General features: G+C 43.3%; 2 protein-coding genes across 6 annotated transcripts; both read right to left on the bottom strand.

Moving 5' to 3' along the window:
- Nucleotides 1–418: 418 nt before the first annotated feature.
- OTULINL (OTU deubiquitinase with linear linkage specificity like) lies at nt 419–27,262 on the bottom strand. Of its 2 annotated transcripts, none has more exons than XM_058564324.1 (8): nt 27,167–27,262; nt 8,478–8,637; nt 8,359–8,390; nt 8,161–8,252; nt 7,281–7,430; nt 5,143–5,271; nt 3,550–3,819; nt 419–2,764 (listed from the first exon to the last, which is right to left on the bottom strand). In XM_058564324.1, the coding sequence occupies exons 1-8, from the start codon at nt 27,222–27,224 to the stop codon at nt 2,591–2,593; spliced, it is 1,065 nt and encodes a 354-aa protein (XP_058420307.1). In that variant the 5' UTR covers nt 27,225–27,262; the 3' UTR covers nt 419–2,590. The 2 variants fall into 2 exon arrangements, with proteins under 2 accessions (XP_058420307.1, XP_058420308.1); XM_058564325.1 differs by lacking the exon at nt 27,167–27,262 and adding an exon at nt 13,542–13,886 and having other exon boundaries at nt 420–2,764.
- Nucleotides 27,263–69,878: 42,616 nt separating this feature from the next.
- Nucleotides 69,879–425,007, bottom strand: TRIO (trio Rho guanine nucleotide exchange factor). Of its 4 annotated transcripts, XM_058564327.1 has the most exons (57): nt 424,415–425,007; nt 300,117–300,191; nt 290,876–290,990; nt 285,276–285,468; nt 282,559–283,071; nt 280,904–281,026; nt 276,632–276,823; nt 268,956–269,087; nt 257,673–257,903; nt 244,093–244,215; nt 232,269–232,460; nt 214,310–214,479; nt 213,094–213,268; nt 208,267–208,462; nt 207,264–207,430; nt 205,275–205,394; nt 203,405–203,596; nt 202,771–202,920; nt 198,788–198,902; nt 195,421–195,536; nt 191,318–191,440; nt 184,430–184,624; nt 184,219–184,334; nt 183,324–183,390; nt 182,614–182,723; nt 181,588–181,657; nt 180,916–181,005; nt 177,992–178,084; nt 175,321–175,432; nt 173,314–173,504; nt 171,197–171,298; nt 167,287–167,429; nt 166,616–166,715; nt 152,928–153,171; nt 115,465–115,757; nt 113,798–113,968; nt 111,095–111,190; nt 105,092–105,240; nt 103,903–103,969; nt 102,461–102,564; nt 100,880–100,949; nt 96,284–96,373; nt 95,613–95,705; nt 94,627–94,677; nt 94,273–94,350; nt 93,142–93,333; nt 91,093–91,270; nt 88,068–88,891; nt 83,408–83,655; nt 81,742–81,880; nt 80,876–80,903; nt 80,506–80,668; nt 80,102–80,223; nt 78,403–78,481; nt 76,120–76,320; nt 72,791–72,929; nt 69,879–72,196 (listed from the first exon to the last, which is right to left on the bottom strand). In XM_058564327.1, exons 1-57 carry the CDS (start codon nt 424,569–424,571, stop codon nt 71,648–71,650), a joined length of 9,327 nt encoding a protein of 3,108 aa, XP_058420310.1. In that variant the 5' UTR covers nt 424,572–425,007; the 3' UTR covers nt 69,879–71,647. The 4 variants fall into 4 exon arrangements, with proteins under 4 accessions (XP_058420310.1, XP_058420311.1, XP_058420312.1 ...); XM_058564328.1 differs by lacking the exon at nt 111,095–111,190; XM_058564329.1 differs by lacking the exons at nt 276,632–276,823; nt 280,904–281,026; nt 282,559–283,071; ... (2 more) ...; nt 300,117–300,191; nt 424,415–425,007 and adding an exon at nt 269,363–271,593.
- Nucleotides 425,008–536,972: the final 111,965 nt, after the last annotated feature.

Here is a 536,972-nt window from a genome sequence, read left to right on the forward strand (position 1 = left end):
GTGAGAGAGAAATTTCTTCTAAAATCAGAAAAGGACAAGGGCATATGTTTTCATTTTTGCCATAATTCTCTCATCACTTATAACACATAAGGTTAGAAAGACTTTAAATGTTGTCATCACACAGGAAATGCACCTCCAATTTATTGTTGGCGTTTAAATGTCATGCTAATTTATATGCAGTTACATTCATTATACAACCGAATTAAAAACTAAACAAAACAAAAACACCCTCCCTTAAAAATAATATCTCCTCCCTTAAAATCTTCTGTTTTGATGCCTTCCCAAAATATAGCAACTATTTAAAGGTCTTCTTTACTTTTTACTCTCATTGTACTGAAATGTCCTTTTTTCACAATTTGGTCTTGTCTCTCTATTTAAGGAATTCTTGCCCCACCCTGCCCCGTCCCCTAACACAGTTTAGGATAAACATAATGCGTTGATATGTCACAGAGCTATAGGCTGCCAATCCTGAGAAAAAGTTATTCCTTGCAGTCCTGGACTGATGTGGAAATAATTACAATGCGTAAGGAGATGCAAGGAGGATGGTAATACACAAACGCCAGGTAGGTGCCTGGACAGCTCACCTGGAGCTGGAAGTACGGAGCAGCACTTTTATGCAAATCAGTCACAGCAGCCTGCTGCAGGCTGTCATCACGTCTGCTTGTGAACACAAAGCGAAGAGCTGATGCCTTCTTGGTCACAGTAACACATCAAGGGGATCACTTCCAACAGTATCAATTAAATGACAGGGGTTACGCAAAACCACAGAGGCTTCCAAGCAGGAAAGGGCTGTCAAGATCAATTAAAAACTACTGTTTTGTGTGGCTATCGAGGTAACGCAAAGCCCCTTGTCTGAGCTCATTACTCTCTAACTCTTCAAGCAGAAAACAAAACAAAGCAGGCACAACACAACACACTATTGGACGTGTGGCTTATGTAGTACATCCAGGTGATTGTCCCCATTACAAAAGAATATGAGTGTTACTTTCATACACCACAGCATTTAATATACCTCTTTTTTACTGCTAGTAGACACAATATGAAAATGTGGGAAAATGTTAGCATCAAACATGTTAAGTAAGTCACTCTTAGAAGGGATTTGTAACTTTGAAATAGTATATCATTAGCCAAGATTTTAAAAGTTATTTTGGTATTTTATTGAAATTACAAACAGACTAGCAAAGTACCTCCAAAATAAAGATTACCAAAATAAACTAGAAAAGTATTTCCAAAATAAAGATGACCAAAAATTAGTTAGCCAGAGTATATTAGTTGTTGGTTGCTGCTATAACACATTACCACAAACTTAGCTACTTAAACAACACAGATTTATGATTTACAGCTCTGTAGGTCAGAGGTCTGACATGGATCTCAAGGGCTAAAATCACGGTGTTGGCAGGCTGCGTTGGAGGTTCTAGGGGAGAATCTGTTCCCTGGCCTTTTCTAGCTTCCAGAGGCTCCCCACATTCCTGGGCTTGGAGCTCTTTCCGCCATCTTCACAGCCAGAAATGTTGCATCTCTTTCTGACTGTTCCCCTGTATTTCACATTTCCTTCTGACTCGCACACTTCCAATTCCTTCTTCCACTTTTAAGGACCCTTGTGATTACATGGGGCCCACCTGGAGAACCCAGACTAATCTCCCTATTTCAAGGTCAGAGGATTAGTACCTTAATTCCACCTGCCACCTTATTCGCCTTTGCCATTTAACCCAACATATTCACAGGTTCTGGGGATTAGGACGTAGACATCTTTGGGGGAGCATGATTCTACCTACCACACATTAAATACACATGTAAATACACCAGAGTTTAATATTTTCATGACAGTTCAATAATGTCATTCCACCCTTAATCTACAGAATTTATCTTTTTTACCTATATAAAACATATTAAACTGGCCAGATGCAACAGTAACAAAAAAATGTAAAGAGATATAAAACAAATTGTATAACATTACAAAGTAGTGGTTATTTGTGTGTGTATGTGTTTACATATGTATATATAAAACTATACACGTATACATATGTGTGTATATATATCTACATATGTATATATGTATAAAGATATATATACACACACGCTAACACATGATTTTACAGTTAATCAAGTGGTTCTGGAAAATCAGTATACCATAGATTCCTCATAAAATAAGGCCATGTTTATGAAGATCCAAAATCAGCCAAAGACCAGATTCATAATGAAGAATATAGAGACAAAGAAATTCTTTCTTTCCAGGTTAGTCTTTTTTCCCAATTTGTTTTCTTCTCTTTTTTTTCCTGCTGTTGTCCAAATTAAACTTCCTCGTGCTCTTCAAGGCCCACAGTGTGTGAAGTGACCAGAGCCCTGATGAACAAGGTCAAACCACCACCCACAAATACATGAGAGCAGCTGCTTTGGAGGAAATCACTGAAAACACAGGAAAGCCATCCGTGCCCATCACCCGAGTGCATCCGTCCAGTGTACCTGTAATTCTGGGGAAGGAGGTCCTAATTCCCTCAGTGGCGGCAACATTTGTTTTGGTTTTCGAGAAACATGACTTGCATACGTGACCACTGTCACTGGCGAGAGCAGCGCCCGGTCCATGCCAGACTTAAAAGACGGGAATGTGGTAGTGGCGGTCATTCTCGGTCAGCAGGGAGATCTCCGGCCACTCCCTGAGCGGCTCTTCCGGGTAGCAGACTTCAAAGTCTCTGGAGTTAAACTTGAACAGTCTGAACACTTTTATCTTCACTTCAAGGGAGTATCCAAGTACAAACATATCAATCTGGGGAAGAGATGAAAGAGGGGTCACAAATACACATTTCCAGATTCCTGCCCTCCCACCAGTATGCTTCTGCAGCCTATGAAATAACGTGCTTGTTTACAGACCCACACACAAACCACTGAGTGGGCACAGAGTTAGGAACAAATGTCCATTACGTGGAAGGCCGGGGACGAGTGGGGGAACATCTCTGTAGCCCAGCATGAAGAAATTACAGGGGAAAGCTGAAAAAAAAACTAATAAAAAATAAAGGAATGCTCACAGTAAAAATTACACTGTTTTCCAACTAGTTTTATATCATTTTAAATCAATTTTTATAAAAATGTCAGATAATTTGTGCACCTCCTAAGAAAGCAAAACAAAACAAAACAGAACAAAACTCCTTTTCTATGAGGATACAAAAACACTGTCTGGATTTTTAAAATTTCAATAATTTCCATTTATCTGCAGTAAGTAACCGAATGCTTTCCCAAATGTTATCTCACTTTCCAACTGGACTTTCTTCTGGCTAAACCTCTGTTGTGTGAACCTGTTACCATCTGAGCAGCAGTGTGAAAGTTCAGAGAGGCTCCCAGCCCTGCTGCTCTCCGGCCACAGGGCTGGACAGACACACAGCAACCAGCACGGAGCAGGGAGGTTTATTACCCCACTGCAGGGGCAAGAAGATCAACCCACCACCTCTTCACAGCTGGTTTTATCACGACTAAAAGTCAACACCAAACATCTGTGTGTTCAAGTCTTGCTAATATCACCCTCCATCAAACACATGGTTCTTCTGCCCGGTTTACCTGCTCTAGGCCACGGGTATCGCCTATAGAATTGAGGTGATTCATCATGAAGCTCAAAGGGTCAGATGATGTTTCCCGGGAAAACAGGAGTCGAAAAAGACTGGGAATGACCTTTTTAGTCTTCATTTGTTCATAAACTTCAGTGACTTGATAAAGCATGATGAACTTTAAAGCTTCATAGAGTTTATATTCCAGAATAGCATCAGAAAAAAGGATGTTGCACATACTTCCTCTCTTGTGATAATCTTTAATGCCACTGAATTCAGTCCACTAAAAACACAGATGTGAAAGTGAAATTTAGAAGGGGACAGTGACTACAGACACCACTGCATAACTTCTAAAGTACTTATAAAATAAACTAAAGATTAATAGAGGGGAGTGGGACTTTAACTTTCCATTTTATATCTTTGGACACTGATTTTTTAAGCCATGAGTACAGTCATACGTCAGTTAAGGATGGGGATACAGTCTGAGAAATGTGTTGTTAGGCAATTTCGTCATTGTGTGAACATCACAGACTGTACTCACACAAACCTAGATGGTACAGCCTACTATACACCTAAGTTCTATGTACTAATCTTAGGGGACCACTGTCACATATGTGGTCCATTGTTGACTGAAACACTGTTACACAGCACATGACTATATATGTTACTTTCACAATAACAAGCTAGTTTAAAGATTTTATTTATTTATTTTTTTCCCCCAAAGCCCCAGTAGATAGTTGTATGTCATAGCTGCACATTCTTCTAGTTGCTGTATGTAGGACGTGGCCTCAGCATGGCCAGAGAACGGGTGTGTCGGTGCGCACCCGGGATCCGAACCCGGGCTGCCAGCAGCAGAGCGCACGCACTTAACCGCTAAGCCACGGGGCCGGCCCCAACAAGCTAGTTTAAATGAAATATTTTTCCAAAAAAGCACCACCTACTAGGTAAAATATTAAGCAAGTCAATTTCCAAAAACTGCTTAAGATAGCTGGGTTACACAATATTCCAGAGACGAACAGTGCTAACTGGTCTTCTTCAACACTCACCATGTGCCAGGCACAGTTTAAAGCACCCTACATGTATTAACTCATTGAATCCTCACAATACTGTAGAGGGTAGATACTATTCCTACTTCAGTTTTGCAGATCAGAAAACTATGGCACAGAAATGTTGCGGTATTTCCCAAGGAGGATTCATTTTAACAATCCAAAATCCCTCTCTTTATTAAAAGGCAGGAAAAACTCTTAGTCAAATTATAACATCTGTGCTGTCCCCACGTTATTAAAAGGGCATTTCTGAGTGCCCTGTCTGGACCTTGCACCACATTTTTCTAGGGAAACAAAGGCACATGATTGTTAAGGCTTCCTGCCAGCCCCCAAAGGCCTCCTTAACCCGTAACGGGCCTCATTACCATGTAGGACAACGCTGCTCTCACTCATTACTTGGAAGGAGAAGGAAGAACAAGGAAAGGAAGCCATCAGTTACTGGAAGTGTTTCTGCCTGCATTTCCTGCTTCGGTAACAGAGTGAGGCCTGACATCAGAGAATGTGGCTACATTTGGGCTGCATGCTTTCATTCCTAGTCTCTTCTCCCCCTAAACACTCACCTGCATTTTCAGTAATTCAACACATTTGCGTAATTTTCCAAACACATTCGAACCTGTGTACTTCTCAGGACCAAAACTGTATTGCTGGATCCAATTACAACCTTGTGAAAAGAGCAGTTTTTCAGGAAGCTTGAAAAGGAAGTAGATGCCAGCAATGATTAGTATCTCAACATTTATTACACACAATTTGGAATATGTCAGAGCACATGTCTTATCTCACTTGGCAATCTTCATTTTAAAAGACTATCATAACAGTTAAGGAGAAACATAGTCATTCTTTTTAGATTTGTGGACTAAGCGATTTGGATCACATTCTTAATTCACAATTTCACAACTGATGAAAACCTAAACGAAGATTATGTCTATAGAAACAATCTTTTTGGATAAAACACTTCCCCAGCTTCCTAGGTATATCCCTGTAGCAATTATTTTTAACCAAAGAATGTTAGAGTAACAGTACATCAGGGAACACACGGATTTAGAAGGATGCACTGTGGGATCCAAACCCAGCTGTCACTTACCAGCAGAGAGATTACTCAACCAGCACAGGTTATTTAACTTCTTAGCCTCACCCTCCACTGTAAATCAAGGACAATACTATCCACTTTATGGGACTCTTGTTGGGATTAAATAAGATTATGGAATACGGAACAATCTGATCCATCGTAAATATCCAATACATTTTCCAAGCTGGCTGAGTTTGTGAAGCCCAAGGTCTCGGTTGCATTCTCTGTCCTCAGCAACTAGCAGCAGGGCCAGCACACTACATACCCTTGACAAGCATTTGCTAGATGAAATGAAACTAACAAAAACAACTCTAAACTTAAAATGTTAAGGAAACAGAACATGTAGCTATGTATATGCATATACTTTATATTTCTTTGCTCCTCCATTCTTAAATGTACATCCTAGATTAGGCATACTACATTCAAAATAAAAATTCAGGTTATTCATCCAGAAGGTACTGCCCTACACTGTTAAGAAAATGAAAAAACAAGCACAGACTGGGAGAAAATACTTGCAAATCACATATCTGATAAAGCACTTGTATTTAGAATATATAAAGAACTCTCAAAACTCAATCAATAATAAAAAAAACAAACCCAATAAAAAATGGGCAAAAGATATGAACAGACATTTCTGCAAGAAGATAATATGGATGGCAAATAAGCATATGAAGAGATGCTCAATATCATTACTCGTTAGGGGAATGCAAACTAAAAGCACAATGATACCAATGCACACCGATTAGAACGGCTAAAAAAAAGCCCCAAACCTGACAATACTGGAGCAACTGGAGAATGTGGAGCGACTGGAACTCTTAGACATTACTGGTGGGAACGCAAAATGGCAGAGCCACTTTGGAAAATAGTTTGGAGGTTCTTATAAAGTTAATCATAGACCTACCATATGACCCAGCAATCTCACTCCTAGGTATTTACCCAAAAGGAATACAAACTTATGTTCAAACAAATCTTGTATGGGAATATTTATAACAGCTTTATTCACAGTTGCCAAAACTGGAAACAATCCAGATGTCCTTCTATTGGTAGATGGATAAACAAACTGTATTACGTTCATGTCAAGGAATACCACTCGACAATAGAAAGGAATGAACTACAAATTCACGCAACCACACGGATGATCTGAAAATGCATTATGCTAAGTGAAAGAAGTCAGATTCAAAAGGCTACACACTGGATAATTCCATTTATATGACATTCTGGAAAAGGCAAAACTACAGGGACAGAAGACATATCAGTGGTGGCCCAGGACTGGGGGTGAGAGAAGGATTGACTATAAAGGAATACGAAAGAAGCTTTGGGGTGGTGGTTACACATTGCATGCGTCTGTCTAAACTCAAACAACTATAGAGTAAAAAGTGAATTTTAGTAGACCACCTTACTTAAGGACAGATGCTCTTCTCAAGAAAAGACGGTAGAAACAAACAAAACTGAGGAGGACTATCTTTCTGACATGGTTTATTTGCAAAGTTACATGAGAGACAGAGGACTGGGCTAAAGGCCCCTTCAGTCTCATGACGCCCGTGTACAGAGCCGCCCACAGAAGACCTGCAGAGTCTGTGTGGCAGGTATTGTCAACGTGACGTTTCCCGTCTCTCCAGGAGGAGGACTTACCTTAACGATGTCTTTTTCTTTCATCCAGGATGGAAAAGAGAGGCCCTGGCTGAATATCTGAAACAACACCGATCTCAGCGCATCGTAGTTATCTCTCTTTACTGGTCGAACACATTTAATGTGACGCCGCCAAAAGAGCTCCTCATAGGCCTATTAGCACAAAAAGAGAAAGCTGGTTTCTAATTCCATTGGATAAGAGAATAAAGAAAGTGAATTCACTGTATTTTCAGCAAGGCGTTACTCCCAAATAAAGTGGACAACAGAAACAAAAACAATTATAAATTACGAATGTGACCACTTGTCATTTTAAAGTGACATGTGTCCATGTCATGCTATTTTAATTGATAACTTCCTGGAGGCCCAGCGCCAGTGGGTGTCATTTCGGGGAGATGATGGATACAACTTGACCCTAGTGAAAAACATCATATACTTTTAAGACCACGCCAAGGAGCATTTTAAATGTAACTTTTTTTTTTTTTTTTTTTTGCTTTTGCTATTGACAAGGTTGGTCCAATGGAAAATTCTAAAAATCCTCAAAATACTTTATGTCAAGGTGCCCGACCTCTTCAAGGACAGAAGTCCGCACTGCCTGTGCAGATGTTTAATAGGCCCGGCCAGGAGAGAGCTGAAGAGTACAACGCCCAAGTTTCCTGAAATTACAGGCCTAATTTACCCACGTCCTTGAAGGCACTAGCTCTAGGGAAAAGGCCAGAAGCCAATGTCTAGCAGCTGTTTGGCTTTTTAATTAGAGCCACAATTTGTTCTTGCGTCACATTTGGTATTAGTTGATCTTTGGATTTAGTAAAGCAAAATGGAATGTTTGTTTCCTGATTTTTACACACAAATTCTCCACCTTCCATGAGCTTTATAAATGACACACCTTCCTCATCAGCTTGGCCCGGGGTGTCTCTCCTTTCCATTCTCTTGCACAATAACTGAGTAAATCAACTTCTGCCTCCACGCTGAGGTTCCCTGGACCGAATCAGAAATAAAAGGTAGTTAATTTTCCCTTCCTTCTCCCTTCTTGAACGCTCTCTGCACCTTAAAAATATGGAAACATATGCATGAAAATATTTACTTTTGAATTTTCTCTGCAGATATCCAATCCACCTAAAAGATAAAGGAAACAATAATATCAAAATTCTACTTTGAATAGCAAGGGTATTTTTGAAATTTAAAGATGATACAACGACCTACCATTTCAGCCGACGCCCTACATATAAATGCAGCCTTCTGAAGTAGCACAGGGTGGCCACCAGAAACGAAACTGCCAACATCACCGACCCCTTTGCTATTCTCCAAGCAGTATCTAAGGCTTGGCTGGTGACTAGTGTCCAGGAGTGAACTTGGTCACTTCCTACAAAAATTTAATAATAATAAAAGAAAAAGCATATCACATTTACACAAGTCTGCTTTAAGGGAAAAAAAAAAGATACATTGGATTATTTTACTTGCAAAGTGTTGATCATCGATTTACATAAACATTTTTTATAATTTTATTTATTTATTTTTTCCCCCAAAGCCCCAGGAGATAGTTGTATGTCATAGCTGCACGTCCTTCTAGTTGCTGTATGTGGGACGCGGCCTCAGCATGGCCAGAGAGTCGATGCGCGCCGGGGATCTGAACCCGGGCCGCCAGTAGCGGAGCGCGCGCACCTAACCGCTAAGCCACGGCGCCGGCCCGACATAAACATTTTTTAAAGCACTCAAAAATTCAATCTAAAAATTAAAGGCCTAGTTCTCCTGTAATCAGTGTCACATTTAAGAATATCTTTGTTCCACAAAATTCAAGAGGAATAGTGAACGCGAAGAGCATGGGTTTCAGAATCCCTCAAACCTGAATTCAAGACCTGCTTCCCCTACTTTCCTAGCTGTGTGACTGTGGGAACCTAACTTCTCTCACCCTGAACTGTCTTGACTGTGAAGTGGGGGGAAAATACTGACCTCACTGGGGAAAGAAGGAATGAAATTAAGAACCAGCGCAGTGCACTGTGGGCTGTGTTGAATACCTGCTGAATCCAGGAATGCTTCCGGGGACTCGGCTGGCACTGAGCGCACGAGTGCACGGGAGGCAGTCACCGCAGGGGGCCTCTAGCGACCCTGCTACCACCCACCTCCACCCACTGTGACGTTCTTAAATCATGAGCCATAACATACGGCATCACCTTAACACACAGAACAAGTGACGCGAACACAGAACAGCAGGCATACAGACATCACTTCCAGAAACTGGACCACTTGGAAGAGTCATGAGATGAGATACATGTGCTGCTTACGGTTGACTCTATGATTCCTGATTTGACAAGAGAGAAAATTAACAGGCCTGGAGAGCTCACACTGTGTATTTGCAATATTTCCCTATGTGCAGCCGACTCCTAATTATACGATGTTTGAGCATGCAAAATGCTGAAGTACAAATGAGGAAGAGGACTTTTGAATGGTGGCCAAACCTCCTGGGGTTCATTGTGAAATAGTCCCCTCCCTAGTACATGGTGTAGTGAAATTCCAACGATTAACCTAGGAGAAGCCTCAATTCAGAATCTACAATTTTAGCATTTTTGATCATGTGGATATTTGATGTGGATATTTGATGCATTTACACTCTCGATAATTTACCAGCAAAGAAAGTTACCAGCAAATAAAAATACACATATTTGTAATTATTTAAAAGGACATTTTCAAAAACAGGTGCTTATTTGTTTGGAACTGATTAGCTATTATAATATTTACTCCTACCTGGATATTTAGTAAAACTTTCTATGAATTGTTTAAAAATGTAAAGCTATGGGCCAGCCCGGTGGCATAGCAGTTAAGTGCTCGAGCTCCACTTCAGCGGCCCGGGGTTCACAGGTTCGGATCCCGGACGTGCACTGACGCACCGCTTGTCAGGCCATGCTGTGGCGGCGTCCCATATAAAGTGGAGGAAGGTGGGAAAAGACATTAGCCCAGGGCCAGTCTTCCTCAGCAAAAAGCAGAGGAGGATTGCCATCAGATGTTAGCTCAGGGCTAATCCTTCTCACACACACACACACACACACACAAGTGTAAAGCTATACTGCCTTTACATCTATAATTTATACTTTTATAAATTCAGATGGATTTCCCAACTTTGAAAATTCTAACATATGCAAATATTTTTAGTAAATTCTTAAATTAAGAAGTAAAATTTTGCCTATGTGACATAATTTCCTTTATTGTCATCATAAACATTTTCTAGAAAACCAGAATATTACTCACGATTTTACAGTTTGTTTTTTCTCTTTATACCAATTGCATATCAAATTATAAGTTGGACATCTTTTCATATCACTGTGTGTATAGATCTACATTATTCTTTGTTTTTTTTTCTTTTGTGAGGAAGATGGTCCCTGAGGTAACATCTGTGCCAATCCTCCTCTACTGTGCACGTGGGACAGCATGGCTTGACAAGTGGTGCATAGGTCTGCGCAGGGGATCTGAACCTGCAAACCCTGGGCCCTGGAAGCAGAGCGTGTGAAATTAACCACTACACCACCAGGTGGCCCCTACACTATTCTTTTTAAAGAATGCATAACGTTTCATTATAAAGATAGACCATCATATATGTACGTAATCATTGACTTATTGATAAACATTTGGATTGTTTCCCATTTTTCACTCTTACCAACATTGCTGAGACAAACATTCTCCTCCACAGTCCTTGTGGACTCGTGGTAGCTCTTAGGATAATTTCAAGAAGAGGAAACTCAGGATCAAAGGGCGTGCACATTTTGAGTTTTGACAAGATGTTGCCCAAGAGCTTTCCAAAACATCGCTATCAATTTACCCTCCCACCACACAGACGAGCACGAGGCCCCCGACTTCCCCACACCCCAGTGCTGGCTGTGATGTTTCACTGTCATCTGTATGTCTGTGCTAACACGGTCACGTTGCTTCCTCTGTGAAGAGCCTTTTAGAGCATCTGCCTACTTCCCACTGGGTGGTGCTCATTTCTGTGCGGACCTGGAGGGCTTACAGTCACTGAGGTGGGGTCTGGCTGCTGCCCCTCCAGAGGCACGTGCTCTCATTTGTCACACACTCCAACCAATTTGCTGCAGTCTTTTAAGTTACCACCCAGCACCTCGGGGCATTTGGTTTGAGACCCCTGAATCAGGGCCCTCTCCTGAGCATGAGGCCTCTCCTGCAGCTGCCCAGGGCCTCCAAGGGGACCCACTGCAGATTATGGCTCTCCCCACTCCTACACACACATACACACACACACACACACTTCCCTAGCCCACTGCCCTTATCCTCGAAATTAAACTCCACATGCAACCCAAGAAAGAAAGAATATGATCAACTCAGAAAAAAACACATGAGGGCTCAACATCCCCTGCCCACGCAAATCTAGAGCCTCAACTCCCGGCCTCCCTCCACCTAATGCACCTACAGGTTTTGGTCAAGTAACTCAAGCCAAGAAGGGTCAGGGAGCATAATCACCAGGGTGCGACCTGGAGGCAGCGGCTCCCTTCCATCCCTGCGGCCCTGGCCACACAACCACATCCAGGACCTCGCAGATGTGACACAAGAGCCCCTTCCTATTAGGTACATGGACTGCAGCCCATAGACATCCTGAGGTGTTCACAGATAATGTGATCAGGAGTGGGGCTTCTAAACCAACGGAGAGGAAGTACAATGTTTTAGTAGAAAAAAGTATGGCTTCACTGATAATTAAAATACCTACAGTTTGAGCTTTTGCTATGTTCCAGACCCTGTGCTAAGTTTTTTACAAGAACTATCTCATTTGCTCCTGCCAACACTGCCGTGGTGTAAGGAGGTTCTGCAGCCCACAGTGTGGGGCCACCCCTGCCCTGCACATACACTGGGTGGGCGACTTCACCTCCCTAAGCTTCTGTTTCTTACCCTGGGGATGGAAACAGTACACAGCACTCGCCCGGTACACAGGGAGTGCTCAATGCATGCTCGCCCTTACTGTGGATACTGCATGATAACGGAGTCGGAGCAGCATCCACTGGTTGAAGGAAATGCTGGGGAAGCGCTGAGTACACCATCTGACAACCGTAAATACTCAATAAATGTGCAATATTATTTTTATTGCTGTTACTCTAATCACTCTTATTTTGCAGATGAGGAAACTGTGAGAGAGGGAGAGAGAGAGAGGGAGATCAAATAAGGAAGTGGTACAGCTACAGGCCTTATCACTTATCACTGGGCTATCCTGCTTTTGAATTACAGAGCTGTGTAAATCCTCAAATCAGCTTTGCTACAGCAAGAGGAATTAAGACTCTCTAAAAAGAGAATTAAAAAAATTTCTCCTGTATGTGTCAATAACTAGCTTACAACTCAAAAACACCAAACGTAGAAGAGAGCACCATAAATGAGGCACCTAGAAAAACACTATCATGATCACAACTTGAATGATCTCATGAGTCAAATCTCATTTCCCCAAATACAGCTGAGAGGGGACAAAACTTCTAACATCAGAATCGTCACGGGGTCCCCCTTCTGCCAGCCTGCCAAGGAGGATTCAGCAGTCGCCCGTCCAACTTTCCCTTCCCCTGCCCGGAGAAGTGCTAACAGAGGACGGACGAGCCTTGGGTGATGCTGATTGGACTAATAGGAAGGGAGGGAAGGCTCCACCACCAGAGAGTCAGTCATTCTTACATAATAAAATGAGGTGTAAGAAGGAAGGGCAAGAAACATGTGGAGGGGGGTGGGGGGAGGTTTGCGCAATGAAGAATCTCCAGGAAGTGAGGGTTGCAAGAAGAGGCAGAAAACAGAGAAGTGTTGCCAGGAATTATGAATTTGATCCTCTCTAAATGTTCACCAAGAGACAAAAAATGAAATTTCTTTTTAATACTTTTGGACTGGACCACTTGGGTGGTGGCTGAAATGAGGCTATATATAAAGCATCGTGCATTTCTAGTGTACGGGAAAGTGGATTAACTAGGTCTCACATTCCCCCAGTCATCAGCATTAAAACATGCCGAGGGCCCCCAACCCCTACAGTCAGAAGCGACACTTGAGTAGTTAAGACACTCTTGCGTAATTATACCAGAACCTCCTGAAATCAACAAGGTGGCTCTCTGAGACTAAAATCTGATCTGTGATCACTCCAACTATACATGGCAGATGAGACCACTTGACTAGAACTGAAAAAAAAAATGCCTCTGTTTTTTGTGGTAAAATTCTACTTAGAATTTTTTTCCGTTCTCTAAAGTGTACCAAAGCTGAAATAATTCAAACATTAAAACAGGAAACCGAAAAGAAAAAAAAACAAACCTGAAAACAAAACTAAAAGACACGAAAGAGCCGGAAACCGAGCGGCTATGCCGACAGCATTCTACCCTGGAGTCAGCCTTGCTCTCATGGGAACTCATCAACGTCTGTTCGCCTCCCACACCTCCAATGGTGTTCCAGGTCCAGATAGCCAATCCTTTACTAACCCTACTTCCCCATGGTCGGGCCGCACAGTCGTCATCTACTTCCTCTCCCAACCTTGCTCATGGTACAGGAGCCCTACATGGCATGCTTTCTCTACACACATCTACACTGTCAACCGCCTCTGGCCCCTTGACTCTCCCGAAGCAGAGGTGTCGGATCAAGAGCTACCAAGTAGGGAGAGGGGAAATTAGGCCTGAGCTAAAAGACGTAAAAAGCAATTTAATTTACATGTTTGAGATAGCAGAAGGAGTGAAAACATGTACATAGAGTAAAATAATTTGTTAAAAATTTAAGGTAAAAAATACTACATTTAATTTAATAAATACAACAGATATTTCTATCTGCTTCTATGCCCTATTATGGTTCATTAGCAGGAGAGGAGATAGAAGAAAGAGTAGCCAAGAGAGACTGATGGATCAGGAAGCAAACAGAGGGGGTGGGAGAGGCGGCCAGCCACTTTCTCTGTGGCCAGAGGAGCGGACTGATGGGGGTAAGGGTGACAAAGCGGAGGACACAGACATTTCAGAAGTGTTGGTAAACTTCTCACACTCTTCTGAGCTGTGTTGTGGAACACTGCTCCCTTTGAAGAAGTGAATGTGGTTTTCGGGTAATTCTAATCAGGGGCGGGAAGTGCTGCAGGAGGAGTACAGAAGCCAAATGGTGGAGGGACAGGGAAGGGCTGGGAGACCTTCCTCCCGCCTGCCCCTCACCTCCCTCCCTGAGCTGGGCGCTGGCTGGAGGGAGTGAAGGGAAAGGACAAGACACGCACCCTGCCCTCAGGGAGCTCGTGGTCTGGTGGTGCGATGCCCTCCTGTCAGGAAAGGCTACTGGTCAGCTTGCCCAGGCCCACGGTGCCACGACCCTCGCTCCCCAGGGTTAGTGCGTCCTGGTGTTGGGGTCTGGCCAGGACGCAGAGTAACACAAGGCCCTAGAGCAGGATGCCCAGGTGGCAGGCTGTCCTCCACTCCTCCGCAGGTCACCTCTGAGAGGTTAGTTCTGAGAAACTCAGATCCTCCAGAATAAAGCAAAACGTTGTACATCAGTGCAGACAAACAGACTAAGCAACATGCAAACAGCATGATAAACATACAGAACAAGTGCTGTCAGGTCATCAAGGTTTCTAAATAATTTGGAGGACTGGGCAACTACGAGAGAGTTTTAACAAGTCAGCACAGCAGAGTGAAAGACTGGGTTTACATGGTCTCAGATCTTGCAAAAGCACAGGTTAACTGGCTGTTTTTATATCAGTTATGGGGGAAATATCCAGAAAAATATCCTCTTAATAAATCTTTGAAATGGGGAGGTCAAAGGACTTCCATGCTTTTGTGTCTCAGGTATTAATTCTGCTCAATTAAGAAACGACCGTCTTCCACTTGGTAAAGTACTACAACCAACAACTTCAAGATCAGTATCGCTGAGGAAGGAACCACCAAGTGAAGGTTTCTATCTTGAAAGTCATGACCAGTGAGACATCCAGCTGTAGGCCTGTCATACAACCTACTTAAGCTCTGAGCACAGTCCCCACAGGACTGGGCAGGTTTTACCCAAGGCTCTTGTTACACTGAGAGTGTCAGTAAATTCAACAGGAAACTGCTCCTTGCCAAACACTGAGAGGATTGCATGTGTGTCTTTTTAATAACATCATAGCTCAGAGTTTTTTCATTTACTGGGCATATCTTTAGGAGTGTTAAATGCAACCCATCACTTTAAAAGGTAAGTTTAATCTTCTAATGATGTGAAGGGGTTTTAAAACCCAACCAACCATAAAAATACATAAGCTGTAGGTGGGGTAGGCTTCTATTGAAGAGCAAGTTGTAATTGCTTCCCTGGGAAATCACAGAACTGCACGATCACTTTATGCAACCAGGCAGGCTCCCTGGCCCGGAAAAGACAACTGGTTTGGTCGAACAAGCGCAGGACTCTGTCTTCATTCCGCCATTTTCTAACTGTAGGACCTCAGACAAATCACTTAGCCTCGATGATCCCAAAAAGCTTCCCCAGCGGTGGAGAACAACAGTGATAACAGAGGTTCGGAACAAAATTATAGTCACGCGCTGCATAACAACATTTCGGTCAACAACCGACCGCATAGCCAACGGTGGTCCATGAGATTAGTACCATGCGGCCTCAGTGTGTAGTAAGCTATACCATCTAGGTGTATGTAAGTACATTCTGAAGTTTGCACAACAAAGAAATCACCTAACAACACATTTCTGAGAACGTGTCCCATCGTTAAGTGGTTCATGGCTGCAAACAGTAAGCCACAAGAGAGTGCTCTAATCCAAAGGCGCCATGAGGTGTGAACTGAGTCATCTGAGTCCTTGCTACAATCTCCTCTCCATCTTGACATCAACCAGTTTACACACCTCTCAGGGTGGGAACTCACTCCCTCTTGCGGGAGTCCATTTCCTTCTCTGGAATATTTCTCTCCTTATTGATCAAAATCTATCATTATTCTATGAATACAGATTAAGCTCCTCCTGCGGGCCAGGCACTGTGCCAAGAGCTGACACTACAGTCGTGAACGCAGCAGACTGGCCTCTCCTGTGTCAATTCACAGATGGACCCTCCTCATTTGGGGCATGACCAAGGCAACGCCCCAGAGGAAAGGAAGGTGGCTCTGTCAGTAGAGGTAACATGGGAAGTAGGGGAAGGCTTCCCCTAGGATGCGAGGCAGAGCAGAGACCAGAGGATGGACAAGAGCTCACAAGGGAAGGAAAGCGAGGGGAGGCTGGCAAGGCTCAGATCCTGTCCAAGACGCTGATGTTTAACTGAAGAGCAAGGAAAGTCCCCGAAGGGTTTTAAGCAAGAGGCTGATGTGATCAGATCTGTAACCACAACTTGAATCATTATGGGCTCATGGGGAATATGTCTGATTCCTCTTCTATACCACAACCTTTTAAATCTTTCACACAGTCACAGAATGCTTTGGGCTGAAGGAGCTGGAATTCTTGTTCTCCAAGGCCTTATTCACAGCAGCCCCTCAGCAGAACGAATCCTTCCCCCTGGTGCTACCTCTGCACTCCGTCCACACTGCAAGTCGGTTAGGTGTATTCAGGACTGTGTCCCCTACAGGCCTGAAAGCACCTCTAAGGCGAAAGCGGAATCTTAGTTCACTGTGGACCTGGTCATCCGATGAGCTGTCACACGCACGCTTCATCTTTGAGGTGAAGAAACTGAAGCCCTGAGAAAGCAAGGAGATTTCTGAACTTGAACCCACATGTTCTGACTCAAGGTCATTGCCCTTTGAACTAACAACATAACTGCCTCCCATGAGTAATTCTCTTCCAAGAATTCAAAACAATTGTCAAGCACAAACTTAGAAGGCAGCTATCATTTCCACTGTGACTTCTTCTTTTCTAGATTAAATATTCCCCGTTCGGGTAATTTTAATCAGGGTCGGGAAGTGCTGCAGGAGGAGTACAGAAGCCAAATGGTGGAGGGACAGGGAAGGGCTGGGAGACCTTCCTCCTGCCTGCCCCTCACCTCCCTCCCTGAGCTGGGCGCTGGCTGGAGGGAGTGAAGGGAAAGGACAAGACACGCACCCTGCCCTCAGGGAGCTCGTGGTCTGGTGGTGCGATGCCCTCCTGTCAGGAAAGGCTACTGGTCAGCTTGCCCAGGCCCACAGTGCCACGACCCTCGCTCCCCAGGGTTAGTGCGTGCTGGTGTTGGGGTCTGGCCAGGACGCAGAGTAACACAAGGCCCGTTCTCTCAACCTGTCCTCCCATGATATGGTTTGGGGGGAGTCTCTTCATCATCCCAGTCCCTCTTCTCTGAACCCACTGCACACTTAAAGGGAGACCCCAGCTCAGAAGACAATGTCCTGAGTGTAACCCAACCAGGAGAATTCAGTAACGTGAATTCTTCATTCTCGACCAGGGGTCACCAAGTGTTCTGTACAGGGTCAGAGGGTAAGTACTGTAGGCTTTGCCAGCTACTTAAATCTGCCCAGACAGAGTGAAAGCAGCCATTACATAATACACAGTGGGGCTGTGTTCCAAGAAAACTTTATTTAAGGGCACTGAAATTTGAATTTCACGTAAGTTTCACATATCAGGAAATGGTATTCTTCTTTAGACTGTTTTTTCCAACCACTGAAAAATGTAAAAACTATTTTTAGGTCGTAAGCCATATAAAAACTGAGGGGACTGATTTGCCAAACCTTGTTCTAGATGATACATTCCAATTGATGCAGCCTGTGACTGTATTAGTATTGTAGAGCTGAGAAATAAAAACGCCACCAACTCACATTCAGAACTGCCGGCAACTTAAAGCCCTTTACACCTGTTGCTGGAGGGTGTCTCCCCATCTTCTGAAGGGGGAGAGAGGGGCAGGCGCTTTCATCCCACTGTCCTCAAATTTCCAGGTGGAAGGGCTTTCCTGGAGATCTGGCGCTAGTCTCTGTCCCACGAAGGGTAAGAGAATTACTGTCTCACTTTACTCCCTCCTGAGGGACAGAGACTTATCTGATGGGCAGGTTTAGGAGAATCTGCTCAGCTCAGCCCCCTCCCTTCCTCTCCAGATCTGCCTGCCCACAAGGAGGTGCCCTTGGGCCTGTTGTCTCCTTGGGAGAGAGGCCTGACCTTTTAGGGGTGAGTTCAGCTCAGGCCCTGCTAGCGAGCCCATGTGGCTACACAACTAAGACAGATGGATGTTATTGAGCTGAAATTTAAAAAATCTCAGGCTCCCGTGCCTACCCCTTCAGTGAGTTCAGAACCCAGGAAGGGAAGCAAGGGGTCATCCAGATCATGTGCATGAGTTTGTGCTTTTCAGACCCAGACGCTGACATATATCCCTGCTACACTTCACGTTACTGGATCTGGCTCACTGCTTCAACCCGCCACGGCTTTTGTGGAGCACACGCTCTCTCTCTCAACTCTTAGACCTTTAAAGACTAAGCTTGTCTTCCACGTCCCAATACAAATCATTTATGAACATGTGACCGAGAGAGAACTAAGGCACATTCTGAGACAGGCCAGTCTTCAACTTCACTCCGCTGTGATTTTTCCATTAATCAGAATCACCTGGGCTCTGTCGCTAACGGTTACTAATCTCTAATTGGCTTCCCTTCTCCAGCGCCATTTTCCACTCTGTAGCCGGTAGTGTGTTTTTGTTTTGTTTTTTTACATTCAATGGATGTGTCATCTCCTATTTAAAAATGTTTCTGGCTTTTCTTACTTGTAGGAAAGACCCAAATCCTGGCAGCCAGTGAAGTGAGCTGGAAAGGCCTCTCGATAAGGTATGAGACAGGTAATGATGCATCACGGGGTGCGCCAGGCTGGCCAGAAGCCTCGGGGAGCTGGTTCTTCTGGAACCAGGAACCAGCCTCACCACGTAACTCCAACCACCTCCTGGAACCACCGATAGGTTGAGAAGGGCCCACCACTGATGGCGGCACATGGCAGAAACCTTACTGTCTTCCTCCCCAGTCTCTACCTCTCCCTCCCCTCACAGACCCATCGACCTTTACGTGGTCCTTTAGATCTGCTCTCCTGAAAAGAAACCAGTGGCTTCAAAACAAACTCATCGACCGTTACAGAGCACTGCACTCAAAGTCTATGACCAGCAACATCAGTACCATCTGGGCCCCTGGAAATACAGACCTTCAGGCCCCACAGAAGCAGAATCTGTGTTCTACAAGGCCCCCAGTGATTTGCACACATGCATACTGAAGTCTGAGAGACACTGTTACAGAGCAGACAATCACCCTTGGCCTGGCTCCCCCTATGGGTTTTCTGATTTGGGGGGGCTAGGGCCCAGGCACCCGTCTTTTTTTAAGTTCCCAATGCATTGCCAGCAATGAGAAACACTGCTCTGGAGTAAGGGCTTCCTCCACCCTTGGCCATTTCTGTTATCTTAAATATATTACTGCATGCCAGTTAATTTCCAAAATCACCGTCAGGGGAAATCATGCCAGATAAGGAAAAGTCTCCCTGGACATGTGATCCAACTACACGTAGGTGTTGCCTGTGTTTCGTGCCTCTCTCCCTTTGGCAATGTGAGGGGCTACTTGTACTAGTCAATCGTCTTTCTATGGCCGGGAGCTATGGCTACCTAAAAAGGAATTTTGCTGAAATTAATAATAAAGGAACCCAACTATTAATGGGGCCTCCAGGGAGGGTGACCAACTCACCCTGGTTTGCCTAGGACTCACCCAGTTTCAGCACTGAAGGTTCCATGTCCCAGGACATCCCTGAGTCCCAGGCACACTGGGATGTGTGGTCACCCTACCTCCAGGGCCCCGCGGTCTGACCCTGATTCCCCCCATTCTCTCACCTCTTCCTCTTGTTCCAAGAGGACTGGCCGCCTTCAGTCTCTCCATCACTGTTCACTCCCACCTCCCGGCCTGCTTTGCCCATGCTCTTCCCTCTGTCTGGAACATTCTTCACTCTACTCATTCTCCAGCTCTCAGCTCAGATGTCACTTCCTTGGGCAAAGCTCCTCTGACCTGTTCCCAAGCCCCAGGTTTGATCAAATCCCCGTTACACTGTCCCATAGCACATGGTGTCCTTTTCCTTTACAGACCTTATCATAGTTTACACAACTGTGTTTGTGTTTGATTAGTGTCTGTCTCCCGATGTAGGTAAACGTCTTGAGGACTGGGATTGCGTCTGTTTTCTCTCTGCTTTCTTGGTGCCTAGGCACATAGTAGACGGTTAATAAATATTTGTGGAATAAATAAAGTGAATCCATGTAATCAGGATCCAGTCCATATATCTCCATGACAGAGACTGCCAGCTTGCCCCAGTATTTCTTCTCTCTTCTTCCACAGAAATAGAATCCTGACTTTTGGCTGAATACACAGCTACTCAGAATAAAGGCTATGTTCACAGTCCATCCTCCCTAGGTGCTGGGTATAGCCGTGTGAGTGAATTCTAAGAAGTGTTATGAGCAATTTTCAGAAGACTTTGTTGACAGGGGTGTATTCCATGCCCTTCCTCCTCTCTATTAGCTGGAATGTAACTGTGATGACTGATATTCAGCAGCCATCTTGGACCAGGAAGTAGCTGTGGTCATGGAAGCCACGCACAGCAGAAACAAAGTACAAGCAGCCTGGGCCCCTGACACCATGGAGCCCATTCCAGCCCTGGAGAGCCACCCCTGAGCTTTGGCATGAGAGAAATAAACTGGATTCACTTATTTGGGGTTGTTTTTTTACTCGACAATACCTGATCCTAACAAATAGCCTCTATCGCACTGGTCCCTTCCAACTTTTAAAATGGGTGTCAGAAATAGTGAGCCACTAGTGTGTTTTCTCTTCCCTTAATTACACTCATGTAAACATAAAGCAGGAACTGAGAATGTGAAGCCTAGGGGGATGGTTCCAAGGAAGTGGAATGAGCAGGTACCAGAGAGTCAGGAACTCAGGGTCTGGTCCTAGAGAACTGAGTGACTCTGGATCTCCGCTTCCTCCTCTATGAACAAACATAAGGAAGCCAGGCCGTTAACTGCCATTTACCTTCATCCTCCAAAGGCCTCTTTACATTAACGTGTTTCAGAGTTAAGTTGGAGGAACAGTCACGTTGGGGCACCAGACACAGGATTTTAAGTAGTTGTGAAACAACTGAAGTTCAAGTAAACTCAAAACATTACTCAAAACTTGCACCATGGGAAAGATGCCCTGAGCATGTAGAGAAGATACAGGAGCTCTTGACAAACGCCAGCAGATACTCCAGCCCTTAGAAGTGCATGCTTAGTCCTACAGATGGATTATACCCGTTGACTGAAATCATAGTTTTGATAAAGAGCCTTTTCCACAAGGCCTTCCATGGAGGTGACCAGTTTCTAAAAGACAGCGAGAAAAAAAAAAGAAGGTTGAGGAGACTGGGAGGGAGGGAGTGGGACAACTGTACCTTCACATGTTCCAGGCTCCAAATTTTGAAGAAATCAGTCAATGAGGTATATACGGGAGAAGACACCGGAGTATTAAAGCATGACGCACAAGACAGTACAAGGTAGGTCAACAAACACTGGCTGTACAAGTCCTCTATCATGACAATCACCAAGTACTCAAAACCAAGTTTAACAATACTTAGAAAACAAAACAGAGTAATATACAATGGATAAAATGGATCTAATAAACTCAGTTCAAGTGATTTTTCTCTCTACTTCAGATTTCAGAGGAAAGGATCCATACACCCGAGTCTTGCACTGCTTCAGGTGCAAAACGAGGGACCCGACATTTATACTAACAATTCCATTGGCCACGTTTGCCTTTCAAGTAGGTTGAGTAGTCAACCTAATTCTTAGCTACAGACGGAACGCCAAGTTCATTTTTTAAATGCCAAGTGAAATGACAAAGAGCTGACCTCATCCGCTGACATATGTGCCATCCAGCCGGTCACATCTAGATGGTGACTGATTACGTTCAGCCCACGCCAGCACTGGGTTGCCATCTCTTCCACTTCCCCTTTCCTATCTGCCATTCGGCTTCCTCCTCGCATTTCGACCTGTCCTAGCGGCTGATTTGGAAGGCACAGAGCACTTAGTTTTCCGGTCACTTTAGAGATCTCACCGGAAAGTTGAGGCCTTCTTGTCACAGGTCAACAAATACACCCACGATGTGGCAGGCGTTATTCTAAGACCTAGGGGAAAGTCTGTCTTTACCAGGCAAGATGGAATTTAGTTCACTTCTCTTAAACTTGGGAGACTAAACACTCCGGGGAACAACTGCCCTGGTTTAGACGAAAGACACAAACTGTTCAAAGCACGCTCCCCGATGAGCTCCCACCACCAGCTCCTCTGCCCACCTCCATTCCCAAGCCACTGGGGAACTGGTTTGTACCCACAGAGGCTACTCCAAGCCTGGAGAGAGCAGGGAGCACCTATTCACTGTAATGGGCACAAGACAGGACAGTAGGCTTCTCCTTTTTTTGACAGTCACTCCTGTGACTGTCAGAGATTCCACTTCTCTCTGAATTGGAGGAGGACTCTCTTGAGAAACCGAATTCCAATTACATTATTACTCCTTCTGCTAGAAGAATAACCCTAAAATTCACTAAAAGCAAGCAGAGAAAGAGCTAATAAGGTATTTCAAATTACTATGTATCTATTATCCAACAATTCCACATAGACTCAAAGTCATAGTCGCACAGTTAAATCAACAAGAAAAGACTATTAAATTCTTAATTCAGAGATTTATCCAGCATAGCATTTTTACGTGCTACAGTTTCTGGGATTTTTGTTTATTACCTGGGAATCCCATCAACAGTAGTAACAGACAATAGTCCTTAGTCACCTAGTCTCCTAGAAATAAATGAACATAAGCATTTTATCATCCTCTTATTTTAAACATGATGCCACCTGTCTATTCTGGCTCCAGTTAAATGAGAAAGTAGAAAAATGGAGTATGAGTAGAATAAAAGATCACGGGAAAAACGAGTGCAGAAACAACTTCTCTCTGTTGATTTATTGTGAAGGGACATTTACATGTTCTTCCATTAAATTAATTACAAATCAGTAAATGTGCATACATACACCTCAATTTTGGGAACAGATCGTCCTAAGTAACTGAACATTTACCAGAGGATTCAAGTGGAGAGGAGAGAAAGGTCAAATACACTAGTCCGATAACTCCTCTAAAAGTTACGTAGACTTTAACAGCCAATACGAGGAACCAGGTATGCAGGAAGTTTTAGCTCAACAAGGATGACTTTTCATAACCTCTCTTCTCCTGACCCTACACCTGTGAATTACCTTGAGCAACAACGTTATAAAAATGATAACCCAACTTTGATTTAGAACACCTTAAATGCGATGAGGTAAACTTGGAAACTAGAGTGCTCTCAGGTATAAGCCTGAACTGTTTCAGGAGACAGAAGCAGGCGATGGTTAAGAATCTGTTATAGGTGGAGCCACACTGCCAGGGTTTGAATCCTGGCCATCACTTGCTAGCTGGAAACTCTGAGCAAATTTCATAACTATTCTGAGCGTCACAGAGTGGTGGTTGTAAAGCTTACATAAGATTGTCTGTGGGCAGTGTCTCTGCATCTAGCACCACGAAGAGAACTCAAATGCCCACTGTTGCTGTGGCGGGGACAGCACTGGGTGCTATAGGCACATAGGACAGCACCCACCCACCCCAGGGAGGCAGGTAAAAGGACATTTGCAAATTAATAATTGTGCCAATCAAGAATTTCTACTTAGCTAAAACACGTGGTACCAAAATTTACATTTTATTTGGTATTTAATCCATCTTACAGAAATGTACGAGTAGAAGTATAAAGTGGGGCAAACAGGCTGGCAAAAAATATCAAAGATGGACCTCTGGTTTTAAGCTTTCTGTTGTGTGCATGTATTTTTAATTGCAGTGTTTGTTGTTTTTTTACCTAAGCCCTTGAATTTTTTAAAAAAGGAAAATATTTCTCTTTAAGGTGACATCCAGCACACAGAGAAGCGCAGCTACGTGCTCCTCTCCCCCAGGCCCACACTGTCCACCGCCCACAACCCCTCCGCTCACTGCTCAGCTCCTTGAGAGCAAAGGCCTTGAAGGCACTGGTTCTAGAATAAGCTCCTATTCCTCGGCACCCTTTGCAGCCCACCGGGAATGTGTGCACCCCTCAATCCTTATCGCTCCACTTGCCGCCGACCAGCCGCCGGGTCACTCGCTGTTCTGATACGCCCACTCTCCCCTTAAACAAAGAAGTGCTCACCAGGTGAACTCACCTGCCTGCCTAGCGTGGTACCTGTGACCACCCAAGGGGACAGGTCGAAGACAGTGTACGGAGGGTGAGAAACATCTACTTCATACATAAAGTCATCCTCAAACGGAATCCATGATATGGAGGAATACACACCTTTTAATTAGCAGAAACGTCTAGGCAGGAAGTGCGAGATCTTGTAGAAGTTTGTATGTGACTTGGGTTCATAAAATGGGGATAAAAATAACTATCTCATAGTATAAGGTAATGAGAATAACAGCAGCTAACTTTTGAGTGCTTACTATGGGCCATGCATGGTTCTAAGCCCTTTACATGTAATAAATAAAGACACAAGCAGCACTCAAAAATATTAGCCATTACCATTATTTCTAAACTTTTTGTTTAGCATTAGACTCTTCCCAAAACAAAATCTTACCCAGAACAGCATATAAAACAGGCGGGAAAAAAAAAAAAAAGCAGAGCTGCTCCGTGTACAGCTGGAGTGGGGGGACCTGACTGATGGTCCCCCATTCCACACTGGGCATTCCTGTCCCCCTAGGCCAGCCGGTAGGGACCCCCCCAGAGTCCTGCAGCTCCTGAGAACATGGTTGGAAACTCGCAGTCTTGTCTCTCCCCTCACATTTCCACTAAACAGATGGAGACGGACGGCAGTGAAGAACCACAACAGAGCCCGAACTAACCGGAACAGTTAATGACTCTGAGGCTGGCCAGAGGAGCCAGGAGGAGTGTGGGGCACACACCCCCTCCTCAAACGCCAGACTGCCAGAGGTGTGCTGAGAACTGAGCTTATCCCACACTGGGTGTGGCTCTTCCCGCGTCCTCCTCTGTCCCCTCTGGGCTTCAGGGCATTGTATCAATGAACTTCGGTGCCTCTTCCCTGTCTAATATTCTGATTCTGACAGTGTCTTTTCCAAAATATTATGCACAGATGTTTAGTTCATGATGCTCAATATCCAAACACTTAAAAATAGTAAAAATGGCTACCAAAAACTTCTTCCCATCCCTACCCATTCTGTGGGTTTCCTCTGCTGCTGTTTATTGTCGAGTGTTACCTGTTATCATTTGCCATTACATCAAAAGTGAATCTTGGTCTCTCTCTTACCAAAAGAATTAGGGGCAGGTAGAAAACCTATCCCCATCCTAGTTTTGGCAACTGATTTTAAAACTTTTTTTTTCCAAACACAACCAGCAAAGAAGGGAAACTATGTTTTGAAGTCCTCGGAGGTTACGTTTTGGAGAAAAAAGTTTTCCATAATCTGATCCTTGAATTACATTCTTCCACTGCCACACACCAACTGCACGCCCCACAGGCTGGAGAGGAGGAAAGAATTCTCTCTGGGCTCACAGTGCTGGTACACCTTGCACTTGGGGCACTGGAAGGAAAAATTCCTGGTGATTATGTTAAGCCCAGAGTAGGCACCTTTCTGCCTCCCAAACCAGCTTTTTCCTCCCAAACCTGCTCTTACCTCCATCTCTGACTTTGCTTTCTCTGCCAAAACAAGGCAGGGAGAAGGGAAGCAAATCACATAATAAAAAGTTCAAAACAATACACTCATAGGAAATATTTGGGTAATTCTATAATAATCCAAGGTGCAGAAAGATTGAAAAATGAGTTCACTGTCCAAACTGTTGAGAATAGGAGGTAAGTCAATCACAGAATGCTAGACTGGGAGGGGCCTTATGGATCAGCTAGTCCAATGCCCTCATTCTATGGATACGGATACGGAAGTGCAGAGTGGTGTGGCTTCTAGGAGCACAGTCGTGGGCAGAATGACGTCCAGAACTCAAGTCCTGACTCCCAGAACAGCGCTGTTTCCACGACACCCAACAGCCTGCTGTGTGAATCAAAAGCTGGAACCACGAACAGCAATAAGCGGTCCCAGCACCTGCCAACCTCCCATAAATGCTGCGGTCACTGGAGCCCAAACTCTGTGAACAGGCATGCTCCCCAAATTCACCGGCGGGCTCACGCCCCTGGCGTGGCCACCAAGACACACAGAAACGGGAATGTGCTCCCAACTGAGAAGCAGCGATGCTCATCTTGCTCGGAGCTGGGAACCGAGGGCACAGCTGAAGGTCTGGGAAGGAAAACACCCTGCCCGTCTACCCTGCCCGTCTACGGTGAGGCCCCAGCCACCGCCGCGGAGGGGGACACGCCAGGACACAGGGCCCCCCCCCACCCGACTTCAGCGACGGGGCTTGCGCGCGCGACCTGTGCCATCCTGCGCCGCTGCTTTTGTCCCAGGTGACATTTTTGTTTAAAAAAGCCAGTTTTCTCTTTGTTCAGCGAGTCTCGATTGCCGCGAAGGTGTGGGCCACATCCTCTGCCAGCAAAGCGCGAAACCCGTCAACTTCCCTCCGACAACAATCGAGTGCTCAGAGGGGACGCCGAGGAGGGGACACTGCCGCCCCTCGGCGGAGGACCCGACCCCAACCGCTGCCTGGCCCCCCAGCCCGGCCCAGCCCAGCCCGCAGGACCGGCTTGCTGGTTCCAGGACCCTGCCTCCCCCGCCTTGGCGGGTCGCGCGCTGCCTCGACCCCAACAGCTCTGCTTCCGAGGGCGTGGTTCCTTCTTCAGATGCCGCCCCCGTCCCCGACGGCTGCTCCGACCCTGCAGGGGGCGTGTGGGGGGCAGCCCGACAGCCCCCGCCCTGCAAGGGCGCACCGGCACCTGGGGCCCCTCGGAGCGCCGCCTCGCACCCCAAAGCCCCAGGCTGCGCCGACGGCCGGCGGAGGCGCGCGTCCCGGCTGCCCGCGGCCCCGCCCGCCCCGCCGCGCGCCCCCCGCCCCGCCAGGGCCCACCTGCGGCGGGGGTGCGAGGCCACTCCCGCGCCCGCGGGGGGCTCCTCTGCGCCGCCATGCCGGCCGCGCGCTGCGCACGGGCGCGGAGCCTCCGCTCGTGGGTCTGTCAGACGCGGCGGCCGCCCGCCGGCGCCGGGGCTCGCTTCACGGCGGCGGGCGGGCGCGGGAGGCGCGGGGCGGGGTCGGCCGTCCGCGCTCCCGCCCCGGGCGCCCGGGGACCGACTGACGTGCCGGGCCGCCAATGGGAGGCCGCGGCTGGGCGGGGCGGGGTCTGGGGCGGGGCCGGCCGGGATGGGCGGGGCCTCCGCGCCCGTCGGGGTCGTCAGCTGGGGCTGCGCGGGAGCTTCGGGTGCTCCGCTGGGCCGCGAGAAGGTGCTCGGGGGAAGCAGGGGCTGCTCTTCGGGAAACGTCCTGGGACTTCCTCCTGGACGCATCCCGGGATGTCCCTGGCACTGTACATGGAACGCCCATTGAGCGGGAAGCAAAGAAACCTGGAGGGTGGGATATGGGGGGGAGGGACCGGTGCCTTTTTCCTCTCCTTGGCAAGGTTACAGAAGGATTCCCATCCCTGGCCCATACATTAAACCGCTGGTCGGTCACGCCCAAGGGACGGCGAGACTGGAATGCAGATGTAGCTGTCGGCCCAGGGTCTCTTCCGCCGGATTGGGCAATTTTGTGATCTTTATTTCCGCCTGGGTCAGCAGAACGGGGTTGTCCTTACTTGGAACTCATAGCTTACTTTAGGCGTGGGAATATGTGCATTACTGACAAAATTAATCCTCTGATAAAATGGCTAATCAAAACAAAAAAATATGGGAGTAGCTAACAGTAAAAATAAACAGCCCAACGATAAAATGGCGCTCACAACAAAGTTCTTTTGCCCCTGATTTCCTAGTCAGACGGACCCTTTTTTCAGAAGGAAAAGGAAGAAAATAGAAATTCTGGTGAACACTTCCTCTTTCTCCAGTATACGCAACTCCAGAGAAAAACAGACTTGCAAGTGATGTGTTTGGACCTTTTGGAACAGAAATTCCATAACTTAAAAAGATGTGGAAAACACCCTGGAATTTTAGGTGGCTCCAGTATACTGAGGGCAATGTCTGCAAGTAACTGAATCACTTTCTCCCTTTTCTGAGTCTCACAGCAAATGATTAAAAGATCCAATAAAATTCTGTGGTGACGCCAGTAAAATTCTGAATCAGAGCAACAGCAATGGAGATGATGCCAGGCATTTACTGACAGCTGAGGCCAGGCACTTTGGTGATCCTTTTATGTATTATTGTATGTATTAGTTCACTTAATACTCACACTTGCCCATGAGGTAGGTACTGTTATGATCTCCAGTTTACAGCTGAGGAAACTCGGGTTCAGTGAATGCTAGTGCAGAGTTTGAACCCAGGTCTGATCTCTCAACCACGCCACCATTCTGCAATCCATGATTCACAGAAGATAATAAAAATGTTCCCAAACTCTGCTGCACGTGTAGACAAAAATCTCTTTTATCCATATCCGATTTTAACACAGAGAGGTAGTTTCCTATAGCCGTAAACCATGCCTTGCGTGTACAGGACCATGTTACTCATGCAAAATAAATGACTAAGTTGCTGTGCCTAATTGAACCTAAACAAGGTTACAAGCAGTGATCAGTACAAATTGTCTATTCTAGAAGCTGAAAATACCAGAACTAATTTCTTGTGGTATAATAAAATAAAATTTACTCAAGTCCTTTAACCACAAGACAAATTAGCCAGTAACCTTCTCCTCCTCCCACAAGATAATATTTATGAACACAGCTATTTGGACTCAGCCTACAATCCTTTCAATTAATTCAGGTTCAGGATTTTGTGGTTTCCTGTAATGTTCATTGTTACTCCACAAGCTGAGTGGGCGGCCTCTTAGTGTGGTACTGACAGACCTTGACTTTGGAGCCACACTGCCTGGCTTGGCTGCATACTAGCCACGTGATCTTACACAATTATTTAAAGTTTTTATGCCTCAATTTCCTCATCTGTAAAATGGAGCTCATCTGAGTATCTTCCTCATGGGGTTGTTATGGGTATGAAGTGATTAAATATGTGTAAAACCCTTAGAGTAATGCTTGGTGCATAATAAACACCATATAAACATTAGTCAAATAAAGACATGACTACACATAGAAATTTCTGATTGACTTTCTGGTCTACCCATGCGTGATTTACTACATGTCTTAACAATTATGAGGTTATGTTTTATCTTTTTTAAATATGTAGATTATGAGCTTTTTGAGGCCAAGAACTCTGATCTAGAATCCCTAGTGTCTAGATCAGAGCTTGAATATTTGTGAATGGGTAAACTGAGAGTACAGTGTGAGGCCAGCTGAAGGTTGCACTCAACAAAGACATCTATAGCAATTGTCTACACTGAAAGACTGACATAAATCATTGCACGCTCCAAAATATTGACCTTAGAACAACGGAAAATAAAGGCAGTGCCTAGCGTTGTGCCTAGAGCCGCTTGACCGTGATGCTGGGGAGTTGAGAATGAGTGGCCCGAACAACAGCTATTCCTGTTAGTTACGTGGAAGATCCTGATATGGCCCAAATTAGAAGAAAGAAAGGAAGAAAGAGGGAGGGAAGGAGGGAGGGAAGGAGGGAAGGAAGGAGGGAAGGAGGGAGGGAAGGAGGGAGGGAGGGAAGGAGGGAGGGAGGGAAGGAGAGAGAAAGAGACAGAGACAGGCAGAGAGAGAGAGCAAGAGAGAGAGAGGAAGGAAGGAAGGGAGGGAGGGAGGGAGGGAAAGAAAAGGAAAGCTGGTCGATAGCTCCTAACAAATATTTTCTTAGAATTTTTGTTTTCACAAAGTTTCCTTGACCATTTGAACTCTGAAAATGGAATGTGAACATCCAGAACCACTGGAGATGTTGCAAAATGTATTTTCCATTGCTATGCCAAACATTTCATTTTACTCAAGGGTCACTCATTCATAGCTGGGTCAGCCTCAGGCTAGGACAAGTCAACTTTTGTTCTGAGAGCAGTGAACCCAGTTACACCTTTGGGCAGTAATTGCAATCTTCATTTCTACTGAGAGTTACCTTGGTTGACTGACTTCCAGTTAAAGATCCTCCTCAGAGAGGTTGCAAAGGGAGTTGGTGGTCAGTCGCTATAATTCCTATACCAAGAATGGTGCCTGGCACATGGAGGGTAATTATTCAATATTCATTGATTGAAAATATGAGTGAATGTGTGAGTAAAGGCAACGATTGGAATTACTACTAAGAATTAGTGAAATTTTTCCACCTGTACTTATTTCCAATTGTTTTTATCCAAATTTGTTTTTTTGTTTGAGGTAAAATATATATAACATAAAATTTACCATTTCAACCACTTTTAAGTGTACAGTTGAGTGGCATTAAGTACATTTATATTGTTATGCAACTATCACCAACCATCGATCTCCAGAATTTTTTTCATCTTCCCAAATTGAAACTCTGTATGTATTAAACCATAACTCCCCATTCTTCCCACTCGCTCACCCCCATCCCCTAGCAACCATCATTCTACTTTCTGCCTTCAACTACTTTCTGAATTTGACTACTCTAGGTACCTGATGTAAGTGGAATCATACACTATTTGTCCTTTTGTGACTGGCTTATTTCACTTGGCATAATAACGTCTTCAAGAATCATCCACATGGTAGCACATGTCAGAATTTCCTTCCTTTTTAAGGCCGAATAATATTCCATGGTATGTGTATATCACATTTTGTTTATCCATTCATCCATCAATGGACACTTGGGTTGCTTCCACGTTTTGGCTATTGTAAATCCTGCTGCTATGAATATAGCTGTACAAATATCTGTTTGAGTCTCTATTTTCAGACCTTTGGGTATAAACCCAGAAGTGGAATTGCTGAATCATATGGTAATTCTGTGTTTAACTTTTTGAGGAACAGCCATACTGTTTTCCACAGCAGAAAACACTCCCAGCAACAACACACAAGGGTTCCAATTCTCCACTTCCTCACCAACACTTGTTATTTTCTATTTTTTTTAATAGCCATCCTAATGAGTGTGAAGTGGTATCTCATTGTGGTTTTGACTTGCATTTCCCTAATGATTAATGATGTTGAGCATCTTTTTATGTGCTTATTAGACGTTTGTATATCACCTTTGGAGAAGTGTTATTTAAGTCCTTTGACTATCCATTGTCTCTGAAAACATTATGCCATCACTGTTGATATCCACAAAAAGTAAAATTTGAGAAACCCTGTCTTTCTACTTTTGTTGTGCATTGTAACTGGGCATATGTTGCTTTTTAATTACATGAAGCCCCTGAATAACTATAAAACTTTTATTCCAAAATCAGTTAGGGTTAGTTTTTCTAATAGAGGACAATGCGTAGAGGTTAATAGGTGATGATGGTGATGATGATGATGGTGATGGCAGAGTTTACTTGAGCCCTTACGTAGTGCCGGCTCTGTTAAATGCTTTACATGTATTAATTAATTCAAATCTCCAATTGAGATATGTACTATTATTATTCCCAATATACAGCAAAGAAACTGAGGCACAAAGGGTTTAAAGTATCTGGCACTAGGTCTTTCAGCTAGTAAATGGCAACTTGGGATTTGAAGCCAGCTTCCAGGCTCATATGGAAGGTATCCCCTAAAAAAAAAAAATCACATCCCAGGAACTCGACGATTCCCTGAAAGCCCATCTGATCTTTTTCTCGATGAGCAGAGACTAGGAGAACCGCGGTCCAGCCTGCAAAAGGCCAGTGCAGGCGTGGATGACATGTGTGACCGCCATCACCGCATGGGGGCGAGTGGATGCTGCAAGCGGTGAACCTGGCGCCGGGACAAGACCCAAGCTGGCATTTCACAACCAATGCTGAGAATCCAAGGGTGAAGGCGGGAGTGGGGAGGCCAAGATGTGAAGTCTAAACAGGCAAGACAGCCAGGAGAGGCCTTGAGTGAGGGGCCAACATGGCGGGAGCCTGAAGAACTCTGACCCTGTCCAGCGGGCAGGGGTAGAAGCTCCCGTGACTCCCCACATTGGGGCCTGCCGGCTGTCCCAGCTGGGGCCTCACGCTACAGTCCCACGTGTGTTCCTTGGTCTGGGATTTTGTCTACTGTAAAAATAGTATCAATCAACTAGATGACAACACTGGCCTATCAGCCATTTACACCTTAGTGTCAACAAGCCTTGGCTCTTTGTAAGAGCAGATGTTGATAAGAAGAGCGGGGAGAGCTGAAGAGCTGGCCTGAGGGATAAAGGCGGTCAGCTAAGAGCCATAAACGGAACCGAAAGATGCGGGGGTGGTGTGTGTGGAGAAAATCTTCATGATTTTGTGCAGGTCCAGAGCAGAACTTAGCATTTCCTTGATTTTTTCATTTTTTATTTTTAGCGAATTAAATGGCTTCACTCTCTCCCAGATTCCTGACATCTGTCCTGCCAGCAGTTTGCACAGAGCGGAGCTCACTCACTGTCTCCGGCTTTTGGCTTTGGTGTTTGCACGACCTGGCTGACTCCAGTGGTCCTTCCTGACTCTGTTCAAGCCTGCTGTCCTTTGGGAAGCAATTCTGGACCACCCACGATGAGTTAGGAACCCCCTCCGCCGCCCTCCCACGTATCCCCGCTGTTCCCACTGCACCCAGTATGCCGGGAGCTACTTGTCCAAGTCCTTGTCTCTCTCCACACTTGACTGTGAGCTCCTGAGGCCAGGGACACAGATCTCAGTCTCCCCTGAGTCCTCTGCTCAATGTCTGGTGGACGCTGAATGAGCGCTTGCAGAATACAGAAAACAGGAATTAGGCCTTTCTTCAAGGACCGTCCCCTTTCCTGCTCATCACCAGGCTCACTGAGCCTGCAAATGGATTCTTTCCCTTTCTCTACAAATGGGCTCTGAGTACTCAGATGTCCTCCTCCACTAGTTCTCCTTCCGAAGGATGGCACTTCCTCCTTCATGCCTGGTAAGCTTTAGGATTGCAGGGACAGCAGGAGCCTGGCCACATGTAACATACAAATTAAAAAACAATTTTGCCATATAATCTGACGATCAAGTAAAAATACATGGAGAGCTGCAATCTCTAAAAGTTTGGGATACTTTACGGGGCTTGCAGCTCCCATTAACCAACAAAGCATATTTTTAATACTTCGTTAAAGAGGAACAAACAGACGGCAGCCTTTGCGGCTTTGCCTACCCTCACCCCACCCCCATTTTTAGAAGTAAATACAGGAGTGGGAAAGAAAACCAGACTGCTCTTTTTCTCTGACTCATTTATTTTTCAAGATCCCCAGGCAGGTACACTCTGTTAGTTGACTGCTTTTCTAGCCGGAAATTTTGCTTCAGGCTTTACATTTAAGAGAGAGGAGCTGGTGGAAGAGAGTGAATCTTGGAATCTTCTAGATCTGGCTCCCCACCAGCAATTACTTGAATGATAATGAGAAATCCCTTATGTTTTCTGGGCCTCAATTTCTTTTACTGTAAAAGGAGTAGAATGTACTGGATGATTTCTCAGACCCTATCTAACCCTATAATCATGATTCTGAGATGAAAATTTCCTCAAACAAGTTGGTTTAAAGACTTGTGGTACACCTAAATAATTACATGTCAGGCAGCAAATAAAATTCATAGAGTCAAAAATATTGACTGACACTGGAAAGACTCACGTGTGTTTCTTTTTTGGGAAGATATGCTCTTTCTTTTCTCCTGTAGGGATTGCTGCTATGTTGGTTAAAGGTGCAATGGGGACTTCTGCAGCCCTTTTGTCACTATAAGGAAAGAGCCTGTCTGATGTTTAGAAGTGTGTGGAGGAAGTGGAACCAAGAGATGGAGAAAGAGCCCCAGTACATTGTTTGAGCTCCTGGATTCAGCCATACCTGAAGTAGTAATGCTCCTATAACTTGCAGTTACGTGAGCCAAAAAACTCTCCGTCTCCCCATTTATTTTAGCTGAAGTCTATTTAAGACAGGTTTCCTACAGTTACAACTGAAATAATACTAATGTAGTGTATGTAGTCAAATTTTGTAGAAAAAAAAATTTATGTTCAGAAAAATATTGGAAGAATAAACCCCAAAATATTAATACTTGTTATCCTGGGTGATAAAATTAAAGGCTATTTTAATTTTATTTGCATACTTTTCAGTATTTTCCAAAATTATATTACTGGTATAATTTTTTAATGTTATTTTAACACATGATCCCCTAAGAAACTGGGGGAACTCATCTGTGTTATAGAGAATCTTGCCTCCTCTGCTTTGACTCTTTTATCTGAGTAATAGTTGAGTTTGGTAAACTATTGATGTTTCTTGTGGAATGGGTCATTTCTCAGGCCCTAAATTCCGTAACGGCGTGGGCAAACTTTCTGTAAAAGGCCAGACAGTAAATATTTGAGTTTTTGTAAGCCGTGGCAACCCCTCAACTCTGCCATTGTGACAAGAAAGCAGCCCTAGATAATTCATAAATGAATGAGCATGGCTGTGTTCCAATAAAACTTTATTTAGGAACACTGAAATTCAAATTTTATGTAATGTTTACATACCACAAAATATTATTCTTCTTTTGATTAGTTTCCAACCCTTTATAGACGTCAAAACCAATCTCAGCTCACAAGCCATACAAGGACATGTGTTGGGCCACCTTTGGCCTGTGATGTGGTTTGCCAATCCCTATTCTAATCATATTAGGATTTCTGTTATCACACTAGCTTTTGCTGCAACTTGAATTTCTGTGACCTTCTGGATTGAGTTTCCATTAGGAATGATAATCCTACAAGGGCTGGCATGGTTTTCCAGCAAGCCTCACGGGCTCGGGGGTTGTTAATGATGTTAGTGCCTCTGCTGGGGTTTGTGTTCTGTCCTTTTACTGAGATGCTTATAGGAATCTTCCTGCTTTTCCACCCTTTATGTTCGAGCCCCCCACGTCTCTCAGGAGAGCAGCACTGTGGCAGTTCTTAGGGTTGTCAAGCCCGATTTTGGAATCTGAGCTTGAAGCTCATACGACTTTAAATGATTTTTTTGTTAGTTGCTGCCAGATTGGCTTTCTACCCATAATGATCCCTAAGTGGAAGAAGTTAATTGCTCTGTCAAAAATATTAAGCAAATGATCTGCCAATGACAATTTAAATTTTTAAAAGAATATTCAATGTGGGAACATTTTTAAGTTTTATTTTAAGAGGGAACAGAAAAGTAAAAGAGTTTATGTTGATTGCTATCTTGGCGTGTCAGTTAAGAATGTTTCCAGCTATGACTAAAAACAAACCTGAATTATGGTGGATAAAATGAATAAGGGTCTCAGGTCACAAGAAGTCCAGAGAAAAGATTGTTGGCATTGGCTCCGCTTCTCAACCCTGTGACTCTCTTGGTCCTTCCGAAGTGAAGGCTGTTGAAGCTGTAAGCATTGTGTTCAAATTACAAGAAAGGAAGAAGGGAACGGGGCAGCACCAGCTACTTGTATCCTTCCCAGAAGCCCCCAGTAGACAATTACTTAAGTAACATTCTATAGAATGGTGTCATGCAACTACCCTGACCTCAGGGTAAGCTGGAAAAGCAAGATTTAGCTTTTTCAGCCTCTATAGTGGGGAGCGGCAATAGAGAAGGGAATTAGGAAGAGCTATTGGGTTGGCATAACGTTTACGTGGTGCTGAATAAAATTCCTGACGGCAAAGCTATTTCACCCTACACCAGTGGAATGGGCCACTCAGGGAAGCATAGACTTCATCTGCCTTGTGCACTGAGGTATCCCCAGCTCCTAGCACATCGCAATCACTCAACAGATGTTTGCAGAATGAAAGAATGAATGAGCCAATGACAAGAGATCTTGGAAACTCACTGTTGGTATGATCTATACTTTTTTGGACAACACAGCAACACGGAATCCTTTAGTTGGCTCGTGCCCCTCCGATCTTCAACCATGGTTTAAAGGTGCACAGAAGGCAGAAGGCCCTCACACACAGCTCCATCAGTTGTCTCTGCCCATAATTTAAACCCTGCTGAAATCCTGCCTACCTGTTCCTGGAGGTCTTTCTCGGCTGATGAGAGGAGACGCATTGCGTCTCCCGTCTTGTCCAGTTTAGAATGAAGCTTATTTAGTGGCTACCCAGAGCCAGAAATCATGAGACATGTCACCATAAAGAGGGAAAAGATAAAGGGAGGGAGACACCTCCAATCTTCATTCAGCCCTTCCTGTGTTCCAGGCACTATGTCGGGGATTTGACATGTGACTATTCGTACTTTACTGATGAGGAAGAGAAAGCTCAATTAAGTGTCAGCCTTTGAGAAATGTCATGGGTTAAATAAAACAAGATAAAAAAAAAGAAAAAATTTAAATTAACAAAAGCCAAAAACCGGTAGACAGTGGGTAACAGTGGCAGACTGCCTGAGTGCATTTATCATCTCTTCTACCCTAAAATGACCAGAGGAATTAAAAAAGGACACAGAAAAATCAAAGAAGAAATACCAGTAGGCAAAAAATAGCAGCACATTTTTGGATGAGAGAAGGTTGATGCAGAAGGGATAACTGGGCAGAGAGAGAAAACTTCCCCCTAAAAGGCCCACTATGGAGAAAACCAACAAGAAGAATAGCTACTCATAATCTTGATAATATGTAGTGGGTGACTATATTCTTGGCACTTCTCAGTGCTTTATATGCATCGTCTCATTTAATCCTCACCAAAACCTCACAAAGTAGGTAAGATTATTATCTCTATTTTACAAATGAGGAAACTGAGGCACAGAGATGTAACAGGATGCTTTGAAATTGGATCAATCAGAGAGCGAGAAAGAATTCTTGGAAATTAAAAATGTGATAATTCAAATAAAACATCCAACAATGCCTGGCCCCTAGGAGAAGTTTAATCAATGTTAATTATTGTTTTGGATCATTTACTTTCTGATTCCACTTTTCTTTTCCATTATTATTTTGTGATCTACACCTAAGGCCAAGTCAGAACATGCTTTATATTACAAGCTCTTATTGGACAGAAGGTAAGATTTTAGAATCTTGGATTGTATCACTGTCAAAATTGGCTATAGTGGAGCCATTTTAAAATGGAATCGGAGCTGCCTTTCCAGAGGAACTGCCTTGCAGTCTTGAACCTTGGATTGGGCCAAAATGGCCATTGTTTTACAAGCAATTGTTTAAGAAGTCAGCAGGAGAAAGGACATCCTGATCACAGAGACTGAAGATTGTGGGCTTTCTGAAGACAGAATCAATAGTCAATCAACATTTAGCCAAGACTAGCTCTCTGCCTCCAACATCAATTAAAATTTTTTGTAATACAAGCTCCCTTCCTTGCCTTTGAAAGCCCCTGACTTTTACTCCCTAGTGGGACGCTGTTTGGGTTTCTACCTGAATCTGTGCTCCCTGAATTGCAATTCTTGAGACCAAATAACTTTTTGCTTCTCTTTCAGTTAATGCCTCTCATTCATTGACCTCACAAACTCTAATCTAGATGCTTCCTTTGAAGAGAATGGACACTGAGGTGAAGAGGCCAATTTTCCTAAGGTCATGCAACTACTCAGTAGGTGCAACCAAGAATAGAGCCCTGGTCCTCTGGATCTCAAATTAATGCCCCTCCGTCTGTCTTTTCTTGGTTCATCCCTGCAGTGGACGTGTGGGGTGGGTCAGCTTGGCTCCTTCTTTCAGGGAACACCCACCCCTCCCCAGTTCCATGTTATTTAAAGGGGATGCCAAACACAAGGGGCCATTGGAGCCCTTCATCTCTTCTGGTCCAGAAGGGGCCAATGACCCACACAGAGACTACCAGAGCCTTCCGTGGGTTTGACATATGGACATTAGAATAAAGAAGTCACTTTTCACTAGGATTACTAGTAGAGGGAAGGGGAAAAAAATCTTTTTCCTTTACTCATCTTAAATTCTCCAGCTGGAAGAACCTATAAATTAGGCGAAAGACAGATTAGCAAGAGAAAAACAAACAGAAGTTTCCTCACGTGTGCGTGGAGCATATACATGGCAGCACCTAGTGATGAGTAAGCCAAAGAGGTGTTTAGAACTTGGGCTTAAGATATAGTCTTAGCTAAACAAAGAAAAGGGATCTGGGGCTTCTGGGGGGTGGGGAGACAAGCTATGGGAAGGTGACCAGGAAAAGTGTGGTAAACAAGAGTTATTCAGTAAAGTGTGTTTTGTGTTAAGTCCGTGCCTTCTCCATTGATAAGAGTTGTTAAGAGTCCTCCACTTCCCGGTGCAGGAGAGGAAGACCTCTTAACAAATGGAAATTTACTTTATAAATGGAAATTTACTTTGCAAAAGGACAACTTGTGCCCTATTTTTAGAGTTTTCCCTGCTCTTGCGTCTACTGATTCTCAAAGGTCTTTAGCTCAGAATAATCCGTATGCCAAAGAGGCATATTTTGGGGCGGCATATTCTGGTACCCTTCATTCGTTAGGAAGGATCTGCAGCAAGAGTGGCCACAGCCATCCTACTGTATGAAGTGTGATCCTGGCCAAGGGGATGGAGAGAGAGACAGAGAGCCTTGATAACACCACAGGGCCTGGCCAAGGGAAGTCCCTAGATGACAGCTGTGCAGCCAGTCTAGAGATTAATCAGACCCGTTGGGACAGGAAGCCAGGGGATTCCGGAAGGGAGGGCTCCAGGGAGAAAAATGGAATTGGTTATGTATTAACGCATTTGAGCATTTGGAAGATAATATAGTAGGCACCTGGTAGAGCTGATGTCACACTTGGAAAAAAATGAAATATGGGTACAAAGAAAACCAGGCAAGTGAACAAAGTAAGACAATGAACTCCAGGAAGAACGAACATTGTACAAGAGGGGAAACATAGATTATGTCATATTTCTTGGCTCAGCAATGAACAATATTGACATAGTCATAAAAGGTTAAAAAAATCTTGACATACCATATTGGTAGGATGGGAGGAGATAAAAATGTGGGAAAGAGTAACAGAGACGAATTTTCATTTATTGTAACAGGAAGTCAAAAGACAATGTCTAAAATGATAAAGAGTAGAAAAGGCATATTATTTAGAAATATGAGAAGAAATACCAGAAGAACTAGGAAAAGAGCTAAAATTTTAGAGCAAGAAGCTTGGGAGCTTTGCTCTTGTTACAAGCTTTTAAAAACTATGTGGTTTTTAAAGCCATATGTGCTTACTATTTATACATATATTATATATACAGTATATATATAGTAAATATATATTTATATGTAACTGTATATACTATTTTATATATATAGTAAATATATATATTTTATATATATACATTTTTTAAAAGTATGTATTTTGGAAAAATACAACATAATCAGTCATCCCTGAGAAGCCATAAGTGTGGGTTGCATCATGACCTTAAAAATAAATTGTCTTATTCCATTAAAATGAGTCAGCACTTAAGTACAAGAAAAAAATACATGTGCCTCCTTCAAACACAAGGAATGTCTCTGAATACAATGAAACTTGATATAGAGGGAAGAAAAGGCAAGAAAAAAGAGTTTTCATTAAAAGCAACCTCTTTACAACAAAACGATGCAAAGAGAAGTCTTTCCCTGGATGGTGGCCCTGGAACTCCAGCCGATGGGAGGGCAGCCTGGGGGCTGCAGGAGCCAAGTTCTGGCACCACACCCTTTAGCACATCATGTTCAAGGGCAGGGCTGAGATGTCAGTACATAAAATTTTAAGCATTTTAAAAATAATAGCTATGAATGTGTGTGCACGGATCTGTGCCAGAGGAAAATGAAGGACGTTTTCATTTTTCAGGATCTCAATATTCCCAAGTCTTCTTTTCTTGCCACAATTCTTGGGCCTAACTCCCCGTGACCCTTTCCCTTGATCCTAGGCCTCCAAAGTCGTGCTAGTAGTCAAAGGACATTTGTGATGCTATCACTTCCATCCTGAAGGCCAAGAGAATATTCCTGAGGTGTGTGAACCACCAGAGGATTGCTGCTTGCCTTTCTGTGCAGGCTGAACTCCAGGATCAGGAGGGGGTCTAGGTCAGGAACTCCCCAGTCTAGATCCCCATCTCTAACTACACCGAGAGGAGCTCTTCCGCCTGGGAGACCACATGAGGGCAAAAGAGCTGAATGAGAGCAGCAGGTCCTCAGTGTGCAGTGTTGCTCATACACTAACGTGTAAGTCAGGACCTTGTGGTTATAAGCGACAGAATCCCAGTCAGAAGCAGCGTGTGTTAAAAAGGGAATTCATCAACTCTATTAACTGGGAAGTCCGAGGGGTAGCTCTGGCTCCAAGCATAACTGTTTCCCAATAGCTCAGACAATATCATGTCATTACTTTCTTGGTCTCCGTCTCTGTCTCTGTCTCTGTCTCTGTCTCTCTCTCTCTCTCCAGATCCCGGCTCATGTGATCCTTAGCACACACAACTCAAAAGAAGATTCTGTCTCTCCCAGCAGCCAAGGAAATCCTAGAGAATGGGTTGTGGTCCCACAGTAGACACCACACACACACACACACACACACACACACACACACACACACACACTCCTAGAACAACGACTGCATGAATCATTACACAGAGCCAGCCTGGATCATGAGTCCAGAGGAGGGCTGGTGAGGCCCTTGGTTTATCAGCCTCACCAGGTACGGGGTCAACCCTACCTGGACAGGCCTGTCCATTCCCAAAGTGGACAGGCCCATTCGTTACCAGAGAAGGAGGAAGGAATCGTGGGCAGGCAAGAACTACCAAGTGTGGTGATGGATTGTAATTAGTATTTGGGTGGTGAACATGAGAACATGATGTAATCCATGCAGAAATAGATGTATAATGATGTACACCTGAAATTTATACAATGTTATAAACCAATGTTACCACAATAAACAAACAAAGAAAAGAACTACTGAAATCTATCTTCCTAAAAAATACAACTTAAGCATAATTATGACTTAAACATAATTATATATTTAATAGAGTGTTATTCTTGTATTAAGTAATTATCACTTCTTACCAGGAATCAGTGAAATCTACTGCCAGGAACAAGCCTCTGTCCTGGGCCTTTTCAAATTTTTCCCTTTTGTCATTCTAATCCTGTAGCATTTGCTAATTCCCTACTCATTCTCATAAAATCACATGCCAGGTCATCGAGAGAGAGCTCTCTCCTACTAGCACCACAGCCTGAGATTTCTCAGTCTCTCTGCAATTGCTTAGAGGACATAGTTTAGCACATTAACTGCTTTTCTTTAATTCTTGCTCTATTTTTGTGAAAAGAAACGTGCAAATGCTGGAATACGGGAAAGTCAGCTTTTCTATAAAGATTTTAATGATTTTCATTTTTTTGGATTGAGGTCATTGGTTTTCTTATAAAGGAAAGTCGAGGGGCCGGTCCGGTGGCACAGCGGTTAAGTTCATGCGTTCTGCTTCTGTGGCCTGGGGTTTGCCAGTTCAGATCCTGAGTGCAGACCTACTCACCGCTCATCAAGCCGTGCTGAGGCAGTGTCCCACCTAGAAGAACTACAAAGACTTGCAACTAGGATATACAACTATGTACTGGGGGCTTTGGGGAGAAAAATAAAATAAAATAAAAGCAAATCGATCCTCTGATTTCTCATCTGTGTTCTTGGACTTGTTATGGCAGATTTCGAGTGGTGGCCGCTCTCCCATCCCAGTGCCATTCTACAATGCCCCCTTGCCACCGTCCCATCAAGAGGTGGCGTCTTACCCCTCCTCTTGAATCTGGGCAGCTTGTGACTTTGTTGACAAAGTCGTACAGTATTGTGGAAGCGATGTTACATGACTTCTGAGGCTATCATAAAAGGTGATGTAGCTTCCCTCTTGTTCTCTGGAATACTTGCGCTCAGACTGCGAGCCACCCTGTAACAAGACCAAGCAGCCATGGCCGCCATGCTGGAGGAAGCCCTGTTACATGGAGAGGCCCCATGTGAGCACTCCGGTTGGCAGGCCTTAGTCTGTGATGCTCCCAGCCATGTCATGTGACAGAATGAGAGTAAATGTGCCTGGAGACAAGTCAGCCTCCAGCTGTCAAGTCTTCTTCAGCCTTTGACCCTTCCCAGCTGAGGCCTCATACATCATGGGTCAGAGAAAGGTCCCTGCTATGCCTGTTTCAAATTCCTGGCTCACAAAATCCATGCACATAATAAAACGGTGGTGGTTTCAAATCACCAAGTTTGGGGTAGTATCCTAGGCAATAGTAACTGTAACTATTGCCTGGACAAACCCTCCAAGAGGCAGACCAAGAACTCAGCACGATGAAATTGTCCCATTGTTCTGTTATGTCCAGAAGGAATCCTTGTGGAGAGTTACCAGAGACATAGATTGTGAATGCACAGAATGCCAGAGCACAGGGGCTCTGGAGTAAATCTCATTTTACACGCAAAGAAACTGAGGCTGTGACCTTTGAAGCTAAGTGTCAAACAATGAGTCCTTTTCTTTAGGGAGCTGGGTATAGCGGAGTGATCTGAATAAGATGTCAATCCAGTTGGCTGGACTAGTATAAATTATAGGCAGATGCATTTCACTAATGCCTTCAGCAAGGAAGCACAACTAGAAAGTTCATTAACCATCTAGGTCCATGCTTCCGTTCCAGTATGTTAAGAGGCACTTTTTGGTAATGCTTTATGCATGGACCTACCTGGGCCAAAAGGATGAGTCTGATCTTTGTGCAGGCCATTTGAATTCCTGGGGCCCAAGATGAGACATTTAATTCACACATTGCAGGTTGACTGTCTTGGAAATGCATGTATCAGTTCATAAAACGGGCCAAGCAGGGAGGCCTTGCTTAATGGGTACCCGATTAGCTTCATCAGTAGCTTCTGAGACTCTGGGTTCAGACTCTGAGTGTGAACCCTGATTTTACCACTGACTGCAACCTTGGGCAAGTCGCTCAACCTTCCTGAGCCCCCGAGTTCTCACCTAGAACCCCAGGATCACAGTAGCACCTCTCTTGTTGGGGTATTAACAGCATGGAATGAGGTGGTGCATGTAAAGGATCAAAAACTTGCCTGACACATGGCAAGTGTTCAATAATATGGGCTGTGATAATATGATATGATATAACTATAGTGTCGACCCAGCTATATTCTCACATAAATTGCTGTAGTGTCATGGTAGACTTTGGATCCCGAGGACCTGGGATCAAAGCCTGACTCTACCATTTAGTAGCTAAGGGAACTTGGCTAAATCTTTTACCCTCTTTATTGCCTCAGTTTCTAACTCTGCAAAATGGCATTACAGCAGAACCTACTCGCAGGGTTGTTGGGATTTAACTATGTAAAGCCTGGAGCCCATGCCTGGCACATAATAATGACCCAATGAGTATTAGTTATTTTTACGATAAACAAGTCCTACGTTTTACATTTTGAAGCCTTTCCTGACTCTTCATAGTTCAGATATTGCTGTTAGATCTAAAGAAACTGGTTTAAATTTAAGGCCAAAGATTAGGGTAGTGAGGGTGTGGTGCTAGCTTCCCTCCTACAGGTTTGAGGTCATGAGATTCCAGAAATACTTTCTCTCCTCTGAGATCTTGTCTCTAAAATCTGCAAGTCTCTGGTCTCATACTTGGCTCCTTTGTGATCTTTGCCACTGACTGAAAATTTACATACTTTTCCCTTCAATAATCTCAAAAAATGAAAATAAAAACAGATACGCATGACACAGTATTTAAATTGGTGACACATAATACAAAGCAAGGCTCAAAGAAATCTAGAGCCCTGATTCTTCAGGGACAGGAGGTCCCACGATTGGCCCCCTCCCTTTCCCCACCCCTGTTCCCATCTCACTCTTTTTTTCCCAGCTTTTTTGAGCTATAATTGACATACAACATTGGATAAATGTAAGGTGTACAACTCGCTGATTTGATACACTTATATATTGCAAAATCTTGACCGACATAGTGTTAGCTAACAAACACCTCCATGCTGTCACATAATTAACATTTCTTTTTTGTGGTGAGAACACCACCTCCCCTCTTTGCTCAGACAGTTGACACCCTTGTCCTACTTTTTTTCAACCTTCCACATTTCTTCTCTATCCTTGTCAAAGAACTAAAGAGAAAATTTAAATTAGGTCCTTACTTTCCTGACCCAGTTAGAAGTCGGGGTATTTCTCACCAGCTCACATTTCATACACGTTTAGGAGAGAAGGGACTTAGGTCCCAGATAGAGAAACTGAGAATTGTTGACAAGAATCTCCTGAAGGAATTCTGAATGAAGAGGGTGTAGAACCCAAGTTTCCTGTGGCTTTTCCTCTAAGGTTGGCAGCCTGAACTTCCACCTTCTGGGAAGCACGTCCGCGCCCCTTCCAGATTCCGCACTGCAGCTCCTTCAGCTTTGTCTGCTCTGCAGCCTCGAAGCCATTGTTCTGGCCCCGACCATCTGCTGTTTGCCGCCAGGGCAGCTTGGGCAAACAGAAAAGATGGGCAGGTGGGGCAGGAAAGAGCCCTAATTACCCCGACTCAAAACATAGGGCAAAGATGAAGGACCTCTGGCTGGTTTTATAAGGAGGCAGGAGCGACAGGAGTCTCACCCTACAGGGCCCGCAGGAAACAGAGAGGAACTGAGTTCACCACACTAGGCACGTCATTGGCTCAAACTGGTTTGCTCTGAAGCAAAGTCTCATAAAACATTTCAGCAGCCGCTCAAAGAGATGCAGGAAACACAAACCATGGACTAGTATTACTCTCTCCTATTGCTGAATATCCTTATATAGTTAAGTCTGGAGATTTTTTTTTCTTCTTTCTTTGCTTCCTCTTAAAAAGAAATTAACAGGCAGCTGTCAGTGACCACAGAAATTCAGCTTTGCTTTTTTGGGTTGATTTGAGGCTTGTTTTGGCAAACTAGGTTCACTTCCCAGAGTCACTCTGCTGCGCCCACCTCCTGTGGCTGCCTCCCACAGTCAGCTGGAGACTTCTGTGGACAAAGACCAAGCTCAAAACACCAACGTGTGCAGACAGAAATGTATTCTAAAGCCCACTTTCCTTTTTGAAGATCTTTCCTCTGAGGCTCTACAAGGGAAAGGGTTGGAACTGAGAACCACGGTGATTGTATGCACTACAATTTGAGGATTTTCCGGCGGGATTTTACTTGCGTAACTTGGACGGTCAGAGGCAAATGGGCAACTTCTGCAATTTGCAGACATTTTCAACATAAACAGGGAGAGTCCGAGAATCACGCAGTTCCCCTTGGGGTTAGTTTCCTGGGAAAGCCACACAGACCTTCCACGTCGGCTAGGGCAGTCTTTGGTCTCTGCTGATGAAGAAAAAGACAAAGAAGGAGAGACACATGGTGCACCAGTCAAGGGGAGGGAGCTGAGTGCAGTCCTGCTGTGTGGGTGTCCTCTCTCCTTCTTCCTCCCCTGAGACAAATTTGCAAAAGTACAGTTGGTCAAAATGTATTCAGTGGCTGAAAGGGAAAAGGAATCTCCGAGAAGCCAATGGAGGCTGATGTATGGAAAAGGAGGGAACCAGGCCCACCTTAGAAACAATGGGGGTTTTGTGGGCAAACTGCGTCCATAACCAGTGCTGGCCATTTGTGATACCTGCCTGGCTTTCTGCCCCTCTGGCTGCCTGCCCCCTTGAATCACCCGAGGTGCAAAAGGATGAATGTGAGGGATGGGGGGGTGGGGTCCCGAAGGGGCAAAAGGACTTGCCCATGGATAGTGCTTGTTCCCATGCTCTTTGGCTGCCTGGGTTAATCCTCAGCATTGCCTTCTGAGATCAAGTACTGTCTCAGGGGAGGAAACACTACGGGGCAGCAGTTCCTATGATACAGAGAAACCAGGTTTAAATGCTGTATTATATTTCAGGGTTACTTGGAAGTTACTGAAACCGGATTCCAGGCCACCAGCCCCAGAGATTCTAAGATGGAGGTTGGAGTGGGACCCGGGTTTCTGTGGTTTAAAGTTTCCGGGTGATTCTGATAGGCAGATTCTCTGTTTAGAAAGTAGGCTAAAGCATAGATATAGTTCGTATTCTTAAGGGTTCTTTTTCAGGCATCACCAGGTTAGTGGCTAGAGGGGGGTAACTGTCAATCAAGTGACTAGTCCTCATGGAGTGGGGCAATAATAGTCCTATTTCATAGTGTCCCTGTGAAAATGAATGAGACGGAGTAAATGAAGTGTTTAGTAGCGTCCAGCACTCAGTGGCTTAAATGACAGAAATTCATTTCTCACAGTTCTGGAGGCTAGAAGTTCAAGATCAAGGTGTCGGCAAGGTGGGTTTCTACTGGGGCCTCTCTCCTTGACTTGTAGATGGTCGCCTTCTCACCATGTCCTTACGTAGTCTTTCCTCTGTGTGCACCGCTGGTGTCTCTCTGTGTCCAAATTTCCTCTTCTTATAAGGAAGATTGGATTAGGGCTCACCCTACGGCCTCATTTTAACTTAATCACCCCTTTAAAGGCCCCATCTCCAAATACAGTCACATTCTGAGGACTGGGGGTTAGCATGTCAATATGTGAATTTGGGGGAGACCCAATTCAGCCCATAACACTCTTTTTTTATCCTCTCAAATGTATTTCCATCTCCCCTCAAGGATGTGAGCCATACAGGGGCAGGGACTTGGTCTCTCACTGCTGAATCTCCAGTGCCTAGAATAGGGTCTGGCGCACACACGGTGGGCACTCACTGTGTGTTTGTTGAACAACTAAATACAGAATTAATGAAAGGGACCCAGGTTCTTCTCAGATGAAGTACTCTCTTTGGGGTTAACTCACTCTCTTTGGAGGTAAACACTCAGTTGATCTGAAGTTCCAGTTTCTACCAGGGCTCTTTCTCCCTCCTCGAGGGATGGAGAAACATCTCTTTCAAGATGGCAGGTTCAGGGAAGCTACAGGCACTAAGGGGTCTCTGTTCTCACTTGTCTCCTCTGCAAAGTGGTTGATAGCTCTGTGCCAGAGTCCCCCTCAGGTCCATACCTGCCTGGTGTTTGGGGGTGGTGCTGGTGTTCATCGCCCACAGTCCTGGTTCCTGTCTCTTCTCCTACATCCTGCAGCCTCCCGTCCCGCTTGTCTGCTGGCCTCCTGCTCCATTCAGTCCCTGTGTCCTCCCACGGTGGCACGCAGAAGCACCTGGGTTGACATGTGGATGCCTCACGGTTTGGAGCACTACTGGAGACCCTTTTATCTGGATGCTTCCTTCCAGCCTCCGGGTACCACCCCTCCTGCTCCATGTTGAATATGGCGGGAAGTAGGGCACTGGCCCAGATGTGTCTGGCTTTCCCTCAGCCCACCTACAGGAGTGGGGAACTGCACAAGTACTTCAGGCCCAGCGAGGCACCACGCTCAGCCATTTCTCACTTGGTGGGATGGACGTTGGCTGTGGCCTGATGCCCACATGAAGCATCCTCTGAGAGGCAGTCTTTTTCCTCAGGCTGCACCTGGGGAAGCTGGAACAACCTTTCTCTTCACGGATTTCCTGCCCCACTTCTCTCACCTGCCTTGTGTTTCCACTCGTCCTCATCTCCAAGGGATTTTGATCCCAAGAAGCATTGAAGTCTCTGTCCTTCCCTTCCAGCCTGTTGGGATCTCCCTTATGATCGGCCCTCTTCCCTGTTTTCATCTCAGGCATACTTTTTTTTCTCCTGGAGGAAAGGCTGTCAGAAGAAGGGGGAGAAGGCAGAGGCAGAGGAGGAGGAGAAGAAGGAGAAACAACCCAGAGGACCAAGAGGAAAATTTATCAGTAGGCATTTCAAAAACAGCTTCCTCATTACCTCATAATGATGGAAGTTTTCCTAGTTGCTGAGGGAGAAGTCAGCAAGCAAGAAGCCACTGGAGCCCTGAACTACTTCTGTGTCTTTCTCTTGTGTACCCAGGAAAGCTTTGTGGGCAGCTCAGGCACCATCTGCCATTCTGGCCACCCCAGTATAACTACGGGGTCACTATGGACTCCCCACACCTAGAAGGATCAGCCAGGGACCACCCCTGGCCCTCAGTAACCTGAGGCCCAGAATGAGGAGTGGAATTCCAACACATACCATTATATGCTTAAATGAGGAGGGAGAAGTCATTCAATACAGATCTTTCCCTTTTGGCCAATGATCAAAAGTAGATTTTGTGTGAAGCTTCAAAAATTGTAGATAGTAAAGAATCATCACTCATCCTGCTCTGGACACCTCTCGGCTCTGTTAGAAGCCTTCCTGTGGTCAGGGCAAGCTGTCTCTCGAGACTTTCTAAGGCATTCCCCACCCTCAGCTTTCTGGCAAGTGTCCCACGGAAAGAAGACTGATAAGTAATTATGTAACATTGTCTGTTGAATTTCCTCTTTGAGGGGCTACCTGCTGGGAAGCAGTTACAATACCAGGGGGAGCTCACGGCACTGTTCAGAGCTTCTCAAGTATCCCTATCTAACTTGTAGAGCCTGGTGAAGCTAGCAGGAATTGTGTTGGCTTGCATCATCCAGACCAGCATTTCCATTATGACATAACATGTCTGAAAAGAGGGCAGAACATGCAATCCCCAGCTATGAGAAAGCATCCCTAAGATGTTCATCTATAGTTTTAGTATGGCCCAATGATTCACTTGTGATGGGCAAAGTGCACTCATAATTTTGTATAATATTGTAGCCCACAAAATACTGGGCATGTGACAATGAAAGCTGACATCCTTGGTGGTGCCCTGTGCCCCCACTGTTGAGAGGATGCTTAACAGTGTTACCCAGGATGTGACACCGAACAGCCCAATTGGGAACCCTTTTCCGTACAAATGTTAGGGGGAAGAGATGCTGCAAACCTGGGTGGTCTGGAGAAACAGAGTCTCTCTTTTTCTGGGCACACTGGTGGCCATCAGACCCCCGGTCTGATTTATAACATAACCCACTGGACAATCTGTGCAAGTTATTGTTTATGTATGTATGTGAACTAGTCGAGACTCTTGCAGCTGTGAGTGACAGAGATATAATTCACATTGGCATAAACAGAAAAGGGAATTCATGGCTCATGTTAGTAACACATCTGGGTTGCTTCTGGCTTTAGACATGGCTGGATCTGATGGTTAAACCATGTCATCACTATCCTTTCTCTTTCTCTTTAAATCTCTCTCTCTTTCTCTTTCTCTCTCTCTGCTTCTCATCTCCACGTGTCTCTACTTGGCCTCAGTTTTCAAACAGTTGGGCCCTTTCCACGTGACTGCTCCAGACTCAGTTTCTCCTGGCTTAGCAACTGCGTAGAAAGAGACAGTGGTCCCTGTTAGCCCGGGTACAAAAGTCCCAGGAAGATGCAGGCCTGGCTTAGTTTACATGCTCATCCTCTGGTGCAGGGATGGAACGCTCTCATTGGCTAGGACTGGCTCACCTGCCCACGCACGTCATCCAGGTAGAAGAGAAGGCAAGGCCAGCCCTATGGAGTGGGTTTCCCGCAGGAATGAAGGGTGGTATTCCCAGAATGGATAGACAAGACCAGAGATGTCCACTACAAACGTCTATAGAAAAATGTATTTATTTCTAATTTCAGGTTCCGGGTTCTGATGTATGTGTGTGTGTACTCTTGATAAAGAACCCATTGAGAAATTGTTATAAAGAAATACCTGGACTCTGTCTGATCAACAGAATCAAGATTCTGGAAGTGGACAAAGCTGGATGTTGCAGGATGTTAAATTGCATGTTTCAGCAGAGAAGCCCAGATAAACAGACATCAGATACCAAAGTGAGTGCAGTGATACTGAGGGGCAGATTTTCTAAGGAAATCTCTGTGAACTGGCTCATGACTCTGGGATCCTGTGAGATAATAGAAAACATATATATTCGTCTCTGCCCCTGGGTCCTGGCACAGAACTCCTAGAACCCTTATAATTTCTTAAGTGATAAGAGCAATAGGAGCATCTTTTTTTTCTATTGAGGTGACTCAGGTGGATTCCTGGATAGCTCCAGGACAGGGGCTGGTCACTGGAAAGACCAAGCCAGGATTAGAAGCTTGGAATTCTCAGCCCCACCCCCCATCCTGCAGAGAGAGGAGAGAGGCAGGAGGTGGAGTTAATACTGATGATGCCGACATGAGGAAGCCACCACAAAATCCCAACAGCATGGGGTTCAGGAGCATCCAGGTTGTGAACACATCTATGTACCAGGGGGGTGAGGCACTAGAACTCCACGGGGACAGAAGCTCCTGTGTCCAGATCCTTCCAGACCAGACCGTATCTCTTCATCTGGCAGTTCATCTGTATCCTTTGTCATACCCCCTAATAAACTGGTAAACATAAGTAAGAGTTTCTCTGAGTTCTGTGAGCTATTCCAGCAAATAATTGAATCCAAGGGGGAGGAGGTCATGGAAACCTCCAATTTGTAACCACGTCGGACAGAAGTTGTGGGTGACCAGGGACCTACTACTTGAGATTGAAGTCCAAGAATTTCTTGGTGGTGTGGGAAAAACCCTCACACATGGGAATTGGGTACAGAATCTTAGGTCCATCTTCATGGCTGCCGAGACGCCTGAGGCTGGGTGGTTCAGTTTCCCAGGCACCTGCACCCATGCTTAACGCTCCTGTTGCTTGGGGACACGAGTCCTTGCATCCGAGAGTGTGCCGCTCGCACAATCCTACTTGGCGCCTTTGCAGAGACCGGAAGTGACATCCTCCCTGTTAGCCTGCAGCCTGGGACACAGGGGGTGAGCTCACTCTGTCCTCAGGGGGAGGGTCTCAGACTGAACTCGTGAACACCACCTGCGGCGCAGGCAGAAAAGTTTTTGGTTTGTTTAGGTTTTAATGTGGTGTGAGGAGGAAAAATCAAATCTAAACTGAAAGAAGCACTATGAAAACCCACGGAACTGTTCCAGGGATCTCCTTAACTAAAAACAGGAAGCATTTTCAAGGATTTTTCAAGAGGCCTTCTCCAAATAAAAGCGGGGTTTTAAAACCACCACCCAGGGTTGAAAGAGTTTCCAGCAGGGACCAGTGGGCCTATGTTTGGGAAATGACCCTCCTGCCCTTTTCTCCTCTGAAGCGTGTGCTTCAGATAGCACCTGGCCCAGCGTCGTTGACTTACAGACCTGGACGCAACCAGGGCTGGGACAGCGCCACTAGGTACCAGGACCCCTGCCAGTGCTGTTCTGCACGGAGCCCGATTAGTCCCGCTTTACAGGGTAGTAGGGTGACCATTTGTCCTGGTTTGCCTGGACTGAGGGGTTTTGGGATGCTAGAACTGGGAAAGTCCCAGGCAAACTGGGATGAACTGGTCACCCTAATATGAAACCGAGACAGAAATGACCTTCCCCTTTCCCTCCTGTCCATCCCGCCGCCTGGATCCACCATATGACTTCATCCAGAACACTGATGCCCCTTTCAACAGACCGGTCTCTCGATTCTTTGGCTGTCTTAACTCTAACGAACTTCCTGTGAACTTCCTCTGACAAATTACATCGTGCTGCTCGTAGGACTTTTGGCCAAATAAGAACATAAAGCTCAAATTCTAATTTTCTCTTTTTGTAAAGAAATTTTTATTTACGACTCAGACTGATGAGTGGGATATTCAAGTATGAAGTCTTTTAATTTATTGGGCACTGGGCTTTCATTATCAAGCATTTAATTGCAATTTTATCCCCAAGTCAACAGAGAAGGGATAGAGACAAAGAGGGCGTGGGAAGCCTTCTGCTGTGTTTGGTTATGTGAATGCACCTTATTTATGACTCCCAAGGCCCTGGCTCTCTGTATATTCTGGTAACATATTTCTTGAGCATCTTGTCCCTGGCCAAAGGCCTCAATTTCCTTCCAAGTTGTTGCTGTAATTTATGGATTAAAAACTCTTTCCTCTTGCAGGACGCTGATGGGCTGTGTACAAATGTCCTGTTTTGTTTATCATTCACGACTAACAGAGCCTGGCATGTTTACCTCACTTGAAGAAACGTGGCTGTACACACAGGACAGAGGGAGCGAGAAAGGCCCGTCTGACTCATCGCTCCTCCCACAGCTCTGACTTTGTTCTATGCTGAACCCCTGCTTCAAAGAAACCCCAACTATTGATCTCGAGAGAGATATATATGCTGGGGATGCTTTGTGTCATTCCCAGCTGACTTTCCACCCTTACCTCTGTCGTTTAGAAAACTCTGCATCGACGAGTGAGAAGTAGGATTTCATCTTTGTGTCCGTGGTTTTGACAATAATGACCTGACCCTCGGAGTCTTATGTAACAGACGCCCTTCTCAGACTTTAAGGAGCATATGCAGCACTGGGGGATCTTGCTAGAATGCAGATCCAATTTAGTAGGTCTGGTATGGGGCCTGACATTCTGCATCTCTTTGTTTTCAGGCTGACGTATATTAGATTTAATTTTTTATTCGTTATAGATATGCATGGACAGAAATAGTAGATCATGAATGAGGTAATGAGAAGACATTAAGATCAGTCCTCTTTTTGTATATGGATCTGTTTACTTCCATCTCCATAGGTTTACATACTTTCAGGCAGCAACGAATTGCAGGTCTCGAGCAATATGCAATCCCAAATTCTTTTTTGCCACACGGATTTTTACATCGACCACTAAACTTTACGCATGCGTTCTACAGGTTAAAAATAGCCTGGCGCTCTTTACTTTTGTGAAAGAAGGAAAGAATGGCTGGAATTAATAATCCAGGTAGGAAATGACATTCTGCATTTCTGACCAGCTCCCTGGTGATGCCGAGGCTGCTGGCCCAGTGACAGAGTGGAGAATGACAGATGCCAGGATTGGGCGGGCCAGGACGAAGTTAACAAGCAAATTCTTCATAAGACTCCAGTAGAATTAAACACCTCTTATCATTCTTTAGACCATAGATTCTACAAGTTGTGAGCTTCTGTTTCTTCACCAACTCATAAGATTAACCATGTGTGGTTATGAGGATTAACTAAAAAGAACATTTGAACTCCTTCCCTACATTCAGAGGTCCACGCATGCTGTCTTGCACTGTGCTTTTTAATTTTTTTTAAAATTTATCCTAGTGATTTTTCTAAATTCACACAGAGAAATGACCTTATGGATTTAATAGATAAATAGTATAGCATTCCTTTTTATGAATGTACCCTAATTTATTCAGCTTATCCTATACCAGGGATCTTTAGTTTGGTTTAGATTTACCTCTGGAGGTTTTCAGAATGCCTTGAACATTAGCATTATCAATGCCCAAAAAGTGATAGTGGAGGCCTTGCCTTCTGGTTCACCAGGCACTCTTATCCCAGCATCCTACGGAACACTTGAGTGTTGGCCTAGGGTTAGGGTTCACACCAATCAATGCTAATCTAGTCAGTTGGCCTAACCCATACATTTCCAAAGAGAAAGTTAATGAAAGGGAAATTTAGGAAAAAGTATTCTTAAACTAATAGTGATATCACTTTCTGAATAATAAGCTTACAGCTTCAGCTCTCTGTCTCCTTCCCTCACTTGCTCTACCTTCTTTTCGTAACAGGAAAGTTTTAAGTACATCTGACTTCAACATTCTGATGATTCTCTGACCTTGGGGTCCAGCCCAGGCTTTTCTGCAGTGGTACCAGCCATTTACTGGGTGGTATTAAATCTAGAATCTTCTCCCAAGCAATCATGGTCTCTGAATTCTGGCACAAACTAGAAAAACCAAAGACAAATTAGGCTGTCCCAATGGGTTTTCTATTCTTGTGTCAATTCCACAGCGTCCTGATTACTGGAGTTTTGTAACAGGTCTTAATAATTGGTTATATAGCGACCAGTGCTCGAGCTTCATTGTTGTTCTTCAAGATTGCTTTGGCTTTTCATGGTCCTTTGCATTTCCATATGAATTGTAGAATTGGCTTTTCAATTTCCCCAAAAACACTACTAGGGCTGTGATTGGGATTGCACTGAATCTTTAGATGAATTTAAGGAGAATTGACATCTTTACAATACTGAGCCATCCAGTATATGAACATGATATTCCCCTCTATTATTTAGTTCTTTTTAGATTTTTCAACAACATTTTGTAGTTTTCAGTGAAGAGGTCTTGCTTTTGTTAGATTTTTCCTAGGTATTTTATTTATTTATTTATGTTTTTGGGTTTTTTTTGGGCCATTTTATTTATTGTTGTATCCACAGTGCCTAAAACAGTGCTTGGCATGTAGTGGGTGCTCAATACACATTTGCTGAATGAACGAATGGGCTAACTGAAAGAAGGAAGGAATCCCAGGTATTTTATTTTTAAAAAATATTATTAGAAATGAGCCAGTTTCTTTTACAAAGTACCCTGGCTACTCCCCCTAAAAGCATTGTTTTCATGGCTATCATTTATATTTGCTTTGCAATATTTTTTTTTTAACTCAAACTGAGCAATAGCTTCCTGGTTTTGGGTTTGTTCACCCACCCTGAAAACACCTTGAAGATACTGGCAACCGTTGATAGAGAAGATTTCACAGTAATTCCCCACGATTAGAGTTTCCTGAGGAATCAAAGTGCCCAAGGGGGGAAAAGACACAGAACCATGGAAAAGAACCCACTTGAGGAAGATAAAGCCAGGGCAGAAAGGTTCAGACCACGCCATTGGACATGCACGATGGTCAAATCACCCTTGGCCCTCTCAGCTTCTGAAATCTTAGAAATTATCCTATGGAAACATTCTTAGATTTGCCTGCTATCGAAACTGGGGAGCACTTTAGGATGTGAGGTACAAATGGGTAATCAATGGTGTGGAATTGAAAATTCTTGCCTAGAGTTAGGATTTTAATACCATTTGGCTCAATGTCAGGCCCAGAATCTGTCAGTTTCAATCATGGGGCAGAGCTGATAGTAATCATTGCTGAGTGAAGTGGGCAAAGACTCCCCCCCGCAACAAGACCAGGCTAAGCCAGGAGCAGGTGCAGCCAAACTTCTCATGGATGGAACCCTATTTCCTTGTCTCTCATTTAGCGACCGAGGCTATTTGCTGGGGCCTTTTTTTCTTATAATTACTTTGCTTATCTTCCAGGCATTGTCTTCATTCCCGGCCTGGGCAGTCATTTAACTCAAAAGGAATGACTGCTAAGCTCGCTGGCCAAATACCATCTAAAGTCAATACCAGGACAGATTAGTTCTCCTTAATGTCATTTAACAGTAAAGGGCAGTGTTATGTATTAAAATGGTGTATGGAACCCTCTGCAAGAAGATGGTCTTTTCCATTTAGTCTTACAGATCTCAATCTTTTTTTTATTAATAAACTTATGCTCTTATTTTTCTGGCACCTGCAAAATGATAAATAGCTCTATGAAAAGTCTTTTCAAACTTGGCAATTTTTTAAGCAAACATTTAAGAGTTTTAGATTAATCATAGAAGCAAGTAGTCTTGCAAACAGAAATATAAAATTTGAAGTTGGCACCCTCATTAAAAACAACCCGCAGAGTCACTGTGCCCACAGAGTCAACATATGATACACGGTGAAGCTGCCCTGACATTTGGCAGATAGTTTAAAGAGGTTTACTCATGAAGTTTATGTTAGGATAAGCATGGCCTGTAATTTTCCACCTCAGCAGAGCACAGCAGGTCCCAGCTTCTAAGCTGGGTTGTGGTTCCAAAGGACTCAGGGGTTACGAATAAAATGTCCTACACAGATGATGGCATATAGGTAGTGGCTAGCTTCCCAGTGCAGCCTACAGCTCACTGAAGCCATTAAGTACCTGAAACTCCCTTCCCAACTAGCTGGAGGAAGGCGGATGCCCTTGAGAACCAGAGATTTGAACCCAGCCCGTGGAAATTTGGCTCCCCTTTCCACTGACAAAGTTTGTCCTGGCTTTGCAGCACTAGGGCTGGGCCTGGAACAGGTCTCTGGGGTGTGGATCCCAAGGGGACGATGGTGTAATGTGGTGCACCCTGGGGCTGTGCTGGCCTAGAGGGATGAGGGTGCCCCGTAGTCCCTGAGGATGGCCACCTCTGGGCTCTCTCCTGGGGCCCACACTGTTCTGGCCTCGCCCTGGCCTAGCAGGAGAAGAGGTAAGAGGCCTGCAGGGACTGGGCGAGAGAAAGGGCTGGCATTGGCTTTGCAGCAAACGCTCAGGGGCAAGAGGAGGGACTTCCGGCTATTGAATTGGGAAGGAACGGTATTCGTGGGGCCCTGGTCCCGGCAGCTGTTTGTCTGTGGGATGTTTATTAGTCCAGGGAAGCCTGTGCCTGGTGGTCCAGGGAGGGAGGGCTGGTCATTCCAAAACATGAGTCCTGGGCCAGCTCTGCCACTGACCGGCTGTGAGAAGGACAAGGCTTTTTTTTCAAACTTTTTACTTTGAAATAATTATAAATAAGCAGAAAGTTGCAAAGATAGTACAGGGAGGTCCCTCATACCCTTCAGCCAGTCTGGTTACATCTTGGGTAACTAGGCAAAACCAGCAAATGGACGTTGGTATGGTCCGTGTGTTTTATCCCATTTTATCGTGTAACACCATCACAGTCAAGATACAGACCTGTTCCATCACCACCAAGGGCTTCCTCGTGCTGCTCCTTCAGCATCACACCCGCCCCCTCCCCACCATCCCCAGCCCCTGGCAACCACTCATCTGTTTTCCACCTCCATAACTTTGTCATTTCAAACGTGTTATATAAATGGAATCACAAGTATGCGACTTTGAGATGGGCTTTTTTCACCCAGCATAATTCCCCTGAGATCCAACCAAGTTCTTGTGTGCATCAACAATTTGTTACTTTTTATTGTTAAGTGGTATTCCACGGTGTGGATGTACCACAGGTTAACTGTTCATGTATCGTAGAACATTTCAGTTGTTCCCAGTTTTGGGTTATTACAAGTAAAGGTGCTATGAACAATTGTGTACAGGTTTGTGTGTGTGCCTAAGTTTTCATTTCTGTGGGGTAAATGCCCAGGAGCGTGACTGCTGGGTTGTGTGAGAAGTGTACATTTAGTTTTCTTAGGAAACTGCCAAACTGTTTTCCAGAGTGTTGTATCAATTGATGTTCCCATCAGCAATGAATGAGCAATCCAGTTTCTCTGTCTTCGCCAGCATTTGGCGGTGTCACTATTTTTAGTTTTTGCTGTTGTAATAGAGGGATAGAGATATCTCACTAGGGTCTCAATTTGCTTTTCCCCAATGGTTAGTGATGTTGATATGTCTTTCAAGGGCTATTTGTCATCTGTGTATCCTCTTTGACTTTGGATTGCAGGTCTTTGTCCACCATTTCTGGAAGCCAATGCCTTCAGGCTTCCATTTTCTAAAAAAATTGACTTTATTTTTTAGAGCAGCTTTAGTTCACAGCAAAATTGAGCAGAAAGTGCAGAGATTTTCCATATACCTCCTGGCCACAAACACGCACAGCCTCCCTATTAACATCCCCCACCAGAGTGGTGAATTTGTTACAACTGATGAACCTACATTGGCACATCATTATCACCCAAAGTCCAGAGTTTTCATTAGGGTTCACTCTTTTTTTTTTTTTTTTGTGAGGAAGATCAGCCCTGAGCTAACATCCATGCTAATCCTCCTCTTTTTGCTGAGGAAGACCGGCTCTGAGCTAACACCTATTGCCAATCCTCCTCCTTTTTTTTTTCCCCAAAGTCCCAGTAGATAGTTGTGTGTCATAGCTGCACATCCTTCTAGTTGCTGTATGTGGGACGCGGCCTCAGCATGGCCAGACAAGCGGTGCGTTGGCGCGCGCCCGGGATCCAAACCTGGGCTGCCAGCAGCAGAGCGCACGCACTTAACCGCTAAGCCACGGGGCCGGAATCATCACTCCACTCTTGAAGGCCAGCATCTTCAACTCTCCCTCTGCTCCATCCTCACGTTGGCTTCTCCTCTGTGTGTACAAAAACGCCTCTGCTTCTCTCTTATCAAGAAGGTTGTGATGGCATTTTGGACCCACATGGATAATCCAGGATAATCACCCTGTCTCAAAGTAACATTCACAGGTTACAGGCATTAGAATGTAGATATCTTTTGGGGGGCCACTTTTCAACCTACCACACCATCTCTGTGCCAACAATTCCTAAGTTCTCCAGCAAAGTCCCCTGTGTTCTAGGTCACACACCCATGAAGGGGATCAGAATCTTCCACACAAAATACATCACTTTGACGCAAGGATTATTTTTAGCTGAAGGCAATCAAAAAGAAGTAGATGTTTTAAAAGCTCCCTGCCCTCCCCGTTTGCCTAAAAGCAGGACATAAATCTTCTAAAGTGTTCCTCCTCCCCTCTCTACCAGGAAGGACAAAAGTTAATCACCAGAGACAACTTTAGACCCGATTAGCCTGGAGTTGGCACCAGAGGAATCTATATATGAAATTTTACTAACCAGCCTTTATCTCTGCTCTTGGAAGCCTCAAACTGCTTTCCTTTGTCCCGTAATTTCTCCACAAATTGTTGTTCTTTGTGGAAGATGCTACATAAGCCAGAGTTCTAAGCCATCTCCTTGAGTTACTCATTTTTCCCTGGGGCTCTCCCATATATGCATGAGGTTTACATGTTAACGGATTCTGTTTGTTTTTCTCTTGTTAATCTGTCTTTTATTACAGAGGTCTCAGCCAAGAACTCAGAAGGGTAGAGGGGGAATTATGTTTCCTCCCCTACACCCAACTATCTACTTGGACGTTGAAATTCAACTCTCATCTGACCCCTAAACCATGACCATTTACCCAGATGCTGGGCCAGAAATTTCGAAGTCACCGTTTGTCCTGCGTCTCCTTGCCTTCTGCATTTCATCTACCTCCATAAAGTCCTCTTTGGCTCCCTTTTTTCTCCATCACCTCACTCCTGGCCCCCAGACATCCCACTGATGCCTCATAACTGGACTCCAGACTTCTCCTTCTCCACGCTTTCACTCCATTTCCCACTCAGAGCAGGGTCTCCTTCACAGGAGTGGAGGTCTCTATTGGACAGAGCCAGCCAGCTTGAGACAAAACCACAGTGAGGCAGGGAGCCAAGGGAATACATTTCACCATCCTCCCTCTCTCTGCCTCCTGTGAGTGCTCCCCATTGGCCAATTCCAACCAGAAGCCAGAGGGCAGGACAGCCCCTTGATAAAGCCCATAGGTTTCAGCCTCTGGGGCAGGGAGAGGAGTGGAGAGTGCATCTGAGGGACACCAGGGAAAGAGAAAAGAGCAGACAACATGCTGCAAGTATGACACCCCTCTTAGAATGACCAAAATCCCAAAACACGGACACCACCAAATGCTGGCGAGGATGTGGAGCAACAGGAACTCTCATCTCTTGCTGGTGAGAATAGAAAGCAGCACTGCTTCTCTGGAAGGCAGTTTGGTGGCTTCTTAGAAAACGAAACATACTCTTATTAACAACCCAGCAATTCCATTCCTTGGTATATACCCAAAGGAGTTGAAAACATGTCCACACAAATACATGCACATGGGTGTTTATAGCAGCTTTATTCATAATTGCCAAAACTTGGAAGCAGCCAATATATCCTTCAACAGGTAAATGGATAAATAAACTGTGATATATCCAGACAATGGAATATTATTCAGCGCTAAAAAGCAATGAGCTATCAATTCATGAAAAGAAATGGAGGACAGTTAAACGCATATTATTGCTAAGTGAAAGAAGCAAATCTGAGAAGGGTACATACTCTGTGAATCCAGCTATATGACATTCTGGAAAGGGCACAACTATAGAGACAGTAAAAAGATCAGCAGTTGCCAGGGGTTAGTGGGGACGGAGGATGAACAGGTAGAGCACAGATGATTTTCAGGGCAGTGAAACTACTCTGTATGATACTATAATGGTGGTTATGTGTCATTATACATTTGCCCAAACCCATAGAATGTACAACACCAAGAGTGAACCCTAGGGGCCGGCCTAGGGTTGGCCACAAGCCAAAGAACAACGGAAGCTACCAGACTCTGAAAGAGGAAGGGAACAGACCCTTCCCTAGAGCCTCTGGAGGGAGTGCAGCCCTGCTAACACCTTGATTTCAACCCAATGACACTGATATCGGACTAATTGCCTCCAGAACTGTGAGAGAATGAATTTCTTTTGTGTTAAGCTACCAAGTTTGTGGTAATTTGTTAAAAAGCCACAGGCAAGTATCACAGTGTTATACAAAGAAACGAGATCACTTGAGGTCACCTAGGGAAGATCCTGTGTCGCCAGAGAAGGTAGTCCCCAACTGAGGCCTGAGGAAGTCCCACAGAGGAGGAGGCGCCCTCAAAGAAAAACAGCATGGTCCAGGTGAATACAGCCAAGTGAATTTAACATTCACACTGTTGTAACGCCTACTCCCATTTATATTTCCTATTTTGCCCACTCAGCCATAAAACGTAAAAAAAAAAAATAAAGGAACACTGATTTCTTCCCACGTCTGGTGAGCCTACTCTAATAACTCCTGGCTCGGTAGAGCTTAGTGCAGGGAGGTAATTTTCATGTTTCCAAAAAATTGATGATTTGCATCTTTTCTCTCTTGGTGTCAGCATATTAAAATAAATATGGAAACCAGGTCATTACCATATCTTAACAATCCAGCAGTGTAGGCAGTTCTCCAATTATCAATAGGGTGTGTCTCAAAATCTCTTTTTTATGTCACTTGTTCTGACATGTTCTTTCCTGTATAAGCACATTCACAGGAGATAAATTTAGTCATAAAGAAACTGATGGATAGGGTAAAATTGAGTAAAAGAGGTTTTCAGCCTTCAAAAATGGAGGAGAGATGCATGTTTTCTATAAGCAGTAATTATAAATAGGGAAATTCATTTTAAAGTCTCTACTTTTCTGGGACTTTCACAAGAGACTTTGCCTTGCAAACCCTTCAACTGTCGTATTCTATAGAGGTGGAAGCAGGAAAATGCTCTGGTAAACTCAGCCATCCTGAAAAGAGACCTCTGAACTGGGGTTTCAATAGGATGACAGCCATAGTGAAAGATAAACCCTTAAAATTTTTTGAATTGTAAATGAGCAATGGCCAATGGAAGCAAGAGACATCCGAGGAAGCAAATGTTTTGTCACCTCAAATTACACCAGAAACGTACCCTTCGCTCCTGAACCCTTGGTGTTGCCAGAGCAATTTGACACCTGGATCCAACCTGAAGCCGCTGCCTGGAAACCCTACTCTTCCTTCACGGCCCAGCACATCACTTTTTTCTTTCCTTCAGAATGTCTGTCAGACAATTCATTGCATTCCCCCTTCTAGAAGTTACTTGAGTTGATACTTTTCCCTTCTCTCCCTCCAGATGCTTCTTGAGAGCACAGCCGGCCTTTGCATTCCCTGCAGCCCTCCAGTTGTGCCCCATGCACGGCTCTGCATCAGCAGCCACGGCCAGCCCAGGCCATTCGCTCTCAGTAGCCCGGCCAACCCTTATTTACCATCTCTAGTCAGTTATCCTGTCCTGGATATTCTGTCTGGCTATTGTGGAATAGGAGTGGAATACTGTTGGTAATCAGCTAGACTTCAACAAGAAATGAGTCAGCAGAAAAGGTACAAGACAGTAGAATGTGTAACGAACTTAAATTCTGACCATTACTGGCTGTGTAGTACCCCCTTCTATAATTGATAAAATTGGTCACTTTTGAAAATAAGATTAAACAGTTGTTTTTGTACCTATCTCAGGAGACCAATGTCACATAATCCTAAAACTAACCAATAAAAAGAGAAGCACTGATATTGGACTTCTGCTTCTGGGAAGCTGGAGTACATATACTTTTCCCATCCCCCCACTAAGCACAACAAAAAACCCTGGACATTCTATCTAAAACGAACTTGAGAAGACTTGGAAAGGTGAAGAGAAGAGAGCAGATCAGCGAGGGGCCTCAGGGCTGAGGAACCACAAGGTGGTGGGTTCTCTGGGGTTTCTTTCTGCCTCATACATCCCAGTGTTAGAGCTGAAGAAGCCAGCAACCTGGAGTGCCAATAGATGCAGACAGCAAAAGACCAAACAAAACCCTGCTTTCTCTCGATAGAGGGCCAGGAAAGGCGCAGCCTTGCAAGACAGAAAACTTTTAGACAATAACTTCCCCACTCTAGCCAGACACTACGGAAAACCCTGTGCCCCCTACCCCTAGCTCATCAGCAAAGATTGAGCAGGGAGCCTAGATTTCTACCCTTGCCAGGATGTAATGGGGCATCCCAACCCGCTGGCCCAGGTGGTGTTAGAGAAGGCCAAATGGGGAGCCAGGACTTTCATCTCTGCCAGGTAGTAACAAGACTCCCCACCTGCTTTGCTATCAGCAGGATTATGTGGGGAGCCTGTACTTCCACTCCCATCAAGCAATAAGAAGGCCCATGCTCCTCCCCACTGGGGTGTGTCACAGGAGGCCTATTGCCGAGTCAGGACTTTCATCATCCCCTGGTATCTGGGGAGGCCTAGTGGACGTCAGATCCCTGCCCACCATTAATGAGGCAACACCCAGCCCCCTTCCCTGCTGGAATATGTCTGAGGAAGCCAATTAAATCAGACGGTTTAAATGAGATCCAGAGTCTCATAAACCTAATATCCCAAATGTCCCCATTTCAAATGAAAATCATTCACCGTACCAACCAGGAAAATCTCAACTTGCATGAAAAATAGATAAGCAATAGACACCAACAATGAGATGACAGGGATGCTAGAATTATCTGACAAAAATTTTAAAGCAGTCACGATAAAAATTCTTCAAGGAAAAATTATGAACATGCTTGAAATAAATGAAAAGATCAAAAGTCTCAGCAAAAAAATAGATGATATAAAGAAAAACCAAATGAAATTTTAGAACATAAAAATACAAGAACTGAAGTAAACTCAGTGTATGGGCTCAATAGCAGACTGGAGTGGACAGAGGAAAGACTCAGTGTACTGGCAGATAGAATAGAAATTACCCAATCTGAACAACAAAGAGGAAGCAACTGGGGGAGTGGGGGAGAACATTGCCTCAAAGACTTGTGGAACCAAAAAAAATGTGTAACACTCATATCATTGAAGCCTTTGAAGGAGAGAAAGAAGGCAGAGTTCTAAAAGTACTTGAAGAAATAGCTGAAAACTTCACAATTTTTGGCAAAAGACATAAACATACAGATTCAAGAATCTGAGTGAACATCAGACAGGATAAACACAAATAAATCCACACTAAGACTCATCATAGCCAAACTTCTGAAAACTAAAGAAAAAGAAAAAAATCTTGAAAGTGAGAGAAACACATCTTACTGGGGAAAGATTTGAATGACAGCAGATTTCTCATCAGAAACCATGAAGGGGGCCGGCCCCCATGGCTTAGCAGTTAAGTGCGCGTGCTCCGCTACTGGCGGCCCGGGTTTGGATCCCGGGCGCACACTGACGCACCACTTCTCCGGCCGTGCTGAGGCCGCGTCCCACATACAGCAACTAGAAGGATGTGCAACTACGACATACAACTATATACTGGGGCTTTGGGGAAAAAAAGGAGGAGGACTTAGCTCAGAGCCGGTCTTCCTCAGCAAAAAGAGGAGGATTAGCATGGATGTTAGCTCAGGGCTGATCTTCCTCATAAAAAAAGAAAAAAAGAAACCATGAAGGCCTGAAGGAAATGGCATGTTTGTCAAGTGCTGAAAGAAAAGAATTGTCAACCCAGAATATATACAGGGAAAATGTCATCAAGAATGAAGAGGTAAATCAAGACATTATCAGATGAAGAAAAACTAAGAGAATTTGTTGCCAGCAGAACTATCCTAAAAGAATGGGTAAAGTAAGTTCCTTAAATAGAAAGGAAAGGATAAAGGAAGAAATCTTGGAATATCAGAAAGGAAGGAAAAACAATGGAAAGAATAAAAATATGAGTAAATACAATACATTTCCTTCTGGTCTTTAGTCTTCTAAATTATGTTTGATAGTTAAAGCAAAAATTATAATATTGTGTGATGTGGTTCTAAATGTATGTAGAGGAAATATTTAAACAATTATAAACTGGAGAGGGTAATGAGACATAAAGAGAGGTAAAGTTTCTATATTTCACTCAAACTGGCAAAATGACGACACCAGTAGACTGTGATAAGTTATGTATACATAATGTAATACCTGCAGCAACTACTAAAAGCTATGCAAAGAAATACATCCAAAATCAGTATAGATAAATCGAAATGGAATTCTAGAAATGTTCAAGCAACTCATAGGAAGGCAGGTAAAAGAAAACAGAATTGAAAACCAGAGACAAGATCAATAAACCAAAAAATAAAAGGGCAAGCTTAAGCCCTGACTTTACCAATAATTACATTAAATGTAAATGATCTAAATATACCAATTAAGAGATGCAGATGGGCACAATGGAATGAAAAACATGACCCAACTATATGCTGTATACAAGAAATCTACTCACATATAATGATATAGGCATGTTGACAGTAAAAGAACAGAAAAAGATATATCATGCAAACTTTAATTTAAAAAAGTAGGAGTGACTACATTAATATCAGATAAAGTAGACATCAGAGCAAAGAAAATTACTAGAGAGAAGAGTGGGATATTACATAGTAATAAAAGGGTCAGTCTACCAAGAAGACATTGTTATCCTAAGTGTGCGTGCAACAAACAACAGAGGTGCAAAATATGGGAGGCAAAAACTAACAGAAGTGAAAGGAGAAACAGACAAATCCATAATTACAGTTGAAGGCTTCAACATTCTTCTCTTAATAAGTGATTGAATAACTAGACATAACATGGGTCAATTCCTTGAAAAGCACAAACTATCACAATTCATTTAATATGAAATTAATTTGATTAGCCCCATAACGATTAAGGAAATTGAATTTATAATTCAAAAACTCCACATAAAGAAATCTCCAGGCCCACTTGGTTCCACTGGAACAGTCTACCAAACACTTAAAGAAGAACGAACACCAATTCTACACAATCTCTTCCAGAAAAGAGAAGAGGAGATCACACTTCGCAATTCATTTTATGAAGCTAGGAGTACCCTGATACCAAAACCAGATAAAGAAAGTACAAAAAAAGAAAATTACAGAGCAATATCCCTTATGAAATTAGATACAAAAATCCTTAACAAAATGTTAATGAATGCAATTCAGAAACACAGAAAAAATTATACACCATGATCCAGTGGGGTCCATTCCAAGGATGCAAGTTTGGCTCAATATTCACAACTCAATCAGTGTAATCCACCATATTAACAGGCTAAAGAAGAAAAATTACATGATCATATCAATTGATATAGAAAAGGCATGTGACAACATTCAACATCCATTCGTGATAAAAATTCTCAGAATAGGAATAGAGGAGAGCATCCTCAACTTGATAAATAGTATCTATAAAAATCTACAGCTGGGCTGGCCCCATGGCTTGGTGGTTAAGTGCATGTGCTCTGCTACTGGCGGCCCTGGTTCAGATTCCGGGCGCACACTGAGGCACCGCTTCTCCGGCCATGTTGAGGCCGCATCCCACATACAGCAGCTAGAAGGATGTGCAGCTATGGCATACAACTATCTACTGGGGCTTTGTGGGGGGGAGGAAATCTACAGCTGACATTGTACTTAATGGTAAAAGACTGAATGCTTTCCCATGTAAGATCAGGAATAAGATAAGGATGTCTGCTCTCACCACTCATATTTAACATGATATTGGAAGTTCTAGCCAGGGAAATAAGGCAAGAAAAAGAAATAAAAGGCATACAGATTGGAAAGGAAGAAATAAAACTGTTCCCTACTTGCAGATGACATGATTACGTAGAAAATCCCAAGGAATCTACAAAAACACCTAGAACTAGTGAGCTCAGCAAACATGCGGAATAAAAGATACACATTCTGGGGCCGGTCTGGTAGCATAGTAGTTAAGTTCGCATGCTCTGCTTTGGCGGCGCAGGGTTCGCAGGTTCGGATCCCAGGTGCACGCTGACGCACTGCTTGTCGAGCCATGCTGTGGCAGCGTTCCATATAAAGTAGAGGAAGATGGGTACGGATGTTAGCCCAGGGCCAGTCTTCCTCAGCAAAAAGAGGAGGATTGGCAATGGATGTTAGCTCAGGTCTAGTATTCCTCACAAAAAAAAAAACCAAAAAAAGATGAACATTCTGTTGTATTCTGGTCTCAGCCTATCAGTAATCAATGCTGTGGTTGCACCAGCCCTTGCAGTTTCTTATTATGGTTGCAAGATGCCCTTCACCAATAACCATCAGGAAACTTACAAAAAACAAAGGTTTATTACTTACAGGACCTGGAAATTACACAGCATACCTGGGGCCACACAGGGAGGCTGTGGGCAGAGAGAGAGAGAACACACAGGCCTGGGGTTCTGCATTTATTGGGGTCAAGGGTGGGGGCCTAGGGTTTCAAGGGCTCACTCTTTATTGGTGAATTTAAACATAAGAGTGGGAATTTAAAGCACAGGAAAAGAAAAAATAAGCGGTCCAGACGGTCAGTTATTGAAATCAACCAAGATCTCTAAAACAAAAGAGCCTCAGCGGGAGGAGGTGGCCTGGCTCTTTATCTAGTTGTGTGGCTGATAATGTCTTATTCAAGACAGCCATCGTGGAAGTGGATGCCTCTTTGAAGTGGATGCCTTGGCAATCAAAGCTTAAGTTAGGCACTTCCATTACAAAAAAGGAAAAAAAACCCCACGACTGTCAGGGCTTACACTACACATTCAAAAATCAATTGTATTTCTATATAGTAGAAATGAATCCATGGACCCCCAAATTAAAAATTCAATATCATTTATAATTGTTTAATAAAAGAGAAATACTTAGTATAATTCTAACAAAACATACACAAGAACTTGTAAAACTATGAGATACTGATGAAAGAAATCAAAGAAGATCTAAATAATTGGAGAGCTATAGCTCATTCATGGATGGAAGACTCGACATAGTAACAATGTCAATTCTCCCCAAACTGATATACAGATTTAACGCAATTCCTATAAAAATCCCCACAAGACATTTTGTAGATACAGGCAATTCTATTGTAAAATTTATACGGAAAAGCAAAGGAACTAGAGTAGCTAAAAAATTCTGAAAAAGAAGAATAACGGGGGGGGGAAGGGCAGGACAGTCTACCTGACTCCAAGACTTACTGTACAGATAGAGCAATCAAGACTGTGTGATACTGCTGCAGGAACAGAGAATTAGATCAGTGGAATAGAGAACCCAGAAAGAGATCTACATAAATAAGCCCAACTGATTTTTGACAAAATCAAAAAAGGGTAGTCTTTTCAACCAATGGCGCTGGAACAAGTGGACATGCATCTGCAAAACAAGAAAATAAAAAAACAACAAAAAGTTCCCAACCTAAATTTCATACCTTATAGAAAAATTAACTCAGAATGGATCATAGACTTCAATGTAAAACTTCCAAACTTTTAGAAAAAAAAAATTTAGGAAAAAAGTTTCAATCTAGGACTAGGTAAAGAGTTCTCAAACTTGACACCGTAAGCTTGATCCACAAAAGGAAGAAAAATATTGGATTTCTTCAAAATTAAAATCTTTTTCTCTGTGAAAGATTCTGTTAAGAAGATGAAAAGACACATTATAGAGTGGGAAAGAATAATTGCAAATCACATCTCTGACAAAGGGCTAGTATCTAAAATATATAAAGAACTCTCAAAACTCAACAATAAAAACCAAACAATCCAAAGAGAAAGTGGGCACAAGACATGAAGAGAGATTTCACTGAAGAGGATAAACAGATGGCAAATAAGCATGTGGAAAGATGTTGAACATCATTAGCCATTAGGGAAATGCAAACTAAAACCACAATAACACATCACTATACATTTGTCAGAATGGCCAAATAAAAAAATGGTGACAACACAAAATGCTGCCAAAGATTTGAAGAATCTGGATTACTCAGACATTGTTGACGGGAATGTAAAATGGTACAGTCTGGAGGACAGTTTGGCAATCCCTTAAAAAATCAAGACTTATGTTCACACAAAAATCTATATGTGAATGTTCATAGAAGCTGTATTTGTAATAGCCAAAAGCTGGAAAAAAATCCAGATGTCCTTCAATGGGTGAATGGTTAAACAAACTATGGTACATCCATACCATGGACTACTACTCAGTAATAAAAAGGAACAAACTATTGAGACAGACGACCTGGATGAGTTCCAGTGAATTATGCTCAGTGAGAAAATCCATCTCAAACGGTTGCATACTGTATGGCTCTATTTACATAACATTCTCGGAATAACAAAATTATAGAAATGGAGAACAGATTAGTGGTTGGCAGGGGTTAAAGAAGGGGGCTGGGGGGAGAAAGGGAGGTAGGTGTGGCTATAAAGGGGCAACCTGAGGGATCCTGGTGATGGACGGAACGCCTTGCATCTTGACTGTATCAGTGTCAAAATCCTGGCTGTGATGTGGTTGATGTTACAGTTTTCAAGATGTTATCTCTGGGAAACCTGGGTAAAGGGTAAATTTCAGAGAACCGCATGTGAACTTACAATGACCTCAAGATAAATAGTTTAGCTTAATCTTAAAAAGTATATACTGTACGATTCTACTTAAATGAAGTTCAAAGGCAAAATAATCTATGGGTGATAGAAATCAGAACACCAATCACCCCTGCAGGGAGGGACTGAGCGGGAAGGGGCACAAGGAATCTTCTAGGGGATAATGGGAATGTTCTATATTTTGTTTTGGGTGGTGATCACAGGTACACACATACATAAAAATTTATTGAGCTATATACTCATGATTTTTGTACCTTATTTTTTGTAAGTTAAATCACACACACACACGGAGCATTCTATCAGTCCCACGAATTGTTTTTGTCTCTTTGGATTAACTATATAGCTTGCTATAAGATGATGCTCATGATTTATTCTGCTAAAATACTGGTGAGCTTTTTTCCCTTTAGAGCTAAAGAGAATCCCTGGATTTAAAAACTTTATAAATAGTAACATGTAGAATAGAAAACATCTTAATGTTTGAGAAAAAAATCTGAGAAGTGGTCATGATGGGCCACTTTTCACTGTGGGAATGCCTTTCACTTGTAGAATGCTTTGCTAATCCCTTAGGCATAACTATTCATTCAGCAAGTGTCCAACTAAAAGAACACCACAGACCCATGGCCTCCCTCCTGCTGCTGAGAAGGTGTGGCACTGTGGTGACAAGGCGACTCACTCTGAGGCTTGCCCCAACCTTGGGAATTGAACCAACCTTGCATTCCGTCCCTCCCAAGCCCATGGAGCCATTGGTGTCCCTGGGCCTCAGAGGAGGCGCCCATCTCAGGGAGAGTGAGCTTCCCAGGCCCTGACTTAGGACAATGTGGTCCTTTCACGCCTGTCTTACCTTCAGGATTTCAGCAAATGGATTAAAAATAAAACCTGTTCTTTATGGTGAGCTGAACAATAGGCCACTACCCCAAGGGGGAAAAAAATCAAAAAAGCAAGAAAGAATCAAAACAAGAGAGATGATATTGGTCTCCAGGAAAAAGTAACCTACTGTCAGAAGCAGGCAGGTGCCACAGCTGGCATCAGAGCCCTGCAGTGCGAGATCCAGAGAGGCGCTGGCTGCAGGTTCCCGAGGACCACATGACTCCTGTGCTGGGGGCTGAGGGACCGCCACCACTGGGGGTGGTCTTTGCAGGTGCAGGATCTTTGGTTTGTTCATAACACTGGTGTTTGAACCTAAGTGCTCCATTTTCTTCGGCCATCTAGACAACGTTAGTTTTGCTTTTCTGTGGCCAGGATGCAACAGCTCTTCCCTCTGCTCCGATTCTACTTTCATGGAGAACCAGGGGCACTGTAGGCATTCTACCCAGGACAAGGAGCAGCCCTGCTGTAAACAGGCAGCTGACGTCGTGGTTCATACATCAGCGCCTCTGAGTCTGGGTTCTATGAATCAGTCTGCAGGAGCTTGACCCACTCCCACTTCTGACTGTGTACAGCGGATTCCCAATCCAGAATATTCCATCCTACCCCCCACCAACCCAGGAGAGGCCTCTCCTTCAGTCTCTCCCTCAGAGATCTCTCTTTTTGATTCAATATTGACCAATTTAAATAAAAGACCTAACACAAAAATCAGGCAAATATGTTTAATTTTTTAAAATAACTGATGGCAAAATAAAATATTTACATCACATCATACCGTGTAAACATGTAAGGTCTCTGTACAAAGAAATATACATGCAAAATAATGTAAAAATTTAACTGAAATAATAAAAGAAACAATACACAAATAAAAGTTGTGAGGTTACGAATACACATCCAGTTTTGAATCCAATTTCTTTTAAAAAGTTTCTGTACAATTTTACAAGAAACAAACAAAAACCCAACAAAAGAATAAATAAAATACATTGGAAGCTGCAAAGCTCAACTATGCCAGTTTATGGCTCAAGACCCAGGTGTCTGGCTGGCTTGGGAAGCAGGCTGGTCTCTTTTTTAGTGTATTTTCACACAACAAAGATAAAAAGACATCCAGAAAAATTCAAGCGTGCCCAGAAACCCAGCGTCTCTTGTTGAAAGGCCTCCCTGCACCAGCGTAATTCTGTCACAGTGACACAGACATCGGATGCCAGCCTCAAGGCGGCTAGTGCTTCATTGGCTTTTATTTTCTTACCAAAAGCTCAAAATCCAGCCAATTTTTGTACAGAAAGTTGAACGTCAAAAAGTCTAAAAAGTAGTAAATGTCCAGACTGATTTTGGGAAAAAAAATAATACTTTGGCATTCTGAATAATAGCATAATAAATTTTAAAACATTACCCTATTATCCAGTTTTATATTCAGAGTATGAAATCACTTTTTACAGTCCTCAAAACCGACAAATTTCACGAAGGGTTAAATCTCCTTGAACGGATGGCACAGGGCTATGACCCCCACCCCCCGCCCCACCCCGGACACACACACAAAACCATAAAGCTCACCGTACGAAGTATGTGCTTTTTCTATATATTTATTACAGGTACAACAGAGGTCTTCATAAATAGTTGCATAAAATGTTAAAGCCACAACATTGCACATGATATGAAATAAAACCAAAAAAATCCCAATGAGTGCATTTACAGTATTTTCATCTGACTGTATACCGCTCAACAATCTGATTGACGGCTTGGGGGTGGGATATGGAGGGAGGGGGTAGCAGGGCAGGACCCAACCTGATGTCCTCGGTTGATGGGCAGAGCCCTCTGACCCCCAAAGGAAGCCCTGGGAAGTGGGCAGGGAGCGGGAGGGAGGGCAGGTGGCAGACGGAAGGCAGGACCAGTCTTATATACAAGTAAGGCCTACATTTCATCAGAGCAAAACGATTCATTCTATTTTTATGCAAAAGTTTGAGGTTGAATGCACATTTCAGAAGCGTAGTCTGGCGTCCCGGTGAGACACACACAGACCAGGCAGCTGGAAAAGCTCAGAGCCAGGTGGACACTGAGCCCTGGACGAGGCCGTGGGGAGGGTGAGTCTTCCCCAGAGGTGTCCAGGATCTGTTTTGTTCATTAACACCAGTGGTTGAACACAGGCATTTCGTTTCCTTGAATAAATCTTGGAAAATGTTAAATTTGCAAAATTCTATTCATGTTCGTTTAAAAAAGTTTATTTTTTGCAGAAACCTGAATAAAGCCTGTGACACAGCAATGCTGTCTCTGCTCTCGCAGAGCGTGAGAGAAAGTCCTCCACCCCAGCACAGCTCGCAGCCCGAGGCCCAAGCACTGCCGAGCACAGCTCGCTCAGAATGCAGCTTCACACGACGAACATACGGCAGCCGATCAGTTATGTTGGTTTGTGTTTCTCTTCAAAATTCATATTAACAGCTGATTGGCAGGTGAAAGAGAATGAGAAAGAACTTCAAGATAGGTCAAACTCTAGGCAAAAGCCTGCTCTGTAAGAAGTTTTTAATGCTACGAATAGGTCGAACATCGTTCTGGTGTTTGCGCCGCTCAATGAAGGAAGTCAGTCTGGACGTGTCGAGGACGCCCGCGCCTTTGCCATGGCCGTGGCCCGCCTGCAGCCACTGCTCCTGGAGGGCCAGCGCAGCCGAGGGACGTTTGGCAGGGTCCTCTTGTAGGAGGAAACACACGAAATCCTTGGCCTTCTGGCTCACTCCTTTAAAGTAGTCATCTGGGAAACTAAAGTCTAGTCGGCAAATGTTCAGGCAGGTCTCTTCCACACTGTCGTCCAGGAAGGGGGACACGCCGCTAAGAAGGACATATGTGAGCACTCCAACACTCCACGAATCCGAGGTCAGGGAGACGGGGTTCCCAAGGATGATTTCGGGGGCTGCAAATTCGGGGTTCCCCAGTAACGGGTGGATGTAGTAGGTCGTGTTGAGTTGGACAGCATCTCCAAAGTCAGCCAATTTAATTGTTGGCTTGGCTAAACTCTGATCCACCAGGATATTTTCGGGCTAGAAGACAGGATAAGACAACTGTCATTTTCACCAACCCCAATCTTGACCCTACAGGCGATGCTCACCAGGAATCTATGGTGTCAATGGGAACAAACTGTCCAGTGCAGGACAGGATGAAACAACACACAGGCCCAGGAAGGGGGAAAGAGCGCCCACCCAGAGGAACTGCTCCCCCAGCTCTGCATGGGCTTGCCCTCTCTGGAAATCACTGTCAAGTCACCGTGTTACACGGTAATGCTGGCTTACGAAGCTGGGTATTCATCTTGGCTCCCAGCACTAATAGTAATACTCTCCTTCCTATCTTAGTCCCACAGCAGCCCAGCAAAATTCACAGGAACTTTCTCAAAGTCTCATGAAATGTTGGAAGATCTCAAATGTTTATCTAGGATTTTATTGTTTATATCACTGAAAGCAAACTCTTAAAAACAGAGATTAGAAATCTGTATTCCCATCTCCCACCCCCTCATATTTGTCCCATCCCCCCGGGGGCTCCTGGCCTGGGTCCAGAGGATAAGCTGAGAGTGGCCCTGTGTGCCGTGGTGCTGAGCCGTCATCAGACGGCCGCTTTCCCCGGCCCAGGGCCCCACTAACCTTTAGGTCCAGGTGTGCTATCCTGCAGTTGTGAAGGTATCGGACGGCTTCCAGAACCTCCCCCAGGTACGCCCTGATCTTCCCTTCGGTGAGGTTTCCCCATCGCACCACACAGTCCAGGAGACGCCCCTGGTCGGCCCTGCGGAGAGAGGAACGTGTGAGATGCCTGCTGTGGTGCCAGCTGGTCCACTTTAGAGACCTCTCTGGTCTAACACGGGACAGACACGTATCTGTGCCCCACTGTTAGGGTTCTGTCGCGTTTCAGGATGACGGCTCCACCTGAAGGCATGACTGTATCAAGAGGGTGATCTCCTCTATCCTCCTTGTGGAGATGCGAGTGGGAATAAGGCGGCTTGGAGGGCACTGGAGGCAGAGATGAGCAGGTGCAGGCTCCCGCCCAGCACGCTCGGACTCAGACCCTGCCACCTGGAAGCGAGGAAACAACCCCGCCAAGCCACCTGGCAGTGCCTGGCACACAGGAGGCGTCTTGTAGGTATCTGCTGAAGGAGAAAAGGCAATACCACCTCCCCGAGCCTTAGTTTTGCCATCTGTAGAATGGGTGATGTGAGGGCTGAAGGAGATAATGTAGGTAAAGAGGCAGACAAGGCATGACGGGAAAACAGCCACCCTGAGTGGCCGCCTGGGCATTTCACAGTATGACAACTGCTCTACCTACAGTCTGGGCATTTAGTTAAGGACCTGAGGTTAGGGTGCCCGCCACAGGTTCCGCTCTGCTTTTCCTGGGGCATCCTTTAGAATACCCACGTAAGAGTCGAGCCCATGAAAAGTTAGTGACCTTCGCCCCAACCCCTTATGAGTAACAGGGGCTTGCTCCCCCACTCTCCATCTCCTGCTCGCTCGTGACCTGGGACGGAGGCCTGCCCCTCCCAGGTTCAGTGTGCCCCTTCACGTCTGGGATCTGTAAGTCATAAACCTTGTGACTCTACTTCCTTTGTGTGAGAGTATTGAAACGGCACGTTCAATCAAATTGACCCCCTGGGTTTTCACTTCCCCAAAGTGGGTGCTCAGATGCCGAGGGTGCTCCCTGCCACCCGGTGCCCCCTCATTCAGCAGGTATTAATCGGCATTGTCTTAAATCAATATAACAGCTCCGGGTCCCCCAACATACAAGGCGATGGAATAAGTGCTGCCTACTGTGAAGTTACCTTTAATATTTAAAAAACACTGACACAGCGCTGCCCATGTGCCCGAGACTAAACGCTTTCTATCAACTCACTTAATCCTTGTGACAACTGAGAAGAATGTGTTACTGTCCCCGTTTTACAGATGAGGAAACTGAGGCATAGAGAAAGTATGGAACTTTCCCAAGGTCACACAGCGTAAGTGAAGTCTGGAATTGCAATGAGGTGGTCTGGCCCCCAGCCTCTCTGAACGCTGGTCTATGCTGCTCTCTTTGTTTGCAAAAGAGAAATTTATAGGAAGATCAGGCACTTGTCTGGTGATGGGGAGTAATCAAGGAGAATTTGATAGCCAAGTAATTGTTATGAAAACATTAACATGATAGTGAGGCCAAACCATCTAGTTTTCCAGTGAAAAGAAATGACAGCTGAACGCACTGAAATTTTAAACCAGAAACAGGGGTCTTGTAGGAAATTTCTGTCGAGGACTCTAGGATGGTTCTTGTTAAAAATCCCCGGGAAGATGAGCAGCAGCTGTCAGGCATCAGGCTTCTGGGGCAGAAAGGACTCTCCCGAGTACTGGGTACGCCCAGGGGCCAGGTCTCTGCTCGGACATCATTTTAGCCCCACAACAATCCTCCAAAGTATCTGAGACTTTAAAGGACGCCAAGGTTGAGAAATGAGCCCCAGTTCACAGCCAGCGAGAGGCAGGGCAGGGACGACACCAGACCGGGCTGTGTCCAGGCCCCAAGTCCACTGACTTGTCCTCTGCACACGATGATCGGCCTCAGGAGGGCCTGCCTACTCCCTTCCACCATCTAATAGGCTTGCTAGTCCAGAGAGAGAGGGGCCAAACAGGCTCACGATGTTCCAGGAGGTTCTAGCTGCGCAGTCCCGGGCGGGCAGACCCTCCTGACACATCCCCTCCCCCAGGGCTCAGGGGCGGCAGCGGAGGGCTGGGGGACGGTGAGGCTGGACCTGTGAAGACCCGGGGGGTGGAGGGACTTACAAATTCTTTAAGAAAAAGAACACGACAAACAGAAGATCAGGTGCAGGGCCTCGAGGGACTCCCTGCACGTGAGGGGCCCAAAGCTTGAGCCCCGTGGTCACTGTGGTCACCGTGAACATGTCCCTGTGCAGCTCTGTGAGGGGGCCTCCTCTCTGTCCTACTCTTTCCACTTACGAATGTACCAAGAACTACGAAACGGTACAAAAGGTCTGGCTTTCGCCAGTGGAAGAGAAGCTGTAAATCCAAGTACCTGTAGGAAATGACTCCCCCAAAAAGGAGGACTAGGAATTTAAACAAAGCTGAACGCAGAGATGTTGCAGAGAGACGAGAAGGTTGTAAGGGCGGCCCGCCCAACCCCGCACTGCTGGCACAGTAGATGACTGTCTGCCGTGGGGCCGTCCCGAGCCCTGTGCGATGCTGAGCAGCATGCTTGGCCTCCACCCTCTAGATGCCAGTAGCAGCGCCCCCTCAGCTGCGACAACCAGAGAAGGCTCCAGACACGGCCAAAGGTCCCCTGGGGGGCAAAGCTGCCCCCAGCTGAGCTCTGTTCTAGGGTCGTAGGTTTCACGCTCTCTCTTCAAATGACTGAACTGTTTACTGAGGCCACACACAGGGCCCAGGAAGCACAGCGGGGCCCAGTGGGGCTGCTCTGGTCAGAGGCTCCCCTGGTCTCCAGAGGGCGTTCTTTAGGTGGGGTGCATCTTACCATCCCCGTCTAATCATCCTTCGGTGGGCAGGAGCCCAGCCTGAGGGGCAGGACTGGCCCTGGGGCTGAGTCAGATGCCCGAGGCATCGGACGCAGCCAGGTCTAGTGAGCCACTCCCAGTCCCGCCAGGCTCCCAGGCCCAAGCACGTGTGGGGTCAGGTCACCCTGAGGTCACGAGCAGCGAGATGAGTCTCCAGCACCCGAGAGAGCTTGGCCTCTGGGACCCAGCGGGAGCCTGGCTGGTGTCAGGTGTTTAGATGGCTAGCTTGCCAGACAGCACTACTGAAGCCTATACTTCTTTCTGCCATTACTAGAAAGCTCTAAACTGTAGTGTCTGATAGTAAACGTAATTTTTAGAAGTTCTGTGAATCCTAAAATCCCGATTTCTATCCTTCTTAGAGAAAAAACAACAATAAGACCACCTGAAGTCGAGGCCGAGTGCTGCAAGGAGGGAGGAGAGCCGGAGTGTACGCACATTTCTAAAACCAGGACGTAACTGGTTGGGGTCTCAAAGGTATCGAGGAGGCCAACGAGGAGCGGGTGCTGGAGGTTCTGCAGGATTCCGAGCTCGTGGGTGACCTGGTCACGCTTCATCAACTTCTTGTTCACAAACTTGGTGGCCACCGCTCGCTTGGTTCCCTTCTGATCACATTTCTTAACGACAGAGAATCTGCCCCTGCAAAATAGGTCGGGAAGATAATTTTAGAGGACTCTGAGTAGGTCACAGAGAAAAGGCTCTGTGACCCCAAACGGACTGCATGGGGGCAGCCTCCCCTGGCTGGTGACCCAAGCCCTGTCCACAGGCCCTGCTCTCCCTCGCCACTCCGTGGAGAGGCTGCGGCCCCACGATGGCCCCACTGAAGCCTGCCTGTGTCTGAGCCCCTGAGCCGTGCGACTCTGGCTCTCCTCCCTCTTAGAAGCAGATTCCATTTCCTCACCCTGTGTCTGGGCAGGCCACATGACTTACTCTGGCCACCAAATGTGGCAGAAGTGACATGAGACTTGCCAGGCAGCTTCCACCTTTGCTCTCACGGAAAACCTTCACCATCATATGAAAAAACTCAGGATGGACCGCTTGTGCCTCCTGGTCACCCCGTGCCCCGCCTTTATGAACAGGAGAGTCTATTGCTATCACCCGCCTCTGACTTGTCACTGTAGGATGCGTGTGTGGGCAGGTAACTGGTCTCCAGTTCACGGTCTCTGGAGCTGCACCCAGTGCACCACACCAGAAGCCTCAGCTGCACCTTGACTCAACTGGCACAAGATCTTAGACGGCAAGCCTGAACCTGCTGCCACAATGGGAAGAGATTTTGGGGGGGCTGGCCAATGTGAGGAATATAAATAAATCTGTGGCCAGGAGGCAGACTGTGGTGAGTCTAAGACGCCCACTCCTTTGCTCCTCCTCCACGGGGAGGTGGAGTCTCATTCTCCTCCCTTGAATCCTGGCTGGCTGGTGGCTGGTTCTCACCCACAGAACACGGAGGAAGCATGGGCATTGATTTTGGAGGCTGGGCCTTAAGAGGCCTTGCAGCTTCTGCTGTCGCTCCTGTGGAATGCTTCTGCCATGGCGTGATGAAGCCCAGGGTGCAAGTCCAGTGGAGAGCGGCCCAGCAACCCAGGCAGGGCCGCAGACGTGTGGGTGAGGCGTGGGCGGGCCAGCTGATTGAGCTCAGGAGAGACCAGCAGAATGACTGCCCCATCGGTCCCCACGTTGTGTGACGTGACAGATCACTGCTGCTCTGAGACAGCAGCGCTGGTGTCCCTCGTGCAGCAAACTGACAGCCATGCCAGGCTGGCACACAGACATGTGGACAGATACCTGGAGCCAGGCCACCCAGTACGACCGCTGGAACATTAAGAGGCTGCTGCTGGGGCAGTTGCCTAGAAAGTTTCCTAAAACGGACAAGCTTGGCTGTCATGCTTTTTTTTTTTTTTGGTGAGGAAGATGACTGTCTCTGAGCTAATTCTGCTTGAGGAAGACTGTCCCTGAGTTAACATCTGTGCCCATCTTCCTCTACTTTGTATACAGACGCCGCCACAGCATGGCTTGATGAGCGGTGTGTAGGTCCATGCAGGGAATCTGAACCCATGAACCCCAGGCTGCTGAAGTGGAGAGTGTGAACTTAACCACTGCGCCACTGGGCTGGCCCCCTTAGCTGTCATGCTTTTTGACCTCCTTATTGCCACACGGGACTGACACCAGACATAGATGAGTGCTGTGTGGATGGACAGTGAGCTGAGTCAGAAGGAGCCTGGGTCCTGAGGGCACTGCTGAACCACTACCCCGGCCCTGGGGTGGAGAGAAACAGCCCCTCTGTGCTGACACCCCTCTCTCAGGTGTGCAGGAGTGCCCTCCACTCCACCTAAACCTCCACGTACAGCTGAAACCCGAAGACACCTTCAGCTTTTCTCAACCGGGCTTCATGGGAGAATTAAGTTCTACAAGAAACGGTTAGGGTGACTCTTTCTCTGAATTCTCCCAAGGATGGGACATAGCTAGACCCTCCTTGATGCACAGCAGAAAAGGTAATTCACTCCATCAACGGATGGCATGTGGCATTAGGCCTTACTTCTCTCTTGGAACTCGAGCTGAAAACGTCTTCTCGACTTCCTCAGCGTACGGGTTACATTTCAAATATAATACATATAACTTCCAACTGCTGGCAAGATACACCGTTTCACTCCATCACTCTCCTCTTACAGCCAGTTACGTCTTACACTCCGCCCTCCGGGACGGGGCTCTGGGTTTCAGCCGTACCTGCCAAGCTCAGCCACTTCGCTGTAGAAGGAGTCGAAGTTGTCCTTCCAGGTCACCATGATCCCATCACTCCCTGGACCTGCAGGAAGAGCATCCCCTGAGCTGGGTTTATGTGGCGCCTCCCGGGGAAGGCGTCTACGAGACCTGTGCTGTCCAATTCGGCAGCCCGCGTGGCCACCAAGCATCAGACCTGTGGCTCATTGGAATGGAGGTGTGCTGTAAGCGTAGAACACACACCACATTTTGGGACTTAGTATGAAAACAGATGGATTTACGTGATAGCAACACACACACACTTCCTTTTCCATTATTCTCCTGCTGTGTCTCCACGGTGGGACTAGCTCTGTATCTCCCTGAACTCCCTCAGCCTTCATGCATGATTTATTTAAAAAAATAAAAATCACTTGTATAATTTCTGTGACATCTTTTAGAAAGTAGAACATCAGTGATTCTTTACTCTCAATTTTAAAATTTTTTTTTTGTGAGGAGATCAGCCCTGTGTTAACGTCTGCCAATCCTCTTATTTGCCAAGGAAGACTGGCCCTGGGCTAAGATCCGTGCCCGTCTTCCTCCACTTTATATGGGACGCTGCCACAGCATGGCTTGACAAGCAGTGCGTCGGTGCGTGGCCGGGATCCGAACCAGCGAATCCCGGGCCGCCGCAGTGGAGTGCGTGAACTTAACCGCTTGCACCATGGGCCGGCCCCAGTGATTCTTTACTCTCAAATTCAAGATTTTTCTTTCTCTCTTGTGCCATGATCCAAAAATCAGAGCTTCCTTTCTTTGACTAAATGAGGTTAAAATAAATGGGGTTAAGATATATGGGATAAAAGTTCTAAGACAATTCTGTTTATTCTCTACACACAGGGTACTCCCAGACTCAGCTCTCCTTTTAATTCAGATTTTCGTTCTTGCTCTTGGAAGCGGCTTCCATATCTAGAGCAGCTGCAGGTTCAGTGAGAGGTCTCAGCAGCCCTGTATTGCATGGCTCGCCTTCTGCAAACTCGTTGCTGGATATCAATTGGGATGTGTTGCTTACTAAGCATCTACATATGTCAAGTGCAACTACAGGAAATTTAAACAGGCCTAAGACATGGGCTCTGCCTCCGGTACCGCACGGTTTAGCTGAGGAGAGAGAACAAGGCCTTGCTGGGCAGTGGAGAGAGCAAGGTCGTCACACCAGAGCGGCGGGGGTCCCACCGCCATCGCCCTGCGCTCATGGAAGGGTCAGGAGGACAGGCCCCCCAGGAAGGGCTGTCGTCAGGTCTAAGGCGCAGAGCCTGTGGGGGCCTCGACCACATCCCCTCCTTCCTCCTCTGGCTTCTAGTCCACATGAGACCAACTCAGAGCAGACTCTCTAGAGCCAAAGTGTCTGCGGAATAATGGGATAAAAGATGAATTGGATACAAGAATGTGCTGGAGTACTAAGAACACAGAACGCACCAGAGGCCGGCACCAGGGGCTCAAGCGCCCAGTGGCCGCGGTCAGAGGCCTTCACGAGGCGCCTCCTCTGATCTCCTGAGGTGAGATCACCCACCCCAGGACGTCCAGAGACCGCGGTCTGCTACTTGCAGCTCTCGTGTGAAAAGCCCCATGAGTGACTTATTGTCGTATATTTCCAGCCATGTCACATGTAGGTGGTACTCTGGACTTGAGATCCCCAGAGGATGGGCACCCCTGGCCCAGGAGTGCAGCTTACCTAGAACCCTCAGACTGGCTGAAGACGAGGCTGAACCCATGTCATTCACAGCGATGCACGTGTAGATGCCGTCGTCTCCCGTGCTCACACCGACGATCTTCAGAGCGGCCTCTCCTAAGTCACTGCCGCACAAGGAGAACACAGCACATCAGAAAGGCTCAGCTCCCCAGCGGCTGCTTCCTATCGCGGCCCCCTAACCTCTCTCCTTTGGAGTCACAGGAAAGTAGGAGCTCAAATACTGATGAGGGATTTCAAGTGGAATTTTAATTTCAGTTGCACGCCCAGGTACGAAATGTTCCCTCCTCATGGGAAGTGTCCCAGTGTGAAGGTAACCAAGGGATCGAGCGTTGTCAGTCACAGTGGAACCAGCCTGTGAAACCGACCCACCAGTGGGCCTCCCTCACCTGTAGGAGATGCTGTAGTGACCATCGTTGTTCAAGGTGTTGTGTTCAGGGCCCTTCCAGGTGATGGAGGCCTTGGGGCGGCCACAAACTCGACATCTAAGAACAACGGTCTCCCCTGTCTCACACGTGACCTCACTCAAGGGAATGACAAATTCTGGGGGAACTGAATGAGAGAGGAGTCAGTAATGCAGTCACCCTCAGCTCCCTCCCCATGCCCAAAGCTTCCCTAACAAACAAGTGAGATCTAAACGGCCGCCCAAGCCCAGAGCTCCACAGAGAACCCATTTCCGTGGGTTACACTCGAGGGTTCTGAACACGCCCCCGAGACCCGTAATCTGTGAGACTAGAAGACAAAGATAACAGGACTCACCGTCATAAATGTAGTTGGGATTGAGAAGCTGAAATGGAAAAAGCACATAGGTGTTAACCAAAACCATGAACTATTTTGAAGTATATTACTTTCATTCCAGGGCTGTAACTGTGGTGGAAAGATGAGCAGAAATATGACCTAGATTGCCTGGCTATCAATCAAAATACTACATGTTTCCACTGCCTTTAAAAGCACTTGAAAGCTTCATGTCATATGAATTTGGGTGAGTTTTTTCCGTCCTATCCACAAACACAAAAATGCTGCTTAAACTCGGAGATGTCCACTTTTCTCCTCCTCTGGGCTAAGTCCGGCTGGTCCCTGGATCCCTTCCTTCTGCAGAATAGCCAGCATCCTGACCCAGGGTCCCTGGATTCCCTTTTGGAGGTATGTTCTCTTTCTCCAGGCAAAACCCCCACAGGTTTGAGGCAACCGGACTATAAAGGAGCAAAGCTGACAGAAGCAGGAGAATTTGCTAGAGCCATGGACCCGTGTCTCCACATCCAGCCACCTCCCCTGTCTGAGCGGGACACTGAAGGAAGTCTGAGCCACAGCTGCTTTGCACTCTGTCTGCTTCTGAGAACCTCGTCTCTGCCTCATCTGGGAAGCTAACAGCGTTCTTTGTAAGCCAGGTATGCACCGGGTGGTGTGCACGTGTATACCTGGTTCCGTGGAACACACATGCGTACCTGTGCAGCCAGCACTGCCTCCGCGAGCCTCCATGAAGCCCCGCAGGATCGGCTCGCAGGGCAGAGGGAGGGGTAGGAGGCAGATCACCGTCAAGCAGGCCCAGGACTGCGGAGTGTGCCGCCCTCCCCAACTCCTCCTGGGCCGCCCTCCTGCTCCCCGCGGACGACACCAGAGCTCACCTTCACAGATACCTTGTTGCTGAGTCCTTCCCGCGACTTCCGATAACCGTTCTCTAACTTGCCTTCCCGTTTGCCGTCTTTCTCTTTTTTCTCAGATTTTTTCCTTAAACGGAGTGCTGTGTGCCAAGATGTTGACTTCCTAGGGGGAAATAACACACTGTTAGTATTACGCCTTTCCAGGGTTCAGCAAATGAACCCTGAAAGCAGTGGAGAAAAGCTGACGCTGCAACGTACGCAGGTACAGAGTGACTGAGACCACTTCAGGAACAGAGATCTCTGCTACAGCACTTTCCTACGATTCTCAACAACCAGGAGATAAAACCAACACTTTCTTTTTTTAATATGAATCCTTAAAATTTGAATTTTAAGGATTAAAATATAAAGGTGCCGGTGATGGTTAATTTATGTATCAACTTCACTATGCCATTGGGTGCTCAGATATTTATCAGATATTATTCTGGGTGTTTCTGGATGAGATTAATGTTTTAACTGGTAGAGTAAAGCAGATTACCCTTCACATGGTGGTGGGCCTCATCCAATCAGCTGAAGGCCTGATTAGTACAATAAGACTTTCAAGAGGGAATTCTCTAGTGGAATGCCTTCAGACTTCATCTGCACCATCGGCTCTCCAGCCTGCCGGCCCACATCACAGATTTAGACTTCCCAGTCTCCCTAACTGCATGGTCCAATTCCTTATAATAAACTTCTCTCGCTTGCTCTCTCTCCACACACACACATATCCTATTGGTTCTATTTCTCTGGAGAACCCTGATATAGGGCCTATGAATATTTTTGGAAGAAATGAAGTATAAAATGGGACTGTTGAACAAGGTACTAGAATAAAACATTTCTGTGCATCAAGGAGAAACAGGACAAGGGACTGTCATGGGAGACAGGCTCTCTGTAGCCTGAACTCAAGCCCAGCCTCCCTTGGGTGTAAGTACTGAGCCCAGAGGCACAAGGAGGTGCTGGGATGCGGGCACGGGCTGCGCTGCAGACCCAGCCAAGGGCACGCCCATGCTTGGAGAGGAACACGACCGCTGCAGAGCCTTTGGGTCTGGGTTTTTGGGCTGAAGCCTTTGGAGACTTCAATAATCCTGCAATGCTTCCACTCCCAGAAGCCGTGTGGCTGGCCTCTACCAGAGCTGGGGAGATTCAGGGAAGGGGAAGAGTTTCTGAAACCAGCACCTGAATTTAGTTTTGTTTAAAATAATGTTTAATACAGCAAAATTGGTTTCAAGTTTTTTAACATAATTAACCTTCCAGAATATATAAGCCACTACAGTAATGGCATTACACAGATCTTTACCTGCAGCTTACAGAATGAGTATCTTCACTGACGTACCCCAGTAATGAGTTAAGAGTCCTTGGAAAGTCCTCACCCTCCACCCAAGACCTCTGGAGACTAAATTATTGTCATGTTCTCTCTAGTGGCTTGAAAGAGCTGTGTGTTTGCAAGTGCAGGTTATTAAAAGAGCTTATTAGAACAAGTCTGAGAGGTGGAAGGCCACCACACCTTCACTTTGGGGTTCCACAGTGCGTTCAGGGAAGAACTTACACTAATAGACAACAGCGCTGCTTTCCCTCAACGGGCTTCCTCCTCCCAGGGCCTCTGTGCTCCTTCTGTGCTCGGGCCCCTCTCCCCCTGGCCCTGCCGGCTACTCACTTGAGAGTCCCGTCGGGGTTCTCCATGATGACTGCGCTGGTATGCCCCAGGACGAAGCCTGGAATCCAGCCCTCGGCTGCAGGGCACTGGTCAGTGGCGGCTCGGAACACCAGAAACATGTTCTGTTGATTGCTGGCCAGAATTTGAACGACCTCTCCTTGATAGACATTGATCTCATCCTCCTTCACTGCCGTGTAATCGTGTGTCACCAACATGGTGGAGATGTTGCTACTGCTGCTACTTTCACTCTGGAGGGGAAAGACGGAAAAAAAAAAGGCAGAGAGAAGCTGAATCGAGATCTAAGAACACGAACTCGCTCGTTGGTGTGCACCACGACACGGTGACCCCGAGCAGGGCTCACCCGACGGACACGGGGGGCTCTGACCCTTTCTCCACACTCTCTTCAGCTACCCTTGTGCCTCTTTTTCAATAATGGAGAACCAGGGGTTTCTCTAGAAAACAATTTAGGAACAACCTAAAAAGATCAGCACACTGATGACACTTTACTTTTGGAAGCTTATCATTTTAGACCCATCTTCCTTGCACCCTCAAAGGAATAGCTCAGTCCTCATGTTCATGCCATGCTGGGTTATACTTATGTCACACTGTCACTGAGACTAACATGCTCATTTTAAAAAGTGTTATTAAACCAAAAAGCTGCAGAGAGTAGTTCTTCAGCTCACTGACAGGTTAGATTATGGAGAAGCCCCCACATCAGCCAGATAAAATGTTCATCGAGAAGGCATACTCCAGGATCACGCCACGTTGCTGGCATGCCTAATCATTTCTACCTCTTTTTCCTTCTAAAAGAATGCAGAATACTTAAAAATTAGTGAATCAACTACTACTCTGCTCTTAGGGAGAGCTCTCTGCCTCCTTTGTGTGTCCCCCCGGGTGGCCCTCTTGTAAGCTTGCATGATCCAAGTGGCCCAAGGGTGCTGCTGCCACGGGAACACATCACACAGCATCTCAGAGGAGCTGGGACACCAGTGGCCCCAAGACTCAAGCTCAGGAACAGATCCTTGCAGGGGAAAGCCTACCCCACCTCAACCTGCAGCCCCAGCGGTACCCAAACTCTGTGGGTCACCCCTGTGTCTTCAATGTCCATCACAGTGACTGACACGTAGCAGGCACTCAATCCATGTTCAGTAACTCAGTCAATGAGGCACCAACACAAATGTGAAACCAAGATCATTTCTTAAGGCCACCTACCCAGGCCCACAAGCTGAGTGGCGTTAGCTGGCGAGTAGAAGAGACACAAATGGCAGTATCTGTCCCAAGCTGTCATTTCCCAAGTGACCTATTTGTTCCAGGGGAGGAGGAGAAAGCTGAGACCACTGCCCAATCCTGAGCTACCTCTTGCCCCATCCCCTCTATCAGCAGCTGGGGTGTGGGAAACGGCGCCAGGTGCCCTGCTCCATTAGTTCTCAGAGACTTCCACCAATGTGCTGTGTGCATGTTCATGGATCCCCACGACTCGCATGATGCTAGCCCCTGCTAGGCTCTTGTACGCCTGGGGCAGGTCCTGGGTCAGCGCAGATGCAACCCTGTAGATGCCAGCCAACCCTGCCATGCACCTGTCAGCCCTGGGCTACTGAGCTGGTATCAGGTCACACTGGAGCAGACGGGTGACTGCTGTCAACACACCAGCGTGCTGGGAACTCCGGGGCCAGGGCTCTGAATCCAGACCCGCAGCGGATATTTAAATTCAACACACCAGTGCTGCCGGGCTTTCATTACTCCTGTCTTGGCTGAGGAGTCTGATGATGCTCCTGCCACTCACAGACGCTCCTGCTGCCCACGTGAGGCTTTGGCTGGTGGATACTCATTTAAACAATTTTATCCTTTTAGCACGTAGTGTTGTCCCTCGGTATCCGAGGGGAGATTGGTTCTAGGACCCCTGCGGATGCCCAAATCCAAAGATGCTCAAGTCCTTTACATAAATGGCGTAGTCTCCTCCTGTATGCTTTAAGTCATTTCTGGATTACTTATAATACCTAATACAATGTAAATGCTATGTACACAGTTGTTATGCTGTATTGTTTAGGGAATAACGACAAGAAAAAAAGTCTGTACATGTTCCATACAGACGCAGCCACCGCAGGCCTTTTGATCAGTGGTTGGTTAAAGCTTCAGATGTGGAACCCGCAGATGGGGGGGGCCAAAGGTACTGTAGCATTCTGACTTCTACAGCAACACCCAATAGCTTTAAGATTGCTAAGCCAAATTTGCTAGAAAATGTAAACAAAAAACTATTTCTGTGGCACAGCTGCTTTTGGTAATACAGCATACCAGGCTTCGTTTCATAAGTTGAGTATTTTGCTGTGATAATAATACCTATTAGTATTTTCTGAACACATGTGCCAGGCTAAGTATTAGGCATTTAAAATCTATCTTATTCAATGCTCACAACTGCCTTGCCAGTGCGCATGATCATCACCCCCTTACAGAGTGGGAGGGTAGGAATATGCAGGGGCCACCAGGCCTCTGAGAAAAAGGCAGGGCTGCACTGTTATTGTTGCCCGGGGCTGGGGGCTGGGTGCAGGGAGGTTGTGTGTCCGCATTTGGGGGCTGGCACAGTCACTGTCTGGGTTGACCCACATTCACTCCACTCCTGTTCTCAGTAGAACTTTCCAGAAGGTGCCCACATAAAGGAGGAAGAAGGACCCGGGCCGTGGGTTAGACAGAGCTGCTCGGCTGTGGCCGCAGACAGCTCCAGGGAAGAGGTCAAGGAGGAGGCCACTGCTGACCCGCCAGGAGGATAAGACAGCTCAAGTGGGTGGGAGCAGGGCAGGGCGACGGCTCCTTTTAACTGAAATACTTCAGAGCCCTGGAGACCCAACCCCCATTTTAGGCCTCTAGGGCATCTCTGTAAGGCCCTCTGACTCATCTAAAACACTGGCAATTTCCCTTTCCAGGTTTCCTGCCACAGAAGAAAAAGGGAGAGGCAGAAATAAGAGGTAACCTTCGCAACCTAAAACTTGTGGAACATGTGCCCCCTGGGACTGCGCCTGTCTCAGAGGGAGCATCCTGGGAGGGGCCAGGCGCTGGCCGTAATCATGAACACTCACCGCTGCCCAGAGACCTGCACGGGCTCCTGCAGTGGAGCAGCTGGAACACCCACCCTGAGAACTCCTCGGGTGCTGTGGGCAACAGTCCAGGTTAGGACGAGCTCACAAGCGGCTCTCTGGTGGATTTCGTAGGGGTCTCAGCGGTAAGGCCATGTCTGCACGCTGGGAAGTCAACCGGGTGCCGGCAGGCGGCATCACTGAAATCGCGCTCTGACGCTCACCCAGCCTTTCCAATCTAAAGGAGGGGCTGAGCTACTGTGCAGGACGCAGTCAGGACACGGGTGAGGGCCACTGCAGAGCACGCCTGCCCTGACCACTTATTTTTGATAATAACACTTAAGGGTAAACAAATGTACCAAGACCCATTTCCTAATTTCTTCCACAATTAAATATTAAGATTGAATTTAACAAAATACATAACAAAACACAGGAAGAAAGGATAACAGCAAGTCAACCCAGACAAGGCACTCATTCAAGTCCAGAGGAGAGAGATATGCAAAAGCCAGATTTCTTTTTTTTTATAAAGAGACACAGACCCTTTTAGGGAAATGTATTTAAAAATTTATAAAGCTATCACACATACACTCATTAGAACAGTTCTATTCCCTCACACAGGCCTTCAGGAAAGTGTTACGGGTCAGGCCAACTGCCTTATAGGAAACACGTGGGTAGGACAGTGAGGAAGCCACAAAACGGGGGAAAAACCCACCACAGCAACCCTTCTGCGTGAGAACACAACGCAGTGAAAGGCAGAACCAGGGAGAGGATGCCCAGGAGCGCCCTCTGCTGCACAGAACGCAGAACACTCCCAGTCCCGGCCGCCTCCGCCCCGGCCTCTGCCTCAGCCCCCAGCCGCAGCCAGGAGCCCCACCTGCAGAAGCCCCTAGAGCAGTCTCTCTTCCAGAGTGAAACTTTGTGGGGGGGGGCAAATATTTCCACTGGAGAGACTCCTTCCCCCCATTTTGTCAGCTTAGTTTGCTTTGAGTTGCCGCTGGAAGTTTTCTTGAGGGATTTTTTTTTTCAGCAGATGAGTCAAAAATGCTGCAAAGATCATTTAAGGCATAAAAGAGCACAACCAAGCGATGAACAAAAAGCTTAAAGTGTACAGGTTTCAACGGAAATAGGAGGTAGACAGCAGAGACACTGACCCCTCTACAAAAATGTGTGAGAGGAAGGCAGGGCTAAAAAGGCAGTTCCAAGATATTCTGCTGGTCAGAAAATGTAACAGACTTACAGATGCTGCATTCAAAAGGTTAATGATCTGCTTTCTCGTATTAAGGAGACACAGACAAAGCAAGGAGCGAGTTAGTAGAGATGAGAGCACGCTGTCCACCCGGAGCAGAGGGTTAGAAGGCGTTTGTGTCGGCTCTGTGCTGGGCACCTGTCCAGGCCTGCGGGTCGCGGACACACGCACACACACAGCTACACGTGTGTCTACTCGGTGAGTGCACAGGGAGGCCACAGGAGTTGAGGATTGCAGCGCAGCACCGGAGAGCAGGAGTTAGTAGGAGGCGGCGACGGGAGGTTTAGAAGAGCTGGCGGGACAGAGGCAGTGGGGCGGGCGGGCGGAGGCTCCCGGGTGCTCTTACCCCATTGCTCTGGGTGGACTGCACGGACTGCTCGCTGGCTGAGGAGCACGTGCTCATGCGGTCCGTGTCCTTGCTGGGGGCCGCGTGGCGGTGCGCCTGCCGCTGGAGGGAGTCACTGTCCCCCGGGAAAGTGAAGGAGCCCGGCCGGCTGGCAGGGGAGGCGGGGATGGAGCTCCAGAAGGAGCCCCCCTTCTGCAGGGGGCTGCTGGGGGGAAAGGGCTCCTTGCTGAACGCAGAAGGGAACGCGGTGGAGAGAGGAGAGTTCAGAGGCGAGATGGCCCCAGGCCTGGGCTTTCCCAGGGGCAGGGAGCCCAGGCCACTCCGAGAGCGGCTGTCCTCCGGGCTGGCCCGCACCTCCTTGGCATTTCCATCCTGGCTTGCACCCGCAGCATTCCCGGCGGATTTCCTGGGGCTCTCAATCACCTTCATCTTGGGGATCTGCTCTGCTTCTCGCTCAGGGCCTTCGGACTCTCCGCTGGGGGGGTGCCTGCCGGGCTGGCCGGGGCCAGCCTCCAGGGCGGGGCTGCTGCTGGGAGGAGGCAGTGAAGGGCCGGGAGTGGACATACCTGACATCTTGTCTGCCTCTGCCTGGCTCGAGGCTGCAGAGGAGACCAGCACGGGGGAGTGGTGTCTGACAGGCTGGGGGATCCGGGAGGGTCTGCTTCTGCTCGAGCTGGGGAGGCCGCCACAGCTGCTGGGGCCACCGCTGTGGTTGCTGCTGCCGCCGCCGCTGGGGGCCCCACCGCTGCCGCTGCCCCCACCGCTGCCCCCGCTGCCGCCGCCCCCGCTGTGGTTCCTCTGATACTCGATTGGTGATGTCAAGGCTGTAAAACACACAAGACACAGAAGAGATTCAGCCATAGGGTAATCCACTAACTTTTAATCATCACGACCTATAACCGGCCACCCATCCTGGAGGCAGCTGAGAACATCAGCCATCAGCAAAGGAAAAGGCCCTGCATGCTACCCTCCCATTTGTGAACAGAGTTAGACTGACTCCATCAAGGGAAGTGTGTGTGTGTGTGTGTGTGTGTGTGTGTGTGTGTGTGTGTATGCGTGTGGGGGAGGCCAAGGGAGCAGAAGCACAGAGCGAATGAGGACGGGGCTGGGGAACAGCAAGCAGAGCCTTAGCATCCCTGCCACAAGAGAGTCAAATCAGTCCGGAGCAACCCAGACCAGTGTCGACAGCAGGCCTAGCCCACCACTAGGGGACATTCAGCTGGGTCTCCACAGGTACCAGCTGGCTCCCCTGCTGGGGGAAAGTTTAGTCCAGTGGCTGCCAAGGTCTTTAAACCAGAGAGTAATTAGGCAAAGAAGAGCCTGGCTGGGAGTTGAGGAATCCCTGTGATTACCATGCACAGAGGCGGTATTAGGGACCACCTCTGTTTGCAGACTGGACACGAAAGACAAGGGAAGGGAGAGAGCTCCACCAAGACCCTGTGGGTCGTAAAGCTGTCCCATCTCTCGACTTAGTGATTTAGTTTGTTACATAATCATCTGCAAGAAACATGCCAAATGAGATACATGAAAACACTAACACAGATTCTGAAAGTGTTAAAACTCCGAGAAATCCAACAATCAGGCGTGGCCTCTTACTGCCTGGGAGGCATCAGGCACGTGTGAGGAAGCACCCTGGAGCCAAATGACATTTTACAAACCGTGCTGGCCACGGCCTCTTACAGGAACAAGGGGAGAGAGAGAGAGAGAGAAGGGGTCGCCATGCCCAGAGCTCCCGCTCCATTCCTGATCTCATCCAATCCTCCCGAATAGGCGTTATTACCACCTAGACTGATGTCCAGTAAACTTGCACAGCATGGCCCACTCATGCTTGCAATTTGAGAGGCAGTTCATTTTATTCTAAAGATGGTAAAAGTTTAGAGATCTCCCAATAATTACATGCTACGGATTGGCATTTAATGCATCACTTAAGAATAACATATTTAAAGAGACCTGCATTTGCTCCCTGTCATAGGAGTGAAACCTTTTTCCACATGCATAGGAACTGTCCCCCGACCCTCACCATACCCATGCATCCATTTCTAACTGCAAACGTCAAAAATGATAGGTCTACAATCTGGATAGGAGCTTGGAGATAACACCCAGGCAGCTGATGACCACTTGGACAAAAATGCCCCGTGACCTTGATTTTTCACTGAGTGCCTGCATTCCCGGCTCCGGAACGTCACGCGAAGTGTGGAGGTGGTTTTACGGTGACAGAGAAATGATAACATCCTATTGGGCTGGGGCATAGACACAGAACATGGACACGGAAACAAGGACAAAGAAAAGCCATTAAATGAGTATTTAGCTTCTGACTGAATTCTCGAAGCTCTTCAATGATCACCAAATTAAAACCACAGTTGATGGCAGCCACCACAAAGAGAAGCAAGCAGTGTTAGGTCACAGAAATTATCTGCCATGTAAGATCAGTATGGTCACTCTCCTTGAAGAGAAGACAGTCCCCTAAGGTATTCTGCAGCTCCTCTGTAATTATGTCACGGAAGCTGGGAAGGAAAAAAAATACATCTTGTGTTTTAACGGAGGAGGGAAGTGTGGATGTGCGATGCAATGGCACACAAATTTTAAAGCTGCACGCAAGAATGTCTCCAACTTCTTTGGCCAATTCCACCTGCTGCCTTAGTTGTTCTCATGCATTCCTGTTAGGACAGGGCTCTGGTGCACACATGGTGCAAGAGACTGTGTGGGACAGGACAGAGCAGTTGGTGGTGAGGGCACACGCCCAAGAGCCAGGGGGCCTGCTTGGAATCCTGACTCTGCACCAACAATTTGTGGGACTTTGAGCAAATTACTAGTCCACTCTGTGTCTCAGCTTCCTCATCTGTGAAACGGTAATAATAGCAGTAATTGCCACATAAGGCTGTTGTGAAGATGAAATGAAGGGATATATGTAGTAGTGTTAAGTCCTGTCATTATTCATATGTAATAGGAGAGAGGGGAGAAATAGAAATAGAAATGTGTACATTAGGGAAAGAAAACACACACCCAGTAACAGAATACACATTACCATTTAAAAAATTGCGCTGGTTTTCTAAAATTTGGTTGATTTCATGGATCCACGTTTGCCGGACACTCGGACTGGATGAATGCAAAATGAAGGTCTCCACCACGTCACCCGTCCTCGATGTCAGAGCAAATTTACAGGGATCATTTTCCACATTTTCCTCTAGGCAAAGGCAACTCACCTTTAAAAAAATGAAAGCATTTATTCACTATAGTCAACCCAAGAGTGGAGGAAACCCAAGTGCCCACTGATGGATGGATGGATGGATGAATAAAAGGTGGTATATACATACAATGGAATATTACTCCGCCTTAAAAAGGAAGGACAGTCTGACATATACCACAATGGAGAGGAAACTTGAGGACACTATGCTCAGTGAAATAAGCCAGTCACAAAAAGACAAATGCTGCTATGATTTCCCTTAGATGAGGTCCCTAGGGTAGTCAAATTCATAGACACAGTAGGTAGAATGGTGGCTGCCAGGGGCTAGGGGGAGAGGGAGTGGGCAGTTAGTGTGTATAATGAGCATGGAGTTTTAGTTTTGCAAGACGAATAGAGTTCTGGAGATGGATGGTGGTGATGGTTGTACAACAATGCAAATGTACTTAATGCCACTGGGCTGTACACTTAAAAATGGTTAAGATGGTAAATCTTATGTTATGCGTATTTTACTACAATAAAAAAATTAAAGCACATTTATTCCCACTGGTCAACTGCAAAGTAAAGTTCATCCTATGTCAAAATGGAAACAACCACTTTTTAGTTGAGCTATCATTTTTACTACTTCAGAAATCATTATCTTGAAGCTTTTGAATGACTTTTAATTCAAGTAAGTGAGGATTACCAGGAGTTTAACTAATAGCTTGAATAATTCACTAGAAATGTGGGCCCAGCATTACCTGTTTTCAAACTCCTATAGGATGACCCAATGTTTATCCCTTACTTGACTGCCCAGGAATAACATGACACCATTAAAAATCCTTGAATATTAATATAACATGTGTTATGAAGTTATACGTGCTATCACATGTAAACTATGTCAAATAATTTTACAGAAGGAGGATATGTAAAATAACATATAAAGGGAACGTCTGTGGTGACGGAGTTTCTGTCATCAGACCCGTGCAAAGAACGGGCGAGAAGTTCAGGTGACGGGTGGATGTCAGTGACGAACATGGATGGGCCTCAAATGGCCAGGGCGGGAGGGGCTGGAGGATGGTGTGAGATAGGAGAGGGCCAGCGGCCCAGCATCCTGTGGCCTGGCTCTGATGCCTCCCCAGGCACTGGCGGGCAGAAGACCCTCCCGCAGCCCAAGGGAGGCTGCTGGAGGTGGCCGACAGAAGCCCAAGTGGGGAGTGAGAAGGAAGAGGGTGTAGTGTCCCACCTGTGTACTGAACCCTCAGGGCTCAGAGGGCCTAAGAGGTTCCCTGTCCCTGTCCCTGACGGGGACCCTGGCAGCTTAGGGTAGGAGACCCTAACACATCTCCCTTCTGACCTTGGGGCCTGCACAGCTGCAGAGGCGGAGGAACCGGGGGTGTGGGCAGGCGGCTGGGACCTGAGACCTCCTCCTCCGCTTTTCTCTAACTCATCCTTTGTTTGTCCCCTTTACAGGACTCAGGGCCATTTGCAATTATTTTGTCTTTTTATTCGTCCTTCTCTTCCATCAGAGAGCAAGCTAGCCCAGGCACAGACCGCCTGTCTTGTCCACTCCTGCAGCCCATGCCTAGCACTGAGGGCGCAGTACGCCCTCATTGAACAGAGGCAAAGAATAAGACGCTGGGTAAGCTGTCTGCTCTGGGCTTCGAGCAATACTCCGAATCTGTGCCCCTGAACTTAAATAAGTTGTATACAGTCCCAAGAAGGTGGAGCACAAAAACTAACCAAGCCGAGGTCTCCTCACCCGGAAAAGGAAGGGCTGTGATCAAGCGAGACATGTGCAAGACATGAGCCACGTGAGAACACAGACAATGCAGGGACGGAGTGGACTTAAAGGTTCTGAAATGTATGAGAAAATTATGGGTCAGCACGTGAGAACACGCGAGCACGCGTTACCTTGATGCTGCTCTTGAACAGGAATCCCGGCAGGGAGAAGCCCTTTTTCTTATCAAGTGGTTCGCTGAAAATGACGATCTGCTCAAAGAGGAAAACCCGCCTCTCTTTGCAGCGAGGCAGAAGCCCCGTATCTTGGTCTGTGACCAGGAAGGTGTCCTGCAGGAGCAGCTTGCCCTGGGCAACAATTTTACCCTGAAAAGGGGGCAAAGGGAGAGGAGAAGAAAACGGTGCTTTCTAAGTTAAGAGAGATGAAGTTTTGTTTTCTTTCTTATTCTCATAGAATAATGTATTTTTTCTTCTATTAATTTATAGAGCTTAAAAATTTCTTTTATTGTAATGAGTTCTTAGCTCCAAAGAGAATAATTATCTAAAGAAAATTCTTGCCAAACTTTGTATGAATCACTGGCCTCAGTTACAATGAAAGACTGAAAGTGGACCTAGTGTCCAGTTCATGCTGGAACAGCGATTCTCACGGCACAGTCCCCGGACCAGCGGCATTAGCAACCCCCGGCAGGACCCAATTAGAGATGCACGGGATCCTGTGTTTCCAGAAGCCCTCCAGGAGATCCTGTGGGTGCTTCTGTGAGAATCACAACTTTAAATCCTAATTCTCTAGCAAAACAGCAGGCAAGAAAAGTAAAAACTTCTCTTGTTTCCTTATTCAATAGTTAAACTAAAAAAAAGATTCTGGTTCTGAATATATTCAGGATACTAATAGGTAATATGTAATATGAATAATCCGGCAAACTCATAGAAAAGTTTGTTAGACTGACAACGAGCACAGTGACCCTGAAGTCAAGCTCCCAGGGAGGACAGATGGGCAGGGGCCTCCTGCTTCCCACCCCTGCCAGGGAAGGAAACTCTGCTGTTTCAGCAGCAGAGGGCCCAAGAGTCCTGCCTGTTTCCGCCACCAGGTGCTGGGCTCTGAGCAGAGAACGGTCCTCAAAAAGCAAATCAAATGCACCAAAAAGAAGTTGAAAGGAAATATCAGCCAGGCTGAATGAAGCACAGTGAGAGAAGACAGAAAACCAAGCAAAAAGGATCAGCTTTGTACACGTGGAGATAAATAACCCAAGACAAAAGCAAGTGACGGCAGCCAGAGGAGCGAGTTAAAGGAGAGCAGCGCATTACGTCAAATCCTTGCAGCCGTCCGACGTTCATCATGTCGTTGCAGCGTTTGGGTACGATGCACATCACTTCTACAGCTCTCTGCGGGCAGGGGACAGCAGAGGGAGTGGTCAGCTTCTCCGGGGGAAGCCGGTGTGCTGACTCTCAAACACACCTCCAGGTTCAGTACCTCTCCCTCCACGCCCTCTGATGTGCAGCGGGCACGTCCAGGTGATGGAGAAACCCGCCACCACCCTTTGCAACGACCTCCCAGGGACAGGCCTCTCCAGGGACACGCTACTTAGGAGACACATGGGGATTAAGAGAGGAGCCGGGGTTGGGGGAGCCTGGAGGGCCCAGCTCCCGGGATGCAAGTACCTCTAATTCTGACGTATCCAGGCTAGCTTTTTTGGAATACTTGAGGAAGTCCTGTGTGGGAAATGGAGAGAAGGACATGATAAGGATGATGATCACGACAGAAGCTGTTTCATCACTCATGAAGTGCCAGGCATGGGCTACGCACTTTAGTTCTACTTTCTCATTTTTTCTTCCCAGTAACACAATAAAAAGGGATCCTTATGTGGATTTCAAGCTGCAGCAGAGCCAAGTCAATCAAATCTACCCAAGCAGGTAATGGTTCCTGTTTTACTCCAAGACAAGCTCTCATCTCTCCTCATAACCAGGTTCTAAGTTTTACGTATGAAGGACTCTCAAGACATTTAAACAGTCACTTTTATCATGGAAAAATGTGTGCCTCTGCCTTTAGCTGTGCTTAGGAATTTCAATCAATCAAGGGCTGTTGCTGAGCCAACAGAGAAATAAGCAGAGATTAAAATTATAATTTTATACAAGGCTCCAAAAAGATTAGAAAATATGTAAGGTTAACAGAGCTGCAGAAAAATCATTAGCATTCAAAGATCTGTGGTGGGGAAAAAAGTTCACTTTAACTGACATTTTTTTTTTTTTTTTGGTGAGGAAGATTAGCCCTAGGCTAACATCCGTGGCCATCTTCCTCTACTTTATATGGGATGCCGCCACAGCATGGCTTGACAAGTGGTGCATCAGTGCGCGCCTGGGATCCGAACCCGTGAACCCCAGAACGTGGAAGTGGAGCGCACGCACTTAGCCGCTATGCCACCGGGGTGGTCCCTTTAACTGACATTTTGATTCAGAACTTGATACAAAGGAAAAACTGAGAAAATAGTGTAAGGTGTTATATTAAATTTTAAAAAATTTACTCTAAAATATTTAAAATCAGAAATAACAAGATTGCTTTATTTTTTACAGAAAAAGAGTCCCCTCACCGAGTCTTACTCTCTCACCAAACAAACTCCTGACATCAGCATGTGCCCCTGGCCCCTCACCTTCAGTAGCAGCTGGTATTTCATAATTCTCTGCACTGGTTTGATTAGCAAATCTGTCAGCTGTAACCTGTGGCCCAGGCGCTGCTTTAAGTCCTGGGGTTTTAAAGGAGAAAAAAAGATCTTAGGTGCTTTTTCAAAGGGCAATTTGTCCTTGTAATCGTCAGAAATGCTAGCTACAAAACTATCAGTGAAAGTAATGAGAGAGGAGGCCACTGCATGAAAACCAACCAGTGCTTCACTATTTCTCAGAATGACCAGTTTTACACTTTAACCTTTCTGAGCTGTTTTTCAAAAATAGTCTTTTATGCTTGTTTAAAGACCTTCTTTCAACTGCTATTTTATTCACCCAAAGAAGTATTTCATTTTTAGGTTAAAAGCTTAGATCATGAGTTATTCTGAATTTGTAATGAGCCTTCAGTTTAAAACTGATTAAAAAACTCCTTATTTTAACAATGACCCCAGTCTTCTGAATGTGAAGGGATTCAATCATAGATTAAATTCATACTCATTTCTCTGATTCATAGGAAAGAAATATAGGTTCAGAACTCTTATAAATGAGGCTAATTTCCTGAGGATTGCTTCATCTCCTGGGAAACAAATGATGTTTTAATTTTTGGAAATCAACTGTAACAAAAGATTCAGAAATACTTTGTTCTTCTCTTAGGTCTTACCTCAAAAAAGGTATCAATGTATTCCGAGACAATGTGCTCAGACTTTGGTTTATTCTGACAATAAACTATGTACATGTGCAACCTTCTCTCCTAGGAACGAAAAAGGTGAACAGATGGGTTAAAACAACAGGAGTCAATCGGAATGTAAGAGCACGTGGACATTTTGGCGCGTTCATAAAGGAAACCTTCTTAATACGAAACTGTATGGTTTAGGCTCTTGAGAGCACATTCCAGATTCATGAGGTAGGTCAGCATTCTGCCTTGTGGCTCCAAAAACAGTCCTTCATTATTGCTCCCTCAGATGTATCAAACCTCTCACTTTACCCCATAAGCCTCAGAGGCAGTGAAAGAACACAGTTCTTAATACTAAATGAAGAATTACTCCCACCCCTCCAAACGGTCCTAGGAAGCCTGGCTGTTCTTAGCAGGGAAGGAAAAGCTCTTTAATCTCAAATACTGAAGGCAGGGAAAAGTAGACAGTGAGCCACTCCTTGACCCAGTGATCCTCAAAGTGTGGTGTGCACACCCCTGGGGATCCCTGAGGCCTTTTGGGGAATCCATTAGGTCAAAACTATTTTCAAAGTAACACTAAGCTGTCATTTGCCCTTTTTCATTGTGCTAACATTTGCACTGCTGTGCAAAACCAATGGTGGGAGAAACTGCTGGTATCTTAGGAAACATGCTTCACCACCACATGCTCACAGCAAAAAACGCCAGTTTCAACTAAGAATGCCCTGATGAAGTTATAAAATTCCATTTTATTAAAACTCAAGCATGAGGTATACATGTTTTCAACATGCTTGTAATAAAATGGAGGTCCTCCTGACACTTCTGCTGTATACGACAGTCATCCCAAAGAAAAGCACTGTGAGACAGAGCTCCGAGCTGAACCAGCTGCTTGTTTTAATGGACCGCCATGTGCACTTGAAACAATGATGGACACAAACTATAATTATATACACTTGGGTATCTGGTAGACATTTTCTTGAACATGAACAAAATAAGCCAGTCGTTTTAAGGCAAACAACTGGCAACGTCTGTTAATAATGAAAATTAAAGCTTTCAAGCAAAAAATTGGCATTTTGGAAAACGTATCTGCCACCATGAATGAACCTGACAATACTTAGAGACTTTTCTGAAGAGATGGGTGGCGATAGTAACAAATCTGATCTTTTGATGTTGTGTAATGACATGTTTCAACATCTGGAAGATCTGTCTAGATCAGTGAACCAATATTTCCCAACTGATCAGTGCCCGATGCCCCAAGGTGGTGCGGGGGGGGAAGAGCTTTCACGGCAACACAGCTCAACGGCCTTCAGCATAACACTAATGGGTTTCCAGATCCCAGGATGCAAGTGACCTTTAAGAAACGATCACTTGTGGAGTGTTGGTGTAGTATCTAAGAAAACTATCTATAATCATCTGAAAAGGCTTTTAAAGATTTTTATTTATTTATTTATTATTCCCCCCCACCAAAGCCCCAGTAGATAGTTGTATGTCATAGCTGCACATCCTTCCAGTTGCTATATGTGGGACGTGGCCTCAGCATGGCCGGAGAAGCGGTGTGTCGGTGCGCGTCCAGGATCCGAACCCGGGCTGCCAGCAGCGGAGCGCATGCACTTAACCGCTAAGCCACGGGGCCGGCCCTGAAAAGGCTTTTAAAATACTCATGCCCTGGGGGTCCCTGAGGCCTGGATTTTTTTCATATATTTTAACTAAAGACATCACAATAGATTGAATACAGAAGTAGATATGAAATCCATCTGTCTTCTATCAAGCCAGATAATAAAGAGACTTGCAAAGATACAAAAACTCTTGCCACTAATTACTAATATAGTAATTTTTCCTAAAAAAACTCCTTTAGTGCCCACTCTCACTACTCTTATACAACACAGTAGTGGAGGTTCTGGCAGAGCAATTAGGCAAGAAAAAGGAATAAAATGAATACCAATAGGCAATGGAGAAGTGAAACTCTCGCTGTTTGCAGACAACATGATTATATATATAGAAAACCCTAAAGAATCCATCAGAAAACTATTAGAAATAATCAACAACTACAGCACAGTTGCAGGGTACAAAATCAACTTACAAAAATCAGTTGCATTTCTATACTCTAATAATGAACTAACAGAAAGATAACTCAAGAAGACAATCCCATTTACAACCGCAACAAAAAGAATAAAATATCTAGGAATAAATTTAACCAAGGAGGTGAAAGATCTATACAATGAAAACTTAAGACATTATTGAAAGAAATCAATGATGACATACAGAAATGGAAAGATATCCCATGCACATAGATTGGAAGAATAAACATAGTTAAAATGTCATACTACCTAAAGCAATCTACAGATTCAATGCAATCCCAATCAGAATCCCAATGACATTCACAGAAATAGAACAAGGAATACTAAAATTCATGTGGGGCAACAAAAGACCCTGAATAGCTAAAGCAATCCTGAGAAGAAAGAACAAAGCTGGAGGCATAACAATTCCTGACTTCAAAATATACTACAAAGCTATAATAATCAAGCATAGGGCCAGCCCCGTGGCTCAGCGGTTAAGTGCGCGGGCTCCGCTGCTGGCAGCCCGGGTTCGGATCCCGGGCGCGCACTGACGCACCGCTTCTCCGGCCATGCTGAGGCCACGTCCCACATGCAGCAACTAGAAGGATGTGCAACTACGACATACAACTATCTACTGGGGCTTTGGGGAAAAAGAAAAAGAAAAAAAATAATAATAATAATAATAATTAAAAAAAAAAAAAAACCAGCATGGTACTGGTACAAAAACAGACACACAGATCAATGGAACAGAACTGAAAGTCCAGAAATAAAACCACGCATATATGGACAGCTAATCTTCAACAAAGGAGCTAAGGACATAGAATGGAGAAAGGAAAGTTTCTTCAATAAATGGTGCTGGAAAAATTAGACAGCCACATGCAAAAGAATGAAAGTAGACCATTATCTTTCACCATACACAAAAATTAACTCAAAATGGATCAAAGACTTGAAAGTAAGGACTGAAACTATAAAACTCCCAGAAGAAAACATAGGCAGAACGCTCTTTGACATCGGTCACCGAGGGATCTTTTTGAATACCACGTCTGCTCAGATAAGGAAAACAAAAGAAAAAATAAACAAGCGGGACTTCATCAGACTAAAGAGCTTCTGCAAGGCAAAGGAAACCAGGATCAAAATGAAAAGACAACCCACCAGCTGGAAGAAGATATTTGCAAATCATATATCTGACAAAGGGTTAATCTCCATAATATATAAAGAACTCACACAACTGAACAACAAAAAAAACAAATAACTCGATCAAAAAATGGGCAGAGGATATGAACAGAAATTTTACCAAGGAAGATATACAGATACCCAATAGGCATATGAAAAGATGTTCAATGTCACTAATCATCAGGGAAATGCAAATCAAAACTATACTAAGATATCACCTTACACCTATAAGAATGGCTATAATCACCAAGGCAAAAAATAACAAATGTTGGAGAAGATGTGGAGAAAAGGGTACCCTCACTCAGTGCTGGTGGGAATGCAAACTGGCGCAGCCTCTATGGAAAACGGTATGGAGATTCCTCAAAAAATTGAAAATAGAGATACCTTATGATCCAGCTATCCCACTTCTGGGTATTTATCGAAAGAACTTGAAATCAACAATCCAAAGAGACTTATGCACCCCTATGTTCATTGCAGCATTATTCACTATAGCCAAGAAGTGGAAGCAATCCAACTGTCCATGGACAGATGATTAGATACAGAAGATGTCATGTGTGTGTATATATATATACACACACACACACACACACACACACACAATGGAATACTACTCAGCCATAAAAAAAGACAAAATCATCCCATTTGCAACAACATGAACGGACCTGTAGGGTATTATGTTAAGTGAAATAGTCCAGACAGAGAAAGACAAACACTGTATGACTTCATTCATATGTGGAACATAAACTAACACACGGACAGAGAGAACAGTTTGGTGGTTACCAGGGGGAAGGGGGTTGGGGTTGGGCACAAGGGGTGAAGGGGTGCATTTATATGGTGACTGACAAACAATAATGTACAACTGGAATCTCAAAATGTTATTAACTATTATGACATCAATAAAAAAATTAAAAAAGAAAAAAGCATGAACAAATATTCATAAAATAAAAAAACAAAAAAACCCCTTTAATGTTAACACACTTCTTTTAGACACGCACATATATTTGGCTACTACATTAAACCCACTGCACGTCAAGGTACATCACCTTCTCCACCAAACACTTGTCTGCCCACAGACATGTCCACATATGTTCCTGCTTCAGGTCTGGCTCTGGCCCCCTCTGAACGCCCTGGACTGTTTGTGAGCTAAACAGCCAGCGGGGCCAGGTGACGGGGAAAGCAGATCATTCATATGCAGAAGAGCAAGAGGGGATTTTAATTTCAACTCGCTGACCCTGTGCAGTTTGATTTTATTCTTAACATAAGCTCTTTTGTAAACTGAAGAGTTCTTTAATCTGATAAACCAATGACTAAACGTGACACTACCAAAATAGAATATAAATAACGCTATTGTACTTACATGTTTAACAAAAAGGGATCCTAGTTTTTCTGGATCTTCAAGGCACTTCTCCAACTCTCCTAAAAAAAACCTGAAACAAGAGGAGAAATATTAAAACCGTTTCCAATTTGACCTTCTGATTTTAGATTGAAGTTTCTATTTTCAAACTAGTCCTTTCTGACATGAGCAACTGGGAAGTGTAAAGAACATACTTAAATATACCGTACCCAGCAAACAATTTGTGAGGGCAGAAAGCAAGAAGAGACACACAGTCAAAAAAGGCAGAACGAGAGCATCCCTTGACTGGCAACTTTCCCTTTCTCTGGACAATTAACATTTTTGTCTCTCTCTCTCTCTTTTTTTGCTGAAGAAGACTGGTCCTGAGCTAACATCTGTGCCCAACTTCCTCTATTTTGTATGTGGGACACTGCCACAGCACAGCTTGATGAGTGGTGCATAGGTCCGCGCCTGGGATCTGAACCCACCAACCCCGGGCTGCTGAAGTAGAGCACACGAACTTTACTACTATGCCACCAGACCAGCACCTTTGTCTCATTTTTTCAATAATACAAGCAATAACATCCTGGCTGAATACTGAGAGAAAAGTAAATGTTTCAAAGCAATTTTTATTTCCAAAAACTTGGTCTTTGTACCTATGAGTTTCATTTTCTTTTTATGATAATTTTAAGAGGCTCAAATTAGTTAATAACATATAAAACACTAAATATGTTACCTGTGCCAGTTTTATAAAGTTTTCTCAAATACTTTAAAAATCAATTTCTAGGTTACAAATATTAGCTCCCATTAACATTAAAACTAGGTCTGATCACAGAAACAGAACAGGGGTGGACGACTGCCCTTCCTTCCTTCTGGGTTGTAGGGACAGGTGTGCGGGGACAAGCTCTGGCAGGCCGAGGCAGCTGCTGAAGCATCTGCCCCAACGTGGATCTCCTCCTGGTTAGGACAGGCACGGCAATACACTGGAACTCCTCCTGGTTAGGATAGGTGTGACAATGCACTGGGATAAAATCTGATTTTCATGAGCAATCATGTCCATTTTTCCATTAAAATTCAGTTGGAAAAATGAGTATCTTTAAAACTCTCTAACGGTGATTGGTATTTATTCAAGAGGTGGCTGCAATTCTAATTAGAAGCATTCATCTATGCAGATGTTGTTCTAAGTGCTCTACACGCAAGAACTCAGTCGCTCTGCACAAAAAGCCCATGAGGTGGGCCACCCTATGACCCACGCTGTGTAGATGAAGAACGGAGGTAGTGAAAGGGGAAGCAGAAGGACCGAGGTCAGGACTAGGCCATGAACCCAGACAGTCAGGCCGGGTGCCAGTGCTCCCAGCCACGCCCACAGGGGCCCCCTGGGCAGACCAGCATGAAGAAGATAAGAGACTCTTCCTGTGCCATGAAATGCTACCACAAAAGTCCTTGGCCCATCAACATTCCTTTGCACTCGCTACCTCCACGAGGCTACACAGGTAATAAAACAAAATGGGTCAATAAATGTCCTTCAGTATTTGCCTGACATCACGCAGTTTATTGACTGATGATACTGGGCACACCACCACGTGTGACACGTATTTTACATACTCTCTGTGCCAGTCGTAAATCTGATGGATGTTGCCAAACACAATCTTGTCTTTCCCTTTCATGTCATCGGGAACACCGTCTTCTTTCATAAGTGCCATGTAGCCCTATAACGAAATATTTAAAAATAAGTTTATTTCATCGAACATGTTTGAATCAAGTAATGATTTGTTGATTAATAGTCATAAAGGACAAAACAGACATATGCACTGTCTTGTAACCAGAAATTCTTTATTTAAAACCAAACATAAACCCCATATGAAAAGTGTCCTTAACGGGCACTTGAAAGATACTGTTACATTCATTGGCATGATTTTCTCTCCCTGAACTGCTCAGCACTCATAGATCAAAATTCTGAGGAAATGAAGTTTAAATAAATATAAATGGTTTCATAAAACAAATCATCTTATCAGCTTATAAATATTAAATATTTGACCAGAAACATATTTCCTCTGTTCTCAGCATTGATCTCATATAAAGAGATTTCCTTTTCTTTTTGGATTATTTACATAACTAGTTAAATAAGGATTTAACAATATACATTTCATACATTAATTTTTTAACAATACTTGATGAAATATGTTGCTAAAATGTGGTTTAAAACTTCTATTTAACTCGGATGGGATTTAGCCTGTATAGAAGCTCTTAAGTATTCAAGTTACTTATTCTATTAACAAGGACTGTAAACAAACCAAGCCTGTCAAATCTTCTACGTCACAGAATTAACTGTGATAGCTGTTACTTTTGATGGAATGTGCACCCAAAAAGCATTGCCCTGTACATACTTCTGCAAAGCTGAAAGCAATAAAATTTTATACTAGAAAAATAGCTTTTTAAAAATTAATATGATTATGTCCCCAACTTAATAGCAGGGATAAGCTTGGAGATGGCCCTCGATTCATTTTGAAAGGCAGTGGTTTTGCTATGTCTACACAGGGTGTAGCAACTTCTGAGCAATGAAAATGGTGACACATTTGTTCCGTGAAGACTATAAGCAAATGGCCTGGTGTAGCCACAGACCAAGCTCTGAATCCAGGTGGATTCAGGATGGAACTGAATCCACAGCTGGCCGCACTGACTCTGTCAACCAATGATGTTCCCATTTCTGCAGTGATACCCAGTCTCATAAAATAATAAGGATTTAACAATATAGGCAGGATTCCCATATCATAAATATAATGGTTGGATATAATAATTATAAAAATTAATTATAAAAATGATTACGTCAAGAAGGTCTATGCAAAAAAGAAACCTTTAAAAGCGTATACAGATTGTGAAGATAGCTAGCTAAGTTTTATTTTTCAGAAATATTTTGTTGTTTTTTTTTTCCAGTCAAAAATATTTTAAAGCTTTTGAGAAGGTATCAGTGTTAAATTTTCTAACACAATACCCCTCTGATGACTCTTGGGGCTAATATAGGTTATTAAATCTCTGAAAACACATACCTCAACCACACAGCCAAGGTCTCGCACATAGTCACGTTCTGTCTCCACTAATTCTTGCAAAACATAGCTGGAAAGAGAAAGAAAAACCAGTGTTTACAATCTAAATGAATTCTTTCATACTTTTGCTTTTGTGAGGTCAGACCCCACTGGGACTGTACTGTAACACATCAAACTTGCACAACTGGGTCTCCGATTCCTGCGTGTCCCACATCACTCACAGGTTCAGGGGGGTGACCCAAGAGGGCTGCAGAGGTCACAAGACGCTTCGCATTCAGGATGCATGCATACCACTGCCCTCTAATCACATACACGACGACCAAGAGAAGCTGAGACAGAACTCTGTTATGAAGGCATGACGTTAAAGGAAGCAGGTTTTTTGTTTGTTTGCTTTTTAATGATTAAGTCATTTTAAGCTTCATTGGACCTACAAGGAAAAATTTAACTCAGATGTTTAAAGCCTTGGATCTTATCACATCATTCAGAAGTGTTTCTTTTGTAAAGTTCAGTAACTGTCTAAGGTCACTCAGACAACAGAAGACAATTACTCGATCACTATAGCAAACAACCTCAATTGGCCTGAAGAGGTTTGTTCATTCATTCATTCATTCAACCAACACCAACTCGGCACCTCCTATGTGCCCAGTATCACTCTAGATGTTGGAATACAGCACACAATAACACCAGGTCTCTGTCTTCATGCAGCGTATAAGTTTTTCCTCTTTTCCAAAGGCAAGTTTAAACCTTTTGTAATATTTTTCAGGACTCTCTCTTTCACCATAAGCTGCTTACTGGAACTGAGAAACACTACCACGAAGGAATGTTCAAAAAATATTCAAGTTTTTGGAACTGCATCTAATTTTATGTTGTCTTCTTTTTCCTTCACAACTACGTATACAAGAGAAAGTATAGGAGTTCCTCGCCAGAAGTGACAGAAGATATTCTTGTCTCCTATCATTCTTATTAATAAATAAAGTATAATACACAAATAAAACAATAAAAACTGCAGCTATGGCTTACGGGACCCTTTTGAGGTTCTGAGTGCTTTTCAAACATATGTACAATTACTCAATGAGAGACCCCGGTCTCCTCACTGTGCTGATTCAGAGATGAGTCCCAGTCATGTTTCTGAGGGTGACCGAGACAAGAGGAAACCTGCCAAATAATGACAATGAAAGCATTTCCGTCTTACTGCCGTCTCTTTAAAGAGCTGGATTTCCTTTCTTCCATCTCATCAATGGGCGAGGAGGAGGAGAGAAGGGAGTTGTCTGAAGGGTTGAAAGAAGGGCTGCTACTGTCTCCCTGGTCAACAAGGAGTGAGCTAGGACGATCCTCCAGAGCCTGAAAGAAAATCAGATCACAAATCACGTTTCCTGCCCATAGTGCACGAGGGTGAACCAGGATAAGAAAATCTCAAACATCAGAACATACAGAGGGCCTGATTATAAAATTATAAAATCTATGTTTGTGAAATTACACAGTACTTAACAACAAAAACCCCCAAGATTAATAAAAAAATTGAGCAAGAGGAGCTGAATAAGAGAAAAGTTAGAATGAAAAGGATAGTGAATTCATATACATTAATATATTTTGTTTCTGGTTACCAAATAATTAGAAAACATACAACTTGTTTACGTCAGTGCACTGCACCTGTGTCAAACGTAGCAATATTCTTTTCAGTTATATTCCTGCCAAACAAAAGCATGACTATTTCAGAAGTGTGGAATCGCCTCCATCAAGCCACCTTACCCCGAATGCGTCAACCATAACCCTTGTTGGCGGGCTACGTAGCAATGTCAACAATCTATATTTTAGTTTTAAATAAATTTGGTTTGTTTCTTGATTATCCATAAAGCCTTGACTCATACTTCAATGCATACAGATCATCCCGCTAAAATTAATCTCTATCGCTGCGATATTTGCACTCGCAATGTCCTTTCTATCTCTTCTGTAGGAAGCAGCTGTCATGCTGGCCTCAATTACTTATCCACAAGTCTCTCTCCCCCACTAGATTTCAGTTTCTGCAGGCGATTGTTTCCATTGCTCTACCTGCTGGAAAACATTGAACAAAGCTTTGCAGGTGATCAATAAATCTGTGAGTTGAACACTGATGACAATTGATTATTTTCTAATTGGTACATATTAATTTTCTTTCTTAAACTGAATTCAGAAAGCTCCTGGGGTATGGGTTATAGCTCTTATAAAATTTCCAAGGCGCCCCAGCTGCACATACAGAGATGATAAGAGACATTTAGCGATTGAACTGGGAAAATGTGATTAACTTATCTTCAAATGAAAAGCCCAATACAAACTGCCAGAACACAGTATTTCCTATCTTTTAAAACCTCTAACACATGTGCTATTTTCTCCCCTGAAGAGTAACAGACTGACACTGACTTGGTCACTACGCGAGCTCTGAGGACACAGTCTGTCCTTGCAATCTTGTTTCCCAAACCCACTGAGCTGTGGCAACACACCAACCGCTGCTCTTATTTATGAAAAACAGTTAAGGAACAAGGTTTGATGAGAAAATGACACTTTTATTTTTAAACAAATAGCTATTGACCTTTCCTGGAAGCAAGCGTTTTCGGGTGAGAAGCAGGCCTGCTTCCTGTTTGTGGTCCTGGGGGTCTCTGACCCGAGCCTGGAACTGAAGAATGAGAGGGAGGAGGCTCTGCACCGTCTCCTGTCTCGATTTGCAAGGAAACAGCTGAAGCTCGTTAGACCTAATTCCGTTGACTTGAACAGTAAGAAAAGAGGAGAAAGAGAAAGGCTCTGGATGGTCCCTCATACAGAGGAGCCAGCCAGGGGTAAAGCCATGGCCCTCACTGATGTCCATGAGGCCCTGTCTTCTCGAGCGGGTGGATGGCTGTCTGGACTCAAAATGGCAGAGTTGCCGGGCTTCCTCTGGCTGCCTGTCCTCCAATGTGGCTGGTCTGGACCTAAGTCGGCAGCCAGAGAGGGTGCAGATGCCCCGACAGGATGCGGTCATGGCTATGTGTCCTCATCAAATTTATGCCGTCCACGCCCTCAACGCTGCCCACTGGCCTCTTACACAAATGGCGTGTGAGAGAAAAGGCCATCACCAGCACAAAGGTGCCTCCGAACTGGAACTACTGGGAACTGACAGATTTCGAGGAATTATTTGTGAAACCCTCTGGGTTTGGTGGTTTTTTGTGGGTAGGTTCTTTTCAATTTTCTCTGTTTCTTAGATGATGACAGGTCTGCAGAGATATTCAATCTCTTCTAACGTTAGTTTTAGTCAATTATATTTTCTTAAGAAGCTGCCAATTTCATCTAGGTTTTCAAATTTACTTTCTAAGAGCTGAACAAAGTAATGTACTATGATTGTTTCAATTTCCTTGGTTTCTTTCTCCCTTATAATTTCTTATTTTGTGAATTTGTGCTTGCTTTCTATTTTCTTCAAAAGGTTACCTGATGTCTATATTTTTTAAAAGAACACATTTTTGGTTTTATTTATTATTCTACTATTTTTGTTTTCCAACTCATTAATTTCTGCTTTTATCTCTATAAATTCATTCCTTCTGCTTTTGATTTTGTTGTTCTTCTCATATATTGAGTTAATGTTTATTTCATTTATTCTCATTCTTTCTTGTATCTCTCATTATATTTAGATCAATGAAGAGAAGAAAATCTCAGAGTCAAGTGCAAACAGTCACTGTGGCTGTCGGCTGCTATTGCTCACGCTCAGGAAAGACACACAACCTTTCAAATACTGGTTGGACCAGGAACGTGGAAGTAGGAGAGAGGAGCAAAGTCCAGGGCACAGTTTTCAGGGTGGTTTTTATTTTCCAGACGGAATCCTCAGGTTCTAGGGTCAATTCCTTGAACGCATACTGCATAACAGTTGAACACCGGCCTTTTCTTCCCCAGTTCAATCAATGAATACAGAGCTTCTGATGAGTAAACAATTCAGTGTTCAAATCCTATTATGAAGGCACTATAGCCCAAGAGATCACCCATAAGAAAACGAACGTGGATGACCAAGGGTCGGGAGCACGTGGTAAGATGTGCAGGAGTAACTCAGTCCCAGGAAGCAGGATAGATGAAGGATATTAAAATGATTCACTAGACTTTTTATGGACAAAAAGTAGTTCCGTTTGACATTAAAGGGTTAGTGACAGGAAATCACTACAGATTTATGTTTCCCTTGAACCAGAAAAAGAGACAGAATCTAGATTACATTCCATGGAGAAAGAAGAAGGGATGAGTCCATCATAAACAGCACAAAAATGGTTCACCAACGGGGAAGGGAAGGCATTAGCGAATGCCCACAGGAGGAACCTTGTCAGGAGCTTCACAAACCATACTCCATTTATGAGATCAGGTTACAGGGGAGGGACGCAGGGTCAGAGAGGCTGAAGCAGTAAGCAGGAGAGTTTGAACCCAAGTCTATCTGACTCCAAAACCTATACCCTTTCCACTTTCCCAAGAGCTTTATGCCTGTTAACTTAATAAGAGACATAAGTGAATGGAAAGAACTTAGTTTTAACTGATGAAGTTCAATTTCTTAGAACTGAAAAGGGGAAATAAACCAGTAAGAGCTGAAAGAGACCAGGCCATAGAAGTCCTCTCCATTTGGAAGTCCATCTGAACTAATTACAAATGTATCTCTTAAAATGGAATGCAATTTAAATACTTGCCGAATAATGACTGGCATGGCTGACAAAGTGTTGCCTTATAACATTCCTTGGGAAAACTATTTCAACTGTTAGACAGGAATGATTTTAATGGTCATATAATTGATGTGTATAAACGGCTGTTTTTAAAATATTTGAGACTGCTTGAAAACTCAGTGGATACAATTTAAGTGTCCTTTGTTTAGACCATTATTCAAGTTGTCTCTCAAAGAGACAGCTAGAATGTGGTTTAGCTCAGTTCATACTAACATGATCCCAAATTCTTGACCAATAGAGTCGAGTTCTTGAGTTATCTACCAAGTCTCATCAGCCTTCCTGCCTAACTTCCCGTCTAATCTCGAAGCCCATCATGTCATGTCCTTTTCAGAACACAGCACGACTGCCTGGGGTGGTGGGGTGGGATGGGGTGGGGAATTCCAGCTATGGCAGGCAATACATGTCAGTCTGAATTTTTCTTGATATAAGTCCCATTTGACCTAGTCAACCAGTTTCATTAGAAGCTGTTAAGGGGTGGGAGAAGAAATGGGAATGATATGTACAGTACCTAGTCAATACTTGACTCAAGGAAGATAAACTCCTAACTTTAAAGAAGCACAGTCATGTGTCACTTAATGACAGGGACATGTTCTGAGAAATGCATCATTAAGCGATTTCGTCGTTGCTCGAACATCATAGGGTATACTTACAGAAACCTAGATGATATAGCCTGCTACACACCTAGGCTATACGGTACTAATCTTATGGGACTACCATCATATATTTGGTCCATCGTTGACCAAAACATTGTTATGCGGCACATGACTGTATAACCTTTGACCTAGCAATCAATTCCAGTGCTGGAAATTTACCCTATGGACATAATCACACACACGTAACAAACATGGATGTTTATAATAGTGAAAAATTGAAAACAATATACACATTATTATGGAATTTATTCAAATAAACTGTAGTATTATCATGTCTGCCTCTTACTAGCCGGTCAAGTTTTTAAACATTCTGTGTGCCTCAGTTTCTTCACCATAAAATGGGATACAACGATAGTGCGTGCCTACCTTATAAGGCTGTTGTGGGGAGTATACAAATTAATACCTGCTCAGGACTTAGTAGTGCCTAGTTTAGAGTAAGCCCTTGGTGGTACTATGATCACTGCATCTATATAGTGGACTATTATACAGCTATTGAAACAACTGAGATAAATCTGTATGTACTGATGTGAGAAGAGCTTCAAGATATATTAAGTCTTAGAATCTTAAAAACTGAATGAATCCATTTTGAAAGAAAAAGCATGCACATGCACTCCCCACCCCCATATATGTTTGCACCTGCAAAGAAACTTTCTGGAGAGAAACTTAGCAAACTGTTCACAGTGGTTACCTCCGGAGAATGGATTGGTGGGAGAGGCTGAGGGCTTTTACTTTAGAAGGGGTGATTTTTAAAAGATGTTAAATAACTTTACAAGGGTAGTAGGATATACTAGTCTAAAAATTATTACCATTAATGGTTTTCCCTTTTCATAGGAAAACTGAAGAAATACAGAAGTTAATTGATTTGAGTCAGTTAGAAGCAATGCACACCTATCTAACTTCAAGGAATCAACATTTGATTTGGGGCATTTATTAAAGAAATCCACATCGACCAATTGGCAATATAGAGGTCACTAAGAAAATAAAGCTCTTACATAACAATGCCAACCTTTCTCTCTCATACATTGTGAATCCAAATGAAAGATCTCGAGACAGCAAAAGAAAACCGCCAACCTATCTGTGAGTACTACTGACCCTGGGCACACCTCAGACAAGACTGGAATGGACCACACTTGCTCTGATGGTGCCAGTACTGCAAACAGTGTGGGTGCAGGAAAGGATTAACCTTGGCTCTTGAGAGGAACCTCTAAGCCCTTGGAATGTCCTCCCTGATGAGAATGTCTTGGGGGCCTTGGGCCAAAACAGATAGTCTATGCTAACGAAGTGATTTCAGGTGGTGGCTTTGGGCCACGTGCTATCTTGATCTCTGGAGGGGTAGGGGACAATGTGACTACATGAGTGGCCAATCCTGTGTATGTTACTGAGCTCACATAAAAACTCTGAACACCAAGGCTCGGGTGAGTGTCTTTAGTTGGCGACACTCTGTACATACAGTCATATGTCGTTGCTGGGAGGCGTCAGAGTTGTCCACATGACTCCGCTGGGAGAGGACAACTGGCAGCTTGAACCTGGGACCCTCCTGGACCCTGCCCCATGTACCTCTTCCCTGGCTGATTTTAATCTATGTCCTTTCACGGTAGTAAACCACAACTGTGGCTTTTCTAAGTTCTGTGAGCACTTCAAACGAATTACTGAACCTGAGGGTGGCCCCAGGTTCCCCTAAACTTGCCGTTGGTCAGAAGTGAGGGTGGTCTTGGGGACCCCTGAACTGTGCAATAGGCCAGAGGCACCTTCTGCAGACCAGAGCAGCACACGGACAAGGGCACGTCCACCTGCAAGCAGCTCCTCAGGGCAGCTCCAGACCTCAGGCTCCCGGGCAAGCCTTACCATCTTGCTTTTCACGAGTTCCTCAATGGCACTGACAAGCTCGGCTGCGCTTGGCGTCTCGGAGCTGGTGGGGCGGACTATTAACCGAGAAGAAGCCTAAGGAAGAGGTTCAGAAAGAGAAAGGGCGGGGGGAGGCCTCGTGTTAGTCACTGGACAGACGGTACATTCTCCTGTAAGCTCAGTCTCTTTTTAAAAGTAACTCCAGACAAAAAGACCACAAGTTCATCTTTGTTTGCATTTATTTAAAGTCATCCTTTTAAATTTACAATATTCTGACATGAGATATTAAATAAAACCTGTCTGGGATACATGTGGAAAGCAGACAAAGTCTGTTTTTAATCTGCAGTCATGTAACATCTAACGTTTTTCAAAGAGGCGACTGGGCACGGGAAAATTCTAACTGTAACTTATGTAACTGCTGGCTAGGCTACTGGCTAAGGAGGAAAAATAGAGTCTGATCAACAGAGAATGAATGGCCTGAGTTCTAACCAGTGAATCCTTAAATAATAAGGAAACAAACCAGGATACTAAAAATGGTTTTACTGTGGTGATGGGGTTAAAAGAAAGAAACAAGAAAGAAAAGGGAAGGACCCAGGGCGCACTGACCAGACAGGGAAGAGGGGGGACGAGCTCACCATTTCCTGTGCCATCCACTTCCCCAATGATTAGTGCAGAGTACAGAAGATCTGCGGCCTCACAAGCTATCAGATGCCATTTACGGCTAGAATCAGGGTGTACAGGGGGCGACAGGTAAGGAATCTGGGGAGGGACTACCAAGTTCAAGTTTCAGTAATTAGCAAACATGGTGTGTTTGCGGATTACTTGCACCATTAATTAACTGGAAACTAGAAGGGGGCGTAATATGAACCTTGCTTCATATTAAGGACAGCGGAGATGCATGCGACACACGGCTAGCTGTCCTAACGATGCATTTCTCACAGCAGACAGATACGGAGTTATACATTTACAACGAGGCTTTTACAAATGTGGGTCCAGATATGCACTTTGTAAAACAAATGTTGGCTTGGTCTAATGAAATCTGGAATATGAGGTGAAGAAAACAAGGAAAAAAATTCAAATGGAGAGGTAAGGAAACTGAGCCAAAACAGACACAGAACACAAATCAACATAATGCTGCAGTGAAAGTTTACAAAAAGAGAAAACAGAACAAAACAAAATATTAGTCACAAGATAATCAACTCTCTGGGAACATCACTACAGAATTTTGTAAATGAAGAATCGCTATTGATAATACCCAATGAGGTAACACAATAACCAATAAATGATTTTAGCAAATAGAAGAATATAGTGCAATCCATTCTTTAAATGGAGAAAAACACTCTCTTATTCAGTGAGAGGGCCGGCACCTCACTTTTGGCTAACCGTCCAGACTTAAGAAATTGCAGTTTTCTGCTTTTAAGAAAAGTTTAGCTTAGATGCTACAAAACAGCTTAGGAACTGTCAGACAGATGACACAGCCCTGTCTCCTGGCGAGGAGTCTGCTCTGTGCAGTGGGGGGTGAGGTATTCTCTCACCTCAGGCCCCCCTCAACACCCAGCACGGGGTCTGCACCTCAGCTACCCCCACACTCTAGACTCAAACCCAAGCTACATCCTTCAGCCAAGACCTCAGCACCCTTGCTGTGCGCCGAGTGCCACAAGGGGTGGAGCCAGTGGAGTTCTACAGAGAAGGGACAGCAGAAAGACCTGCCGCAGGTTAAGACTGACGGGTGATTTGCCTCAGCCCCACAGCTGTCAGTCACCAGGCAGGGCAGACGCAGGTCGTAAAACACAGGCAATCCAGCAAGTGACTGACCGTGTCAGCACTGCGGAGGAAGTCAGGGCAGAAAAAAGGGGAAGAATGGGGAAAACTGATGAAAACATCTGTTTTATTCAGAAAACTTAGTTACTGCCAAAAAGGAAAAAAAAATTGCCAGTAATGACTTCATAGCACGGGTTTCAACACCTGCCAGTTTGGAGGAGCACAACAGGCCTGAAGGCAAGAGTATGTGCAAGCCATAGTCAGGTTTCCTTTTTGATATTTTATGGTTCTACAACCAGGATGCACAAAATAATTTTAGATTATGTAAGAACTCAAAAAGGAAAAGAAAACAAAAAAAGATTTATTACTCGGCTTGACCCCTCCACATATATCCAAAGAGGAGATTCATGGCTTTGAACTGATTCCTATACATTGACGACTATCTCCACGCTCCAGCTTGAAGCTGGTGTTTGCTGTGCTGGAAAAAGGCATGGGACAGCAGTAAAATCTCCTCTGAAAATGACACCCCTGTGCAAAAACGCCAACAGAGAGAACAAGATGGCCTAATGCTCCTTCAGGACGCAATCACGTAGCCTGCATGCGATTTCTCTGTTCTCTTGGGGACCCTTGTCAGTACAGCAAGAAAAATTACGATTTCTTTAAGACTAGTAATTACTGAAGCATACTTTAAAAGGCATTGAACGTACTTATACAAGCACATGTGTACTGCTTCTTTATACAAGCAGACTATACTACTTAGTCTAAACGGACTCTTGTTATCCGTACTTTTGGGGTGGAAACAGGCAGAATCTGCCTGGAGAAGCAGCACGCCTTCCAGGCACCTCTTCACAGCCCCGGCGGCGCCTGTCTCCTGCAACACGGCTGATGCACAGCAGCTACTGCACCGCCCCTCCCTTGCACAGGCGGCGCGGGCCCCCTTACCTTGTCCTCCTGCGAGTCCGGCTGGAGCAGGCTGTGCTGTTGGATGGCCATGGGCGGGGGGAGAGGCACGGCGTCGGCCCCCTCCTCCCCTTCTTCCTCTCCACAGCTCTGCATGCCCGAGGAGGAGGATTTAGACAGCGTGCCGCTGCTCAGGCCCTCGTTCCGGCCTCTCTGAAATCAAACCAACGTTCGCTCATTACATTCTAGGCCTGACTGTCAATGGCAGTTCAGAGAAGCTGAGCCCTAAGGGGTTAACTGGGAAAGCAGAGCCAGGGCAGAAGTTGGGACGGCAGAAGTCAGAACAAGCTCTTTCCACCCTGTCGGTAACTTTTCATCCCTTCCTGCAACCCAACTACCTTGCTGGCCAACTTGGATGAGAGAAGGGCCACTGAGTGTGTCTTTTGAAGGGACTGCTAAGGTTATCCGTTAGGCTCTGAACACATCTCATCTTCAAGCCAATAAAAAGAAAAAAGGTTCAAAAATTTGAACCATAACCCTCATGTCGATTCAGTTCCTTTGGTCTAGTTTCATGTCGTTTTTGGTACCTTGCTAGAAAAAATTTCACTGAAATAATAAGGGGATAAAGAAAAATACAATCCAAGATGCAGTTTAAGAATCTGTGTTAAGTACCACATTAATTTCCCTCTACTTTTACTTTTAGAAAAAAAATTTCAGTTTACTTTCTACTAAGAGGACATAAGATTTATAAAACAGATAGATGAGGATGCAGTGAACCACACACTCCAGTAAAACCCGTGGCAAAACACGGCCAGGAAAAAAGAAGCAGAAAGCCCACATCTGCGAAACAAATTAAAAGATACCAATCTTGTCCTTTCTCTCTGTCTGCCTTTTTCTTTTCGAGTCTGTGTGGGATCTGGGGGGAAGGGGGTCTAAGTTAAAAACTCCAAGGGCCCTCATTGACACCACCAGTGCCGACGGCCCAGCTTGGGGATCACGAAGGAATTCTGTTCCTTGCAGTATAATTTAAAGCCCCCGACCTGTACCTCCTGGGGAAAAGGAAACTGAAAAAAATTCCTGGCTGATCTACGTACATTTATCTTTGAGGACATGGGAATAACCCAGTGCTTACTGCTGGGTTAGCAAAGTAAATTACTTGGGTATTTTCTACTCAGGACAAGATGTAAGTATGAATATGAGGTGGAAATAACTGGAGGATGCAAACATTCCTCTAGTCCTTCCAAGTCTGAAATTGGTGCTTTCCCTGCAAAACGAGGTTCGTTTGGTGCTCACCTCGGGGACTGCTTAACTGTGTTGTAAAGGGGACGGCACTGCTTTGCCCGTGGTGGAGGCGAGGAGGAGAAGGGCTGAGACCACAGCACCGCTTCCTCCTGGAACAGGCCTGGGTGCCCAGCCTGGGGGGAAGCTCCCGGTCCTCTGATTTCTTTATCAGAAGCCACACGTGGGTCCTGACCAGGTTCCTGGGGAGCTGCTGCCCCTAGAGCCTGCCCCCACTCAGTCGAGCCGTCTGCCCACAAGGAGTTCATCGGGGCTCTCTGACCCTGGTGACTTCCAGGTACACAAGGAAAACGGAACCACATTAGTGTTCCCAAGACAAGCAACGCTTTCTACCACCAGAAAAAAAAATGTCAGAAGGCTCCGGCGCGGCCTTCCGGGGCGCAAGCGGCTCACGCCGAGCGGGCGCTGACCTCTTCGACGGTCTCGTCCTGCGGGGTGGCGGCGCTGTCGTCCGAGTCCTTCTGCGAGCCGGCGTCGGCGCTCTTGCGGACCTCCCTGCTCTTCTTGTGCTTGTGCGCCAGCTTCTTCACGTGCCCGTCCGCCTTGCCGCTGCTCAGCCGCCGCACCGGGCTTGTCAGCCACTTGCGCAGGGTGTTGCCCGGGCGCTTGGGGCCTGGGGAGCTCTGGGCCCCCATCATGTGGGGCTGCAGAGAAGCCACGGAGGCCGGCGGGCTGGCATCGTTACTGGAGACGGACAGTGAGTCTGCCGGGAGGAGAGACAAACGGCAAGTCTGAGCGACGGCCCTCTAGTCCTCCCGCTGCCCAGTGGCGCCACTGTGCCAACAAGCTCTAGCCCTGCCCAGCTGGATGCGGGGTCCAGGGCACGGCTGAAAGCTGTGCTGCTGGCTGTACCCACAGGGTAGAAACGTCATAAGGGGAGGTCTGACCCCTCCTACACTTCCTTTTCAAATGTTGACCAAACTTGAGTTTTGCTAGAGATGATTTCTCTCAAGATGTACTGCCCCCTCCAAACACCCCAAGTCCCCAATCCTGAAAACCAGTATCGTTATCATACAGCCTGAAAATGTCATTATCACTTAAAATATCACAGACATTGGAGGATAGACGTTTAAATTATTTTCACCCATTTTCTTGATAAACAAAAACAAGAATGGTTTAAAGAAGAATTTAAAGGAAATTAAAAACTAATCCTGTTGGATAAATGTATTAGTTCGACTCACTCCCAGTGAATAAAAGTCCAGCACAATAAATAAACGTATATATGTATGTATGGGTGTGTGTGTCTAAATCAGTATAGAGTTGACCTGGTCAGACTTTGTGACAAATGGCACCCTTCTGGAAAGTTCAGTGTCAAGGGCAAAGTCGGTGACTGTGAAAAGGGCAAAGCTGATCTCTCTTTTCAGGAGATCCAGCCCACGCCCCTTGCTCGCAGCCAGACTCTGGAACTTCACAGGCCTGTGGCGTCTTTGCTCGCAGCCTCAGCAAAGTTGCTTCCCATGCTGGAGTAAATGCCAGCAACAATTAACAAAAACAACACATTTTTAAAAGAAATGCGAGCTGGAAAAGCCTTCCTCCAATAACCAAAATGCTCTACAAAAAACATACCCAAATGATTCTTTTCATTGGATCTCAAAAGTATAGTCAACCCTGGTTGATGATTTTTCACGAGAAAAAAGGAGTTATGGAAACACAGGTAACAGCTTGACACTCAAATCTGTGGAGTGAGGAGGCGCTACTTTACAAAAGGAAAACCAGTGCTCTTGGACACTGCTTGGCCCTTTCCTGAGCACTTGACTCCAGGGCTCTACCAGACTGAAACGGAATAAACGCTTTACTCTAGGAAATGGAATGAAGAGGACCATTCACTCTGCTTGTTATTTTCTTAAATCTTTTGAAGTCTTAAATTAAAATTAACCTTTGAAAAGGTTCTTTTACACAGACACCTGTATTAGCTGTCTTTCCCTCTGCGGCACTGGAGACCATTATGTGATGCAGTTAAAAAGCAGGAGTTAATTCCTCCCAATCCTGTGATTATATGGAAGGGCGTCAAGAGTAGTTTCCCACTCATGCTCCCGACGCCTGGACTAGACGGTGGATCCCTGTCTAATTGCTGTCCCATTCCCTCCCTGGCCCAGGCCTCGCATGGGTAAAGGGTATAATCTTCCACAAACAGATGAGGCATCTCAAGCAGAATCACTCATTCTTAAAAATCTAGATTTTCTTAGAGGCCAACTTTGGTTCAAAACTAATCAAGACAGCATTCTGTTTGAGAGTAATAACCTTTTCTCTCTGAATGTATGGGTGTATATGCGTATATGTACATATATATGTATATATATAATATTCATATATGGTTTTTATTTTATTTTGTTTTTAAATGAGAGTTACTAAAATGTTTCCACATCAGTCTCCTTTTCCTCAGGTACCACCTGGAAGAGTAGGAGACAAGGAAACCATTAAGCTGACAACATTCCCACGGCGGGGGCATTCACATGAGGGACTTTCTCAAGTGCTGATTTAGGATGAAGGGCAAAAGAGGCAGACACGGTCTCTAGCCTCAGGAACTCTTGGTGTAGCGACACCAGGAAGGACAAAAAGAAGAGGAGGGTTTGGATAATCCACATGCCAGATGATAATTCATTCAACTGAAGTTTTTAAGTACCAACTATTAGCAAGACACGGTGCTGGCCCCAGCAGGTGACCCATTTCATAGTCATTTACCGTGCTGTGACTCAGGGCCAAGCCTTGTACTTGCCACTGGTCAGAGATGAATAAAGCCTGCTTCCTCCACTCATGGAGTCCACCACATGTGTTTTCTGGGATCACATTATCATACAAATGAGAATAGACACATGCTATAAGCAAGTACAAACCCTGTTAGAGGTTGAGAAGAAGGGGAATCAGGTGGAGGGATCACGGAGGGCTTCATGAAGGAAGCAGCACTGAAGCCAGCCTTTGAATGAGCTGGGGCTGAAAACCACGCCCTAGACCACGAGAACATAAGCTCCATAAGGGCAGGGCCTCATTTGTCCTGTTACTTGATGTACTCCTAGGGCCTTACATGGTGCCTGGCATACAGCAGGCACTTATTAAGTAAGGAACGGAAACATCAGAAATTCCCAGCCTAAAGAAACACAGCAAGCTGATTCACAGCCCATATTGTAAGGACAGTCATTTCTTCAACGTATCTTCACTCAGCCGAATAACTAACTGCGTAGGACGAAGACCTGGGAAGGTGGCTCACAGGTAGAGGTTGGGAGATGTCGCGGACTGGCCGCAACGTGATGAGGTGTCACTGATGGAGCTCCGCAGTGCCTCGTATGAACCGAGGGAGGCAGAGAAAAGATCGAGGCCCACTTTAATAAAACTAAATCAAGTACAGGTCTTAACATTCACAAGCAGAATACTCACACGTTAGAAGTAAAGGGGAACACCACCTAAGGCAACAAATGAACTTGATGTGTTTTTGTGTTAAAAGGGAGAATCTGGGGAGTCTGGCAGGGAGCCATGCAGCACGTAACAGGAATCCTACATGGAAAGAGGACGCACAGGAATTCTGACGGTCTCTGTCCACCCAAACGTGCAGAAAAGTGAGAGAGCTCTTGGACGGGAGTGAGCAGTGTGGGCAGGGACACAGAGCAGTCACCCTGAAGTATAAAGACCCCTCCACCGGTCAGCAGACCACTGGGCCATAGCAGTCACGAGAATGAACTGTACTCAATCCATAAACGCTCTGGGGACCCAGCTGGATTTATAGGATGATTCTCAGGGCATTCTAGCCTTGCTTAGGAAAGGAGCTGGTTGTTCTACAAAAATGGTTCAAAAAGAAAAAGAAATTAGAGACATCATTTCCTAGCATCTCTCTGTAGGCTCAGCTGCACAAGATTTGGTTCTTTGCACTTTGGGAAGCAGGTTCAAGAGAGATTTCCTCCTCACCTGGCAGGTGGAGCATTATAAACACGGCCGTGGGCCTGAACGTTCCACCCTGGACCCAGGAAGGAGGCAGAGCTGCCCCAGTCAGAGCTCCCTAGCACTACAGATGAACTGCTGTTCCTGAAGGGAATAAGAGTCCGCTTCCTGAGCTATTTATTAAATCACTTAAGTGACATTATTTCACTTTACTAGAATATTTATGACTTAATGATTAGCAATGAAAAAAATAACCAAAACCAAAATTGATGACTCTTTCTCTTCCCACGTTGTTTCTAACTGTTATGCTGAATTCGTCATGCTGTTTGATACTCTCCAAAAACCCAACTGTATTTTTTTCTTTTCAATCCAGAAACTCTTTTTGCCCAAATCAATGGACTATAGCAGTCCATTTATAGGCTCTTTACTGGATTGTGACATAATGCATAAACCAGGAATTTAAAACACATAAAAATTATTTAAACTTAATACGATCATTAACAGAATGAAATAAAGTGCCTGCTATTATTTTTAGTTCTCTGAAGAACAGATTTGGCCCACTAGACAAACTGCTCTGTTGCAAATTTTAATTTAAATGACATGTCCTAACGGTCTCTCCAGAACTAAGGTCTCCAATGTTACTGGGCATAAAGTAAGCATAAATCATATAATAAACACAGAACTTTAGGAGGTCTCCTTGGGAAGATCTTAAATTACCAGTTTGTCTTTCCCAGAAGAGCTTCCAGATGGCCATGATATATTGTGTCTGAAGCGTTCTGTCCAGGCGTAAACGCTGCTCAGGCAGGCCCCCTTACTCTAAGACCTCACCTTTCTGATCAAGATTGGATCACGGATGGCAGGCCAATAACAAGGGTAGTCCTCGAGCAGTGAGTGCTGTGGCCAGAGCTCTATATACCCTTTTCAGACAGCACTGTCCCCGCTGTGTAATTGTCCAGATAGGAAGCCAATCGTGACCTTAGACTCCAGGCTTCAAGTGGGTGGGCGCTGGGTCTGTTTTGTTCACAGCTACATGCCCAGCTGCCAGCAGGCTGTCTGGCACATCCTTGGAGCTTAATAAGTATACACTGGATAAATGACGAATGGGTAAGTGAATCGATGACCAGCTACAGGCTATTTCCCAGTCTAAGCACACTGCCTGATAACTTGTCGACCACCACGAATGGTCAAGTCCTGACTTAGTGGTATATCGCTATCTGTTGAGATGAGCTACAAGTAATGTCTAATTTTAGTCAAGTTCCCAAGTTTATGAATTATTTACTTAAAAGATGATAATTCAGAGTACAGCATGGCTACTCTTATAATGACCTGCACTATGCCACACTTTCTTGCAAGGCAGAGCCAGGCCTAGGAGCCCTTGGTAAGGGTAGTGTGGACGTGAACGTCACCCATCATGTGTGGCACATGTGGGTCACGGGGGCAGAAAGAGGAGCAAACTGACCTGAGAAATACAACAGAAGACTCATTTGTCACTCAAAAGAAAATGGTATATATCCTTGTTTCCCATCTTCAGTTGCCTTCCCCTCACCTCTTTGATCAACCCTCAGCACTGCTGCTTTTCCGCCCCATCACTCACCTTCCTGCCTCCAAGAATGCCTGCAGTTCACACCAGGCCTTGTTTGGGAGTGTGGTCTCCTCTTTTCTGCTTGGGGAGACTCCACTGATTCAAGGTCCAGATGGACAACCAATTAGGGAGATCAGAAAGAACTCTGGACTTGTCAGAGGGTCTGAGTATGAGCCTGGCTCTCCCATTCGATGGCCATGACCTCAGGCCAACATTTTGGCATCTGAATTTCCTCATCTCACAGGGCTATAATAGGATTACATGAAATAATGGGAATGAACAAGCTTTACAAACTATAAAGTGCTACTTACAAATGTAGAGTGGTTGAGGCAACCTTCTCCAAGGCTCCATGGCAGTACAGAACTTACTATGTTGTATTTATGTAAATTGTGAGTACCCAGAAAATGGGAGTTAGGTTGAATCATTTTTGTAATCACATACCTAGCACCGTGTCTAGGATATACTCAAAACCATTTTTAGATGTATGAAGGACGAATGAAGCAACTTAGATGAACTGCTTCATTTTATTTCCATTGTTTTAAACAACCTGTCCCTCACTAAGAGGACAAAGTAAACTTCAGCATAAAGAGATACTATCAGCACATCACAGTCATTTAAAAAGATGCTCAGATGTGTACAAGAGAAAGCCATTTGTGATCTGCTTGAAGCCCTAAGAAAGAAAATCAAAGTTTATCTCCTCTTATTTTAAGGGGGACAACAACCACATACAGATGGCTTCTCTGCTGAAGTCAGAGTTCACACAAAGTCCACGTTAGATTTCTTCTTAAAATAAAGAAAAAAGCCAAACAAAGGAGAGGAACGCAGGAGCCCTGACCTTGAGCCCCACACGGGAAAGAGTCTCACCCTGTGAACACACATACAACACTGAAACTGCTGGGGAAGAGAAATCGCCTGCTAGTCCCAGTCTGTAAATCTGAGACATCTGTGATTAATAAAGCACTTTTTTTTAAATGTAAGAAAAAAAGGCAAAGGGCCCATATCCTGCTGGTTGCAGACTAAGATCACATTTCATTTTAACCCTCTCCTCATTTTCACAACGGTAAGTCTTACAGATGCTGACAAGTGTTCTAGAGTAAAAACTAGACCGCCGAGTATGGTTGTATAGAGAATTAAAAACTCCAGCTGCTAAGTTTGAAAATGTTTCACCAAAATCTATGCATTTGCTTGCAGCTCTCTGTTGCATTTCTTCCACTTCACAGTCTCAACAGGAGACAGGCTGCGGGAGGGCACAGATTTCTGCTGCTTTGTTCATGCTCTCTCTCTAGAGCCTAAAGCCTGCCTTTACCTTACAGTGAGCACTTTACAGACTAATGGTCATTCCATAGCAGTGGGGCCGGGGTTTAGTCCCACCCTGTCACGGACTGGGTGTGAGCATCTTATAAGTCCTTCAGTTTCCTGATTGTGACAGATGGACTGACGGTGATTCCTTACCAGGCTGCTGGGGGGAAAAGAAAACAAAAAAAGGTCTTTGTAAACTTACAGCCTAACACAAACATGAGGCGATAATCACATCTTTGCATAGAAAACGAAATTGCAAAAGACAAGGAAGAAAGCAGGACAAAATGCAGCCCTGAGGTGTGTAAGACGAGCACCCCGGGGGCTAGCAGCAGGAAGAGAGAACAGACGGGCCATCGAAGGCCTGATCTCTCGATGGCTTGTGTTGCAACGTTTCATGCAACATTTCACGCTGTGACCGCACATCTGCTGTGACAGGCACCCCTCACTCACACGATGTCAGCCAACGCACACACCCCGGGACCAGCGCTGAGAGCCGTGTCATGTCTGATGGGGCACGGCCACCACACAGACATGCACATCCAACCCTGGGAGACTGTCCAATAAACAGCTGTCTCACATTCCAAATTCTCCTCCACAGTCTCCCACAATGATTTTCGGTCGTTAGTTTTAAAGAAAGATATTTTCATCTTTCTGTCTTTTGTAGGTGTTCATAAATATCTGTCAAATGAACAATGCAGTGGTGTCTTGATACACACTGGCACCAAGATAAACCTTACTCAGAGCTCGGAGCTCGGCACACTCCACAGCGAAGCGCAAGTTTACAGTTCTACTTGTAAGGACTTAAAAAAACGTTTATTTAGCAGTTACTGCTATGTGCTAGAGAAAGATAATTCAAGGACACTTTGGGGCAGCTGCTTCTTATGTCTGAAAATTATTCCATCAGAACAGACCGGGCAGGGTTTAATCAGATGCACCTGGCCTATGGCAGCTTCTCAAACCTCTGCCTTGTCAAGAATTCAACACAGTGAATCACGTTTTTATTTAGGAAATTCTTCTACATACCAGGATGGCTATAATGTACATGTGGAAATCAGACCTATAAACGACTCGTAAAGCAAAGAGGGAGTAAGTTGTTGGCTTACGATTGCTGACTGGGTTGGTTCAAACCTCCTAGAGTAAAATTTTTCTGAGTAAATGATTGCTATCTCTATACTTTTCAAACCGGATTTTAATTCCCTGCTTTTGGAATCGAGGTAACCTTTTTTTGGAATAGTAAAAAGGACCATAGTGCACTAGAAATTCTCTTAAAGATCACATAAAAAGTGAGCTAATCTGTAAATTATTCTTCCAGATGTGTTTCTAGGGATTGCACGTTCTCTTTGTTTTAAACAGCAATTACAATCCCCTCCACAGCCTAGGTGTATTACTTTGCGACGATGATGAGTGAGACCAAGTTGGGGAATTTTAGGTAACGAAGAAGAAAATAACCTGCCCAGTGATATGGTTATGCTTTTGGTGGTTCAGGATACAGGGGCAAGTATTTTTATAGTATTTTTCTAAATGTAAATCTATATTCTATTTGTAAGTATCTGAGAACTTTGCTTAATTGCCTTCTATTTTTTCATTCGAGTGACCTCACTCTTACATACATTCCCCTGGTCTTCTGTCTGAGAGTCAATGGTTCTTAATTTGTTCTTCAGCAAAATAAAAATACATCAGGGGTTGAAACCAAGATGTGGATGGGACACTGCATCCTCAGTCAGTTATCTGCTTCTCTGCACACACCTACGGTCAGGTGTTCCAGGGGTCCAGGATTTCACTCTGGGCTGGAACTGTCACACAAATTCATGTTGACGCAGGAAATAATCTTTTAAAAAAGTTAGAAGCTGTACAGAGACACTGAGCACTAGTTTTCTGGATGGTAATGACTGAAATCTGGCAATAGAACATCAAAAGCAAATTTTACATATTTCACAATCTGGTGCACAGTGGGACCTTAATGCAAAAATGTGAACTTTGTATTTCCTTTCAAATATGAAGTGAACACAGAAAACACGAAGGAGAAAGATAAATTCCCCAGTTTTGTTTTTTTTTTTTAAATAATCCCTAGATTCAACCAGAGGTCCTGCATAGCACGGCCGTGGCTCACACTGTAATCAAGAACACATGGTCTTTGCTGCCTGAGAAAATGCACTAAATGACCAACACATTCACTGTTCCCTGTGCAGCCCCTTCCATGAATTCACACGGGAGTGTTCACTAGCAGCCAGCCCACCTCTGGGGACCCCTGAATGGACGAACACAATCTATTAAAAGAGACTCAGCTAGAAACAATTGGATTCAATTAGAAACAATTGCTCTACCTTTGCCTTGGTGAAGGTTGAAAGCAGGAGTGTGTGCACACACAGAGTAGTTTCACCGTTTACACCGTTTCCTGCTCCAGTCTTAGGGAGTCATGTCAGGAGAAAGAGGACGGCTTCTTACCACCATCTAACATGAGGAGCATTAGAGATACAGGGCTTGCAACATCTATGTAACCAAACAGAACATGCAAACGAAAGTTGCAAGTGCAAGTTTGCTCTTTTGACTCTTGGAGAATCTCTCCATGCTATTTATTCTTAGTGTGATTCCTGAAAACACTTACAACATGACATAACCATTGGAAAATGTGGCTATGTCAACAAATGCAAAACTTCAAGCATCATTTGTCCTCTCCAACTCATTCTTGTGAGGGGAACGCTGACCTGTCAGAATTGCTAGTCAGGAAACCATCTCATTTTAAAGGTCTTTCTCCATTTGAATTTCCAACAAAGAAATTAAGTAAAAACAAAAGCAGATGGCATAATCCTTTGCTTGGCTAATCAGATGAACAGGATATCACAAATTGCCACAGTGGAAATTTGAAAACACCTCAGAAATGAAATGAGGAGGAAAGAGTCATTCTTGATAGTGGGTAACAGCAACGATGGGTTAGTCTGGATCAACGTGAGGAATTTAAGACAAATCTAGTGAACTGAGTAGCTATCAACACCCCAAACAAAAGAGGACCTGACTCACATGCTGGATCAGGAATCTCCAGGTACGAGTGGCTCTGTGGCTGGTGACAGCTTATCCCCAGGCCGTTGGCTTCCAGGAAAAGATGAGCGTGGTAACGTCATGTCTTGTGACCAGAACGCTCGCAGAGGGAGCCACAGCAACAAGAGGTAAGCTAGCCCCCAGCAAAGATGCAGGGCCGAGACGAACTCCTCCTTGCACTGCACTGCTGTGGTGTGACTGGCCTACAAGACATCCTTCCAGGGATGGGACAGCGAGAACCAGGCACAGACATCCACACACTGTTAAAACCATAGCGTCATAAAACACAACTCTGCGGTCAGAAAGCTCTCTTCTTCTCTTCCAACTCTGCTTTTATGCTGGGGCTTACTTTTTAACATGATCCTTCTCCACTTGGGACAAATACTGGCTTTGTTTGTGGAGAGTTTCTCGCCCATATTCCTGTCTTTCTGGAATGACAGGGCCATTTTCTCTGCTTTTTATGTGAGCTAGCCCTTGCAATATATTTTTTGGGAGATGAATAGCAGGCTTTTTCTGCAACCAAAAATCTACGCTGTCACAAAGGGAAAAGAAATTCCCAAGGAGCCATCCTGCCAGTGGTGAGTGGGAGGGGATCTGGGCTCATTCTGGACTTGCACATAAGGACAAAAGCAGATGTTTCAAGATATCCTTGCTGGATGAAAGAAAGACGCTTTTTCAAAAAAATTCCATAAAAATGAGACCGGAAACACACATAAATCCTGCAAGCTGCAGACATTTATGTCTCCCAGAGCTTTCTGACACTCTCCCAACCCGGCCCCCACATCCTGATGTACGAGCTACGTGGCTCTTCAGCATCCAGGGGCTGGGGGAAATCAGAAGGGTGAAAGGCAGTTTAGTATCAGCCCTCACATGGAAAGTTCTCCAGCCAGCAAGTGGCCTGGCTGCCCACACGGAGCCCCACCATGGGACTGCTCCACGTGAAGTCCTGGGCAGCGGAGGTGATAGGTACTCGTCCTGACACCCACTGAGAGCAGAGGCAGAGGGGGAAGAAGGTCCTCTGACACCTCACCTGGTTCTACCTTCCCCTCCTACACGATGAAAACAAAAGGTGTAAGCCCAGCTCCAGGCTTCTGCAGAGGCTCTACAGGAGAGGGCGCTGCATCTAACTGCACAGCCGCCCAGGCAATGAATGACCTCCTGCGGCATAGGCTGGAATGCTCAGAAACCAGGAAAACTTCTGAATGCTCCTCTATTCGTTGGGCTTTTTCAGAGGCTGAGACCTTCTGTGTTCCCAAAAAGTCAAATGGCTGCTCTTTTCACAAAATTACTGAAGATTAATATCACTTACACAAAGAAAGATTATTAAAAAAACAAATTCTGTGTGTTTACCAGATTACTTAGTATTTAGTATACTGCTGACTTAGGGATAATGAGGTTCTCTCTGTGATACAATAACGGGTTTTTGATTCTTCATTTCTTCCTTTAAGAAGTTATTCTCAAGGCAATACACTACTTATTACTGCCTGAATAGACAGTCATCATTTAAGGGAACAGAAAGTTAATCTGGGAGACATAGGCAATCACTGGGTGCTCATATAACATTCCCTCCGACTGATTCTGCCTTTCAGAGGCTCTAAGACTGCTAAGGACCATATCCTTCACAATAGTTACGCTTTTGGTTAATGTCTTCTCATTATTGTTGAAAAAAAAAAAATGAAATAGCTTAGGCTAGCTTCGTAAAGAGGAAACCAAAGTTTTTTTTAGGGGGCGATTAGCAGATTTTTTTAGGTTGAAAATGTCTCTAAATGAAGCAGGGCACACACGAAGATACTCCCACAAAAAATGGTTTAAAAGAACATTCTGCAGTTAGTGGTTTAAACTATGTGATTGATTTATTGCAGGTGGTGACAGATTTCTCTTCATTTACATAAAAATTTATTATTATTTTAAATTAAGACCAGATTCAGAATGCCAACATGCAAAAGTCTTTTCCTACATTCTAGAAAATGCATGAATTGCATAAGAACATACCTAATCAAAATATGTTAAAAACCACACAAACTTATAAATGCTTTGATGGAGCCACATAACTCATTTCATAGAGCCATATACTCATTTTTATGCAGCATGAAGAAAAAAAAAAAACTAGCCTTGGAATGTTCTGCAATGAGCCTGCCAAGCAGTATCACTCTTCACATCATCTAGCCAGCAGGTTAGCTGAAGTTTCAGTCTCAAGGGATGGAATATTAGTTTAGAAAGTCACAGCTTTGGAGAATGAGGAAACAGACCATTTTTACCCCCCAAACCACAAAGCAAATATCTAGGACATTATATTCTAGGGTCCTTGGTCGTTTGGTTCAAAAACAAAGAAACAAAAAGCCATAACCAATTAGGAATTCCTTTTACAGTTACATTTTAGTAACATCGCACCAAAAGCAAAATGCTGCTCTAACTGCAGCTAAGCACTTGAAAATAGGATTAAAAAGTGAACGACACAGTTGAGGCAAAAAGCCCAATGTGCTCGCGTGCGTTCTGCACCGTTACAACCCACCTGCCGGAGACAAAGGGTTAAGGGTCACAATCCCATAACCTCCTCTAGTTTGACGTCAGGACATCTTGCCCCACAAGCCCCTACCAGAACTGAATGGCACGGAATTTTATTTCTCAAATTATTATTTTGTAATTTCTTGAGGACTGACCTGTCCAGGATATTACTTACTAAAACAATAACAAAAGCCAAAAAAGAAAAAGAAAAGAGGGTTGGAGTCACTGTTTTGGGAGTTATTCACGTATCTAAGATTGGAGGTGCAATCTCTAACTACGACGTGACCCTGTGTCGCAGGAGGAGAGACCGAGTCCAGGACTTTCTAAGAATCCCCGCACCTCCTCATCAGTGAGTCCTGTTAGGAACTCTTCCCTGTGTCTGCTATTCAAGCAGCTGAGTAACTACAGTGAGGAGGAAGGAAGGAAGGGGGCCTGGAGTTATGCCAGGAGGGAACAAAGCTGGCTGGGAGACAAAGGGAATGAAAAGAACGCCTCTGCTATGAACGCCAATGAGGGGCACAGATCCTGTCCTTGGCTTTAATTAGTGCCCGTGTGAGAGAACAGCACTGCCACAGGCCGGGAGGCAGGCGACAGCAGAGCCCGACAGCCTCCGCGTGGGAGGGCGTGGAGAGGGACTGGGGGGGCGCTGTGTGCTGGCTTTCTTTTCAGCTGGAGGGAGACAAAGGGGAAAACATTCAGTTTTTAGTTCTACGTCATAATAAGCACATTCCCTTCTTGTTATTAAATAAAGACTCCCTTATTCAGCTTCACATGTGCTCTGGGCCATGGGGCCACTTTTCTCAATAGCCCACCAGCTTTAAGAGAGAAGAGAGGAAGGGGAGTTGCCTTAGGGCTCTATACTTGGTGACGTGAGACACAAGAATAACTGTAGTCTTTCCATGCTGATAGGTACAGGTCCATTTTCATGACAGTATGAATTGTTATTAATTTTAACAAGATGTAACAATAGGAACATTCTTTAACTGTGCCTTTGAGAAAATGGACAAAGGATAGGATTGAGATCATCTCTTAGAGCCAAATTTAAAAAGTATAAGATGCATCATTTTACAGAAAACGTGCCCTAATATTATCAGCAGTTGCCTATGGGCGTTATTTCCTCCTCTGCTGCTTCACGTCTGTGAATTTCCCGTTTTTTCTTTACAGTTAGCATATAATTTCATAGAAACTGTATATTTTGAGGCGATACACTTTGTTCATGATTGTATGGTTTTATGTGAGAACTGTAAAAAACGACTAGGAGCATCTGGGCTGTGGTCGCTCCCCAGTGCCCCCCTACTCTTTGGAGACAGGAAGAGGAAATGGAGGGAGCCTTGATGGCTGAATTCCCAAATTCTGAGGCTCGTTACCCCACGCTCCCAGGCAGACTACACTGGGTTTACGGACTTGCTCACTCACCCCAGAGGCCAACTTTGAGCACCTGGAGGAAATTCTTCAGAATAAAAAGCCATAAATTTGTGTCCCCCCTGAAGGCTAGCTTAAGGGATATACTCAGAGAGAGCACATACCAAAGACAGATTACAGCCCAAGAGGAGGAGGCCTGCTTCTTGTCTAGAGAGGAAAGAATTCCCGAACTAGGCAAGACCATTTCATCTGAAGGCTCCTAACCTGGGACCTTCAGGTTGCTAGGGCACTTTGAGGGAACTTTTCAGTATATTTTTAATATTAACTTCAAAAAGTTTTAATATTTCAAAATTATATAGTCACCCTAAATAAGGCCAAAAATTTTAAGTATCTTTGTTTTTTGGCTGGAAATATGTATATATAAATCCAGTGTGTAACACGGTTTTGTTTTTTACCTAAAACTGTCATCATAAACTCAGAGAGACAATTAAATACATCTTTGATCAGTGAGAAGTGAGAAAATAAATGGAAATCATTTTAAAATTGCCATTTGCTTAAAAGGAAAAAAATAACCTTTAATGTAGTTTTGGAGAACATAACCACAGCAGCACTAAGTGTCCTCTTTTTTTTTGCAGGTAAGGAAACTGCACTTGAGAGAGATGAACAAAGATTTAGCCAAGGTCACCTGGGCAGAGATGAGCCAAGACAAGAGCAATGGTGGTCTGACTTCTACAGCAACACTATTCCCACCGTACCATCATGCATATAGAGTCTTAAACTCTCATTTAAAAATACTTAAAGAGCAAAAAAGATTTGAGAGAGAATTTAGTTTGCACAGTAACTTGTGTGAAACAACCAGTGTTCACAGCTGAAACAATACAATACTGTGCTGAGCGCTCCAGGGACTTTCGTTTACTCCCAGGAAACTGTATGTCCTGTGCATTGGCCTCCTGGAGGTGAGCTGGGCACGCTGTTAATCTCCCTGCATACTTTCAGAACAGCTTCCTATTATGTGTTTCAGCAAAGAAACGTCCTTTCCTGTGTTTAGTCTTTAAAATGTTTTAATTTAGGGGCTGGCCCGGTAGCGCAAGCGGTTAAGTGTGCGCGCTCCGCTGTGGCGGCCCAGGGTTCGCCGGTTTGGATCCCGGGCGCGCACCAATGCACCACTTGTCGAGCCATGCTGTGGCGGCGTCCCATATAAAGTGGAGGAAGATGGGATGGATGTTAGCCCAGGGCCAATCTTCCTCAGCAAAAAGAGGAGGACTGGCAGATGTTAGCTCAGGGCTAATCTTCCTCACACACACAAAAAATAAATAAAAAAAAAAAGTGGGGGCCAGCCAGGTTGCATAGTGGTTAACTTCACGTGCTCTGCTTCGGTGGCTGCGGGTTCGGATCCTGGGCTCGGACCTAAACACCACTTATGAAGCCATGCTGTGGCAGACGTCCCACATATAAAGTAGAGGAAGATGGGTAGAGATGTTAGCCCAGGGCCAGTCTTCCTCAGCAAAAAAGGAAAAGGAAAAAGAAAGAATGACTTGAGAGTTCAAGAAGAATGATAAGGCACACAGTTCACTCGTATATGGATCCGTTTAATGTTAGGGGTTCACTACATTACGTTCTTCCTTAGTCAGGGGGATATGTGCAGCACTGGAAGAGATTCCATGTGCCCTATAAAAGGGCAGACTTAGTTCAGAATGAGAACAAATTCCATAGTTCCACTATCTTATCAGTAGACTGGGCTCTCCCATTGGAAATCTCTTAAAAGATAATTTATAGTTCTTCTTGACCTTACTTTCTCTTGAGTTCTTTTCCTAACAACTGCTTAGCAGTAAAACTCCCTGGGCTTACTGCTCTGTAAGTTATTGGTAATGGGAATGCCTGCAAATAAAATGGGCTGCATGCAGATTAATCCAAGCAACACTAACTCACATTTGGACAAGGAGAATGCCCCACTGCATATGTCAGAAAGCAGAAAAACGGTCTCTTCCTAAGGTACTCCAACAAATGAAGCCCCAGACTGCTTGTGGGTATAAAGGAAGGCTTTGCAATCACTCTCTATGATTAACCGGGCATTTTAAAAGTTACTTTGGATTTATTTCTTGGATACTACTCAAAATCATTTTTCCTTTTCAAATCTGATGCGCATATATTTCCCCACAATCAATTTAATAAGTGGAATCAGAATGTATTAAAATATCACTCTGATACAGCACAGCATTCAGGAAATTGTCTTGGAATTATTATAAAGGTTTGGAAAGAGATGGACAGTCTTATTTCTCCAGAAAAAAAAGAAAATCAAACTAGAGTTTTGCTTTCTCTCATCTATCCTTTACTGTGAAGAGACTATTAGACTTTTTTTCCATGAAAATTCCAGTGGACATCAATTTCTTTCCAAATTTGTGTTAGCTTAAAAGTTCTATGGTGACAGCTTGGATAACATCATCTGATATCTACGCACAAACTACTCACAAACCCCACCCACACAAAAGGAGTCCATACCACCTTTGCATTAGAATCTGGCAACTGAGCATTGGATGGATAACATCACCTAGAGTTGCCATCACACTTTGAGAACTGCCAGAACAAAAATATATCTAGGGGAAACCGAAAATAGAATAGCATAACTATCCCCTAGTGTTTAAAAAGTTAGTTTAATAACATCCCTTCAGAAGAACTCGTAAGGAACTAACATACTGCCAGGATTCAAAATTCTCCCTATAAGAAGAATGCTGTCTTTTAAAATCCCTTACTTCTTAGCAAAATTGCTCATTGAAATATTTCGGTCTACACTTTGGGGATGTTCATGATACATTGTGAGGGGTGCTCTGTTGTTATTCCCATTTTGCAGATAAAAAATAAAGTTCAGAGAGAGAAGGTAATTTACTCGAGACCCAAAGCTATTGAGTGTCTGAGACTTCGAATCAGACTTTTGACGTTGTCAATTGTTCTTTTCACTGCACAGATGTTATTATTCTCAATAAAGAGACCTTACGGATCATCTACTTTCACACACCCAGTGCAGAATTCCTAGAGGCCGGCGTCACTAGCGGACCTGCCCAACCTGGACCCTCCAGAGAGGGGGGCCATTCTTGAACAATTTAATTAACACAAATATGATAAAAGTTATGGTCAGTGACTTTTAAAAATGTCTTGATAGCTTTATGAACAAAAAATACGAGGAATATCAAAAACAATGTTTACACCAACAAATTCAATATTCACACAGCCAACACTTACCTCCTCCAGGGCCCATTAGCCACAGACAATTTTGCTGTTTTCCTCTGGTATTTCATGAACAAACATGTAAACAGTGCCCCTTCCCCTTCAGATGCTGAAAGTACATTTTCTGTGCCTTCCTTTTCCTTGGGTGCTCCCTTCTTTTTTTTTTTTTTAATTTTTTTTTTTCGCCCAAAGCCCCAGTAGATAGTTGTACGTCATAGTTGCACATCCTTCTAGTTGCTGTATGTGGGACGCGGCCTCAGCATGGCCGGAGAAGCGGTGCGTCGGTGCACACCTGGGATCCGAACCCGGGCCACCAGTAGCTGAGCGCGCACTTAACCGCTAAGCCACGGGGCCGGCCCTGGGTGCTCCCTTCTTTGGTGGGTCCCTCCACCCAACCCTTCTCTCTTGAGCTCACAGTACACTGGATGTGCCGAGAAGGTCTCACCAGATGCCCTCGGCTCTCTCCCTCCGGCTACCCACTTCTGAGGCACATGTGAATAACGGCTGGAGAGAGAGTGAAGGCAACTGCTAAAAGTGCACGAGGCTAGGACCAAAATTCTGGTGGAAGTCATCCCCACTGGTATGCAGGAGATAGCCTGCCAGAGACTCATTTTAATGGTGGTCCAGATGTCAAAGGGCACTGCTGGAAAGTTAGCCTTCTGGGAGTGCTGCAGGGCAGGAGTTTGGAGGGGACCCACAGACCTAACGCCTTCCCTCACTTCATTCTTTGTGTCCTACTGCCTTTACCTCAAAGTGGAGCTTATCTGCTTCTCGAATGACCTCTGCAGGAATCACATTTTCTTGTCTTGGCTCCAGTTCTGTGTATAAAGCCAGAGCCTGGCATACACACTCCCTTGAAATATACTGGTGGTTACTGGGACACCCCTTCCCCCATCTAACTTTATATCATCTTATTATATGGCCGCAGTTCTTAAGAAAAGGAACCAGAGAATCTAAACATAAATGTAGGACACTGCCGCTTTCTTGAATTGTCTGAAAAGCCCCAAACAAAATTAAACCTGAAACAGACATAAGACCAACTAAAATCATAGAAGGTAATTTACAGCACAGATAACTTCAGACTGTTTAGATCCATTTACAAGAAAAAAGGGATCATCAAAAGCAGTCCCCAGATACTAAGAATGCCTCACAACCGAGCAATCAATCAACAGATGACCGTGCAGAGCACAGTTTCCTGTTTCTTGTCCCACTGCTAGAGGTCCCCCCGAAACATCCCCATACAGCCCCCTCTCACAAGGCGGTCAGCAGATAACACACTTCAGCGTTACAGCACAAACATTTCTGCTTTAAAGCCCCCAACAACCGTTGCAGCAGACGCCTGAAAGAAAACAGCCAGAGGGAGAGCAAGCTGGCGGGGCGTGTGCAGGAAGCGTGGGTACCTAGGTCGAGGATCCAGTACTTGCAGGTGCCAGGCTGCCCGCTGCCGCGGTAGGCTGAGCTGACGGAGGAAAGCGAGTCCAGCGGATCCACTGGCTTCATTCCGTTGGGCATGGTGATGCCGCGCTGACTTGAGACTGAAGGCTCAGAAGCTGCCCTCTCTATCCCTACAGGCAGCCAGAGTAACCCACTCCTCTGCAAAACCAGAAAACGGCTCAACAGCCACTCAGAAGCAGGCTGGGATGGGAGCAGGGGCAGGCACACGGGTGGGGACCGTGCAGCCGGAGGGCCCAGACATGGCCAGCACTGCAGCTCCTCTCCCGGAGGACGGCCGCTCCCTCTGCCTGCTTCTGAGTACTGCTGTACAGTTGGGCTTCAAATGTGGGAATCTCCAGACGCCGTGGATTACATTCTACCACAGTGACTCTAATTGGAGCTCAGGGAAATTCTTCAGGCACGCTGTGCGCCAGATGTTTCTCCTCTCCTACACTGGCCCAAGCTGCGACTTCCTCGCTCAGGGGAACGTCGAGTGACGGGGTGCCCTCCCCACGCTGGGCTTTCTGACTTGGGGCTTTGTGCGGATTTGAGTGGAGGTCTTCTCTGAGACTTACAGCAACCAGTGCCTCCTGATGTGACTAGATAACAAAAAGAAATGTAATGCGGTCTATAGCCAACTGGTGACATCACTGCTACAATGCCTCTCCTCACTTATTAAAAACGTATCTTCACTCTTTCTTATGAGAAGCAGCCATACAAGTGAAAATAAATATCCTTACATGTGATTTGTGAAGGTGTTTTTAGTAAAGCATCTTAAAAGCTCATTTTTGTCCTTTTCGGAAACTGGATACTTTCCTCAGCCTACATAAATTCTTACTCTTTACTTGAAAGTTTCCATGTGTTCTCTCCTTTGTCTCGTACATCACAAGGGCTTCACTGGAGAATATCCTCTGTTTAAGAATCATGAAGTCTGACTTTTCCACCTCTGTGGTAAGTGGATGCACTCTCCTGTTTCTCATTAACGCAAGAAGCACGGACGGTGCCTTCCAAACTGTACTTTGATGGCCCATCTCTTCCTTTGAGGCAGAGTCACCTGGAATATTCTTTATATATTTAAAATTCCATTGTAGCCCTTAGTTACTTAAACATTTTCTGAGGGCGTTTTATTGAAGCCTACATTTACCTTAACAAAATCAAGGCACTACCTTCTTTTTATGAATACTTCTTGTCATTTCTGCTTTATCTACCCTGATAGTATAAATGACTTTATCTGTGGTGTTTTAGTGCTTTGCTAAGAAGAGTGTCATCTTTTTTTAGTTCCTCAGTTAAAAAAAGTTACATTTGGGTTCTCTCCTCCACTCCCCATTTGTTGCAAAGTAAATTTTAAAAATTCTCAAAGGACAAAATGTGAAAATAGCAGAGACTTCTAGTTTCTTTCTGAGTTTAAGACAATTAACATCTATAAAGAAGAAGAGAATAAACCCAGGGCACCCAGAGAAAGCTGTCCTGGGTCCTGTAACCCCTCCCTAAAACAAATGCTACAAAGTGGGATTTGGCATTTATGGGCCCACATCAGGCCTCATATTCTTCTTAAAAGACCCAAAGCAAAGCATATGGTTGTTTTTCCCCATAAATGGTCCCATGATAGATCCAGATGGTGTACTTACGTCAGGACCAAGCAAAAGGCGAAATTCTGCACAGAGCACTTTTTATGCAAGAAAAGAAAACTTTACTACCAAATAAATAACCTTCTCTCTTATTGGCAAAAAAGCAGTAAAAATTCTGTCTTAAAGGAAATCAAGTTAATTGACATTCTAAGGTTTCATTTACTATAACCTTTATTAAATATTTTACTTTGTCCCTTTCCAAAAACATAGACTGCTAAACAAGGGCCATTAATTAAAAAATAAAAAACGAGCTGTCAAGGAAATTAATTACTTTATGGGTAATATACATTCTCTATTAAAGAGGAAGGGAATGTTGCTTAAAAATGAAGGAAATAATTTTGGCTAAGACATATGGGAAATTTCCCCAGTGACTGCTCTCTTCAAATTTGAAGTTGACATCTGCCAGAGAAATGTAGCAGGAAGAAGGGAATACAGGAACGAAACTATTCTCCTCCCCTCCTTCCTTCTATTCACGGAAGTGTGAGATTGTAGAGGGTTCACTAGGTAAACCCTAGTGACACTTTATAAAGTAAGTAAAGATAAATCATATCAAGCAAAAGTACCACATGACCCTGCCTGAGAAGAGCGATAACCCTATGCACTGCACTGAGAAGCATGGAACCACAGAAGCACTGCCGTCAGTAAGCGAGGGGGATGGGAAAGGCGCTGAGGCGAAAGGGGAAAGGGAGAAAGTTCACACAACTGGTGAAAGCTTCCCAGAAATAAAGTTTTGAACTTTAAGGCTTATTTCTACCTTGGTGGTATGACCAGGAATCTGTTCTAAGAGTCTGAACCAAAGTTCAGGCGAGAAAGACCCAAAGGTGACCTCAACAGATGGCGGGGAGAAAAGCTTGGTGAGAACCGGGGCCGTGAGGGTGGGAAGAAGGAGGTGAGAACAGAGGATGGGGACTTCAGTGAACTGGGAGAAGTTTTAAAGGAAGTGATAATGTGCCGTGACCAGAAAGGAAATTGGAAGCCACTGAGCAGCTGAGAATAAGTGGAAGGAGGTTAAAACTCTGGGTGCAGAATGAGTCTCTGCAGTGTGAGAATATTGTCGAGTAATGAGTAATGCTCAGGAACAACAACAAAAGTCTGGGTTTTAAATGACCAGGGGCTAGGAAAGGAATGGAATAGTGAGATCAGTCTAAAATAGATGGAGCTGAGCCTGGCAAAGAAAGAAGGTGGACTAAATGGGGGTGGGCTACAGATGAATATCATAGGCATTTGGCAGAATGGGAGACACGTAATGTAGAAATTAAAAAGTGGAGTATATGAAGGAAAACAAGACATTCTGTTTTTTGGTGTTTTTGATATTTTCATTTGATGGCTGGACATACAATTAAAAGTCTCACAAAGAAAACAGAAGATCCACTGCTGAAGACAGTGCTTTTAAAGACATTCCCAATGTTTGTCTGTGAGGATCAACGGCAAGAGAGGCTGGGAAGAAAAAATGAGAGCTATCTCAGAAAGATGAGTGCTGGCTCTTGGAACCATGGTTATGTTTCACATACCACCAAAATAAATAATTAACATCTGCCACGATTGGGGAGCATGTATGCTCAAAATGGAACACAGCAACAAATGAATCGAGCTATATTACAAAGGAAAAACACAACCACACGTAAAGAGGGTGAGGAGGAAAAGAAGTCACCCAAGTGACAGTATTTTGATTGTAAAACCAAAGACAAAAAGAATTGTCAGTTTGTGTCTCCCTGGGATATGGGTTAGCAATTCTACAACTACTATAGTGAGAATAGATGGAGGTGTCTTTTAAGGTAAAGTCATTTTAGGTAAAGAAAATATTCAATTTCCAAAGAGGAAAAAAATGGGCTTCTAGACTAGGACTGAACAAATAAGTAAATATATCTTGGATAATGAAACGCCGCTGTCTCACTGAAGGAGAAAAAGGGTACAAGTTAGGAAAGGCAGAGGACCAGAAGGAACTCGGTGCTGTTGGATAGGAGTCGAAAGTTTCAGTATGATATGAACATGTTGCTTTATATATGCATACATAAAGAGAGACAGAGACAGAGAGGGAGACAGAATATGAATACAGATGTGTGTACACATAGACAGGTACACACACAGGTCTGCTGAGAAGACTAAAAGTCATGACACCACGTGGCAATGAGCACACCTAGCACCCAGATCTTAGTTTTTAATACTATTCTCCAATAAAAGGAACCCCATTTCTTGGAGAAATCGTTGATCCAGGACTGTAGCAAGGAAAACACAAGATGAGCTGGGAGCATCTTGTAGTTCCAGGAAGCAAGAAAGTACTCCAAAAATGATGGGGTATGTGCAAAGTACACAGAGGCTAACCAGAAGGAGCTCCTAACGGCCAAAGCTGGAACAATCTGAGCAACAAAATAAATAATAACAGTATTGGATTATGGCCCACTGAATAAAATAAATGTCCATGACTCCATAATGATATACATTGAATAAATAAATAGATGAGGAATTCTTCCTTATGGAATTCCAATTCATAAAATTTCAAAGGAATGAGGGAAACAGAAAGTCACCAGTAGGCAAACACTCATAGTAATAATTTCCGCAGGCAAGAACCACTGATGGATGCTAAAACAAGTGGGTCAGGACAGGGTGAGAAACAGAATATTTGCATAGTCTCAAATATCTCCCATGGGTATTTATGAGTTTGAAAGAGAACAGTAACTTTACAGTGGAGAAATGTGTAGACACTTGTTTAACCAGGCAATCAAGGTCACACCACCAGCAATGAGACATATCAGGGTCCCCCCGTGCCCCCTGATATGAAGCATTGAGAAGGGCATAATGTCATTTTTGTGGTATGCTTGCCAAAAATGCAGGAACTCCATTTAATCATGAGAAAACATCATATAAACCCAAATTGGGGGTCATCTTACAAAATAAAGGACCAGTAATGCCTCAAAAGTGTCAAGATCATAAAAAACAAGAAAGATGGAGGAACCACCACTAACTGGAGAAAACTAAATACGAAATGGGTCCTGGACTGGATCCTGAGCCAGAAAAAAAGACATTAAAGCAAAATCTGAAACAACATGTGGCTTAGTTAACAGTGCTGCATCAGGCTGGTTTCCTGATTTTGATCACTGAACCAGGGTCATGTGACACGTGACATTGAGGGAGCTAAGTAAAGGGGTACAGGAATTCTCTGCACTATTTCTGCAACTTTTCTCTAAGTCTAAAATTATTTCAAAATAAAGTTTTAAAAAACAAAAAAATTGAGTGTTACATTATATAAATGCAAACAGCTAAAGAAATCGAGACTGTGAAAAAAGTTACCAGAGGAAAACAGGCAAAGTCAGAGAAGAACTTTTGTGGGGAAAAAAACATATTAGGCAAATTAATGACCTGTGAATAAAGGGATTTATGATTTATTGAAATATACTGAAGGAATATAAAATCATTGTTTGAACATTTGTGGGACAAAATTACAATAGTCAATCTCATGAAAATAAAGGTATTTTTATTTAAATTGGCTGAAAAATTTTTTTGGTCAAAATTCATGCCAAAAAAAAAAAAAAATCACTTCTCATGTAACCTTCTCTTGTGATAATTATTCTTCAAATATTTAAAATTAGAACTTCAATATTCAAGTGCCTGATATTAATCTGTCCAAAACAATATGAGACAAGGTCATTTTTGCCAAAGAAGGTCTCAAAAAAAAAAAAAGTAAAAAGGGTCCATATACAAATTGTGCTTTTTAAATCACGACTAAAAATAAAAATATCCTTAAAAAATGCTATTTGTAAAACTAAAATTCAGATGAGCCAACCTAAAGTCTTTCTATTAAGATTACAGTACTTTTTGAAGAGTGCTATATTAATGTTTTATTAAAACATTAATAATTAGGCAGTTAATATAGAATGAAAATGTCCTCAAAATCTTAAAAGCAGAAGACGGGATATATAAAACAATACCAGCTACATTTTGAGATCAAAACTCAAATGACATAACTATAAGGGATGTTATTCATAATTTCCTCTAAAAACTAGTGGTGTTTTCTTGAGACTTGAAACACCGTCAATAATCCTGATAAATTTTCAGTAGTCTATCTTCAAGCTGGTCCTGAAACCCCCATTCTTAGGAGCAGCACGCGGCTCTGCGGTGGGCATGCGGGGACTTCGGAGAGCCCTGCGTCTTTACTGGAGAGCGATTCCAGGCTGCTCCCTGTCCCGCCCCTAGCCTGCTTCTTCCCCCCAGTGTCCTCTCTGCGCAGCAGGTCCGAAGCGCTGGCCTCAGCACAGCTGCACCACCAGCACCAAGTTTCTCAGGTTCCACGCACAAAGATCCTCCTGTCTAGGGGACGTTTCGTCCGGTCTCCTACCCCGCAGATAACACCTCCCACCCTGGAGGACCGGCCGGGATGACTAAACCCTGCTTCTGAGGGCTCCATTCAGCACAGGAGTTCCTGCTGTTCGAGAGCACAGTTGCCAGCTCACAAAAGCACCTTTATGGAGGCATTCGCACACTTCATCTCAGTGCCAAAAATTCGATAGGCTCCTTTTCATGGCTTCACTTACTATCTTTTCACAAATGATGTGAGTTTTTCTCCTACTTTAACAAAAGAAACATTCAAGTGCTCCTTTTTTACATTTCACTTCAACTCACTACGTGACACTCTGTTTGCATCAGCTCTGTGGATTACCGCAGAATGGCAACCTGAGACGGTAACCTCACAGATGCGTTCCCTAAAAATATAACAAGAACAACAGTGTTCAAAAAATTAGAGCAATGCTCCAACCCTGACAGCCAACACCTGTGTGCTTTTGATGTCCCAATTCTGTTAAACCTCAGAGAGCAAGGATGCAGGCCACAAAACCACTCGGGAGGGTAGGGGAGAAGGGCAGACCAGAAAGGAAGCCTACTTCCCCAGCTCTTTCAAGGAAGACCAAGTGCAGATTTTGACTTTTTTGTGAGGGAGTGTGCGGGGAGATATGGGTTATGGAGCAAAAACCTTTTACTCCTGGATGCAAATTGATAAAAAAAAATTATTTTTACGTTTGTGATTGGGTCTTCCATTCATTTACTCACAACAAGCCCATGATGGTAAAGTTCTGTGTTTACCTGAGTGAGGAGGGAGAGGAAAGAAGTAGCCCAAGAGAAGAAAAGAAGGACAGACTTCCATTAAGACGACTTCTTTGGATGGGTGGAAGCAATTGGAATCATCATATCATAATTCAAATCAGAAAGTTGAAAATGGATCCTTCTCAGAGAAAGGGATGGTTGGAGGGGCTGTGGCCTCTCAGGAATATACACAGCTATGGGAAGGCAAGAACTCTGGAGAGTAGTGGACTTCGGAGATCGGCTTCTGGAATCGGCCCTTCTACAAATGAGGGCTGGCCTGGGCACTCAGTTGTCTCTAGAGGCTACAGCTTCCTCCCTGGACCCAAGATTCCTTCCAGCTTATTTGGAGAGCAGGATGCACAGTGGTTAAGAACTCGAGCCCTGAAGTCTGACAGCTGTTTTTAAAATCCCATCTTCCATCACCTACTAAACTTGGTGAAGTTAATTTCTCTGTGCCTCTATTTTCTTATCATAAAACGGGGATGATAACAGTATAAACTGCCATGGGGGTCTCTTGAGGATGAACTGTGGAGAACAGCAGCCCAGTGCCTGCTACACTGCCTGCCCCTGACACATCCTCTCTGTGATCACTGGTAATTTTCTAAGGCTCTACCAGCCCCCTTGTTACGGGCTGACTGGGTCTGCCCCAAATTCATATGATGCAGTCCTAACCCCTAGCACCTCAGAATGTAATTGTATTTGAAATTAAGGTCTCTACAAAGGTGATTAAGTCAAAATGAAGCTGTTAGGGTGAGTCCTAATCCAATAGGACTAGTGTCCTTCTAAGAATAGGAAATTCAAACGCACGGAGACACGAGGGTGCACACACAGAGGGATGACCACACGAAGAGCAGCACGAGGGCGGCCGTCTGCAAGCCCAGGAGAGAGGCCTTAGAAGAAACCAACCCCACAGACATCTTGATCGTGGACTTCTAGCTCCAGAACTCTGAAAAAATAAATTTCTGTTGTGGAAGCCATGCGGTCTGTGGTATTTTGTTATGGCAGCCGAGCTGACTAATATACCCCTCTTACCCCATCTGCTAACAATCTGCTCCATAATCCAGGACTGAAATGGCCTAATTATTTTTGAGACAGTAGGAAACTAATCTATCTCTAAGAGCAGCACTTTAATAGTCTTTCCTTCTAGTAAATTCAAAGTTCTACAGACTCAGGAAAAGGGGTGGCGGGGGGGATGCAACTGAACACACAGGGTTACTTTACAATTAAAAATAATATGGAATTCCAGAGCTGCCTTGCAATGCAGCCAAGGGGACTGGGCCTGTTTACTGTCCTTCCAAACGTCTACAAGAGCCCTTCAAATAATAAACACACTGGGTCCCCTGTCCTGAGCTTGGCTGGAAAAGTTTTGAGAAAATGATGACCCCCTTGGATCGTCACACTTGTGGAATGACCAAGCTGGCCAGAGTACCCCAGCCATTGCCAGTCAGACCACACTATAATGCGCCTTGACAGCTCAGATGCTGAAGGGTCTGAGAAGATTCCAGGGTGGCCCTGCTCTGAGCCACACTGAACACCAGAAAGGGAGTCAGGACCCTTCCCCTAGACAGAGCTGGCTGTGGGGGTGAGAGCTCAAAGGTCATCCTCCTTAACTCTATGACTGACCTCCAGCCCTCCCCCAGCCCTCGGCTGTCCCCTCCAAAATCTTCCATAGTGTCAAGAAAGAAGGAAGTTAGTTAGATTGGGGAGGGTTTTCTAAATAGTATTTTTCAAAATTCATTATGAAATGTTAGCAATAAGAAACTGAATGCTTCAGAAAGTACTAAGATTATATAGAGACTTTAAAGCCCATTAGAAAAACCACAGACAGCGCTGTCTCATGAATATGTTTCCCACAGGTGACGGTGTGGTTTGCATTTAGAAGCAGCTTTGCATGGATACAAGGCACAACAGTGGCACCACAAAAAGCTATTTTTATACACACATTATTGGTTCTCTGGAAAACCAGCACGACCTCCATTCAGTGGCGAACTCCTAATTTGCACCCCTTTGACTGACTTTATAATAAAAATGCAGAAATTGGTGAAATATTATTTACTTTAATATTTCATTGCATGCTCCTGTACAGAGTTCTGCAGGAAAATGTCCATCAAAATCTCCCCTCACAGGAGTCACACCAAGACTCGTGATTTAATTTATATGAATGATTTTAAAGAGTGACCTTATTCAAAGGGGAGGGTTTTTTTCCTAAGTGGGTAAAATGAAATTAGAGAACTCAAGGGGTTCGGTATAGCTCAAATGTCGTGACTCTTGTCAAAATTAAAAAAATATATACAAAAGCAAATGTCATTATATAGCAAGTTTACTGTGATTTTTTTCCTGATGTAGTTAATTCACGATTCAGGTGATTCTTTTTCAAAAGTTTGTTTTCCATAAATGCATTTACCCTTCACCCCATCAATCTCACTTCCAGAGTCCATGTTATGGATATACCTGCACACGAACGTGATGGTATATATGCAAGGTGGTGTGCTGCAGCCCTGTTGATAGCAGCAGCAGACTGGCAACGACCTGGCATGCTCAGTAGTGCCCCAGTTAGTAACCTAAGCTACGTGCACACAGGAAGTTCTGCACATCCAGGAAAAAGAACAAGGCACATCTCCATGTACCGGGGTGGAGTCGTTTCTAAAAAGTATGGCCAAGTGAAAAAAAGCCGGGGCAAAATGTGGTACCTTTTATGTAAGAAAACGGAGGGAGGAATGAATACATGTTTGTATTTGCCTAACAAAATACTGGAAGTAGAAGTTAGGAACGAATAAAAATGGTTATCTATACATGGCAAATGGGATTGTGGGACTTCTTAGTTTATACTTTTTTACGGTTTTATTTTTGAACCATGTGAGACATCTAAAAAGTTTTAAAATTTGGTTTTTCTTCTCTTCTTTAGAAAATAATTTCTGAATGTGGGGTTGCTGAAATTGAATGCAAAAGTTGTGTACCTATGTATGTATTTCTGGGAACAGGTACTATGGCTTTCATCAGATTTGATCCAGGACACGTGATTCAAAAACTTTCAGGGCTCGATGCTTCAGAATTAGCCAGAATCTGTGAAGGTGTTTTCCCTTCTCATTGCATTTCCAGCTCAGCTCTCAGGATCTACAGACAAATCTATCAATCAAAATTTTAACTGTTTATGGGAAAGTTAGCTCTGGGAACACAGTTACAAAATTGCCTCCTGCTTCTCTGCACAGAGAAAGGAACACAGAGGCAACACACACACACTTCGGTTTGTCTGGCACATGCTTTAGGTGCTATTTTATCAGGCGTCCTCCGAGTCACGATCTACGAAGTCGTGGAAACTTACCCTGATTGAAATATACAATTGTTTCCCTCCATGTACAGCACTTACTCATTTTCAAAATACTTAATGAAAACCAGCACACTATACTTTTTTAAACAATCTCTTACCAAACATATCATCTCTCTGTAATTTTTCACAGCTTCTGCAAATGTTAATTAGAGCAAATCAATTTAAAAGAGAAACCCCAGTTTGTCTAATAAGTAGTAAAGTCTGCTATCTACAAATGTCAGACATGAGGCAGTTAAAAAAGCTGAGTCCACAGAGAGGCAGGAAGCAGACACCTCTGTCCCGTACCTGCAGCCACCCGGTGCCAGCCTGTGAGTCACCCGAGCACACTGCTGTTTCCCCCGATGATCTCTTCTCCCTGATTATATTTCTTTCCCTAAACACTGTGTCATGGCCATATAAAGCCAGTGTGGGAAGACGGTTTTCTTGTTCCTTGTTTATGACTTTGCCATATATATAATTTTGTGATCATCTAATATGGATAGTGTCAATACCTGCTCATGGTTTTTTCCTGGTTTAATAAACACTTTAATGTAAAGTTGGAACATGAAAATACCTCCAACGTGAGGCATGCAACAGAGTAACGGCCCACTTGTGCGGCTCCCTAATTACACACTGCACAGAAAACGTTCCTTAATCACAGGTCTGGGACTGCTCCTCTAGTCTTGGCTACACGGGGCTCAGGAGAGGACCATGTCTCTGTTGGTGGTGCAACTCCCCCTTCCTCAGTTTTTCTTCCCACAGGGATTTACATTAGCAGCTGTTGAAATAGACTAAAAACTGCGCTTTTCCAGGCTAATTTTTTAAAGAAAATATATAGATCTTCCATTATATATATTTTAAAAGACTATGTGGGCAGATATAGGTTTGAAATGTCTATGCATTGGTGTGCCTGGGGTGTGTTTTCTGATTAACAGTGGCAATCTGGTATTAAGCAAACGTCCAAATACACCAGAATCACAATATATTCAACTAAATTTTTTAACGCCACTAAAGCCTTTTAATGTCCTACAGTTTTCGAAAACTTATTAGGTCATTTAAAAGTCCTAAGCAGTTACAAGAGGTAGGAGACTTAGATGCAGCTCTGGGGCAGAGTGTTTCATGATTTGGGAAAGAGGAGATTTGGGTTGAACAAATTTAAACCAAGTCATCCCCAACAGACTTGGGGAAATGGAAGAGGCTGTGGGCGGGGGGCTCTGTCGTGACCACACAGATCTCTCGAGAAGGTGGAGAAGCACCTCAGTCTCTGCAGAGCTGCTGATTTCTGGGTGCTGGTGGTGGCAGGGGAGTGGGTCGAGAGCACAGGATGAGGCCAAGGCCCTGTGAGTAGAGGCCAGGCTTCCTCTACAAGGAGAGGACAGCCCTGCACTGGGCTGACACTGTCCTGGGAACTGGGCAAGTGCTTTGGACGGGGGTGAGGAACCTTAGTAACTGCCTGTACTCAGAAGAGAGAAACAGCTTTGAAATACCCTCTGAGCTGGGAACCAGCCAAACCCTGACGATGGGCACAGACCAGGAACGCAGGTGGCGAGGCCTGAGCCTGGAGTTCCTGAGAGAGGACACACTGGTGGGGTAGCCTTCTGAGTTCTTCCCTTCCACTCTGTGCAAACCTCTGGCGAAGTCCTGTCACCTGGTCTCATCTGTACGACACGGGGACCAAGGGACATGGGAGCTGAGGGGACAGACCTGGCCTTCTCCCAAAGCTAGGGAGCGGGGGGTGGCAGGGTGGCCACGAGTAAACAGGCAGTCACAATCTCACAGGGCCAGATGTTTAGACAAGGAGGCTGAAGAAAGGGGCGAGGTGGGGAAACCGCCCTGCAGGAGGACGACGGGCTCAAGCACACTGCAATCCGGGCCTCAAGGCAAACACATCCTAACTGTATACCCACAGAGTGGCTGTGCCAGGGGTACCCCGAGATCAAATGTGGAGCTTCTAACCTCCAGCCAAGAGGTTTGGGCACATTCATTCATTCATTCTAAGAAATCACAAGTGATTCTGAGGAGTAACCCCTGGTATAAATAGTATGTCCCTTTCTCTGAACTTTGAGTAATGTTCAGTGAATAAATCTATATAAAGTGTGTATCCTTAAAGTTAAAAAAACAGAACTCAACAAAGAGATTATAATGAACTGTACTCATTTGCCCATAATCCCCCTGCTGAGGCAGTACCCAGTTAAAACCCCCCATGGTTTCAGGCTTCAATTCCAAGCTCCCCTCTGGGCCCCACGATGCCAGGGTCCATGCTCTCCGTCTACCGCTCTCTCCCGTGCTGGCCGTACAAGGAGGTCCTCTGCCTCCCCCATCAATGCTGCTGTTTAAGCCTGTGTCATTTGTACCTCCTCTACCTCATCGTCCAGTTTAGCACTACATCTGCACCCATCAGTCCTACTGAAGTCGGATTTAAAGTACTTTCAATGAGTTCCCATGCTGTTCCTTGAAGGTCTTTAGTGGTCCTTGGAGTTCATCTCATTGGGACTGTCTTTCTCGGGTTACCCTGATGTTAGCCTTTGTGCTGAAAGACTCCTTAACTGGACCAAGATTTTTTCCGTTCTCCCCTCACCTCCATAGACTCCTTGGATAAATTTATTTTTTATTTTTTTAGGGTTTTTCATTTTTTATTTGGTGAGATAGGACAGGAAGTGTCAGGTAAGGAGCAAGAAAAAACCCTGTTACTTGATGTACCACACCAAGAGAAGGGAGAGAGCACGTGTGGGCACACGTGTGTGTGCACGTGCACACGTGTGTGTACCTGTGCACACGTGAGGTGCACGGCCTGTGGAACACGTTAGGAAACTGGGATTTTATTCTATGACCAATGGAAAGTCACCAAAGAAATTTAAGCAGGAGTGTAGTATGATTGGATTTGTATTTTAGCTGCAATAAGAGAGGGTGAGAAGTAAGGCTGGAAATTTGGTGGGCAAGAGGTGATGGGGGAGGTGGAGAAAAGAGAATATATTTGAAATATATTGTTGAGATAAAGGTAACAAAATATGATGGACGTGCTCAAAAAATTAAAAATAGAATTATCATATGATCCAGCAATTCCACTTCCGGGTATATTCCCCAAAGCACTAAAAGCATTTATATACTCATGTTCATAGCAGCACTATTCACAACAGCCAAAAGGTGGAAGAAACCCACATGTTCACTGACAGATGAACGGATAAACAAAATGTGGCAAATCCATATGATGGAATCTCATTCAGCCTTAAAAAGGAAGGACATTCTGCCACATGCTACAACAGATGAACCTTGAGGACACTATGTTAAGTGAATTAAGCCAGTCACAACAGCAGAGAAACTGTATGACTTCACACACGGGAGCTATGCAGAGTCGTCAGACTCATAGACATAGAAAGCAGAATGGTGGCTGCCAGTGGCTGGGGGGAGGGGGAATCAGGAGTTAGTGTTTAATGGGCACAGAGTTCCAGTTGGGAAGAGGAAAAGAGTGCTGTGGATGGATGGTGATAATGGTAGCGTAACATTGTGAATGTACTTAACGCCACTGGACTATATAATTAAAAGTGGTTAAGATGGTAAATTTTATCATATTAGAAAAAATGTGGTGGCAGTGAAGAGAGCCTCAAGTGTGTTGGCCATTTTCCGTGTGAACAAGTGGGGCCATTTCCACTTCTGGAGAGGTGGGGGGAGAGGGAATTTGAATGTTCCAGGTTTGAAGAAGTTGGTAAGACAGTCAAGTAGAGAGTCAAATATTCAGGTGGAGAGGAGGACGGATAGGAAAACCTTGGCAGACAGCTTCGGGAGAGGCAAGGAGGCAGCCCAGGGTGGGGCCACAGACAAACCTACATTTCGGGTAGTTTCCCATGAAAATATCTCTTTCCTAATTTTAACTTGGATTAAAGAAAATGCCCCATTTTATTATTAACAATAATGTATCAGGGCATTTATGAACAATAATTCCTGGGTCGTCTCTTTCATGACTGCAGCCAGTCTGGTCAAGATGGAGACCTGAGTTTGATGGTGTCCGCTTTTCTGTAAGTGTTGTGGTGAACCAGAAACCATGAAGGATTACTTTTGGTATGTTGTTTTCAGCAAATGTAGTGTGCGGAGTTAAAGTCTCTGAGTGTAGAGGCTCAAGTGGCCAGCAAGCAAAATGTTTTACTTCTCATGTTTTTGTTCCCTTGTTTTTCTCATGAAGAATTGAGAACAAATAAATCATGCCTTTTAACTTCTGTGAAATAAAATGCAAGTCCTGAGCTATATGCTATCCAAAGGAGAAAAAAACGTTATAAACAACTTGCAGAGAGGTTAAGGCTAAGGTTTGTAAGTGGGTATTTTCTTCTAAACATATCAAAGAACTAGCAGAAAGGCCGCCTGCCATCTCTTATGAGTTAGCATAAGGAAAGGGTGAGGTGTGGAATTGGCTTTTATTCAGAAAGGCCTCATAAGAAATATAAACTTAAGAGGTCCTCCCGACCTGAAGAACAGAAATCTGCAAGTTCAACCCACAGCCTCTTCTCAAAGCTATAACCATAAACATCCCTGTTACTACCGAAAGGTCTTCTCTTAAAGTCCCCTTTTAGCCAAACACAACTCAGTGAGGGCTCAGAGTGACTCTCCAAGTTCAACTCATCAAACTGAGCCAGTCCGCGTGGTAGAAGAGTCTAGATGCCACGCAGTGTTGCAACACAGACACGCCAGCCGTTTTTCAGATGCAACAAGCCGCACGAGCACAATAGGAAAACTTCCTGAAACTAACAATGGATCCTCGTCCGACCCTTAAAAAAAGTAAATACAGTCAAAAGACTGCCACTGTGTACTTTAGACATGCGCCCTGCAGAAAGTACACGACGCTACTTTGTCCAGGTTACTGATACAGACCATTCTATTTTTACTATTTTCCACTCCAGTGACACCAACTCTGGGCCTGGCTGCCCATCAAGTGCCCCCCTCACTGCTCACTGGGTTATCCCCTGAACCCTGGAACTAAACTCTCAGATACTTATCACATATGGTAGCTGGTTGTGCAGAAAGAGGAAAGCTGAACTACTCAGACTAGGGTAGCATAAAAAGTGGGATGTTTTGAATTGGCCTCGTTGGAAATATAAACATTTCTGATACTCCTGTTTACTTTCTGTGACCAAGACAAAGTAAACAAATAGAGAAAAGTGACAAGTTTTATAAACTGAGATAGTGGGAAAGAAAAACCCCTCGGATTTACTAGGAGATTAAAGATAATTACATTTAGCGGTAAATCAATGCATTATAGACAAGGGAGTGTTGGGGCTGCTTCTCAACCTGCCTGCATGTCAGACTCGCTGGGGCACAGATACAAGACCTCCACATCTAGGCTTCGACCCCAGAGATCCTGATGTAATGGTAGATGGTATAAACCACAAACATAAATCAGACCGGATGAGCACAAGGATTTGCCGAATCCTTAGTCTTTTCTAATGTGCTTGGTGTCTGGTTAATTTGTGACTCAGATGCTGTGAAAAAGGGAGAATGGCAGCCAGAGCAAGACAAGAATGAACGTCAAACACCAAAGCTGCCTGTCGACAGAGACTGCCTGAATAGCAATCTTCCTAAATGGACCTTTCCCACAAAATGGAAAGCGTTTTCCAATGGAATAGTGTTCATACTGGAGTCTAGTTTCAGATACAAATATATCTCCTTGAAAAACAAATTGTGCAATTATATTTCTTGTTTCTTTTAAATAAGTACTATTCTTATCCTCTCCCCAAGGATGTCCATCACTCTTATGGATCTTCCCTTGGCAACATCAGACAAGCAAGCTGTCTCGCTTTTCACACACTTCAAAACTCATGGACGTTAGAAAATTGTCATTGTGTATTTGTCTCTAGTCACTTGCTGTTAATCTCTAAAGATAGTTTCTTTTTTTTTATAATTTTATTTATTTTTTCCCCCAAAGCCCCAGTAGATAGTTGTATGTCATAGCTGCACTTCCTTCTAGTTGCTGCATGTGGGACGTGGCCTCAGCATGGCTGGAGAAGCAGCGCGTCAGTGTGCGCCTGGGATCCGAACCCGGGCCGCCAGCAGCGGAGTGCACGCACTTAACCGCTAAGCCACGGGGCCGGCCCTAAAGATAGTTTCTTAAATGTCTTTGATTCTTCTCTGACCTTCCAGGCAGGAGGAAGGAGCACATTTACTAATCTCTAGTTCCCAAATTTTCTCAGTCTTAACGCCTCAAGTCTTTTCATAACTCTGTGGTCCAACAACTTAAATTTCCAATGTAAAAAACATGCCTATTAAAGTCAAATGTCTATTTATTTGGTTGTGAATGATAAGATATTTTAAGAATTGCAATGCAGCTATGAGTATAAATACCCACATCAGCTGAGAAGGGCCCAATACTCACTGTGAGCCAAGGTTCCCTTGGTGGTTTTGAAGCATGGCTGTAACTGGAAGTCTGACGGACAATGAGAACACGTGGAATTTATGAGCACTTGGTTTCTTTTACAGTGGTGGGCATCAGGTTTCTCGAGAGAAGGGGCCATATTTAACTCCTCTCTGCAGTATCCTTCAAGCCCAGCACGGCTATCCAAGTGAAAACGGGCTTGAAATGAGATGTGGGCGGAGCACATGTGTGTGAGAAACAGGCACCAATAGCCTAGCACTCACCGATATATAAACAATCACAATGGCATTCGTCCTTTTTATACAAGAGCAAGGAGAGTTGTGAGGCTAAGCAGAAGCAAAGCAAGAACTCCCGCTTCCCCAGGGGCCAGTGGCCTCTTGCTCCCAGAGTCTCTGTGTCTTGCTGTGGACTTCAAACCCAGATCCTCGTCCTTTGTTGCCCTGACTATTTAATGAGGGCCTCTTCTCCCAGATGGAGACCCTGGTCATTGTGCCTGATTTCCTGGACTTGAACCTGGACAGGATGCTCTGGCAGAGGCTTGTCAGAGCCCAAAGGAAGAGTCTCCCTCCCCCAATCTACTGCCCAAGTCCTAACCCTGCAAGGGAACAGATCATCTTCAGAATTTCCTTGCATTACAGGAAAAATAAAGATGCAGGAAAGACGAAAAAACGGATGAAGTTCTGAGCCCCTGACCAGCTGTTAGTTCACAACAGGTTCTACTCGATGAAGAAACACCTTCTTAGTACAGAGAAAGCATCAGAGGGTTTGTGAGGGGCAGGGAGTACCTTTCAGGGGCTAGATCGTCACAGAATACCAGAGGACAAGGCTCAGAGAACAAAATGTTACTTAAACTTAAAAACAAGCAAAAACCCAACCTCCCTAAGAAGTTTTCACGACAAAGTCAAGTGTGATAAATACATAGTTCTTTCCTCTTGGCTAGTCTGCAATTGTGAACACCAGGAGGTAAAGAACACGCCACGGGAAAGGCACATATAAAAAGAAATCTTTCAGAACAAGTGTTATTTGTAGCATGTAAGTTCACCAGGGCTCCTCTGTATAACAGCTGAACTTGAGAAAAAAAGTTGTACTTTATTTTCAAGTCAAACTCAAGGACTGAAATATCTCACGCAACTTTGGAAACACTCTGGCAGCCCAGCCCAGTCTCCACGTGAACTCCAGTGCCACGTGAGAGGAGTCCAACATGCTCCAGACTCTCCGACAGCTTCGCCAGAAATGAGAGCGGACCCTCGACTTCTGGCCAAAATCTGAAATTCTCGGTCCTTCTCTTTGTGTTCCTGGGAAAAATAATAGCCAAATTCCTCTAGTTTCCTACTGGGGTGACAATAAGGTCACAGTTAGGCTCCCAGGGATCTGGAACCCAGTTGGGCCTGTGACTAATGAGGTGAGCTAACCAGTAGCTGTATCCTGTGCAGCTTCATTCAGCTCCGTGCAATGACTAACCCTCCGCAGCCAGAGGATGGGCTCCAGGACGTGTCGTGACGAAGGCAAAGAGGGCACAGAGGACAAACAAAGGGAGCAGCTGGAATGTTCCAAAATTAATAGAAAAGAACTTGACTGGCAGAGTATAGAGCTCTTCTCTCCAGAAGGGAAACAAATGGCATACCCCCAAATCTGGAAGCATCAGCCGTTTGCCAGTATTGCAGAAAAATGAAGACTGAGACATAATACGGTTCAAGGCATATAAACTCTACCCATTCTGCACTTTTCTAGAAGCTATAGACCAATGTTCCTTAAAAGGGCTTACAGTCTCAAACTAGCTTTTCACTAAGATGAAAGATTAAACCAGCACTGTGCAACAGAAATATAGTACAAACTGCATACGTAATTTAAAATTTTCTAGTAGCCACATTTAAAAAAATGAAACAAGTGAAATTAATTTTAATAATATGTTTTAACCCACTCTATGAAATATATCATTTCAACATGTAATGACTATGAAATAATTACACATTCGTTTTTCATACTAAGTCTCGAAATCCAGTGTGTACGTCTCAATTCAGACTGGCCATGTTTCAAGTGCTCAGTAGCCAGTGTGTCCAGTGGCTACCGTGCTGGACACTCAGGATAAACAGAGTCTCATCCTCTCACTGGGAGCCCATTTTTGATCCATCCATCCACATGTGGAAAAGCAGTCTTGCTACAGTTACCCTTATGTAAAGCAGTCACCGGAGAATGCCAAACGCTGCTTTCTTCAAATGCCCTGTTATTTTTGTTTAAAAGCACTTCTTTCAAAAGCCACCTCTCTCATCGCAGCCACAGAGCCCTAACACTGAGCCCTGCCAGACTCAGCCAGCCTCTCTCTCAGGGCCACTCCCTCTCCACGCAGGGAGCTGGGGGAGTCTGGGATGTCCTGAGATACTTTACAAAGCTACAAAGACGGTGTGGTTAAACTCTCAGGGCCTGCATGCTTGATTTTCCAGCATTTAACAATAATAAAAAACAAAGAGGGCCGGCCCCGTGGCTTAGCGGTTAAGTGCGCGCGCTCCGCTGCTGGCGGCCCGGGGTTTGGATCCAGGCGCGCACCAACACACCGCTTCTCCGGCCATGCTGAGGCGGCGTCCCACATACAGCAACCAGCAGGATGTGCAACTACGACACACAACTATCTACTGGGGCTTTGGGGAGGGGGAAAAAAGGGGAGAAAAAGGAGGAGGATCGGCAATAGATGTTAGCTCAGGGCCGGTCTTCCTCAGCAAAAAGAGGAGGATTGGCATGGATGTTAGCTCAGGGCTGATCTTCTTCACAAAAAACAAAAAAAAAAACAAAAAGAAACAAAGAATCCACAACGTGAAAACCTGATTAAGGAGATGCTGAATACAGTCCCACGTCCCCTACCTGTTTCAACATCACCTGGATAACAGTCCCTCCCCTGACTTCTCCACTTTCGAACACTGGCCCAAAAAGAACGGCCCCCTTCTCCTTCCCTAAACTGATATCTTATTACATTGTCTTGGGAAATGAGGCCGTCATTCACTATTTCTGAGTAAACAGTGACATCCTCATTCCCACTTCAGCTCCTGATGGATTAGAGGCCCCGAGACACAGTGATGACGGACTGAAGCCTGAGTGACAAAGAGGGATCATACCTATGGCAAGGCTGCAAAGAAGTGGGGACAGAGCACCAGTGTCATTTCCACAGGCAGTGTCATTGCCCCCCACGCCCTGTGAATGCCTACCTTTGTGGTTGAAGATGCCCTCCATTTCCATGCTGCTTCTCGAGTGGGCGATGCACAGAGAGCCGCAGGGAACCAGGCCTTCCGCGGCGGGGGACCGGTCAGTGGTCCGCACCAGACACCAGTCAGGCTTGTCGTGGGGCCGCTCCAGCACCTCCACGGTCTGGCCGCGGCGGATGGTCAGCTCAGTGCTGTTGCAGGCCGTGAAGTCGTGGATCACCACAGTCAGCTCGCAGCCACCAGAGAGCTGAGGAGGGAGAGGGGACACGTCAGCGAGCCTGATCCACGGGGCCTTCAGCAGGGGAGGCTGTGAACTGGGCCGGGAACTCTCACTTTCCATTCGAAGTTGGGTGAAAAGCATCAAATACCGCCTTTGTGAGGGCTTTCAAGGTTCGCTGTCCCATAATTTCTCTCTGGAATCACACAGATAGCTATTTACTTTTCCACATTCTAACATATAATTATCATTTTCTGAGTGTTTCATTGTCAGAATCTGACGGTTTTTCATATGAGTGTCCAAATCTTTTTGTGCCTGAAACGTATGTCCCTCCTCAAAAAGTGTTATATACACTAGTCCCCCTCTTATCCGCAGGGGATACATTCCAACACCCTCAGTGGATGCCTGAAACCGAGGATGGTATCAAACCCTATATATACTGTTTTTTTCCTATACATACATACCATGATAAAGTCTAATTTATAAATTAGGCACAATAAGAGATTAACAACAGTAACCAATAATAAAGGTGGCTTTGGGGCAATTATTAAGTAAAAGAAGGGCTACTTGGGGGCCGGCCCGGTGGTGCAAGTGGTTAAGTGCGCACGCTCCACTGCGGCGGCCCGGGGTTCGCCGGTTCGGATCCCGGGACCTACCGACCTACCGACCTACCACTTGTCAAGCCATGCTGTGGCGGCGTCCCATATAAAGTGGAGGAAGATGGGCAAGGATGTTAGACCAGGGCCAGTCTTCCTCAGCAAAAAAAGAGGAGGATTGGCAGATGTTAGAACAAGGCTGATCTTCCTCACAAAAAAAAAAAAAAAAGAAGGGCTACTTGAACACAAGCACCGCGATACCCAGACAGTCGACCTGATAACCCAGACAGCTACTAAGTGACTAACGGCTGGGTAGCGTATACAGCAGGATACACTGGACAGAGGGACGATTCACATCCCAGGCCGCACAGCCCAAGATTTCATCACACCACTCAGAGTGACACGCAATTTAAAACTTACGAATTGTTTATTTCTGGAATTTTATATTCCAGGATATTACTCTGGAATAATATTTTTGGATCGAGATTGACCTCGGAAGCTAAACCGCAGACAAGGGGGGACTACTGTACTAATTTTTTAACTTAGGGCAAACCTGTAAAAACCCTGCTTCAAGGCCACTTGGACAACGACTGTGAAATGCGGTGATAAAATGAGATCGTTTTGCTCACGACTTCAGTTCCGACTTGGTGTGTGAGCGTCCTGTGCTGTTGGAGCGTGCCAGCTCTTCAACACCACTTGGATTCGAGATGGAGCAGCCACAGAGCAGGGAGACTGAAAAGGCAACGGGGCTCATGATCTGGAAACTCGGGCACAGCACGCCTTTTCCCACCTCAAAACCCTCCAAGGGCAGCTCCCCATCCCTCCAGGTTACTCCCTAGCGCGACATTCTTGACCCTCTGCCATCCAACCCCAAACTCCTTCCAGGCTCTCTTCCTACTCCATGCTTCAGCACGCCATTCCATACGCTCTGTGGACATGGCTTATTTCCCATATGCTGTGTATTTTCTGGCCTGAGATTCTTTTCTCTTTTTCTCTCCTCTCACTAAGCACACTCCCATTTTCCATCGAAACTCGACCAGTTCAAGGGATGTGCCCTTGAAGCACATCCATGAATTCCATAAAGATACATCAACGCCGTGACCTCTGCTCATAGAACAGGGCATGGCCTTCTCCTGACCGTTGGCTTTCTGTGGCCTGTGCCTGGTACGCCTTCCCCTTAGACTGTCCACTCCTTGGGGACAGGCTCATACACAGGCTCATTAACGTCCCTCCTACACCAGCTCCCTGTCTTTGGACTGCCCCCTCTGGCCCTTAATCTAAGCGGCCTCAGGAGGTTCCACGTCTCCTGTCTGTCCACTCCTCCCCCATGCGGGCTCATAACCATGCCCTCTGCTGATTACTCCCAAACAGGGATCCCAGCCTGCTGTTTCCCTAACCCTCCAAAGCAGTGATTCTGGGACACGACTCATCATCTCCTCCCACCCCAGCTGCTTCTCTTCCAGTGTTGCCTTTTGTGGGTAATGGTATCACAATCAAGTCACCCAGGCTAAAAAAATCTCACTCTTTTTCACCCTCTGAATGCTGTCAGGTGGACTTTACAATGTCTTTCTGATTACTTCCTTCCTCTGTACGCCCACAACAATCACTTCATTTGGATTTCTGCAGTGGCCTCCCAAGCCATCTACCTTTTTAAAATGTGGAACCTCCTATTCAAATATGCCATCCTCCTATTCAAATACCTTAGACACAAATTCCTCAGCCCAGGATTCAAAGTTCCCACAAGCAGGTCCCAGCCCACCTTCCCAGGAATGTTCAGTGGTGTTTCAGAGCCCAGAGTACCTGTGTGCTCCTTCAGAGGTGACCCTGCATGCAGTGTCCTGCTCTCTCTTCTGCTTAGAGCCCCCATGTCCCCACTTTGTCTATTCTACCCACAACAAATCCCTCTGAGAAGTCGCTCCTGTATCTAATATCCTTAGCACTTTGTTTTTAAACAAATTACATCTCAATTCTGAAATGACCCGTGTCTTGGGTTATGTATGTGTGTCTGCCCTTGGCACCACAAAGCAGGTTTGTTTCACTCTCCTGTGAACTTTCCAGGCCTGCTCTGCGAGGGCAGAGACTGGGCCTGTCACAGTCACCGCTGAGCCCCACGCCAACAACAGCAGGCACACGGTTTGTAGGAGGAGGCTGTTGAGGAGCAGAGCTTCTCCTGAAGCCCACCTCATACAGGGCTTTATGTCCAGTGAGTGGTCAAACATTTGCTGAAGTGAAAAAGGTAAAATAAGTTTGCTCTCAAAATGAAGGCACTGCATTTGAGAAACCTAAACGAAACCAGGCCTTTCCTCTGGGACTTCAGGAGCTAACTCTGTCTTGTTGTGTTCAATGGGACATGTCCAGTCTTCTGTTCCCCTTTGGGGATCAGCAAAGAGAATGCATAAGGACAGAAGAGTGGATAGCGGGGCTGCAGCTGGGGGAGGAAGGAACATCCTTCTTCTTGAGAGGCTGCCCAGTACCAATCCACTCACAGAGAACTGGGAATCCTCACCTCCTGCATGGGCTCAGGGCCTGCAGTGTCCCCTGGCCGCCCGCCTGTGCTGAGGACTGTCTGTGGCCTCTGTCATGCTCCATGCTGTTCATTACCCTCCTGTTCTAATAGCCTGTCTTTCAAGAGATAGTTTAGACATTCAGAATAAGAAACACATGTCTAACAGATAACCACAGAAAGCAGAAACAATACAAAACTCTTCCATAACAAAGCACAAATATCCACAAAATAAATCGCCTTTGCTAGGCCACAAAGGAAATTTTTCACAAACGTTTAATCCCCTTCTAAATTTTCCCAATTTCTCTGTGGGAAAACCATGTTAAATCTTACACATTTCTCTGTGAACAATCGAAGATGCTAATGTTAAAGGTTAAAGGCAGAGGCCCAGCCAGGAGAATTTTCCTGGTGGAACCCCAGGTTATGGAAGCGGTTAATCCCTGTAACGAAAAGGAGGAATGTTTCTGCCCCGGGGAAACCGTGACCAGTGAGCAGGCCCTGATACAGGGTCCAGCTCGCCAAGGCCCCACAGGACCCGACTTCCCACAGACCCCCTCCTGCTGCTGCAGCTCTCCCATGATGAGGCTCGTCCGCGAGCCTGCTTGTGCACGTGTGGGCTCAGTGTGCCCCCCTGCCCGAACCCCTCACCACAAACCCATCATGCCGCCTCGACACTCTCCACCCCCGCCCTGGAGAGCACAACTTCAGGACACCAGCCCTTTGCCAGCTCCACTGTTGAGGGTTTCATTAATTTTCCAGACTGCTCACAGCCACATGATGTGTCTGTGGGTGGGGGAAGGGTGGGAAGGGAGATAGGGGCTGCCCGAGGAGGAGGATTAAGTTAGACTTGATTCCTGGCACTGATTTTTTAGCCCCTCACAGAGTAATCAAAAACTATTGGAAACATCTGTGTACTTGACAGAGCGTTAAGAAATAAAAATCAAGCCTGTTCTGAGAGAGAATCACATACTGAGTTCAAGTTCTTTTTTAAAGGCTTTAGGAGAATTTACTAATAGAATCTAGTACTGGAAGAATCTGTTTTCAAACAGTGCTAGAATTATCATTAAAAAAATATCATATCTTCTGGGCTTTACCTCTAAGAATCAATTGACTTTACCAATAAGAATTTCCTGCACCAATCTTTAAGGGGAGGATTAACTAGAGGGAAACGCCCTCTTTGGATGTTTTCTAGTCCAGAGAGGAGGCGCCCCATGGATTTCTGTCTCAATGCTCATATTTGAATATTTTAAACGGCTTATTACAAAACTTATCTTTAAAAACAGGTTTGCTAATTTAAAAAAATACTTTTTTGCATAAAACACTTATAAGAACTATTTTGAGGAAGCAATGCAAATTATTCCTGCTTTTAAGAAGAATTAAACTCCTAATTAGAAAAAGTTCAGATAATATATTCCACATCATTAAGTATGGTTGAGGTCTTAATTTGCTTTCAATGACATTTCCACCCCCAGTAACCCAATTTCATTATTATGTTACCACTCCATTTATTTAGTTTAAAAATTCACTTTTCCTTTCCAAACATATTTTGTGAAAGTTTTCACAGTATCTTTTTCACTTCTGTGTGTTTTATGGACATCTATCATGGGCTCCCTACCACACGCATTTAGTTTAGGATTGCAATTCATGAAAATCTCAGTTTCCATGACTCACATTAACTCTTGTGAAATTCACATCAGTAGATTTAAAAAAAAAATCTTTCTGCCTTTCACCTTTAAAAAATAAATGTGGTGGTCGGTGGCTTAGCGGTTAAGTGTGCGCAGTCTGCTACTGGCAGCCTAGGTTCGGATCCCGGGCGCGCACCGACGCACCGCTTCTCTGGCCATGCTGAGGCCGCGTCCCACAAACAGCAACTAGAAGGATGTGTAAGTATGACATACAACTATCTACTGGGGCTTTGGTGAAGAAAAAAAGGAGGAGGACTGGTAATAGATGTTAGCTCAGAGCCGATCTTCCTCAGCAAAAAGAGGAGGATTAGCACGGATGTTAGCTCAGGGCTGATCTCCGTCACACAAAAAAAATAAATAAATAAATGTGGTGACTAATAAGCATGACAGTAAAATGGCCTTAACTGGAGCACGGGCCACGGACACCACCAATGAACTGCCCCCTCCAAAACCTCCCCATGTCGCTCTAAAAGGGCTAAAAAGGGCTACCAGGGGAACACCAATGACCCAGATGCACGGACAACTAGTAGAATGAAACCAGGGTCCCTTTGCCTGAATTTTGCTATGTTTCACCCAAAAGAATGAAATACTCATTTCTGGTTGCAGGCACGTGAACCTTCCACAATCACCACACAGAACAGAATTTTACTTTCTATGTTTTCTGGAGAAACCATGTTATACTGTTACTCTGTCTAAACCCAGTTAATGGCAGTAACTAAAACAGACCCAAGGCTGGGGATTTCTCACCCCAGCGCTCCTCAGAGCATCCCCTCTCTGGTGCACTATAATGAGGTAGTTTCATGTTACAAGAACATACAGTTCTTAAGAGACAACAGCGAACACCTGGTTTGAATGACCAAGCTCCCAGAGGAGTTCTGGGGCCAGTTCTACCCGAGGAAGAGAGGGCTCTTTACGAGTGACATGGTGGATGACGCAGACCCTGCTGCAAATGATTCCACTTCAAGAACCCAAGATCAATTGCAGGTGGGTGTCTGGCCAATTTTCTGAGAGCAATTCAAAAGGAGAGGGAGAATGTGTCTAATAAAAGACATTTTTCTAAAGAACAAAGTGTATCAACTCTTGTGAACAGTCACATCCTACAGCCCGATGCAGTTCAGTCATTCAGAAACCCCACAAAAGGGTCTTGTGGTTTCGTGGAGGTTTCACACAGAGCAGACCAAAGAAAGATTACTTGGGTAAAGGGAGTTAGAGAGTAGGGCTCTGTTACGGGCAACAGTTACAAGACAAAGGCGACCACTGGCAGTCAGAACAATTCCCCAAGGAAACGTACAGCACCCCAGGGTCCCACCCGCCCCAGCTCCCCGCTGCGCAGCTTCACGGAGGCGTGGGCTTATTTGCAGCGGTCTTACTACCATGAGAAGCAGGGCCCCGCGCTCGCCCCAACCCCATAGCCAAGTTCACAGGAGAAGCGCTCACCAAAACCTGCTGCTGAGTTTCCAAGAGGACCACTGTGATAGGCGCTCACACAGCAGGGGTACAAAAAGAAGTCTGTGAGTACTGAGAAATGGTTAAGATGGTAAATTTTGTGTTTTTTACCACCAAAAGAAAAAAAGAAATCTGTGAGAACAAACTTTTTCAAAAGCAGCATCTTCCATACGCAACATTTTATCCAGAAAAGAAACACTTAGTGTTCAGGGATGTCAATCCTCTGCTCTTTACTAAAGTGATCACACACTGGTTTTCTGACACGAAAGGAAAGCCTTTCTGACATGGAAAGCTTCCTTGACCGTGCGATATATACGAAGTAGAACGGAAAATTACATGTAAAGAAGCTAAAATAAAAGATGCAAACTTTAAATGTAAAAAGTCAGGCAAATCAGAGAGAGGACAGCTATTACGCATCAGGCTGCAAGGCTTCCCAGAAGCTGGCCTGGACCAACATCGCATTTCCCCCTCACCCTGAACACCTAGCAGGAGAGAAGCCAGGACACGGTGAACAGGTACCGCAGGCCATGCTGCGGAGTATCAATGAGAAGCTTAGTCAGCTGTAAAGCAGAAAAAGGAATGAGAGCTGGGAGAAGTAGACAGACGAAAATCCCCTGCATTACTTTCAGCCATCAGGCCCCGGGAAACAAGAAACTTCTTAGGATAATTTAACCCAAAGAAACCTGTTTGCTGCATTTCCTGAGTGAGCAAGACAATCTTTTATCCAGGAAACTTAATTTGAAATGCCTCTTTTTGTCTTTAACAGAGGGATACCCATCTAAAGAACTAAGTTACAATGGCCAGCTAACCAGCCCACGGGGCCCCTCACCAGCAGGAAGAACACTTGGAATAACACCTGGAATACACCACTGACCTCAAGTCTGAATCAAAACCAGGTCACCATCTTCAGCACTAACTTCCATCAGCAGTATAAAATTTACTTTGAAAGCACTTTTCAATGTGCCACTATTTTTACAAACATTTTAGTTGCATTTGTACCCAAATGTTATATTTTTTTTTAAAAATCTGCCTTGTCTTAGAACTGAGGCTTTCCACATTAGCTTGGGGGATTTTGTTTTTCTGATTGAGCAACTAAAGTTATCAAAGACTACATTCATTTTGTGGTTTTTATGAGAGCACTTAAAAAGCTTGTTAAAAATTACAAAAAGCCACAGTCACTTAGGAAAATAGAAAACAAAGATTAGCAAGAGGAGGAAACAAGCTCCAAGAGTGATCCATCACCCCGGCTGCCAATCCATCACCCCGGCTGCCTGCCAGTGGGTGGGGCTTGTCTCCCTGTTCGCTCCTGTGCTGAAGGCCCTGTCCCGGGCTGGCAGACAGTGGGTGATCCACAAATATCTGTGAATGAATGAACACAAATATCTGTGAATGAATGAACCTACCTTGTGAATAGCATGAAGTTATTTTGTACGCACGTGTGACAAGGCAGCTAATTCGGGGTGATTAAAGATGAGTGGCTGGAGAAATATTTTAAGCAAGAGCCTCCCTCATCTTCAGTGACGGCCCATTCAATACGTGGGCAGTATTTTGTTGTTGAGCCACCACAATGCATCAGTCTAGGCCCTAATGCTGAGCAGTTTATCCTTAGGACAGCTTCTAGCTCCTAATGAACAAAATTAGCTTCCAAATCCACTGCAATCGAGTGCCCAAAGAAGAGGGCGATATACACAGTAATCTGCAACAGCCAGGAAGGAAGGTCAACAGCCCGAGATTGAGGGAGAAGGAAGCCATTTTTAAGATGAAGAGACAGCAACAGCTACTATTTATTCTGCCCTCAGTACATGCCAGGCACTGTTCTAAACACATTACACATTTTTAATGCTCATAGGCCTACGAGGTGAGTAGCATTATTGTCCCCATTTACAGATGAGGAAACTGAGGCACGGAGAGGTGAGGTAACTTGCCCAAGGCTGCTGAGCAGCAGAGCCCAGAGGTCTGGCTGGTGAGCACTTCCTTGTTCTTAAATACCTGCTATTTGATGTTAAATATTCTGCGTAACTACTCTGTGACACTCTGAGCAGAGATGGCTAACTGATACCTGGAGTATTCTGTCTGGGGAGATTAAAACTATGTGCCGTCCTGTAGGAAGGCTTCTGAACTAAATGACACTTTCCTGCCTACACAGGGGCAAACTTACAACAGGAAGCCCTTCCAGACTCAGAGATCTCAGGGAGGTCCAGCAGGTGGAGTGCCTCCTCTGAGCAAAGGCACCCTCTTGCTTCAGGCTCCTTCAGCCAGAGGAGACAGTGCTGAGCACAGACCCAGGGCTCACCTTTACAGGTATGCAAGGGATGGAGGCTGAATAAGAGTGTGTGGCACTTCCTAAGTAGGCTGAATGTAAGCCTCCTTTCTCAAAAATGTGGATTAAGCCGTATTTTACAATATATTGGCATTAACTACCTTACATACTACCTTGACTCTGCAATTTATGCAAGTCCAGCCAAGTTCCTATAGTGTGGAATGTCACTTGACAGAGAAAGTTGATTGACCTTTCAAGCTACATAAAATCTCACGTCTGCAACATAATATTTTAGCTTCATTAAGAGTAATTGAGGGACCGGCCTGGTGGTGTAATGGTTAAGTTTGTGTGCTCTGCTTTGGTGTGGTGTAATAGTTAAGTTTGTGTGCTCTGCTTTGGTGGCCCAGGGTTCATGGGTTCGGATCCTGGGCACGGACCTAAACACTGCTCATCAAGCCATGCTATGGCGGTGTCCCACATATAAAATAGAGGAAGACTGGCAACAGACATTGGCTCAGGGCCAATCTTCCTCCTCTCCGCCCCAAAAAGAGTAATTGAAACTATTAAAAAAAATATGTGGATTCATATATTCATATTAACAAGCTTAGGGCAGTTCATGCCAAGTATTGGTCTCAACTGAATTTATCATTCATTAAAAATAAGAACTCGGGGCCGGCCTGGTGGTGCAAGCGGTTAAGTGCGTGCGCTCCACTGTGGTGGCCTGGGGTTCACCGGTTCGGATCGCAGGTGTGCACCGATGCACCACTTGGCAAGCCACGCTGTGGCGGCGTCCCATATAAAGTGGAGGAAGATGGGCACGGATGTTAGCCCAGGGCCAGTCTTCCTCAACAAGAACAACAACAAAAAAACAGGAGGATTGGCAGATGTTAGCACAGGCTGATCTTCCTCCAAAATAAATAAATAAATAAACAAAAAATAAAAATAAAAATAAGAACTGCATTACCTTAGGTCCAAAAGAAAGCTCACACCTGGCCCCTGCTGGCTTGGGGCAGCTTCTCCATGGGCCACCTCATTTTGCCTTGATGATTTTTTTTATCTTGACCTCAAGATGCTTTGTTTTATAGTAGCTTATATTTTTGATTCCATATTTTCTACTTTGCTCATAATAGAAATTTGTTATCAGAAATAAATCACAGGCTAATAAGGCAGATAGAGGGAAAAAGTTTAAAAATGCTTCTTTAATACACTAAAAATATTTAGCTCCGTATTCACACTGGTGGAATAATAAGGTCTAGAAATTGACAGGTAATTAACTCCACTTTCCGTTTCTGGCATTGCTCTCCACTGCTGGGCGGCCTCCTGAGGATCATCGAGCCTCCCTGTCTCCTCGACGCCCCGAAGGCTGGCTCAGCACTGTCCTCCCTACCTCAAGAGGACAAGCCCAGGACAAAGGAGAGCAGAATCTGGACAGCACCTGACGGCTTTGGAACCCAAATTATATTTTCATAAAATCATTTTATCAGCATAAGTATGGATATGGGCAAGAATTGGCGCTAAACTCACTTTTGGAACAAAGAGATGGCATATTTTAAAACTGATGTTTTCAAAGAAGGAAATGTGCTCGCGGGGCATGTGGTTTCTATCTGTGACCAGCCTGCTCTAGCCCTGCTGACGATGCTCCCTGGAAAGAGGGCGCCTCTGGAAGCCCCTCCTAACAGACTCTTCCACAACCTCCCGCGCCTCATCTGAGAATTACTACAGCACTGGGCAGATAACTCTTCCTTAAGAATTCTCCGAGAGGGCGAGTCAAAAACACCCCCCACCCAGTTTCTGAAATGGAACCAAATTCCACAATAACAACTAACTCATAACAGGCATCATAAATTAAGTCAAACAGGCAGAATATGGTTAAGTAATTTCCCTTGGCAGATCTATCTGCCCGTGTCATCAGAGGTTGTTTAAACTTGAAATACGGAGGGTGGAAAGAACCTCGAGACACATGAAGAATTACTGCCATTGAGATAAGGGGGTTTTCTAGTTAGGTCTAGTTCAGAGAAACAGTGCATTTTATAAACTGACTCAGGAAAGGATGCAGATTCCTGATTTTCAAAATGTATTCTCCTGAATCATCTGCTGACCCTGGAATGTTCTACCAGAGAAGTATAAAGAGGGAGACCTTTCCAAAGCAGAGACACACAGATGCAGGCATGTGTGTAGAACATGCACCTCCTTTTTTATAAGGCCTAATGGGTATGTCCTCTCCAAACTCCAAATTCTGACTTATCTTTATTAAGTCTCACACGCTGTTTATTCTTATCCCAGATGCAGATCCCAGGAACTGAAGATAACCTGTTGCAGTTCTATGATCTTAGGAAGACATTTCATCCCTTTTTTGGATTTTGAGCCTATTATGGACCTCCGGTATCAGTGAGGGGTATTAAGGGAAATGTGTGTACATCCACTTAAACTGAGTTTTGGAGTGTCATTAGAGTCACGGGAACGTTCAGCTGAGTGAGAGGCTGGTGTCACAGCTTCACCCAGGAGCACAGTAAGAGCCTCTGGGAAGCTCAGGTGGAGGCAGGAATGGCTGCACTCGCAGAAGTGGCCCTTTAGGGACATCTGAGCCACAGAAATAAACTTTAGAGTTAACACATTAGATGAGGTAAACAGAAGTGGTTGAATTATCTCCATAGATAAAATATTTAATAGGCAGGTCTTAACAAATTCTAATATCCCAGTAGACTCCCAGTGTAAAATGATTAATTTCTGCAAACCTATACTTTTCTGTTAGTGATTTATTCTTCTTCATTGGCTACAAATAGAATTTGCTGTCTTAACAGCAATAGCCGTCAGGAACAATGCTTGTTTTTCTACAGGAGTTGTGCAGGCTTGATTCCAAGTTCAAATGAGCCTATTATGCTGTTAACAGATCTGAAGCAGAACTAGTTTCACTGTTCCTAACTCGAGCATACAGCCTTATATCTGTGGCAACTGCCCTGTGAATTCTAGTCAGCTGCATGTCGGGGACCAGCGCTGCACTGGACTGCTAGCACCCGAATTCATTACGTGCCAGAAGGCACGGCATGGCACAGCCACCTTCACCTCAGAGTGGGGAACTGGAGAGGCACGAGCCCATTACTAGACACGGGCCACTTCCTGACTACCACCACCACCCATTTACACATAAACCACCTGAAGAAACAACGTCACCCTTTCTTCTTGGACCAACCTCCAGGAAAGTCTTAACACAACTTTCAGAAGGCATAACCTTTTACATTTATCTCTTTGGCAATTTCATTCAAATAACTTATTATTTTTTTAAGTGAACTTTTCAACTCATTTCTAAGGTAAACTTAGACCAGATCCATGAGAGTATATCTGGAATGTGAATTCTGCACTTGATGGACCTACGGCTGGAGTGGGGAGGCTCACCCACAGTGAGTTTGTTAAATGGACGAATGAAGGTGGCCATTCCCCTCAGCTTGAACTGCTATTATGTCCAACTTTTCCTTCAGGTGAAAGTCATGTGTAAACTGACTATTTAGACAACTTAGTCACCTTATTACTTTTTTTAAAGAAAATAATCAGAATTACTTTAATGAAATGTTTCCAAGTTCAAACTTTATTTTCTTAACTAACTGGCTATGGGGTGGGGCAGCAGGGAGAGTTGCTATTAGGGACCAAATGCCTAAACATGTCATTTATCTTATTCCTCGTTATTACTAGTGGCAAGAAATATGTGCTGAGTGCTAATACTCTGAGGTCTGAACAAAATAAAATGAGACATTCTTTTTATTCTCCAGTCCTGTTATTCTAAGCATTCTAAGTTCTATGACTTACTGAATGCAAAAAGTAGAATGAGAAAAAATTACTGAAACTAGAAGGATTTTGAAAGTGAAATCACTATAGGAGAGTAGTATTTTTAAACCTACTTACATCTGTCCTAGAAACGACATTAAATAGCACGAATTCTTCTGTAAAACTGAGAAAAGACCAAAGCCTGGGACTGTAAGACTCGCCGTCTGAAATAACTCCCTGATACTGGACTCTCCTGTTAGGATCGTTTCCAAATCACGGTGAAGTCAGGACACTTCCTTCCTGCGAATAGGGGCTGTGGAAACGTCGTGCAAAGAATAGACTCCTACGTCTCATGATCAGGACTAGGGTTTCACGTAGGAAAGTATAGTATAGCCATCGTCAGACAGTGAGAAACTCAGCAACTCTGAACTGATGGCAAGTTAAATGAAACCCCTATTTACTGTCAAATAACTTTTTTGGAGAATTTGGTCTAGCGTTTTAGAAACAGAACAGGTGCTCATCTTGGTAGGAACAGAAGACGTCACTGAGATGAATGTCCCCACTGGCTTTTACAGAGGACTGGTCATTTGTGCATCACGTAAGCCCGGATTCCCAACTCTCCTGTCATTTTATTTTGTAGGTTTTTGGGATTCTATCATGACAGACGATGGGATGCTCCAGGCCACTTCTGTAGAAGGTGTACCTACCTACACAGAAGCTTTTTGAAAGAAATCAGCTCTGTCTTCCTAGTGGTCGGCACTGGTGCAGGCCATCCAGGGCCATTTCCTGCAGCCCACTGCACCTGTGTTCTGAGAAGGTGCCTCAGGGCCAACTGGGAGGACACCACTGCCCCTGCTTCAATCAGCAGCTCCACTTTCATGCACCAGTGCTCGCCGTAAGATTTAATTTAAAGTAATAGGTTCTCCCACTTAACATAAAATAAAAAAGCTTAAACAGACTGCTCTAGAACATCCTGATAGAAAACCACCCAACTGCGTTAGGAAGGGCAAGCGATTTTTCCTGAATTCTCAGGGTTAAAATCTTCTTACCCTGATACCCCAAAGTGTTTGCCCCTGCCTCCACATCCTGGTACCACTCTCAGCACATCGCCACTGTTTGAAAATGGTGATGAGAAACGGTCATTTATACATAGAAAGAGCCTGCTTCGTACCAGACCAGAGACTGGCTCATTCACCTCCAAAAGCAAGCGTGGGTTGCAGCTCACCTTATCACTGTCCAGCGTGTTCTGAGACGTCCGGGAGGCAATTGAAATTGTATCAGGCTGGCTGCTGCCATCACCTTGGCTATCCAGCTCTTCTCCATCCCTGGAGATACAAAGAAACTTTTAATTCCCGACACTGCTAAATCTGTTTTCCCAGACTGGTAAAGGTCGTCTGTCTAGAAATAAGAGATTTGTTTCAAGAGGTGCAAATCAGGCTGCGTGATGGCTGCTGCCCCCGGGGCATTAACGATGGTGGACCACTCACTGCACTGACCACGGGCTTTCTGCGAGGCACTGGGCCAAGGGTCTAACACATATCACTCCATTTAATTCTCACACTATTGAGATACAGTTGATATGATTATTTCCATTTTGAAAATGAGAGACAAAAAGTCTAGATGCGCTATAACTTGTGCAAAGTCACACGCACACCAATTCACACTTGGGTGGGACAGGGCAACCGCTTGGGATTTGCACACAGCCCTTCATTTACTTCAAGCCCAAGGAGGTTCTTATCTTGAGGAAGCAATTTCATTACTAAGAATGATGTTATATATAAATGGTATTTAAAAAAACATATTCCTCAAAATACTTGTGAAAAACAGTGAGTTAACATTGCCTCATTTCCACCCTATTAAATAGACAAATTTACCAGCAAGTCCCCGAGCACTCACCTCCTTCCCTTCTGTCTCGTTGCTGGGGCTGTTTTGGGAATATGAATGGGCTCCTTCAAGGCTCCTTTCAGGTGAATAGTTCTGTCCTGTATTACTTCTCGGATGTGCTTGATCCAGTCCTGCTTGTTTTCTATACTGGAAGCCTTAACAAGGCGTTAGAATCAGTCAGGACACAGAAGGGGCCCTTCCCAGAACCTGCACTGACCATCCTCGGGTCTCCTGCGCTCCTGGGGTTTCTCATTTTACAACTAACTTTTCAGTGGAAAAGCAACCACATCCTAGTTTAATTTGCCACCAAATAAATGACTCTAATTTTGAATGTTTTTTCCATCAAAACCATTTTTATTTTATAGCATCTATGTTATTCTAGATTTCTGAATATTCTAATAATCAATCACTCCCAGCCCCAAGACCTTTCAAGCAGCCCCGGGTAAATATGAAAACACAGCCACCTCCAAACCAAACCATCTTTGAGGCTATTTAGGCAAAGACTAGTGGTCAGTGGCCAGCAAAGCGTCAGTAGGAACTTGAACCAACGTCTGTATCTTGCTGCCTTGTCCCCTGGACTCAGGGAACAACAGCTGCCACCACTTCCACACTGCACCCTCTCTTCATTCCCACAAGCACTCTGTGGGGCCTCCCTTTTCCTCATGTTATACATGAGGAACTGTGGTGTGGACGCATCAGAAATGTGCCCAATGTCACACTGCTGGCAGGTGAGGAAGCTGGAGTTCCCGGGAGGGTTTGTCAGAGCCCATCCCCCAGCTCTGCATCTGTCTGCCTCTGTTTACACCACTAGAATAAGCCAGTGCAGCCTACTGCCCACTACATACGGTGGATTCACTCAGCTCCATCACAACTGTGGGCAAAGATTCTCTGAAAAGGACACACAGATACTCAATAAGCATTTGCTGAATGAACACATATGGCATCACTCTTCTAGACTTTTTTTTCTTTGACTGTGCCTCAAAGGAGGTGGTTTTCTTCTTTTCACGTGTTCTGGGCCTTAGTAACAGTTTTTAATTTCCTTATGGAAAACATCAACCTCCTATGATATAAGCACAATTCCCTGTAAATGATTAAAACAATCGTCAGTGGGATTATAGATGAGATCATGAAGGGAGGAGAACCCAACATTTTCTCATGGTTTACCTTGTTTTTGAAAATGGAAAGTCGAAGCCCATGTTGGGAAAGGAAATTAAAATTGAGAATCTCTCTCTAAATAAAATGTTTTAACTGGAGGATGTGTCTTTAAAGTTCTTTAGGGGCAGTAACGGGGAAATAAACGAAGGATAAAAGGAGCTTCTTGCTCTCACTGCCAGATCTGATGCCAGGATGGCAGTAACACTGACTTCTTCTGGGGTAGGAGGCAGAGTGATGAGGGCACAGGGGAGTTTGTGCATGAAATAAGCGTCCCAGGATGGAAAACTTTGAACACGAGAGATCTGTGGGAATTGAAAGGCCTGATACAAATATTTGGGAGGTTGAACAAAGAGAAATATCTGAGAAAGAACATTTGGCAGAGTTTGGAGACAACTGAGGAAAATTGTTACTATGGTTTAGAAATAAAGAAAATTCTCATGATTTAAGTAGAGCAAATTGATCATTACATTTATGGAAAGTAATTCTCCTAACTTTAAAGAAATTAAACAAGGAAAAAAGGTACCAATTTTTCAGAAATAGTAAGAGAAAGGTAACCCAGAGAAAGTACTAAGTAAAAGGTCCCACTTGGCTAAGATAAGGGATAATTTGTTTCATACTCTCAGTAGTCTCAAATCTGTTTAAGAAAGGACTTAGGAATAAAATTCTCCATTCCAAGAGTTGAAAAAGGCCACAATTTTGTTTTATAACTATTAGGTTATCACCATCATTCCCGTTACCACCATTACTGTCACCGCTTCCACCTCCACCATCACCAAAAGCTCCACCACCATCTCCACCATCACCATCATCTCCACCACCATCTACACTCTCACCGTCAACTATATCATGACCACCATCACCCCCATCTCCACTATCCGCTCCATCTCCACTACCACCACCGTCTACACCATCTCCATCATCACCATCATCTCCACCACCATCTACACTCTCACCGTCAACTATATCATGACCACCACCACCACCATCTCCACTACCTGCTCCATCTCCACTACCACCACCGCCTACACCATCTCCACCACCATCTACACTCTCACTGTCAACTATATCATGACCACCACCACCACCATCTCCACTACCTGCTCCATCTCCACTACCACCACCGTCTACACCATCTCCTCCACCATCTATACTCTCACTGTCAACTATATCATGACCACCACCACCACCATCTCCACTACCTGCTCCATCTCCACTACCACCACCGTCTACACCATCTCCACCATCACCATCATCTCCACCACCATCTACACTCTCACCGTCAACTATATCATAACCACCACCACCACCACCACCTCCACTACCTGCTCCATCTCCACTACCACCACCGTCTACACCATCTCCACCATCACTACCACCATTGCCACAAAGCAATCTCTGAAATTAATGAGGACATCATTTCCTTTAGTTTCTCCTTGGAAGTCAGAAAAATATTAACCAAAATTCCTCAGAAAACTTTTACTAGGAAAGCCCACAAGAAGTCTTATTCTTCAATTGTATCATGAGCATTTTACTACGTCCTAAATGCAAGTAGTCCACATCTGGCTAAAATATCTGGCACTATTTCTCAGATGCATCTTTTGGCATCTGTCACTGCAGCTAATCTAGATAAAGACTTAACATAAGTTGGAAGTTTTAAGGTTTTGAGCATATTTAAAAATTTTATGCCTTAGAAAAGTTCCGTTATCTAATATTTAGCTATCAGTGTAATTTATATTTCATAGGGCTTTATGCCAGTACTAACAAGAACATACTGGCTTCAAAATCATATATTCATTGCAAAACAATCCATCATTTTCATGTGGATAAAGACTTTAGAAACACAAGGGCTTCCACAGTCAGCGGTCACTAAAGTACAAGCTCTACAAGAGCAGCATACCGTTGACTAACTCGTAGTTGCTGGAAATACCGTAGAGAGATTAAAAGGAATGTAAGAGACAAAATCGCTGACATGCAAGTTCATACACCAGAGTTCCATTAAGTTTTTGGCTTGTCTCCCAATATTCTACAAATCTTTAGCTACATCTTCCCCCAAATATATCCTGAAGTCGCTTATGGTCTTTCCAGACAGCTCAAAAAGACAGTTCCATCTGTATTTTCTCAAACACAGAGGGAGGGAAGTATATAAGACACACTTAGAGCCCTCTGCCACTCCTAGGAGAGGTTAGTAAAATCAAAATACAGTTCAAATCAAAGATACATCCCTTCCCCAAAGACTACATACCCAAAAGCACCCTTAGAGCTTTCCAATACTTCACAACATTATCAAACCCTGTATGTGATAATTATCCCCCTCTTTTTTCTGCCCCCAAACTAGAAAGGGCCCTCTCAAGACTCCTGGCATGTTCAGACTCGAAACCATCAAAGACCCTCACAAATTCATCAGGGCCTATTTTCCTTTGGAAACCAAAAGTCAAGTGTGCAAAGGGAGCTGTTGGTCCTATCTCCCTGCTTCTATACTTCAACTTCCTGCATCTCTCATGGAATCAACTAATTCTTTTTAAGACAGGAACAATGGGAGAGGTTTAAAACGACTTTTCTCCATTTGATCTTTTAGTAGGCAAGCAAAAGTTTAGCTCAAGTTATTTCATCACTAGATACCAAACTGAATTTATTCCGCTATTCTTTTTGTGGCAATCACCAATCCAAACAACACAAAAGAAACAAATAAAATGATATGAAAACCAACAGGTTTCAATAATAGGTAAAAACCATACACAGCACATTCCCAATCTTCGAATAAACGTACCTTAAGGACAATTTTATTATCTGAAGTTGGCGTCCTCCCCACCCACAGTGCAAATTTGCAAGGATCTCCTTCAACATGTTCTGTGACACCCAACTCTGAGGTCTGCATGAAGAGACAATTATATAATTAGGCAACAGTAAAATTCTGGCAGGATAAAGAACAGAGACCACGAAAACCATTTTTGGTGACTTGTGGTCACGCTGGGTTATAACAACATAGTTTGTTTACATTGACAGGTAATCCTTAGATCTCACTTTAGTTAAAATGAGGACATTTTGTGTTTAGGCTAAATATGATTGGTCTCATCTCTTTCACCTCCTCTGAGCACCTCTACTGGAGACCCTGATGCAGGTCAACAAGCAAATCCAGAGGAGGGAAGCCAAAATATCTGAAAACCCTAATATCTGGAAAATCAAGAGTTGACTACTTTCAACCTCATAAACAACAAAATGAGTCTGTCCTACTTGCAAAAGAGCTGCCACCATGCATTTTCAGCATTAATGAAGGAGATTCACAGACGGCAAATGAAGTTTTAACAGCTCAGTAATTTTCCAATTTGTTTATCAACAGTAGTAATTTTTAGTATTTCACCAATACTATTAAGGGCTAAGAGACAAAATTTCTCTCAGTAATATATGCAGTTGTAACATGCAGAACATGGAAGAGTGTAGATGAAGGTCAGCATCTTCAGCCCCTCCCCACAATCAAGTTCACCCCTAATGCATTCTCGCCCCTTTAGCAGAGGAAGTGATTCATAATCTATAGCCCCAGAGGTGGCCTCTGAGGGAAACCTAACTTTCGAAAGATAAATTAAGTGAAGATCTATCAGCTTCTAAATCAGACCAGCTTGGTCTCTAAGGATAGATTAAAGCCAGCTAGTGAAATTACTAGCCAGCAATGCTGTCTTGTTTCCTTCCAGTTAGAATATGATCTAAAATGATGTAAGGTGGGCTGTGATCCAAAAGACAATCTCAAATAGGATGTAAGCCAAGAAATGCTATGAAAATCATTAGTTTGAACTTGAAAATTCCAGATTATTATTAAGATGATTTCTACACTTGGGAGTATTTTACTACTTTGGGACTTTGATTAATATACGGATATCATAAAAATGTATAATGTATAAGTTGTCCAAATCTCAAATATCTACCAATATTCATAAGTGATCACCCACACCTGTGTAAAGAAGAAACCCAGTGCTATTGCATTTTCTATTCTTTCTCTGATGGTGAGTTTTTCCCTAGTTTTGCCCAATCCTCCCCCTGCTGGACCTTGCCCAGCAATTCTGTGTTGATACCCCCCTGAGATATGGCCCACTGAGGGAAGACGGAAGTACGGGGACCTGGAGGACAACACTTTGCCTGAGTCTTTTCTGAGAGCTGACATGGTTTTATAAGAGAGACTGGTTGGGCTTGTTACATATACCATGTATGTTTCTCTTGCCAGGAAGTAGACTGACAAGTTAAATAAGAATCCAAATCCATCGCTGTATCCACCAAGCACTCAAGGGTACCTGTCTCTAGATAGGCGGGTTGTGGACCTTTAAAACTATTTTTGTTTACATGTATTTTCTCTAATAATCATGTTGTGCTATTGTAAAGTACCATAAATTTATTATTTATTTTTTATAAACTTATTTTTAACAACAAAAAAAAATCAAATCTCATCATTAAGAGCCCACAGGGACCCACCCAGTAAGACTGCTTAAGTATATTCCAATGTTGGTGAAGGAAAAATTAATTATAATGATATGAGAACTTACTTAACTATAGTCTGATATGATCAGTTTATTTATCAAGCTCGTTAAGGCACACCGGAGATAACATGGTTTAAATTCACTTGCAAAGTGTTTTCTTATCTTGCAGTTAGATTCTATGGAATTGAGACAAAGCAAGTTTCTAAGTCTAGTGAAGCTCAAACTCAGGAGCGCCCTCTAGTGGACGCAAGGTGGTCAGAGAATTTCACTGAAGAAGATGAAAACGACAATTTCAGACTTTCACATTTTAGGATAATTTGAGAGGTTAAATTGAAAGGCAACAAATGATAATTTTTTCTATGTCCAAAAAAGTTGCAATTGTGTTATCTTTAAGCTTACATTTCTGAACACCTATACTTACAAACAATTTGCTTTTATAAAGGTACTTGCTTCTCCCACTGGAATCTTTCACTTCTTTACTAAATACTAAGGACATTTCAAAAAGGAAGAGATGCCGCTCTCGACCCTTTCGAATTAAGGTTTTTGGGTCCCACACTTGGAAGGATTCCTGCAGGATGAGTTCTCCCTGAGACTCGATATTTTCATCAAACCCTGCAGGCAACATGGAAAAAGGAGGCATAATCAATTTGAAAGAAAATAAAAAGTAACGCACAAGACAGCATTACGACGATTTAAACATTTGTAAAATGCCCATCAATTAAATCTCAGATTAGAGTTTCCCATCTGGGCCCCTGACTCCAGTGCCCCCAGCACTGACCTGTCAACAAAGGATAATTCTTCCTAAAACATGACTTGGCATATATTTTCCCTCGTTCAAAAAAATGCAGCGATTCCTCATGGCATTATTCTGTAAGTTCTATTTCCTCAGGGTGGTATTCCCACTATCTGAGAGCTGGTTTAACTCCCTACTTCTCTTCGGCCTTCGCTCATAGCATCCAGCACACAAACCACCTCCTCCGTCCAGAAACCCCCTCCTCCTCACTGCCTCTCCCCCAGGGCATCACCTACTTCAGCCTGCATCTTCTGCTTCCCCAGCCAAGAACACCCTGCCCAGATGTCCTGCCAAAGTCCCAGCCTTTCTTCAAGGCCCTGGTCTAGCCTTCTTTCTGGGAGATGTCCCTGGCTACTGTCCTTGGTGAGTTCTCCCCTCCTTGAATGCAAAATTCTTCATGGGAATCAGTCACCCTCTGGCCACTGGCTGGCTTTCACTGTCGCTCATCTCTCCATGGAAGTGGCCCGTGGTGTGGACTTGAAGCAACCAGGGCTTAACAGAGTGGTATCATACCTGGGGCAGGGGCTGCTAGTTCTCCCCAACCTCTACTCTCCCTTCTTCTAATAGCAGAAGCCCCCGCCGTGGCTGCTCTAATAAGCACTACATTTCCCAGCCCCCTCTGCAGTTAGGAGCAGCCACGAACCCACGCTAAGGCCATGTGGGGAGACTCATGTGTACAGCTTCTAGTTTCTGCCCTTCTAGCAGTTTCCCCCCTTTCCCCACTTTCTTTCCGCTAGATGGAATGTTCACAAGGTCTTGACATAGCCTGAACCTAGCCAACCAGAAAACATCCAAGGAGTAGAGAGAAACTAGACAGAGCAGAGCCTGAATCCTCGATGACATCACGAACGGCTGCCACACCCGCTCAGGACTCTACTTCAGGGGAAGAAAGAGCTGTCTTGCTTGGCCTCTAATTTGTGGGTCTCTATTACAAACAGCAGCACTTTTGCCTTAACTAGTATCCTGCTCAACGCTACAGATCATGATACAGGCCAGCAAAAGCATCAGGGGCAGGTTACTTCTTGTTAATAATTCTACGTAACCTGATAATAACAGTTAAGCTCTGTAACACAAAAATAGCTTTCTTAAACAGAAGAATTCATGGAGATTATACTTGCGACAATAATTTTTAAGCATATTTATCTGATTCTCTCTTTACCATGTCATGCACCACATTCAGCTGCATAAGCAGGTATGCGGTACCTGCTATGTTCAAGGCTCTAGCAAGTGATGCAATGGACATAGAGATGGGGAAGCAACAAGCTCTTTTAAGCTTATAATCATGGGGGACTGATCTGTCCACCCTTCTTCCATCCATCTAACACCTCTAACACCAGGTAGTCGAAGGCAAGCAACGGAAAGTCCTACTGGGTGGGGTTCAGAGTGTGGAGAACCCACTCTCCAGCTAAGGGACGAGGACAGGCTTTTAATGAGGTAGAAGCATTCATGTGATCCTTAAAGGAAGCAATGAAATCAATTCTTTATAAAAGACGGCATTCACATCTAAACTCTTTAACTCCTAACTAAACAGAGAGGCATGAAGCCGAGATTTTCGGGGTGTGGGAAATCCACTTACAAACAGTGTCAGTGGAAAGTGTACAAATGCACGTCGGGGGACGTGGCGAGCTCCGTTACCTTCCAGCATGCTGAGGTGCATGGCGTCGTTGGCTCGCTTTGGCACACTGAGCATCACCTCCAGGCCATCTTTAATCTCCCCCTTTCCCTCCTCACAGCACGTGAGCAGCTCCTGTAGAAGACCAACACCATGAACGAGCCAAAGACTGCAAAATGCTCCACCCACAAGATCTTTGCAGAAATGAGTTTATGAAAATCCATGATTTTCAAGATAAAAACAGACAGTGGTCAACTGGGCATACAGTCTCATGAAAATGAATTACTGCCTCTTTATCCAAAGGATGGAAACGTTTGTCCTGCTCAAATCAGGACGTTTCTTCACATGGAGTCATATTTTAAGATGAAATTAGTGTACACGTTAACTACTAAGCCTCAGAAATGATAAATAAAAATATTTAATTAGCATAGCAAAGCATAATCTGCTACTGGTTATATCTGAAGGTCATGCGAGAGTCCAACTAGTACTGCTATGCCACACAATCCCAGCGTGATTCTGAAATCGCTGATGCCATTCACAAGATGTCCCATCTACCTGGAACCACACATCATGCAGCAGGAACAGCATCACGCACAAGCGTCCACAGTTAAGTGCTCTCCTTTGTGTGTAGGATGTTCAGAAAAGTGCTAACGATTGAATCACACCTCCCTGGGCGTAATTACATCCCAGATCTCCTTAGAGGAATATCCATTATTAAATGAATGATAGCAGGGACAACAAATTCACATTCTGGTGGGCTCTGTTTCCTTCTGTTGTTGCGTTGATTCCAACTCCTAGAGACCCCGTAGGGCCGCACGGAACCCTGTCGGGTCTTTTGGCACCACCCCCCACCTTCTGGCGCCTTATCGGGCAACGCTTGCTGCTCTTCACAGGGTTTTCATGGCCAATTTTTTTGGCACATATTGGCAAGGTATTTTCTTACCAGTGTATTAATGATTATTACCAATCAGTAACAGTAACAATGGCTTTCTGTGTCCCCGTATTCAACAAAAGACGGACATGATGCTGCAGTCAGCTTTGGTCTCACACTGGATGAGTCAGAGCAACTCAGCTACCAGACGAGCACCTTTACTCATGACCAGATGGTGTTTAGCTATTATTCCGAGCAGCTTGAGAAAAAGTGCTTTAAAAATGCAATGTACTAACGTCACTGGCAGAAAATGTTCCTCATTGGGGAGCTCAACATAGCTTACTACTGTTCTCTTGAAGAAACCCAGGCAGAATGAAGTCAGGTTTAGAAATTAAAGCACCAGTTTAATAGTGACTGACAACGTGAGCCCACTGAGGAAGAGATCTTGAGTAGAACCACATGATAAAAACGAAATCCTTACATCTTTTTTTTTTTTGTGAGGAAGATTGGCCCTCAGCTAACATCTCTTGCCAATCTTCCTCTTTTTGCTTGAGGAAGATTGTCCCTGAGCTAAGACCTGGCCCGTCTTCCTCTATTTTGTACGTGGGTCACTGCCACCGCATGGCTTGATGACTGGCGTAGGTCTGTGCCTGGGACCCGAACCCGTGAACCCCGGGCTGCTGAAGCAGAGCGCACGAACTTAACCACTATGCCACCAGGCCAGCCCCGAAATTCTTAAATCTTGAGGAAAACAAGAGGTAAATTGCCTTTGCAGAATTAGAAAGCAAAGGGCAAATGTGAAGATAAACAACTTGGCTCCCTGACTTCTAGTTCACATTTACAACAACCACCATTTCTGTAGTGACAGTCATAACATCATTGAGTGGGATTTTGATACAGAAGTGCAGGAGAGCTTGTCCAATAGAAAAGTTCCATGATGGTATCATTTTCACAAAAGAATGCAGCCACTTTTTAATGTTTCTAGATTTTTCTTATTAACAGAATGTAAAGAAAAGATTCAGGCATTCATAACTCAAACTTCTGTATTTCTTTTATATCTAGAAAAATACATCATCACCTCCTATTACTATGCTAGGACTGAACTGGGGACATAGTCAGATTCCTAAAATATTGTTATCGGGATGAATGGATGGTAATGCTTAATAACATTCATCAGTCAATGAAATGGTAGGGTAAAATCATCAGAAGTTGTAAATTATTTTTCTTGTAGTCAAGAAAATGTGTATTATATGTAATAAATTCTGTAATAACTCTTATCACAAATTCTAAGTTTTCTTTACCATTCTATTGTCAAGACAAATTGTTATTAGATTTTCACAAGTGTGATTTTTAATAACAATCATTCATAACCAAGAAAAAGCAGAGGTCAGTGTTACTCAAATACTTGTGATTTCTGTAAGCAATATGCTCCATAAAAACGTGTGTGACAAATGACTAGAGACAACAGAGAGGAAGCTACCCGAGGCGAGTTCTTCATGGATTTAGTGGAAAACCTGGGATCAGCCCTATTTGGGTTCAGAGTTGAGCCCAGATAATAGGGATCCAGTGATGAGTCTTGGCACGTCCCTCACCCTCGGAGGCTAGTCTCCACCCCTGCAGACCTGCATTGTTGTGAGGCTAACTTATTTACCTGCTGCACTGAGAAATCAGTCAGGTAATAAATAGCAATGAATTAAGAAATACAATTAATTTGCTAGGTGTTATTTCAAAAATTCAGGGTACTCTGCATAAATAGAAGAGTGTCAAAATAGTAATGTCTACAATTCATAAAATTTTGCAGGCTGAAGAGTCTTCATACGTACTTTTAAAAGGAGCTGATATTTCGTTATTCGCTGAACCGGTTTAATAAGGTAGGAAGAGATGGAATTGGCTAATCCATGCCGCTGCTGTATCTCCTGAATTAAGAAAAAAAATTTGTTTATATATATAAATATATATCACTGGATAAATTAGATTGCACAAACAAAAAATTTACATCTGTTTACCCCCAAGATGAATACACACGTATCACTATTTCTCTGTAAATATAAAATGGAAGTCACTATTGATTCTTTTAATATACTCAACATAAAAATAATAAATGTCAGCCAAGTTATCACTTTGAACACAAAAGAGATCAGCATTTACTCTTCATGATGGGCTCTCACGCGCAGAGAGCCAACAGGAGAAGCCACAACCGTGCTCTGCTGTCCCTGGGGCTGGCAGTGGTGCCTGCCACCGACTCAGGGATAGGACCTGCCCTCTCTGCCACTGGCAGCTCCTGAAGCTTCAGGCACGCCCCTTCCCACAGCCCGACCCTCCCTACCAGAGGCTTCCTTCTTCCTCACTAACAAATTCCTACACTATCAAGGATTCTCTCCTACCTGCTCTCATTATTCAACTATCTTCCAGCCCAGAATTTTCACACCAACCTACCATATTTGCATTATCTTAGTACTTAGCATTCTTCTCAGAAATTTTTCAAAAAAAGGTTATCTTCCGATATTCTATGCTTCAAATTAGATTTAGAAACCACCCCCATCTTGGTATTTTCAACTTGTTCGTCTCTTTGATTAGGCTCGCCAGGAAGAGTAGACGTGACCACGATTCATGTGGCAGCACTTCCTATGGAGGGCCGGCTGCGGGAATCACCAAAGGACTTGTCACCCAAGAGTCAAGCAGATTAAATAAAAAACCTGATAATTCTTCTTCCAGCTTCCAGATCAGAAATATAGTTTTAAAAGTTTCTTTTCAATTTGCAGTTGTTTAAAAATGTGGGATTTATGATTATGATGCATATGTTCATAATTTAACATCACATCTGAAAGATTTCTTTTCACATACAGTATAATGCACGGATCTTAAGTACACAGGTCAATGACTTTTGACAAATGTTAACACACATATAACCAACTCCCAAACCAAGATACAGATCATTTCCAACATCACAGAAAGGTCTCTCACGCCCCCACCCAGTCACTTCCCTTTCCCACTCCCCCACCGCCTCCAAGAGGCAAGCCCTGTTCTGCTTTCTATCCCCACAGAGTAGTTCTGCACATTCCAGAATTTCACATTAGAAGAATCACATGGAATGTATTCTTTAATGTCCAGCTTCTTTCAGCCCACTTTCTGGAGATTAATCCAAGTTGTTAATGTATCGAGAGTTTATCCCTTTATAATGCTGAGCAGTATTCCATCTCGTGAATATGCCACAATACATTTGAAAGACATCGTAACATCTTTTTAATACCTTGTTTTAATAACATTTTCAGAAACACATCTCCAAGATTTCTAAACACCAATCTCACTGTTTCTGTTGAGATCCTTATTACCTTATCAGAGGGTTACACTATTCAAAAATGACTACAAAATCACAGCGTTCTTCCAAAATATCTGACAAAGGTTTAATCCTGCTGAAATAATTATGTTCCCTTTTTCTAAAAGGCTGTTAGAATATTAACGAAACCTTCTTTGCTTCTAAAATTTTACTTTGGATGGGAGAGGGGCAAAGGATCAGGGGTAAAAGGATCCAGCTCATTGGTCAGAGGCATATCTAAGGCCATGATTTCTCCTTAGTATTTGTGATTAAGTTGTTCACATGCAATAACATACTTGCTCTTTTGTATTCCTCTCTATGAAGGTGGGCACCGTCTCTGTTATTTACCACTCTACGCTAAGCACCTATGACCAAGCGCAGTGAGTTGAATGAGCCCCTAGTAGACTTGCAAAAAGGCTGTACAATGAATACTGAAGGCAAGTAATTTGTGAAATCTCTAAGTTAGACAAGCATGATTTCCTTTATTCTTAAAGATGTTTTAGGGCACACGGGTTGTTTCAATGGCTTTGATTCCAAATAGTAAAGGTGCCACATGCTCTCAATGCATAGGCCTTAAATAATTCTAACTCGGCATGCAGCCATGGTGTTGGGTTTCCTCTAATGGCAAAGACCCTGAGTCGTGTGAAATACTGAAAAGAAAAGGCAGCACTAGGCTGGGAGCAGACTTCATACTTACAAAGGCAGTGATGCGTAAAGATAGAAACAAGTCTAGTATTCTTGCAGCCTTATGCACCAGATATTAACATTCAAAAGTACCTTATCTTTCAATCAAGATGTATTTGGCAAAATCTGACTGGGTTCTGGAAACCCAAAAGCATTCTGTATGTTACAGCATAAGGCTCCATCCCCTTTTGTACTAAATAACCTCCCTGTAATATCTTTCAAAAAAACGATGCCCTACATCTACGTTTACACCAATGAGAATATAATTAATGAACCTCCCAACGGTCATGGCTGTTACAGCACTATTTGTAAAACTGTACTGGTGGGCCACTTTTGGAAATTAATAACATTGTGAAATTAAAATGGGAAAAATAAATGATCAAAAACAATTCAAAATTATTTTTGTTTTATAGAAGGGAAAATAAGCTTAATAGTTTATACCTTCTACACATTATATTACATGTAAAAAATTAATGATGATATATAAATAGTTAAGTAATGGCATATATACACACATATGTACATATTAAAATTTGAATTTCTTACAGGTATACAGCTTGCAATACTTGAGAAGGATCTTTCGAAAACAGAAGAAAACATAAGACTATCCCACCATAAATGTGACAGATAAAAATGAAAATAAAACATTGTACCATCGATTAGGTGAAAGTTCTGAGTAATGTTGCATTTTATGTACACCAAATACAACTTAGAAAATCACAGCTTTATCAGGAATCTATTACTTACATCAAAGTAGGATCCTGCATGCTCTAATATCAGCTGAGTGGAATCAGGCTTATTTTTGCAATATGTGACATACATCTGAAACTTGTCTGCCTATAAACAAAAACAATTTAGAATGTCTCTTTCAAATGGCAATAAGCCAAAATATGATAGGCTTTTATATAGAAAAGAAGCTGTGTGGATTAAGAAAATTTAAGCTCCAAATAAAAGAAACCCTACTTTATAAAGAAAGTTATTAAAATGAAACACATCCTGCTGATCTTACACACACAGTCGGGGCTGGGCATGTCCTCTTTCGTCCCACCACGGTGTGCGCAAACCTGGCAGCAGAGGCTTAGATGGCGCAGCGCGGCCACCAGGCCACTCCCCTGCCTCCCTCCTGACTGGGTGATCCCCCACCCCTCCTCCAGACAGGGCTGTGTGCTCATTTCCTTGTGAATCCCCAGGGCCACAGAGGCCCGACACACTGAATGCTCTATTTCAAACCATCTCGACTGCCAATAAAAAGCTCATTCCACGTTAATAACTAGTTAGAGAGTGTAACTCTTTGAGGCAAAGTCCGTTTCTCTGTATGCAGATACCAGTAGAAGATGGACATAAAAGAAGAATATTCCTTCTAACTTCCTTCAAAGCCTCAAAAAACTGTGAGAGAACAAGTAGTTGAGGTCTCATTACCCAAGTAACAAAGCAATGTCCAACATCCTCCGGCAACTGTTCATACTTTTCCAGCTCTTTTAGGAATATGCTGCAGGGAATAAAAACGTTATCACATTATTAAGGTGTTTTAAAACATTTTACTAGGGAGATATACCAGAAATCAGACCATGCATACCATGAATTCCGCTCATGCCTGAATTTCATCATTTTAATCAAGTGCAGTGAGAAATCTGTGCCCTCTGGATTTTAAGATTTAACAAAATGTGCAGCTGTTAACTAGGGTAAGTTATTACGACTTTCAAACAGCTAACCAGTTTAGCCTTTAAACACCTTCTAATAGAAAATTTAACCTAGCAGCTTCCTTCTGGGCAAGTGCTATGTTTAGTTGCTAAGGATATAATTTAGAGATGTAAATACTCGATCAGAAGAACGCAATTAGATTTTAGTGTCTTTTGCTGGGGTGGGGTGGGGGAGTGAGGAGGACCCCTAGCTCCGGCCACAGCATCGCCTTACCATAGGCCACTGAGCTGCACAGCCTCTACCTAAAGGAACTTCTGCCGCTTTTTTTTTTTAATCTTAAAAATAAAACGAAGTGCTTCCTGTGGCCAAGCGAAAGTCCATCTTATTTTGGCCAGACTACGCATCTGTTCTGTCCTCAGTGCCCTCTTCCCTCCTACAGAAAAGACCAAACATCAGCCAGCAGCCCATGGAGAGCTCTTCTTTCTTTAACTCTAAGAAGTAACTGACGTAGCAGCTGATGACACAGCTTGAGGGAAGTTAGCGTTCTTACAGAAATAGTGTTCACAGTTTTCCTCATCTTATTTCTAAAGAGAGTAAGTACAAATATAAAGTTGAATCTGTATTAAAATAGTCTCCAGAATGTCAGTCATCGTGAAGGAAGTCCGACAGGCTTCATTCAAATTTCAACAAAACCACTGAAATCTATGCTTAATTCAACTGGAAACTTTTATCTCTTGCTACGACACTCCTGCACTGTATACAGATTTCAAGAGTAACTAGCTCCGCAAAGATAAAGCCACTCACTTGTTATGAAACTCGTAGATTTCCTGCATGTTCCCGAAGATAATGAGCTCTTTGTTGACAATGCCTGGTGGGATCTCCTCCACTCCACTGGTCATTTCCCACAGGTAGGTCTGGCCAGGAGGGAAACAGGAATTAGGCAAAAACCGACAACAAATTTTCAAGAAACAGCTGTTTCTGACACTGTAATTACATATCCAGAGTTAATGTATAAATGAAAATGTATCTTAAGAATGGAATCTTTTACAAAACAACAACAAAAACTTTTCTAAAAAACCCCCTCAGTTGCTACTGATACTTGAGAATATCCCACACTTCTCATCTCTAAACCTATTCCCAGCTTCGAATTTTGGAATTAACCCACTCCACAGAGTTACAACAAATATTCATTCAACTACTAAGTATGAGTTGCTGATCATAACTAGTAGGCACATTTCTCTGAAGCTGCTGTAAAATTCTATTCACAGAGGATGTCAGCCAGGCCATCATGTGATAAATGGAATGAGCGGATTAATGCTGTATCATCTCTGTAATGAGCAAAAACAAGCCTAGAACTTCACCGAAGCGCAGCAACACGGAACTGGCGGCTTAGGCACACTTTAAATCTCAAAAAGAACAACAAAAAGTGTGATTATTTTAAGAATTACCAGTAGGTAAGAACAAGTAGCAAGATTATACTCAATCTAAATAAACAAGCAAAAAAACTTACTTACATCCATACACTCCCGGAGGTCTCTTACGTAAGCCTTTTCAGTTTGAATCAGCTCAGCCATGATGAACCTGAAACAGAGGAAGACGACTAACACTTCAGTTCACAGTCAGGATACATGCTTGTTTTAACTACTTACTTTTATGGTTTATGAAACCATAAGGTGGTTTTAAAAGCATTAGTCAGTAATGTGCTTTGGAGAATTAAATCAAGAATAGATAGAACCATAATAGTATCCGGCTACCAATTCAAAGGAAAAAACATTTTGGAAAAAATTTTGCTGAGGTTCCTCCAGACCAGAGTTTCTCAACTCGGCATTACTGACACACGGGGCTGGACAACGCTTTGCTGGGGGGCTGTCCTGTGCACTGTAGGACACTGAGCAGCATCCCTGGTCTCCGCCCACTAGATGCCAGTAGCATTGCCCTCTCCCCACTGTGTGACAACCAAAAATGTCTCCACACATTGCCAAATGTCCCCCAGGGGACAAAATTCCTGACTGAGAACCACTGGTTTAGAGCAATTTTTTGTCTTTATTAATATCTAGTATAGTTTACTAATTGACAACTTTCAAACACTTCCACTTGTCTTATTAATTTCTTCTCTTTAGCATTATTACTCATGACCTATGGACGACAAATGATACTATAACAATTTGTCAACCCCATATGAAATGGGGGCACAGGGATAAAAAACAACAAGACTGTTTCTGAATCAGGTGATAAGGAGACAGCGGACATGATGGAGTTTGTGTTGCAAAAACTAAGCACATTCAGAGCAACAAAAAGTATTAATGCTCTCTGGTTTCAGAGGACACACAGAAGCTAGCACGTTTGTCCAAGTGACAGTGTCTTCATTTTTTTCAGTGAATCCTGGAAGGTTCTTAAAGACCGGCTTACTCTTTCCTGCGGGCAGATTTCCGTTTTTCTTCATTAAGTTCATGAGCAGCATCGCGAAGTTTCACCTCTGACCCAGGGATACTGGCTGGAATTATATCTAGCTGAAGACTTTTACTCTGTGGAATAAAAGAGTTAATGAGCTTCATTAAATCAACAAAGAGGACACGAGGAAGAACATCGTGATTTATTCAGCTCACACAAAACAATTTACCGATTTGTTGGAATCTGAAGAAATCCCCAGGGCTTTCTCCAAAGAGGTCCTGTACTTCTCCATCCGCAGTGAGAAATCTCTGTACCTCTTATCCACTGCAGTAACACATTTTTTTATCTCTGCTGCATGGGCATGCCCCTTTTCACAAAAGCCATCGGCCAGCTGTATCAATAGCTTCACTCTCTCTTTGGTTTGCTGCAAAAAAACAACAGGAAAGTATTGTGAAGCAAATGAACCCAACTGCCAGAAACCAGAAACACAGTGGCAACTTGCCGACAACTCTGAGCTCTGGACAGGAAAAAAATTGCTGGTGGTAGAAACACAGACTCAACTCCCAAGTCTGTCCAATTCATCTCTCTGATCCTGGACTATCTTTCCTCAGCTCTTCCAAAATGCATGGTACTTTTATGACCCCAAAGAAAAAAATCTAGACTTTTTTTCAACAATGTCTTCATCTGGTAGACGCCCAGTAAAAATCTGTAGAATGAATGGACGGATGCTCACTCAGGATGTCCACTCTACAATTCCAGGACTCTGCTCCTGTGAATGCTGTGTGTATTGGTTACAAAGACACCTCCCTGCTTTACGCGTGTTTCTTCTGTGCCCAATTAGACCAGAAGCTCTTTTAGGGCAGCGGCCATGTGAGTTTTTGGTTTTTTGGAAGCCCATGCAGCCAAGGCTCTCCCCATAGCAGACACTCAACAAAATCCCTACGAAGCTCCTCTGCATACATGCTCATTTCTTTTTTAACTCAGTAGATGAAAGTCACTAGCCAGGAAATTATCTTCATAAAGGTATTTAAAATTTTGTTCCCTGTTTTAGAACTCCTTCTCTCAAAAAAAATTATTGCACTTTATATGTACATAGAAAAGATCTTTTCTTAAGCATAACTTTATTCCTTTTTATAAAGTTAAGGATAACCACAAAACAATGGTTCTACATAGATGGCAGTAACTTCACTCATCTGATGTCTCCACAGATCCTGCCTCACCTCCATTTCGTTTATTACTACTACCAGGCTTCCTTCAACATTCCCACTGGCATTTCAAACGAGGACTCTTCTGCTATGGAATCTGCTTCTCTCAACTAACCTTTGACTAGGAAATCTTTACAACTAACATTCAGGAAATTGACTTTAAAAGTCCCCAAAAGGAAGAAGGTCAGGGTTCAAAACCTGGATAAATTATCTTAGCTTGCACAATAAGTTCTGAGCCAGAATTCACTAGGCAACCTGGAAAACCAGCTGAGATCCTCAGACTCTCCACAAACACCCCGGTCAACCCAGCCACTGCTGAGTGCCCAGTCTCCTAGCGTCCAGCTGCCCACACCACCCTTCCAGGCATGTTCTCGCCTTTGGTTCTCTGCACCGGTGCCCCTTCTGCCTGGAATGCGATTCTCCTAGATGTCTCCGTGGCTCCTTCAGGTCTTTGCTCAAATAAAGGCCACCTTCTCGGGGCCCTCTCTGATTCCCTTAAAATGGCAGCTTGCCTCCCTGCTCCAACCGCACTTACCCTGTCTGCTCTGCGGTTTCCCACAGCGTGCATCACATCTTCTAAGGAGGTGTAATTTACTTGTCACGATTATTGTCTGTCTCTCTCCCCATAGAATGTAACTTCCACAGGACAGGGCTATTTGTTTTGCTTACTAATTTCTCACACACTTTCCATGTGTCTGGCATAGTGGATATTCACCAAATATTTATTGAGAAAATAAATTAACATTAGGTTCTTTATGCAAGTGCATATACACCTGTGACTTTAATGGGTGTGGTAGTTACTCTTAACTGGCACGAATATATACTTAAAAAAACCCATGAAAACAGAACTCAAGGTACATTGATATCTCTGTGAAAAAAATCACTACTGCAGATGCTATAAAAACTGTTTACTGGAAAAAGTCAGCAAAACTGAAAACACTTTAAAGTTTTTAGGGCCTTCATCTTGTGTGGAAATGAATTCAAGTAGAGTGAGCTAAAAGGAAAATATCTGCCAAACTGACCTTCTGACTTGTCATCAGCATGATACCTTTCTGGATATAAGACGAGCCTAATTATAATCCACGGAAATAACAAGTCTAAGTTTCCAACTTGGAAGCATAAATTCTAAAAGGGATTTAACTTAGCAACATTACTAAACTTTAATATCAAAGAGAATATGACTAATGCAGGATTTTTAAAAACTTAGGTTGCCTGGATAAGGTTTCCCTGCGGTGGCCCAAGTTAGTAACCTGCTGGAAAGCCCAGAGAAGTTGTGTAGCACTGCCAGTTAGGCACTTCTTCTGCCACCGTCACAAGCACCATCAGTGGAGGGTAGTGCAAACTGTGTATCATCAAGGGGCTAAGAAAGCTATTTCGTGGTTTAAGCACTGGGGACAGAGAAGTGAAGATAAAGGACAATGCAGCTTGCCTATGTTAAAACAGAAAACAAGAACACCCAGAAACCAAAGGAAGATTTCTGTATGTGTCTAACACATCACAAAATAGACCAGATGCCAACATGTAACACCAATAGGCTGACACTGATTATATGAACCTAGATGCAGAAATGAAGATTTCCCACAGACCAAGCTGGGGGATTGACTCGTCTTCCATGTGTAAACTTCATTTAAACAAAAAATGCTAATCAGACAGTCCAAGGTATCTTGATGAGGCTGCCCTAGCCCTCTCCAACACAGATGGGCACCTCCCCTTCCCCTCGGCTATCTTTTTTCTCTCATTACTTAACATGTATATGTATATATATTTACCCATTTATCACGTTACTGCCTGCATCTCTAACTAGAATGTGTGACGCATGAATCCAGTACCTGAGTAGTTCCTGGTACACAGCGGAAGCTCAATAAATAATTATTAAAATAAATGAATGATGGGATCAAAATTAAGTACAATGAATCTGCTACCCCATGAACTTTTTATATCTTGGCATATTTTGACTTTTAACTGGTATTTTTTTTAAATGTATTCACAGAATTCAAAATTCAAAAGGTAAAAAAGGACACGAGGTGAAAAGTCTTCTCTCCCCACCTCTCCCTGTCACTAGGCCCAATTATCAGCCTCTTGCGTAGCATTCCAGAGACGTTTTCTTATATACAAGCAAGTGTGTGTGTGTGTGTGTGTGTGTGTGTGTGTGTGTGTGTGTTTTTCTCCCTTTCCTTTTTTACATAAATGCTTGCATACAATAAATACTGCTCTGCACCTAGTATTTGTCATTTAACAACTCCTGGTTACCCTTCACTATCAGGACACAGGCAGTGTCCTTGATTATGTTTCGAGTTGCATAACATTTCATTGTCTGGATGTTTTGTAAGTTAACATGCTCCCACTGATGACCCTTAACGTTGTTTCCAATCTTTTCCTATCACAAGCAACAATGCAAGAATAGCCCATGAGTCTAAGCATGTGTAGCCAGAACATATATTTCTGAGATGTGGAACTGCTGGGGCAGACAGCAAGTGCATCTGTGATGCTAAGGGATGCTGCCAGCCCGCCCAGACAGACATCGCCTTAATCCACACTCCCTGCAGCAAAGCCTTGTCAACACGTTATCAAGTTTTTTGAACTTTGCCAATCTCCTGGGTGAAAACGGAACTCAGTGTAATTCTGATTTACACTTTTCTTATTTTAAGTAAAGCTGATAATCTTGTATGTTTAAGAACAATTTATAATTTCTTTCCTGTGAACCATCTTTAATATCTTTTGTCTATTTTCTTGTTTTTTTCTTAGTGATTCATGAAAGCTCTATACTATTGGGTAATCAGCCCTTTGTGATAGGAGGTGTATATATATCTTCTCTATTTACATTCTGTCTTGAGACTTTGGTTATGGTGGACTGCCCTTTAGAAAACTGTACATTTTTTTGTGTAGGTAAATTTATCCATCTTCTCTTTTATGGGTTTGGGTTTTGTGTCCTGTTACTTCTTCTAGTACTTTTAGGTTTTCATTGTTGATATTTAAATCCTCTTCTGGCATTTATCTTGGTATCAAGGTGAGACATGAATCCAACTTAATTTTTTTCCAGAAGACGACCCAACACCATGAAAAAAATCTCCTACATCTTTTAAAATGAATATATAGGTTTTCATCCTTAGTCTGTTGTTATTTCTAGAGATTGTTATAAAAGTAGATTTTTATTTTAAAAGTATACAAATATTATAATTTGAACAATCTCCTCTGTAGGCATAATCAAGGGTTTGGAGAAAAATAAAGGCAAATTGAATTCTTAAGTCCACACGCTCAAAACAGCTTTATTCATCACATTCTGAGGTAATCAGAAACCCAGAAAGGACGCATATTGACTGGTCTTAGACAATTTCTGGCAAAGTAAGGCATCTGGCCGGGGACACTGGTGATCAGGAACGCAGGAAGCCATGTGGGAAGAAGGTGGCAAAGTTCTGAATGTCTTAGTGAGGCAGCGGGTTTCGAACTTCAGTGTGCTTGTGTCAAAATCACCTGGGGGGTTTGTTAATGCTCATCTTCATCCCTCCCTCCTAGAGAGTCTAAGTCAGTATGTCTCGGGTGGGGGCAGAAGTCTGCTTTAAGTAAACACCTATGACCTGGATGCAGGCGATGCTTGCAAACACTTTGAGAAGTTCCGCATTAAGAGTTGCAAAGGAATTGAACCAAGTCTCAGGGAATGACCAGAGGCTTTATTTCCATTAACACTAAAAATGTTACAATACTAATTACTGTAACAATTGAATTGGAAGACTGTCTTGTCAGAGCTAAGGATTCTCTATATGACAAAAGAAAAATGGTTTCTTAGAAGACCCTAAGATAGGATGACAGAGGCAACCAAGAAAGTGACTTCACTTCAACACTAAAAACTAAATGACATCTCCAAGCACCAAAGCAGGTGCTTCTGACTAAAAGAGAGGCAGCTAAGGAAAAAAAATTGCTAAGAAAAAAAAGTGAGAGGCATTCTTTTCAAAATCTACCAGTTCCTCTTAGCAAAACTGATACCCAATGAAAAAAACAGCTCTGTATGTTTTGGAAACAGAAAGGTCAGATGTCACCTACAATTTTAGATGCTTATTCTTTAGAAAATACAAGGGAAAAAATATGTCTGTTGCTGCCCATTCTTCCAAAAACCATACCCGAAATTTCAGGAAAAGGGAAAGTTAGGGAAAAATCTTTTCATCCACGCTCCACTGGTGTGTACGAAAGCTGCCATGCTACTTAACTGCAGACGGCGATGCTCACATATTCTGTGTGCACAGCCCCTGGAGCTGAGCAGTGGACAGGCTGTTTGGCCTGCAGAGTGGAGCATTAATGGAACTTTAAGTCGGTAAAAAAGAGCAAATCTTAACTCTGACTCTGAGTGCTATATTAGGCATTTTCTTAGTACCTTTATAATCAAAGGATATTCAAAGAAACAAATACAGATCATATAATGCATATAATAACTGCAATTTATTATCCAACTATTAACAAAAATGAGAATTAGACAGCTAGAGGTGTGCTGTATCTAGAGGAAAGAAAAGACATGATCCTCACCTGCAGAGGTGGGACAGGTCAGCTCCCCTCAACCGAGCAGGTGCCGGCCTGCCTGGGCCCTGCCCTCCCCCAAATGCCCTCAGTGGCCCCACCGAGTGCCAGCTCTCCTCCCAGAGCCCAGCAGTGGTCAGTTTGTCCACTGTGCGCTCCTCAAGAACAGAGACCAGGGGTTCCCAGAGCCCTGCACCCTGAGGGTGAATGGATGGAAACAATCTTAGAGCTGGGAGGGCTGGGAGCCCAGCCTGGGGAAGAATAGCAGGAGGAGTGAGAAATCGTTACAGAAAACGTTACAGAGCACAATTAAAGACAAAATAGCTGTTGTAGCTCTAAATGATTTAAAAATGCCGCTTCGAAATGTTTTCAAAGCCAAGTGAAGGGCCACACGAGAAAATCAATCTTTTTACTTTATAGGAACTCTTCTTTTTAACCAAAAATATTATCCAGCTTGATCATTTATTTTCTACTCTTCATTTTGAATAATTTTCAGCTTTTTCTAAAAACTCAAATCTATCATCAAAAACAGTTACTTCTGAAAATATTACAAGGAATGTATATTCAAAAACTTTGCAAAACAAAAACAAAACCACCACAGGTTGAAAAGGGAACTCTAAAAGAGTCTCAAAATTGTTCTGAGGTAAAAGAAGGAATTAGTCTCTGCAGGTGTATTCTTTAATTGAGAAAAGATTCATGTCAATATGTGGATTCTTACATATTTGCTGAAAAATTCATATCTATTCACACGTATACGGCATATACCAAAAATAAGTATTTAATTCCATTTTGATTTTCAGGATAAAAGTGAAAACGCCTCCAGTTTTACAAACCTACGGACAACCACTAGATAAACCAAAACACAAACTCTAAGATAACAAGCTCTGCCAGCTACAGAACACAGGCAGCTCCATGGCTGGAACGAGCGTAGTGATGCTTCCGGAACAGTTCTCACCCACTAAAGACCAGGAAAGAAAACACCCACAGAACACATCCAAGTCCAGTTGGTAACACCAAACAGTGTTTCATAAAAATAGCAAGTACTCAGAAAATACCTTGGAAACGAAAACAGAAAGAAAAAAAAGAGGAGAATAATACAAAGGGCAAAGAAGAGGAAAAAAAAGAAAGGATATGGGAGGTATTTGTAGAAATTGGAGGAACAAACAGAAAAAACATAAATGAAGGGACACGGAGGAGCCAGCGTGAAAGGAGTAAGCAGCATCACCTAAATTAACGCAGAACAATCCACCTGGGTCACCCTAGTTCTCCAATTTCGTAAGGTATTTCTCAAAGGATCTTTTTGAAATACCTCATTTACACAAAGAATACTGTTCTAGGCCACTTTGGAAAAACCCAAGCAGACATACATGCCACTAAACAGACATCTTCTACCAATATGAATTTACCTTTGCAGTTATCTGGAACTCCTCGTGTTCCTTCAGGAGCTCCTGGGTGTGCTGTATACTTGAGCCCGTGGAGGTATGTGTGGAAAGGTAGAACTCCCCATTGTCATGGATCCATTCTAAAGCCTGGAGAGGGAAGGGGTGGAAAAATGTTCATGGCTCAACACTGGGGGAGGAGGAAGTCCACATTCCTTAGTATCTCATTTAAATGTGAAGTCACAAGACAAGGCTGGCACACATCGAGAAATACTCCCTCAAAAACAGACAAGCTTCTGAAATAAGTATCATAATTCCAAAATTAAAAGAAATAAATGGACATTCTAGAAAGTTGTATCATGTCACGTAGCAACAAGAAAAAGTTCAAGAGTTTCTTATAACCATGAACCTTGAAGGCACAATAAAAGTACAATGAAATAAAGCACAACTAAGACTCTGTCTCAAGAATACTGAGAAGGATGGGGCCAGCCCGGTGGCGGAGGCGGTTAAGTATGTGCGCTCCGCTGCAGCGGCCCGGGGTTCGCTGGTTCGGATCCCTGGCGTGCACCGACGCACTGCCTGGCAAGCCATGCTGTAGTGGCGTCCCATATAAAGTGGAGGAAGATGGGCATGGATGTTAGCCCAGGGCTAGTCTTTCTCAGCAGAAAAAGAGGAAGATTGGCAGATGTTAGCACAGGACTGATCTCTTCACAAAAAAAAAAAAAAAAAAAAAAAAAGAATACTGAGAAAGAGTGGGTGAGGGAGTGGTCTGAGACCCTCCCATTGCTAAACACTGAGACATTCACGTCCCTGCAACTTTTGAACCTTCCTGGGTGTTCTAACTAAAAAAGAAAAAGAAAGCAGATGGGAATTCCCAGCTTGCAAATGTATAGCTTTAGGCCTTTCTTCCTATTCCCGAGGCCAGTCAGCACCAGGCGTGTACCCAGTGCACTTGCTTTAGGGGGCTCCTTCAGAGACCCCCTCCGCATTACCCATGAGTACACCACTGGGAGATGCTGGCAGAGGATGCGGCCTAACCTTCCAATTGTGGGAGAGAGATGACCACATCTGCAGAGAAGGGGCCAGTGAGGTCCAGATTTCAACAGAATGACACAGTTCTAATTCATATGTTCTTTCATGTTTTTAGATGGAAGCCAATTTTTTCCTCTGTTTTCATGTATCGGAAGAGAAATCAGACTTATTTAAGCATACACATCTAAAAAGGCAATGCTATGGAAAAGAAGCACAAAAAAGTAGAAGCTTTTATATTTGCCTTTCAAAATCTTTAAGTCATCCACTGTGACTTGCTGGTCTTGGAACAGAAACATCACTGTCTCTACTAGATACAACACAGCATTTATGGTGTTTTAGGAGGAAAAACGAAAAGGAAACCACGACCCAGGTTACTTCCTCACCAGGCAGCTTACTGGCTGGGAGTTTACTTTTGTTATTACGCCTGAGCATGGCTATCCCATCTCTGAAACCATGTTAACACTGACAATGATATCAGCGTTACTGATACCAGTAACTGAATCAAGGCAGAAAGCCATCTTTGTCAATTTACTCAAAGGTCCCTAGTTTCTCCATTCATACAGCAAATCATCCCCGAGGGCCTGCTACGGAGTCAGGTGCTGTGTGAAGCACTGGGGAACAGGTGGGAGAGCCTCAGGCCCTGCTCCTGTGGACCAGGAAGGAGAAGAGACATGAAGAAAGACATACAAAGACAAATGGGAGTGCGGAGACCTCGCTTAGAAAGATGGGGACCTGCAGGCTGAGAAAGGACGGCCTCGGGAAGATGGGGGAGCAGCTCTGCAGGCAGAGGGGCACGTGTATGGCCCCCAGCTGAGCGACCTCAGCTGGCTGCAGGGAGAGGCGGGATGTAAGACTGTGGAGGGCAGGGGGGCCCTTGGAGGTCACAGGCAGAGCTTGGATTTTTTTCTGAAAGCTAATGGAGCTGCTGTGTGGAAAAGGGATTGGAGTAGAGACTGAGCAGAAGCAGCAACACTGGTGGACAAACTAGTTCAGAGGTTTAGGCAGGACTTGGCTGGGGTTTATGCGCCATGATGGCTCTGGAGGTGAAGAGGGGAGGGCAGATCTGACACACATGGAAGGGCTGTACCTACAGGACCCAATGAAGCGGTACAAATGGGAAGATGAGGGAAAGACAAGAATCAGGAACAACACACCCTATAAGATGAGGGGGGACACAGGGGACAGGGAATCATTAGTCCAGTTCTGCTTTCGGGAAGGCCAAAGTGGAGAGATGCCAAGGAGGTAGCCGGGATTTATCAATCTGGAGACCAGAAATGGAGGTCAGGGCTGGGAGATACCAAGAGACAGAGATAACAAGAGAGGAAAGAGAAACAAGAACAAGCCCCGAATGGAGCCTGGAGAAAGCCAACATTCAGAGGAGATAAGGAAGAGGCAGCAGCAGAGAGCCTGGGAGGAGAGAGAGACGAGGCAGGAGGCAGCCGCAGAGGAGGTGCCAAGGAAACCCAGAGGTCATCTCCCACATTCCCACCAGTGACACTGCATCCAGTTAACGTCAGGGCGCCATCCCGAAAACTGCACATCAGCGAGGGGCCTCCAAGACTGGCCTGTTACAAGCAATCAGTATTTACTATGGAATGGTGATTCCGGTACAGAACTGAACCTGACAGGGCCACAGGGCCAATGGGTTATCATCTGTAACGGCAGAAACTTAATGATTTTGTTTTTGCAAATAAGCTGACTTCAGGAAAAAACAACAACACATTACATTATTGTTCTCTGTCAAGGGAATTATTTACAATCTTGTTCTCTGTAGCTGAATGATTCCTTGTATTTCAAGAGAGAGATAGTAAAGAAAGATATGTGAGAAAAGATTATGAAACAATCTGTAATCAGAAACAAAATCAAGCCTTCACCACTCTGAAATATGGTTGAACTACCTTTAAATAAAATGTTAAGAAAATGTAATTAAAACATTAAAAAATACTACTGCTTGCCACCTCTGCTGAGAATATGATAACTACGTGTGGTAAAGTCAGCCAAGACGAGAGATGAGACGAAGGCCGAGTCAGGGTGCCAGGTCCCTGGACCACGAACTCCAGTTTCAGGGCGCCAGGTCCCTGGACCACGAACTCCAGTTTATCAGCCTACAGGGAACTGAGCAGTTCTGAGCACCAGGCCACCCACTGTGAGCTAACATTTACCAAATTGGAACAAAATATGCTTCCCAAGTGAGAAAACTACACTGAGGGAAATGTAATCTTTCTTAGGCTGTAAGATTTAACTAACTGCCTGCTCTGTGATAGGCACACAGTAGGCTGACAGGTCGATTCAGAAGACAGTCCAGATCTGACGTAGTCACCAGGGACTGACAGCACTGAAGAGGCCCCGGCGACTCTGAGCTCACCGACACAAAGGACTAGAGATGGCTCTCTCAGCTCTTCTGAGAACAAGCCTTCTCTCCTCCACTCCCTCCTGACCCTCCGAATTCTGGACGAACGCTTTACGAATTCCCCTACCATTAAGGCCAAAGAGATCTAACAGAAATCATAGTGTTCAAGTTAGGGGTCAGAGAGACTTCAGCCTAAAATGACCTTCCACCACTAACCATACAGGGAGAAGCACTTTACCCCAAAATGACTTCAGAAGGGGGATCCCCCTAACGTATTCTCCTCACGTCTCTGCATTAGCCAAATGCATGAACGTGTTTTGACTATACCGAATTATTAGCAAGTCTGTCACATTTCTTACTATTTGAAGAATTTTATCTTGAAAGTATAAATACAGCAATACAAAAAAACCACCCATCATAGTATTTACACAAGTACACAACCTAGATTCCACATTGATTTTTAAATAATCATCATAATTATTATTTGTACTTCGCTGTCTTAAATATGAGGTACTGACAGTAAAGGCAAGCTTCATGGCACACTTGCTGAGGGCCAAAGTCACCGAGTGACACACTTTTACGAGGTTGTAGGGTTTTCTTTTTACAACGAACTGTTAATTAAATCACACGACTGTTTTCATCATTGGAAAGTGGTTTTCAAAACTGCTGAAACGTCAGAAGCTGCCCCTCTGATCACGGAGGCCTAAGGAGGGGGTGGAGAGCGCTGGGACCCGGAGTCACAGCTGACCTGCTTGGCACTTCGTTCGAAGACCACGTACTGCTGGCACTGGTCCAGCCGCCTCTTTCTCATGGTCCAGTAATGCAATACCCTGTTCTCCCGCTGGAAGAGTTCATTCAAGATATCTGAGAGGAGAAAGAGAAAGACGTGTGTTGGTGCTGGCAATCAATGAAAATGCCTCCAAAATCCCATTCATTTTTAAGTGAAGACTTTACGCAAATGCCATTGCAAGACAACACTGTGCAGGAGCCACACTGTTGGCCTGCCCAGTGTTCTCAATGAGCGTGGCAACCAGACCGCTCCTCATTCTCTGAGCCCAATTTATCTTCTTATGAACGAGATCCCTGGACACTAAAGCTGGCCTCTAACACCTCAGGTCAGCTGGATCAGGGGATACACATATTACATCCCCTGCTGGGGCAATTTAACAATGGCTTGAAAAACATCAGTATTAGATATCTTTTTTGAGACCATTACAACCTTCCTGTAGAGGGAATTTAGTATCCGTTAAAGGATGTATGTCAAAAAGGTAGAGTACTAGAAGAAAAACGAAGGCTTTTTAAAAAAACAAAAACATAAACTCTTAGGAGAAGGAAAGACGTGAAGTACAGAAGCATGAAGGTGGAAAGGCCAAAAAACTCCGACTACATAAAAATTAAAAATGTCATAACCAAACAATAACTGCCATAAAAATACTGCACAAGTAAAAAGCCAGGAAAAACTATTGGGAAAATAGAAGACACAGATATAAATTACTTAATAGTCAACAGAAAAAAGATGAATGATCCATAGAAAAATGAGCAAAGCATATAAACATGAAGTTCATAATTTTTAAAACATGGCCACTAAAAATACAGAAACACGTTTAACCTCACTCAAACAATGAGACCCTCTTTCACCATCTTCCTGGCAAGGACTATGCTACCCAATGCTGGAAGGGGCAGGGAGAACAGGCACTCACGACCCTACAGCACTAAGGGAGGACCATGGAGCACAATCTTTGCAGAGGGCAACCTGGCAAACGTAAAGTATTGAGGTGTGCATACCTCTGAACCAGGAATTTATCTTTCAGATGCACGGTGCATACACACGCTCTCAAAATGATTTGCACTCAGATGCATGAACACTGAGGCGCTGTTTGGAAAAACTGGCAGCAACGTATGAACCCATCAATGGGGGTGTGGGGGAGCTGGGAGTTAAATCAATTATGAAACCACTATACTGGACATTACTAAAGATAGAGCAGATCTTTAACTTCTGATATAGAAAGGTGACTAAGATTACTATTAAGTGAAAGCAGCAAACTGCAGGGAAACACAGACCCATTTTGGTAAGAAATAAAAAAGTGGGATGGGTGAGTGGAATATGTTTATATATCTCTGCTTATTTACATTTATATGCACAGGCAGGATGCACAAAAAAGTCTTGACAGCTGTTACCACTGGCAAAAGAATTTGGTAATTTATATACATTTTTTACAGTAAGTCCGTTTTACTCTAGAAGTTTATAAAATAGACAAAAACCTTTAGAAAAAGATTCCTAAGACAAACTGTGAAGCAAATAAAATGGTACCTAGACTATGACTTCATTATATTGGAAAACCTTAAAAATATTAACTTTCCCCAAATGTTTACTGAGTACCTCATAGGCTGAGCATTTTGTGAGATACAAGAGCCTGTGAGCAGCATTTACCTGTCAGCTCAGTGGTCATGCTACACTGCCTCTACTATATCTACTATAGCTTAGTGAGACAAGTTAAGATTGAAATTTGAAGCCTGTCAAAAAATTAAACTACCATTTGCATAAAAATATCATACACAAAAATTAATATAAGCCAATGGGTCTTTTCCAGTCTCTAATTTCCAGTCTCTGCCTGGGACAGGACTGATTTTGGGCAAGTCAACAGCCAGGCAGAGTGGTAACTGCCCTCGTGGGATTGAGATGGGAGACCACCTGGGGCTTCCTCAAGCTCCTGAGGGATGCTCTGGGTCAGACTGCCTCTTCTGGCACCATGACCCTTACACAGGCTTACTGCGCTGTCCCGCGCATAACCCTTCGTCCTCAAGTAGACGGTAAGAGAAACAGCATTTCTTTTTTAATTCTTCACAGCATCAAGCATTATGATGTTCAACAGCAAATGCATAACGACCATCTAGTGAGTGAGCACACGGAACATACTCTCCTCTCCACATGCACACACCTGTCCAACCAGTACAACCTAGACAGGATCATAACATCTTTGACCAGAGAAAACAGCCCAACCAACAGCCAAAAGCAATATCGAGAGATGGGAGAAAGGAAATGATTTTCACATGAAATGAGCCGAGTAAACTGATCACCACTGCAAATAACCTGCTGGCAATGAAGACGTGCTCCTGCTGAGAAATGCCTGTTCTTGTCAGTCACTCATTCTCCCAAGAGAAACACCCACTGACTAATAAATATAAATCTCATCTGCAGGGCTTAGAGGATTATGCCAGCGTGACAGAAAATTATTCTGTGACAACTAACAGATGAACGGGGAATAGAATGTAATGTAGAAAGTTTTCTCCAATCACATTGTTTTAAAAAGTGTGAAATCAATCACTTGTTAACGGATTACTGCAATGTTTTCCCTATAAAGCTCCACTCTAAGAGAGCAGGCCGCGTGACCTCAGCTTCCTCGTCTATTCAGTACCGACTCCTCGGCTCGGGGGGGATTAAAGCTGAGAGAATGAGGCTGCGTATCAAGACTGTTTTAAACAACTCATCAGTTTCTCAGGATCCATTTCCATGTCATTTTAATTGAACTTGTCAAAAACTATGATTAAGTTCGTAGAATAAAAATTATAAGTCCCCTTCACTTCCATCTACACCAATCCTATTTATAGTTTAGTATAAATTTTCCAGATCTTTTTCTATGCATTTACATATAAAAACATGGTTTTATAGAATTTTATACTCAAATTATATCAAACTACATAATATTTTGTAATTTGCTTTTATTAATAATGATTTAAGTCTATAAAATTGATAGCACTTTACAACAATAATATTGGTATATAATTTCTTGATTTGAACTTTTAAATTATGCCTGTACCTAATTCTGGTTTTCATTTTTTCCTGATTTATAATATTTCCACTTGCTTTAACAAAACAGTCTATGCCAATAAATATCACCTTGAATGCTACATTTTCTCTGTTTATATTCTTCAACTTTATTCAATATATTACCAATCTATATATTTAATATTCTATTATTAAAGTAAGATAATTAGTGCAAACTGTAATAATATGAAATGGACACGTAAAATGAAACCCTGGATCAAGATTTTAGGACGTGTCTTATCAAGGTCCTTCTCTTGTTTGCCAGTGAACTGACTGTGGCTGTACTCACTTTTCACTTGTTGTTCAGGGGCTTTGATATGTGTCACCATTCCCGGCATGTTCACGCTATTCCTGTGCAGGTATTTCAGAAAGACATCTGCATTCCTTCTAGCAAGTGTGCAAGCCTAAGAAATAATGGAGAGCAAGGTGTTGTTAATTTGACTTATACAAACATGTATCTTGAGTATATATGGATGACAACATCCTATGGCTCTAACATATGACTTGACCTAAAACATTCATCTGGCCAACTTGTGCTTTGGAGAATATATAGGGTAAATCTTATTTCTATTAAAAAAGCAAAATCTCTGTCTTGGAGTCCTTGCTCTGATGAAGACAGCTGCTATATTGTGAGCTGCCCTATGGAGACGCCATGTGGCAGGGGAGTGAGGGCAGCCGATGGTCTGCAGAGGCGGTCTCAGAGAGAAAGTGAAGCCCTTCCCCAGTCCAGCCCTGAGATGACCACATCCCTGCCCAACACCATGATCGCAGTCTTGGGAGAAACCCTGAGTCAGAGGACCCAGCTAAGCTGCGCCCGGATTTCTGTAAAGGGCAGATAGTAAGTATTTTCAGCTCTTGGATCATATGCTCTCTGTCTTTTTGTTGCAACTACTCAACCCGACCACTGTAAGCATGTGGCATGGATGAAAACATGAAAGCAGCCATGGATAATATGTAAAGGAACGAGCATGGGTGGATTCAGCCCTCAGGTCTCAGTGACCCAACCCTTGGTTTGAGCCATCGAGTTTTGGAGTGGTTTGTTATGTGGTGTTATTGTGGTAAAAGATAACTGGTATTACATGTTTATAAACCAAATAAGTAATTTCATTAATATATTAAAAAACAAGAGTTTCATGTAAGAAAAAAGGCATATAAATATAAAATCAAAACAGTTAAGGAAAAAAAAATCTTCATTATATTTGAATTGAATATATATATTCACTACACACTTCCCGTCCCCGATGTGGTATTAACCTTTTCTTCAAGGAGCTCTGTCTCCTTCTTGTTGTAAATGGTACTGAGAGACACAATCTGGGCACAAAGGGTGCTTATTATTACAGGCAGACCTCAGAGATATAGCAGGTTCGGTTCCAGACCACCACAATAAAGCAAATATCATAATAAAGCGTCACACAAATTTTTTGGTTTCCCAGGGCATGTAAGTTATGTTCACACTATACTATAGTCTATTTGGTGTGCAAGAGCATATGTCCAAAAAAACAATGTACATATCTTAATTAAAAAAATGCTTTATTGCCTAAAAATGCTAACCATCATCTGAGCCTTCAGTGAGTCATAATCATTTTGCTGGTGAGGGTCTTGTAAAAACGCAGCATCTGCAAAGTGCAATAAAGCAAGGCATGCCTGCATTGGGTTGGTCATTGTTCCTAGGCCTTTTCAGTAGATGGAGCCAGGATAGCATTTTGTTAATTAAGAGGAAAATACATGATGTGTCCCTGCTGACCAGTCTGAAATAAGCTGCCATACCAAACAGGAGGCAGCTGGTGAAGACTGTGGGGGGGTGTCACAGGACAGCTGAGTCACCCTGACTCGAAAGGTCTCCCACTAGTGGGACAAGTTAAATACAAAAAGATAAATGACGGCAATGGACTGAAACACACCAAATACGTTAAAATCCATGATGATAGTAAAAAACCATATTAATCATCTGTAGAGGCTGTGAGGGCAACAGCTCAGTATTCAGAAAATGGTCAACAAAGGGAAAGAATCAAGCAGTTACCCCGCCTTTTCTGGACAAACTATTTTAGAGTAACCAAAGAGCTGAGGAGGGACTAACTCGAGCTGATCAAGGCAGAAGGAATAACAGAATGTCACCATTCTGCAACTCCTAACAAATCAACATCACCAATGGCTACTACACCTCTAGGTGAAAGGCTGACATGGGGGTACGTAGCAGGTGAACTGAACTCACCATGAGTGAAGCTCTGAGAAATCCTCACATTGCAGAGAGAAAAAGAGGAGCCGATCTGATGTGTTTCCCGATGTAATGCCACGGGAAGGACATGGCACACCTAGCAGGTGTGCTAAGGGCACATGCACACACTCACACTCGAATTTAATCAAGGCTCTCAACATAACTAATAGAAATTTAGAGAATCTAGGATGGTGCTACATGACTCCACAGGATGCAAGTCCCAAAATCCAGAATGAGGGAAATTCCACGTATGAATAACTTATTTCTTCAATTAATAAATGGTAACGAAAGGGAGGGTGGCATTTACATTAAACCAGATTTCAGAGACATACCAACCACATCAGTGTGTGGACCTTGTTTGGATCTTGATTAAAACCATGTATAAAGACATTTATGGGACAGAGAAATTTGAACACTGATGGATTTTACATAAAGTAAGAGTTACCGTTTTTAAGATCTGATGATGGTACCGTGGTTATGTTTTAGAAAGGTACAATTTGTTTAGATACATACTGAAGTGTTTACAAACAAAATAATGTAATATCTAGAATTAAAAATAATCCAGTGAAGGGGGACAAACACCCATATGCTGATAATTTCTGAAGCTGAGTGAGAAATACACAGGGGTTCATTACCCATTCTCTGTTTTTGTATGCCTCTTTAAATTTCCATAATAAAAAGTTTAAAGAAATCCAATACACAAACACGGCCGAATCCTGGTTGAACAAAGGAATCTGAAAAGGCCTGAGATTATTTTTGGTCTATAATTTTACCTAAATATCTCTCAACTATAAAACTAAGGAGGGTTCCATTTTGTTTTATACTAAACTGATTTCAGAGAAAGAGAGGCAAATTATAAGGATTCCAACCCAAAACATCCTAACAGTGGTTGTCATTTCGTAAACTTAAATATCGGCAGGGCTTTCAGGTCATGTTTGAAATAGCTACAATTAACCACTCTGAGAAGCAACAACCAGTTTCCCACCCTGATTTGCTAAAAAGGAAAATCACTGTGGTGGAAGCTCAAAATCAGTACACCAGATAAGTTTCAAAGAGTGACAATTTATTGTCCCAGACTAAACAATAACTCTGTCAGGACAGACCATCACCTTCAGAAACGAAACAGAAATTATTAAATGTAACAGGAAAAGGTGTCAGAGGGGTCAGAATGCTGAAGCAATGAGAAAATCTAAACTTAATAAAGCAACAGTGCAAAGCAAACACCACACCTATTTTAACAGGTCTGAGCGGCAACAGGCAGAACCTCAGGAGATCTTGTTCAAGAGTGCAAGAAGCAACATGGAAACATTAGCCGTCAATGCATCTAAACATTTTGACCACTTTTTAAAATTTAATTGTTTCAAAGCACACTGGTGACTTATGTATGATTTTTATATATATAACAAAGCAGGCTCGAAAAATTCCTCATTTAAAACTTCTCAGAGTGAAAACTTCCAGCCTGGCTTGAATGGGATTAAATTTCTCTTGCAGGAAATATTTCCCAAATAAGTATTAGCAGCTGACCCTGTAAACAAATAGAGATGTTCCTGCTTTGTGTCTACTCTACACTGGGCTCACATGTCTTCTGAGACACAGTCTTTATTCCTAAAAAGACTGAATTTCCAAAGGAAGATTATTTTAAGCTAGGGGCATTTTTGTTCCACCAAATCAATCAATCTCTCCTCCACCCGTCGAGTCTGTTCAGTATCCTTTGGTATTGTGACTTCCACCTATTCTCTATTCACACAGATTTCTGGCTCCTTCTCTGTGAAAACTAGAAAGACAGTATTTTTAAAAAGATTTTCAGTTTTTCTCTGATCAACTAACTTGTTGCTGATGCAATGTTACCCCAGTCACTTGCCAACAAGGGGGGAGCTGTGAGGTGTGCAGGGCCCTCATCTGGAAAGCGAAGACCACAACACGAGCCTGCCACAGACGAGTATCTGGAGTTTTCTGACTGACAGCCCAGACCCTCTCTGCTGTCTTCAGGTGAGCCCTCCTGGATTTGTGTACACTGTTCAGCGAGGCACCAGCACCCCGGGAAGCCAGCTCCGTACCTTCAGGAATGCTTCCTTTTGTTCAAGGTGCTTGCTGATCATTGGGGTGACATGGTCCGTCTCGGAATTGGGGCCCAGTTTGTCGGCTCCTCCACACCAGTCCTCTTCTCTCTTGTACTCCTGCTCCAGGCTCTCAAGGACACTGCAGACCTGTAGCAGAAGAGAGGGCCAGGCTCAGAGGGACCACCTGGCACCCGATGGCACAGGTGGGCATCTTTGGGAAGCATTTTCAGTCAGGCTCTGGGGATGAAAGTGCTGGCCCAAGGACCAAGATCATCGGAAGGAACCATGGGCTCCACCTCATGTGAGGACAAACGCAGGGGTCAAAGGAGGCAGGCCTTTCAGAATAAGTACAAAATAAAAGCTGAGTTTCCTGTCTCTCTCGGATGTGTTTGAGGCCATGTATTTAAATGAGAGGAAAAGGATGTCTTCTCAGCTACTTTCCAACACATCATTCTTTGATACCAAAGGTAAGCCAAAATAATCTTAATTCTAGAATGCTTCTTTTCTCTGCTTAGCTTGGAATTGACTAGTTCAATAATGACTGACGAGTTAATGATGGAGTCGTCAATCAAAAATTAAACTCAAAATAAAATGTCAGTTGGGAGCCTCAGGAACATAACCTCCTTCCTACCTGCTCTGAGGTTTTGTAGAAGGCGACGGATGCGTTCACAAGCTTGAGGCGGTCTTCCATCTTGAGCATGAGCTGCTGCCAATGAGAGGCCACTTTCTCTGCACAGTCCCTGATCATATCCATGTCGTAGTGGTTGGCCTGCAGCATGGCTTCTGCCTTCTGCTGCACCTGCAGGGCACTCTGATGTGTTTTCTAAGGAAAGAGAAAGAAAAGGGCAGGCTTATTTAACAGGGGTGTCACGCATTTACTGGGAAGGCTACCATTCTGTTTTGCTTCCCTTTACAGAAACAACTTGAGTTAATACTCATTAGGACACTTCTAAAAACATAGCAGTTTAGTAAAAAAAAAAAGTTTTTATGCCTAGCAACAACAGCATTTATATTTAAATTACCTAACGAAGGATGAAATGCATTAAGACTTTCCAGAATAGGTCTCATTTGTGGGGTTCTCAACTTGAGAAAGAGCAAGAAAAACCCTTAACAGCCAATATCCTAAGAAAGTTGTTGAAATGTTCCAAGTTTATTATTCCTATTGATCTTTCTTATAATGGCAGCTAGAAGCAAACAAACAAGTGGAGACAAAGGTAGCCAAAGAGAATGCTTTTTATTTTCATTCGTACCTTAAACTTGGGACTCAAGTAAAAAGTTTTCATGAACTATTAATTTAAAAAAGAGAGAAACATAATTAAAAGCTAAGAATGAACCAACTGTGTTCTCTGGAGCTCCACGCCATATAACAAATCTATCAAAATAACATGACAAATCCAGTAAGAATTCCTACTCATGTATCCTCACTAGAAGATTCCGTGAGGGGCTGACAGGTCAGGTTCTCTTGGTGAACAACGAGAACACCGGGCAGGGTAGCAACCAGGGTCAGTACATGGGTCTCTGCGGACACACATTTTTTTCTTTTTTTGAACAAAAACAAAACTTTGCATTTCACCTCAAAAGGTACTAAGGATCCCATAAAACACTATACCCAATATAATTCTATCCTTTACCCAGACATGTGATGTACATCAGCCATTTAATTACCAGAAATCACTTGGCACAGTGTACAATTTTCAAGAGATGCCGAGAGTCTGGGCTTCAGGAACAAGTGTTAATGTGTGTCCATTGGCACTGAGGAGTTGGAAATAAACTAATCTAGGGAATAAATTAATGGTAATTTCTGTGGCTTCCTTCTCTGGCTGACAATATGTATGTAACTAGAGCAGGAATCATAATTATTAACTCTCCCTTCCCCCTAAAAACTCTAGAAATAAATAGTCTGTATGCTGCGAGAGTGCATTTGAGTGGGCCTGTCATTGGCCCGAGCAGTTCTGCTGAAGTCCTGGCACAGCCTGACCCCACAGGTGTGAGAAACACTCTGGTGAGTGACACTGCCTCTACAGGTCGCAGGAGTTCTGTGCACAGCACTCTTTACTGACAACAGTGAAGTCCTGATTTGCACCCCATCTCGGTGAGCCGCCCTGAGTGCTCTGCTTTGTCGGGGCTGGTCACAGAGCAGGAAGATGCCTACAAGACCAGCAAAATGTAAAAAACCTCAGCGGAGACTCCAACTTGGGCTCCCTGGTGCCGAGGGGTTCCTGACAGGACAAGGTGCACCCTGCCAGGGCCCTCACCACAGGAGGACAGCAGGAGCCCACAGCCTTGCCGAGGTCACCCTGGCTGGCAGGCGTATCCTCACTTCACTGCAGTCGACAGACTGTTTCCTTTTCCTGGGATAAACTGTAGATTTGTAAGCATTGCCATTTTAGGTCCTACTGAACTTCATCTGGCTCCCAGGGTCAGTGCCACGTGAGGGGACTTAACAGGCTTGTCCTGAGGTTGGAAAGACCCAATTCAGAGGTGGGCCCAAGTGTTCGTACCTCAATGGCATGCTGGAACTGCTCGTGCTCTCTCTGGAGCTGCTCCGCCTCCTGTAAGGAGCTGGCTGTGATAAGACCAGCGTTCAGCATCGACTCTCCATTGCGGATCCAGCCCAGTACCTGAAACATGACACAGGGAACTCCAAGCAGCGGCCCTTCCCAGGGCATCCAGCCTGTGGACCAGCAGTGATGCGACCCAAGTGTGCAAGGTGATTGTACTGCCCCTGTCAGCTACCAAGTGCTGGTTTCCTTACGATCCCACTGGCCACAGCCTGATATCTTTCTACGGTATCTGATCATAAGTGTTGCATTTTTAAATTAATTCTGCTATTTTTAGTGGCAAATGGGAGCTGGAAAGACAGAAGGTCCACTGGATTGTTACTATCAGTCCACAGGTTAAAACAGATTAAGGATCACATTAGAAAACCAGCTGCCACAAGGAATTCCCTGATAATCAGGAAAAGCACTGTATTTTTCATTCCTTTTAGTCCTAATGAACATGCAAAATTAGTAAACTGCTTGACACGGGAAATATTTTATTTCACTAACATATTTTCCAATTTAAGATCAGTGTTATTAAACATTACACTAACCAAAGAATGAATTCAGCTGTACTATAATGCTGAGGGTCAAACCACAGGATTCTCAACATCACACACAAACAAAAAGAGAAGTCAATTCCGTCTGCGGGAACCACAGAGATTGTGGAAGGTCATTCTGGGAAGTTATCTGTGGCAAAGACTGATCGTTACCTACTCAATACCTATTTTTTTCATCTCCTTTACCCAGAAAATCCCAACTTTTGGGGAGAGCTTAAAATAAAACCACTTTTCAGCCCCTATTACGGCTTGCTTATAGATATAACAAAATTCTTGCCATTGAGATCAAAGCAGTAGCCTCTGGGGGATTTTGTGAACACATGTTTTTTTCTGATATAGAGGTTGCCTCTTGCTTATTATGCTTTCCCCTTTCTGATGCCTGGAATGTGGAGGTGATAGTTGGGGCTGCAGCAGCCACTAGTCAACCACAAAGAAAAAGCCACCCATCACCAAGATGTCAGCCTAACCTATCACAGGGCCACTGAAGGAACGCCAGCAATCTACCACCTCCTCACTCGTTATGTGGGGAAAATAGTTTTTTAAAAATTACTAGGCAAACGCAATTCCTAATGGATACATTAGTTTATTCGTTCATTTCTCAGACTAACAGCTTTGTTTTGGCAAGAAGAGACACTTTATTAACTGGTCTTTAAAAGGCAGGTCACAATACTTCATCTCATGACATAGGAGACCAACAGGTGTTCTTTTAAAGATTTCCAATTTAATAGTGTAACTGCTTTAACATGAGTGCCACTCACTATGCCCCACACTTGCTCATGGTCCACAGACACCTTAAGTCTCCTCCAATCAAACTAACACCTGCTTTTCCATGCATCTACCCGAGTCCCATGAAGCCATACTTTCCCCGCATGACGCCAGCATCATCAGTGGTTTTCCTGCTCAGGAGATAAAATGTCACATAAATGCTGAATAGATGTATGCACAGAATCCCACTGGCACTGAGGCAAAAGCAATCTCTTCCAAATGTTCCATTTTTATTCTGCCATGTTATCTGGGATGTGGCAGGACAGCATCCTGATAACACTAGAAAACCCCAGCCATACACAGCCTGTGGTCCTGTCCTGATTGCTAACAGCCTATGTGCAGAAAAACCATTTAGTTATTTAGCCCAGGAAGCAATGTGCTCAGGGTTTCCAGCAAGAGACTCCCAATAACAAAACAAGCTAAATGGATGTCACTCACAAGTGATACAGCCGTCCAGGCACTGGCTCCATTTTTATACACTAGCTATGGCTGTATTAGGATGTGTGTCGTATTACGTACAGGGACCACCTTCCCCAACGCTTACAAGTCCGAGTTACCGATCTCTCATCAAGGGCTTATCAACTGGTCCCCCTCCGTCTGGCTCCACCTCCAGCAGTCCGCTTACCTGTTTCACCTCGGCCTGCAGATGGCGAAGCTGCACACACTGCTCCAGGTGCTTCCGATGCTGCTCTGCTGCTAAATCCAGTTCCTGCTGCTTTTCATGAAGAAACTCCAACAAGTCCTGGACCCGAGTTGCCATGTCTACATCTCTGTCGCAAAGCAGCTCCACACCTGCGGGCAGTGAAGGGGGCTCCTGGAATTCAACTAGCATTTCAACCTGTTCTTAAGTGCTGTAGGACATACACTCTGCTTTTGTGAACAATCTGCCCAGCTGGGGGCCAAGCCTCGACTTGGAAGGCCAAGTTCAAAGAGCACAAGCCAGCACAGGAGTGCTTACACCTGCCTCCGAGCATGCGAGTATCGCAGAGAACGTACTTGATATGTTCCAAAGCCAAATATAATGTATAACTAATCAAACCAAACCCATCCCTCTCAATCTACTTCTATTCCTACATTAATAACTGGTGAAAATGTGACATCCTTTGTAAATGAGCAAACTTCGCTTTGTTTTTGCTGTTATCCACTGTATACCCAGTTTACTCCTTAGGAAGCATTTAATTTCATTTGTGTCAAATGAGCAATGTAGTGTGTAGGTTGTTGTTAAGTAAGTTTCTAACACTACTAAGTTCTCACTACATTTTTGAGGCTATAGTGACATCTGCTGGTAAAATATAAACTAAGAAAAAAATAAACGTGAAAATATTTTCTTGGGATTTACATTTCATTCATGGAGATACAATAATATATAATTTGTTAAATTAAAGTTCACAATACTTGAAGTAACATGTAAGAATATTAAGGGTAAGTACACTAACCATAAGGTTAAATGTGATCATACTGTGTGGAAACAAAAGGCAAAATCTTTCCTTTTAAAGAGCAGTTATCTATAACATCTGTGCCATAGGGGCTAACTGAATTCTGCAGTCGTCACGTTGAAATAAGCTAGATGGATTCCTGTGGTGACATGAAGACCCCACAACCGACACAGGATGGAACGCACTTCTTACCAGAGGCCTGCACTTCATTGACATACTGCAAAAGGTCTTGCCCTTGGTGGATGACATCGAAGGTCAAGTTATTCATGGTCAAAGCTTTGTCTGCGTGGTGCTGGAGGCGCTGTTCCGCTATTGTGAGATCTTCCGTGTCAAAGTCATTCATTTGCTGAGAAAGCTCGTCATTCCAAGACTCGAGGTCTGAGATGATCTGACAGAGGGAAGTATGTGCTTAGGACCAACACTTAAAAACAAATATCTGCTACCACATCTCACTGTGCCAAGGAAGGAAGGAAGAGACTAACGGATTGTGTCAAAAGGACATAGAAGCCGGCTGAAGGGGCGCCCACTGGCCAAAGGCGGGACAATTAAACACTAAAAAACAGATTACCACAACTGAATAAAATATATCAAATATACAAAGATCCATGAATTCCTAATGACGTTAAAAAAAAAAAAAAGAGCTAAAAAACCAAAAATTAAATGAATAACTCAGGTTCCGATGACAGGTTGACAGGGAACCAACCTTTACCCTTAAAACTGGTAACTGCAGGAGAAAATTAATTCTTTAAGCATATAATGGTGAAGGAAAGTTCATCCTTATAAATAAATCTAGCTATTAAATGTAGGAAGAATAATAAAATTAGACAATTTTTTTCTAATTTTGTTTTTGAATTCTAGTAAAATAACTGTTCAGGTAATGATCATCAATGCACAGTAAATTATCACCAGAAAGGCTAATGGGAAGTTAACAATGGAAGGATCAGGCTGTCACCACCTAAACCCACAGGCCAACCTTAGCATCCCTAAAGACGTGGGACCAGACAGCCGTGCCTCTGACACAAGAAACTGTGACGGACCACCAGTGGAGCACCTTTGCACAAAAAGGGAATCTGAATCTAATCAGGTCTCTATATCTAACATTCTAAGTTCACAAGAAATACCAGGGAAAGAAAAACTGTTAAACAATCTGAAAGACATCAAGTGAGCAAATGCAGAACGTGGAACCTGGTTTCTCTGACAACGGACGCAGTTATTTGAACAAGTCACAGCATGGACAAAAAGAAGGATGGGTGGAGAGACGACTCTGGATTAAGAGACTAACCATCAAATGCAGGAGCGGACGCCTCTGCCTCCTAACTGAGGCACTTGCAGAACAGAGGCTGCGTGTCAGAAGATAATAAGGAATGACTGTTGGATTGCTGAGGTGTTTAGTGGACTGTGGATATGTTAAAAAACGGCCTTATTTTCTAGAGATATTTAGGAAAGTGTTTAGGACTGAAATGACAAGCTGGCAAAGATTTTCCCTAAGATACTACACCCAACAGTAGCAAAAGGACACCTGAAGCAAGGTGGGCAAAATCCTGTTGAATTTGGGGACAGGCACATGGAAGTTGGTTGTCCTATCCTTGCTATTTGTGTATAGGTTTGAAAACTTTCATAATATACTTTTTAAAAATTAAGACTAAAAATTATAAAATCCAGAAAGAAGGAAAAGACTTCTTGTGAAAGAATATTATATTAGATATTTCAGTGGAATAACATTTTCCGTGGATTCTAATTACTTTATTCACCTGAGCAGTAACCAAATTAGTATGAAAATGTGAGAATGTGAGAGAATGTACACAGAATCTATCTAGGAAATGGAAAGTAATTAGAAACTTAAGGCTTCCCCAAACTCCTATTGCACAAATCTTCCTGATTTATTCTTTTATTACTGGGGTCTGCATACAATATGTGTATTTACATTAATTTATTAAATTGTACTAATCTAACAATTAACAAGTTTAAATAATGCCAAATTAGACATAAACCAAGAAGCCACTGAGGAAAAATATTTTTAAAAAGGAAAAGAGGGCCGGCCTGGTGGCACAAGAGGTTAAGTGCGTGCACTCCACTGCGGCGGCCCAGGGTTCACCGGTTCGGATCCTGGGCACGCACTGACACACTCCTTGGCAAGCCATGCTGTGGCAGCGTCTCATATAAAGTAGAGGAAGATGGGCACGGATGTTAGTCCAGGACCAGTCTTAAGCAAAGAAAAAAACAGGAGGACTGGTATCAGATGTTAGCTCAGGGCTGGTCTTCCCCACAAAAAAAAGAAAAAAAAAAAAAAAAGGAAAAGAATTACCATAACTTTAATCTTTATCTCTAAGGGGAATGTTCTTCCTTAATGTTTGTTTTCCGACACTGAGGAGAAGAGATTAGGTGTGGTGGTGACATACAGACTCAGTGACAATGCCTCATGGAGACAACCTCAGGCTCGACAACCCTAAAGTCATGGATAATAAACAAAGATCAGTGTGCTAAAACCAGCAGGATTTGCAAACACTCACTGAGCACAAGGAAACCCTAGCAATGGTTGTGATCACAGGATCATCAGGAAAAACCCTGCCTCAAAGTTGAGCATCACAGCCTGTTAGCCACACAAGCTGAGAAAAGAAATCTGTGGCAAAAACAAAGCTCAAGAAAGTGGAAATCACTTTTGAATATTGATTCTTTGGAGAAATAACTTTGACAATTTTTTTAAATGTATCCCATTATTTTTTGAAAGTGTAAGTTTCTCTTCCTAACTATACACATAATTACGACTGTTTTCCATAACTATCCTGTCACAGATGCTATAGTAACGATTCTGTTGTTCTTTTTAGATCAATAGAGCAGATTTTCCTTGGAGTATCTGGAGGCTGAAACAGCAATATTCTGAGCCACAGAAAACCTTGATCCATTTTCACCCAGAGATGAAAATACTACTCTAATTGAAGTAAAAGAGATATGGGGGATTTTTAAAAATTAACCTATAACAGACAAATTTCTACCATAAACATAACTCCATGCTTCCCAAGGGCACTGAGCTGGGGCATTTTCCCAGATAAGAGAGGAAATCCCAGCCAAAGCCTAAAATGCTCCAATTTTCACGGTTCAGGATTATTCAAGAGAAAAAGGGTTCTCAAGCTGTGACATATTAAAAGCTTCTAAACTCTATTTTCGCTGGCCTGGGAACCGCAGGCTGAATTTCCTCAGCTCAGGGAAGCCCATTCCCCCGGCCTGGCATACTGCCTTTACTGAGGACACGTGGAATTCTACAGCTGTAGTGTGGGGAAAATTGATGTTTTTCGTTCCTGATCTACATTTTAAAACACTGGTTCAATGAAAGTGGAAACACAATTAAAAATTTTTTCCCCTTTAAAGTAGCATTAAAACAAGTGAAGCCAAATATTTTTTTTTCAACTATCAAAGTGTCCTGGAAGAAAAACTTCAAATAATGCTTCTGATTGCTTTGTGTTTCTTAACTGAAACTCTTCAATAAGCAGCTAAGTTTACAAAAGCAATTCCTCTGAAGTAGAGGTCAGAGAGGAAACAGGCCTGCTGGGTCTTCTGTTCACACAATGCTGCAACCTCGAACCTGAACACCGCGCCCGGGCTGTGGCAGGTTGTTAAAGAGCTGAGGCCAGTGCATCCCTGCTCTATGTGGCTTCGTGTGAATCTAAAGGTCAAGACTCTGAGAGCACCTGAGCAGGTTTTCACCAGGCAACGTTGTGTAGGGTTTAACTCCTTTCTTGTCACTAATCAGTGATGACAATGAAAAGGCCAAGAAGGCCTTTCTTTAATGCAAATGTTAGTGAAGTTCAGACAAGCGGTGAGAGGCCTGCACGGCGCCCGGACCCCAGCACCACACACGTCACTCAAGGCTGGGCCCACAGGCAGGCCCGAGAGAATCACTTGGGCCCACTTCAGGCGGAGGGTACCCCCTCAGCTGAGGTAACCGAAGGCAGTCTACACAAGCCCTGCCATCCCTCTGCCCTTGGTGGCACTTAGGATCTGGCCCGAGTGTCCAGGGCACAGTCCTAAACCCAGGACAGGTAATAAACACAGAGAGAGTGTGCTCTGCAGATTCCGCTAGGCGGTCACAGGGACCACCTGGGTGGCTTGGAGGTAGCCGGACAGGCACTCGGTCACTGTCACCAGTTGTACAAAGCTGACGGGCACCAGGAAACCTGCCTCACCCAGGCTGAAGTGAGTTTGGTTTCTTTCATCATGTTTCACAGCGAGATTAGTGTCATCCAATGACACCTACTTCTGCTTGCACTTCAAGTTCAAAAACAAGATCTTCCCTGGCAGTGAATTAAGAACCATCCTCTTTTCACTGAAGAAAAAGCAAAGAAATCTGTACTTCTTTCTCCTAGTCAAATATAAGGTACAAAAGTCGATTTTTAGGCAAGAATTACAGATCATCTGAGAACACTTCTGTGGGGAGAACAAAATTGGGTTTCCTACCATCTAAATGCTATCACCACAGGCTAAGCTTATGCCCACTCTTGGAGAGAGAAGAATGGGAGAGGGAAGAAGGAAGGTGAAAAGGAAGGAGGGGAGAAGGAGAGGGAGGCAGGGAGGAGACGGAGAGGGAGGGAAGGAGAGAGAGAGGGAGGGAAGGAAGGAGGGAGGAGCTCTGCCTTGAGTTTGTGCCTGGGCTTCAAGGGCAAGAGAGGGCTGTGTAGTGATGCAATGAAGGTTTAAGGAAGCCAACACGACGAATTGTTCTTGTTTTCAGAAGCTCTGCCTCAACTCCACTCCCAACACTCGCTTCGCACTATCCTGCTGAGTGACGTCTGCCTCCACCACCATTTCAAAGGGTCAGAGCCCAGAGCTGAGTCTCCCAACGCCCAGGGACCAGCTGAGGAAGAATCCCTCTTTCCTTCCTCTACCCTCCTCCTCACTTGAGGCTGTGGGCAGTGGGAGAGGACAAGGAGCTGAACTGGGGCAAGGGACAGAGGAGGAGACGCTGGGGCCTCAGGGGCTGTAGGAGGCCACTGGCCGGCAAGGAAGCGGTGTGGGGACACTCACATCGATGGCGTCCCTCTCAAATATGCGCAGCTGCAGGAAGAGCTCCAGCTTGATCTTGCGCTCCTGGAAGAGCTCCTCCATCTGGGCCTGCGCCTCGTCCAGCTGCTGCAGCACCGTCTCGATGTGGCTGATGGAGCTGTTGTGGGGGGTCTTGTTACTGGAGATGGCGGAGTCCCTGCGAAAGGGCAGAGGAGGGAACCGGGGTTTAACAAGACAAACAGGAATTGGATGGGAAAGTCTCACACTGTCAGATACCAGATCCGGCAGCTCCGAGCTTCAGGGGGAAGAAAGCTGGCAGGAAGCAGGACTGCTTGTCTCAGAAAATGGAATAAGCTGCCCCTCCCGCAAAACAACACCGTGCTTCCTCCTGCGAGCAACGCTTCCAGAGCTGAGGACACGCTGAGGAACTTCTTCCGCATTTCCTCACAGCCGCTCTTAGAAGAAATTATAAGTACATAAAATCATTTTAGTAGAGTTTCACTTTTAGCCACTTTTCTCCTCCAATAGAGAGAGTAGACGATACCTGTTTACTATATGCAGTGAAGTCATATTGGTTCTGAGGGGTTATTTAAATGCCACCAATCAAGCCTTTATCAAGTAACTGTTCCCTGACTCTTAGCAAAGCGAACATCACGTGACGTTAGCTTTAATGATTCCATAAACTGTCCTCTGAGTGATACAGTGGAGGGACTACATTTACGTAAACCGTCCCTGTGATCCAATAAAAGGAATCTGCTTCCAGCCCCAGCACGCCTGCTGCCTTCTCACCACGAGGAGCACCTGGGGGACAGGTGTCACCCGAGGCCTGGCCTGCCCACGCCTGGACTCTGAGAAGGCTGCCCACGACCCTCTAGAGAGGCAGATCACTTGGCTGAAGGACGCCATCCTAGGAGGTTTAAATTAACCTGGTTTGTAGGGAAATTTCAATAACTACTAGGTAGGTGTTAAGAGGAAATATTAATAAAAGCTAAATTTTGAGAAGGCTTACTAGTCAATGCTGCAATGAGAAAAATTATAGTTACAAAAAAACTGTAAGGGAGAAAAAAAGAAAAGAGAAGAAAGATGTTACTCTGCTTTGTACTCAGATGTTATTTGTTCTCTACCTAGTCGGACAGAGAATTATGGCTGAATTGTTCAAAAACGTGAGGGGACAGGGAAATCGCTGGCAGGATTTCTAAGCGTGTGCCCCTGACAGGAGGACAGGGACGCGGCCCACCTCAGCTGCTGGATGAGGTCCTCCCCCTCCTTGATCACGTTGACCGTCACTTGCAGGGTGGTCTGCTGCTGCTGCCCGAAGCGCTTGATGAGGTCCTGCACGGCCTCCACCGACTCGGCGTACACGTCGTCCAGCAGCTCCTTCTGCAGCTCCTCCAGCCACGTCCACAGCTGCGGGGACAGCGCGCACGGTGAGCCCAGGCCCCTCCGCCTCCCGGGGAGGTCCTGGTGCCGAGACCGCGAGTGACCCGCCCTGGGGGGAACAGTGGCAGCCTGCTCCGGGGAGATGGGGGGGGAGGGAGGGAGGAGCACCCCAAACAGCCCGACAGCCGGCGGAACACGCACACAAAAAAACAGTGTGTGACCGCTGCCTGGTGAAAAAACAAACAGGCAGAGAGCTGAAGGGGACTGTCCCAAAAGAGAAAAAAGGAAAAGGAAGGGGAGTCGCTCTTTCCAATGTTTCAATCCAAGTGCAATGGAAGTAAGAGAAGACCTCTCTGACAACTGGAACATCTGCTAAACATAACAGGCATTCTTTTACAGGTCTTCTGACTCTTATTTAGCAGATAGATAATTTTATTTTTAGCAAGTGCATTACAGTCCATTATTAGTTATTAAACCACTGCTCAGACCTGGGTGCTTTACATCCCTCAGAACAGGAGGAAGCATATAATGTGCTGGAATAAATTCATCAGCACGCCTGGCAGGAGATTCGGATGTGGCACTGCTGGGTGACCGCGCCCAGCCCAGGCCACGGTCAACCCAGCCACAGCTCAGTCCTTTAATGAAACGAGTGTGCACACTGAAAATAAACACCCTCGTTGCCATGACCAATTAAAAACGTGTCTGGGACTTGGATGGGTCAAGATAACTTGTAACAAGAGCAGCAAGAACTACTGTAGTCCTGGCGGGAGCAGAGCACTTCACCCACTTCCGGAAAGTCCACTGCCTCCTCCAGATCTCTGGGGAGCCATTCAGCGAACCAAACAAGACAATTAATTAAACCGCGTGGGCCCTGGTGTCTTGGAAGTGGTTTGTGTGTAGAGAAAATGCTTCCTGCTTCCTCAGGGACGTGAGAATCACTTCCCATGTCTTCCACGTGACTGTTACAGAGAGCTGCCTCAGCCATGGTGAGGTCTCCCCCAACATTGCCCAGCCAGGCCGGCCTTCCTGGCTAATACGGCCACACTGCACTTGCCAAAACACACTGTGCTGTATTTGGTCTTTAGTTTCCAAGCTCATCTTTTTTGAAAGCAGCTTTACTGAGGTATAACTGACATATAATAAACTACATGAACTTAAAGTGTACAATCTGACATGTATTGACATTAAGTATACACCCATGAAAGATCACTGCCATCGAGACAGTAGACAGCTCCATCAGCCCAAAAGTTTTCATGTGACATTTGTAATCCCTCCCTCTGTCTCCCTCTGCCCTCCCTCCCCAGGCAATCACCAATCTGCTTTCTGCCACTATAGATTAACTTGCATTTTCTTTAAAAAGTATATAAATTGAATCATACAGTATGTACTCTTTTTTTTGGTCTGGTTTCTTTCATTCATTATAATTATGTTGAGAATCATCGATACTATTTTGTTTATCAGCGGTTTACTCCTATTTATTGTTGAATAGTATTCCATTCTATGTATATACCACAACTTGTCCATTCATCTGTTGATGGACATTTGGGTTGTTTCCAGCTTTTGGCCATTACAAATAAAGCTGCTGTAAACATATGCGTACAGTTTCCACATGAACCTGTGCTTCTCTTTCTTTTAGGTAAATACTTAGGTATAGAGTGGCTGGATCACATGGCAGGTGCGTGTTTAACTTTTTGAGAAACTGTGAAACTGTTTTCCAAAGTGGCTATACGATCTTACACTCCCACCAGCAGCATATGAGAGTTCCAATTCCTCCACATCCTCACCAATACTTGATATGGCCAGTCTTTTAAATTTTAGCCATTCTAAATAACTGGTATGTCACTATGGTTTTAATTAGCAATTCCCTAATGACTAATGATGCCAAATCCTAGCTAACCTCTTAAGAGTTCTCTTGTTGTTAAACATATCTTTAGTTGAAAACAGAGTATCACCAGATGGCTCTTGTCAGCTCAGTATTTTCAATATGGCAGGCCAATTTAGAAATAAGAGAAGCGCTGGCAAAGGACTTATTTTTCAGTCAAGTTAGTCAAGGTCCTAGAATTTAATAAAAAATGTTAAAACATTTGTTAACTTGTCTCATGTTATTTACTCATTTTTGTGTATGAGTTATCAAATTTCATACAATCCAAGAATTTGAATTAAAGGAGTTTTAGAGATAGGCTGCTTTACCCCTTCGATTTTATAGATTAAGGAAAAGAGGCCCTAGGTGATGAAGTAACCTGCCCAAAGTGGGCAAAACCTATTGGTAGTGCCAAAGCCACTGGCAAAGCCAGGATGAGAAAGATGGCCTCTGGATCTCGTCACACTTTGTGTTGATACTGCATTTCAACACGAAAAATGCCATTCATCAATTCACCGAACACTGACTTAATGCTCCGCACCATCTATGAAGCATCCATAATCAGTACGTCTTTCTTTTATTTTTGCTTTCCTCTAAATTCTCACAAATAGGGTTGCTGCATTTACAAATAATAGGAAGGATGACAGCATTATTAAGGAATCTCCCAGTTTGCTCTAATATTTCCCATGAAAAACGATCCACGTTCTACACGTCATATCGTATAGTAGTAGCAGTATTACGGAGTTAAGAGATGCTCTGACAAAGTGCTGGCTCTGTGACCTAAGAGATCACTGAATTTCTCTGAGGCTCAGTTTGCTACTACGGGGATCCTCAGAATACCAATACCACCCTCAGAAGTTACTACGAGGCCCAGAAGTTAGGGTGCGGGAGAGTGCTGGCGGGTCAGCAGTGCTCCATACAAACGTTAACTACCCTAAGTATGAAGACCCACTCAAAGTAACTGAGGAGCGAGAATTGCTGAAAAGAAAACAAGTATGTGCCAGTTAGGCTGCTCTGAGCAGTAGCCAATATTTCACCAAAACGAGGCTGTAATATTTTATTGAAAGAGTCACGACATTTAACCAACAACATTCATATGTTACCTAATTGGTGGACCTTTCCAGCTGAAATGGTTTCACCAACTTCATGGTAACCTGCCTTCCACATGCTGGGGGCAGTGTGGGGGCAGGTGACCACTGGCCACTTGCTTCCAACAGAGAAAACCCTTTCAGTAGCACTTGGCCATTGGACCCTCCCCCTCTGACTGGATACACTTAAGGAATGGTACCAGGACACTGCATAACAAACTGCGAGTCTTTAGCAATAGTGCTGCCTCAGCATTTTAGGCTCATTCAGTGGAGCTGAATGATGTAAGCAAATATTTATCCGAAATAAGACTGTTCTTCTTTCACTGTAATCTAAACAGAAGAAGCACTGATGAGAAGAAAGGTACAGGAGCAACTTGACTTCAAATATCGAATCTGCATCACAGAAGGCGGCATCTGACGCATCAGACAACAAGCTGGCCTTTGGGGACAGAGAAAGTGGGCCAACTGAGGGCTGCAGCCGGTGTGGCCTCTGGTTTTAGTTACACTACACTTTTAAGAGCTAGCTTCTCATAACACTAGTAGAAATTAGTATCTCTTCTTTCCAATTTGTTGAGAAAACAGAAACACAAGTTTTTTAAAGCCCCCTAGAATAATACTGCAGTTATCAGCGAAACACAACATTAATTAAGACATCTGGTAGAAAATTTGAATGTCCTGGACAAGATACATCTAGTGTACAGGTGTCCCAATCACCCTCCTCCCCCGTCCACACAGCTGGGTCAGGTCTCCCCAGCGTTGTCGGCTCGCTGGGCCCCCTCTGGGAGCACTGGTTCAGCATCCATCCTGCACTGGTGCCCCAGACGCCACGTCTGAACCATGGGGTGTCTGTGTCTCCACGTGGCCGCTCAGCAGCCTCTCGCCTGACTCAATCTTGAGGCCTAACTCAGAGATCCAGCTTGTGGGGCAGGATGGGGGACGGGGAACAAAATTCCTCCTCTCCAGCAAATACTACCAAAATACCATTTAAATCACAAAACCGTTTTTTTTTTTTTTTTGGTGAGGAAGACCGGCCCTGAGCTAGCATCTATTGCCAATCCTCCTCCTTTTTTCCCCTTTTTCTCCCCAAAGCCCCAGTAGACAGTTGTATGTCGCAGTTGCCCATCCTTCTAGTTGCTGTATGTGGGACACTGCCTCAGCACGGCCAGACAAGCGGTGCGTTGGTGCGCGCCTGGGATCCGAACCCAGGCAGCCAGTAGCGGAGCGTGCACTCAAGTGCTAAGCCACGGGGCCTGCCCCCTCACAAAACCATTTTAACAACTCTCACTTCTCTCTCCTGTGAAGAGGAGAGATCAAAACTGACTCTTGGAAATGGCCTAAGGCACGATGCGTAGGTGTGCTTCCTCATAACTCCACTGCAACAGCAGAAGAGTTCATGTTTTATCCACAAACAATCAGTAAAACAAAACACTTCTCCTAAGAGGTAATATGGGATAACGACTAAGAGCGTGGCTTCTGAAGCTAGACTGCTGAGTTCAAATCCTGACAACATTTCCTAGGCTGTGACCTTCGGCAGGCTACTTACTGGATCCATGTCTCAGTTTTCTCATGTTTGGTTTTGTTTTTTTTTTTTTTTTGTGAGGAAGATCAGCCCTGAGCTAACATCCATGCCAATTCTCCTCTTTTTTGCTGAGGAAGACTGGCCCTGAGCTAACATCCGTGCCGATCGTCCTCCAGTTTCCTCATCTATGAAACGGGCGTGGTAAAAATGCCTGCTTCAGAGAGCTGCTGGAAGAGTACAGGAGATGACAAACACAGAGTGAAGACATCAGTAAATGTTAGTACTAGCAGCAGTTTTGTTCTTGTGAGAAAGTCTTCTAATAATAAACAGTTTCAAAAGTCTTCTTTCTATAGATATTTTTCAAAACGTGTCCAGGTTCCTACCAATTGCTCAAAATATGCCACTTAGTCTGGTAAACTTAACACTGTCCCACATTTAAACCTTTTTACACCTAAAAATAGTATGAGGAAAAGGTGCTAGAATTAGTCCTTTACAGTCTATAGAAATCATTTCCCCTTGGTTCTAGGGGAAGTGCCATGAGTATTTGTGGGTCAAAGCTTTTCCTTTCCTCCTGGTAATTTTTTAAAGAACTAGCTTATTTCCTCAACATCCTGGACATTTCAACACGCCCGGCTGGCTGCGGAACCAGAGAAGGGCCACAGCTACAGAGGAGGCCACAGGACTCGATCTTGGGATCAAACAGCTGAAAAGGGGGAAAAAAATCAGCGAGTAGAAGCAGCAAGGCTACATTTAAATCCATGATGTCAAAATGCCCAAAGATTCTTTGTCCCTCTAGAATTTTTCTTTCTGGTCCTATAGGAAATATTCTAATTCAATTTTGAGAAAAAAGTCTCAGATAAAGGTAATTTCTAATGTCAACTGGTGATGAACTGATGCATATCATAATGCACTATGACTCAGGCAAAGTTTATTTTTAAGCTTTTAAATGGGTATATATGATGCCTAAAATAACCTCTGAATGAAGGAATGAGGAAAAGTCTCTTGGACGTCTGAAATTTTTACCATAAACTTTCTAAAGGTGACAAAAATTGCACTTCTGTGTATGCTGCTAATTTACAATAAAAAGATAAATCTTCACCTGACAGCAAGAGAGGAGTTGCATTCTATCGAAGTTTTCAGCAGCAAGGATTCTGCTTCTAGAGAACTGTGGCCCCTGGCCATGGGCTGGTCAGGCAGCCACAGTTAGGCAACGCTGCCCCCTAGAGGCCCTCAGAGCCTGGCCAGCAGCATTCCATGAAAGAGAACTTGAACCTAGCCCACACGTGGGGTGCAGATATGCACAGACCTGTTCACGGACCAGGATCTACAGAGAAGGCTGGGCTAGGGAGACACATGGGGTTCTGGGGAGAAACTCCTGTGATAAAGATGTGGGAGAGCCTGGTCCTGGATCCAGCACCACCCTCACCTCAGCCCCTTCCCCACAGGCCCCTGGAAAAGTCCCTTCCTCACTACCTGGAGAGGGGAGACCCCGCCAGAGAGGGCTCCTAGAGGAGCTCGTTGGGGTGGCAGATCCCAGGAGAGGACTGAGCTTCCAGCCCATTCAGAGGGTGGGAGGATGGGAGCCCTGAGATCTGGGGCTTGCTTTAGCTGCCACCTCTCAGATGCACATCTGAACACAGGCTACAAGCCTGCTACATCTGGAGGTGGGAGCACGACACACCAGACATGGGTCCTTATCCCCTGTGCGACTCTGGGAAAATCCTCGGAGCTCTCCACCTTCAGCCTTCTCATCTATGAAATGGGATCATTTTACCGTGTATGTCTTCCCTAACTGGCAAAGCCAGTCTGAGAGTCAAATGAGATGACCACAGATATGAAGGTGCTCAATTACTACAAGCACTTTATAAACAGAAGCTACTACCCATTGGCGTCTGTTTCCCTACTCTTGTTTATGACAAAGACAATCATTGGGGTACCAGTGGGGATGAGTGAGCCGTAAGGCCAGTGTGGGAAGTATAAAAGCCGCAGCCCCCAGCAGGAGCTGTAAGCCAAGAGCAGAAGCAGGGAGTTTCAATGGCAACTTGCAGGTGGAATTTCAGAAGGCACCCACTACGCACATAAAATGTGATTCAGTTTCTGGTATAAGAAGCAGGGGTCAAAGGGGACTGTTGCAGCCATGAACAAGAGCATGTTCTTCAGCCTGAAATGACCAACTGCACCTTTGGTGCACTTGTCTGTCACTCTGATAAGGAAGAGTAAGGGTTTCAGCAGTACCTCATTATTCTTGGGTGGGTGATAAAAGATGCCTTAATAGGATGAAAGGAAATTTATGAAAGTTGTATTGGGGGTAGGGGCAGAAGGCAAATCAAAGTCAGTATCATGAAATAATACCAATGCAAATATGTATAAGAGAGAAGGAGAAAGGAGAAGAAACAGGAGTATGCCAGGGCAGCCCACACCTTACGGGACACCCCATGGGCATCGCAGCACCACAGGGTGAAGCATGCAGACGTGTGAGCAAGGACAGGTGAGGCAAAGGTGACAGGGCCAGATGCATGACTGACACACAGATCCAGGTCAGTGCAGGAACCTCAACCACCCAGATATTTACACGAAGTCTTATTTGCTAAAAACAGAGATTTTGAGATGAGGAATTTTCTATTTTCTTTTTATTCCTCAACATCCCTGAAGGGTAAGACACACTCCCTGAGTGTCAAGTTTGGGAAAAGCTCCTCCCCACCCCGGGTCATTCTGACAGCAACCACTGACTCCCTGAAATGGTCTGCAGTTGGTCACAGTGTAATTCCTCTTTAACTCTTTAAATCTCGAGACAGCGCCTGTTGCTGCAGGCTGCCCTCCTTTTCCCCCGGCTAGCACTTTACTCCTTGAACTGGACCAGCATGACACAATCCGGAGCTCGGTCAACACCAGCTCGCTCTCCTCTGCACTCTCCCCTAAAATTGGGGGCTGGAGAAATGAAGGCAGCACCACCGTGATCCAAACAGCAGCCAGCCAGCGAGATGACGGCCCCTCTCCTCGAGATTCTGTGCTTTTACCCATTACAGCCGGGGGCGGTACTTTGGGGGCATAACATTATTGTGGACACCGTCAATTAACACACATAAGATTATTTTTTGTTTAACATACACTGTTCCACCTATGTGGCCCTTACTCTGTAACCTGTCTAGGTTAGTGTTTCTGATTCAAAACAGATTCACATATTAAAACCAATGAATGAAATTTCTGTGGTAGATTTTGACTTAGTCCTACTGAGATCTTTCGGGATCCTCTTCTATTATCTGACATATTTGACAGACCCTGGTCTATACTCTGATCAGTGTGCCTGTCACACCAATCCACCCACTCCCAGGCTTTCTGCATGGGGACAGAGACCTACACTGGAAATGTGCTCCAGCCCGCTGACACCATCCACTAACCAACCCCCCACTGACAGTCCCACTGGCAGGGGTTCTAATGCAGCCCTGATTATTTCTGCTATGGCACCAAGTCTGTCCTGGCTTTGCAGCAATTTGCCCATTTTCAAGACATAACAGCCCTCAACATAACAAAGGCAAGTTTTCAGGGTGCCTGAATTTGGACGAGCAATGTCTCGAGATGTCACATATGGACGTACAAGTTCTGACTAGGTTAGTGGAGGCAGTTCAAAGACAGGACGACTGAACAGGCGGCTCCCTATAGAAGGTGATGCCAGGGATTGAAACCACCTGTCTGCTGGGCCGCGGGTCCAACTAAGATGACTTTGTCAGCAAGTCTAACCCGATTGTGGGTCCGGACTGGAAATTACTTCCTTCTTCACAAACTGGTTATGAGTAATGTCTTACTATCAAAACACTTTCTTCCTGGTATCTTCTATTTGGAGATCAGTACAGGATAAAGGCAGTCTTGATCTTGCATTAACTGACATCCTCAGTTAACTCTTTTTTACAGCCATTCAGCAGTCTAATTCTAGTGACTGTGCTAAGAGGCAGCCCATATTGTTCTGTCTCATCTACAATTTAAACATCAAACGCCTGGTCAAGAGCTAATTCCACTGCATGCCCGTCATCAAACCAGAAACCCAGAAAAGAATGAAATAAAGTTAACACGCTATATTAACTTGTTCATTCCCTTCTTCCTTTACTGACAGTTTATAAACTATCTTTTCTAGAACTCTGCCCAGGACTGACCTCAGCTGAGTAACATGTGAAATCAACCTTCTTTAAAAAGCACAAGTGCATTTTCAGCCTTCTGGCACCCCTTCCCTTTCCCATAGATCCTTAAAGATTAAGAGACCCAATTTGGTGACCTACTTATTCAGTTCTTTCACTACCCAGGGATCTAATTTGTCTTGGAATAGAGACTTGAACTTATTTAAGAGAAATAAATCCTTTCCTATAAAACCTTCATCCATCTTGGTCTTTAGCTTCTTCTAACTCCGTCTGAAGAGCAGTCTCCTTGAGGAGAAGAAGAAATCAAAGTGAGAGCTGATGAAGTCTACTTCTACTTGTATCCATTGACATCACTGGTCCCAAGCACAAAGCCCAACCCTTCCTTCCTCTTGTGGTTCTGAATTTCGGGCTTTAACAAAAGGAAGAGAAAACAAACAACAAAACCAAAAAACCCTGTTCAGTCTCTACAAGCCCAGTTTACCTAGAGCTTTTAAGCTTTCCTAACAAAACCCTAATACATTGCTGGTGATCAATCTTTCTACCACTGACTCAATGAGAACAACAATAACCAGTAACAAACAATATATACCAGAAATACAGGGATAGTTTACTTCTCTCAACTAACCAGAGACCTATCACATTTAGTTTATGAAGCTGAGTATCAAATATGACATTAAGAATATTTAAAATGCCCTATAAAAAGAATTCTAACAAGTAAACAAGATTACATATACATCTATTTGTAGCTGGGCATTTTAAGACCTATGCTGTCGCATTTCCTGAACTTCTGTGAAGTGCCTCACCTTTCTATTACACTAATTGAGGCCCATCTACAAACAAGTAATTAAAGCACACATTTGTCACTCACCATTTAGAAGTGACTCTTTGACAAGAAATTATAAAATTTGGAGTTAGTGTAACAATCCTGGTTGTAATACTGAATTACAAATAAAGCTAATATAGCATAGTATTTTTTTTTTTTTTTTGAGGAGGACCAGCCCTGAGCTAACATCCAATGCCAATCCTCCTCTTTTTTCCTGAGGAAGATTGTCCCTGGGCTAACATCTGTGCCCATCTCCCTCTACTTTATATGGGACGCCGCCACAGCATGGCTTAACAAGCGGTGCATTGGTGCGCGCCCGGGAGCCGAACCGGCGAACCCCGGGGCTGCCGCAGCAGAGTGCGCGCACTTAACCGCCCGCGCCACTGGGCTGGCCCCTAATATAGCACAGTATTAGTTAATTCATTTAATAATCATCTACTAAGCGACCATTATGTGTCAGGTAAGTTAGAGTTCCCTATAATTTTCTACACTAACTTCTAATTTCTCTGTTAATATAAAAACATTCTCTACCTGAACAGTTTAGAGGTTACCAGGGGGAAGTGAGTTTGGGGGTGGGCACAAGGAATGAAGGGGCACATTTATATGGTGACTCACAAATAATAATGTACAATAGAAACTTCACAATGCTATAAAGTATTATGACCTCAATAAAAAAAATAAAAATTTCACTACCTGAAAATATTGGGCCAATATTAAGAATTAGAAAATTCATGAATTTAAACCAGTTTTAAACCATTCCATAGAAAAAAACTAACGTTTTACATGAATTAAACTATTCTGACAAAAGGACTTTCCTTTTAGGTAATAACATCCCTCTGGCCAACACAAATGTTTTACACATTTATTTGGTGAAAAAAATAATTTTTTGCAGCTTTCGCTGGAAACAAAAGTATTTAGCAATGTGTACAAGATAAGTTATGCCAATTTGCATGGTAGCATGAGTAAGACTCTTTGTAACAGCCCACTCTGCCCTGCAGGACTGGAGCTGCAGGCAGAGCTGAAGTTGTGCATATACCAGGAAGGACTTGAGTTTCGATCTTAACAGAAGGGTCACCGTGAGGTGCTTACTCTGAGAAAGGGCACCAGGACTGGATTAAGCAGTTCTTCTTGATCAAAGACAGGACGATATGAGATTATACCTAGGTATTTATACCTTTGCATCTTACACTTAAATCTGTATCCTTTTGTCTATTGAGTACGTTACAAAGGGGGTGAAGAGGAAAAGAAAGGAGCATTTCTTGGCAGCCACTATGACACAAGCAGTACGGTAAGCGTTTCACCTACGTAATTTCACTCAGGGTCCCACACCCTCACGGATTTTATTATTCTCATTCTGAAGTGGAGAAAGCTGAGGCACCACAGAGCAGCTTGTCTCAGACCACTCAGCCAGTTAGTAAGGGCAAACGTTATACTATCATATGCTTTCTTAATTATTTTATTAAGATCATATTTTTATAGCAAAAAAGCATAAATGACTAGATCCATTTTTTTGGATATTTCCACTTATGGAAAAACTTTTTTTTTTTTTAAATTCCAGATACCGCAATCTATGTGAAGACATAGTTGCTAAACCAGTAGGGAGCAACTGAACCCCCAAAGTCAAATCTAACCCTCAACCGTGCACGGGCCAATGAGGTATTGAATGGTTCTAGGTCCTTAGTTTCCTCTTGCTTTCTCTGCCTTGTGGCCATTTAATTGCTCATTTGTATCTACATCAGACAAATAAGGAAGTCAAAGTTTAAGAGTGCATGCAGAGAGTTCAGCTAAGGAAATGAATATTAAACATAAAAATTACTGAGATTGGATAATAAAAGGTTAACTTTATCTCCAAAAATATCATGCACTGGATCTTAACGTTTCTCATTGAGAATACATCAAAGCAATCCGAGACTTTTGAGATGATAAAAAGCTGGAGATCACTCATAGACTGCTAGTGGGAGTGCAAAATGGTACAGCCATTCTGGAAACAGTTTGGCAGTTTCTTTTAGAACAATATGCGCTTACCAAAGGACCTAGCAATTGCACTCTTGGGCATTTATCCCAGAGAAATAAAAACTTACATTCACACAAAAGCCCATACATGAATGTCCATAGCTTCTCTTTTTGTAGCAGCCAAAAACTGAGAATAACATTACTGTCCTTTAACCAGTAAATGGTTAAACAAACTGTGATATATCCATATCATGAAACACTATTCAGCAGTCAAGACACATGCAACAAGCAGATTGATCTCAAGGGAATTAGGCTGAGTGAAAAAAGCCAATCTCAAAAAGTTACATGTTGTATGATTCCATTTATATAACATTTTTGAAATAAGAAAATTACAGAGATGGAGAACAACAGGTTAGTGGTTGCCAGGAGTTAAAGATGGGGTAGGGGTTGGGTATGGATATAAGGAAGCAGCCTGAGGGAGTAATGGAACAATTCTGTAGGATTCTGTATGTTGCAAGTGGTAGTGGTTACATGAACCTACGCAATAAAACTGCACAGAACTAAATATACACACACACAGACACACACACAGACACACACACAACAGCATGCAAACCTGAAGAAATTCCAATAAGCTCTGTGGGTTGCAGCAAAGTCATCCTCCTACTTTGACTGTGGTTATGTGATATGACCACTGGGGGAGGCTGGGAGAAGGAGCATGGACCTCCTTGTCCACTCCTTTTTTTCCAACTTCTTGTGATTATAAATATTTCAAAATAAAAAGTTAAAAAAAAGAAGTCTGGGGAATATGTTTAGAGGTATCACATATATCTTTGGACGTATGTACGTGGGGTAGAAATAGGCATGAACAAAAAAGAAAATCATTTTAGAGAATATAGACATCAGCAAAAATACTGTTAAGGCGGCCAAAAGAAAAGGCTTGAAAGTTGGGAACCAAATTTTAGAGAACATTGCACAGGAGACATAAGGGATCTGGAGGAATCAGATGCTCGAGAGGCTAGAGTCACTCAGAGAGCCAACAGGTCCCCTCATCTGCAGTGCCCACGTAGGGCTTCTCTATAAAGTCAGGAGTAGTGAACAGGCTCTCTACATTGCAACTGCCAACGATGCCAGGCATCCACCACAGGGCAGCTGGTCTACGCATGGAGCGCTACGTACCTTTAGTCAATTTTCCTGAATTAGTTTAACCCACATGCCTGACTGGTTCTGCAGCTCCACAATGGAGAGAAGGGAAAAGAAACTTGGACCCTTTAAGCAGTGGCAGGTTGAGAAAGCACTGACATGTTTTCAACACACTCCTGGAGCAAACTCGGTGAGGACCGAGGCTCTGAGAGCCCCAAACCCCAAAAAGTGATGAGAGCTCCCGCTTCCCAGGAACCCTCCTCCGACCACAGTGTGAAGTCCTCGAGGGCTCTCTCCTTGCTCCCCGGGGAGAGCTCAGCATTGGCTAAGTATAAAGAAAGAAATCTGCTTGCTTAACTTTAGGCATAAAAATGAAGCCAGACTGGTTACGTGTGACAAAAAACACTCCAGGTGGTGGGAGGCCTTTATTTTCGACTTCTGAATAAAATGAAAGGTTCCTCTTTCCCCAGGCGTTACCCCAAACAAAAACTTGTCCCAGTTCAGTGTGCAAGTTTGCAGAAGCAGAAGCAAAAGGCTTCTTTACTTAACCCAGCAAGAATCACAGCCCGATTCAAAGGGGCAGGATCTTTCCTGGGAAACCACGGCTTCTGGGAATCAAGTGAACAAAAACCAACTCAAGGCCCCTGAATCAACTCCAGAAATAAACTCTGGTTGAAGTCTCAATGTCACCACCTAGTTGCCTCAAATAACCCACAAATTTCAAAGGTAATTATCAATTAACTTAGTACCTAATTTTGAGAATGAAGAATGAGTATGAATGGATGGAAATAACTATGCTCTTGCTATATTTGAAAATGGAAATACGTCCCTCTATCATTAAATCTCAGAGTGATGTGCCAGAAATAGACATCATTTATTCCACAAGCTGACTGAGTATCTGCTATGTCTGGGAGGCAGGCTAACGAGTGGGATACAAAGATAAGTGATACATGGTTCCAGTCCTGAAGGAACTTCACATCTACCAAGAGAAACAAACGCCTAAAATACTCGATATACACAAAAGTAGAAGCATGTTTCTCCACTGGTCATTCATTTTTGTATCACCTCCTTATACATTACAGTTGACTTGGGAGACACTTAGGACTGACTGAAAGTGAACGAACGAATGAATGAATGAACAAACAGTGAAAAATGCATTCAAAAGGAAAGGAGGACAGGTGACAAAGGGCTAATAATGGGAGAACTATAATCAGAATTAACATGAATAAAATGCCAGAAACGAAGAAGGGACTAGAGAGATTGAGAGGCAGACAAAATGTAGGAGGATAAAAAGTCTCCTAAAATAAAATCCAAATTTATGTTAGGCCAATCAACATTCCTTTTAAATACTACTTAAAAACAGAAAAAAAAAAAAAAAAGACAGTATCCATTTGCAAGTCTTCTGAGAGGAGGTTAGCATCTCAAGAATTCTTTTTAGAGAAAAAAAAAGGAGGAAAAGGTCCCAGAATGCTTCCAAATGTGGGTTTAAGGGTGAAAATAGGGCTGACACCTCTACCTACCACCTTCTGCATCCAAGCTCAAGGTACAAAATATTTGCCATCTACATGAAAATATCTCCTTTCTCTCTTCCCAGGAACAAGTGTTCTTTATTCTGTCCTCTGGGGTAGGAGAGTGAAGAAGAGTCCAGAGGCCTCAGCACGCCCAATCTAAGTGCTTGGTCTGTGACCAGACTCACAACCACCAACCTTCTTCCAGGTGTGAGTCTTAGAAAGAATTCCCAAGCTAACACTGAGCAATCATCACCTTGACCTGGCACCTTTGTCAAGTCAGCTGTTGGTGAGATCACCTTGGTGTTACTTGCTCATCAGAGCCAGAAATTTACCACAAAAAAGAGAGGGCAACAGCTATGCTCCAGATAAAGTGAGAAATAAAACCACTGCTGAACATCTGGGAGGGAGGAAGGTTAATTCTGTGTTGGGAGAGCCTTTGACAGCTAACTTCTAAAAAGCTTCAGGTGTTTGCCTAAATGAGAAAGCCAAGCTGCTTTTTCTATCTTCCTCTCTGCTTGAGAAAAATTAACTCAGATAACATAAATCTTTGAGCAATTTTTCATTTATCTGATATGTTAAAATATTTGGTGACTTTATGCAAATATATTTATTTAATTAGCATGATTTCCTCCTCCTGGCCCTTCTCTTCCTTATAATTTTGTTTTAAACTGATTAAGTTTGTTCCAATTGAGTCTGAGTTTTCATTCAATAACCAGTTTCAAAGCACAATGACTAAAGACAGCTTTCTGCATAAAGCCTACCTAGTATCCCTGTGGGTTTTAGGGCATTCGTGCAGTACAGAGAAAGGAGACTGAGGAACATTCTGTGGCTGGTCAGGAAAAAATGAATTAACTGAGAAAATGGCTGGGGCTAAAAATGAAGTCCGAGCACATCGCGGAGGAGAATCAGCCAGCTCCTACAAAGGTCTGCACTCTCGGGCACCCGGGCAAATGTGGGGCCCATTACACACTCCCCCAGCTGGTCTCTGAATCCTTCCTCAGCCCCAGGTCACTCGAGGGGCACACATTTAAGAGGAACCAAATCAGGGTAAACACACCAGTGTCTCTGCAACTGTGATGTTCTTCCACATAAAAAGGAATGAATGAATGAATGCAGTGAAAATTCTCAAACTGTCAAAGTCAACCACTTAACCTTTAAACAGATTGACGGTCTCCTTCATCTACAAGCTTCATACATACTGGAAGCTCCTATAGCGTAAATCAATGAAAACACAATGTGTTTTCACTTTTAAATAAATTTCCAAGCCTAGGGACAAGACAGACCCCATAGTTTGCTAACTGAAATGCTTTCATTGTAAGATTTTTCCTTCAACATACTGCTGATGTCACAAAACCCAAGGAACCCAAACCGAGTCTCTGGAGGACAGCTTTTGTAAAACGCTTTCCTTACAGTTTTCCTTTCGTGACTGCTTTTTGAAAACAACAAAGTTGAAAAGGTGATCTAAATCATAAATACTGCTTCATGGAAAGAGTCTCTTCTGTCCTAAAAGCAAGCTAAATCTTTACAAATCCTGCTAAAGAATATTACTAGGCATGTCACATAGACAGCATCAGATTACAAACGCCTGGCTCTTGCTTGGTCTCCAGTCAGGCCTGCTGTCTCCGCCCCTTTCTCTCAGTTCTCTGAATTGCTGTCCAGCTGTGGGTCCTGCCTCCCCGCAGCATCCAGGCCGCCAGGGCCACAATGCCCTCTGGGGTCCAAATGAGGAACTCCAGCCCCCACCCGCTGCACTTCCCCTCAGGAAGGTCTAGGCTGCTCCGGGGCTGCCCACCTGCTTTCTGTCTGTCACTGCTTTTCCACAGACATCACCTTCTTCCTCTCAGCTAGGGCGTAAAAATACACCAGATAAAGAGAAGCTAACATACTAATAGTGATGGGAAAGAGAGAGTAACACCCAATTATAATGCAACACAAGTGCTGTAACAGGTATACGTGAAGAAAGTTCTAGAAAGTGTAGGGGGAACAGCTAACCCTGCCTGGGGAAGTGAAGGGAAGCAGCAAGTCTCAAGGGTGTCGGAGTGTCACAAATTCAAGGACCCTGTGCTGAAAGGGAGGGGCCTTTGAGGAGGAGACAGCACAGAGGGGGCTGGAGGGAAAGTGTGGATCAGATCGCGAGGATGCTTAAGAGTTTTAGGCTGGTCCCTCAGATACATGAAGAATCATTGACAGTTCAAAGGCAGGGGTATGACCTAATCAAATTTGTATTTCAGAAAAATAATTCTGGTGGCAGTGCCACGGGAGGCTGGGGAAACAGCTGGCAGAGGCAAAGACGCGTTAGTAGTTACGGCTTGACTCAGTTGAGTGAGGAACTTACAGTCCCGTGACACGTGCATCTGTAAACAGAAACTGCCAGGGTCAAACGTCTGCATAACATGTCTCCTTGGAAAAATAGTCTCTTTGTAAATACTGTAAAGTCCTTTTTAGTTATGGCATTATTAAGAGTAGGGAAAGAAGCTAGACGTGTTGGTGACAACCGTCCCAGGCCCACACAGCACCAGCCCCTTTGCAGAAGGGGCTGCCCGGCAGAGGACGGCGGAGCATTCCAGCCCGGGGCTGGGGCTGGGGCTGCTGAGGCGCAAGCCTTGGGTTCCAGCTCTTTGCCAAATACGCCCCCTACGCTCTCGTTGTGGGCTCACCAAGTTTCCAAGTGGGAGGGAAATGTGGTTTTCCTGGAGCCAAACTTTCAAGTTACAGATGGCCTGGGTGAGGAGTAAACTGCCCAAGATCCCACAACTGGCCATGAAGTTCCTTTCCTTTAAAGAGATTTATTGGTCCCTGATTTCTGATGCCTTTAAACAAGGCAAACCAGACCCAGCCCTCTCTTAAAGTATCTCCCGGTACTCTTACTTTTTCCAGATCCTTCCTCCTAGCCTGTTTCTATAAACTTGCATGTACTTAATCCCAAATTACCTGGAAGGGCTCCTCATTTCCAATTATCAAGAGCTATGGAGAATTTCTTTTCCTTAGAAATAAGATGTAGTAAGTTGACATCCTTATTCAATTTGTAGTCCTACTGAAAACTTTAATTTTTATTATAAGTCCTTTTTCTAAAAAGCTTCATAATAGTTTCTGTAATGTAAATTTATATTTCTACTAAGAATAACATATCTGCAAGGTATAATTAGTAGCAACCTATTTTTCACCTACCAAACAACACATTATCTCTTATCACGAGGTTTATCAGCAAGAGTATACCTGTGACGTTAGCACTAATATTATTAAAGCCATGTTGGCTTTGGTACAGTTAAATTCAGTATGATGTAAAATTCACTTTTATTAGTATCTGGGAGTAGTCACACAGTCTGATAAAATCAGGAGGCAGCCATGACTTTTACCACATGACAGGCTGACGTACAGAAAGGAAACCCACAGCTCTGAGCATGACGTGCAGGTCTCTATGTATAGTAAAATAGACACGAGCTGCCTCTCTCCAAGTTAAAGGGATCTCCTTCAGCTCCTGTTTTCCCTGCTCGCATCCTCATCCACACCTCTCCCCGGCCACCCCCAACCCGCGAGGGTCCAGTCCTGACAGATACACGGCCTCCCACCGCCCCAGCAAAGGCGTGCGTGCACTCGTGTGATGAGGAAGCACAAGAAGTCTAGCTCAGTCCCCAGTCCACGCCGACCCGCTCAGTGTGAACAGGCTACGTGTCCTCACTGGCCATCTCTGGTCCGCTTTCTCAAGTCACCACCAAATCCACATTCCTTCCAAGGAGTTCAAGGACCCTTGCAGACGCGGGCTCTGCCTTTGTCTCCTGAGGCCTTACCTCTTTTACGTGGGTATGAAAGGACACTGACATGTCCAGCAGGATCTTCCGCTGCTCAACACGCCGAACAAAATCTTGTATTCGGTCTTCGAGCTGATGGGCAGCCTGATAAATCTCTTCTGGGTCACATTCCCCAGTCTGAGCCAGCTGCTCTGCTGCTTCTAGTAATTTATCCGCATTGGTGTATGTGTTCTGCACAAGAGAACATCCAGAGACAAAGGAGGTGAGTAAGAAAGAAACAGCCCAGGCTGGGAGCCATAAAACACTGCAACACAGAGGTAGCCTGTGATATTCCTGATCATTCCTGTAAATCACACAGAAAAAGTAGGATGGGAAGAGATGATTTTAGGCGTTTGATACATCTCCAGGAGCAGCCTTTTCCATCTTGATTTAGAGGGTTAAACTGAACCTCACGGCAAAGCCCTGCAGAATACAGCAGGAATGGGGTGTCCCTGGGCAGCTGCTGGCTGCCCCGTGACTCATAAAGGGCTTTCAGCTTTGGCTGCTGCACGGCCAGAAGACAACATGCCGCCACAAGTGCCCACTTCACTTTTCTCCTGGTTTTATGACAGAGTGGAGAGTTCCAGTTTTGTGTCTTTCAGTATGATACAGATTTTATGATAATTCCCCAAGTGCAAGCAAAAAGGTTAAGTTGTAGACAAACATAAGTTGCTGTCTCTTTTCACATGTTTCTACTTATTGGTAATTCTGTGCTTATCTCTTTTCTACTTAATGGTACACATTTTTTGAGAAAAAGGAAATAATAACTATAACAGCTATGAAGTAGCCAGAGTTTTAAAGAGCTGAGGGCCCAGCCCCGTGGTGTAGAGGTTAAGTTCACACGTTCCGCTTCAGGGGCCCAGGGTACGCCGGTTCGGATCCTGGGCGCGGACCTACTCACCACTCATCAAGCCATGCTGAGATGGCGTCCCCACATAGAGCAACTAGAAGGACCTACCAACTATGTACTGAGGACTTTGGGGAGAAAAAAGAAAAAGAGGAAGATTGGCAACAGATCTTAGCTCAGGGCCAATCATCCTCAAAAAACAAAAAAAAAAACAAAAAAAATAAAGAACTGAAAGTGTAAACAGGTGTCTAAAATACTCTGAAAATTACTCCTGTTTTAATTCTTGATAAACTAGATGCTGCAAATGGGTTCCTCAAATAGAGAGGTATGCCAGAGACCTGACACTGCTGGAGGAACTGCTGGCAAGAGGCTCACTGACAGGGATGGTGAGCAGTGGAAGCAGCTGGAGGACTTCAGCGCAGTGAAAGAACAGAATGAGGCCTTCCCAGAAGGCCCACAAAATAAGTCTGCAGTTCCCCTGCAGAAACAGGTGGAGCCCTTCCAGCCTCCTTCTCCAACATTTCAGTCCTAAAGCTGAGCAGGGTCAGCGTCTCATCAGGGAGGGTGGGTGGTGGCCCAGAGTGTGGGGAAAGGTGTTCCTGTGGGGAGTCCAAGCCTGATGGGGGACGAGGGTGCGCCTAGAATGGGCAGCCTCCCAGCTGGGAGACTGGTTACATCCAGGGGCATTAATCTACCATGTCAATACATGAAGGACAACGAGAGGCAGGGTCCTCATTTTGAAGAAAGGAGTTACAAACATGGAAAACAAGGAAACCTGAGTTAACCCTGGGGCACTAGGTTGGAAGTGGAGGTATCAACAAGAATACATGGTTTTCAACAGAAAGATGTGTAAATGTGCATGTCATACATGCACGCGCGCGCACACACTCTCACATTCTCCTTCCCTCTGTCCACTGAGAGGGCCCTGGAGCAGCAAGGGCCTGATAGCAATAAGCATGCTTAGCCCCCAAATTTCCACTTCTAAACACCATTCTCCTCTAAAGGGAACCAGGGCTCTCTGGAGACATAGCTGATTCCAGGCTTGGGGTGGGATAAAGGACAAGATGAGCCTGAAACATAATTTTGTGCTAGAAAGCAAAGAAATGCTCCAGAACAATGTGGACAGGTCGGGACACAGAAGTCACCTAGAGGAGGCCCCCACTGGCCAAATCAGGGCAATCTGAGTCAACAATGCTGATAATAGAGTATAATGTACTGAACACAATAGGAAACCATGCGTCCACACTGACATAAATAAATAAAATTGGATGAGGAACAGAATATATGTATAATTTCAAAGTACCTTCCCATAAAGTACTTACTAATTACAAAAGGGGAAAGGCTCACTTTCCAGTGGAGAAGTTGGGCAGATACCACCTTAACCCAGGAATCAAAATGAACACCTTATGTGACAGGACAAATTAAAACTGTGTGCCACCTGGTGGGATGACATGAGAAAGACACAGCAGCACTCCGTGATAGTCCTGCCAAATACGGATAACCAGGATCTAATCATGAGTAATCATCAGACAAACCCAAAAGAAGGGGCATTCTCCAAAATAATTAATGGACCTGAAATCTTCCAAAGTGTTAGGTCACAAAAGTCAAGGAAAGACCAAGGAACTGCTCCCAGCTCAAGGACACTGAGAGATGTGACAACTAAATGCCAGGGTGATTCTCCACTGGATCTTTAGTTATATAGGATGTCATGGGGACCGAGGGTTAGAAGGTAATCCTGTACCAATGTTAATTTCCTGATTAAGATGGTACCATTATGGTTGTGCAGCAGAATGTCCTTTGTTGGTAGGAAATACACACTAAAGTAAATGGTTTGGCGGAAAGTAAGTATTTTGTGCTGTATTTCCAACTTTACTGCAAGTTTAAAATAATTTTAAAACAGGTGTAACATACAGCATGACAGGTATGAGGCGATCTCAACAATGATGATATTGACGCCCATTTACAGAGCAAGTGTGCCTCGAATGTCAGGCGGGGAGTGGAGCAGTCCATCCTCTGCAGGCAGTAAGGAGGGATGCAGTGTCGACAGAGAATTGAAAGTAATAAAGATCAGCTAAAAGTCGGTCTGCTGTTTACCATGCCCACACTGAACACTCCCCGCTCCCCGTGTGCCACGGTTATGAGCGCTTGTTGTGACAGGTCCAAGTGCTCCCTTGCACTGGGCTGTCCAATCCTAACCACAGCCCCTTTTACAGGTAAGGAAACTGAGGTCTGGAGGGCAGTCACCGGGCTCAGGGGACAAGGTGGCAGGAGGTGGAAGCAGGACTCTACCCATGTCTGTCTGACTCAGGAGCCCGGGCTTACAAACACCCACCATATTACCAGCTCGTGGGACTCCTCAGTGTTTCGTGTAGTATTGTTTTACAAGCCACCGTGAGGCAAGGTTCACAGTCATCTCTTTCTCTCTGTCAATGTGAAAAACCATTTTCAGGGGACTTTTGTTTTTGGTACTATCCAAAGTCTCATGAGAATGCCCTGCACTATTAACAAAGGATCTTGCAGAAATGACAGATATCAAAAGAATCCCTTAAAATTTATTAATTATGGCCAGACTTGGAAAATGTATATGTGTACATTTTACACATTTTTTGGAATCAATTATTTGAAATAATTTGAAAAGCACAGTCAGTTCCCAATCTGGCTGCAGAACTAAAAAGCACAGTTAAAGGGTTTTATAAATACTCAACGTGACAAAATTGGAAGCTAAGTTATAATAAATCCTGCATAGAGCAGAAACAGTGAAAATGCCCACTTCAAAAGAGCTTGTAACAACAAAGGCATGTTTTATAAATGTCCACTCTCCATCCTGTGCTACTCTGGACCTCCGTGTCCCCTACAGCGCAGTCTGGCAACCTGCCAATGATGACTGTGACAAGAAGCTCTCCATGCACACTATCAAACCACCTCAGAGATTCTGAGTGACAGGATGGAAAGACTCTCATGTCAGGCCTGAGGCCCAACACCAGTGTGTCACTGACGTCATGACCCAGACTGTCAGGCTGGAGACGATCACCCTGCCTTGTGGATGATAAAGGAGGAGTTAAACTATGAATTAGAACTCCAATAATGCGGTAATGAAGCAAAGGATGAGGATGCTATTAATGACAATAATAAAAAGTCATGACAGAAACCACTGGAGCCAAGAGGAGACGTGACAACTAAAGGTAATGTGGCATTCTGGATGGGATCCTGGAATAGGGGAAAACTAAGGAAATCTGAATCAAGTGTGGACTTCAGTTAATAATAATATATCAATATTAGTTCATTAATTGTAACAAATGTATCATACTAATGAAAGATGTTAATAATAGGGGAAACTGGGTACAGGGTATGGGAACTCTGCATCTTCATAATTTTTCTGTAAATCTAAAACTGGTCTTAAAAAGTTTATTAAAATACATATATGTGTATGTATATATGTGTGTGTGTATTTACATACACACACATACATAGTAGATTTTTAAAAAACAGCTTTCACCTATGGAACAATGAGTGAGAACTTTCTGAAGATTATCTCATCTAGTCCTTCCCTCCTGAGAGGCTGGCACTCCAGCCACTCAGTGCAGCCCCGGCACAAAGGAAGCTCTCCTTGTGATGGTCAACTATTAGCATCAAGGGCTCCCACTATAGAGGTTCTGCTAACCTTTTGCCCACAGAGGTTCTCCGATCACCAGAGGCTGCACTTTGAGCTAACTTTTCTGAGTATGCTGGCTTTATGGAGATCCACGCTTACCCCTGCAGAGCCTCACCCAGGAAGCACACCTCTGCATCTCTGAGACCCAAGATCAAGGCGTTCCCAGGAAGAGAATCCTTTTGCCTGGTTTCTTTTGCCATGGAAAAAAATAGATTTCTGTGTGTTAATCAACACACCGATCATAAATGCTAACTTTGGAGCACTCACTCTGTGCCCCACAAGAGCCCTATGACATGGACACTATTTCATTCCCACTTCACAAGCGAGGAAACTGAGGCACAGAGAGGTCAGTAACTTCTCCGAGTCAGTCAGCAGAGCTGGGATTGTTCAGACAGCAAATGCCTAGGGTGGAGTTCCTCTTACAGGGGAAAATACAGTCACTTAAATTCAGACTTAAAGGGGGCAGGGGGTGTCAGGTGAAAGAGCCTGTCTTAGAGTCTGAAGAGACTGGACTCTCTTCTGCCCCTGTCCCGGGAGGCAGCTCTCTCTGGGCCTAGTTCCTGTCTGTGGGGTAACAGTCCCAGGATTAAAGGGGATAATGTAACGGCCCACCAGGGTGCGGACCAAACAGTTTCCTCTTTCTCTAGAGCAGTAAATTAAAATTGCATAACTGCTAGGACTCAGGAAACACCCAGAGCCTTTCAAGGGCGGATCAGACCTTCCTCTCCCTACAATCCTTCGCAGCTAGAGCCCAGGTTTTACCCAGGATGGCCAGAGGCTGTGTTTAGAACTTGGCAGAAAAGATGAGTTTTCTTGATCTTAGAAACGAAAGGAAAGGGGGAAAACACAAGCATTTCAAGGCCTGAATTCAGGGCATGTGAAAACTGTGAAGCATTCTGTGCATCCACATGCTCTGCACCAAGTATCCTCCTTGCAAAAGATGAATGAGTTCAGCAGCGACCAGCGAGGGTGAGAACTGGCCTGCTTCTGTTTTGAACACCAAGAATGAACGTAAGGTCTCCTGCTTTCCTAAATGCCACGCTTCCTTATCCTGGAAGACAAGATAATTACATGGCACATATAAAAAGTTGTTGACAGAACTGGCTTCGTGGAGAACAACTTTATGACAGGTCACATCTTTGGAAGGTAATTTGAATTCTGGGGGATAAGCAGACAGGAGAGAAGGCGGAGTGAGCACTCGCAGAGTAGGCATTTATGGGAAGATGCTATGTCAGAGATTCACTCATCACGTTCAAGAAATCTTCTGTGCTCTCAAAGCCAGCTTCTTCCGTGAACAAGAGTTTTCTGGGCTTTACTGGCTGTTGTATTCATAACTTTTTAAATCTAAAAAAGAACATTAACTTGGACAACTATTTAGAAGGTAAGAGAGAAAATGACTGTCAAAGAGCGTCTTCCTTTCCGACAGTCATTTGCAAAAAGTTTCACGTGGAAAGTATTTTACATTTCTTTTTAAAAGCTCCTGCATGAAAATGCAACAGGGCTGCATATGGTATGCCACACTCTATAAACTCATTAGCATGGATTCATTCAATAGGATATATCTACTCACAATCACTGCACAAAATAAAGAAGGAATGGATCTTCAGATTAGTCATGAGGAGGTTCTTGGCTCTGCAAAGCCGCAGGCAAAGATGATCCAAGTGCTTCCTGATGTGGCTACAGCAGTGTTTGAAACAAAGCCTGACACCGGGGCTCTACAGTGGAGTCTTCTGTCCTGCAGAAGTTACACCTGGCTGTATGACTCGCTTCCACCAAGCACACATGAGGATCTTTTCGGGTTCCTCCTTCCCAGAACACTAGACTTGTTCTATATAATAAATAATCTATATTTAGTTCTTTTTAAATGAATTCAACCGTAAGACTTGCACCACTTCCTTCTTGAATCTGTTATGTTACTTCATTATGCAGCGACTCATTATTCTGAAGAAGATGACTGTAGGAAAAACTTCTTAAATTTCTAATTCAAGATCTCTAAACTAAAGACAATTTAGAATCCATTTTACAAAGGATCCTTCAAAACACAACCCCAAGAAACAAACTAACCAACCTCGAACTTAACTGTGCAAAGGAAATTTCTTCTCCCTAAACCCAAAATCTGTTTTACCTTTGTGAATATATTTCAGAAAATGCAATAAGGCTCCTTATTAAGCACCAAAGATGCCTCTGTTCCCATTTAAGAAGCCTCACAAGGTCATTCAGTCCAAAAAGATACATAAACCTAAAATATGAAGTTGGATCTCTGCCATAAGCACTTCTATTACAATTTGGTTTGACAGAAAGCAGACAAAGATAGAGAGGGCAGAGAAGGAACGCTGGAGAAAGTAATTCATTTCATGGGCTCATTCCTCCTGTGCCAGAGCAAGACTGGGGTCAGTCTGTTCTCTGGGAAGAGCTAGAGAGCTGTCGATGAACGATGCTACAAACACAAGTGTAATTCTGCCTCGATACCAAGGCCACAGTTTATCTAGACCAAATCCACTGCACAGGGTCTTACTCAGCCACACTCCTCAGGGAGCCACCTCACAGGCAAAACCTCTTCTGGCTTAAAATGCTATCCTCCTCCCTCCTCAAAAAATCTTTATTAAACAAAGTAGAGGGGCTAGGAAGAGAAGTCCACCCTGTTTCTTCCGGTCTTACGGCCCCCTCTCCCCGTCTTACTACAATTAATCTCTAGCTAGTTCTTAGCGTATAGGGCAGTCCCTCTACCTACATCGCCTGATGATATAATATGAGGCAGAGCAAACTCCTTTTAGAACTAGCCCGAAGTCGTCCGGGGGTGTACTCTGCAATTTCCAGGATCTGTATGCACAGGGGCTGGCGTGCACCGGATTCTAGCGCTCCGTTACCAACTACCTGGGGCCCATCACACAACAGGAGGTCGCCCTCATGTTTGTGGATGGAAAGGATCTGAGATTTTCACTCTCCAGCCATGGAGGGGAATTATGTGAGTGGCTGGGTCCCAGTTCATGACGAACTATGACAGACTCGTTGAATGTCTACTCTGAACAGTGGCAAATCGCTGCGTGCCTACTGTTTGCAGTTTTATGAGACAGAGATGTGCAAAGCTGGATAGCCTGGGACAGCGGGCAATGAGAAGGCAGAGCGGGGCCCCGTGGCTTAGCGGTTGAGTGTGCGCGCTCTGCTACTGGCGGCCCGGGTTCAGATCCCGGGCGCACACCAACGCACCGCTTCTCTGGCCACGTTGAGGCCGCGTCCCACATACAGCAACTAGAAGGATGTGCAACTATGACACACAACTATCTACTGGGGCTTTGGGGAAAAAAAAAAAGAAGGCAGAGGAGAGTGGCAGAACACACTTTTGAAACCAACTAGTATCTAAAAAATAGAGCAGAATCAAGTGATGGTCTTCAAGAGAGGAGAGGGTCTGTCAATATTTAGTGCCAGAAGGAAAAGAACTAAGAGAGGGAGAAGTTGAAGATGTTGGAAAAGAGGCCATCCTTGAAGGGCCCAGGTCCTGGCAGTGGGGTGGGAAGGACGGTGCAGGTGGAGAGGAAAGCTGAGATACGAAGGTACGGCCAGGTTTAGGTGGAGAGCTCAAACCCAGGGGTGGGTGCGCAAAGTAGAGCCCACAGAGAGAGGCTGATCTCTGCATGCGGCTTCCAGGTCCTGAAGGCCCGGTCCACGTCCAGCCTTTCAGGCCACATGGCCATGCTACCCAACAGTCCCACCTGTTGTCCCCCACGCCTGCTTCTAACATCCTCTTCTTTCTTTGTCACCAACCTGAATTTTACTAATTTGTGAGTCTTGGTTTGGACAGCAAGGACTACCAGGGAAAGCCCTCTGACAGGCGGCCATGCCTCTTCAGGAGGGGTCTGGCCTGCTGCCTACCCACCCCCTGCCCCACTCTGTGCCTGGCAGAATGCCTGACACATGGCGGGTGATTATTTGAAAACCAGAGGGAGGGAAACTGGGTGCAGATGTTTGCAAAGCGAGCAAAAGTGTTTATAATTAAGGGTTTTCTCATGCACAGTTCAAGTTTGGGCTTAAGCACTTTCGATTTCAGGGAAAGAGGGTAAGGCACCCCTTAGAATCCCAGGGAGAAGGAGCAAGAGATAAGAAAGGACTACAACTCTGCTGGGTTGGAGGCAGGAGCAGACAAGTCCCTGCCGTTCTCGAACCCGGGGTAAAAAGCGAACCCGGGGTAAAAAGCGACCACAGCTCAGGGTGCCACTGTAACCCTTGGCTTGCCGTTAAGGCAGAAACGTTTCCTACAAATGAAGTGTTCTCACTCTTGCCACCCCCAGAGGACCTGTGTGGACAGCTCTGATGGTCATCTGAGACCGGAGGAAATAAGTTTCCTGTGAAAAGATAGGGCAAGGTTAGACAGTGAAGACACTTCCTTAATTTCAAACGGAAAGAACCACAGGACTTGAAGGCAGAAGGGTCAACGGGGTGCTGGACACACAGGAAGACACTGAGCAGACTATCACCCCTCATAAGAGAAAAGGCTCAGAAACCATGAGGAGGGCAAGGGCAGGCCAGCCTACAATCGTGGGGAACATGCCACTTGAGACAGGAGCCTCCCTCTCCAGAGCCCGGCTGTTTGCAGTTCTGCCTCTTAGAGCCCTTGGTGCCTGAAGTCTTTGCTCATATGATCCAAATTTCCATCCATCCTCAAACCACATTGGCTACAGCAGAAGCTTATCTTATGGAAAAAATAAAGGGGCGATAAGAGCACATTTTCCACATTTCTTCTGCTACAAGAGGAAGGCAAAATATTTTCCAGCAAGCATTAAGTAGGGAGATCACCCATAATGTAGATAAGAAAAATCCAAAGATGCATCGCACGTGTGGCAAGGCTGCGGAACACACAACTTCGTCTTGTTTCTTGAGATCGAGAAAGCAGAAAGGTTGGGATTGTCATTTTTACTTTACACAGGAAGACATGTAAAGAAGGTAACTTTTTAAAGGCGTTTTCACTGAATAGGACTTAAGTCAGTTTGTTTTGTTCTAGCCCATAATTCTATCCCACATTTAGTTCCCTGACTAGCATATAATGGAACCCTTTGTCATGCAAAACCTAGTGACACACCAGCCATGGTTTACTCTTGTTTATTTTTGTTTTATAGATTTTGAGACTGTACTGGTAGATGAATACTGATACTCCTCCTTTTAAAATTGAAGACTCTCTTTATTTCTAATGTTTTCAAGTCTATTTGCTTACTATTAATACTCCTATACCAGTTTTCTTTTGGTTAATATTTGCCTGGTGGATCTTTTTTCTAATACTTTATATATTTTCAAACTTCGTGGGTATTTGTGTTTTAGGTATGCTCCTCGAAAACAATACATAGTATGAATTTTAAAAGATATTCAATCAGAAAATCTTTGTCTTTTCACAGGTATCATCAATTTTGCATTTACTGTAATTACTGATATTTATGGACAAATTACTACATGTTATGCTGTGATTTCTATCATGATTTTTGTTGTTCTCATTTCTTTTGCTACCACCAGACCCATTTTTGTGAGTTTTTATTTATGCAGTTTTGTGTATTTTTTCCCCTTTCTACTTATTTGGAAGTGATGACTTCTATCCCTAGACTTGTAGTGGTCCTTCAGTACTGCTAACGTGCACACTGAATTTACAAATCTACGATACACAACCTCCTGCCACCCTTCCCAGAACACCCTTCCACGTTCCGTGTTCAAGCGGTCTAGTGCTTGAGCTCCATCATGTTTTGAACTATCCCCAAATTCACTGTCTTGTTTAAATGGTCAATCTTTTGATTTACAGACACATTTACCAACTTCTGTGCTCCTTACTGATTCTAGTCCTTTCTTCTCATATTCCCTTTTTATTCATTCAATTAATTCATTCAACAAATGTCTGCTGAATGCTTAAATATGCAGGCATTGTTCTAGGTGCTCGTGATGGAGACGTGAGCAACACAAAGTCCCTGTTCCCGCAGAGTTTAAATTATAGTGGGTGCCTCCATTATTCTTACTAAACCATATACACATACGTTAGTTCTTCTGGTAAGTACTGGGGTGGTAAACTGTCTCTGTCTTGGTCTATATGTTATCTGCACTATTGAATGACAGTTCAGCTGGGTACAGAACTCCAGGTGCACAGTTACTGGAGACTCGACTCCACAGTCTTCTGGGATCCGTGGTTACCGATGAACAGTTGGCTTCTTTCTAAGAATCATTCTCACAGGTGCCATTTTGGCATTTCTCTCTTCTTGTTTCTAAGGTGTTCCTGTCTTTGGTGTTCCTCAGTTTCACCATATGTCTCAGTTAGGATTTGTCCTACTAGACAACTTCTTTTTGTCTGTGTGTGTGTGTGTGTGTGTGTGTGTGTGTGTGTGAGGAAGACCAGCCCTGAGCTAACATCCGATGCCAATCCTCCTCTTTTCTGCTGAGGAAGACTGGCCCTGGGCTGACAGCCGTGCCCATCTTCCTCTACTTTATATGGGATGCCGCCATAACATGGCTTGACAAGCAGTGTGTCAGTGCATGCCTGGAATCCGGGCCGGCAAACCCCGGGCTGCCGCAGCAGAGAACTGCTTGCGCCACCAGGCCAGCCTTGACAACTCCGTTTTAAAACAACCTTTACCCTGCCTCCTATAGCTTCCATGTATATATATACATACTTGGCTCCCTGTTATTGTACTCTCTCCCTCCTTTGCTCCTCTATCTTCCAAAACACAAAACAAAACAAAAGGCACATTTACCAAACAACAAGTTGTTGGAAGGACCTGGGCCGGGTACCTTACATGATGCTACACACACATCTTCCTCTCCAGGAGCCCTTACTGGGCCAATTTTTCAGATAAGAAAGTTAACCTAAGAAATGTTGAGACTCTTCCAAAGTCACACACCAGTGAGCATTATAGCCTACGCTCGAACTCCACGAATCCAAGCTCTAACACACTACACCCCCTGCCTCCGCTTTCCCAAGCACACGTAACGTATTTAAAAGAACTGGAAAAAGGGACAAGAAATGTCGGGCCCACCATTACAGAAATGCAAGGTCTATTACTCTCTATGAACTGAAATTTTAGAAACTACTCAACAGACGGTGGTACAATAAATATGGCAAAAACATTCAAGACATTTTTCTGTTTCAAGAACATCACATTTTTGGAAAGGGTCAATGACTAAATCATCTGCTGCCTGGGAAATAGCATCTTCACTGTGAAATCTGACCATTATCTTCTCAATCATGTGCAGACACAACTTGCTAAGGCTAACTCATCTCAGATGTGGTTAAAACTGTAATTCGAAACCCACCACACACAGGCATTTACGGGAGAAGACAGTGACAGCCATTGTTTTACCTGTGCTACTTCTTCAAAATCTTCATGACGTTTCTGCAGAGCCCTGGCCCGATGAAGCGACTTCCCCACACCCGTATGCTTGCTCAGAAATGCTTCTCCATGGTTCTCAATCCAGTCCAGCACCTACGATAAAATACAGGTATACATGCCATAAAAACAATGGCTTGCCTAGTTCAATGTTTAGGGCTCTCTATTGAAGATACATTCTGTTGTCAAAACGCTATAAGAAACAAAAGGCAGAGGAGAAAAAACAATTGGAAGCAATTGGATACTAATCTAGCACACCTGAGAATTACATCTTCTATCAGCTTTCCCACCACGACTTTAATCAGCTTGTACTTTAAAAGTAGAAATCTGTCTATGCGTAAATGTTACATGCAATACTGATTAAATCTCACCTCATTTTCTGCATGACTGAGCCTCCGAAACGGACTGGGTTTTGTATAAGACAGTGGTTATCAAGCCACAGAGGACTGTTGAACTTAACATTTTTATAAGGCTCAAAGCTTCACAACTCAGGCAGTTCAAGTTTAACTACCGAGTTAGTGTTTTTCTGTCTCTTCTTTAGAAGACTGAAAACATATAAGTAAAACCTAAGAAAACAAAACACTTCAATGCCTCGGTCCCGGTCTTTGAGGATAATCTACTCTATAAACTAAGCTGTTGTGAAAGCTAAACATTCCACGAATTTAAGTACTTAAAAGTTCTTGCTAGTTGAAATCGACTGAAGAAAGAGGAAAAATAAAGCAGAGCAACCCAGTGTTTTAAAGTTCATAGTTGGACTGAGTAGTCCATTGGCTCTTGCACTTGAGAAATCACAAAACACTGACAATACCTAACAAAATATTTACACTACATCAAATGCACACTTTGTCTCTTTCCGACAGAGGGGCGAAAACTAAGTCAGGGATGTCTTTAGCCAAAAACCAAAAACTTTAGTGAAAGATATTGTTTCAATATTTAAACACATTTGTTAATGAGCTGCTGAAGTACCGAAGGCTGCCTCCTACTTTGCATTTAGTAACTATGGTAACTATGCTATGGATCAAAACGATCTTGGATCAAAACTGGGGCACCCACAGCTCCAACAGTGGTCTAGAGGACAACCGGGAAGCAGACCAGTCGTGGCACCCCCCCCACTAACGGCAAAATAAAAGGGGCCTGAACTCAGGGTTCATTGCTACAAAAAGGATCCCTTGCCCTTTGTTAGCTGCACTATAGAGAGGTCAGCTGTGCTGACAGATATCTAGAAAAAACGAGGCCGCTGGTGAGGGCCAGAGCCCCCTGTCCTGGGACAACTGGACTTGCTCTCCATTGCTCCAAACCAGTGACCTTCAGAAGCCAAAGGTCTGACTGAGGGTCCTTTCTGCATGGGGTTTAGCAAAGTCAGCAGTAAATGTAAATAAAATGGCTTTAGAACCCGAATAAATCTCTGGTGGTCCTCTATATAAAGACTCCTGTAGAATTAGCAGACATGTGTGTGCATGTGCACGCGGGAGGGCGGGGTGGGGCGCGGGGACCACGCCTTGCAGTGGGTACTCAGCTAAAGCTACACATTTACCTTATCACTATACTTCATTTCTGAACCTCTTTTGTCAACACCACCATTCTGCCAGTCACATCATCAGAGTCATTCTTACCGGACCCATTTGTATTCTGTCAACTCAGCCCCCCAATCCTGCAGAAAGCTCTCTTGTTTCCACCCTTCATTTCCAGCCCCCCTGAGCACATAGGGTCTAGCTGTGTGCTCTTGGGCATGTTCCTTATCCTCTCCAAGCTGCGGCTCCTCACCTGCTCAGTGGTGACAATAATGGGGAGATGGGGTATTCAGTGAGACCTAAGTAAGCACCTGAATATCAGTGTGCCAAATACACAGCAATGTGCCATCCCCACCCACAAACTACAACCTGTGGCAGGATTCCATCTAATTTTAAGCTCTTTGGTGGCACAGGCTATGAATATCCCATTGCTTTTTAACTAGTGCACTTAGTATGTTATTTTTCATTCTTGAGATTAAAAAGAAAGAGAGAGCGAGCCCTTTAGTTACTATCATGAGTTAAGTAGTGCCACATTCATTGCCTGACTTCAAGGCAGACAGAAAGCTGCTGAGTTGCTGACATGACAGTCTCTTAGGACATATTACAAAACACAGGTCCCGTTCCACTCCTAAAGCAATGTCCAACGACAACTTCAAGACTTCTCAACCTCAAAGAACGGATACAGTTAACAGAATGTGCCTCTGGGCACGAGGCCAATACCATGCAGAAGACAAGGATCAAATATTTTAAGTTCGAAAAGAATTTAGAGATTCCTAAGTAACACCTGTGCTACAGTCCACCTGCCTATCAGAGCTGCACGAAGGGCTAGGAGACTTTTTTTTAAATTACAACTATAGTGTACTCTGTATATTCCTCAACTTTACTGTAAAAAGAAAAATTAAACCACTGGTAAGCAGAAAACCTGATGATTACTGGTAACTCAATCCAGAATTGAAGTAAAGGCACAATTTCAAAAAGTAAAAGATAAACATTATTTAGTAGAAAGGGCTGGAGAAAGCAAAATACAGTACTTTGAAAATAATAAAAATCTGTTTTTTAAGAATAAGAAAAGTATTTCAGGAAGCATAAGTTGGAAATAAAAGCAATTATGAACCAACCACTCAGGGTTACAAACGTGTTACAATTTTTCTTTTAAAGTGGTTCCTTTAGACAGAATTGTAAATACCAGGTGAATTATATTTCCAACAAACCTGGAAGTAATTCAAAGCAGAGTGTAAAAATTCCAAGCACTTTTTAAAAATAGCAGCAGACAATTATGAAATCTAGCTCACATTCAAAACCAAACTCCCCTACCAGGCTTCTGCTTCTTTTACAAGCCTGAGAACACTTTCCAGATTGCTAAGGAATCCTGACTCAACAGACTTGTCCAAGGAGCATTTTAAAGACATGCTTGTGGAATCTTCTAATTTAAAACATAAAAATACTTGCAGTCAGGGGCTTCATCAATCTAGCCCCGCAGCCGCCTCCCTGACCTCACATGGCAGCGGCTGGAGCATCTCTCTGCCTTGTGACCTCAACCCCAGGCACAACAAGGCTGGACAAGGAATTGCTGCTCTGCTGCCACACTCGAGCAAAAGGGCAAAAGCCGATTCCTTCCCGCGGGCTCCCTGGTTCACGGGCCAACGCCACCTCCCTCTCCATTCAGAGGATGTGGTGCGAGCTCATTCCTCTGTACATCAGTGCCCTCTAATGGGCCACTAACACTTAAAACACAGATACCATCTCAGCATCTAAGTCAAAATGTTAGACGTGGGGGAAATCTTACAGATTGTTTAGCTCAACTCCCTGTTTGTGGTGTGATTACAGGATTGAAGGTGATGGTGGCAAGTACGACTATGTCCATTTCTTCACCACTAACTGTACTGCTGTCTGAGCACCTACTGTTGAAGCAGGCACTGACCTTGGTCTGTGCGGGCACCATGTCATCAATCCTCACAGTGAGCAGGGGCGGGGGGTAGGGGCGGCACATCCTCATCCCCATTTCACAGATGAAGACACAGGACCAAGGGCCCTCGGCTACCAAGTGGACGAGCCAGTCTGTGGACCTGGACCCAGAAAGTCTGGATGTGGGGTCCACTCTCTTAACCTCTAGTCTATATTGTGTCTTTGAGTTGGAATAGGTGGCATATGGATGGCACAACGAGGTATGGAAGACAAGAGCTGCTTTTGTTTCAGAACAGTTCAGGCTATTGAGTAAATTACCTCTGACGAAGTGACACTGTTATAACGGACAGCAAAACTGGGGGAGGGTGAATCAGCCAACACCACCAACCCTCGATGAAATGCCTTGGGAACCGGCCACTGGCGCCTCCTCCCCTCACTCAGGTAGCCGAGTTCTGGCCATCTTGTACAACCTATCTGTAAAGTAATTTCTGCAATAAGCCCCCACTACCTAATACTCACTGTGTTTTGTAAATTAATATTTCTAAGTAATTACTATTTCTTTAAGAATTTGTGAATAAATACCAAACCCTCATCAGAGGAGACTAATTCTCACAAGCCTACATCTCAACAACACACAATACGAAGATCAACATAAGAATGTTTCTCCTTTAAAATGCAGAGGGGGTTTATGTCAAATACTTACTAGAGTGGCCTTCTGTCATCACTATGCATCCTATCACTGCTGCCGGCATCATTTATTGAGAGATTACTCTGTGCTGTGCTTGGGAGGGCAATACAGTGCATAATCCCTTTACCCACAAAAAGCTAAAACAAAGCTAGCTCTGAAATTCCAAACATTTTTTCAAAACTTGGTCCCCAAAATCCATTTGGCAATAAGACCTAACCCAAGGGTATTGATAGTCTTTACTGATCCCTTTGTGTGAATCCTCGTACATCTGGCTGCAGAAATCTCCATGCACTCGAAAGTGGGGGGCTGCCCAGATCCCACTAGTGGTGTGTATTACACTGTGCATGCACTCTGTTATCTCTGTAAACTTTGAAAAGTTCTTAATTCCAAAACACATCAATCCGCAAGCCACAAAGAAGAGACAGTAGACTTTTATTATTATCCCTATTAAGGAAGAAATTGGGGCTCAGAAAAGTTAAATGACTGGCCCAAGAAAAGAACACTTAGAAAAGATTCAAATGCAGGTCTTCTTGCCTCCAAACTTACGCTCGTACTCATCACTACATTACTTTACATTATGGTTTGTAAATACTACACGAAAACCCTTAAAATATTTCTAATATTACAGTTCCAGTTGTTCCAAAAATATTTCTAATATTAGATGCTGTTTGTAAAAACTTGGTAAGACCTCCAACATAAAACAACCAAGAACACGTTCAGCCAGTCTATTTTTACTGGTAACTCAGGATCCAAAGAGCGTTCAGGGAAATATGCAAACATCTGTGAATGCCAGCTACTGTTTTAAAGAGACAATACACGGTGAACAAATAAGCATTTTCTGTCATAATAATGCAAGCCCCTTCCAAGTCACATTTTATGCACACAAAAATGAAACAAGTGGCTCTCCTAATTCTATATTCAGTTTAAAAACTACAATTACATGAAGCAAATTAAAAACACATGTAACTCTAAAATACTTTGAATTTGTTCTTTTTTATATAAAATCAGATTTTTCCAACTGCAAAATATGAATTTCCTCCCTGCCCATCCTACATTCCCTACAAAACCAAAGTTAACCTAGTTTCACTTATTTTAGTTACTTCTTTGTTCAACCTGTTAGCTTTTGTTTAAACCACTGGGGATTCCAATTTAGAAATGGACACATTGTGTTTCTAGTTTTGCTTTTAAATAAGTGCTCCTGAGAGAAGCTTTTAATCAGAGCTCTCTTGATTATCAAATCAATGGTATTTTAGGGATCATAACAAGGGATGACCGATCAACTAAACAATGTCATTTCAAATTTTGCTAAACATTAATAGGTAACCAAAAAGGAGGCCTTCACTTAGATAATGTTAATTTTTCTTAAAGGCTGGTGTTGAGCATTGCTGTGAGGATATCCACTATTATACTATTAATGAAATTTACCCACAAAGTTAAAATCACAAATGAAGGATACTATGAGTTTAAATTATTGGACTCCTCACATCTGTCAGAATGGCTATAATTACCAAGACAAGAAATAACAAGTGTTGGAGAGGATGTGGAGAAATGGAAAACCTCATACACTGTTGTTGGGAATGTAAACTGGTGCAGCCACTACAGAAAACAGTATGGAGTTTTCTCAAAAAATTAAGAATGGAACTACCATATGATCCAGCTATTCCACTGCTGGGTATTTATCCAAAGAACACAAAACATTAAGTCAAAAAGATATTTGTACCTCTATGTTCACTGCAGCATTATTCACAATAGCCAAGACGTGGAAACAACCTAAGGGCCCATCAACAGACGAATGGACAAAGAAGATGTGGTATATATACACAACGGAATACTGCTCAGCCATAAAAAAGATGAAAGCTTGCCATTTGCGACAACATGGATGGACCTTGAGGGTATTATGCTAAGTGAAATAAGACAGACAGAGAAAGTCCAATACCATATGATTTCACTCATATGTGGAAGATAAAAACCAACCACAACAAACAAAAAAATAGATACAGAGATTAGACTGGTGGTTACCAGAGAGGAAGGCGGGAGGGAGGAGAGCAAAGGGGGTAAAAGGGCGCATGTGTCTGGTGACAGATGGTAATTATAATTGTCTTTGGGTGGTGAACATGACATAGTCTAGACAGAAATCAAAATATAATGATATAATATACCTGAAATTTATATAATATTGTAAATCAATGTTACTTCAATTAAAATAAAAAGGTAAAATTATTGGACTCCACATTCTCATCCTATCTTAGGCCACCTAACACTTTTTTTCCTAAAGCTCAGAGCATATTTCACTCCTGAACCAGAGTGTTAATCATGTTCTCCCTTCCCAGCCGAGGGCATGCCCCCTAACACCTGCAGAGAAGAGCACACCACCAGGGGCAGCTGTGAAGAGCGGGGCTCGAGACTGCTAGTGGGCCACAAGTCAGGGGGAGCTGCTCTCTCCCTCACCTTCTCCATTTCCATCTACCTATTCCTAAGGTGACTGACTAAGCTCCAAAATGTAAAAAAAAAAAAAGTCTCCCTAAGTAGCTTTTTTCCTCCACAGTGACAGGCAACTGCAGCTTCTATGAAAGCCCTCTCCCCTGACTGAAAAGCTCCATTTACATATTCCTTCTGAAGTAACTTGTCACTTCAATTTTACTCTTTGACTGGCTCAGAAGTGAAGCATCCCTGTCAGGGCAAGAGCAGTGAGGCAGTTAAAAAACCATTAGACTTCTCGGACCTTTGGTCCAGTCACTTGACTTTTTCGAGGCTTGGTTTTGTTAACCGGAAAACGAGGGGTTTGGCCTGACATGACCACAAGGGCCTCTGGCTCTAAATTCTGCCATGTGCATGGTGTAACTTTTACAGTGAAATGAAACATACAAAATTCCACACGCACCTGTGGGCTTTGGGGGACTGAGAGAAGGAGGAACTTTTCAGGTCCACCATTCACAGCTGCCTGACAGTAATGGTGGTCCCCCCTAACGTTTCTTTATTTCTCTCCACTGGAGCCAAGAACTCTCCATTTCTTCATTCATTGTATTTCAAAAGTAAAATTAAGTTTGCTCTAAAAAATATATACATGATTAATATGGAAAGATCTTTTTACAAAATGGTTTCAAGAACATTCCAAAGTACACGAAGCCTAATGCTCACTTGGAAAAAGGAGCTATGAAAAAAAAAAGACCTCAGTCAAGTAACACTCACAAACGTATGATTCAGATCCAAAATGCCCTGTGTTGGAAGAGCTACTTTTGCTCAACTAACAAAAGAGCATGTGAACTGTCAGGAGCACATGCTTCACGCACTTTCTTGGCTGGAAGGGAGTGTAGGTGAAATCAGTGAAGAAGGGCTCCCAAAGAGGTTGGCAAGCTTTCAAACTTTTACAACATCCACCCATCCATTCAAAAAAAATTTAAACCACCAGTTCTCCTGGTATTACCCTCGTTTTAACTGCATAAGTACATGAATTTTCTTAAGAAAAACAAAGAAGCTCAGGAAGGAAAGAAGAGAGGGAGGGGGGAAGGCAAGTAGGTCATTATTGATATGAATAGTCTTACCCTGAATATTCCATCAAACCCCAGCCAAAGCATCACTCTACCAACACTGGTTAATCCCTTTTAGGAATTTTCTAAACTTTTTAAAATTATTTTTCCCATTCTTAGTTTGGAAATGAATATAAAATAGTCCCAAGTAGTCCAAGAAAAATCGTCATATGTCCAGATGTTACCTGGGAAACTAAAGTTATTATGCATAGCTTAAATCTTGTTATTGAATTATATAAATATACACATACACACACGCACGCACATAATCTTTCCTGTCCAACGAATCCCTGGTCACTTTCCTCTTAGGGGACCCTGGCAGTATGGCTGGCACTAAATAAAAGGGAGCCCCAAGCTGCCTGGGGTTTCTTCTTGGCTCTGCCCACTCCTGAGCATCCTGGCTCCTGAGAGCATGTGTCCTCAAGGGCTTGATGACCACCGCTCCTTGCTCACTTCTGATTTGCCCCAGTACCCTGGGCTCCTGCTTCCTGGCCCCCTGGCTCTCAGCGCCAGCTCATGTACCCTGCATTCTTGTATTGTATCTGCTTTGAGGGGAGACATTACCCCTTTTTCCACCCTTTTAACTCCCACCACTGAACTGGCAGCTCTTTCCGAGCCACGGTTACTAAGATTACTCTGACAGTCAAGTCTCTTCGGTGTGCACTACGACAAAAGGTAATTAAAGCTGACTCTAAACCCAGCAGGAAGATCAGCAGGCAGCCTCTATCTGCTCTCAGCAAGTCCCCAATCCCAAACACTTGCCCTCCAGTGCTCCCTAATTCTAACTGAGAAGCTCTCAGGAAAAATAGCAATCCTCTAACCATTCTTACCAAGAGCCACAATCAGAACTGTGAGCGTGGGAAGGTAAACAGAAGAGAATGTTAAATAGCTAGGCCTATGTAATGATTCTGATGAGTGAGATGAGAAAAACCCACCCTCCCAACTTAAATTACTGAGCAAAGGGTAAATGAGTTTCAGGAATCTTCACTTAAAAGCTAGGTCCATTGGAGGTGGTGCCAACCTAGAACTCCTGAGTCAAGCATCACGGAGGGATGGCTTTTACTGGCAAAGGATAGCAGCCTAGGACTCGAGGTAAAACTGAAATAGCATCCGTCCCCTTGGTGCATTTAACACCCTCATTTTGCATTCAAGTGGCCAAAATCTTTGCTAGGGATCTCACCACACTTGCAAAATTCCCAGGCACTAAAATTATCCCTTCCTTCCTCGGCCACCCCTAATTCCTCAACATCAATCAAAGCTCCTGTTCCTTCAGGCAGATCTCCCAGTTCAATTACTTGATTCCAGTAAGAGGCCAACTTTCCCCTATTCCAGAATAAATGAAGAAACTCTTAACCCCAAAGAATCTTTAATTAGCAAAATTGGGAAATTCCTTAAATTTCTTTTATCTACTCATTCATTCATTCAGCAGATACTGAGTGAGCACCTACTATGCCAGACACTTGGGAAACACCATGGAACAAAACACAGGTCGCTGCCCTTGTGAACCTAACATTCCTGCTTTCCCAGACATCTCCACGACTGCACGGATGTCCACAGTGGGAACTTAACCTGTCTCCTCACCTTGAGTCTCACTTCCTCCAATTCACTCATCACACTGCAACCAGAGCAACCTTTCTAAGGCACATAGGGTCATGTCATCCACCCCCTGCATCAATCAAAGTGCACTGCATACAAGCCCTTCAGGGCATGAACTCAGTGTGGAGAAATGGGGAAAGCATTAACTCAACAGGCTGACTGTGAGCATTAAGAGAGGAAAGAAATTTCCGTTAGTGAGCACCCACGGAGCACCGAGATCAGCTAGATGCCATCCCGACATTCCCTCCTTAATCCTCACAGCTGCTCACAAGTCACTCCAGGCCCTGATACCCACTCACTCATTTCCACTACACTCAAGTCAAGGTTCGCCGTGTCCCTTTAATGGTGTCCCAAGGTTTACAGAAACAAGTCCCAAACCTTCATAGTGGAGGTCACCCTTCCAGCTCATGCCCTACCTTATGCCTTCACACATCTCCATTCTGCCCACCAGGGCTGCCTGCTGCTCTTCAGATAGGCCCTGCCCTTTCGTGTCTCTGCTCTCAATGCAATTCCTGTTGCCAGATCCTCAGCCTAATGACTTTCTACCCATCCTTCAAAGATCAGCTCAAATCCTAACTCTCCCATGAAGATTTTCCAGGCACGCCAGTAATCGTTACTTTCACCTCTATTACAGAACTCTATTGTCCCTGTATACCAGACCCTTGACATTTAAGAAGAATATGGTTGTACAATGCTCTCAGGAACCGCCAAATTTGGTCAAGTCACTAAAGCATAGATACATCCCCTTAAAATGCACGTGCACAGTAGGCAGACAACATGGATGAGGGCAGGTAGTTTATTTACTCCCTCACTCCAGGCAGCACCTGACAGGCATGGCTCAAATTTATGTCTTAACAAAATTCACCTGACAATAACCAAAGACATAAATGCTGAATCTGAGCATGTTATGGTCTCATTTGTTAGGCTATTAAACCATCTGCTCTTATTAGACGACAATTCCTAGGGAAAAGGAACTTGGAGCTATTCAACGTATTTATCTCTGTATCTCTCAGAGTGTCACATGTTCAATTAAGATACTTTGAAAAAAAGAATGAAGTGTGGACAAGAAGAATCTAGAGCAGACTATATGTGCTTGACCAGTTTTTCAGAGTATTAGTTCATGGCCCAACATCAATCCGGAAGGTGTTCTTCTGAGAGAGAACTCAGCGAGGTTGACGCTCACACACGTGAAGGGCTGCCGGGGGAAGCGGGAGGCTTTTTTAAGAGGAGGTCTCCCCATCTCAGGGGCTTCTTTCGGAGGAGTCAGCCTGCTTCAGGAAAGTGGGTTTCGGGGGCCCATTCACCTGACCTGACAAGCTGGAGTAACTGAATGAATCCTAACAATCCAAGAGGCAGGCAGACTGAACTGGTGAGCAGGAAAATGATTCTGACAGCAACCTGATACGGACTACTTCCAAAACTATCACCCCATCTGAATGATCACAGCAAGAATAAATTTTCTTATTGCAGTAAACTAAAGCATACTCTAAACTGAAAAACACTTATTAGCAGTAACCCAGCTATTCATTCATTCATTTAACCAAACACCCACTGAGGGCTGCTCTACCAGTAAACCTAGGGCAATGGGAATATGTATACGATTTGGTCAGCAAGCAATATGACACCGAGTATTAATTTAATTTTTAAGTTAGCAATGACAGAGGTTAGCATTTGTCAGTGGCTGGCATGTGTTTTTGGGCAAGTCTTCCCACTCCCCACCCCCTCATCCTTTGATTTGGACAAGTGGTAAGAGCTATGCAATAGTAGCTTCACCCGCCTCCAAACCTCAGCACCTGACTCCCATCCAAAACACCTTCCATACAGAAATCATGAAACTGCCTTTCCTTGTTAGGAAAAAAAAAAAAAAAAAAAAAATTAACCACCAAACCAAAATTACTCCTGTTTAAAAAATGAAACTGCCCATGCCATTCTCCACCCTTCCCTCCCTCAGGGACACATTGTTAATACTCTAGCATCTATTCTTTCAAGTTTTTTCCCACAGACAAGCATATTTTGGAGAGTTACTTTCATAAAAATGTCATCATTCCATAATATTGTGCAGTAAGGTGCTTTTCTTTTTTCTCAACAGTATTTACAGACGCTTTTTCATCACCTAAAACAACCTAACAAAAACCACTTGTGGTACCTCTAGTTGGCTTATTATGCTTTTGCAGATTTTGTTTTTGTCTTTACAAATTTATCTTCTGCTGATAACGTCTGTCTAAAGTATCGTGATTTTTTTGCATTTATTCTCAACTTACCTCTCCTGGTCTATTCTCACTATGGCAAAAATTTCCATGTGTTATAATTTCTTGGGTTTCAGAACCACATTTTTGGTTCTGACATCCTATGGACTCCTTCAAGGTAAAATGTTTGCTTTGCTTAAATCTTATCAACTTTGCTCCTTGCTTCACAAGTCAAGCCTAGATAACAAGTCCAAACCATTCCCGATCATTTAATCAACAAAACGTTTCTCTTAAAGAGCAACCATCTATTTTCTATGGAATGCTAACGGGACCCTATACACAATATGTGTATTGCACAACACTTTCTCCTGCTGACATCCAACCCAATGGGCTGTTCTTGAGAAAAAAAGCTATCTGAAAGAAATGGCCTCATAATTATCATAATTATCTTCGTACATATAAAAATTAATGTTTGCTGTTTTCAGATTCAAGCGCATTAAGTACTTGGCGCCAAATCAGATGGCTAGACTCCTCGGCCTATTCCCAAAGGCCTCCTTTTGTCACGCCTCCCCCGACATAAAGAGCCCAGTGGCTCATTCTGATGTGACTGAGGGCCCCAAGGAGCCGTGAGAGCTGAGGGGAGAAAGAAGGGGGGGGGGGACCCTTGCTAATGCTTCAGATGCAAATTCAGCAAGTGTGTTGGTCCATGGAGGGGTGATGAATACTTGATCCAAGGACGGAGAGGAAGGCAGACAATTCTTTCATAATTATATTTAAACTATTCACATTTCACAGTTTGTGAAAGTTTTTGGACAATTAGGAAAAATGAATATCTATGCTTTCAACTTTACAACTCCAGTTCTCACAGTAGCTCCTAGACATTGACTCCTCCCTCTTCATTCCTTACTCTATATTCTTTTCCTGGCAATTATTTTCTTCGACTATAACAACATTATAAAGAAGCATGAATAACATCAAAATGATCATTCCTGAGGCCCTTTGTATGTGCAACCTTCAGAGAACTTGAAAACCCTATGTAGAATCAAAGCACAGTATGTAAAAATGAAAAATTATAGAATAATTAAAAGTATTGTGAACTCACCAGATTCATGTTACGTGAAGAATGATGGTCAATGACATATGGAGAATCTGTGTGTTCATCAGAACACAGCAGGACTCTCCACAACCTCAATCCATTCAGCAGAAAACCCACTTACCTTAGAGGACGCTTGGGGAGAGTGAAACCTGAGCTCTGACATGTCTGAACAATGCACCCAGCCTCTCAGACGCCCAGGGAGAAGAGAGTGGTTTTGTTCCAGACCCATCACTGCGGCTTCACGCCAACTCCCCTGGATGCCATGGGCTTCCTTGCAAACCCCAGAATTCCTCGTCCTGAGTTCACACCTCATTCACACCCTTGTTTTTCCCTCTATTTAAGGGCAAGGAAACCAATATTATCTTGTTTATCACTAAAGCCATATCATATTTTATATGCTCCCACAGCTTCAATCTTCAGAAGCCTGGTAGCAGGACAATCTTCCTTATTCCATAACAAGGAAATAACCAGAATGGGGACTGGGCTTACTCTTATTCTTGCAACAACAACAACAAAAGAGATGTCAACTGTTTAGAAATGAACAGTCACAAAAGCCCACTTTTCATTAATTAGACAAATATTTATTAAGCACCTACTCTGAACCACGGACTGCACTATCACGTGGGAAGAGAAGCATGATTAGCTTATTGCTTACGTAATCAGGGCAGATGAATCTTAAATTGTAACAACACCCTGGTATAAGCACCACCAGCACTGTTCTCACAAATGAGTATAACTGAGAATGACTTGCGTCAAGAACAAAGCTCAGCGTCTCCAGTTTAGACCCCGCATCATCTCGTGTGTTCTGCACCTAGGAGGCGGCGGCTGAGAGCAGCCTGAGCACGCGTACTCAGAGCCCTGTTTTCACTCTCGGTAAGGAAAGCAGCTCCGTGCGTGAATGAGTGTTTTTCTTCTCCCACCTCTCCCATCTGTATCTTCTGTGCGCTCCATCAGCACACACGTGCCCGGTGTGACGATGCACTCGCCTGAACTCTCAACCCAGCCCAGGCCGCTCTCTACGAGGAAGAGGCACGTGAAACTGACCTGCTGAACATCCTGCTGGAAAACGCACAGCTGCAGCCGCTGGTGGAGCCGGACCTTGCGGTGCTGCCAGATGTTTTCAAGCTGCCGCTGGTGGTGCAGCACCTCGTGGATGACGTCGAGGACGTGGTGCACGGCCTTGGAGTAGTTGGCAGAGGCCGTCAGGGAATCGGAGCTGCCGGGGGTCAGGGGCCGCTGCAGCTTGTCCAGGAGCGACTTCCCATCCTGGCTCACCTGCCGCAAAACAGACGAGGGGTTACAAACGAGTGAGCACTCGAGACTCGCAGCTTTGCCCAGGCTATGCAGATTCCATCCTCTGATGCACGTGCGCACACGCGCGCACAAACATGAGCCACAGTTTTAGGCAAACGCGTATTTTATAAAGAACAAAATAAAATTATAAAATTTAAAACAAATCCGTCAGCTATCCAATGACACCACAAAACCAAATGTGGTAAAACACTGAATTAAAAGAACATTCATCATCATAAAACACTGTGGTAGATGTTACTCTTAATGAATAAACATAGTATTTTGCCTTAAATGACGTAAGTCAGGCTCATATAAAAATGCATTGCTGGGATATCTGCAAATTAAAATTTAAAAGTAATAATTTTCTCTTGCAATACTATCTTAGAGAGAACGCAACAATCACAATGGAGCAAAATTTTAATGCTGAATCTTGAAACCTCAGTTAAAAACAAATCAATAATCTAGCACTAGGCAAGGAATATGTACTTAAACCTGACGTAGTTGGATGACAATTTTACTTCACACAAAAAATAGAAAATCAAAACATGCCACTTTAGTTGGTCCATTACCTTAAAAAATTAATTTCAATTAAAATGCCATAATTTTTTTAAATGAGATTTCAGTGCTATATTATGGCAGTTAACTCTCTGGAACATTCAGACTGACCAAAGAAATAAGCAAAGGTGAGGGTGGACTATGGAGGGAAAAGCACGATGTATGTTTCACATTTAAGTGATTCTTCAGACTTATGATTATACCAGATGTGGTAGAAAAAATATGACCCCATCAGACAATAAAAAGACATTGCTGGGGCCGGCTTGGTGGCGTAGTGGTTAACTTCACGTGCTCCGCTTTGGTGGCCTGGGGTTCGTGGGTTTGGATCCTGGATGCAGACCTATACACCGCTTATCAAGCCATGCTGTGGCAGGTGTCCCACATATAAAGTAGAGGAAGATGGGCATGGATGTTAGCCCAGGGCCAACCTTCCTCAGCAAAAAAGAGGAGGATTGGCAACAGATGTTAGCTCAGGGCTAATCTTCCTCACCAAAAAAAAAAAAGGGGGGGGGGACACTGTCACATAAAGTAACGTGGTTATGTGATTCAGGGATTTCTTAAGTCAGTCCTCTTAGCTATGATATTTCTGCTCAGATACTTCTGTGTCTGAAAAACCTCCTTGCGTTTCCACCGAAAGGAGGAGCAGACACACACAGAGTTGCCTTGTTAAGAGACACATACAGGGTTGAGAGGTGAGCCCTCAGGATAGAGAGAGGGGGAATGGTGCGTGGGACAGGACAACACGGGAACCTCTAACAACTGACAACTGGTGGCAAGTGAGAGGCCTGTGGAATTTTCTCAACTCTTCCTCTGATCCTCTCACAACCTTAGGCTGTGCTGGAATTTAACATGTTTGTTTTCCAATACCTGATTTTGAGACCCTTGTGGGAAGTGCTGACTATTCCTTATGAAGGCTATCAGCCTTCGTAGATTAAATTGATCTAACACATCAAGACAGCAAAACTGAAGCAGAAACAAGTCAAGCTGACATAACCAAAGAAAGCAGGGTGAGAAAGAACCAGTCGGACCCCTGCGTCAGTGTTAGGCCTGTGTAAAAAGAGACAAAGTGGAGACTCAAGTCTTCTACAGCAGGGCTCTCAGCTGCCCCCAGAAGTCACTGAAACCTGTGGGACATTTCTGACAATGACTGTAAGGAGGGGAGGCACAGTGACAGGCCGGGGGGAAGGGATGTACTGTGATGGACTCAGAGGCACGATATACCACATAATAAAGAATTGTCCTGCTTTTTGTCATTATCTGGGCTAGGCTCTATTTAACACATAAATACGAAGTTTTTTCTTTTTCTTTTTCTTTTTTGCCTATTCTTAACATCCACTGATTTTTCCAGGAATGCAATCACCATGTTAATCAAAGGAAGGCAGTGCGTGGTTTTCTTCAGAGTTTACAAGAGTTGCTCCCCATTTCAAAATATCAGCAAGATAACACCATTCTCCTATTTGAGTCACCAACATAACAAATGTCCAGTCTGCATTTGTAGTTGCTATATTCACAATGGTTTTAAATATATGGCCAGCATCTGAATATCTAATTTTTTTCTCTTCTATTCTACATGTAGTTAGGCATTTATAGACTGAAACACATTTTATCATAAATCATCTCTCTTCTGTCTCTAATTTATATTAAAGTATGTATGTAATTTACATATACGTACATATATAAATTTTAGTGAAGGTAGATGATTATCCACACATTTTATTTCAGCAGGCATCATAAAATTTTTGTTAAACGCGGGTATAGCATCTCTTAGGACTGAGAACCAGTGCTCACACATTTCACAGTGTACAGAACCTAGACAGAATTCTTTATAAACATTTCCTCTACATTTTACTCCTTATAATACACGAGTCAGGAAATGTACACCAGAGCACGTGCTTTTGTGAACATGTGTCAGAAGGATATAGATCAGAAGGTGTAGCAGAAACTAATAGGTGCCTCCCCAAAGTCCACTCGCCTTCCTTAACAGCCGACCCCCACAGTCAGGAACAGCAATACCCAGCTATAAAATTGCATTTCGCAGCCTCGCTTATAAATAGGAGTGGCCAATATACAGAAGCAAAAAATGTTAAATGGGGCTTCCAGGAAAGCTATGTTTAAGAAGCTGAATATGCTCACTCCCCCCTACCTTTCTCCTCTCTGCTGACAAGAATTTGGAGGAGATGGCTGGAGCTTCAGCAGCTATTGATGACCCTGAGGCAACCTTAAGGATGGCAGGCCACCTGCTACAAAAGTCAAAACAGACAGACAGAAGGATCCAGAGATCCTCTTACTAACAGAGCTATCACACCAGCCCTGGAATGCCAGCCTTGGGACTTCTTTTACACTGGCGGAAAGCAAATCTCTATCTTAAGCCATTGTTTTGGATCTTACACCACCAATACAAAATAACAAATGTGTTCCCAGCCCTCATCAAGTTTGCAAAGGCATGCACATGACACCATTAATATGCTACTATGGAAATGAGTAAGCAATCTGAGCAAGAATATTCCAATAAATCTTTCTTTCCTTGGGTGTCTTCACAACTGTTTATCGGAGCTCGAGAGCGGAAATCATCACTGGCTTTAGAACAACATGCTTGCTCATGGTGGCAGGGCGTGGGGAATGGCTGAGTACAAGAACACACAATTATTTTAATATAAGACAATGCACTGTGCAATGCTCTGCCTTCCAGGAATTCCTAAGCAGGGATTAAAGCATTTCTGTTAGTGCCACTGCTGGTACTGTCATTTAATGACAGAGACAGCAGCAGCAAAAGTGGCAGGAAAGATCCCAGGCAACAGAACACTCGTCGCACCCACCAAAACCGGACACCACGTGACTCCAAACTCATGTTCATATACAACATGTCCCCAATAAGTCTTTCAGGAATAATGCTATTTTATTTCAATGTAGCTTTCATAGATTTGTCAATTTAAAAGGTATTATTTGGGCCAGCCCTGGTGGCCTAGTGGTTAAGTTTGGCATGCTCTGATATGGCAGCCCAGGTCTGGTTCCCAGGTGCAGACCTACACCACTCGTCTGTCAGTGGCCACGCTGTGGGCAGCAGCTCACACACAAAAGGAGGAAGACTGGCAGCGGACGTTAGCTCAGGGCAAATCTTCCCCAGCAAAAACAAAACAAAACACACAAACAAAAGTATTGTTTAAGCACATAAAGGATATCATATATATTTCAGTAACTTTTAGCAAAATGTCTTTGTCTTTATAAGTACAGTAGTATTACATGGGAAAAATATGCTAGAATTTTATGAAGACTACTGTTCTATTGTATAGAGATGAAGATTTTTAAATGGTACAGAATAACTAGAAGAAAATTTATGAAAGAAAAGACTAAAAAAAGTATATAACAGGGGCCGGCCCGGTGGCGCAAGCGGTTAAGTGCGCGCGCTCCGCTGCGGCGGCCCGGGGTTCGCTGGTTCGGATCCCGGGCGCGCACCGACGCACTGCTTGGTGGGCCATGCTGTGGCGGCGTCCCATATAAAGTGGAGGAAGATGGGCACCGATGTTAGCCCAGGGCCGTCTTCCTCAGCAAAAAAAAAAAAAAAAAAAAAAAAAAAAAAGAGGAGGATTGGCGGATGTTAGCTCAGGGCTGATCTCACAAAAAAAAAAAAAAAAAAAAGTATATAACAGACAAAATACTCATATATAAATTAAGTACTAAAACAACTAACATATGTTTATGGCATGTATTGCAGTTCTGGATTTCTTAACTACAAAACCAGGCAAATTAATTTACTTAAGTCATATGTTTTGTCTTAAGAAGTGTTCGTAGCTTTCAGGCAGTCAAACCCTGTCCTCTGAAGGGACAGTAGTTGCAGAAAAGAAAAATCAACCTTTATTATCAAAAAGCAGGACTTCTGTAATTTTTGAACAGATCAAATTAGCTTTTTTTTCAGGTTCTGCTTTGTTTTTCTTGGAATACAGTGCTCAGGGAGTTGAAGGGCAGCAAAGGTCACATTTTACAAAGATTAACATTTTATAAATAAATATATGAACTAATATGCTCTAATATCTAAATGAGTTAGGAAACACACAGTGTTAACTAAAGCCAAAAAAAGTGATTAACGTTTACAAGTTTACCATATCAAAGGTATGTCTGTTTCTAATATTTAAGAGGAAACTTAACTGTTTAAAATCTCGAACAATGGTTTGGTTCTTGAATATTTACTTTTAATCCAAACTGCACATAAGATTTGTAACATGGATTCCTGTACGCTATCCTAGAAAACGTTCCACCAGCCCTCACAGAGACTGTGTATTCTTCTTTCTTGTATTTGGATCTCTGCATTTCCCATGAAATCAGATTGGAGCTAAGAGTCTCTAACAGGAATAATCTTCACATGCACAAAGTAAGAATGTTGCTCTGATCTAAGGAAAGATAACAGTACTCGGAGATTACGACAAAAGGTTGCAAAGACCACCACCCAAAGACCAAACATGACCTATGACACGGCAATTAGGTCCAAATGTGGTACCGTAGACCTAAAAGTGCTAGGAAATGTTATTCCCAAAATAAGCAAAATACACAAAACACATCAAGGCATGGTTAGAAATGACTACACTTACTTAGCATGTCGTAAAGAAACGGCAGTCTTTCTTCAAAATTTCTATGAAATGAACTAACTGCACAATTTGCATAAACTCAAACCAACATTCTCTGTTTGGATCCTTTTGCAGGGCTTGGCTCGCCAGAGCCGCAGAGTACAAACCCCCACCCCAAGCCTGGGATATGGCTTCACAGCCACCACTACCCTCTCCAGCTCTTGCTGAAATGATTCTCAAATCAAGGTTCTAATAATTTCAAGGTTCAAATCTAATAAAGCAGGAAAGAGTGACGAAGGGTCAGCACATGAGGACCCAGCTTATTCTGTAGCTGCAGTTGACACTCCTCAGCTCGACGGGCAAACACATCATCCTTGAGTCAGGAGGTGAAACCTGTCTTAAGATGGCTGCACTAAGAGGCTCCCACCAACAACACAGGCCAATGACCTGAAAGGTCCCATACTGGCAGCGGTGTGTTCCATGCCCAGGGAGGCCACTCAACAGAGAGAAGGCAATCCTTGCCTTCAGAATTTTTGGCTCCCCTCCAAGATGGTTTTCTCTGGGCAAAGCTGTTAGGATGGACCTCTAAATGATGATTTCTATTTCCTTCGGTTATTAGGTTTCTTATTCAAAACCAGATCAATCTGACCATGTTTGACTCTCTGATACCTCTATGTGGGATCATCAGAACGGAAAGACCAAAACAGGAAACTGCCGGCCCAGCCCAGTTAGTTAAGTCAGATGTATGCACACAACACGCACATTCTGTACGTTCCAGGGTTTGACTTCTTTTGTTCCTATAATTCAAGCCCTTACAGGGCCTCGATTTTGGATAAGGAGAGAGACTGTTGTACAGTCTGTTGGCTCTGATGCTGTGCCAAACGTTAACTACAGCACCCTGCCTATCTAGAGCGATGCTGCAATACTTAATGAGGCTCTGAAACCACCGCTTTATAGAAGTTACTCTACAGCAAGGTAGCTGAACTCCACACACATCACAGACAGATGACTGTAGTAAGTTTACTATCGAGGTGAGTCATTTTACTGTTTTTTTTCCTTGCATGCTAATAACACTAATCATGCCATCACCCGCGTATGCAGTGCCTCAAAAAAAGAAGTTCAACCCACTTCACAGGCAGCAAATCAGTCATTTCCAAAAGGCCCTGCAGAAGAGTGCAGTAAGTCAGCACAGTTGTTAAACTGAGAAACAGATGCAGAAACTAAACCCTGAAGCCACAGGGATTGGGTGCGGCATTTCACCTTTCTCCTGCCCTAAGAATTGCCACCCACAGCTGCGATGGCAAGTACCTCCAGCAGGCGCGTGGACACTCACCACACAATCTCACCTCACCATTCAAATACTCAGTGTTCAGGTTCACAGGATGGCACGGGCACACTGAGATAACAATCATTTATATGAATTTAGTTCGTTGAGAAAGCAGTTGATGAGTTTGCTTGCTTAAAATAAAATGTTAAAAATGACTACTCTACAGGCTGTTTCTAAAACTGCAGCTTATCTCCTAGTTTACATGGCTTCACTCGCCTATGATCCGCTACATCAGACAACAGCAGCCCCACTCCTGGGAAGCTGAAGCAAGCCAGTGTTTATGAGGCACGGGTATGCTCCTGTTGCTAAAACACAAACGGGAGCAACACGGGACAAGTCTAATTAAATACAGAGAAGCAGGTGTTTGTGTCCTGGAAAAAAATGCCGGGAAGGTTTCCCACTGCAAACCTGTGTCATCAGAGACTAGAAACTGTAGACCCTATTTAAAGAAAAAAATGGTGGAAGGAAGGAAGGAGGGTGGGAGGGAAGGAGGGTGGGAGGGAAGGAAGATAAAAGGAAAAGGAAAAGGAAGAGAAAGCCCTACATATAAATATTCCTATCCCTACATAACCCTGTATCCATAGCAGGGCTCGATAAATTTCCGTGGGATGACTGCCTCCTGGGCAGACCCACGACTCTTCAGAACAGGGTAGGAATGTCTCTCAGTGTGTGGTCTGAGAAGCATCGCATCAGAGTCCCTGGATCACTAGAGAAACCTACTAAAAATGGAGATTCACTGGGGTGCGGGGGGTATGAGAAGCCAAACTTTTAACCAGCACACTCAAGTGAGAAAATCACTGATTTAGGAAAAGAAAAATCACTTAAAAAACAAGAGCAGTCCTTCCCTTCCTGTCTTCCCCTCCCCTCCTGGCGTGGAGAAAATGGTGCCCAGGGTCTGAGGCAGTGAGGGGTGGAGGTGCCAGCACAGGGGTCCCGTGCCAGGCTTTCTAAGGAAGTGGGCTGTGGGGGTGAGGGCTCAGAGAGGATGGCTGCGAGATTGAGAAGACTGAGCCAATAGACTAACTGAACAAATAAGTTAATATACTAAAGATAAAGGGAGCCACGTTTTTTGCTGTCCGAGAAGGGATTTATATAGAAAAAGAAAGGCTGGAAAGAACCCTGAGGATTGGATTAGAAATGGAAGTACCAGTGTGGTACTTAAAATATGCTTAAAATGGGGTTTAAATAGAGATAGACACAGATAGATACAGCAACAGCTGCAGATGTATGCATATATGTGATGGACGGATGGGTACACACCACATACACGTGTTTCCTGACTCTGTCTGCTCAGGGGACCTAGAAGCATTGATACCCCACAAGCAAACAAGCACTCTTGAGCACCCAGATCTTAGTTTCTAAATACCACACAACACTACAAGGAACCAGAACCTCTTGGTGAGATGGCTGATCTCAGGAGAGAGGCAGGGAAAGCACAAGATGAGCCCGGGAACTACTTGCTCTGCTAGAAAGTAATGCACAAATAATGATAAGGACATATGTAAAAAAACACAGAAAGGGGCTCCTGCTGGCAAATGTGGATGATTTAAGCATCAAAATGGAGTATTAGACTATAACCCATTGAGTATAATAAGATTTTGTAAATTCACACCGACATAACAAATACATCAGGAAGAAAGGAAATAAAGCTCTTCCTTATAGCACAAGATCACCTAATAAATATAGAAGGAATAATAGAAATAAGTGCCCACCATCAGACAGCCACCATAGCAGCTGATATGGGCAGGAATTGCCAGTGGATGCTGAGGCTGTGAGAAGAAGTCTGCTGAGGAACAAACATTGCATTACATCATTGTATCTCCTCATGAAACGCTCATCAAAGACAAATTTTTAAAGGGTGACTTTACATTGGAGAAATCTAGTATACACCAAGTGGTCAAGGCTAACATCACCAGTGGTGGGAGGGGTCAGCATCCTGTACCCCTGCTGTGACACGGGGGTGGGGTGGGGGTGGGGCAGTGGGGGGTGGGGGACAGTCAGCACATGAGGAAAACTGGATGGGCCTGGAGGTTGAGGGTCATCCTACAGCATGAAAGGTCTGTACTCTCTGAGACTGTCAAAGACATGAGGCAGAGAAAGACTACAGAATGTTCCACTGTGAAGGAGACCAATGTGATGTGTCCACTACATGTAATGCACGCTGCTGGACAGCGTCCTGGACCAGAAAAGAGAAAGGCATGTAGTTGGAACGGTGGGAAATACGAACGGGTCTGTGGGTAGGATGGTTATGTTGTATTGATGTTGACGTGATGACTGGAGAGAGAGGTAAGGGGAGAGAGCAGAGCAAATGTTGCCAATGTTAAAAAGTGGCAATCCGGGTCAAGGGAATGTGGGAGCTCTCTGTTCTGTTCTAACACTTTTCTGTAGCCTGAAACTACTTCAAAATTTAAATAATTTAAAAGGCAAAAATAAATTCATTCTGTTCGGCTGAAAAGTCTCTTCTGTTCATCCAGCTCAAACTACTGTCTCCTTGAATTTACAGCTCACTTGCAAAGATGTTCTTAGGCTAAAAATTGTGGTTTAAGACCTCAGCCTGGGAAGCTGTTTTCTTGCTATAAAATTATTTTCTAATTTACAATCTAATGAAACCTCACCATAGGTAAAAATAAGTTCCCATGTCAAGATGCCCCATTTTTATAGAACGTATTGGCAACAGTGACAGAATTCTGTATTTTGCTAGAAGTGCCAAGGGCGACAGGCAGACTGACTGGCCGGCTGGGCTGGAGGATGACACTGCTCAGGTCAGGTTGATTCTGAGGTAAGTTCTGTAGGCAAAGACTGCTGCCCAGCTCCTGCTAATCAACCTGTGATCGGCAATCCACTCCCCCAGTGGTCTGGAACATACTACGGCAATCGCAAAGCAGGTCCTGAGAAAATCAGGAATAAGCAGATGAGTGAAGGCCTAGTTACACCACGGATAACAGGGTCATTCACTTTCTATATTACAGGTCGAAATCAGACAATGCATAGAGACAGTACACTAGGGGAAAGAACTTAACGCTCTTTGGAACCCACGTAATCCTCATGAATCAATGTGATAAAAAATTACAGATCTGTTCAATTTTCACTTTTACTATAAAAAAGGCTATCACTTATTCATACAGTTCCTAATAAACTAGATGGCCAAATTAGCTAATAAACACTGGATGCAAAAGTAAGAAGCATAATACAGAGCTGATTGTTTTTTAATTCCATGGACAACATAAAATAGGGCTAAAAAAAGGATCTTACTAGGCAAAAAGGTGGCTAGAGAAACAAACATGCAGATAACTTGCATGGGAAGAAGGTTTAACCACATTCTGAAACAAACATCGAAGCGCATCACACGTCCATTTAATTCCCCCATGGACACTAAGGGGTCAGGAGATCTGGTCCGAGCACATGAAAAGGACAGCTGTCTGATGCAGCAGGAAGGGCCAGACTGAGAAGCAAACAGCCAATTCGTCCCCACGACTTTGACAAGTGTGGATGTGGTCCACATCAAGGAAGATCTGAATTTAAAAGTTTACTGAACATCTACTCTGTGTCCAGCTCTCTGCTAGGTGCTCGGAAACGTTTTCTGACTGAAGTCTCACAGTAATCTTTCGCATTAGCGTATACTAGTATAGACACTCACTGCTCAAGGAGAATGGAGGAAACCTTAACCGAAAGCAAGCACACACAGAATTCCTACTCACTTCCTGCTCACCTCCAGGAACTTCACCACTATCACACAGGCAGACTGGTGAGAAGGGCCAGATGACCAAGACGTGGACAAGGGTGACACACCTCGATCCATCTGTAGTTGTCACTGTCACTGCGTCTAGCACGTGACACGACACGGAGGCAGCGGAGTGGTGGCTGAGAACATGGAGCCGGCTAGTGTGGGTCCACATCCCCGCTCCACCTTCTACAGCTGTTGACCTGGCACAAGTCACTTCACCTCTGTGCCTCGGTCTTCTCATTTGTAACAGCGGGGCTAATAACAGTACCTGTCCCAGAGTTGGGGGCATCACGTAAGTGACTGCATAAAGCCCTTATAACAAAGCCTGGCACGGAAGAAGGTGGCAGAAAATAAACAGGGATACATTAGATAAATAACTTACCCTAAAATAATAAAAACGCCACCCTTCGACTTCTAAAACAGCAAATAGCTTTACATACTTGAGAAAAGAGTGTACTTTGGAATCCAGAACATGAGGCTGCATCAGGTCTCCCTCGTTTCTAAAAAGTTTCATTCAGGAAGATTAAATTGAGTTTGACTAGACTGAATGGCATGCAAAATACGTATTTCCTAAATACATGTAGACAAGATCGGAATTTCATTTGTTTTAGCAGATGAAAATGTAAGTACTCTAAAAGAAATCCACAAAAGTCACAGGGCGACGAAGAGTCTGCCCGCTGCCCACCATCCTGTTTGACTTACCAGCCCTCCCCACCCCCACTGGAGGTCAAAAGTTACAATAAAACTGCAGTTTAATTAGAAATCTATAAGCTTTTTCTAGGCTAACAAAACTTCGATTTTTTTCAGCTTTCAGTGCTATGACACAAAAATAATGTTGCTCTGGCACTGAAGTAGCACTGACCACTCACCTCAGAGTAAGCCAGCGTGATGTGCTCATAGATTCCCTGGTGGTGATGAATGGCGTCCTCCAGATCCTGCAGCTCTGAGGGAAGGTCCACCTCACCACAGGCTTTGCACCATGAATCCACGTTGCTCATATACTTGGAAGGTTAAAAACAAAAAAAGATTATGTCTATCAATGACAATTTATGAGACATGGCTATTTTTAACGCAGTTTTGAAGTAAGTACAGTTGAGAAAGATTCTAAGAAAATAGCATGGTTGAATCTCCATCTCAAACGGCATTGAGTTCTCAAACTGGATTCCTGGACTCCGCCCACCCACCCCCCAGCTTAGGTCCTGGTAGCACTGGGACCCGGGAACCTGCTTGAAATGACGGCCTCAGGTGACTCTGCAGCCCACGTCTGGGAGCGCACCTGGGGCACCTCTGCCCTGCAATATCTGTTTTGGGCATCCTGGTCAATTTTCCCATTCCATGTTTGAATCCACGTTTCCAACTGCCCTGCGCGGCCAGCCACGGAGGACACAGAAGCCCCGTCCACCTGCCCCTCAGCCTCAGGTCAACAGCAGGATGCAGCTCCTCCCAGAGCTGTAGTCCACTCTTCCCAGTTTCCTCTTACGTTAAAATGCTAATGGAAGACATCCAAAATCATTTACCTAACATTAGGAAGAGCAGCTGGCCCATTTTGCTACCTTTTCAAAAGCAAATACACACTGGAATTAAAAGGAGACCAAGTGCCGGTGGCCTAGACTCCTCAGCTGTGCCCACTGAGTCAAAGACAGGCTGAGGGAGGGAGTGGAATCCGCTGCAGGCTGCAGTCCCAGTCTGCTGCTGCCAATCCAATCTCTCCGCAATTTTCTCCACTGCCACCCCCACATCACCAGGCTTCATCAATAGCTGAGAAATCACTGCCAAATTTCCTGGGGAGATCCTATTAGCATCCATCACGGTTAAGTGTCAAAGGCAAGCAGCAGAAGGGCCAATTAAAGATGCTAATTCAATTAAGCCAAACAGACATCGACACATTTCCCTGGGTTTCACCTCTTTTACTCCAGTTCCTTGTAGTCTTTCTACTTACCGGGGAAGGCAGAGGGTGACTTTGAAATGGGACAGCCAGGGGGTTGGCCTGGTGGCCAAGTGATTAAGTGAGCGCGCTCCGCTTTGGCGGCCCGGGGTTCGAAGGTTCGGAGTCCGGGCACGGACCGACGCACACAGACCGATGCACCGCTTGTCAAGCCACGCTGTGGCGGTGTCCCATATAAAGTAGAGGAAGATGGGCACGGATGTTAGCCCAGGACCAATCTTCCTCAACGAAAAAGAGGAGGATTGGCAACAGATGTTAGCTCAGGGCTGATCTTCCTCACAAAAAAATAAATAAGTAAAATAAAGTAAAATGGGGTAACTGACCTGCCAGACAGTAAACGTGCTATGATGCTCTTAAAATATATATGAGAATAACCTTCCAGGTACTTACGACATTTTTAGGAACTTAAAATAGATAAATCACGCAAGGTAATAATTGTTTATAAAAATCCCTCTATTATTAATGTATTGGCTCTGAAAAATATCTGTATGCAAACCTTAGGGCTTGAAACCAATTCCTATGGCCTTCAGCGTCATCTGATAGTGTGTGGTTTCCGAAGGCTTCAAACATGACTTAACCACTGCAAGCACAGGGGACTATTCTCATTACCCTCTCCTATGGTGCCTTCCCAATACCATCATCCAGGCAACAAAAGTGGTAATAAAATTACTCTACACTTCTCCCCCTTTGCATATATTCATGTCTGATGACTCAGGCATATTTCTAAGTATTTCTTGGGTGGAGTGTTCTATAAAGGTCAATTAGGTCAGGCTGGGGGATTCTAAGTATTCTTGATCTCTATTTCACTCTATCTTCTTATTGCATTTCACACCAGTTATTAAATTATTGTAAACTTTTTTCCAATATGAATTGACTGAGGTTAACCATCATCATTAATAAATCATCAAGTCAAGCCAGCAGTTAATTGCTCCTGTACACTGGCCACTACAAAAGGCCCAAAACAAAGCACAGTTACAACATATTCTTAAGAGGCTAAACTGCTTCTGATATAACAAGGTGAAAACAAGTTTTAGTTATTTAATACTTCACAAAAAGCAGAAGTGTCAGACTAATATATCACTGTGTCAAAATGACTATTAAAATATATTTAACTCTAATTTCTGAAGCAATCAGTAAAGAGAAGCATTCGAGAAGTTTTATATCCGCCTGTAAGAAAAGTAACTTATAATTTCTTAAAGTATCCTGAGAGGGTACTGATTACTCTTACCTGAAAATATGTAGCCAGGTTCTAAATACATAGGGAAGGATCGCTAGCCATGTGGAAATCTTGTGGAGAAAGGATTCTGCACTTCTAAATTCACTGGGTTAAAATATCCCAAGGATAGAAATAAACCTGGCCTTGGTTTTACAGGGACTTTCGCAAGCATAATTTTTGTCTTTTATTTATGAGACAAGGGCAAACTCTAGGCTCTGAACGCTTTCTGAAAGGCTGAACACCCAAAGGATCTGAACCCAATGCCATCACTGCAGCAATCCCCATTCAGAGAGCCAAGGAAGAGAATGTTAACAGTAGTCCACAAAGAAAAAGCGTCCTGGGGTCAAGTTTGGTGTCAAAGTTCAACAAATACCTACAGAATAGAACTTCTTAGAGCTTTTTAATATGATAATGTGCACTGTGATTATGGGGGTTGGGGGGGGGGCTCTGCTATGTCTGTTTAAAAATTTCTCTGACCACTCCACTACATTCCACGCCCCCTACACACACCTATTACTGGCTTGAAAAATAAAGTTTGGGATTGTAACACTAGGGGAACGTCTAGCACAGAGCCTGACACTTCATAAACGATGAGGACAGACGGTGGCGACTGTACTGTAGCAAGAGCAGAGTAGCCAGTTCAGTCTCTGATGCTTTCAGTGTTCAGTGGAACAAAATACGTGAACACACAGTATCTGGCTAGACTGGGGGCAAAGACAGGAGAGGGCTAGAGAATTAATGAATTCAAATCAGGAGCTGGTTTCAGAAATGAGGATTCTGATGCTCAGCAGAATGGTGACTTTTTTAAAGCGTTGCTGAAGATAAGATGAAAGGAGTCTGGGTCAGCCGGTTTGCAAAATTGAGGCAAGCAGATGAGGGAAGAGTGACTAATACATAAGTTTTAAAAGGAAAGCTTGAATAATTAATTAGCAGATTTATTTTCATAAGCATTTATTCTACTACTCTCCATCCGCTTCGAGTGGGGGCTTCCAATGTGGGAGCAGCTCAGCTCTCTGGCCTGTTCCGCCTCTCACCCGCCCAGAGCTGGGATCCTCGCAGTGAGGACTTTCACTCCCACTCATTTCTCACCCCACAACCTGGTGAAGGAGCTGAGCCGACTAGGAGACAACCGGACAGAAACTTCCTAGAATACGAACTTTTAAAATATTTAGAGAGCTTTTCTCTTCTTTGGAAAAATTAAGACTGGTTGAAAAACTATTTATGTATACGAATGCAAATTTCAGAGTTCTTTTCTTTCTAATTTCCTCGTTTTCTCTTTTCATTTCTAGAAAATATTACCCTGCTTTTCATTTCATCATTCTACTCCTTGAATCTTAACCAACACGTTCCCTATCCTGGTTCCTCTAAGGGAGATGGCTCTCATCTCCACCCAGGGAAGTCACAGGAGGATGAAGCACTTCTACTTGTGAATCCAGCTCTGAGGCTCCAACAGAGTAACCTGGAGAAGACAGGTTCCGTTTGAACCAAAATACGCCAATGATCACTCCAAGTACCTTAAATCTGTTTCATTAACACTTTTTTCTTTTATATATATATATTTTTTATTCCAATTCCTTTCTATTCCATGAGAACCATGTTGTTTTACTACAAGCCAAGAATTAGGCCTATACTTTTAATAAAGAGAAATAACATTAAAATGGGCGCAATTCCAAGTGTACTATTTGCTATAGAAATTCAAAAGGGAATACTGAAGCAGTATGCTTATTATTTTCCTCTGAATTTCAACCCAGACTTAGGATAAAATTATCCAGATGATAACTAGGATAAGTCACGTTTATAGTAAATGTTACTTCTAAAATTTTTTATGGAAGGTGAAATTTTATAAGAATATTAATGTAATCACTTTGCTTGTGAAAATGTTCTATTATGTCAGGAACTAAAAGGCTTTCTCATAGACCTCAATAAAAGTCCCAGCTTCGGGAACATGGGCAAATCACTCTCCAAACAGAATATTAGGACAATAATACCAGTAGCCCCATTTACTTCACTGGCCTGACTGAAAGATGAAATGAGATTTCGTGTTCAAGACCTTTGTAAATTTTAAAGAACTATACAAACATGAGTTGTTACTTTATTTTTGGCTATCATCAAATTATAGAGGCCCTTAAAGTGATAGATAAAATAAGGTGATCAGATTTCTGGTTCACTTTGAAGGTAAACTTCCATCAGCACTAAGAGAACTTTCTGCAGTGACGGATGTGCATCCGTGCTGTCTAACACAGGAGCCACTAGCCCCATGGCCCTACTGAGCATCTGAAATGTGGATACTGTGACTAATGAAGTGCATTTTAATTTAATTCTATATTTAAATTATTTTATTACTACATTTTACTTAACTTGAAGGAACTTCAACAGCCACGTGTGGTGACTGGCTACCATATTGGACAGTGCAGCGCTAGATCATTTTTTTTTTAACAGAAAAAGAAAGATTTTGAGGTATAGTAAAATTAAATCACTTTAATTATTTAGATTTATGTTTACAAAACCCTAAGCAAATACCAACACAAGAACCCCCACAAAGACAAAGGAGTGAGGCTGGGCAGCTCAGTGCACACATCTCCCTGGCTGGGAGCTGTCATCCTTATGAGGAAGGCTGCTTCCTTTGCTAAGCAACATTAACCATGGGGTCACATATTTGAGCTCTAGGTCCCCTTAGTCAGATTTAAATTCTTAATAAAAACTCTGGATGGGGTTCAAAGAGGTGGCTATGATGGAAACCTAACTTATGTGTCCAAGTTTCTGGTCTTTTCCCTAGTGAGCTTATGAAAACAGCCTAAGCATAACTGGAAGGCAAAGCTTTTAAAAAGAGGGAATGAACTTGACCTATTCCTGTGACTGCTCACCTGGGAAGATGAAAACTACTTTAATAGATATGATCTCCTTATATGCAGCAGAATTTCAAGGATCTTACTTTTATTCAGTGAAGGGGAAGATACACAATACGTTTTTACTTGAGGGTAAGGAGACACTTTCTGAAGACGTCCCAGTGTCCTGTCTACACATTTCAGTTGTCTGGGTGCAGGCCTCACTGCCTCCGTCAAGGTCCATCAGGGATGCTGGGCCCCTTCTTCACCAGGCCACTCTGTCCCTAAGCTCGTATTTGGCTTCCTCTTTGTCCACTTGATATGCACAGAGGCCTCAAGCATTGTTATTGTTTATGCAAGATCCCCAGAAATTCTGTTCAATAACATGTTCATCATTTAGTTTTCTTCAAATCTATAAATTACAGCCATTCATTTTATCCAAATAAAAACACCCCAGGCTCTTTCAACTTTGCTGCAAGTTCGAAATGTTTGATGATAAAAAAAATTGTGGGAAAAAAATGCCCCACTGCATCCACACTTCTAGATTATTTTCAGGCGGGTGAGAGCAGCAATTAATCTTCTGGGTTTATTTACAATTCTAAATCCCACCATGTTTATGAAAGATGTATTATTATGCTTCAGACTATCTGACATTCACCTATGTAGCTTGTCCTGTTCCAAATTTATTCATATCATATTGACGTATCTTTCTGGGGGCCCACTTCCAATTTACATACCTCTCAGTTCCAGGGGGCTGCTGCACCCTATACTATGTTACCATTCCAGCTGACACATGTGCGGGACCACACAGCTCACCTTCCCACTCACAATAATGTTCAGTGAACAATACACCACTACCTTGGACAATGATTGGGACCAGACGTAGCCAAAGTCCTGTAGACAGTGCTGTTTTATGCTGAAGGAGGTTCCTATTACTTTAAAAAAACCTGTTTTTGTGTGTGAGTTTTTATTTATCCTTTATCACAAAACTAGTTAAACGCATAAAGTTAGTAAGCAGAAAAATCTTAGTAATGAAACCTGCAAGTCCCTACTCACAGCTTTTCCACAAGGCTATTAAGATTTTTTCCTCTTCACATTCCATTCTGTTTCCTCTCTTGCTTCATACCTTAAAGGTTTCTAGAGTGGAGATCACTACTAATTAGTGTCTTGTGCAACATTCTAGCTGCCCTGCAGAAATCCCAGGCAAGCTGGAGCCTCGATCTTACCTTCACTGACTTCACTCCTCAACAGAGACTGTTTCTAGATTAAAGAGATACTATTTCCTTCTTAGAAGCATCAGTGCAAATCCTTATGAATGTAGTTTTTTCCCTCAAAAGTTATCCCTGAGAAAGCTATATCAATAATTTTCCTTTAAAATAAGGCAACCATTTGCCCCATGGCTAAAAGTTGCTGTGCTCTTTCCCCACATCCTGAAAAGGTATTTCACTGCCCAGCACACCTTCCACTCCTAAAAGTCTGAGTCACGAGCAAATCCCTCTCCTCCCGCCACACTCAGAGTGTGTTTGTTTAAGCAAGTTGGCCCGAGGTGAGGACTGCGGAGGTGTGGGGAGTGTGACGGCATACATCACAGATTACCTCTTAAATAAGGTATTTTGATCAACGATCAGCAAATGAAGCCAATGTGAAGGCAGAATCCATCCAAATAACTTAATCACTGCGAAACACGCTGTCAGCTGCCTACCCAAAACCCACTTTTCCACCCCAGCCCTTGCCGGCAGAGCCTGCCTACCCAGGGAGGCTGGACCCCCGCTTCCCACTCCCCCTGCAGCCAGGGCACGGGCGTGCACCCGACTCCTGGCCAACGGGAACTGAGGAGAAGCGTCTGGGGTGGAGGGACCTTCCGAAAAGAAGGTTTCCATGATGCGAGTGATGGGCAGACACCGCCACGGCTGCCTACACTGGACACTCTGGTGGTGGGGCTGCTGCTGGGAGCTGCGGCATACGTCTTGTGGCCGTGAGGAGAGGGCCGGCCGCCCGAGGAGCAGACCTCAGCCCTGACATCACTGTACCGCTAGAATCCCCTTTACTACGCAACTTCTTGTTTTGTGAGAAAAACAAGCCCCTGATGGTTTGAACCTGATAACCAGGCATTCTATTACTTGCTGCCAGAGCATCCTAATTAGAATATCAAAGTGATAATAATGAGGAGGAAGAGGAGGAGGAGGAGGGAGAAGAGGGGAAACAGAACAGCAGTTACCACTTATTAGTACTTACTGTATACCAGGCACTGTGCACCGCCTCTAAGAGAAATCATCTCATTTACACGATAACACACTCCTCTCAAGTAGATACTTTTATTTCCACTTTACAAATGAAAAAACTAAGGAACAGAGAGGTGAAATAACTTGCCTAAGGCTGCACAGCAAGGGGTAAGAGAGCTGGGTCTCAACTCACAGCTGACTGACCTCAGAGGTCACGTTCTTAAATCCACTAAGTGCCACACGACCATTCCCCAAGGACTTGGCCGCAGGTGTGGAGGACATTACAGGAGGCAGTGTTCCACTCACCACCTCATGGGCAGGGGGCCCAGGCACTGACCTTTTCAGCCTTCTGGTGGAAAATGGAGGACATGTCCAGCAAGGTGCTCCGCTCGTCCAGGGCCGCTGCAAACGCCTTCCACTCCTGCTCCAGCTGATTCGCAATCTGCTTGATCTGCTGAGAGGCGTAGTGGCCAGACTCGACCAGGCGATTGGCCACCGACATGATGCGGTTGATGTTCACATACACGTTCTGCAGAAGGGGCAGAGAGAGCGGGCTCGTGAGGGACAGGAAACCAGAGACTGCTTTCTAAGAAACCCAGACAGCGCTTTCTGAAACATGGCCTACTAACTTCACAGTTATCATACTCTTAACAGCAGAATCACCTGGTGCATAAGAGTATAATATTGCTATTTGGATTTCTGTAAACTCTAAGCATTGGTTCCAATTCTATTTTTAAAACTGCAAAATTACAAATCAACTGGCTGAAAGGCATATTGTTAGGCACAAAGCAATCAAATACACAAGTGGGTGCACACAAATGTACTATTACTCACTTCTTGGCTTCAAACCCTGACAAGGGTCCAGATGGCGAGCCCACTGACAAGCAGTCACCCAGAACTGAAGGAACCCAACGTTTCAATTTTTAACTAGAACCCAGAAACTACAAAGTATGTACTTAGCAACCAAAGGCTATTTGTGTGAAAACAAGCTCTCCTTTCTACATGAGCCCAAGTCATCTTTCTGGTGCCAATAGAAAATCTTCCGTAAATGGATCCACTTTCTCCAAGGAATATGAATTGGGGTAGAAATACAACAATGCTGTGTTCAAATTTTAAAGCAGGCTATTCTACTCTTTTGAGTCCACCAGTTTACTGCAAAAATAAGGATGTCAGGCTTTAAAAAGACCCTACTTTTTTTGCGAAACAAGTTCTTGCTACGGTAGTTCCCTGTGCACCTTTGATCTCCTTTAAGGTTCCTATGACAGCAAAGACCAGGGTGGAGAATGCACACCTTCAACCATCCCGGGCTGCCGTTCTTCATCTATTTATTATTTTTGTGACGCATCACGACACTGGCCCTCTCGATGGGTCCCTCACAATCACACGAAATACAGGACAGACACGTCTCTGGCTCCTCCCAATCTTGCCCCTAAATCTAACTGCCCCACCTGTCCAAACTCCTCTACATTTTCCCTTCCTTCTCTTCCTTCCACCGTGGTCCCTGGGCCAACCTCCCAGTGCCTTGCACCCCGACTCCTGCAATAGCCTCCTTGCTGTCACCTCGTCAGCAGCCCATCCATGTAAGTGTCCTAAAGAATGCACATGTCCATTCTTTCCTTATACCGTTCTTTACTCATTCTTTTCCTCCATTTATGACTCCAGCCTAAACTAGATGGAGTCACATTTATCTGGGATTAGACAGCCAGAGACTCCAGCCTCTGAGTTACTTCTCTGGGCTGCATCTGCAGGCTAGAATCAGCTAACAGGTGCCTGGGTGTCTAAAGTGGCAAGGAGACAGGGCATTGTATGAGGCCATGAAAGCCAGTCAAGACCGTGATCAGCGGGGAGCCAGCCTCACAGGCTCCTGTGGCACTCATGCTCTACCAGTATCCTTTGAAAGCGATGCCTGCCCTTCTCATACGCATTCTCTCTCTTTAGTGAATTCTCTCTCTTTAGTGACAGGTGACTAGATCCACTAATTTTTGCTTTCTCTGCATCCTTAAAGAGGAAAATGAACCCAAAGGGTCCGTTAGGAAGAGCATAAGCAGATGCCCTCTGTCAGGATCCAGAGGAGAGCTGTCCATTCAAATGGCTCTGCTGTGGGACCCACTGAGGGTATTCAGTCTCACCTAGATTCTGTTAGTGTCCTGCATTACTTTTATATCCTCAAACAGACTGTACTCTACGTGTTATACCTTCTCCATGTCTCCATCACTTCTTGCACAGGTAAAAGAATATGGCAGCACACAGACTAAAAAAACAACCTGCACACGAATATGGCAAGTCCCTACACTAAAGGTACCTACACCTGACTCCTAGCATCACAGCTTTTAAAAATATCTGTGATAGCAGAATGAGCATCATTGTTGGCATCCCTTAAAATGCTTTCTTTAAAGATTGTCAACTTTGCACACTGATATTTAGTATTTTTGTTTTCTTTGTCAAAAAGTGTTTAAAACACTGTAGATAGCACAAGAAAGGGCTGAAGGTCAACAGGTCCTTATTCTGCATAAACAAATTTCCTAGACAAATTCTAAGGATTTGCGGAGGTATTGAGAACCAAAGGGTGGGACAGGTCTGGAAAGCTTTCCCAGCAGTTGTCACCAGCATGGCACAGGGCTACCACATTCTTTTTTAATTAACATTTTAACTTAGAAAAGTAATAGTAGTGTATTGTAGAAAATATACTTAAACCTAAACAAAAAAAAAGACATCACCTATACTTATGTTTCTTACTTATTTTAACAGTATTTGTAATTAGATTGATAACATCACTGATAATCGCCATTTATCACTACTTCCTCTGTGTTCAGCACTACAGTGTTTTACATGCACAGAATAAATAAAATAATGTAACACTGTGGAGGGTAGATATTATCCGCACTTTACAGATTAGGAAACAGAGGCTTACAGAGATTAAACGGACTGCCCAAAGTCACATGGTAAATACAAGAGTCAGAATTAGAAACCTCTACTTTCATAACCCACGCTCCTGTCTTCCACACCATGCTTCCTAGTCTGTTGATTTCTAAATCTGTCCCTAATAATGCTGGGAAGGGAGGGTATATTTCTGTTCATGTCTAATTTTTCTAAAATATATTTTAATATTTCTAGTTTTTAAAGTATATGATAAAGCTGACTGAATATGCCTTTCGCCATTAGTTGTAAGTTTCATAATGTTTTGAAAAATTGATAGGAATTTTTTAGGAAGAAATTCTTCCCAGAAATTTCGTCAAAAGGCTAACATTTTGGCTTTCCTTATCTATGCCCAGGTTTGATCATTTCAACCAGAAATTCTCTTACCTCAAAGTCTAGAACAGGTAACAAACTTTTTTGATGGTGTCTATTACAAGAATTTTATTGTTAAATCTTATCTTTGAAACTACCTAAATTAGAGCACATAGCTGACCAAACTTTAACTAAACGGCATCTTACTAAATTGATTCAAACGAAGCAATTCTTCATATTGCTTCAATGCTCTGTAACAAATGTTATAAGGCCTAAGAGGGGTTAATTCTCATAAGGCTGGCTCAAAGTCCAAACCAAAACTCCTTGCCCCTGAAGAGGAAATTTCTAGAAGCTTAACTATCTACAGAAGTAACCATATATCCTGTAGAACAACATATAGCTTTATTTTAGTTATATTAACTCCAAAAATGTAACAAAAGTGCCATTTAAAATTCATTGCTGCTGGGGCCGGCCTGGTGGCGTAGTGGTTAAGTTCGAGTGCTCTGCTTCAGCAGCCCAGGGTTCGCAGGTTTGGATCCTGGGTGCAGACATACGCACCACTCATCAAGCCACGCTGTGGTGGCGTCCCATATACAAAATAGAGGAGGATAGGCACAGACGTTAGCTCAGGGACAATCATCCTCAGCAAAAAGAGGAAGACTGGCAACAGACATTAGCTCAGGGCCTATTTCCTCACCAAAAAATAATAATAGATAGATAGATAGATAGATAGATAGATATAGATAGATAGATAGATAAAATAATAAAATAAAATTCATTGTTGGTTGTTTGTTTTTCCTGCAATGTAGACCCCTATCTGGTCTCAGTAGGCCAAGGGTGTCAAGTGCAGCAACCTCAAGGAGAGCCGGGGGTTCCAGGCAAGCCTGATGTCCAGACCCGAGTCCTTCAGTTCAACTTGGAGGAAATCTCATGTTTTAGGAGAACTGGAGGATGTCCTTCAGGTAAGCAGCAGGCTGGCTTATTTCTTCCTCAGAAAGGGTGGCCAGCAAATTGACAGCGGCTCTGTTCAGGAGACTCAGCCTCTGAGAAGCTTTTCTGGAGTTCCTGCAGGCTCCTTAGAGGCACAGCACAGGAGCCAGCATCAAAAGCATCCATGTTGAACTGGCCAAGTAATTGGTTCAAGTTTCACTGGTTTGTTTGCTTGATTTCGTTTTTGTTTGTTTAAAACTTACCACAAGCTACTTTGACACCGCTAGCACCGAGAACTTCCCACACTTGGAGGTCAGCTGCTACCATCTAATCAGTAACTCTGAAGGTCCCACGGTCCCCTGCAGTGTGCTGGGACATGATCTGTGTAAACACCGCCCATCTGCTAAAATACTTTCACACACAGGATACACCCGTTCTGAAGGTGTCTTACCATACAGTTCATGGCAAAGTGGTTGTGCTGTGTCTGAAGCTCCATAGCGTGAGGATGGCTGGTCCCAATCTCAGTGTAGCTGTTCAGAAACAGGCCCTTGTTATGTGTGATCCAGTCAAACATCTACCGGAATGAAAAAGAATGTGGAATCACTCTAGAAAGAGAAATGACGGACACAGCCCGGGAATGGGGTAGCGTCCTTCCTCTGACAACTTCTTAAGAATCTTCTGAGAAGATTCTTGACTTCTCAGAAGTCAGCAGTTCTCAACTTGCAGGATCTACAAGAAAATCTTACCTAACGTGGTCCTTTGATAGATGAGGAAGTAAGGAGCAGACAAGAGAGGTATTCAAACCTCCCAGGCTAATTAACCTCCAGTCTTCTGACTCCCAACCCAGCCTCCTTGCTGTACTGAACTGCTTAACTGACCACATTGCTCTTCAATTAAAGACCCGTTAGGTGAAATGAGGGACTTACAGGTCTCTGGATGGGTCTTGCTATGCCCACAGATTACTGACAACAACCCAATGACATAACAAAAGATTATGACCTTTAGTGCAAGAAGTATAAAAAGAACCTATGCAAATGCAAACAATAAAATTTACCATAAAAATAAAAAAGACTGGAGGAAAGTTTAATGACATCTCTCTTAAGGTTCAATACAGATGCTACCTGAAAAAGGATGTCAATTATGTTGTTCGCAGGGAAAACATTTAAGGAAAAAGAAATGACTATCAAGTGGCACTGCTACCAGGACTTGAACCAGAATCCCAGAAACAGTCACCTGTTTTTCTAGTAACCGAAAGGAAGATTTCCTAGTGTCTTTGACAGGGCACTACTAAAACATAAGTACACTAACAGGTATGTTAAAAGCTTACCAAATAATAGTACTGGATTGTCACCTTTACAAAGGTTCTTTTACATCAAAAATTTCTAATGTAGTTTCTTTACTTTACTCTACAAAATATTCTCCTGTCCATGAAAAAAATTCAATGAGCTCAAATTAAGAGTGATCAATTCACCCATGTTGATGGCTTGCAACACATTCCTATAAACAAGTGTCCTGTTTTCACATTGCTAAGATTGAGATAGCCAGTAATTGACAAGAATTCACTTTTACCAGCTGGTTTGTCTGGAGCACAAGAATAAAACACAAGACCACAAGTAATTACCTCCTGTATTTCCCAGAAGCTATTATTTTTAACGCATTATTCACCTTTTATTTTAAAAACATACTCAATAATAGACCTGAATGGTGTTCTGTCACTGGCTTTGTAGTGGAAGGGCAGTTATTAGCAAAATACATACATACATACATAATTATTGCTCTCAATAATATAATCCTATAAAATTTTCACTCTTTTAACTGAAGATACCATTCTCTTCTATCTCATCGGCATTCTAAACCAAACTATGAGTAAACAATAACTCCAAGTTTCTAAAACAGCACTGCATGGCACAATGAGTAAAAGCAGAAAGCAGATTTAGGGGAGACCTCTGAACTGACACTTGCTGGTCTCTAACCACTGCCATGAGAGGAGCTGACGCTTCCCCCAGCCCTGTCTCCTAACCAAAGCAGCCTTGGCTGCTGGGACCCAATGACCCAGGAAGCCTCTCTCCATGTCTCACTTTAGCATCCCTCTCCCCCATCTTTTACCTTCTCAGCATCCTGTTCAAACAGCCTCAGCTGAAAGCACTGGTCCAGCTTCAGTTTCCTCACATGCCACATCTGATGGAGATGCTGCCGCGTTGAGTGCAGTCTGTCCAACATGGCGGACACCTTGGGTAAGAGGCTCTGCAGGTCCGCATTGCCTGACCCTGAGTTCTTTTTGGGAAAGCTGTCACTGCTCTGAATCCTCTGAAGTAGCTTCTGTCCCTCTAAATCTAAGTCTTCTATAGGGGCCTTAATCACCTTCTTCTTCAGCTGGGAATGTTCCTCGATCATATTCCGAGCCCCCTCCAAATCCTGAGGCAATTCCTTCTTAGCTAGGATGTCCTGAAGTTCCTCCAGGCGAGAGAGCATGTGGGTTGCATTGCTAATGTAGTCTTCAAAAGCAACTCTGATTTCAATCCATTCTTCATGGTTGTATTCCAGGCAGCCATCAAACTCGGGAGTTAGCTGAGAAGGATCAACTACTTTGGTAAGGCCTTCTAAAGAGACCATATTTGTCTTAAGGGGAAAAAAAATCATGTATGAGAAGATGAACTATTTTATATGGTCTTATCATAATGCAGTTTGCAATGCTTAATTACAGATTTTCAAACTTAAAGTAATCTATTTATAGAAAACATAACATACCTTGTTCTGGCCCCATAAAAGTAAATGTAGATGAAAGAAACATTAGTACAGTCAGTGAAAGATAAATCCATTAGAGCAACACATATATGTTAGTTGGAATACCTATGTATTTCATGAGAGCTAAAGAAATCAGCTTTTTTTCCAAGAATGTGGAAATTAATCCACTATCTTAGGCACTTTAGGATATGCACGACTTTTTTGAAATTCAGAAAATATACAAGGGTAATAGCAAGAAAGCTGGCAGAAGCTCTTTTCACAAAGCTGAAGACAGAGGGAATGTTTCATTCATTGCAATAATCTGCAGCGATTCTGAGCAGTACAAGTGTTGTACATAATCTGTTCTACATTCTGATCTAAGGGTGACAAAGTTTTAGTCAATTACAACCTGAGCAAGAAACTTTAACCTCACTCCATCAGAACATGACACTGTTAATATTCGTATTATGCCTCAAGGCAAACATGGGGGGGAGGGGGTGATTAAATGCAAAGACAATGGTAAAGGAAACAGATTCGGAGCCTAGAACCAAAAGATAACACAGAGAATGGCTGGTTAACCCCACCTCTGTCACCATCTGCCTTCGAGAATCCTAGAATTGCAGCTCTGTGCTGCTTGGCATAAGAACAGTGAAAGGCAGCAGAGCTAGAAAGAGAGGCTGCTCCTAGTCCAGCACTTTTGCCTGCAATGTGACTGCAGGTTCCTTCCTGTCTCATTTGCTTGGACTTTAATAACATCCACGGAGCAATCACCTCGCAGAGAGAGGCTGGTAACAATGCAGAGACAAGTCTGACAGAAAAATTGGCAGAAGAAACTTTAAAGGCCTAGGGGAGAGATTGGACTTAGACTAGCATAACATGCATGCAGTATATTTCCAAACTATTATTTCTGCTTAAAACATGTATAATTAAACACAACACACTTTAAATTCTGCATCAAGAAAACAACTAATACCCAACAAACTGTTCTCAAAAATCACTTCTTACTGTGTATGAAGATAAAGGCTTACTGGTTTCACCTTTTACCTAAAATTCTAGAGTACAGTTTCAAATTCAAATTAAAACTGAATTCAGATTTCAGATTGAAAATCCGTACCACGGAAAGAGATTTAAAAATGCAAGTAATACACATGCGAAAACACTTTCAAAAGTATAACATAAAGCTTAAGAATTAACACAGTGTGATATGTTTAACATTATTATTGCTGTTTAACCTTAAAATATATGAATACATTCACTGAAACCTAATGTTTGGGCCAAGTTGCTAAAAGCAGCAATCTATTCAACCAAAAATTATAATTACTAGAAAATATTCAAATTTTATTACAGAATATGGCATGAATCAACTTTCAAGCTGGCCTGAATACTGTCTTCCCATAATCATCTCATCAAACTAACTACATCAAAGCCTTGTCAGAACCTTGGTAAACTAAGGAGGTTATAGTTGAAGGAAAGTCAGTTGACAGGCTGAGGTCTGTTTTATACACTGTCTGAAAGACAGCAATCTTATGTGCTAACTGAATCCAGGACTCTGCACAGGTTTTGAAGGAGTATCTCCCTTTTCATACATGAGTGACCCAATACATGAAATACAGGACAGACCATTCTCTCCATTACCAAGTACAGGATGAAAACTTAGTCTCTCCCACATTTTTTCCTCAGGAAATCAGAAGTTGGGCACTTCTCCCTAACATTCCCTCATTTCCAAGGCTGAGGCAACGATAACGAATCTGAAGCCACGTAAAGCCACTTGCGCTGGATGATAAAGCTGTTTCATCAAGTGGAGGAAAAGGGAACCAGCTCCTTTCTAAGGGACATGCTTACACCTCACAGCCCCACCCCCCCCAATCCACGAGAACTGACACCTAAACCCCGTCGGCAACACAATCCACTGGATAACGCAATAAACAAACCTACTTCACACAATAACTAATTTTACATCATCTGTACGTAAGATATGCAATTCCTGTTTAATATGTGGTTTTAAGACTCTATTATCAGCCTAAAATGATGAGGAGAAAGTCAGCTTTTAATAAACCACACCTATTGGTTTAGTTGGTCTGGCTACACAGAGAAGTTACCTCAAATTCAAATTTAGAACTGCCAAAATTAGTCCTCTGTTTCTGCCAAAAGTTGTCTGGCTTGATTATCAGTGCAACATGGATGCAGCAGGGAAACGACTCCTGCAGGATCTTCAGCAGAGGCTTAATGGAGTCCCACTTGGACCCGCGCATGTCCACGATCACCGTGAATCCTCGCTTGCAGACTTCTTCACTGGAGAAAAAGAAAACACAGGTTTCAACCACGCAACTCTTGCCCCCTTTTCTGGTCAGAGTCCCACTGCGCGAAGCCGACTCGGCTCCCTTCGTCCTGCTGCGTGTGGGGCTCCATCCTGTCAGGTGAGACGTGGAGGGGCGCCTCCCTCCACCTGCCGCCTCTGCCGGTCAGCACCTGTGCGGAGGGAGCTGAAGGACGCAGAAACCATTAGAGAAAGAGCTCACATCTCACCCACAGAACTGAACTCTTTCTCACCCTGCCTTGTACCATGAAAGAACAGACTCTGACTGTACATGCATCAAGGAACAATGATGTTTTAAAACACCATAACCTTTAAAACTTTAATTTTGTATTGATGGTTTTGCAACGTGTCTTCCCTTTGGGAGAAAAACGATGACCATCCTGCCCACTTCTCGTCTTTTGTGCATTAACTGATCACATACGCTGTCTAGTAACTATTACAGCAAAGGTCCTTGGTGAGCAATGCATGGGGACAGACCCCCGCCGGCATGCGCAGAGCCCAGGTGGGGCAGTCACAGGCTGCGAGCGGCAGTCACCCAGGACTCCCAGGAGCACAGGCGCTGAAACCACCCCCACCGCGTGCTGGCAAGGCGGGAGCTTCTGAATGTCCCATTGTGTTCCCTTTAACTTGTTCGAGGCCCCTGAGCCATCTCAGAAGTTCTCCAGTGTGGTCCATCAACCCCTGGGGCTCCTTGGCACCCTTCTGGTGGGGTCTATCAGGTAAATCTGTTTTAGTAATACCAAGATTTTATTTGCCTTTTTATCCTGGTTGCACTGATGGTGCAAAGGAAGTGGCTGGCCCTTAGCACAAGTCAAGGCAGTGGCAGGAGTCATCGTATTCTCCCTCTCCACGTTCTTGCTGTTTAAACAATAAAAGAGCCAGTTTCTCTTAAGAATGCCCTTGATGAAACAACAGAAATTATTAACTTTATTAAATCTCAACCCTGGTATACAGGAAATACATATAATGCATTCCTGTAATAAAGAATAAACAAAAGTTTGCCATAAAGAGAAAACAGACTGATCCAGCAGCCTAGATTACCACTCAAATGTGGAAAACTGCTGAGGAATGATTTGATTAAACTTCTGTTAACTACTCATGAATATGAACCTAGAATGAGTTAACATTTCGCTCACACACTCCTCAAGCAGGTTCTGGGCCACAGTCCAGGGAGCGTCACGGGCCTCCTTCACACGTCCTAGAAGCAACAGGGGCGCTCCCTGAAACGTCTCCTCAAATCTCCCAAGTCACTGAAATTAAATATTTTGGCCTTCCTCAGGCTCTAAGGGGGTCTGCAATCCTGCAAGATTCCATTCAGTAGAAACCTCAGGGCCCCGGAGGTCCGGCGCTAGGCCAGCCTGAGCAGGAGGAGGTCAGCCACCCGGCGGAGGCGCTCTGCTCCAGAGTCTCAGATTCTGCTGCCACACACCAAAGACAGGAGCCTGGAAAAGCGCAGCAATAGGTTTTATTATTTTATTAGTTGCTGTTTGGTAGACTGAGCTTTAAGCATCAGTCTTCACCATATCAAGATAAATGCTCTGACAGCCTGTCTTTCTCCTCACATGGCCCTACACAGTATGTACATAAACCTACAAAGCCCCTCCACTTGAAAGAGGCTTAGAAGGAATCTTGAATAACTCCAGGCTTAACAACAGGAACAAGCTGGAGAAAGACACAACCATAAGGTGCCCTGAGTTGGCACAGTTTACAGAAGGATTAACTACTCACCTTCCTCCACAATCAAACTGTGACCCCCGGGTGACTTCCCCCATAATGAAAACAGCACAGAAACACCCTTTCAATGCGTCTTCATCAAGTTAAAAGCCAGTCGTTATTAAGACAGCAGTGACTTGCAAACATCCCCAAACCCAGTTCCATTCATGAGCAGCTAAGGGAGTGTACAGATGCCTGGAGAAGGGTTCTGGGCCATTCTCAAGACACCGCTCATTGGAACGCGTGACTTACTAACCAGTTTTACCTAAGAGCCTCTATTATTTATTTTATCTGTGAGATAAAGAAACTTTAGATAAAACTAAGGTCCTTTTTCAATGCAGGTCTTTAAAAAAGAGAAACTCTACTTTCTTTAGTTCCTAGATGAAGAAAGGACCTTTTTACATGAATGTTCATGAATGAATCAATTAAAAGTTTCACATTATTTCATCAGTGACAAAAAAGAGTCAGAGGGGCTTATCCATTTAGCTACTATAAATCATTCTAAAGAAGGCAAATGTTCTAGAACATAATTAGTATAATTCAAGCAATAAGAGCAATAAACACCTAGAGACGCACCAAGACTGACGTTATTTTCGCCACTGTGCAGGAATCCCAATCACACCAGCAAGAAGTTCTGCTGCGACTTGTTTCTCCTACACACGTTGAATGGAAAGTTTCCTTGCAAATTAATTCTATGAAAATCACTCTCTTACTCCAATCGTTTTTTCAAAAAGGAGGGGGGAGGGGAAGGGAAGGTGACTCAAATAATAATACTCCAACTACTCACGGAGCTCAGATCACGTTTATGTTTAACTCTGAGGGTCATATTTTAAGAGGCACACAGACAAAATAGAGGCCATGCAGGAGAAAACAATCAAGATGATCTGGCTCTAGAGCACATGCCAAAGAAAAACAACTGAAGGGAAGCAGAGGAGTGAATATGAACGATGGAAGTCACTGTACTCCTTCTGAGGCAGCTACTGTACAGCAGGCACCTCGCTGGGCACGTCCATAAATAATCTTACTCAACACTCCCAATGAAGAAGCACAGGTTATCATCACGGTTTGCAGAAAAGCCATAAAGGTAATTAAGTAACTCATGCCCGGTCACAGTCAGTCTGACTGTGTCCATGCCTTCCCAGATGGCACACTTCTCCACACGCAGGAAGGTGAGTGTCTGGCTGAAGGACAGCCAGAGGCTACCATCACATGGCAAAAACTGTCAGGAGCAACAACAGGGAATGAAGTCTCAGACCCCAGGACTGTCTACATCACTCAGAAACCATAACAACAAATAATCAGACTCAGAAATTAACTACAAGCAAGCCCACGAGTCCAAAAAAATTCACACACCATGAATTTACTGATGTTTATTGATCCTATTGTTTGGCTAAAGCCAGTGCTCCCGCCATCAAGCGCTCACTGGAGGCAGCGCAGCTCTTTCTCAGTTTTCAGACCTTGACTCGGAGAGGATTCATTTTGTTCCCACTCCTCTGTTTGGACCACTGTGAAATCCTTCTCCATTATCACTTGGCAGATGCATCGTTCACATGTTAATCCCACCTCCCTCATTTGCTCAGTAACCAAGGACAAGCAAAATAGCATTTGTTGTCACATGGAACTGTAAACATAAAAGCAAATCCAGGCAATGAAATGAAGTGACTGTACTCAATAGCTGGAGGGTCACCCTGCACACTTAAGTATTTATGAGAGAAAGGATAGGATGTTTGGGATTTGCTATAAAATACTCTGGGGGAAAAGCAGAGAAAAACAAGATTAGCAAAATTTGATCATCGCTGAAGCTGGATGATGGGTACACGGTGTTTGTTCCATAGATTCTCTCTAGTTCTGTGTATGCTCACAATTTCCCACGACAAAGTTTTGGGGGTTTTTTTGAAGTGGGTCATCCAGATGATCTAAAATATACCTGCATCAATTTTTTGATAATATCAATGAAATAAAAAGTAATTTTTTCATATTCACAATCAATACAGATTTCAAAACCAGAAAGCAAGTTGCCAAAGTTATATACAGAATTCCAATTATTTATTTAAATGTTTTTAAAAATCACCTGGATGAAATACAACTTGTTTTTCACTAAACTATATGACAAGCATCATTTTGGTTGGCAGGCACTTACTATTTTTACATTGTCCCTTGCATTTCTCTATTTCTTTTTCCATCAGTAGCACAGTACCTGGCACATAGTAAGAACTCAGTCAGTGGTAGCCATCAACTATAGTTATTTACAAATGATAGTGAGTGTTCTAAAACTCTTTCCAACACTATGATTTCAACAGTTCAGCGGTCCAAGAAAATACCAGAGTAAGAGGAAAGGAAAAACATTTTCCATATATTTAAGTAGGGGCCCATTACTTTGTCACTGTTGACACAAAGTGATAGTTTTCCCACAAAAGATATCCTAACAGAAAAACCCAAACTTCCTCAGAAGGTCAGACTGTCAACACCAAAAGCTGACTTCATCAGCCACAATAAGGATGGGTTACCAAGGGACACAGCTGTCTCCCCTGGTCGGTGTCAACCTAAATAGGTCAGGAGTGTCAGACACCATGTGCTGCGGTGGCTCTATTAGATTAACCTCAACCTTTTAGAATCTGTGACGCTGCTATTGACCATCTTTTATTATCCTCTTGCATAAAACAGTCCTCACAGTTACTGTCTCCTCTAGCCTATATTATGACAGAGTTTGCTTGTACACGTCCTAATTTAGTCTCTAAGGAAATGCCTCCTCACTCCACCGCGTCAATTATGCCCTCCTTTAGCATATGCCTTTCTGGAATGAAGACTATCTTTTCCTCACAGGGAAGCACCCCTCCAACCACCGACACACACAATTTCTCATACCAGCCACGGCTATATCCTTGGATTATATCAGAGTAGTATTCTATTTTCCAAAAAATAATCTGAGCAATTAAATGGAGATATTAATGAAAGGGGGAAATTTCCTCCACCAGCTGTCAGCCAGCCCTATAAGTAAAACCTCAGTAATACATTTCTAGAGCAGAAACAAAGATTCTAAATTCCTCAAGTACAGACACAGGTGAAGTCCTATTAACTGTTTCTCACTTCAGGACTTCTGGAAAATAAAGCTTTGCCTATTCTTAAAGTTCTTCAGCATCCACACTAAAAATCTCCCTGACTATCACTAATGGGGTCTTGGATGGAATACAGGTTCCCAAACTTGATATCTTGGCATATTAGCTGGTAAGGTTTAATGCCCCACAAACTCCATGCTACAAATCAACGGAATACTTTTAAGGAACAGAAGCTCAGCACGAAGATAGAAAGGTACTATGAGAAACAGCACTCCATTTCTCATCTTCCAGTCCACTGCGTCTTGGTATCAGAATCACCAGTGACGACTCTGCTTCATTTCTACCTCAGGCGCCATGTCCTAACATCCCAACCAAGTGGGCATCCCAACCCCACCGTCACCACACAAAGCTCCTCACTCAAAACACATACCTTCTCATCCCTGTACCCACAATGGTCACAAAAGGGAAATAAGGAGAAAGATTGTGAGTTTAATTTTATACTCCTTTGTCTGCTTGGAATCCAAACTACTGTGTAGCTGTTTTCTAGAGCGTGTGGTGCCGCACCTCTTGGAACGGTGAAAACAGTGACAAGCCCAAACCACCCAGAACTTACCTAGGAATACAGGCTAGATAGGAAATGAGTCTCCTGAGATCCTCTTGTCGTATTCTGTCATGGTTGCTGCGGGCCGGAAAGGTTAAAATGGGACCTCCACGCTTATCTCTGCCACCTGGAAAACAAACATTCAGAACACACTTAGACAAAAACAAGAGAAGACAGGACTCTACACGCCCACCACTGGATGTCCAGTGTGGTCACTGACCCCTCACGCAGAGCTCTACCTCCATCAAAGGCAAGAGCCCGTGATTCAGCAGAGACACGGCCAGGCCATTCCACCCGCTCCCAGGACTCTAAAGAGCAAGTCTCAGATTTGCATGCCACCCGGAAGGTATTACAGAAGGCCTTGTCTTTTTCTTCCTATGTGTTTCCTCCCTTCTTCAGTTTTATGTTTGGAGAGAAAAAACGTTTTCATGTATGTGTGCTTCATTCACCTTAGAGCACCACCTCCTCCAGTCTTCTCTCTCTCTCTCATTCTCCTCCACATTGTCCTCTCTCCTTCCCTGAACATCCAAAGCTCTCTCTTTGCTACCAACCAAATTGGGTTTGAAGTCTTGGAAGGGATAAGACAAGAATGTTCTTCAAACTTCACGCTGATGACGACTCTACATGACCTGGCGTTCCAGGGCACCTTTCTCTCTCAAGGGCAGGACCTGACCTCAAAGGTCAAGCTTTACCAATCTCTCTCATAGCCATGCATACAAAACAAGACAGACTGGCGTGCAAGGATTTTAAAGCAGAACTACACTAACTTGAGGACTTTAGAAAAATTACATTACACACTAACTACAAATCTCAAATGATTTGCTTAGACAGACAGGCAGAAATATTTCTATATACAATCCTAATGAAGTCTCCTGGTATCACTGAACACTTTTAGTGAAACTGTCACATTTATTTTATGACTTCTACCAGAGTTTTCAGAAAAGAAAACAGAAAGAACATTTAGCCTTCCCAGGTGTATCCTTCATTCATTTTTACAACTCTGGTCATCTCTCTTCAGAAGCACAGCAACAAGATCTTAAAGTTCAAGTCACAATATGAAACTCTCAATTATTTTCTCCTCTTAATTATTTACCTCATCAGCAGAAAACCAGACTCTCCTTTTAGAAAGGCCAAAAAAGTATTCAGCAGAAGACGTTGGTATTTTAAAAACACATTTTACCAATATGGGTTTTTACAATTTTCTAGGATGATTAACACTCCTTCTAAACAGTAATGAAACAATTCTGATTCTGCATACTTAAAATGACCCACACGTACCGTTCAGTCATGCAGTCTAGAAAAGTGTTAAATTATTTATAAATCCAGTAATTCAGGCGTTAAATGGGAACCACACTAAAACACTGCTATCAATGATGCCATGTATGGTATCGAGTGCTTTATGCACACATTCTGATTTGATCGTCACAATGACCCTGTTGAGAGGTTTTATCATCCCAGCTTCGTAATTCAAGATACTGAGGCTCCAAGAGCTTACGTAAAGACAAAGCGACCAGGCCAGCATGGTCACACCTGGGTCTTTTGCTCCGACAAGAACTTATATAATTTCTTAAACCAGTGCCTTTAGTTCTTTCTAAAGTAGTAAAAATGTCAGCACAACTAAATGATGGGTTCCTAGGCCTTTTTTATGAATGAAAGATACTATTAAAAAGTGAGAAGCAGTACTGTTACAAACAATAGCATGTCTTTACAAAGTAATCTTCTAAAATAACAAGTAGTATTTTTAGGATAATATCAATGGCTCTAGTTTTTGGAATACTTCTTGTCCCCAATATAAGACATATAACAATTCCAATATTTTTTTTATTTCCCAACATCCTTCCTTCTTTTCAAAAAAGAATCAATCTCCTTGATCAAAAATACTATAGATCAACACAGATTATAGAAACTTGAGTTTTTAAAAATACAGTATGATATTTAGATTAAAACATTCACCCCACTTTTGGTAAAGAGAATAGCATTTTTCTGGACCACCATTCGGAATTTCTTAAATGCAACTTAAGCTTTGATTCAGTAGGGAGACTAAATGCCAATGACCCATGTTTGGCTCTTCTCCATCTGGGGTCATCGTATCTCACAATTCGAGCAAGGCATGCTCTACCATGAGTGTGAAAAGTAGAATGCAAAATCTGCCCATCAAAGCCATGCGTGAAGTCCACAGGTGTGCACGCTGCTCATGGCCAGGCTGTTCACTCCAGAAGTGAGAACTACATGCAAGTGTGTATGGAGGTACTGCTGCCTCTGTTGTACTGTTTCAACTCCCAACCACAGACATTCTCCCCGAGCTGGCAGCACTGACAAGGACTCCCGAGACTCACTAACCAAACAGGATTTCATTCATGCCCTACAAAAAAGCTTATTTAAACCTAAACTTGAATTTTAATACAGAGGAAAAAAATTTACTTTATCTTTTCCCTTTTCCCAGAACAGAGCTTCAGAAAACTCACTAGAATAGTTTTAAAACTGCATCAGAAATCACTTATGAAGTAAAAATTGCATATTCTCTACTTAAATAACGCATAATTTGTTTTCATACGCTAACCACCCTGCATCGGGGTGCATCTCCCAATCTGTGCTGTCTCACAGTCAGTGATGGGCAGGTGCCAATCACTCGTCTGCTGACCTGTCCCACTGAAGTTAAAAAAAAGTTTAAAAAGTTCAGAACAGATGAAATGTAGTATTAGTTTAGAGGAACATGGTCTCTGAACCTCAAGGAGCTTAAAATCAACTGCACAGATGTCTATTTAGATCATATTCCCCAAGATTTAGCTTAGTTGCCAATGTCACAGAATGCACACACATGAAAATACTGTCCCGGTTATGAGGCAGAAAAGTGACAAGTTCAGAGTTCTTGTTCCTGAACTAATAAAAATAATACTGCTGCAGCTCATAAAAGCTTCTTCTACTAGATATACTCACATGTGTGTGATGTCAACTCCCAGCCTCATGGTAAGGCAGGCAGGACAGATGTCAGTCCCATTTTATAGATGCAAACTCAGCGCCTTAGTTTCTCCAATGAAAAGGGCAGGAAACCCATTTCCTGCACCTCCCAACATCCCAGGGTATCTATGTAAGAGCTTTACGGTCTCTGGACCCCTACCTGTCTGTCATTAAAACTAACAGCTCATTAAAGATTATCTGCCTACCCAAGTGCTGTGATAGTAAAAATGAAACAGAAAGTATAGTTTTTGTTCGTAACTTATAAAAACTGCATCCTCTACCCTCCCTCTCCCCATACTCCATTTATTCCATGAGGCACCTCTCCCCTTCTAGTAAACTATGTATTTACACCTCCTGTTGTTTGTCTGGAAGCCCTGTGGAGGCAGGCATCTGCTCCTTCACTGATATCAGTGTATACTCTCGATGTCTAGTGAGAGACCAGCACATAAAAGGTACTAAGTACATATCTGCTGAATGAATGGACTCTTCATCCATATGCCACCCAAAGTTAATTAAAAATACCTACCATCAGGTATCATGAAGTTAAAAACAGAAACGCCTGATGAACATTCCTATAGAAACACAGATGCTAACTGAACTGAGGTTTGAAGGCCCCACATTACAGCTATAAGTGTCTGTGTGGCACCTATTTCTAAAGCCAGTGACACTCACTTCCCTTGTAAAACTCCAGGGGACTTGGTCTCTTGAGCAGTGTGGCCCAGAACAACCACAGAAGCAGCTAGACTCAGAGTCGCCCCTTTTTCTTTAAATGAATTAAGAACTCACCTCTCACCCAATTAGAATAAACTTCTCTCGTAAGGAGGGCATACTTACTCTGAAAAGTATAATGTAAATTTCAATGAACCAACTGTACTTTTCTCTCTATGGCCCTCTTTTGAATTTCTGGATTAGAACACCATTGAAAACGATTCTTTACGACCCCCTCAGGAACAGTCTAACTCATTGACCATGAAAAGTAGACTTACAAAGGAAAGTTCTGAAAAGGCATGGTTTGTAAAAGAGAAATTACGGCTGCTATCTATTAAGTCTGCTATCAACTAACACAGCTCTGTTAAAAGGGTGTCCACTGGGCCCCTGCTCTAAGGGCAGCCAAGGCCAATAATAGCTCGTCTGCCCCGTACCTTCACGTGCTCGCCTATTGCTTTGCTGCCTAGTCCTGAAACGACTCTCAGAACATTTCAAATGAAGACTCTAAGAGGAATCCATAGAGCACTTGAAAGGCCTCTGGCAGCACTCGGCCTTCCCGTCAGTCACTGCGGCTCAGGCTGTGCTAGAGGCTAACAAGAATATCTGAGACAGATGGGAGGTGCCCCCTTCCCTTCCCAGGAAATGAGCAATTTTGTAAAACTGGAACAAGAAGAACTAGAGTCAGTAGTCACAATACTAACAGCAAACCTCTGGGAAATCAGAAGTTCCGCGCCCTCCACTTCGGCAGCCCGGGTTTATGGGTTCGGATCCAGGGTGCAGACTTACACCACTTGTCCAGCCGTGCTGTGGCAGCAACCCACATACAAACTAGAGGAAGACTGGCACAGATGTTAGCTCAAGGCTAGTCCTCCTCCGCAAAAAAAAAAAAAAAAAAAAAAAAAAGAAAGAAAGAAACAAGCAAGGCAGCGTAAATCGTGCATACTCCATTCCTGTTTATCTAGGGGAGAGGGTGATGAGAATAGATAGACGGATAGAGAGAGCACTTATATTTTAAAAGTATAAGAAATAAATCAAAACCAAAGAAAACAAAAAAGGTTTCCAGGGTGGAGGAGGCAAAGAGAGAAACCAGATTTCTTTGACTATACTTTACCTTTTTTTCAGTTTTTACGCTACAATGACATACATATTTTACTTAATATTGAAGCAAGATTAAGTGGGTTTTTTTTTAAGACTTAAAAATGTAAAGCAAAATAAAACAAATAATCCTGAGTTTCAAGTTGCTAAGAACTTGACCCACACAGAGACGAACCATTTTACGTGACTTTACAATGTAACAGTAATAGGACCATACCTTCCTAGTGGCATATGCCCTTAGAACAACAAAACAATAACAAAAGTATTAAACTACATGTGGTGGTCAGTCTGTGGTGATAGCATCAGTATTACAATGTAAATAAGTAATTACGTTGATGGGGGTAGGACTAAGATTTTTAGCATAAGGAAAAGGAGGTACAACTATAAAATCAAAGAAAAATAAAATATCTGTAATCCTAAATTTGAATTGGAAATTTTAGTATGGAGTCATGACATCTTTTCTCATTAAAAAAAAAAAAAAAATATATATATATATACACACACACACACACATTTCCTAGATGTGTCCACTGAAGAGGCACAGAAACAGTGACCCACCCAGTAACAGCGAGCTTCCCTAGCACCCTGCACCATTCCCCAGGCAAAGGAACCAGGGCGTTTTAGAGAATGGCTCTCTGCAGATATGGAGCAGAAAATAGACAAGACGGGCCTGAACCATCTTGTCACATCAGCAAAGAGAGAAGCGGTATGACTGTGGCACTTGGATTCAAGAGCCAGTCTGAAGAGGCTCCCATTGGCCAAAGACGGGAAAATTTTAACTTCATAAGAGAAAAAAAAAAATTACAATGAATTGAAATACATCAAATATATTTAAAATCCTGAGCTCAAAATCACACTAAAAGAAAACCTCAAAGGATTTTTACTAGTCTGAAATGACTAGTGGTCATTTTTCATTAGTCTGAAAACTGGTAAAGGACAAGAATCAATCATTTACCCTGCGTTTCCTACGAACTGTGTTCTCAAGGTAACCAAGAAACTGCTGATGGGACACTTCTCTTTATGGAATACCCAAGTCGATAAACAAAGAAGAAAGGACGTAATCAGAATATCACAAGTTTGCAACCCCAATAAAATAACAGATCTAAGCAATGATCATCAATGAATGATTAACATCATAAAAAAGAGACAGCCAGACTCTCCCAATAAAACTCCCAATAGAACTACCCAACACCACCCATTACGGATTTTTGCCTCCTTCCCTGCAAAATCTAAGCTAAGTCTAATCAAGCCTCAAGATGCAGCTCCCAGTTTACAGGAAACACCAGAGCAGGGGAACATGTCAAATGACCACCCAGGGATGCAACCAGCAAAAGCTAAAATGGAGGGAAATCTACAGGAAAACATGTGTTTCCTCAGCTCATAAACATAAGGGGATAAGACAAAAAGAAGGAGAAGGAGGAAGAACCTACAGGTGAAAAGAGACGTCAGACGTGTCAACCAACTGCAGTGTATGTCCTGTAAAACAAATCATGAGACAAGCAGGGAAATTTGAATACTGATTGGCTTTTTTTAGGTTAAAGAATTACTATTCATTTTTAGGTCTATTAAAGGTATTGAGGCTTTTTAAAGCTTTTAAAGGAATACAGATGAAACGAGATTACTGAAGTGAACCATGGGTTCATGGAAATTCATTATACTATTCTCTCTCCTTTTGGATGTTGAAATGTTCATGATAAAAGTTAAGGGGGAAAAAGTGTTCTTAATTCTGGTGGTTGTCTGTGAGTTCTTTTAAAGTCCAAACCCTAATGGTATAGGAACCACATGTAGTAGTTGACATTATATGTATATATAAGACGTACACACACACACAAAGGACATTAAGTATATACGACACATTAAATATGTATACTATAAATATATACTACATTATTCATATATGTATATATTTTTTAATGTTAAATATAAACTACAGGACACTTCTTGTACTGCTCCTCCTTCTGACTTCAAGCATAAAATTAGATACGTCATCTAACCTCATTTAACTCACCCTCCGAGTGGAGGAAGTAGTACTTTGCTATCTTACGTAAGTGCAACGAGAATTACTTTTTAAAGTACCTGGAGATGAGCCTGAAGATCAGAAATGTTCAAGTTCAAGGAATCCTCACTGGTTTTTTAGAGGTCTTGAGCTAGAAAGTATCTCACGGAATCAATGATCTTTCGGCCTGCTTTTTCAAAGCCCTGGCTACTCCACTTAGATTTAATTACTAAAAGCCACTCAGATGGAGAGCTTTCACAAAGGTACCATAATAAATATCCCTTAGTATTTTTAAAATTGGGGTCAGAGCAGAAAGCACATTAGCAATTCTCAGAGCTAGGCGGTGAAGGGAACGGGGACTGGGTATGGGGATCTTTAGGGGGTGATGAAAGTTCTGGAATTACACAGTGGTGATGGCTGCACAACCTTGTGAATACACTAAAATCCACAGAATTGTACACTTTTTAAAGGTGGATTTTATGGCATGTGAATGATATCTCAAGAAAAAAAGATAGGATCAGAGGTAAAAAATTTTACTTTTTCATTGTAACTTTTCAAAAAAAATTCACCATACAAGTAATCAATTTGTTTTTAATTTAATAATTTTTTTTCCTTTTCCCTTCCTAAAAATAGCAAGCCTAAGGCAATCAGCAATGATCTCATGCTAACATAATTTGCCAATTCTGGTCATAAATTAGGAAACACTATAAAATTGTGGTAGCCTACTCACTTTGTTTTGCTAACACAGCTGGTGGAAGTCCTACCATCTCTAATATTTAAAAACAGTTTCATACTAATTTGTAACAATGTAAAACTTCCCTCCCCACTAAAGAGATCCAACTTTAGTTAACCCTGCAGAATTTAAGGTTTTAGTAAAGATTCATGATAAACTCTGACAGACTGCTGATTTTATTTCTTTAATTAGTTAAAAGGGAAATAGTTTTAGTTTTGACTTAGATAAAAATGCCATCTCATAATATATTCTGTATTAAATGCCTAATAAAAGAATGAATACAAACAAAAATCATCCATCTTAACCTCCCACTATTCTTTACATGCCCATCTCCACGAATTTAACAAAAGAAGAAAGTGGAATAACAAGGGGTTTAGGAACAACAGGTACAGAAGGAGCAAGTGCTCTAGTCACAGATCCAAACTTTATAATAAAAAACTAATTAACGTGCAGGATCAGCTTTCTTTAAGCCTTTCTTACTGGTGCCTCTAATATTTATAAGTAGGGTCTTTCCATTATATTAACTTTAAAATCCATCTGTAAACTACAAAGTCACGAGTTCAGGAAACTGGCTATGAGTCTATATTACGCAGTTTGTCAGTAAATGATCAGAAAAGAGCAAATGCTACTTTTAAAACAATGTATTATAAGCCAGCAGGTATTCTTTTTTCTTTCATTTTATTTTTACCATGTATTCCCAACAATCTAAAGCACTTTCTTCTTTTCATGAACTTCCTACTCTTCTATTAACCTTCCCAACGCATTCTGAATTAGATTTACTTCAGCAAAATCATCAGTGTTTAACAGGGGCCAAGAAACACTACTGGACATAGAGTAAGGTAAGATTAGCAAAAATACCATAGCATCCTGAATATACACCAGTTCCACATGCCAAAAGGACACACAAAACATTTAAAAGCAGCTAGCAGAGTTATAAATTTAAAATAAAATGTGTTCATGAGGAGACATCAGATCAGCATAGTATGGCTGTTTGAGAAAGATAAAAATTTATCAAAGGAAACACATCCAGGAAGACTGTCTAAAAGCACGTGGCAATCTACAGATTTACTTTCTCCTAAAATAGAGCAGAAAACTTGTTTTGTAACAAGTGAACTGGTGTCAATGGCTGTTCTGTTCATGTAGGAGGGAGCCCCCAAGGAGACAGCCAAAAAAGCCCTAAAGCTGACCCTCTATGTGCAGAGGAGAGGGCAGTTAAGCGCCCCAAAGCCTGGGAGACTGGTCCAGAGTCTGTCACCACGTTGCAGGAGGGCCAGGTGCCCCAAGGACCAGGTTCTACAGTGAAGTGGAGGACCCAGCAGTGGAGAGCACAGGGGCTTTCACAGTCCACGACATGAGTTCTAGGAACTCCAGGACCAGAGCACAAGAAGCAGAGGTGAGGAATTCAGGACACGTCGACACACGGTCACATTTCCACCACTTATGCTGAGATGATGGACTTTAAAAAATCAGTTGTTTTATTGCACTGATTGCGGCAAAACAGCCAAATGTTTGCTGAATGACAGACCCAAACATATTTTAATTACCAATGCTATCTGACCTATAACATGCCTGACAGCTAGAAGAAAATGCGTTGGGCACTAATTTCTCAGGAACATGCTACAGAAATAAAGCAGTTAAAAATGCACTGAAACGCCAACGCTTTTCTGTGTGTGGCAGGCGAACTGGTTAAGTATTTTAGACCCTGATATTGTGTCAGAGAAGTCAGAAGGAACAATAAAGCAGATTAGAAAATTAAACTTTACCTGAAAGGTATGCAACTTTTTCCTTTAAAATTGGCAAAACGTCCATAGCTTTCATTTCATCGTTTTTTCGAAACCCTGAAATACATAAGGAGAAAACAAAATTACTAGGTTGCTCGAGTGACATTTAATTTCTTAACCATTCTATCCAATGCCAACACCAGCTTTCTTCACCCCCATTAAATTAACTTCAGAAACATCATCATTTGAAAACATTTGAATTCTATGAAGGAAAGTCTCTGATCACAGAATTATCTTCTATTTTAATATAGAATAATGATTTGCACACAGACCTAGAGGCTCCTGTACCAATCAGGCTCTTGGCTGTTTCTAGCAATAAAGATCCAGTCTCAAAAAAACAGGATATAAAATTAGTCCAGATAATTTCAAAAATCTTCATTTTAATCTTGTAGATTAATGTAAACACTGGCAAATAAAGCAGAAACACTGTGTTTTAAACATGTGGCACACTAGAGCAGCGGTAAGGAATTCAGGCACACTAAAGCCTCTAGAGGGAGCTCAAGGCCTCTTCCTATCAGACTTCAGAGTCTGGTTAAAAATAAACAGCGGGGGGAGGAGAGAAGGGATTATAAATAGCTGGGGACTGGCCACAGCTCCCTCTTCCAGGCTTTCTGGGTCATCCCCCCCTGGAGGAATGAATGTCACTGGGTAATGTGGTAAGATGGCCTGGTGCCGCCTGCTTCACAGGTGGCTAAGGTCCCTCTTCTCACTGCAAACCAACTGTCCCCATGCCCCCAATACAATACCATAGAAGGCCAAGTGGAAATACTGTGGAAAAGAAGCACGTAGCAGGCAATTTAGGCCAAGCCAACATCCATCTAAGCAAAAGGAATTCTTGCAGCCCAAATGTGTTCGGCCTAGCTCACTAGGGCAAATGGACACATGAGAGTTTGGGGTCAAAAACTTTCATACTCCTAATAATACCTCAGGATATTTCTCTCGGAAGTCTCCAACAGAGGTAATCTAGGTTCAAGATGCTGGCCCTTCTCATCAAAACTAGTGACTATCATTATCGGCAGAGCAATCTCTAGAAAAAATAGAAGAATGTTGCCCCATCCCTACTTTCCTGTTTATTTTTGCCAAAACAGTACAAAGAAAGCATCCAAAATGTTAGCTTGGTAACACAACAGATAATAGATAGAGATCTGGAATTAGAAAGCAAGAGAAGTACCCTAAGTAAACAATGGAGCTTCTACTTCTGGTATGCCCGAGTAGCTCCTATTGGACCAGGCCTGCCTCAGATTAAATCCATAAAAAAACCCCAACTATCTCAAGGCACAGAAGAGTAACCAAAAGCAGGGAGAAACACTAGAAAAAGGAAATTACTTTATTAGGGTTTTTAGCCTGAGAGCATAGCATGGCCCAGTCTAAGCCACACGGAGCTGCTAAAACAAGAAGCAGGATAGAGCTCAGGGGGACCTCAGCTGCGGAAATTGAGAGAGAAATCATGAAAAGGATACGGGGAGCCCCAAATTCTGTGTATAAACTTGGCCCAAATCTCTGCCTGGTCCCTGAACTTCACATGTGCAGGGCAAGCTCCAAGCAGCCCAAGCTCCAAGCTAAGGAAAGCTTAGCTTTCCTTAAGATCCTAAGAGATCTGACTCGAGATTCAAGTTGCTGCCCACTGCAGAGGAGGCAGGGTTTGCAGCTTGAGTCCAGCCAAATTCGTAGCCTGCTAAAAAGCAAGTGAACAACAAAATTAGCACCTTTTGGAGGAATACAACACAATCCAACCTTTACAACATATCATTCACAGAAACAAAGAATGAATAGATTATCAGTGCCTTTTTTTTTTTTTTAAGCAATCTCTCCTGTCCATAGAACACTTATACATGTACTAAGAACTGGGCTTAATGGGGTTTAACTATGACAATCACTAGAGACTTTGCGTAAAGACAGCAGCAAACACATCCTGATGAGAACCCTGAGGTCCAGGCGGCTTAGCGGCACTACTCAGCCGGTTATGAAAGGGCTTGAAACAGAACCCAGGCCTCCAGATCACCAGACCATTTTGCTTTCCAATATACCACGCTTTGTGCTGGCAACTCACCAAGCTTTTAAAAAAGTGGCTATTTATAAAAGGCAAAACAAGAGCCAAGAGTTCTGCAATTTCATCCTTAAGGTTCCTTCAAAACTCTTGAATGGATGCAATCTAGTCTCAGCAATTCACTGCCAGTCATTGGGTAATTCACTGAACGCATCTGCAGAGACTGATTACATCCCGATTCCATCTGAGGTGGACACAGATGGCAGTGGGGCAAATGCCAAGAGGAATTATGCGCCACAACGGCCCTCAAGGAGACAAGTTAATAAATACCTACAGAACAAGGCATAGTAGGAAAAGCTCCATAAGCAGCAAAAGTGCTATGGGACCCACACAAATGAGGAGGCAGATCAAATGACAGAAATACTAGGAACAAGTAAGCCACAGCTGTAGATCCCAATCTACAGGGATTTGAAATGAGGACCCCCTTCTATTGCTACCAGATAAGAAGACGCATGCTTCCTACCATCCCACATAGCCTATGCCCACAGATATCCTGGCCAGGACACAGCAAAGCCCTCAGAGAAGTGCCATCACCAACTGCTGTCCTGGATTCCCACCCTAGAGAAACAGGAGCCCCACGTGGGCCTAGCTCCCTCTCACACACCCCTCAACAAGTAGAATGTCCTAATCCCAGTGCTGGTACCTTAAAAGAGGACTGTGTGACTTACATAATAATTCTAAAGCATTTTTGACAATTCCTGCTGACTCTCTGAACCATTCATATCTATTAATACCCTGGATGCAGTGAATGATGGACATTAGGGCTGCTGTGTTCCAGGCCACTTCACAGGAAGAATATAAAACAAGGTGAAGAAAACTGAACAATCTCGACAGAAAATCGCAATTTCCTATGTCCCATTATAAGCCACAGACTCACTCCCACGTATTTTTAGTTTCTGAAAACTGTAGTTACTTTAGCCTGTCAGTTCCTGAACTTCGCTCCTAAATTAAATAAGACTCATGGTCCTTCTAGAGGAGGAAAGGCACATGAATCACTGGCTAAACTGGTGTTGAAATGTGTTACACTTCTACTGCAAAATATGTACATGTCCAAACATAGACTAGAACATAAATTCGAAACAGTTTTACTACAATATTTTTGTTGACTATGTTGCAGAAAAAAAATGATAATTTTATTAAAATTGTCAATTAAAACTTTTAAAACAGAAAATAGGGAAAAAAGCAGAAATATAAAACTAACCGCACAAAGATATTGAGTTTGTGCCTATTATGGCAGTCATCTAAGTATTATTTTTTATTTCCATTTTTAAAAACAAACCCAATAAGCAAAAGACTGAGGAAGCAGGTATACATACGAAAACTAGATTAAACATATCATGTAACTTTCAATAAAAAGCAGGAAGAACTCAAGCAATGAAACGTCCTCAAATTAAAAAGGCAGATTCTGTTCCATGCCCTGAAGAGATATTTATGAAAACAGTGTGCGACTACTAACTGAATGAATGAATGAATGAATGAATGGCTTCTGTGCTTTTCCAGTGATTCTAGATTACACTGCAGATAAGACAATTCCTACTGTGTTCTTTCCTCTTGCATTAAAGGATCCAACTGTGGTTCCTGAACCTCCGTGACTATCCTGGAAGCGCACACCTCTCCTCCCATGCTCACGGAGCAGGAAATGAATGGCCAATCCATCTCAGAGTGACGCTTCCGAGATCCCAGACCACATCTTTGTGCCAAGAGCAGGAGGAAGCAGCAGTTTTACTTCTAAGTGCCACCAAGGCAGTTTGACAATGCCACTAATAGGTGGAAGGGGGTGCCACAAAGAGAATGTTGGTAAAATTAGGAAAGAAAGGGCAGAAAAAGAACAGTAAGGTGGTAACTAACAAAGAGGTAAATGGCCAAAGTCAGAGGACAGTTAGTAGTGCCCCTTTCTTGAATTACATACTTTTTAAATTACACTGAGCTTATACTGAAGTGTGCAGAAAGATGACTGGATGCTGGTTACAATTTAAAGTACATTTCCCTGCGACAAAGGAACCAACGTGAATTTTAATGAAATGCTAGCTTCAGGGGACAGTGAACACAGCACAGGACGCAGTCAGCCGAGGCTCAGCTGAGGCTCATCCCGAGGTCCAGAGGTTTCCCAGGGGAGTCCTGGAAGGCATGCAACCACTGCTCTTTTGAACTAAGTCATCGAGGAATTTGATCAGAATGTTCACATGACAACATTTACCATTAACTCTAAGACCTTGATATTGATATTTGTTGAATGTTATTAGGGTAAAAGGGTTTGGGTTAAAAATCAGATTTTATTGTTGTGAACTAAATATAAATACGAAGTTAGTGGCTGATGATTTTCTTTCCTCTTTCCTGGTTTCAAGTCAACACAACACCTTTTCCTAAAACAATTAAATTTGAATATTTAGAGGTTTTAATACAGTCATGTAAAAATATCTCAACCCCAAGGTTCAGCATGATATTACTTGCCAAAATTGATTCTATTGTCACCTTTTAAATTGCTATTTGGTTCAGGAGCATGTCTATCTGAGATACATTTTAAACCTCTGCTCCCAAATCATCCATATCTCTTAAAATGATAAGCATTATATTGCCCATCGAGAGGACAGTTTTTCTCTCTCTTCTTCTAAATCAGCCTGCTAGCCAGAGGATGGGTCAGTTTTGTTCTCTGCTGTATCCCTGATATCTAGGACAGCGCCAGGCACAGGTGGTCCATAAACATGGGGTGGCTGGATGAAGGAATGGATGAATGAATGAACCAACTAACAAATGAACATCCTCCTCCAGCTTCTTGCCCCTGAACCCCGATCAAGCATCCCAATGTTCCCTAACACTTTCTATTTTAGGTTTGTGAAATATAAGCTCAGCATTGTTCACACAGCCATTCCTATAGTGTGATTTATATTTATAACAAGGAAAATTAACCTTTCTGCCCTAAGAGGAAATATTCCACAAGTTATCATTCAACAGTGGAAAAACCTTTTAGTTGAATCAGTGGTCTGAAACTTCAACTATCGAATACCCCACTGGTCAGATCAATTTCTCATTTTTTACCCTGAGAGTCTGCAGGGAGGTGCTGTATTGTTATTGTTGACAAATACCTTTTGAAGCGAGTCACTCCTGACTGGAATGCTCAGCACTTTGTCACTTCCTTGGTATTAAATTTTTTTAAAACAACAAACAAATAGAAAAGGAACAACAACCCCAAGTTTTTTCATTTAAAAAGAAAAAAGAGCACCACAGAAATATTTTCACAATGAGCAAAAGCTTTTATGCAGCACATTATCCCAATAGAATTTTTCACATAACTGGTTTTAAAAAAATTAAAATAAATCAAATGAGTTTAAAAATGAATCAAATTTTAAATTTTTTAAACTAAAACACAGGCCAATTTTTTTCCCCCTATTTCTCCCAGGACTTCTGGCAGATACTAGTAATTTGAAATTTTACATAATCCTCAAATTACTAGTCAAACAGTTTTTTTAGTAAAAATAGTGTTAGAAAACACCATAGTTATCTCCTGATCATTTGAGCTGAACCAAACGAGATGGCACCTGTTCTGAGCTGTCTGCCTCTCCTCTCGCGTGGAGATTTGCCCTTAAAAGACAATCCACGAGAGAAATGATGCTCTCATCCATTTTCGGAGGTCTCATTTGCCTGTCAGATACACTACTTTAGTATTTACTAAATGGGATAATGCAAAGTGGGAGAGATTGAAAAAAAATCCTTTACTTACAAAAACACAGGTTGTAGCAGTAATAAAAAATGTGTTAATAAATAAAGCAGCATTTTGAGAGAACAAAGAAGAGGAACATTAAATAGTAAGCTGGAGGGTTACTATTAGTACCGAGTCTTGGTGGCAATTACCGAATTTTACTCATTGGTTTATTTAGGGGAAACGCGTGCACGCACCCTTGAACACAAAGAGCAGGGTGATAAATCTCTGCATCAGCGGCGCCGCGCCTGCGCAAATGGAGGTGACGTCACCCTTTCCAGACAGGCCGTCCGCAGTTCCCACCCGGACCTTTCTCTGCGGTGCCTGCAGGATTAGTCACAGATCACAGGGAGCGGCGGTGCGCGGCGGCACGATGTTCGCGCTATCAAGGCTTTAGCTGGGCAAGCATTTACACTGGAGTTGCGTAGGAAAGAAGCATTTTAGCTAGCCTGGATCTTCCATGAAAATGTTTAAGGGGAACAAGATACAAGGTTATAAATCAAATGGTATAAATGTCTTTTTTACTAACATATTAAAAAATTTCAAAACATAATGCAATGCTTATATTATTTTTACATAAATATATTACTACAATCCACACATATAAAATGTTTATAAAATGCATATAAAGTGAATTAAGTACTTATAACTAGAATATGAACATGTTCACAGACCACCACACAGGAATATGGATGGGGTTTCATAGTCCAGCATAATTTTTGCTTATAACCTTGATGGTTATAACTGTCAGACTGCTTGATTTATTCCTTCACATAATTTTAGAAGAAACAGCCTGTAATATCATACCTTTAAGGAAGAAAAAGTGCCATAAGTTTGACTGATTCAAGAGAGTTAAGGGCATTTCAACTTAAAATAGCTCTGGCTTTTAATGTCTGGAGCACAAAACACAGAGGACACACCAAAATAACCAAAAGACCAGAATAAAAGATATTTTTAAAACTATTATATATATTTTAACATAAATGAAACAATGTAGATTTTTAACACTTGATGACTTAATTATGTATTGCCTATGTATTAGAAGTTGATTAAAAAGCATAACTAACAGACCAATGGAAGCGATTATTTCAATAATCAAAAAAAGGCGTAGTATTATAAACGAGAGTTCTACCTTCTTGTGATCTCATAAATCAAAAAAGAACCAGGAGCCCAGACATGCCATTCATCTTTGGATCACCAGGGACCAGTATAGGGCTAAGCACAGAGGAAATGTATCCTCATGTCTGCCTAATGCCAGAATAAAGAACACACACATCTGTCTGTGCATGTGCCTGTCAGGAGACATCTCTGGGGAAAGCTCACCCAGGCTATACCCCGGGGCCCTAGACACCCCATCCTCAGCTACATACACGCACACACACATACACATATGTGCATACAAAGGGTTCTGTGATGCTGACCTGTTCCAAAGACAACTTGCTTGAAGTAAGCAGCAGCCTCTCAGAACAGCTGTTTATTTTTATTTTATTTTATTTTATTTTATTTTTTTCCCCAAAGCCCCAGTAGATAGTTGTATGTCATAGTTGCACATCCTTCTAGTTGCTGTATGTGGGACTCGGCCTCAGCATGGCCGGAGAAGCGGCACGTCGGTGCGCACCCGGGATCCGAACCCAGGCCGCCAGTAGTGGAGCGCGCGCACTTAACGGCTATGCCACGGGCCGGCCCAGAACAGCTGTTTAGAAACTTAAGTTTGATCAAATGAACCACAGTGAAACAACTGATACAATTTGATCATTGTATCAAATGACTTGATTTATATGAAATCATCCAAGGTTGACTACTAAAAGATACCCTGTTTAATCATTTCCTCGAACATTTCATACGTTAGCATATTTGCTTTCTATCAAATAAGGGAAAACTCGAATGCCCACATTTTTTTAAATATAGATCACAATCATATTCTACAAAAGGCTTTGGAAAATAAAGCTATATTATAATTCTACTCCTTTTCCTTCATATAAATACCTTTTTGATTATTACATAAGGAATAAGGACACAGAAAGGCTTTCAATTACAGAAAAGTGGTATAAATTAGTGACATGAAAACTTCTCTCAGTGCACACCGATTTGCCCTGCACTGGGGCAGGGTGGGGTGGGAGCTTGTACATAATTGTAATCCAGAGCCCTTGCTGAACTCAGTCTGTGTGGGAAAGCAACACACAAGAATGGTCAGTTCCGGGGCTGGCCCGGTGGCGCAAGCGGTTAAGTGCGTGCGCTCCGCTGCGGCGGCCCGGGGTTCGCCGGCTCGGATCCGAGTCGCGCACCAACGCACTGCTTGGCAAGCCATGCTGTGGCGGTGTCCCATACAAAGCGTGGGAAGATGGGCACAGATGTTAGCCCAGGGCCAGTCTTCCTCAGCAAAAAAAAAAAAAAAAAAAAACTGAGGAGGATTGGCAGATGTTAGCACAGGGCTGGTCTCCTCAAAAAAAAAAAAAAAAAAAGAGTGGTCAGTTCCGTGGTACAGACACTTGTTATGGAGAAACCAGGGCCAGAGGGATCAGAACAGGAGGAGACATCTCGTAAAATGTAGGATTTGTGGGGGGAGATGATTATGGTGTGCCTTGACTACCAAGCAGGAGACTGTCATCACTGAAACAAAGAGGTGTCATGAAGCAGGCCCCACTTAAATGTCTAACCCTGAACTCATCCTCATCTCCGCAAACATGCCCCCTGCTGTGTGCATCCCAGCAGTATCTGGCCCCACAAACCACCAGCCACCAGGCCAAGCCAGGAACCCGGGCTTCTCCCTGCCCTCCATCCTCTCATGCACTCCTGTGGACTCCAGGATTTAACTGCAGCACCACGTCTCCCTGCCCCCACGGGCCAGCATCTCCCTCATGTGCATTACTCCAGCAATCTCCTAATCACTGTTCATGACTCCCTCTGAGCCGTTCTGCCAGTTCCCCCTAAACATACATCTCACCATTTTACTCCCTATTAATTCCTCAATGGCTTCTCGGTGCCCTCAAATAAAGCCCAAACTTGCTGACACGGCAAAAAGCACCCCCTGATCCGATGTCCACTGACCTCTGCAGCCTCATTACTTCCCCACTGGGGACCCTCTCCCCACGCTCACTGCAGGAATTGTAACACACCTTCGCTCACCCCTGAACTTCCACACACACTGCTCCCCCAGCAGCCTCAAACACCCCCTCACCTCCCAACATGCATGCTCTTCACCTTCCCAACTGTCCTTAAAGACTCAGAACCACCCACCCCTTCTGGAGTCCCCCACTGCCGGATCAGATCCCCACCCCGCACTCCCACAGCACCCTGAGCCCTTATCACATTGCACAGCAGTTATCTAAATGCTCGTCAGTGCCCCCGATCAGAAGGCAAGCTCCTAGAGGGACAGGACTGTCCCATGTCTTACTGTAGGGTTCTCACTGCCTGGCAGAGTGAGTGCCACGGCATGCAGTAAGAGCTTCACACCCACCTAGCTAACCCTTGAGGTTCAGAGTGCTTCAAGCAGTTGGACATTTTAAGTGGCAGTCTACAGTTTGGAGTTCTGCGATGGAAAGTACCCATCTCATCACAGACAGTCAGCAACAGCTCCAAAGCAGTCAACTCACTACACGAACTCATTCTGAGGAGGCTGAGGTGGCTGTATTTCTTTGTCTAGTATATTCTGTGACTGGCTAATACATAAAATTAAAATATAAATTAGGAATATGTAAATATAAAGTAGGAAGTTTTACTTTGGGATTTTTACAACGTAATTAAAAAGTTATGTTCTGGGCCGGCCCCGTGGCTTAGCGGTTAAGTGCGCGCGCTCCGCTACTGGTGGCCCGGGTTCAGATCTGGGGCGCGCACCGACGCACCGCTTCTCCGGCCATGCTGAGGCCGCGTCCCACATACAGCAACTAGAAGGATGTGCAGCTATGACATACAACTATCTACTGGGGCTTTAGGGGGGGAATATAAATAAATAAATAAAATCTTAAAAAAAAAGTTATGTTCTGCCCCAGCCACCAAATAATTAATTAATTATAAAAAGCTTCTCTGGTAGGAAGAACGGGCTGTGATTTGGGAGAAGAGCATTCGGTGGCTTTTTGTTCCGCATTCTCAAGAACCCAAAGGATGCAGGCCTTTAAAGGCAGTGGTTTCTAAGTAGGAAACAGGCCTCGTGGCCCTGCCTCCTTGCAGGCGGTAATGTCTTTACCCAAGAATTTCAAGTTACAGCGAAGTCCTCGAATTATGAGATGTTGTAAACAGAGCAGGCATGGCAGAATCAGCAAGACAAGTGAACTCCACACAACTCAGAACTGCGCCTCTTTCTTCCCTTTGTATGTAGCCTGTGCTGTTGTCTTAAGTCCCTCAGTACAAGAAGGCCAAGGACAGCCTGAGGCAGCCCAAGTGAACACGCATGAGAAGATGTCTACTAAATGCAAGTTAAGCCTCCGTGAATGTCACAGATCACAAACAGTAACATCCCAGAACACCTGCATTATGTCACCCACAACATCCTGCCCGGTTACTGACCATGAGGATGAAGAGAACAGAAGTAACATCAGGCAGGGAGGCCGAGCCTGCTGCTCTTTCCAGCTGGTCTGTAAATTTATGTACGACAAAGGGACTTCATCCCCACCAATGAACCGAGGTTTGGATTTAAAATTTGGCTTGGGGGGCGGGGGGGAGACACTGAACCCACAATCCTTGCCCAGGGGTCTTCCTCCAGGCTCCTCCTGGCTCCTCAGCAAACACCTCTGAATCCCTTCTACCCTCAAGACACTGTTGATTCGTTTTCCATCAATGGAGAAACATAAGCCAAGGCTGAGTGTCTTAATAAGCTATCAATTAACTTGAGTGACCAGTGATTATATCTAAATTAATATACCATATCTAGTAGAGTCATAAAATTACACACACATATATATAAAAGATCAGGGCCGGCCTCGTGGCTTAGCGGTTAAGTGTGTGCGCTCCGCTAGTGGTGGCCGGGGTTCAGATCCCGGGCGCACACGGACGCACCGCTTCTCCGGTCATGCTGAGGCCGCGTCCCACATACAGCAACTAGAAGGATGTGCAACTATGACATACAACTATCTACTGGGGCTTTGGGCAAAAAAAAAAGGAGGAGGATTGGCAATAGATGTTAGCTCAGAGCTGGTCTTCCTCAGCAAAAAGAGGAGGATTAGCATGGATGTTAGCTCAGGGCTGATCTTCCTCACACACACAAAAAAAAAGATCAAAGTTTCTCCTAAAGTATTCAACAAAGTTAAGATACTGTATGTCCATTTCTGCTTCAAAAATCTTCAGTTAATTCATTCATCCTTATTAATATATCACATAAGGTAAATACCACAAAGAAAAAAAACTTTTTTGTGTGTGTGAGGAAGATCGGCCCTGAGCTAACATCTGCCAATCCTCCTCTTTTGTTGCTGAGGAAGACTGGCCCTGGGCTAACATCCTTGCCCATCTTCCTCCACTTTATATGGGACGCCGCCACAGCATGGCTTGCCAAGCGGTCCCTTGGTGTGCGTCCAGGATCCGAACCAGCGAACCCCGGGCCGCCGCAGCGGAGCACGACGCGCACTTAACCGTTTGCGCCACCAGGCTGGCCTCGAAACAGAACTTTTAATTGCACTGAAAAGTGATTTCCACTTCAATAAACATCTATTTAATTCCAACATAAACTCACCAGAAAGATATATCTTTAATAACATCAAAGAATTTGGCAGAACTTTCTACCAGCCAGTCCTTTGATGAAGCTAGAGCCGTGTTTTTCGTCACTTGGCATTCATAAAGGACATATTTACACACGGTGCTCTCTTAAGCCCCATAGATTTTCCCTCTAAATGACATGTTCCTGATTTTAAGAAGCTTATAAGCTAAAACAAAATAAAACACACATGAGGCCAAACAGTGGCCTTAACAATGTGCACGCAACAAGCAAAGTCTGAGGGACAAATAAATGTCTTGCAAATACGCCCACTGTTATTTATAAAAGAGATGTAGATACTGTTGTGATTAATTAGACAAATCCATTTAAAAGAATTACTTTTGTCACTGAAATTTTGACTCAATCCCTGGCACTAAAACTAAGTCCTTGGCATAACAAAGGTGTTCCAGACCATTTTGAAAGGGTTGGAAACCCCTGTTGTAGAGATTATAAACACAAAGCACAGAAGTGAACAGAAATAGAAATAACATGGTCAAGGATTACTACTGTGAGGTGTTAACCACTAGAAACCCACTCGATAGAGTACCCATAGCTGCTCTGCCTGAGTTACTTCGGTTAACCTACTTGACTTTGACAATTTTCTTCATCTGTTTCTAATGTATCAGAAATACATCTGAAATACACTGTGATACATCTGATGCTTGAGGATACAAGCAGACACAAGCTAAGTCCTGTCCTTCAGATGTTTACTGACCAGCAGAGGACAGAGGGCCTGGGAACAGCATAAGACACCTAGGAGGAACAATTCCGTTACCGGTAAGTAAGGACAACTCAAAAAAAAAAAGTGGTGCCTGTAACTTGTTTGTTTTCATGCTGAATTCCGAGTGTAACCCACAGTTAGGTTGGAAGCTTTCTCCCAGATCCTCCCACTTGGCATAACAAGATCTGACTGCTCAACAAGTGAGTGAGCCCTGAGGCCGTGTTGCTGGGTGGAAGCTTCCAGGGAGAAGGGCCAGCCTGACTTTGGTCACGGATAATGTGACCTGTCCTGTCTCAAGATGACACAGGCGAGGGCAACCCAAGCCGTTAGGACTCACTAGCTTATAAGGTTAAATTAACTTCTTTTGCTCATGTTAACTCAGGTGCCAGGGTCCTGCCTTGCCCTCATTTCCAAGCAGGGAAAATAAAATTCTAATAAATAGGTCCCTATCATTAATCTTTCTACTCAATTCCTAATAAGAAATTTAAGAAACTACAAAGAGAGTTGAGAAAAGGAATGCATCTGCTAATGTAAAAAACAAAAAGAAGAGAGAAACTCATTTCAATTCTCTAACTACCTCCCCTCCCACCTCTTTCACCTCAACTTCCCTCCTGCATACATACAAAAGAATATTTTTTAATCTGGTTTAAAATGTGTTTATTAAGCCAGATAATTTAGACATATTGATGGGAAACATTTTGATGGATTTAATGTGGATTGACTCATCTCCCACTTGGTATTTTTATGCATATTCATTGATGAAGAGAAAAAGATGCAAATCACAAGGTAAAGAGGACAGGGGTGCCTGAGAGAGGTGTGAACCCTCTGGGAGGAAGAGGGGGAAGCTGCTCAGAAGGAAAGCAGTGTTGAGGACCCAGTGAACTGAGGAGATGACCAGCCCAGGCATGGTGGCGTCTCCTCCCTCGATTCACTCAAGGTCCAGGTGGGAGCCCAGTGAGCAGAAGCCAGCCCAGGCTCAGAGGAAGGCACCCCAAGTGCTCCAGCAGGGCTGCGACCCCCACCAAAGGGGAAGAAGTCCAGCTGTGTGACCACGTAACCCATCGTCCCACCCAGGACACTGCTCAAGCCCAAGGGGCTGAGACGAAGGCGTCTAGTCTATCGGGCCTGTGCTGGGGCCGCGCAGCTCTGAGCCCCAGGGCCTCTTCCTGCTTGCCATGGGGTCCCGCGGTAAATAACTGAGGGAGGGGAGGGGGTGGCCAAGGGAGGAGGTCAAACCCTCCCACAGGTTACTTCCTCGGACTTGCCCCGCACCACCCACTCTGAGGTGGGTAAGGCCCACAGCTGTAAGCCGTGTAGGCTGGGGACTCCGTTTTCCTTTTGCCAATCCCCTAAATTGCTATGTTGCGGACAGGGAAAGAGTCACTATCTTATCTACTAGGAAGCCCAGGGAACATTTTCTCCCAATCAACTTAGCATAGAAACGCAAATGGCAACGCAATGAGGACATTCGAATAAGCTGTGTGGTTCTCACCAGCTTGCACCCCTGCAGGACCCTCCCAGGACTCTGCACAGAGACCTCAGGACACCCACGGCCAGGTGCTCAGGACCCGCACAGGTTACAAACAACTTCCTTCCAAGGGAAATATGACGAGACACAAGAGGTGCTGAGGGGAGTTCAGGGGGTGTAAAAGCTGCACTTCACACTAGCTTCCACTAGCATTACATTTTATGGACGTCACCTGAGAACACCAGTGCCACAACTCAAAACAGAGCCTTCTGTCGCGGTACCAATGTGTTTAGTGTGGAGTCCAGGCTGGTCTGGCCGCCTGGCCTGCCACCTCCCAGCGAGGAGACTGTGGACGGACACTGAGTTTCTCTGCATCTTTCTTTCCTCATTTGTGAAATGGGATGCCAGTAATACCACCTCACAGGACTGACTAGTAAACAGCGCCCAGAACACTATTATTGCCACTGACATCTGAAGAAGCAGCTTACTCTCGGCTGCATGCATTTCGTAAGTGCTTTAAATACACGCATTTGGGGAAATTTTGCCCATTTACCTGCAATTATTGCATTCTATAAGGAGATGCATCTTTACTCAAAAATAAAAAAGAATAGGACTGAGACGTAGTTATTGTTAAAAGCCAGCAAAACAATAGACTTATTTTTTTAAAATCAACACAGTCAGGATCGATGAACATTGGCAATTTCCTTCTCCTGGTCTGACTCTATATAATTTAAGGAACTAAAGGCAATTCAAAGTAAGAACACTCTTCTGCCTAAGAGCTTTCAGCGTCTGTCCCGACCCCTTTGTCACACCCCTGAGCATTCTTGGGGTCTTGCTTACCTGTTCCCATCTGTGGAATGGGGCAAATCAGAATACAGTTAGAAATGAAAACAGATGAGGGAGAGAGTGACCTGAAGGGAACAAATTTTTTGGAAGAGATCATCTCCTCTCATTAAAATGGTGGCAAGAAAAAACGTTAATAACCCAAAAAAGTGCTCCTTTTCTGACATCTTTTCACTTCCCCCTATTGTCAGGAGCCTGTCCACTGGCGTAAGAATTCCTTTTCTCCTGCTCTGAAGGGTGGAGGGGAAGGGAGGACAGCGCGTGCTATAGTGGCAGCTTTGCCAGCTGGCAGCCTGAGCATGCTGGTGACCACTGGGTCTGGGAGAGACACCAGGGTGCGCTGGTTTGGTGGCCACAGAGAAGAGGGCACCTGCCCCCCACGTCCATACTCCCCCCTGCACCTGTCCCGCCTCTGGGATGTCTGTAACGGACCAAGGAGGTTGCTCTAAGCTCCTGGCTCAGGCCTGAGGCCAGAAGGCACAGACAGATGACACTCTCCCTCCATCCTCATCTTCCAGCTTCAGTCTCTCTTTTTAATACATGATCATCGATCATCTGTCATTTTAATAGATGATCAAGAACAAACAGGATTTTCCCACTCTGCCTAGACACACAGGTCAACACTGCAATGTGCACACAAGCTAGCTGTGCACACAACAAGATGCTGGCCTTTGTATACACACTGTCCACGGCTGCCACGCCTTCAGCCCACTCTGCTGAAGGCAGAACTCATTCAAAAAGATGTTTTTAAAGTGATGAAAAACCAGACCAAGTTTTCCTTCTTTATCCCTTGCAAAAGCAAGCCCAGACGGTTCTGTGGAAGCTCATGGCATAACATCAGTCAACTCGGCAACGGTACCACCTCAAAACCTCAAAACAGGAGAAGGATGGGTGGGGGCTATTACGGGAAGTAACTTCTAAGAGCTCTGAAGGCTTTACATATTCAATTATTCACTTTATGGTAAAACAAAAAAGCTTTTAAATCAATTCTTCCAATTCTTTCAGCTACTAAAACGAAAGCCCAGGCAAAATAGGCCCCAGACTCAGAAGAGAATGTAGGCTGGTCTATATGAAGGTGTATGGATTACATGTATATGTTTGAAACTACCGTCCCGTTTAAGAACCGGAACACTGGCCACAACCCTGCCTGATGGTACACCTCCTGGCTCCAGACACAACCACTATGCTGACTTTTAGGATAACCATTCCTTTGCTTTTTTTTTTTTTTTTTACAGTTTTGCCATTTATGAATCTATTGCTACACGATATATTGCTTCGTTTGCCTGTCTTTGAGCTTCACAACATGCATTCTCTCGTGACTTGTCTCCGGTTTGCATGATGTGTACACTGAGCTTTATTTAATGCTCCATTCTCTGACTATACCACGCACTTTTGTACGCAATCCTGTTAATGGACATTTGCTTTGTCTCTCTCTCTTGCTAGTATAAATGATGCTGCATGAACAACCTCGTGCACGTATCCCAGAACACACTTCCAGAGCGTCTCTAGGCCTAATGATAGGCCTGCGGGAGAAACTGCTGGATCAGAGTTTATGCACTTTTTCACGTTTACGAGGTGATGCCAAATTTTTTTCCCACATGGCTACACGCCACATCCTCTCTAAAGCTTGTATTGTCTGTCAGATGAGTCTATGTATTCTTTAAGGATGCAATTACTTGGTACCTTTTACCAAAGCGAGTTGAAGAAAAAAACAAAAACAAGCATATGATGGGCGAGAGATTAGTTTGAAATTAATTTGGGGTTCTCACCTCTCTGACCCAATAGAACAGTAAACTAGATTTTCACATTTTGTCCTGAAAGTTGAGACTGAAAGAACAGGATACCCCAGATGTTTCCCTTTCTATTTCTATCTCAACTGAATTCCCCTAATAGTTCCTCCTATTTAAGGCTCCTTAAGAGGAATTGCCAAAAAGGAACTGCTGTGGAGACCCGCAGTCTCAACCTCCAACAGCCTGTGTTCCAAAACTGTGTACGTCCGCTGTTACTCGATTTCAGGAATGGACTTGCCCACAGAAATGATGCTAGGGATTGGTCTCAGGGGTTCCCTCAAAAGTCTGTTTAATACACAAGAACCCATCAATGCCCCTGACACGGGCTGGAGCAGAAACAGGGAGGAGGAGGAGTGGACCCCAAAAATACAAACCTTCCTGCCCTTCTCCAGGGAGGACCGAGCCAAGACACGGGACAGAAAGATGGGCCTTGCCTTCACCACCCTCCCACTTGCAAAGTACCCCCTCCCCAGGCTCCCCATGTGTGCAGTTTGCTGGACTGCATGGCCCAGACCACCCCTACCTCTAACCAGACCTCTAACACAGCAAGCAGTTCTCAAAGGTTCTGGTCTCAAGACTCCTTTACACTTAAAAATTACTGAGGATGCCAGAGAGCTTTGGTTTATGTGCATTCTATCTGTCATCTATTGTCTCCATATAATATCTAGATATTTAATATGGATACTTACAATATTAAATATTAAAACTGAGAACAATTTTAAAGATTAATTTCTTTAGAAATAATAATAATAGGGGCTGGCCCCGTGGCCTAGTGGTTAAAGTTTGGCATGCTCTGCTTCAGCAGCTCGGGTTCAGTTCTCAGGCGCAGACCTATACCACTTGTTGGCAGCCATGCTGTGGTGGCAACCCACATACAAAACAGAGGAAGACTGGCACGGATGTTAGCTCAGGGCAAATCTTCCTCAGCATAAAATAAATAAATAATAAACCAATTAACATAACATAAATAATACTTTCTATCAAAAATATCTATATTTTCCAAAAAATCAGGCAGAAGGCTGGCATTGTTTTACACTTTTGAGGCTAACTTTAACATCTGGCTTAAGAGAACACAACTAGATTCTCACACCTGCTTCTGCCTTCAATCTGTCATGATGTTACATGCCACGCAGCCACTAAAAAACATCACTATGTACTTTGGAAAGAATGAGTGAGAAAAAGCTAAGACTATATTTGCCTAATGTGAAAACACCTTTAACTCCAAGACCCCCTGAGAAGTTCTTGGGGAGCCCAAGGGATCCTGGAACTACACTTTGAGAACCACTGTCCTAAAGCAATGCTCTTCGAATGCTTTTGCTCAAGAATTCCATCACCAAAGAATTTTACTACCTGCCCCCAATGATATATTATGAATGTGCTATTGTACTAGTGTATTACATAGCACCAAGTAGACATATGAAAATAATAAGCTATAAATAAATATCTCTTAAAAAGCTTTTGACATTTTCTCCCACACTCAAATCACAGTGCACACCCCCTTTGATGAACGCAGAGCTCCTGTGCTTCTTGGAATCAGCATTTCCTTTTCTTCAGCTAAGTCCCTCTGAACTACCACTGGAAAGACAGTGATATGACAGGGTGATCCGCATCAGTGACTAAAAATCGTGCTGATACAGAAGGTGTTTCCCCAATCAAATGAATGGCTACTCATAATTTCGGGGCCAGGCTGCCCTAGTGAGGGAAAATGGTGGCGGTGTCTATGGATAAACCCCGAGTCCAGGAGCCCCCAGTGTGCAGGCCAATCTTGCTGTCAGCTCCCCTACACTGCACCTGTTTCCCACCCACCCCACCCCCCATGAGTTCAGTGGGAGCAGGGAGGCTGCACACCTGACCAGCAGCAGACCCTGTCCCTCTGCTCCCCAGGCAGTGCACTGCAGGGGCCATACCTTCTGGTTTACAAATAAAGTAAAAACCTACACTGGTTCATACACAGGCAACCCAATCTACGGGGAGTAATTCAGGTGTGTAAAGGTCAGTCTTACAGAAACGCTCAAGGAATGGTTTAATCGTTTCCTGAGTTCTCCTGCCATCTTTTTGTTCTTTCCATGGGAGGTGGCAACTAAAAGCGTACACACCCCTTGAAAGCTTGCGCCTTGGAACAGGCCCTGCATGAAGAACAGACACAAGCCCCTCAGCAACACAGGCGACACCACCTGAAGAACCTGAGCCCAGCTTTTAGGAGCATCCTGCCCCTCCAGATCCTGTGGCAGGCTAATGATGAAGCCCGGCTCTCAGCAGGAGCTAAACAGCGATGCTTCAGTCAAGAGGAGAAGGCAGGCTGAGGGCAGCGGTGTGGCGAGGTGGCCAGACTCCGGGTTAGACCGCGGTGGGAGAGATGGTGAGAAAGAACTAGATGTAGAATGATCACAAACGGAAAAGCAATCAGATCTGTCAACAGACATGATGGGAAAGCAACGGCCCTGACATATTGAAAATGTCTCCGAAGGGTCTTGCACAAAAGATGCTTAATTTTTAATGAGACAGAATCTTGAACAAGACACAAAATTACCACAACTGAGTATACAATAAGAAAGTGACCTTTTCCTTTTGTAAACAAGTGTAAACAAAGTCAAACTGGTATTTTTATTTCAATGTTTTATTTTACAGGATCTGGTTACAGCTAAACCTTAACAACAGCTTGAGAAGGACATCTTCTAAAGGTTGGCTCCCTCAGAATCCCGTGCTAAAGCTTTACTGTCATCTCACAGGTTGGCCAAACGGGGTCAAGTGCCTGGGTCGACCATCCCCATAAATAAAACCACATATCCAGTGAACAGGTAGACAAGATGGACTACCGGCCGCTAGGGCACCTAACCGCTGGGCCTGTTCCAACCACCCCTGGTCTGAAGTCCTCAACCTCAGCTCAGCCTTTCACTTGATAGTCACCTATTACTTCACCCAGCAAAGTGAGGTTTTAAGATACTAACTCACTTGATTCTCTTCCTTTCCACACCCAAACGCTTCTATTGCTACCTTCCCTTCTGATTTTAGAGAAGAAACAGACACACTCTTTTCTCCCATAATCTCACTCTGATCCTCTGGCTTCTGCTGGCACCTGCTTTTTCCATTAATTAGGGCACCCCACCCCTCACACCTTCCCCCGGAGATGGATTCAAGGCCCCAACCGTCCACTGCAGGGATGGTGACACCTCCCAGGGTGCTGCGAGGATTCAATGAGACGACACTTGAAGCACCAAAACTTGCTCAGCGATGGTGCTCTGTGAGTGTCAGCTCAACAGAAGGATGCCACGCCTCTGTCCCCGCCACCCAGTCCTGAGCTTGTGTCATCTAGAGGAAGAGAGGGAGGCCGTCCCAGCCTGAGGCGCTACAAGGCTGCATGGCAGCGATGGAGAGGGAGAAGACGAACGGGCATGACAGGCGGGAAGGCAGCAGTCTCGACAAGTGCTCCTCTCCATCCCCAGTCTACTCATCTCCAGATTCCCCAAGTAACAAGGCACTTTCAGAATCTGGGATTAAGGCGCTCCGATTTTTAATTATACAGGAGTTACGCTCTGTCACCTCATGTGCAGCCCATAAATGCTGATCAAAATTAGTGCCAACCCAACTTAACAATAAAGTCCCCAGAGACATGGGGCCCCAAATCATGGAAACCTTATAAGTCCTTAAATATTGCAGATAACAGCACCTAACACTGCGATAACATCACCCCGAAAGCCAGGCCCAAGAGTGCAAAGCTGTCTTGGGGTCACTAAGACTCGGTGGCCCGGGGCTCACACACCCAGGGATTCTTAACAACTGGCAAGAGAATCACCAGGGTCGTTGGAGAAGGAAGGTTCCAACCTAATCCTTCTGTTAAAGGAAAAAGTCACTGGGAACAAAGGTACAGAGCTCCCTTAGCCCCTCTCTGTCTTCTCTGCAGCAAAGCATCCCAGCCCCCTGGCTGCAGCTTCCTCCTCTGTGACCCTGTGTTTCAGAAGCTGTTGGTGGAATCCAATGAGCAAGTGCAGGAAAGTGCCTAACCTAGAGCTGAACAAACAGGGACGCCACCCACGGCAGCGATTACGTAGCTGTTACTGCTCACATCAACAGATGGAGTGACGACCACGGAGGAAGGACAACCAAAGACAGCCCACGTGGTAGGCCTCCTTCAGCTGAAAAGGATGCGCTTCTGTGGAAATGCAGCTGAATGCAATACAGCCTTCTGTTCACCCCTCAGAGCACAGGCTCAGGGGAGCTACTGTCAGAACTCACAAGAAAGCAGTGGAAGGAAGGGGAAAGCCTGAGCTTTGAGCATTTCACCCCCTAATAAATAGGCAAGTGGTTGCTAACAGCAACAGAGCATTCCCTCCCCCAATTTTAATTTTGTGCACGCGCAGCCTCCATGGCTCTCTACAACATGCTACTCTGGTCATTTTTCTGCAAAAAAGTGACCCGCAGTCTTGACGAGCATGAAGGCACATGTGTGTGTACACAGGTGAAGGACGTGGAGGCGGGGAGGGGGGAGGCACTGCAAGAGGAATGCAATTTAATTCCAAATGCACAGTCGCTCCGAGCTGATAATTCGCTGGCAGCGCAGAGGTATCTGTGTGAAGACAGTGACGGCATGCTGGCCACGTGGCCGGCAGTGAAAAAGATTACATCATCTCCTTTGTGCAAAGATGAACTGCGGGAGAAGCAACTGCTCACTAGTTTCAGCACCACGCAGAGCGGCGCTACAGATGGCTGCAGTTTCTGTTGGTGAAAATCGCCCTTATTTCTCCTTTGTGTCAAAAATAAAACATGCCCCCAAAGACGATAAAATCAAGCAGCTTGGATTCTCGAACAAATTCATATTTATCGTTTCCCTGTGCCTTCTGAAGCATATTATTTCTTAACAGGGTAATTCCTAAAACTGGAAAGGGAAAAAAAACACAGGTCTTTTTAAGAACTAAGTAAGAAAACTGGCAGAAGAGTCATTCATTCCCAATCTGCTTTCCATTCCACGTAAGGTGGCTTATTTATTGATTTATACCTGGTCTCCATGTTCTCTCCACTGTAAGACCGTGCTGCTGTGGGCATTGTGGAGCTGAGCCCACGCAAATCTTTCAACAAGCCCTTAGGCAGGGCTGTCACCGGGTCCAGAATTCTGCTCTGCTCATTTTGAATGATTCTATTAAACAGGCAAGCCTGGAGTCGGCTCAGAATGACATTATTACCAAGAACCATGCTCACAAAACGTGTCCTGTGAGCAGACACGGCTGCCCTTCAGTAGCACTACACCTCACCCTCGGGCCTTGGCAACAAAGTATCTGTGCTGAGGGCCTGTCCAGCTGCTCGACCTCAACACACGCAAATTCAACTTACACAAAGGAGCAAATGCAGTCTGAACTCCATGAACACACTCGCCATTGGTAACTCCCTCCTCTAAAGCCCAGAAAGTTCAGCTGTTTTTCAAGCCGAAATAATGATGATGGTGTCCGCCTCACCCCCTCCCTTCGAAAACTGGCCTGAGCCTGGAGTGGTGCATAGTCACTAATGGTAAGCCTAACCAACGGCTGACTGCCCTCAGCTCTGTAACGACAACACCTCTCACACCAGTGTGTTAGGATGGCTCTAGAACCCAGAAATCAACTAAATCAGAAATAATTTTCAACCTTTGCATTTGCAAGTCTGCTTTACCAACCAGACTCCATTCCTACTTCTCTTGTACATTTCCACTGCTTTCTTCAATGGAGAAGCCACATGTCCACCTCTGAGAAATGACAGGTCAACCCGCAGCCAGCCTGCCCACCGTGGACCTCAAAGTTAGCATTTCCAAGACTGTCTGTTCCCAACCTGTGAGCACCTCAGGCCAGGAACTGTGTCTCACTCACCTTGACTTACCTGTGTTGAACCAGGGGCTTGGCAGATCTTTCTTGAGGGGGCTCAGAATAGTGGGAAAGATCATCGCCTTTAGGAAGTCAGTCAGGCTTAGAATCAAACCCCAGAAGTACCATAAGCAAGTTAATAAACTCCTTAGAGCTTCAGGGTTGTCGTCTATCAAATGGGGATAAGAATTCATTTGCAGAATTTGTAGCAATTGTAAATTGCTCTGAGGATTAAAGGAAAAGTCTATGCAGCATCGAGCACAGTGCCTGGGACACCAACAGTGTCCAACAACTGTCACCTCTGATGATGCTCATTTCTCCAAATCAGACCCCAATAGAGTGGTTCCTGCCCACGAGGAACGATGGACAAGAGAGGTGTCCAGTGGCCTGGGCGTCCATTCCGCACAGCATTAACAAAGGGCTCACTCTCACGGGGGCTGACTACAGGCACAGAGCCCCCTCTGTTCAGGCAGGACTTCTGTCCTCCTCACCTACAGCACGGGGTGCACGGACACTGCCTGGAACCCTAGGTCCGACATTTCTGCATATATTAAAGTATGCAGTTAACATAAAATTAACCATTAAAATAATGAATGGTTCAAATCAGTGTATTTTACTTTCCTAATCTACTCAATGTCACTTTGAGTTGGCAGCTGATGTTAGTTACTAACATGCATTCAACACTACTCAACAGCAACTGTCTTAACAAAAGGGTATGGTACAGGATTTCAGTTACCTAATGCCTAAGGTTTGACATTCTATTTCTTTCTAATTAAAAAAAATGTAGGAAGGCTATAACATAAATGCATGATTCCTTCAAAACCTATTTTTGATCATTTTAACTTGGTATATAACCAATTTCCAACCCTACGATTTCCTCATACACCATGAAGTACAAGACCCCTTTAAATTTCCCACACTCAAAAGCAAGGCAAAGCGGCAGCAAATAGCCCATCTTTTTTATTAACATGTCTAAGTCTGCAGATTCTAACTTGCGAACTTTGTTGTCAAAATGGTGTGCTCTCTCAGCACAGACTGTGAAGTCTTAAAACAAAATTAAGATGTGTTCTAATTTACATAATCAAAACTCTTATATTACAAACACAGATTGAATATGTTTGTGTGTGTGTGTGTCTGTGTGTCCCATAAGAACTCTACCACAAAATTCAGTGAATCTTCCAAAACAAGGTCTAAGTGATCATGAATTTCTTCAGTGTAACTTCAATTTCTGAGTTAACCTACAAGAATGAAATCCTTTAAAGACTTTAATTTTTTCTCATAATAGGATACGAGAATAAAACTGTTCATTTAAAGCTGTGTTGCTACGTTTGAAAATAAACTGCACATTATTAAAATTTTTCATAATTCAGACTGATCTTCCCTAGAATTCCAAGGTTTATAGCCATACATCAAAACAATATATTACAAAATCAGTATCCAAATCCCCAATATGACAGTAACAGGACATTCCTGTTGTCTTGAACTTGGCTCAGGCCTGAAGCTGGGGGCAGAAGGAGGAAGCACCCATGCATTCCAACGCCAGACCCCAGACGCATCTCTGCGGGCATCTCTCCTGGGAGGGACCCAGCCCAGCAGAGCCCTGGGCCAGCCCCTTGCTCAGCAGGCTAAGGTTGGGGAAGGAGAGAGGGCAGTGAAGACAGTAGCCCGCTCCTTCCAGTTTGGGAGAGCACATTTACCGCTGGTGTGGGCAAAGGGACCAAGGAGAGAAGGAGGAAGACGGCCTGACAGGCAAGCGGGTCTCAGTAGAGGGGGGCAGAGCAGGACACATCTCCAGGAGAAGACTCTGGAGGGGAGTTATAAAAGGTCACCTGGAGTATGTCTCACCAAAGTCCAGGAACATTCCAGGAGGTTGGACAGGGAGGGGATGTCTGAAGAACCTGTGAGACAGAGACACAGATGCAGAGACAAACGGGGAGACGAAGCACAAGAGAATGGCAGATAACAACAGCCCAGGTCAAAAGAGATGTCACCCTTCTCTTTCCCCTGTCCCCAGCCCCCACCTGGAGGGGCCAAAAGGAACAGGGCGGAAAGGGTGTGAGTGGAGGTGGGAGTGGAGAGAGGAGAGCTGAAAAACAAACAGACATTGCCCCTTCCCTTTGGTTGGTCCACAGAAACGGGGAGCAGGTCTGAACTGGGAAGCAAAAGGGTTCTGAGTTGGATGAAAGAGTGACGTTTGGTTTAGACTGGTCTGGGCCCTTAATACCTAGAGCAAGATGGTTCTAATACCCAGAAGAGAACTGTCAGCTACAGGGCCTGCCTGAGAAGCTGCGGAGAGGTGGAGACCGTGGGGCAAAGCCAAGCCCATTCCTGGTTGTACCTCCCCACGTTCCGACAGCTCAGTAAAGTGATGTGACTTTATGGACAGACTTTCTATTTTAAAATACTGACAAAGATACTATGTTCCAGGAGCACATGTACCTCCCAGCCCTGAATGATATTAAACCTGAGAATTCCCATCTAGTAACGCCTAGTAAAGAGAATTAACGCCTAGTAAATCAAGTTTTAAATTTAAGAGAAATGAGGTATTGAAACTTCAATGCTGTTGATCCTGTAATTAAGTTAGTATTTTATTTTTCTATCTTAAAAAGGCATACCAGGGCCAGCTCAGTGGCACAGTGGTTAAGTTCGTGTGCTCCACTTTGGCAGCCCGGGGTTTGCGGGTTCGGATCCCGGGTGCAGACCTACACACTGCTCATCAAGCCATGCTGTGGTGGCATCCCACATACAAAAAATAAGAGGAAGGCTGACACAGATGTTAGCTCAGGGCCAATCTTCCTCAAGCAAAAAGAGTAAGATTAGCAACAAATGTTAGCTCAGGGCCAATCTTCCTCACCAAAAAAAAAAAAAGGAATACTGTTTATTTTGAACTTTCACTTTCTGATTTAAACTGTTTCAAAGGATACAATGAAACAGCGTTTGTAACTGCTTATCAGATAAAAAATGGTTTAAGGGACAGGGGAAGTAAAATTTACAAGGGCTCTAAATAAATCAAGGGACTGGATAACAAGTGTTTTTCTCATTATATCATTAACTAAGAGCTACTTTCCAGAACTATCAAGCCGTATTTAATACATACTCTATCCCTAAGTAGCTTCAATCTTCTCTTTGCTTGGAATAGACACCAGATATATTCAACACTCAAAAAACCTTGCCGCCCAATTTCATGGCCTATATCATTTAACTGGAATGGGAATCATCTGGCAAACTGAGCTATTTAGGAAGGTCAACCCCCTGGCTGGCAGTGGTGGCAATAAAACCACAGGCCACCAGTTATCCTGGATTCTAGAGCACTGGACCAAAATACCAACACCCTTCGCCCACTTGTTCTTCTCAATGACCTCTGTGTGCCCAGGTGGAGACTGCCTTACAGTCAGCTCCTGGTGCAGAAATGGACTACTGCAGAGGCCACTGACCAGCACAGAGCAGCTCCTCCATGCAGAGGCATCTCCCATTCACGAGAGCAGAACTGTCACCAGCTTGGTCCAACTTATACTGTCATTAAGCAATGACAAGCACAGCTCTTAAGAAAACAAGATTTTTGTTAGCAGCTGCCTCAAAAATAATCTAAGCTTTTCTTCTCTTAATTGAAAAGTGGGGGAGGGGCGTGCAGGAACTGCAAGCCCCTGAATGAGAAACTTTGTTGTTGCAGAAAAAGACTGAACCATTTGAAAAGTGTACACTGATCCTATCACACACATTCAAAAAGAATGTTCTAGTTGGAATAAAAAACTTCAGTGAAAGAAGGGCTCAGATTTCTGGGGTTTACTGATATAGAAATTATGCCAGTATTTTCAACAGGTGCAAATGAGCTTTCACAATAGCCTAATTTAAATACCAGGGACAAATGGATACATCACAGAATGTAAGTGCATGTTAAAAGTCCAGAACGGTAAAACAATTACACGGGAACAATATTCAAGATGCTTTGTCTCAACAAATGCTATCTTTTCACTGACCCAAAAGATTCACTAGCTTTTTCAAACTTCATGTCAGTAATATTTCAGTGTTTGCTGAAGGGAATTTTGTACATGTAGCTCTCCATGTTAAAATACTCAACTGCAAGCTGACTCCCACGCACACCCCAACCTCATGCACTCCCAGCTCTGGTCACTGCAACCTCCCTATGAGAGCCGGACTCATTCCTGCTGGAACCACCTGAATCTACCAGGAATCTGCTGCTCCCTAAGTTGATGACAAGGAGCAGAGAGTGGAGTTCTCGGGCCATTGACAAGGGTGCTGCTTCTTGCTACGTAGGCTTCACTGGGGGGCAAATGTGGTCTCATTGGCTCATTAGAACTTCAAATGTATTATAATGTTACTACTTATTTTCTCTAATATTCGTAATGCTTTAGTTCAGCGATATCACAGGGTAGGTCAATTTCTAGGGCCTGGCCTGAGAGCCTAGCTACTAGTAATAATTCTATAGGAAAATACATTCTAGAATGTAGACAGCCAATTCAGAAGAGCTGGCCGTAAACTGCTTATAAGTATTCTCTATACTACCGTGAAAACTCAACATCTCTGACAGCCTTAAAAGAAATCATCGATCTCTACATTCTCTACAATTTCAGAGAGGCAAGTCAGCCTTTTCTGCGATGTTCACCCCATTTAAGGCAGAGACGTCAGAACCATAAATTAGAAATGCTATGCATTTCTACAGTAAATGCTGTGAATTAAAAAGGAAATCACAGCATCAAAGTGCCTTCCCAAAACCACCAACTCCAAATGCAAAATAACCATCTTCACAAAAAACAGGTTATATTTTTTAATGTATTAGGATCTACTTACACGAAAGAAACATCAACTCCTGTGTTAAAGTGTTCTAACCAAAGACCTTAAAACTTTTCCATGATGTTTTATTTTTCTTATTGTAACTAACGGACCTGAGGCATAAAAATGCTAACTCACCTCCTCCCTGTCAGGCAGTGACCCAGCAGGATCTGAGTCACTCCTCCCCGAGAGGACCCTTCGCTGCCCTGGCCCGCTCAGTGTATCGCTTACTGTCCTAGTTGGTTTGCTGAACAGCAAGTGGAAAGGTGAGACAACAAGCCTTTGCTATTTTTCTAGAAAATATTCTCTATTTGATGAATTAGGAAGCTCTAGGCTACTGGCATGCCTATACCAAAAACTGATCATACAAGACAAAAATTAATGAAAAATGTACACAAGGAAAACAACTGCCAGCACACAAAAATCAATATGGTCTCTTAATGCACGTAACTATTTTCATGGCACACATTTTCCTTATAAATGTATGAGAAAAGCAAATGCTGGGAAAAATTAGTTTGGCTTCTATGCTCCTGCTGAACAATTTTTTTTTACTCAGAATACTACATTCATTACAAGACATGATGTTCTGTCATTATCATCTCTATTTGAAGTATATCTTTCCAAAAATCATTTCCTAACTCAAGAGACTCTCACAATAAAAGTGGCCACTACAGCAGGTTCATGGAAATTTTTTTTTCTTGTGAGGAAGATCAGCCCTGAGCTAACACCTGCTGCCAATCCTGCTCTTTTTTGCCGAGGAACATTGGCCCTGGGCTAATATCCGTGCCCATCTTCCTCCACTTTATATGGGACGCAGAGACAGCATGGCCTGACAGGCGATGCGTCGGTGCGCAACAGGGATCCGAACCTGCAAACCCCGGGCCGCTGAAGCGGAGCTCATTAACTTAACCACTGTGCCACCAGGCCCGCCCCACAGAAATTTTTTTTAATCAAGCACCACGAACACACACACAAAAATCAACCAAGGACTCTATAAGCCAAAAACAACTTATTGGGGTGGGGAGAAATTTTACTAGTATTAAGGAATGTAACCTCTAATCAAAATTAAATTTAGCTTTTTAAAGAAACACTTCATTTCTAAGGTATGGGCTGAACCTTGAGGAAAGAAGGGGCAATGCAAATGAAGAGGAGAGAGAGGGAGAGGGGGAGGGGGAGGAGGGAGGGGGAGGGAGAGCCCACAAGAGCCACAGTGCACTGTCAGAGGCCACAACTCCTCACTGAGGATGCCACCCTCCCGACTCCTCACCCTGCGGGGACGGGGAGGAGGAAGACAGTCTCCACCCAACACCTGCTGACTTGCCCATGTGCCCCAGGGAGGGGGCACCCTCGCTCCCTCATCACTGTGTGTGTCTCTTCTGAAAGTCCCCTCTGCTGGAACTCACTGACAAGGTGATCCAAGGCTCACCTGTAACTCACCTTCCCAAGGAGAGAGGGAGTTTAGAGAGGGTGGGCATGGTGTCTCCCATTTCTGGTTTATTCTCCAACAACGCAGAGCATGGTGGGAATTTAAGGATTGGCTGATTTTGAGCAATCAGAGTAGATAAAAAGGCCCCACGCTATTATCTTTTCCTCAGAATATTCATTTATGAAAGAGTGTGGACATAAAAACAGAAAGTCCTTGGGGCAGGCCCGGTGGCGTAGGGGTCAAGTGTGTGCACTCCACTTCTGCAGCCCTGGGTTTGAAGGTTCGGATCCCGGGCGCGCACCGACGCACCACTTGTCAAGCCATGCTGTGGTGGCGTCCCATATAAAGTAGAGGAAGATGGGCACAGATGTTAGCCCAGGGCCAGTCTTCCTCAGCAAAAAGAGGAGGATTAGCATCGGACGTTAGCTCAGGGCTGATCTTCCTCACAAAACAAAAGAAAAAAAGCAGAAACTCCTCTATGCCTGGCAGACAACATTTTATTTTCTTCTTGTGAGGATTCCCCAAAAGAAAAACTATATCAACTTTAATAATATTGTTAATCATAAAAATTGACCAGACTTCAGATTTGCATCAGATTGGTCTCCTCTGTGTTCTATGTTAACAAACTTTATTCTGTGTACAGATAAGCAGGTTGAGAAAGACAATGATTTAGTGTATCTTTATTATATACATAGATACATATATTCATATTCTAAGGCCATATTAATGTAATGGAGAAAAGAACTTTCTATCAGTCAGCTGAAAACATCTAGTAGAACAGTAGCACACAGTTAAAAGCACAGGAGTAAGACCACACTGCTTGGAATCCAAGCCTGGCTTTGCCACTTACGAGCTGCGTGGCCTTGAATAAGTTACTTATCTTCCCTGTACCTCAGTTTCCACATCCGTAAAACAGTTATGTCCCCCTTGTAGTGCCATAGTGAGGACTAGAGTTAATATAAGAGTTTAGACCAATATCTGGCACATGGTAAATACCATAAGTTGACTGTGGTCATTATTATTATTTAAAATACTGTTGGAATAATATAACTTACTTTTAATTTTAGTAAAAATTATAGCACTCAAATACATTGAAATGCCACTAAAAATGTCCCAAGCTTCCAATGGAATATAATCTGTCCCACATTTTGGCATCGAGAGGCTCCACCACTAATATAACTGGCATATCCTAACATGTAAAACTAGAAGCAAATACAATTATAGAGAGTGTCTGGAATAAGAGAAGAAACAAGAACCCAAAGAGAGCAGATACATGTTTTAGTTGTTACTGCTTTGCTTTCTTCAAATTGTGCTATTTAAAATGATGAAATAAAATGCGAAGAATCCTAAAATTCAGTTTTAGAGCTGAAAATTTCTCTGTATCCATTAGAGCTGAAAATTTCTCTGTATCCACAACAATATAAAAATCAGCCTATAATAGGAATCGAGTTTTAACAAAGAAAAGGTTCTAACAACTTTTTTAAAGTACAGTCTTCAGTAGGGACCAACAGCTGGTTCTATCTACTCTCTCTCAGACGGCTCCCATGGCATCTGATACAGAAAACCCTAATAGAGTACTTGTTTTACTACGTAAGATTTTATGATCACAACAAACACCTACGAAAAGATCACAAAAGCTTCTGCCTACTCCATAATTTCTACCTGGTTTCCCTAAATCAATAGCATTTAATTCCCTACTATGATATAAGGCAAATTGATGATGTTCCAAGAATATTTATACCTAATTATATGAATTTGAATACGGATGAGGCAGGCCCCCCAAAAAAGGCCTATATTTGTAGTTAATATGAAAGAAAGGTATTTGGAAAATATTCTTCAAATAAAACCCTTAGATTTAAGTGGTCTTCATCAAAAATAAGCTCAGTAGGAAAAAAGAAGCCTTAATTCTAGGACTGATAGATAACAAGAGAATCAAAGTGGTATTTTTGTTCCTTTCAACATACTGAATATTGCATTACTATTTCCCAAAAAAAACTATCACCAGTACTTCACTCACTCACTCTAGGGACCCGAGAACTGCTCTTTAAAAACTTCTATTTCACAATTCACAAGAAAATAATGTAAATTTCAAACTTTCATCACATTATATTCCAAAATGGGTTTGCCAACAGTTTTAACGAAGAAATCTCACCTTGACTGTAAAAAGGAAAAAAAAAGCAAGTAAGGAGAAAAATTCAAGTTGAATACCCTTTCAAATTCAAACCAGTTAGTAGATTTGCAGAATTTTATCAGATATTGATAATTGGGTGGTGTTTTCTATGACTTAGAACTTTTCTCAAGTGAAATGGAAGTAGTCTTTCTTGTCTGAAAGTCTACAAAAGGGACCCCTTCTCCCCCTCCTATATGTCAGAAGCACATGGCCTGCAAACCTACTGCTTGCAGCTGAAAGGGGTTTGGAAAATGTCTGGCTGGTTAACAGATGCTTGGCTTGGATTTCCTCCCAAATATGTTTTTAATGCTGATAATGCTTAAATGCAACTTCACAGCAAGAGAAAGAGTGAGGGGAATGAAAATCTGCTGTTATGTAAAAAGGGGCGGGCGAGAATAGCCTCAGGATAACAGCTTAGCTAAAATTTTACAGTGATTTTCACATACATAAATACATCAGTTGGTCCCAATCTTCCTGCCACCAAGAAGTCCCTTTTCTTCATTTATCCCCACTGCGAAGCTCATGATTTGAAAGAGCTCTCTACTAAATTGCATTTAGTAGATAATAACTGATCCCATTTTTAGAAATCATTTATCTGGTAGAATAAAGCAATGTAACCACACTGTATTCATAATAGCAAATAAACTTCACACTTCACTTAGTTTCTAAAGCCTTATTTCAGAAACCTATATGATTCCTATTAACTTTTTTTATTATTTGAAAACTTATTACTCATAGACTAAGGACAAAATCCTGAGAAATAGGAAAATTTAGGTTGCAAAGGAAGGAAAGCCAGGCAAAGAATTTAGGAAGGAATCGTTAGACAGGAAAACCTAGGGAATGTTCTAGATGGAAAGATGGAGTACTCTCAACAACTTATAAGATACGTGTGAACTACTTCAAAATCAAGAAAATATTCCTTCTGCTTCTATCACTGTCTCCTCTCCCCAAAAGCATCCTTCTTTTAAGGCCAGTCTTAAACTTGATGAAGCCTTTCCTAGTGATCCAGAAAAAAATGCTCTCCTTTTAGACCCTATACAGTTCTCTATCTATTCTTCAGTGTTGGTTGAACTGAATTTTGTACTTCCATTATGAATTTCATGGTCATTTATGTTCCTGTATTATCCCCTCCACAAAATGTGAAGGCAGAAAATGGTGGAAAGAAGGTAGTTTAGCAGAGTTGGCTTAACCTGATCAGAATTCAGTTCTGCAGCTGGGTGGCCTTGGGCCCCATCTGTGAAATGGGTGGTGCCTGATGCTGCCAGTGAGGATTAAACAGGGACATCAACCCCCAGTCAAGTGTTCAGTGAATACAAGTCAGTGCAGGCTTCTTCATTACCTGAATGACATCTCCACACCTCTAGGGATTTGGGGGTACTGGGGCAGGGGAGTGGGGGGATGAAAGCTGCTTCTCCCATGTGCTGTGCTTGTGCATTTCTTTTGAGGAAAGACAACCAAAACCCAAACTTTTGGACACATGAAAGCTGTCACTGTAGATTGAATCACTGCACATAGTTCTTATTCTGTACATTTCAACCAAGGACAGGAGGAGGAATAACCAGCTGTATTTTGAAGAACACTCACAAAATGGGGAGGGAGGAGGTCTGTACTGCTAACCAGAATAGAAAGTTACAAGTTAATTGTGAGACTTTCTATCAAAAACAAATAAGCATATGTTAGGATGTCATTTACATATTCTGGAATTATTCGTGGCATTTTAATATTTGAATTTTCAATATCTTTTACTTTATTGACTGTAAAGACACCCTGGGCATTCTGCTCTATATGTCAAGTCTATGGCCAACAACTTCAGATGACGTGTAACCTCCTACCATCCTACATGAAAACAAGGCCAATAACAAAAGCATCACTACCATCAGCATCAGCATTCACTGAGCTGATACCATAAGCTGGCATCTCGCCCCATCCTACGAAGTGCTGGGTTTTATACCGATCTTCTATGAGACAATAGAGGTCTGCAGCGGTTAATTAACTTGCACAGGTGCCAGAGAGCTAGGACGTGAAACCAAGTTCAAAATGGCATCAAGGAAAACACCAAAATGCTTTTTTTCACCACCTAATTACCTTCTCACTCACAGAAAGTCCTTCCCAGCCAGTTCACCTTCAACACTCCCCGTACTCCCCCTAAAACAAAATCGCGGTGCATTTTTCTAACTTACGCCTATTAAAATCTACTGCATGCCCACTATTTCAAGAAACCTGACCCAAACTCTACTTTCTCACATGGAAATATCACTCTATATCTCTGACTTCATCTGATCATTGTAATCACTTTAAAATTCACCAAAAATAAAAAGGAAAACATACATAGCTCTTCCCACATGTTCTAGTTGATTATAGGCAGGATAGGGGCAGTAGCTATATTAACTCTTGAGAGTAACATTTTTTAAGGTGATTTTTCCCAATAAATAATAATAGCACTAATGCTAAGACGAGAAACAGTTGGGCTGTGAATTCTACTTCACACAGTAGCAACCTCTAAATTAAATCTAGGCAAGCTGGTTTTGGCTCAGCTTGTAACCAGCTTCCCTTTTCAATACCTAGCTATCAAGTCATGACCAATATCACTTGCCAACTAATTATCTGGCAGTCAACAGGTCTACTGGGATGCAGATGAAGTTGCTAAGTTTGGGCATCAGTCAGGCATTTTAAGCAACACGGTGGTCAATGAATTCAGTGACTGTGTAGAGGGTTCTATGTCTCATATTTAACCGTGTCGTGTTCACTTCCATCTGTGTCAAGGCTACAACTGTTGCTTTCCGCCCAACAACTGCCGGTAGCAGCAGGTGTGTGCGCACCACGTGCGCACAAACATCTCCAGCAGACCATGTCAGCCTGCCTCCACCAATTCTGATTCTGTGATGTTCAAAGCAACATGCAAGCCATTTCCTACCAACCCCACATCACACCACACTCACAACAGCACTATAATATCACTCAACCTAGCACTTCTTAATCACTGTGTCAACAACCACATTAGTACCAAAGGAAAATAACGCGTGGATACTGTCAGCGGCAGAAATAACTCTGTAATGGTGACATGCAAGCAGGTAGGTCCCCTTCCTCCCCCGGCGGCTTATGAAGGTGCAGCAAGTTATCGCCTAGGGCAATAAGAGAAAGGCTAGAAACTCCCCTGTGAATACCTTACTCAAGTTATGAAACAGGTTGTTTTATAGGCAAATCCACAGAGAAAGAGAGCTTAGCAGATGCCTAGAAGAGGAAAGGACGGGAAGAATGGAGGGGTAAAGGTTAAGGGGTGTGGGGCTTCCTTCTGGTGTTGAAGATGTTCTAAAATTGACTAAAACAACGGTCAACACAACTCTGTGAATATATATACTAAAAAGCCACTGAATCATTCACTTCAAAGGGGTGATTTTTATACTATGTCAGTTACATCTCAATAAAGCTGAGAGACAAAAGAAGGCTGTTTGGAAATGTTACAAAGACATTCTACATGAAACATTATCCTGTAACTGATTATTAAAAACATGTATATGGAAAGGAGGAGAGGTCATTTTGAATAGATATGGTATGAGTATTTCTTCTCTCCTAACACAAAGTTGTGGTATATACAATAATAACTAAAATAGTAATAAATGTTTACTATCTTGGTCAAATACTTCTCTGGAAAAATAAGTGTATATATTCTACGTTGACTATTCGTGAACCCAACAGTTCTGTCTGGTGTACTAAATAGAAAGATGGCTACTTATGTATTCATTATCTTTGCCTTGGCAAGTAGTTTACTACAAGACTAAGGTCTGAGGAATAAACATATACATTTTATAATTAAGATAACTTTTTTCATAAAATGTTTTTTGTCATTGTATGAAAAATGCAAACACTAAGGTTTTGAACTCATTTGAAAAAAATACCTTTACTCACCATTAAGTTTTTAGTTTCTAGGGACATTTCACGCTCTGGAAAAAAGCTTTATTAAAACTGCCTCATTAGGGCTAGCCCGGTGGCACAAACGGTTAAGGGCGCGTGCTCCGCTGCGGCGGCCCGGGGTTCGCGGGTTCGGATCCCAGGCGCTCACCGACGCACTGCTTGTCAAGCCATGCTGTGGCAGCGTCCCATATAAAGTGGAGGAAGATGGGCATGGATGTTAGCCCACAGCCAGTCTTCCTCAGCAAAAAGAGGAGGATTGGCAGATGTTAGCTCAGGGCCCATCTTCCTCACAAAACAAAAACAAAAAACAAAATAAAGTTGAATGTTAAAAAAAAAAAAAAACTGCCTCATTAAAGGGCCAAAGCACCACAATTCCATATCATCTGGACTTTCCCTCTGAGAAATCAAGAGTTCAATAAAAATAGCTTGGTTCCTACCATAAATAAATTATTTGTTACATAGGTGATCTATCTAACCGACCAGGTCGGTCAGTTGAATCTACAGTTGTAAGTTTTATGTTTCAGGAAAAATGTATAGTTTCAAGGATAAAACCACAAAAGCTTACATCCCCTACCCAAAAGTTTTTGACAACTTTCCCGTGAACTCATTCCACAAATACATGCTGATAGATTAGAATGGGTATACGTAAGTGCTTAGATTTCATTCATGGTTTTCACATTTTGGCTTTGGAAGAAAAAAAATACTTTCATTTTTCTAGAAGAGTTCCAGGTTGTGTAAATGAAACCACCTTTGGATGGATCAGAATGATCACTGGCCAATATCCCACCTTTAAACCTCCAAAACTAGGCCGGCCCCGTGACTTAGCAGTGAAGTGCGCGCGCTCTGCTGCTGGCGGCCCGGGTTCGGATCCTGGGCGCACACGGACGCACCGCTTCTCCCGCCATGCTGAGGCCGCGTCCCACATACAGCAACTAGAAGGATGTGCAGCTATGACATACAACTATCTACTGGGGCTTTGGGGGAAAATAAATAAATATTAAAAAAAAATAATAATAAAAATAAACCTCTAAAACTACTAACATTTTATAGAGTCCTTTACAGTTTTCAAAGCATTTCTCAAACCTAATTAGCTCATCTAATGACTAAACCCAGCCTGTCAGACAAATACATTTATGGTCTACACTTTAGAAACCAGGGACTTGAGGGTCAAAGATGAGACACCACCATTTACTGGAGATAATACAGCCAGGAAGCCAGAATTAAATCGAGGTCTTCTAACTGCATTTTTTTTTTTTTTTGCTGTACTCAACCCAGAGACTGAAATATTTCTTTTTAGGTTTGATCTATTTTAATTCTAGAATTTGTTAGTTTGTACAGATGAATTAGATTGTAATATAAAAGACGTTAAAAATATATTTTTAAAGTATCAAAACATTATCTGAAAAGAAATGTTTAACAAGTAGCAAAATATACTTCCTAGGAACCTTATATTCTGAATATGTCATGTAAGAATGGATAATATTTTATCTTGGTTTGGTTTGTTTTTCAGAGATACCATTTTTCCCTTCATTCCTTAATCAGAGTTTCCTCAAAAAGAACAAACATTCTTAAAGTTTTCAGTAATACTTGACTTAATCAAATCTGCCAAATTATCGGAATATAATTTAGGGCAAAGTACTTTTTTTAATATATGTTTTATAAAATATCATTTAAAAAGAAAAACAACGTATTTTAACCTCAAATAAAATAATCTTTTCTTACCATTCTGTATTAGACATTCCTTGAAAATAATCTAGCTTTGTATATTAGATCAGAAAATTTTTTTAAATAGTCATTTCAGATCTTTTTACAAATGAAGCACTTTTTAAATGCCCCACCTCTGTTAAATGACATGCCAATTTATACACTCTTACTAATAGACTGACATATCTGCTTCTATGAAATAGGCTAAATATATTTTGCATCATAATCTGCAATCATTACAATGCTTCCTTTTATCTGCAGATACAATGTTATAGTTAGAACAGAAACAACTTTGATTATTTCACTCCCTACACTACATCAAATATGATTTTTTAATATTGATTCTCTAAATACAGATCTCAAAACATTTCCCCCAACGCAACTGTGGTGTAAACCTTCCCCCAAATAGACAGGTACTGAGATTACAAAACCTGCTCACGGGGGCTCTCTGCCTCTGACAAGCATCAGTCTTTTACCAGCATCACTGGCAGTCCCTCACAACATGGAAGGTTCAACACGCCAGGGCAGCTACCACCCTACCCAGATTAGCAAAAGAATAAGCACTTCCCCATCCACTGGTCTGGCCACCAGCTTCTAAGGTCACAACTGCCTGGTCTCCCATCCATTGCCCAGCTAATCCAAACGTCACCACTGAATTGTACTTTTTTTATCCTCTGCCATTCATTCTACCTCTGAAACTACCAGCATTTCTCTGTGGGCTTAAAGTGGTCCACAGTATCACACTGTCATACATTCTTTGTACAGGAACCTCATCAACATTTTCATTGATAATAATAAGGAGCAAATTTTTTAGGTGAATTATTTTTAATTCTTTAAAAAATCTCGTAACAAGATTTAAGATCTTAAGAAGGGACAGAATAAATCGCACTTTATTCCTACTGTACTCAGAGATAAGAGAGGGAAGGAAAAATATTTACCAATGGATAAGAGGGGGCAGTTATCTGCTTCCTTCCTCAAGAACTCAACTACCTGTCATTTCATGATAGTAAAGTCTTACGCCTTGAACTGGTATCAGATCTCAATCATAGCCAAGTCCCAGCCTACGTGATGAATCTTATTTCCCATCAATCCCCATGAACCTGGTGCTTCACCCTTATGCTCAATTGTTCACCCTTCCCTGTGTGGCCCAGCACTTCTCATTCTAGACCATGCTCTGACCTGCCCCACGATTGGATCCATCCGATCCCACCAGGCGCTGAAGCCCGCTTAGTTACCTGCCCTCCCCACAAAGCCTGCCCCAGCCCCCCTCATGCAAGTGTAGCAGGTCCCTTCACCAGTTGATCCTCTGAAATATAGGAAAGTATATTAGAAACTCCATGTTTTTAAAACTTCTTCATCCTTTTAAAGTTCCAATTTTGTGAATTTTTACAATAGACAGCATATATTAAGTAAACAAACACAAATGTTGAAAATATATACTCAATTTTCTTTACTGATTTAGTGTGCAATTTTTTAAAGTTTGTTGCCCACAGCTTGAAGGATGCACACCTCTTTCTTAGAGCATCGCGCACTTTCTACTCTGTGTGTATGTGGCATAGGACACGGCGGACAAAAGTATAAACATCTAGTCACTCATTTAATAAATATTTCTTGTACATCCACCATGTGCCACGTGTCATGCTGGGCTATGATGACAGACAGCTCCTGCCCTCATGGAGCTAAGAGTCCAGGAAAGCAGACACACATAAAACAACTAATCCCAGAAATGCAATCTAGTGGGAAGGTGGGGCTTACAGGATGTTAAGGGTACTGGGGAGAGGGGGGAGGAGACGAAACTGGTGTAAGGTTAGGAGATGCCTGTCTGCAACACTAACACTCAAGATGAAACTTAAATAATGGTGAGAACTTAGCCAAGGAGGAGACGGGTAGGGAGGGCATGTTCATTGAAGCCAGAAGGAACAGAGGCCAGAGACAAGTGGCCATGTCACTCAAGAACCTGAGAGAAGCCCAGTGTGACAGAAATACTCCATCAAGGACAGTGGCAAAAATGCATTCTGCTCCTACCAGCCATGTGACCTTGACATCCACTTGCTAAGCATCTCTTATCTTTAGTCTCTAGCACTATAAAATGAGAATAGCAAGACCCACCAGGGCAGGATTGTTGTGAGGATTAGATAAGATAGCCTATGTACCTCTTACCACGGGGGCTGGTGGTTGTTGCTGCCACAGCTGTTATAACTAAGCCCTTATGGTCTCAACCAGACTTTAAAACCCAAGGCCAGAATCTATACCTGAATGATCTTGTGCATGTAGGTTCTCAACAAGTATTTGATTCCCCCTGCCCATGATCTATGATAGCATAAAAACAATCAGAAAAAAAAAATTCAGTCCCTGGTTTATGCCTACATAAGACTCTCCAAATGAATACAAATCCCCAGGATCAGAAAGGATCCTCTATTAGGAGTCTAGAATAAAATATATAACTTTTATAACTTTGCATAATGAAAGTTTTACATAACTGTGTCATAATGACACATTTTGTTCTCGTATGCTTTATGTTCTAACCATATTATTAAATTAAACTCAAGGGTAGAGAACAAAGTTGGTACATCGCTCTTTACCTCTACTGCAGAGAGGACGGAAGAAGACACAGATCTAGAGAGAGATCTGCTTGGGAGAGCAAGGCAGGCCCAGGAATAGGTGTTAGCAACACCTTTCAATTTAACTTTCAACTTAACCCCCAGGAAAGGTTCTCTCCCCTTCACTGACAGCCTGGAGGGTCCAAGAACAAAATGCATCTACCCTCTGGTTTCAGAAAATTAAGGAGTCATTATGATTCATTACTGCTCAACTGAAAAATCTACAAAAGTCAACTGAAAATAGCCAAAGTTGGTTCATAAAATATAACCTTAACTCCTGTTCCAGACACAACAGCAGTAACACACTCCCTCTTCTAATATACGTTCTAATACTCATATTCACAGATCATCAAAGGGTCCACCTGCAGTGGGGACATGGAAAAGGCAGGTGCCATTACTGAAAAACGGACTTGTTCATCAGTACTGAGTATAACAGGGTCACTAAGTTAAGGAGAGAGTTGTTGAAGGAAAGTGAATTTGTAAACTTTCAGATTGTTAAAATATCAAACGACAAACGCAGAAAACAATTCTTTATTTTCTCCTTCTTTGTAACATCTGCTACTAAATGCATGGATAGGCACTGGCAAGCAATTTGAAAGCACTATCTTGCAAATCTAACCCTCAAGCAATCTCATGTGAAACGTACTACGCAGCCCATTTGGAGAATTATGATATTCATGAGCCTTAACTCTAGCACTTTCTCTCTAGCTCACACACACACACACACACACACAATCAATAGGGAAGTGAGTGAAATTGGGAAAAGTACATCGCAAATTTCAGTGCTTTAATTACTATTGGTAAAAAAAAAAAAAAAAAAAAGAACTGAGAGGCTGGCCCCATGGCTTAGCGGTTAAGTGCCTGCGCTCTGCTGCTGGCAGCCGGGGTTCGGATCCCGGGTGTGCACCGACGCACCGCTTCTCCGGCCATGCTGAGGCCGCGTCCCACATACAGCAACTAGAAGGATGTGCAACTATGACATACAACTATCTACTGGGGCTTTGGGGGAAAAAATAAATAAATGAAAAAAAAATAATAATAATTACTATTGGTAATAAATTATATTGAACACACCTTACAAATGATAAGACTCACCAGTATGTTGGAACATCAAGATGAGAAACTTTACCCTAGAGAATGATGCAAAAGAGAAATGACTAGAGAAAGTGGGGCAATACTAGGAGAGAGAGGGAGGCATAAAGAAAAAGAGAGAAAAGGAGAATATAAGAAAGGAAGAAAAGAGATTCAAGAAAGCAATTCAGAAGTTCCGAGGAAGCCTGGGCAGAGAGCAAACAGCTTTTATCACCTCTTAGCCGTCCAGCTGCAGTCTCAGAGCACAGGAAAGTATTGATCCAGACATGTAACCACGTGATCCACACTCTTTACAGATCCTCACCTCCATGCTCCTTTGTTCTATTTTATATTTGGAAATCTGTGGGGGTATCTGTAGTTGTCACAATGATGGGGGGACAATACTGGCATTTAGAGGATGAAGGTCAGGAATGCAGGACAGACATTGCACGTGACAGCCCCACTCAACACACACACCCACCCATACCCCCACACACACACATCCCTCATTAAGCATCTTGCCTGACTTGCCAATGTCTTGCCAGATATTCGAGGAAGTGAAAACCCTGAGCTTAGAACCTAACTCCACTCTGTGCATTAACAGAAACATTTTTTTGGCACAGTTTTTATACACTACATTTTTCAGGAGAGCAACTATCTTATAAATGGAGGAAATCTCCACTTTGGTTTGGAAATGTACCAAGAGCTGCTCACTTCAGAAAATCATGTCACCAGCAGAAACGTGGCTCATGGTATCTGAGTCACCAACAGAACACATCAGCAGCAGCTGGCCTCCAGGGACCTCCCTTTCATGGGGATTCTATGCATGGGTGCAAGCAGTTGCAAACCTCATTACGTCTTCTAGAGCAGTGCTACCAAAGTGTGATCCGAGGACTGGCTGCAGGTCCACAAGTTCATTAGCACCTCTCTGCACTTACATCGGAGTTAGTGCCTCTTTCGGCTGACTTTGTTTCTCCACACAAGACTCAATGAAGGAAGCTGCTGGGCGATTTACAGATTCACATTCTCACAGCAGACCAGCACTTCCAGTACCACTGCTCTAAGTACAGAGTCACATCTAAGCATTTCCATCCTTAAATAAATGCTTATAAATTACATTTATTTCATCTCTTCTTTGTTAAAGCACTGTTTTGATTTTCTAATTACGTGTTAATTCCATTTCAGGATAGTACATGGAGCTTTACACAATACCATGTTATAAACAGGAAGCTGGATCTGATGGAGCTAGGAACCACTGCTGTACAGAAAGAATCACCTGGATCTAGCCTTGAACATTGTCTTCCTAAAGGTACAGGGAAACCTATCAAAAGGGTGCCCCTGATTGTCTGGACTGTTCCAAGGTGGTGAAAATTACATCACCCCAAGCCTAAATGAAACTCCTGGGATAGGTTCTAGAGACGGTCTGCTTACGTTTTACACTTTCACTTCATTCAAAAGTAGTAGAGAATAAAAGAGAGACCTCCTCTCCTCCCAAGCCTTAAAGCAATACTGCAGGAAGGGAGTGGAAGATGAGGGCCCACGGACCATGCCCATTCTCTATGAATGCTGCTTCCGCTGAGCAGCTGCGACGGAGACCGTGTGGGTCCACAAAGACTAAAATATTTACTCTCTTGCCTTTACAAAAAAAAGTGCTAACTCCTGTTCTAGACCAAAGATACTTTGATATGTTTTATTTTTATCTTAAATCTATTTTAAATGTATAAATTATAGACATAGATATATAAATATATAAAAGATATAAATATATATAAATATGTAGATATCATAATCGATACTATAAATTTCAACATTAGGCGAGATGTCTGAGATAAGCAAGATGGTTTGAACTTCCTTAAATACATCTGAACTTTAGTTCATTTAGTTCACATATTTCATTTTATGAACATATAGTCAAAATTTCCTGTCCAGATTTTGGTTTGTCACAACCTACAATTAGAACAGTTTGACCCTATCAATTATAATTTGATATATTCAAACATTAATGAGAGAGAAAACTTTTTTCCTATCAAATAAATTTCTCTCAAGTCAAAACAGGTTTATAAGTACAAGTGGCGATAAAGCAGATATAAATTTCATTCTAAAGAGCTTATTCAATATGATGTGATTTGTGCCCATGTAAATTACTTGCATTTAAATCCACATGCAACCTCCTGAAAACTCACATGGCTGCAAGGAAGGAGACGGGATACAGTGAGGTTTTTTCCAGTCCTCACCAGCGTGAGCCCAGGGTATGTGCTGTTGGTTACGTGCTGCTGCAATTACACTGTGCACTTTCTCTCCGACATTCCGGGGCCGTTGGTCATCTGATTGCCAATACACACTCTGAAACTCCTGACACTCTGTCAATCACAGGCTCACGACATTCCGGGGCCATTGGTCATCTGATTGCCAATACACACTCTGAAACTCCTGACACTCTGTCAATCACAGGCTCACAGGGTCACAGCTGCAGAAGATCATCTGTTCACTTGAAAAATCGCTTCCGCTCACCAATGCGGTGTGGACCTCGGGAAGACCGAGCAGGAAATAAAGTCTCAAACTCTGGACAGTCTTCTCACTGTCACAGCTACCAAGAAGGGATTTCTGTCCCCAACATGCCCACACAAAATGCATCAGAATTGAAACTCTAAGCGCAGAAAAATGCATTAAAACACACACACGATTTCCCCCCAAACCTAACCAGGTAATAATGAAAACAAATCATTTTTTCCTTTTTCCTTTATTGGAGGCGGAGGTGGGGGGTGGGGTTTCCTCCGTTCAGACACTGGCCATCAGAACCCCCACCAGGCCCGGCTCTCACAGGCTTCCTCTCACAGGCCCCACGGAGAGCTCAGCTATCAACTCTTAGGGGCCTCGATTATGGAATACTTGCTAAATATTAATGTGAGCTGTACTCATTGCGAGTTCCAAATATAACCAACATGATATTAGCAAACTAACTTCTAATTTTATTTTTAAGAGACTTTTCCAGCACACAGAAAAAACTAACTTTATTCTTATACCATAACTTCTCAATTGAGATTGAAGAACAAAGCTAAAGTTGTTTCCCAAAATTTCCTATCTAAATTAAACAATTTCAGTGTTAGAATCCTTATCATCTGACTTAAGCCCTCCTGACACGATTTCATCATATTCAGTACAACATAATTTGCTTACTTGTACTTGGTGAAACACCGCATGGAGCTCCAGGTGTCTCTCATACACACGTCGTCCTTCCCCCACAAACCCCTCAGAGGGTGCTATCTTCCATTGCCATTTCCCACCGAGCTTAGAGGAGCACAGTCCTGAGAACACAACAGACACTAAGAAAGGACTCCCCGACGGACTGCATTCAACACAAAAACCGGAGTACGCTGCTTAGGAAAAATAAACTTTCAATTCGAAAACCACAAATGAGGAAGCAGGGCAGGCATCTAGGGTCACTCTAACCAATGACCTGCTCGCGGATTCAATTTCACAGGGCACAGCACGGATGTCCCTGTTCTTTATCACTAAGGTCAAGAGTGTGTTGCCTCTTGACTTTCTCCTCGTGCTTGTGATTTATAGAAAACATCCTCATTCTAACTTTCCAAGCCCCGATCTCAGAGTCAGTGCCCCTCACTTTTACGACACAGCGTGAGCTGCTGACATCAATGCACTTCCTGAAGGCTCCAGAGGGGGAATGATCAAAATGCCTGCAACTCCCCAAGGACTGAGGGGTGCAGAACAAAACAAACCTGGCCCGCAGACTGAGCGTGTAAAATGACACAGTATTTCCTATTTCCGAATGTTTTCCCCAAAGTGCCTCATGTGCCTCAGCTCTTGATATCATGGGAGTTTCGAGTCCACGGCTAGTTTCCCTGTTCATCCTGAGGACACAATTCATTCCCTCCTCGTGACTCCCACCCTTAACCACTGAGTAAAGGGAAGACCAGGGAAGAGGAGGAGAGCTTCAGAAGCACTTTTCTCCTGACTTCTCAGCCATTCTCCTTGTGCTCTCTCCTGGGAAAGATCTGGAAACACTCCCCATGGTGTCTCTACTGTGAGGGTCAGCCTTTCAGAATACTCGATTACCAGAGCAACTGACTAAACAAGTTAGTTATTTAAATAAAGAGGCATCTTTTACCAAGCTTCAGGGACAATGTTAAACTATAATGTTCACGATTATTAGAAATTCCATGTGTTACAGACATAGGCTCTTATAAATACATAATTTGGAATAAAACAATATTGTTCAAAAGAAAACTACTCCTGTAGATCCTTCCACCTGGACACGCTTAGCCTCAAAAACAACATTTGGATTACTGGTTTACTAACTTGAGGCTCCATAAGTAAAACTATTCTGCTAGCCCCCCAGCCACTGAGTCTTATGACCAGAAAGCTGCATGCGGCTGGCACCAGCCTAGTTTTCAACCTCCACAGGGTCATCTTAAACACAGCTGTACTAGCGCGCTGGAAGCCTGCGATTTTATAGAGAAAGGACTAGACATTCTCTTCCCCTAAACTGGTGACACTAATCAGAGAACATCCTCACCATCATCAAATCACCTATGAGACTACAGGGACCGGAACCTTCCATGCTGGTCCCATGAAGACCCGCTTACCAGGAGAAGTCACCCCCAGCACGGCTTCTGGCTGAAGCCCACTCTCCACCCTCCCGCAGGCCTCCTGTGTTTACCCCGGCCTGGACCAGCCGCCTCACCTTCCCGGGACCCCAGGCCTCCCCTTCAGGCGCACACTCTGTGCTGAGCGACTCTGACAGGCAGCAAGAGCATCGCCCCGCCACTGAAGAACTGAAGTTGACTTGTAATTTATTTGCCTCTTTCTCCCTTTCCTTCCTCTCAGTCATTAGTTCAGCCATTATTTACTGAGCACCATGGTGCTGTGGCAGGCAGAACTCTAAAACGCCCCCATGACATCCGCCCTGGGTTGTGCTCCCTGTGTAAGTTGTGCCCCCTATATAATCCCCTTCTCTTGAGTGTGGGTGGGACCAGTGAAAACAGTGAGACATCACTCCTGTGATCAGGCTACGAATGAGTTGGCTCTCAGTTCATCAAAAGGGAGATTATCCTGGGTGAGCCTGACCAGTCAGGTGAGGCTTTTAGAAGTGAAGTGACAGAGAGACTGTTCTGCTGGCCTCCATAAAGCAAACTGACATATGGGGCAGCGTGCCTGTAGGAGATGAGAGTGACCCTCGGCCAACAGCCAGCAAGGAAACCAGGGCCTCGGTCCTTCCACCACAATGAAGTGAATTCTGCCAGCAGTCTGGATGAACCTGGAAGCGGACCCCAAGCTTCAGAGGAGATCACAGGCCAGCCTTGATTCCAGCCTGTGAGACCCTGACCCGAGAGCCCAGTTATGCTGTGCCCAGATGCCCAACCTATAGAAAGGGTGACACAGTAACTGTGTGCTGTTTTAAGTGCCACGTTTGTGGCACTTAAATTTGTTAAGTAGCAACAGAAAACCATCACAGGCACCTACATTAGTTTTTGGTTCCAAAGATTTTAATTTCATCTGCTTTTCCCTCTTTTCTCACAGAAGTGTGCTCAATCTCCTCCCTTCTGCCTGCCTCACTCACCTCACCCCCATCTACAAAGTAGCCAGTTAACGTTTTTGACCAGCGTGTTACAGCCAACAGCTCCACAATGATTCTCTACAATTGAAGTAAAACTTAACGAGAAATTCGACGCTTTAGGTAGCCAGCCTGTGGGGTCCTGTCACACAGAAGCATACGATTTCCTTTAGGTTTTCAAAAATAAGGAATACTGCTCAGGCATTCTACGTTGCACATGATGATACAGCCCAATCCCTTCATTCTTAGAAATGAGAAAACTGAGACTCAGAGAGTTTATATATCCAAAGACCAAGAGCCTTTAATTTTACACACTTTATTAAAAATACACATAACGAATTTAAGTTCATGTTACATAACCTATATACATGTTTAACATTCTGGTATTTTGCTTTTTCTTTCATTTAAAAATTGATGGTATGTCCTACTTCTCAGTTCTTTATTATTCTTCCAAATTTATAATTTCTACTTCTCTGCCTATATCCATTTAGGGTCAAGCCTCCAGAAAACAACTCCAAGACAACTGTTTTTGTCAGTGGAAGTATAGTTCAGCTACTGAGTCCTTCCACTCTGCTTTTCCTATAAAGCTCATTTATTACTATTTGTTTTGTATTCCCCGCCAGCAACTCAGAACTCCTCCATGGAAGCAAACAGCCATCCATCCTTCCAAAGTTACTCTCTATCCTTTAACAACTGTGTGAAGTCAACATGTTTCAGACGGTGCTCTCACGCTCAACAACAGCGTCTTCAGCGTAACTTTAAGCACATTCTTCACTTTATTCTGTCTTCACCAAAAAACCACAGGTTAGCTTAGCTGTACCGCCCCTTCCCCTTCCTCCTTACTTTACAAGTTGTAAAGTAACTTATAACTGATCAGCTCTGCTCCATTTTAAAAATTATAAACAAGGCAAATGCTAGAATTTCTACTTAAAACAAGAAAAATGACTAAACTGAAGATGATGTTGAGTCCTGGCTTCACACACTTTCTGAAAACCAAAATACAGTAATAATGATACCACTACTACTACTATCAACTGTTTCTTCTTCCATAAAAAAAAAATCAAGAAATGGAAAACGGACAAACATATTAACATGAAAAAAAATTAAACATGTAAATTTCCAAACTAAAGATATGACTTAGTGTAATATCAAAGAAATATGGCTGCAACCTATGCCTGAAAAACATTTACCTCTATAAATACTATTTTCAGGCCAAATGTTGGTTCTGCCTCTATCTGCTCTCCAGGATGTCAAGAGAAAGGAACAGCAAATTTAACCAGCAGCAGATCCAAGTCAAGGGTCTGGTATAGTAAGCACTGAATGCTTGTAAAATCGTATTTTATGACGATGTGTATCCCTATAGTCCAACTTAGATTAAGACTGAAATTAGGTGGGAATTTGAGCATAAAATGTCACACATTTAAAAAGAGAAGGAAGCACGTATGCCAGAGAGAAAGACACAAGGAGGGAGACGATAACCTTCAAATTAAAAATAAAGTGCCTCATTAGGTCCACAAAATGCACAGCTACCCAGCGCCAGCCCAGCTTCCCGGAAACGTGACCATTTCCTCTTGTTCTCACAAATCCCACTGGATATAACTTCCCGCCTACAGCTATCAGCTCCAAAGAGCTGCCCAGCTTTGAAAGAAAATCTTCCTCCCTTTCTTTACGTAAAGAGATTAACTTGAGGTTGTGCAGTCTTGGGGTCCTCTAGCCTAACCGCTCCACCGCCTGGTCCCCGAGTCCCGCCTGATGGACAGAAGATCAAGGAAATGGCTGTAACGCAATTCCCATGCCTCTCCTGCTATAAAGCGGGCTTGTTCCCAGGAGGAGCTCTCAGAGTGCGGCCCGGCCGGGGACTTGGTGCGTCCAACACAAAGTGTGAACTGGATGCAGTGCCCCCATGTGTGAGTGATTACATCACTCTCCCTGAGGGGCTCCACACGTGTGCAGACATTTTGTTTGGCCATTCAGAACCTCTGTCAGGATAAGAGAAGGACATATTACTTTTTCAAATGATGAGATCCCAGGATTTGAAGTCTGGGAGAGCCCTTAGGGCTAGCTGCTGTCATACACCCTCTCGTTTGGCAAAGGAAGCAGCTGGGCCCAGCAAGTGAAGCCAGGCCTAAGATCCCAAAGCTGAAGGCAGAACTGGACTAAAGGTCTCGTGCAGTGACTCCCAGCCCTGCGGGGGAATGGTCCACCCTGTGCTCTCCCTTCTCCTGTTTCTAGTTAATGCATGGAGGGTATGGGTCTACAAGGCTGTCCTAGAAGCAGTAGCAACAATACTTGCTTCTAAGACAAAATGCTTCATGCCTACTCTTCTCTCTAAAACTGTCATTTTTTAACAATCCTATTTTTTTTTCCCCATTAGGGCAACTCCCTCCAACAGGAACGTTTATCTCTCACATCTCACGCCCTCCGATCCCCTCCAAGGAGGGAAGGCTGGCATCTCTGGGACACCATGCAGGTCACCAAATCCAATCAATGTGGGCTGCAGGGTCCTTGGGTGGGTAAAACAGGGAGGAGGAGTGTCAGCTCATAGAACTGTCACAAGGTTTAAAATACAGCATGTAAAGTGTCTGCACAGGCAGGCCGGTATTTCCTAAAAGGTGGTCCCACAAACACCTGCCTTGTTATGATATGCGACAGTTAGTTAAAATGCAGGATCTCAGGTCCCACCTCATAGATTCTGAGACAGAAGGTCTGGAGCGGGGCTGCACTTTACTCGGTTCCCTAGGAGATTCCAATGCATGCCCAAGTTTGAGACCCACCACCAAGGATGGATTAAAGGCTTCCCAGCATCTTTTACTTTTCGAAGTTCATCACCAAGATGATTTACTACTGGCTGGGGTGTGGCCTAAGGATTGCAAACAATACAAAATGAGGCTGTGATGAGAAGGAACTCAGAGACATCACCTATTCTACTGGCTTTCAAACTTGACTGACCTTGACCCACAGTAAGAAATACACTCTACAACGCAACCCAATAAAAATACACATATGTCATACACACTGACTCTACATTCTCACAAAGTAACCCTTGGCATATGCAATGAACTCTGGTATTTTCTGTACTATTCCAGTTTAACTTTTATTTTTAAAAAATGCTGGTAACAACCTACTGCTTGAAAAATACTGATTTTATTTCCTCCAGAAATGGTTCTTCAACATTAGTTTAGTTCTCATGTAGAGATCCTGACATAATGCAGAGTCCTGAACCTTATCCCAAAGATTCTGGTGCCTCATTCAGTGGGGCTCGGGACGCTGCATTTTCCAGGCACACCAGGTGGTAGTGATGCAGGTGATCCATCACCCCAGGACCAGCAGGCGTGGCCCATGTCACGCCAGGGTACTCTCTGTAGAACAGTACAGCCCAAGGAGGCAGCTTGGCATCATGTTTGATGGACGGTGAGGAGGCCTGCTGAGACTGAATCCTCAAACCTGCAGGGTCTTGGGGGACTGACTACAGCCGGAAACAGCCACAGGCTCTGACGGAAGCATCCAAACGCGGGGGGGGGGGGGGGGGGGACGGGGGGGGGGGGGACGACAAGACACGGACACAGCATCCCCAGGGGGCTGGGAGAACAGTCAGGTCAGGGATGCTGTAGAAGGAAGCAAATCTTCCTTCAGCACTGAAATGGGGGTCTGAAGACCCCCTGGCTGAGCATTTTGAATAACAAAGCACTGCTCACAGAGGCCACAGCAGGGCTCTAGAAGGAGCCGTCCTACTCCCTGGGGGAGGAGGGGAAGGAAAGCAAACCCTCTAAAAAAAGTTATAAAGAGAACAAATACCCTTCATCCCTCCCTACCCCACATACACACACAAAGCACCTGGCCCTAAACTTAGTTCTCATGTGCCACTGGCTTTGCTAAAATCCTAGTAGTCCTCTTCCATTTAACAAACTTTCACCAACCTCATGTCACCACACTGGCCATGAGATATTTCTACAAACTCTGGGCCACCTGCTGTCACCTTGGACCAAGTCTCTCTCTTCACCTCTGACAGCATCAGACACTGAGGCACTTCGTTTGAAACCTTGTAAACTCACATGAAGACGCAAAGCAACAGCCTCCCTGGGCGAAGCAGCTCTCTACTGCAGTGGCAGGCTTTCTACATCCAACACTGCAGACCACGACGGCACTGCTGGCACGCTGACTGCACACGGATCCCACCTCAACAGTTCCAGATCTCTGTACAGGATTTTATTTATCTTGGAAAGTTCATCAGCCTTTCAAATTACAATCTCCCATATTTCGCCAGAAATCAATGTTCAGTTTGAAGCAGAAGGTCGGCGTGGGGTCCAGGGAATGGACAGTGGCTCTGGATGGAGTCCATGCTCGTAGCTGCTGTGCGATCCTGATGTGAGGATTACACGAGCTAGTGCTGGCAGCGACAGGCTCGGTAACCGCCCCAGCTGTGAGCACCTGAGCCAGAGCCTGCCCAGGGCACGCTCAACACCCATCTGCTCCTTCCCTCTCCCCCGCTGCCCTCTCAAAGCAAACTGAGATTTTACTTTCCCTTACAAACTATTTATCTCTTATATTTCAATACCGCTTTTGTGGTACAGCTGACTCTCAGAGAGTCAGTTAGCTCAGGTCCTTGGATGCTAATTGTTGGAAAGGTTAAAAATTTTTTCAAATTAAACTACATCACAGCATTGGAACACTATTTCTTTTGGGGTCTTAATATCAGCCTTCTACTTACATCATTATGGTTTCATAATAAAATAACGAAAATTACTATAACAATCATTAGACCCTTAATCTGTCCCAGGCACCATCCTAAGCTGTTTACACAGACAACTTCATTGAATCATCCCAACAACCTGCCACGGTGGGTTAGTTACCACCCAAGGCACAGAGAGGGCAAGAACTTGCTGGAGATCACACAGCAGAAGGCTGGGAGCCCTGGTCCACACTCGCACTCGGCACACTGAGGGTCCTGCACTGCTTTGTCCATTCTGCTTTTTTCTTTCTTTCTTTTTTTTTACTATATTTACATCTTTACTTGCATAATCTACTAATGAGGAAAATGTCATGAGTTTTATTTACTTAGCAAAAGTTACATTTTAAAACCCAACCTGTTTGGAGAAAGTAAATGAGAATCCTCCCCACCCCTAAGAGACACAAATTATAGTTATATTAAAAATCAGATGATTAAAAACACATTTATTCCTTTCATAAGAAAAGCAGCAGAGTCTTGTTTCTAAACGTTATTGAATGTTTTTAAATGTTTGATTTCAAACTTATAAAATGTCACTCATTTAACATTTTCCCAAACCTCAGACTCTCACCTTATCGGCACTAGTAATAAAAAACAGAAGGTGTTGCCCTGGACGCCCACACGGCCCTTCTGGGGCTGTGGCTGCCATGGCGCCCGCACCTCTGGAACGTTACCCACACGTGCAATAGCTGCTCGTCGTTTACCTTGACCATTTTCTTGTTAATTTGGTCAAGTATGCCCTTCTCACCGCTGTGAAAAGGCAATTTTCCTGTAAACCAGAAATCTAATTTTAACAACTGAGCGTGTCTGCGACTGAGCAAACTGCATCTGAGGTCGGCTGGCTGCAGAAAGCACCGGAATCCTAATTCCCAACCTCTGAACACTTTATTTATACCTGGGGTTGTGGGGAAGCGGAGGAGGAGACGACGGTGATGTCATATGATGATGACAATGATGATGACATTGGACATTTAAATAAAACACTCTCACCCCTCCTAAGGAGATGGGGACACAGAAACAGGACTAGACAAGCCACGACTGATGGTGAGAAAGGAACCCAAAAAGCGACTACAGAGGTAGAGATTGAGTTTCCTTTCTGTGACCTCTCCTGGCAATCGTGACAGGACGGAGTTAGGACGCCTGACAGAGTGGACACTGAATGGCTGGGGTATGACGATCACACACTGTATGGTATGAGCATTTTGGGTTCTGTTTTTTGAAACTTCCTGGCTCTAGGTAATCTTAATAGCAAACATCAAGTCAAAAATGGGAGGAAGTATGTAAAATATGCCAAAACAGATGCATCATTAGAGACTCTAGGTATTTATACCATGTAACGCCCTGGTGCCCAGAGATGGGGAATAATTCCTGATCTGGTCCCCAAGCCACTCATCCGGACCACTTCCCCCCCCGCTCCACGAAGTCGGGAGTTCCCTGCAGGCCTCTTCGTCCCATGGGGGCTTCTGACTGCATCCACAGGTCTTGAAAGAGGTGGCAGCACAGGTAAGAGCCTGGCTCTGGGGCCAGGCTGCTTGTTTCAAATGCTAGCTCCCCCTTCCCAGCCATGGGACCTTGGGCTGGCTGCCTAGCACACGAGGTTATTATAAGGATTTAACTAAGCAAGACAAATAGGTCAGTGATAAGAAAAGAGGAAAAACAAATACACTGACCTGGTTCAGGATACTCTCAGGCAGTTTCTCCCAAATCACTGCATCATATTAGAAGATAAACACACCTTTATGCTGCTGGTCCCACAGTGCTGCACAGACCAAATGGAATTACACAGACAACTAACAACAGGCCATATGATAAACAGGGTCTCTAAAATCCAAGAGGTATGGCTGAAATCCACTGCACAGAAGTTTACGCTACATGTTGGAAGAAAAGTCCATTCATCATCAAGACACCTCAGTGTTGGTAATATGAGGAGAATACTGGGTCACAGCTATTTCTAAGAAACCATCAATAATTTTTACAATGTTATAAACCAATGTTACTGCAATAAACAAAAAATTAAAAAAAAAAAAAAAAAAGAAACCATCAATACTCCAATGACCATTCAGTTCTCTCTTCTCTCTTAATGGTTGGGGTACGTGACACCAACCCCAGCAGTCCACAAAGGTAAAGCAAATACAAGAAAGAAGATAAAAATCATCCTGTGGTTTGATACATCACTTCTTCTTTTCAAATAATCGTATAAATAAATGGGCAGGCAAAACTAACAACGATTGGACAAGTGTGAATCCATGGTCGGCACTGGACAAACGCCAGCCTGGGGTGCCACTCCCTTTCATAAACTCTGGAAGAGAAACAGCATCTAAAGCATTTCCATAGTCAAATCAGACCACGGGGCTGGGTGCTGAGGGCAGATTCAGAGAACTCTGACAAACTTACAGGAAAGACGTTTCTGCAGGCTTGCTAGAAGAAGGAAAAGGAGAAAGTCATGATTACAATCCGAGCAGCCAACAAAGCTCTTGCTATGTGCAAAGCTTTGCACGGATTACTCCACTGAGTCCTCACAATAACACTGAGAAGCAGATACCATCATTGCTCCTAATTTACAGACGAGAAACTGAAGCACAGAGAAGGTAAGCTACCTGCCCAAGATCAAACAGCTACTGAGTGGAGGGGAGGCGTTCACAGCTGACTGCAGAACACAAGTTCTTAATCGCTACAGTGTAAATAAATTAAAAATAATCAAATCAGCATAAATCAACGACCAGCTGTCAAAACTAACTTCTCAAAACTCAGTTGTCTATTTAGAAAGAACAAGACTAGTGATTTGGTTTCTCAATTTCTACACATTTTGCAGTAGTAGAACTCAGCCCACGTGACCGGTGAAATTGCACGTAAAGATCTGGGACACAAGACAGATCACACACTTCGTGGGATCACTGGATCTCAGAACTAGAGAGACCTTAGGAGTCTTCACTTTATAAATGAAAAACCAAAGTTCAGAGAAGGTGAAGAATGTTCTCAAGGTCACAGATAAAGAATCCAGGTCTAAAGAAAGAAAGCCAAAGGGGGAGAAAATCAAGTTTTTATCAATAGCACATTCACTAGTAAAATATAAAAGCATAATAAAGCAGATACCCTTCCAGATCACAATCAAATTTGTCTTCACCACCAACACGCATTAACAGTGTGTGGTAGCACACACTAATAGTAACGAACCCACTAGAGAAGAATGTTCCTAAAGGAAATGTGGCAGAAACAAATGTTACAACTCAGCACTCTCTTAATTAGCATCATATAAACAAGATGCATGCTTTTGAGGAAAGCTTGTTACAATATTTTTTTTAACTTAAAATAGTTATAAACAAGATTTGGGATCCCAAAATTAAAAGCCAGTAAGACAAACTCCAAATCATCTTTTTTAATGTACAAGTCCAGAAAACTCAGGCTATTTTTCTTATGTAAATTTCATTTTTTCCATTCTTATTGAACGGAGTAGTCTAGCTTCTTTTTTAAATTACATATGACAAAAAAAATCATACATATAAAAGATAAATTTCCATCAAAAATAAATTTCTCATCATTTTACTTTCTTCTTCCAAGTCGTTTTTTAAGTCACTATATTTTTTTAATACAAAAGGAAAAAAAATCACTATAACTGCTGATTTGAAATCTATGAGTGAGGCTAAATGATCTAAGATGGGATGTGTTTCATTACCTAAGGTGTTTCCTTCACCTTGGTCAGAAATAAATAGGATATACCTTTGTCTATACACGTACATCGACTGATGTCAGAAACAAATCAAGGAGGTCCTGTATCATCAAACTGAAATATACAACTCCGTTTAATCCAACCATTAAAAAATAATGAGGTGAAATACAGTGACAATGGGATTGACTTCTGGTTTGTATTATAATAGGTTTTCATTCCTTCTGTTATGTTCTTCCAAACTTCCTGGTGAGCTATGGCAGATGTAAACTTTAAATAGATTTCTCCTAAGCTTTTCAAAAAACTGTGTTGGTCGGGTTAACCCATATTTCCAACCTGAGATCACCCTACGCCCCTTCAGAAAACAGGAGCTAAGGAAACTCCCACTGAGCTGGCCACAGTAGAGCCTGTGGTTTTCCACGTGGCCAAATGCCTATGAGACTTGGACGAACAGTCTGAGCTTCCCTGCCCATGAAATGAGGCCCAGGTGACCGGCAGCATCTCCTTCCCTCAGGCCCGGAGGATCATGAACACCGAGGTGTACCGGTCCGTCGGGTTAGCCAGAGGACAACTAACGCTAACAAGTCATTTTCAGCCTTCGTGATGACCAGTCCACCAGCCCTTCTCTCGTCTCCACATGTGTGTGACTGAAAGAAGGAAACTGAGCACCTTCCACTGGGAGCACCCTGTGGGTGAGAAATCCCGCCGAGGCTCCCCTGACTCTGCAGAAGCTCTCTCCCAGTGTGATCACTACTAAGTCAGCTAAAGCAGAAAGCCCTTAAAAGATACACATTAAAGATTCTGTTTCCTCCTCCTGCTCAAGAAGACACAACGCCGAGTCTACTCGAAGAGCCCTGCCCCTTGCTGTCATCTCAGACCTGGGCTAAGGTCTTTCCTTTGAGCATGAATCCCTGGATGGGACATCGTCACCGTCTTACTTGCATAAACCCTAATATGCCAATCCTGGTATTCATCCTTAAATGGAGCTAGAATATAGACACACTCCAGAAGAAATCTAAGGGCAGAATGCGTATAGATATTTACAAAATCTTCTCTTTTTACAACACTCTCTCCTACACTTAACTTGACAGTTTATTTTAAATGTTTTGCCTTCATCAAGTCTTCCCAAATCATTCAACTGAGGTTTTACAGAAATATTTTCTCTTCTCACACATGTCATTAGATAACATTTAATTAACATTTAATAAAACAGATAACACTAAATTATATACTGATAGTAAAAGCATATCTGGCATAAACCAGTTTGGAAACAAACACGGCTAACTTGTGCGTGAGCGCACCATTCAACCAGTGAGAGCAAGGTTTCCAAGCTTGCCAGAGCAGCACTCTCTCCTCTGCTAGCAGCTAGAGCTAATTACAAGGTTAGTATTCATTTTTAAGAAGGAGAGAGAGGGAGAGCGAGAGAGAGGAGGAGTGGGAGGGAGAAGGAGAAGGGAGGGGGATGAGAGGGAGACAAAAAATGTTTATTCCTTCCCCTGCATTCCACTCATCGGAATCCTTCTGTCCCAATTTAAACTACTGATATTTATAAATACACAGCCGACTTGGCTCTCTCTCATCCTTACCAGTGTTTGTAAGGTTACTTGTACAAAATACACAAACTTGTAGGAGGCAGAAGAACCACTCACCTGTTCTGAATTCCTCTAATGTATACTGTCAGCGTCGCTCAGTGGCACTCAAACCTTTCTTAGGTCAGAAGCAATAAATTCTAAATCAGGACATCAGGCCACTAGTGTCAACTTTGCCACTTACTAATTGTACACTGTCTTCTTCTTTCAAACCTGGAGAAAACAGAGCTTGCCCTATCGGGTTTTTTGATCACTAGAAAATAAATGAATTAGTATGAGTATTGTACAAATAAAAATCATGAGAATCATTTTCTCAAGATTTTCTGACCCAAATCAAATTCAAATACAATATGTAATTTAAAAAATAAAGCAATGGGGTACCAAGCCCCATCTTCCTGGCTACAATCAGTAGACTTTACGTACCCTGGTCGAAATATAGTCATTTGCTTTGTTCTCCCCATCTTTCAGGAAAATAAAAAATTAGTTCTTTCTTTTGTCTTCAATAATACCAACATTTCTTCCCTACCTGTTCCAGCCCTTCCTCGAGCACTCCTGCTATCTGTAATTGGTCCAGGCTAGCACTGAAACCGAGGACAGGCTTGTGAAACATCCTGCATGCCTGAGACATGAAGTCAATGACAGCAGCACACGCGCGTGTCTGAGCAGGAGTGCACGTCTGGACGGGAGAGGAAAACACCACGCCAGTGTCTTTTGTGAGTCAGTGTTGAAATGACTGTCTTCAGAGACTCGCACAACTGTGACACGCTCTCACAAACAAGAGTCACTCTCCTTTCCAGGTGAAGGTAGGAGGAGGCCGCATCAAGGGACAAGATCAAGAATTTTTTTCAAAATAATTTTAAGAACAGACGTCACCTTTTTAGTTATATTTAAAGTGGTATTACAAGCACACCAAATGAAGAGGACGTAGCAAGCAAAACAACATTTAAAACAAGCAATTCAAAACTGCTTTTGTTTTTTTAAATACTGAAATTTTAATAGCAATCTTTTATCTGAAAAATCACTTTGTTCCTCCTAATTGATTTCTGTGCATTCCACGTTCAAATACTGGATTATGTCAGAGAGAATGCATTTGAAGGAACAAAGGTTGTAGACAATTAGGGGGAAAATGTTTTTTCCTTTTTTCCTGGTCATGGCTTAAGGAGTATACTGATAATATCAAGCTACTTCTTACAGAAATAATGCTACATTATTAATCTGTTTGACAGTAGAGAAAAAGATATCAAAAGCACCTTTGTATGTTTCATGATAATTCTATTTTATTTCCAGGAGTCACGTACTAGAGTCTTCTCTGCACCCGCCCACCCCCCCCAAACACGCATACACCCATACCTAGCATTCAACAAATAATGTACTGACTAAAAGCCTTTTAAGTGCAAAGGCCATCTAAGGATAAAGCTAGTACAACTCTGGCCCTCTTAGAATTTAGTCAAGTCAGGTGACGGGGAAATTCAAGACAGGTGTGGAGAAGGTAGCTGGAGTATTCTGAAGGTTCAGCACAAGGCGGGTCTGGTGTTCTGGGGTGTGACTCTTCCCAGGGAACCACAGCCCGCACCAATCTACACGGGCCCTGGACCATTTGGGTGAGCAGGAATCTTCCAGGCCCTCAGAAACCTCCCTGCTGGTCCTTGAAGAAATGGAGCTGGTCCACACCACCTATTTGGTCAGAATACTAAAAAAAAAAAATCCGTATTCTTTTTCTTAAACCCAAACTGTTGGTATCTGTATTCAGATCTAACCAAGAGAGGACATATGCAACAAAAAGATTGTTCTTACTAGTTTCTAAATAACAGATCTTAAATTTACATACAGAAGGGAACATAACAGAGTTTGCACAGGAAAGTCCTATATATGCTGCAGCTGGTAAATGCTTATTCTAATATTTTATACTTTCAGTCACACATGGCAAAATATTCCACTGTTTCATATTTTAAATGATTGTATGAGTAAGTTCTATGATAGGTTAATTCACAGCAGGAGCAAGTTTACGATGATAACGACTGCTTATGTTGTTAGTATATTTAAAGTCAGTAATAAATAAGCCATTTCAGAATATGGGCTTTATATCAGGTATGTTTATAAACAGATCTAAATTACTCATATTAAGCATTACACAGGCTCTAAGTATTACATCTTATCAGCTGAACCTTCTGCAGCAAATCTTTGAGATGACGGTTCTTTCTGAGACAGTATAACATCCATCTCTTTGATTCTTCCACTTTTAAGGAAATGATTTTGGTAGTTGTTATAAATATAAATCATTGGTCTAACTATAACCTATAGTTCTCCTTGGAAAATTAGAAGAATGATAAAGTCAAAAGTCAAAAAAAAACTACATTAAGATGGACTTTTTATTTTTTGCATTACAAGGAATCCTCAAAAGCTCTCTCTATTCCCTTAGTGGCATGGCTACAAGAGGCCACCAGTAAACTTGAGCAATTCCTAAAACTGTCAAGGGAACAGATCCAAGGTTTGGCCTGATGGCTCATGACCCACTTAAAAGGGTAAGAGTGGGAGAGTGGCAAGAAAGGAGAGGAGAAAAAAAAGAAATAAGGGGAGGCAGGAAAGGTTATGGAATGAAGGGAAGTTAGTGCAAGGACAAAGTGGGAACAGAGAGACTTCTCATGTGTGTCACTCTGTGTATGCACCACTCTTGTGTATGTGTCACTCTCGTGTATGGGTCATTCTCGTGTATGCACCACTCTCGTGTGTGTGTCACTCTGGTGTATGTGTCATTCTCATGTATGCACCACTCTTGTGTGTGTCATTCTCGTGTATGCACCACTCTCATGTGTGTGTCACTCTCGTGTATGCACCACTCTCATGTGTGTGTCACTCTCGTGTATGCACAACTCTCGTGTGTGTGTCACTCTCGTGTATGCACCACTCTCACGTGTGTGTCACTCTCGTGTATGCACCACTCTCGTGTGTGTGTCAATCCTGTGTATGCACCACTCTGGTGTGTGCGTCATTCTTGTGTATGCCCCACTCTCGTGTATGTGTCACTCTTGTGTATCCACCACTCTCATGTATGTGCCATTCCTGTGTATGCATCACTCTTGCAAATGCACCATTCTCTGACATCGACCTCATTTTTGCTGACTTCAAATTTTAACTTTAATCTAATTTAGAACTACTGGACAATAAGGTAAACAGAACAGAATAAGTTGACACTTTAAAATCACACACTTTTAATAACTGATGAAAAATGAGAGTGATAATACCTATGATTCATGTTGAAATAAAAATTAGACTATTTCCTTTGTCTTCCATGGTTTTCCCCTCAAACATTTATGAAACAAGAAAACACTGCTTCAAAAAGTGCTTGTAAGGAGATGTAGAAGTAACAAATATGAGGCCGGCCTGGTGGCGTGGTGATTAAGTTTACATGCTCCGCTTTGGCAGCCTGGGGTTCGCAGGCTCAGATCCTGGGCATGGACCTACACATCGCTCATCAAGCCATGCTGTGGCAGCGTCCCACACACAAAATAGAGGAAGACTGTCACAAATGTCAGCTCAGCAACAATCTTCCTCAAGCAAAAAGAGGAAGACTGGCAACAGATGTTAGCAGCTCAGGGCCAATCTTCCTCACCAAAAAAAAAAAAAAAAGCCAGTAACAAATACTGCAAAATGATCTCCTCTCAACTGTCCGCACAGACCTGGGAAAGTGCGACCCCTCAGCGGCTCTGATAAATGCCTGCCTACGCTGAAGGAAGTCTAGACAGCAGTGTCAGAGGTGAAATATACTGGCCAGACAACTGGCCCCAAACAGGGTCAACAAGGAAGTCCGCAGCAAGGGGCGGGGGAGACGTGGGGAAACCTGGACACATCCCGTTCCGGGCAGGGTCCACTCAACAATTACATACATGGCCTCAGTTTCTCCATCTGTAAATGAGGCAGTTAGAGAAAATACTGTACTCAGAACTGATACGTGGTTTCTTTAAATGATCATGCCACTTCATGCTTCCAACTTTCTACACAGAACCATCATCTAACTTCTCATCTTCCCTCAGAACTCAACAGAAGGGTCTGCCAGCTGCTCTGGTCAGACTCAGCACCCTCTCCTCGGTCCCCACACCCCACACGCCCTCTCTAGCCTGTGACCAACTGCTCCCTTGCCTCGCTGGGGTCCTCCATCACCCTGGGGCTCTAAGGCCCACACAGGGTGCTCCATCCCAGGAGCCGAAGGGACAAGCCAGCACCCTGGGGACCCGTCTGCTGGGGGCACTGCAGTGCTCCACCCCTCCCAGGTTCTCTTCCCTAAGATCTGAGCCTGATAAAATTTCCTGACACGGGAAAGACTAACAACTCTAAATTACGGCCTCGAGGGATGACAAGGTATTTTTTAAAAGACCTTCACTATAAAACTCATAGCTTTGCTCATAAGACACTTATAATCACAAATGTGAGCAAAAACAAAAAAGCAGTGGAGGGACCACGAGTACCAATAACGTCTTTGTTTTCAAAGAACCAACTACAAACAAAAGAAAGAGAAATAGTTGGGCTATTTCATGACGCACATGTTCTTAGACAAGCAAAACTACCCAAGGGTTACTTTTATGGTGAATCTGGTTAAACCTTTTTAAATTAGAATACACTTTAAAGCACTGAAAAAAAAATGGTTCTTTCATACAATACCTCAAACAACCCAGAGTTCTTCTAGGCCATGGAGTTCAACTAAGAGATCGCTGCTCTGGAGAACGGCACAAATATTTACCTGAAAGGTATCTGTTGCAGCAAAATTGACCAAAGCAATATGTAAGAATCACCCTAAATGACCAACGATCAACAACTGGTTTAATGCATATGGTACAAGCAATGGAACAGTATGCAATCATTTACAAACAATGATAATACATTAAATTATTTACAGAAGAAACGATATAATGACTGAGACTTGCTTCAGAGCAATCCCGGTGGTAGGGAAGAAATGAACCAAGACAGGCCATGAGATGACACGTGAAGCCAAGTGACGAGTACACAGGCAGTCACAACCAATTCTCTCTATTTTTATGAATGTCTAAAATGTTTCAAGATAAATTTTAAGAAACGATGGCAAATACAGTTCCTGCATAGAAAGATGTTCATGATATGTTCTTTAAAACATGTCATGAGATATTTTAACAAAGTAAAATTTAAATACCATAAAATTCACTCATTTTAGCAGATGGAGTGCTGCAGTCAGGACACCTGAATGTGGCCGCCTGGTCTGCCACTACTGGCTCTGAGACCTGAAAATCATTTACCATCACTGGTCCTTAGTTTCCTTTTCTGGAAAATGGGTACACCATCTACCTCTTAGAATTAAATGAAACAGCAAATGGCACAGGGTTTTTTAAATTGCAATTTGTCAGATAAATTTTGATCGCACTATTTTTAAAAATATTTACCCATTTTAAGCGGACTGTTCAATGAGTCTTAATAAATTTATAGTTGCACAACCATCATCACAATCCGTTTTAGAATGCTGGCATCCCTCCAAAAGGTTCCCTTGTGCTCTTTGCAGGCAATCCTCTCTCCAATCCCTCGGCCCAGGCCACCACTGATCTGCTTTCTGATTTTATACAGTAGTCCCCCCTTAGCCACAGTTTCACATTCTGCAGTTTCAGTTACCCAAGGTCAACCGTGGCCCAAAAAATATTAAATGGAAAATTCCAGAAATAAAAAACTCATAAGTTTTAAACTGCACACCATTCTGAGTAGCATGATGAAATCTCGCGCCATCCTGCTCCGGCCCACCTGGGACGTGAATCATCCCTGTGTCCAGCATATCCACGCCGTATAAGCTACCCGCCCGTTAGTCACTTAGTAGCCGTCTTGGTTACCAGATCGACTGTTGCTGTATCGCAGTGCTTGTGTTCAAGTAACCCTAACTTTCCTTAATAATCACCCCAAAACGCAAAAGTAATGATGCTGGCTATTCAGACATGCCAAAGGGAAGCCATAAAGCACTTCCTTTAAGTGAAAAGGTGAAAGTTCTTGACTTAATAAGGAAAGAAAAAGAATCATAAGCTGAGGTTGCTAAGATCTCTGGTAACTTTTAGTACAGTACATTGTATAGCTGTTCTATTTTATTACTAGTTATTGTTAATCTCTTACTGTACCTAACTTAAATTTTATCGTAGGTATGTTTGTATAGGAAAGAACACAGTATACACAGGGTTCTGCACTATCCACGGTTTCAGGAATCCACTGGGGGTGTTGGAATGTATCCCTCGCAAATAAGGGGGGGTCCTACTGTAGTTCTGCCTTTTCTAGAAATTTCATATACAGTCATACGCCACACAGTGATGTTTCTGTCAACAACGGACGGCATATACGACGGTGGTCCCATAAGATTAGTACCACACAGCCTAGGTGTGTAGTAGGCTATATTATCTAGGTTTGTGTAAGTATACTCCATGATGTTCACACAACAACGAAATCGCCTAACAACGCATTTCCCAGAATGTATCCCTTCATTAAGCGACACATGACGGTAAATTTAGAGTCATACAATATGTAGTATTTTGGGTCCGGCTTCTTGCACTTAGCATAATGTTGTTGAGGTTCATCCTTTTTGTGGCATGTGTCAGAAATCTGTTCCCTATTGATGAATTTCATTGTATGGATAAGATATACCACATCTTATTTATCCATTCACCAGGTTATGGACATTCAGACTTGTTTCATCATTGACTACTAGGAGTAATGCTTATACAAGTCTTCTTGTGGACATATGTTTTTATTTCTCTGGAGGCACATACCCAGAACTGGAATTGCTGGCTCATATGGTAAGCGTATGTTAAACTTTTTAAAAACTGCGAACTATTTTCCAAAATGACTGTACAATTTTATATTCCCACCATCAATTTATGAGGGTTCTAGTTTCTCCACATCCTCATCAACACTGGATACTGTCAGTCTTTTTCATTACAGCCATTCTAGTAGGTAGATAGTAGTATTTCACTATAGTTCAAATTTGTACTTTCCTAATTTCCTGACTAACAATATTGAACATGTTCCCATGTGTTTATTTGCCCTCCATATATTTTCTTTGTTGACATATCTATTCACATCATGTGCTCATTTTTCAATTTGGTTGTGTGTTTTATTAAGGAGTTGTACAAGTTCTTCATATGATCAGGTTCTTTATGGGATATACGATTTACAAGTATTTTCTCCTGGTTTACGGCTTTCATTTTCTTAACGGCATATTTTAAAAAGCAAAATTTTAAAATTTTGATACTCGATTCATCAACTTTTTCATTTGATGTTCATGCTTTTTGTATCTTATCTAAGAAATCTTTGCTTAACTCAAAATTACAAAGATGTCCTCCTATGCTTTCTTCTAGAAGTTTTATAGTTTTACATTTAGCTTTGCAATCTATTTCCATAATTTGTTCCTTGGCAGAGAAAAAAACTAAAGATAAAACTGTATTGCACAATGACCCCTTTAAAAAATATGCTTCTATGTAGTTACACACATACAAACATAAATAGAAAGAGAAAAGCCTCAACAGATATACACCAAAACAGCAGATAGGTACTTATATTTTAGAGAGTTTTATTTTCTTCTTTTTTGGCAGTACTCAGGAATAACATACAATAAAGTGGTTTCAAAATGCTACACTCCAAACTGTAGGCTCCATCTCGCCCAGCAATGAACATGTACTGTAGTCATGCACATGTTACCCAAAGATATCATCGAAACGGAACGACAAGCTTCAGGAGCAAAGCAGCCAACTGTCAGGCTACGTGAATGCCAGAATAGAAGCGGCAGCCAGAGACACGCTGGAGGTTAGCAGGACATCAGAGACAAGGGGGCGGTAGGTCCTCGGAGAGCCTCATGGTTAGAAAAAGAGTTGAGTGAAGCTTCTGAGGATGAGAAACATCTGGAAAGTTTGGCCACAAGCTGAGTGCAGAGGACGCAAAGTTCTCAAGATGGCAGCAAGAGTCCAGATGAATTGAGCAGCATATTTACTTTTTTAAAAAAAGAAGTTTCTTTTTCCAAAGAGTACATTTTAAAAGGAAAAACTAGTATGCTCTAGAATACTAGTAATTATTATACGTTGTGTTTGTAACAACACACTGGCCAGATCATAAAAATTAATGAGTTATTACGGAGTGTGGCATGCAGTGTCTCATGTTAAATTGAATCACAACTACAACTGGAAGATTCCCATTTTTGCCAGAAGCTTTTAGCCTTCTATCTTTGGCCAATGAACTTCAGATACAAGAGAGACCTTCATTTTGAATCAAGTGTAATGAACAGCATATTTAATTGTAAAGTTACTTCAGACACTGAGGAACTAAACTGTTTACTGCTGTGAGTACTTCTGAATAAAACAGCAGCTTCATTACGCTGATGAATTTTTAATTCCTGTTTCTCTGGATCACATGTTCTATTTTCCAAAGAATTTCCAGTCCACAAAAGAAATAGCCAAGGAAGCCTGCAATGGATGTGCTCAGTCCACTCAACCTACTCAGAGCTCAGGCCCCAAAGCAAACACTTCCTGCAGCTGCAGCTTACACACAAGGTGCTTTGGATTTTTCCAGCAAGAGCTGATGATTTAGGACAACAAAATCCTATACCCTCCTTAATCCATGGGCACGTCCCTTGGCACCACAAATACTGACATCTGTCTCTAGTGTAGCCATGCGATAACGCAGAGAGCAGGAAGAGAGCTTGGAAGTAAACATTTTAAAGAGGGGTGATGCCACGCCCACCAGACTTCTAACAAGTCTGATCAAGTCCCCTGACAAAGACTATTAGTAAAATGTATACAATGCTTATGTGGCCTCAGGGCCTGTTGTAGGCACTTTACACTAGGAAGTGATTTAATCATCCCAACATCTATGCATGAGTACTACTACTGTCCACATTTTACAGTGAGGAAGCAGAGGCAAAGAGAGAGGAAGTAACCTGCCCAGGTCAGAGTCACGACTCTAAACCAGCCCCTCAGGACAGTGCTCCATGCTACACTTATCTGCTATTTTATCCTTGTGTCCAAAAATCTCAACGACAGTGTAATGGGAGACAGGACGCATCGCAACAGTCTTGTTTCAGACAACCCCTTCCCCCAAATCTTTTGTTTGAAATGACACTGTATCATTCGTTTCTCCAAATCTCTATTTTATTGGACATTTCTCAGTGTCCTTGAGGGCCCATTTCCATATGATGTGCCGCCCCACTCTGCCTGTACAATGACTGCCCACCTACAGTAGCCAGAGGTGTCAGAGGTGACCTTGCTTATGGCTAAGTTGCCAACGATCATAAAGACAAAGACGACCTGGCAAAGGAAGGAGAACAAGTCACACTCCTCCTCTGTGCCCACTGACCAAGGAAAGTGGCTCTCCTTCCTCTCATGAACCCCACAGGGCTGGCAACCCAGAACCCCAAGCCCCACGCTCCCTCCACTCAGCTCCCAAACTACCTCTGCAGGAAAAAGACAGGCCGGTGCCCTCAAAATCAATACTGTACTGTGTGAGGTCAAGGCAAAATCTAGCAGGTGCACAACCACAGATGACACTTTTTTGGCTTCAAACAAGACATACAATTCCAAACGAACATTTACCAAGAAATAAAAAGCATAAGGAGCTTTTAAAAGTCTATAGCTATTCTATAGCTACAGTATAGCAGGTTCTAGTACTTTTATCAAGGTCTAGAAACATTCAAGGCATCCACCAAGATCCTAGAAAGAGCTGCAGTCCTTCCTACATTTGTTGCTTTTACTTAAAAGCACCAGATGTTTTCTGAAGTGCAATGTAACAATAACAAAATGAAAAAACTACCAGTTTTACTGTACTATCAACTAGAGCTCACCTCCCTCCTTGAAGTTTGTACTCCACTCCCTCTCGTGTTTCTCCAACAGCCCTCTGCCTGCACCCACCCGCCCTACCACCTGCTGAGAAAATGCATGGGCTTACACGGCTTCCAGCACGGGACAGCACCTCTGTCCAGAGGGACGGAAGCTCCCCGGCGCAGAGCCCCTCTCACACAGAGGACAGGGACGTGCTGCCCCTACCCTGGACTCTCCTGGAGAGACTGGGTCACCATGTCCCTCCGTGACCCACTCACATTCTTGAGGATCCAGAGCGTCACGCTGGACAGTTAAACAAAAATTTTAAAAAAGATTGCTTCTTAGAATTTATTACTTTTTTATACTAAGAATATAAAAAGGTAATCTGAATACAAGATCTTTGTCTTCATAATATTATTCCACTATTAAATACAAAACCAGAAATATCTGACTAGAAAACGTTCTGCAAAGTATCACCTCCCTACTCCATTCTGAAGAATTCGGTCAAAATTAAGATCGTGGTTGCAAGGTTTTCGTAGTCCTGGGGGTGGGGATGTTTCTGGAAACAAGAAATGAAGCTGTTTATTTTCCTTTTATTTTTATTTATTTTTAACGAAGATGGGAAAATGAGTGCGCCAGCTTGGTCACCATCAGAGTAATCACCTCGGGATGCATAGACCTATTCCACCACACGCCTCAGAAGCGCTGCCAGTGCTCACAGCCATCTGGAAGCTCTCTTTTCAAATTGCCTATTATAGCCTGTGGCACATTCTCTAGAAAATTCTTAATGCAATAAACTGTTATTTTTTCAGAACAGATTAGAATTTGGGAAACAAGTAAATTATTCAGTGCCAAGTATGGATGAATAGAACAATGAAACCTGGTGACTCCATTAAAAAAAAAGTTATGAATATACCTGGTATATCAGGTATCTAATTACTGCAAAACAAACCGCTCAAAACTTAGTGCCTCAAAACAACAACTTATTACTTCTCATGACTCCACGGGCTGACTGAATGGTTCTTAACAATTATAAATAATATCATAAATAAAAATTATAAATGACTAGAATGGAGATACTGGTATTAACAACAGGAGCCATGGTATTTTAAATTACTTCTACTTGTATATAGGGCTTTAGAATGACCTAGAAATGTTGGGCTGGCTACACGTTATGTGCACAGGATGATAACAGGACTCGTTTTTATCTTTTTTTCTGAAACTGTCAAAGCAAAGTAAATGTGCCTTCCATTTAGGTCCACCTATACCTCTGGGCCCAGATTTTCAATCACTTCTGTGATTCTGCTTTTATTTAATGTAGGTCTTGTCATTTGCAGACAATTGTATTTTAAGAAAAACAAGCAATTTATTCAGAATTAATAAATGAGCAGAACTCATTAATATTTTCAAAGTAAATCTGAATAAGTGAAGCAATAAAAAGAACCTCTCCCTTTATCCAAGTAAGAGATCATCTCGGACCACAGCTCCTTCTCCTCCAGGAAAAGGTTCTGTTAGCAGAGTAGTTACACTTAAGACTCAAAGTTAACAAATAATGCAGCCAAACATTCTTAAAAACTACAGGACATGACTTGAGCAAAGTATTACATGTAAAATGGAATGTATTCATCTGTAATCAACTCCATGTCAAAAGTTCTATTTAAAAAAGCATATTTTAATTTTTTTAAAAACTGCTATGGCTTAGGTACAATTTTAACTCTTATTGTACTTTTATTGTATGGTAAAACAAGAAGCAAAATCTTCTTAAATTACTCTAAAAAGTAAACAGTAGATCAGAAATAGGTTTTCCTTTTGGACACAGTTATCTTTGAAAGAATACTGATTTTCTGAAACATCATTTAAACCTGGAAATGGAACTTACAGCTAACTTGGAAAAAAGCAAAAACTCAGCCTTTTAACAAAAGAGAAGAAAAATTAACAAACTAAATAGGCGATTTTTTCAGACAGTGAAATTGAAAATATTATCTAACACCAGTAACCACACCAAAGCAGAAACCAAGGAAGAGTTTGTTTATTGGACAAACGGCTCTCTTATGTACCATGAACCCCAAAACCCAGTATCTTTCGGTTAAGATCCTCCCCTTATTGTACTTGTATCTGCCTCCTCAGCAACTCTGCAGCGGTAAGTCCTTCATTCTCTACTTGCAGATTCAGCCCACCGATTTCTAGGCTGAAACAAGCCCGAGGTGGGGATCTCTAAACCCTGTCCACTTAGTCAGCAGACATGTATTAGACACTGACAAGGTGCCATCAGGTCTTAGGTCCTGGAAGTCCAGATATGAAATACAGACATTTAGTCCCTACCCCAAGAAGCACGCCCGTCCTGCAGGAGAGACTGAAACTAAACACAGAATCAACATGATAAGTGTCCAATTCAAGTGACAAGCGCAATTAAAAATTAAAGATAGGATCCTGTAAAGTGTCTAATAGGGAGTCTCTTCATCTGAAGGGCCAGAGAAACCTTTTTACAGCAAGTGACACTTAAGCTATGACCTAAGGATGGGGAAGAATGCAGGAGGGATGGCAGGAGCGTCCTTCATGATCAGAGTGAAGGCGCTATGGATCGCTGTGAGGGCAGGGCCACCTGACTGAATGACACAAGATGCAAAGTGCGTAGGACACATCTACCTCCCAGAAGACACCGTCGCCACAGCTGGTTCTCCCGCCCTATAGAGGGACAGAGCCCAGGTCTGAACCACTGGCTGGTGGCCAGGGCACTGCTCTCACGACCCTGCTCTAGTCAGTGAGTGGAGAACTGTGCTCTGACCCCTGGATGATGCTCCTTCAGGTGGGCCTCCTAATCACCACCATTCACCCTGGGCACTCCACGGCCACCCCAATGTTGGCTATGTTCTCTCCTTCCAGTCTGTCTTGACCCAGTCTAACAGGTCTAATAGGCCCATGCCAACCCCTTCTGCCCAACTTCCAGGCTGGGCACGGGTACAGCAAAGGGAATGATCAGATCAAAGGTAAAATACACTTCCAGTTGCCAACTGGAAATGAGGCTCTAGAGGTTCAAGGCCAGCCAAACTCTGGTAGTGAACATGCCATCACTCCATGAATCTCCTGCTTTCGGATAAAGGGGGAGGTGGCAGGGGACAGAAAAAAGAGCTGGTCATGAGAATACATAATGCTGCAGCTCCAACAAGCATCTCGGATATCGTCTCCATAAAGTCAGGTCAATGGAATGACATCAGGAGTCGAAATAATCCTTAAGAACAACAGTCTCTTCTTAGTAGAAGAAGCTGGAACTTGTTTTACTGCTTGAAGGCAGCAGATCGTTATAATTTTCCAAGAACTAATAGGCTTAAATCATTCAACAAAGAATAATATTTTCTTGAAAGCAAGATAACACATCTTTGTGCTTTTCAAAAGAAAGACATCATTCAAAAGAATATTTAGCAATTCTGCCTTAATCCAAAATCTAATAGTACTAAATTTTTTTTTAAATCAGGGCAAATTCTATTTATATAAATACCTCACAACTGTCTTTAATGAAACCTAGAAATATGAATATTTAACACCAGTTGCAAGTTTGTGGGGTACTTTTTAAGAAAAGATTTCTTTGATAGTTTTTAATAGATTGAGAGAAGTACACGTCTGGAAATGAACTATCTCGCTACTCTTTACCAAGATTTGAGTCTGACTGGAAGAATAATTTTTAAAACCAACTCCTGTTTGGGCAAGTACTTCCCAAGACTGCACCACTTAGTCTCATGACGAACCCCCAGTCTGGTTCCACAGGGGCTCTGAGGTTACAGGTATAAGCACAAGTGGTCCTTGGAGTTCAGTCCACAGGAGTCAACTGTGGGCTTGACTGGGCAAGATCAAAGGGGTCAAGAGGTTCTAAGAACCAGACCCCAGGTTTACAGAACCTAGTCAGAGCCTAATGCAAAGGCCCTCATACTTATGGTACAACCTCAGGAATAGAAACATCCAAGCAATACAGCTTACCCAACAACTTCTTACAAGGCCCCAAATTCCCAACATTATAGTTCCGTATTAAGGTTGTATTGTTGCTTCCAGAAGGTCTAGATGAAATGTAATTATGTTAAATGAAAGCAGTAACATTTTCAATGAAAGGGTTGGACCAAATGCTCTGAAACCTCTTGAATCTCTAAAATTCTGATTCTATACTTAGTACAATTAAATGCTGAGCAGGGCCCAAGGGACCAGAAGACTGAGCAAAGATGCTTCACCATGTCAAGGAGAACCTAGGTGACAGGAAGAGGGAAATGGACATAATTTGGTATTAGCTGAAAAAATCAAGTTACGAGGTAGAATGTACAATACTGCCAATTTTTATGAAATATATGCTATATACAACATCTATATTTATGGAGATAAAACACTAAAAGCATGTATTTTAAAACTTTCACAGTGATTATCTTAGAGTGGCAGGACTGCAGTGACTTTCTTATTGCTTTCTTAAGCTATGACCTAAGGATGGGGAAGAATGCTATGTAGGATCTCAAGAGAGTCCTGGAAAATTGTCCTTTTGTTTTCTTTTGTTTTCTAAATTTCCGTAATGCCTATTGTTGGTAGACAATTTTCCAGGACTCTCTTGAGATCCTACATAGCATGCAAGCAGAGGCACTGACTATCTTTGCTCCAAGCCATCATTACAAGGATATTTTTACAGCAAACAGACTTAGAAGATAGAAACAGTGTGTCTCTCCAGAGAAAACAGCAGGTTTGGTTACGGCGTTGGAAGACAGAAAGAGTGTCTCTTCAGAGCAAAGAGAAGCCATACGTATAGTACAGTATAAAAGATTTGGGTACCGTAAGTTCTGGGCACCTCTCCTGTAACAACCCACTGTGTGTACAAGTGTCAACTGGCCTTCTGCATTTTACCCTGTGGGAATGGGGGTTAGGAGAACTGGTGCAAAAGAAAGCTGATACCATGACTACTGTTACTACTACGAGTAACAGAAGTCCTTTGTCTCTGACCCAAAAGTCTTGAGTCTTATGCCAGCACCTACCAAACTGTGGCAGGCAAACTTTTGGGCTTGCAAGTAGGGTAAAAAAACTCAGACCCTTCGTAGTTTTTCACAAATATGTACTAGTGTTACCATCTGAGATGCTTATCATTGGCTAGAGACAGTTACCACTGCTTGCCACCAAACTAACGACATAATTGCTTTAGGAATCAGATCTTTAAACGGCCTTTAAAAAAAAATAAAGAAAGAAATATGGATCAAGAGGAGCCCCACCTGTACAAGACAGCACTGGACAGGGCAAAGGGCACTCTCATTTTTACTGCACTCCTGCTGTGAAAGGCGCTGGGCCTGGAGCTGAGGACAGAGCTGGGGAAAGACCGACAGGAAGCATCTCAATACATACATCTATGTGACTACACCACAGTGAGTGCAAGGAACCATGACAAGGTGATCTGAGAGGGTAGGAGAGGGGAATCAGAGCAACTCTGGAGGGTCAGAGAAGGTTTCTGTGACATTCTACAATGCCACTTAGTGCATGAGTAGACTTTTTCCTCCTAGTAGGCACATCTTTATGCAAGAGAAAGTTTACAAATTTAAATAAATGGCACAAATTGACCAGCCCTCCATTCTTTCAATCTAACTATGTTTTTACAATTGCAGAATAACAATGTAATTACAAGGTGAGCGCTAAGCAGTAGACTGAGCAGCATTTCACAACTATGGTCTACCAAGAAACCAATTTAGAGTCACGAAGTTGTTAATCATCAACCACAGCCAAATGGACTTTGATAACTTTTACATATAAAGCTTTGGAATATTATCCAATGAATGGCATATGCAAGTTTAAATAAGCTTAAGGCTCTTGAACACTTCATATAGTACCTTGTAGTTAGAAGGTGGTTAACAAACAAATGAAAACAATATGAAGGGTTTTCTAAGAACACTGGACTCAGAGCCAGAACATCAAATTTACTCTCCATTTACTCTCTGTGACTTTGAGCAAGGCACCAGATGCCTCATCTGTCATAAGAAAGGGTCAGAGCATAGGTTATTATGACTTCTTAACTTCTAAAGGTAGAATAATTATTTCAAGTTCTTAGACCAGCATTTAGTGGCAGTGCTCCATTTCACATATAAAGTGTCCTGAAAAACACAAATGCTCCCAAATGATAGGCATAAAATGCATGACAATTTCAGTTAGACTTAGAGGTGTGTGATTTTCAATCATGACAAATCTTTGCTGTTTTTTAAAAAAGGCTTTTTTCCTACGATAAAAGTAATAAACATGCTATATGGCCAATTTTTTTTTCAGAAAAATGTAAGGATAACCAGTAATCCCACAACCCAGAGTCCATCACTAACATTTACATAATGCTCAGAGATTTTAAAATGTATATAGATACAGATACTTGGATAAGCTTAGGTAAAATCTAGTAGAACAGTGACTCCTCATACACACACCCACCCCCAACAAAAACATAAGAGACAAAAAAGTAAGGAAGTGTTCAGAAAAAGCCAGGAAGTGCTCAGACAGTCCTCAGGACAAGGACAGAAAGTGCTCAAGACAAGCTTGAACAGGCTCCCACTGGCCAACCTGGAACAATTTGAGCAATAAAATAATGACAATAATGGATTACAACCAACAGAATAAAATAAGAATCTACGAGAGCCTATTCTGATGTAAATAAATACGTAAATGAGGAGAAGCTCTTTCTTACAGTAGGATTCCAACTAACAAAACAATAAGTGAGGGCCGGCCTGGTGGCTTAGAGGTTAAGTGCGCACACTCTGTTTCGGCAGCCTGGGGTTCGCAGGTTCGGATCCCAGGCGCGGACCTACAAACCACTGATCAAGCCGTGCTGTGGCGGCGTCCCAGATAAAGTAGAGGAAGATGGGCACAGATGTTAGCCCAGAGCCAACCTTCCTCAGCAAAAAAGAGAAGGACTGGCAATGGATGTTAGCTCAGGGCTAATCTTCCTCAAAACAAAAAAGACTAAGTGAAAGAATGAGAAAATTACCATTTGGCAAATACCAGAGTAGTAACTGTTTCAGGCAAAACTCATCAATGGGTACAAAATTAACGAGTGAGAGTATGATGAGAAATGAAATATTATATTTACATATTTTCAAAGAAAATCCCAAGATACTCATTAATTACAAAGAGAAAAGTTATTAATTTTACAATGGAGACTGTAGATACCATCTTAATTAAGTGATCAAAGTTAATGTCACCAGTCATGGGACAGACATATCAATGCTGTGTGTCTCTTGATAAAATGCATGGAATACAACATCACTTTCATAGCAAAGTGAATTCTACCAAAAATGATAATCTGATTCTAGTCACAAGGAAGTATCACACAAATCCAAATTGAAGGATGTTCAACAAATTAGCTAGAACTAGCTAGCTTGTATTCTTCAAAACTGTCAAGGTCCTGACACGTAAAGACTGAGTAACTCTTCCAAATTAAAGAGAGATGGAGCTGAATGCACGTGTGATCCTGGAGCGGACCCTGTACCAGACAAAGGTCGTTACTGAGACAAGTGGCAAAATTCGTGAGGTTTGTAAATCAGATGGTAGCATTGAATCAATGTGATTTTCCTGATGTTGATAATTTTACTGTAGTATGGAAGAGAATCTGGAGGTAAGAGAGGCATCATGTTTATAACTTAATTACAAATGTTCCAGAAAAAAAGGTTTGTCCAGATAATAATAGATTACATAGATAAAGAGATATTTTATTTGGTATAAAAATACAGAAAGAAGGGGACATGAATGATATGATTGTGGTAAAATAAGAACATTTGGGAAATTTCGGTGAAAGGTATGTAGAATTTTTTGCACAATTTTTGCAACTTTTTTGTATGTCTGGCATTATTTCAAAATAAAAAGTTAAATATATATGTTTTACATATGTATGCATATATGTATGTATATAGTGGGCATCTTTCTGTAAAAATAAATACAGATCTAAATCATTCTCCATAAAGGCCAAACAGCATTCCTCTACTAGATATACCATACGGTATGTAACATGTCAACTCTGCCACTGGCAATGCCTAAATATTCAAGCATATACCTATGCATGCTGTTTATTTAAGCAGAATTCCTAGAACAACATTCTAGTAAAGAGTACACAGTAAGTGGTCAGCATGATTTTCAGTAGACTCAGCATCCTCATCCTCATCACCTTCACCTATAGAATTTGTGGAGGCTGTAGGAATGTACGTGAGGTCTTACTCCCCACTTTCACATAGATTAGTCACATAAATGTATGTGGGAATAATCAAAAAGCAGCCCTTGTCAGACGAGACGCTCAGACGGCTGAGGTTGGAAGAACCTGAGGGATGATGATGGGCCCGATGGTCACGACATGCGCCAACCAGACGACTGCCTAACTGGGTACTAAGCGTTTTTTGAATGATGTATAGTAATTTATCTCTTGCTTTTGACCACAAGAATCAGATGACAGTGAAAGATTCCATCATTTGAAAACACCACCTTGAACATAAAGAACTAACCAGCTTCCAAATACAGATCACCACTTTTATAAAAAGGAAAAAGGTTAATTTTTATGTTTTCATAGTTTAAAAGGATACATGAACAGAAAATCTGGTCAATTTATCATCAGCTAGCAAGAAGTAAATTTAAATTCCACTACTCCTCAAATAAGCAGTTAAATTTAGTAATACATCCTTGCACTATTTTATATGTATATGTGTGCCCACAAGTATACTTTTTCTTAAAACAAAAATGGAAGCAAATAACAATACTGTTTGATAAATTGCTTGATGCACTTATTTATCGTGAACATCCTTCTGTGTCAGTATTTATTATTATTATAGTGTTACTCTCCTACCTACATCATTTTAATGACTGCATAAAAATATTTTAATCAAAAATATGAATCACATAACAAACATAAATTCAAATTGTTACTAATAGAAGCTGCATGGAAATGCAGTTTTTCAGACAAAATTTCCAAATCTGAACTCTTGCAATTAGAGCAATTGTTGACACAGAGTTCTGAGTTACTTCCCAGTAGGGCCTCCATTTCATTCCCACCACCAGCAGAGAGCTTTCTAAAATATCCAGAGTTCTCCAAATCTCATAAGCTGTTAAGAACAATGCCATATATGGCACTTTGCCTTAACTATAATCACTCTTTTACCTTCAAAGTAAACTATGCCTTACAAAGTAACCATTTCTAACTTGTAAACCACCACAGAAATAAATCAACACCACACTCAAGATTTAAAAACTTTAATTTTAAGGGCACTCCAAACTCAGCTCTGAGGATAGGTAAGGTCTATAGAGAATTTTAGTTCAATCAATGTAATAACAAACCAGATAAATTCATTAAGCTGATGTACTGCTTCTATTAAGCAAACTCTTCCCTCTTCTACTCTCGACCTGTAAATGCTCATGGAAAGGCCAAAATTATCTGTTTAGTGAATAAACAGAGTCCTATTATATTCTTTTTATTAACTGCCTTATAGGAAGTTCTGATTTACACCTGCTGTCCAGCATAGTTATTAATAGCACTCTCTCTCATTCTTAAAAATATTCTAGTTTATACAACAAATTATTTGGTAACCTACTTGAGGCTTTCAAGAAGTTACTGACAGACACTTCCTTTATATTGAATGAGATAATGTATATATCAACTTAATTAATGAAAATATTCTTTATTATTGCCATCATTATTGTCATTATTATTATTAATGTTGCATATGTTCCTCTTCTTTACAACGCAACCACATTATCTCTGAAGATTAGATGCATCATTCTTTCTGAATTCTTTTTATTTTATTCACGTTAGCATGCATTAACACCTAACTCTAGTCTTTATTACTCTTTCTAAATTCCTTCTATTTTTTTCACATCTTTGATATGTCAGCATCTCCTAATATGTTTAATGTAAAAAAAAAAAAAAAAGAGAGAGAGAGTGGGGCCAGCCCAGTGGCGCAAGCGGTTAAGTGTGCGCGCTCCGCTGCGGCGGCCTGGGATTCACCGGTTCAGATCCCGGGCGCACACCCATGCACCACTTGTCAAGCCATGCTGTGGCAGCGTCCCATATAAAGTAGAGGAAGATGGGCACGGATGTTAGCCCAGGGCCAGTCTTCCTCAGCAAAAAGAGGAGAATTGGCAGATGTTAGCTCAGGGCTGATCCTCCTCACAAAAAAAAAACAAAGAGAGAGAGAGAGAGAAACTAGACAAGCTATTTAGAGTTATTATTGAATACAAAGAGGTTAATCAACAAAGTCAGGATTTCATGGTGAAGAGGCAGGTCTACTAGCTTTGGGAAGATAGATTAAAAACCACAAGAATTTTCTACTAATTGTCTTTTCCAGTCTGCAACTTTCCTGACTGTGGCTTACTTCTCTAAGTCCTGATTCCTGTCTACTTTATCATCAGAATGAACTTTCCTACTCATTCCACCTATAATTTATTCATTTTTCTAAGAAAATATTGATGAATAAATGAAAAGCAATAGGATACACTGGAGTATATGAGGAAGCCATTTGGTTTAAAACTAATTCAGCCCGACCTTGTTTTTCCAGAAAGGCCTGACATGGCCTGTTGAGGATGCATTGTACAACTGCTTTAAACTTTTACAATGTCCCAAAGACAAGAATGATGCCCTTAAAGATAGGGATGTCACCTCCCCCTACATGGGCATTTCTCTGCCTAGAAACTAAGGATTAATTACCAACCTGTTATGTTCACCTTGTGACCTCTGACCTGCTGTGCCAGCTAAGCATCTCATGACAGTAGTAAAAGAGATATTCCTGTCATATGTGATGTAGCTCTTCGTTCCAAGATGGTATATAACCACTCTGTACATCTCACTTCTTCGGCACCCTTCCTTCCTTGGGGAAGGAAGGCCCCGGGCTATGGTCCTCAGACCTGGCTCATATAATAAACTCACCCCAATTTTGATTTATAGATTGATTATGGATTATTTGTGTGGACATTATAAATTATACTCTATGTGTTAATAATGAAAAAGTGGACAGTTTGCTGTGCCCATTCTCAAAATGGTGGTAGAAGAGTACTAAGTGCACACTGCAATGCCGGCAAGTGATTTGTGGTCGATAACTTACTTCTGAATAATTTCTAAAAAAATCATTTCAATGTTTATGGAGCCAGAGTGCAACATACATATATGCCAACTACGTCAAATTGGCTTTTTTGATAAATACTATGAGAACTTTAATATACCAGCCTTGCCGCACGGGGTCCGGCCCAGACACAGTCATACAGTGGACAGCACTGCTGGTCCACAAGCTTCGGTGCAGGGCCTCTCATGTCCTGTATCCTTCCTGCCAGCGGAGGGGAGGGGCGACTGCAGGGGCTCCAGTGTTCTGCCTACTGCTCCCCCCTTTCCAGGAGAAGTGGCTGGGCTAGTTAATTAATTATATATGTATCAATCTCAGGGGAAGAGTATTATCATCTCATTCAGGAGAGAAAGCCTAGGAACACGTGTGTGGAATCAAACTGATTAAATTATTATGCAGTGTTATCTGGCTTCCTTTTTAAAAGCCACCGGTGTCAAATGAAGGGGTGTGTATGTAAATTTGTCCTGAGATACTTCTGAGTAGACTAGGCCAGCCACTCACTTCCTTTTGAGGAGGAATTAAACAATATATAGGGCCGGCCTGGCGGCGTAGCAGTTAAGTGCGCTCACTCTGCTGCGGCGGCCTGGGGTTCGCAGGTTCGGATCCCGGACGTGGACAAACACACCACTTGTCAAGCCATGCTGTGGCGGTGTCCCATATAAAGTGGAGGAAGATGGGCATGGACGTTAGCACAGAGCCAGTCTTCCTCAGCAAAAAGAGGAGGATTGGCAACAGATGTTAGCTCAGGGCTAATCTTCCTCACAAACAAACAAACAAACAAATATATAGTGTTCTTCAAAGACAGGAGAACCAGGTATTTGCAAAAGACTGGAAGTTTCACAAGTCACTGCCCCAGGCATCTGAGTCGGTCTTCAAGTAAACAAATAAAGGGCAGACAGAGCAAGTGAATTAAAGAAATATTTATACCAAAATCTCATGTGCCTGAATCATTTAAACAGGCAGGAACTGAGTAAATGCAATGCCCCAGCCTACAAAAGCACATGTGTCTGCGGCAAGGACACAAGCATGAAGAGTCAAGGGTGCCAACTACAATTTCTCCTTGAACTGACTCAGATTTCTTATAGGAATAGACATATTTTGTACACACATATTTTTTAAATGATCTCCTATGAACAAACAGGTGCACCAATACTGTTTTTTAAATATTTCTGTAAGAGGCTGATTTTATGGATAATGTTCCTTTTCTCTTCAGACTGCCTAAATTTGGTGATATTACCTTTGTCACTAACTAGGCTTCCTTATACGACTGAATGGTTTTCCTACTAATGGACAGGTCTGCCCTGTGCCATCCTCCCTCTGGCCTAGTATTCCAATAGGGCCATGGGTTTGCAATGGCCACCCTTGATCAGGAAAGCAATCCTTCTACATAGATTGTTTTCCCTCTAGTCAAAATTAATAGCCTCAGATCAAGCCTGTGGCTTTCTCTCCCCATGGATCCATTCACTAACTACTACGTAAACTAGCTCTGTTGACCAAAAAAGGCCAGTCGTCTGTGCCAGATCTGAACTAACTTCAGAAGATGTTCAGATCAGCAGCACCTCAGCTCTCTGCAATTCCAAACGAACTACAGATCTCTTTAATGCCTAGGCTGGCGGAAACGGCACAAAATACATTCCTGAGAGCATGAAAATTAACTGCACTCATACGTGAATTTATATAGTGCCTTGGTCATGTGTACAACCTAAGATGGAAACTATCCAACACATTCTCCCAGGCCACACACTTACTTAGGATAAAGGGGAACTGCCACTGCTGTGTTTTTCAGGATTAACCCCTTCCCGGCCCTCTCCAATCCAAATTCTACAGAAACACCCACTTGCAGTTGGGCTAGGGATTTTAGTCCAAATTTGATAATTAATATAACATTAAGGGTATTAGGTGCTTCATCAAACCCTGGGAGCAGAAGTACCAGACATGATACTGAAAAGTAGACAAATGCTACACATCATGTGTTAATATCCTCACTAAAGCTTGGGCTTAATGCAGAATAATTTTACATGTAGACATTTTTACAATACTACTAAAATAGAAAAAAGCTTAAATACTAAAAATAGAAATAAATATAATTCAAAAGTAATGTGATTCCATAACTCTTATACCAAACTGGCAATTTATATGAGTTTTTCAAGGGAAAACCAAAACCAAACTTGTAACATCCGTAGGAAAAATCCAAGACCAACATTAAAGAATTATTCATGGAAAAACATTTTCACTACAATGAGCCAAAGCTCAACTGCTAAAAATATATTTAATGTGCACACAAGTGTATGGGCTTATTGAAGTATTCATTTCACAGTATTTCTGTTTGAACTACATCACCAGATTCTCCCCACCCAAACATTCCCAGGCAACATGGGATTTGATCCACAGGACAAACCTGGAAAGGGGTAAGGAATTACAGCAGAAAAGCTGGAAAGCATCAATGGGTAAAGAAGGAAAAACTGTATGGAACCAAGAGCTGTTACTCGTGGGCTTGCCTCCTTCCCCTCCTTTACAATCCCTGTTCACAGGGTATCAGCAATGGCACAGGGAAGACGACGAAGATGAGGGCAGAAAAACCAGTCAAAAATAGGAAACACCTTTGGTAACATTAGACTTTGTATAAGGCACGAAAAATAATGGGTCTGATTTTATATCACATAAAAAATAAATTGTATTAATTTATACTCATGTCTACTGAATTAGTTTAAAACAGGTATAGCTAAGTGGTCACATAAATGGACCAGGATCTAGGTTCAAGTCACCCCATCCTTTAACTCTAGACCTTGGGCCACTTAACTACTCTGTACCTCAGTTTCCTCATCTGTGGAGTGGGGCTAACAGTATATTTGTTAAAAAAGGAACACAGGCAAGGAGAACTGCCCTGAGGAAAGCAGATGGTACAGTGTCGGTGCCCAGCAAGCGTGAGCTGGCATTATAATTACTCTAAGATCACTTGAAACTGTATCACAAAATATTTACTCAACTCCAAGAAGTGCACAGTTTGTCCTTTTCACCAAAATGTGTTTTAAACTCTTTATTTTGCATAACCTGGCAGATGTCACAAATAAAACACTAATGATTTTATAAAATTTGTATTCACAAATCCAAAGTTACACTGCATCCTGATGACGTTCCAGGCTAACCTCTTGGCTGCGAGGAGAAAGCGAGGTTATAATTATGAAAAAAGCAAAGACAGATTCAAGCTTCCTATCAGCAAATCTAACAGAGTGGAGTCTGCTCCCAGCTCAACCGGAACTGGCTCAGCAGCAGAACAAATGAAAACACCAATGACAGAACACATTTATCCCTGTAAGAAAAGCATAAGCCTTTCTCTTATTACTTTAATAATTCCTTCCTCCTCTCCTTCCCCCATGTCTCATTCTGTCCTTGCTTTATAAGCAAATACATCATTTTAATAATCAGGAAACCTCACAAAATGTAACATCTAAATAACAATAATCCCTTAAAGCACTCTGTATAAAACAAACATTCATATCATCTTTTACTCAATTGGAGTTCTACATGGAATCAATTTGAAATAAAAACTCAAATGTCAAATCTCATTAAAAATGTTTGTTTTTGTTCATAAGTTCAAAAACTCCAACAACAAAAGACACATAATTTGTTCAGATTAAATGCGACTGACTGTGACTGCTATACAGACTCACTCCTTGGTCCAATGATTTTGAAAAACACAGATTCAAAGGTACACCCTGACCGAGAGCCAATTATATGCCAGATATCGTGCTAAGGACTGTGGGCAATGAAACTGAATCAAACAAAGCCCACCACACAAATGCTGACAGTTTCATGGTAATACAGCGGGAAGGGCAATTCTCTTTGTACCTTTGAGCCTCAACCACCAACAAAACAAAACAACACAACAACAAAAATCACCTGGTAACTTTCGCTTTTTCAAAAAAATCCTTACTGCCCCTATTAACTGTTGGCTGGGCATCAGCTTTGCAGTCCTTGTTAATACTCTACATTTCAAAATGGAGAGGGAAATAGCATATAATACATTCCAGTACTTATCAACTTCTTGTATTCGAGACTATAATTAGACACATAAGAAAGACCAAAACTGACATTCCATAAAATACTATCAAGTCTCATTCATCGCTGTAGGCTGCTCTAGCCAAGTAACTTTTTCATCTCATGACTTTCCCACATTTAGACATCTCGGTATTACCAAGCACTCATGCTCTGTCTAACGTGCCCAAATATTATTAAACATTAACATGAAACTTTAAATAAACATGGGTTTATCCACCATGAAAACAGAGAATTGGCTCACACTGACATGGTAAAACCACGAGGCCTTATGTCCAAAGTATCAAACATCAGAAATCGGTTACTGATGTATAAATGAGAGGCCGTCATTTCAGAAGTGAATGCAAGTACACCCAGTGCCTCCCTCCAGGCGAGGCTGACCCTGCCCCTCAACGGCAATCAAAGGAGCATCAACCAGAATGTTCCGTCAGGGCACCAACGATACAGCCCTTCACTTTAACTTCAAATGAGTCCAAATTTAGACTGTGCTCTGGAACAACGTGAAAAACTATCTTGAAGCATGTTTTTATAGTTCTTAAAATCCACTGGATGACTCACAGTTATGTATCATAGAGGCCAGGTACTTTTATTTCTAAAAAAGGAATATGTTCGAGTGCGGGGAGGCCGGCCTCCAGCTTGAAAGCTTGGTGACTAGACAAGAAAAACAAGGGAGAAATTGGTTCAGCTCCAGCTCAGGAAAAGTGACTTTAAGGACCAAAACCTCGTTTAAAATGTCACACAACTCAAGTCTGCAATTTGTTTTCCAGCAAAGTCTCACAAATCTAGTCAACATTTAAACACCACTCAGTAGTGCTAATTGGGTCTACCTCTTACAAGTCTGTTTAACAAGCTATTCAAAACACCCTGGTCTCAAGCTGCCTAAAAAAATATTTTGAAAACATTTACTAGGGTACAACTAGGAATCAGTCTTTCCAGCAGTTCTTCCCAGGCCGAGGGACTGAAAACAGCAAAAGAGTCTTCTCTGATTGGAAGAAGAAAAAGCTTCACACTCCTCACCCTCCCCCCCATGTCTGCCTTCCATAAGGGTGCTGTTCATTGGGGAAGGTTGGGGAAGCTTCAAGGAATCCTCAAGGAAGGAAGAGTTGTCTATTTCACTTTGCAAATGAGAGAAATCAACCCATTTGTAACAGGAACAAGACAGCTCTCTGCATGTTGCAGTCAGATTTTCTACAGATGTATCCTCAGACCATGGGCTTGTTCTCACACTGTCCACAGTCGGGTTTATTCAGTCAAAGGATTCTGAACACAGTAGGTCAAAAATAAGCTCCCTCTGCTACATCAGACCACCTGTAGGAAAAAGGGATTTAAAGAACAACTACAGGACCGGCCCCATGGCTTAGCGGTTAGGTGCGCGCGCTCCGCTGCTGGCGACCCGGGTTCGGATCCCAGGCGCGCGCCAACGCACTGCTTCTCCGGTCATGCTGAAGCCGCGTCCCACATACAGCAACTAGAAGGATGTGCAACTATGACATACAACTATCTACTGGGCCTTTGGGGAGAAAATAAATAAAATGAAAAAAAAAGAACAACTACAGACAAGTAAACTAGGCCACCAAACAAACATTGGACGCAATTATGTCTCCTGTTAAAAGTTCTCTTGGGGCCGGCCCGGTGGCGCAAGCGGTTAAGTGCGCGCGCTCCGCTGCGGCGGCCCGGGGTTCGCTGGTTCGGATCCCGGGCGCGCACCGACGCACTGCTTGGTAAGCCATGCTGTGGCAGCGTCCCATATAAAGTGGAGGAAGATGGGCACCGATGTTAGCCCAGGGCCGTCTTCCTCAGCAAAAAAGGAGGAGGATTGGCGGATGTTAGCTCAGGGCTGATCTCACACACACACACACACAAAAAAAAGTTCTCTTACTGGCCACAAACTGCTTAACGTACACTCAGAATTTTAGGCAAGGCAACAAAAAAGGTTCGATATTAAATGCAAGGCTTAAAAACATACCTGGCAAAAGTGAAGACTAAATAAATAGGCAAATGCTTTTTTTTCCAATTGGTGGTAAAAATAAATGCTTCATTTAAATTTGTTAATGAAAATACATGTCACAAATTAGCCAAATTCAGGCAAGCCTACTTCTCATCAATTAAATCAGCTTCAAAATATGTTTATATTTTTTCCCCATGTGTCCCAGAAGTCACTCACCCACCACCTTCCCATCAATTTGGTCTTTTTCCCCTGCTGTCTTCTCTCCATCATTATTTCCACCTATCTTTTAGCCTCTCCTCACCCTTTCTTAGCCGTTTGTCATGAGAACAGCAATACCCCCAATTCCTCCCGGCTCCTCAGCCAGGGGGCCATCTCTGCATCCCACAAAGGCCACGTGCACACAGGACTCCACCAGGGGATGGTGGCCAATCTGGGCCTGGGAGTCCGCTCAATGACAAGCAGACCTGTTCTCACTGCCATGTTTAATAGCCTTATATGCTGGTCATGTCTTTCAAATGTTCCCCAGAGCTGGCCACCATGAGCAGAATGTCCATCCCACTTAGGACCGGGAAGGACATGCACCATCAGTGTTTTTATGTATTTACTTTTCCGTCGATGTCAGTAGTCTTCAGGATTCAATTTGGATGTAAAAAATAAACAGGACCAGGCTCTCTTGTAAACCTCCATAATGCTGTTTTAGCTTCAAGTTTGGGAACACTCACTCACTATTAACCTTTATAAGGGGAAGAAAGGAAAGGAGAGAAGTGGGTGAAGGGAAGAAAGCAGGGAAAGAGAGAGGAGCCTTAATTTTATGGGAAAGAAGATCCAGATGTTCAGAATTCAGTCACTGAAAATGACTAAAATGTCTTTGAGATCTGGCAGTCCACCTACATTTTAGGGAAATCCAGCCACCCCCGACACACACACACACAGTCTCACTTACGCCCAGCCGGCTATACCAGGATCTATTGATCATTTGCCTGAGAATCGTTTCCAAGGCTAAGTTAAAAAAATTGCTCCATTTTTCTCTGAAGTACATCAGCAAATCATTTTTTTTTTTTAATTTCCTTGGCTCAGGATGCTACAGATTGTAGGACACACCAAAGGGTTAATAACAGCTTTTCATTGGGGAGAGGAGATATTAACACATTAAATAAACATCTCTATTGAAAGATGCACAAAAATTTCACAAAGGCATAGTATCTATAGTTACTCATCACCTCAGATACTGATACAGATAGATACTGGGCTCATAAAAGCACTGACAAATATTCAGAATAAATTGTAGAATCACTGGAATTCATAGCAATGACCCCCTGACTAGACCCATGAAAGTCTAAACTATAGGAACCCTGGGTGTGAAAATCCTGTAGTGAATGTTGGGCAAAAAATTTTAAGTACATGGGGCAGAAGCAGCTCATAATTTTTAAATCATGACTAGAATCATGGTAAGGTCTACTATAAATAATTATCACTAATGGTTTTAAATAAACGGTCTTTCCAGCTTTCAAATATGTCTATTCCTCTTTGTCATTTCACCATACTTATCAACAGGACATTTCACTATACTCATCAACAGGACAAAATCTAATACATCCACGACCCCTTAGGTGCTTTTTGTTATCACATGCACCCACAAAAACCAGGACCTGATGGTCCACAAAAATCTTTAATATTTTAAATTAAAAACAAGCTTTATGAAGTGAAAATTTTGAACAACCAAGGGCTACAGGGTACATTCATACAAACAGACTATACTGTACATTCCTCACTATGGAGGTCCATCTACAACCAGCGCTGTCGGTGAGCCACTGGGGGCGGGAGTGGCCCCTGCACACGAGGCACCGGCAACCCCGCCAAGGCCTGGCACAGGGGTCGCACCGAGTACGAAAGCAGGCTGCTCACAGGACAAGTCCAGTCTTCGGCGAAGATTCAGAACGGCAAAAGCAGCTCATGACCAGGAAGATGACCACTGACGGAGGAAAGCATGGAAACCTCAGGCAGCACAGCAACGCTTGACGGGTGCCAGAACGCAGGACGAAAACCCAACCCAGAAGTGTGTGCCCTCACTCCCACTAAACTAACTTCAACTTTTTTCCTGAAATACCAAGAACTTTGCCCATATAGTACATACTGAAAAGAAACATGATAGAACAAGTGCTTTACAATGGAAGATTATTTCAGGAATATTTAAAAGATGCTAAGACGCAATCTCTCCTCCAAAACTACAAGGGCTAATCATCCGAGAACATAACAGTTGGCAAGGGAAATAAGACTCCTTCAAACCAATAAAGCCCTGAATCGTAATAGAGAGCTAATATTAAGTAAATGCAAACACATTCCAGCACACCGATGCCTTATAATGCCTCAATATGACAAAAATCGCCAGTTGAAAGCCTCGACAACATTGTCAAGTGCCTTTAGCAGATCAGAGGACAGTGAAAGGCATCTTGCAGAATCAAAGCTCTGTGACCCGACGACTGGACAGAGGCCATGGAGCAGGGGCAGCCTCGCAGCCATAGGATGCAGTGTTTCCAGCAGCTGCCAGTCGTCTCTTTGCTGAGAGAACACACAAACAGTGTGCAGTATTCCCTTCAACTCCCAAAACACTGCTGCTGCTAAGGTGAGCGGCGAAGCTCTTCTAACAAAAACATTTCCAAATCCCCACAGGATGAAGTCTGCGAGGCATTCAGTTAGCACCCGGCCGGATTTTCAGTAGACCTGGACAAGCGGCACGCTCTTAACAAGCAGCACGCCTGGCTAGGAACTCGGAAGTCAAGGTCCATGAGATGTCCTCGTTAATAAACTGCAGAGCACAAAGAGAGCTGGAGTAAGAACTGTGTACTTTCCAAGTTTGGGATCCATCTTTCCTTTACAAGCCATGTCCTCTTAGGTAATATTTTTAAAAAACAAACGCTTAAATCAGGCAAGAGAAAGAAATAAAAGGGATCCAAATTGGAAAGGAAGAAGTAAAACTGTCACTATTTGCAGATGACATGATTTTATATATAGAAAACCCTAAAGAATCCACCAGAAAACTTTTAGAAGTAATAAACGAATATGGTAAAGTTGCAGGATACAAAATCAACATACAAAAATCAGTTGCATTTCTGTAAACTAACAACGAAGTAGCAGAAAGAGAAATTAAGAACACAATCCCATTTACAATTGCAACAAAAAGAATAAAATACCTAGGAATAAACTTAACCAAAGAGGTGAAAGATCTGTACACTGAAAACTATAAAACACTGCTGAAAGAAATTGAAGAAGACACAAAGAAATGGAAAGATATTCCGTGCTCTTGGATTGGAAGAATTAACATAGTTAAGATGTCCATACTCCCTAAAGCCATCTATAGATTCAATGCAATCCCTATCAAAGTTCCAACAACATTTTTCACAGAAATAGAACAAAGAATCCTAAAATTTATATGGAACAACAAAAGACCCCAAATAGCTAAAGGAATCCTGAGAAAAAAGAACAAAGCTGGAGGTATCACACTCCCTGATTTCAAAATATACTACAAAGCTACAGTAACCAAAACAGCATGGTACTGGCACAAAAACAGACACACAGATCAATGGAATAGAATCGAAAGCCCAGAAATAAACCCACACATCTATGGACAGCTAATCTTTGACAAAGGAGCCAAGAACATCCAATGGGGAAAAGAAAGTCTCTTCAACAAATGGTGTTGGGAAAACTGGATAGCCATATGCAAAAAAATGAAAGTAGACCCTTACCTTACACCATACACAAAAATTAACTCAAAATGGATTAAAGACTTGAATGCAAGACCTGAAACTGTGAAACTTCTAGAAGAAAACATAGGCAGTACGCTCTTCGACATCGGTCTTAGCAACATCTTTTCAAACACCACGTCTGACCGGGCAAGAGAAACAATAGAAAAAATAAACAAATGGGACTACATCAAACTAAAAAGCTTCTGCACAGCAAAGGAAACCATCAACAAAACGAAAAGACAACCTAACAATTGGGAGAAGATATTTGCAAGCCATACATCTGATAAGGGCTTAATCTTCAAAATATATAAAGAACTCATGCATCTCAACAACAAAAAAACTAACAACCCAATTAAAAAATGGGCAAAAGACCTGAACAGACATTTCTCCAAAGAAGATATACAGATGGCCAACAGACACATGAAAAGATGTTCAAAATCATTAACTACCAGGGAAATGCAAATCAAAACTACAATGAGATATCACCTCACGCCCGTCAGAATGGCTATAATTAACAAGACAGGAAACAACATGTGTTGGAGAGGATGTGGAGAGAAGGGAACTCTCATACACTGCTGGTGGGAATGCAAACTGGTGCAGCCGCTATGGAAAACAGTATGGAGATTCCTCAAAAAATCAAGGATAGCACTACCATATGACCCAGCTATTCCACTGTTGGGTATTTATCCAAAGAACTTGAAAACACCAATCTGTAAAGGTACATGCACCCCTGTGTTCATTGCAGCGTTATTCACAATAGCCAAGACTTGGAAGCAACCTAAGTGCCCATCAAGGGACAAGTGGATAAAGAAGATGTGGTATATATACACAATGGAATACTACTCAGCCATAAGAAACGATGAAATCCAGGCATTTGTGACAACATGGATGGACATTGAGGGTATAATGCAAAGTGAAATAAGTCAGAGGGAGAAGGTCAAATACCGTATGATTTCCTTCATTAAGTAGTAGATAATAACAACCATAAACAAACACATAGGGACAGAGATTGGATTGGTGGTTACCAGAGGGGAAGGGGGGAGGGAGGAGGGTGAAAGCGATAATTCGGTACATGTGTGTGGTGATGGGTTGTAATTAGTATTTTGGTGGTGAACATGATGTAATCTATGCAGAAATAGAAGTACAATGATGCACACCTGAAATTTTTACAATATTATAAACCAATGTTACTGCAATAAACAAAAAATTAAAAAAAAAAAAAAAAACGCTTACCATGAAAATAAATTCAAAGTAAAACAGTCGCTGTTTGTCGAAGGTTAATAATTGACATTGTCCCACAGGGCCCCAGCCACAACAACCAACCTCTGGAGGTCCTGCAAGTGCAGCCAGGAACGGCTGCAGCTGTACCTGTGTGCCCTGGTGCCTTCATCAGCAGATGGGAAGGGGAGACAGCACCAAGTCTTGCTCAGCCCAAGTTTGAAACCAATCTCATTAAGGAGGAAAACAAAAAATGAGACTCTGAGGGTTAAGTGTTGAAATGGTTGTTTTCTCTTTTTAATTATTGAGAGTTTCTTCAGAGTTTATTTTGAGGGGTATTTTTTTTTTTTGGTCAAAGAAAGAAATATTTAACAATACTTTGTTTAAACTAGTAACCTTTAGGGGATGCATTAATTCTTCCAAAAGACTACATTTTTTAATAAATTGATGTCTTTTAACATCCTTTTAAAAAACAAGTCCCCAAGGATATTTTTTTATTATTTATATTTAATGAACTCCTACTACTGAAGAAGCCAGCCCTGGTGATCCAGTGGTTAAGATTCGGCACTCTCACCACCAGGGCCCGGGTTTGTTTCCGGTCAGGGAACCATACCATCCGTCTGTCGGTTGTCATACTGTGGTGGCTGTGTTGCTGTGATGCTAAAAGTTATGCCACCCAGATTTCAAATACCAACAGAGTCACCCATGATGGACAGATTTCAGCGGAGCTTCCAGATTAAGACAGACTAGGAAGAAGGACCTGGCCACCCACTTCCATGAAAACCCTATGAATAGCAGCAGAGCATTGTCTGATACAGCACCGAAAGGTGAGAGGATGGTGCAAAAAGACCAGGCAGGGTTCCGTTCTGCTGTCCACAGGGTCACTAGGAGTCAGAATCAACTCAATGGCACTAACAATAACTGAAGATTATGTTTAAGTCATAATCTGGTTGATGGAGAGAGGAGACAAATCACAAAAATTACTGCACTAGCACAACCTAAGTACCACAGAGCTGCCCGAGTTCAGAGACTAGAAGTCACGGCCTTCAGCTGAGGGAAATTAAGGAAAGTTTCATTCAGCAGAGCAGTAACAAACCTGCACATGATTAGCCTCAGGAAAGCAGGAAGGAGAAGGCATCCTTCTGCACCCTAATGGAAGACACCCCACATCCCCAGATCATAGGGGACATCTAGGCTCCACCCTAAGACTCACTGTCATCAACCCCAGTGCTGCCTGCAGGCTGAGGGGGACAAGGAGATTGCCCTGGCTCCAAGGAGAAGTGCCACAGAGGACTGATGGCTCCCGGTCAGGGGCTGGAGGGAGGAGCGTAAACACCTGTATTTGCCATCTCTGCTCTAGATGGAGGTAAATGGCAAAGCAGAGGTTCTCCTAAGTATTTGGTCCCTTTTTCCTTCTTAATCCTCTAGAAAATCAGGGAAGGATTAAAAAAGTCATCAGAACTCCAAATTCATACCTAGGGAGCACTTCACCTGTCAGGAGAAATTCAGTGAATTTTTAAATGCTAGTGAGCTTTCCAATAGGTAATTTCTTAGGAAGAAAAACAAAATGTAGAAAAATCCTAAGATTTAATCATAGAGAAACAGTCATAAAGTATAACACTGTCCCTCTTAATTAATGATATTTTCTCACAGACCAAGCTTCTACATGTAAATTTCTCACTAATTTTAATACTTTAATCCTTAACAAAATTAAGGCATAGAATTTATACCGTCATTTAATCACACTTCTATTATTATAAGGGAGGTTTTTAGCCATATCTGTGGGCAAGTAAGAAGAAACTATATTGCAGTTGATAAGCCAAACACTTCTAAAACAAAGACAGTCTCCTTGCCTTGAAAACTTCGCTATTCCACCCCTGCTGACAACAGTCTCTATCAGATATAAGTTTATCCCAAGGTTGAAGCATCTCCATCGGGCAATCCAGGGACTGATATTAATCCAGGGACCAAGGCGCTGTTTCGGTTAAAGATGATACCAGCAGAAGTCGAAGGGGGTCATCTGGTAGAATGTGTCCCCACTTCTCACCAAGCCTGACAGGTAAAGGAGCTAGCAAACAGCAGGAGCCTAGACGTTTCACGGATGGGCCCCTCTCCTTGGAGCTTGCTAGCAATGACTTAGATCACAAGATAGAGAAGTCCCAGTTATCAAATCCTCAGACCACACAGCTCAGAGAAATCATTACTGTGTCGGGTGGGAAAAAAAAAAATACCATCCAAAGATCTGAACAGGAAGAACTAAAAGTAATAAGATGAAATTTGATGATATGTGTAAAGTCATGCCGACATTCAAAATATTCTTTTCGTCAATACAACTCAGGAAGGACCTGGGTGAAAAAAAGGAGATAAAGGGACAAAAAACACTGGGCATTCTAGAGAGTTCTATGAGCCGGAGCTCTGACAGGAACAGGTCAGAGCAGTGGGTCACAAAGGTCAGACCTGGGATTCTCTGATCCACACCAGTACGAAATGTGGGAGCTACCAAGGGATAGTGAGGAAAAGCGTGGGTGTTTCAAGAGCCTGAGGCCAGGAGGGACCCGGTCACTGTCTTCAAATATTTCAAAGGCTCAGCAGAAAGAACATTTGCAGTTGTGGATGCTTGGGCACCAACAGTCAAAACTGGAATAAAGTGAGGTTTTAGGGAAAGAGATTTCAACTTTTAAAGAGTGTTGAGGTGGAGGGACAGGAGAGAAAAGACTAAAAATAAGGGACAAGGTGATTAAAAATAAAAAGTTATGCTTACATTTAGGAATTTCTTCCCCGTCAAGTTTGAGGCATCTCTTTGGCCTGTGGCAGTCATTCTTTGAGCTCCGAGCCTCGGGTCTAGGAAAAGGATGAGGTCGCCCCACTTCACTGGTGTGCTCTCTGCTTGGGGCTCAAGAAACTTGCTAAATACTGCAATTTACAAAAATGATTCCAACAATTATTTTTATTCACTTTTTCTGTTGCCCCATGCCATAAGAAACCTCCCAAGGTCTTTCTTCATTGAAAATGAAGCTCAGGTGTTCAAGTTGCCAAACCTCTAAACTGTATGGTTGTCATGAGCCCTTGAGTCACATCATTTCTTGAAAACAAAGGCAAAATGGTATAACTTTCCCTAAAAGGCTGTAATTACAAAAATTTATACACAGTGCAAAGTTCACGGACCAAAACACATTTTTGGCAAAAACTGGACACCACTAATATACATCAGGAATAAGATAAATCCCAAAAAGGATTTCAACTTCAGTGTTCTTCATCTGTACCCTGGAGTTAGTGTCTCAAACCCGCCCTGTGACACTGATTGCAAGCTCACTCTGGTTCCCCTCCTGGTGACCACATAGTCCAGACGAGAGGCAGTGAAGTCACTAACAAAGAAGCCATGTTGGCTATGATATGCCCTTGACCCCACCTGGCGCCTCCCCACCTCCCCAGTCACACACACCAGCCAGTTCCTGCCAGAAAGGATGATCAGCTCCAGGGCCAGGTGCAGACAGGCCGTGTCCCAGGGAATTCAAAGTCACACTCTCGCGGGAGAGGGGTCTCCCACGAAAGGCCCTTGGCCCCTGTTTCCACTCACCAGCCCTGAGCCACTGCTCACCTCCAACCCAATCTGCCCCACACTCAGAATCTCCTCTTTTCTGTGCCATCTTAACCAGGTTGGAGCCTCCAGGTATACATCCTTTGTTCCATATACCCTGGTCATACGTCTCCACTCACACCACATGATTTGAGAGCTTAGCTGGAAGAAACACTAAAACTAAGGGAAGGCAACACAGAACCAAAAAAAAGAACACAATAAGCTTCAGAGTTACACCAAGCCAGGTCTAGATTCCAACACTTCTACACTTACTAGCCTTGTGAGCTTCAGCAAATTAAGTGGGTTAATGTCTCTGAGCCTTGGTTTATAGCCTTCTCGTCTATAAGATGGAGAGAATAACAGTATTCATACATCAGAGGGACACTGAGAGGAGCACTTGAGATAATCTACAGAAATGGCTCAGTAGGGGCTCCACGTAGATATAAAACAGCTAAGCAAAGAGCCCCATTTCTTACCCTACACAGAGCACATGTTCAGTAAACAGGAGTTATGTGCCAACACACCTTAAGTGGCAGAGCCAGAACATGAAACTCTCTTCTGATTTTGTTCTTTCCACCGTGCCCAGTTACTTATGCTATCCACTCAGATTCTAAACTTGGCTGAAACCCTCTAATTTGTCTTTAAATACTCCTGATATTGTCTATAAAGCAAAGCAAGAGGAAGCCAGGGTATTCAGAGCACACTGAAATGGCCCTGAAAAAGTGATTTCTGCAATGCAGTTGCCCTGGGGCCACGGCAGACAGAGGTCCCGTGGGAGTGGTCCCATGGGCCATCTCAAGGACTGCCTGGCCCAGAAACACCCCCGCCTGATCACGGGCCAGCCCACAGCCATTCGCAACCTGGCACAAGGGTCTTCATAGATTCTCAATTTGAGAATCTGTGGACAGATCAGAGAATGACCGTGAGGTTCTAACGACCAGAGCCGGGATCTCTGGGCAGCTAATGACAGCTGATGGGGACAGAACCAGATCCCAGACTCATTTGTGCTCAAGTGAAGCAGCCTGCTTGCCTTGCAGTATCCATAAAGCATTGAGTGGAGCTCCAACCTCAGTTTCAACAGATGCCAAAACCTTTAGAGAGGCACTAACACAATTTCGACTGCACCAATGTCTGGAAGGACTTTTCCTTTTCAGTGTTCTCTCACACATTTTAAGGCATCTCAGAACAATATGGTATCTGTAGAAAATACCAACTTTCATTCTATACCCCTTAAATAAGATGTAAAATAAATTTCAAAGGAAAATTAAAACTACCTATCTGTATTCTCATATTCAAAGATCACATAGTTCTAACACATGTCCTACTTCTGTGATTTTTTTTTTAAAGCTAAACATGAGATTCTTACAAAAGCCCAATTTAGGTTACATTTTTTTAAAAAAGCAAGCAAATCTTATTTATTTTGGTAAGAATACTGACAGCTTTCATTGAACTCAATACTCAGCACGGTTAAAGAAACAGCGGTTAAAGTCAGTTATCTTCTTTTGCCCTATTCCCTTCAAAATCGTCTCTTTTAATCCCATGAGAATAGGAAGCTCCAGGCAGTATCTAATGATCAGTTTGGAAATTCAGGCCACACAGACTGAAAATATCAGCATGTAACCAGCTTTTTATCTAGGTTATTCCAAGAGGTTGTACCAGAAAACCAGGGAATATAATGCACAGGTTTGACTATAACTATAGTACAGGTAATTGGTACTTTACCCAACATGCCTTCGAAAATCAAGTGAATTTAAAATATATATACAGTATGCATGAAATTCCAGATTGTGAGAAAAAGACACATTTTAACAAACGTTACTTTTGATTTGTTTATTTAAATGCTTATACTACTGAAGAATTCTGAAGGCAGAAAAAGCAAAAAGAATCTATTTTTAAAATAGTTTTAAAATTGCATTTAAAAATGCATTTTAACCTAGCATTACAGAACATTTAAAAACAAACAGAACAACTCCTCTACCGTACAGTGAAGAAGTTGCCAGGCATTCTACTCAGAGCATCTAGCTGCTGAGGATATTTTCTGCATTCAGGGCCATGAGACCCACTGAGGGGGGATGGGGCGGGACACCGGCCAGGAGCAAGAGAGGACTCTGACCAAAATAACTCTCCACTCACTCAAAATGGGACCCAAGTTAAAAAGCCTTTTTCATCACCCTTCTTCTCACTGGGGGGAGAGGGCAGCACAAAGACCCCCTTCTGAGTTCTTGTGAAGAAGGGTAGGACGCCTGCCAGGTCCTGAGTGTTGACAAATCCTGATTCACAGCTCAAATCACACTTAGCTCACACATAAAATGGGCGATTCAGCCACTCGAGAAGCTGGGGGGTTCTCGGAACGGACTCTAGGTCTGTCTCTAAACAGACCACTATTCACAGGAGCTCTGACTCAGCATCATCTCTTCTGACTACTCTTCTCGGCCGATTGTCAATGCCTTTATGTGTCTGAATCAGACACCGTCTTATCCAAGTTAGGGATAAGCCACAAAACACTCATCACTGGGAGTCACGAATATCTTAGCATGACTCTCATCCTCTGTAAAAGGAAATTACAAAACTGGTCAGTAAGTCAAGTGACCGTGCATCCTGGTTTGACAGGGACAGTCTAGTTTACACCTATTACTCAGAATAATCATCAGTAAACCCTATTTCACTCTCAAAAGCATCTGTTTAGACAGTCAATTATATGGTCAGCCTATCAGTCAAGAATGTCAAGCTAACGAAGCATCAACATTTGGCAGCAATACCTCTGTCACCTTTTAAACACCAAGCAGGGATGGGGCTTTTTAACCACACCACAGAGCATGAGATGATAACTCGGGCTTCTAGAACTGAATCAGCAATAACTGCATCAGTCAACTCGAACATCATTCATTTTCTCTACCCTTTTAAGTGGGTAGCATTTCTGTGCTGACAACCATCACCTACAATGACCTCCCTTTTGATCTCTGGCAGCAAGACAAAGCCTTTGCTGTGTGGTCTTAGCACCACACATACAACTCTCTGCTTCTGCTTGGCAAGTACAGAGCAGTACGGACCAAATGAAATCTCTGCTCTAAAAGAGGCCGTTTTAGGGAAAAACGGTTAAAAGAAATGGAGAAATGAAGAAATACTTCACGAACTAGGAAAATCATTGGGTAGAAGTATTTCTAAAAAATAAAAACAAGAGACAACAAATAGTAATCTACAATATTAAACGGTACATAATATATATAAAATAAAATGGAAAAAGTAGACAACATTGATAAAATCCTTGCTGCGGGTTAGAAACAATAACAAGCCATGTGACAGCCATGGCTGATTTTGTTTTTCTGTTTAATCTGCAATAATGGGCTCCTGGAATTTCTAGAGAAAGCCTTATATTTACATACAGATGCAAAGCAGCCCCTCCTTCACACAGCCTAAATACTCAGGTAGTAGTAACACAGAGGAAGTAACAATCAAGAAGGAGAACTCCTAGGTGCCGACCCCAGTAACGAGGGGGAGGGGGAGGGGGAAGACAGCTCTCGGCAGGAACAGGAGCAATTCTTCCTCTCCAAGGGGTCCTGGTCCCGGAGGCAGAGGAAGCCAGTTAGTCCAGCAACATTTATTATCTTCCTCCTTTCTCTTTCTCCCTCTCCTCTCCCTCTGTCATCTATACTCTCCATTTTTATTTTTTAATTTCCTATTTGCTAGTAAACCAGAGGCATGCTTACAAATGTCAGAACCCTGGGATGTTCAAATCTCCAGGTTCCGGGACAGGAGCTCCAGCAAGGAAGGTGCAATGCTAGTGTTGCATGTTTCGAGGCAGTCAGACACCAATAAGTGACATGAAATTCACACAAATGCCAGAAATGCATGGTATTAAAAAGATTTCTGTGTTCGAAATTTTCCATATTAAAAACACTTTTGTAGGGGCTGGCCCAGCGGCATAGAGGTCAAGCTCACATGCTCCGCTTCGGCGGCCCAGGGTTCACAGGTTCGGATCCCAGGCACGGACTTGCGCATGCTTATCAAGCCATGCTGTGGCAGGTATCCCACATATAAAAGTAGGGGAAGATGGGCATGGATATTAGCCCAGGGCCAATCTTCCTCAGCAAAAAAGAGGAGAATTGGCAACAGATGTTAGCTCAGGGTTAATCTTCCTCATAAAAAAAAAAGTTTTTGTAAAAGGAATCTACTCATATTCCAGTTATTATCCAAAAAATTAAAATGTGACTTTAAAAACTATTAAACTTGTGAAATAGAAGCCACTGAAAACAAAATGTAAACAGGGCAATTTATGTATAAAAGTTTTAAATACATGAATATTAATTTGTTTTCAACACTCAAAGGGATTCCAGAATAAATCATCTGCCCCACGGGGTGTCCAGGTGTGCTCACTACTGTGAAACTATGAGTGCCTTCAGTCCCAAACCAGAGCAGAATCTACGGGACAGATCTATAGTACGGAAAGTGGGGCACAACAACAAAGTATGGTAAACGGGCTGTTCGCACTTCTATAAAATACTCTTGTAAAGACTAAATTTCATGGTCAAGTGTTTCAGAAGACCACTGAATTTATGAAATTTATTTATGCAATGAATTTATCCAATATCATTTATGAAATGCATTTATGAAATGAATATATCCAATATCAACCCTGTAAACATGTGCATAAAATATTCAATAGCCATAAAGATGGGACTTAAAACCCAGTTTCCAAGTGACTGAGCTTTTTTTTCTTTTTTGTGAGGAAGACCGGCCCTGAGCTAACATCCATGCCAATCCTCCTCTTTTTGTGAGGAAGACTGGCCCCGAGCTAACATCTTTTGCCAATCCTCCTCCTTTTTTGTTTTTCCCCCCAAAGCCCCAGTAGATAGTTGTATGTCATAGTTGCACATCCCTCTAGTTGCTGTACGTGGGACGCGGCCTCAGCATGGCCAGACAAGCGGTGCGTCGGTGCGCGCCCAGGATCCCAACCCGGGCCGCCAGTAGCGGAGCGCGAGCACTTATTCGCTAAGCCACGGGCCGGCCCCTCAAATGACTGAGCTTTAAAGAAGAATTAAATGTTTTGGCTATCTCCATTTACTCGGCATTAAGTAAAAGTTATTTTTGAAAGGTTCAATGTACCCAAATTTTAAAATCATCTTTAAAAGCATGAACTGGAATTTTTAAGCCCTGCTTTATAAAGAATTGGCATAAAACGTATTTTTAAATAAGAACTATGCTTGATATTTGTTATTCCAAAATGCATTAACCTCCAGGTATTCTACACAAATCAGTATTTCCGAAGCAAAGAGAGGCACACTGTAACATGACATTTTGTGAACTTTTCTTTCATTAATTGTGTCTCCCCCAACCCAATGAACAGTATAAGTATCCTACATATTTTCATAACTCTCATAAATTGTGCTGAGCTCATACTAAATGGATTAATAGTATACTAAATGAAAGACAGGCTACCTTATCAAATGGGGAAGTTTCCAACATACTCGTAATATTCCATGAGATTAAATTGGTTTTATTTAAAATGCCCAGGTAGATTTAAGTGAACTGAGTCTCATCATACCTAATTTTGAGAAACATAGGCTTATAAAACCTATCTTGCTTCCACATCTTGAGGTTATGCTCCAAGACCTAGTTTCATCCTGTGTTTATCTCTAAACTTCAATACAGTCATGAGCCACATAATGATGTTTCAGTCACACTGGACTGCATGAGATTAGTACCACACAGCCTAGGCGTGCAGTAGGCTATACCATTTGGTTTGTGTATGTACTGTAGAGGAGGAAGAAATTTTCGTTTACCATTCTAGGTTCTTCTGGCTGGTCTAAAAATTAAATTGACACGAGACAGATTAACAGGAGAAAAACAAAAGTTTAATAATATGTATACATGGGAGAAACCCAGGAAAACTGAGTAACTCACCAAAAAGCAGCCCTCACCTTAAATACTATCCTTAGCTAAAGAAAAAAGATGTTGGGGTCGGGAGAGTCAGGGACTTCAAAGGGAAGGAAGGCAATTCACAGGTAGGTGAAAAGGAGCAAATGCTTAGAAAACAAGTGTGCGTTTGGTCACACAGAAACAGAAGAACACAGAGGCGAGCCCAACAAACAGGCTTTTCCACGTCCCTCTGTCTACCATCTAGCTGATGTTATGCTAAGGTGATAGCTCGCTTCCTGAGACAGGTTTTTTTATCTGAATTCTTATAGGCAGTTAAGGGGCGATAACAGGAAAAACTTTCTTCTGAGTCTTTTGTTTCTTAAAAATAATCAGCCTAAAATAACCCTCGTGTTAAAGAGACAGATGATGGGTAGCAAATTTTGTTCTCCTTCACAGTACACTCTATAATGTTCACAAACGATGAAATTCCCGTCGTTAACGGACACATGACTGAACTAGAATAATCTAGAATCTTCAGCTCCATAGAATATACAATTTATGCAAAGGGAAAACAAAAAATGGAATCCAGGGCCAGCCCTGGCGGCCTAGTGGTTAAGTTCAGCACGCTCCACTTTGGCAGCCCAGGTTTGGTTCCCGGGCATGGACCTACACTGCTCTGTTAGCGGCCATGCTGTGCTGGCGGCCCACATACTAAAGAACAGAGGAGGATTGGCCCGGATGTTAGCTCAGCATGACTCTTCCTCAGCAAAAAAAAAAAAAAAAGAATCCACTACTAGTCCTTAGAAGATAAAAGGAAGAATTATGGAAAGGGAGAAAGGAGTTCTAACCAAAGAGTGGAGGAAATTGGAAAACTCCTAGAAAACATTTGAATCTTGAGAGTCATAAAGAGAAAACAGTGGTCTCAACTCCAGCTAGCAATTTTTTAGGAGTAGTATATTTATTTCTAATTAGCGGAAGTCTGGTGAAACTTAATGGATCTCTTCTCAGAATACTGTCTTTAAATGCATAAAATAAAATACAGAAACTTACAGAGAAAACCAATTATATTTTTTAAGTTACCAAAAGATTTTAAAGTATTACATGCTTCTTTACTACACATTAAATAAAAAGATCTAGCAGTCTAGTAACTACCATAATTTTGAAATAGTGATGAGCATGAATGATATTTTGAAAGATCTGCAACAACTGTAATGTAATTTGAAAATATCTGCAATATTCATTGGTGACAAGGCACAGGTACCGCTAGAACCACTGCATTTCATTCATAATTGAAAGCAATACTGTATTTAGTTGGAGACCTGTGAAAATAAAGACGTAATTAATTACTTTCCCATCCAAGTTCATGGGTCTAGACTCCAGAACAAAATCTTACTCTAGACACTTCGTTACTTATTTGGCTTTCTGTGCTCTACATTTGGAGGCAATGTCTTAAGAAAGTCACCAGGAACAAGTTCTTAACCAGGGGACCACATACCCCGCAGCAGAATCTTCTCTCGGGTAAGGGTTCAGCGGCAGCCCTGTGTGTGCTGTGTATGCCCCTGACGGTAACTGACCAACTTCTCAGAGCTGCTAGTCAGTCCCTTCTTGAAGTCTGAAAGTGAGGTAAAGTTGGTGGGGTAGACAGACCAACAGGCAGACATCAAGCAGATCCGAGGGAGAAACAGGAAACAGAGACAAACTTAGAGCAGCTATTTCAGAGCTTGCCAGCTGCCACTTCCAGCAATTCCTCCTGGGGGAGGCGAGGCCATACCACCTCCCTTCCTCGAGTGGACTGAGGGGCTCCCATACACCTACAATAAATTCCCTTTCTGCTCCAGTAACCAAGAGCCTTAACTAAGTCAGGCCCTGAAAGTTTATGCCAAACTGTGCATGTCACTACTCAAATGCAAACTACTAAAAACCACAGGCACAGAGTGTTAAATCAATATAGACTGACGGCAACTAGGGCTAATTTTCCCATAAATCAGCAACACTAGAAAGTGGATCTTTCTACAAAGTACATGAAGAATCCACACCCTAGTGATGCTGTGGTGCCAGCAGACATGTTCCTTTGTTTCAATTCCCTGCAGTGGCCTTACCTAAGCTTCCTTGCAGCCTTTGCTGTTCACTGCTGGTTATTTAGGTAGCATCATACTGTATTTTCAGAGGACAGCCAAGCCATACAGACAGCATGTGGCTCTACACTTATGCTGACCACTCTAGAAGGGCAAGAGTCACAGAGACACTTCCCATTTATACGTGGAAAACAAAACAAAACCTCTGTGGCTGATGCCAGTGTTTTTGCTTTTAATTAACAAGCCAATTTCTTTCTTGCGTTCTCATCTTATAAACAAGGAAGGAGTTTCAGACTGAGAAATACCCAGGAAGAGGAAAGAACCAGTCCTTAAACCTAGCGAGGTTTCAGGTACACTTAATGGTCTACTAACAAATCATTCTGGAGCACCTATCCATGTCTCTGTGGGTGATTTCTACCTGCACTCTACCGAGTGATAAATAGACATAAGAACAGCTACTGGCTAAACCCTGCCTCTGTTCTCCATCATCCCAGATAATTTAGATAGTCTAACTTTGACCTCAGGCTCTTTGGCTTCTGGTCTACATTCAAATGTTACAAAGTTTAGCTAGCCAGCATTACCTTAAATGGTGCAATTTTAGAGTCTTTCCAATACTGAAAAATTTAGATTGGCATTCCTGTAGTTTTAGTCAAAAGTATGATTACTTACAGCGACCAATAAGAGACTCAGTCAACAGGCTTTACTTATAATGGCACTATATTTTTGGCAAACTATTATAAAACAGTTTGTTTCTGGTACAAGGGTAGAATAGTTGGTTGTGTGTACAGTTTTTGTGGACATAAGCCCGTTCTTTCTTTGTGGTCATGCAACTGAAGTGGTAACAAACCAGATGTCTGATTTACACATTTTCTTGGGCCAATGAGGCTTGGTTGGATCTTCTGGACATTCTTTGTACCTTTAACATTCTAGGATTGTAAGAATTTCCAATCCTTCCCCAAAATACCTTCACGGTATTTGATTTTAAGGCAAGGCTGGCTACAATTTAAGAACCGGAATGCTGAAACAGGGTCAAGTTCCAATATTTTCTCATTAGCATAAATTCCTAATATTCCATTTTCATTTCATCAAATGCTGAAATTATATATCAAGTAAAAAACAGACTGGTATTTAAATTTTACTGCAATATTTTTAATGCTAATGGTTGAAAAGCCACAAAATATATTTCTATATATAATATTTTCTTTCAAGAACTCCAAATCAACTTCATGAAAACTTTTACTTCTAGTGACTACTTAGCACATGGGAGGTTCACAATGGATGTTCGATGCAGGAATGAATAAATGAGCATTAAGATTGTTTTAAGTAAGGGTTAAACGGAAGGGTGAAGGGTTCAGAGACTAAAGATTGGTGAAAGCATATATATCAAATTTTTAAATAAAGCCAAAACTTTCTAACCACAGTATATGCAAACTACTACACTCTCTCTGCTGAATGTGTTTTTTAACTAAAAAGGAAAAAGCTAAATATTATCTACATCATAAAACTATCACAAAGAACTTTTCTTTTTCTTTTTTTTTTTTTTGAGAGGAAGACCAGCCCTGAGCTAACATCCATGCCAATCATCCTCTTTTTGCTGAGGAAGACTGGCCCTGGGCTAACATCTGTGCCTATCTTCCTCCACTTTATATGGGACGCCGCCACAGCATGGCCTGACAAGCGGTGCATCGGTGCGCGCCCGGGATCCAAACCCAGGCCGCCAGTAGTGGAGCACGGGCACTTAACCGCTACGCCACAGGGCCGGCTCCAGAACTGTTCTACTATCTTCTCGCTTTTATATGCCTCATATCAAACAAAAACAAAAAACTTCCAAAGCATGTTACACCAACAGGAATCTCTGCTTTGGGTACTATACAGATAACGCACGCCAGGAGTATGAGTTCTATAAGGCTTTTCCTTAAGTCCCTAACATGTGGCCTGATGTCCCATCCCACCTCCTCCTTCCTCTCCCTCTCTCAACTTGTCCCCTTTCCATTTAATCACCCGGAACGCTGCTTTTCTCAACTATTTTCTCTTTCACCTACAAAAACTGGCTACCATTTGTTTTTAACAATAAGCCCTTTCTAAAATGCTTTGTCTAATTTCCAAATCACTGTACAGGTGGTGACAACATGACTGTATGATCCAAGTACCGTCAACTTAAGAGATATTTTCAAGCTAATCCTGAAATACCATTAAGTACTTATCATTTTTAATTCTCCAAAAGTAGATTTGAATCTACGTGGATGATCCTTTTTTTTGAGAAAGATCAGCCCTGAGCTAACATCCGATGCCAATCCTCCTCTTTTTGCCAAGGAAGACTGGCCCTGGGCTAACATCCGTGCCCATCTTCCTCCACTTTATATGGGACGCCGCCACAGCATGGCTTGACAAGCAGTGCGTCGGTGCGCGCCCGGGATCCGAACCTGTGAACTCCGGGCAGGCAGCCGAAGCCGAGTGCGCACACTTAACTGCTGTGCCACCAGGCCCGCCCCTTGGATGATCCTTTTTTTAAGAACTCACTATGATCCAATATGAGAAATCATAATTAAGAAGTTTAGAAAATAATTTTATTACCATCATTGCACAGAATAAATGCAAACAAGTTACACTGCCTTTCTCTGATGGACATTTTATGATGATAACTCAAGCACTCCAGTTGAATAACACAAAGAAGATCACAGACTTGATAATCACCCACAAGAGAAGCCTATGTACAAATATATTATGAAACAGGACCGGTTATTTCCTGGGACTCAGTGGTAAAGTCAGAGCAGTAACCCAAAATTTCTACCTTTGAAACAAATTCTCTTATTTTAGTCACTATTAACAATACCTGGAATCAAAGGGTAGATATCCAGACATACCCATTAGTGACCATCAGAAACAACATCACCCTACAAAAGTAAAGTACACGGAAATGTAGGAACACTTTCTTAAAAATACAACTCTTGTACAGTCAGATAAAATTGTGTGAGGAAGAACACGATGTAAAAATAAAAATACGGACGTTCCCAACTATAATAAAAATACGGACATTCCCATCTATAAAAGAAAAAAGAATGAAAAAGGCAGTCTTAATACCCAGTAAGAATACACCCAGTAAGAGGTCATGAACAAAAACAGACCAGGATGTCTTAAATTTCCCCTAATTCTGTCCTACACAAAGAACAAGAAACTGAAACCACACATTCACCTCAAATAACCTAATTAAAAAGTAAAAATCAAACAGCAGGAGTCAAAAATCTCACCCTCTAAGTACTGGCCCTGAGGACACTGACTGCAAAGGTCACCTAGTGACCGCCAGCATCGGCTGTCAGATCTGGGTAGGAAAGCTGGGAAGGCCTCCCTGGTCCAAGGCTCCCTTCACACCCAGGGGACAAAGGCCATGGCCTGACCCAGGAGCGGAACACCAGACAGACTTGGTGACACTTCCAATGATAAATTTGCATTTCAACACAGGTTATTCCAAAAATCAGGCTGAAGTATAGATCAGTAATTAAAATGAAAAAGAGGGACATATAGGAACATGAATTTAAACATTTCTACTGCTAATGGTAGTGTGAACTCATACACCCTGGCACCCACCAACAAGCCTAAGAAGCCACATAAATCAAACAAACCAAAGGCTAGCTCAAAGGGCAGCACTCCAATCAGAAGGAGCAGGAGAAGAAATGCACACACAAGCTCTTTCAGTGATAGAAAAGAGTACCCAAAGCAACAGAGAATCAAGCTATTCTACTACGGGGAAACAGTAAACTGGAAATCAACCCTCTTGAAAAACAACTACAAGGAAAAAAATGAATAGATTCACACCAGGCTGTATAAGTCACATTCTGTTGCCAAATATTCAGATTCATTGGAGAATCTGTTTTAAAAATATGATGAACAATGTATTTATGGAGAGTCTCTACTTAGTTCACCTATACGGGACCTCACTATTTGGGAGACTTTAGGGTAAACTTTTAAAGTGTATCTCTTGCATCAGGCTATGTTAACAGCACAGAAAACTTGGTCATGAATTAAACACACGGCGTGGGCACTCTTCATGGATGATAAGGCCCATGAAATTAGTGATAAAGCATTTCACCGACTTCAGGATGATATGCTTGGGTGTGATGCTGTGAATGTTTACACCTGTGAACGCAGCCAGTTTTCACAGCTATTCAGGCTTCTTTTCAATTCTACAAACATAAGACAGAGTCCTAGACATTTTTCCAAGGATCATGCCAGAAACTATTACCATTCTTTACCGGTATCTATTCTCAGATAAATGTGAAGAAGCACCTTACAAATCCCACCGCAATTTCTTCCCTTTCTGATTTGCTGTGGTTTGAATACCTTCCCAATATCACTCTACCATTAGTTGTTTCTGATAGATAGATAAAAGCACAATCATCAATAAAAAGAACTTAGGAGAGAGATTTAAGCCACTCCCTATACGTAAGAAATGAATGTTCAGTAGTTAGGTAAAGCAAGAATACTCGCTTGACTGGAAAAAACCTGTCTCCGTTACCCTCCTCGGGTGGAATGTTGCTACTAACGGCTCCTCATGGCGAGCGTTCGGAATCAGGCCACTTCCCCAGGACCAGGAGCTCCTTACAGATCGGCACCTGGCCTTTCTCTTTCACGGCCATCCCAGGCCTCACACCCTGTCTGGCCCTCACACAGCAGGCTCTCCCTTAGTAATGTCTGTGGCACCTGGCAGTTCATCGAAATCAGGCCCCAGAAATCAGTGTCTTCTGGTGTTAGGGTTCTCAGGCCCTGCCAATAGCTAAGCTTTGAACACCATCTTTCCTTAAAATACCCTGTTCTTTAAAGGATGGAGTGTTGCTGAAATCCTACTTTGTAGAAACATCTTGACCTATTTATGAAAAACTAGGTTGGCCTCATCTTGATGTGCATAATTTTAAGAGGCCCTGTGGCCTGCTTTCAGATTCATGTAAATAAAGCCTTAAAAGGGATGGGAAGTGGGGGAAGTCCCAGATGGAAGCAAAGTATGGAAAAGGGAAGACAGAGAAGGACCTGAAACATTCTTAACAGGCTTACGGAAAGCTCTCCTACAAAAACATTCCTGAGAGCTGGAAAATCTTACCCGTGCTACCTTCCCCCGGTGTGACCCGTCCACAATCCACTCACTGGGAAATCAACTCATTGAAATAAAAACATTCAGAAGCAACTAGATCTTAAATCTCAAAGGAAACCTGATAAAAGATGCTTCTTCACTCTCCACTGTCGCTGATCAAACCCAGTAATCAGTCAGCAAATATTGATTAGGGCCCGTGGTGAGGCTGGCCAGCCTAGAGACAAGGATTTCATAGGAGACACAAGTCCAAATGGAGAGGCATGGGTCTTAAGGACCAACTAATTATTAACAGTAAACAACAGCAAGCAGATCGATAGCAGCAATGTGAACACAGCCAAAGAAGGAGGCACGGCTGCTTCTACTTCAACCTTCCTCCCCCATGGCTGTCTACACCCATGTTCCACACACACACAAGCACACCCCAGCTGCAAAAACGCGTTGTCTCCCTTCCTCCTGTTTTTTCCTCCCACAATTTTCTACTGGAGAGGACGCGGTACCATTAAAATGTTGGGGCCTCTAGCCCACGTTTGCTGACTTAATGGTTACCACTTGACGGCAGCCTCCTGCCACTGCATATGGGGATGCAGCATGAACTTGTTCATTTATCCAGCCGACATTCAGTACACACTGACTGTGTGCTGGACAATGGGGATACAAATATAAGTAAGATTTAGCCTCAATGTAAATTACAGCTTAGAAAATAAAATATCAAGAAGAAATTACGTGATGCTAGGGTGACAGTGAGTGAAAGTGAATTACAAGGAATAATATACCATAGTTTAGGAAAAGGAATTAAATTACCCCCAAAATAAGAACCATCAGGTTTATTTGCTAAACCAAGTTTATAAAACCATCATAAAATATAAGTTTTACATTAGATAAAATTGTGGTTAAAGGGAGGTTGAGTAGAAAGAGATTCAGAGTCAGGGTCCTGCCAAGTGCAGAGACACAGGAGTAGGCAGGAGGGGACATGCAGAAGCCACTCAGACCCAAGGGGCCTTAGGGCAGAGGACGAGGAGGGGGTTCCCTCGGCACACTTTCCTCCCAGTTTATGTAGGTGCCAGTGCATAATCTAGACTCTCCACAGGGAGCATCCCCCTCAACTCCTGCCCCAGAAATCAAACTCTTATCTCTGACAGCCTCCAGCAAAGTCTAGCAATGGCCATGAGTGGCACTGTCACTCTTAAGTGGTCAAAGAAGAGACAAAAGAGAAATGTAGGAAAAAGGAAGAAATGAGAAAAAGAAGAATTAAAAAATAAAGACAGGGGCCAGTTCAGTGGTGTAGCAGTTGAGTTAGCGCGCCCTGCTCTGGTGGCCCGGGGTTCGCGGGTTCAGATCCCGGTCTCGGACCAATGCACTGCTTATCAAGCCCTGCTATGGTGGTGTCCCATATAAAGTAGATGAAGATGGGCATGGATGTTAGCCCAGGGCCAATCTTCCTCAGCAAAAAGAGGACGATTGGCAGCAGATGTTAGTTTAGGGCTAATCTTCCTCACACACAATAAAAAGAAAGATAAAAAGCTTATTTAGTGAAGAAAGGCATCTGTTATTTCACCAAGTCTGGAATCACCGCATAGGCCCCTAAGCAGTCACCAACCACCCCATTCGAGCAGACTTTACCACCTCTGGAAGCTAGAGAAACCAGGCTCCGGGTTGAGAATGATAGCTCACACAGCTCTGAAGGAGGGCACTGACGACAGCTATTTATAGGGTTCAGGACCTTTTGAAAAGGTGAATTCTGGGCAGATGGGGCTCTGTTTGGGAAGGGCTAAGGCTGTGAGAACAACCTCTGGGTGAGTCACTCTCCTAAATAAAGGAAAGTCCCTCTGAAGGACACGGAGACACAGAGCCTCAGAAAGAAAGACAGATAGTCAACAGGAAGAATGAAATAAATACAGCTACCAGGAAGTTTCAAGGTGGGGGGAGGGGGTTGCAGTTGCTTTCTTTTTTTTTTTTTAATTCCCCCCACCACCACAAAGCCCCAGTAGATAGTTGTATGTCATAGCTGCACATCCTTCTAGTTGCTGTATGTGGGACACGGCCTCAGCACGGCCGCCGGAGAAGCGGTGCATCGGTGCGCGCCCGGGATCCGAACCCAGGCCGCCAGCAGCGGAGCGCGCGCACTTAACCGCTAAGCCACGGGGCCAGCCCTGCAGTTGCTTTCATTCATCTGTTTTCCTGGAAAGTGTCCTTACCTTACTGAGAGATGGCTGGCTCCACAGCCACTGTGCATCCAAGCACCAAATGGAAAGGGCCATGGCTCTCCAGGGCCTGACGCCCTCAGTGTCGCTAACAAGCAATTCAATAGGCAAAATGACGGTGACACTTCAGGGCACAGGGCCTCTATGTGAAAAGCTGAATTTGAATTAAACATGCCCGACACTCCAATGAGGAAATTATTCCTGCACAGGTAACTGACAAACAGGGAATAATTTTAGAGGATTATTAAGAGGAAAAAGACAATCACATCAACAGTAGTGGGTTAGCTGAGAGGGACAAAACAGGATTCATTCCAACTCTGACCAAAGACAAGAGTAGACTTCCTTATTAATAAGAAATAAGCTCACGGAAAAGCTACTCATTGACACTCCAAATCCAGTCGGCTGGATGGTCGTCGTCCAAATCGTCCCAACACAATCTCAGGAAAACAGGATCCTGGGCGTGAACACCACAGAGCCTTTCTGCCCTCAATGCAAATCAGATCCTGGGCAGATTCTACTGTCAGTCTCGCCTTACCACCACGACCTCCTCTCAAGCCATGCATTTCGATAATGGTAACTTCATCCCGATTCACTCAAGCCAGTGCCAACAGACTCTGTGCAGGACAGCTCCCAGGAAGTTGAGCCAACCTTGCCAAGGGTATGCCACACTTAACAAAGAAATTAGGGTTTAATCTCACATTTTTTCCCTCACTCGTGTAATGGCTCTGAGCCCTCTGATAAGATGGTTTTTCAGATGTTTTTTGATATAATTACCAAGCACTTGTTAAAAAATTTTCTAGCACTGACACAGAGGTGTCAAAGGACTTAAGTCATCTGAATGATCCATCCTGAAGGAGGAATTACTACAGCCAATGGAGTGGGGTTCATAACTGACATACCTGTTCCAACGCTGAGTGGCATCAGAAACCACCAAAAGGCTAGTAAAAAGCACTGAGAGAGGCAGAGAAGGATTCAAAGAGAAGTGCCCTATACTGTTAATGTCTGGACTCAGTTTAAAACACATATTGACACACAATCAAGTAGGAATTCTCTGGAGACTGGAAAACTTACTTGTTAATTTCCTTTGCAAGTAACTGTTAATGTTTGGCACATGAGAAATGCGACTCATGAAAATGTATGTAGGGATAGCCCGTTAAGATTCCTGAATACTTTAAGAATGTGAGAACAAAAAAATCTAAAAACTATGTTAATATATGTGTAACTACAAGTACCTATAAAACAATGTTAAGTTTTACTGAATTTTTAAATTACACAAATAGGATTATCCTTTCCTTAATCTGAAGTTGTTTAGATATATATACACTCTGGTCATTTATACAATGTAAATTATAAGCAACAGTATAAGGGTGTGTATGCCAGAACTCCAGTCAAACTGCAGTTCCCTGCAACAGACAAAGAATAATTGTCCTTAATGAGGGGTCCAATCTTTAAGAGTCATACATCAGTCCACAGACTGAACAGGAAAAAAGAAAATAATTCAAAAAATCTTCTTATAGAAAATATCCTTTACATGGTTGATCACATATAAAACACCTTAGAACTGAATATGTTGCCTGAATCTACATGATCTTGTAATATTCCTTCGCAAGCAAAACTCTGAGACCACATTTCACTTACTATCAAGTCAGGAGACAAAAATTATCCTTGACTGGTACTATTAAAATAATAAGGGAGGATATGAAATCTATAAGTGCAACTTAAAAGAAAAAAGTAGCAAATTACACAAGGGCTCTAAAAGCAGAGGTAAAGAGGCCACTCCTGCAATGCTTTAAATACTCCTCCCACCTTACATCACTGCCATCGTATACTGTGTGTGGCATACATAATACCCATTTTAAGTCGTAGTATGAACTCTGCCATTTTTACATGTGAAAGAACTGATATTTTAAAATGTTCTCAAGTATCAGTGGAAAGAATATAAGCTAGGAGAGTGTTAAATTACAAGCCATCTGTTCTGATAATTTACGATGTGATTTCTCTAATCTCCTTCAACACTACATAACATTGCTATGGCAACACAGTGACTTCAAATGCGAGTTTGGAGGGCCAATTGTGCCTTCAGCCTGTTCACACAGCAGAAAGCCACACTGGTCGGCGAGCTCCTCAATGAGCCAGGATCTGCTCCTTCAGGAAGAGAGTCCCCATCATAAAGGGACTGCATTCACTTTCTCCATTCCCTCCAGATATGTAAATGAGATGATTCTACAAACTGCACATATCACACCTTACACAGAATTGGCCATGGCTCCATAACCCATAACCAATACATGTGCCTTGGCCTAACTCAGTGGTTCCTAAAGCCAGCTGTGCATCTGAATCACCAGTAGGGCTTTTTGAAAACACAGATTCCAGGGCCTTACTCTAGAACTACTGAATCAGAATCTCTAGGGATTCTGTAATTTTTCAAAACTTTCCAGGCAATTCTGATACAGTCTGATATAAGGAACCAAGGGCGTAAATCACAACAAGCATTTACTGGGCCTCTACTTGGGGCCTGCCCTGGGCCGGTGGCCCAGCAGTTCACACTCACGAGGAACAATCACAACAAAGAAACCAGAACCAGAATGCAGTCTACACAAGGTGCCACGCCAACAGTGATGGCCAGAGAGGCTGGGAGAGGATAGACAAGTGCAGTTTCCCAAAGGAAGTGATGTTTGAGCAGAGTCAATCAGGAAAACCAGAGGAGGGAACACCCAACACAAAGACAGGTATAAGAGCAGGACACAGAGTGTGGTGTGTGATGGGGGCCAGAGAGGCTGGCAGGGACAAGACGTCCAGGAGCTTCCCTGGAGACTGGCCCAGCTAGCCCGGATGGACTGACTGGGTCTGAAACTCAGAAACGCATGTTTGTGACTCACATACGGCCTTGGTTACAAAGCACCTTCCTAGACCGGCAAAGGAAAAGAGGAGTTTTGAGTGAGAGAAAGAGAACTGAGACTGATTCTGCCAAAATCCTCATCTGTGACACAGGAAAAATACTACGTATATCAATAAATGTGTGATAAATGACAGCTAGTATACTATGTCTTTTTAAGAGCATCTCAAATTTCATTTTCACCTTGAGAACAATTTCAATTAGGCAGACTTGAGCTAGTTGATCACCTCTTATAATTTTAATTTATATATTATTCCCCAGCACATTTTTAAAAGAGGCCAAAAAAGAGAATCTGCTTAATCATCTTGCCTCTTTAGAATATAAACTCCCACTGGCCAGAATATTATTTTTGTCTTCTCCAGCTGTATGGCACCTGGCATACTGACGCTGCTCAAAGGATAAACAGCTCATTCATTACACAGTGCCACGTATATTAAATAACGCCCATAAAGTCCTTTGAAGATGAAAACCACTTCAAGTGCTAAGTAATTCTGTGCTAGGCATTTGAAACTGAGAAACAAAGATGACAAACCAAACATCATAAAAAGGTCACTGGCCAGCAGGGGGGTTCTTGTTCCTCCAGACTTCTGGTCCCTCTGCAGGCATACCGCACAGCAGAAAAAACCCCAACCTGCTTTACATGTTTTTAATGCATATAATCAGGGGAAAAGGTTTCAAAATGCTAAAAAGAACAGAAGTCTCCAGTGGTTCATTTCTTTCAGGGACCATGCCCAAAAGTAATTTCAAAGCCACACAAATTCATCTTTCTGAGATGTCTCCTTGTAAGAGAAGCTAAAATACTCTGTATGAAGTGTCAACTCAATTCTAAAATAGGCACAATGAAAATTCCTGCAACAAAGCATATGTGATTTTATGCAAATTGATCGAGTCTCTGTCTTAAGAGTCTAACAGTACTCTCTGCCTCGGTCGTGTGTGCGAGTGAGCAGAGCTGACTCCAACGTTCAAGAATATAGAACTCACACTAGCAAGAGAACCCTGGCTGCGATGCTTAAGGTTAAAACCATTTTCAGTAGGAGCACAGCAGAAGGCGGCCTCTCCCTTCAACGTCCCCAGAACGTTTATTAGGAAGACTCAATTATCATCAGCTTGAACTATTTCAGGTGTGCCCTTTGCTGTCCCAAAATACACCACCCACAGGGAAGCAAACTCTGTCCTTTTCTTTTTGACTGAGACTCCATAAAATTTCCAATAGGAGAGTTAATCCAAAGTTTTCTAAGAAATTGCAAATATACCATCAAATCATGACTGACGTCCAATCAGCTCTTATCCATCATGCTCTCCTTCAAATAGGAGTGATTTCATTTTTTTCCTCTGACACCAAAAAAAAAATGCGGGAGGTAGAAAGCTCCCCATAAATGGTGTCAAATCCCTCAGTGTGATATGCCCGGCAGAGTAGCAGAAACCATCAGCACTCTTGTTTCCACCCAGGCACCCACTCTGGGGAAAACCCCACTGTGCACTGGGCATCCTCGTCTCTGTCCCTAACAGCTACCTGATCTGCAGCAAGTTAAAAAAGCTCTCTGAGGTCCCTTCCTCAGGTATAAAACTCGATGTCACTGCCTACCTGGCAGGGGCTATGAAAATTAAGTAGCTGGTGCATAGTAAGCACTCAATAATGAAGTGTTTAAGAATCTGAAATATGTTACCAATTTAGCCATGACTTTTTTCTTTTTTTATTGATATATAACTTACATGCTATAAAATTCACCCTTTTAAAGTGTACAATTCAGTGGTTTTTAGTACATTCACCATGTTATACAACCATCACCACTATCTAATTCCAGAACATCTTCATCACCCCAAGACTTTCCTCAGAACGCCATTAGTGATCATTCCCACTTTCCCTGGGCATGACCTTTAACTCTCCAAGTTTTCTAAATATCAAAAGCTTCTCCTCCTTAAAATATTAATAAGCAAATTATGATTCTTCTTTCTGGCTAAAATGTCTAGTTGTAGGCAGGGCTTCCAGAAGCCAAATTTTCCAGAACACGATCTAACAAGCATGAGGACGTTTTATAGAAAATACAGAATACATTATATGAAATTGAGACTATCTCCCAAAATCTAGGGCCTATGTTCTATGTCATCATTTAAAGTAGAAAAACACTGAAGAGTAAATATTCACTTTGCCTACAACGTAAGATGCACCCACTGTTCCATGACTTCTAGAACTGAGTGCAGACAAACACACTTTCCAGAAATCCCGTGCTGGAGCAGAAACTACAGAGCTGCGTTAAATTTACTGCAGGTGGTTTCTGGGAAGAAACATTTAGTCAATGAAGGGCAACGAGCAACAGTCTGTCAAGTCATGACTCATGACTTACTCCAACATATGAACTCAGCTCCTTCCCCTACTAGTAGAATGTAATGGATTCCTGAGAAAAGATGGGATTCCTGAGACGAGATCATCCCACCCATCATCGTCCCATCACACACCCATGACATCTATCTCATCGTTCATTCTTATTATCTCAACACTTTCCTTTTCCTTCCTCTCTTCCGGCAATCAGTACATTGAGATGAAGATGATCAACTGTTTTTCCCACAACAGGTGTCATCTTTATAAACTGTACTTATTAGAAATTAATCTCCCTTTCTTTTTTGGCAACTCCTTATTTTTCAAATGTGTGCTTCAACATCACCAGAAAGTGAGCTGTTGATGGAGTCTGGCAGCTCTTTCCCTAAACATGCCTCTGGGGAGTTCCAGCACATGACTTCATCTGTTTTCTTTGGATGACTAACTGACAAGGCACTGAGCTGAACAGAAGCTGATGACCACTAACTGCCGATTTGAACAGTTTAAACCTGAAGATGTAGGTTCGTTTATCGCAGTGGTATGACCAGCATTTTGAAACTACTTTCTGCATATTCTAGGGTTGACTAACTCAGTAAAGACAGTGAGGATAAAGGGACCCTTCACTATCAGAGAAGAGAATTAAAAACTTGGAAGACTTAAATGCATCCTGTGGTGTTGGACTGAAATTGAAGGCTTGAGTATAAACTCACGGTTTTTATTATACACAATTAGGTGCAGAAAGAGATAGCGGTCTGTGTGCATGTATGCACACACACTACACTGTCTATCTGTGTCCACTGAGAGGTTCTAGAAGCAATGACACCTCTGTCCCAACGAGCAAACTTAGGGCCCAGATTGTGTTTCTAAATACCATTCTCGGCTAAAATGAGCCAGGGCTCCTTGGAGAAATGGCTGATTCCAGGGTGGGAGCAAGGAAAGTGCAACATAAGCCTGGAACATCTTATTGTGTCAGAAAATAAGAAGTGCTCAGAAAATGATGGGGACAGGTCACAAAAGATAAAGGAGCCAGCCCGAAAGGACTCCCACTGGCTAAATCCTGAACAATTTGAGTATCAAACTAAATAGTAATAGCTAAAGACTATCACCCATTGAGTAAAACAGGAGTCCATGAGGCCAGACTTATATAAATAAATAAGTGGGGCAGAAGGAAAAACTCTTCCTTATGGTAGAAAGCCAATGAAATATAGAAGGAATGGTGAAGTGAGAAAAATCACCATTTCACCACCATAGTATCACTGATTCAGGCAAAAATCATCAATGGATGCGACAACTAGCAAATGAAAGTCAGGAAAGGACAGGATTTTACATCGTCTCAAACTACCTCCCCACAAAATGCTAACTCATTACAGGGGAAAACACAGCAGAGAAACCTGGTAGTCACCACCTGGACCAAATCACCAAAGGGAACACCCCACACTGAGGCAGCTGACAGCTGTGTCCCTGACAGAAGGACGCAGCCCTTCCACCAGAAACGTACCACCTGAATCCCATCATGAGGAATCATACAACCCTAACTGAGGAATGGTCTCCAACACAACTGACTGGAACCTTCAAAAATATGAAAGTAACAGAGAGAGACTGGGTAACATTCCAAATTAAAGAAAACCAGAGAGACTCGACGACTAAATGCAATATGTGGTTCTGGATGCAACGCTGGATCACAAATATTTTTTTAATTGCCAAAAAGGACTTTCCTGAACAACTGGTGATATTTTATTAAAGACAGTAGATTTAAATATATTGTACCAAAATTAATTTCCTGATTTGGATCATGTAAGAGAATATTCATATTGAACTACCATTTAGAGGTAAGGGCATCACCACCTCTGCAGCTTACTCTCAAATGGTTCAGAAACAAGATAATATGTAGATTTTATATATATATAAAATCTACATATATACGCATATATACGTGTGTGTGTGTGTGTGTGTGTGCATACACATATCCGGGGGTGGGGGATAACCCACGTGTGCTGAAATAGTGACAATGGGGAATCTGAGTCTGACTTCTTGCTTCCTTGAACAGGAGTTCAGGCTTCTCAAAAGAAACTTACCCGGGCACCCCCCACCCCAAAATATCCCAAGGAACTTTAAATGTAATCAACAATGACAACATGAACCAACTAAACAGCTGAAAATAATACAGTGAAATCTCAATTCAACTAAGTTGATATGGATTTGAGCTTTGTACTCCTTTGTTAGTTTAAAATCAAAGATACTATAATAACTTGTCAAAAGCAACCATAATCTCACATTAAACAGCAAGCCAATCCTATTTTTTAATTCTAGAAATTTTTACAAAGCAAGAATTAAACAAAAACAACAAACTGGAAACTTTTAGAACCTCTTTGAGCAAACCAGGAGGAAATGAAAAGTATAGATTTTTAGAGTACAACATACCTCTGGTTAAATAATGTCTACACTCAAGAGAACAGCATTTCAATCATCCTCTGACTGAAATATTCAAACTCCAAGGTAGACGTGGAGTTACTCAGAGACACACAAAAACAGAACACGTTCCCAGTGTGGAAATGATGCTGGGAGTTCCACATGGGGATGAACCTGAGCAAGCATCCCACAAAATCAGGATACAACGGTGAGGGGGGACAGATGAGGTGTGACGGACAAGAATGCAGCCCACAAAGAGAAAAACCTAGAACACGTGCCCAAGAGCTATCTTGCTAAAAGAGAACAATGGAAATAACCCTATTCCCCATGACCACAACACATCATCATCTACATGCACATTTCCATGAATAACAGCAAAGAAATGAGTCGCTACAACAAAAAGCTATAGAGAGAGAACCCAGGAGTTACCACATCCACCTTGTAGAACTGTCCCCAAACAACAAGCCCAGCAGACTCCCACCCCTCCCGACTCCCCCACCTCTCTCCTTCCTCAGTTAGAAAGGAAGCCCTAGTAATCACTGTAATGTGTCACACACAGCCACCAGCTGAAAAACTTCCCTCCCTGGCTAGCCTCTCCCCGCCCTTCCCAAACTTCCCTCCGCCAACCCTGACAACCGCAGAGGGGACTTCCCATCCAGCACTTCAGCACTAGTCCACAAAGCAAGGGACACAGAGGACCAGCATTTCCACCAGGATCCCTCCCAAGATGCAGACAGGTGAGAGCAGGGACACTCACACTGCCAACACGCCCCTACTGGAAAGCTGGGGTTACGAGGGTTATTTATGTAAAAAGGAACATCAGGCTTAATTAGGTGAGAAGAGGAAAGGCATGGAAACTAAATTACAGGGCCTAGACCAACACGAAAAAAATGCTTGCTGTATCCTGGAATCTTGCAGTCAACTTTGGTTTGGTGTGAGACTTGCAAATTATAGCTTCAATCTTCAACACACAAAGATATATGTATTCAATTTTAAAGATTTGAAAATTACCACATAGGACCTTGTAGGACGCTGCACAGAGTGAGGGTCATTTCTACTCTCTCCCTCCATTAGGGATGGAAAGGGCATGCAGAGGCTTTGTGGTCTGGCAGCCTTGGGTTTAAATTCCTGCTTGGACCCTAAAAAGCAGTGCAAACTGGGGCAGGTCAGTCAACATCACCAGGGGCTGAGATCTTCATCCCAAGAGCATCCACCTGCTGGAAGTGGGGATTTGATTTTATACAAGAAAACGTATATTAAACACCTGCACAGTATATCTAGAATCATAGGCACCCAGATGATAGCCAGTGGTGGCAGTAACAGAGATAATAGTTAAGAGAAAGACTTTACCAGGTTTTCTTGGAAGACAGGATTGGCATGAACTGCATTTGGAGAAAAGAAAATAAACACAGTATTTTAAATATCATCCTATGACCTTACAAGCAGGTTATTGCTTTCTGGATGCACTTATTTTACTCCCTTAAGGAGCAAAATTCCAAAAGTGTTATCTGACCCCTGATTATGGGGGTCCTGGCCTCTCACACTGCTCTGGAAGCAGCTGCCAAAGATTCAGATTACAGCAAGAGCCTGAAGAACATGGGAGAGGCAGCGGGCCATTTCAAGACTGCCTAGTTTCCAAAAGAACGGCCTCATATCCACACTGCAAGTTGTCACAGGAAATTTACAGTGATCCCACCTCAATCCTGCATAAGCTTTACAGTCAAAGGTTTCCAGCAATTTGGTTCAGGCGATAGGTCCCATCTCACAAACAGGCTGACCCCTTCTGAGTTCGGCAACCAGCAGAGTTGAGACAGGACCTAATAAACAACACCATGAGAGATGACAGCAATGCCTAACAATGAATCCTGCAAATTCTGCATCTCGCAGACTGCAGTTAAACATTGGGAAAGAAACACATACACAGACCAGCCAACTTAATGACTCTACCATGAAGCCTCTCCCAAGAGGAGCTGCTCTCAAACAGGCAAACTATCAGGGGACATTTGAACTGAACTGTCACATGAAGAAAATGTATGGCCTGGAAACCATCAAATTAGCACCGGTTCTCAAGGCTCCTGAACCCAAGATATATTAGGACAAGTGCAACAAAATTTAGATGGAGGTGAAATAACTCTAAAATAAAAATGTGAAATATATTCTGCCTCTGTGCAATCTTTTTTTTTGAGCTAGTAATGGTCCCTTGCATTTCAGCTAGCACCACGGTGGTACTGGAAAGGGCAGTGAGGGCTGGAAAGAATTTCTCATAATCACGAATTTTTTTTAAAAAGCTACCTACAAACAAGAAATATCTATTTGTTTAGTATTAGACTAATGAGAAATTTATTCCAGTTATCTGGATACAAAAATATCAGATAATTTAAACTTTAGAGATTTTATTGTGTGAATGAGGCTACCTAAGTAGAAATATTTATAACACACGTTCTAGCCAAAGTATTGTTTCCCAATATTTGTGTGCACCTTCAGAATGAATAATAGAGGAATTACACTTTTGGGGGCTTATCATTTTAAAGTTATCCAAAAAATAATAAAATTTTTATGTTATTCTTATAGATCCCAGTACGTCTGTTGTGCAGAATAAGGATTAACTAAAAGTAAATGCAAGTAAGAAAATGTAAAACTTTCAGAATTAAACCACCCAGGAGTACCCTCCCATAGGTTTGCGACGGCAGTGTTCAACGACAGAGGCAATAAAGAAAGGAGTCCTTGAAGACAGGATCAATGAGGGAAGTGAAGTAAAAGAAATGATGGAAAGCAACTTTATACAAATATTGTTTTGACCAACCTCTTAAAACCATTTCATATGCATAATTTTCAAATTAAACTTAAAACATTTTGCCCTAAAGCATACATGTCATTTATACATGTTACTTCATATATACTAGGAGACGTGAGTTCTTTTAAAACAGATTTCAACTATTAGGCTCTGATATACTCATTCTTGCATTGAAACCATCTATTCCACAGAATGCCAAAGCAGGGTGTTTTATAACTTTTCCAAGATATATACATACATACATACATACACACTCTCTCTCTCACACACACACACACACACACACACACAAAGACAAAGCAGACGCCAAGAAACCCTATCTAAAAACATTCGATGATTACACTTTTAAATTTGAATTGTGTTTTTCTCAAGTTCAAGAATAGCCTTATTTTATGGTTATGAATCTTAAATGGAGGACTAACACTTAATAAATTCATTCATTAACCATCAATACTGCAAAATAGGTAGTTGCAAAGTCAATTATACACAGGAAGGCACAAGAACAGAGGGCAAATGACCTCACACAGAAACTAAAGCAGGAGCAAGGCCTCATCCCCCACCCCCAGGCCACTACCATGAAACTTTTCCCTATAAATTCCTTCTTTAACACCAGGAACGTCGAGGCACTGCAGACCCTATCCTGCATGTACTACTTGTTTTCTATCTTCTATCTGGACAGCAGCAAAACTCACCACAGCGGGAAAATGTGAAGCAGGAAAAATGGTGACTGGCTATACCTAAAGATAGATCTTTTCTTTAAGTCAGCAGACTTGACTTACATGCCATATGGATTTCCAAGTTAATGCTTCTTACAGAATCCAAAAAAAGAATCTTTATTTCCCCATAACTATCTTTAAAGTTCCTTTAACTAGCCCTAGAAAGTTTGGTTTCATATAGGGCAGTCTGACTACTATTATTTTTCAAATCAATAGAAAATACTTCCAAAATAAGTCAATGTTGTTCAAGTTTACCTAAAGAAATGACTTACATTGTATTTGGTTTTTGTTTGGCATCTCACGATTTTTATTTGCGTTTCCTTGACTACTAGTGAGGCTGAATATTTATTTGTTGGCCCTTTGTATTTCTTTGAATTATCTGTTTGCCTACTTTCCTTTTGGATTGTCTTTTCTTATTGATTTGAGGAGCCCTTTTTTTATTATGTATATATAATTCTTTGATTCATAATAAATGTTATCTCCAGTTTGTCAGCCTTTTTTCAATGTTATGTTTTAAATGAACATACAGTAAAACTGGATTTCCTTTTTTGTGTCTGTGTGTACAGTTCTATGAATTTTAACCACCACAACCAGGATACAAAAGTTCCACCATTCTCCCAAAATCCCCCTGGTACTGCCTCTTTGTAGTCACACCCTCCCCACCCCTAACTCGTGGCAATCAACCCATCTGTTCTCTGTCACTGCAATTCTGTCTTTCTGAGAATGTCACATAAGTGGAATCATACAATATGTAGCCTTGAGACTGCCTGCCTTCACTCAGCATTAGCTGAATGGATGCACCACAGTTTATCTGTTCACACCCACATCGTTTTAATGCTAACAACAAAAACAGACAGCAACCCCTCCCCACCCTCCCCCCACCCCCACCCCCAATCCTTCCGGGCAGCAGGGCTGTATCAGAGCAGCACACCATGGACCTCTTTCCTGCAACTGAAAAGAAAGCGGGGAGGGTCCACGTAGCTGCCAGGACCCTGCATAAACCCCTCCCAAAGAAAAACCGAGTGCAATTCATCAATGCCCATAATAGGACTACAGACTGTAAGAAAATAACTAATTCACACCGACACGGCTAACCCAAAGTACCCCAGACCTAGAATCTCTTCCGTATGCTGACTAACATTTTCATTAAAGCTTTCTCTGTTAGTGTAACTGCTAAAACGTACTAATTTAAGACAAAGTCCAAATAGGGTGATGCTTCCAAAACACAAGATATGCTCTATAGATTACTCACAATCCTCCCCATCAGACAAGAGTAGACATGTGGCTAATTAAAATAGTCAGTAGTCTAAAAGTCAAGTATATTTATCACCAAAAGAAGGTTATGTATTTCCACAGCACGTCTGGCATTAGACCAAATACTCCATCCAGACTCACTATGAAGTCTCACACAGAAGAAACCCCAGAAGCTGCTCAACTCCCTACGTCTCGTGCTCGAAAAGTCCACACACCCTCACTCTAGCCCCAGACATATAACGTTCCCCAGGGGCAGGTGGTTAATCATTTGGGTTTCAAGGGGCTTCCTTACATGGAGAGGGAACAAAAAAGAGGACATTAAGGTAACTTTCAGTAAGCAAATTGAGTGTCTCCATTAGCAAATGAGAAGTGAAAATGACTATCAGGCACTTGCTTATCATTAAGCATGAGAGTAAGATTTCCCATAAACAAGGATGGCTGCACGTAAGGCTTAATAATGTCAAAAAGTTGGGAGACCACAGTGGAAATTCCAGCCAGATACCTCAGTTTCCTCTTTCTAAACTGGCAGGGATGGGGTGAAATCGGGGTCTGGTAGGACCCGGGCACTGTGGCAAGTGGGGAAGCAAAGGCCCTGGGAAGCAGTGGCTCCACTGTGGGTACGGGAGGCCCAGGAATGGCGGGGACAGGGCAGCCGGGAAGGCAGCAGCAAACCAATGCCTTGCAGGGCCCTGGCCCAAATCCCACTTCTCTCCTTTTTGCTCCTTTCCCCTCAGTTCAGAGGTACAGTGACAGGAATTCCCAAAATGGCTTCTGCTGAATAGTACATCAGCCCAAATTCCTAAACGCAAGGGTCACTGAGAAGACTGTGGTCCACGCTCATGCCCTCGCCCACTGCTCCGCTGAACAGCTCCTCAGCAGAACGTGGAGTAAAACAAGAGAAGGAACTCTGTCGCTGCGCCATCTAAACCCCCTAACCCTTTCTCCAACCGTGGGCCCATCCTGTTCACTGTCCACGATCAGCTTAAACGGGTCTAGGAAGCATGGGGAAGATACAGAAGACGGCACCTCTGCCCCCAAGACACATAACACAGTCACCCTGGTCAGTGCACCCAAGTCCACTCAGCTGGATGCTCGGAGCAGGAAGAAATGAGAGAACGGACATCAGCGCATACAACCACCTTCCACCAGAACACAGCCAGATTCTCACTCAAATCCCTGTCCACGCAGTAGCTACTGTTCCTGCCAGAGGCACTACTAAAAATCTGTCAAGACAATGCACTTAAGGAAATAAAAACCAATTCATTACAGAACTGAGGAGGCATGAAAGGGGTTGCTAAGACTGCTTTTTATACTAAAACACAATTCACCCCCATCACCATAAGTGATTTTATGAGGCAGTAAAGTGTGGCTATTGATTAAGAATTTGACTTTTCTCTGGAATTTTTCCAAGGGTGTGAGATAAAATTTTATTTTCTCAGGAGTCAAGTAAATAAACAAATATCAGATACCCCTGATTTAGATTATGACAGTTTCAAACACACCTTTCACTTTCAATTAGAAACGAATCCCAAATTTATCATAACATTTAAAAGGACCATCCTATTCACATATTTTTTACATTTGAAGAACGTATTTTAACCGCACACTTCATTTCGAACAGAACCACTGGCTTCATTTAAATTTTGATTAATCATTTAAAATGGTTAAATGGCTTCATTCAAATCTTCATTTGAATCTTGGATGGTTAAATTGCAGAGGTGAAAATACAATATCCCGCATCAATAAGCCAGTTTACAAGGTCTCAATGAAAAGCTTCTTTCAATGATTGTTTTACCGCTCTTTGGTTTCTTGAACGTCACTTATAGGATTATTTTTAGGTATCTCTTTGCTCTCCTCTAAAACCAAGCCTCACTGTGCCACCAAAAAAGGGGAAACCAACATTCACTATCAAATTACACTTTCTTCAGCTTTCCTTTTCAAAACAGTGAGAGTAACAAGGACCTACTTCATAATACAATAATTATTATTGGTGCTCACAAAGAACAACGCTTCCAGGCTTCTAAATACACACAGAAGCGTGGCAAGCTTGGACGCCAGCTCCCTAAGTGATGTTGGAGGCATAAATATGAAGAAAAGCTGCCCTGGACGCTCCATGAGGAAACCATCAGATCACAACATAGCAAGGAATGATGCTGCTCCCTCACTAAGAAACAGAAAGGATTTCTTCATCTATTCCCTTGGAAAGAGAGGGGCTGCAGCCAGGAGTCCAGGATAAGATTTAATAATGAAAGGAACCCAGCCCGATGGGCCATGACACTTCAGAATAACCACAAACCTTTATTCTCTGCACATTCATTTAATGCCAACCTAAAACATGTCAGGCAGGTTAAAAATAATGCATTTATGTAAGCACCTCCCCACACACACTCTTGCAAGGTTAAATGGAGAGCTCTGAAAGAATGATTTATTGCCACAAGAACAGAGCCCCAAAATAGATTGGCAATAAAAGTGATTGGTCCCAGTGGGGTTGAGAACTAATGTAAGCAAAGTCCTGGCCATGAGAGGCGTCCGGGAAGGAGTACCAGAGTCGGGGGCGTGCTTCCCGGCCCTGACCCCACCTCTACCAGAGTTCCACTCTGGGCAAGTCACTCAACCTCCCTAGAGGCCTGACTCCTCTTCTGTAAAATTAAAAAACTGGACGAGCTCATAGCCGTGATGCTTTTTGCTTTTCCTTTGAAATCTGCTTTATCCAAGCTCTGTGCAAAGGAGAAAAGTGAAGTTCAGAATTCATGAACACTTGCAGAAAATCTCAGCTGCCCTTTTAACACACAATTACGATGACTTTACCCACTTATTTCAGCTCAATCCAATTTAACACTAATTGACTTGCCCACTAGTGCCAGGTCTAGAAAAGGGGGTTCAGGACTGTCAAAATGAATAGGGAGTCTCTGTGCCAAGGTCCTGAGTGGAGAATGAAATGACAGCCTATGAGGCGAGACCTTGAGCGAGGTGGACACTGGGTGACACAAAGTGGGGGAAGGGCAATCATTGTTCTGAAGCCCTGAAGTACTCAAAGAAAAGTGGAGAACAATGATTAGGTGCTGGGCGCTCAGAGGGAACCAGAGAATCCGAGAGGGGGAAACAGCCCCTGAGCCATCTCCCCGGACCCCTCTCCAAGTGCAGGAGTCCTGTCTCCAGCAGGCAACTCCAAACCTTGGCTGGTGGCAGCGCTCCTGCTTGGGCACTTCCAGTAAAGGAAAAATCACATGGCAGCCGACTCTATCCCTGAACTGCTCTATTTAAAAGTTCCATTAAGCTGAAGTGGTTCTCCTTTCATCCGCCCATGGGTACCAGTTTTCAATCTGTGACTACAAAGATAAAACTTAATGCAAGACAGAAAAAAGGAATAAAAAGAAGGAAAGAAAGGTGGCCAAGCAAACAGTTCCAAGGCTGAGAAAAGAAAGGCAACCAGTAGAAAGTCCTTGTCTAGGTCACATTGGCAGTCTCAAGTACCAGGCTCAAAAACACTCTGGAAAAAACGTTCACACTCTGATCTGCCCTCCCCAGTCAATGAGAACCTATTCTCTGTGTTTCTACATCTTAGGAAAGAATGTCAGATTTTACTGATGGACTTGGCCTCTCCATTCTCCTCAGCCAACCAAATTCAATCAAAACTGCTCAGGATGGCCCCTGCCTGAGCCACTCTACCAGGTGAGGTCCCCATCCAGGGTCCTCCCGCTTCATCAGTCATGACTGTCCAAACCCCCGATTCTACCCCCACCAATCCAACTGAATGGTACCTCTCTACTCTCTGCTAGACATCACCGCCCTAGATGCTGGAGCCAAGATCTAGGTCAGGGATTCAGAGCTGCCCAAAGGAGGGAAAGGCACTTTTAAAAGATGTTCCAGACTACCCCTGAGATGGGACAGTGCAACCGCTGCCTACTTTAAATCTGCTCTGGCTCCTGGTTCCAAATCAAACAACTAAAGGGGAAGTTTGTCCAATCATTTTGGAGGGTGGAAAAAAGGAGCAAGCCAGTGAGCAGCATTGCCTGGTTCTGCCCAAACCTGAACGTGAAGAGGAGCCTGGACAACGGAGCAAGCACAGGCCAAGGCATGGCCACCAACAGATTTATCTCCCCGGATAAATCCTGGGGAGAGCCACGCTGACAGGAAGCAAGTTCTCTGTGGGCATCCAGTCCAACCTGATGTCTTCTAGGGGCTCTTCTGAGCAAAAGAAGTGAGTTCTCTATTGTGCATAATAAAGATGTAAGAAAGTCTGGTCTCACGAGCACCAAAAATCCCATCTCCAGGGCACAAGAGCCTTTCTAACAGAGAGGAGCTGAATTCTGCACAGAATCTATTATTCTGTGACAGGTGGTAGAGACAGAGAGAAGACAGGCTAGACTTTAGCTTCAGGGCATGAAGGAAAGACGTCCCAGTTCTACTATTAAGAGGTAAGACAGGGCTGCTCTATCGGGCTAGTTGCACCAAAAAAGGCTTTCACTAGGAGTTCGTTTTCCCTAACCTTTGCTTCCTGCAGGGACCTCACTGGAAAGGGGACCCTGGGGAGCATATTAACCCCAAGCTGACACTATAGAGTCGGCGTATGTCACTCCCAGCCACCACCAATCTGTTAAAATGCCTCAAAAATAACCCTGCCTGGCAAAGAACAAGAAAACGGGGTTAAGACAGTACTAAACCAGGTATCTATCTAAGGACACTGCTAACTTCTGCCTCTGACCATCGCCCTCCTACTGCAAATTGCTCCCTGTGACCCGGATTACCGGACTGATCTCACCGAATCTGGGGACTTCATTTTGAAAGAGGCCACCGAGCGCGCCCCATCGCAGGCCGCTCCCCCGGCATCCCCGGCCGCGCCGTCCTGCCAGGGGCCGCCACCAGCACCCCGCACACGCCCTGCGCCCGCCCGCCCACCCACCCCGGCGCCGACCTGGCCCACCCTCCTCGGCTCTCCGGGGCCGGGTCTGCATCCTCTCCACCCCGCGCCTGGCCGCCCGGCACGGCGCTCCGGGCCGCGGGCCCCGAGGCCGCCGCCGCCGCCGCCGCCGCCTGCTCCTCCGCTCCGGCCCGGAAGCGCGAGCTGACCGGACTGGGCGTGGGGACGCGGGCCCGGGCGGGAGAAGGCGCCGCCGCCGGGGTCCCGGGGACGCCCCGTCACACCCCCCGCGCCTCCTCCCCGCGGGCCAGTCGCAAAGCTCCCCTCTCCCGCAGCCACCCCCTCCTCGCCGGAGAGACACCGGGCCACCTGGCACTGCCTCCACCTCCACGCCACCCCGGCAGTGGCCCGCAAGCGCCTAGCCCTGCGCCTCCCCCTGGGCCACCACGTTCCCAGATGTCCCTGCCGGGCCACCCCCAGAGACAAAGGCTCACCCGCCGCCCGGCCGGCCGCACTTCATCTCGGCCACCTCCCCACTTCCCTGGGCAGCGAGTGCCATGGCTGCCCCGTTTCACAGAAGTGTAGACCGAGGCCGGGGAGCTGACAGGCTAGAGGACCGAGGGAAGAGACCCGGCTGCTCATTTGGGTCGAGGAGGGTCCAGGGACAAATCGGCCACAGAGACCGGCCCAGATGACCGCCCGCTTTCCCGGCCCGGCCCCGCCGCCCCCGTCCGCTCGGCCTCCGGGGCAGGGGCCTCCCCCCTCGCCATCCCCGCCGCCGCCTCCTCGGCCCTCCAGCAAAGGAGACAAAGAGCCGGCGCCCTACCCCGTGGAGCTGCGGGCGCCGGGGCGGGAGCCGGGAGATTTCACCCTGGAACGGGGGCTGGGCGCAGGGGAGGGTGAGGCGGCCGCCTTCGGGCCGGGCCGCGGCGCGCGGGGCGGCGGGCAGCGGGACACGCCGGGGTAGGTCCCGGAGCCCCGGCGCGGGGTGCAGCGGCCCGGGCGAGAGCGCGCCGGGCCCGCCGGGGCCCGCGGACCGCGCCTCCGCGGCGGGGCCGGCCGAGCGCGCGGGCAGCGCCGCAGTTGCACTCACCGGATCGGAAGAAGGCCGCGATGTCGGCCAGGTCCTTGGCCGCCTCCTCGGCCCCCTCGCCGGCACCGCCCCCGCAGCCCGAGCCCGCCGCGCTGGCCGTGGCGGCGGTGCCCGAGGACGCGGCGGGGGCGGCGGCGCCGCCGCTGCTGCCGCTCATGGCTGCGGCGGCGCCCGCGGCCGCGCCCGGCTCGGGCCCCGCGCCCCTAGCGCCGCGCGCCGCCCGCTCCGCGCCGGGCCTGGCGGCTCCGAGCGCCCAGCTGCCCGCGCCCGGCGCGCGGACGCAGAGCCCCGGGGCGGCGGCGGGCGGCGGCGGCTTCTCGGCCCGAGGAGCGCGCCCACATAGACGAGGACTCCGCCCGGGAGCCGCGAGCTGGCCGCGGGGCGGGGGCGCGGAGCCACGGCCTCGGCGGCGCCGGCCGGAGCGCGGGCAGCAGCGCGCGCCGCGCCGGACACGCAGTCGCGAGGGCGGGGGCCCGTGGCCGGCGGGAGCTCCGGGATCACGGGCGCCGGCGACAGCCGCGAGCCTCCATCTTGATTTCAAATAGGGAAGGAAGGAGGGGGAGGGGGGAAATCACGGCCGAGGGAACCCGGGTGAGAGGAAAAGGGAGAGCAGGGAAGGGAGAGGAAGGAAAAAGGGGGGCTTCGGCAATTTCCGGCGAACATCGTCAGGGGCCCGAGCGTGGGCTCGGCGGGTGGGCGGGGCCTGGCGGGAGGGGCGGGGCCGCGCCGGGCTGCGGGGCGCCCAGAGGGCCGGCGGCGGCCGCGGGAGCGTTCGGTCCTGCTCTTTCTCCTCCGCCCGGGCAGCTCGAACCTCTGGAAGGAGGAGGAACGCTCTGACCGGCTGGGGCGGACCTTTCCAGGCCCAGCGTAGCGCCCCCCGCCGGGGCGCTCGGTCCTGCACTGCGAGCACCGTCCTCCGAGCGCTCGAGCTGCTTATTACTGATCTCGCCCGCGGGGCCCGGCGACTCGGACGCTGGGCCGGTGTGTCGCTCATTGGCGCAGCGCCGGCGCTGGTAGATGGGGCTCCATAATAGTGGCTGAATGAACAGAGAGTTCTTGAAAACCCGGAGGTGAGTGGGGCAAGCCTCAACTCATGGGGGCATAAGCCTCCTTGTCTGTAAAATGAGATTCCAGACCTACCTCCCCTCCGTCCTTACTCCACCAAAATGTAAAGAATGAGAAAGGTGATGGGGGCCGGGGAAACCAAAGGGAATGGGGGGGTGGGCGACATCCAGCTTTATGGAAGGTCCATGTCAAACCAGCGTTTGACAAGTATTCAAGTTCAAAACGCCTATGACGTGGCTACAAGAGCAGTGAGCAGAAAGGATGGGTGTCAGAGGTTAAAGGATCTAGTGATGCGGAAAACAAGGAGAAGCAGAGACAACATTGATTAACAGCAACTGGATGATGAAACCACTATACATGTATACTGGAACTGAACAATTAAATAAATGAATGCTGGGTGGTGCATACCAGGTTTTTCACTATTGGAGAGGGAGGTTACAGATAACCAGGGGGAGGAGGCTAGAAAGATCCATGTGGTATTGGATTAGAGTTGGAGACATCAGTATGAATTCATGTTTAGCTTAACATAAATACAGATGGATATATAAAAAGATTTATGGATATGTGTATATACACAGATTAGTACACATACACATATTTCCTTGCTCTGTCAGCTGAGTGGACTTAGAAACGACACTGCAGTAGCAACAGCACACCTGCAGTAGCAACAGCACACCTGGCACTCAGACCCTGTTTTTAACACCATTCTCCAATAAAAGGAACCAGGGCTCCTTGGGGAAATGGCTGACTCTAGGACTGAGGCAGGAAATAGACAAGATGAGCCCAGAGCATCCTGTTGTGCCAGAAGGTAAGGAAGTGTTCAAACAAAGTTTTTTTTAAATCAACAACCACAGCAATGATAGAGGTCTGTCAAAGGAACACAGGAACCACTTGAAAGAGCTCCCAGGGGCCAAAGCTGGAACAACTTGAGCAACAAAATAAATAAAGCAACACTTGACTATAACTCAAAGTATAAAATAAATATCCAAGAGTCCATACTGATATAAATAAGTGATTAGGTAAATAAATGGGAAAGAAGAGACAAATTTCCCATGCAGAAGAATTTGAAATCATGTATGTAGATACTCTGCCCACAATGAGATGGAATAGAACTCCCGTCTCCTTAACTATGGGCTGCATATACTGACTTCCTTCCAAAGATTACAAAATGGAAAGAGGGGCGGGAGAGTAACTTCACAATGGAGACACCTGGCAAACCCTACTCCAGCCTCGTGAACAAGGTTAACATTAACAGTGATCAATCATGTGGGTGGTATGTATCCTTGATGTAATGAAAATGGCACTTTACCTCTGTGGTCTTCCTCCCAAAAGCACATAACCCCAGTCTAATCATGAGAAAACATTAGACCAATCCCAATTCAGGGACTTTCTACAATCTACCTGACCAGTACTCCTCAAAACTGTCAAGATCTTCAAAAATAAGGAAAGTTAGAAAAACTATCCCAGCTGAGAGAAGCCCAAGGAAACATGACAACTAAATGTAATGTAGTATTCTTGATGGGATTCTGGAACCAAAAAGGACATTACGTAAAAACTAAGAAAATGTGAATAATATATGAATTTTAGTTAATAATAATGTACCAACACTGATTCATTAATTGTAAGTAATGTGGGGAAATTGGGTGTGGGGTATATGGGAACTCTATACTACCTTTACAACTTTTCTGTAAATCTAAATCTGTTCTAAAATAAAAGTTTATTTTAAAAGTTGTTTTAAAATTGTAAGTGCAGTGTCTCAAAAAGAAAAAATGCGGTAGGTCCAAATTTCATAGGCCATTAGCTCAGGTGTGCTCACAATGTTCCCTTTTCTTGTTTTTCTCCAAGTTAATTTCTGTCCCCAGCTCCCATTCCCCCTCATGGCAGAAAGCTTAATGCTAGCTCAGGGAAAACTCCATCTCCAGGGACTTTCTTTGTTAGTTGAGTGCCTTCCCCCTCTTACGTCCTCCCCAAGGTGGCAGCCAAGCTCCCAGAGGCATTGGTGGTACCACAGCGTGGGGTGGGGTTGAGGAGGTTGCACCTGGTCCTTAGTCATCATGGATTCATGCTGGCACCAGTGCAGATGTGTCCTGTGTCTGTGCCCGTCCCTGACACTCCTGCCTGGACTGCAGGCGTTGCTATGACCTTGTTGCCTTCTGCTGTTGGCCCCTTCCTCACCCAACCATGGGGCCTCTTGAGGTCTGCTGGCAGTCAACACCCCTCCTGAGCTACTCCCAACCTCTCAGGAAAACAGTCAACTGCTCACTGGGGTGCTCAGACCCACCTCACCACCCTCCAACCCCCACCCCAGAAAGTGAGGCCAAGTTCTCCCTCCTTCCAGATCCCTCAAGCCTACCTGGGCACAGACTTCCTTTCTCAGAGACTCACATCAGGGTCTAATGCTATCCATCTCCTCTCCCCCAAATTACAAAATTAATTCCCCTGCAGGAAGAAAACCTCACTCCCGTTTTACCATGCTTTCTTCCAAATCTATTGTTTATGGCATAACCTTTGTGTTCTTAAGAGACTCAGTTTAAATATTCAAAAAACCTTTCCCTCCAATTATGACCTCGGCCATGGGTTTCTGAAGTGTCTCTCAAAATTCAGAAGCCAAGTGCTGACTTCTTTCTTTCTCTTTATCTCCCTCCCATTGTAACTCTACCCTGACGGTCGTAAATACAGAGCCCCCCTCTGCTGCCTAAATGGTGGATAAAGGGCAAGAATTTGAATAATAAAAACTGCTGGGGCAAGGGACAGATGGGATATCATGCAGCCACAGAAAGACTGGCAATACCTTAGTGATAGTACTTGGGACAGCTGGAAAAAGCCAAATTGTGTTGGAGGGTTCTTGGGTAGAGGCAAGTTCTGGGGTTAGGAGTTGGCCTGAAAGGGAAAGTGAATGCGTGGTAGTACTGCTATTGGGGATCAGGGTGAAGAGGGAATGATCAATGTGTATTTGGGCAAAAAGATCTCTCTAGGGTTGAGACCCAGATAGTGACCAATTCTCCCATCTCAGGTAGAGTCATTTCCAAGAAAGCAATATAAAAGACCTGTGCCTGAGTGTGGGACATGCATTACGGCTCACCCAGATTGCAATAAGAGAAAGAGGCTGCACGCAGGTTTTTTTCCTTCTGCCATCTGAGCGTGTGTAGGGGGATCTAAACAGGGTTTCATGACAGCTGCTGTTGATCCTACCCAACCTTCAAAATTGAGCTCAAATTTCACCCCCTTTCATGAAGCTCCTACATAACTCAAACTGATCTCTCCCTCCTCTGTATTCTGCAGCACCCACTGTTCTGGCATTTGATCATGTACTGCATTATATTATTTACACCGTTCGTGTTTAATATCTTGCCTACAAGATGAGGAGATCCTTTGCAATCAGTACACAAGCATCAGCATGTCTCCTGTGTGCCTAGAACTGGACCAGGCACAAAGGTATGAAGCAAAAGAAATGGAGAAAGCCAGCTGGGGCAGACATTGCAAATTGTCTACCCAAAATCCTTTCTCTCCTTCTTATCAGAACCCATGCCTGGCTAAAACACTCCATTTCCCAGCTATGGTGGCCATGTGACAGGGTGCTGGCCAATGAGATACAAGTGGAAAGAACTGGGCAGGGCTCACAAGAAAGAGTTCAAACTGGGCATGTGCATGCCCTTTGCCCTTTATCCTCTCTGGAATACAGACAAGATGCTGGAGGTGAAGAGACCACTGTGTGACTACGAGAGGGTGCACGTGAGGACAGAAGCATATGGTACTGATGGCTGAGTGAGCTGCCCACCTCCAGACTTCTTGTTCCACAGAAACATACAAGAAAAGGAAGACTCTGATGTAGTCAAGGGGCTGCGAGGTGGGTGTTCAGTTTTGTGCAGCCAAACCAGCTCCTAACAGATAGACCAGCCATGGTTCTTTATCAGCGCCTCTCAAACTTTTCCACCAAGGAAGCCCTGAAGATGGAGGAGGATGAAGAGACAGGTGAAAGTTGTATCCTTGAAGATCTTAGAGGGAAACTCAAGCAGCCACCACAAGATGAAAATGCCTTTGAAGTTGCTATTTTTTTCTTAGCAATGCATGTGAATTTTTCCTTCTTCTTATACATATGTATTCATTTTAATATATAAGTAATGTCAACTCATTTACCACTTGTTTTGGGTTGAGTTGTGTCCCGCACCGCCCCCCCTAAAAAAAGATACATTGAAGTATTAACCTCCAGTACATTAAAGTGTGACCTTATTTGGAAGTAGGGTCATTACAGATAGAATTAGTTAAGATGAGGTCATACTGGAGTAGAGTGGGCCCCTAATCCAATATGACTGGTGTCCTTATAAGAAGATGGCCATATGAGGACAGAAATACACTGGGAGAGTGCCACGTGGAGATGGAGGATTGGAGTGATGCATCTACAAGCCAAGGAACACCAAAGTTTGCCTGCAAACCACCAGAAGCTGGGAGAGAGGCAAGGAAGAATTTCCCTACAGGTTTCAGAGGGAGCATGGCCCTGCCAGCACCTTGATTTCAGACTTCTAACCTCCAGAACTGGGAGGCAATAAATTTCTATTGTTTTAGGCCACCCAGTGTGTGGTACTTACAGTTACCGCAGCTCTAGAAAACACACAAGCTAATCTAGTCCTCCAAATTTTTGAGTGAAGCTGTCATTCTAGAGAGAGATTTATATGTTGATCTTATAGATAATATTTGATGGGTGCTTAAGATAAAGAAAAAGAAATAATCCAGACGAATGTGGAGAGTGCGAACTTGACTGGCTGTGGGAGTAAGACAATGTTAACGAGGACACACTATGGAAATGTCCAGATGATAACTTGAGACATGGGGCTTGACCTCTGGCCAGAGTGGGAACCCTAACTCTAAATTTGAGCTCAAGAGCATAAAGATACCTGGAGCTTCTAGACTTGACTAGTTTGCCCAGGAGATGAGTATAAAAACCGAGTAGGGCATGGGGCGGGGGGCCGAGTTTTTATGCCATACAGTAGTAGCAGTGGGTGGAGGTGTGACTTGAAATGACCTGAGAGTCCCCCAGTCAGTCCTGGAGCAGATTAAGAAGCATGTAGAAGGAGAAGAGGAGACTAGCAGGGGCTGGGGTGGGGCATCTAATTCAGCCCGGCCATGCTAAGTCAGCTCACAAAGGACTCCAAATGAACCCAGCATCTTGGATTTCTTTGATTTGGGGTGACCTCCACTAAGCCAGAAAGGTCCAAGCCAGAGCTCTGCTTGCCCTGCTCTGAACCCATATTCACAAGCACGGGCCCCAGGAATTGCTGACTGGCCTTGACGGTTGATTGGTAAGAGTCTTTTGAGCCCCTTCACACCAGTCTTTTTTCCAATCATTGAGATACCACTGAATAGACAAATCAAGCAAAGAGGCCCCGGGTGGGAGATGGAAGAGGGAATTAGGTGGAATGAAGCTGGAAAAGGAACAGAGGATGGAATTTGGGAGTATTTGAGGTGCATAGGAGGCAAAAGCTGTGTGTGTATGTGTATGTGTACACACGTGTGTGTGCACACGTGCTTATGCCTGCCTGCATTTGGGATAGGAGTTGCTGAAGATCTTGATCTTGTAGCAGGGGAACCCTATAATACAGGAGGAAAAGATAAAGGTAGATTTGGCTTTGAAATGAGCTCAGATTTGGAAGTTTCAAGGTTTTATTATTACAGTATGTAAATGAGAAGGATGTATAGGAGAAGCGACAATATCTATATTTGCTGCCTTGGCTTCAAATTGATCAATGTTACAGGCTCGTTGCTTAGGAACCGCTGACTTTCTGTTTCTGGCCAGTAACTCAAAGAATTCCAAATTAAGCCCCCAGGCCCAAATATGCAGAATCTGAAATTCTACCAGGTGAGATTCATTCATTCTGATCCTGGCCAACTTTTGGTCTTCAGGATTTCTCTCTAAAGGATGACTGCTCCTGGGAGCCAACACCTTAAAGCTTTATCACTTGATGTCCTATGGGGAGGATTAGGGGTTAGCCCAGTGTTGGCCCAGAGTCATGAAGCATAAAAGAAGGAAAAGAGTGATGGAAGGCACCAATAAAAAAATCATCTACTTTGCTCTTGTGTAGAGCTGATCTTACTGCTTCCATAAGTTGTAGACCCTGAGAAAGGTCTGGCCTTGGTTCATTTGCAGGGGTGCTGAAGCTTTTTATATTTTAGGGTCATTGATTACTCATTGAAGGCTTCCCATTGCACACAGGAAGCCATGTAAAGACTCCTTGTCCACACTGGGACTGTTCTAGAGGTCTTGATTTATTCACGCAGTAAATGTTCATTGAGCCCCTGCTTTATGGCAGAGACTCACTTAACCCACAGTGAACAAAACCAGCAAAGATGTGTGCCCTCACAGAGCTTACTTTCCAGTGGGGTGGGGAGAAAGACAATAAGCAAATAAGTAACATGCATAGTGGCCCGATGATAATAAGTACTATGGAGAAGGGTTAGACAGGAAAGAGGGAGAAGGTTGGAGTGGAGGGCAGTGGGTAACACTAGATGTGACATTTGAGCAAAGAACAGAATGAGAGAATGGACCAAGTGATATGTAGGAGACTCTGGGGGACAGGGACAGGAGAGGAAGCAGCAGCAGCAAAGGCCCTGAGGTAGCCCAGCGGGCTTGGCTATGTGAAGAAGATAGGGGAGGCCACTGTGTTCAGTGGGAGGGAAAATAGGAGATATAGTCAGTGAAGTAGAGGAACCTCATCACGTTAAAACCTGGTCCTTGCGTTGTAAGGACTCTGCTGTTCAATCAGAATGAGATCACAGATGTGGATTATTGTATGAGAAGATTCTAAGTGATTTAAGGTTGAAAGTGGGAGATATGTGGACTCATCAAAATGTTAGGAAATAAAACAGAAGTCTGTAAAAAGCTTTCTAAAAGATGGTAGTGGAGAGAGCCTTAATTAGAAACCAGAGGCTGTCATCTCCAAGGTGAAGGCTCCTAAGATGCTCGAGGACCATCATGCCAACTAATGGAACCCACGCCAGGCAGAGCTGGCTGGGAGCACAAGGATACCCACCTGCGGGCAGCCCCAGGTGACTGGCCTGGTCATGGCTGCCTGTCCCCGGCACTGACCTGATGTGTTGTGCAGCCACACCTCAGAGGAGTTCTTCCCTCACAAGCCCTGGGTCCTGCCCATGAACCCCCATCTCCTCCCACCCACCTGCCTGTTCTTCAGGACCTAGAGACAAGAAGAGACACAAGAAAGCCACTTCTTAGCACCTTGGGCCTCTTTTTACTCCTATTTCTTTATCTCTGGCCTCAGAGTAAAGCCAGGTGCTACACACAGCAACAAGGAACCCTAATTAGTGGATTCGATTTCTTTTTAAAACCCGTATAGTTGACTTTCTTCTTCCAGAGACTGCTGGGTTGATAGTGTCATGGAGGTAAAAGAAGCCAGTGAGACCTGGTATTCAGTGCCAGCTGTGACACGGATGGGCTGTGTGATCTTGGGCAAGTAAAATAGAGAAATGCATGCTGCCTGCCTGACCTTCAGGACCTGCCCTTCTCCCCAGGGAAGACCTCATATGCGTCACTGCTTACACCAGGTAGCCCCCATCTGCCCCCTCTTCCATCCCTACCTCCTTCATCGGAGAGGTAAGAAAGCACCTGGAGACAAGCCAGACGGAACTCATTCCTCCTTGAATTTGGAAAGTTGGAGGAACCAGTCAAGGAGTGGGGCAACTGGACAGCAGGGAAGTACAGGGAGCGGATGGGAGCGCCCAGAACGCTGCCCTGATTCTGGCTGTACACCAGTCTCCTTCCCTGGCCTCTACAATTAACCCCTTTCCTGAGATCACCTGGAGGGTCTCTAGCTAAGAGCACCTCACTGGAAAGAGAATCAGTTGCAGGGGACATTCCAGGCCACAGACTCTCAGCCAGCAAATGGCTATGGCTTTGAAGCAGAATTGGGGACAGGGCAGAGAACCCCTCCCCAATCCTGGGGCAGAATTTATTAGCCCATGGTCAGCGGTTTGGGCACAGCTGATGAGCTATCCCCTGTGCTTTCTCAAAGGTCAACCCGTGGGTCCACTGAGGGCAAGGGCAGCTGCTTACCGAGAGCCACTTAAAGGAGAAAGTGAAGGTGAGGAGGACTGAGCGTTTGAATTACCCTCCTCCCAGCCCTGAGCATGCAGTTGGCTTCTGTGAAAACCCCAAATGGTCTCACATACTGTGGATGTGCCCAACTGAAGCATCAGCTGGATTCTCACCCTTTCTCTATTTCTACAAGTAGAGTTAAAGATTCTGGAAAGTACAATGGGGATATCTGGGAGTAATGCAGGGATTAACACCCACCCTACACATCACAACCCTCCCCCAACCTCCATCCTCCCTCTCCTGAAAGCACCACCCACTGCACCTCTCTCTCTGGGCAAGCACAGTGATTTAACAATCCTGAGACAACCATGGGGCCAGGGTGGGAACACCACTCACGGCTGAGGTGGGGCCACATGTACAATCAGATAAGGGAGGCGAGGTGACCTGGCACCGTGTCTTCCCACTCTGCACCCCAACTGGACCCCGAGGACTCACGGAGGACAGTACTTATGAGAGTCACAGGGGAGCAGGAATGGCACCACAGGATTGTTGGCCACAACACAGTCTTGGCTGGAACCCAAGAACTTGTACAGGTGTTCAGTCCCTTCTTTGTGACTGCAAAATCCAAAAATTCTGAAAACCAATGTTTTTTGTAACTCGTTTGTTGGCAAAAACTAACTCTAACATCATGTGAGGTTATGTATAATTTATCTCTCTTTTAGGGTGAATCATGTTTTTGCTGCAGAAATATTGAAGGATGTGATTTTACGGTGCTACCCCAGAGCCTACTGGGGATATTAAGCTTTTTACAGTATATGAACTCTTACCTTCTCATATCTGAAAAATTTTTTAATGAACTTCGGGAAGGGTCAGAATTCTGAAATCCATCCGGCTCCTAAGGTTTTGGATAGGGAACTGTGGACATAAAGATTGTATACAAATGGCCAATAAGCACATGAAAAGATGTTGAACCTCATTAGCCATCAAGGAAGTGCAAACCAAACCTCAATGAGATACTACTTCACATGCACTAGAATGACTATAATCAAAAAGGCAGCCAGTAACAAGTTCTGACAAGGATGCAGAGAAACTGGAAACTCATTCATTGTTGGTGTGAATGTAAAATGGTGCAACCACTTTGGAAAACAGTTTGGCAGTTCTTCAAAAAGTTAAACATAGAGTTACCATATGACCCAGCTACTCCACGCCTAGGTATATATCCAAGAGAAATGGTAATATATATCTGTACAAAAATCTGTATGCAGATGTTCATGGCAGATTTACAGTATTCATAATAGCCAAAAACTAGAAACAACCCAAATGTGCATCAATTGATGAGTGTACAAAGAAAATGTATATCCATGCAATGGAATATTATTTAGCCATAAAAGGAATAAAGTACTGATACTTGCTACAACATGGATGAATCTTGAAAACATTATGCTAAGTGAAAGAAGCCAGTCACAAAAAGCCACATATTGTATGATTCCATTTATGTGAAATATCCAGAATAGACAAATCCATAGAGATAAAAAGTAGATTAATAGTTGTTAGAAGTGAGGGAGGGAGGAATGGAGAGCAACTCTTAATGTGTACAGGATTTCTTTTAGAGAAGACAAAAATGTTCTAAAATTAGATATGGTGAGGGTTTCACAAGCCTGTGAATATACTAAAAAGCGTTGAGTTGTATAACTTAAGTGAGTGAATTGTATGGTATGTGGATTATATCTCAATAAAGCTGTTTAAACCTAAATAAATAAAAATCCAGTCTGATAGATTATGGCTGTGGCTAATTCAAAAGAAGGCAGTAGAGTGTCTAGGCATGTGCTGTAGACTGAATGTCTGTGTCCCCGCAAAATTCATACGTTGAAATCCTAACCCCCAACGTGATGGTACTAAGAGGTGGGCCTTTGGGAGATGATTAGGTCATGAGGGCAGAGCCCTCAAGAATGAGATTAGTGCTCTGATAAAAGAGGCCCCAGGGGGTTCCCTTGCCCCTTCCACAAGGTTACAGGGAAAAGACAGTCATCTAGGAAGAGGACTCTGACCAGACATGTGGGACAGCGCCATGATCTTGGACTTAACCTCCAGAACTGTGAGAAATAAGCGTTTGTTGTTTACATGCCACCCAGTTTATGGCATTTTGTTATAGCAGCCTGAATGCACCAAGACAGCATCTCAGGAAATTCTCAGGCCCTGGCATAAAGGATGGAAAGGGGAAACTGGCCAGAAATGGGCTGCTGCAGGAACACAGGCCCTGAGGGATTCCTCCCAGTGGGCAACATATGCCAATGACCATGAGATTCAGGGCTCTGACCGTATACCTCACCATCCTCAACCGACAGCCCTCACAGAGCCAGCTGGGAATCTCCCACGGCAGGTGCTGTCCCTGCCCAGCCACAATGTGTGGTGCTCTCCCTCCGCCAACCAGAAAGAGTTTGGGGATCTTTTACCCACTTTCCTAAAGGAGAAGTATGTGGCATTTGTTTCCACTGAGCTCCACAGTTTCATGTGGGGTGTGCAGCTGGTGGTTACATTCACTCTTCAGTCAAGTGCCGAAGAAGTTGCAAAGTGGCAGGAGAGGATCGTGACCAAACCTGCGCAAGAGTGGACCTTCCCAGAGATTGTGGAATATGAGGCTAACAAGCGGCTCTTGATACAGTTTCTGGATACAGTGGTTTAGCTGTGACCCCATAGCTTGGCAGGGAGAAAGCCAGAGGAATAAACACTCCAACATCTCTCTCCTTCCACCCTTCATCTGCGGCCGGTGCCTCCTATTGCCTGCCTTCAACCGGGAGCGAGAACAAGAGAGCTTGGGGATGAGTCCATACTTGTCCTCAGCCTCCTGAGGACAGAGCAGGGTGGAAAAAGGCAGAGAGCGGATCTAGTGGGCCAGAGGAGGACATCCAGTGCAATCATGAAATGCTCCAGCAGGGCCGGCCCCGTGGCTTGGCGGTTAGGTGCGCGCGCTCTGCTGCTGGCGGCCCGGGTTCGGATCCCGGGATCGCACCGACGCGCCGCTTCTCCGGCCATGCTGAGGCCGCGTCCCACATACAGCAACTGGAGGGATGTTCAGCTATGACAGACAACTATCTACTGGGGCTTTGGGGGAAAAATAAATAAATAAAATCTTTAAAAAAAAAAAAAAAAGAAATGCTCCAGCATTTGGAAGTTATCAATCAGCCAACAGACACTTAGCACCTCTCTGAGCATGACGCTGTGCACGGAGCTCTAAGTGACAAGACATAGTTGGAAAGATAAGACTCAGTCACTTGACAAGACAATTATGATTACAAAACGGAATATATGTTCAAATGAGTAGAAGACACAATAAATGTCAAAGGAACTCAGAGAAGTGAGAAACCCCCCTTGAAGTGGGGTGATATGGAATGCCTAGGTCAGAATTTTATTGCTTTTGGTCAAAGGCCAAGACTCACAGAACAAAGAATAAATACAGTATGATCTTTTAAATCACCTATGGAGAAAAAACTACGCATGTGGAATATGCAGGTCAAATGTGTCTAGATAACACTTCTCCTTGGCTTTGAACAACTGTCCTCTCTATGTTGCAATATCCTTTAGAACAACAGCCAGCAGCCAACATCTTACCACGTGGGAGGAGACATTACCTCCACCTCCCTTCCATCTTGCTCTGATGTGCAAAGATTTCTTTCCTGAAGAAGAGACTCAAGAAGATACTTCCAACTTGCAAAAGGAAGCTCCTGTTTGGCTCCTTTCAGCAAGACTCTCTTCTCTGCTCAGCTCTTCCCAGCTCTTCCCAACCTCAGAGAAGCAAGGAAAGAAACTAATATCTGTTGCTTGCAATACATTATCTTGATTTTTCCAAGGTGGTTGGACTGGCATTTGAAGCCATTTAAATTCACTTCCCTCCATCCCAGTCCCCACCTTGGTGACATCTTCTCAGGTCCCTGGTCTTCTTGCCTTCCTGTCTCTTGCACTTTCTCTGACATTATCTAATTGGCGTCTTTGTCTATTTCTCTTTCCTGAGATAGAATGAAAGAGAAGCCAATGATGAAGTGAAAGTGAGACTGTATTCAACTATAGGAGAGCAGTAGGTCACACATCACTGGACCTTCTCAATCCAGAACTCCAGAAACTACCTTAGAACGTGTCTGGATTATTTTACCCTGGAGTCTTACAGAAATAATGAAGATTTAACATTACGTGCTCTGCCTTTATTGGGACTCATCTGCATTTGAAGATGCTGGCCTTATGTTATTTAATGTCCCTTTAATAAATAAAGATCCATGTGTTATCTGTTTTAGGATTTGGTAGTAGGAAACTTTGTCTTTGCTGACAGATGGTTGTGCTTCCTTTTATGAGCTAAAGCAAACTATGGAACTCACCACGTTTCTTTTTATTCCTTGGAAGTCAAGATGCTCAGAATTAAATTATGTTCTTATTTGCATCGGTTTTACAGTAATCTACTCCCCTTATGTGGCTTTTATTTTTTCATTGTTATTTTGAAAGTTTTTACTTCTCTATTTCTCTTAAGCTTCCTCAAGTTGTTTTCTGAAGAAGGTTGGGGATGGATGGATGGATGGATGGGTGGATGAGTAGGGGGTTAGATGATATGTAGATAGATAGATGGATAGACAGACAAACCAATTGGACTGAATTGTGAGTAAGGGAAAGACAGACCCCAGCAGCTCTCCTTTCTGATCTTCCTTTATACCACAAACCTATCATCTCTTTCAAGGATCCAGTGCTTTCTATTTTTATCAAAGTCTTCTTGAGAGGCTGTGTAGAATAGTAACTAAGAGTATGGCTCTAGAATCAGAGTCATATTCAAATTCCAAATTAGCTACTGTATCTGTGTAAGTATAAGAAATTTACCCTCAGTTTCCTCAAGTGTAAAGTGGGGACAGTAGCATTTCCTACATCATATAGTTGTTCTGAGGTTTCAATTGGATAATGCATGTAAATTGCTGAATATGGTCTACTAGCACATAATAAAGGCTCAATGAATATTGATTGTTATTATTACCCAATTATGTGACCTCATTTTCATCTTCAGCTTCCCCCTCTCCGCGTACTCATCATCATATATTTGCATTATTGCAGTAGACTTCTACCTCGTCTTAGAATTAAGAATCTTACAGCTGAAAAGGATTACCTAATTCAACACTCCCATTTTACAAATATAAACTAGACAACCTTGACAAGAGAAGTGTCATGCTTATTGCAATATAATGATTTATAAGAAATATATATTTGGCCATTCTGATGACCAAAATATATTTCTCATATATATTTCTCACTGACAAGAACAGTGGTCCTTGTCCACTATTCCTGGATCACAGCTCCCAAAACATTTGGAATTTCCTGAGCAATAAAAGCAATGGGAGCATCTTTTGTTATAATTTTTGATTTCTTATTCTCAGTTCTTGAAATCATTTCAAAGCCGTAATGGTGAAATGGGTGTCTTGTTGTTCATAATAAGCCCCTTTCCACCACAACTGGATTTATGTTAATGAGGTGACTTTATGAAAGCATCTAAGGATGGGGGCTGGTTGCCAGCGGAACCAACCAAGAACAGAGGGTTGGAACTTTCAGTTCCCCCCACTTCCAGGGAGTGAAGAGGGGCTGGAGATTGAGTTTCAATCACCAATGGCCAAGGATTTAATCAATTATGCCAACATAATGAAGCCTCCATAAAAACTCAAAAGGATGGGGTTCAGAGAACTTCTGAGTTGGTGCTGGGACAAAGCATGGAAGCTCTGGGAGCGCATTTACCCCATACCTTGCCCTATGCATCTCTTCTATCTGGGCTGTTCCTGAGTTATATCCTTGTATGATAAACCAGAAATCTAGTAAGTAAAATGTTTCTTTGAGTTCTGTGAGCTGCTCTAGAAAATTAATCAAACCCACAGAGGATGGGGTTGTGGGAACCCCTGATCTATAGCTGGTTGGTTAGAAGCACGGGTGATAAAATGGGCTTGCGACTGGCGTCTGAAGTGGGGAGGCAGGCGGCAGTCTTGTGGGACTGAGCCCTTAACCTGTGGGATCTGATGCTATCTCTGGGTAGACAGCGTCAGAATTGAGTTGAATTGTAGGACATCCGACTGGTGTCAGAGAGTTAGTTGCTTGATGGTGTGGGAACCCCTGCCCACACACACACACACACACACGTGGAAATTGGGTGCAGAACCCTATTACCTGTGTGACACAGTAACATGATGTGGATTCAGCAGAGGGAGGAGCTTAGCTATGTCTAAGTATACTGGTGAGCCACTGGGTACCTTGAATCTTTAACGAGCCACCTGGGAAGAGAACTCAGCTGTGCCCACTGCTAGGGTATTTCTGACAAACAAGTGGGGTGGCCTGTTGGTAGAGCCTCTCTGAGGAGGCTCTGGCACCAGAACTCATCTACAGGGGAGAGGGATCCAGGTACGAGGAGATTTGACGAAATGCAAAACTGTCAGCAGAGAGTGAAAATTCAGAGAAAGGGGTTCAGTCCAGCCTCCTGGATGCAAGTCTGGATCCCAAAGAGAGGGACCACCATAGTGTAAACTGAAGGAGCTGGTCACCAAATCTGTTCCACACGTGGGTTCAAGTAATGTGTGGCTATGAAACTTCTTACTGCCCAAGGAAGGTAATCATCTCTCTTCATTCTCCTGCAGCCCATAGCCTGGCTTCAGCCTCCAGGGGGCTCAGGCTGGTTGCTCAAGGGGTGGAGCTTCAGGAGGGACCATGGCAGCAGGGGGTTGCACTGGACAGGGGCAGGGCCTGCTGAACCTGGTGGGAGGGGCACACACCTGTGAGGTCCCCTGGAACTCCTGCAGGTACACAGGGCTGCTTTGCAAGAACTTGAGACCCTGTGTGATAGTGGTGAGTTAACAAGCCAGTGAAGGTTGAATATTCACAGTAATGGGATGTCATTTGTCCCCGCAGGTGCCTGAGGTTAGGGAAACCTGGGGGAGAGGCACAAAGGGGTACAACAATGGGGGTCTGTCTCAGGGAAGGGCTCTTCCTCTGGACCTTCTCCACCTCTAACCATTGCTCTGTTGACCACAGCCCAGCCATCTTCCTGGAGCACATGCTGGATTGTGTCACTCCTTCTCAAAAACCTTTGATTCACTCCCTGCCCTTTAGAACGCTCTTCAGACTCCTTTGCGTGACATAAAAGATCCACCGTGTTAGTGTCCCAAACCTCAGAATCTCCTGGAGCTTTTATTTTAAATCCCCATTTTGGATCCTGCTCCAAGCAGAATGTCTTAGGGTATCCCAGGGGCCCCACAGTTCCAAGGCTTTGATATCCATACCTGGGGTAGGATCTGGGCAGGAAGGTCCCTGGAATTCCAGGACCCCATCAGGCCACGACCTTGGCCGCTTATGCGTATGGGACTGGTGGGGTGCAGCCAGGGAGCACCCACTGTCCCAGAGTCTTCTACCAAACTTGTGCTCATCACGGGGCCTTTGCTTTTGATGGTCTGAGGGGAGCACCAATCCCCAACTCTAGACTACCTTTCTCATCACTCTATTCAGAATCATTTCCCCTTATAATCCAAGGAGACGTTGAAATAACTGTTTCCCACTAGCTCCTGGGGAGCTGAGACTATCCCATTTGTTCCTTGTATCCTTCACTCTATCTGGTACAATGCTTCGCAGATTTAGTAAATGTCCAAAAAATGTGCCTGTTGAAACAACGAATTGCAAAATCTGATTTTTGTCATTTATTTTATTTTATTTTTATTATTATTATTTTAGTGAGGAAGATTAGCCATGAGCTAACATCTGTTGCCAATCCTCCTCTTTTTGCTGAGGAAGATTGGCCCTGGGCTAACATCCGTGCCCATCTTCCTCTACTTCATGTGTGGGACGCCGCCACAGCATGGCTTGATAAGCAGTGCATAGCTCTGCGCCCAAGATCCGAACCTGTGAACCCTGGGCCGCCAAAGTGGAGCACACAAACTTAAACCACTATGCCACTGGTCTGGTTCCTTTGTCATTTATTTTTAAGTAGGAATGTTAATCAAGCTATTGCCTCCCACAACACAATTTAAACCTTTTCTCCAATTTTGCAACTGAATGCCTCGTCTTCCCTGTCTCTCCATCATCCTGAGCCACTGTGCTCCGGCTCTTTGCGTGTGCCTTTTCCTCTTCCTGTGTCACTCTGCAGCCATCACACACTTCACAGCCCAGCAACATGAGACTTTCCCCAGAGACACTTCCCTCACCCCCCAACCGTGTACAGTCAGTCTCTTAGATGTCCCATAGAGCCCTGTATCTAACTGTATCCTATTCCCCCCACAGTGCATTATAATTTTCTCTGTGCTTGTATGTATCTTCTGACTGGACTGTATGTTCCTCGTGGTCTCTGTGTTGCCCATCCGGACCTCCCTTCAACGAAAGATTTGTTGTCCCAGCTGCTGGGAACACTGTCAGCAGAGCGCCTTCAGCTGTCAGCCTCTTCAGAGAGTGTCTTGGTTGCAGAAAGCAGTCTCACCCAAGGTTATATCCATTCCTGGGGTGGCCCATATCCAGATGGGTTCATGGGTATAAGGGCCTGGAAATCTCAGCCAAACTCAGGACAACTCTGATGGGCTATTCTACCTCCTTGAAGTTGGCTGAGACTGTCATGAGGCCTGCCTTGCAGCTGACTAATATCTGACAATCTTTCCTGTTATTAAAAGAGGCACAGGGCCGTGCACTCAGATGTAAGAGGTCATTCTCTTTGGATGTAAGACGTGAAGGTAGAAATGAAGAAACTATATGTGTTGAAATAACCATCACGCGATTCTCAAATTAGGTAAAATTAAGTCTGTACTAAGCAATGCCCTTGTGAGATGATACAAATCTGTTCTTCCATCTTGCAGCAAGCTAGTTTCAGAACAAGGTAAGAGTTTCTGCTCCAAATATTATATTTAGGCATGTGTTTCCATGACTAGTCTAGGGCCAACTAACATCCATTTTATTTAAATACTGTAACTGACTTTAGAAAACTTTATTTTTCAGAGATCTGTAGGTGAGGATTGTATGCAGAGCACTATAATTTAATGAAATAACAGATATTGGCATATTAAGAGTGATCCTTTGATTTGAATTTGGGTCTTTTAAAAAAGTAACAAGTTCCTATCAAATGGAAGAAAAACCAAATGAAAACAAGGAATGTCCAAAAACTGGAAAACAAGCTAAGGGCTGAGAAGAGTTGACTGCACCGTGGTTGGGTTTCATCTTCTTTAGAGTTCTGTCATTAAAGACACATTCTGAGAATTTCCTGTCTGAAGCAAATGCTTCAGGTGGCAATATGCCTGATTATTGTCGGAAGAAAAAGTAATGGTAGAAATGCAAGACTTTCAGGAAAAAATAATTACAATGTGATGGGGTGTGGTAGAGGCCCATTTAACTCTCTGATCACAGTCGCATGGCGACCTTGCCGCAGACATAGGAAACATTTCACTTCCAATGTAGGACATAAAATGGGGCCTGCTGTGTCTTCTGATTTACAGAAAGTCAACATAAAAGCCAAAAGATAATCCTCCCAGGCCAGGCTTCTGAATAAATCTTGGCTAGTGTTTTCCTCTGGCCGTAACCATGTCTCCTATATCTTATTTCTAAGGGTGTCACTTTCTTAGTTACATCCCTAAATGAACAACCTTTAATGTGAATTATTCCAGGTCAAGGACCAGTTCTGCATCCCTACACTCATTTACCCATTCATTCAGCTGCTATTCGGTATCTCTGGTGTTGTGGATTATGCAACCTACTTAGGAGGCGGAAAAAAAGAAAAAATAGAAAAGATCATCCCCCAAACTCATTCATTCATTCAACTGATATGAGCATCTACTATGTTGTGTGCAACATGTGTAGGATGCAAAAAAAAGATCATTCATGGATCCTGACTTGAATGTGATTAGAGTCTAGAAGAGGAAAAATATATCTATATATCAATAATAAGTTATGAGAAGAAAGTGGTTGACAGAAGATAAGCAATTTGGAGAAGATGAAGTCTGTCTGGCCAGCAGAGATGACACCGTCTAGACAGTGGCACCTCTTTTCTTGAGCAGGTGAATGGGGCATGGCCAGATCAGATCTGGAGAAGGAGCCTCCCTGACACATGGAGAGATAACTTTCTCTCTGAAGGGTGACAATTGACTTTTTCCTCAAAGCGCATGTTCTTTTTTTTTTTTTTTAAAACATGAAGTTTATTACCAAATAAAAGTTAAAAGAAATTAAAGATTTGGTATAACATTTTTGAGCAACTACTGTGAAGCAGGCACTTTCCTAAGGATTTTACGGTTAAAATCATCCTAACGGTGGGTATGCCATTATTAGCCATGTTTCACTGAAGGAGACCCTGAAGCTTCAGACTGGGAAGCAGCTAAGCTGGAGTGTGTACTCAGGTCTTCTGACTTTTATCCCATGGCTCTTCCCATTACACCACACAAGGGACTGAGAGAAAAGTGGCTTCAGTTATGGTGATGAGACCAGGTAACCAGAATGCTCTGTTAACCAAAGCTCCCCGTTCCTCAACCATTCACGGCTTTGTCCTCCCTGTAGGACTAAACATAATTCCTTGAACTTGACATATGCATGTTCTAATTTTCACAACCATTCAGGATGGTAGGAATTGTTTGCTCCAGGTAGGGATGGAGAAACTGAGACTCAGAGAGGTAAAGTAACCTGCTCTAGGTCACTCAGCTAGTGGTGGATTGAGATTCAGATGCAAAGCTTGCGCTCTTCCCACTGCGTCATGCTCCTTCTTGAATGAGCATTGTGGCCCCGCTGAGGAATTTCACGCAATCCCCGATATAGCCACGATTCCTTTGTCTTTTCTCTGGCTGCTCTTTAAAGCGCACGTTCTTTTTGACATCACACTTCTCACAAACCTTTATTCTTCCAAATTTAATAGCTAAGTAACCTCCTGATACAGGTAACACCATGGGCAAACTGTTTACCAATTACAGAGGAGACAGTATTAGGTAGAGAGCGGATAAGATGGGGCTTTTCAATTAGACAGACCTGGCTTCCAATTTTATGTCTGCCACCTTCTAGCTCTTGGCCTCTGAGCAAATTACTTAACTTTTCCAAGCCTCAGTTTCCTCATCTGTCCAAGGGGTCAATAAGCCAATGTCAGAGCCCATATGGACTATATGGAAAGCATGTAGCATCGAGCCTGGCACATCTCTATGGAAACATTGTTTTTCCCATACTTTCTTTGATCAAAAAACCCCAACTCAGTTAAGAGATTTAATACAGATTGGAGACAGCTTAAAAGAGGAAGGGAAAGTTTCCAAAAAAGCCCTTCTTGGAAGATCTAGTTCTTCCCAACAGATCTGAAGGACCTTGGGGTCTTGGCTAATATTTAGCCTACCATTTCTTAGTTATTTGAATGTCCTCTGCCCTAGGCTTTTTACACAACAAAAAGCGTAATATAGTTACTCACACTTTGGTAACTTGAAGGTCTGAGGAAGTCTTAAATGGGATATTAAGTCTTGCCATTAAGTACATGTGTAAAGGTAGCGTTGATATACAAAGATGTTGGCATGGTCCCCTGTGGGGGCTGCATTTCTTGAGGATGCCCCAGGAGAATGCTACCTCCGGCTGCCTGGGCACTGGGCACATCCCAGTACTATTGTGTGGGCCCTCCCTGGCTGGGAGGACACGCAGGGACTGGGTCCTTGTGTGACAGTCGCTGTGAACTGGCTGGTGCACCTACAGGCTGGCAGGTGCCAGGTGGCCCTTGGAGATACCCACCCCTGGCTTTCAGTGCTGGAAGGGTTGGTGGGGGTGCGGGGGATGGTGAAGAGTTGTAGCACCAGGAGGATTTGGGGCAGCAGCCTTTGCCAAACAGTATGGAAATATGTCATTATTTTAATAATAGATATAACCTCACCAGAGCACACTTTTCATGAATCAGCCCATGTCAAGATACCCGCCAAGACTCTTCCATGCTAAATGTCCTTTATGCTTTTGCAGTTTACTGCATTCTGGACACCCAGCTCTGGCCCACCCCCTTCGCAGTGCACACCAGCCTGCAGCCCAAGCCTCAGGGAAGCCAGCACTAACGAGCCTCCTTCACCTTAACACGGTCTTCCGCCTGCACATTAGACTATCTTATCACAGCATCCTTCAGGGTTTCTTTAACTGCATTTCCTTAGAGGAGCTGTTAGGATATGTTAGCCCTAGAATTCCACCCGTGGTAATATAGTAAAGGTTTGTGTATTCATTTTTGTCTTAACCGGATTCCCTTGCCTTTTTCGAGGTGGTTTTTTTTTTTTTTTTTTTGTGGGGGAGATCAGCCCTGAGCTAACATCCATGCTAATCCTCCTCTTTTTGCTGAGGAAGACCGGCTCTGGGCTAACATCTATTGCCAATCCTCCTCCTTTTTTTTCCCCAAAGCCCCAGTAGGTAGTTGTATGTCATATCTGCACATCCTTCTAGCTGCTCTATGTGGGATGCGGCCTCAGCACGGCCGGAGAAGCGGTGCGTCGGTGCGCCCCCGGATCAGAACCCGGGCAGCTAGTAGCAGAGCGCACACACTTAACTGCTAAGCCGCTGGGCCGGACCCGAGATGGTGTTTTTTTAGGCACTGCCTCCTCTTCCAGCCCCTAGTAAGAATAAAAAGCATTAGGCTGAGCCCATCAGGCGTGAGGTCATTCCCAGTTTTAATCCTGGAGAGCGCTAACTGGATGCCCATCCATGCCAACATCAGGCCTCACCCTTTGCCCTAGTGGCCCACTTCAGGGACCATACCACTTGTCATGTGAAGGCTTTTGACGAGCTGCAGAAACTGTTAAGAGAAAGCTGCGGACAGCAGCTTGGAGATGATTTTTCTTTTCTAAGGCTCCTATGATGCCCATTTCTCTCTACTGAGTGCTAGTTCTCTTCATCCAGACTGTTCTGCATATTGACGTCAAATATCTGCCCAAGGCAGCGACACAGTGTCCAGCCGTGAAAGCGTGCTCCCAATTTTAAACAGCTCAGAAACTTTAAAAACTTAGTTCTCCTTTTTCTAGGTTGGGGGTGGGAGATGGAAGGGGATAAAAGAAGTCAGACTTTTTGCTTATTCATCCAGCCCGGGGAGCGTGTGCAGGTGGCCACTGGAAAGTTTTCATTACAATTCACTACAGTTTGCAGGGAGCTCTAGACTCGAGAGTGTGGGCCATGCGGTAAATGCCAGCACTGGGAGGGCGACGCCGCAGAGAGCTAATGGCCCATTGTCGGTGCCTGTCGCGTGGTCTCCTCAGGGGCCAAGCTCTCTCTAGACAGAGCCCTGGCTCTTGGCAGCAGCTCCTCAGCTGCTCCATCAGCCACTGACAGCCACTCCTGGGGACACAGGCACTTCTGTGTCCCTCCCCGCTATAACTCTGCCGCGGGCCAAGAGACTGACCCTGGAATCAGCAGCAGCTTTCAACTCGAGCCTTTTGTAACTAACAATGGTTAACTATGGTTCTCAGAGGACCTCAGAGGCAGCTCCTTTCACAGTGGGATTTCCTTCCTTGTGGGTTTTCCCAGCTGTCTTTGTCCTGGGTCGTGTCTAACAGATGTCTGTGGCCTTGGAGAGCCTTCTGAAAGACCAGTGACAACTAGACCTGGGGCCCCTTCCGGGAAAATTGCAGCAAGAGCCCTTCCGGGGTCAGCTGAGGCCTTGGCAGGAATAACATTGGCAAATTGCAGGCCTCCCCTCGCCTGTCCCCTCCCGAATCCCTCTCCTCCAAGGGTTGCCAAGCACTTTCGGGGAGATTTAGGAAATCGCTCGTGGTGCAGTCGGATGGAGATAAAAATCAAATTCCGAGAATTCCTCTTTTGGAGGCCTCTTGTAAACTTATAAAGAACTCCTCAAGCATGTGAAATATGAAACTGCAGGGTACGATTATTGTTTTCTTTAACCAGCACGATAAACCCGATATATCCTCAGCAGAGTCATCCTTCAGAAGTGCTCCCCAGGAATCAGTGAATTCATTTCGATTATGGTTTCACTGCTTCACACATCACTGGCACCCCTCTTTTGGAATTGTTTTCTGAATTAATTCAATAACCAATAGTGAAAACATTGCGAACAACCAAAGTGCTAATAATGGGAATGAGTAAGTAAAGAATAGCATATTACATGGTCATTAAAATATTGTTTATATAGACTGTGGGACTGTGCTTATGATAAAATATGAAGAGAGAAAGGAATATATGAATAGATGTTAATGATTTCAAATTTATCAAAAAAGTAAAGTAGACACAAAGAAAAGGCAGGAAGAAAATTCCCCCAAACGCTAACAGTAGCTGTATTAAGCCAGTGAGATTACAGGTAATTAACTTACCTTTTGCCATTTTTCCAAGTTTTTGGCAGTGTGATTATGTACCTATGTAATAAGAAAAATGTATGATTTTTAAAAAGTTAAAATTATTAAAGTTAAAATTATTGCCTGGGAAAGATTAGCTTAATAGGCTTAGGAGAGAATCAGTCTTATTAATTTACAACTTACTTTGGGTAAAAATTACTGTTATGCAGTAATCCCATCTTCTCTGAATTTTGGCTATTTCTAAAAATCAGATTTACTTTAAAAAGCGGCAAAATTTGCCACCACTGAATATTTCCATTAGAGCACAGATTTTTGCCTGTTTTGTTCAGTGATATATTCCCAGGTCTTAGCATGGTACTTGGCACACAGTAGGTCTCAATATGTATTTGCTGAATGAATGAACAGGCTGTAGGTTGTGAAAGGAGCTGGAATGGAGGACAGAGAATGGTGGCTGTAGAATGAGAAGGCCAGTCAAAGACAAGAATTGCAAGAAATGCTATGCAGAGAAAGCTATGACACCCACTGCAGGACTCGCCCAGATCCCCTTAGGTCCCCTCTATATTCCTGCTTGCCCCTACCAGCTCCAACGTGCTTTTGTTTCTCAAGGCCCACACCTGCCGCTCTTCTTGGAGGACTGCCTCTCGTCTACTGGAGCTGATTTGCCTGTCAACGAAGGGAGCAGGCAGTGCCGGGAATTCTTTCCCCCAGGAAGCCCAGTGCCCTTGACAATGGGCGCCCCACACTCCCGGTTCCGTTGTGGGGTTGGGCTGAAGCTGCCCTCCCTGAGACTTGGCCAAAAACAGACCCTTCCTTGTCTCAGAGTCTGCTTCTGAGAAACAAGACCCAAGACAACAATAATTCAGCAACAACAAGAAAACTTAGCATTCAGGGGCTGCTTATTATGTACCAGGCACAGTCGTAATGTGTGAATGCATTATCTCATTGAAATTGGGGCTATTATTCTCCCCATTTTCACTTGAGGAAACGGAGACAGAGAGTGGCTGAATAACTGGCCTTTGCACATTTGAAGACTTAGTTCCACCTTGAATTGGATGTTTCTGACTGTCCTCCATGAAGAGCCTGGAACTCCTCTTGCTGTCCATTCTCCTGGTGTAAAGAAGGACCTCTAAGAAGTAGCAAAGATCAGTGTAGGGAGTGGAAGAGGTTAGAAGCCAGCTGCATGGTGATCATGGATGGGTCACCCCAGCCCAGTGTGCATGGAACAAAAACAGAATCAGGAAGGATCAGCAAGGGAGCCCAGACATTTGTAAATGTGATCAGAAGAGCAACATTTGAGAGCCAGTCTGAGGTCTGGCTGCCAAGGGCATGCTGAGTAGAGGGTGATGAAAACCAGGATCCTCCGATGGAAGCTACATTCAGGTCTTTGTGGACAGCCCTTGGTCTAGCTCCAAGAGATGTCTCTTCGTCTTCAAGGAGCTGAAATTGGAGTAAACGCGTGACTTGTGATGCCTGTTTTTTTGGTAAGATAATTTTGCTTGTGGAAATGGGATGATTTAATGTAAACCCAGAGTTATGGCGAAACACTCTTTTGGTTTAGCACAGGGACTAAGCCCAGCTAATATCTGTTGAATTAAAGAGTGGATTTACGGATGAAAGTGAATGAGCAAAGTTCCCTGAGGGTGAGTGAGCTCTTTTAGAGGCCTAGGCCATTAGAGACAATGACAGTATAATGAGAATGACATTCCTGGAGGTTCAACCCAATGCAACATGTGTCAACGGAACACCTGTTGCGTGGGAGGCATTGTGCTGCGTTGTGTAGAGAATGGATGCAAAGGTAAGAGGAGGGAATTAGATAAACCCAAATAGGACTGTGACTCCAAGAGGACAAGGTAAGGGTCCCGAGAGATGGCAAGCAAGAGTTATGGAGGTTCAAAGAAGAGGAGGGTTATTCCCATTTGACACGGAAATCAAGAAAGTCAATCTAGAGGAAGTAGTATTTGAATTTGCCATGAAAGAAGTAACATTTCAATAAATGGGGGTGTGGGAATGGAATGCGACCTGGGATGGGGGGTGGGGGAGTGGAGGAAGCAGAGCAAACAAGGCCAGGAGACACAAGGAGAGAAGTCTAGTTTGGTTGGAACATGGGTGCCGGGGAGAAATATTCGAACATCAGGTTCGAAAGAGAGGTTGATTGGGAATTTAGTAAAAAAGAGTTTTCATTATTGTGATGGATGTGAACTGATCTATTTATATATTCCTGCCTGGTCCTCGTTGAGAGGCTGGAACTGCCAGGGGTACACAGGACTACAGTGAATATAAACCAAACAGTGGAGGCTTCACCCATGTCCTGGACCCCACGAATGCTCCTATCACTGGGCCTAAATACGTATTTGAAGTAGAATAGCCTTAGAAGGTATAAAAGGGTATGAACTAATAACAGTTAAGGCCCAAAATGTAACCTTGGCAACAGTAAAAAAAAAATTAAACATTACTGTGTGCCCAATTAAACACAGAATAACAGTGTGAAAATGAAAATTTATCTGCAGCTGGATAGCTTCATTGCAGGTTAATGACAAAGCTGAATGCGGTGGATCATATTTTCCAAAAATGGCTGCAATGTCTCCCATCCCACACATTTTTCAGCAATGTGACCTTCCAGCTCCCCATCAGGAGGGGTGATTTATTTCTGCACACCCTGGAATCTGGGTGGGCCCCATGTTGCTTTCATCAAAAGGCTACTGTGGAAATCACATTGCAGCAGTTCTAAGCAATGCCCTTCTCTGGCCTGGCAGCTTCTGCTTCCTGCCCTTTGAAACGCTCCTGGAATGCTCCTCTGGAAACCCAGCCACCATGCTGTGAGAAGCCTAAGTCACGGGGAGAGGCTCACATAGGTCAACAGCCCCAGGTGAGCCATCATCGCTGTGAGTCACCTGGGCGAGCCTTGTAGGATGTCCAGCCCAGTTGAGTCTTCAGGTGACTGCAGCCCCAGCTGACATATCGGGCTGCAACTACACGAGAGGCTTTGAGCAAGAGTCGCTGGGCTGAGCCCAGTCAACTCAAAGAACCATGAGAGATAATAACAAATTGTTATTTAAGCTGTTGTGTTTTGATTTTTTTTTTGTTTGTTTATTGCAGTAACATTGGTTTATAACATTGTATAAATTTCAGGTGCACATCATTATACTTCTATTTCTGCATAGACTAGAACATGTTCACCACTCAAATACTAACTACAACCCATCACCACACACATGTGCCGAATTATACCCCCTGCCCTCCTCCCCCCCTGCTCCCCTCTGGTAACCACCAATCCAATCTCTGTCTCTATGTGTTTGTTTATTGTTGTTATTATCTACTACTTAATGAAGGAAATCATATGGTATTTGACCTTCTCCCTCTGACTTATTTCACTTTGCATAATACCCTCAATGTCCATCTGTGTTGTCACAAATGGCTGGATTTCATCGTTTCTTATGGCTGAGTAGTATGCCATTGTGTATATATACCACAGCTTCTTTATCCATTCGTCCCTTGATGGGCACTTAGGTTGCTTCCAAGTCTTGGCTATTGTGAATAACGCTGCGATGAACACAGGGGTGCATGTATCTTTACGCATTGGTGTTTTCAAGTTCTTTGGGTAAATACCCAGCAGTGGAATAGCTGGATCATATGGTAGTTCTATCCTTGATTCTTTGAGGAATCTCCACACTGTTTTCCATAGTGGCTGCACCAGTTTGCACTCCCACTAGCAGTGTATGAGAGTTCCTTTCTCTCCACATCCTCTCCAACACGTGTTGTTTCCTGTCTTGTTAATTATAGCCATTCTGACGGGCGTGAGGTGATATCTTCTTGTAGTTTTGATTTGCGTTTCCCTGATAGTTAGTGATTTTGAACATCTTTTCACGTGTCTGTTGGCCATCTGTATATCTTCTTTGGAGAAATGTCTGTTCAGGTCTTTTGCCCATTTTTTAATTGGGTTGTTAGTTTTTTTTGTTGTTGAGATGCATGAGTTCTTTATATATTTTGGAGATTAACCCCTTATCAGATGTATGGCTTGCAAATATCTTCTCCCAATTGTTAGGTTGTCTTTTCGTTTTATTGATGGTTTCCTTTGTTGTGCAGAAGCTTTTTAGTTTGATGTAGTCCCATTTGTTTATTTTTTCTATTGTTTCTCTTGCCCGGTCAGACATGGTGCTTGAAAATATGTTGCTAAGACCGATGCAAAGAGCGTACTGCCTATGTTTTCTTCTAGAAGTTTCATAGTTTCAGGTCTTACATTCAAGTCTTTAATCCATTTTGAGTTAATTTTTGTGTATGGTGTAAGGTAAGTGTCTACTTTCATTTTTTTGCATGTGGCTGTCCAGTTTTCCCAACACCGTTTGTTGAAGAGACTTTCTTTTCTCCATTGTATGTTCTTGGCTCCTTTGTCAAAGATTAGCTGTCCATAGATGTGTGGGTTTATTTCTGGGTTTTCGATTCTATTCCATTGATCTGTGTGTCTGTTTTTGTGCCAGTACCATGCTGCTTTGGTTACTATAGCTTTGTAGTATATTTTGAAATCAGGGAGTGTGGTACCTCCAGCTTTGTTCTTTTTTCTCAGGATTCTTTTAGCTATTTGGGGTCTTTTGTTGTTCCATATAAATTTTAGGATTCTTTGTTCTATTTCTGTGAAAAATGTTGTTGGAACTTTGATAGGGATTGCATTGAATCTATAGATTGCTTTAGGAAGTATGGACATCTTAACTATGTTGATTCTTCCAATCCAAGAGCACGCAATATCTTTCCCTTTAAGCTGTTGTGTTTTGGATTGGTTTGTTATTTAACCTGGAGCATGAGGATTAGGGGTTAGATTGTGGGCCAAGGAGGGCTGTAAATGCAGGCTCCTGGTCATGAAAGGGATGGGCAGTAGAATATGAGTGGTCAGGGGACATCTGACCCCATGATGGGCAAGATACCCCAGGCTAAATATGTGTGGTGTGGGGGTGGGTGAGAGGACAGGAGGCTGGATTCTGGCTGTCACCTAGAGCTCAGTGTTCTCACTCGTAAAGTGGAAATAAATCCTCACAGGGTGGGTATGAGGATTAAACAAGGTGGCGTGAATGAAGGTACTTACACTCTATGAGCTTCCCCAGAAGGTATCATGATTTCTTACAGATGGTTGGATGTTAATGATTTATTAGCATCTGAAAGTGATGCATCACACGTGGCTTTATCATGAATGGGTTTCTCCTTGGAATGGTCTGCTCATAGCCACCCCAAGAAACAATTCTTAAACCATAATCAGTAATCATAGAAACTCCTCCCCCAGGGGTCCTGTAAAGTTCTCCACATGAATTCATTCACTCCATTTCCTCATTCATTCAATAATTACTTGAGTGCCAATGACATACCAAATAGTGTTCTCAGCACTGGGTACAGAATGGTGAACAAAACACAAATACCCCCTCCGTCCTGGACCTGCAGTCTAGCTCTAGATTTAGTGTCTATGGTAATACATTGCCAACAGTTTTAAACTGTTGGGGGCAGTATGGTGTGGTAGTTAATTGTATGTGTTTGAGGGTCAGATAGACCTGGGTTCACATTCTGACTCCACCACTTACCAACTGTGAGATTTCGGCGACTCATTTCAGCTTTCCATGCCTCAGTTTCTTCATCTCTAAAGTAAGCACCATCATAATAATAATACCTTTGTCACAGAGTTGTTATGAGGATCAACAAGTCAATGCATGTAAAGGAAGTGGAACAATGACGGCCACACAGTAAGCTGTGTCACAATAAATGTTATTAATTATTATTAGTAGTACCATTATTATTTTGTTTCTGGTGGGAAATAGTTTTCCTGTATCTCTTCTTGTGTTATGATCAATAGCGTGCTCTCTGTTCCATTCAATGAGGTAACTTCCTCCTTCCTTCCTCCCTTCCTCCCCACCTCCCTCCCTCCCTCCCTCCCTTCCTTCCTTCCTTTCTTTTTTGCTGTGGAAGGAGGTATGATAGATGCTTTGTGATATTCATTTACCTGTCAAAGTCGTGCATAGGTTGCAAGTTTGAGAAATCTGGTCTAAATCAGCCCCTAATGAGATTATAAAACTACAGATTGTATTAGCAATTGTTTGGCCAATATTTGAATCTAAAATTCCCTTTTCACCTATCGCCTTGAGGATGTAACCCTGAGAAGATCAAAAGGTAAGCAGGGAGGGCCTGGCCCCATGGCTGAGTGGTTCAAGTTCCATGCGCTCTGCTTCAGCAGCCTGGGTTTGTGGGTTTGGATCCCGGGCGCAGACCTACTCCACTCACCAGCCATGCTGTGGCGGTGTCCCACATACAAAAAAAAAAAAAAATAGAGGAAGATTGACACAGATGTTAGCTCAGGGCTAATCTTCCTCAAGCAAAATATAAAAAACAGAGGAGGATTGGCAACGGATGTTAATTTAGGGTGAATCTTCCTCAGCAAAAAAAAAAGTAAGAAGGGAATTCCGTGAAAGCAGGGCAAGCTAGGACCATAGGGTCCAATGGACCCTCTTTACATGTAGTCTAAGTGAGAGGTATCCACTGGCCCACAATATATATGGTGTTCTTTGGAGCTACGTGACATGGAGGCCTTAGTGGATCTATTCTATAAAGTCAAGGAAAGCAGTACTGGCTGTATTTCTTCAAGAAATGAAGGCAGTTTTAAAGAGAAAATAAGGTTACTTAAACTCTAAAGGTCATCAAGCTGGCTCTATCAGTGAATAAATAATGAAAAACTCAAGTAAGAGGCTTTCTATTATGTAAAAGAAAGCCCAAGGCAGGCACTTTAGAGTGGGCGTGACTCCAACATGGTCATCAGATGTGTAGGTTTCTTTTATCTTTCTTCCATCTCCCTCAGAGTGTGGACTCCTTTCTCAAGGTCTACCTTGGGATACAAAATAGCTGCTGGAACTCCAGCTATCATTTCAACAATCCAAGTAGGAAGAAGGAGGCATGCAGTAAAACAGCAGCACCCTTCCTCGCTGAGTCAGCCCTCTTTTAGGAACTTTTCCAGGGGCTTTATCCATCCAACAAGTTCCATTTACATCTCATTGACCATTTTAGAGTGGAGAAATTCTCCCTAGGGTGTTGTGCTCTGTTGGGAAGGACTCTGCTGAACTTTCTGTGATGAGGCTGAATGTTTCAGGGGGGCTGCAGCAAAAGCCTTGTGTTGGCTGACACTCTGCCCTCTAAGCTCCTTTGAAGTCAAAATCCATCAGATATAATATAAAATATCTGAAGTACTTAATTATCATGGCACCTCAAGTTTTGAAAGTAGGGAATCTGTCTCTGATTCCAAATAAAAATCGTAAATATTTAAACAGTCTTTGCCTCTTCTCCCTTTCTAATTCCTTCCCACCCTTCCTCCTACCTCATCCCCAAACCTGCATTCCTGGATTAATTTTTTTTTTTTTGGTGAGGAAGGTCAGCCCTGAGCTAACATCCATGCCAATCCTCCTCTTTTGGTGAGGAAGATCAGCCCTGAGCTAACATCTGCCAATCCTCCTCTTTTTGCTGAGGAAGACTGGCCCTGGGCTAACATCCGTGCCCATCTTCCTCCACTTTATATGGGACGCCGCCACAGCATGGCCTGACAAGCAGTGTGATGGTGCACGCCCGGCATCCAAACCCGTGCCGCCAGCAGCGGAGTGCGCATACTTCACCCCTGCATCATGAGGCCGGCCCCTGGATTAATTTTTAATCATGATAGTTCAGGGAAGAATTGCAGCTTCTGTAATTTTTTTTTAAGTTGCTACATTCCTTGGTGGGTTGCGTCACACGTTCCACCCCTGGAATTTCAGGTGAAGCTTTATGAGGGTTCTTTGTATGAATTTTATGTCACGAAGCCAGAAAAGTTAGTATTTCCTCTGAATGAGCACAGGACTTTCCAGTTCTGATCCCAATTAAGTCAATCACTTTATTTAATTAGAATTTATATAAACTTATCAAGAGGCTTTTAGGTAATTTACAAAATTAGGCATAATCAAAAATAAAAATCTCAGGGCCAAACCCAAAACTTGCCAGATCGATTTTAAAAGGCAATTATCTTTCTTTTCTCTGACTTATAAAAAGGAAATCATAATATGATGCTCCTCCCGCATAATACTGTGTTGAAATCTAATGAATATTTGCCAAGTGCTCTGAGATCCACCCTGGAAGGTGTTATAAGCTTCAAGTGCTGTTGTTATTAAGCACTGGCATTTTAACATAGCTTTTAGCATTTACACCCTACCTCTGATGTAATGTGAGCTGTAGGCATAATCTTTAGATTCAAGGGACAAATAACATCCTAATATAATAACACGTCCTGCCTCTTACTCCACCCACTAAGTAATTACAGGAGGAATGAATAGGATGTGTGCTGACACACGCAATAGCCACTGTGGATGGATTTTGCTTTCTTCCTTGATGATCCTTCTCAAGTACTATTGTAAGAGGTGCCAATGTGACCGCCTTATGAAGGTGAGAGCCTGGCTGGCTCCTTAGAGAGGCATTATTCAAGCCAACCTGGTGTTTGTGTTGCCTTCTTAGAATATCTTTAAAGGACCTGGGCACAAAAAAGATGCTTTTAAGATATCGTCTCTTGCTGACACTGTGAGAAGAGCAATAAACGGTGTTTATAGATAAAGAGCATCCTACAACAAACAGGTCCAAACAGTTGGATTCTAGTCTCTATTTTGTCTCCAACTGGCTATGGTCTCTTGAAAAAGTCCCCGTGATCTCTCTGGATCTTACTTTTCTTGCCTATGAAATGCAATGATCTCTTCTAGCTTCATTAATTTATAGACATATGAAACACTGAATTTCATTAAGTCTCTGAGAGAACTGTCTGCCCCAGGGTGAGCATTGGCTGGGCTGTCTTTTGCTTCCTGTGATGTGACACGGTTTGTGTATTTCACGATGACTTGTTCACTTCTGGTTTGTGATCAGCATGAATTGGTGATTAACACTTGAGTCAGGCCGAGTCTCACAGTATCTTAAATCAAGTACATAAAAAATAACGGCCATTTGGTCAATAGTTATAAAACATACTTTTTAAATCTAAAGGGAGGGAAGAAGTGGGTGGAGATGGGAAAGAAGTGGGTAGTACAGATTTATTTTTTTCATTTTAACTAATCTCTGCCTATGAAAGGCCAGACATTCAACTTTGCATCACTGGAACATGCATTCAACACTCAGTCTGTGAGGACATTTTATGGATTTTTAAAAAAAATGAGGACGCAAATGGAGTGAGGTTCTTCAGATGTAACTTTAAAAAATGAACTGGTTGTGTTTTAAATCACGGAGATTAAAAATGGTCAAATGGTTTTGTCCTTGTTATTAAGGCCTCAATTACTGTGCTTTAGTTAGTGGAGATTACTCATAGCTTGTGAGTAATTTGAGGAAGGAGATGGCTGAACTTTTGTTTATTTATTTCTTTAATCTGTGAGAGGTTTCTGTAAACATGGCTTCTTTAAAAATCTCCAGGGCTACAGAAAAAGCACTGGAACTAGGTGGGAGATTATGGGCACACCTCCCCCTACTGGGCACAATTTGCAACTGCTCACTGGTACGGTCCCTGTTGACAGAGGTGTGTGGATGGGGGAAGGTTCTCCTGGCGACAGAAACCTTGGGATTCTAACTCTTGTTCAGGAGGTAGGGGAGAAGAAAGGTAGGTGTGTGTATGTCTGTGTTTTCTTCTAGACAGGAAAACATCCTAGATGAAGGCATGGAAGTCAGCAAATAGACTAGTCTAGCTGGAGAAGAGGTATTTTGTATGAAAAAATCATGAGAATGTAGCTGGAAAGCCAGGTTGGAGCTAGTTGTGGAAGATTTTGAACAACAAGCTACAAAATGGGGAGCTGATTTTGAGTGAAGGAATTCTCTTGTTGATTTGTCTACTCGGCAGCCATTTGTTGAGCACATCCCATAAGCCAGCTGTTCGCTAAGAGCCGTGCACAAGCAAAGATAAATCTAATTTGGATCCTGACCTCAAGCAGCTCAGAGTCTAGTAGCTGAAATTAGATAGGTAACTAAGTAACCATAACACAGAGTAGAAAGTGGTCTATCATATGAAGTAAAAGTGGGAAACAAAAGGGATTACTTTCAGTGGTGGACTAGGGCAAAGTTTAATAGAAGATTGTCATGGTGAAGGGAAAGTTGATCTTGGCAGTAAGAACGTACTGGAGGCTGGAGTGAGAGAAGTTAAGAGGCTACCAAAACTTTTGTATATCAGATCTTATATTGACTATATACAGTTTCATGCTGTAACAATTTAGATTGCTTATATGTATGGAATGAACGTGGATAAACAAATTGTAGTATATTCATACAATGGAATACTATCTAGCCATAAAAAGAAACAAACCACTGATTCATGCAACAGTATGGATGAATCTCCCAGACATTGTTCTGTACAAGAGAAGCTAGACACAGAAGTGAGAAGACTGTATGATTCTGTTTGTATAATGAAATTCTAGGACAGACAAAATGAATCTCTCTCTCTCTCTCTATTTTTTTTTTGTGAGGAAGATTAGCCCTGGGCTAATATCTGTTGCCAATCCTCCTCTTTTTGCTGAGGAAAACTGGCCCTGGGCTAACATCTGTGCCCATCTTACTCTACTTTATATGGGACACCGCCACAGCATGGCTTGACAAGCGGTGCGTCGGTGTGCACCTGGGATCCGAACCTGTGAACCCCAGGCCAATGAAGCAGATCATGTGCACTTAACCACTACGCCACGGGGCTGGCCCCCCAAATGAATCTATATTGATAGAAATCAAATCAGTGGGTGAGTAGGGTGTGTTGGTGGAAGTGTTGATTGAGTGCAAACGAGCACAAGGAAAGTTTCTGGGGCAATATTCTATATCTGAAATGGGGCAATGGTTACATGGATGAATACATTTGTCAGAATTCATCCATTTCCACATAAAATATGTAAATTTTATTGTGTATAAATTATACCACAGTAAATTTTACTTAAAAATTAGGAAATGGTAAAGCATAAGAAGTTACTATGGTCAGCAAGATACTTAATTTGTAATTGGTTATTTCTAAGTTGTGTTAATTAGTAATTAAAATATAGTTTAATAAAAAAATAAACCCACTTTAACAAAGAATTGTGACTTTATTCAAAACAAAAAGAGACATGGTGGAGTGAGTCACTCTCACATATTTTATGAAGGGGTGAATGGATAGAAGGGAGTAAAGGGAATATTCAGAGAAATAATGATTGGAGAATTTTCCAGAGCTGATGAAAGACATGAATCTACAGAAAGCATATGACGCACCAAATATGGATAAGTAAAAATGCTCATCTCCATTCATAGATTTAATCTACCACAGAAAAATAAGGAACACTAGAGAGTTTAGTGGAAATAAGAAAGAAAAACTGACAAAAGTAGATGAATTGAGACAGCTGAGTGATAAGGAGATATACAAAGAGTAATTGGTCATTTCTCCAATTAAATCTTTCAAATGTTTCCTAAATCTGCCCAAATTTTCATTATTCTTGGTCCTTTTATTTGAGAACCAGAGTCAGATTTTCTCTGGTCTCTAAAAGAAAGTCACCTTTTCAAATGAAGCTAGAATAAGAACTGTGAAATTGTAAAGGGAGTTACAGTAGATCTGAAGAGCAATTTGATTTGCTATTTCAGTGAAAGTTGAAAGAAAATTCCTTGACAGGCAAAATTTCCCATAAAATCTCACTTATAGAAATGAGTACAGTGGAGAGTTTTTTCCCTTCAATATTCAGGCAAGCTCCCTATAAACTAGGAAAAATGCTATAAAAATGAAATTGAGTTAAAAGACTACAAGCAGATTTGAAGCTGCTTGAAAATAGAATAGGGAATCTTGCCATGGATTAGCGGTAATGGAAATCGTTTACATCTGATTTTATTATTCTATAATCATTTACATAACTATCTGCTTAAGCCACGCATTTGTACATGTTCCTCTTATGCATTCAGATTTAAGGAATAATTTTGTTTTCTATAAATAGATAAGAAAGGTTAGGAGACAGAGATGAAAAAAAGAGCAATAAATTCAGGCACAAAGTATCTTCCTTTATCCCTGCCTGTGTCTATATCCTCCTCCTTATTTATTCCTGCCATTGGCAGAGAGCCCAGAGACCACAGGTTCAGTTATTAAGCAAATTCCTTACTGATGACTCCAAGAAGAGATTTTGGTTATGTCTAATCTGGGAGAAATGTGGTGATTTCCACTCATCTGTTCAAAAGCTCCACTGGGTTAGAGTGCCCATCAAGGTCACTGAGCATTCTAAAGGGGAGCCGCTTGCCCCCTCTTCTCTAAAACAATTAGAGCTTCAGAGCACTACCTGCCTTTGAATAGATCCATCTTTCCATAAAAGTGCGTGCTTTAATTTCTCTTCCCTGAAAATTGCAGCATGTTTCCAGACGTGCAATGTGTACCAAAGGGAGAAGTTCTGAATCCTGTGGGGACAAGCTCACGTAGACTCCATTCCATCGTAGATTTTCAGTCAATTTTATTTACTTCCAATTCAAAAGTTCCACTTTTGTCCTAAGTCAGTGGGGTCATTGTGAGAAATTTACATAATTTAATATATTATCCCCTTGCTGGCAAGAAAGAAGTAGGTTCTCCTCTCAAGGATAAATCCTTAAAGAACTGTACTTTTCTTCCTACTGTAAAAAGGTCCTTGAATTTATTGGGATCTTGGACCAAATTTTTGGGAAGCATCTTCTCATTAATTTTCATTTTTTCAGTGTTTGGGTTGTCCAGTGTCCATTTGCATTAGTGAATGTGACCAACTGTCTTTTTAAATTTACATTAAGTGAATATTTTTTAGTGTAACATTTTAATTCCTTTGACAATTTTTTTCACTATATTTTTTGAGAGTTTTTTGGTGGTTTCTCTAGAGCTTGCCATATACATCTTAACTTACCAGAATCTACTTCAGATTTATACTAACTTAATTCCAGTTAGATATCAAAATGCTGCTCTCATGTAGTTCTAGTCCCTCTTCATTTTCTGGGGGGGCTATTATTGTTATATATATTTTTATATAATATATATGTAACATATTTTATATAATATAAATATAATATAAACATATATTTTATATAATTTTATGTCTTCTAAAGAAAGAGAAGAAAGGAGAGCGAGCATATAGTTATAGAGTTTGTTATATTTGCCTTCTCGTTTACCATTTTTGGTTCTCTTCATTTGTTCCTGTGGGTTCAAATGATCATCTAGTGTAATTTCCTTACTTCAACACAGCTTTGGTCCCACCTACTTCTTTTGTGTTGTGGGTGTCAAATATATTACATTTCTATATGTTATAAGCCCAACAATACGGTTATATATATATTATTTTATATAATTGCTTTTTAAATCTGTTAAGAGAAGGAGATGAAATATGCATTTATGCCATCTTTTATAATTACACAATTACATTTACCTGTGCTCTTTGTATGTGTGTGTGTGTGTGTGTGTGTGCATGTGCATGTGTGTGTGTGTTCAAATTACCATCAGGGGTCACTTGCTTTCAGCCTGAAGAACTTCTAGTATTTCTTGTAAGATGAGTCTGCTAGCAACAGATTCTCTCAGTTTTTATCTGGGAATGTCTTTATTTTGCCTTCATTTTTGTAAGGTAGTTTTGCCGGATATTATGTATTTGGTTGACAGGTTTTTTTCCACAGCACCTTGAACACATCATCCCACTGCCTTCTAAACTGCCTTGTTTCTAATGAGAAGTCAGTTGTTAATCTTACTATGGTTCCCTTGCACATGACAAATGGTTTTTCCCTCACTGCTTTCAAGACTTTTCTTTTTGTATTTGTCTGTCACCATTTTTACTATGATGTGTCTAGGTGTGGATCTCTGTCTGTTATCCTACATAAATTTTGTTGAGCTTTTTGGATGCATAGGTTAATGTTTTTTTTTTTTTTTTGAGGAAGATTAGCCCTGACCTAACATTTGTTGCCAATCCTCCTCTTTTTTGCTGAGGAAGATTGGCCCTGGGCTAACATCCATGCCCATCTTCCTCTACCTTACATGGGACACTGCCACAGCATGGCTTTGATAAGTGGCATGTAGGTGTGTGCCTGGGATCTGAACCTGTGAACCCTGGGCTGCCAAAGCGGAGCGTGTGAACATTGTTTAATGTATTTTTAAAAAAAAATAAATATAGGAAGTTTTCAGTGATTATTTCTTCAGATATTTTTCCTGCCCCTGTCTCTCTCCTCTCCTTCTGGTACTCTCATTATATGTATGTTGGCGTCCCACATTTTTCTGAGGTTCTGTTCATTTTTCTTCACTCTTTTTTCTCTCTGTTCTTATTGCATAATCTCTATTGATTTATTTTCAAATTCATAGATTCTTTCTTCTACCAGTTCAAATCTACTGTAATAAATTTTTCATTCAAGTTATTGCACCTTTCAACTCCAGAATCTGTATTTATTTCTCTTTTTAAAATAATTTCTCTTTATTAAAATCCTCTATTTGATGAGACGTTGGCCTCACGCCTTCCTTTACTTCTTTAGGCACAGCTTCTGTTAGCTCTTTGAGGATATTTGTAATGACTTTTTTGAAGTCTTTGCCTGTTATGTGTAAAATCTGGATCCATGCAGTTTCTTTTTTTTTTTTTTTTAAATTTTATTTATTTATTTATTTTTTCCCCCAAAGCCCCAGTAGATAGTTGTATGTCATAGCTGCACATCCTTCTAGTTGCTGTATGTAGGACGCGGCCTCAGCATGGCCGGAGAAGCGGTGCGTCAGTGCACGCCCAGGATCCGAACCCAGGCCACCAGCAGCAGAGCGCGCGCACTTAACCACTAAGCCACGGGGCCGGCCCTCCATGCAGTTTCTGTTGCCTGCTTTTTTTCCTGTGTATGGGTCACATTTTTTGTTTCTTTGTACATCTCAAAATTTCTTGTTGAGGGGCCGGCCCAGTGGCATAGTGAAGTTCAGTGTGCTACACTCCTGTGTCCTGGGGTTCTCGGGTTCGCTTCCTGGGTGCAAACCTACACCACTCATCAAGCTATGCTGTGGTGGCATCCCACATACAAAACAGAGCAAGAGGGCACCGATGTTAGCTCAGGGCCAATCTTCCTCACCAAAAAAACCCAAAAAATTCTTGTTGAAAACTGGAAATTTTGTTAATGTCATGTAGCAACTCTGGATATTGACTTTCCCCAACCTTAAGGCATGTTGTTGTTGTTTGCTTGCTTATTTGCTTACTGTCTTGGCTGGACTTTTTCAGTCTACTTTCTCTGTAGTGTGAAGCCTCTGATGTCAGAGAGCACAGCCTTGGGCATGTACACAATTACTCTGGGATGATTGTAGTTTTATCAGGGCTCTCTTTGGCCGTCCTTTTCCCTGATCTCTCAGTCAAGCTGTCTACCCCTGTTGATATCACACCCAGCTGTTAGACTTCACTAATTGCCAGGCTGACTGCTCGATTGTTTTTGACAATGCCTTGGGGACATACATTGCTCCACAGTCTGAGCCAATTAAATTCAGGCCTCGTTCCAGGGATAATTTTTGAGTCCAGTCTTGGAAGTTTGTTCTAATCCCAGGAGAGTTCTTATTAACTGTATGTTTTCCTGATTTTCTCTGGAAAACTAGCTGCCCTATGGTTTAGCTTTATTTCTCGTGAAGCTACCAGCCTCCTCTGAATTGCTTACCATCAAAAATCTCTATTGTTTTTGAGAGTGCCCTTCCCCACATTCTGTTTCAAATAGTCAGTTCTTTTGGGGAGAACTTCCGAGTTCTCTGTTTTATAGCCTGCCTCTCCTCCTTGGCAAAATCTCTGAGCCATGGCTCCAGAGCTGAAGGCAGGGACAGTGGTATACTTCTCTCTGAGTGACATCCTGCTTTAGGCACAGGGTGCTAGGGTGGGGGCAGTAGCCTCTGATCTTCTCAGCTTGCCTTTCTTGGTGTGGAACCTCTGATCTATGAGTGAATGGGGATGAGGGCAATCAGAGCTCCTGTATTCTCAGCCTGTCACACTTGAGGTAGAGCCTTTGTCCTATGAGTGGGGGCTTGGTGGAAGAAGGGAGCCCTCAACCTCTCAGCCATACTTAGCTGAAATTCAGCCTCTGAACACATACCTAGGAGCAGGAATGAGAAATGCTGATGGCCTGCCCCTCCTAGGAGATACACACCCATTGATTGGGAGCTTGGGGGAGACAGACCCCCATCTTCTTGGCCACATCCTCCTGGAATAGAGCTTCCATCATGTCAAGCTGGATGGGGGGAGCAGGTTGTGGCTTAAGTGCCATAGATTCTTCTAGTCTCACCAAAATTTAGTAGATTTTCGTGAATACGTGTTTCTTCATTTCCTTAAGACAATTTCCTGAGACTTTAAATGGTTGGTTGTTTTCTCAAAAAATGATTGTCACCACTATGGTGTTGTACTGATGAGTGGGTACATGGAGCTCACATCGCTATTCTGGAAGTGAATTGCCCAATTGTCTTTTTATCATAAAATTTGACTATTTAAAAAAAACAACAGTTACATCTGCCTCTGTGGCATTAATTCTATCATTAAATAAGATTTGAGATTCCCTCAGTATTTCATAGTAAATTTTGCATTGATTTAGGTCAAATCATATTGCTTAAACCAATTATATATGTAAAGAATTAAATCACAATTATGAGACAAGTGTAAATCCCATGCCTCCAGGTTTATAAAGAGATTCCATTACGGCACTAACAATTAGAGGTATTTTCACACATTTCCTGATTTCTATTAAGATACACTATTTAAATAAGAAAAATGGTAATTTTCTTTCAGAATTATGAAGATGTCTGCCTTTCCATCATGATTTATTTCTTGTTCACTTCTAAAATAATTTATAAAATTCTCCTTACTGGTGAATGCTAAGATATTGTTCAAATTTTCATAAAGAATTAGACAAAACCAATTAAGAGCTGGCTTCCGGTTGTTAGTTTGAGCTCAACCCAACAAAGTTATAAAATATTAACATATTGAAAGCAGAGCTGCTTAATTTCATCTTCTGTATGAAAATGAGTCTGTGATCTTAGAAGTTTTCATGTGAGAATTAAGAAACATAGAATTTGGAATTTTATGCACGCTCCAGTCCAGGCCCCAGCTGATGCCTGTTAGCATCCTTGATGGGTGATCCTCATGAGATCTTGGCTTCCTAACAAAAGCTGACCAAACCTCTGATCCATTTCATGTGTAGAAGGTTGCTTCTCCTACTGAGTAAAACGCTCCCTTCCTATACCTTTCACTGACTAGTCCTAGGCCTGTGTTCTGAAAAAGTCGAGATTGATTTTATCTCATCTTCTAAAGAAGAACATTGATGTAGAACTGAAAATGTAATTTTATGAGAATTCACAAATAAGCCCACTTAAGAGAAAATGTATCAGTTAGCAGGCTTTTGGCCACACTAAACAACATATCTGACAAAATGTGGTTTAAACAATGGAGTTTATTAATAAATCTCATTTTACGAGAACTCTGGAGGTAGGTGGTTCCAGAGATGGTTAACACAGCAGCTCTGGGACAGCTTCTCTGTCCTTCTCATGATTATGTACCCACAAGCATTGCTTCCTTACTAAATAAAGTCAAAAAGCAGGAAATGGAGAGATTTTCTTTTTATCCTGAACTTTTTATCTCATTAAGACTCTCAGCAAATTTCTCTTTTGTGTCAACGGCCATGACTGGGTCACCTGCCACCCCTAAACCAATCCCTGTCAAAGGTGAATGGGGGTCCCATGATTGCCTAGGAGTTAGGATGATCAATACACACCAGTGATCCGGCACATTGTTGCCTCTTATCTGGACAAAATTGAGATTCTACTCCCAGAAAGAAGAGGAGAATGCTTGTTGAGTAGCCAACTCACAGTGTCTACCAAAATACCTTAATCCAAATTTGAAAATTCAGTCCTATGATAGATTGATCTATTTTTTTCTAATAGATCCTATGCCAAAGTATGTTTTTATAAGATTCAAGATATATTTAACCCACCATAAAATTCACCCATTTAAAGTGCACAGTGGTTTTTAGTCTATTCACAGCCATGCACCCATCACAACTTAATTTTAGAACATTTCCATCACCCTAAAAAGAAACCCCATACATATTAGCAGTAATTCCCCCCTCCCTCCTGCCTCAGCCCTGGGAACCACTATCTACTTTCTGTCTCTATGGATTTTTCAATTCTGGACATTTCACATAAATGGAATCATGTAATATGTGATCATTAGTGACAGGCTTCTTTCACTTAGCAGAATGTTTTCAAGGTTCATTTATATTGTAGCATGTATCAGAACTTCACTCTTTTTTATTGCTGAATAATATTTCATTTTAAACAAACCCACATTTTTTATCCATTCATCAGTAGATGGGCATTTGGGTTGTTTCCACTTTTTGGTTATTAGGAATAATCTTGCTATAAGTATTTGTGTTCAAGTTTTTGTGTGAACACATGTTTTCAATTCCCTTGGGTACATACTTAGGAATGGAATTGCTGAATCATATGGTAACTCTATGTTTAGCATTTCAAGGGATTGCCAAACTATTTTCCAAAGCAGCTGTGCCATTTTACATTCCCACCAGCAATAAATGAGGGTTCCAATTTTTCCATATATTCATGAACACTCGTTATTGTCATCCTTTTTATTTTAGCTATCCCAGTGGGTGTGACATTTTATCTCATTGTGGTTTGATTTACATTTCCCATATAACCAATGACATTGAGCATCTTTTCATGTGTTTGTTGCCCACTTGTATATTTTCTTCAGAGAAATATCTATTCAAATCTTTGCCCATTTTTAAATTGGTTTATTTGTCTTTTTATAGTTAATTTGTAGGAATTCTTTATGTATTCTAGATATAAATCCCTTGTCAGATACATGATTTGCAAATATTTTCTTCCATTCTGTAGGTTGTCTTTTCACTTTTTTGCTAGTGTCCATTGAAGCACAAAAAGTTTTAATTTTGGTGTAATCCAATTTGTTTATTTTTTTCTTTTATTGCTTGTGTTTTTGATTTGTATCTAAGAAATCATTGCCTAATCCAACATCACAAAGATTTACTTCTATATTTTCTTTTAGGAGTTTTATAGTTTTAGCTCTTACATTAGGTCTATGATTAATTTTGAATTAATTTTTGTGGCTGGTGTGAGGTAGGGGTTAAACTTCATTTTTTTTGTGTGGGAATATCCAGCTGTCTCAGAACCATTTGTTGAATAGACTATTCTTTCCCCATGAGTTGTCTTGAAGTTCTTGTCAAAAATCACTTGACCATTAATGTTTATTTCTGGACTTCAACTCTATTCCATTGATTCATTTGCCAATCTTTATGCCAGTACCACAGTGTTTTCGTTATTGTAAGCTTTCAAATCAAGAAGTGTCTGTCCTCCAACTTTGTTCTTCTTTTTCCTAAGTGTTTGGATATTCAGGATCCCTTGCATTTCCATATAAATTTTACAATCCATTTATCAATTTCTCAGAAAAAAGCCACCCGGGATTTTGATAGGGATTGCATTGAATCTGTAGATCAATGGGGGAAGTCTTGCCATCCTAACTGTATTAAGACTTTTGATCCGTGAACACAGATGGTTTTCCATTATTTAGATCTTTTAAAATTTCTTTCAACAATGTTTCATAGTTTTCAAAGTATAAGTTCTGCACTTCTTTAGTTAAGTTTATTCCCCCAAATTCTATTTTTTATGCTATTGTAAATAGAATTGTTTTGTTAATTTATTTTTGGGTTGCTCCTTGCTGGTATGCAAAAATACAATTGATTTTTGTATATTGATTTTGTATCCTGACACTTTGCTGAACTTGTTTATTAGTTCTAATCATTTTTCAATGGATTCTTTTGGATTTTGTATATACAAGATCATGTCATCTGCAAATAGAGATCATTTTACTTCTTCCTTTCCAATCTGGATGCTTTGTATTTCTTTTTCTTGCCTAAGTGCTTTGGCTAGGACCTCCAGTACAGTGGAATAGAAGTGGTGAGGGTAGACATCTTCGTCTCATTCTTGGTCTTAGGGGGAAAGCTTTCAGTTTGGCGCCATTAAATACGATGCTACCTGTGGGTTTTTCATAGATTCCCTTTTTCAGCTGGAGGAAGTTCCCTTCTATTCCTTCCTAGTTTGTTGCCAAAGTACTATTTAACTACTCTTTGTAAAGTAAAGAAGTAGAATCAGTTTTCCTTTTCAAAAATTTCCCTTCTGTCCTCACCCTTCTTCCATTTTTCCCTCAATTTTTCATTTACTCAGTAAATGTTTATTAGGCCTATATTCAACAATAGAGTAATTTTAAGAAATTAATTGTCAAGTAGGGTATTCTCTTCCCCATCCTCTGCAGGCACCAGAATTTCTCTCTCCTTTTCCATTCTTTCTCAGTGTGTTACTAATAATTTATACTTACTGTAGAGCTAAATCAAGGCAACACTGGCTGAATGGAGCATTTCAAACCTTTCTCTAATTGGAGTATACAAGGGCTTTTCCAGTTAAGGAACTTCAGGCATCGGTAATGATCACTTAGGCTGCCACCTACTCTGGTTAAAGAAAATAAACTGATATTTGATATGAAGTCATCCTTAGCAAAACGGTAATCTGGAAGCTCTTTCAGAGTTGCATAGAGTAATTCAGCCACTTCAGTCTGACATTCAGTTTCCTATCTGATTTCTATGTCAATTAGTTTTTGAAACCAAGCTCTTGAACTCTGAGTTTGGATGATGTTCAGTCTGTTAACTAAATAAACAGTGGCATGAACGAGGTGGGCAAACCAGCTCCATTGCCTCAGAGAGGTGCTTTATTTGTTTATGTCCAACCTTCTTTCAGAGAGGATTTAATGCCACTTAAATTAAGTGATGAGGAAATTGGGACACTGGGAAATTGAAAGCAGGAAAGACAAGCTGCACCAGATCTATTCAGGGTGTGTGAACTCCCTGCCTGTGTCGTCAGAAGACTCTATCCCCTCCTGGAAGTAGATGCTAATAGTCTGGTAGCCAGGGGATGTGGAAGGTGATGGCAATCCTTCTTCAATTGGCCCACAGGAGGTGAAGCTGGTTTGAACCACCTGATACAGTGACAATGGCTGCTCTCTCCGGTCCCACACACCAGAGCAAGCACATACCCACTCCAGAACCCTGAGGAGTGAAGGTGTGAGGTAGCAGATCTACACAGCCATCCTCCAACCTTCTGCCTCCTTCCCTACCCCAGGCATCTATCAGTATCTTAGGGTGCAGAAAGGGATAAAAGACTTCAACGTCACTGCCAATGAGTGACTGCTAGAGCCAATGAGGGGATTTTAGGGGGAGAAAGCTGTGAGATCACACTCTCCAAATGTGTGTTTGGGAGGTTAAGTGAATGAGATGTGGATTAAGCCCTCTCAGGTCAAATCCTGGCTCTACCATCTCAGCCTGCTGCCTGGCACAGAGGAAGTGCTCAGAAAACAACACCTGTTCTTAGAATTGAGATTGCCTCTTTGAACAAGCGGTGTGCAATGTCTCACCACTTTTAAATCCTAATTCAAAAAGGGAAAATAAACCTTAAAAATATTATGGATAGTGGGCCGGCCCCATGGCTTAGTGGTTAAATGCACACGCTCCGCTACTGGCGGCCCGGGTTCGGATCCTGGGCACACACCGACGCACTGCTTGTCCGGCCATGCTGAGGCGGCGTCCCACATACAGCAACTAGAAGGATGTGCACCTATGACATACAACTATCTATGGGGCTTTGGGGAGAAAAAGGGGAAAAAAAAAGGAGGAGGATTGGCAATAGATGTTAGCTCAGGGCTGGTCTTCCTCAGCAAAAAGAGGAGGATTGACATGGATGTTAGCTCAGGGCTGATCTTCCTCACACACACACAAAAATATATTATGGGTAGATCCTTAACCCACACTTATTAATTAATTAATTAATTAATTAATTAAATTAATTAAATTAATTAATTAATTAATTAAAAAAAGGAGGAGGATTGGCAATAGATGTTAGCTCAGGGCTGGTCTTCCTCAGCAAAAAGAGGAGGATTGACATGGATGTTAGCTCAGGGCTGATCTTCCTCACACACACACAAAAATATATTATGGGTAGATCCTTAACCCACACTTATTAATGGTGTATGATAAATGTAACAGGCAATATTTATTGCAGTGCTAAAATATCTACCAATTCGTATTTCATGTATATTCTTTTTCAGGTAACTATGGCTTAGCATCATGAGAATATTACACATGGGGGTCTGTGTTCTGTATAACATATGTGATTACTATTTCATACTTTGTTATTTATCAACCATACCAGATTATTTCCACTAAAAAGATTAATTCATGTTACCAATTGGTTTGGAACTAGAAATCTGAATTCCAGATGGCATAATGGATTCTTCCACTTAGATTTGTTTTTATGACTTTGATGTCAAAGGACTCTGAATTAGTCTGCATAACATTAGTGCCACTGGTTCGTTATGAGTTTTTTCTGATACATTTTACACGATTGTGGGATAACGTATGTATTTTCTGAGTTTTTAATGAGCCCCCCAACTTGAAGCCCCCCCGCATCATGAAGCAGTCCACAGACACACATTTGCTGCTGACATGGTTCACACCTCATTTAAAGTTTCAACATTTGTTAAATATTATTGCACCGTAATGGTTGCAAAATCAAGCACTGACTTCCTTTCTTATAAAAATAAAAATGACCCTGTCTTACTAGGAAAAATTTGGAGGCCATAAATTGGGATCAGAGTTTTGTTAGTATGTCAAAATTGCTGCCATTATTCCTCTTTTTGGGGATGTGTTTCTTATCTAAGATGCTTCTAATCTAAGAAGCTTCTTATCCAAGATGCAGGAGAACACTCTACCTCTTTGGAAGTTCCTCAGGCTCTGATCAATTGTTCTGCTTCAATCTTTCGAGCAGGGGGTCCCGTTTTTCCAGCTAAGATGGCAGAAGAACATGTATTTTTCATGAGAGCGTAAGAGGAGACTATGCTATCTACCCCCTAAAAAGAAGTTACATCTATCTAGTCACTTACTGAAGCTTCATTCTTATGAAATTAGCCCCAGATATCGACTTTATTTACTTTTTCATAAGTCAGTGGGGAGCTTCTTGCATCCTGTTCTTTTAAAAAGAGAGTGTGTTGTCTCAGCCTTCATTTCACACTCCCTTTGCTTTCTCTCTTTAATAAGACTATAAAACAAAAAAGAGCATTTTTCAGCTCTGTAGACAATATCACCAGAGCTATTTTTAACTTCAGTTTCTTCAAATAATCTGCCTCTTTTGTACAGGAGGGAAAAAATTGGTCTTTCCTATTAGAAAATAAAGTTGTGTTTTAGGGACATCACCTTTATGCATATGTATTAGAGATTTTAAAGAGGCAAAAAACCAAATTCTCATAGTATGTCATTTCCCACACCATGCATATATGCAATAGCATATTATTGGCTGAGCACTAACTTTACAATTTTTCCATTTTTAATTCTTCTTCTCCTTCTCCTCCCCCCTCCCCTCTTCCTCTTCTTCTCATTTGAATGCATGTTGACAGCACTGTCCCCAAAGAATTAGCAGTGGCTATTTCTTTCACCAGAAATTTGTGACTTTGCTTACAAAGTCACAAGCAGATCTGCTGAAAGATGCAGCTGCTGATGCGTAACTGAAGCCAGTCACAGAGTCAAATTGCAACCCTTGTGCCACAATTCTAGGCACTTTCTTGTAACAGGATTTGGTCTTGAGGTAAACGCAACTTAAAAAAAAAAAGAAAGAAAATCTCCTTTGCTGAAAAAAAATTCCTCTGTTATTGTACGAGAAAATGTTTTCAATATTTTAGCAAAAATGTAAGAATATTTTTAGTAATTGGGAAAATCTAACAAACAACTGATCTTTAGATTTAAATTGGAAATTTGCTTTGTAGCTAAAATTTGAGAACGGTGTAATTTTTCATCTTGGGTTCTGAGTAAGACTAAAGCCAGAGAATCAAAATATCCAAAGAAATCTATTCTCTTGTGTCTTAGGACCCAGATGAGTCAAAACCCTCGCTAGAAAATTCATTCCAGTTTTTACAGAATTGATTTTTCCATCTGACATTAGAGACTGGTGATTATTCAAGGAATGCCTCTACGTTGTACAACTTAAAATCTATGTATATTGAATATTTCTGATGGTCATGGAAATTGAAAAATTGTTGTACCATTTAACCAGGCTGGTAAACGGAAAGGTTAATATGCCGTGATTATCAATTAGTAAAGCATGAAGATAAAACACATGTGCAATTTTTGCTATAATCATTTTTTATTTTAAGATTCAGAAAGTGTCTTAGGGGTTTTCAGGGTCATGAGTGATCATTCTGAATAGCCAGGCTATTCACATTTGGAAATGCTCTTTAATACAGGAGTGGTGAGAGGCACCATAGCAACTTGGTTGGTTGAGCATCCTGGCTCCAATTCTTATCATGTGTATGATTTCAGATGTGTTAGCTGTATCAGTTACCTATTGCTACTGTAGTGCTATGTAACAAATGACTCTAAAACTCAGTAACATCTAACAACATGCACCCATTAGTTTGCTTGGTGTTGGCTGATCTAGTCTGGGCTCAGCTGGGCTTGTCTTCAAGCTGTGAGTGAGGTCCAGCCCTGCTCCACACGTTTCTCATCCTCCTAGGACCTTGTACCTTGAACACCTACCCAAGAAGTGCTTTATTCATAGTGATGGTGGAAGCACAAAAATGCAAGCCCAACCATGCAATCACATTCTAAACTTATACTCACCACTTTTCCACTGAAATCCTTTTTCCAAATTAAATCCCATGGCCCTAGCCCAACAAATATGGGATGGGGAAAGTATACGTTGCTCATGGAGGTTGGGTGTGTGTGTGAATATTGACTGAGTAGTCATCTAATCTAACATATTATTTTACCTTTCTAAACCTCCATTTTTCTCATCAGTAAAATTGAGACACTAGTAATTGCCTCATTATTGTGGTGAAAATTAAATGAGACATTGTCATGTGAAGTACATAGGGCAGAGATGACAACCAGTAGGATTTCCTGAGATGGTAGCTGTTATCATCATCAAAAGGAATAATGTAGACTCATGGGATGACATGACAGCAGGGGATGTCAAGGCATCATTAATAGTTTCAAACGTACAGAAGAGTTGCAAAAGTAGAACAGAGAACTTCTGCATGCACCTCACCCAGACTCACCAATTGTTAACACTTTGCCACATTTGCTTTTCCTGAACTGTTCGAGAGTTAGCTGCAGGTATCACGCTCTTTCATCCCTAAAGGCTTCAGTGTATATTTCCTAAGAACAAAAATAGCCACAGTACAAATATCAAATTCAGAAAATTTAGCATTGATTCAATCCTATTATCTACTATATAGTCCATATTCAGATCTTGCCAATTGTTTCAGTAATTTTACGACAATCTCTGTCTCCCCTACCCCCACCTCACCTCCTCCCAATCCAGAACCTATTCCAAAATCACACTTGTATTTAGTCTTCATGATTTTTTTTACTTGCCTTTAATCTGTAACACTTCTTCAACCTCTATCTTTCATGTTATTGCTTTTCAAAGATTATAGGTTAATTATTTTGTGGACTGTCCCTCAGTTCGGTTTTGTCTGATATTTTCTCATGATTACATTAGGTTATGCATTTTGGACAAAATCCTTCATAAATGATGTTGTGTTCTTCCCAGTGCATCACATCAGGAGACACATGATGTCCATTTGTCCCATTACTGGTGATATTAACTTTGATCCCTTGATTAACATGGTGTCTGTCAGGTTTCTTCACTAGAAATCACTATTTTCCTGTCTGTAATTTATAAGTAATCTGTTGTAAAAGACTTTGAGTGTATGTAAATATCCTATTGTTCTTCATACATTCACCCTACTTTTCACAGCCATTGACAATTCTACCTTGAATCAGTTATTACTAGGATGGTTATAAAAGAGTGACTTTCTAACTCTCTTATGTTTTCTACATTTATTAGTTAGCATTCTGCTATGAGGAATCACTTTCCTTTCATCCTCATTTACTTATTAATCAGTATGGACTTGTAAATTTTTATTCTATTCTATGGATTATAGGATATAATACATAATTTTTATTCTATTTTGATGTTAAAATTGTCCCATATTTGGCCAGTTAGGAGCCCCTTCAAGCTGGCTCCTATGTCCTTTTGATCACATCCTTACTTTTTGGCATAACAAGTTTTTCCAGGTTCATGTTATAGTTTCTTGCTCTAGCCCTGGAATTAGCCATTTCTCCAAGGAACCCTAGTTTAATATGTTCTTTTGCCTTCAGGCTGAATCACATTAATTCAGATGAAAATGTAGCCCATAAGCTCAGTAACTCAGGTTTAATTACATTATCACGAGCAATCTGAGGAACTATACACTCAAACATGTTTTACTGACTGTTACATAAGGATTCCAAGTTGATGATATTATAAAATATAATTTGGCAAATTGACTAATGCACAAAAATAGCATTATTCATTAATTGACCACATCAACTACATTTAAAAATTGTTCATTATAACATAAGATGTGATCTGCAGATTCCACACTAAACAAAACAAATACATACTATCATATAATAGACATTTACTCCTGGAAAGTTTTTTTTTTTTGGGAAGAAAACTGTAAATAAATGGTGAGACACAGAGGTCATCAGTTCTTGTGTTTGCTGTTATCTGTGTACATTAAAGAGATTTCAAAGTCTCTGTATATGGTCTTTTTTTTAAAAATCACAAACAATCAAATATAGTGAAGAATCTAGACGTTGTCTTGACTGTTGTCGGAGAAAGATGTCATCGTCTGAATGTAACACGCAAACTTGAGTGAACATGTTAGCAGAAATAACTCATATGACAGAATTAGTTAGGAACGCAAAAGGAATGCCTATTATTTAAACCTTCCTACCAACCAAACAGCCTTTTCATCATGCAGTCCATGTAGGCAGTGGGTTAGTTATTTATGAATTGATTTTTTTCCACCTCCTTCTACTTGTCCTTCCTTCTAGACTAGCATTCTGTTTACATTCTCATGGATGTCAAACATAGCACCCTTCTTCATCTCACATTCCTGAGGATGCCTGCTTCTCTAACAAGAAGCTGAGTTTCTTTGGGCTTCTGCAAAAAGTAAACCATCCTGGTAGCAATCCATACCCTCCCCTTGTGACCCAGAGCTACCAGACAGTAGAAGTGTTTAGATGGAGCCAGAAGCAGGAGCAAAGAATTTCAGCCCCGGCCCAGCTGAGGGGTGACCCACCCACATCATTCCACCAGCCTCCAGTGAGGATGAGGTGAGACTTGAACTTGCAACCCCAGGCTGGGGCAAGGGGAAGAGGGTGAGAGAGAGTGCACGCATGCCCACAATGCTTTTCCATGCCCATTCAATTCCTCAAAATATCATCTCTTAGTCTCAGACTGTAGGAGGCCTCTCCCTCTTGGTGAATCCTGGGCACATTTTTATTCATAGTAGTTTGTCTGCAATTGTCATAATATGGTTAATCTAATCTATATTATTATTTGTGGGCTTGTCACATCTCTCTGCTTTCCACATATTTATGTGAGTGCGGTGAGATCAGGGATGTCTCCAGCAGACCTTTATCCACCTCTTACAGACCTTGCATGATGAAAGTGCTCAAAAAATATTTGTTGACCTAAAATTTGATGATCTCTTTTGTCTCCAATATCCAATTATGCAACATATTCATCCGCAGGGTTTTTTTTTTTTCTCCCCAAACATTTCTTTTTAAACTGGCAACACTTAGCCCAACACTTTGGCAACACTTAGGTCCAACTTAGGCCCTCATCGCCCACAATGGATTACAGTGCTTTACAAATGGTGCTCAGGCACCAAGTTCGTTTTAACAAGAGAGCGCATTACACACTCGAGAGGGAGCAATGGCGGCAGGGCTCCCTGCCGTGCAGATCCCAGCCACCATCCACTACTCATCATCTGCTCTTCGGGAGTGGGAACGTTCCACGGAGGTTCAAAAATACCATCTTTCTGAGTTAAATGTCTCATTTCTGGTTCTAGAATAACAGCATATTTATTTATATCTGTTTGATTGACTTCATGAAGTCTTAATCCTCAAAGCATAAGGGCTTCATACATGCTTAATCATTTAAATGAGTCATTAAAATAGGAATCGGAGCTTCTCTTAAAAAGAAGTCATGGTTGAGTATAAACCAGAGAGATGAACTCTTTGTTCTCTGACCTAATTATCCTTGAATCCGGGCCAGCTCTGGTACCCACGGTCTGGAGATCGACTGAGCTGCTTGGACTCCTAGCCCTGCCACTTTCTGACTATGCCGTTTGGACGTGTTTCTTAACTTCTCTCTGCCTCTATTTCCTCATCTTTAAAATGGGCATTATAATAGTTCATCTACCCCCATAATGTTGCTGTGGGGCTTAAATAAGTAAACATGTACTAAAAGCTCACCATCCAGCTTGGCACCTGGCAAGCACCAGTAACTGAGCTATTTGGTGAGACTGTGAGGTGTTCTGGGAGCACATGTGCCATACATGTCCGAGCTGACCTGCCAAGGCTCTTTCAGGGCCATTCCGCTCTTTGGAGCCCATTTTGTTTCTCCTTGTGCTAAAACAGCTGAAAGCTCTGCTGATTGTTGAGGTCGGGGAGGGCTAAATTAGCCTTTTGGGGCTTGGAAATATTTCCTGGCTGAGGTTATAGGTTTATGGAATGGAGTTCCCTCCCCTTGGGTCCCTGAGACCCTGGGGTTCTTGGAGAATTCAGCTGCTGCCTCATTGGTGGGAAAGCTGCCTTCTGAGAGGACACAGAAGTCAGGGGAGCCAGGCCCAGGGATATTTGGATCAAGGGACTCATGAAGAAGAAAGCCACTGGGAGAACAATGAGGAGGAAGGAGGACCAAGGTGCCAAATGTCAGGCTTTTAGCAGAAGTGGAAAGATGCTGTCGATGGTGTGAGCAGGAGTCAGAGCTTGTAAAGACTTACTCTCCAGGCTTCAGTGTACGTTAGGCAGATGCCAGGGTGACTCTGCAAGGGCAGTGAGTCTCAAGGATGCTGTAAAAGCTCTTTTAAGCGGCCTCTCTACCCACTAACATTCTGTAGTCTCTCTTTATAGAGGCTTGTGACATCTGGCCTTGTGCTTTCCAAATGTGGGCTCACCCGACCGTCTCTCAGCAAGTCCTGGGTAGTCAGGTGCAAACACACCCAAGGACCGTGAGAGGGATTATGGTACAAGGTGTGGTCAGGGGCTGCCTTCCGGCCACTGGCCAAGCCCTTCTAATTTCTCCTGTGTATTTCCCTGGGATGCTTTGCTATCTATGGTCTGCCTAAGCAGACCACTCTGGGATACAGGGGCCCCAGATATTTGAAGAAACCTGAAAGCAGGTTTCCATGTTTAAGCAGTTCCGCAATGAGTGAATAGCACAGGTTATGTTTGGTCATTCATTGTAGTTCCATTTCCATGTTTACGTTTGTTTGCCTCTCTTTGACCTGTTACACTTCAACGTATTTTGTTTTAGTTACTCGGCTTCCTTGACCTAGACCCAACATCTCCAACACTACACGAGTAATTAAAATCAAATATTGTCTCTCTTCTGCAAGAAAAAGGATACATGCATTTTTCGCTGAGCAAATGGCTATTGCATTTACACCGACGCTGCCTGCATTTTAGAACACCTATTTCCTTCACCTCTCGTAATAGGAAGGAAAGGAACATTTTGAATTCTGCGGTGGATTTGTGGAAATGTTTCTAATTCCACAATGGTAAACTGTTAAAATGGCGTGGCCTATGAATGATCTCATGTCACTAATACACAATGAAAATCCCCGCAGGCAATTGCTTTTTCTAATTCTGTTTGATTTTCTGAGAACAGATACCATTATTCAAAGCAAATATGAAATCGTGCACCTGAGCATTTAAATTTGGGATTGAATCTCCTACAGACCTGAACATGAAAAAAGGCTTCAGGGAATTAGTATTTTCCCAGCAGCAGATTTAATAACCCTGAAAAAGGGTTTCTGAACCCTCCTGTCCATCACAGAACTCAATTGTTTTAAACTGCCATACAAGGGAAATAGATTTTATTAAGGAGATTTCTATTTCACTGACAAGGTATTTGAAAATTGTAATAGACATAAAAATGAATCATGTGTTATGAGATGATTTGTAAGATTTCTGTTAAGTTTTTCTTCTGTTTTATGCTATTTGGCACTGCAAATAAGCTGTGCCCCCAAAAAACATCTTAGACAGTGACTTGTTTTGGAAAGATAAAATCCAGTCTGTGTGAAATCTAGAAAGGAAAGCTTCTTTCTACCATAACTATGTGCTTTTTAATGCATCATTCATTCATTCATTCTTCATTTGAGTTTCATTGTTGCTTCCCATGTTATGTGCAGAATTCATGGTCCATGATGGATCTTGTGAGAATTTGGAAGGACAGATTGAGCATCTTGCTCTGGTATTTCCTTTTCTTCTCATTCTAGAATCATCTGTCTATGTATTCATGTATCTGTAGGATCAGCATCCTAGTAGGGGAAATAGCATCTGTCATGTCGAAGGGCAGGGCAGAGGGAGGCAAGAGGGGGCTGCCATGACACTGCCATCTAGCTGTGATGCCACACAGGACAAGGTTGTGCCTCCTTAAGGCCACTTTGACCCAATCTTCAGCTATTAAGGGGACATAATCAGTAGAGCTCCTGGATTTGCTAGAATGATTGCCTCAATTTCTTGCTTTGAATTGCCACTGGAAATTCTAGCTGTGTACCTTTTATGTACTTTTTAATTTATGATTATCCATCCGTTCACTCAACAAGTATTTATTGAGTATCTACCATGAGCCAGGCTTGTTCTAGGTGCTGGAGATATAATGGTGGGAAAAAAAAAATCATAAACATAGTCCTCCTCCTCACGCTATAGAGATGCTGGGTTAGTGGGAAGGAAGACATTAAATAAAGAACAACACACATATATAATAAAGACTGGAGAGGGGGCAGCTCCCTGAGAAGAAAAACTCGGTGTGCATTGAGTGACTCTGGCAGGGGAACCTGTTTTAGGATGGTGAGGATCAGGGAAGTCCTCTCTAGAAGTGAATTTATGTGGAGACTTGAAGAATGAATGGGTGTTGGCCATGCAAAGTGTTGAGCACAAGAAGGTTCCAGATAGAAGGAACAGCATGTGGGAAGACCCTGAGCCAAGGCAAATAAAAGCTAGTGTGATGGGAGAATAGTGAAGATAGCAGATGCTATTGGTGGCCCCTCCATACTCCTGTGGCATTCACCATTCCAGTGCATGCTATGGCTTCCAACAGCAAGCTTCTGCGACTCTCCATCTGAGGGCTTCTCTGGCATGCTCATCCTGTGCAATGCAGAGTAGACGGGAAGTGCTGGATAGGGGAGGTCTCTGCAAGTAGCCGTTAGCCAATGGTGACTAGAGTTGGAGGATAATGCTCCAGCTTCCTCATCCCTCAGGGATAACTCTGAGGTATGCTCTACTCCATCTCCTAACAGTTCCCCACAGGACTGAGCCCCAGGTGTCTGCAGGGGTAACCTGCTCACGATCACATCATGCATTGGTTTTCTTCTCTTCTTCATTTCATTCTCCTACTCCCCTCCCAGTACTTCTTTGGGTCACCTCACAAATAAACTACTTATCTTTAAATCCTTGTCTCTTGGTCTGCTCCTAGGGGAGACCAATGTAAGCCAGTGAGGGAGGAGGAGGCTGAAAGGAAGGCAGAAGTCAGAGCATGGAAGGCTGGGGTTCTCAAAGCATGGTCCATGGAACCCCAGCGTTGCCTGAGATCCTTTCAGGGAGTATAAGAAGTCAAATAAATCTTTCATAATAGTACTAACATGATATTTGCCTTTTCCACCATTTTTGATATTTCACTGTTAAAATGCAAATCAAGGATAGGTAAAACCAATGGGGCTTTAGCACAAGTCAGGCTGCACTAGGAGTCATTGTATTCTTCACCACATGCATTTGCAAAAAAAAAAAAAAAACCACGAGAGCTTCACTTAAAAATGTCCTTGATGAAGCTGTAAAAATGATTACTTCTTATTAAATCTCTTCTCTTGAGTATACTTTAAAAAAATTCTGTGTAATGAAATGGGAAATATGTATAATGTGCTCTGTGCACACCAACTCTAACGGTTGTCGTGAGGAAAAGCACTTGAGTTGCAAGCTGAACTAGCCTTGTGCTTCATGGAACACTATTTTTATTTGAAAGAATGACTGGCAGATGATCAAACTATGCTTATTCAGACTTGTATATCTGTAAGACATTTTCTCAAAACTGAACAAAGTGGTATTATTTGGTGCCAATAATAAAATTTGAGCTTCCAAAAGAAAACTATAATTTTGGGAAACTTGTATCTGTCACGATCAGGTTGATAGTTTCCTAATATTTAAAGAATTTTCTGATGAGATGAGTGGTGATATTAACAGATGTGATTTTTGATATTGTATAAATATACTGAGACAACATTTGGAAGATCTGCCTAACTCAGTGAACCAATATTTTCCAAATGACCATGAATGTTGGTTCCAAATCATGTATGGGTGAAAGAGCCAGTCAAAGGGCAAGATAGTCCAATGGATTTTAATATAATAGAATGTGAAAAGGTCACTGATATTTCATATTCCACATTGCAACTAACCGTTAAGAAATGACCACATGTTGAGATTTGGTATAGTATCAAAAAAGAATATCCACAATGACCTGAAATGCCTATCAAACACTCCTCTGTTTTCCAACTGCATGTCTGTGTGAGGCCCGGTTATCTTCAGATTTATCAACACATCACAACAGATTGAAGGCAGATGTAAGAATCCAGTTGTCTTCCATTAAGTCAGGCACTTACGAGATTTGCAAAAATGTAAAACAATGCCACTCTTTTCACTAAAAATGGTTTGTTTTGGAAAATAGATTAGTCTTCATAAACTTGTTATTTGTGTTAATCATATGTTATTTATATTAAATATATTAATATGTAATGGTTTTATTATTGTTTTTTAAAAATATACAAATAATTAAAAATAACATTTTCTCAGTTTAAATTTCTAGTTTGGTAAATGTTGATAGATATAACCCACATACATAAAAATTCTTTGAGTCCTCGATACCTTTTATATGTGTAAAGGGGTTCCAAGATGGACAAGTTTGAGAACTGCTGATGTAGAGCCTTGCCCATCGCAGAATTTTGGATACTCTTACCAATTCAGTGGGGAGGCACTGAAGAATTTTAAGCAGATAAGTTCCAAGTTGAAGCAGATCTTAAAAATCATTAAGCTTGCTTGTGTGTACGTGTGTGTGATTAAAATATGTTAACAACTTTTACAGCTATGGAAGGCTAATGGGTTCACTGGGGCATTTACAATCTGTTCCATCAATCCTGACTCAGCAGAGCTCCCCAGCAGATGCACACAGGGGTTGAACTGCCTGATAAGTGAAGTTTCCTTTCTTGGTCTTCAGTGAACTGCCTGCAAGTCATCTGAGACATGCAGAAAGCATTCAGTTTGTCAGAAGCCACTTAACTGATACCCACAAGGCATCTTGTGGTGTAGGAGGTGATGGAGGGCCCCTGAAAAAGATCAGACAGTCTTATGCTTGAAAATTCTGGGGTCTAGGAGGGGAGGGTCGAATCGTCTTTCTCGAGGTGAATGATTACTATCCTTCCCTCTGTCTGACCCGCTTTGACCTAATGATGATGTATTCTCCTAAATTTCTCCTGACCTTCCCCTTTGCTTTGCAAGGCTGGGTCCAGCTGAGCTGAAGGAGGGTGAGAAGAAAGATTTAAATGGGGGAAGTGAGAAAGACAAAGAAAAGTAAAGAGGAGAAAGGCATTCTAGCTGAGACATCATTTTCAATGTGTTAAGAGTCCATTGTTCATGCTCCCAAACTTGTCCGGCAGCTCTGACTCCAGGGGGCTCCTTGAGAGTTTAGAAAACAGTGTTTAATGGGGTGAGTGGGGAAGTGAGCGTTTGTCTCACTGAGCAGAGGTCAGCCCTCTGCAATTCCTCCAGGCAGCAGTGGAAAAGAGAGGGAATTGTTGTAAAATGGCCAATGTCACGCAGAAGTGAATGCTAACGTTCGGGATTACAGTGTGACTGGGCGACAAAGAATGTGCGGGCCAGTGTGAAATGGCTGCACACAGAGCTGAGCTCTCGACGGCACATGCAGAGCCCAGGGGCCTCTGCGGCTCGGCCCTTCCCCGCCTCTGCTCACGAAGCCTTGTACCTGGAGGGAATCCTCTGCCTCACCTCCACTCGGGGGCCAGATGACCCTCTTGGAAGAATCGATTCCTTTCAGTGTTGTGTTTCAAAAATCCTTTCAGTGATAAGTAACAGGTTGCTTGTTTGTAAGCGTGGGTAGTAGAACGGGAAGCAAGTAAGTGCACATGTTCCCCGAGGAAGGAATGTGCAAACAGTGCAAAAGGTGAGGCTCCTTCCTCCTGGAGAGCTGTTCATCCTGCAGGGCATCAGCGTCTCATACGTGTCCATGGGAAGTTGCCACCTCCAGCTAGGCTCTGGTGTGGACTCTGTCAGCCCTGCAGCTGTTTTCTTTTTCTCTTCCAGGACAGTGCTGAATTTCTGGCACTATTTTGCAGAACTGGCATCGGAGTGGAAACATGAAGCCTTCAGGGTATTTTTCCAAAATTCATTCCTTTCTCTGTGATAGCTTTGCAAAAGAGGGAAAGTCCCCAAAGAGATATTTCTGGTTTGAGTTTGCTCCTTCATCAACTTGCCAGGCTTCATGACATGAAAAGGCTTCATTATCTCTGGTGGTATCCACAATATAGACAACTTTAGCAAAATGATCTGGTTTTGGAGATTTTGCATTGTGAAACTTTGCAAACTATTCAGAAGAGTTTCTCCAAAGCAGACTGTGTTCCTTTGGCTGAAACCCTTTAAGGTCCTAATGTGACATGATTGTAAGGGAGAAAAATGATTCCTTTTTCTTCCCCTCTGTCTGGCTGTCCGATTCTACCTCCAAAAATTTTATCAAACCCGTTTCCTCCTCTCTCTTCTTAACAATATGGCCCTGTTTCAAGTCTTCATCATCTACGTTCTGCATGATTTCGACAGCATCTCATCTGATCTCCTAGTCTCCTGAATTGCTTTTCTCTACTGGGTCCTCTGCATGACTACAGCTCACTTTACCCCTTTCCTCACGTTCTTACCCACACGTTGTGGCTTCCTGTTGCCTGAAGAATAAAGGCTGGACTCCTGAATGGGGAGGTCACAGAAGACACTGTTGATGCTCACCAAGTATCCATGTCTCCTCCACATTTCCCAGCCTCCCTTGCAGTTAGGCTGGGACCATGTGACCAGGTTTTGGTCAATGGGACATGGACGAAAATGACAGAAGCCACTGCCAGGCCTGACCCTTAAACCCATCCTGTGGTATCCTCCAGCTTCCTCTGGTCCTGCTGTGGTGACCTTGTAGCTATGTGTGGGTTATGCATTGAATTACATCCCTCTAAAAGCTATGTTGAAGTCCTAACCCCTAGTACCTGTGAATGTGGATTTATTTGGAAATAGGTTTTTTGCAGATCTAATCAAGCTAGAATGAGGTCATAAGGGAGGGCCCTAATCCAATATGATTGATGTCCTTATATGAAGAGGGAAATTTGGACACAGACACAGAGGGAAGAAGGCCATGTGAGGATGGAAGCAGAGACTGGGATTATGGTGCCACAAACAAAGGAACACCTGAGGCTACCAGAAGTTGGAAGAGGAAAGGAAGGATCCTTCTCTACAGGTTAAGGAGGCAGCATGGCCCTGCCAGACTTGAGTTCAGACTTCTAGCCTCCAGAATTGTGAGACAATACATCTCTGTATGTATGCATCAATACATCTCTGTGGATGTTTGTGATACTTTCTACGGCAGCCCTAGCAAACTAATACAGTGTGTGACACAGAGTAGTTTCTGGATGGAGGAGGCTTTTTGTGAATAAGAAATGAACCTTTACTGTGGTAAGCCATGGAGATTTAAGAATTTAGTTGTTATTGCAGCACATCCTGGTTCATCCTGATCAATACAGGAGCTAAGCACATTTGTAAATAGACCCCCATGTACCTTTTCAGCATCATCTCTTTGTCATTCACCCTATTTTCCAGTGATATACTTTATACCTCTGGGATTTATGCTCTTTCTGTCTACACTGTTCTTCCTTCTCCTTCTTTTTTTATCAGGAGAAATCATATCCTGTTAAAGCCCAGCTTTAAAGTTGGGTTTATAAGTTACCTGTTGCCACCATTGTGCCATGTAACAAATGACCCTAAAACTCAGTCACGTCTAATAACATGCACCCATGAGTTTGCTTGTTGTTGGCTGATCTAGTCTGGGCTTAGCTGGGCTTGTCTTCAAGCTGTGAGTTAGGTCCAGCCCTGCTCCACAAGTTTCTCATCCTCCTTGGACCTTGTACCTTGAAGGGACCTTGTACCCAAGACATGCTTTTCTCATAGTGATGGCAGAAACATAAAAGTGCAAGCCCAACCATGCAATCGCATTTTAAGCTTCTATTCGTGTCTTTTCCACTAACCTCCCTTTTTCCAAATTAAATCCCACGGTCCTAGCCCAACAAATATGGGATGGGGAAAGTATACTTTGCTCATGGAGGTTGGGTGTGTGTGTGAATATTCACTGAGTAATCATCTAATCTAACATATTATTTAACCTTTCTAAACCTCCATTTTTCTCATCAGTAAGATTGGGACAATAGTAACTGCCTCACTGTATTGAGGTGAAAATTAAATGAGACGTTGTCATGTGAAGTACATAGGGCAGAGATGATAACCAGTAGGATTTCCTGAGATGGTAGCTGTTATCATCATCAAAAGGAATATTGTAGACTCATGGGATGACATGACAGCAGGGGATGTCAAGGCATCATTAATAGTTTCAAATGTACAGAAGAGTTGCAAAAATAGGACAAAGAACTTTTGCATGCACCTCACCCAGATTCACCAATCGTTAACGTTTTGCCACATTTGCTTTTCTGGAACCATTTGAGAGTTAGCTGCAGGTATCATGCTCCTTTATTTCTTATGGAGGTGTCTCCCGGCCTGGAATAGGATGTTATGTCTGGATCTTTAAGGAGGATGGGGGTTTACAGTGGGAAGTGACGGTTTCCACTAATCAGCTCAGAACTGAGATGCGAGAGGCTCCTGTGTGGTGCCTTTGGGCACTGACATCCCCTTGTTTTTCAGATGCAAGCTCAGGTGCTAACCAAGACCACATGACAAAAGAAAAAAATCCACTCTTTTCTAAATATAAATTCAACGAGAACAGCTAGGCTGTGGAATATGCTCTTGATCAGTGGGCTGGGTCTCTGGAGTTATTCAGAGGGATCCATGCACCCACAGCGGGTGGGAATTTTCCTAATGAATTGTTCTGACCCACAGGCCTGATCGTGTTGCTCCCCTGATTAAATGCTTCAAAGGCTTCGAACTTTACAGAAGCAGAGAGTAGAAAAGTGGTTGGCAGGGCTGGGGGTGGGGGAAATTGGGAGATGTTGGCCAAAGGGTACAAACTTCCAGTTATAAGATAACTAAGTTCTGGGGATCGAATGTACAGCACGGTGACTGTACTGTATACAGTATTGTATACTTGAAATTTGCTGAGAGTAGATCTGAAGTGTTCTCACCACACACACACGCAAAGGTAACTGTGTGAGCTGATGGGTGTGTTAATTGGCTTGACTTCACAGTGGTAATCACCATGGTAATCATTTCACAATAGACATGTATATCAAATCATCATGTTGTACACCTTAAGTATATACACTTTTTGTTTGTCAGTTATACCTCAATAAAACTTAAAAAAAAAAACCCAAAAGGCTTCCCACTAACCAAAGGACAGAGTGAAACGTCCCAATGTCGCAGACAGGACCTTCCTGTCACAGTCCAGCACGCCATGTTCTCCACACGCCTTTGTGCTCTGCACAGGCTGGGCTCCATATATGGAGTTTCTTTCTCTTCCTTTTCCATCTGGAAAACTTGCCGCTTCCCTTCTAGAGTCAACCAAACCATCACTTCCTGTGTGAAACCTTGGACGGCTCCAGGCAGGCTCAGCACTGGCTTCTCTGAGCTCCTGCCGCCCCTGGCGTCCACAAGCAAGGACTCAATGCGGGGGAACCTGGCTCCCTTCACTGCTCCATTCTTCGGATTCGAGCACTGGGTGGAGACTATGTCTTCTCATCTTCTTGTCTCCCATGCTGTGTCTGACACAGACTAGAGAGGCAACGAATTGCATGAAAAAGCTAATAAGTGAACAGATTCTTGGAGACATACTCTCAAAAAGAAATAAAAATTCATGGCTTTTTATGTAGCCAGAGGGCTGAAATTGCTTCCTCGGCTATCAGCTGAGGAACTTGGGAATTAGAAAGCAAATATGGGCCACTGTGGCGCCATTCCTTCTGGATGGCTAAGGAAGAAGTCGTTTCCATCTGGAATTCCTTCCCAACATTTCTTAGAAAATTTGTATGTGTTTCCAAATCCCGAATCCTGAGGATAAAATCAGATAAGAAATTGGGAAAATGGGAAAAACAATGATAATTCTCATGTGAGAATTAAAGCGTAATAACAATTGACCTGGAGACATTACTGGTTAGAAGGCATCCACTGACATCAGGTAGAAAGCAAGAACAGGAAGCAATGACAAGCCTACTCGAAGGGTCAGGTCGACATTTCTGGAAACTAGGACAATAGCACTCAGGAGAGAAGCAGTTACAATCCACTGCCAGTCTTGCTGTAGCTGTTTGGGTGTGTCACGGCCCTGTCTCTTGCTAATGGTGGGTCATTCTTGCAAATAAAGGAAGTACTAGTAAGTTCATATGCACAGTGTACTTTATATAAATGCTATGAGTGGCGTTATAAGAAACAATAATTTTGGAAGCAAAATGTATGCTTAAACTGCAATTTTGACATGCATTTTAACAGCAGTGCTGTTAATCTTGCTGGGAGATCTGAATGTTATATTACTCAAATACCATCCAATGGTATTAGTTGGTGTTTTCCTGTGTTTGAATATCTGCAGTAGGTTACACTTCTTTGTAAAATAGACAATATTTTCATTGTATTAAAAAAGGAAATGAGCTTATGTTTCACTGTTTTTTATCGTAGCCACTCATTTAAAAACATGTCAACAAAATGTTATGAGAAATATGTAATAGCTTATGATTTTAGGATCCTGAGAATACCTATTTCTCAGTCTTGAATCTCAAAGATTAATATCTGTTGAGAATTTCGAACACTAAAGAAGCTTCATCAGTTAGTGCAGGGACCCTTTGTAGATGGGAAAAAAGCCAAGAAAGCAGCAAATATGTTTGGGCAGAGCCAGAGAATGGTGATTATGTCACAGGAAATGGGATCAAAGTCACGGTAATAGAAGGAGCTGATGGTCTTCACATGGATTAGGCTGGGAGGCTGTTGGAAGAAAACCAACTTTCGTGCTGGCCAGTTATATTTGCCTGCAGGTACTTCAGGAGAAACCTGCCCCCAGCACTGCGGGCGGCTGGGGAGGCGGATGGAGGAGGGGAGGCAGAGCTGGACAGAGTGGCACTATATGAGCCACTCCCCCGACCACCGCACCCCGCTCTTCGGTATCCCAGGGGCCAGGGCCCATGCGTCCCCTTTGCGGAGCCAGCAGGAGCTGGAACTAATAAAGAGGACTCCCAGAGTTTGTGAGAAACACGAAGGGGCTGGATGGAAGGGCTTTCTCCTTCAGAGAGGAGCCGAGTGTCCTGAGAGGGGGCATGCTGGGTTGCGAGGGCTTGAAGGAGGATGAAGTGACTTGGGGTGCAGGGACAATCTCATTGCCTCTGGAAGTCTAGGCAGTGAGGCCTCGTGTTGACCTTTTGGGGTTCAAGGGAATGAGATGCACCAGGCTGTCCGCTTGTAGTTTACATGGCAAACCCAAGCCCCCGCTCAGGCTGGAATCAGAATTCAAGCGTTTGATGGTGGTGGGAGCTGCCCTTGGGTTACATTTTTATTTAACACTTGGCTCAGATACAAAGATCCAATTCTTAGTGACAACGGCACCCTTTTCAGAGGCATGGGAAATGCCTGTGGGAAGACCCCTGACTCAAACCTCTATGCCCTTCTCAGATTCCTAGAAAAATGGAAAGTCAGAAATCAGAAATGCTGTGACCTCAAGGAAGACAGAATGCTATGACCAGCACGGAATGTAGGAATTTGCTTCAGAGAGAGACAATGGCCCATTCGCACAGGCCAGGTAGAGTTAGGTCATGTCTGGCTTTGATCACTAACCTAAAACACTCATAAAGACTCAACCACTTCCTGTGGACCAACAGTCGTAGTTGCTATAACAGAGCCCTGGCTCTCAATAAGACGACAGCGTGACACAGAGCTGAGAGCCCAGTGTTTGAAGTCAGAGAACACCAAGAATGAACCCCAGCTCTGCCATGCACTGTGTTACATGCCGCCTCCATTTACTCATCTTTTTCCTTTGGAATTATAAAAAATATTTTCTTATCTTTCTCATTTTGCCTGTTGACATGTTTGTGCAAGGCAAAATTTTTTTTCTCGAGGTCACATTGATTTATAACATTATATAAATTTCAGGTGTACATCATTATATTTTGACTTCTGACTATCTTACATGGTGTTCACCATCAAAAGTCCAGTTGCCATCCGTCACCCTTCAAATGTCTCCCTTACCCCTTTCACCCTCTCCCCACCCCCTTACCCTCTGGTAACCACCAATCTGGTCTCTGTATCTGTGTGTGTGTTTGTTGTTTTTATCTTCCACGTATGTCCATTTACTCATCTTCTAATGTCTGCCCCACGGTCGGCAGTAGGATGGACTGCGGTAATATGTTGACAGCCCTCAGCAGGTTCTGCCTCCTAGTCCACAATGAATGCCCGGGAGCCTTTACATTTATATGAAGGATGGATTTCCAGGTTTAATCCCTTGCTTTGATTTGATCCAAGTCAGTGAGTCACACTGCTGTGGTCACATCATTGTAGACCAAAGAACTACCTCTGGTTGGAGACTGGCTGCACGTTCTGAAACATTAAAGCAGTTGAGCGGCTATGAAAAACAGGTGAGATTGCCATGGCTTCCAGCGATAGCTTGTCTGGAAAGCTCAGCCAATAACGAGCTGCGACCGGAACCGCCTACTTCTACTAACACTTATCCCGGGACCTGCCGTGTCTCTCCCTCTGGGCCTCCCTCCTCCTCCTGTCTCCCTTGTGCTCTCTCTCCACCCTCTCTCATTTTCTCCGTTCCTCCCTCTATTTCTTCTCACTGTCCTCATCCACCCTTTCTTCTCATTTATGCCATTCATACTCTCTCCCATCCCATCTTTTTTTCCTTCTCGGTATTCGTTATTTGACCTGGCCTCAGGTCAGGTGATCACCATTCTCAGAACGTCCAGAATAGTCAAATGTCGCAGTACTGGAGGACTGTGTGGTCTGTTTCCCATGAGATTCACCCTTTATGTAGAGCACAGGAGAAACAACTCACTAAAGACTGCACATATTTTTCAAATTTCTCTGACTTCACTGAAAGCTTGAATGAAAGGAAATGCACATCAACAGGAAGCAGCGGGGCTGGCCCTTGGCAAGACAGGAAGTGAGTTGTGTCTGCCTGTGCCTTTGGCACTCCAGTGACCTGCGAGGGAGGTCCTCTGCCTTCCTGATGGCCCTGGGTCAGTCCTCACTAGTCTGTTAGTCCTGTTCTGGCCCCTGGTGCCCAGGAGTCCCACTTCTTTTTGCTGTCCTATATATCCTCCAGGTGCCTTCTGGCTACCCAGCAATTGGTCCATCTGTACTCCATCCTCACACCCAGAGAGCCTTGATATCCATCATCATACCTAGAGAGCCTGGATAATGATCTAGCTTCCATCCTGCTTCTTCAAAATTTTGTTTCATGCCCCTCAAGGAGTCAGTTAGCTAATCTGCTCAACCAGGGGGGACCTCTTAGAAGCAGAACACTGGCTTTCTGATGTCAATTCACCTGCCTTCTTGCGGCACGGCCGCAGCCATGAGAGGCTGAGGGTTATTAGAAAACACTTCTGCTCAAAAGGGTCTGCCCTCAGTCAACCTAGTTTCCATGTTCCACAGATTGGAAATTAATTCGTGTTTACAAAACTTCTTTTAAAATGAAACACTTCCTGGGAGGATTCTATTCATTGTTATTGCTTTAATATCTGTGATTATTATCATGTGGAGTCATTGGGCAGAAATGAAACTCCCAACTACAATATTGCGATTGTGGGAAAATTCCATCTACCTTACAACATCTTCATATATAGTTTCCAGAAAAATATTGTTGGGAAAGGAGAAATAATAATAAGCCTCACTTTTCTTAATGACCTATGTGGATCCATTATCCCTCAATTTCAAAGTCCTTCCTAATCCTACGTATTTTTACTTAGCCTACATTATCACGTGTAATAACAAATTATCTTATTCAAATGCTGGTTTCTCTGAGTTGGCTAGGCGGCAAGGGGTGTAAATTGGGGGCGTTCTGGGTCTAAGGGCACACACGTGGCATGATTTGAGAAGCAACCCAAGAGCCCCTCCTAAATCAAGCTCCTCCACTGACCCTACATGCTTCCCTGAAATAGCCACAGTGTTCATTCATTGGCTCAGGCCTCATTTTAGGAAGAACTTGAAGGGGCTTCAGTGATCATCTAGCCCCATGCCTTCATTTGCTTTTACAGATGGAAAAATTGAGGTCCTCTGAGGCTGTTGTTTCAGCTAAGCTCACACTAATGCAGTGCTGGGTCTAGAACTCCAATCTCCTTAAGTGGAGAACAGGGCCTTGTCCACTCTGTAACACCTTGATTTGGTAAGGACTGTGCACTATCAATGGCCACAGTCACCAGGCAAATACCATCTGGGAGGAGTAATACCTAAAACTGTTACTATCCACCCTTGGCAGCCAATGTTGATGTAGGAAAGGAAAAGGAGTCAGAAGAAGGACCACTCCTGGGAATGAGTTACTGGATCTAGAAGAGCACTGTCCAATAGAAACACAACGGAAGCCACATGAGTCATTTAAAATTTTCTAGTATCCACGTTAAAAAAAAATAAAATAATTTAAATAATATATTTTAATTATAATTATATATTAGTTAATTGATTTTAATAAATATATTTTATTTAACCTGACACATCCAAAATATAATTTCAATATGAAAATTATTAAAGAGATATTTTATCTTGTTTTTTTTTGCACTAAGCCTTTGAAATCTGGAGTTTATTCTACACATTCAGCACAACTCATTTAGGACTACCCACATATGTGGCTATTGGCTACCATGTTGGACAGCACAGTTCTAGAGCACTCTATGCTGAGTTACTCTGTCTGGTCTCCTCTGTTTGCTATATTAGTGTGTGGGGCCTCTAAGCTGGGAGGTTCAGGAAAGTCACCCTAATTTTTCATAGCCTATAAATAAGGGGATCATATAATTTATTAAGCAAACCAAGACACTGCTGAGGGTGAAATAAAGTGAGTGCTCTTAAAAATTGTGCTGAACAACAGGCATACACCAGCACTGAACCGGCAGACCAGGACATGTGGTCTCTCCTGTTGTAAAGAGACTCCCATCAGAGGATGCTCGGGCCATGGCCCTGGATTCCAAGGTTGTTGTAGGGTCATCGGGCAGCCCTGGGTGGAAGACACCTGAATGAAGGCAGTGAAGAGGCATCAAGGGGCACCTGGGCCAAGTGCTTGTGACTGAATCCCCGATGAAGGAGGCTCTGACTAACTGAGGAAGTACAAAAAGGAGGAAATGAGCTTAAACTGCACAAAGTGAGATTTATTTCAGACCCAAGAAGAGTTCCCTGGCGCTGAGAAGGCATTTCTGAGACTGTGGTGATAGTGCCTTCTGGGGACATTAAAAGCAACATGAATTCACTTCATCCAAGGCAAAGACCTACCCGCCGCATGGAAGGAAGATAAATTAGCAGATGTCTGAGCTCCTTCCAGCTCTAGATCCCAAGATAAGATTAAACTATTGGTTGTAGGAAATGTTTCAAAGATAAAAAGAAAAGTTTTAGCCAGATAAAAATTTGTTGCAAGAGTTTGTTAAAGGGTAAAGCACAAACCTTGAAGAAAATAAGAAAAAAACCTCAACTTACATTTTGGTGACTTGATACTGTAGAAAGAAATGATTCTCATATTTTATTTATGTAAGGTTTAAAAAGAATAACTGCAAGAAAGAATCTTTCCCAGCAGCTTTTTCTCACAAATGTCGTTTAAAAAAAACCTACAGATTTTCTTGAGTATACATCTAACAGAGATGACACTATTTCATACATGACATTAAACCAAATGTTTTCAGATATAAATTAATTTCTATTGTAAAATAAGACCAAAGCAAGCATCTATATTATGCATTACCACGATCAATCGACATTTATTTTCCTGGATTTTCTCTTTAAATTGGCTAAGGTTTTCATCTTTTTGCAACAAAAAACGGTGTTTTGAGTATTCAGCTGATATTCATCAAACTAGAATGGGTAAGATAATTTCAGCCAATTAACAGCAGCTGGTGAGTGAAAGATGCCCTGGCTGATAGGAGATTGGGATTCCAGGTCCGCTTTTGGTTACACTAACAATGTGATATAGAGCAAACTGCTTAACCTCTTGGAGTCCCAGGTACGGCTACGGTGTCAGGATCCTTTCTGCTGCAAGTGATAGAAACAGGAATCCAAGTGGTTTAAGCAATAAGGACGTATGCCATCTCACAGACAAACTAGAGGCACAACGGCTCTAGGGGGAGTGGATTCGGAATCATCAAGGCCAGGTTCTCTCTGTCTCGCAGCTCTGCCATCCTGTGTCCTCATCATTCTCAGGTAGTACGGGGACAAGAAGGCTGCGGCAGGTCCAGATGTTCCATCCAGACGTGATAATATCCAGTGGAGGACAAGAGATCCTTTCTTCCTGTGGCTTTTCTTGGATCACCCTTAAGATGTTTCTTCACATCTCATTAGCTAGGTTGGGTCACATGCCCATTTCTGAATCACTCACTGGCCCAGGCAATGGGGTTACTCTGATGAGCTCAGACAAATCATCTGGGATGGAATAGATGCTGTAGAGTCAATACAGTGTCCACTCGATGATGATATCTTATGGTGGTTGGGAAGACCGCAAGGGGATGGACACTTTGTAAATGGTAATACAATCTAAAAATTCAAGGTGTCATTGTTACTTAAATATTCTTAATGTAGTTTTCATTCAACAAAAAATCTCATAACGATAAAAGAGGATGAATTAGAAGGTCTAACATTTATCCATCAGAAGAATATGTGGTTCTAGATTTTCCTTCCCTGAAAATATGTTTTAATATTTAAAACGGGGACATTTAAACAAGATTCTCTATCACCCATCACACATCAGGAGGGAATAGAGGGACATTACACCTTATACTCTAGTCTCGAATATGATGAGATTCAGACTCCCATTATAAGGTTCTACTCTTTTACAATAATCAGATCAGACACACATAACTAGTCAGAGAGGCACAGTAAAGACTGTGAGCTGCTCGGGTAGACAGATTGGACTATAAATCCCAGTTTCTCTACTCAGTCACCCCAGATCTCCACACAGATCAATTGACTTAACCTCTCTGAGCACAGTTTCCTGATTTGTACAATACGGCTAATAATATCCACCCCACAGAGTTGAGGGGATTTCATGAAATAAAGCTGAAAAGCATGTCTATCAGAAAAGCAGATGCTCAATAAATGGTAGCCATCTAGGAGCTGTTTTCAAGTGATTATTTAACAATAATGATAGGATATCCCAGAAAACTTCAAGTCTCAACAAATTCAATAAATTCAAGTCAATGGATATTTAATAAGCATCTACCATGGGTGAAAGGCATTGTGCACCTTTACACTACATTCTTAACTTACAATGGTGGTTTATGCCTACTAATGCCCTTTAAGTTCCTATAGGTTCCTTGATGCTGTTCAATCTGGATTCACAGTATTCCCTAATATATGTATGCTGGGAAGTAGAAGTGGTGAAAGTATCTTTAACTGGCAGGAATGGAGTAGTGACGAGGGAAGGAGGGAGGCGAAGACTGAATCTCAGAGTCAATTCGGGGGGCCAATAACAAAACAACTAAATGTAGTTCTATGATTCCATGAACAGGCAGAAAGAGGAGTGAGTGTGTGTATGCGTGGGTGTGTATGTATGTGCATACGAGATGTATTTTCATACCCAGAATAGATATCTTTGGCCATTATTTTTAAGTCAACTTTGTTGGGATATAATTTACATGCAATAAAATGCATCAATTTTAGGAATACAGTTCGATAAGTTTTGACAAATGTACGCACGTGTGTTACCACCACCACAATCAAAATTTAGGGAAGTTCCATCATTCCAGAAAGTTCCCTAATGCCCCTTTCCCCCAGCCTCAGGCAACCATTGTTTTTCATGGTTCCCAAACTGCACCAAGGCATTGGGGCACTATAGCAAACTCACAGGGCACCTTGGACATTTTAAATTTTGGAAGAAAACAGGGAGACTTCTGTTGGACACTTTGGGAACCACTATTATGAAGTTGTTTGGACCTAACTACTTAATAAACAGAATTATTAGGTATTTCTTTTGGATTAGGTTCCATGAAAAAATTACTGAGACACTAATAATAACATTTGTAAGTCTCCTCTGTTGTTGCATGTATTGCTTTATCATTCCTTTACATGGCTGAGAAGTATTTTAATTTAACACAATTTCTCTAAAGAAAGCTGCTATGAACGTTCATATACAAATCTTTTGAGTACATATGTTTTCATTTTTCTTGGGTAGAAATATAGAAGCAGAATTTCTGGGTCATGTGTTAAGTGTATGTTTAATTTTTTCAGAAACTGCCAAACTGTTTTCCAAAGCACAATTTTACACCCCTAGTTGCTCCCCTTCCTCACCAACATGGTATTGCCAGTCTTTTTTTTTTTTAATTGATGTTTTAATAGTTTATAACATTGTGAAATTTTGGGTTGTACATTTTTGTTTGTCCATCACCATATATATGTCTCCCTTCACTCCTTGTGCCCACCCCCTACCCCTATTGCCAGTCTTTTTACTTTTAGCCATTCTAAAGGGTGTATGGTGCTATCTCATTGTGCTTTTAATTTGCATGTTCCCATGACTAATAATATTGAGAATCTTTTCATATGCTCATTGGCCATTTGTATATCCTCTTTAACGAAGGCGGTTGAAATCTTTTTCCCATGTAAAAAAATTGACTATTTTGTCTTCTTATGACTGAATTGTAAAAATTTTATATGTTCTTAAGACTAGTGCATTGTTTCTCCTGGTTTCTAGTTTGCCTTTTCATTGTCTTAACAGTATCTTTCAAAGAACAAAAGCTTTCAATTTTGACGAAGTCCATTTTATCAATACTTTTTTTATGCTTTGTGCTTTTTTGTGTTCTAAGAAACTTTTGTCTACCCCAAGGTCACAAAGATTTTCTCCTATTTTTTTCTAGGTGTTTTATAGTTTTAGCTTTTACGTTTTGGTTTATGATCCATTTTGAGTTAGTTTTTGCATACGGTGTGAGGTAAGGCTGGAGGTTCATTGTTTTCTTTATGGATATCCAGTTGCTCAAGCAACATTTGTTGAAAAGGCAATTCTATCCCCATCGAAAAACCTTGGCATCTTCACTGAATATTAACTGATCATATATGTGTGGATCTATTTCTGGACTCTCCTTTTCCATTCATCTTACAACTATCTTTTGCCAATACCACTCTGTTGATTACTGTAGCTTTACAGTAGTCTTGAAATCTAGGCAATATAAGTCCTTCAACCTTGTTTTTCTTTCTCAAAATAGTTTTGGCTAAATTATAAGTCCTTTGCATTTTTATATAAACTGTAGAATCAACATAACACTTCTACAGAAAAGCCTGCAGGAAATAATAGACTCTTCCTTGAGCATGAATGAGGTCGTCAGGCCAACTCATGGTGTTTGTCAGCCTCAGGAGTAATAAAAGCAGAATTAAAAGTGTTAATGATATTAACCAAAGATAGGCAGAGGTCAAAAGGACAATAATAAAGTTGAAAGACAGTGTCTGAAAGGTAGGAAAAAACCACAGCTATGGGAGCCAAACTGTCCTGGATTCATGTCCTATTTTCCCACTTTCTTATTGTGTGACATTAGGGTAAATGGATTGTAAGACAGATTTTATAGTTGGCCATGAAGATTAAAAAAGATCTGGGGCCGGCCTGGCGGTGCAACTGGTTAAGTGCGCACGCTCCGCTTCAGTGGCCTGGGGCTTGCTGGTTTGAATCCTGGGCACACACCGATGCACTGCTTGTCGAGCCACGCTGTGGCGGCATCCCACATAAAGTAGAGGAAGATGGGCATGGATGTTAGCTCACGGCCAATCTTCCTCAGCAAAAAGAGGAAGATTGGTAACGGATGTTAGCTCAGGGCTGATCTTCCTCACCAAAAAAAAAAAAATCTATCCAGCTATCTCCTGGATATCAGGGTACCTCACATTCAATTACAAAAACGAACCCTTCATTTTCCCTCTCAAACCAGCTCTTCCTTGGGAGTGTTCGTCATGTTCGTCTAACTCTCCACCATCTGCTCTAGCACATATGTGCCCTTTGTAGCAGCCCAGAATCTTTAGAACACCTTCTTCACGTTTTGACTTTTTCCCAACATAAAACCCAAAACATAAAAACAAAAACCAATGACATTTCCCAGCCTCCTTTGCTGCTAGGATGCAGACATGTGACTTAGAGTCCACCAATCAGAGGCACCAGCAGGGACTTTGATTCCCAGGGGAGCTGTGTGAGGAAAGAAGCAGGACAGGTCATCTCCAACCTGCACAGGCAGCATCCTTCTGGAGTCTCCTTGCCACCTTCACCAGAGAGTTGTTCCTTGAAACACAGCCTAGAACCTGATCCACTCTTCCTTCTAAGATTCTCTCAGGCAACAAATACTCCATTATAATCCTCTTTCTTTCCAAACTAGCTAGAGCAGATTCTATTGCTACAATTCAAAACCCAGAGCAACAGCCTAGAAGCAATACACACTAAATACTGAAGCCACATGGCCCGCCCTGACCCCTTTTTCTCTTTTCCCATCATGGCCAATCAATCACCAAGTCTTGCTGATTCTGCCCCCGCCCCTCCAAACATCTGAATCTGTCTACTTCTCTCCTTCTCCGCTCTCCTAGCCCAACGCAAACAACTGTTCTCTCTCATCTGGTCTTTGGCAATAGCCTCTCATGGGTCTCTCCTTCCACTCTTAGTTCCCACCTTCCAATCTCATCTTCACACTGTATCCAGAGTCATCTTTGAAAAAAAGGCAAATGTAATATTATCGAATTCGTGCTTAAGAACCTTCAATGGCTCATTATTGCTCTTAGTGTAAAGTTCAAAATCTTCAAACTGGTTTACCCAGCCCTGCATAACCTGCCTCCTGCCTCTCTCATCAGAGCCATCGGGCACCGCTCCCTCCTCCCTGTCTCCAGCTGCACTGGCTTTCTCTCTATTCCTTGAATGGGCCAGCTCTTTCCTATCTCAAGGCCCTCCCTTATTCATTGTTCTTACACCTGGAGCATGTCCCATTTCCACCCAGCCGACTCTTCCTCATCCTTCAGATCCTCACTCCGCTTCACACCTCGGTGAAGCGCTACACCTCCACTTCCTCACAGCACTCCGTACAGTTGTAATTAAATCACCCTGTATTTGATTGAGGCAGTACAGCATAGATCGTAAAGCACAGGTGTTATCGCAGACTGTACTATACATCTGGTTCCTTCATTTCCTACATGTGTGACTTTGAACAAAGTTACTTTGTCTTTCTGTGCTTCAGTTTTCTCATCGGCAAAATGGGCATAATAATAGCACTATACCTACATCTAAGGTTTGTTGTGGTTAGAACAGGGGTTGGCATATTTTCCTGTAAAGGGCCAGAAAATAAATATTTTAGGTTTCATGGTGTCCGTCTCAATTACTCAGCTTTGCCGCCATAGTGCGAAAGCAGCCATAGACAATAATCTGTAAATGAATGGGCACAGCTGTATTCCAATAAAACTTTATTTACAAAAACAAGCAGTGGGCCAGATTTGGCCCATGGATTGTAGTTTGACAATCCCAGCTTCGAACAGGCTTGACACAAACCACATGCTCCCTAAATGTTAGCTATTATTATTAACTGTTTAATTTCCTTCTTTCCTGTTGGAATATAAGCTTCACGAGGGCAGGGACTGTGTCTCTCTTCTGGACTGTATCCTCAGGGCCCAACTTGGTGAGTGGTACATAGTAGAGGCTCCATAAATGCACATTTAATGAATGAGTGAGTGTGTCAAGAACTTAACCCAGAACACAGGGCAGAGCTGGTGCTCAAAAATTGTTGGTTTTCTTCATCTCCTTCTTGTTTAAGAATGGTACTATTAACTCACTCTTAATAGGGCTTATATTTTGAGGGTTTTTCTTTTGTTTAGTAGAAATGGAGGATTTGCTTTCTTTGGCATAGATTTTCAAGGGCAGAATTTTCTAGCTAAATAACATGACTTTAATGGCTCTTGATACATGATAATAACATTATCCGTTATAATAACAATATCTAGAACTCGTAGGGTGCCTACCAGATGCCAGATGTTTTAATATAACTCTTTAATCTTCACTACAACACTATGAAGCAACTATTCCCCATTTATAGATGAAGAAACTGTGGTTTGGAAGGGTAAGCATTTGGCAACTAGTCTGTGGCAGAGCTGGAAACTGGACCCAGGTGTATTGGCTTCCAGTTCTATTCTCTGTCCACTAAGCCTCATCACTCCTCACATTACCAGACTGTTTTTCAAAGGGGCTGCAGCAATTCTTCCTTACTAGCCCTAGGTGTTATCAATAAAAAAAAACTGCTTACTAATTCATTTGGCAAAAATCCATAACAATGGGAAAGTGGTGCAGACGCTGTGGAAAATAATTTGGCGGTTCCATGATAAGCTCAACATAGAATTACCATATAACCCAGTGATTCCATTCCTGGATATACACTCAAAAGAACTGAAAACAGGCATTCAAACAAAAACGTGTAGAAAATGCTCAAAGCAGCATTATTCACAATAGCCAAAAAGTAGAAACAATCCAGATGCCCATTAACAGACGAATGGAAAAACAAAATGAGGTATATCCACACAGTGGGATATTATTAGGCCATAAAAAGGAATAAAGTTCTGATACATGTTACAACATGGAGGAACCTGGAAATCACGCTGAGTGACAGAAGCCAGACACATTAGGCCACATACGGTATGATCCCATGTATATGATATATCCAGAACAGGCAAATCTATAGAGACAGCAAACAGTGATAGCTAGGGGCTGCGGGGAAGGGGAAGTGGGGAGTGACTGCTAATGGGGTTCTTTTGGGGGGGTAATGAACGTGTTCTAAAATTAGTGGTGATGGTTGCACAACATGAATGCAGTCACGCCACTGAACTGTACACTGTACATTTAAAGTGGTACATTTTATGTTATTTGTATTTTACCACAATAAAAAAAGACCATAACAAATCTGGAATATGATAGGGAAATAATTTTCCAGAACTATCAACATCTAGGTGCTCCTACAACCTCTTCTCACTACTGCTCACCCTATGCTCTTTTTTCTTCCTTTTCTTTGGAGAAATTTTTAGCTTTCTCTTATACCTGGGGCCAAATGGCCTGCAGACAACCTCCCCCTACGCTGTGCGGCCTTCAGCCTCCTCCGGACCTGAGCGCATGGGTGCTGCTTATCCCGCCACGTCTAACCTGCGCTCGTCTGTCCTGAGTAGACGTGCTGAGCTCTCGCAGAGGGAAGCAGGCTTTCTGCTGATACACGAACCCCACGGGTTAGCTCTAAAACGCCCTGGGAGCCTCTTGCTCACGTTTCCCCCTGTGGCTGAGGGCGAGCGACAGAATTCTGTGGGCTACTTCCGAAGCCTGCGTCACCCTCCACGACAATCTTTTTTTCCAACCTGGATAGTTTCCTTGGCAACCCTGTGAATAATCCGTCACTCACTGCTTTCAACTCGTCGACTTACTAACGCGTGTTCAGTTTCGAACAGTTTGTCCCGCTTGAAAAGAAACTGCAGAAGCTGCACTTTTGTTGTTGCTAATTTTTTTTAAACCTGGGTTCTTGTCAGGCTTTTTAAAGGGCCCCTACAGATTTCCCCTAGGAACGCTTGAACACGGGTAATGAACACCACAAATTGTACCTACTATGTGTCAGGCTTTCTATATAATCACTCATTTCACCCGGACGACAACCCCTGAGGTAGGTACAATTATTATTCCCATTTTACTGACGAGGAAATTGAGGCACAGGGAGGTCAAGCACCTTGCCCAAGGTCAACAGGCAGCACCATTTTTAGACTATATTGTAGAGCAATTTCTTCAAACCCTTATGGGGTACCTGCATTTTACGGGAGGCCCCTGGAGGGGGCAGCCTCAGCCCAAAGGGTGGACTCGGTGAAGGAGGGGCAGGCACTGTCGCAGGTGGCGGGAGAGAGATTTTGCAGAAGGGGACCTTTCAGCAGAACTCCTCCCATCCCCCCACCTGGGCATTCTGAGCACCGCAAGTAGAACGTCTCTGTTTTGACAGACCTTGGCAAATGACAGAGACGTTTAAAAAGCACGGACTCTGGGGTCAGGCAGAGCTGAGAACAAATCCTGCCTCTGTCACTTAGTCACTGGGCAAATGACCTCGGAAATTCTTAAGCTGAGGCTGGCTGAGCCAGGAGGGAGTTTTTCTGAGGACATGCACGCCCGGATGGGATTTCGGATTTGACTAGGGTTTCCCAACCTTGACACTCCTGGCATGTGGGGTCACAAAATTCCTGTTGTGAGGGGCTGCCCCGTGCATGGTAGGATGTTGAGCAGTATCCCTGGCCTCCATCCACCAGATGCCAATAGCATCTCCCCAGTCGTGACAACCCAAAAATGTCTCCAGCCGAGGCCAAACGTCCTCTGGGGGGCAAAATCGCCCCTGGTTGAGAAGCCCTAGATTAGACGACTTAAAGCCTCTTCCCATTCAGAGATTATTTTATGATCCTATCGAATGCTCTCAACACACAGAGCTGTTTTACGTAACATCACCCCTTTACAGAGAGTGGGATCAGAGTTCAGATCACCATTCAGATACGCAGAAGGGTAACCAGGCTTCTGGAATTTGTTACGAGCAGCCTTTTCCTCTCGGTGGGAACAATCTCCGCAATAATCTTGCTCCATCTCTACTCAGAAGAGCAATCTCGTCACTCAAGGTAATTCTGTATTTTCTGGTTAAAAACGAAAGCCTCTTTTGAGTAAATTTCTCGGTCACCTCAAAGTTTGAAGTTCCCATCAGGCCTTTTCCCACCCGCATAATCTCTCCTCTCACTCTCCTCCTCCCTGAGAAGTCCTGGGGCAGGGAGAAGCTTCTGGAACACTGGGGCACCCGTGGCAGGTGGCTGGTTCTCTGAGCTGGCCTAGGAGGAGATGTGTGTCTTCCAGCTTGGTTTTGGGGTGGGACCCCCGCTTGTTTTCTGTGTACGCTGATTGCTCCCTGGGATCCTGACGCCCTCTGCCTGCTGCCTGCTGCCAGCCACACCCTCCCTCTGGCTCCCAGCTCCAGGCTGTCACCCCCGGCCTTCTGCATCCCCTTGCTCCAGTCCAAATGACCCCTGGCAGGCACCCTGATGGAACTCTCAGTTACCGCCTGGCTCCTTCAGGGCTACAGGAATGTCCCTGGATCTCCATCGCGCTGGGTGTGGGTGTGGGTGGCTCTCTTAGGCCATTCTCTCTCCAGATGTGCCCTGTCACCATCATTCCTTCTCTGCAGCCCGTTCCCCTCCCACCTCCCACCCCATATCTTGAGGCTGCCTCCTGCCCGGGTTCCAGGAGGGAAGTGTGCCACAGTTCACCATGCCTTTGGAGCCTCAATCTTGCAATTCTGGAGAAAAATCGAAACACAGCTATTTCAGTATTTATTCTGCATAATGCTAACTTGAAAGTATTTAGAACTGACTTTATAACTCCTCTAATGCCCCACTCCAACAATCCTTCAAGACCATGGGGGCCACAATCTACTGAACTCACCACCGGTGATTTACGTCATCCCTCCTGGGCCCTCACATTCCTCCCTATCCAGCTGACAGTCCACCCTTGGTGGGTTGTAAACACCTCAGTTCCTTCTCCTCTCTCACTTCATTACTTTCAGTTGATGTATTAGTCAGTGTTCTCCAGAGAAACAGAAGCAACAGGATGTGTGTGTGTATATATATATACACACACACGCGCGCGCGCGCGCGCGCGCGCACATATATAGAAAGAGATTTAAGAAATTGGCTCACATGATTATGGAGGCTGGCAAGGCCAAAAATCTGTAGGGTGGCCTGGCTGATGTTTCATTTCAAATGTGAAGGCTGTCTCTGCTGGAGAATTCCTTCTTGCTTGGGGTATGTCAGTCTTTAGTCTATTAAGACCTTCAACTGATTAGACGAGGCCCACCCACCTTATCGCAGGAAATCTGCTTTCCTACCAATTTAAATGAAAATTTCACCCAAATAAAACTCTCTCAGAAACATCCAGAATAATGTTTGACCAGATATCTGGGCACTGGGGTCCAGCCAAGCTGACACATAAAATTCACCAAAACAATTGGCTAAACCACAACCCTGGTTAAACCCACTCACTGCCTGCTCTGAGCCTGAACCCACATAGCTGGAGGTGATGGGAGCAAGAGGCCCACCATGTCCCACGGGAAGTGAAAGGTCAATAACCCTCACGGCTGTCCAGCAATTGCACAGTATTCCCTGGTCCAGTCACTCCCACTTCTAGACGACTATTTCCAACCTCCTCCTCATCCTCAGTCTCAGTGAATGACCTTGCTCCTGCATCTCAGAGAGGCTTCCCCAGGTCCTCACCACTGCACCTCCCCACGCACAGGCTGCACCTCTGCTCACATGCTCTCCCTTCTCCCCTCTTCTCATGGACGAAATACCCGGGCTCCTGGCAAGGGCCAACCCCTTCCCCGTGTGACACGTCTCATCTCTCTCCTCTGCTCAAGGTCACTCTCCAGCAATTCCTTCCTCTCTCTCCTGAATCATCAATTTTGTCTTTAGTTGTTTATTCCCACTAGCGCACACACTTTTTGTGACCTCGCTAAGAGCTCCCGCTCTATTTACTTTTTATGGTACAACTTTCATTTTTGTTGTCTTCAATCTCTTTTCTCCCATTCTCTTAAAAGTTTTTTATTGTGGTAAAATACACATAACGTAAAACTTACCATTGTAACCATTTTAAAGTGTGTAATTCAGTGGCATTAAGTACATTCACAATATTGTGCAACCATCACTACTGTCTAGTTCCAGAACTTTTTCTTATTTCAAATGGAAATCTCGTATCTATTAAGCAGTCATTCCCCATTCCTCCCCTCTTTCAGGTCCCCCTAGTCCCTGGCAACCACTAATATGCTTTTTGTCTCTATGGATTATTTGCCTATATTGGATATTTCATATAAACAGAACTATACAATATGTGGTCTTTTGTGACTGGCTTCTTTCACTCACCATAAAGTTTTTAAGATTGATCTGTGTTGTAGCATGTATCAGTACTTCATTCTTTTATATGGCTGAATAATATCCCATTGTGTGGATAGACCACATTTTGTTTTCCCATTCATCTATTAATGGGCGCTTGAATTGTTTCTTCCCATTCTTTTTAAATCCTTTCCAACCAGGCTCTCATCCCCACCAGTCCACCAAAACTGCTCTTGTCAAGATAACCGATGACCTCCACATTGCTAAATCTCATGGTTGATTCTCAGTCGTCATGTGACTTGAACTGCCAGGAGCCCTTGGCCTGGCCAATCACTCTCTTTTCTCAAAGCACTTCTTTACTAGGCTTGCAGCACAAGCATTTTCCAGGTTTCCTTCTTCCTTTCTCGAATGTTCTTCTCTGTCTCCTCTGCTCGCCCCTCCTCTTCTCTAAACTTTTAATGTTGGAGTGTGGTCCTTGGACCTCTTCCCTATCTACTCTCCCTCCTTCGGTGATCTTGTCTAGTCCCATGGCTTTCAGTACCATTTATATAGTGGCAACTGCCAAATTTCTATTTCTAGTCTCAACATCTCCCCTCTATTCCCAACTTATATGCCCTCCTGCATGCTCAATATCTCCATTGGGATGTCTAATGGTCATCTCAATCTTAAAAATTTGTCTCAAATCTCAAAATTGCTGAGATCTCGGAGTCATCCTTGATTTCACATTTTCTCTCCTACTCCTACTCTCCATCAGCAAATATCCTTGGCTCCATCTTCACATATATCCAGAATCCAACCACTTTTTGTCACTTCTACCACTGCCCCCCTGACCCCAGGCACCAGCATCTCTTCCTGGTTTACAGCATAGTCTTCCCCCTGGACTCCCTGCTTCCACTTATCTTTTCCAATCTAGTCCCATCACAGCAGCCTGAGTGTTTTTGTTAACACGTGAGTCAGACCACGTCTCTCCTCTACTCCAAACCCTTCAATAGCTCCCTATCTCACTCCGAATAAAAGCCAAATCTTTGTCATGACCCCTCCCCAAGTCCAGGCCAAGACAATGAGTTTCCTTGTCACTTCGCTGGCCCGATCCGTAGATTTTTTTCTTAGACCACACCAGGGGCCTCAGTTCCAATTCTCCACCTCAGATAGACCCAAGGCCTTCTCTCTTGTCCATGTGTGGCCATGAAAACATAAGTTCCTTAGTTACCAAAACTTGCCACCTCTCTCACGTCCATAGAGCAACCCCATCATCAGTTCATGCTGATTTTCAGACCGTTTTCGTTTTTGGCCCCCGAGGCTATCCCTTACTTGTTTAGGAGCTTGGCTATGAATTCAAAAATTATTTGTCATACTTTGTTCAGCACTTCTTGGTGCTTGGTAGCGGGAGGATATTTAGGTTATGTTGCTTGCCGTAGTGCCACAAACAGGAGATCTGTCCCTTGTCTCTGCATCCAGATCCTGATCTCCACCTGAGGCCTCACTGTGTTGATGATGCATCTGGGCCATTCTCCAACTCGAGTCTTTGTCCCTCTCTCAGACATGGTTCTGATCTCACCTTCCAGATCTGCAACTAAGAGCAAGAGTTGTTTTGTCGCCTTGTTTCAGCCCTCAAGTTTTGTGTGTGAGCCTCTAGCCTGCTATGAGGGTGTGATAGGCTGAATAAATGCCCTCCTGCCCCAAGATGCCCAGGGACTCTGTGAAGTCCCTGGAATCTGTGATAATATTACTTTATACGGCAAAGGAGACTTTGCAGGTGTTAATAAGAGTCTCACGATGGGGAGATTCTCCTGGATTATCTGGGTGGGCTTGATTTAATCACAAGGGCAAGGGGCCTTCCAAGAAGGATGGACACAGGGGGAGACAGAGAGGAGAGAGAAGGCCATGTGACGATGGACAGAGAGGCTGGAGCGATGTGCCCTGAAGATGGAGGAAGGGGCCCCAAGCCCAGGAATACCAGCGGTCTCTAGAAGCTGGAAGAGGCAAGGAAACTGATTCTTGCTTAGAGCCTCCAGAAAGATCGCAGCCCTGCCAACACAGTGATTTCATTCCAGTGACACTGATTTCAGACTCCTGACCGCCAGAAGTGTAAGATAATATATTTGTGTTGTTTTAAGCCACTAAATTTATGGTAATTTGTTATAGCAGCAATAGCAAACATACACAGGGGACTTGGATCAACTAGCTGTGGATCTGGCTCCTTGTTCCTTCATGTTAGCACTGTCCAACAGCACGAGGGAAGTGACCAGATGCTGGAGACGGGCCTGCTCGCGGGTCATCCTGGGTCTGGGACGCTGCAGGGCCAGGACATGTGCGTGTGCTTCGGTGCCTTGCTAGAGATGGGTCTGTTGCCAGTTTATCAGTCTGAGACCCCAGGAAATGAAGCCAGACAAATGCTGAGGACAGGGGTCAATGGAAGCCTCTGGCTGGAGGGCTTCCATGAGGGCAGCTGCAGGTGGTGGCGGAGAGTGATGGTCAGTGCCAGGGTGGCCAGGGACGCAAAGAGGCTAAGCGGGTGGAGACGGGAGTCCAGCACCCACGTGCTGAGCACTGACCCTCTCAGGACCAGCCTTTTGTTTTTATTGTGGTAAAATACACATAACATAAGATTTACCATTGAAACTATTTCTAAGTATATAGTTCAGTGGCATTAAGTGCATTCATGTCATTGTGCAACCATCACCATTATCCATCTCCAGAACTTTTTCATCATCCCAAACTGAAACTCTGTGCCCATTAAACACTAACTCCCCATTCCCCCTCCCCAAGCCCCTGGCAACCACCATTCTGCTTTCTGTTCCTTTGAATTTGACTATTACAGGTTCCTCATGTAAGTGGAATCTTATAGTATTTGCCCTTTCGTGATTGGCTCATTGCAGTTAGCATAATTTCTTCAAGGTTTATCCATGTTGTAGCACGTGTCGGAATGTCCTCGTTTTTTTTAAAGGCTGAATAATATTTCATTGTCTGTGTCTACCACATTTTGTTTATCCATTCTTCCAATGATGGACGCTGGGGCTGCTTCCACCTTTTGGCTATTGTGAATAATGCTGCATGGACGTAGGTGTGCAAATATCTCTTTGAGTTCCAGGGCGTGTCCTTAACGTGTGGCTTTGTTAGTCAAGGAGCAAGCTCTGGAAGGGACAGTGTGAGCCTGATACGGGGCCACAGTCTCTTGTCCAAAAATGTGGGGTTAGGTGTGTTTCAGATTTTTTTTTTTTAATTTTAGAAAGATAATTCAGTCTACAGGTGGTATGTTATGTAATACCCACAGCATCATTATAAATAGACTACAAATGGCCCCCACATCAGTTTCAGGTTTGGTTTTGCCACCAAACATATTTGCCACAAATTTATTTCCAAATTTTTTAGAGCTTTTTAAATTTCAGAATTGTGGATAAGGAATTGCGGACATTTATCAAAGGTTACCGGTTTGCTAAGATAAGAAAAAAATAAATGTCTTCACTTCTAATCCATTACTGTCCCCTGTGTATGGTTTATCTCTATAAGCATTTTGGTATAATTAATTAGTCAATTCTGGGAAGAAAAACGATTGAATAGAAACAACCAGTTAAGTATTTGGTAACTCTATCAGCGTGGCCAAAGGACGTTAGGGCTGCGCACAGCTCTCAAGTCAATGGGAGCTGTGAAGAGGATGGCGTTTTGACAAAAGTGATAGGGAGAAAATGAAACAGACCATGTTAATTATTTGAAAATTAAAATTCAAAGTTGAGGTCAGAGATGTACTCATAGCATTTATTAAAGAAACTTAAGCAGAATTTAACTAACAGTCCTAAGATTAGATGGATGGGAGGCCTTGAGAAAATAAATACATTTGTTTTGGATTTAACTACCTAGTTGGGATGGTTTTTTACCAATTTTGAGACCTTATTCTATGTGAAGCTTTGTGTTATGAGCTTTAAATGCATTCCCTTATTTAATCCTTGTAAATCTCTGTAGTGTATACTTTCTTGTCCACAAGATAAGCTATGCAATTTGTGGGGCCCAGTGAAAAATGAAAATGTGGGACCCCTTTTTCAAAAAGTATTAAGAATTTTAAGATTGCAATAGCAGAGCATTAAACAAAGCACAGGGTCCTTCTAGGTGTGGGTATCTATGCGGTGGCACAGGTTGAAGGCCATGAAACCACATGTCACTGTCCCCATTTTTTCATATGAGGACACTGAGACAGAGAGGGGCTATGTCTTGCTCTCGGTCAGACAGCTCTGATGCTGAAGGCCAGAAGACAGGGCGGGCCTTATTGGTCATTGCATTCCCCGTTCAGCTCAGGGTAGATGCTCAGTGAGTATATTATAGGACAGCAAATCAAGACAATTCAGCAAGCGCTAAGGAGTGTCTAGAACTTTTGCACGTGTCATTGGGAAGCACAAGAGAGAACAAGCTAAGATCTGACAACATAGGCAATTAGTTCATGCTAGTAAGTCACTATAAATATATAAGAGACACTCGTCCTGACTCCCCCACCAGGCTTTGTGGGGTCTGTTTGTTACCTCCTCTGGGAGGGTAATGTGAGCCATCTAACTTGTGAAGATTTCTCATTAAACAACTATTTGCCTAATTCGGGTAAATCAAACTAAGTGCTAATTAGTATCTTCCAAAGAGTAAAAATAGATCTCTAATCACTCACTTACTGCTGAGCCCAGAGAGCACCAGGGAGCTGTGTCTTCAGAACCTCAGTCTTATGTCATGTTTTCCAGATTTCATGCAAAACCCCACCCGTCAGTCGCATGGCAATAGCTGACACACAGCTGAAATGCTTGAGCATGGTTGATTTCCAGAAGCTGTTGTCATGACAAACTCATGTGCTATAATTGTGCTTGTGCAACTCTGACCAAGAATTCCTCCACAATTATGTGGCTAGAATTACGCTAGCAAAATTCAAGTGACAGCTGAAGACAACAAGATGGAATGAGAAGGGCCAAAGGTATGACAAATAGTTACACTCACCAGATATTGTGACTTGGGGAAGGCTTTGGCAGATGATGGCACATTTGGACTTCTGTGTTCTCCTTCTGCAGGATTCCGGAGAGATGGTTCTGTGACAGCTGACACCTCCAGCTGGCCTTCTATCTGAGACTCCTGGCTTCACTGGTCTAAAATTAAAATGCTTCTTTTGCCTGCTACTGACACGGACTTCCTGGAACATCCTGGGGATCACTTAGGGTGCTCCAGTGCCAGTGGCCTAAATGGTGGAATGCGGATCCATCACCTCCTCCCAGCAAGAATGAAAGGAGGGAGCCAGATGGGGGTTCAGCATCTCTGGGATGCCACCAAGGACCCCCAACTCTTCTCATATTTCCACTCCACCATCCTCAGCATGTCAGCTTTCTCCTCAAGTCTGTCCTCTCAAGTACAAGATGTCATTTCTTCATAAAACTGTGTCCAGGTAGGAAGAGTGTCTGATTTTGGGTTTCCCCAAAGGCAGATCCTGCTACCATTTATTTGAAAGCTGAGTGAGGGACTGGGGACATGAGAAAGGGAAGGAGGAAAAGCCAATACGAGGGCGGGTCCCTGAGCTGCTGCTGTGGGTACCAGGGGCTAAGTTCTGCCTGGATCTACTGGGAAGTACAGAGCATGGTCAGGATTGTCCACCTAGAAGATGAGGCTCCTGGAGTCTTTGTCCCTTGCTCCTGTTCCCCAGTGGCTGGGAGGGTTGAGAATGCAAGTGTTTCGGGTGGCAGGGAGCAGCATAGGAAAAGACTCAAAGGCAAAAATGTCAAGAAGCTCAGTGTGTGGGCTTGAGATGGGATGCCATCAGCTCAGGGTGAGTATGAGCTCCTAAGAATGCCCACCCTAGTGGTGGAAGGCCTCAAATTAAGGCTGAATAGTATGTGCTGCCTTGATGTCCAAAACTGGGAGGGGAAGTTCTACTCCCCACTCTCCTCCCACAGATAAAGTCCCCTAGCCAAACACCCTCCTTATCACAGGACCAGGCACTGTTCCTGCTTATCCCTGGGTATGGGCTTCAGTTTCCTGCCCAACTGCAGAATTATTCAAATAAACCCATCATATTCTCACCTGGGAACCAAGCAGCACCCCACCCTCTTGATACTACAAAGACTACCTCAGCCCTGCTTGTTCACTGTCCCCGAGTGCAGCCTGTGTGGCATGCAGTGTCCCCCTCCCCTGGGTGTGAGTATGTGTGACTGAAACACTGCTGTCACTCTCATCTGTCCAGTGTCGGGTGTTGTGTGTTCAGCCATCCCTACAACCCTACGGTGGGAATCCCCCCTCAACAACGGTGTAAGATGAGGAGATCAACCATCTAGCTAAGAACGTCTGCCACGGCAGTGGCTGAAATCAACGTGGACCAAAGGATGTGCTGCAGGGAACCACAGGCATCTGCTACATTGGGGAAAATGGAGAATTTTTCTTGTCTTATCTCTCTTCTGATCAGGGTCAAGAATCTTCCCAGAAGCCCCCAGCAGGTGCCCTTCATGTCTCACTGGCCAGAACTGGGTCACCTGCCTGTCTCTGAACCAATTGCTGACAAATGGCAATGGTATTATGATGACTGGGAACCCACCACAGATAGTCCCCTCTGAGGGGTAGGGCCCACTTTCCACAAGAACATTTTCCCTCAATGCCTGAATGAATCAGGGTTCTATTAGAATGAAATAAGGGAGGAATGGCTATTGGGTAGGTGACCAGCAGTGTCTATTCTCTAGATAATGGAAAAACCATTCAAGGTTTAGGGGACAGACATTGTGCCATCTCTATTACGTTTTAACTAGAAAAGAGAGGCAAGAAATGGCAGCAAGTCAAGCAATTAGGTGGCAACTGCCTGAACTGACGACAGTGACCATAGCAAATAGCGAATAGTGTGGGATGTTGACCACACTATTGAGGGGGAAAAAATCCCTATGGTCACCATTGCAAGAGACCGACATTCATTGCTTCCCAAACTTTATGGTTCTCAGCAATCACTGAAGCCCCCTCCCAGCAATTCTTTGTTTGTTTGTTTGTTTTTTGTGAGGAAGATCAGCCCTGAGCTAACATCTGCCAATCCTCCTCTTTTTGCTGAGGAAGACTGGCCCTGGGCTAACATCCACGCCCATCTTCCTCCACTTTATGTGGGATGCCGCCACAGCATGTCCTGACAAGTGGTGCGTCGGTGCGCGCCTGGGATATGAACCCGGGCCGCCAGCTGTGGACCGTGCGCACTTAACCGCTATGCCACGTGGCCAGCCCCCGCTCCCAGCAATTCTTATTTGAAAGGTCTGAGTAAGGCCCAAGAATGTGCAGTATTAACTCACATCCCCCAGGTGATTCTGAAGCAGGTGGTTGGTGAGGCACGTTGAGTACCACTCCCCTAGTGAGTGAAAAACCCCGGCTGAAGTTATTGCAAACACAGCGGCACCCCAGTAAGGGTGGGAGGTAAGCCTAACCCTGCCTAAAGTTTCTTCGTCTAGCCCCTGCTACAGAATCGACACCACTGCAGACCAGGATTCTGTGCTCTTGAGCTGGCATGTTAGGAATCTCCATTAGCACAGGCTTGCGGTTTTAATGACGAACCTCTTAGTCAAGCTGGAGCACTCCTCATTTTGCCCTGGTACCTCCTGTATAGCCAGTGACCTTCATCCCTGGGTCCACCTGACATTCGTGGCTGACTTGCATATACTGGATTGCTACTGTCATGCCTTCCTATTGATCTGGCTATTGGCTGACCTGGCTTGAGCCAAACATCATCCCACAAACAAGCTGCCTTATTCCTTCATTCTCTAAGGATTTACTGAGTAGCCAGGCATCATTCTAGGCTATGGGGATCCAACGTGGAAACAAGTGGGCAGAGTCCCTACTCTCTTGACACTTACATGACATGAGTCACATAGTAAACAAATAGTTACATAGTAATGGGTTGAATTGTGTCCCTCCCCAAATTATGCACAAATCCTGAGCCCTGGTACCTGTGAACGTGATCTTATTTGGAAACAAGGTCTTTGCATATATAATTGTTAAGGATCTCAAAATGAGATCATCCTGGATTTAGGCCGAGCCCTAAATCCAATGACTGATGTCTATAAGAGAAAGGAGTAGGAGGTTTGAGACACAGATACAGATGGAAGAAGGAGATGTGAAGACACAGGCAGAAACTGGAGGGATGCCACCACAAGTCAAGGAACACCTGGATCCACCAGAAGCTGGAAGAGGCAAGGGAGGATTCTCCCCCAGAGCCTTTGGAGGGAGTGTGGCCCTGCTGACGCCTTGATTTAGGAGTTTGGCCTCCAGAATTGTGGGAGAATAAAGTTCTGTTTAAGCCACCCCATCAGTGGTAATTAGTAAGAAACTAATAGGCATAGTAAGTCAGGTAGTATAAGAGCTGGGAAGGAAAATAAAGCAGAGTTAGGGGATGGAGAGGCTAGAAGGGTGGAGGAGATGCTACTCTAGGCAGGGTGATCAGGAACACACCGGTCCTTGCTCGTCCTTGTGTCTGATTTCCCTGATCACAGCCTCCTGGCCTCTCTCTTCACATGTGTCTCGCCCCAGCTATGTTCCCAGATCTTGATTTATGATCTCGTCTTACACTCATCTGAAGATGGCTGCTCAGTGGGGACTCTGTTTACTCTCTGAAGAAAAGAAGTGGCTTCCTCGTGGGTAGGCAGGGTGACAAACTCAGATGAGGGCCTGCATGAAGGACAACGTGGAGGGCAAGTGGCCTTTCGTCAATCGGCAGCTGCGGCTCTGCACCAGCTGGTTGTTGCCACGTGGGGGTGAGGCCAGTATGCCAGATCTGCCACTGTCTCAAGTGAGGCCAGAAATCTGATAGAAGCCTCTCTCTCTCTTTTCTCTTTTGTGTATACTTAAAAAAATTGAGGTGAAATTGACATAGCATAAGTTAACCGTTTTAAAGTGGACAATTCAGTGGCATTTGGTCCATTCACCACCTCTATCTAGTTCCAAAACATTTTCATTTCCCGAAAAGGAAACCCTGTACCCATTAATCAGTCACTCCTCATCTCCTCCTCAGCCCCTGGTAACCACCAATCTGTGTTCCGTCTCTGTGGATTTACCTATTTTGGATCTTTCATATAAATGGAATCATGCAATTAAATGTCAACAACAAACAACAATAGCAACAACACACCACGTAGACCAAGTAAACTGGCCCTGGGACATTCAGTTTCTGACCTCTGGCTTGGCCGCTGACAGGTGGCCCCTCATATCAAAGTGATGGGTTCATTTGGCAGCTGTCTCTATGGCCTGTTAGGATGCCAATAATGCCAGGCTGGGGAGAGGCCAGGAAGGGCTGCTCTGGGTAAGTGGTTTTGGTGGCTGTGTTCTGATTCCAATATTGTTCCCAAGAAGAAACGTGGCTGTGACCACTGGCGCTGGAAAGGTAGCCCCTCCCCTGTATATAAGAGGGCTCTAAGGGGTTAGAAAGGATCCTTCCTCTTCTCGATGGTCTAGTCTAACCTGCTACTTGGTGAAAGAGACTGCTCTGGAATGGCATCCGAACAAGAGATGAGTGGAAGGAAAATGGCGCCAGCACAGGATTCAGATTTCATAGCCACAATGGTCCATGTGATCAAGAAGTCCCCTTTTCAACCTGGAATTCTGCTCCAGAGAACAAAATATGTACTGGTTGGTTGTTTTCCCACAGGGAAGACAAGGTCATACTCTTCCTTTCAGTTTAAAGTGAGGAAAAAATTAGATGTTGATGTTCTAAGGTTGTGGTTCATTCTTTCCCAGAGTCATTCATTCCTTTAGTGAGCACCTGCCAGGTACCCGGTAGGATTAAGATACATTACCTGTCGGCCTTCATATTTATTAGTAGAGGGTGACAGATAAATTAAAAAAAAAAATAGTGTGACCAAGTGTCAAGGAACAAGGTTCCAAGCAACAAGGAACCAGGGAGTTAAAACTAGGAAAAGATAAGTGCAGGCCTGGTGGTGTAGTGGTTGGGTTCGTGTGCTCTGCTTTGGTGGCCCAGGGTTCAAAGTTTCGGATCCCGGGCGCAGACCTATGCACCGCTTATCAAGCCACACTGCGGCAGGCATCCCACATATAAAGTAGAGGAAGATAGGCACAGATGTTAGCCCAGGGCCAATCTTCCTTAGCAAAAATAGGAGGATTGGCAACATGTTAGCTCAGGGCTAATCTTCCTCACCAAAAAAAAAAAAAAAAGTAGGAAAAGATAGATTTTACCAGGAAGAGAGGGAGAGGGAGGCATTAAAAGTCTCATTTACTTCTTCTCAGGCCACTGAAGGTGGTTCTGGAACTTGTTATCTGCACAGAATTGGGGTGGGAGTGGTGGGGAGGGGAGGCTGGAAGTGGGCGGGGCGGGCAGAAAGATCGAGTGGGGACAGAACACATGTGCTCAGCTCACCCAGCTCTGCACACAGGCTCTGGGCAGCTTCTGACTGAGTGCGGGCCCTTTCCTAATTCCTTGGCCCCGAGGGGCCACCTTTTCCTAATTTACACAAAGGCATTGTGTAAGCTGGGGCTCCTGGCTTTGCACAGTTCTGCTCTTTAGTTTGTCCTTTGGGGTTCAAATTTGTAATGCCTTTGCTGTTGGTTTTGGAACATAGGTATATAGAAGAATGGGATTTATAATGTTGTAAGTGATCCTTCTGCAGGCAGCTTATTAAAAATATGATTCCTTCTCTTCTGGCTGCAGTGGTCTAGGTGTGGTGCTGCCTCAGGCAGAGCAAAGGATACGATGACTCATTTAGGTTCTTTTCCAACGTCTAATTCAATGAATTCGGTTCTCTTTAGAGCCCATGAGTCACTTTCCCTGCTCAGTGACTTGCATGTCAGGGTGGTGAGATAACCAACAACTCAAGGAGCCAACTGGTAGGCTTTGTAAAGGATTGCAAAGACATGTAGACTTTTAAAGACCTGGGGGAAACCCAGAAGTGTGGAAAACATAGTCATTTAAGAATATGGCTCCCCAAACGAGGAAAAATATCTTCCAACAGTTGTGTAACTGTTCACCTCCTCACATTTCACTTTTGTTTAAGAAAGCAGTCTGACATCACCAGCATGATTGGCCATGTCAAATACTGCGGGTGCCTTTGCAAACAGCTGTAGTGTTTGTGCTCTGCTAACCGCACAGTTTGGGTAACCGTGTTGTCCACTGAGGTTAGAGCGTCCCCCACCCCCTTCCCCACTTAACTACTCAGCATTCCTGGCCTGCACTGTGAGATGGATCTATGGATAATGCATTCTCATCTTAGCATCATCAGGTTAACTTGAATAATGTGAGAAATAACGGATGAGAGAAGACCTTGTATGTCTGGGTGTTATTAAATGTGCATAAGGAAAGCGAGGAGAAAAGGGATGTTATCTCTCGTTTCCTTATCAAATTTGACTTGAACAGTGAAAAAGCTGTTGGGTGTCAAAAATGGAAATGGCTAAATTATCAAAAGAATGTCCTATCTCTCTCAAACTGTGCTCTCACAGACATTTTCTTTCTATCAGTGTTTGATAACTTTCAAAGGGAAAATTATTTTATGGGTGATATTTCAAATAAGTCCATTGAAAAGTTATTTGTCTGAAAGACAAATTTTGTGTGGGGGCAATTGCCATGTGAAAGGGAGGGGAGCTTGTTTTGTTCATTATGACTATTTATTCACCTGGCCCTTGCTATTTACTTGTTTGGCACCATGAAGAGAAGGAAAATTTATAAAATGAACTTGTGGCATATTCCAGTTATCTTTTGCTGTGTACCAAACTACCCCGAAACTTACTGGCTTAAAACCGTAGTGTTTTTATTATGCCTCGTGATTTTGTGGGTGAGGAATTGGGGCAGGGCTCAGCGGCACAATTATTCTGCTCCGTGTGGTGCTGACTAAGGCTGCTGGGTGGTATTCAGCTGGCAGATGGGCTGGTCTGGGGGGAGGACAGCTTCACTCATGAGTCTGGCTCCTCAGTGGGGATGGCTGGAAGACCGAGCTCAGCTGGGACTGTCGACTGGAGTGCAACTCCAACATGGCGGCTCAGGGCTCCCGGAGACCCAGGTGCAGGTGTCTAGCTTTCTATGTAGCCTACCCTTGGAAGTCAAGCAGCATCACTTTCTCTGTGCTCTAGCGTCCGATGCAATCACAGATCAAGGGAAGTGGAAATAGACGCCCCCTCTAGATGGAAGGAGGGTCAAAGAATTTTTGGCCGTCTTTAATCCACCACATAGTCTACGAGATACATTTTTCAGCCAGGATCTTAGGAATACTGGAAAATTCTTATACTTTACCTGGATTAGATCCTTTGGTGACCCCAAGAGCAGCTGTTTAAAATCTTTTCCATTTCTTTCTCTCAATCAAGCCTTCAGCCCAGCGCCTCCTGACTAGATGTCTTTATTCCCACTTTCCTGATAAAACATGGGCCACTAGGCATGAACTAAGCTAAATGGAAAAAGACATGGGTTCTTGAGCCAAAGAACCCACATTCAAAAGTTATTGCTTATCATCCTTGAGCAAGTTACTCAACCTCACTGACCCTCAGTTGCCTTGTCTGCAAAAAGGGGATAGTAACACCCGAATCACTGGGGTGTTATTGACGAGATGTGCATAAAAAATGCTTTACACAAATCTTGCTGTTAGTGCCGTTGATTCAACTCTGACTTCCAGCAACCCTGTGGTCAGCAGAGCGGAACCCTGCCCGGTATTTTTGCACCATCCTCTCACCTTCAGACACTATATCAGACAAAGCTCTGCTGCTATTCACAGGGTTTTCTTGGCCAATTTTTTTGGAAGCGGGTGGCCATGTCCTTTTTCCTAGTCTGTTTTAGTCTAGAAACTCTGCTGAAACCCGTCTACCATGGGGGACCATGCTGGTATTTGAAATGCCGGGTGGCAGAGCTTTCAGCATCACAGCAACACGCAGCCGCCACAGCATGACAACAAACAGATGGGTGGTGTGGCTCCCTAACTGGGGAACCAACCAGGGCTGCAGCAGTGAGAGCACCGAATCTTAACCACTAGACCACCAGGGCTGGCTATACAAACTTAGTAAGTTTAATTTCAAATGTCATTGACTTTGAGCCCTGTTCTATCCAAATTTGTCTTAACATGGGTTATTTTCCTGACACTGGCATTTATTAAAACAAATCACCTAAACTCTGAGAATTTTAATTATTTACAAGGTTGAAGAGATGATTAAATAAAATATCTGTGAAACCCTCTGTAGCTGTCAAGTTCATTATAATGATAAATAATATATCAACAGTATCACCATCGCAATCCACTTTTAATTGCTTTGTATTCTATTTGGTCAGAAGTGACCACCCATTTTTCTGCCCACTGCTTATTTTCACAGTGCCCTGATGTTGGAGATACTACGGAATGAAGACTAGAGGAAAGAAACTTTTTCAAGGGTGGGAACAGACAACCAGCTACATCCACAATAATTTATGTAGTCTAAGCATATGTGCATAATTCACTATTATAATGAAATAAAACCCAACCGAGTTGATCTGACACATCTAATGATATACATAATCCTTGCTTTTACTGTATGGTAATTAGGCATAAAAAGTAAGATTTCACATAAATAACTGTAATTAGTATCACTTGGATGCCACGAAAGCAAATTTTTAATCTATTCTATCCTTTGTTATTTTTTTGTAGTATCCATAATTTGCAACAATGCTAACAGTTTCCCCTGATAACCTGTACTGTTTAGTTCTTTTCATTCATTCATTCACTCACTCATTCATTCATTCATCAAATATTTTGTTTCCCCTGATAACCTGTACTGTTTAGTTCTTTTCATTCATTTATTCACTCACTCATTCATTCATTCATCAAATATTTACTGGGTGCTCACTGTACTCCAGGGTTGGTGCTAGGTACTGCAGATACAGCTGGTAATGGGGAGACAGACAAGACAGAGGGCTTATTTCAATGCAGTGTTAACCCTCCTGCAGGAGGATAGTTCAGCATCATCAGAGTGCACAAAGGGCACATAATCTATTTTTGAGGTTCCAGTGAGGACTCCCTGGAGGAGAAGACGAGCCCTAAAAGAATTTAACCAGGACAAAGGATTGGGTGAGGAAGAGAAGGGCAAAAGAGAGCAGAAAACTGGAGCTGAGAGACCAAGTGGGCATGGCCAGGGAGGAGTTGGGAGGGGCCAGATCAGGAAGGGCCCCACTGGCCATGTTAAGCAGTGAGGTCCCAGGAGTGGAAATATTTAGGAGGTAGACTTGGCAACTTGCTGCATGAGGGGGCCAAGGCATAAGGGGAGCCAAGGAGGACACCCATGATTTTGGGTTGTGAAGGAGGCATCTTTTCTGAGACAGGAGGAGCAGCTTTGAGGGGAAGACATTTGTCTGGAATAGGCTGAGTGAGTTTGAGTTGCTCATGGGATAACCAAGAGGATCTGCCCTGCGGGCAGTTGATATATGGATCTAGAGCTGCGCTGTCCAAGATGGTAGCCACCAGTCACTTGTTGCTATTTAAATCTAAATTAATTAAAAGGAAATAAAATGTTATTTCTTCAGAATTTCAGTTCTTCAGTCATACTAGTCACATTTCCAGGGCTCAGTAGCCACATATAGCTAGTGGATATTGGGCAGTGCAGATACAGAACCTTCCCATCATCTCTGTATTAGGGCTGCTGTAACAAATTACCACAAACTAGGTGGCTTAAGGCAATAGAAATTCATTCTCTAATAGTTCTGGGGGCTAGAAGTCTGAAATTACAGTGTCAGCAGGGCCATGCTCTCTCTGGAGTCTCTGAGAAAGAATCTGTCCCATAACTTTCTCTTAGCTCCTGGTGTTGACAGCAGTCCTGGGAGTTCCTTAGCTGTACATGTGTCGCTCCAATCTCTGTCCCGTCCTTACACGGCATTCTTCCCTATGTGTACATCTCAATATTTCTCTCCTTATGAGAATACCAGTAATTGGATTTAGGGGCCCACTCTAGTCCAGTACGACCTCATCTTAGTTTGATGACATGTGCAAATACCCTTTTTCCAAAGATGGTCACATTCACACATACCGGGAGTTAGGACTTGAACATATATTTTTGGGGAACACAGTTCAACCCATAACCACCACTAAAATTGTATCGGACAGCACTGGCTAGAGTCTAGAGGACAAAAGAGGGAAATTGAAGTCATGGGAATAGAGGAGACCACCCAGGCATAGATGTAGAGAGAGAAAGGAAGAGTCTTGAAACAGACCTTGAGGAACACTGATACTTATGGGATGGGCAGAGGAAGAGAAACTCACAAGGGGACTGAGAAGGAGAGGCCAGAGAGGTAGACAGAAAACTAGAGTATGGAGGCTTGGAAGTGGAAGATCCATTTCAAGGTGATGGGTGTGGTCAATACAATTAAAACTGCTGAGGTGTCAAGCAGAAAAAGGACCAAAAAGAACCCACGGGTTTTAGCATCAAGGAGGCTGTTGGCAAACACCCTTTCAGTGGAGTAAAAGGGCGGAAGTCAGATTTAGTGATGGTTACGGAAGTAGAGACAGCAGTGATGGAAATGAAAAAGGAAACACAAATTCAAGGGATGCAGGCCAACTACAGGGCTTGGTCACAGGATGCACATTGAGAGAGGAGGCGAGGAGATGTGGGAGATGCCTCTGGCTTGGGGGCCTGCATATTTGGTGATGCTGTGCTCTAGTTTGGTACAAATAGAAGAGAATTTATTTCTTAGGATCTACATAGATGAGGCCTGGAGCTGGAACTCTGGCTGATCGTCCCCCCAACGAACTGTAAGGCATGTCCTCTAATGTCCTCAGCACACTTGCTGCATTATCCTGTTTCTACTGTCTACTATCAGCCTTCTATACTTATACATCTCCCTCAAACCTTGCCTATAAGTGACTTTAACTTGTCATCTCTCCCCCTCTCTGGGGCCCACATCTCCCCCACCAGTGTCTCCATGAGCTGGCCGCTGCTGATTTGCCTTGCTCCGTGCACTCTGGGCACATGCATCTTGTTTCAGTTTCTAAACGAGGCCACACTCACGGCTCTGCCTGGAAAGCTTTCTGCCATCACCATGCATAGCCTACCCCTGCTGACTCTAGGTGTCATCTTAAATGTCACTTTCTCAAGGAAGTGTCCTTGGTCTTAACTCAGGTACCCCTGTTCTAATCTTCACTACACTCCTTCCTTTTTCTTCACAGCCCCAATCTTGGTTTGTAATTATACATTCACTTGTGTGATTAACATGTTTGACCTGCCTCCTCCACTAGATTGTAAACTCCATGAGGGTAGGCACTGTGTTTCCTGTTCACACTGAGTCCCTACTGCTTAGCGTGGTAGATATTCGAGAAATATTTATTAAATTAATTACTTAAGGAATGACACCTTTTGATGCATCCTTCCTCCCACCCCCCCACCCCAGCATTTTATTAGAAACTGTTTCAAACAGACAACACAGCTGAAAGAACTTGACACTGAATACCCATATCCTACCACCGAGTGCTACTAGCATTTTATCACATTTGTTTTATCACACCTATTCCTCTGTGTTTCCCTCTGTCCTTCCGACAATCTGTCTTGTTTTCTTGATTGAGCCACCCTCTTTGATGTTTCTTCATGTGGGTGAATACATCAGTCTTTCAGTTTCCCAGTTCCATATTCCTGAAAAACTGGCAATCCAGGGCAAAGGCCACAAGGAAAGCCTCGGGGTTGGCTCCCTTTAGATTTGGCAGCCACCTCCTTGGTCCGATCAGCTGTGGTGGGGTGTATGGGATCCTACGGTCCAAATGATCCCCATCATTTCATTAGCAGGGCTGTGGGTGTGGCCGTCTCCATTTGGTAGTGACATGAGTAGGATGGGCACCATGATTTTGCAGGTATAAGCTGCAAACAGGTACAGGAGCTAGGGGAAGATCAACTAAGAGAAATGACATGAATTTCAACTTTGTACTTGTTGGGTTTTAGATGTCTGGGGAATATTGATTGGCACTGTCCATCAGGGACTTGGAAACGCTATGTCTGAGGCTGAAAGTAGAGGTAGGGGATGGATGTATAGATTGGACATATAGATTTGTGTTCAGTACATCTATAAAGGAGGGGCAACAATCTGACTGGAAGTAGGGCAAAGGGACTGCACTGCATAGCTCCTTACATAAGAGGAAGAAAAGGTCAATTGCCTGTGAATGGAGGAGAGGCTGAGGTGGATTGTCCCCAGTCCCCTTGGCCACCATCGCTATTGCCTAGAGATGATGGCCGAGGCTGCGAAGGTGGGCAAAATCCCTCATAGACAGAATGACTATGAAATTTGTTGTCTAAACATGAGACACTTTTGCAACTGAAAGGAGGGCAATAGATGCAGACCAGATTGTCCCGGAAACACTGGTCTGGAATGTCACTGGGCCTGTAGAGGGAGAGCAGAGAAGAATGAGGGAGGGCGACCAGGGACAGAGCAGCAGCTACATTTTAGAGTTGGGTGAAATAGCTAAGCTGATGAAGGAGAGAGCATGCTTAGAAGTTGAAGAGAGAGGAGAATAATGCCCTGTGGGTCAAGGTAGAAGGGAGTTTAAGGAAGCGATCATGAATGTGGCCAACTCTGTGGTTGTCAAGTAGAAAAGAACCAAGACAGGTGTGTGGGTTGGCTCTTTAGGAGCTCATCCAAGAGATGTGTCCTTCATAGAACTAGGGGGATAGAGCAGATTACAGGCGCAAAGAGAGAGCATGAGGTAGGAGGAAGGGGTCATACTGCAGACCACTTTGGAAGGAGTTTGGTGGTAGAGAGCAAGTGAGAAAGAAGACACTGATTTCAGTGTAGGTGTGCAGTAGAACACTGCTCTGGGGAACTGTTAGTAGGTGCTCCTGGGTAACAGAACTAGGGCAGCAGCTATATAACATTCCCCTTTTGAAGATTCACAAACAATAATTGACTATTATTGACATTAACACACATTAGTGATTACTACATGGTAATTATATACATAATATAATACACATTCATATAAATACACATTAATGCTAGTACACAATGATAATAATAGCGAGTACTTACATAGGGTTTATTATGTGCCAGGCACTGTCTTAAATTCTTTACCTAGACAAATTAAAATTAATTAATCCTTTCAATTGCCCTACAAGGGAGGTGCTGTTATTACCCCCATTTTACTGATGATGAAACCGAAGCACAAAGAGGATATCACTTGCCCAAGGCTGCAAAACTGGTGCCAGGACTTGAATCCCCATCTGTGCATTAACCTATTTACCCTATAAGGAGTGGAGGGCTGATCCTTGGTGGTGTTCAGGACTCTTCCTGAGAGAGACCTGAAGGAGACAGCGAGACCCAAGCCAGAGTAGAGGAAGGGATTTTGAGCCAAAGGAAGGGATGCTGATGGAGGTTGCAGCCCATAGCGTCATCTTTTCACAGAACATGAAATTCGCTGTGGGGAGAGAAGAGGGTAGGGGTGGAGGTGGGGAGCTGAGAGAAGGCGAAGGCTTATAACAGCTGCAGAGAGGGATGGGAAGGAAATCATGTAGTGATTAGGAAAATGATTCTAAGAAGCATTCAGAACCCAGCTGTGAGATGGAAAACATAAATTTGTAGTGGAACCACTCAGCTCAGTTACAAATTTTTGCCATTGGCATTTAGGCATTACAAAGCAGGATATGTCGTCTTGAACCCAACTCTTGAATCTACTGATGCTCTGGGGGTGTTAGGTATTACTGCCCTGTTAGGTCCTCTGACTTCCACTGCCTTCCCCTTCCTTCTGAGTAATAAAAATGTGTCCAATTCTCTGCTCCTGTCCCAAAGACTTGAGACAAAATTCAGAATGTGAATTCCTTACTTTGGACCTTATCACTGGGGCAAACATGATGGCTCTGAAGAACCAAGAGCCCAGAAAGAATGGCATCAAGGAGGAACAGAGGGTGGGAGGAAGAGAAAAAGGAAGCTCACACAGCAGCTCAGCTGTCCCTCTATCCCCAGTGCAGAGGGCAACCCAAACAATGACCACCCCACATCAACCTCTGCGTCGGTGTCTTTCCAGCTACACCTGAAAGGAGACCCAATCATTGATTCTGAGGCAGCTGAGCTAAATCACTCTTCCTGCCCGAAGGAGAGGAATATTACAGGCTTCAGCATGGGGTAGAATGCAGGACCTAAAAGGACAGGAGGCTGTGCTGTGAGTCTGGTAAGAAGGCAGAGGATCTGCCTCCGATACTTTCAGAGGCAGTAAGAAATTATCGGTAGATCATACTGGGGTTCACATTGTTTTAGACATGCCACTGATCAAGTCCTAGAGGATAAGTAAAGTTTGAGGAGAGGATGAGAAATATCTGCAAATCATAGAGGCTCTGCAACAAGAACGTGATGTCTGAGAACTGACCAGACTGAGGCAAGACGCTTATGGGACGCACTGGAGCACCCATTAGAACCAGCATGAGTCAGAACCATGAAAGACCTGGCTGGACCAGCACAGAAAACATCCTCTTACCCTCACATTGTTCCTAGTGGGGAAGTCAGAAATTACTAACTCTAAGTTCATTTCCTCCTACCCTATATCATTATTGTTTGGGGTGTATAATTACCCTTAAGTCAACTATACTGTAAACTACATTTAGTTTTCATTCTATGGCGTGAATTCAGTCATTCTTACCAAATCCATAAGTACTGTTATGGATAATTTTCTGAACTGGTTGGCTCCCTCCTATCTATCAAATTCAAGATTCTAATTCTCAGAGTGGATGAAACAAGGAAATTTAGAAATTAACATTTAGAAAATGCTACTCTTATGAGGCTTATTTCTGTTGGGGAGTGTTATTCATTATGTTAGTATTTACATTCAAGAATGTGTCTAACTAATTTTACCTTAAATCACATGAAGCATCTCCTTCTCTCTCTTTTTTTATAGCTTTATTGATATTTATATTTCACATACCATGAAATTCACCCATTTAAAGTATACAGTTCAGTAATTTTTAGTATATTCACAGAACTGTGCAACCATCACCACAACCTAATTTTAGAATATTTTTAACTTTCCAAAAAGAAACCTTTTCCTATTAGGAGTCATTCTTCATTTCCCCTCTCTTCCTCCCCAGCCTCATGTAACCACTATCTACTTTCTACCACAAATCCAAATATGAATTTGCCTATTCTGTACATTTTACCTAAATGGAATTATACAATCTTTTGTCTTTTTTTTTTTTTTTTGGTGAGGAAGATTGGCCCTGAGCTAACATCCGTGCCAATCTTCCTTTATTTTGTATGTGGGATGCCCCCACCACATGGCTCAATGAGTGGTGTGTAGGTCTGCACCCGGGATCTGAACCTATGAAGCCCGGGCCACCAAAGCTGAGAGCGTGAACTTAACCACTATGCCACTGGGCCAGCCCCCAATCTTTTGTCTTTTGTGATTGGCTTCTTGCACTTAGCATTATATTTTCAAGGTGCATCCATATTTCAGCATGTATGAATACTTCATTCCTTTTTAATGCCAAATAATATTTCATTGTGTGGATATACCATATTTTGTTTATCCATTCATCATTTGGATGGATAATGTGGTATTTTCATACAACAGAATATTATTCAGCAATTTAGATTACTTCCACATCTGGCTATTATGAATACTGTTGCTACGAACACTAGTGTCCAAGTTTTGTTTGAACATACGTTTTTATTCTCTTGGGTCTATACTTAACAGTGGAATAGCTGGGTCACATATGTGTCTATGTTCAGCATTTTGAGGAACTACCAGACTGCTTACCAAAGTAGCTGCACCATTTTACATTCCTACCAGCAATGAAAGAAGGTTCTAATTGCTCCACATCCTTACCAACACTTGTTATTGTCTGTCTTTTTTTTTTTAGCCATCTTAGTGTGAAGTACTATCTCACTGTGGTTTTGATTTGCATTTCACTAATGACTAATGATGCTGAGTATCTTCTCGTGTTCCTTCTGCCTCTTTATCTTTCCCCTCCTACACATATTTCTGGAGAGACTTCAATGTCAAAAGCATGGGGACAAAATATCATGGTCTCCATGGTTTTACAATCTTGTCAAGGCAACAAGAAAGCGGCCAAATGAGAGTTCCAGGCAATAAGGGTGTTGGAAGTTCAGAAATACAGTCATGTGCCACGACATTTCAGTCAACGACAGACCTCATATACAATGGTGGTCCCATAAGATTAGTACCACATAGCCGAGGTGTGTAGTAGGCTATACCGTCTAGGTTTGTATAAGTACACTCTATGATGTTCACACAACAATGAAATCTCCTAACAATGCATTTCTCAGAACATAATGCTCAGCTATCTATACTAATACAGCTCCCCATTCAACAGACACACATGCTCAAACATCTTTACCTACAGTTACACTGATGTGTTCAGAACTAACTTACCATTTGCAAATGTTCTTCTCTTATTACTTTCCTTGATCCCTATACCTTACACATACGTGCTTCTCTTATTTAAAAGTTTCATCATATTACATTTATTGGTTGACTATTGGGTTTTGAGAATAGGGGCCGTATTTGTCTCATTTGCCCTGTATCCTATTGCCTATATATTTTAGTTCCTGCTGTGTAATAAGTGTCCAAAAAAAAATGTTGAACTATATCAAAGAGGAGCCAGGGACTCACAGACATTATTCTGCTCAAAAGTTAGGATAGAATTAATATCTTCTTTCGAAAGGCATTTCTAGGAACCAGGAAACAGAAGAAAGAATTTTGACAGTATTTTTTTACTTACATTTACAGGCTCACATACACACAAACCAAGGTGTAGTTCCAAGGGTCTCCCATGTAGACACATAAGGGCCCAGGTCCTGAAGTGCCTGAAGGAGGAAAGGAGGATCCTTACCTTACTGGGGCAGGAACTGCACAGAAAAAGGGAACGCACTCAGTGGAGTGGAGAAAAAGACCAGTGTCTAGAACAAGAGTCAAGCCAGAGCAGAGCCAAGGCTAAGTTTTGATCTGGGACTCCTTGTAGTTCTCCTTCTAGTGATTTCAAGGTCTGGAGAGGGCTGAACCTACAGATGGGCTCTATCCATAGGCAAGGAGTATAACAGACAAGATGTAGAAAGATGGCGTAATGTCAAGGAAGGGAGAGATGGTAACTGGGCAACCCAACCACAAGGGGCTGGCTATGCCTTGGATAGTTGACTAATTACCATATTACCAGACCTGAATGTGGAAGAGACTTTAGATTATAACACCAATTCTGATGTGTGGTTTTTTCCCCCACACCAAGCAATTCTCTGACACCAGCTGTATGTCCTACAATTCAACTCAATTCTGACACTATCTACCTGGAGATAGCGTCAGATCCCACAGGTTAAGGACTCAATCCCATACGACTGCCCCTCCACCGCCTTTCAGATGCCAATCACAAGTCCAGATTGACACCTGTGCTACTGACCAACCAGCTATAGATCAGAGGTTCCAATGACCCCCTCCTTGGGTTCAATGAATTTACTAGAGCAGCTCACAGAACTCAGAGAGACATTTTACTTACTAGATTACTGGTTTATTATAAAAGAATATAACTCTAGGAACAATTAGATGGAAGAGATGCATAGAGCAAGATATGGGGAAAGGGCCCAGAGCTTCCACGCCCACTCCAGCGCTGCCACTCTCCTCAAATCTCCACGTGTTCACCAACCCGGAAGCTCTCTGAACCCGTCCTTTTGGGTTTTTATGGAGGCTTCATTACTAGGCATGATTGATTGAATCATTGGCTACTGGTGATTGAACGCAACCTCTAGTCTCCCTCTTCCATCTCCGAAGGTCGAGGGGTGGGAGTGAAAGGTCCAACCCTCCAATCACATGGTTGATTCTCCTGAACCAGCACCCATCCTTAGGTGCTTTCCAAAAGTCGCCTCATTAATGTAACAAACGACACCTTTATCACTCCCATCACAGGAAATTCCATGAGTTTAGGAGGTCTGTGCCAGGAATGGGGAGGAAGACCAAATACGTATTTCTTATTAAATCACAATATCACAAAGGGTCTAGGAAAGATCTTCTAGAATGACTGGGGAGATGCTACTGAGATTCTCACACCCTATACTATTAAACTCTGCCAAAAGGAGGAAAGAAAGTGGAGAGGACGCATCTCTCACAAAATAGATTGATGTATTGTTGAACTGTAATGTCATCAGCCATTACCTTCTTGTTGCACGATAACCAAAACAAGAATACAGTGAATGCTAATCCAAGTGGTATTTGACGTTTGTAATTGGGCTCAGCATTCATATGTGATCTTCCATCCATCACAATTCTTACACTTGATCAACCATCTGTGCTTCTCAGAATTTAAAATCACATCTTGTTAAAATATGCACACTCAAAGTAGCTTGAACATTAACCCTCCTCCTTGCAGTCCCTATTGTGGCACAGCCTTTTAAGCAAACTGAAGTAATGCTGTAGTAAATTGAGAACTCAGTGTACACATTCTAGTACCTTCTGCTTGTGGAATTTGGGAAATAGGTCTTGTCACATTTCAAGGGACATGTGCCTTTTGGTATTAATGTAATTGTTGTTGGTGGACACAGAAGTATGTTTCTTAGAACTAAAAACTCTTAAGGAATCCATTTAATGAAAGCTAGTTTTGAAAAGAGTGAAATAATAATTGTATTTCTATAATGAATCTAAGAATAGAGGATCCTTTGTTCAACTTGAACCAGGTCTATAACTTTCCCAGGATTTTGACTCTCACTATTTATGGCTCATGCTGTCAAATATACGCAAACACCTTTGTGATGATTTAGAAGAAAATAAATGAACATTTTGGAAAAGTGAAGACCAACAAGAGTGCTATATGCTTGTTCTCTGCAATGAATTTTCCCAAATATTGGCTTCATTCAATAAACGATTGTTTTCAGAAACGTTTTGAGAAATGCTTTAAAGGAGGCTATATGTACTTATGACACTAAAGAATGAAAAGGAAATAAATAAGAAGAAATTAAAAAATAAAAAGGAAAAAATGTTGAGCCACCGTTCTTCAAACACTACCAAGGACAGGCGTGGTTAGGGAGAAATGGAACGGAGTTGGGTGTCTTACTGTTTGCTTGGCCTGCTACTCCTTCTAGCTGCTTAAACTGAGATTGTCACCTGTATTATTAAGCCTCCTAGAAGCACAAACAAGGTCTTGGTTGCTTTATTTTAACCTTCTCAAACCTGCCCTAAAGGTAAGGCAGCAGTTAACAAGAGGGAAGTATTTTACTGTATTTTTTTGGTGGTTCTACCACTTAAAGAATTTCTGTTAAAATGGTCATTCATTTAAATTACTTTCGAGATATCTTTTTGAGGTGTGGCCAAGGGCTCCCTGAGTGCTCACAAAAACAAGCTGTGACAGCCTTGGGTGGTTCTGGGACAGTTTTTCTCCAAGCCTCCTCAAACTCCACACCCTTCCTGGCTATACTTGTCCGTTTGCTCTCATCCTTCTGGAAAAATTCTAGGTCTGAATCTAGAATTCCTTAGGACTAACTTTAACTTTCTCTCTGTGGCTTTTTGAACGTCAGTTTTTCTACACTTTTGTGTTCTGCTCTTTCCTTGATTCAGGTGCCCCTGGGCCCCCAGATCAGGAGCACCTCACCCCAGCTCCTGGCCCTGTCCAGGCCTGGTCAGCTGGGCACCGCATCCTCATTCCTGCCAAATTACTGGGGAAAGGAGGGGCTATTCAGATAAGGGAAACTGAGAGGGATTTCTAAATATTTATACACACACACACATATCTATATTTCTCACTAATTCAGACAAATGAATGAACTTCAGCATGTTGGAAAAAGAAGTACAGTGTTTACTACTTTTAAATATACACAGCAATTAGGCTTAGGATGGCAGAGTATTGCCTAGCAGGAGTTCTGAGGGAGTCAGATTTGATGAATATATAAGAATGCTTTCCAATTAACTTACCAATGATTTATGAATACACAGTTCTCGGATTGCTTATAAATATTTGAAAATCGTAATTACTTACAGAAGGATTCAACAGGCTAAATTTTTTTCCCTCAAATAAATTTTGTAGACACCATTCATTTACTTAGCAAATCCCTTCTTTACAAATAATGAAAAGACACGCTTGAGCCCAGACTTGTTCACGATACCATGAATGTCCAGTTGGAGTCTGAATGATGAGATTTTGTACCTCTAGGGTCTTGAGGAGGTCTATCCCCATGTTTACCTTAACACTCTGGACTTGTAGGGTCACTTCAGAAGGAACACAGCTTCCCCAAAATCTTATCATACCATTCTTGCCCTGGTGAGCAAAACTCAAGAAATGGACAGTGGTTGTCTCAATAGTAGCCATGACAAGTGGCCTAAAATTAGATTCATTTACGTTTTAAAAATTACATTGAAATATTAATTTTATTTAAGTCTTTATATATTGCTTAAGCCTCTCTCTTCAAGTCCAACTTTACAATTAAATTACTTAAAAAATTTTGTTTTCTATCCAGACTGACCTTGATTATCTTAATCCAAGAGTCCTGGGATAAAGAAGATGGCAGCTTGACTGTCAGTCAGTCGGCAGCGCCGTATCCGGGGTCAACGGATCAAATGAGGAACTGGTTGGAGAGAGATCTGAAATTTTAGTATATTTGGCGATTAAGGAGAATAGACATGTTCCATGAATTAAATTGCCTTTATTTGTTCAAGGAATTTAGTAGAGTTTACAAACACTCTTTCGTTTGATAGTAAAGAAAAAAGTGTCTTACCCATCTTTTTTCCCACGTACAGCACCTGGCACATGAGCAGTGCTTGCAACATATTCGATTGATGAATGAATGAAGAAATGAATGGAATGTTATGGTGTGAGATGGAGGTTGAAAGAGTGAGAAGAAAGTTTTCGCATCCTTGAAGCGATCCCTCTTGGATTGTAGTAGACGCCTACTGGGTGTCTGCCTATTCCATGCCCTTCCTCCCGCTAGTGAGGATGGGTCCCTGCGTCTTGTCGGCTCCGCTGGCCAGAGCTGACTGGACCAGGATAAATGCAAGATCCAAGATTCTCTCCCCAGGATCTGGGTTTGAGACATGCCTGTCAGTCTGTCTCTGCTGGCTGCTTGAACTAAGGACTTGTAAACTAGGGGTCATGGGGAGCAACCTCCTGCTGTGTGCATGGGGAGGCAAAGCTCTGTAGGGAGAGCTATGTATAAAGGCAGAAGCTAGGCAGCAGGTCGCACTGTGGAGACACAGAGGACCTCACTGGATGCTTCCAGGCTATACCTCCTGCCTTCCAGCTCCTGAGATGCACCTGTGTCCTCCTGTCCCCCATCTTCTTTGCTTAAGCCCGTCTGAGTGGGTTTCTGTTACTTTTCACCAAAGCAGCTTGACAAAGATGAGGTATTTTGAAATTCATTTTCCCTTTCCGGATTGAGTTTTCAGAAACGAGAATAAAGATTATGAAGCATGTCAGAGGCATGTGACAAAGTCTCCTCTTTGTTGGCAGGAGAAATTTTTTAAGTGCCCAATTCTAGGAATCCTCTAGCATTTATTCTTCCTGATATTCCTCCCCCAGTATAATCCTGTGAAAGACTGTAACTTTATGGTTATTTCTGTCAACCGATGGTAGTATACATACTGTTTTCCAAATTCAAAATGGCAACTGAGAAAAAAAACTGTCCCAAACAAGGTCTGGTACAGAAATTTTTGCAGACATAATTTATGACTCCTTCTGGGAAGTAATTAGCATTCCCGAGCAATTTTCTTGTAGACTTTAAGGAGGTTTAGAAATCCTTCTGGAAAGTTATGTGCCTACCCACCTAGTCAACTGACTATCTCCTGTGAGGAGTTTGATGTCACCAGGCATATTTTATGTTGTATCACATCAAAGTATGATTTAGAAAATCTAAAAGTATAATTCTTATATAAATATAAAACAGCATGTGGCAAAGATTTAACTTAATAAGAGATCCAGCTAGTTTAAAAATTCTGGGAAATATTGAATATCATCAATGAAACAATGCTGACAGAAGAATACAAAGTTTGATACAAAACTGGTTAATGTCTTACATGACAACAAAATGGTAACATTTATGATTAACTTTTCTCCCAGACAGAAATCATGTTTCATTTTCATTTTTACTGCACAGAAATCTACAAGTTAACCTGTAACTTCAGAGTCTGTACCATAATCAATGGTAAATAATAATTCAAATGAAGGTACATTCCCCTGAAGAATTAAATAATCCTTCAGTGGGCCAGTTATTAAATGATGCTCCATTATAAGACTGAAAAGTCACACAAGCTTCTTTCTTTCTTATATCCAAGTTCTGGAAAATTTTCTTAACAGCCACTTTTTTTTTCTATAAATATCTCTAAGAGAAGAGATATCTTTGAATTGGCTGGCTCTACTCTTGTGGAAAATTTGAAATAAAACTTTGACACATGCTCTTTTTAATTTGGCTGAGAAATTGCTTTAACGCTTCAATATTAAAAATTATTAGTAAGGTGATCCAAGTGCCAGAAAGCAGCTGTTTCGTTGATAGATTATTTCATGAGTTTTTGATAATCAGAGGCCATACTTGAAGGCCCAAATTAAAATATACAATGTAAAGGCAATTTAAATAACAAGCAACTCTTCACGCATTTATAGCATTTTTATTTTTCATCATTCATTTTTCTTAAACATTTAAGTAATGAACTGGCTATATTCAGATATAGGTGGAAACTATTGTTTTGACAAAAATCTAAATCCTTTTTATGAAGCTTTGTTATTTTATTAGAACATTGCACATTGGCCAAGAACAAATGCAGTTTTATTATATATATTTCATATTAGCATTTAACACTTTCCGTAATTGAACACCCCAAGTTACTGGTTACTTTTTACTATTAGATATTGAGGTCTGAGCACTGCTTTTGTGGGTAATAGTTTTCTCCATTTTCAGATAGAAGTATTTTGGTAAACCACGATTCTACAAGTATAAAGTATAATGTAAAAATCTTTTCTGTTTCTTTTTTAGTATGTACGTTTTTAGTTTAATCCTCCTGTGGCAATCTTGTATTTTCTCAGATGGATAAAAAATCATTTATCCTATGTGCTTAGCTTTCTATGTTATGAGATTTTATTTTTGGTAGAACGTCTAAGTTTTAATTATAAAAAAAATTTTATCACTAAAATTTTGAAAATAATGGCATTTCAAAATCTCTCTTTTTTGTTTGTTTCATATAAGATTGCTGTTGAGCAACTGGTAATTGTTGAAAGGCCTGAAGAGCAAAGCCGAGGTTTCCATGAGGAAGAAGAAATCCTGCCTGTGGGCTTCAGCTCCTGCCCAGGTGTTTCCAGCCTGATCTTCCTGACAGTCTGCCCTAGGGATTTTGGATCTGCCAGCCCCCGCAATCGTGGAAGTCAATTCCTTGAAATAGATTTCCTTATAGATATAACATATATAGCTTGCATATGTGTCTATACGTGTATGAGTGCATGTATGTATATAATATACATACATATCTTACTGGTTCTGTTTCTCTGGTAGAACTCTGACTGATATACCTTTGAAATTGGTAAACTAGGCTAGGAACTAGTAAAATTCCTAGGAACTAGTAAACTGAAAGTCTAGGAACGAGTAAACTGCTCCCCTCCTCCCTGTGAAGAAACTCCCTTTGAAGAGCTTAACTTGTGAAAATTTGCCTCCTAAATCTGAGGTTATATTTACTATACTACTTTAAATTTCTCCTTCCTTACTTCTGTAATTCCTCTATTAATTAGTATTTCCAAATGTTAATAAAGTGCATCACACACACAACAGCCTCATGTTGATGTTGTTAAGGGGATTTAAAGGATGGGGCAGTACTGAACGTGTGGCTGTCTCAATTAGAGTTCCTAACTGCAAGCAACAGAAATTGACTACAGCTGACTGAATGATTAAAAAAAGAATGTATTGAAAGCATATTGGGCTGCTCAGAATAGCTGAGAATGGACAGTGAGAGTGAGGCTTGGAAAATGGCCAGGAGGATCTACAACAGCAGCCAGGAGCTGGTCAGACTTTCTGCCACAAAACCACCCTGTTGAGGATATTGCCACCTCCCCGACTGACTGCTGGACACATTGGTTAGGAGGCCACCTCCGCCATACTGCCTCAGAAACTAATGCAGTGTGGTTGCTGCCACCCTCTGCCAGAATCTATTCTCTCCTGTCCCCTGCTTTTGGGTTCCCAGCTCCTGGTTCAAGTCCAAGGTGGGTGCATTTGACTGGTCACCCCTGGGTCACATGCTGATCCCCTAGTGGTAAGGGCATCTGGGAGAGTACTGGGTACTTTTGGTTTCTATAGAGGGAGGGATCTGCTTGGTGGGAAATTCTCCAAATATTGGAAGCGGATTTGGATGGGGGTCAGTAAAAGAGGACAAATGTCCACTACAGCGCCTTCTGGCACCACCCTTCTGTGGAAGCCTGCATGGCGGTAGCAGCCTAGACACTGAAGAACCGTCATGCTGGAGCAGCTGGCTGATACCAGTGGGAAAGCAGAGCTGAGTGAGATTGGGAGGAGCAGGTGGAGCAGCCAAGTGGCTGGAGGACACTTGAGGATGGTGCCCATGGGCCTTGAGGACCACGGAAGACCAGGGGGACAAAGGTCATCTGCATGGAGTGGCCTGACCAGCGCCAACAGATCCTTAAAGGAGCATCTCTGAATGATGTCTGTGGAGAGGAGCCATACCTGCAGCCCTTCTCATTCGCATCAGACAAAAGCATCCCAAGGATGGCTGGCTGCCAAGCATCTGCTCATCTTCCAGCAGGACTGACACCCACCTGTGCCTGGAGGCCTTGCTCAGCTCATGTTACCTACGTGGGGTAGATATCCCTGCTTCAGCATCCAAGGGCATTTGTAAGCCCTCTTATCCCCCACCTGCCAAACAGAGAGTGAGATTCTGGACACCCAGGGAGATGGTGGCATCATGGAGTAGAAGACATGCCACCCACCCAGCATCGGTACTTGGGTGGATCTGAACAAAACTAACTAGACATCTTATTCAGGGATTATTTGACCCCTGCCACCCCTCCTTTCCTCAGGCTGGGACAGTGGTGAAAGTTACTTCTAGTTTGTGACTGTCCAATTTATAACTCTTATATTTGTAAAATAAAATCAAGCCACAAAAAATCTAATGGTTGGCAGTTGCACTAGGAATGCTTTCAGTTGCAGGGAACAGAAAACGCAACCTACAAAGCTTTAAACAAATAGGGGTTTAATTTCCCATTATGACAAGTGGGTCCGGGAGTGGCAGCTGCTATTGTTGGTTCAGACTCAAAGATATTAAAGTGGTTACTTTTGTGATTCAAAGAGCTTTTCCCTCACGGTCATTGCAATGGACTGAATATTTGTGTTCCCTCCAAATTTCACATGTTGAAACCCTAATCCCAATGTGATGGTATTAAAAGGTGGGGCCTTTGGTAGGTAAGTAGGTCATGAGGGTGGAGCCCACTTAAACAGCATTGGTGCCCTTACAAGAAGAGGTCAGAGGGTTAGCTAGCTCTCTTTTTGCCACGCGAGGATACAACAGTCGACAGTCTGTAACCCGAAGAGGGCTCTCACCAGAACCAGACCATGCTGGCACCCTGATCTCAGACTTTCAGCCTCCAGAACTGTGGGAAATAAATTTCTGTGGTTTATAAGCCACCCAGTCTATGGTACTCTGTTATAGCAGCTCGAACTGACTAAGACAGTTGTAATATGGCAGATTGCAACAGCACCAGGCATCATGGTCACATTCCTGCTGGAAGGAAGTATGAAGGGGACAACTGAATCTGTCTCGTTTATGAGGAAAGCAAAAGCATTCCCAAGAACCCTAGTATGCTGCATTTATGGTTCATCAGCCGTGTCACATGACCATCTATAACTGCAAGGGAGCCTGGGAAATATTTACCATTTCCTGCATATAAAGGAGAGGCAGGCAAAGAAGAATGAAACTGAAATGGGAGTGAGTTAGCCAACCAACAGTGGCTTCTTCCATTGCCAAGTTTCATAATTTGAATTAATATTGATTTGTGAACTGATAATTCCTTCACTGTCTATTGATGCTTGCTAGCCCACAATTTATGACAGGCAACAAAAGTTTCCCCCCAAAATTAGGAAGAGAAACAGTTAATAAAATTCTATCCAGTAATCTATTTTTTTTGTAAAAATAGAAGTTACTATTATATGATTTCAGTGACAGACAAATACAAGCAATGTCATGAAATGCTACATTCCTCACAGAGCACTGTAAAGAATTGTGACTTTGAAAATCAGACCTGGAGAAGGAAATGTATTATTTTTAAGTCTTGAGGTATATTATAAAACATAGTACAAAAAAAAGACTTGGTTTCCAGTCCTGTCTCAGTCAATAAATATCTTTGTGGCCTCTGGCAAGTCACTCTTTGTTTTCTTTTCCATAAAATGATAATCTTTTCTATTAAGTGAAATCATAAATTACATTGGTTGTTGTCAGATCTGAAAATTTATGATGTAATTAGTCTTGATGTCTTTGATTCCATGTGGGTGGACAATAAATAAATTGCTACGTGTTCATTCATTTGGTCTTTTTAAATTTAAGAGCTATTTTTTTTTTAATTTTATTTATTTATTTTTTTTCCCCCAAAGCCCCAGTAGATAGTTGTACATCATAGTTTCACATCCTTCTAGTTGCTGTACATGGGACTCGGCCTCAGCATGGCCGGAGAAGCGGTACGTCAGCGTGCACCAGGGATGCGAACCCGGGCCGCCAGCAGCGGAGCTCGAGCATTTAACCGCCAAGCCACGGGGCCGGCCCAAGAGCTATTTTTTTGAGCACCTACTGTGTGCTGGGTAACAGAGGCACCAAGGATGAATCTCTTGTTAAAAGACCAATTTAAGCGGGGTTTTTAGTTTGAGGTTTACTCTAAAATTTTTTAGGATAAGTAAGAAATTGAATTATTTACCTGAAGTACATTAGCCCAATTCCTTCAATGGTGGGATCATTTCTACCATGGTCTGAGCAGGCAGGATCTAAGGAACCTGCTGTCTCCTCCAGCTCAGGCATCTTCCTCGCCACTCTGTCATCTCATCAAGGTTCCTATTACTGAGCTGACTCTATCTCCAGAAGGTCAAGTTTTAAGAGTACTGCTGTCTGACGGGTGGGAGAGCTGCCTGAGACAACTATCTCCTCAACTACTAACCGCTGGAATTAATCTAGAATATTAGTCCGGAAGCCAGAAGGAGGTCCTCTGAGGATGGTGCCCAGGGCAGGAACTCGTGGCCCAGGATAGCTGTGGAAGGTCTGGGACTCAGGCCAGACCCAAGGAAGTCTGCTGTAGCTCAGGGATCCTGAACAACCTACACCTTTCTGGGAGCAAAGAGGAATTTTTAGCAGGAAGAGATGACCAAAGACAAACTTGTCTAGTTCACAATTTTGCCTAAGATGGCACAGATCAGGCAACTATAGGACTGTATTGATTGTATTAGCCTTGGTTTTCTTTCTGAAATCAGCCAGATCTGTGTGTGCCATCACTCCTGGAGGTGTCCCTCCTTTCTCCCACCCTCTCACCTTCCCTACCTTCTGTCATCTCAATATAGTCTAGAGGTTAGGCACCAGGTGGAGCCAAATTGCCAGTGCTTACAAATCATTGTACCCTCCTGGTTATGTGGCTTGGGCAAGTGCTTCATCTCTCTCTGTGTCTCCTCTGTACACAGGGTCAATGTGATAATGGCCAAGCTTAGAGGGTATTTTAAGATAAAATGAGTTAATGCACAATAATCACCTAGAAAAATGTTAGCTCTCATTTCTCCTTCTCAGACCTACCTACTACAGACACCCTTTTTCCTTTCCTTCCCTGGTCAAGCTGAGTTTCCACCTCTATTAAAAGACAACTCTTTTCTTGAGCGCCTGGGTCTAAACTCTTCTAAGCTGATTATTAGGCTGCACAATTAACTGACAATACGCTAATGAGACAGACAGGGTGATGACACTGTGCAGTTCCTAAGAGAGCAGGGGCACATGGAACCCAGCCACCCTGAGTCCCAGGTCAGCATTCCCTTTAGGCTAACATGCAGGGCTTCCTGTGGCAAAGGCACCGTTTGTAGGCAAAGTTACACAAATTGCCTACAAAGTCAGCCAGTTAAAATGTCATTTCTTTCCACTTAATTTTGCAGTGAACCTAAAACTGCTCTAAAAAATAAAGTTTATTAATAAAAAAAACATAGGACCAAAAAAAGTCATTTCTAATTTTCTTAGTTTCTGAAGAGTATTTAGAGTTTACTACCACTTAAGGATTTTTTATTTTACTAATACGAATGTGAACAATTGTTCAAGAGTTAATCCGGTACTTAGTAGCCCTTATGAGCAGATGCAATCCTCTCCTCTCCATGGAGATTTGGGGCCGGGTCTTCCTAGAGTTTATAGTCAAGTAGACCTGAACTGCTTAATACCCACCAGCCACAGTGGTTATTGAGCATTTGAAATGTGGCTAGTCCAAACTGAAATGTGCTGTTGCTACTCATAAGGTTTTGAGGACTAAGTATAATAAAAAGAATGTAAAATATCTCATGAATAATTTTTATATTGATAATATCACAAAATAATATTTTAGATATATGAGGTTAAATGAAAGAATATTAAAATTAATTTCACCTGTTTCTTTTTACTTTTTAAAATGTGGCTCCTAGAAAATATAAACTTATACATGTAGCACACATTATATTTCTAATGGACAGTGCTAGTCCCAATGAGAAGAGAGTTGCAGATGTGAAATATTTATATTCCTCTTTGCAAAAGTCTGGTAAGGCAGAGTTCCTAGGAACTTCACACATGCCGATGCAGATATTGTTCTGACAGGTAGACATTATTTAGGAAACTATTTTTGTCACTTCCAAGTTAAAACTCTAAAAATTTCCATTGAGTTCTCAGCTGAAAAGTTAGCTGTGGAT

The sequence above is a fragment of the Diceros bicornis genome, chromosome 20, assembly GCF_020826845.1.
Source record: "Diceros bicornis minor isolate mBicDic1 chromosome 20, mDicBic1.mat.cur, whole genome shotgun sequence".
Taxonomy (NCBI): Eukaryota; Metazoa; Chordata; class Mammalia; order Perissodactyla; family Rhinocerotidae; genus Diceros; species Diceros bicornis.

Coding starts and splice junctions, on each gene's coding strand:
- OTULINL (XM_058564324.1), bottom strand. CDS start 27,224: ATGGCGGCGCAGAGGAGCCCCCCGCGGGCGCGGGAGTGGCCTCGCACC. Junction 8,638..27,166: donor GCCTCGCACCCCCGCCGCAG/GTGGGCCCTGGC, acceptor AAATTTTTGTAG/GAAGTGACCAAGTTCACTCC. Junction 7,431..8,160: donor GGGCCAAGCTGATGAGGAAG/GTGTGTCATTTA, acceptor TTGTGCTAATAG/GCCTATGAGGAGCTCTTTTG.
- TRIO (XM_058564327.1), bottom strand. CDS start 424,571: ATGAGCGGCAGCAGCGGCGGCGCCGCCGCCCCCGCCGCGTCCTCGGGC. Junction 285,469..290,875: donor TATCTAGCCTGTATTCCTAG/GTAAGTTCTGGG, acceptor CTTTTTCTCCAG/TGAAGAAGTCTGCAAGCGAG. Junction 76,321..78,402: donor GAAGTGGCTGAGCTTGGCAG/GTACGGCTGAAA, acceptor CCTATTTTGCAG/GGGCAGATTCTCTGTCGTTA.